Here is a 576,716-nt window from a genome sequence, read left to right as displayed (position 1 = left end):
CTAAAATGAAACCTTCTACCTACAACCAGCATTTTTCCCCCAACACTTTCTAATGAGCACCTTTAATTTCCATTTTGAAACAAAGTCTATCCTGCAGAAGATAAAAATTTTCAGTTGAAAAAAAAAAGGAAAACTTTGAAAAAACTTACTGAATGGGGGAAGGATGTAGAGGACCTGTCATATCAAAGTAATTCAGGTTGACTGTCTCCTGTTCACAGACACAAATCTTTGACCACAGCAGAAAGGAGAATCAGAAGATTTCTTCTCAGTTTGGTAATAAGACATGAAAAAAAAAAAGGAATTACAATTATTTAAAAATAAAGAATAAATGTTATTGTGGTGCTGGGAGGGATGGTGTTTCCATGGGCCAGGGTGTCAGGACAGCCAGGGCAAGGCATGGCACGGAGTGGAACAGACAACCCCAGCCCTGGATATCAGGAACCTCTGTGGGAATGGGGTAGGCTGAGGTATGAACCAGGCAGAGACAGAACCCTCCAACCTCCCTGGGACAAGAACTGAGAGTTCCTGGGCCTTGAGTGGGGTCCTGAGCCATAAGCAGGATGAGGGCAGTGCCAGGGACAGGCAGGGATAGTAGGAGCCCTAACTGCACTCAGGGTCTTGACAGACGTCGAAAGATAAAGTAAATCTTGAAAAGGCAAAGGTAAAAACTGAATGCAATTCAAATAGATTCTAGTTTAATCGTTAAAAGCAATGAAATTTTAATAAGTAATAAAATAGATGCATATATCAATTGCAAAAAGACTATTTCAGAACTTATTCTTCCTCTAGAGAGGAACATGTCCTCAAGTTCTGCCATGTGAATCCTCACTTGTCATTAACATTTGGGTTTAATCCACAAATCTTCCATGCTAATCTCAAAGCAATTGCCTTGTTTGTAGAAATGTGGAATTGAGCTCTACTAAATGACGTAAAATAACTTTTTCAACATAATTCAGTCGGCTTTATCAAACAATTCATGTGACTTAGTTATTTTTAGTAATTCAAAAATAATTTCTGAGTCTTTTTTAATCTTCGTTCATGCCTTCTGAGGATAGACTTGAGTTTAATTTATGGAAGAAAAAGTTTGGAAAGTCAAGATGTGGTGCTTTTGCACATATACAGATATATTTTATTCTCTAAAGTAATCATAAAGGGGTGTTGACCCTGCCACTTGTGAATGTTTTGGGCTTCATTCTGATCTTAGATGAAGCACATATCAGATACAGTTATCATCACATTATAAATATATCTCTATATTCAATCACATAAATGTCAGGCCTGCTATACAATCTGTCATTTGTAATTCTGAATCCTAAGAGATGTGTCTAGACAAGTAATATAGATGCTGAAGAGATACAAAATCCAAATTCAGCTCCAGAGCATGGGTTGGTTAGAGGTGCTCCCCACAGATTCTGAAGTAATTGGAGGGAATGCCATTAAAATGCAACCATATTAAAATGTTCCCTGCATTACCTTTCAGCTGCACAAAGACATGAAATAAGGCATCTAATAAGACTCTGAAGACTAAACCATGGCACCACATCTATTTTCACAGGAGTCACAAACTGTGGTTACATCAGAAGTAAATTTCAGTGTGTTCTCTCCTGTATAGTTGTTATTGTTGAGGCTTTGAATGTCATTTAAGTTTTATTTGGAAAAGAGAAGAGGAATTAAAGGGAACCATTAACATTTTTAATGCCACTTTTGGAAGCCTTTTTTAATGTTTATGATGTTCCTGTCTTAGGCACTGTATAAACAAGTCTCATCCCTAACTGGAGTCCTTACCCACGTTCAGCCAAAGTCACAATGCTTTATAAATTCACTAGATTATTTGCATCTTCAAAAGCAGGAACTTGTCAATGGATCTTAAATTTATGCTTGAAGTTAAACATATGTTGAATTATGGTCCCAAATGAGGACCTAAGTGCTTTCTTACAGCATAATCTGTTCATGTTCCCATTAGGGTGCTAACTAGTTACAGTCTACCTGTTCTCACTGATTTTCCATAGGTATATTCAGTGTCTAGGAATAATGTTTATGCAAGAGATTCTTTCCCAGCACTTTGAACATTATGACAGAATTTCAAAAGTCTACAGAACCACTGCAAAACTTGTTGATGTGATATGTGGTGGTAACATGCAGAGTCATCTCGTGCTGCAAATATGATGGTTCCTGCTGTGGATTTTTAGACTTGGGCAAAGCCTAATGTGCTATTTATCTGTTGGAACTATCTTGCACACCATAAACTGACTGATTTCCTTTATGCAACTATCCTAAAAAGGGTTATGCTAAGATTCACATCAATGATACCCTGTTAGGGTAAATATCGATGGTTAGAAAAAAATCCATCTGATTCGTGCCCTCTTCCAGCTATCAAAGCTTTACCCAACTAGCAGTCTCTAGGAAAAACATCTTAATTTTTTATTTATCTTCATGGTTTGACAGACTGCACTGCATCTGCCCAGACAGAAGAATTAATCAAATGAAATATCTGTGACAAGATTTGCCATCTGGTTTTGACTGCTACATGGCAGTGGAAAAGTTCTGTAAATACATTAATTGAAGACATTTATGGCAGCTCTGCATCATCAGAGCCATGTAACAATGGTAAAATCCACTGCAGAGCCTGACCCTGGAATATTTAATACTATTTTTATTCTTCACATCATCATGAAACTATTTTTTACAGAGATCTAACAGTAGAGATCACATTATTATCAGATTGGTGGTAGCCCCATCTTATGATACAATTGATTTATCATCCATTACAAGAAGTGCAGAGTTATTTTGAGAGAAGACTTTTAAGATTGTCAAGTCTTAAACAAGATGACAAAATCAGATCCATTATATTTCATGTTATTAATTTCAATGCAATAAAAATTAATTTTGGAGGGAAAACCAAGCCTGGTGAGTCATATTCTAAAATGACTTGTCCTCCTTTGCAGATGCAGTTTTGTACCACATGACAGGCATGAAATCTGTTTCCAAAAAAATTCACCAAAATTATGATTCTCAATAATGTGTAGTGTTGGGCAATATCCTTTAGGCTATAAGGTGAAATGTTAGGTACATAAAGATCTTTTTAGTTTCTATAATCTGTGAAATGTTTTCTTTTCCTCAGAGCTCAAATTTTATTTGTTTTGAATGTGAGACAAAACATTAGGAAAGGCCTGGAGGGAAGTCTAGCACACAAGTGACTAGTAACACTCTAATCTCCTTTTACTATTGGAGGAAAATATATTTTGGTTTCTTTCTTCTTAGTCAAGTAAACAGATAAATATATTTCCCCTGGCTTCCATTACAGCAAGTTGGCAGTTACAGAAGAATCCTTTCAGTTTTGATTTCCTGTCAGCTTTACTAACAAATGACCACAGAATACAGTATTCTCTTGGTGTGGTTTTTATAGACTCTTGCCTTAAAAGAAGCATTTTTGAATGAAATTGCTATATGTTCTCACTTGGAGGGCTTGGTTTGTTTTCTGCATGAGTACATTTCTTCTTTTAATGAATGTGTGAAATTGGGAAAATGATAGGAAGGATGTGGCCTGAAAAAGAACATTTAAAAAAATCCTTTTCTTCCCTTGATCTTCATCTTCTGAGCTGGATTCGAAAGACTGGCCAAATTCAGATACAGACATAAACTGGTTCAGGCCACTTTTTCAGTTTGCCCATGGCAAACAGAAAAACCAAACCAAACCAGCTTCATGAGCAGGGAAATCAGTGGTGTGCTGCTGAGTTTTTTCAGCAGAGCTTGTTGAAATTTTTCCCTCAAAGTTGAATTTCTTCTCTTAGATTTATCTTTCAAAGAAAGAGACCTGAAAACAATATGGCTCATGAGTTGTGGTCAGAAGCCATGTGGTTCCCAAGCTCCTCAGTGGCCACTCCTCTGGGCTGGGACTTTAAGTTATTGTGCTGCTTTCTCTCACCTACAATTCCTGGAGGGAATAGCCCCTAACCTTTGCATTTGTCTCTGCAGAATGTCTCTGTTTCACACCAGGCATCTATTCACTATTCATGTGCAGGCAGATGCGCATCTTGAAGAGCAATCAAAAGCTTTCTGTATGAGTAACGGTCTTTTCTAACAATTCTTGTCTTTTCCAGAGTGAGTTTTCTTTGTCTACTCTCACACACCACAGTTGTCTTTGGCATGGTCTCTGGAGAGAGTGAGGCAAATGCAGAAATGCCACTCTGCTCCGTGCTTTTGCTGCATTTTGTTCTCTGATACAAGTTTGCTCAAGCATCCCCTCGGTCAGGATTTTGCAGAAGGAAAATGTCCTGCAGTGAGTGCTCCGTGCTGCTGCTGACTCGGCACCGAGGGACACAGATAGCGGGCAAAGGGGGAGAGACACAAAGTGACTTCATCACTTCCACCCTTACAGAGAAGATAATGAGCAAAGCCCTTTCCAAACAGAGAAAGTGAAGTCTCTTCAGACTGCAAAGGAGGCTGAGAAAACTGCCAAGAAAGGATTGAAGAGAACTTTCCAAAAAGCTGTCCTTAGCAGACCATAAATCTCACCCAGAAGACAGTTCAAACACAACACTTCCACCAGCCCTACTCTTCCCTGTTTATTTTCTTCCTGTCAGCATTAAAATAGAATAATAAAGTACCAGACAAACAAACAAGAGAAACAAGAAAATAAGCATGAAAACCCAGTAGAGAAGAAAAAGAATTGGAGACCTTGTCTGTCAGCAGTGCTGAGAAGTGTTTTGGATCCCTCTTTGCAGCAGCCTGTGCAAACACCCCTGCCTCACCATGTCCGATCCGAGGAAGAAATTCACAAACTCTTCCTAAGCATCTGAAATAACCATTCAGAGGAATATGGGAATGCCAAGACTGTATTTAAATATTTAACAGGGAAGCATTCAGAGGTTTTGCTATATGTTCAAGTGAGGTGTTTCCCTGTAAGCTTTGGCTGTCCGAGATCACATCAGTTTCACTGATTCCTTCCTGCATTTAGTCAGAAATTGCTTTAGAGGTAAGGAGTACTTTACTCTTCTGAAGAATTTGACATAGGAATGGGAAGAAAAGTCCAGCCTCGACAGGGTAGTTTGGGAAAGACAGGGAACTCTGCTGTGAATTTTGAAAGGCAGTGTGCAGTACGTACCCAAACAGGCAGGAAAATTCCTCTTTGGAGGAAGCCACACAGAGAGTGAGCCTGGGGAGGTGAGCAGGCATGCTGGAGGGAAAACAAATGGATTCCAGTTGGAAACCAGCCTGGTCTCTGTCAAACATACCAATAAAACTGACATGTTCCTGCAGACTGAGTTGGTAAGATCTGCACGTCATGATTGGAAAAAGGACTGATAAGAAAATTTCGCAGCATTCATGCAAAGGCCAGTTGAAGAAAACTAAAATTTTTTTTTTCTCTCTCCTTTTATTTTCCAAGCATATGTATAAACCAGGCAGGAAGATAGGACTTAAAAAAACTTGCATAGAAAGCTAAAGAAATTAATGTTCAGAGATTAGTGTTAGGGAGTTATATGAAATAAAAAGTTGCTAACACTAAGTAACAGCAGAGGGGATTAAAAAACACAACTCTTGCAAATACAGCCTGGTGTCTCTGCTAAAATAAAAAATAAAATAAAGTTAGTAGTCAGCCTTAGAAAACTGGACTTTAGAAGAGAGTCCTAACCAAATTAATAACGATAAAAGCCCAGTATAAGGTCTGGTAAGGAAGTAGGTTTCTACAGGAAGAATATTTGCTTTTAAGGTAGCTTTAAAATTAAGGCTAGCATCTGGTGGTACCAAAAATTAAAGTGGGATAAAAGGAAAAAGAAACCATCTAGAAGGATCTCCAAAAGTCCATGCACTCTTTCAATTAGCTTTGTAGATAACAAGAGGTTAGCACTGATTCCCTAAAACGTCTGAGAATCTTCAGGGCCAAGGCTGAACTTTTTAACTTTTAAAGGTTGGGGTTTTCACATGCAGGTTATAGTTACACCAATGTGTAAAAACTAGAGCACAAATGGCTGAGAATTTGTCAGGTCTACTTTGCCTGCTTCCAGAACAATAAAAAGCAGTCCTAAAGCTTGCACATTGTGCCAGGAAGAATAGATACATGTCTCTCTGCATCCATGAGCATACACACACACCCACAAAGACATATGCAAACATGCAATGACTACAGAACTAAGTGGGTTGGTTTGCATCCAATTAATCCAGAGCATGGCCAAAGGATAAGAGGTACATAAGATTTTATTCCAGCTCAGGCTTACACTGCAAATGTTTGTCATCACAAATGTGCCAGATCAGGATATCAGAAAGTCATATCTCTGGCTGGCACTATTAAGTTTCCCTTTGTTATTCTTGGTTAGTCTGAAAGTGGAATAAGTTTTCCTGGTAGGATGGCCTCCCTTCTCACACTGTCTTGTTCCTGTACCAAGGCACTTGAGTTATCACAGTACTGGGACAAGGAAACCCCCAGGTTATAATCCTTCTCCTGAAGTTTGTGTATAGACTGAGAATTTGTTAATTAGTCAGTTAGATACCACTGTGAAGGTATTTATATGCATTTGGGAGGGTGTGATGTGCACTTGTTTCTGTGTCCATGTGCAATTTGTGTGCTTCTAGTGCTCAGCCACACCAGACCTCTGGCAATGTATGGTTGGTTTGGTATAGATGCCTGTGGAGCACCTCCCTAGACTGTGCTGATGTGGGATGTTTAGAAGCCATCTAGCCCACTAGAATATTCCTTTTCATGAGTTAATGTACTTGATGGAAAGCTGTGAACATCAGGGCAGATAGCTGAAAGCTTATCTGCAATGAGTTCTCACCTCATAAAGGTATTTAGTGGACTTTTTCTGAATATATACAACAGGAAAAAAATGAGGCCATGTGGGGACTCTGGCAACAGAAGCATAAGCTTCAAAGAATTGAAAGCTCAGGCAATAACTGGGACTCATCTGCCTTGTGAGGATGCACAGAAATGGAAAGCAGAGGCTTTTAAGTTAATGTTTGATGCAAATCTTCTGCAACTTACACCTCTGTGAACAGCCAATTTTCTGTGATTTCATTAAAAAAAAAATTAAAAAGTAAATTTAAAAAATGGAAAGGGAGTTCTGTGATGGCAGTTTCGTAACTGCTCTGTGAAGTGAGAGCCCTGTTAAACACAAGGCTGAACAGCAGATGGCATATTTACGCCCAAGACATGAGACTGTTGTTGACATGGTTTGTAATAGCAATGTTGATGTAAATGCATAGTTGCTCATTGTGTATAATGCTGACATTGATCCTCAAGAAAAGAAAACCATCTGGAATTTTTTTATTCAGTATAATATGAACTGAATTAAATACTATAAACTCATATATTGCTGAAGGCAAAAATCTCTCTGTGGAAAAGACGGACTATATCCTTATTAATGTTTTATACTAGCCTCATCTAAGCCAATGTATACCTCTAATGCTGTGTTTATTGCCTTATTTTTGATAAATTGTTATGAATTGCACTGTCCTCTATATAGTTTTTCTCCAAGTAAAATAATGAATAACCTAATTGAGGTCAACACTAGCTTCGACTGACAAAACTTGAGATATCTCAAGCAAAGGACATGTCTTGGACTCTGAAGTGGAACATTTTTTTACTCTGGTGTGGAGTTTTGTGTATAAAAGCTACAATAATAGCAACTGCATTTATCATGGGGTTTAAGACTGTTGTTGTTCTTCTTAATAATTTATAATAATAATAAAATTATTGTTGTTATTATTTAATGAACAATATTTTAATAGTAAGCAAATGAACCACTTATCATCTTCAGTTAGACTCTGAGCAAATTTGATAGTCTGCAGTTAAATTTTGATGCCCAGGTTTGAAAGAAAATGTATACTTTCTCCTTCTGACACTGATTAACAGCCTGGAACATGCCCTGAGCACTTCTTTCCATGTCAGGATCTGGAACAATATCATGACCAGGTCCAAGAGGTTCAGAAGAAAGCTTTGGGATGTATCCATTAGCCCTAAATGATTCTAAATAGTGTTTTTAAATAGTGTTTTGACAGTGATTTCAACGCAAGTAGGACCAGGACCTCAGACACAGAAGCACAACTTCTCCTACATCTTCTGTGACCATATGGAGAAGTTACTGCATCTTCCCAAGTTTCTCAACAAAGTGAAGTATATTTAGATATTAAGCTTTTCTATTGCAGCTTTTCACACTCTGTATCCTATGTTTTAAAAACTGAGATAACATGAAAAAAAATCTTTTAATTTTAGGACATATTTTGTTATTAATGTTTTTATGGGCTGCCTTTTCCCTCCCAGCTGTTTTCTTTCGTATTTATTGCACGTGGGTTTTATAGGAACATAGCAGTCCAGAAATCGGTGCTTTTGAAGGCAGAGTAAATACACAACTGAGCCCTACTAAATGGCCTGCTCTGTTTACACAAGGCTTGTTAAATAACACAGAGCAGAACACAAGCCGTGAGCATCAGTGTAGGTTTCCATCATTTATCATCTGCAGATTACAGTGTTCCTGCAGCTACAAAAGATAAAGCCATGACAGAATGTAATATGAAGGCAATATCCCTTTAGAGATTTTTGTGGTGCAAATTGCTGTACAAGCAGTTAATTCTCATGGCTCCCAGAAGACACACAGGTCACCTGAACATACTGGAAACTGAATGTAAAACTATAGCAAAGTATTGCTTTGACATATAGACTATTTATGGATTTTTATTACTTTGGAAGCATTGCTTTATGGTTGAAGTTATTGCAAGCTTCCCACCGATTTCAGGAGTTCCTGATAAAATTCATTGATTTTATTGATTGATTAAAAACCCCTTAAAACAAACAAACAAAAAACAAACAAACAAAAAAAAAAAGGTTTGTTTGCCAAGGAAAAGCTCAGAACCAGACTTCAAACACTCTGCATATGAGTTTATTTGAAAAATGATTCACTGTGGATATAACTGGAGAAAATATATATAAAAATCATCAAAATCACAGAACCAGAAATGCTTACAACTTTGAAATTTCAGCTGAATAATGACAAAGAAGTAATGAACTCACTGTTCCTTATTTGAACTTGCCAGAATATGATGTTATAGGAGTTTGACAATACTTGGCACTGATCTGGTGGGGTTAGTAAGGGTGTTGCTTATTTCCTTTTCTGGTAGCTGCTGGCCAGTTGTGGTATTAAGTGCAGCAGCAGCACCAAGGTTTGTTGCAAGTTACTGCTCTCCTTTGCATATTTTGTGCCATCATTAGTATTAAGTGATACTGACCAGGGAGCCCTTTCCAGAAGTGTAAAGTGCATTTATACAAGTAAGTAAAATTCCAAGCCTCTCATACTGAAATTGTAAGGAACTAAAAACTCTTGGAAAATATTTATGTTTAGCTTGAGAACATCCCTTCCACAGCAAACATACTCTCACTGTAAAATACTTAGACCAGTCTCAGTGCAGAAATCATTCAGAAAGGTCTTGGGAAGTCTCAAAAAGATCACCATGTATTTGGCTCCTTCTTTCATTTTATTTTCAATTCTGCAATTGGACACAAGAGGATCTTTAAAGCACCAGTCCTCCTTACTTTGCATATTAAAATCCCTCACTGCAATTGGAACTGGAACTTGCAGAGGGGTTCTGACTTTGTTCTTTCAATAAGAAATGTAATGCTAATTAAGTTGTTGATTTTTATAAAATACTTTATTAAGAATAATAAGAGTAAACAAGGTTACAAAAATACCAACTTTATTAACTAATGAAGATGTTAATTACAGAAGATTTGTATTACAAGTTATAACCACAGTGTTCCCTTTTCATTAGGCATTCAGCAAGTTGTACTTAATGGGAGCTTTATTTTTCCCACTTAAATAAGAAAAAATACTTTTATCATACACTTAACTCCACAGGCAGCTCCCTGAAGTTGGATTCCATGGAAGAAAACATCATACATAAATGCCCAAGTGTATGTTTAAAAAGGAACACTGGAAAATTTTAGGGTGAGAAAACCATGTCAGTTCCTGCCAGCAGCCCCAACATTCAAAAATAGTAATATACCAGTGCATATGAGGGAGGGAGAAAATATTTGATAAGGAGACAAGCTAAATTACCAATCCAATAGGCTTCATACAGTCTTCATGAGGATCAACTGGTTAACAACGAGCTTTCCAGAAGGATGATTACAAAGCCTCAACTCCTGCTGAGGTTGCCTTGGAGCTGAGAATCTGTGTATAAGGATCCACGTGGAAAAGCACTGAACAACTCTTAGGCCCTTCTCTTTTGACAATCACATTCACCAAATTCAAGGGACATTTTGCCTGAGTAGATTTTGACCCCCAGAAATATATTTGGACCCTCATCTGAAAAGCTCTAACTCAAGTGAGTAGCTCTGTCAAGTACATTGGCATTACCTGTAGGAAGGGATTGTAGAATGTCTCAGAGAATTTTAATCTTAAACTAGAGAAGAAGATTTCAGCAGTAGCAGCAAAAATCTAGACCAGTACATTCCCAATGAGAGCTACATTTTTCTCTGAGGGTCATGAGGTTTATGAGAAAAAAAAGAGATAGGGGGACAACTTTTTTAGGCAAAAAATGTTTTCTTTAATAAAAGGAAGAAGTGTTAACCAGTTCCAATGCCCAAAGAAAATAGTGATTATGTTAGACTAACTTCACAAAATCTGTTGCACAAAATCAGCTCTTAGGTTTTAGTTCCAGAGTTTTATATCCAGACATTACACCTTTCAGAGATAAAGGATTAGTTAGAGCAAGAACAATTAGAATGAAATTCAATGAAGTTTAAGAATGTCCTTAACCTAAGAATTTAGGTTCTGTACCCCTTACTCTAATCTGATTAAAAACACGTTTAGGAAGTAAATTTCAAATCCCACTGAATTTAGGAAGAGATTATTCAACAATTTAAATGGGTACTTGATCAGATTCCCTTGTTATAACAGAGAGAAAAGTATTAGAACAGTGAAAAAATATCTATAGAGTGTCCTTTCTTAAGAGAGTCCTGTAGTTATAACAGTTGCCTGGTACGGTACCATTGGTACCAACAAGAAATATTCACAGGAATAAATGAAGTAGAGATTCATTGCCACATATCATTATTCTTCTCTTCCCTTGCTCTTCAGGATCTCAGGTGCCCTCCATTCTGAGATAGGGAGAGCAAAAGTACCTGGTAAGCAAGTGCATACAAACTTGTTAAGTTCTGGAGCATCAACTCTGAACAATTTATTTTACTGAGGCACTGCCCAGAACAAACAGGTAAAAATCCTTACACATTGTCTAACAAAAAACAGTATTTTTATCATAAGAGTGTGTGTGTGTGTGTGTGTGTGTGTGTGTGTGTATGATATATATATATATATATAAATCACAATCTTCTGCACAGCAGAAGCTTATAACTAAAATATTTTAGGATTCAAATTTTTTAGATAGACATAACAAAATTCCTGCAAATATAATACAGTGAGCATGTAACAATTCTTAGCATACAAAGAGTGAACATGGAATTGTGTATTTTATCCACATTCTACTTGTGACTGAGAACAAAACTCACTTGGAGTTTTTTAAAAGTCTTTCTTAAAAATGTAATCCTTTCAATAAGATATGGTCAGTATATGCTTAGTATGAATACACTCTTCACCTACGTGACGATAATTAAGTGTAAATACAACAGGCTAAATCCTGCCCACTTTAGGCCTGGTGAGTAAGAGAGGCCAAAGGGAGCATGAAGCCTTCAGAGTTGGTCAGAACAGCTTGAGACAGACTGTCTGCATAGCATCCACAATCTTGAATCTGCTGTACAGAGAAGTCACATCTTGTCCAAAGGGACTATTTACATCAGGAGGAATTCTGGAAGCTCTGCTTGCTGAAACACTTCTTCCAACGTGCCAGTAGAGTCCGCTGGATACGTGACACAAATCTCAGTGAGCCAAGCCACTCAGGCATGGGCTGAAACTCATCCCAGCTCACCAGATGTAAGCATACTTGAGTCCCACTGAAGGCAAAGTGCACTGCTGAAGAAAATGTGGCGAGCAAAGACAAGGCCTGTCTCCTGAGACATCTCCCGTGAAGTGGTTGCGTTCTGACAGGGCAGGATTCCACCCTGCATCTTCTGCATGAAATGTCCTTTTGTATGCCTACACCACGGTGTCAGCCTCGTGGCTGTGCAGTTAGGTATGAACACAGACCAAACACTGCTGGAAACATTTACAATTTACACAGTCACAAGTGAAGTAACAGTGGTGTTACTTACGCAATTACATGTACAGTAGTAAAACAATTGGGTATATGTCATATCAGTTTTCCAGAAATTAAAGGGTAATCAGTGCCACTTATAACAACATTTTTGTACAATACTTCCAGATATAAACTAAATGCCTATAGGAGAACAAGTATGTTTCATAGATGACAATATTTTTGTTCCCTTTCAGCTTAAAAGAAAATGATTGTCCTATATACAGGCAGGAAACAAGCAACTAAACTATTGGTGATGTTATCCATATTAAATACAAGATCATATCAATCTCTGCAATCGTTTTATTATCCTGAAAGGAAATATACAAAGGATAGAATTTTATCCAAATCTAGTTAAGGTTTTATTAAAGTTCTCAAGCCTCTGAAAAACCATTAATGTATAACTTACATTTCCCAGTCTCAAGTCTCTCAAATAGGTGTTAGATTCAACTGTTCTTTTCCTTGCTATAAATGCTGAATTTCATGAGAACTAGAACCAACTAAATTTTTAATACGTGTCTTTTTAGAAAAATTTGGGCATATTTGATTAAAATTTTTTTAAAAAAGTCTTCCCGTACCTAATCAGGTTTACTTTTTCAAACCATATGAGATGCTCTCTTTAGCAGTGAAAATCCACAGTTATTTCTGGGTAAAACTTTTAAGAAGTGGTCAATAGTTTGCTAACAAAAATGGGGTTTGAGATATCTGTTAGAGGACCACATATACTGTGAAGGAACCAAGTGCAGAACTAGAGTCGGTAAGCACTGTGTAAAAGAAAGGGGTAGTGACTTCTACGAGAACTCTGCTTATGGCAGACTTGTCAAAGTCCATCAATAATGAAAAGATTACGTACTAAGGATATTATTTTTTAATAAAATACCAAAATCTTTGACCTCTTATAAGGGGGAAAGAAAAATATGATCATAAATGCTGTCCTTGACAGATGCATATATCTCTCAGTAGGGCTTTTGTTATATATGAAGAGAAATATATGGCTCATAGAAAGAATAAGATGTGTTAAGTAGAACTGTAATTTGTTTCTCCTTCTAAGATAATCTGAAGAGCAGCATTAAGGAGGTCATATGATCTATTTCTACAAAACCATTTATCATCCAGTAATGTCTTTGCAGAATTGTTTATCCATTCAAGTATCTTCAGGAGATATGTCACCATACTTGCATATACTGTAAGTCACTCCAACATTTATAAAACAACACTGATAGACAAAAAACACCAAAAACACCCATAAATATTAAAAGAAGCTCAACAAACTTGACTATCAAGTACTTAAAAAATTGTTGATCTTTACATTACACATTAATTACATGCTGTCCAAAATATTTCAGTGGGAGTTTTTGACTTTTTCAGGGTTTTCTGTAGGTCATCATAATCTTGTGTATCCACCGGGAATAATACGAGACCCGAACAAAAATCCCAGGACGATTCCGAATGGCGCATCCACGGCCAGGAACAATGACACCAATTACAATCTTCAGCCTGTTTTGCTCACAAACCAAAGGACCACCATAATCTCTCTAGGAAAAAAAATAAACAGTGTGAGTGTCACTTCTCAAAATGCTTCAACCCACCTGCCTACTACTGAATGGTTGCTTTTGGGGATGAGAAACCATGTCAGAGTTGGCCTCTGACCTTTTGCTCCTTTCTGTGCAAATTAAGCTCTGTGATCCATCTTTACATGTGATTCAGACTACCAGATTTTATTCACCTCTTTTAGCTACCTGCAAGCCTAATATTGTTTTATGTGAATATAAACCAGATGAGCAGAATGTGAGTTGACAGATAAACATCTTTACATCAAACACTACTGACAAAGTCAGATTAGCATCTTTCAGTCAATCTTGGAATGCCCTAGGACGAGAATCTCTATGTACGGATAGGCAGGGGGGATAACAAATGTAATAAAAGGTAATATTTTTTAAGCATTATTTGGAGACATAACTTGGTAAAATTATATTTTTTGTTCTTATGAATGAGTGAGACAAATATACACTGGTTTATGCATTGCATTCTATGAAAATTTGGAGTACGACCCACTGAGATCAGAGTTAGTCACAGTCACACAGATCTGGGAACTTGAATACAGATGCTGCAGTTTCTACCCAGCCTAAAGGTGGACTGGACCCAGCAAATTCACTGCAAAACTAGACTGCAAGTTGTCCTATCAGATAGTGAGTAATTGTTTAAAAAAATGAAAGCTGACAATTAGTGTTGCATTCTCTCTGGATCACCAGAGAAACAACAATGCTTGACCTTTATCTGGTTTGGGATTTTTTCTGACTGACGGCAGACTAGTTCCCACATGAACAATGAACTATGTCAGCGCCATCAGAGTGGCTCATAAAACACTTTCAGGAGTGGAGTTTCACCTGCCAATCTGATTTTGTTCCTCTGCCTGTTCTCTGCTAAGAAAAGTGGCTTCAAAGGAGAACTTAGGGAGCAGGAAACTGCTCTGTGATTAAGACTGATTGCTAATATTAATTCATTCCATTTCTTCTTCCAGGGGAAAACAAAGCGCAGGATCCCCAGCAGACTCCCATGCAGATGTTTCATTTATAAGCCTTGACAAGTCTAAGACCTCATTTACAATTAAATATTTTATTTTGAAGAAAATACTTTGCAACAAAAAATGATCCCATGGAATATTAATAACAAATGGAAGAGGCCTCAGCTTTATGAAGACGACCTCTGTTCCCCATGGTTTGGTAGCCCCTTTGGGTAGGGAAAATTTTACTACATGGTTAATGTTGGTATTAGGAAATCAACAATTCTATTCCAGATAATAAATACTTAATAATGTTCATGACTTCCCTCCTTCTAGATATCCGCAGTCAGATTTTCCATCAAAAAAAAGGATTATATCTTCCTGTAATAAATTATTTACAGCTTTTCTCCTCAGATGATTTTACTCCATCACCAAAATTAGTGGTAAGCAAAACAACTGCACCAAACTATATGATCACTGAAGTACTTCTCCTGTCCTCATCAATATGTTGCTCAGGCCCAGGAGACCAAAATGTTCCAGCCTTCTGACTCATAAAAACCTCAGGTCCTCTCCTTCCTTCATAACTGTATCACCTCTGTTGAGTACTGATTGTTAGGTATTTTGCATGCAATGCCTCACCTAAACAAGGAGGTAAATTTGCTCCAGCCTGTGATTTCTGCTCAATCAAGACACACAGCAATTGTTACCACAGAGCCCACCTTTGTTCTTAGAATACAGAACACAAGTTTGTCTCAGTACAGTGAAGTGTTTTAGTATGTGAATATGTATAAGATTCCTGTAAGTCTTTCAATGGCGTGGTGGAACAGTGAAGTTGAAGTAATTTCTGCACTCTGACATAAAATAGAAGACGTGTAGTCAAGTAATTGTAACTCAAATAATTTTCCAATGTAAAAGTTTAGTGCAATGAGAATAATTATAAAAAACCTCCAGTAATTTATTTTTTTGAGGAAAGAAATAGCCAAAAATGTATTAGGAACTGCAATATTTACCTCACAAGGCCCAGCACCTATGGTTTCAGCCACAGCACAGATTTCAGACTCATTCACAGTAATCTTCCCTTTGAGATATTGGTTGCATTTCTCATTTCCCAAAATAAACAGGTTTGCTACTTGGAGAAGGCCATCATAGTTAACTACTACAATTGAAAAGAAAAAAAATGTATTTTAGGGGGGAAAAGTGCTTCAAGATGCAGTCTAGATAAACTTATTCATGTAATTTCAGTCATTGTACTTTCTCTCCAAAACTCACATTTTTGTCTATTCCCACTGTTATCAGGCTTTTTTATTTTGGTTTTCTTATATTTTCTGCAAATGGGATTTGCCAGACATTTGTTTGGTTTTCATGTCTGTTCATGTCTGAGTTTTAGGATAAAGGACTGGGTTACTGGGCTTCCACTACAGCTCACCACCAACTTGCCCAGTCATCAAAGAAATCAGAAAAAGAGCCTGGAAATGTTATCACCCCCATCAGTGGAGGGAGGATTCTGCTCCCTGCCTTAAACATGAGTTAATGTGTAACAGTGCCTGCCATGGTCTAGGGAAGGACGTGTGACTTGAAAAATACTGCAGCAGAGTGGAGTTTTTCTCCTTCTGTGCTGGCTCAGCTACCCTGAATGACTTTGTGCCTGCAAGGGCAGAGCCACAGCCTTGTGCAATCTCCATTCATCAGCGTGAAGGTCAGGAAGCAGGAGCCCTGTGGAGCTTACTCTTGTTCTACATGTCGAAAGACAAGCCTGTACAAGCTGCAAAGATAAATAAAGGGTCTGGACCTGCCCATTCTCTGCACAGCCATCAAAAGAAAATGCCAAGCTTGCCCTCCAATGACTTTTTATACTGTTTTCTTGAAAAAAAAAAAAGGATGTAACACTTCTTCCTTCCCTGACTGGATTCTGTGAGGATTATAATAAGTAGTACAAAAAAATATAGCACAAAGTCCTTGGATGACAGATGTTATGTATTTACTGTATTACATAACTCCACAGCACTGCAAATTCCTTATCAGTTCTCTTAAGCTAAGCTTTCCTGTGATGCTGTGCTGTGCTCCAGCCTCATGTCCCTGTCCCCCAGACAGATGCCCCCAGAGGATGGCTAATATGGGCATGCTGGGAACATCAAAGGCAGTCATTTGGGAGAGGGCTGGTACAGATTAATTGCCACCCACAAAGAAATGGCAGAGTAGTGGCTACGAGGAAGACAGCCTCAGAATTCCAGCCTAGCTTCTGCTCTGCTTCCAGGACAGTGTGAGTATATTTCTGCTGCTTACTCAGGGTCTGTGGCAAAACAACATTTGAGCACAGTAAATATTGGAGTAATTATTGTCAACTGGCAGCTATTAACTTTTTATCAACACATAATTAGCCAGATATAGCATTTACTAGACTAAATAAATGTCTGTTCTCCCACATATTTGTATTTTCTTCACACAAAACTGTGTTTAGTAAACATTAGAAAGGTTGCAGTGTCAAGCACTCAAAAGTTAGGAAATGCCAGACTTGGGGTTGCCTGTGCATCCCTAGTTCACTGCTATTGTGTGTGTTAATAAAGTCTTTGATTACATGTTTCTGTACTAGTTTTACCACAGGGGTTTGCTTTGGATTACAGAAAGAGACTGCTCAAGTAGATGAACAAAGATTTGTCAAGAAACGCTGCTAACGTTCTGCAGAGTAATTTTGCTTTTTTATTTTTACATGCAGATTGGTATTGTTCTCTAATTCACTCCTTGAAATGTTTGAATCATTTTGCCTGTCCCTGAAACAACAACAACAAAAAAGGAGAGACTAGTGGAAAATATTTCATTTAAATTAACTTGGATTAAAGGCTCAGATATTTACAATTAAAAAAAAAAATCTATATTTTAACAAGAAGTGTTGGAAAACTGTGGCATCAGGCAATACCCGCAGCCTCACCTATAATGACAAGAGGAAGTAAGTTGTCAACGCATTCATTTAGTTTTTAAAAATAGTTTCTTACATCCAGTGTATCCCCATCCATAAACACTGCAGCTGGTCTTCTCTGGAATGGTACATCCAGAAATGGGCAGTCGGATTATTTCTACAAAATTTGTCAATATAGCAGGTCTGAAAAGAGGAAAAAAATGATAACTATAATGGATTTTACTTAACCTTCTAAAATATATTTTAAAAATTGCATTAAGTTTATTATAGACCACAGCAATTAAAAACTGTGACAATTTTTTTACTTTTTTTTCTTTGAAGAATATGATGGATTCTTCTACCTATTTTTTGTACTACAGCTGCCAACTGTCATAAAATTCTTGAAATGCTGTCACCACTTTTATGCTATTTAACTTGGGGTTTAATCTTAAAAGTAAGTAGTGATGGCATTTCATTTGGATATATAGGTTTGTTAATATAGAGAAATTTTAAAGCTTGTATATACACAGGATCTCAGGATCTCAGCTACAATCTGGTGCTTATTCTATAAATTAAAATTATGTACTAGTCCATGTGGGTTTTCTTTAAATCTCCCAACAAACCTAAACATGGTTATCAGGAAGAAGTATGATTTCACAGGAATAACAACTGTTTTCTGAATAACATTGATGGAGCTACATTTTTGTGTATACCAAGTAAAATTTCTTTCAATTGAAGTTTACCCTATGGAAACAGCATCTGTAGTATTGGAGATACTAGAGCAATGAACTTGCAAATCTCATCTAGGAAGAATCTCTCCCAGCAGATGAAAGTCCCAGAATTCACAATACAGCTACTAACCTGCTAAGTTTCAGTAAGACCAAATCTGACCCGGCAGGGCCATATACCAACTGGGAGATATTTCGGACTTGTCTGCGTTTCTCCTCTCCCTTTCCTTTGATATTATGGACTCCAAGCCAGGCTTTGTAGTCTTTCAGATCTTTGTACCTAAATGAGGCAAAGTTGGTTATGATTTTGCTGACTGTATAATAAAATAACCAAAAATCACTGCCTAATATGATTATGCTGGAAGATCTTAACTAATGCTCCTTAGCAGAAATGGCTTCATGCTGCCAATTGCTGTTCCAAAATCAACATGCTTGGATGTAAGGTTTTGGCCTGAAGCCATTACATAATTTTATCTTTAACTGTTACTAAAATCTTTTTTTTTTTTTCCCTCCCAAATATTTCCAAACATTTAAATCCTTGGACAGTATGAACCTTTGAACTTTTTTAGATTTACCCAAGTTTTCTATTTTATTTTGTCCAGTTAAGCAGAAGCATGACATTATTCTCATAAAGAGGCAATTGTCTAACCATGACACTTGGAAAATCTATTTATGCTTCTACGTAAAATAGCCAGAGCTATTTAGATTTACAGCAATAATAACAGAAAATACCAAGGTCCCACAGGCCTTTTATATCAGAAAAGCAGTGTTAAAGCCAAACAGGAGGAAAAACTGCTGCCTACAAGTTGAAGAAGCATTGTGCTGATAAGTTCCCGAAAATAGATGTATTTTAATATTGCAAAGTTACAGACTACTGTACCGAGAAGGGAAACACTGCCTTGCTGTAAGAACCCACTCTTCTTTTATCAAAGTACCACCACAGATATGCTTATTCCTGAGGGAAAAAAGAAAAGAAAAAAGGTTACAAACACCCAAAAAATACTAGTATCAGTTTCTACACAGTCAAAATTTTAGTGTTCTGCTCCTCACATGTTTGCTGGTGAAAAGTGGCAGACTGACAGCACATGGAAACTTTGCTCTGTCCCTTCGCTCTACAGTTTCAACACTTAACAGCAACATTACTTTGCAGAGGTTTACTCCAATGTGTAAAAACCAGAAAGAAAGACAAATTCAGTTACTCTGTTCATTTAGTGGTTTCAAAGCTGAATGTGTAATAAGACACCTAATTTAAAATTAAAAAAAAAAAAAATAAAAAAAGGGCCAATTCTTTGTAACAGGAACTGGACTGAAACTTTCAAGCAAATCCCCAAACTGCCACCAGATGTAAACAACATTTGGTCATTATTCATGTAAGTATTATTCAAAGCATTGACCTCAAGGTGGAGAGTTCCTATTTGATTACAAGCCCTAGGAGATTTGTGTCCCCACATACTTCAGTTGGAAACAATCTGCAGTGTATGACATCCTACATGTGATTATAGAAAACCTGAAGCATAATATATCAAGTAAAATTAAAGCAATTAAGCATGACAGTTCTTAAAAAAAATTACTGTGGAATGTAGATTAATTAGTTTCCTTCTTTGTGCCTCCAAAATCACATTTATTTTCTGTAGCTCTTTGGAAAGTGAATCAGAATTGTCAGCAATTTGGGAAAAGATTAAAATCTCACAATTTATAAATTCAAATCACACAAATGTTAAAGGCTTTGCAAAGAACTACTGGATGGATACCAGATTATATGTGGAGCTCACAGAGAGCAGCATTACACACAGATTTGACTTTTTTTTTTTTTTTTTTTGTTTGAGGAGCAAAATACCTGATCCAAAGGACTGGAGTCTTCTAAAATGTAGGTTCTAGCTTGTTTTATTATTAAAATAATACAGTCAGGAGTATAACTGTATTCTTTCTTCCATGTTATGTTCGCATCACTTATTATGTTATGCAGAATTCCATAATCTCCGTTAGAAGATTAATTAGTACACATAGTAAGGTTATTTCCTCATTTAAGCATGGAGCAAATTTAGAGCTGGTTCCATGGAACAGATAAAATCCATTTAAATACACTTAAATGCACTTGGTTACAGAATCTGAATTGCTTAAACAAGAAAATTTCATTGATCAATTTAAGATCTACAGGTGGGCTTTGGTTATGAAATAGGAATAGTTTCTAGGTTTCATTGGGCCTTCACCAACAACTCCAGCAACTCCAGCAACTCCATTTTGGAGTGTACAGCTAGGCTTTCTTGCAGAAAGGTCAGAAATCATTAAGATTTTGTTTCAGACAATATTCTATTTGCTTCCTTGGTAACAATACAAAATAAAACTACATTTTTATACCCATGTGTAATACTTCAAAATATATTTTGCTGCTGGAGTATTCCAGGAATCCCTTATTCATAAAAGGATCTGCAATCATTTAAACACTCATGTTTCATGGAATTTTATTGCATAGCAGAAAATCCAGGTTCAACTACCCTAAAAATAGCTATTTATATTTCAGGCACCCAGATGTAATTCACCTTAGCTGCCTAAAAGTTCATCAAATATCAAGGCTATTTTTAAAACAGTGCAAAGATTAACTTTGTCAGGGAGTGATTTAGCCCACCTATCAGGTTTCTCAGTCTAGGAATATAGTGATCTTCCTTTAGAAATACCTTCCAATGTACAGTAAATTCACAAATACAAGCCGCACTGAGTATAAGCTGCATCGCCGGGTGTTGGCAAAGATTTCGTTCTTTGTCCATAAATAAGCCGCACCTGAGTATAAGCCACTCTGTTCGTTCGCAGCGAGGACCCGCGTGCAACAAAGTTGCCCATTAGTAACAGAACCGCGGCAGGGCGGGGTTTACTGGCTCGGCTCCGGCCGTGAGGGCTCGGGGCTGCCAACAGGGCTGGGTGGCGCAGCTCGGCGCTGCCGCTCGGCAGGGCCGCTTGGGGCCGGCCGCCACCACCGCTGGGCTCGATCACCCCGGCCCAGCACTGCCTCGCGGCAGCAGCGGGGGCACAGAGCCCGCTGGCACCTGCAGCAGCGATGGGAGCCGGGGATGTAGCCTGCCTGCTCCTGCGGTGGCAGCACGCGGGGACGGGAGCCCCCCGAGCCGCGGGGCCAAGCGGAGAGAGCCCCTGCTTCCCCTGAGCTGCAGGGCTAAGCAGGAGAGAGCTGCCCGCCTTTCCCACCCCCTGTGCTGCCTGCACAGAGCAGCTCCACCCGCTGCACAACAGAGTAACCAATTTGTAACAACTGCATAAATGCAGGGTTTTACTGGCAGGAGCTCAACTTTGCAGTTTGCACTGACTTGGTTTGCACTCCCAGGGTTGAAAATGTCAGAAAATTATTCACATATTGGCCGCACCTGAGTATTAGCCGCATTTCCGGTATGGGAGCAAAATTTTGGTCAAAACGGTGCGGCTTGTATTCGTGAAATTACTGTACTCCCAAAAGGTTGAGATCTGATGGATCTCATAAGATGCAAAGGTTACCAGGGATGGGAAGAACACCTCCCCCGACCCCCAAACTTCTCTAGCAATGAAGAGATGTAGAGAATATATTTTTTATCTTTACTCCCATTTTTCATTTAATACGTCTTTTACAACACATTTAAAAGAGATGATGAATCATAAGCTAATAGAACTGAGTTTAGTTTGGCCCAGCAGACTAAAGACTTTTTTTTACCTTTTTTTTACCTTTTTTTTTTTGTTTGGTGGGGTTTTTTTTTTTTTTTTTTTCCTTTCTTTTGTGTTAGAAGATCCAGGGCTGTTACATGAGATATATCCTGTTAAAAATTAATGATTCACACTTCCAGCTGATGAGTTATGAACCAGAGTAAAGAACATAGGAAACAGCCATTCTGTGTTCTGGCTTTTACACGGCAGCAAAGATCTGCCATAATGTAATACATATGTTATACACAAGATGTACATGTCAGGGTCTTGTTTTGCAACATGAAAAGGATTTCCTTATAGCTCCTACTTTCAAAGGAGCTATTTTCACTTTCAGTGAAAATATTGATCTGAAATTCAATTTTTTTCTAACAGTCTCTAAAATGAACAGTTTAATGCTGAATGTGAGGCCAATGTTATGAAAAGGTCTGCAGTAGCTAGTTGAAAGAGCAGAACACTACGAATGCTTTGCAGGTTCATGTGTATAAGTTAGTGATAATGAACATACAAACTATTTCACTAGCAGAGTGAATACTACAACACCACCTGACAGAAAAATGGGGATTCTCTGCCTTTACAGAACTTAACTGCAATGTAGAAATAGTCTTATTGTGGTCAACATTTTCTACAATTCTAAACCGAATATCCTAGTAGTTGTATTGTCCCTCTAATCAAAGTGATAGTTACCTGTATGTCAAACTAACCACCCATCCTTCGTTAGTTTGTGTTGGGATTCCATTTACAACTCTCAAATGTTTTGTTGAGGCACAAGGAATGGCAGTATCTGAAAGCAGGTCCAGAGATCACATTTTACTAAAAACAGTGGTAGGAAACCTGCACAGTTTCATAAAAGAACCACAAGAAGGTCAATATTTACCATGTATTAACTTTTCTGTGCTAATGGAATATATTTCTAGGCCATCAAAACTATTCAGTGAAGCTGAGTAGGTCTATTTAAATATCCATGGGGAATACAAAATACATAAATTTAAATAGTTTTTTGAGATTTACATAGTTAAAAAGCAAACATTGAAACTCATTACCAAATCTCAACACTGGCATGACAGTGAGAATAGATAAAGCAGTATAATAAAGCTATTCCTCATTTTTGTCATGTAAAATTAATTTTGCTCAGTCAGTGGATTTTTATAACTTTAACTAATCTTTATTTTTTTTCCCCAAATGGAAAGAAATATCTAGATTTAGAGGATAGTCATGCATTGCACAGTTCATGCACAAATTTACTTACCATCCAAGCTCGTTGTAGTAGGAGTTGTATCACCTTCACCTAGACAGACAGAAAAATAAAATATCCATAATACAAAATAAAATACATTTAAAAATGGAATAAAATTCAACAAGAAATGACATATTTTTAACTTTAATGGTTCACATAGTTTAAACTTTAATGATTTCTTCAATATACTGCAAAAGCAGCATTCAGTAAGGCTTAACAAGATGGCAGAATTTTCTTCCAATAGAATGAAATGAGAAATAAACATTTTGTTTGGAATGTCAAGCATTTTTTTTCTTGGCTGAATCTTGAAGACATCAGGCTGCCTATCATGTTCAATATACATGTTTCATTCAACAAGCAAATGCTGAAAAATGAAGTCATCACTTTTATATAAGCTTTCAGGAACTATAGAAGTCATGTGATTAAATCCAAAGAAGACTGAAAAAAATTCTCAATTCCTTTAAAAACTTTGAGAGAAGATTTAAGTTCCAATCAGCAAAAACTTTTCAAAACATGTACCCTAAAATCTGATTCAGTTCTTCAATCTAGCCCAAATTTAAAAAAAAAAATAGTTACAAGTTTGCTTGAACTTTTTTCTAAATGTTTACCTTCAGTGACATCTACAGAGCGACTCAGCATTACGAGCTAGAGGTACAGGGGTAGCTGCTGAAAACTTGCACAAGGAAAATTTAAAGAGTCTCATTCAACTAGATTTCCATCATTAAGAAAATATATATGGATGTATATGTATATGTATATGTATATGTATATGTATATGTATATGTATATGTATATGTGTATATGTATATATGTATATACACACACACACACACACATATATAGGTATATTCATATATATATACAGATATATCCATAGTGAAATTTCTATGTGTATGTATACACATATGCATATGTGTATGTATGTATGCATAAGTGTGCATACATACATGTATACCTGTATGGATGTGCATATATATTGATGCAGTATTGTAATACAAGTGCATGTGAGTTACAATTGTAAAACTGGCATATTCCCACTCTGGTGTTTGCAGAAATGTACTACTCACCAATTCTGGATACCCTACAAATGCTTATAGAGAATACCTCCTTAGGAATTCACAGATCCAAATAATGAACTTGGAATAAGTGAATAAAAAGAATATATTTCTTCAGCTGTAATTCTTCACTTATATTGAAATAAATAACCTTTTGCACAGTTTTGTTTACTCTTCACATAGATGCCAAAATATCACCTGAGACTTCAAATACCACTGTTAGAGATGCTGGAGTTCAGACTATGAGAAAATGCAGCAGATTGCCTCTAGGAATGAGTGTAACATTATCCTTAACCTCTAGAGATCACAGACATGCCTTCAAAAGCCTGATTTACCATTTAAGTGTTCTCCCAGGACATACAGCAAAGTAACTTAGAAATAAGAATTGAAGAGAAAGATTTTGAACATAAATGTGAATTGCACATTTCTCAGCATAAAACTATCTTTTTCTACTTGTCATCAGTTTATTGCTGAATTCCCTAGGATTCTTAATTCTGTTTATTTAAGCTATTTAGATTTAAACATTCAACTTTGGAGGCATGATTTTCCTAATTCTTGCCAGGAGTTAAATCATCCCATAAACATCCGAAAGCAGAATCTAATCTTTATAGCACATATACACTTCAGCATGCATACAGTGAGTTATCCTAACTTTACAAAGACAGATCACACAAAGAGTTTCTGAAGCTTGTAGCCCAGAAGATAACTCTGCCTGGGTTTCTTGAGGCCACAGCCAGCATTCTGACCGCTAGACAATTCTTTGTCTCTGTCCAACCCTCATTCAATAGCTAGATCTGTTGGAAAATGTTTGACCATCTGTAATAGCCCCTTTGTGCTCCTGCTGCATAAATAAGTCTTGAAATCTCCAAGCTGGTCAAGGAAAAGAACCCCTTGTTCATATATTGCACAAGCAGCTTCTGTCTGCTCCTTCTCAGTCACGCATTCTTGATAGAGTCACATTTTCTGCTGCCACAAGTGACAATAGGAAGGTGTGCATGGGCATGTGACACCGTGGCTTCAGTGGCACTGCACAGCTGACAGTGCCAGCGGTGCGCCAAGTACTCACATCGAGAAATAGGGCAGTAATCCCAGGGGACAAGAGGATCATCTGTGTAACACCAGGGACCATGAAAATCATCATCTGGATTGCGGCAATAGTTTTTCTTCAGTTTACTAACATCTGGTTCTCTGAATATTTGTATATGCCTACAGGGGGAAAAAAAAATTCAAAGTGTTGAAAAGCTTTATTCTATAGCCCAAATTTCCAAAGGTTAAATGTTGCTTTGCTCCACATTGTATTATTAGTTGATTGAGAAGCCTACAGGTCAGGGTTTATGGCTGGTTAAAATCAAAGGGAAGATGAGACCTAAATATTTTCTGGATCTGGGTCCAACTTTCCTCTGGTTGGTATTTTAAGCACTGTGTCCACTGGACAGCTGGGAGGCTTCTAGACCTCTCACTCAAGCTAAAATCTCTAGATACCCTCAGGAGGGATCATTATACTGATTAGAGGAGTGTCTGTGGTGCCCTCAGCAAATCTGCAGGCCTCTCTGGGGAGCACAGGTACCTTCTCCTGCATGTTAACAGCACAAAGGAGCATTGAATCTACAAAGCTGAATCCAAGGAAAAAGAAAGGCAAACTAAGAAATTTAGCAAAGATGAGCAGCAGGCAAGGAGAAAGATGAATGGCTCAAACTGCAGAGATAGGTCACCTAAGTTGCAAGCCTATGTGACACACTTTAGAGGTGAAATTTTGAGGCCAAAATCTGAAGTGGAGGAAGATGTTTATTTTTGGCTCATCAGATACAAGGATACAGGCTTCCTTAGTCACAGCTGTACTGCTCTTTCAGTTCATCACCAACCACACATGCTGCCTCTAGATCACCCTTAACCAGAGAAACTGTTGGAGTAGGAATAAAACTCCCCAAAGAAGTTCCTTGATGGAAAATGTGTGGGAGTAAGAAAAGAAAGGCTGATCTGTGCTCTATTAGATGACTGCAGTTGCATCAATCATCCAGTAGGTCTATACTGGCTCATTCACAGCAAACTAAGACTTATCGTGCTTCTCAGAAAGCATGAACTTAAACTTCTGCTTCCCTCACACGAGCAGCACACTGGGATATGTATCCTCTCTCTCACCATCTGTGGGAAGGAACACATGTAGTCCAGGTGACGATACCAGACAGGACTACTGAAGTGTGCCTTTTGCAATACAGCTTCCCCAAAAGCTGACTTCCTGACTTACACCTTCCTTCCAAAGCACAATGGCTTATTTGTTCAGCACTGTGACTCTACAACAAGTACCAAAGCTAATATTGACACATTGGTATCAGCTTCAGAAACTAAAGGAAAATGAAGGAGAAACTTTTTTCATCACAGCCACCAGTGTGTTTGTGATATCTCAGACATAGGAAAACATTTTATGGATCCCTTCTTTTATATATAGTCTTGATAATTAATTTTACTTCAATGAATAAATTAGCTTGCCATTTCTTCTACTTGAATATGAAGCCAAAGTAATAATAAACAACAGAAATTGCAGGTCTTTTTATTGTCATTTGATGTCAGTGTCACTAGATTGTAGACTAAAGAGTCAATTTCAGGCTGCAAGGGACATTAGGTGATTTCAAGTCCAACCTCCTCCTTGAAGCAGCATGAGCTATGAGATGAGGCTGATGAGACAACCCTTTCCTCTCATTTATGATATCCTCTCATCGTACCAAACTTTCAAGGACAACGATGGGGTAAAATAGGCCAGCAAACTAAACACTAAGAAACATCCCAAAGCCTGCAGTTAGTGGTCAGCCCGAACAAAGTCATGTTGTGCAATATATTTAAACACAAAGAAAAAAAGAAAAACATAAAAATAAAGATTAGGAAAACAAAGATATTAAAACCTCCAGGGCATAAGGGGCTACTTTAAAATCAAGGCATATGAAAAAGAGTTGCCATATGGAGGCAGTATTTATTCAGGACTCACTGAACCACCTCTTTCTGTTTAATATGTACACACCTACGTAAGTCTTCAATATTTTTGTCCCATGTGGAGCAAGTTAGCCCAAATCTTGTCTTGGATAGATTCCCCATGTAACTCTTGCCATTGCCACGATAACAATCTAAAAAAAAAAAAAAAAAAAGAAAAAAAAAACACAAACAAAAAATTGGAGGGTGATTGTGCAACATAAAGAAGAAAACTCTTCCTTTCCATCAGTAATCCAAATTATTAAAGACAAATGTTCTGTTTAGCAAGTGCCATAGACTATCAATAAGACAATTGTATAAATCAGATCAGAAGAAAAATGGAAAATAGTTTTCAAATTTACATAGATAATCTCCTGTTTGAGCCCTTAATTCCCAACACAGCAGTATTTTAAATTTCGTCTTACTTACATAGACTTGGAAAATTTCTTTCATAAATAGTTGGTTTTATGATTAATTTAGAGTGTCACAAAGAATATCCTAAAAGTTGTCAGAAGCTAGTTTATGCAAAACCAAGAAAAAAATGGTCCCCATTCCTTCCTCCACAAAAATAGGCATTCAGTTTAGCTTTGTGTAGCATCCAGATATTGACAACAGTATATAATTCTAGACTTAAGTACTTCTGCAGCAAAATCAAAAAATCATCATGACTTTAATTTTAATGTAATTCAAAAACTTGCCTGTTCGTTCCAGCAGAAGTCATGTTTAATTCATAAGCTTTTATCACAAGCCATTTTGAGACTTTTCAAGAGAATTGTTTAAAATGATCAGTACTATAAAGACATTTTGCATAAAGCACTTAATTTCATATTCATCAGTATTTTTACTTTTTGATAATTGATACTTTACAAGAAACACAGACTGAATATAAAAGTTTTATTCTTTCTCTGACATAAGTCTTGCAATTGCAACTTTCAAATTTACAGAAAAATTGGCTAAAATGTAAAGAGGGAGATGTAAATGCAGCCTGATGTAGGGTTATAGGTCTGAGGTCTTAGCCCCAGTTTATGCTGTGATTGACATCCATTGAGGATGCAATATTACTCTTTACAGTAATACCAAAACCTCATGGGAAAAACATTTGCCTGAAGACTCAGAATGAACCTCACAGGCAGAGGTAGGTAAGAACTCAGAGGATCAATCCCTTCTAGACAAAGAGGTATATGCAAGAAAATAAAAGGGGAAAAAATTGCTTTTGGTAGCCTGATATGCAATTATGAAAAGACTGAACCAAGGAAATCATCTCAACTGTGGAAAAAGGCCTTTCAAACTAAGAAAGGCAAAGACAGTAGAGCAGATACATAGGTTGGACTTGTCTAAAAATCAGATCCAATCAAATCTTTGCTGCAGCTTTCCTTGCATGAATAACAAATTAAACTGAGAATCTCATTTACACCACAATGAATCCCAAGCATGCCAATAAAGCCCAAGCTACATAGGTGTAATACAGACACAACTTCTCCAGCTTTCAAGGCTGTCTACTTGATGTTTGGAACAGTATGGCATTCACTTAAAATCACGTTATCACCCTTTCCTCTGTTACCTTGTTCATTTGATACATCACACTTAGGAATCTGGGAGCAATAACCAGTACGGATGTTTGGGTCAGTGGTAAAGCACCAGGGTGATTCAGATCCATCTGGATTTCGGCAGTAGTTCTCCCTCAAATCCCTATAAAAATAAATATGTTAGCTCACAGCAGGGATAACCTAAACCCACCAACGTGGTCCATTGTGTTTTGTTATGAATTAACAAAAATACAGGCTCATTCATGTCTCTGTGTTAGTGATCAGTGTCAAGTACAAGGAGATGAGGAGCCAGTAAGAGCACAGTATCCAGAAAAAAAATACTAATGGCAATATGGAAATTAATTTTCAGCAGACATATGTTTTGATGGGATATAGGATTTCATTTGAAGATTAAGAATATTTTCATTCAGGATCCTCCATCAAAATTTGCATGCAATTGACATTGGATACACCTGCAATACATTACAAGTGCTTTTAAATAGAAACATTACCAAAGTGCTTAAAACTCCCTGTTCTTTGAATGGTTCTTCTGAGTTTAGAGAAACAGAGTGCTTTAGATTATCAGTAATTCATTTACGAAACTGAATCGGAGAAAATAAAAAAAGCGTATGTAGAAATTGTATACATCTGTTACCTTTAAAGTGAAAGTTAGTCACCAGGGAACATCTTTAAATGTCTTTTGCAGCTTGCATGAAATATTCAAACCTCTTAAATGTAAGTTTTATTTCCCTGTCTCTTGATAGTTGTTGCCATGTTCTGTGCATCTCCATATTTCACTGTATTTTTTACATCTGCAGCACTTACTGATAACAGACTATGGAAAGAATGGTCCTAATACTGTAATTCTTACTGATATTTACCCATCAATAAAGATATTTATCAGTGCAAACTGGACTGTGGCTCCAGTCTGGTGAGAAAGGTTTCTTCTATGCTCAGTTAAGAAACAACTGAATGAACCCTACTAAGGTAACTGCCTAAAATTAGTAGATTATTCACACCTTGAAAGTTTATCAACCGTAGAGAAAGGTTTGATGACCAGTGGTCACTCAAGTAAAAGCAGTCCTATTGATGCATCTATATTTAGTAATGAGACAGAAAAAGAATTTAAAATATGAAACATTAAGGAAGTGCTTTCAAACATTATAAATGTTGATTATTACAAGGACTATAATAGTCAGGTAATATTTGGGGTATATTAAATTTGTCGGCAATCAAGCTGAAAATAATTTTTTAGTACCATGAAAAAAAAGAAAAATCCAGTGGTAATATATCAGCACTGTTGGGATTCAGGTCCCAGCCTGGAACAAATCTAGACATTTCACAATCAAATTGGTGAATACAGACTTGAAGGAAAGTTCCTAAATAAAAATCCCTAGGGTTTCACACAAATTCATCTAGACCTACTGCATTGGGATCTGAAGGACTGGTTTTCCCAGGCTTAAATGGTTTTTAGCCTCAGTAGGTAGAGAGGATGCCTCAGAACCTGGGACAGGGACAAGAAGCCTATGGTCTGCTCCCATGGCACGAATTGTTAAGCATTTTAAAACTCAGGTCTTTTCCCACTGCAGTAATAACACCCACATGTCTCCACTCACTTGCATTTGAAGTTCTCAGGAGTGATGTTGTGCTGGTGAGGAAACTGAGAGTCCCACCTCTGGCACTGGATCCCACTCCAGATGGTGCTGACGGTGCCGCGGTAGCCCTCGCCCTGTCCCCGAACGCACGTGGTGGTCGCAGCCGCCGCCTCCGTGCCATTCACGACACTCTCCTCTGCAGACCCAGACAAGAAGGGCTGTTTCATTCTCTTAAGAAGGGCTCAGGATGTCAGGATTGAACTCCACATTACTGATGGAGTCAGGGATTACAGGATGTTCAAATCATGGTAATTGCTGTTCTTTGGTGAAATTGCCAATGTTATTATAAAATAATTTTCTCCTCTTCGCATTTACAACATCCACCAAAAATCCAAAATTAAAATAAGTGCCAGACTTTGTGCTAATTTATCTGCTTGCATGCAAAGAGTCTGCAATATTTTCTTGCATGAGGCACCTGGCCTATGCTGTACCATTGGAGGTTAGAAGATATTCCTGGTTACATTTTCAAGTTCAGCAAATATTGTTCCCTCAGCTTTCAAAAACTGAGTGACCACCCACAACTGCACTGTTAAACATGGTAACACATATTTGTAGGATTAAAATATAATTGGGTTTCTTTAAAGAATTCCCAGAATATCAGGTCACAGGAAAAAAAGATGCAGATAAAAAATAATAAAAAACCCATATAGATCCTATTATAAAATAATGTGCTAAACCCTCCTAGAAGGTTGTTTGTTTTTTTTATGCCTCATATGGTTAAAGGGGGGGGGGGGGGGGGGGGAAAGGCCCAGCTTTTGAAATCAAAGATCAGTATTCTCTACAGAGAGAAAAATGTTTTAAAGACTAACAAATTCATCAGACTCAAGATCTCTTACAGATGTTGATATATTCTGCACTCACCCTGGTGTGGGCTGTCTTGAACTAAATTCAGAAAAAACAGTGGTTTTTAAATGACTCATTCACATAACTTAAAAGTCTCTTTTTATTTCTTATGCAATTTTCATAATTGCAAATTAATGGCACAGATATTGCATCATATATATACAAAGTAGTACAAAACTAAATACACTGCAGTAAGAGCAATTCTTCTGTAATAGCCTCAAAAGTTCCCAATACAATATTTTAAAAGTAACTGCATATATTGTGGTAATTGATATTGTTCACAATACTAATTTTATTAATTATCTTAAAAGTATTAGTTGCCAGCAAAAGGTATGTTAATGAAGTTCTTTAATTAGTTTTCTTCAAATGGTCCAGTGAATAGAACAGTATTTGTGTGTTACTTATCATGTAGTTCACTCCTGGTAACTTGAGCCAGTTCCATGAACTTGGAGAAAATATGGATCCTAAGGAAACCAAATGTCATAACAGATGGTTTTGGCTGATTTGCTGACTGATCTTTGACGTGAAAGATCATTTCCCTGTCAGATGATAACATCAAGTTGTGCAGTTGAATTATACATTTATCCATGCATCCCTTTTGCTCTTCATCTGGTTGATGTTTTTAAATCAGTTTCATGGTCAAATTAATTTCCTGTCCCTCCTTCCCAAGGCAAATGTTGTCCTGTTTCAATGGGATTTTGAGTTCCAAGCTCATTCCAAAGTCAAAAAGATATGGCCCTGCAAGTATCACAAAGAGGTTCCTGCAGGCTGACAAATGCACTCTTTCTAGGGGACTCATCAAACAGTCTTGCAGCTAGTAACTTTATATTTCGTCCTTATACAGCACTTTTTAAATAATTAGACTACAAAAAGATGAAGTCATACAACTTATAGTAATAAATAGCTGCAATATTTCTGTTTTCCATTATAAATAATATATGAAAACAAATGGACTTATATTCTAAAATAGTTTCTGAGCTGATTAGAGTGAACATTGCTATGCACATTCAAATATATATTAGTCTCTTTAAAAAATGCATGCATTTCCTTTACTCAAATGAAAGAGATCTGGGGAAAAAACCTGGGGGGGAAGGGGAGAAGAGTTCCCTAAGATGATAAATTTCAGCATGCACCCCAGTTTCATAATATTTCCTAAGTAATTAACAAATTAAAACTACATAACCCTAACAAAAATCTTCTTAAATAATACCAATAATGTATTAAAAAATCAATCTAATACAAGCTGTTGCAAAGACCTTATCTATACATAAAAAGTTACTATTTCAACTGTAATGAAATGTATAGGGCACTTACTCTGTACTCAGTCATGCTGAAGGAAAAGTAAAAGTGTTTATACATTGGGTTTTTTTAATCACATGCCTGAAATGAAATCAGTAATGCATCAACTGATTTAAGCAAGGCCATAGTAATTTTTAAGAACATTATTCCTTGTATGTCTGCAGATACACACCGTTCATTGTTGAACCTTACATTATGTGTCTGGACAGTGACCTCTACCTGTAGATCAGTTTTTACAACTTGGCCATATCAAAATATACACTGTAAAGGCACCAGTAGAACTTAACTTTCACATTGTCATGAATACTTGCACAGCCAAGCCACTTCTGGAAAGACTTGCACTATAATGATTATGAGAGAAATTATTTAAAAGTCTGCAACATGGTTATCTGCTACTACTTTGTGGCAGCTCTCAAAAAGAATTCTAGTAATGAGAGGGATCACTAAAATATTTTTAACTAATACAGCAGTTTCATTGTTCCAAAAGGTCCACAGAACCCTCCCCAAGTTCTTCTTGCTGTGCCACCTACATATGCTACAAATGTCTCATTTTGAAACATGAAAAATGAGACTCCAAAATATTTGTGAAATTTTATTCTGACATTCTGAGGGCTTGTGCCCTGAGAACCAATTCCCATTCTGGCTATTGAGTCTCACAGAAAGCCCAGAACTTACCAATAAAGGCTTGAGAAATCCTTCATTCATCTGTCGATTCCACAAAGAGGCATGATGGGAACAGTCTCCCTATTCCTGTTAATGAAAGTTGGGCTGGATGTGCACAGGAGCAGGCAAGAGCTTGAGGAGCAGTGCTTGCCTCACCAGACACTGCAGATTTTACAGCACTTGCCAAACTAAGAAGTGCCCAGGCTGTCCAAGCCTACAACTTACACAGTCATCCGCATTCAGTACTGGCCTTGCTGTTGAGGCTAATTACTCACCACTGACATACCAAATTAACTAAATTTAATAACTCTGAGCATGAACATCAGATGTGCAGAGCATTGGTGAAAGAGCCCTAAGACCACACTCACCAGTTCCCTTACAAGGCAAAATCAAGATCAAAATCTATAAAATTGAACTCCCATCCTTATCCCAATAAATCCTCTAAAATATAAATTAAGATCTGAAAATCCATGGGATTGTTCCAATGAGAAAGACAATATTAATTTAGTTAGATTAATTTAAAATCAACAAGAAATCCTTATTTTGCACTACTTACAAATATTTCAAAATAGAATTTCCCAGGATTTTTTTTCTTCAGTTCAATATTTTTTATTTCTGAACTGAGATTAAAAGTACTCAAAGATCACACAAAATACCACCTTATAAAAGACTACTATTTATAATTTATGGAGTGAGTGTCACTTCTTACTCCTGTAGGAAAGTTAACTATGAACAGAAGAATTTGGTAATTGTTAGCAGCATTTGCTACTTTTGAACTTTGTGGGTTTTTGGTTTGGTTTTTTGGGTTTTTGGGTTTGGTTTTTTTTTTTTTCTTTTTAAAATTCTGGATGACTAAGATTGAACATGTAATTCAGACAGCCACATGAGGGGATTTCCCATTAGTAAATTCTACCTTCACATGTTCACTCTAAAATCCCCAACCAAAGGGCAATAATGCAAAGATATCTCTTTTTTCCTGTAAAACCCTCCTTTTTTGATACTTCAAAATATATAACTTTATTAATGCAGGCCAGTTCATGCATTCATAAATGCTTAAGCAAAAAGATGAAACATTATCCAGAGCCTTATTTGCAAAGCCACAGATAGTCTTCTCTAGTTCTGGTTCTCACAGCAACGCCAGCATGAGGGAATCAGCAGGGGCCTTGAGTCACTCGACAGCTGAAGTAACCAGCTAGACACTATTTCTGACTTTAATCCAAATGACCCAGAAGAAAATCCTGCACAAATTTTAGGTCAATGGTGAGAATCATACTGACTTAAAAGAAGGTAGAGATTTTGCTGTAGAATGCAATACAACCTATGGATTTGTGGAAAAAACAGCTGGAAAAGAAGCAGAGTCCTAAAATATAATGAGGAAAATACCTGTTCTTGCTTATATTCATGCAATGTCTCTTCTACAGTGTCAGTCAACAGAAGGAAAATGTGCCCTGATTTGTAACAAAACAATTTTAAAAGTTGGTTGTAAACATGATCAATGCAAATGTCAGTAAGAAAGCTGAGCAGTGTTTTGAAGCTGCTCATGCTCAGTTCCACTGAGGCATCCCTTCCTTTAGCAATAGCATTTACAATTCTGGGCACTAGTTTAGTGGCAGCTCCTTCCTTTCCCCATTTTCTTCAATGCACCATGACTCAGTACAAGAATGGAAGAAAAACCCCACTGCTTTTCAGTGCTTTGCATTTTTTTCAGTAAAAACATATGAGAAAGTGAAGAAATTAATTATAGCCAAGCTCAACAATGTCACAGTACTGAAAAACTCCTTCTCACCTAAAACCTTCACAGATACAATTCATTTGTCCATGAGCACAGAGAGATCTTTCCAGGTTGTTCCAGTGTCTACAACTAGACTTTAAATTAAAGAAATAAAATAAAATAAAATCTATTAGAAAAAAAAAATCTCCTTACATTTAGAGTTCTTATGTTTAACTTTCAAATTATCATAAAAAATGATTTGAGAAGGATCCTTTTTGAGGAAATATGGATTAAGCTGTTGTATAAACAGAGAACACTGGACCTATTCTTTGCCTCCTTGTTAACCAAGATGGACAGTAACACTTTATCTACTACTAAATATCAGTCTCTTTTCACTGCCTCCTTCCTATAAACATCTTTATCTTACACAAATATTAACCTTAAATGAGTCTAACTTTTATTTGTTTACATACAATGATTCAACAAATAACTCTTTAATTGGAACTCTGTATTCAAATGGGCAGTTGAAATCTGTTTCTAAAGAATTAGTAATTTAATATTGGGGGACTTTTGCCTTTCCAAAAGCTGTGGGCACACTGCAACAGGTTTTTTATATCTAGGTTCTCAATTTTGGTGTTTCATTACTTGTTTTTTCCCATCAATCCAAGGCCTTTATTAAGGCTGTTCAGGCTTTGGTACCCCTGACTACTGTCAGTGACTACTGGTGGCAAAGGCTAAATCTACAGTAAAGGCATCTGGGTGGGGCTGGGCATCAGTAGGCATCAATGAGACACTGTCCTTAACACAGTAATTCCAAAAACCTCTGCAGTTCTCAAATGACTGATATATGCAGCTTTCTTTATGGGCCTCAGCACCTCTCTAGAGCTCATCTATAGAGGAGCTGCTACCTGTTTGGGTTTTTTTTAAAGCAGTATTAGTTCCCCACTCCTGTCTTTCTGTAGTCAGTGTTCTCATTCATGCCAAAATAACAGTAATTTTCCTTTTTCATGTTTGTTGGCACTGCATCCATTTCTTCATTTCATCCCAGACTTCTTCATTGCTGTTAGTTGTCCTTTTATCCTCGCTTCTAACTAAAAATTGTCTCAAGCCAAAACCACAGACACATATGTGAGCAACTTCAAACCAGTCCTGGGGTCCCCAAAGTCTTAATCCAAATCCAGTTTTTGCAGCTTGAGCCATCTCTAATTCCTAATTGCTCCTGTCATCTCTTTCTCACAGCCCTGGCTGTAAGCCACAATGTTTTATTCTGCATTCTGTGCTTGGAAGTAAAACTACAATGCCCTCTCTCTCTTCAGTCTTAAAACCATATTTATTTTCTAAATGCTTCCTTCCACCAACTTTTTTTTCCGAAAATTTTGTATATGAGCTGTTGTCAGCATTTTGGCTATAGAGCAGACTAGCACTCACGGCATGTAGCAAAAGCCACAAGCAGCATGCTGCCTTGTGGTCACTCCCCAAAGAGAGGACACCTACATTTTTGTATATGGTCCAAGGACTTGGATTTGCAAAGCATTTTTCCTAATTAGTATTTCTTGTAAATTAAATAAACAGTCCTCAGCATAGGAATTAAAAACCTGTGTGAGAATCCAAACCACAAAGCTATAAAGACCTACAACTCATGATGTTCTCTTTTTAGTGTTCTGAGATTGCAAACAGCCCCAGCATCAGAAACACAGAACAGCCACCGAAACCCAGAATAGCCAAGTGTTTTGGGCTCCCTGCTAGGAGGTGGGAAAACAGTTTTTTTATGAGCCTCAAGAAAGACAGAAAACTGAAAACAGGGGTTTGATATCTTCTCTTAGTATTCTGGCCATCAAGATGGTGATTTTACAGTAGCATCAGCAATAAATTCCCTCACTGGGTTATAAAGGAAAGCATCTTGCATAGAGGGCAATGTCATATGCCTGTGAGAAAAACCCTTTGAAAATATCTGCTGGATTAAGCTTTCAAAACCCCTACTTTTGTATTTTTTCTCATATAGATTGCCTTATTAATTTCAAAAGAGATACAGTATTCTGCAGGGAAAATACAGTTTTACATGTGACATTTCCACTGATTTTAATATAGTTTCTAACTGAAGGAAAGAATTTCTAGTTCCTTCAGTGAACTTTTGCCTAGAAATGAGACAAAAGGCTTTCATCACAATATGAAAATCATTACACTGTGTTTTGGAGTTGTTTTTAACTTCATTTCGATATTTACCTTTTCTTCAGGGCTCTACTATGACTTGGTAGACAAAGGTGATAATCCAGTAGTTTTCAGGAGATCTCCCACCCAACTATTTTATAAGGCTGAGGCCAGACTGTAGATACTGGAAGTTTCATGGGGCGTAAGCTTACGTGACCAACAAGCCAGATGTGAATCCTCAGAACACTGACACATCAGCTCAGGAAATGCCAAAGGATAAAGGTTTATAAAAGTTGCATTTGTGAAACAGTCAGCTGTAACTTAGGAATACTTTTTCATAATAGTAGCATATTTACCAGGGGAAAAGATCAGTTCTAGTATGCTACACATGATTCATACGTTATCTAATAATTGGAGAAGTGTAGGAAGCACAGTTTAGTTTAAAAAAACAAACCACAAACCAAAACAAGACCCAAACCAACACAGGCCAAAAATCCAAAGCAAGAGCTCCTTACTTAATGAAGTAACTAAAAAATTGAAAGATGATTCAGTTGCACAGTTAAGCAATCTGTGTTCACAAAGGAGGAAGCCTGAACTTTTCCTTTTATCAAAGATTATCAGTAAGTCTAGATACCAAGACATGAATTAGTCCTGTAGTTCACAGGTAAGACTTTCAACATGGGTGTGAGTTAATGGGTGCCTGACCCAAAACAAGCAGCCATCCTGCCAAGTGTCTTCAGTCTCTGGAGAGCCTGATTAGACATTGCCCAGAGTAACAAAATAACTTTGCCTTTTTTACAGTGGAATAATTTTGATAATTTAACTACCATGTAATACTGGAATTACAATTAAATAAGATAAATTACTCTACATCAGGAGGTACAGAGTATTCTTGCTCAACACATGGATTTCAAAAATTGACAAATCGATTGGACCAGATTGAATCTCCAAGGTATTAGAATTGGTCTAAACTATGAATAGCCAAGAAAGAAAATTCTGAATTATTGGTGATTCAGGCAGAAAGCATGGCATAATTTGTCTGATAACAATTCTGAATGAAGGTGGAGAATACCTCTTCATACAAAAACTGCTCACAAAGTTTCTCGTCAGAGCTATTACCTCTTCCCTGTCACCCATCTCAACATTTAAAGCATGTCTCAACAAAACTGATTCTACCACCTGCCTTAGCCCCAGTATTACCATCAAAGTCTAGAAAAAACTGCTTTGTGCAAGTTTTCAAGGAATATCCAAGAGTTTTACCTTCCTCATTGTCCCTTTATTTCTAATTTAAGACATCTAATTACCAGTAAAATGGAGCTGTCACAGCTGTCACCAAAGCTATGATGATCTGAGTTTTGTAGACATAACAAGCTGCAGTAAGCTCTAAAATGCTAAACAAGAGCATGCCAAAGTCAGCAACCAATAACTGTACACCTCCCCCTTTGATTCAATTCCATGTCTCTAAAATGTGGTTAGCAAATACCACCATCTTGTAGCTGATGGATGAAAAGAAATTCATTGCCTGTGGACTGCTTTGAGTCCATTGAGCGCTGAATAACATAGCGAGACCCATGAGGAAATTAATAATTGTATCTTCAGCACAAGAGTAAAAATGTGCAGGATGCAAGGCCTAGAATTGCAAGGCAGTGAAGACTCATTAGCAGAGGAGACTGAGGGGGGATTGTGTGTGTGCACCAAATGATATTTGATACTCTCAAATGATAATGCAAATGTCCAACATGGCCAAGCTAATACTGTACACGAGATCCTCATGATTTTGTTGCCTCACCTTTTTAGTTCTTGATTTTTGTACATTTTAATGCAATTTACAGTACATAAGACATACACATATTCCAGTGGTAAGTAACACACAACTCTTCTTTCCAGTCCAGATTAAATATAAAGTGTTTATAGGAGACCCTCTTTGAAAGCTAAGCTTTAAAAGTCATTGAAGGGCAATGAATGAACTAGCGGTGGTCCTACACTGCTCGAAATATCTGTGTCCAGATTTTGGAAAGGAAAAGGAAGTAATAAATTTTGCTTGAACTCACCACACGTTTTAATTGCACAGAACTCCCAGGGGGTGTTAGGGTCAAGAGTGTAGCACCACGGTCTCGGCTTGCCATCAGGATTGCGGCAGTAATTATCATCAAAGCCCTTGTCAGGATATCTGCAAACCACAGCGAGAAACGCGTCAGGGAAGCCTTCCTGGCAACACTGCCCTGCCTTCTACAGGGTACTTAAAGGACAGACTTCAGCAGACGAAACAAGAACTGGTTTCTATTAACCTTGGGTCTGATCCTGTAAGGATGGATGCGAGTGCGCTTTTGAAGCTGTTAGAAAGTTAATAACATATAAACACTTTCCAAATCTGCAGCAGAATGAGACCTCCACTGAGGGGCCTCCCTGCTGTGCTAATGGACAGGGTACCGGATAGGCTAAGTCCACTAATTGCTAAACTCTTGCTCTTGTGTCTGTCAACCAATGACCAGACACTTAAGCCACTCATTTGTTTTGAAACAGGTCAATTAAATGTGGATTATCTAAATACTGCCTGCCATGCTGGACTCATTAAGAAAACAGGTTCTTCAGTGCAACAGCCCTGGGTTCAAACTGGAAGCTATTTTGAGTAGTGTGCTACTAATGATAGCTCCATTTTTGTAACAGAGCTCATTTTTGGTCATGCCCTCATTTCAAGCATTGACAGAAAGGAGAAAAAATAAGGAAATAACTTCTGTCTCACTTTATCTCATTAAGATTTGATAATAATATGTTATATGTATGTGTTTCCACATTCCTACAGCCATCACTGGGAATCAGACAGATATCCAAGATATGTAGGGGTTTTTTTGTATAAATACATGATACAAACATCTGTAAACTTGAAGGAGATAAATACATCAAGTTTTTTGGTTTTTTTCTTTAGTGAATAAAAATTGTCTTGGCCTTTCAATTTTATTGAAATGCATTTGCAAAAGAAACAAAAAGTAGATTTGCCTCTGAGGGAAACATGAAAAGTATGTAAGAGAGTAATGAAGTTAACTACCTGGGAACTGGGAACCTGAATCCATTTACAACTGCAAGCAGATGTGCTTCACACAAGCAGTGAAAAATATGATTTACAAGTGGATGTTTTTGCTAGGATGCTTTTTCTGTCAAATGATCATGCTAATTTTGACTCATTTGCAACTTGATCTCTCATTTCTTAGGAAAAGTCAGCTTACTTCAACTATACAAGGGAGAAGGATAAGATTTAAGTAGAATTAAAAAAAACAAAAACACAAACAAACAAAATGACAACAAAACCACCAAGGAGACACCTCACTAAACTGAGAAGTCTGAGAATTCATTGCAGTCAAGAACGTAGTAATTTCAGATCTAGCAGTTTTATGCTTGGTGTAAAACAAACTGTAAAGAGCAAGTTATGTCCAAGGATTTTCCAAAATATAGTTAATGGGCTAATAATACAGCAGAAAATGTTATGGGTTTGGCCTCCCAGTAGGTGCAGTGATGAGCCTTGATGCTGACATGTTCCATGTCAAATAGTGTGGAAAGTGCATGTTACCACCCAAGAACCAAGGTGAGTCCAGGAACGCGAAGTATCTGCAGTCACAGCTCACAAAAGACATTCAAAGTAGCTCTAATATAAAGAATTAATGTTCTAGAGTACAAAGGCCTGTCTTTGCCCTGAATGCTCCATCCTTCCTAATATTATATGGCATGTTCCCATAGTATATCAAAAATGTGTCATTTACTAATTAAAACTTAGGTAGAGATGTTCTCCAGGATCAAGCTTTGAGTGGCTTCACGGGATGGAGCAGTGCCTGTGAGCCATATCTTTTCACCTACTAGATCTACTTGTCCTTTTCTAAAGCAACACTAGACTTCCTGGTCAGTGGTTCTTCCCCGCAATATTCAGGGAGGCTTCTGCCTTCCTTCATACCCAGCAAGCAACAATTGCTATAAAAAAGACCTTTAAGAGGCCTTAAACTAATACCTTTAAGAAACAAATATTAGCAATAAGATAAATAATAGGGCTTCAAACCGTTCCACACAATTCAACAGTGAGGCTATGCAGGATTCCCTGAGAGCTGTCTTTGTTGTGCACATCCTCCTTCCCCAGAACATTTGGGCACAGGCCCCTCTCTTAGACCTAAGAAAGAGCCTGAGGTGTCAGAGATCTTCCAGAACTCTATATATTTCTGGGTTTTTTCCCCCCTGAAACAACAGTAGCTGCACTTCACTGTCAGAACTGAAATAAAGCATCAAGATATGTATCTGGTGTCAAAATCAAGACTTTATCTCAATTTCTAGAGAAAAGGGAGGAAAGTTTTAGCCAGAGAGATAAAATTTATTCTTCTTAAAGAGATATGCTGATCTCCACCTCTCCTCAAAATAAAATGAAACTTAGTATCTAAAGCTTTTCACCAATATTTCTTTTCCCCTTTGTTTTCTTTTAATGACATGCAGACCTGGAAAGTTGATTTTTAAAGTAAATTTTCATACTAGAGATATAAACCAGGATACTAATAAAAGGATATCTGCAGTTATTCACCTCCTGTGATACACTTCAACCATAATTTCTTCCTCATAATATTTTCACAGGATGTTTGAATTTGAGCAGAAAAGGCCAAAAAGCTTTTCCCCCTTATGCAGCTCTATGCCCAAGACATTATCCTCAGTGGTCTTCCTTCCATCCTGAGGCATAACTGTGCCTGTGAGGAGTACACAAGAGGAGTTTGAGAATATAATTCCGCATCCACTAATAGCTAAAAATGGGCCATGTAGGAGATGTTTGGGGGATTCCTTCTGCTCATTTCAATCACATCTAAGCAGACAGTAACTGACCTCTGAGGGGAGCAAATGTGGAAGAATTCATTGAGGCGACAGAAAAGTGAGTTGTTGTATTTACCCTGAGCCAAAAGCATTGTCCAACAGCACACAGACCAATGTATTTGGTAAGATTGCCATCTTTATTCCTTTTCTTCATCATTGCAACTGATGAAGCCATAAATGAAAATAAGTTTAAATATGTCCAGATAATCCTTGCTGGTGTCCAGATTATTTGCAACACACCTGGATGATATACTGTAAGTGTCTCTAGAGACTGCAGTATTTAAATGGGTCATTTGTTCCAGATCTTTTCTCTTATTTTCAATTTACATGACTATGAAAACAAAACCCCAGCAAATCAAAACCTTTAACATTTTAAAAATGAGGTATAATCAAAGTATAATTGTTGCTACTTCTACTGACCATTCACAGAGCTGATTAACATTAGTATATCAGAAATATACTGGACTATATTGTTCTTTTGAAAGTCCATACAGGTCAGTTCAATCTGGATGGGTTGCTTTTTGATTTAAAAAAAAAAAAAAAGCAATTTATTACTGTCTGAAAACTCTCAAAAAGATGTTCTCACAAGGAATTATTTCAAAGAGGAAGACAATTATTTGAAAGACTGTGGTTAGTCTGAAAAGTCATTTTCCAAAGAATCAGAAATTAATGGAAAGAAAGAAATTTCCTCCTGACAGTAAAATTATTATTGTTTGTACCCAGGAGTTCTATAAACGTTTCACTCCCAAGGAACAAAACTGTTTCTGTGACTTATTCTAGAATGCACAGTAAGTGCATGGCAAAACTCAGAAACAGATTATCTTCAGTCCCACTCTGCTAATACAAAATATTTATTGTGGCAGAACAATGGGATAGACTGCTATTATTCATGAAGCAGATCATCCAAGTCAAGGAAAAAAAACAGATTATACCACATATGCTCCAAAACTGCAGATCATCAATATTTTGCTGAATAATAAGGCTTTCTAAAATCTACCAGTACCCATATTTCTTAGAATAAAAATAATGTTTTATTTGGTGAAACATTTTAACATATAAAAAGGTGGTTTCAGTGGAAGATCTTAATAATTCTGGTTTTGTTGATTTTTGTAGGCTTCATCTGGCAGTCTAAATTTATTCAAAACAATATATAAATGGAGTTAATCCAAAATCCAGAATAAAACTAAAATTGCACTGTAGTCCAGTATGAGACCAACAGAGACCCCCTCCTGTGTGGCCTAACCCATGCCCGCTCCTTCCCTCCCACAACACTTTCAGAAGTGTGGATTATAGATGACCCTTTGTAGTTGGATGGATTTGTCCCTGTAGGACAAACCGTAACAGGGATGAAATTTGTCTTGCTATTTATGATTCAACTTTTGGCATTCTGAGTCAGTGTCTAAATTAAAAAAAGAAAAAAAGCCTAATAAAGAAATCCATGTTCATAAAATGCTAAACATAATGATTAAATCCTTTCCCAGAGTGAAAAAAATAGATGTAGTGGACAAACAGTTTGGTCAAATAATTGGATACTTAAATGCAAATATAATGGAAGGTCACCTCTAGCTTTAAAGTTGTCCAATACTGCAAAAAGGAAGATATTGTTATTTGACAATATTGGAAGTTTATATTCATTACTTGTGTTAATAAATATAACAAAATTTTACGACTTTAAATCATTATTTACTATGTGATTAAGGTATTTAAGCTAATTGCAGTTGCATATCAACATATACAGAAATATTCAGAGACTATTTGTTTACTGTCAATGAACTAGGGAGGCTAATTTTTGATCAATTAAAACAGCAGCAGCATTAGTACACTGGTCAGGCATGGGATGTAACCAGGACTGCACAAAACAGCCTCTACTCCCCACCCTGCATCTCCACTGTGTCAGTAGTCAGCCTACACCATGGGCCAGGAGCCCAAGCATCTAAACTGGTGAACTCCATAAATTTCAGTTGAGCTAATGCTAGTTTTGCTCAGCTGGTTCCAGAATGTGTGCAATTTTCAAATTATGACCACATGGTCTTGCCTGGGGGGGAGGAGAGGTTACCTCTCTGGACGAAATTTGTGCTTGTGTGGTCTCTGAAGATCCCAGCGCTGACACTCCTTGCCTGTCTCGGTGTGATCCATGGGTCCTCTATAACTCTCCCCATTGCAGGTCATGCATTCAACTAGGAAAAAAATAGACACTAGTCATTTATTGCACTGATGACTTATACTACAAAAAAAGAAAAAAAGAAAAAAAAAAAAAACCAAACCCAAAAACCCCCCCAAAACCATAGAAATCAACAACAACAACAACAACAACAACAAAATCCAAAGTGCCCCTTCTCTTGTATCATGATACCAACCTAAAGAGGTATTTTAAAATGGTATCTTTCTATTGGGTTGGTATGTGTAATGCCCTTTGGAATGTAATTGTATCTGTTACAATCCAGATGCTTAAATTTGATATCACTTTATAAGACACAGTTTTGAAGCAGCTGGGGGGAGCTTCTAGAGGCATTCATTTTCCTATCAGTCTTTTACTAACCTTACTTGTATTTACTGACAGAGAAGGACACATAGCTAAGGAAGAAGCAATTTTTAAATGTGATACTATCAAATTAAGCACCATTTATTTTTCTAAATTTGTCTAAGTCACAGTATAATTACAAGTACAGTATTGGAGGAATCCCAATTTCAGTGCAGTACAGTATGTCTCTTCATATACACAGTGCTCTCAGCTACGTATGATACTGTTTCTTTTTGAAGTTAATGGGTTTTGGCAGCTTAAACTAAGATACATTTTCAGTCCTGGTTTGGGAAAGTGGGTAGGGGGCATGGAGGGAGAGTGGGCAAAAGTTACCAAAGCACGGTCGAACAAAACTTAAAATGAAAGATCTGAAAATATAAAACAATTTCACCAGAATTATTTCTAGAGAAACTTCTCAAGTACTCCCTAATTAGAGTAATTGTAATGAAGGATCATTTAGAAAATACTATTTTATGGAATTACAGACATCACAAAACATTACCTACCAAAGTCTTCATCCTATAGTGAGCTCCAGGTCAAATATTTCATTAGAAGTTCACATAAGTTAATCTTTAAATATTTTAGCAAATTTTCAAGCCCTTTGTAAATTATTCTATTCCTCTTTCTCTTCTTCTCTCCCTCCCTGTCTCCTTCCCTCCCTCATTCCCTCCCTCTCTCTTTCCTAAGGCCAGCTTAGCTATTGCATGTGACATGTGAGCAGGAAAATTAAAGGAATCCTATCTTGAAGATTTTAATGGGTTGATTGACTGGAACCGAATTGGCTGATTAGCAAGATATAAGATCTTCATTTGGAGGTTAATAGAACTTAAAAGACAACAAATGCAATGGTGCATATAAGTGTCTTTCAAATTCTGTGACTTGAAAGTCAAATGGGGTTGGATTTTCAGAGTTATACTTATTTACAGTATTTATTCAAAAAGCAAAATGCATGCTTATCTTAAGCTTTCGTCTTGTAATCCAGTATCTATATTTTCATCAAAAAAGAAGACGAAAAGCTGATTTTACCATGGAATGGCACTAGATGATTTTATCACATGGTAATACTGAAATTGTTAATGGATTCACTATGGACTAGACAAGCAGAAAAAAAGGGTCATATTTCTGTGATCAGCACAACTTAATTGTTCGAGCTCCCCCATAACCTGAAAAAAGCTGCTGAGCCTGAAACCTTCCAGCACACTGGAACATCACAAGATCTCCTCTTCCTCTAACAATTCCTTTTCTTGCTATGTGAGTTACTCTCGCTGAGAAATCACCTGTTCCTTCTCTAAGGGCCGTGCGCAAGTGATTACTGGAGGCTCTGTGCAGCTGCTGTCAGCAGAGCAGGGGCAGCTTTCTGCAGAAGCTGTGCTGGGTTACCTTCTGAGCAGAGGGGGATGTCACAAACTTCGTGGCGCGTCTCTGGGCTGGTGGTGAAGCACCACGGGCCCCCCTCTTCCCCTCGGGGGTTTCGACAGTAGTTTTCCCTCAGGTCTTTTCCCCGATAGCTCGAAGGCAAAAAGCTAGTTTTAAAATGACAATCATTACAGTATAAGAGCATGCAAACGTTGGCGTTAATCATACCATTTTTACAAACAGTTAGAAACAATCACATTTCTGCTTCCTTCTCACTCCACCCTGCCTAAGCAAATGCACACACCCAAATATCTGTCCGTACACAAATACACATCTTCAGTTGGGATTGCTCAACCTAAATGGCCTAAATCTGGGACAATTTGTCTAGCCCATAGCGTGCTCTTGAGAGTTTTACTCCCATCCCTCAGTTGTCCAGAACCAGCCATCTAGGGCAGAGCCAGAGGCAGTCACGCACTCCCTGCCAGCCTGCACTGTATTCTCCTTCAGGAGCTCTGGGTGCGTAGGGGTTGATTGGGTTTGCAGCCAGGTGAGGCTTGTCTTACCTGTGCATGTTGGCACATACAGCAGGTCCAGCTGGACTCAGAGATCACCTACTTTGTGACACCCACAAGCAGAGAAACCTCTTTGCACCCCCGTTTAGGCAGCAGCAAGAGCTGATAATCAGCAGCAGGCAGGTGTCACCAGGTCTGTGCTACACCTCGGCTTTCACTGCCTGAAACCAGGGGCTGCTTTGCATTTCAGTAAAAGAGATTTCCCCAGGTGCCATTTTAGCTGGGCTCCTTCATGTATCTGCCACAAGCCCCACTGTTGTCAGCTTGGGGTCTGCTGTTTACAGACTCACTCATAATTGCATTGCATACGTTCAGACATTTAACAGCACCCCAGCTGACTTATAATGCCCAGAGTCAGGGTGTTTTCTTCTCAGATATCTGTAAAAGTATGTGCTTAAATCAAGAGAAACCATGTCATACACGGTGGCACACACACTTTATATACAGATAAATAAACATTTACACATAAAAGTAATGCTAGCTTATTTACCCCACAAAACAAGGAGCAGCTAACCCCATAGTAAGGAACCCAGCCTCAGAGCTGATCTGTTCAATGCCACTTCAACAGCTCATGACCACATTCAGGCTGCACATGGCAGACCCAGCCAGTGGCATTTCTCTACCAGTCACACTGCAACGATGCTAAACAGCAAATAAATCTCTGGAGCTAGAATATACCTTAAAATCAGAGACCTGTATCATGAAGTGTTTTTTGTTAGTTGAAATGTTGGGCTAATGACATAGGGGATCACATAAAACTTGTAACTGAGCTTAATGATTTATTTAATTTTTGACATTTATAAGATTTGTTCCCCTTTTTTATCAGTATTTAAGTTTTGGTGGGAATATCCTAAATAATGCACCTTTTATTCTGAAAATATCTAATATTTTTTGAGTGTTTTGAGAGAGAGAGAAGCAAGAAGAAAATTTTGATGTGACATTTAATTCAATTTTTATTCCTATTAATGAAATACTTGAACAAACTGAAGTGAAAAATAACTTTGCTAATCACACTGTAATTCTAGTCAATGCAATGTGGAAGCATTCCATAGAGGAGCTTTCTTATTTTTTGTGCTTGAAAAGATTAATTTTTATATCTTTCCTGCTGCCTATAAAATTGATGTTTCTATTTTTCCTCTGTAGTCTTATAATGTAAGTATCTTAAACTTTTTTTAATTAAAGATCCCCAGGCAAATATTTTTGATGGGACATTCAAGCCTGCATACGGGTTAAGTGGTGTGTCAATACATATTAGAATATTCTATTTAACTTTTCTGCTCACCAGAAAATATAGGAAAAAGGCATCTCAAATTATATCAGTTATGCTGTAAGAGCATTAAAAAAGAAAAAGTCTAAATGAGTAGCAAGATGGGTCAGATATACAAATGGCTTCAACAGGTACTGAAGCAACATTCTTGAGAGAGGAAAAGATGAGTTGCAGTAGAGATCTTACCCAGAAATGGAAGAAAGGGCCACTCCTAAAACTGATGATTTAGTTCATCTACATTAGGTAAGGAAAAAAGAAAAAAGCCAAAAACTGAAGCTAGTAAGAGTAATGATAAAAACAGATTCAACCACAAAAAAGCCATGGAAACTAGCCAAAATCTATGACACACTGGTCTTCTCTTTGATCATTTCTGTTTGAGAACTTTTTACATTGGATTTTTAAGTTTAAAACACTGTAATCTTAAATTCTATACTAGGATGGAGATGACAATAATAGAAAGTAGGGTTTTGCTAGGAAGCTCTGTGTTCTGATGGAATACAAATAAATAAATAAAAATATGACTTACTAGATTGAAGCAAAAGTTTAAATGTTCAAGATATTTCAATTCTTCCTAGAAATATAATTAAACATCATTAAAATACATTTCTCCCTTAAATATGAAAAAGGGATTTATTTTCCAATGGCACTTTGTGATAATCAGCTGTTGAGAAAAACTGATCTAAAAAGCTAAGTCTTTTGTACTAATAAGTTCCAAACACACCACTACTGTCTGCTTCTTCCCACCTCCTTCATGTCTCTGATGATGAAATAATATTTTCTGATGTTGAAAAACAAAATTAGCATGCAGCCACCTCATTTATCCGGTGACCTTTGAAAAATTAAACTTATTGCACAAGGCAGGAGAAGAGTCACTCTCATAAAATTCATCATAGGAGAGTGGCTGTCCAAATGCATTGGATAAAACTGTGTATGCTGTGTATTAAAATGCAATTTAGTGATAATGTGTGCTATCCAGGCACTTTCCTTTTTTGCAATTATATAAATTCATATGCATATTACGTAAATGCTCGTTTTTGCTTAGGTTATAATGATTCAGAATTCTTTCACTTCTGAATGATGAAGATACATACTTCAAGGTGTTGAGTCTCAAGAAGTCATTGCTTTGGGATCTGGTGGTATTTATGCTGTGCTCCCAGTTAAGAACAGGTCTGGTCCCAAACTAAAAAGCAGACACTGCTGTCCATACTTTAAGAGCCAAGTCCAGTAAGTCCAAGCCTGAGGCTCAGCTTTGTAACACATCATAAGAGGACAGAACTCAACTATCCTTTGTCTTTTAATGTTGTTCCAAGATATCCTCTTGCACACTGGATTGATTTGGTCAGGACAGGACTGAGCCCAGTTCCTCACCAGCAATCTCCAGTTTGGCTCCTCCTAAACAAATTGCTGACCCTGGAGTCCAGAGCACAAAAGGCAGCAATGCGGACAGCAAGCTTTTGGGTGGAAGGACATTTTGGTTTTGTCTCTTGAAGTTTTATTACCTACATAGCTAAAGCCAGTACAAAAATGTTTAAAGAGAAGTGGTTAAAGAGTAGACCAGTACTTTGTAATCCTTTTACTGGTTTTTGGGAACATTTGCTGGTGATTAATTTGTTTTTACCATTACTCTTACTGGCTTCAGTTTTTGGTTTTCTTTTTTTTCCTTTGCCAATAAAGTTCAACTAGATTTATTATCAAGGTCTAAATTTGGCCTCAGTTTCTCACTGTACCAGGTCCTAATCTGAAAAGATTCTTTAGTTATCGCTTCTATGATCTGAAGGGAAGGATTTCAAAAGCCTCTTCATTCCTTTCCATGGATTTGTTGGCTGGCCCAAGTGCTCAATAGATTTTAACATACTCTATAAATAACAGAGAATTGTATCTATGTAAAATATACTAACAATATTAAATACTAAGTAAATAGGTGGCCTAATATCCCCTGCTTTCTATCAATGTGGTTTTCAAAATTGCTCATTCCTTGGTAGTCAATTAGAAAACAGTGATGAAATTCCAGACCCTGGGCTGAAATAATGCAGATGTTTTGTTTCTACCAGTAGCTAAGAGATCAAAAGGACATAAACAGCTAAAAAACCCCCAACACAGGAAGAAAGAGATACAGACACACAGGCTGGCATTAGGAGAGACCTTTTGGAGAAAGCCCAAGATACGGATTTTCTGGGATCTGGAGAATGGCATCTCTTGGAGAAAGAAAAGAATATATCTAAGAGATTTAGCTGTCTAAGGTTAATTTTCCCATAAATTCCTGTGCTTTATGGAAGCTGTCTGGGCAGTATTCCCATTGTCTCTGCTCCTGAACTCTTACCTGTGCTCATGGGGGATCATTGAATTCCAGGCTTGACACTGGATACCACTTTTGGTAATAGATATTGTTCCTTTATAGTCTGCTCCTTTTCCAATGATACAATTTCTGACATAATCTATTGAAATAAAAGAGAAGAAAATTGGGGATTTGGGTAATGTATGCAAAATTAAAGCTCATAATCTGCTTTCACATAAAATTAACATATTTATTAGCCTTTACACACCTTTTTTTTTCAAAATGCTGTGTATTTGTTGACATACATGTTTGTCACTTTTTCCCCCAAATATTGATCACTATCTGACCCAAAAAAAAAAAACCAAAAACAAACTGGAAATGTTTCCAACTGTATCTGATTGAACAAAACTCCATGTCTGAGGACTTGAATATTCTACCTATTAACGAGGTAAACAAGAGCAATATTAAGTAATATATGGTAGCTCATACAACTGAGCTGCTCAGTTGTAAACTCAAGTACAAAACTGTAACTGGTATATATGATGGTAGGCAAATATGTAGATTGGAAAAGTGACCAACAGCAAGTATGTAGCAAACTCAGGATATGTGTAAATAAAACTGTAGGATGCAACTTTCAAAATGCAAAAAAAGCATCCATGCCCAGGATGTTCTTACAGCCAAAAAATCACGGACGGACCTGAGGGCTTTTTTTTTTTTTTCCCTTCTTAGCTGGAAAAACAAAATCTGTAAATAAATCAGTTACCCTTCTTTTCATACAGATCAAACGCATGGTCTTGCTTCTTTCTCACACCATTTGTCAAGCTGTTGAAGGATAACCAATGGCACCGTTTTGTAACTCTGTCATAAGCAAAGGCCCTGCAAAGAAAATCTGGATGAGAAAAAAATCTCTGTGTGGTTTATAATAATGACACATGGCCTGCCAAGGAGCATGCAATGACATCAGATTTATTTTTACTGGGAAAGTCGGAGAAACAGTCCAAATTACTATTTAAACCCACAACTGTGCTGACAAGAGCAAAGAAACAAAGAAATTAAATTGATGTGGTCATTACATTAAATACCAGTTTGGTTGTTCACACTAATCTAAAAGTTCCCTTGTCATTAAAGATCTTTATTTTAAAACTTAGATAAATGTGACTGAGACAGCATTTGTGTCCTCTGTTATGCTGCTGTCTGGGAAAAAAAAAACACAAAGACTGAAACATCATCTTTGCTGTGCTTACAATATGCCTCTGAAGTAATTAGGTGTCTTACACTGATGGACTGAGCAATATTCAAACACAAGGAATCTATTTCTTGCCTAGAACAACAAACTTGTTTAAAAACAAAACTATTTTTATTTTAATTATTAAAATAAACTGTGAAAGTGTATCTAGAGTTTGTCCTTGCTCACTTTTGTTTACTTTTGGTTTTTTTCTCTTATTTTTAACTGCTTTCTAGGAGTGACTACGATGTGTGCTGAATTGGCTATATATAGGGGAGGGAAAGAAAGACAAATCCACAGAGTAAAAACACTTAATTACAATACTTAAAATTAAAAATGCAGACCTTTAGTCTCCTATAATAGTTTTGAAAGGACAGTCTTTAACTACAGATAAAATATTTTAAAGGATTTTAAAGCCAAAATTGACCGCCTTGGAGGGGGCAACAGTTATTCCAATAAAGGAATAAAAATAAAAGAAGAAAAAAACTACACTGAACCAAACTACATTTGAACCAAAGAACAAATAACTGACATTAATTCCTCTAGCCTACCACAAAATCTACATTTTTGTCACTTATCCTGTACCTTCTGAGATATTTTATTCTGATATGAGAAGACATTTTAACACCACTTGATAATATCCAAGAGTTGCACAGATTTCTTACACTTCATCCATACTTTGGCTATGCCATGTTCTTCAGCACTGCATTCTTCAACAAAAACTTCCTTGATCTTCATTTAATTCACCACACAAGCTTTCCATGTGAGATCTTTCTGGCTTCAGTTAAAAATGCTACAAGATCCTATCCAATCTCCCCAGTCTTCTCTCTTTCAAACATCTTCTTCATTATCGTTTCCATCACCAAACAGATTTTTCATCCAACTGCTCTCTCTACTCTGTTGACTCCAAATCTTTCCAACCTGCTAACCTTCATCCCTCTGCCCTTGTGCAGCCTTCTGTTCTCTTCTGGCTGATTCTCAAATTTGAGCATATCCAAGTGCCTCTAACTCCATCACTCATAAAAATATCCTTGACCTTTCCTGCCTTTCCAATTACATTCTCGTTTCCGCTCCTCCCTGCTAAAGTGGGAATGCAGAATGCACTGTTTACAAACTATTCTTTCAGTTTTTGCCTTTTCAGTTGCCTTTTGGTTTCTTTCCAGTTTGGCTTCAACCACTTCTGCACATAAAAGTTTGTAAAAATCTTTTCTTGGACCCAAATCTGGAGGGTTTTTATACCTCCAAAGTCAACATATTTGAGCAAATTCTTGGACTTTCTTCTACTGATACTGCCGAACACAACAAATTTTTTTTTGTTTCACTTTGCACTGAGATAGTCTGTAGATTTTGATTTTCTTATCAGGTACTGAAATTCTGTTGTATTTACTGAAATCCCTTCCTGTGTAAATACAGACACTCCGAGCAGGTAACAAAGGATGAGACGGCGACAACTTTGGAGCTAAGGAAGGGACGCACCTGCAAAATTCACCTGTATAGCAAATAAAATGGTAACCATATTGAGTTTTTTCATCCATAGGAATTGTATTGGGAAAAACTGCAAGGATGACTGTAGGAAAACAGAGGGAGAAATGGGCTTCAAAAGGTGGTGAAACAAAGGAATAGAACAGTTCAGCAGCAGCAGCTTGATAAAACTGATAGGGAATGCAGAAAAAGAGGCACAGATTTATGAAGTCAAATACAAAGAGTAGGTGAAACTAAGGAGTTCTTTCATGGAGGATTTTAGGCATAATGTCATGAAAAAGAAACAAGTCTAGATAAGGATCTTGTAACTCAGTTGGAAATGAATAAGATCTGTGCAAGCATGACAGCAAGGGAATAGAGGAAATTTCTCTTCTAAAGTGTGACATATATTAGCTTTGACAAAAAAATGTTAGAGTTAAAACCAGCAAGGATAAATGACTAACCAATAAAATACTCAAAATTTACTTGCGAGTGACACATAAACTTACAATGAAGAAAGTTGTCTTAATTTCCCTCCCGCTCCAGAAAATAAAGAGTACCTGAAACTATACACATCTGCAGTGCTTGAAATCTGCTACTTTTACCATTTTCTGGCAAACAAGAAACCTAGCACTGTTCCTGCTTGTGTACCTCACAGTGCAGAGACATAGATGTTGTTGCTCTCAGTGCTATTGTCACAGTGCTGTTACAAAGTAATTCCATTTTTAATTCTTACATAAAGCTTGCATACAGAAAATAAAACATCAGTGCTGTGACCCAAGTGATGGAGAACTGCACGGTTATGGTGTATAAGAATCAAGCCATGAAAATGTCAATAAACAGAAAATTTCAAGTCTCATATTTCAAGCATTTAAAATGTCATTTTGCATTACTTCCTATTTTAGAATGCTCCCACAGCAGGCAGGAAGCTAATTGGTTTTCATTTAAGTTGGCAACAAATTTCACCTTGTAGTAACCATGTGCTGATATGAAGCTAAGGACTGGGATGCTAAGAATAAAAGGGAAACATTAGTAAACACGGGATTCTTTAAAAGGGAACACATATAAAATGCGTGTTTACAGTAGCATCAAAGAACAGTTCACACTACAACAGGACCCATATGGGGCCAAAAGGGAAACCATAAGAATGTTCTGAGATCCCAGAAAAGAAAATCCCATACACTCTGTGCACAGTGGTAGCACCGGCAAGAACTCATCACCTACACTTCTACTGCTAAAGCAGGTTTTCAGCACCTTCTGTGCTAAAAACCCACCAGGGAAAACAGGAATTCAGAGATCATCAGGATCTGTAATTCTTCTCCATATTCAGTGCAAAGTAATTGCATGACAGATTGCTGTTCTGTTATCTGTGAGCAGGGCTTTTCCAAGCTGTACTCTCAAAAGTCCCTCATGTCTCCTCTATGTTGTTGTATTGATTCATTAAAGGGGAAATTGCCCCTTAAGAAATCCATCAGACACTGCCACAAAAAAAATAAAAAATCTATAAAGCATGAAAACATTTTAAAAATTCTGAGTCTAGATTAATTTTATTATAAAATAGAATTATTAACTTGCTTTTTATTTTCAGAACACAAACGATGACATCCAGAGCAACTACAAGTGGCTTGAGAAAGTTTTCCTAAACTGATGTTAGAATACAGAATTGTTGTTTGCTTGGCATTATTCAGAATTTGTTTATACTGAGACACTTAATTTTGCAATACTCCTTGTTGCTGCTCATCAGAACTCAAGGGTGTCTTGCTGTATTGAATCCAACCTGATCCTCTTGGCAATGACATCAATGGAAGCTCTGCTGACAGGGAAAGGCATGACTTGTGTGAAAAATGTTTGTACCTGGAAAATATTTTCTATCCGAAAAAAGTTAACTCTGCTCATTATTTACACATATAAATAGTCAGAGTACAGAATGATACAAACAAGATCCTTCAACAATGGAATGAAAGATTTACAGAAGAATTTAATCACAGTTAAGAACCTTCTCTGACAAAAAAGAACTTTTGTTGGCACGTTTCATCCAGCTTCCATTTGTACCAATTGTCAAAAGTGTAATGTATTTCAAGTTCAGGTTCACATTTAGCCCAGTACTCCACTCTCCACATCATCCACTCTCTCCAAGATCCTTCTGCATTCATGGCCTTTCATTGATTGCTAATGGTTTAGACTAAGAGAGGCCAGGGGGATCATGTAAGTCTAATACATCAGAAAAATGATAGTGATTTGTTCCAAAAAGTAGTAGATAATATGTGCAAGGCAGACAAGCAATCAGCTGCATGATGTGTTTCTAAGAGACAGCAGATGCTGAAGGATAGGTTTCCACAGCCCAGGTTTGATTCCACCGTGTCAGATCCGCAGAACTTGCCAGTGAACTTCAGCAGCGCGTGTATCTGTGCTCCATGTGTGAGGTTCTCATTGATTTCAGCAGGAGTAATGTGCAAAGAATGAAGACAGAATATGGTCTGAAGTGGTGCTGAAATACTGCAGCTGTGATGTGTGACAATAACCATTTTATAAGAAACATAAAAATCTCAGAAATGCTCACCTAATGCTGCATTACAGCCCAAGTCATCCGCGCCTTAACATTAGTACATTTTTTCATGGAAAAGATTTTATGGAAAAGATTACAGATTAGACAAGCTAAGAAGACAGACAACTCAGATAAAGCCTCAGAAAAGACTGACACTCTCTGGACAGGTAGAGCAAGATCACTGATATAAAAAATCACAATCTTTAGGTTGTTCTTGGTACAAGCTACCCCTGATGACAATTACAGAGGTATCTTTGATCAAAGGCTGTTATACATGTTACCTTAGGGAAAAAAAAACAAAGTGTAGAGATATATGACTTACTTGCAAGTGAAGGAAAGGCCCTTGCTCCTGCTGCATCTCTTTGCACATTGCTCTGTGGTATTTAACAGCTTTGTTTTTACTTCCAGTGTTTTGTTTACTTTAATGAGCATCAATTCTCCTGTTTTTTTGAAGTCATGAAGAGGATTTCTCTTTTTTCCTTTACCCTCTAAAAAAACAAGCAAAGAAAAAGAAAAAAAAACATTGTTAAAAAGAATGCTGAGATTAAAGATGGCATTAGATATGGATAACATTTTCTAGGAATTATGCATCTTCAGTACCTAAAACATAAAGAATCTCATAAAAATAGGGTATAAGCATATACTGCAGAAGAATTGATTATTTTAGACTCTGATTTTTATTTTTAAAACTAAAATGATAGGAAATATAGAAAAACTAGTTTCAAATAAAGACTTGCATAATGCTGTAAAATAGTAAAAGGAAAGTTTGAAAGTTTCTCACTGTTTGTAAATTTTTTTCAGAACCTTTAAAATATGCCTGATTATCTGAGATGTTGAAAAACTCAAGTGGAAAAGACTATCACTTGCTGAATGCAAAAAACTTAATACATTTATAACAAATTGTGAAAAGAAGTGGATTCTCAAAGTGACACAAAATAATCATTTGTCCACTCGCTGCTCCAGTGATGTCTCAGTGTCAGCGTTGTGTCCAGTTTAAGTGTGACTGAACTGGAGTTGTTAGCTCAGAGAAAAGATTATAAGGTCAAACAGAGGCCATAGCATGGAAACAGTCTGCAGTGTTGCAAAGATTCCTACAAAAATGAACACAATGATCTTGTTTCCATGTCTGTATTGAAAGGCCCAGAGGAAGAGGTATAAAATGGAGGGAGGAAGATTGGCTAGAGATGTTTGGCTAAAGTGCAAGAGGAAAGGTCTTTGATATCAGCAAGAAAATTCCAGAATTTTCCCAATATATATTTATATTTTTACTTTACATTCCATTAAAACCAATCTGCCAGTGAAGGCTACTCCATTGTCTGTGAAGACAGATGAGCACATCTGGAGAGTAGCTGTCCCTATTCTGTCAGATGAGTTAACATAGGGAGAATAGATTGCCCTGTGGATCTATTTCTCCTTTTTCACTCAGTGATCCCAGATGATCTCTTTGGATTAGATGGCTTATCCACGTAAGGCTAGGTGAATAAATTCCTCCTTAGTTTACAAAGTAGATAATAGCATTTTCCATAACTTATTTCCATGTAACTGTGTTCACAGCTGTCCTTTCATTTTTCTCTACAGACTGCAACAATAATAGAACACAAATGTTCAGGTTCAATTTATTAAATTTCGCCAGAGTTTTTCCAATAGATAAAACCTCAGCCTAGTGCTCTGGATAGATTCTCATGCACGTGCAGGGTGCACTTGGGCCAGTAAAGTGTTGCTTGGTGCACTCTGCAGAAGCTCAGAATAACTGTAAATTGCAATAGCTGAGGCTCTGGAGGAGTTACTGACAGCTCCACAAACTGAAAACCCAAAGAAGGCTTAGGGTGTTCCCTTTGCAGAACTTCCATCCTGATCACTGAGTTCACATTTTCACTGGATTCAGCTAAATCACACCTCTCAGTGGTGAGTTATCCCTAAGACACCTACAAATATGACAAAGACATTTACATTAGTTCTCATCAAGCTTCAGCTTTAAAAGAAAAAGAAAAACAAAGGAGAAGAATATCTCTCCTACAACATTCCTATAAAATAGTCTTCACCTAGCCTCCTTTCTTTCTTTCTGAACATATGAAAGTCAACTATGCTAATCCCCAGCATCTAACAACTCACAATTTTAATCCCAATCACAAAAAATTAAGAAAAAATATTTACCTTTAAATGTCATTATTATTATATGAAGAAAGTTTGATTAAAAAAATCAAATGCTAATAATTTTGACGCTGTGTAAGGGACTCATATCAGTTCTCTTAAGCATTTTCAGCCCTCTATTTGTGCAGTGCACATTAACACAGAATGAATCACTGCTTAGAGAAATGTTATGATAATGTTCTCATCTTAAGGATCTGCATCCTGTTACTGGAAACAATTGTGTCAACATTGAAGTTGTTTTATATTTTGTACCTGTGATAGAGCCAAAGTACTTCAAAAAGGATTGCATTTGCCCCTTAACACAACCACAGAAAAAAAAAAAAAGTCTTCTATAAAGCTTTTGTGGTGTATTTCTCAAACTATTATCTTCCAAGACATACTTGTTAGTTTTATGTTGTCTCAGCCAAGACTTTTATGTCAAGTGGTGGTAAGAATCTATAGAGAAATATCAAAGTATTTTCTTTCAGTTCCTGATAATAACATTTCCCATCTACTGATAAGTGCTATTATCTTAATTCCCAATGATAACAGTTTCTTAAATTCACCAACCAGTATGCAAGAATATGATTTTAAAAATCAAGAAATACTGTTCTGCCTGAAAAATATGGTAGAGAGTTCTGCTTTTTCTTTTTGCCCTTCTTTTCCTAGTAGTTGTCCAAAGAGGATTATGGGTTTGATCTTGCATTTAGCAATTCATAACAGCCTGATTTAGTTGAGCTTTCAAACAACAACATTCTATGTCTTGCCTATAATCCAAGAGGCAAAGGGCCAAGTGCATCTGTGGTGTGACTGCTAGAAACATCAGAATAATGCAAAGCACTACTTTAACAATTCTCACAACAAAATATATATAAAATAATATTCTTTTTTATTCAAATTAGGTGCCTTTAAAACAAATTTTAGCTCAAATAGTGTCTTAGGATGCTCCACATTAAAACTTAGTATGCAGTATACTATAACAATGCAACTAATTTGTGATTGCCATTCATTTAAATTTTTTAAACTTTGATTAATCAGGATTTCTGCTCATTTTGTGGGCTATGTCCTTTCACGTTTCCTGTAGTTTCATATCACATTACCAAGGAAGTCTGACATTCCACTTAAATTTGAAAATATCAGCAGCTGATTCAAACACAAAGGAATCCAGTCAAATATGAACCAACATTTCTTTCTTCAACAGAAACAACCACTAACTAAAAATATTTCTTCACTCAACTTTTAAAAAATCCTCAAAAAGGTGAGGGTGGTGCCTTTTTCTGTTCCTTAACATGAATTTGAACAGGAAAGAGAAGAGCTCAGTCAGTGCTCAAGGAAATGGGAACTGAAACATCTGCTCTAGTAGGATGCAGCATTGGACAAGTGCTCCATAATCGCATTTGGGATTTCCACAGTCTCCCTGATGGTGTTCCCCAATTTCATAAAAGATTTTAAATATTTACTTAAGAAAAAAGGTACCTCACAGAGAAAGACATTTGCCTTGGAGCTACAAGAACTCACCTTTCTCTTCCCTTACTACATTTTCAAATGAGGTTTCTGTACAATCTTCTCAGACAAGAATCATTGACTGAGACTGCTCAAACTATAGAGCACCTAGAGGAAAAGATTTCTAACAATACCCTCTCTTGGAGCCGTTCCAGTCCATGTCAAATAATCTCAATAATCAGAGATAAAGAAAATTGACATTCTGCAGCATTTTTGTAAGAAAACTCACCAGCAAGTTGCAGTGCCTGTATTCTAGAACCTGCTTAACTTTAATGTTAATTACATTTATAGAAAACAGAACCAGTAAGACAGAGAACTGTGAGCAATGGAGGCCACAGTATGCAATATCACAGAAAGATGATTTCTTGATTAACAAGAGAAACAGGTTTGAATAGGCAAAGGTGTCTGTATTTTGATCTTTCTCTCCAATTATTCTGGAATCACCGGGCTGTTAGAAAACTTACAGCAAAATAGCTCCTTTTTTCCCTTCTGGCCTCTTTTCCCACACCAAAAAAGGGTTTTGGGCTCCCAAACACCACATCACTCAGTTCTGAGACCTGATTATGTTCAGTATATCAAATTAAAACTTACATCTTGCGGAATACAATTGGTCTGATACTGAGCTGTATGAGAGTACAGAAATTCAGCATAAATTTTATTTCAGGTTATTTAGAATTTAAACACCTAAGCAAGTCACATTTTACACTTTCACATCTTAGTCTCATCACAAAAAGTATTTGGTTTTGCATTATCTATTTAATAGCAAAAAACCTAATACAGCAAATACAATACCATCTCTGTCATAATCAAAATAGCATACAGGGTGTCATAGGGCCCAAAGATCACCTTTGTTCATTATAATGAGATCAAAATATTAATTGTGTTATCTACAGCAAAATTTTACAAGGAGATTAGCTGAATTCATCTGCTTCATTGGTAATCCCTTTCTCCTTCCTCTACCACTCCAATTTTTTTCTAAAAGATGTACATTTTAGGTTGCAAAGTGATGGTCTTACAGAGCTCAACTGGAACATACTGGCTGCCTTCCCTAGAAAAATCTCTACTTCTATGGACTTGTTACAGACTCTACAAATCTTTTATTAAATAGCAGTTATGATGTATTCAGCATGTCAGCTTACAGGATTTCCAAATTTCACTGTAGTCTTTGCAAAAGTGAGTACTTTCTTAAAGAAACCCATCTTGAAACCTCCTGATAATGCAAGAAGGCTTATTCCTTTTGGTTCTTTCTAATTTTGCATCCCACTTTATTATACAGAACAAAACCATCAAAACTTAACATCAGGTTTTCCAAATGGGAAGATAAATACATATAAATTAAATATTTATGTTTAAATTGAGATTCTTAATAAAAATTTGGTGCTTTGTGATTGAGTTTTTTTTCCCTTTTCTATTTGTTTAGACTTGCAGAACTTGAGAATTTTACTATTTATTTGCTTTATTGAGTTAAACAGCAGTTTAAGTTTGTTTGAGTTTCAGCTGTGTGGGGACCTTTCATAACTTCCAGTTTTGAAAAGAATAGTTAACACTCATGTAAAAGCATCACTATTCTTTGTTTCCAAGATGTCAGAGATAAGCTAAATCTATGGGAAAACAAATCAAGAAAATTAAGGTACCTGAATTTCTTAGACTAGCAGATGCTGTCAGAGAACTGCAGGAATCAACTGCAGTCTTCCAAATGGAGAATGAAATACAAAATAACATGGCATGAAGAGAAATATTTAAAAGAGGGAAATTGTCCACGTGCTGTGCATGAAGCAAGGAGAAGCTGAGGGTTCAAAAAATGTTCCAGTGAAGAAAAATGGTCATATAAAGTGACATAATTATTTCAGAAATATAAAACATTTCTTTAGTGTCAACTGGCATATCAGATCTGTTTAATATTTTGTATCATGTTTGTAATGAAATTAAGTCACTTGACCTTGAGCAAGGTCTATTAGAGATTGACTTATTTGTGTTATAATTGATAACTAAGTCAGAATGCTAAAATGAGATTAGCTATTAATTTAATTTTCCAAACAGACATCACTGCAAGATAAAGTAAACTGGATTTTCCCAATGAGCTAAAGAAAAAAATAAGAGAGGAATATCATGTGATTTAAAACTTGGGTGCAGGGGGTGGGAAATCAGAAATCTATCATCATATGAAAGACCTTTAATTTTAAAAAAAAGGGAAAAAAAGGGAAAAAAGAAAAAATCTCCAATTTTAAACACACCTGAAATGAATGTAGGAAAGCACAGTTCAGCACAATTAACATATCAAGCATTTCATCAGGGGAACCATACTTGACAAAAAATGTATGGTAACTTATATTCATAAGTTTCTGAATGAGAAAAAAATGTGTAAAGCAAAAATCTGCAAAACAATTATCACACTGTCAGATATATCAAAGCTGAATGCTTATCTCAGTATAAACACTGACAATTTAATACAAATATTAAAAACAAATTATGTTTATATGCATAAAATAGCATTTGGCAAAACTTGTGTAACCAGCAAAAATCAGTGAGCAGGGTTTGGAAAAAAGGAACAGTTCTCACCTCATATATATATATATATATATGGGTTATATATGGGTTGAGACCAGCATGTCTATTAAATATGGTAGAAGGGATATTTTTAATTATATTCTATAAAGTATTTTCAAGACAATGATGATGGCTTAAATATACTGGCTTCATCAAGAAAAAAAGAAAAAACAAACAAACCCAATCTTCACCAGATGGTGAAAGTAGATGTTACAAAATGCTTTTGGATACAACATGCTTAAGTTAAGAGTGTGGTGACAGAAATAAAAGAAAGGATGTTAAAGATGAATGTTGATACTAAGATCATTAATAGGCTCATCACAGTATTGTTATCTGTGTGAACAGTTAGAAAGTACTTTTTCAGTAAATACATTGAAGGCAATTTTGTCTCTTAAGTCATAAAAGTCACTCTGACAAAAAAAATAATACTCAACACTTTTAACTTACTTTCATCTAGTTTAACTTTTCCTTCTGCTTGTTTCAGTATCTGAAATATCCAGATTCCTGGATAGAATGCAAAAAGTGAACACCTTTTCCAAATGACTTCTCATTTGGGGAGAAAAAGAAAAAATAAAGGAAGAAAGGCATACCAACGTAATGAGAAACTGGAACAATCTAAGTTGTGCCCAAGAAAACAACTTTGTAGATTGGATAGGCTTAAAATGCCAGATTAAGTTTAATGCAGTTATTTATGTAAGACAATAATTTGGCGTAAAAGAAGTTTACCAACCATACCCATAAAATCTGCAGTCAGCTGTGTAGATGGAAAGTCACCAAAATAAAACCAGCTGTCCAAGGAGGCATCTCTAGCTTGTCAAAACTAAACAGTTTCTCAGAAGTACCTGGAGGATGATGTGAATGTTTTAACTTCTGAAATTTATATTTTTGGCACAAGAGCCTCATGGGGAAAAAACATATAATTTTTAGAAAGTAGTTTGAAATATATATAACTATCCATACAATATCTATATATATAATAGATAATGATTCCAGTATTTCTACGTTGGCTCTCAGTCTAGTTGTTGAGCAGATTCAGGAAATGCTAAAAGATATTTCTTTTTGGCTTTACATTACCACTCACACCACACACCCACACACCCTTATTAGCAACTGCAAAGACTGCCATGAAACTGGGAACCCAACTTCATGTTTATGCTAAGTCCTGCCTTTGGAACCCACTCCTATAGTCAGCATGAAAACTCAAGGAGCTAAGGACAATGCTAACAACAGATAATATATTCTAAAATTGGATGGTAGCTGCGAATGGACAGCTCTTTTCCTTCCAAGAAAAGGTTATCTGCTCAGCAGGATGCTGGGACCCACTGGCAGAAACAAATGTGCTGCAGTTTGTACTCTGACTTACTGTATCTAACCTCTGGCTAAATTGCTGAGAGGATTTCCCCTTGTAAGATCTGTCTTCTTATGCATTGTGCACAAGTATTAAATCCCCCCATTTTCCATTGCACTCAACAGTCTTTACAAGCACTCGGTGTCCCCTTCAAGGCACCAGGCATGTTGTGCCCTTCCTCTGAGCTGGTGTCCCAGCCAAGCGGAATTCCGGGCGTGCAGCAAGGGGTAAGGACAAAAGCACAAGCAGGCAGGGCAGGAATTGGGCAAAACAAAGAATGACAGATGGCTGAGGGCAGCAAAACAGCCCATGAGAGGAGTGATGAGAGCCTTGCTGCATCTTGTATACATAAAAATAGTGCCGCTGGCCAAGGCAGCGAGTCACAGGAAAATCTGGAGCTGAGGGGGGACAGAGGGAGCAGCCAGTCCCCAGCTGGGCCAGCAGCACTGAGGACTGCCAGGCACGGCTGGGCTCATCAGACAGCACATGGGTGGAGGCCCACAAGCCACTGAAAACTACAGCTAGATTTTGCCAACACGTTTGACTAATCTAGAGCGCGTTCCCAGCTCTGCTTCGCCACAGTGCTGCCTTGCATGAAAGTACTAACCACTTTCAGAACAGCTCTACAACCCTCTGAGGGCACTGCCCCAAAAACCTACAGGAAAAGATGGGGTAACAGTGAGGATGTCCTCACCCATCCCTTCCCAGTTCGTCTCAGTTCTTCCCAGTTCTTCTCAGTTCTTCCCAGCTCTTCCCAGTTCTTTTTAGCTGCCACACTTTCCCCACAGCAAGGTTCAAATTTTGTTTGTATTAGGGCAGTTGTCCTACTATCCTTGCTTCCCAAGTAAGCATGGAGATCAATCCTTTCTCACCTCCATGATCAATTCTCACCTCTGTGCTACCTTTCAGTCTCCACCATTCCACCCCACCTCTATGCCAATGGGGACAAAGTGAAATTCCAACACTCATCCATTACAAGTAATTGTAAAACAGTCAAGACAATGCTTTTTTCTCCACATCACGCTTTTATTCAAAAAGAGGCCCAGTTATCCTGATTTCAAACCTCCTTGGAAAAGTTTGAAATGCTTAAGTGGCAAACTAATGTCCAGCATAAAGATCCAAAAGGGAGATATTCTGCTCTCTGAGGGAGACTGCACATTTCCCTTCCAGCCCTGGCCTCAGCTGAAGTATTACAATAATGACAGATGAGCTCCTCCAATAAGAGGCTTTCCTTTCCTTGACTTCAGTGGTCAATTTTCCAGAGTTTTACGCAACATTTTAATCTCATGTCTTTCAACTCTATATTCTCCTGCTATGTTGCTTATGAAAATGGCATTAATAGAAACAGAAAATCTGTTAAGCAGGGTAAGAGCTGTATTACATGTGAGAGCAAAACAAGCAGCCCCTGGCACTGAGCACCAAAAGGATTCCATTAAACAGAAGGAATACACTCTTCCAACTGGCACAGTATCATTTCACTTTGTTGACAGTATATAGTATAATGATTATCTACAGCTGGGATGGGAAAGTATAAATCACATTAATTTTTTAAAATATACTTAGCTATGCAGGCCACAGGAATACACAACATTCAAAAATCGATTACGGTTATGGGAATTGATTTTATTTTTCTTTAAGTGATAATTATATATAGGAACCAAGAGCAACTCCCACATCTTCATTAGCAACTTCTTCAGATCATCCAAACTACAGAATTTGCTTTAAATAAATTTGAATAAACATACTTGGCTGACAGTCCTCTCACAGAAAAATGTATCTTTAATTTAAAGAAATCGTTAACATTCACTCTTTTGCAACATGCCAATCTACTTGTTGTTTTGATTAAACAGTAATTTTTAATTTCACTAGATGAACATTACTAAAGAGATACTTCCCAAGAATACTGAATAATATTTGAACAAGAAAGAAAACTTTGATAAAGTTATTAGCTATAGATTAATTTCTTTGTGCAAGTGACAGAGACTTACAGGATATCAATAATGACTAGGCAAGCAGTCTATAGGAACCATGCACATTTATCGTCCATCAATCACTGTCTTATCTTTTACATATTAAAAAGAAACTCAAAAAGTGATAACGTAGACAGCTTGCTGACATTTAAATTTCTTGTGTTCTCTTCACTCTCCTTTTTCTTTACCCCTTAATATAACCCAACTGTATTAGTCAGCAACTTCTCTTACACAGGACATTGTCTTTGCACTGAACTTAGGGCATGGGATTACAACCCAGAATATTCATTCACAGAAGAAAGTATATTCATCATTAAGTATATTTGAAATCAGATTTGACAGAACAGCACTAGGAGTATGGATGTGCACTAGCAAAAGACTTGTAATGTTTTAATTCTGTTTTCATCATTTAGCTTGTTTTTCATATCTGAAAATAATTATATGTAGGTAAATCCTAATCATTCTTTAAAACATCCCAGTTAAAAGAATTCATCCCAAACTAAGACAGTATATATGTTTCCAAAGCACTAATTTTCAGAAATGATCCAGAAATTCGTATTTTCAGAAAGAAGTAGCACAACTTTCCCTTGCCTGCAGTGTAAATATACAGACACTTTTGTTGAAGATCATGTATTTTTTAAAATAAGGTAAGCAAAATGGTAGCATGTGATAAGAGACATCTTTCTTGCCAATAAGGCAAACAACAGGATTAACTAATATTAAGGAGGGTGGGGGAGGAAAATTAAGAAAGGTAGCATTATCAAGAAAATGTCACCATGAGAGCTGGTCAGAAAACAAGTCCTACTCTGAAAAACTCTGAAGTTTTGGAAATCTAAGTTTTCCCCTCATCAAGGTGAACCATTCACTCCTAAACCGGAGAGTCCATTGGTGGAGGCACAACCCTATTCATCAGCCCAGTACTGATACAGGCAGTACAGAAGGTGTGTCTCAGTTTCCCTCTCAAAATACTGGATAGATCCAACATACATTGAAGTTCACAAACTGAAGACCAGCACTTAGAGCCTACAGTCAGGGACAACAAGGACTTTCTTTCACTCAAGAAAAGCACCCTGACTTACCATGACAGCAAAGCATGACCTAGCTTCTTATGAGCTTCGCTATAGACTAGTTGTGTACCTTTGGCCCATGGAATAAAGTTTGTGTGAGTGTGTCTGCAGTGTTTATTTTGCTTTTTTTTCTAACTAGCCCATCAGTTGATAAACTTCTGTCACCAGTGAGGGTTTCTCAACAGCAGGTTACCACAAGCTATTGGCAATGTCTCCTGCTGCATATTTATTTGTCATTTAATTTGAGGGAAACAAACCAAAGAAAGTTTCTCTTTAACAGGAATGATTTTTGTGAAAAGTTTCAATGCATTGGCATTTTTCAGTAAAAGAAACACAAAACATTTTCTCAGAAAATTCCTAACCAGCTCTAGTCATCACTTTTCAGAGAAGCTTCATATTCAAAAAAATGGAATTCCAATGTACATGGAAAAGGAGTTCAGAAAAGTATAGTATCATAGCGTCTGTATCTCTGTGTCACCTGCTAAAGAATGCCTGTGAAAACAATATTCTCAGTGAGCAGACTGAGCACAGAAGCTGCAATGAGATTGTTCAGCATCCTACAGAACCACACTCTTGCTTGCAGGGGGAAAACAACAGGTTTTACTACACGTGATGCTGCCAGTCTGTTTTTGACTTGCCCACTCAGATCACAAAATATTCCACTTTGAAATCCCATTTCAAAATATTTATTTTTTTAACTACAAAACACAGTTATATATTGGAAGTCATCAATGTTCCTTGCCATACTCTGCCTGATGCCCTCAGATATTGCCCCAGAACCCAGCTGCCACCATTCCCTGCCCTTGCTTTGCCCACTCCTGGCAGATTCTTTCCCTGAATTGTGCCTGTCCTTTGTTTCTGTCTGTGCAAAGGTCTGACCCTAACAATGTTGCCGGAAGGAAGGAAAGGTTTGTAGAAACCTTTATAAACTTTTTTCCTTAAACGTCTTCCCAGAGGGCCAATAGAAAGCATAGAGTTGGCTCTTCAGATAACCAGTCCAGGGGGGACACTTCAGGAAAGAAATTCAGCTAAAGAGCATCCAGCACTTGATTACTTATTGTTCGTTCCTTGCCCCCCCTCCATCTCCCGGATTTCAGCGGGAACGTCTAATGAAATTACAAGTATTTCAGTCTGGAAATAGCATGTTCACGCTGCTGAACTTCAGCAAGGACATTCCCGTTCACCAATACACCGTCCCGTGCTTTGGGGTATTCCTTGTCAACTTATTTAACATTTATTCTACCACTGGAAAATAAGGATACACGGTCGCGTCCTGATAAGGGCCGGGAGCACCTCTGGGCGATGATGAGATTTCCTTCCCCTCTCTCCCGGTCTGCAGGTCCGAGCGAGCCCGGAGCGGGCGGTGCGAGCGGCGGCGGCTCCGCGGCCAGGACGGGAGCGCGACCCGCGGGGCTGCGCGCCCGGAGCGCGGCTCGTCCTGCCCGGCTCGGGGGCACTGCTGGCCCCGGACCCGCGGGGGAGGCGCTGCCAGCCCCACCTGCGACCTGCGACCTGCGGGCTGCGGGCTCGGACCTACGGCTCGGACCTGCGGGCTCGGACCTGCGGGCTCGGACCTGCGACCCCGCGCCCTCCCTCCCTGCGCGGCGGAGCGGGGCAGCGGGGACGTGCTGCGGCTGCGGGGCGGACGGGGGTCGCTAGCGCAGGGATAGAAGGACTGACCTGCCGCGGGGATGGCGGTGGGCAGCAGCAGCAGCTGGTGGAGCAGCAGGGCTGGCAGGAGGTGAGTGGCCCGCATGGTGCTGGCGGCCCCCCCGGCGGCCGGCGGGGAGGAGAAGGGGAGATGGCTCCTCGGAGGGACCCCGTGCACCGCCGGTCACTAGAGGAGGCAGAGTGAGCCGAGCTTTTTATTGCGATGATCTAAGTTTGTTGTGTGATTAACTGGAAAGATCTGGGTCCCAACTCCCTCTTACGGTAAGAAACTGTTTAACAACATCCCCTCTCTGCCTCTTCTTCTCCTCCCCTCCTCAGGAGCTGCCTCCCTTCCCTCCCACCCCTCAACCAGCCCAGGGAGAGGTGTTCCACCGCCTCGTCCCTGCCTCCCTTCCTCCTTCCCCGCCTCTCTCTCTCCATCCCTCAGAGGCTCGGAGGAGCAGCCGGACGGGATCGGGTCTCTCAACTCTTACCCCGAGGCTGGTGGCTTGTGCTGCACGGATCTCACAGCCCCCATTGCAGTCCCACCTGCAGCCAGAACAGACCTCTCCTTCCCTGCAGACATGTCCCTTCACAATGTCCCACCTTCTGCACCTGCCCCCGGCAGCACCATCCCTAGGCACACCTCCATCCATAGCCATTTCACTGGGATTCTCCCACCCCGTGGACAATTTCACAGTAAGGAGACACCTTTCCTCTGACCTGCCCATGGCTGCCCCCAGCCACCAGCCTGGCCTTTCCATCACCCTCTTTGGCCATCTGACAGATGCCACTTCCCCAAAATTGTGGCAGCTCTGGGGAATTTAAAGGTCAAGTATCAGCTGCTGGCGTCACTCCATGGAGACAAGCTTCAGTCCAAAGCGATGCCTGACCTTCCTTCTGTTGCAGGCAAAGTCATTGCAATTCTTCTCTTGCACTTCATTTTAACCTCATGGAAGCAATGACATTGGGTTTTGTTTAAAGTCATGAGACCGGCCTTCATGACACGCAAGTGTTCAAAAATAAACACTTAAGGAAAAGTTTTTCTGTAATTTAAACTGTTCCTTTCTCCCATGCATCCACCTACCATCTACAGCAGGAATGTGTGACAACAGCGGAAACTGTTTCCCTCCATTTTCCACAAATAAACCAGAGACCTACATGTGGCCCCATGCCATGTGAGTCAGAAAAATATGTCTCCTTCTCAGCCTAGACTCCTCTGCCCATATTGATGATTAGCACCTTTGAGTGAAACACTTATTCTTAAAAACAAAAAGGCTGTTTCCCAATCCACACATAACTTTTAATCAAGTATTTCCAACATATATGAGTGGGATTTTTTACCCAGTTTGTGCCTGATGGCAAAAAAAGTTAAAATTTCCATTTGGGAATTACTGCCTTACTAAATGAAAGTAAGGTGACAAAAGCAAGTTGAGAGACAGTCTGTTAGGAAAATATTTTGAACATTTGGTATTACAGGAAAAACACATTTATGTGAAAAAAAAAATAAAACCACCTTTCTGTTGCAGAATGAGCATTATTTCTAAGGGGTTTAGTTGATTTTTTTTTTGCTGTTCTTGTTTTCTCCCAAGAGTAAAAGTTAATTTTCAGGAATTTCTTGGAGATGTACAACCTGAGAAACAGAGAACATGGATTCCACTGGCCAGCAACAACCTTTTGTGGAATCCTTGTCCACTGCAACTCATAAAACATGGATTTCTCAGGTTTTCTTTTCTGTTTTTCTCCCTGCCAAAGATAGACATAAGTATAAACAAAAAGCAACAAAAATAATCATATCACCATTCTGAGCCCAAAATAGCCACATTCTGTTAACCAGATGTATTTGACTTGCTGTCCATTCATGTGCTGAGTGACCTTTTTTGCAGAGGACAGAATCATCTGCCATTAAAGTCAAGTAGAATTTTTTATCATTGACTTCCCTGAGGGGAATACTTGGCCTGTATTCAGATTCCTCCTAAATTTTAGGTAGATTGCTGTTGTGTCTCTTGAGGACTAAGGTGCTCCTTAATGGAGGAAATATTTTGCTATATGGATTGCTATTATTAATACATAATCTTGTGGATTATTCATGATGTGTCTCAGTTCTGTAGGAGAGCTCGAGTCCTGGTCATAAGTTTCTTTAACTGCAATATATTGTGCTGGGCAGGTGTAACTCCATAGCCCTGCTTCTCCTTTTGTCCAGTTTTGGGAAGCTCCTTGAGGATGCCTCAGCCTTTTACACAGGCCGTATGTATCTCCCATCAGAGGAAATCAGGGCACATGGACTAGAGGGCCAGGGACATCAGAAAGGGAACGTTCCTGCAGATTCTATATTCAGATGTTCTATGTGTAGGCAGTCAAGACAAAGATTTTTATCTGGATCTAGGAAAGAAAAATGTTTTTTGGTGCGGCATCATATACTGTAAAATGTAGCATGATTCTTTTTCTGCGTCTTCTTGTTCCATGATTTTGCAACAGAAGCATAATGTTTTATTAATTCAATCAAATTTTACCTTGAAATGGATTTTCAGTATGAGGGAAAGCTGCAAAAATTGCATTTTCATGCTTAAATTTTCAGAAAAAATTCTGTGTTCAGTTTCAGTCTGCACATGGAGTAGCCAAAAATTAAAATTCAGTATTTAAAAGTTGTAGTTTTTATGCAAGAATATTAAGTTTTTTGACCTTTGGAGGTCATGTTTTTGGAGCTATTAATCTCTTTCTCTATTTCAGTTTCTGGTGCTTATCTAAGAGTGGGGATTTTTGGACTGTTGAGTTTCTTTATTATATTTTTTTTTCTAATTTTTTGGCAGCTCTGCAAACATGCTCTGATAACCTGGCTTTCAAATCAGCACAACTCTGTATTAGGAAAGTAGCATAACATTTCTGTAGAAGTTATCTAAAAAGAAAAGAGTTACTGCACACTTTACCAGAGAGGTATTTGCTCTGGACTGCCTACATGAGTGAAAAAATTTTGAAAAAAATTATTTTGGTTGGAAAAGTAAGCAGACATGACCAAACACATAGAAACTTCTATTTTTATATTCTCTTTTCTGACCATAACCACAGATGAATCTGTTTTTCAGATGTAACTTGCTATTCAGAAATGCTAGATATTCACAGTTTGGGCAGGAATCCTTACATGAATACAAATTTTTTCTAAATGAACGAGCATCTCTCATATAAAGCAACAGTTTTGTTCAAAATAAACTTTTTTACTTCTTTATTTATCTGATACAGGTATCACTGTGGTAAAGTTGTTGGAGAATAAGCCAAATAAAATAAGTGCTTGCAGTAATTATTGTTGGGAGTTGGTCGATGAAAAAGTCTCAGTCTGCCTGAATAGTTTAAACCAAGCAATTGTGCTTCACATTTCAAGAAGTATTAAGCTTTATTGTCTTTTTTTTTATAACCTGATCTTGAGATTGGGAACAGAAGAGTTTGTGGTATGGACCACGAGATTTGACACTGCTGGGAAAGGCAGAGTTTAAGCAGAGGAGCAGCACATGAGAGGTGTCAGTACTTGCTGCGGCACCTCAGCCAGAGCCCAGGCTCTGGGAACACATGGTACTTTCCAAGATAATACCCATCCTTCTTCGTGCAGAAAGAGAAAGGGAAACAAGGCATGAAAACCGGAAGGAGGAACAGGAAGAAGTGGATAACAAGATCCACACATGGAAATTAACGTCCAGTTGAAAGCAAAGGCTCAGAAACTTCACGGTCTACTATTCTAGATTAATTCCAAAGGACTTTGCATGTCATCATACTAAATGTTGCAGATCTGACCTGCTAGTCCCAGAGGGCAGATTCACCACACCAGTCAAGTGTGCAGAGCCCTGTGCAGTGAAGCAGGGCAGGGTGACACCTCACACAAGGCTCTGAGTTGATTCCCCATCAGGGAAACCCCAGAATGAAGATGAGCTCCCGGGTGACTTGGTTGGGCTTGGTTCTACCCTTTATAATTCACATGTGTACATAATATTCAAACATACATAATTTACAAATCTTCCTGCACCCAGAGTCCCCTTTGTTCAGGCCTGACTGCCAAACCAAGCCAGGTAATCCAGCATTCATCCCTGCAGTCAGTTAATAGCATAAACCTTTATGGTTTTCCTGCATGGGACATAGGGGGGAAAAAAAGTGTTTTTCTCATATTTCCTATATGCTAACTGAGAAGAGTTAAGATGGATAACAGAGCAATTTTTAAGTTCTAGTGTGAAAGTCATTTAAGTCATTCATGGAATGGTACCCAAGGGCAGCAGATGATAATGCAACTCATCAGAAATTACTATTATTAATATTTGGGAAGAGAAAAAAAAAAAAAAGAAAGAAAAATGCAAGAATATATACAACACATTGCTATTAGTAGGAAATATCTGTTAAAATTTTATCTGATTGAAATTTAGATATTTCCAAACCTAAATGTTTTATCTATATGTAGATGAGCTTGCAAAATTATTATTTCCATTAAAATTTCCAGTAATAATAATTTGAAGTTTTGTGGGATGTGCTGCACTATGGTTATGCGCATTTTGAAACAACAAAAATCCCTCACTCAACTCTGAAGAATTTTGTTCCTTGTGTATAATCAGAGTTTAGATATATTGATGAAGAATGCTAAACTTTTGGTTTATATTTGTTTTTTTCCTCTGCTATTAGTGCCTGCAATGCCAAAAAAGTCTGTGAAGAATAAATATCACTGGTAGTACTGGTAAATAGATTCTAATCTACTTTGTATTACTCAAGGTCCAATTTGAACTGCAAACTCTTTACAACAGTTTTTTTATTTATTTATACTATTTTTGTGCAAGAATGTAAGAAAAAATGAACCTCTCTGTGACCTCGGTCTACTAGAATTAAGTTGTGGAACTGGCTTTTGGAAAAAAAACAGAAGCTGAATATGTTTGAGATGAAGCAACAGCCCTAGAAGCCCTTAATTTACATGCCATTGTTAAAGTTATTTCTCAGAGGATGTGTTTTTTTGGTTCAGAAAGTCTTCATTGCTTTGCATAAAGTACAAGGCTTGACCATGGTCAAGGAAATCTAGATTTGTATTTGTACTTTTTTCTTTATTGTTTAAAAACTTGAAAATATCCACCTAAAATATTTAGCCACCAAGAAAATCTCCAAGTCATGTTGTCTTTAGAATAATCTGTCTTTTAAATCAATTTGATGATTTTAGTGTCTGAGGTAAGGTGTGTGTGTATATGTCATTTGGACAGTATGTTAAAGGTTTCTTTAATAAGTACAAATAATTCACCCCTTCTCCTGCATTTTTTTAACTCAGGGAAAACCAAGAGTGTGCTCAAGTAATCCCACTGAACATCCCTGGCAGAATATTTTTTTCATTTACCTGGCTAAACCATAAAACTTAGGATAGTTTTTCTAAGATTTTGTTTACGTCTGATCCCAAACTGGAGAATAATTTTTGCATTTCCTAGAGCATTTTCTTATATTTTCAGTAATTACTTTTATTTCAGAAACGTAATAAAATTTTGATGGATTTCAAATCAGGCATAGCTTTTATTTTGAAATTAAAAATATACATATATATATACACATATATATATCATATACAATAAAAAATCCAAACAAACCACAATTATTCCAGGAAAATTTTGACAAAAGCAATGCAGACATGATAATGCAGGCCCATGTACTGTTTTTTTCCACTTAAATGTGTGCTTTTAAATTGGGAAAAGTTTCCAATAGGTTCTTTACAGTGTGCATTTTATCCCTGGAGAAGGTAGGCGGTAAAAAGCAAAGGCTTTTTATTTTCCATTGGGATACTTCTGCAAAAAAAAAAGTCATTATCAGATAAACTGAGAAAACACTACCAAAACTGAGAGATCAGATACAATAAAAAAGGTATCATACAGTGGTTTAATAAAAATGAGAAGTTGCTATAAAAATACTATTAATATATCTCACACTGGTATAAATTTTAGGAAGTGTTTTCAATAAGTTTAGAGTACCAAAGAATAAAATTAAACTGGTCTTTGACTGTGGACTGTATACTATGGAATAACTTCAGCAATTCACAAATCCAGAGACAAAAGCCTTAGCTCTTTGAATTCCAGGCACTGAAGACTTCCAGAACTTGCTGTCAAGAGTAAATTCTCTAGGATTTCATATCAAAGAGGAGAATTTCTACCTAGGGTGCTGTTAAAGATTTTAGAAAGAAACCTTCATGGGGATTCATCAGTTTCCCAGCAGTCTCTCAGACATGAGGCCATATTAATAACAGCTCAGAAAAAAAATCCACAAACAAAAAAGAACTCATGGTTCATGGTCATAAAATACTGATCTTTCCTGGTTTAAGGTTTGTAAGCCCAGAGACAGAGAGCTTGCCAAGATATCAGAAAACATCTTCTCAAAGGAGAAATCTCAGCTTGACTTTTAAAGAACAAGCTTTGGATGCTTTATTTGAATCAAAGTCTCTGTGTTTGGGACACAAGCTTTGTATTGCAGCTACTGGAAAATAGTCAAGTAGGGAAAAGGGACATGTGGCTGCAGAATCAGGACAGGAACTCTCAAAGGAAGACTGGAGCAAACTGTAAAATTTCTCTGCTATGTCATTTCTTTATATCTTAAAGGAAAACCTTTCCTCAGCCCAGTTTTCTCCCCTAAGGTCTTACCAGAGGTATTGCAATTCTGGTAGTGAAATGAGGCTGTAGCAGTGTGATTGTTCCACATCTGCTATGTCAATAAGGCATATTCATTTCTCCAGGCTATTTTTAGTATTCCATACCTCAACACTAGGCACTGTGTTATTTATCAAGTACCCAATCCCCACATTTCTTAGAGATAAACTGTTGGCCAAGTTTTTTTGTAGAGGTGAAATTTGAGCATGAATGATTAGGCTTCACTGCACATTAGGCAATGAGAGAGTATATTCTTGCCTTAGCATATTCTTCTCTTGGAGGTTTTTGCTACCAATTTACGCAGCAAAAATAAGACTGAAGCAGAATTTGGATGTCTATGGGATGAAGCTACAAATCTGAAGCTGTGTGCAACATTGCTGAACTTTGCTGAAGTTTTGCTCCCATTCTTTATATGAAAACTTTAACTTACCAAATAAAAAGGTTTTGATTTTAGAACACTGCAGCTAAGCAAGGTGGCATGATGGCCTATTTCAATGGGGGTTTTTTTGCCATATTATTAGATAAGATTTTCTTCTTAATAAAATCAGATTGATGTATATAAACACAAAGGAAAAAAAAAGTTTGCAGTAGTGGCATAGAAAAGCTGTTTGGTATTCTTCTCTGTTGAATAGCAGTTGTGCTGTGCCCTATACTAAAATACATTATTTCTGACTTTGTATTATTACTGGAAGTGTTTTTGAAGTCTTTCTTACAGAAGTGATACACAGATTAATACTCGCTGTACCCCTTAACTCCCCAGATCAGTAGCACTGGGTTTTAGTTCAAGAGTCTGCAGATTAGGTTGAGGGACAAGTCCAAATATCTTGTCCAAGACAAGGAATTTTATCTGACAGTAATCAATGAAGGTTGTCTAGGGAAAAGTATAAAACCAGAACAAGTTTTCAGTGATATTTCTTTAGAATGTTTTCCATCTTGCCAACATTTGATGGTCATCCAACTTTCAGTGCTATGAAATTAATTATCTTCCCAGTGATTTATGACTTTTTTCTCTCACTGTGCAGAGATGTTTCCCATGTAAACAGCTAAACAAAAATATTAGCTAAATTAGCTGAGCAAGGGATTTGAAAATATACCATTTTGTGAGTTTCTTTTTTCTACTGGTAAAAATAGTTTTTTAATATACTATGGAAAAATGAATATTCAGAGTTGCAAAAATATCACTTTTTCTTAAGAAGAAAAGAAGCCAGACCAAACCAAACCCTAATAACCCTGCTATCCTTTACTTGCTTTTCATGTGAACCCTTGAACAAACAGTTCATGTAAACCCTTGAATAAACATTTTTTAATAAGGAAGTAAAACCATCAATACAGAAAATATGCAGATTTACATGCCACATATCTGATTAGTAATTTTTTTGCCATTCCAATGTATTTCTTCATTTATTCCCAGTAGATAAACCAATGTGGTTTCAATTCATATATTAAAGGGCAATGGCAATACTCTTTATTTTTGCTTGAGATTATTTTATACACATGTCCTTCAGTTATGGAAATACTTCAGATAAACCACTGATAATGTGCATTGAGCACCCACAGGAAATACAGGGATATGTCACTCAGCCTGAGATGAACAACGTTTAAACTATTTTTCTTATAACTGCTCCAAGGGAAAAAAAAATCTGGTATTTGTTTCCCAAGATTAAAATAGCAAACACACTATTGACATTTAATCTGTATTTTATGACAAGAATGTTTGATAAAATCCTATTGAAAGAACTGGTATAGAAACCTGTCTCTGTATCTGGAAATAATTTTCCAATTTTTAACAGGAGCCATAGTTAACCAAAATGTTGAATGCTGTAGATCACATTTTAAAATAAGTGCTTGAGTGCTAATTACTGTGGTAAACCACTTATATGCCTCATTGACAGTAGATAGTGGATACAGAATTTAATATTTTCTTTTTCTTTCTTTTTCTTTCTTTTTCTTTCTTTCTTTCTTTCTTTCTTTCTTTCTTTCTTTCTTTCTTTCTTTCTTTCTTTCTTTCTTTCTTTTTCTTTCTTTCTTTCTTTCCTTCATTCTCCTTTTCTCTTTCACTTCTTTTTCATCTCCTTCCTCAATTTCTTTCTCTCCCTTTTTCCTTTTCTCTCTTTCTTCATCACAATCTCCCTTTAGCTTTCTCCTTACCTTTCTGTTTTTCTTTCCTCCTCTTTTTCTCTCTTTTAAAAACTTTTAATAAAACCCCACAGTCTTCCTGTGTATTTTCAATTTAAAAATACAGTTATGTGGGCTAAGATTTATTAATTTAATTTTGGCCTATGAAACAAACACTAGAAGAGAAGTTTACAAGATGAGAAGTTAACAAAGAATCATGATTCTGAGGGCAAAATTTAGTGGCTAAATCCCAGAGAGTAGGCATTTTAGGTGGAATACTGAGTCATGCTGCCTGCCATCCTGTCCATGGTCATCTTTCCTGACTTGGCTGATACCAGAACAACTGCTGAAATGCACTTACAGTTGGACCAAAGATATTTCTCTGTGGTAGATTTTCAAAGAAACTTTTTAAGGAGGTAGAAGGATGCTAAGGGCTTAAAATGTTCTATCACATCAATGTATCCACCTAATACAGACAGAATATCAGCAGTGCAAACAGCAGCCTGTTCAAAGATGGAGATTAACAGCATCATCTTTTCTCCTGTTCACAAAGATCACATCTGGATAACATTAACTAGCTGTTCTGGGTGACCCTTCTTTAAAGAGATAACAAAATATGGTCACAAATTCGGTTATCCTTGGTTATCTCCCAGTCATATCTATGGGACTACTAATGTTTTTAGATACTTTTTCAGAAGAACTTTCTTGCCTCTAGGTATATGAGACTATTCTTATAAAAAATAGAGGAGTTATTTCAAAGGGTGTTGACTCCAAAATAGCTTACAAACTATTGATAAAAAACTTACAGAGTTTTATCCTGAGTCAAAACACTCACAAAAAAAAAAGCCAAAATACAAATAAATATATGTCTTGGAAAATCAAGTCTGAATGAATAGCTAGATTTTGTGATGGAATTTAAAGAGAATTTCAGGATGGAAAAATGCACGCTCAAACTGAAAATCATAGATCGTCTCTCCCAGCAAAAAATTCCAGTGAAGTAGCACTCATGGTGAAACATGTATTCAGTCAAATATGACATGGCTGCAACAGGAAGGAAAATAGTTTTTTAGCAGTGTATCACACTGTTTAAGCCAAGACTGGTCATATACTTGATGGGAATCAAGACAATGACACAACCTTCTAAGTAGGTAAAAACCTCTGCAGTCAAGCAGGATGAGCAGCTGCAGCAAAGGGATAAATCGGTTTGCTTATTCATTTTTTTAAATAGGTAATGGAGCACAAATATTCTGTTTTAAATAAGAGTCACTCCATCATATCCAAATGGATTAAGTCAGTGAGAAAAACAGTATAGTTACAATAGTTTGTAAAAAAGTGTTCCACTTAGCATGTCTAAATAATAAATGCAGATGTACCATCTGTGTTTGGAATGGAAGGTTGCCTACCCACAAATCCATTTTAAAAGACGTTTTTATGTATACACCAGGGAACCAGAAGTGAAAATAAGAAACATAAGAAAACTTTTAGATATATTCTAGAGTCCAGGAAACCTAAAAAAATACTACTAGAAGAAGGGCAAATCATTACACCTGTGATTGTCTCTTACATAGATGGGAAAATATGTATTTCTGCCTGTCACACTGTATTTATGCTGTGTTATACCCACATTTCCTACATATTTCTCCCTTGTAGTCCTCCAGCCTTACCTAAGGAAGCCCAGCTTCCTGGGTTCACATCTCCTCCTGAGAACACTCCTGTTTGTCCCTGAGATGCCTTCAGGTATCTGTCACATCCTGCAGCAACAGGTGTGCTGGTGGGAACAGAACACACACCATTTTGCCATGTACCACGGCAAAATCACATTTTCTGGTCACAAACAAACAATAAAATACATAATGACTCCCTGCTAGAGGATATCTTTCCAATGGAAATGTTTATGTGGGCCTCTCACTTGTACCTGGTTATTAATTGTGGGCTGTGTTCCTTTATGTAATGATAGATGTCCAGGGTTTGGGCATTTAAATATGAGGTAATCACTTAGGTTTCACTGTAGCATTGCTAGAAGCAAAGAAGCATTTGGTGTCACAATCAATCAGTATTCACAGAATAAATTTCAAGGCAAATTTCAGACTGACCTCAAAGTATTCTGGAAGTATTTGCTCCTTCTTAGTCAAATGCCCCCTTTCTGAGTGTCTTCACCTTAAATTTTTTCAGTTGAAATTCACTCATTGATTCTGGTTTCAAGAAGATAAATAAGTTCATAGGAAAAATTTCTAAGAATTAAGGAAATATTTCCCATAAAACAAAAAATAGGTAAAGGACAGAAATTCTATTTCTTTAATGAACCAGAAGTGAATTAGAAAACCATTCTGAGACCAGTAGAAACACATGAAAACTCTATGTCCATATGTTTGTGATGTAATACAGAATCAACAGGAATTTGTAAAAAAAAAAAATCTGGAAAAATAAAAATAATAGAAATCATTATTTTGATGATAAAAAGTCATTCCCTGTGTAGCTAAGATTCTGATAAGTCATGAGTCAAGTACTGAAGAGGTCTCAGTCTTCTGGTCATGAGGACAGCATCCCAAAGTTATAAATAAATCCACAATTACACATTACCTAATTTTTATGTATGTATTATCTCTCTGATGTTCTGTGATTTGTGGTGTTGGTGTAGGAATCCATATGGGAACATGTGACCATAATATGTAAATCTGGATATCCATTATGTCCACGAATAAATTTCTAATCTCATTCATTTTAGTTACTGGTTCCAGCAATTCTAACCCACAACAACCAGAAGGTGTTATGAGGCTCTGTTCATTCATTAAAAGCATGAAATCTGCTGTGACAGATTTGCATGAGTAGTGCTAGAAGTCTATCTAAAATTATGTGCTCACAGGATTATAACACATACAAGGGTTTTTTAAATTTCTATTTGCATAATCCTGTTGCATAGATTTAAACCATGATTTGTTAAACTTGGAAATTCCTTGTCAACATTTTAAAGTACTTAAAACTATTAATGCTTCCTGCACTAATATTATAACTGACACTCATCATCCTCACATTCTTTGATTAAATTATCATACCTGTTGATAGTAATCCAATATTTAGAAGATATAAAAAATACAGTATTTATTACTTCCTTAGAAATAGAATTTCACTCAGAGTATTTGTCTTATTTTGCTAAGATTAAAACATATTTCTCACCTGATTTTCCACTACCTTTTGTTTTCCTTATATTACTTTGTATGTTTTGTTTTTAGGACTTTTTTTTTTTGGCTGGGTTTTAAGTCTTATGTAGGAGAAGAACTTTCTGGGAAAAAGAAAAAAAAAAGAAAACTGGGATAGAAAATAAACACTTCTCAGCTGAACCACCCTCAGCAGACCAGCAAACTCCTCCCTTAAACATTCTGATATATGACTGTACATGAAAATCAGATGGGCATGAGGAAGTGATTCCATTTGCCAAATGCAGTTCTGATCCATATGGCAAACAGCTGCTGCTCAGATGAGCGAACTTCTGAGAAGCTAATTTGTTAAATCCAAGCAGAGGATCTTGCAGTCAAAGGTAAATACATCACAGCACCTTGCAGCTTTTATTTGCTGCCACCACCACTGATAATGCATGGTCTCCTGTGGCATGCTCTTCCTTTCTTTGAGAGCAACCTGCAAGGCAGGCAACACATACTCAACACACAGGATCTGAGTGCGTGCCATGGCTGGAACATGCAGTAAACAGAAACACAGCTCCTTGTAGTCAGCAAATAACCACAGACATTTTCGGGAATTGTGAGAATCCTGATCTTAGACAGAAGACCACTCAAGAAGGACATGTTTTGGGTTTGTGTTTTTACCACTGTCACTCAGAGCTACCCTGTTTCTGCCTCAGTGTATCTAGGGGAAAACCTGCCAATTGATTTTATTATGAACAGTTGCAAGGACTGTTAAAAATCCCACCTTCAGCAACTGAGAGTACCTGTGTGAGCAGGAGTCCATGCTGTTTCTCTGCATGTAGCTTTCACAGCAAGCCCTAAATTGCTTTCTGAGTCTATAGCAATGTTTGCAAACCTGCTTCCTTTCCTTGGAACAGCCATGTCATATTTCTTACCATCCACAGCACTGCCTCTTGGAGGACCTGGCTGGACATGTCCAGCACCATTAATTTGTGGGGAGTGCTGAGGCAGGCGGTTTTGAGTTCTGCACTGAGATGCCTTCCAGACATCTGAAATCATGAATCCAAGCCAATGATTGCATGTCTTGTATCAGGACTTAGGTCTTGAGTGTCCTCAACATCACAGATTTATGCTATGCCTTCCTTAAGTAACTTATATAAACACATATAGAGAGATAGCTTTTGCAGAATTTGGATTTACATAGCAACAGGTTGTCAGGAACATGATTTGAAAACAGCAGTTACTCTGATTAGTATGTATTTCTCTCACTTTGTCTTGTGACAATATTTGATGCAAAATTTTTCTCATCAATTTAAGATCACTTAGAGAGTTCACCTCTTTCATTAAAAAATTCAATAATGGCATATGCTTTTTTTCCACATATGTGATGCAGATAGCTGAATTTTAAAAAGTCATAGACTGGATAAAAAAGAAATAAGATATTTACTGCCAAATAGTCTTTGGAATAAATCCATAAAAACGAAAGGAGGGAGCAAATAGGAAGACTGAAGCCAAAAGGTTAGCTGAAACGTTTTCCACTTCTAGTTTGAGCAAGACACTATCTGAGAAAATGGCTTTGGATACTTATGTACTTAGGTCAGTAATCACTGCAGTTCATTTTCCTTTTAGTACTTTTTATAAAGAAAGATAACAGGACAAAATTAATTGTGTTTAATTTTCATTAAATATTTCTCAAGAATATTTAAAAATCAAGTTAGATGCTTATTTAGTCTTGCTTTCAATTCTACTTCACTAATTGATTGAATATATTCCTTTATCTTTCATTCTTCAACCAGATATAAATCTGAAGACTTTTAACCTCACAATGCAATAACAGTTTAAAGAGGTTTAAATTCAAGTGTTTGTAATTTTTGTCCACTGTGAGAGATTATTGCTCCTTGTCTTTTCCTATTATGACTTTTATATTTATATTTTTGTTTCTTTCAGCCTTTTGAGTTTTGCTTTGCAAATAATGAAACACTTGCTTCTTTTGTTCAATGAAGATCCTTTCCATGATAGGTACAAAAATCATATTTCCTTCTTTACTTTGCTCCTTTGCAGAAAATAACAACCAGGAAATTGGATCAGATCAGAGCATTTGTTCACCCTTGCTCCCTAATCTGAATTACCAGGAATTAAGACTTTTTTTCACATTATATTCACAGCTACAATTCAGTTTAGACACAAGCTGTAAGCCTGCTATATTTATTGCAAAGTCTTTGCGTCCTTCTAAATATTGGTGCTCCCTTAGAGTTTCTAAGTTGGGGTCAATGACTCCGGATCAGTTTTTATTTTGCCAGCTTCCTGTCCCTAATAGAGATGGGCTAAAAGAGAACAGCAATAGCTCTCTGTCCTTCACCAGAACAAAAAGATTGGGTTTATTCAAGCAGGGTTTTTAAAACTTAATTACCTGATCTTTCTCTGCTTCTGTATTTATGACAGATGAACTACATGATATTTTTCTGAGATCCACATGTATGCCTGGGCAGGTTGAACTGTTAGATTTTTTTTTTATTCCTAACACTTCAGTGCTGTAAGTCACCTTTCTTACATTGACAATATTTGTATTTAATGTACTTCATATTAAGAATTTCCTAAGACTACCTCAGGGCAAGATCCAGGACCACAGCAGCCTCACTTCTGCCAGATACTCAAATATCTGGGCTAGAAGGAGCTGTGATATGCTCCACATAGGTCATCAATGCAAACAATTAAGGAGTGGGGACTTTTTTGAGTTATGAATTATAAAGTGACTCCCAGTCTAGCCTCACACAACATATTCTAACATACCTACTTTTTATTCTCTAACCACTAATTAGAAATACTGAACAACATTAGTTCCAAAGAGTTAGTGTCTTTAGCTTGACAGTTACTTTCACAACAATCTATTGTTATCTTACTTTCACAAATTCATAATTTTATTGTAGCAAAATTAAAAGCTTCCTATCTGACATGATATCACAATGCTCTTTGGAAATGTGTACTGTCTGGAAAATCAAAAGTTTTCTGTTGGCATGGCTAGATTAACTTTGATAAACTCATTGTGTATTATGTCATTTTCTGTTTATTGTGAAATCTTCAATTACACTTTCTCCAGGTGTTCCATATTACAAAGGTTAAACAATTGTTCCTCAGCCACCCAAGATCTCATTTTTCTTATTTCAAATACAAATTCTGTGCTGTACAGCTTCTAGCTACAGAGTAAAATCTTCAACCATCTTGCTCTATTCTGAGTCCATTTTTTGAAGGTCTGAGGCAATTCTTTCCAGCTCTCCCAAATCCACCATATCACTTCACAACACAAGAACACAGAAACTGCCCAATGACCTGGCAATGGAGAGACAAGAATTTTCAGACATTAATCAAATCTTAGAGAGTTTTAGCTTTTGTTTATAGAGGATTTTATTGCCAGTGATTTTAAAGGAGCGTGGAAAACCAGGCTTCTGATTATTCTGCTTAAGTTTCAACACTTGGGAATCTGTTTGGAAACAAATGCCCCTCCCTGCCCCTGGCACTCCCCTTGCCACGGTGCAGGATGGCATTGCAGCCCCTGGAGGTGTCAGTGCCTGCCCCAGAGAAGCCAGAGGACACAACTCCAGCCCTGCTATAACCCTGTACATGGCCCCAGCTGAGCTGATGTCCCAGCCTGGCCCCTGTCCACACAGCCCAGCCCATGGTTACCCTCGCTGGCCCAGATCTAAACCCCTCCTGCTGGCCAAAGTCCCAGCCTGGCCATGGCTTCCTCTTGTCTCCAAGGCAGTGCCTGAAGCCTGAGGCTGGGAGTGCCCCAGCTGATCCCTGGCCCATCCATCTCCTTGTTCCAGCAGTTGCTCAGTTGAATATTGGGATCTGGTGCCACATTAAGTTGTCTCTTATCTTTATCCCTCTCTGAACAGGAGCCAGACTTCCACATTTTAGACATTTTTAGAAGAGCCTTCTGCTCACCTGTTTTATTTTCCTTTATAAAGGCAAACCCAACTTGGCTTTTCAAAATTTTTTCTTTGTTCTTGCACTTTTTGACCTTTAAAGTAAAACTTCTCTAAATGATTGCCCGTTTTCCCATTCCAGATAAACTCCCTGTTTACTGCTAATATCCTTTTTATGAGATGGCTGTTTATCCACTTAGGCCTTTAAAAAGCTTTCTTAGAAGTTATTTTCTCTCTGTATGAGATGTGAATCCCAGATAATTTTTGTATGTTTGACTAAGATAAATTCCAGTTGTGTTCCTTGATTAAGTTTTTGAGCTGTTTGGTCCAGCTAACTTCATTAATTAATTTTCTTAATTGTAAAAATTTGTACTTTGGAAACAAAAACCAAAACAAATCCTTAGCTCCTGACCCATCCTGCTGAAGTCATTTAGAGGGGAATGAGCCCAGGATGGCAATACTTCCCCCTGTTTGCACAATGTATTTGCAAAGTGATTTATACTAGTCCAGTCAAAATGCAAGCACTTCTGTTGATATTGAGTTTAATTAGGCACAGTAATGACTAAAGGCTTTTAAAGGTCATTGAATCCAGATGTTCAGCTATTAGTCACCATCACCCAACAAACTTTCTAAATAAAGATAAATAAAGATAAAATAAAGAAACACTGCAACCTTCAACAAAATTAGTGTCTGGGACTGGTAGGATTATATACTTCTGCTTTCTGGTCAGCTCTGTTCAGTTCCCTCAGAACACAAAACCTTACCAAAAATAATTTTTTTCCCTATAAGGAACAATCTTTGCTTTATTTAGCCAAGTAGGCATTACTTTCATGAGTAATGCAATTATAGCTTGAAACTTGCAGAGCTTACAATTCTGACAATTTACCCTTTGAAAAATCAAAATGTTCTGAACACTACAATTGTGTAACCCCTTGACTTTTAGCAGCTCCTTACTGCTTCCACAATGCAGTTTAGGCACTAATATTGAAAGTGGGGATTTTTAGGTTTCAAAAATTCATAATTCATCCTAAAGGAAAAAAGTTTCATATTCTTTACCTTTGGTTTATTAATAGCTAATGTATTAAACTCTTAAAATATTTTTTTACAGAAATTGACTAAATAATTTCTAGCAACAAGCTTTTATAAACTGACAACCTTTGATAAAATTTCATACTCTTACATCATATGTTCAGATTTTAATCTAAATCAATTTTCCCAACTTTTTTCTACTCTATCCCTAAAGATGCACATGGACCTTTTAGATTTCCATTAAACTCTCTATATTTCAACTTCTTGTATTACTCAGGTTTTGAATGAACACAAAGAAATTTTAGTCACTTAAAAACTATTGCTGGGTTTTGTCTTTGGGGAACTAAAAAAATTCCATTAAAGTTGTTTAATTTTAGGGGAGCTTAAAATTAAAGTATTGAAAATGTCCATTCTCAGCGTGCTCTTATAGACACAACTTGGTGAAAATTATTCATTTAGAGTGAATGGAAATCTTAGTATGAGCTGAAGCTGCTGCTGAATAACCATTCGTTACTGAATTCTGAACAAATGCTTTTCATATGTAATTAGAATTCACATAATCAAATGTTATGAGAAGGCTACATTTCATAGATCTTTTTTGCTTATCATCTCAGAATTTACAGAAGTTCTATGAAAAACCTATAATTTAACCAGACACATAACATGGAACATTCCTACACTGAAGCAGGAAAGCAATGCTATTGAATCTTCCTTTCAATCCATCTTTACCATGTTTCATCCAAAAGGCTGTGCTCCTTATTTATCAGCACTCTGCTTCCCCAGTGAGATAAACAGCATTCTTTAAAAGATATATTGCCAGAATTTACAGTAGAATTCATTTGCTGAAGTGATAAATTTAGAGCTAAGACAGAATACAGTCTCATTTAATCTGAGAACATTGTCACAATTTATGTAATGGGCTGCTCTAAAGGTTAACAAGAAAACATCCTATCTCTTTTTTCAAATGTCAGCCAAATATTTTATAGATTTCTCTCCATCCTCTCTTGTAGCTCCTTTAGTTAAATTAGCACAGCTGTCTGAGAGATCAGATTTAAGGCCTTTCAAAGCTCCCTTGATCTGAGAACAGATGCCTCAGGAGTATTGCCAAGCAAAAGGTAAAATGGTCTAGTGAAGCACATTATTTTCTGAGCATGTTTTCTAGGAACATTATAAACACAGAATTGATAGGTGGGTAGGTAAGGATTCACTCTCTACTAAGAGACTTTTGAAATCCTGGAAACAACTTTACAGTGCCCAAAAGGAGATCCAGATAAAATACAATGGGTGAATGCTCTTCTTTATTTATAGAAATAGACAGCAAAAAAATAGTTTAACAGGATGACTAAAATTTAGCATCTATATTGAATGGCAATGGGTATAATTTACAAAAGAAAAGTTTGTGACTTTGGGGAGCTCAGATGAAAATATGACCTCTAGGCACACAGCAAGGAAGCATTCTCTTGTTATTTTACCTTTGCTGGCTATTGAAGGAAAACTTTCTAAAATTAGAAATTTGTGCTCTAAAATGGAATCCAGTGTAGTGCTTCGGGCATGATGATCAAAGGTTGTCTGTCTTCTGGTGCCTCCACAAATGAGACCCTCCAGCCATAGACAGCTTCACCAATCCATTTGAAAACAACCAACCACTGAAATAAAGGAGCACAAGTTTTCTTTCCTTGAGCTTATTTCCCATAAAAGCTAACTGTGCTCTGAGTAGGCTGCATGGCTCAAGGAACAAATCTGAGTAGGAAATAAGGCCTCTTGACTGTCCGGCCACTAGTGCTAATCCACCAAGTGAAATTAAATAAAGGTAATATAAGCACTGCTGACACCACCTCCTGCAGGTGGAAAGGAAATCTCTCCTCAAATCTCTGACCTTTAAAGAGAAGAGGAGTAGCACAAGTTTCAAAGAAAACACTATCCTCACCCTACCTCCCAACATAGAGTATTTCTCAAAACCTTTCTCCATGCAAAGACCCTGATATGTGAAGCAGCAATGTTCTTGCTTCTGCTCTAGTCCTGAAAGGGAGTGGTCAGGGAGTCATCAGATAAAAAACTTTTTGTATCTAATCTTCCTATGGAAAACAAATCGATATAAATGGGACATGCACACATTCAAAACAAAGAGCTGTACTTTCTATGTTATTGTGGCTAATCCTTGTTTTGTGAACACGGGCAAGTAGAAGAACTGGAATAGATAAAAAAGTCATTCAGCCTTTGAACTGACAGATCATAACATTTTTTAATATGCCACTGAATAGAACAGAAGAATCTTGAAGATTTTACAAGTGGTTTTGTAGGATCTAAGGTTTACTTGTCCATTTTCACCTGATTAGAGCAATTCAAGGAACAAAAGACTGTCTATATATTAAAAAATACATACTCTTTGTGTTTCAGTTTTCATATTTTAATACTGTCTGTGTTGAATCATCATATAAGTATTTTATAAATTATTTGTATTGGCACAGAAAGGTTTTATGTTTATACAAACATAAGACCTTTATTAATATGAGATTACTATACCTAAGTAAATGGGAAGAGATCAATATCATAGAGTTGGAACAAAAACAGAGTGTATCTTAGAGGTACATACTGAAGCACCTACTACAGATAAAGCAGTTAAAAATGTAATTCTACAGTGCTGCTGATGGCATGAGTCAAAATAAATGGAACCTACTTTACTAGGAATTGTCATCAGTTTCCCATTTGTGCTGTAAAATTAGCAACTCCAGCATTGTTGGGAATAGGGAGGAGAAGACACACTACAGTTTAAAGTTTTCTGAGTTTTAAAAATGTTTTTTCAGGCACTTGGTGTTTTACTACATTAGTTTAAGCATTGTGAAACATCCCATCCACCCTTGTAATTAAGCTACTGTTTATTTGTTTTTATGGAGTTTAAATTAATACCATGATTTTTCCTACCTAAAGGGAAGCCAGGGTTGAGCAAACATCAAGAAAATCATAAAAGAGAAACTTCTGTATGATGTTGCTTGTTTTTTCCTATAAAATATAAAGGGTGAAATCCAAGCCTATTGAAGTCATTGGGAGATTTGTAATTGGCTTTGAAAGGCCAAGATTTCACCCTTAAGAAACAAGGCTAAATTTTCCAAAAGCAGTCTCTGATTTGGAGTGCTTGTATGTGCCTGCTTGATCCTTTGGCTGTGCTGAGTTTTAATGCTCTAGAACTCAGACTTGCTGATGCTCAGCACTTCTAAAATAGGCTCTCACTTGTCTTAATTTGGATGCTTAAATCATCACTACACCAGGAATTAAAAGCTGCCTTTGGAAATTTTTAGCCTACTTCTTTAAAATGAAGTTCAAAAAACCATACTGTGCATATCAGAAACTTTGTTATTGCTATTAAAATCAGCTGTGTGCAATAAATTTAGAGAAGAAGTGAAAATTGGCAAGAGATATGATCATGCAAATAGAAGTTTTTCAGTGTTGCCCTGGTTTTTGTAACCCTGCTTCATTGGACTTGTTGAAAAAGGGGGAAAGAGCTAGTGGGATATTTCCATCAAACTCTATTAAGAGATAAGAAGAGTCTGAAACTAAAGAAAACAGAAGTAACATACAGCAATTGCAAAAGAGAGGTAGAGAGGATGGATTTGTTTAAAGGGCACATTTAAATTTGGAAGTTTCATATTTTTTAAACAGTTTCCTCATCACAACATGTTCGGTTTTTTCCTTCCTGAGCTCACATGCTTACCACATTGCCATCAGTCATTATCACCTATAAGAAGAATCATATGCAATTGGAAATTAAAAATGCTTAGATTCTATGGGTTGAATTTTGGAAGATGTTCCACAAGCAGTACAAAATTATCTTTACTTTGCTGAGTCCAGCAGGTGTTATGAATTTTTTTCTCATGTTTCCTCCTTTACTATAAACACAAGGCATGGCAGATTAGAAAAAGGGAGAATTTTTAAAGAAGGAACTGAAGAGAAAGAAAGTTTGCAGTGCAGCTGACTTCTTTCTGGGATGGATTTAAATGAAGTTTGGCATATCTCCATGTCATTGGAAGCAGAAAAGTTCCAGGGTTATTCAAGTATGTTTTGCTTCTGCTGGAAGTATGGAGTGTTTGGGAAACCAAGAATTAGCCAATGTTACTCTTTGCTATTTTTCACTGTGTGAAATATCTACATAGAAATTGGAAACACACATGAGGATGAAACATTCTTGATTTAAAATCCAGGAAGAAGACACAGGCCATATACTGGGATAGGTATATAATGACCAGCATAGGGCACCAGATCCATGGGAAAACAAGGATTGGTGTAGTTAGCATCACTTTTGATTCCTTCCCTCATACAACTAAGATGTAACTGCAAATCCAGAGAAAAGCTTAAGCTCATATCATTAGCAACTTAGCAGATAGAACTACTAACTTTCCTACCCAATATTTACTGCTTTCCTATTCTACACTCCAAATGCAAAGAAAGGGTTTTTCTGGCAAATAAAATGAGATAAAATTGCTTACTTTTCAGATACAGAATACTTACAGGGAAAAAAATACACATGTTGTGGATGGCCTGACTTCATGAGTGATTCTTCTCATGCATTTTTTTAATAGACCAAAAGTATTGTTCTGGAAAAGCAAACAACAATATGCCTGGGCTGATGTCTCTCTTCTTTTCTGAAACATACTGAAGCAAGTAATTAGTTTCAAAATTATTCCAGTTATTCCAGTTTGTATACTCCTCAGTTTAATGATATCCTCTTGGATATCATTTTTCATCTCTTACAGGATAAGTGTTCTGAGTTCTGAAAGGCAAGATTTATTGACTAGAATGAAAATGCATATACATATACTTTTTATGCCATGTTTAAAAAAGTGCACATCTTTTGTATTTTTAATAAAAACATCAGACCAAGAAATAGCTGGGAGTCAAAATTTTCAGCATGACATGGAATTAGTAGACACTGTACTACAATGTACAGGCTTGGTCCAGACAAAACCAGATACATGACTCTAAAATTGCCTGATGAGCACTGTTGAGACTGATGTTTTTTTGGTTTGGTTTTTTTTTTAATTAACTTGTTTAGGGCTTTATTCTTTCTCCAGTTCATTTCACACAGTTTTAAATATATTTGCAAAGAATTAAATTAATCTGGGAGATAATGAACCCGTGTCTTTTCAGCAAACTTTTAAGCAAAGGAAGCAAATCAGTGTATTAGCTCTAAATTCATTCATCACTAAGATCTATATTCCAGGAATATAAAAACTATAAAGAGCCTGTGAAGACACTACTAAATCTTTTTATTGCACAATGCCAATTTTTACACAACATAATTAATAAAAAACAGTTTGAAAAGTCCTTATCTTAAAATCCTTTTATACCTGAAATTTCCAAAAGTAAGTTCCAACTTATATTGTCCTGAAAATGTAAACTTTTTTTTTAATATTTTTTTTTTGGAAATAATATTTCAGATGAAGGACAATTAAACAAGAACTGGCAATAATGAATATAGAAAAATGTTTTCCAGTGTTCACTACAGGAAGATGTAGACCTTGATCTGAAAACTCATAATCAGTTCAGTCAAATGCATGAAGCTACAGCATGCTCTTGTGCTTAATATAAATGCTATGTAAGATCATTAAAAATGTCTTGAAATGGAAAGTCAACAAAATTGTACCCAGCCACATTACACACTGATACACTGGTGTCAGAAATACCAAACCTTCTACAAGAAATCCCCCATATTACTGCAAACCCTAGCTAAAAATGAAATAAGAGTAAGAATAAAAAAAATACACAAATAACAAAGTACTGTGCATAAATATCAGCAACACTGAAGGCAAAAATATTTTGTTATAGAAGAAGAATTTTTAAAAACAACTAAAAACATGAACCTGCAAGGCATCTGTTCAAGAAAATATTTTATTTAATTACATACGATCTATATCCTTTTTACTCTTTGTGTATGTATGTCTGTGTGTTTTATTATGGAATTTTGAAAGGAGCTAAAGGAAAACAGGTAGCAATGTTCAAATAATGCTGACTTTTCCTTCAACTCCTTTAAAAACCCAAAGGAGTTGTGCAATCTGCTACCCTCATTACCCTCCTAATTAGTTTGTTGAAGACAGACAGGAATGCTGTACCAGTTTTCCATATAGGTATGAGAGGACGACATATTTTTGACTACATTCATTTTAAGAGAAAGGGTTTTCCAACTCAGTTATCACACTGACCAAACATAAGCTGCCAATTAAAAAGGTGTCAGCAGCTCATGTCCCAAAAGAGACATATTGTTATGGCTGAACTTTTTTAACAGCTTCATCCCAAAATTTGAACAACTGGACGGAATTCTGGCCTTCATTATATTGTAGCATATTTAATAAAGGTAAATTCCTTGTGCAATAAGGCATTATCAAACAGATCATGGGCCATTCAAACATCTCTACTTCAGATATATGTTGGATCTTAAGAACAACTATGATGATTTTGACGAATAATACCATCAGAAAGTGGATTAAAAAATAACATTAATATTTATATCAACATTGTAAAAGTGTGGAAGAAATAAAAATTAATTTTAATCCATATTTGGAGGGGGATGTAGTTGGAAAATTATTCTTATGGAGATAAGCTGTGGACAACATTTCACTGGCATCTTCTTCTCATATTTGTAAAAACATAGGCAGATATTCTCCTGAGGCTACTACAGATGTCATTAATCATATTTTTAATTAAAAAAAAATAAAATTCAAAATGTCAAAAATCACTGAGTGTGAAGATTCTTTTTTTCTTCCTTTGATTTCTGATTTCATTATTGGGGTTTTAATTCATGTTCCTACAGCATCACAAAACAACACCAACAAAATCAAATGATTAGTAAAGCAAACAACATTTGAACTAATCTTAAAATGACATTAAAAACACATATTCTTAATTTGGGCAGGCTATGCAAATTAATGTGCCTATTTCTATTAAAAATAAAGTCAATTCTAGGACTGTACTTGGAGTTATAATTATGGAGAAGTGATGGTGCCTCACACTTTTAAGAGCACAGTTTCAGTATATGTAAGGAAATTGACCTTTTTCTGTGCAGTGGGGTCAGAGAGATGTCTACAGTTGAATAATATTAATTATTACAGCTATTGGACAGATATTCTTAAGAGCATAGTAGTTTAGAATTGCTTTGCAAGTCAGATATTCTAGTTGAAAATTGTATTCTAACCTGTGTAGTAAATTTGCACTCTTAACTTTGTTTCTGAACCAAAAAATTCTTCTTAGGCAAAATACTTATTTAAAGGCATCTGTATACTCTATGGTTTGATCTGAAATCAGCCTCAGTTACAATAGATGTGAAAAAGTAGCACATCAGCTCTTTGTGTTTTGTTCATAGGCAATGTTGCTTGAATTTGGCATCAGTCTTCATTCTTCCAGGAAAGTCATGGTTGTGCTAGTTCTGAATGAAACTGTGGTGTTATTTTGCTTTCTGATTATTTTCCCCTTTTCAGTGATTGTGCCACTATTTTATTGTGAGAACATAAAGACTAGTAAAAATCAAAAAAGCACATAGAGAACCAGTAAAAGGCCACTCATTTCAAAAAAACCCAAATCAACAGAGAAATAAAAGTAATAGGATTCAGGGTGCTCTTTTACCCTTTAATTTTCCCCATGACTTGGTATCTCATGAATCATCTCTGTAAGGCACACAGCTGATGTCAGATGAGAATGTTGAGTTTTTTTGTTTTTTTTTTCAAAGGAGACAATGAAAGAAGAGGGTCAAACATTGGAAAGAACTGCAGAGCTGATCTAAACAAAGCAATAAAGTGGTACAACCAAATATCAATTAAAAATATTGTCTTCACAGGAAAAAGTACCAAAGGAAAAGAAGTATCTTTGTGTTCTAATTTCCCTTAGGGACATTTTCCTCTTCTTTTTCATGCACATTATGAGATTATTGTAATTGAATTGTGTTTAGAGAATATTACACAAAATTGGTGAATAAAAGAGAAAATAAAAGAGGCCTAACTTTGGCCTAATGTTTAAGCACATAAGCAGTTTCATAAAAATTCAGAATCATGTGAATAACTAGGATAGACAAGTCAGGCACAGTTGTCTTGGGGACAGAAGGGTTGAACTTCCTTTCCTGCAGGTCAGTATTACACAGTCCTACACAGATCTCAGATCTCACTATAGCTGTGTTTGCTCTTGTTGAGTCCTACTCTCCATATGTTGGAGATAATATGGCTGTATTTTCACATAGTAGCAACTCCATATATAAGACTCTGGATATTAACTAAAGGTGCCTACTAATACAATTTAGTCCTTCTGTCATGTCCCCTGCTTTCATATAAACTTTAGTTCTATAAAAATAACCCGAGTAGTAAGCGAAACAAGTACTCCGTGTACTCCTTCACTAATCATCTACCTCCTCAGAACAATTAGCAGTTGGTACTAATGCTTGTTGAAGATGAAAATAGAACCACTTAATTTATGTTGCTCTCTCCTGTGTTCTTTCTTTGTGCACATTTTAAAATTAAATAATTTTGTTTCTGTTCCTTGGCATGAACTACAGAGGGCATTGGTATTTTTAGACTGAGTTGCCATTACAATAAATCATTTCAAGGATGTTCAAATCCAAAAGGAAGAGATATTTGAAATCTGTTAGGCCAAGGAGACACCTTGTACATAATTCATTATTAATTGTTGATCAAGTCTAGAGATACATCAAAACTATGACAAAAACTCAAACAACAAAGATACAGTTTTGTTTGTGAAAAGAATTGTCCTCAAAGACATTCCAGTGCCTTTCCTTTCTGCCCAAAGACCTCTGAGGTCCTAGTATTATAGATGCAGATTACTTTCCTGGTAGTGAATGAATGCCAGAAACACCTAAATCTACATGTGCTAAAAATTAGCTCAGATGAAGACTTCTAAAGTTAGATGAGGCCAAGCCCACCAATGAGTCCTTGAGATGAAAGGAAGAGCAGATGAAACAACAGGGGAGAAATAAGAGGTCACTTTTCATTCTGTTCCTTTCAATCTTGCACATATGATTGGAATAAGAATTTTCTCTTTCTAGAGAAGTTAATTGCTCCTTCAGTAGAAATCTCTTTGGCCTTTCAGATATCTTTCTGGCTTTCTGTCAAAGGCAACAAGGAAAACAAGATTTCTGTACATCAAGTTCACATCTCCTTTCTTTTGCTTTCACCTTCCCAGAGTGTTCTCTTAATGTCATTGTGTTTTTAAGAAACTCCCAGAAACACCAGGGGTATGGTGCTCTGTCTTTTCCATCTGCACCAGGGGCACTATTCTTCCTTCCTCCTTATTCTGTTGTTTCTTCTTTCTCACCATCCTTGAGCGACTATTCTTCTTTGGCCTCCTTAATATATTAATTATTTTCTTTTGACTTACCTCCCAGAACAAATAAATTTAGGTGATTTTGCAGAAGCATAGAGATGATGTAGAAAAGAAAATATAGATTTCTGATTATGATCCAGCAGATCAGTTAAAGAGTTCAAGCCCTTCCTTAAAACACTGTGGTAAATTAGCCTGAGATTTCAATCATCTATTTTCAAAAAAGATCAAGAACAACTTGAAAGGACAGAGAAATACTTGTAGCTTCCAACTACTGACACGTTGTCTTGTTGGTAACATTATCTTGTAAAAAGATCCTGGTTCAAGGTCTGTTAAAAATTTGAAAATTGCTGTTTTCTAACTAATTTAGGAGTCTCAAGCTTATCATTATTTGTAAATTTACAGCTGTTCCATCCATCATCAACTTGCTAATAGGCAGTTGTGCAGCTCTCAGGAGCCTGCCATAAGAAATAGAAGCAGTAGATACAGCTGGAATCCCTTTCCACCTCAGGAGCTTCTTAACAACATTCTCAGATGTGTAAATGATCCATTAGTAACCAGAGGGAATTGCCACAAGCATAAAAAGCTACCATCACGGAATGAGATGAACCTTTCACATTGTGATGAGAAACTGCTGGAACAGAAAAACCCTGTACACTAAATCAGTACTGCACAGGTCTGCAGAAGTAAATTTGCAAACAATTATCAAAGACAATTATCAAAAGCCACTGAACTTTGATGAAGGTCTGTTCATTTGTATGAGAAGTTTCATGGGTCTGTCTTATCTCTGTTTTTTCTTCTAAATCTTAGAGCCCTTATGACATCTCAGTTGTTGCTTTCACTGCAGAATAAACATTCAATCCAGCACATGAGTTGTGGTAGCTTCTCTCTGAATTTCTTTTTCTGGCCTGGCTCAAAGCCTATTTGATCTTCCTGTTGTCCTTAATGCATTTAGTAATTTCCCTTCTTCTTGGCAGCCAGCTTCTCCCTCGTCCCCATGATTTTTCTTCACTGCTCATTTCTCTAACTGCTCTCTCAGCAGCCCCACTGGCAGCTCTATTTCCTCATTATCAACCATTACACCAGGACTCTCCCTTTCCAATGGTTACTGCTTTATTTATTTATATGGATTTTTGTCTGCCATGCCTAGACCAACAACTTAGAATTTACATGTCTATGCCCTAGACCTTTTAGAATTATGGTCTCATTCATAGCTTTCTCCTGTAGAATATCTCATCTAGAATAATTTTTCCATAAAGCCCAACATAATCAAAGCAAGTTGTCTACCCTTCTCCCTTTAATAATCACATTCCTCTAAATATTCTGACCAGGTAATGGCAATGAACATTTCCTCTAATGCATCTATATTTCCAACATTTCCTCTTGCTTTCCAGTCATACATCACACAACCATTGCCACCCTCTTTACCCTCTTTTTCAAAGTGTACATTCCTTGACAATTTCCTCTAAGTTGTTCAACTATTTTTCAGCCCTATTCACTGTCCCCTGCTTGCTTCTTGAGTTCATAGACACATTGTTGGAAAATCAGACTTACTGAAGAAAAGAAGAGGAAAAACCAGGACCATTTAACAATTTCTTCTCCTGAGTAATTGTATGACCTCATTGTCATGCTTTCCTCTCTCCTCATGACTTTCTGTGATTTATTTATTTATTTATCTATTTATTTATTTATTTATCTATCTGTTGTGAGATTCTGGTTTTAACATTAAAAGACAAAACTATTATTAGACACTCGTGAAATTTCAGAATTAATTGGCAGAATTGCTGGCTGAGGTTGCACCTGTTCTGTGGAATTGGGATTCCTTTGCAGATCCATCTTAAACAGTTGTAAATTCTGAAGGACAATCACCATAAAGAGAAAAAAAAAATACCAAAAACCCATACTTTTTTTTTTTTTTTTTTTTTTTTGAGAAGACACAGACATAGTCAGATCATATCACTTGATCTTGTCTGGTTGTTATTTTGGCTGTTTGCAATACCCAAGACTGCACTTTCACTTCCTAAACATTCTTCCAAGGGCAGAAATCTGTTGATGACTCAACATCACCTCCAGAAACTACAACCATTGTTCTCTGAGGGGTTTAGTTCCTGTTCTTTTCCTTTTGGTTAGAAAATTGCAATGTGTTTTTAATCTCTATGTCTAACTGATCCAACAACAATGTTAACAAATATTGCTTTTCAAGCATGAGTGTAAACACATCTGATAAAAGAAGAATTTTTTGGTATCTAGACTGTTTCAGTTGCCATTGTTTTACAAGTCTCCACTCTTTTGGTTGTTCTTTTATTTATGGAGTACATAAATTACAGAGGCAGCTTTAGCACCAAGTAAATATACACAAAGTTAGAAATCTAGGGGTGGCTGACTTGCCTAAATGTTAGTGACTGCTTCCAAACTAGTTAGCAAGGCCCCTGTCACAGTCAGTGCAAAAAAGCAGTCATGTCACTATTAAGTTCATCATAAGTTGGATATCTAAAACAGACCAAAGAAATGTGGCCTTTTCCCTCTATTTATAAAAGAGCCATGGAGACATTATTTTTGATGTAGATAGCTGTGACATATACACACAATATTTACTGATAAAAATCTTATCTTTGTAATTTATCCCTTTACTGGCATTGTGGGCCTAATTCCACAGATATAGATAACTGTCACTTCCTCTGAGACCTTATTTTCTGAATAAAGACCTTTCAAGGAAACCAGATGAGTGACCAAATGAAAGAAGAGCAGCCATGGTTTAACTTCACTTTGCCATATAGGAATGTCCAAAAGCCACTGTCAAGCAGCCATAGGACAACTGTTTCCTGAATCAGAAGGCAGAGGGAGAGCTGGATGTAGCTGTTTTCCTTTTCTTTAGCAAAACCCACCTTTCTGCTTCACAACCCAGCATCACTACTGATTCTGACCTCAGAAATATATGCTATCCAGGTAGGAAGACTTATTTTAATCTATCATCTGTAAATAATTCCCAAAGATTAATTCCCAATAGCCGTGTAAGCATGAATCATAAGTGAATCTGTCATTTAGTGATGAGTTACATTCTATATGTTCAACCAAAACCCAAGCAACCTCTGAAATTGAAGAAAATAATTGCTTGTAGAAGAATACAGACACATTCTTGTGGCAGGTCTTGCTGGAGTGATGTCCAGGTTGCCTAGAAAAGTAGTATTGGCTGAAGGATAAGGCAAACTTTCTTCATCAATTATCATGGAAAGTCTACCTATTGTAGACTCCAAAAGCTGGAAACTACCAAACAAAATTTCTAGAGGTGATTTGCCACTGTACATGCTTAAATCCCTTATCTTTAAATCCCTAAAATATTTATATGTTCTGTTTTTCTTTCCATCTCTACATTCACCTTGACATCACATATAGTGGTGATTTAATGTAGATGCAGTTTGAGTCGAAAATACAGTAAATCATGTTACTGTTCTGAAACTTGTTCAAAAAAGCATGTCTATTCCACAGACTTAGGGGATTTTTAAAAGAATTTGAAGGGACCTTCTTCTTTGCCATGGTTTATTTCATTCATTTTACCAGAATAGTGGGGTTAATGATGTCTCCCTGAGATGGGGAACAGATGGAGATAGGCTGTCCATGCCATACCAGGTAAAAAAAAAAAAAAAAAAAAAAAAAGAGAAACAGAAAATAAAAAAAAAATAAAAAAAGGAAACAAACTAGGTGGTTCAGTTGTAAAAGTAAACAACCTAATTTGCCTCTTCTACCTGCACAAGGAGCATCCAGCTTCACAAATTTTTCATGCACTTAATGAAGTTAAGTGTAAAAAAGCTAATCAATTCCATCAATGTAGTGGAAAAGAGGATTTTGAGTGGAAATCCATGAAAAACATCATATAACACAAAGTGGATGGAATTCTGCCTGTGATGCTAACTAGCTTGCTCTTCAGAGTTCAGACATATCTAGTTCTGAATGCTCTTGTTTTCAAAGTCCATGTATAAGCTTTTTTTAGTTTTATTGAAGTCTCCATTTTCAAATCTTTCACTTCTGAAAACTCTATGAAGTCCTAAATATGAATCTCAGAATCTAGTTCTATCCATCTCTTTTTGAAAATGTTGGTTCAAAATGTCATGTTTTTGATTGATATCTAGCTCACAGGGAGATTCATTTGACAACACAACACACATTCTCGGAAGGTCCTGTACAATTTTCAAACAGCAAAACATGTTTTCAAAATTAGCTTAGTAATTGGGCACATAATTTCCATTAAAAAGAATATGAGTGGGATGTCCAAATGATGTGGCATAGAGTTGCAGGGCAGTTCTTTTCTTGGTCTCTTTTATTACAGGCAAGAATATCATACAGTTCTATCCATCAACATAATAAAAATAGGCACATTTCATGTCACCACAATCTCATTAAAGTTATCATAAAATCTCACTGTACTAGCAGTTGAAAACTTACTTTTCATGCCTAACCTGGCCATTTTACATTCACCTATTCTATGTTCTGTTTACCTTTGTTTATAGTATATTTCTGCTCCCATGATATACTTAAATAATAACAGCTATTTGGATAAAAGTAATATAATATTGCATCAAAACCACTTATTTTACCAACCTCAGTCCTTTGTTGGAAACACAGTAACTGTGGCAGCTAAAAACTTAAGGAAAAAAAGGGGAAAAAAGAGAGTATGAGTGAAGATTTTCAAAAAACTATTTCCATTGTTTTAATCAATATCCAATTTATTCTTCCATCTAAAACACAGTATCCTCATGGAATAAAAAGCAAAGCCCTTCTTCAGGCATCACCTACATTGCTAGTAATTCTGCAGATTAAGCAAGCTCTGTGTCATTGTTTGGGGCCATTGCGACATCTAGTTTTGTATTCCTAAAGGGAACAAGCAAACTTGATTCTTGAAAACACTCATTGCACTTGAGTCATAATCACTCAAGTCACACTTACGACCCTCCACAGTGAAATACTTTATACTCTATGTGGGTATTCAAGAGGGAGAGGGAGAGCTGGAGAAATTCAGTATTATATGGCACATTTTACATTAAAGTTGGAAAATGCTTTAGTTACTTTTTACACTTAGCATTATGACTCCCCTAAGATGATTTTTTTAGTAATTCTGTTTACCTTAAGCAAGGATACTTTTGAAACCAGGTAATCTATTAAAAGGTTTGTCCAGCAAGTACTAAGACCCATCCTAATTTCAGTCTTTAAAAAGGGTAAAAAATTAAGAAATAGTTACATTTATGGAAGTTTTGTGAAAATGTGGAATGCATTTGAAAAGAGAAGGAGAGAACCCTTGTGAAAGAAAAGCTGACAGAATTTAGCTGTTCCCCAACCCTTTTGGAAGTAGCTGTAAATCTGGGTATGCAGAGTATCATCCAGTGGGGCTGGCCAGACGTGCATGTCTGTGGGTCAGAACTTTTCCTCTGCGGGTGAAAGTCTAGAACAGGCTGTGCTAGGCGTGGACTAAGCCCCTCACATGAGCCTCTTGGCTGATTTGGGCCTTCATATTCCATATAAATGGTATCATTCCTGTCCTGGGGAAGAATGCAAATCCTTCTACTGCTTATGAAGCAACAAAAGAATCCCACTATGAGGTCTGAAATATAGTGATCACTCCTACTAATGATTAAGACTGGGTCACTAGATGATCTAATGGTATTTCCCAATCTTAAATAATAGGATTAACATAAAACAGCTGTATGGGCCTAGGTTAGCCATGGTGCAATCATTAACTAGAAAAGACAAAATAAGTCTCAAGGATTCAGGAGATACCTAGCTTCTGAACTATTCAGCATTAGAGATGGACTACTTGGGTTATAAATACATTCAAGAACGCAAAACACCTCAAGAATTTGCCACATATAGGTATTTTAAAATTACTTTTGATTTTTTCCACTTTCAGTAGTTTTGGTCATTATGGTATAGTTAGGTGGAAGACTCCTTATATGCAGACATTGAACTATCATTGATAGCCTTTGTATAGGCTGACACTGTAATAACTAAGAAAAAATAACTGTATTTCTTAATGAGTCCTGTTCAAATAAAAAATCCTGGAAGGGTATCTCACAAATATAGAGTCCAGGGAAATAGTCTGCATTTTAATGATAATATCAGTAGCTGGAATGAGTTATTCTTTCAATATGTGTTTCATTCTGTGATAAAGACTGAAAACTGCACATTTAAGTCATTGCCAGAAATCTTTCCAGAAAATATTATCTTCTTAGAGAAATCCAATAGCTCCAGCAGCCAGTTTACCTTTTGAAAAATAAAGGAAAACTTGAAAGCATACCTCTACTTTTTCACTCTCCAGTTCACAAATGATCCCAGCTTTCGAGGTTTCCTCTTCTACAGAAAGAGGTAATTTCCCAGAAGTGCCTGTATCTGTCTAAAAAAAAAAAAAAAGACCCTCATTATATAAAAATAACGATGCTTGCCACGTTTGAAGTTGGTTCACATAATTAGGGCATGTTTAAAATTTTCCCTTCCACACCATTGTGTAGGATGAAAAAAAAAAGAGGAAAAAAAAAAAAAAAAAAGCAAGCAGATTTCACTGTATTGAGCTGAGTTGTCATTCAGATAAAAACACTAAGGAAATTCACCGGAAACGTTCTTCTGTGTGGTTACATCACTGACGTCAGTTCAGGAGTTCTGTGTATTTCAAGAACAAATGCCAGTTTTGAAATGTTTTGTATTATAAATAAATTGGCTTTTGACCTGAGTAATGCGATAGCTGTACTTTGTAAATATAATTGTGATAACTGTACTTTGTAAATATATTTACTTATGGCTAAACAACTGCAATTTCCAGCTTTGAGATATGTTGACTTACAGAAATGTCTGACCAAAAACAAAACAAACAAAAAAAAAAAGGCAAAGACCAAAATTATTTTTTAATACTTCTTTTAAATCAATGTGGTGAGAAGTATGACAGGAAATGCATTTGAATACATTCATACAATGAATGGAATATCTTAGGGATGTCTCATTTTACCTTACATATTTATGCTAAAAAAAAAAAAAAAAAAGACAACAAAACTCCAAAACTTTAAACCTGAAATAAAGCGATCCAGTCTAGAAAAGTCATTGTCAAATGAAGTGATCCAGTCTAGAAAAGTCATTGTCTAGCCAAAGGCTTTGTCTTGGATAGCTGAAGCAATGCTGCCTCCCTGTCACTTTCAGGTGAGTTGTCTTTTCCAAAGATTTTAACGGAGTATTTAGCTGGCATAGAAAACTGTAGTTGCCACAACAGAAGGATCTGTGATCAGTCAAAGGCTCTACATCAGATTCACGAAGAATTGCTGAAATATATCAGTCCCATCTTGTAGATTTGTAAGGCAAAATTTGGATTAAAGTGAGGGACAAAGTCCAAAACTGATGTAAAGACATTCAACACCCATCAGTGCCAAACTCTGAATGGATCAAAATTGGCCTAACTTCATGTCTGCCATGTCAAAATCAAGTGGTTCTGAAAATTTATTGCTATAATTTTATATTAAGGTCTAAGTGATGCTGACACCTCTCTACCAGCTGTGAGTCTTTCAAAATGGAGTTGCTCAGTGTTTTCTTCTGCCTTGGACCCTTAGTGGGGTAGATTATCTTTTCCTAGATTTGATGCTGCAGATGAGAAAACTGCCTCCTGAGTTCATTTGCCTTACAGTCATTATACCAGTTCTGAAGATTTGTATGGATGGAAAAAAAACAGTGAGTGAATTTGCACCCTCCTGCTGAGATATTGCTTTTCCACAGTAGACTTGGCTCTTACAAAAATTTTATCCTGGAAGATGATGAATCTGTTGGTTTTGGAAGTCCTTTGATGTCCTCCTTTTTTCTTTCTTCAGTGACTTCACAAGGGACTATCAGAGAAATGAACCAAATGTTTGTTGAGAAAAGACATTATTCTTAAAGCAATTACATATCTGGATTAAATGCTCTACATACAATTAGTAGATCTACTACAAATATTTCAGTAAAAATGTTTTTCTTTGAAAATAGCTGCTTCAAGAAGATATGTTCATGGACCTATGTTTTACAATTCTGTTTTAATTTTCTTTTCATGGTTGGGTATTTTGTTTACTATTGAAAGAAAACAAAGCAGAAAGACAGAAAAACTGCAATCAGATAAATCAATAGGAAAGGAATAGGAAAATCTTTGCACATCTGGCTAAAATGCGCTAGCACAGACTTTCAAAGATTTTCTGTCTCTTTCTTGTCCCAGAGAAAATTCTCTTTGTGTCTGTTCCAGTTTTGGAAGAAAAATGAAGGGTATTCCTAAACTCAAGTAGATATTGATAGGACTGATAGCTTGAGGATTGCAACAGGCTACAGAATATTACAATCCTCTAAGAGCATCAGCTCATTGGTACTGGATATCTCAGTTCAAACCCTAAATCCAAACCCACCATCCACTAAAGATTATTTACTCTAATTAATTCTGCAGGACCTGAAACTCTTGAGGTGGCTGAGGACCCAGCCTAATTTCAAAGTATCCTGAACACCTTCTTGCTATGTTCAATGCCTGAACCACAGTGTGAAAGACTAACACTTGATGGAGGCACAGAGACAACACCATCCCATGCACAGACAGAAGGCAGTTTAAAATATGCTGAAAATTCAGGCTTTACACATAAGAGAAGCTACTTTAGGATAAAAATGATTGTGAAAAGTACTATAGAAGTGGAATGTAGGGGTTGTTTACCTGAGTTTTGTCCTTGGAACATGATAGGATGTGATCTTCCCTTAACTGTGTATCCACAAGATCTCTCTCTCATAGAAAAGAGGGATGTATAAGTCATGGGGTATATATCAGCAACTCCATTAGTGGAACTCTCTAACTGAATTCATAGACAACAAGAAGGGGAAAGTTCAGTTTTGTTTTGTTTTGTTTTGTTTTGTTTGGAAGTCTATGGTAGCTTTTGGAAACTACAGCTGGTCTTCAATAAAGGTGCTAGGAAGTCTTAAAGATAAAAACGAATTAGAGAACTACAAGCTGGGAGTGCCATTTGGGCCTCACTTCAGTAGAAATGTTATCTTATTTATATGGAGAAAAATTAAGAATGACAATACATAATATATATTAACCCTTGGAAAATCCCTTTGCAGGGTATATGGAACTGACATTGATTAAAGGAGAAATCCCACATGTGTTTTTGTCCTGTTCTAAATTATTCAGGTCCTGGCAAGACAGCATTTCATGCACATCCAAAAATAAATAAATCTTTGAAAAACCAACCGATTTTTGAATGCAGGATTTGAAAGAGGAAAAAAGAAATTGTATGTCCATCCACAAAAATTAGGAAAATTAATTTATTGTTGGTTGGGAGGAGATTTGTTCCTTTCTGGAAAACAGAAGGATTTGCCTTGTTATCTTAATAAATTCCAAACCTTTAGAAATGTCAGAATCACAGAGGGTTGCACTCTTCTGTTTAAATCAGTTTTAGCTTTCCTTCCTGGACTACCTTTACAGAATTCAATAATTCATATTTTAAAGAATCCAGTCATTTCCACTGAGGAAGGATAAAGACTCTTAGGAGTCAGACACTAGGTAGACCTGAAGCTATTTACCATAAAGCTGGACTAAAAGTTACACTTTTTGGATTACAGAACTGCACAAACCCTGACCTACACTTCCCCAAGAGAATTCTCTCACTGTCTCCTGGTCAACTCATAGTTTTGCTTTTCTTTTTTTTTTTTTTCCATTATTTTAACTTTAAATCATTCTCAGTACTTTACCTCTTCAATACGTTTTAAAGAATAACAATGAATAAGTAGCATGGCATTTAAATTACTGCAACCAGTGGAACACTTCATAACTCCAAATATTATTGTGATTCTTCTTAACAGAAGATGATCACCTGCCTTGGTCAACCCCCATCTAACAGGGCATCAGACAGAGGGTAGCCTACTATCATGGTCAGTGAAAGTTTTATATATGGGCAATGGACATGGAATCATACCATGTGTTGCCAAAGATTCTGCAGATATCTGTGGCTGAACCAGGCATACTGCACAGGATCAGTCTGAGCACAGAGTGTAGCCTGTGCTAATCTGAAAGTGTACAGCTGTCTCTTGTGCTTAGAACACAGAAGCAAGCATTTTGGGGTGAATGTCCTCTCATCCTAAAAAGAGACATTAAAGATAAGGTAGAAAATGTCTAAACCCATCACTTTGAACCAGGCAGAAAGCCAAGTATTGAACTCAACGGCAAACATCTAGAATACAGACACAAAATTAGGGAAAATGGATCCCACCTCCTGCTTTTATATTACAAAAATGCTCAACTTTTCTTTGACTCTTCTTTAAAATCCCCATGCTACAGATGAGAAATAGGAGAGACCAAGAGAGAGAAAGAAAAGAAGAAGAAGAAGATAAGAAAATAAATAATGTGGATCCTGTTGCTACTTCTTTGTAGACAAGAAATCATTTGAATGAGATCCAGGACCCTGACAGAGCAGTGAAAAGGCACAATTAGATTTCTCAGAAATTATTTAAATCAGCTATATGGCACTGGGGCCTTTTGCATGGCATGTCTTTTCCTTTTCTGCGAAGAGACCCCTATATTCTTAGTGCCTCAGTCCTCTACAAAAGGCTTTGTCTTTCTCAGATGCGATCTCCTTGCACTTTCCTTGGATAGGAGTCTTATATTTGTAATGACATTAGTGTTCAACCATGGTCCAAATATTTTTCAGAATTTAGAGATCTCTGCAGAGGTAAAATGTGGGCCTTTAAATAACAAGTCCCTTCAAGGAAAAAAAGTACCCAGTTCCTACACAGTATCTGTCACCTCCATTGCCATTAACCCTCCTTGGCTCAATTCCCTGCTAAAACCACAATCTCATTCTGCCTCATAAAGCTGCTATTTAGCTTGCTATTTGTCATCTCTTTCCTTCTGGCTTTCCAAAGCTTAGGTAAGGTTGATGTCTTTGGACTGCAGGCTGTTGAGGACATGGCATCCAATTAAAGCATTGCATTACACAAGCTGTGACATTCCAGAATGCCCCTTTATGACTGATTTCACGAAGCAGAAGTGCTGTTACCTGGAACATCTTCATTTTCTTTATTCAAGCATGGAGGAATAGATTGTGATAGCAGCTGATAGCACAAAAAAAGGAGGTAAATTCTCAAGTGCTTCACACAAACTGTGCCTTGTGCTGTGGGGAGTTATTCTGACATAGGCGTTGTCAGGCTGCTGGCAGGAAGGCTCTGCAAAACATCTCCCAGGACTTCTCTGACAACCTGACACAGCATACAGTAATTTCACAATTATAAGCTGCACTGAGTATAAGCCGCACTTCTGGGTTTCAGGAACTTTTTGGTTTTTTGTCCATACATAAGCCGCACCTGATTATAAGCCGCATGTTACAGTACAGAGTGTGATAAAAGGTATCTATTCTATCACCATCTCTTGAGGGTGGGGACAGTTATCCTTATCTCAACGGCAGATAATCTGCTAATGGGCCATCCACTGAAACCAGGTAGGGCATTGTTCTTTATCTTTTCACAACCCATCCTTCCCCCAGTGAGTCATTTTCTGCTCATGGCCATTGAGTCCCACTGTGGGACTGATAAAATTACTGCATCCCATTTGAAGTTGCTCCAGCCAGGGGGAAGAGCCCAACATTTCTTACCAAGATAAAAACAGAGGTTTTGGGACACTAAGGGAGCCCCTTTCTCCATTGGACTCCAGTGGAAAACCGGATTTCTCCACATCACCACTGGACCTCCAGAGGGAAACTGCACCTTGTACTGAGCACTGCTCCAACTGAGCCACATCTGTCACTGCAGGAGGATGCAGCCACCATTTAATGGGACTGCTACCAACACCCTGCCTGACGGGGTGTCAGGTTGTACTCTGACTTTGTCAGGGTTTGGAGTTTGTTTCTTTGTAATACTGTATTTCTATTTTGATTTCCCTAGAAAAGAACTGTTATTCCTAATTCCCATATTTTTGCCTGAAAGTCCCTTGATTTCCAAATTATAATAATTTGGAGAGAGGGGGTTTACATTCTCCATTTCAAAGAGAAGTTCCTGCCTTTCTCAGCAGACACCTGCCCTCCAAACTAAAACAGCAACTTTTTGTTCTTTGTCCATATATAAGCCGCACCTGATTATAAGCTGCACTTTGGGTTCGGACCAAAATTTTAGTCAAAATGGTGTAGCTTATAATCGTGAAATTACTGTACTTTACTCTGCTCAGATCAGCTTTGCCTGTGTATACACCTATGGAATATGGGTCTTTGAGTGAAAAAGGAGCTGTAAGCAACTTCCAGATATGTGAGCACTGTGGGAGTCCTAATGACCAAATATTCAGGATTCTCAAAGTTTTTTTTTTACTTAGTTTTTCATTAAGTAATTAATTTGAAGAATAAACATGAAAAAAACATTTATTGCAATGGGTGTTAAATTTTGGAAGACTCTGGAAGAAATGGTTTTCTTAAAAAAACAGAAAAATCACTAAAGAGTTCAATAGAAACCTGCAGGTTCCTGGCAGAGAAATAAGCTTCAGAGCTAAGCTTTACTTACAACTCAAATCAAACCAAATGCTCAGCCTTTCTAACTCTGAGAAAACTTTGGCTAAGGTTCTATTATGTACCTCAACTTTGCCAAAGATATAGAATACCTGATCTTTTTTTAAACTAAAAATGTTTTTCCAAGACAACAGAAGTCAAAATTCTGTCCATATGTCATGGCTGAACATCACTCACAATTTTTCTTTCTCATCTTCATGCTATTTACAGCATAAATGGTTAACATTAGAAGCAGCTGCAAACTAAAGTGTGTGTATCTAAGCACTGGTTTATTGAATTTGCATTTTAAAAGCCCACAGTCAATTTGAATTCAAAATATGCAGTAAAGCAATCAAATTATCCTTTTTAGCTTTCTTCTCCTCAAAAACTGCACACATAGAAAACCAATGGCCTAGTGTTAAAAACTGATTTTTTTTTCTTTTTTTTTCCCAGAGTTTATGGGAAGTTTCAATGCCTTTGCAACCTGGTAATCTGAAATGAGAAAGCCAAAGGACTGCTGAGCTGTTATTTCAAAATCAAAATCATGAGTAAGCGTCATGAGTGCTGGTGCAGCCAAGCATAGACTTCAACAAAGTTGTAAAGATTTATACTGAGAGGGGCTGTCTTCCTGTTTAACTGGATCATTGTCAGATAAACTGTCAAGCCATTTTTTTCTTTTCCTATCCATCTTTCCTTTTATACCCTCTGGCATAAACACCGAGTTCTCAGAGTCACCAGGGCACTGTTTTGGATGAGGGATGTTTCCAGTTTTAATGACTGACTCCTCTCCTCTTGATACTGGTGCCATGCTGACATTGCTGGAGGATTAGTGTGGATTTCACTTATTGGCTTTTTGGCATTTATATCAAGGCTGAAGTACTTGGAGCAAATGAGATGCCAGTCACAATTTTGTGACTTGCATTTTCTTCCAGGAGTGCTGCCTCCAGAAGTTAAATTTTTGAGATGCTGCTTTCCAAATCCTGCCTTGTGGCAGTGATTTGCAACATGAAAAGCTTTCCTGTGAGCCTGCACTCACTCTGGGATGTGGCTGGTCTGCTCATGCAGAGCCCTAGCCTGTACCAGGCTCAGAGCAGCTCACAGCTCTCATAAACTTGCACTGCAATTTGGTTGAAGCCAGCAACTCATCAGAGTGGGTGTTACACAAGTTTTTATTCCTGCCATACACATCTGAAGTTACTTAGCTGAGCTGCCTGCTTCACCTTTACTGTTTGCAATACCTGGGGGAGGTGAAGGGACTTAGAGTCTGCCTGAAAAAAAGACAAGAAGCGCTGAGAGATGATATTGAACTGTTATGGCACAGACTAACTTCAGCCTCAGGTCCAAACAGGGCTGTTTTGGAGAGTCCTGCAAGTGTAGTTCACAACTGCTGCACTGAGTGTGAAATGGGAGAGGAACTACCCCCCTGTGCAAAATATGAGAAAATAAAAAAAAAAAACCAAAATAGTAATTAGCTGTGTAGAAATGCCAACAAATTCTCAGAGAGATACATTTTATCCCAGATGAGTTGTGAATATGAACTGAGAATGTGACTCATAAATTTTAAGGTCAGAGAGTGTATTATAAACTTTTGGGTCAGTCACCTGTATTACCTAGGTTGCACTTGTGCAACATGGTCATGCATATTCACATGGTTGGGTTTGGGTTTTGGCCCATTTTTTATAAGACTGTTCTCATTTCTTCCCTTAGGCTGATTGTAATTAGAAATAGGATCAAGGCTCTGAAGTACAGAATTGAAGTACATCCAGTGTACCCCATATCCACAGGGCTTTGCAATTAGCATTTGCAACTGGATGCATCCACCAGCGTCATTTTTAATTTCACTCTAACTTCACAAAGTAACTAGAGAATTCTCCCACATTAGGAATTTGGCTGGTGCTACATGCCTGGTGAACCAGCTTTATCCCTGCAGTCCCACTGTGGAGGTGCACTTTCAGCCAAGGCTGTAGCCTGTGGTGAATCATAGAAAATGCTTAGGGAAATTTACCTCTAATCTAAGGATTTTTAATTATTTGTTTTAGTGTGCAAGCTTTTGCATGAACTAGTCTTGCCATTGAATTCCTACTTCCCATTCACTACGATTAAAAGAACAAAATGTTTGTGGCGGTGAGGCCCAGGCCAACTTCTTCCTATGGGAACCCTGAAGTGCCTTGGGTTATATTAGGAGATGCTGACAGGACTGGGACCTCCTCTGCTGCTCTACACAGATGGTATTTGGGTTATAGGATGTGACCATGTTGGAGAATTTTCCTCCTCTCTAATCTCATGAAGTGGTTGTCTTCTAATACAAACCATAGCAACCCCTCTGGCTCAAACTGCTTTTATGAAACTGCAGAAGTTACTGACATTATGGACAAAGCAGTACCCAATAAACACTGAGTTTTTGTTGGTAATGGCTCTTGATAGCTTAGCCATTCACAAATCTCACACCTGTCATTTCTAAGTCCTACACAGGTACTTTTTCACTGCTAGGAGTAGTTGTCTGCACTGTTATAGTTGGGAAAACATAGCAGCCATGTCATAAACCTGTCAGCAGAGATGTAAACCAGAAAGGAAATAAAAGAGAAGAGAAAAATAAAATTTCAAATCTGCACAGTTTAGATTAAAAAATATTATTTTGATAAAGCATTCAAAAGAACTAAGCTAGTGCAAGGGTAATAAATATGTTTTATTACATACATACATGTGACTTTTTTTTCTTTCTGTCATCAGAAGAAATTATCAGGACAGGACTGGAACGAAGAATTAAAGTTCACTCTACACAACAGTTCCCTATATAATCTAACAGGCAGAATTTACAGCCAGGCCTGGGAAGACAACAAGGGAGGTCAAGGTATCAACACATCTCCCGAGAGGTAAGGTGCTATGATCAGGATCATCATAATAAATTAACAGCAACTGTCCTGTAGAGATGTCCAGGGATGTTGGACAACTCTTCACCATTACCACAGTCCTTTCTGGCTTTAATACAATATCATGTTGGAGTTTTGGAGTTTTTTGGGGATCTTTGAAGGTTTTTGTTTTAGTTCTTGAGAAAGAATGGTCCTTCTCTAGTGTGTGTGCTGGAAACAGCAGTGGAGTTCATCCTGGTCTTTGGTAAGACCTGTGAGAAGAGAGGAGACTCACTGAAGTTCCCATGTTGGCTGTGAACCCTTTTCTTTGTTATTTTACCATAAGCAGAATATTGGCAAACTGATGTTTTAAGCATGTCCAAACTGATGAGATACTTGATACCACGTTTGATGAAGCTCTGGCATTTTCAAGGAAATGCAAAGGAATAACTACAAAAGGAATTATAAAATTCTGAACTTAGAGCAATGATCTCAGCCTATAAAAGAAATAATAGTTTTATTTATTTGAATTTTTATTATTAGTAGTATTATTATTATATCCATGCATGAACTTTGAAGAAAGGGGAGTGCTCTAACCTCAGTGCACTTATGCAAGAGCATGCAGTCCTCAAAGAGAGAAAAGCAAATTATGTACTTTAAAGCCATTCCTGTGTCTAATGCAAGAATTTTTGTTTGGGTAATTCAATAAATCACGCGAGCTTTCCACTGAAGTCAGCAGGACAGCTCACATGAGATGCTCACGTGCCCTAAGTCTGCAAGATACTGATCTCATACATTCCTTATTTATTTATATATTGCTATGACTCTCTTGTTTCCATCTCATGTTTGTGTCTTCCTTGCACTTTAAACAAAGCCTCTTTCCATTTTACGGAATTTTGCATGGACAGCAAGATGAGTATTGGGGCACAGATAAGAGCAAGAAAAATGTAACATTAATCCATTTTCACAGGTCTTGGTAGAAAAATAAAATAAAGAAATAAAGAAGAATAGAAAAGAAAATGTCTTACATTACTCCACATTCATCTTCCTCAAACAGATTGCAAATGCTGCCGTGTGGTTATGAATTGTATTAATTTATTTGCTAAAAAAAGTGTTCTGAGAAGCTTAATGAGTCACTGAGCAGGGTACAGTTTATGATGATCACTGGGCCATTTGTTTTTGTGACAGGAAACACCTAAACTACCAAGCACAGCTGTTTAAAAAGCAGTGTGAAATGTGAAGGTGCATGAAGGGAAAAAAGGAAAAAAAAGAAAAAAGAAGCCCCCTCCCCACCCCCAAAACTTTTATTTTCATAGAAATATAAGAAGAAAATGGATTCTCAAAGCCAAGAAATTGAGTTAATGAACAATAGAGAATCTCAAATTTAGCTGATAATTTTTTAATAAATAAATCCCACTTTTTTTTTAATTGGACTAAAGTACTCAACCAGCACTCAGTGTGAGAGTTAATTTAGCCTAGATGGACCTACCAATCTGCATATACAATAGGTTCTAAATGTTCAAAAAAGATCTGTGTTTTCAAGTTTATTATATGGGGATTGTTTCCAGCTGATTAACTGTTATTGAAGAAATTGCTCCTGGTATTTTTCTGCAGTGATTCTGTTCAACAGAGGTTTAACACTGCAGATGTCTTATTTGTGAATGTGACAATTTATATTTCCAAACCAGACCTGTATTTTCTGTTAAGGTGGTGGAGGTCAGGCAGGCACTTTAGGGTATGCCATGGCATAACTCTCTGATACCAGAACCAGTTAGCAACTCCAAGAAGATCTGCTGATGCTATTGAAAAGCATCTCTGTATCCATCCTTTCACTGGACCAGGTGCTCAGAGCCCCCTCTACCTGGCTTTGAACACTTTCAGGGATGGGGCACACACAGCCTTTCTGGGAAACTTGTTCTAGTGTCTCCTCACCCTCACAGCAAGGAATTCTACTGCACAGTTTTATAAGAAAGAAAACTGAAAAAAATATTTCATAGCCTTTACCTAGTAAACCACAAACGTGACAGCAGAGTTGTTGGATAGGTCATCAGCTTTCCTTACACTGCTCTCTAATTTCATTTATTGTTTATCATCTTGCATTTGTGGATTACATCAGACCTCTGTACCTCATGCAAATGAAAATGCATTTATTTCTTCAGATGCTATAGAGAAAATACAGTTTGCTTTGGGAAGAAATAGGAAGATGACTGGAGAATTTTCTTTACAATCTTAAAAATTAGAATATGGAATTCTTACAAAGAACAAAGCTCACAGTATGTCATCACAATTTTAGCCATTATTTCATTTCCCCATGAAGATTTGATGTTTCATCAAGTGTCACCTAATTCTTGAGATGTGGTGTGATAATGACTCAAATAGGTTTTTATTGATAACATTACTATTTGTTGAAATAACTTCAAAAATTCTTGTAGAGAACCCACTTTGTCCTTTTTATTACATTTTTTTTTTTTTTTTGCATTAGGAAAACTGCAATTGAGAGCTTAAGGTACCATTCTTAAAATCAGCATTTTTAAACTTTTTTTTCCTAAGAATAAATATGTGTAACACTACAAATGTTGCAAAGACAAAATTAGCAGATATTCTCAAACATTAAATAACTTCAAAAAGGAGCATAATAGAATTCACATGGTAGGCAGTAATTTATATTTTGTTAAATAATTTTATTCAGTGAAAGTATTCAAACACATACTTGTCTTCATGCATGTGCAGTGTTGCCCCCAACAATATATTTAAACTTGTGCTAAATTTAATTCAGAAGCTTCAGTTCTTTGGTTTTCAGATAATTGCCTGCAACTTTTGTTTACTGGAGCAACCAGACAGAAAACTCAGAAAGCTTTTCCATAAATATTTTTTTTTCTTTCAGGACAAATGTTTCTTGAATTTCTGCCACCAAAAATAAGATGAGACATTTGTACTTTAATTGTTATAACATACTGTTAGAAATACAAAATGGGGAAAGAGACACCCTGTTACATATATTCTACCTCTACCAACAACAGCTGCTGGTCAAAAGTTGTTAATCTGGCATTGCTTTATCATCCACAGCAGTATATTAAAGGGACAAAAATTCCTCAGCCTTACTCTGCTTGTGAGAAAATAAATAAGAAAAAACCCACATAATTTTCTTTTAATATCTAAAATTTATAAGTCTACAGACTTTAATTCATGTTTTACTACTTGAAAAATATTTTAAAAATACATTCAGCAAGTGATCTTCCTTCTCAAGCTCTATCACGATTTTTTAAGGTTAAGTCAACAATGGTAGAACCCAAGATGAAAGATAAATCACCTTTAAAAATATTAATCATGAATTGTAAGAAAATATGAGACAAAATATCTGTGAAGTAATTTAAAAAATATTCAGATCATTTTATAGTCTGCATCTGGTTCTTTTTCATATAAATGCAAGTTGGACATCTACAACCTTGGGGTTAGTAACAGATGCTGTCATGAAGTTGATCATTTTTACATAAGCAAAAGCTAAACAGAATAATTTCAGGCCACCCAATGTTTCCAAAGGTATTTGCCTGGCACAGCCAAAAATTGCATTGATCCATGCAAAACTGAATCTAGACACTCTAGCAATACTTTCCAAACTTTTTCATCTGTGGCTTTAATTATGAATTTCATATGTTAGGTTTTCTTCTGACCAATGGTGAGAAATGCCTTCAGAGGCAGAGGCTGAGGGTAACTCTCTGTGTGCAGAAATGTTTGAAAGCTGCCTGTAAGTGCTGCAAGCAGCACTGCTGGGCACAGGGGATGAAGTCTGTGAGCAGCCTGCAGGGGCCAGGCAGGAGGAGAAACGAGTCAGGCATGCAGGTGACAGAGAACAATTGTCACTGTCCTACATGATGCAGGGAAGGATATGGGTGCCAACCTCACTGGATATCAGCTCGAACCTCAAAGCGTTGCTGCTTGTGCACTGCACACTGTGCATCACCCACACAGAGTCTGGCATCTCATGGTTGTTTATTCTGAAGGGACTCTTGCTGCCATTAGCCCAGAGAAAGAGCAGCTATCTTTTCTAATCCAGTTAAGATTCCCCCCAAAGAATGATAAATATCCTTACTTAAGTATGTCTACTTTTTAGAAGTGGTTAATCCTTCAATCTGCTCTTTCAGTTTCTTGAGAGGGAAATGCTGGGCAGTCTTGAGAATACAAATTCTTCCTTAAGTACATTATGATAAACAGCAATGTCAGGAAGAAAAAAAAAAAGACAAAAAAACCAAACCAACCAAAACCCAAACCTTAACCAAAACCATCAAACCAACAAAATAAACCCCAAAGAGACAAACAAACCAGTACAAATCAACAGGTATTTACATTTGGACAAGCAGACCTTTAAGTTTTAAATAGACAGTTTATCCATCATGAGCAATATTAGAAGAAATTGAGTCTCTACCTGCAATTTAAATAGAGCATCACTGGTACAGAATCTTAGAATTTTTCAGGTTGGGAAAGACCTCCAAGATCATCAAGGACAACTGTTAACATCTTCACCACTAAACCATGGCCCCAAGTGCCACTTCACACATCTTTCAAATACCTCCAGGGATGGTGACTCAACCACTTTTCTGGGCAGCCTATTCCAATGGGACAACCCTTTTGGTGTAGAAAATTTTCCCAATATCCATCTAAACCTCTTCTGGTGAAACTTGAGGCCGTTTACCCTCCTTTTGTCACTTGTTACTAGATAGAAACGACTGACCCCCACCTTGCTACAACCTCCTTTCAAGTAGTTGTAGAGTCTGAAATATATATAGAGAGCAATATAATACTGATTGAACCACTTTGTTTTTCTGATTCAATCAGATTTTAAAGTAGCTATTTGGTTCAGCAAATCTGACTTTAATTTTACCAAGAATTAAATTTATGTCTGATAGCCTACAAAGCTATAACTATTAAATTCCCTATAAAAGGAATTTTAATAAAAGATTCTGTAACTACTAGAAAAAGCTTATATCCTGTATAGCACTCATTTCATGTTGTTATTCAAAATGGGAGAGCTGGGCTTTGTTTTGATACATGTTCGTTAAACACACACACACCATAAACTGGGAAAAAACCACCAAAATATAGTGCAGAAAGATGTTAATATGAAACAATAAAAAATAGTGTGTTTCCTAATAGAATCAGTTCAATCATACATATCTTTTGCTACCTTTTGAAGGATTTATAATCTGGGTATTCTAGGTGGGTGGGTAGGTTTAGTGGGTAAAAAAACCCAAGCAAAAAACAAATCTATCCCCCTGTTACTGCTGTCATCCTCATCTACGTTGTTTTGGAACTTGATTTTGGGATCCGTTGGATTGTGTAAATCAACAGAATTGCAGGCAAAAGCCTCAGATATGGTGAAGGTAGTCCAGGGTTAGTTACAGCAAGGTGAATACAGCTAAGCTATAAAACAGAGCATTCCACACTATTCTGTTATTTTAAAATGGCTATTAAAGCTTTTTTTTAAAAAGAGCTCTCTAGTAACAGAATATCCATTTACATGAGACAAGTCCTTCTGGAAGCAATAAAGGTGCCTATCTGCACAGTGCCCAGGATAGGTTTTCATTCAGAACAGGTCTATTTTCTATTTGAGGCATTTCACTCAACTAGAGATTCTAAAAGATCAAATATCACGCTATAGGTTCTCCTTCATTCACGCTTTGCAAAGGAGGCCTTACATGTAAGCTGCTTTAAAGCACAGTTTTACTCATGTCGTCTGCCACAATAAAGCACAGTGGGCCCTTTGACCTTGGAAAGCAAAGCACATTGGCAGGTTGCAAGAAGCCCATGGGTAGCATCTAAAAGGCCTAAAAATATTTATCTTACCCCCAAAATCTTAATACCTCAAAATCTTAGATTAAACACTTACATTCCCCAAGAGGTGTGGAAGCATTTGAAAGCTCTCGTGTCTGACTTGCAATTTTTCTTGAAATTTTAGGCAGTTGACAACTCAAATATTATGTAGCTTGTTAAATTTCTTGCTGCTAATAAATGGAGATGGAAACAGATACACCAGTTTGCTCCACTTAGGTGCAAAGCTCTTCCTAACACCCCCATAGAACCATCAGGCAGGGCTGACATAGCTCAGCAATCACCTCAGCCTGGTGGGGAGAGCAGGAGGCACTACTGTGGTGCCAGAGCTGCCCTCTCTGCAGGATGTTCTAGTCACAGTTCACTTTCCTCTTGGCCATATTTCCCTCACAGTTCTGCTCAGTGCTGACTGCAAGTCAAGTATGGGAAAAGGAAACTCAATGAACTGTACCAGGATCCAAGAGTTAAAGCAATGTCCAACTGAAATACAAGCAATCTGTCACCACTGTTCTTCCATGCGACTGCCTCAGCTACAGGGTTATTCAAAGTTGGATACCATCACAAATGGTTAGAAAAATTTTGGATTAATAAATGAGTAACATATTTTCCAAGTCATAAAATAGTCTTCTAAAACCAAATCTGGGGTCAATAATACTTCCTATTCCTAATCCTAAGGGCTGATTCAGCGCAGCTACTTTCCTTGTGGATGGTGAGACCTTTCATTCACTGAAAATTAAGGTTTGATTTTAAAGCTTGACACTGCATGACTTGGTAGAGTAGAACTGGACATGTAAAACATCAGAAATTTCAAGTGATTAATGATATAAATACCTTTCTCAGAAATGCCCTAGAAACACTGCCTAGTTTCAGAATCCTATATCACAGCATTTATGAACCAAAATATGACTTAGTCAAGCTCTGGGGCCCCAAACACACAAAACTGTGTTATCTTGCACATAGCTACAGGTATTTAACCTTTCCAGAACTCTCTAGATCTTCAAATTCTACCTATATATTAATTTCTTCCCATTCCATAATGAAATAATAGCAATTTCTAAAACCGTAATAAAATTGCATTAAAATAATGGAAAACAAATGCTTAAAGGTGATTAACTATCTTCTTCTTGCAGACATATCTTCAACAGCCTGATGGCAAGACCAGTCAAACGAGCCATCCAACCTGTAGGCTAGATGTCATTGCTGTCTCTAAATGCTAGTGCTCAGATTCTCTCTCCTTTCTGAGAATAGACTAGAAACAAGAATAGAATAGGCTAGGAAGAAAGCCTAGAACCAGATTTTACACTTTTGGGACAAGTATTGTATGTGGAAGCACATGATGCAAAAGATGAGTAACATCCTCTTCACCACTACTACTATCTCCCCTCTTCTTTGGAAAGCATTCAGTGTTGGCTCAGACTGTGCTCCAACCACAGGCCCCAAACAAGCTCCTCTCAGAGCCTGGAGTCTGGCATCTCTTCCACAATGTCTGCACAGCAATGACCTTTAAAGCAGATCATTCCCTGTATCATTCCCTGGTAGCTATGAGCCTAGATTTCACATCTGCCTTGCCTTAGGGGGGATTTACTGAGCCCAGATGTTGATCCTAGGAGAGTCAAGTGAATGTATCTCCACTGTTTGGTTCTTCTCTGCACCTAGCACCCTCATGTCTCAATTTCAACAGAAAGGTGTGTATCTGAACTGCAGTAAAACCCCAGAGGCTGTTCACTGGGATAGTTCTCCCTACTCTACATCTATATACCAGGGGTCTCCACTGTCTCCAGGAACACAGACATCTAGTGCTCACCTTGCAAATGCCACTGCATACCACTTAGACCCAGGTTCTCAAAGTTTCCCTGCCTGTTATTTCCCAAATAGACTGGTATTCCCAAAAAATGTCAAACATACATCCTATCATTATATGGAGTCTTTTCTCTTTTGTGACAGGACAGGAGAATGCTCCTAGTTTCCAACCCACTTAAAATAGGTATTACAGTATCTTTTTTAGGCAAAGAAGACCCTCAGCATCTACAATTTTCTCCTAAAGCTAATTAATTTCTGTTGATTAATTAATTCCTGAAGATCCCACTGCTTATATGGCAAACTGACTAACCAGTACCATAATGTGCAGTACTTGCACTCTCAAAATAGCTAACAGGAATAATACATGCTAACCACACATACCAAAACACTGTGCTGTTAGTCAGTGTTCCAAGCATGTTAATTAACATTTCCATAGTGTGTGTATTACAATGCTCAAAAAATTTATTTTTTAATAATCAAGCCACAGAACGGAGGCTGAGATCACAAGAGTCTGGGTCACAAGAAGAGTCTGGGTTAATGCCACAAAAGTTAAAATGGAAATTCTGAGAGAGATTTCACTTCTAACTCCACATGTTTTATTTTGTTTATGAAATAACTAATTCAGTAGCTGAAAAAAATAATTGAAAGATACTCTTGTAAAGGAAGAATGAATTCTACTGAATTCCTATATTTCATATTTCCTTCTCAAAACAGCTGTCAGAAACTAGCAGCACCTAAGAACCCATTAAAAAAACCCAAACAGAAAAGTAATAGACAGCGTAGAAGATGAAAATTTTACTTAATATGTTAATTCCTCTCTTTGAAAAGGCATACAACTAAAATATCAGTAGAAAAGTATTTTTAAAGAATTCACTTTCCAGTCATTAAGGCAGATGTAAAGTCTGGCTAGGCTTGCAGCATGTGTAACCAGCTCCTAAACTCTGTTCACTATACAGTAATCAGGAACAATTGACTACATCTAGGTGACACAAATCACAAACATGTTTATCATTTCCCCGAAGGAAACACTTATTACCAAGTTCAAATGCCTGTTCTACACAATATGGGATGCACACTTGCAAATATAGTCAAGGAAAGATTTGCAACATCCAGAGGAAAAACAAGGTTCAAAACCTTGAAAGAAATAGTAGGGCAGAAGTTCTATTAAAAGGGAAGATTCCACTAAGAGGTGTCTGGGTTTCTGAACAAGGTTTCAAAAGGAAAGGTCAGCTCCTAAGAATATGATATTCTCAGTCTGACAAAAAGAGAAATTATTAAATATTTAAAACAATCACAAGAAATACAGTTAGAATTTAGATTAGATCATTCTCCTGAAAGTCTCATTTTTCTTTCCTCTTTCCCCATGTACATTTTGTGAACAGAAGCTCCTAAGAGATTATTGGAAAGAGAGGCATTGTTCTCAATGTCTTTTGCAACAGACAGAGAAAATGTTGTACCATTGAGGGGGGCATATTTTTCAGTCCAGCATCACAAGAAGCACTGGACTAGTAGATGTGACAATGAAGGCAGTTTGTAATATTCGTGTTATATAATGTCTTGATTTCTGTTGATGGTTAGCAGCAATAGAACTGCAATGGACAGTGTGAAGTCATCTCTCAAAATAATACGATATGACAGGCAAGTGCATTCTGGTTTGATTTTCACAAGGGATGAATATAGAAAATCTCACTGCGGTGCAGCCATTCCCATATCAAACAGATGAGGTAAAAGATGCTTATAAGTTCCAGAAGTGTGGGGGAAAAAACCTTGTCTTGTCCAAGAGTGTCTTCTCCTTTACTCAATGAGTAGTGTATTGTAATACAGTAATTAAATATGTACAAGAAATGGATTTTTGAGATTTATTTATTTCTACATCTCAATGGCAGCCTACAGAAAACATGATAGAGTGAGTTCAGCATGTGGGGATAATAATGTAGTTAGGAAGCAATGTTTAATCTAGTTGAGGCTGGTAATCGCTGGATGTTGATGCACAGTGTCATGCATTGCCTTGTAGCATTTCTACATGGGTGATCTATTATTTTGAAGCACTAGAATCTGCATTTCATTTCTTATTCTCTTATCTACTCCTCGGGGATTCAGTAAATCCATCAGAATTTTACAACTGCCATTCTCTCTGGGCTGTCACACATTCGCAGTTGAGGATTAAAATCAGGCTTCTAAAGCAGTTTCTACTTTCAGCCTTCTACCCTGCACTTCTGACAGAGATTGCCAGTGCCCCTGCAGGAAGTCTGAAACCCAGCAAAGCATCTCCTGAGCACCCCAAGCCTGCTTGTTGAGGTACATACATCCCTTTTAATTATAGAGCTCAGCTAAGAACAGCAGCAGTGCAGAAGCTGACTGAATCATGACTCAGTTTTGGTCAGAAGTGGGGACAACAACTTGGGCAGGACCCATCTGAGCCATCTGATTTTACTCTGCTTCTCCATGTGAACGAGCTCTTGGACTCATCAATGTTTACAAGTTAGCAAATGGCAACCCTTCCAAAAGCAATTGTTTCAGGACAACAGGGATACTTCACCTGTCTCAGACTTATTTTACTGACAGCTTTACAGACCCTCAGTTTTCATTGGTTATACTATTACCCACTTCTTTTTTTTTAAATTTTATCAGTCACAAATGAAACAGAAATGAAGGTTTGCTGTGCATCCTTCTCTGAACCCCATGAAGACCTGAGTTAAGTCACTGTCTCCACTCTCTTCAGACACTTAGGTATAATTATCTGAAACTCAGAAGTATTATATAGCAAATAATATAGGCTCTTATTTACATGTTTTTATTATACAGATTGAACAATAAAATAGTTGTTGATTTTAAATGATAAACTTTTATTCTGAATATACTGTTTTTGCACAATAATTAACACAACAGTTCTAGGATTATAAACTTTTTATAACATTATTGTACAAATTTTTACAAAAAAATTTTTTTTCCAGGCTCGTCAAGTTCCACAAAAGTGTCAAGAGAACACAAGAAAAGGGAGAAAGACCTGCTTGCCTCATAAGAGCAACCAAGTCTTTTTTTTGCAGAAACGCACACTGAGCATTTCAATAAAAATATCCCAGAAAGCATGATCCAGACATTCCATACAACACAAGAAGAGAAGACAGCTTTGTCAGATCACAATCGCAATTTCATGGCATCTGAACAAGACAGTATCCCTTTAGCCTCAGTGAAATATTTCTTCAAGATGATGTTTTTCTTTTAAACCATAAACAGGACAGATGCAAGTAGCTGGGAAGAGGGTGAGGCTAACTTTTCAAAAGTCTTGAATTGTTTTCAGACGCTTTGTTTTAATCTTTTTACAATAGTGTACAATGAGTATTAACAATATTAACATTGTGGTATGAACAAAATAATAATAAATCTGGCCTTTGTTAAAGGCTTGGATGTCTGATGAAGTTAGGGTAAAATTTATCCTAAGAAAGGAGTTATTAAGATTTCACCTTAGGTTGACATTCCAAAAACACTCGAGTGCATTGCAGTGCCTTGAAGGCATTAATATATTTCTTAATAACCAGTGTGCTAGCATCTGAATTTTTGGATTAGTGGTACTGAGGTTGTGTTTTGGAATTAAGTCATACAAAGCATGTTTGTTATGTGTTAATGGGAAAAAAAGGTCTTAATGTCTCTTCAGTGACAGCAAAAAGCTCTCAACCACAGCAAGTAACACTTGGGTTGCAAAGGTCACTTAAAAGGGATACTGCCTATTTGAAACCAGTAAGGCCAGGTTTTAAGTTAATAAAAGGAATATTGTAGGAAAACTTACAAATGGCAGCAACACTGTTGTTTTTGTCAAGTTAAGCAGTAAAGCCTCAAGCGTTAGAAACATGAAAAAGATCATACTAAAATCTTAAAGGTACAGGACCTAAAAATCTCGTCAATCAGACCTGCTATGTTATGTTAAAAACCTGTTAGAAATATGGACCACGGTCAGTGTTTTGGCAGTAATGCTGGTTGTTTAAAAGAAAAAAATAGAAAGAAACCTCTCATGTTAAGTCCTCAGATCATGTTTAGTACAGTACCATGCTGTAACAACTTTAATGGTGGTTACCTGTAAGATGTACAATACACTACATGATTTCTGTGTGAACTGAACAAGTACCAACAATTCCCTTTGCACTATTTAAAGGATTTGAGCAACAATCAACAGAGCCTTTTATCTGACTTTAAAAACCACAACATTTTACAGCATATCATATTTAAAAATATCTTAATTTAAATTTTAGGATCAAGCTTCTTTCAAAGACAAGAGAAGATGACTATGATTGCACTGTGAGAGTAAGGATACTCTTATGCATGACAATTTCTATTTATTCATGTAAGTTATTTCTATCAGACTGGCATTCACATTTTGAGATAGCTGAAGTTCAGATTGCATTTTTGGTCTATATTTTGCATTTTGCAGATTTTGGGGTATTTTTAAAGAGTCTTGACCATCACTTGGAGATACTCTAATATATAATTTTTAAGTATTTAAAATACTTACTACTTTCTAAAGTATAAAATGGGTATCATGTTGGCTAATTGTTTACATAGAATGTTATAATGTTAGCTGGAAGGCTCCATGTTTATATGGAAACACATTTCTTCAGGTCATATAGAGGGGTGAAGGAGAGGAACAGAGGACATTTCCCTCTTTGGATCACCCAGCAGGGCTATGTGTCTGCATGGCGTGGGCTTCACCCTCCTTTTGCATTTGAGCACTCTAAGGGAAGCAGGATGAGAGCAAAAGCCATAGATGTTTCTTGTGGTAGCATGAATTTGTGCCATATTTCTTTTCCCCTACAAACTCTAATCAGATGCTTATTAAGTAACTGTGGATATGGCCTGCTGGCATGAGCAAAGTGTTTTAAACAGTGCAACTTGTCCGTGAAGGGTTTCTTTTGGAAGCTAAGTGGAAACTACAGAGAACTTAATATACTAACATGAAATTTAAAAAGCACAATGCAAACCAATGAGTATTTAAAGTAATCTCAGAGTAAAATCAGTGAGTGCAGTAATTATTGACCTAATCCTAGAAAACTGGCTCCTTCCATAAAATGTCAATTGACCTCATTAAGGAAAAATATTGGATGCAGTCTTGCCATTGGAAACACTCAAACCAATTTTTTTGTCAGGTGGTAACCGGTGCTAGGGTGAACAGAACTGCAGCACTATGACTGGAAGAAAGAGTTCCAAGTTTATCTTCACCCTTATTATCAACATTAGCTCACCTTCCCTGAGGAGGACCTGAAGTCATCCCAAACAGTTAGTTGTACTTTTAACCCCATGACATTGTTAGGTATATATTTTTTAAAAACTAGATTTTATCACTGAATAAAAGGTCAGGATTTATTTTTTTCACTCAGTGGATTTCTAAACATGAGAAAATATACAGCTGGAGCCAAGGTACATGAAAAACAATGAACCAGCCATGAGTACAACTACAGTTGACATCTGATCGCTCAAGCCATGCCAGGCTTTGAGTAGCTTCTTCAGTTTTCATAGGATATTAATGCATGCCCAATCATTTTTTAAGCTTTTGGCATGATTAAAATTATATCAATCAATTGCCAGCATATACATACCGATGATTTGCATTTTTTTATTTTTTAAAGAGCTAGTGTATTGTGCCATATTAATATTTGCATATTGCAGTTGTTAGCAGAACTGTACAATACCAGCAGAGTTGCACATTCATTGGTTTAGCTGTCTTGCAATACTGTTTAGTTCTGAAAACTAGAAAAAAAAAGCGCAAATCATATTTTGCATCAACACTATGCTACACCGTAATATTGTAATTTACTGCACCAACCTGTATCACCAATGAGGTTGTGTAAAAACAACTTCTAGAGTTATTATTCACAATCAAGTATCAATGTGCATACATATAGATTCAAGGCTCCCCATTTGTTTATATTTTTCCTAATCACAGCAACCAGGTAATTTTGCTGTTAAATATGCTATTTTCAATAATAAATAGCAACAGTGTAAGTTTTAATATTATGGGTGGGTTTATATGAAGGAAACAAAGGGGGAACCTGATATGAACCTTAGAGAACATATACTTCCAAAAATAAATGTGTTAAATCTGATTTTTATATTCTTAAAATATCTGTACACAGATTTTCATGTGAGATCACTATTCTGTAAAAAATCCACCTCAACCCTTTTGTTACAATCTATATTTACCCTATTTTCTCAGCTTTTTCATTGCACAGTATATTCAGAGCTCTGTTTCATAATATAATTTAATATGATTTGATTGCAACACATTGCAATGTTCATTTTCTCACACAATACAAAAAATCACTCTGTTATCTTTTCAATGAACTATACTCTACCATCAAAGAAAACAAACTGAAAAACAGTAACATAGCATCATCATCATGCAAAATACCCCTGGAAACCAACGTTCAAATATCACAAAGACATTTTTTATTCACAAGCATTTTTGTATCAGCCTTTGAAGAATTTCTACTAGCTTTATATGTAATTGCATTGTGAAAAGGAAGTGACTATTACAACGAAATTAACATTTGTTTCTGACAGAAGATGACATCAAGTTTAAGATGAAAAATTTCTTTTTTGTTACACTCTCCAGTACCTTTGTATTTTGAAACACAGTAATTTTCTCCTTTCCTTCCTTTCTACATACAGTATCAACCTACCAAAGCTTAGCTGGCTGCATGATTCATTTTGGAAGAATTAACCACTCATCATAAAGCATTCCAATCATGCTGAACTTCTGGTGAAGACTGGCCAATATTTTCACTTTACTCAACTAGTTTGGACAAAACTGATGTTAAAAGCAGCCATTGTGGTGCTAGTAATGTATATTGGGGAGAACATTTTCCTTTTTCTTTTTGGTTTTTAAACAACTGTTCATGTAAAAGAATATAAATCTTCAAGATATCCAAAGCTTAAAAGAAATTAAAACCATATACATAACCTATTGTTAGGGGAGCCCTTTTACATGAAGTCATCAAGATTACAACAACAAACAAATGAATAAACAAAAGGTTTTAGATTTCCCCGAGGGGGCACGTACAGAAATCTGTTTGGGCGGCGTGGGTGATGCAGCATTCACACGGGTAAGGATCCGACACTCCGACATGCAGGCATCGTGGCGCCTTGATGAGTCTCACAACGCGTGGAAACCAGACACGAGCGCTGCTGCTCTGCTGCTCTCTCAGTAGCTGACCCTTTCCAAAATGAAACTGAGGCTATCGTTTTGGCCAGGTCTTGATTCAGTTATGCAGGTTTTGGTTTAGCAAGGTCATAACTGGCAGTGTCTGCTGCCAGATAAGAGCCAAAGCAGGACTGACTGAATTGCTACCATAGACCACAGTGATGGACTCAGACCAGAGGCCCCACCGCAGTCAGCCGAATCTTCCTGCCGACAAGAAGAGAAGAAATCATTTAATATTAATTACTGGAAGTTGCTTGAGGACCAATCTAATGCTTAGATTTCAATATTTTGAACTATCATGGAGGCATCCTTTTTGTCTTATATATGTTATTTTTTTAAAATAAGAGTAAAATAATTACTCTGATTTTTGATAAAAAGGATGATATTATTACTTTAACTGTAAACATGGGAGCATTAGATACTTTCAAGGTTTACAGCCCACACACATGAACTAGATGGGATACTTACACCATCAATCAAGAAATGCTATGGAATATACCTGGGGGCCCCATTAAATACCATCTATTTTCCTTAAAGTTACATTTATTTTAAGATTCTGAGTATGACTTTATTGTGAGAAAAGTTAGAAGAACAGATAAATTTTCAAGATTAGAAAACAAATACCAAAATACATTTATGTCCATTTCATCAAATGATAGCACAATAAAATGAATATGGTCTGCAGGTGAAGATATGATCAAAGAGAATGAAAATCTTTTCTCTGCCTTTGATGCTCTATTCAACACAAGAAGGAAATTTTTCTATTGCACTACTTGTACATGCTTGATGCAGTTTGAAGCTCCCTCTCAGCTGCACTGCTCAGTCACGCATCAGTAATTATTCTTTATGCCACACAGCACTCACACCACTTTTCCTCATTCCTCTTCACCATTAATTGCAGTTCTTTGTCACTTTCCTTATAATGCTTAATACTTTGCACATGATGGACCTATTCATTAGTCTGGCTGAAATTCATTTGATACCTGTTCTGGAGCCTGTAACACCTTAGACCTTGTTTCTCAAGACGATACAAACCCTGATTAGTACCTGAAACACCAGGAAAATTTTCCTCTCACTGCTTTGTCTGACAAGTCTGAGATTCATGGGTAGCTCTGAAGGTTGAAAATATTTAGTTGTTCTCTTGTACGTACCCATGGTATAAAAGGACACTTCCCATTTTCCAAAATATTCCAAGCCTCCAAGGGCAATTAAACAGTGTAGGTGGAATGGAATTTAGGTATATTAGCAACTGGGGAAACTTCTTGAACAGGAGCAATATGTGCAGGGAAGGATAGACAACTGAATCTGAACAGTAACAGAGACTGGTTGCTGGCACAGAAATTAAAAAAAAAAAAATAGAAAGAAGAGGAAAGACAACAGACGGGGAAAACTTCCTGGTTCAGAGTGACAAGCCACTGAAGCACATGCAGTTAATACTTAATATACCCCAGAATAGGCCGAGGGGTGTGTGTGGGTGTGTGTGTATAAAAAGGACAATCAGAATAAATAAGAAAGAGTCATTTAACATCCTTTAATTTATTAGCAGATTTCCTCAAGCAAATTTTGCTTTCCTCAATTAAAACTTCCCATCTTTGTAAGAATAGGAGTTCAGGACATCAAGTTTACTCAAATGGGCAAAAACAAGAAAGTACATTAAAATGGCAAATCAGATATAAACAGGACATAAGTGGGGAATAAAGTGGTTTTTTATGACCTCCCTGCAGAACACACTGAAATGATAATTGAAATTTTTGACCAAATCAAAAGCGCATAGTCGTATATGATGTTAGGCAACTCCTTCATAACAAAGGTGTGAAGACAGAATTTGGAAATTATAGGGAATAGCAAAGGCCTTCAATGAGTTCTTTATACCAGCTTTAATGGGTGAGAATTTTAATGTTATTTATTCTGCACACAATGCATTCTTTAGAGCTGGTAGATTTCCAAAACAGTTTGGGAAAAATACGGAAAATCAGATAAAGCAGACAAAGTAGACTCAGTACATTATCAGGAATTATAGCATAGAGTCACCAAGAGTCTCCTTTAGAAATTTGGATGTAAAAAAACCCTAACAATCCCAAGCCAAAAAACCCCCAAACATAAGCATTCAATTTCCTTAGAAAGAAACAAATAATTCATTTTGTCCTAAAGCAAATACCTCATGTTGTCTACCATTCTTTATTAACAGTAGCTTTTTCCAGACATATCACTGTCATGTGTTAGCTTTATAATTTAGTTGTATAGTTTTGGCTTAGGCTTTTTTTTTTGTTTGTTTGTTTTGGGGTTTTTTTGTTTTGATTTGGTATTTTTCTTGGGGTTTTTTGTTTGTTTTTTTTTTTTAGGGTTGTTGGTTTGTTTTGGTTTGATGGTTTTGTTTCTTTTTGGTTGATTGCACTCTACAAGTTCAAAATTCCTAAGGTTTCTGGTCAACAAGAAGTCGTAAGTGAACTCGGCTGCACCAGATTTGGACTAGAATGTTAAGATTTCAAGATGCACTGAACATTCTGGTTTATTTAGTTTGGCTCTGTCACTGTTTGCATCTGCATTGTGTCTTGTCATGCAGCTTTATTTCTGTTTAAAGCACTTAAAAATAACCCTGTTGCTTCTTCCTCGCAGTGATTACCATTAAAACAGAATTATCAGTAAAGGTTTCCTCTCATATGAATTCAGTGAACAGTACTCAGTGTTACCTCTTGGTATTTATTATTCTTATCACTGAAATTACCTAGAAGAGTCATCTTTGAAGAAAGAGTTGAAAGCAAAACAAGAGATTTAAAATTTCCAACAGATGGGAGATGTCTGGAGAGCGTAAGTAGTAAACTGAAGGTCTTAAACAAAATTGTGCATAACATGAGGGGAAAATACCTTTATAATGGAAATGGCATCCAGTTTAGATACAAAGCAAGTACACCTCCACATATAGAATTATACAGGATTCAGCTTAGGTCATCTTGCATTAGACCAAATATTGCAAATTATGTTGATAAATTAATCCCAGTGCCACATGTACTTGAAAAAACCCTCCATGCTGTTGTCCATTTCTATTTGATGTATGAGATCTTTTTTAAACTAACCACAATTTCTCAACAGGTCTTACATTCATCAGTCATATAATGTAATATTCCTATTGGGTTGAAAAGAAGTATCTTAGTATCTTTTGCCCTCTCCCTAAGACTACATAGAGAAGTTTAAAAAGGATTCACAATTCACAGCAGTAGAGTATATCTTGGAAGCCTCACGCAGAAAAGGCATCATCTTACTATGAACGAAAGCATTAAACTGCACTACACAAAAGTATACAAGGTTTATACACATATTTCAAGGTTGGTGAGATTTTAACCTCATATTGATCAAAACCACATTAAATTTCTGAGGTTTGTAGACCAATTTACAGTGGTAAACCAGCAGTTCTGCCAACAACAATTTCTAAATATTGTCTCTGGAACCAGTTAATTCTTTCGTGTCCGAAGCTAAGACAAAAAAAAGCAGTGGCAAAGAAGGTACAGTAAATCCTATCAAAATCAATTGTTTTCTCCACAGAATTTCACACTGTATTTTTTTTTTTTTTTTGTGCTGTAACTGCTTTCAAAACTACAGGAAATGTGAAAATATAAATTAAAAAAAGAAGAGAAATTCTGATTATGTGTTTATTTACATCAATCAAAAAACCAACAGTCCTCTAGAAATATGTGGGATTCTATCCCCAATTTAAAATCAAAATGATAAAAATATCAGTTTTGCATGGTCTTCAAAATGCCATTTTTGAAAACACTTTCCCTCTTCTTGAACCTTAAGAAAACTTTTCAACTGCTTCATGTTAATGTTATTTTTGAGATTTCTTCTAAAGTATCTAATAACAAAGATATACAGCAGTATTTTATCTTCTCTTTACATTATCTTATCTTTACCTCTCCTAGTGCAATTAGACACTGAACTATTTTTAAGCAGTTTCACTGAAATTTTCCAGCCCATGACATTAATCACACGAATTCTGAATAAAGATCAGCTGGGGATGTCCTCTCTTTGTTGTCTTCAAAATTATGTCTCCCTTTGAAGAGAGAGAGAGAATTGTAAAATAAATTTGAAAGAATTGTTGTAAGCCCCTCTCATTTCATCAGAAGTGTATGAGAAATTTCTTGTGCTAATCACATCAAATTTCCTCGTATGCTTGAGGTAGAGAAGTGTCAAACCCTAATGCCATCTCCTTCATGTCATGTCTTCTATGACAACTCTAGATAAGGCTGTTTTACAGCATCACATGCTATGAAAATTATTCAGCACTTTCAGAATGGAAATGAATGCTTTTATACAACCATACCTTCCTTTTTTAAGTATCAAACCCACGTATTCACTGCTATATATCAGCATTTCCTTGAAGACACTGTCCAAAATTTTAAAAATACACTTGGAGCTATAAATACATATAAACATGTATATGCTAAGGCTACAAACACACTTGTTACTCATTTAGAAGTGCACTGTAACTATTTGATGTTCTAGAATTTTGTTTTTTAAATATTAACTTATCAGAACCCATTGTGTTGCTCTGACTTGTAAAAGGGTAAAACATCTGCCCAAAGAGCTTCTGATCTGGCCTTTGATTACCTCAAAGTTATACCTGTTATAAGCATGTATTTTAAATATGACATGTCACATGGAGAACACTTTTGCTTTTACTCAGAAGTCATTTCCACTTTCAATGCATGATCATTCTTGTATGCTGGGTTACCCTCCTTTGCCTGGACTACCAGACAAAGCTGCCAAAGGTGTACAGCTACCCGTGCACAGACTGGGGACACAGCCAATTCCATCAGGATGTATCCAGCCTGGGCTGCTAATCACCCTCAAAGCTCCCACTGACACACCTGGAAGCTGATGGACCTAAGACATTGCCACTAAGGGCTAAAAACCTGTGCAGCTCTTTTCTTTATTCTCAGGCATGGCAAACAAAACCGGTGTATGTGCACAAAGTAAGGACAAGTCATTTGAGGCAGTGATAATACTATTTTGTTATCCATGATGAAAAGCAAAAAAAAAGTCAGGTTAGTGAACCTGATCAACTGGATTGTATCTGTGTTGGCTTCAGTGATTTTAATATAACTACACAATTAATGTCCAGAGAAAATCCATTTCCAAAATCACAAAGTTATTAAAAACAAGATGGATGAAAAGAAATTACCTTTATAACTTTCTGTTGCCAAAAGCTTATCAGTTAAAATTATATTCTGTGTGTTTTCCACCTTAAGTAGAAAGCACATTTTGAGCATAAAAAATTCAGTTCAAGGTGAGTTCTCTGCTGCTTTATGTACATTGGACAGTAGCTTTTTAATTAAAGAAATCTATGTGCAGAGCAAATTGCATGAGCAAGAACATGAGATGTTAATCTAGATTTTTATGTGAATTACTACTGGCTTAAAGAAAGGCCTTTCACCTTTCCTTACAACCTTCTGCCATGGCTGTGCAAGTTCTTGGGTTTGCAAGAAACTACAAACTTAAATGCAGAATAAGAAATTTCAAAGTTATTCAAATAATAAAGTGGTAAACAGGATATAAAGATTTTTTTTTCACTTATGTTCAAGAGATATTAATTGAACCTTCCCTTAAGTATAGAGAGAATATAAATTACTGTGAAAATGAATGTTTTAAATTTCCATTAATTTCAATATTTCATTAATTTTCAATATTTCATTACACTAACTCTATAAGACTAAATGCCCTGTAAGCATTCAGTTCTGCCTGTTTGCTTTACTTTGATAGACATGGGAGTATCTCCCTCTAGTGGTATTCAGAAAAATGTTGACCAGAAATCCGTTTAGTCACACATTTTTTGCTCTTAAGCTCAGAAGTTCTCTTGCAGATGTGTTATTTGCACAGGAACTCATGACAGTCCCACACCATCAAATGAAACACAGTCAAATTGCCACGGTTTTAGTTGTAAACCCCAAAGTCTGCACTTGGTCAATATACAGGAACTTACATAGTTAAAAAAAATCTCATCTTCTGCTGTAATCAGGCAATTAATATGTTTAGGTCACCAAAAATTAAAAAGTAAAAAAACATTATTCCTAGTTTATCCAAATTCATGCGCACCATTATCTTCCATCATTACCTGTCGTGTTCATTTGAATAAAGTGAAAACTCCTTACTCTTCTCAATAGCAACACTCACACATAACACTCATCCTGGTCACACCCAAGTAAACTTTTACTTTCACAGTTATGCTGTCTCTTCTATTTTCTTTGCTTCTTTATTTGTCTCTTTGAAAAAAAAAAAAAAAATTCTTCTTCTCTTCATTTTAACAAGGACAAGGGAAATATGCTTAGAAGGGAAGGATGCGGGCTCAGCTGGTACAGGTGCAATCTCAAAGGGCCAACCATATAAACCCACCAGGTTCCCTTGTCTTTGTATGTTCTATGGGAAAGGCCTTCATGTTTAGTAATTGTGATTTATAAGGCTCCAGACAGGTTTTTTTCATATTTAATTTCCCTTAATATTGCAACAGTAATTTACTCCAGATTGTTGCTTTTGGGACTCGCTTCATTCTGTTTTCTTTTGTATGCTCAGTAAGTAAAAAAGTCTGCTAATTTTTTAAGCCAAGAACAAAACAAAAAATTAGAGAAAGTAACTGACCATCCACACCACATGAAAACTTGCAGAAAAATGAAGATAGGAGCGGACGTCATGGCAGAGGCACGACTCGTTGTGCATATAGGCTGATCCTATTAATAACGGGCAAAGTAGCAAGTAGAGGAAAGGAAAGAAAACACAGAAAAAAAGACATACAAGATGAGATATCATGCAGATTGCTGGCAGTTAGCAGAGTTAATGTGAAAGCATCCACCCAAGAGCAAGAGATTCACAGCAAATTTTGCAAATAAACTTAACCAAAACAATCCACTGTTACAAAACACATGACTTACACACTGATCAGCACATCAAGCTAGTGAGCAAGAGTTGTACTTTCACACACAATCACATCAGGATGGTTTGGATTATTTACAACGGCTGGATAGCATTTGGATGGGTTTTCAACTTTATTTATTATTTGTTGGTCAGTTAGAAGATTTCCTTTTTAAAATAAAATTTGGTCACTAGAAAAATACCAATTCTCTAAACTTTTCAAATACTATGGACATCTCAGTAATCGTGCCTCATTACAAGAAAAGCAGAGAACCTACTAGAACAAATTTTGGTATACAGCAGTTATAGCTAACTAATTGCACTGGTTTGGGACAATGTTTCCACTGCAGAAATTGCATAAATCACAGGAAGCATTAAAAAATACATTTAAAAAATATTTATTCTATCTACTATCTATTGTATCTTGTTCAGCACTTTTTGTCTTGAAATTTATTCTGAACAACTTGAATTCAGCATAATCTGTTTTGTATCTTTGAAAAGTAACATAGAAAGAATATTAATTTAGATGTGTGGGAAAAAATATGATTTTAATTTTTCCCTTTTAAAACTATTGCATCCAACACAGAAGTACCAAAAAAAGTTTTGGTGATTTCAGTAAAGTAATGCACTTTGAAACCTGCTAAGAACATGATCTAAGGGCAGCACAATTTGCAGAATTGTAAACAGCATCCCAAAACACATATAACATTTTTAATAATTTGGCAATACTTTAAATAATATTTGAAAACATTATTGTTAAAATACTACTTCTAAGCCAAGATTATTGTCTACGTGGGCCAGCCATGGAAGAACTGAATTTCACAACACCATAAAGAGACCAACACTTTTGCACTCATTGATGATATTTTAGTGGGAATCATGTGTGAAAGTGCAACAATTACAGGAAAGGCAGATAAGAAAGCAGCTGTTAAGTTTATGTTAATTGAAATAAAGTGGCTATGGTCTAGAGTGAACAATATGTTTAGTGATAAAAAGGTTGTCAGGCACCAAGGTACATTTAAACACGGTTTCCCCTGATTGTCTAAAACTGCTCTACAATTGTTTTTAAAGATAAAGTCTTACAACTTCAGTTTTACCTGTTTGGCTTCATCAAAGCAGATTTCAGGACCCTTTCTGTATCTAGGTTGTTTGACCATTTCACATGGATTTGGCCCTTCATCTGTTTCTCTGGTTAAGGAGTGTCACTGTTTTTCATGCATTGCACATGAGGAGGATCAACATTTTATTTTCATTTTCATGGCAGGAGAGAAGATTTATGCTAATTCAGATAGTGCCGAAATAAATATCAATATTCACAGTTCCTTGTTTAAATTCAAGAAAACCAACCCAACCATTTAGATAAATCAAAATGAAATACCTTTTTTTCCCCCCACTGGTATAATCAAGAAAATAAACATTCTGCACAACTCTTCTGAATATTTTCTGAACCATAAACAGAAATAAAATAAAAGCTGAGGCATTTTAACATTTTCTGTATTTTCTTTTATTATTGTATAAATATTTCAGAAAATATTTCATAAAGCAGTAAACTTTCAATGGTGCTGATTAGTTGTAGTTTATGTTACCACTGAGTTACTCTGCTGTAATGAAGGTACACAGTAAAAGCAAGGAAATTTGTTTGCAAAAGTAATGTCATATACAGTTTGAACACAGCAGTGAAAGCCTATAAAAACCACTGGTTCAATTATGCCCCAAATATCATATACAATATCATACCACTGCAGGGTTTGTAGTAACTGACAGAAGAACTACTGAGATCCCAGGAGCATTTCAGTGATGAGGGCAGACAGAGAAAATGCTGTCCATACTACCATCAGAACAGCAGGAGAGAAAGGGTAGCAGTGACATGTTATTAATTACCCAACTGAATATATGTGTACTGCTTCAGCTCACATCCCTGAAATGTGTAATTGCTGGTGTTAAAGTGTACTTCACACTGTACTTCACATGTGCCACTGGCTAATGAGGAGCACACGTCACTGCGGCAGACTTGAAAGGCATGGATATGGCAAACTGCAAAACAGCCTTCTGGTGAAAACTGCTTCTATTACCATTCAGTATGTCCAGTTTTTTTTATTCCACTCCAGGTAGCACACATATTAAAGCTATTTAAAGAATTGAGTGCCAGAACTTATTTTAGTAGCTTTAATTTATACTTGAAGCAATCCTGTTCATGTACTACCATGCAGTAGTACAGCAGCTTCAGTGCAACAAGTGGAAGAGAAGGCAAGACGATGGGGAATTTATTTCTACAGATCTGCATCTGCCTTCATATCCCCTTTTCTTGGCTGTGTCTCAACTGAAAGGGAAGTAGAAACACAAAAATATTCTGAGAGACTGTGCATAAGCAAAGCTCTACCAGCCAAAAGGAAGCCAAATGTAATAATAATCATCTAAATAGCACCCAAAGGTCATTTTGTCTGCTTGGTGATGTTATGCTACATCTGCACTTCACTATGTACCTTAGTTACAGAAAAGAGGCAATAGCTCAGTACTGCATAGTTGAATAAAAATAAAATAGTTCCTTCAGTCTATATAAGGCCACCCAGCTGTTCTGATGACCATTTGAGGTCATTTACTGCTTTCTAGTAGTTTTGGGCTCCACAGGGAATGCAAGTCATCTGCCCTTTCCTATCCACCATGCTTCATTTTCTATAGTCAGCGCTGTTTATAAATTCAGACAGTGGAAACAGTTAATCAAACTGTCATGGACTGAAGCCAATTAGAATATTAGGCTGTGTTTACATATTTCTGTGATGACACCCCAATGTAACTTCCTTTTCAGCCCAAGCGTAGATGGAATTCCAGTTTTATTAATGTGGCAATGAATGCATTGCTTGTGCCAAAGAAACACAGTCATCTGTACCACCATCTGCTTTTCTTTCAGGAGTGGGAGAGGCTGTCTCAACTAACTTCCTGATGTGGACAGAGGTATTACTAATTGTTTTCCCTGTTCTGTCATAGTAATCCAAATTATGGTCTGATTTACCACTTCTGGCGTGCTGTCCTCAAGCCTACGTAGAAGAGAATGGCTGAGGTGAATTTCTTCTGACCTAGAATGTGTATGTTGGTTTTATGTATTTCCATCACCATCACCTCCAGGCATTTACTGCAGTGAACAGGTTAAAGCAGAGAGATTGGCATGAAGGTGGTTGTAAATTAAAACAGTCTTGCACATGCTTTAAACTTCAAGGTTTGTGCTGCAAGAAATCTGCTTAGCATGTAAGCCACCTATGTCTCCAGCCAGCTCTGAAGAAATTTTATGCAGCAGGATGAACTCCAGCCTTTGATGGCTAATGCAGTTACCACATGAAGTAAATTCATCTTTGAGCACACACTGAAGTGCCTTCATAACTAACCAGCAGTGTAGCATCTCAGCTTTCCATGACCAAACAGTCCTATCCTAGCCTTTTTTTGTTATTTCTCTACACAGACATACCCTGGTCTTTGGGAAAGGTAGAACAAACCCAGGACACTCAGACTTTCCTTGCTTGTGCTCTCAGATGCCGACCTCCTTGGTGGCCTTCACTAGACTTCCTGCTGTAAGCCACTCCAGATGTGGTCTCACCGGTGCTGAAGAGTTGCCATGGATCAGTTCTACCAGTCTGCTGACTACACTCTTGCTGTCACAACCTGAGATGTGACCAGCCCTCTTTTCTGCAAGGCACAGTGCCAACTCATGGTCAACTTTTGCCTACCATGAACCTCCAGCTTTTTTCTGCAAATCTTTCTGTCACTCTGTCCCTAGTCTGTCCAGTGTTGCAATCATTCTGTCCTGGACCCAAGACTTTGCCTTTGCTTGGTTGAAACTTCATTAAGTTCCTGTCAGTCCATTTCTGTCTAAATTCTCACAAATAACAGTTTTGCTCTCCACCTCAATGACTTCTGCTTCACATATCATCCACAAATACCTGATACTTAAGTATTCCAGTGGCAACCATAGTAATAATGCAGATAAGTGGGTCATTTCTCTCCAAATATATTCCAGTATCCTATAGCCAAAAATCAATCCACACTACTAAATAACAAGATTTTTAAAGGATACCCGGCTTCTCTGCTTGCATCAGTGGCTTTGGGTCACAGGAACGGCACAGCAGTTGGCTGTCACTAATAATGAACACTAGATTGGTGTTTGAAATCTTCTCTGCATGATAAAGTCTGGAAAAAAAGCCAACAAAAACCTATGTTTAAATGAAACAAGAAAAATTGTATTTGAGAAGGATGCACAGTATTGGAATAAAATAATCCAGCTTCACAGATTTAGTCTGCCTGCTACTGTTTATCTTTTTCATTAGCAAACAGTAAGAAACATTTATAATAAGTTTTGACATTTCCATAGTACCCTCTTTAAGTTGGACTTGCTAGTGGAAAAAATGGAAAAGAGCATAAAATAACTTTAATTGAGTTACTAGCTAGCTCTGTACTGCTACCACAGTAGCTGTACTGAGAAATAACATCAGTTCAGCATCAATTAACACTGAAAAAAAACCACCTCAATCACAAAAACAAACAAACAAAACCCCAAAACATAAACCTATCTGTAAGAAGGGCGAGAGAGAAACATAGGGTATGCATGTCATGTATTGAATGTGTATTTGTTGTATTTTTATGTCCATATAATTCTGCAAAAGTTCTTTAAGTTAGCAGGGTCGTTTTCAGTTTATAAACAAACCCAATGTATACTAGCAACATGGAGGAGGAAGTACAGAAGTGGAAAAAATATCTGTTTGTTTTGGCTGTCTTCACCACTCTCCAAAGCTCTCTCTTTCTTGCCTGGCTTGAAATATTGTCTTTTTTTTGTTTGAAATCTGGCTATTAATTCACATTTCTAAGATGTTTTCAGAAGCTCAAAGTCCATGCAAAACCCCAGCAGGCTCTTGTATGAAACAGAGATCTAGGTCCCAGATGCTATGTTTCTGAAGTATACAATTTTTTCACATATTATTAAATATCATCTTCAATAGGCCTCCTTATGGTGTCTGGAGAGTAATTTTATAAAAAAAAAGAATACCTTCATTTGCTTTGTAAGAGTCATGGCTCTTAAATCATGAGTACTATCAACTAGAAGATAAATTGCATCATCTTCTTGACTGTCAAAAATTCTGATACATAACCAGATTAGAGAAGATCATATCCCTTGGGATATTGCAGAATGCTTTTAAGTTGACATAATAAATTAAAAGAAAACAAATTGTGACAGAGATAAAAATACAATTTTCATGAAGCAGAGACGATAAAACAAAAGGACTGACTAAAGCATTCCTACAATATTTTAATGATTAAAATTAAAATTAATTCTAAAAAAGAAAAAAAAAACAATGCAATTTGTCTGCCTCTATTTCTCTCTATCTACTTATGCAAATTTGGTGAAATTAATCCAAAATATTTTTTTTCTTCTTATAATACTGTCCCTATCTTTTGTAAAATAAATAAAAATCCTGAAGTTACTACTTATATTGAAGAAATTTTACCTGGAGCAGTTTATACAGTCTACAATCCCACCAAAGGATTTATCATTGTTTTCAAAGAAATATTGAGTTTGCTCAGTGATACAGCTTGTTTTAGGCAGGGCAGCACCGAAATCATCATCTTCCATATCAGCTGATATAAAACAAATAAATAAATGAATAAACAACCAAACAACATTTTTAAGTCATAGACATAATGGGGAGACCCAAAAATGTCCCCTGCCTAGATTTTTACCTTCTACTTCACTCAAAATTGACTCTTTAACAATCTTTTGACTTACCTGCTTCAAGGAACCGTGGAAAAGTCAAGCTCAAAAACAGCTGCTGTAAGATAGACCTGAACACAGAAAGACAATATATTTATTTTTAAAGGCTCTTTTCTTCTTTGTATTTTAATGGATACTTAAAAACTACTCAAATATAAGTTATCAACAATATTTTTTAATGCTTTTGCCAGTTATCAAAACTCTGTTTCTTTAAACCTTCCAGTTTGACCCTGGTTTTCTTTTCCCATAATCTCACTGGTCTTTCACACTAAACTTTTATTCTACTGTTCAGATTTGCTGTAATGTGTGTCTACAACTCACAAAATGGAACTGTTATCACATCATTCATGCCCTCCCTTCATACCTCTGTGGGAGGTGGAAGAAGTACGTTGGTGTTTCTCCAAAACTTGAACCAACTGGAATTCCTTTTTAATGTGCTCAGGGAAAATTTTCCTGAATTAGATTTACACTAATTATGGTTCATTAAATTTCTGAGAAGGAGATCAACACTGGAATATTATAAAAACCACTACTGTAACACCTGAGTTTTAAAATAGTCTCAATTCTTGCTCTTGAGGTATGGACTACATTTTCTTCCAATACGTTGCCAAAATACTTAAGCTCAAAGAGCTCCATTAATGTTTTTTTCTTCACTGATGGATTTTTTTCCCAATTTTATTTACTTAAAGTAGGTACCAGCTTGCCACCCACACAGACCCTTTCTTCTCTACCAGCCTGTCAAAACAGGAACTGCAAAAGGTATATTCTCTGATATCCTGCTTCCCCTTAAGTTTCCTAAGTTGTATTGTCCAGTTATCAAGTTTCAGGCTTGCTTCTACACACAAATATGACCCAATACCTCCTCATCACATTCTGTTCTAACACTTGTTCTGCAGAGGGAAGGCACTTTATAACTTCATTTTTTTTCTAGAGTGATTCCTGTGTAAAGAAACTGAGTACACGTTCCCCATGGAGGCATTCCCTGAAGGAGTTCTGAATTCACATCCACGACTCTGCTTTCAATCATTAGAGGGACAGCACAGAGCAGTTATGGATCAGAGGAGACCTGATTCTATTCAATAGTGATGCAATTTGCTGATAGAAAACAGTAATCCTTTGTAAATGGCTTACCTCAGAATTTACAGGGAAGTGAACAAAAAAGGCAGCCTGGGAAAACTCCTAAATCTACTGACTTAAAGGAGCATGAAGGAGAAATGATACATACACTCTTAACCAAATGCTGATGTATCCCATATAAATTTTGAAAATGATCACTCACACCTTTATCCCACATTTTTTTTGCCTGAAACACTATAGCTTTCTTTAATAACCTGGTTTCTCTTATTTCCCTGTACTTGCTTTTGCCAGGTGCCTCACTGAATCCATTTTTTGGTCATCCCTTTTCACTTTGCTTGCTTAATGGCCTTCTCTGCCTGCTTCTGACCTAGATTCCATTAAAAACATGGCCATAGTAAAGTACTTTAATGTTCTGCTTTCAAGTTAAACATCGCACAAAATAAACCACAGATCTAAATTGAGACCAGACCGCTGAGTCTGATTTGAACACTGATAAACGGAAGTTTCTTTGCTAGAAAAGTACTCAAGTTTCTCTTCTGGATTATTGCCCATCTTCAATTTTTGAGGCTTGCTTTGCTGTTGTCCAAAAAAACAAAGATTATTTATCTTCCTGTTAACTAAATATAACCAACAATAAAAAACAACATACAGTCTTCATAGTGCTTCTGTGAGAAAATTACTATACAGTTTTTCAGTTGCTATGTATTTTAACTCTTAGCTTCATAAAGAAGGTAATTTATTCCAGTTTGGTAATTATTATTAGAAGAAAAATAAGCATTATGAAGCTTTAGCAAAAGGACCAGTCTCCAAGACTGCAATTCACACCACAGCAAAAGCACCACATCAATGCCAATTACTTATCCCAATGTGGTGCTGAGGGAAATAGCTGATATGAGTGTCAATCAGCATGGCTCTGAAAAAGGCAAAATACCCCACCTGAGTACTGTGTCAGCTCTGGAGTCCTCAGCACAGAAAATCATGGCCCGTTAAGTGGGTACAGATAAGGCCACAAAAATCATCAGAGGAATGGAATATATTTGCCATAAGAAAAGGCTGAGAAAGTTGGGGGTCAGTCTGAACAAAAGGAGCTCCCAGAAGAACTTACTGTGGGTTTTTAATACTTAAAAGGGGCTTTTAAGAAAGATGAGGACAGCCTTTACAGTAGGGCCTATTCCAATAGGACAAGGGGTGATAGTTTTAAACTAAAAGAGGGAAGATGCAGACTAGATATAAGGAAAGTATTTTTTACAATGAGGATGGTGAAACACTGGCACAGGTTGCCCAGAGAGGTGGAGAAGTCTCATTCCTGGGAACATTCAAGGTCAGGGGGATGGGGCTCTGAGCAACCTGATCTAGTTGAAGATGTGCCTGTTCATTGTAGGGAAAGTTGAACTGGATGACCTTTACAGATGCCTTCCAATCCAAACTGATTGGTTTGATTAATGTGTTTCGTAAAATGATTTACTGAAAAGCAAACACTGATTTTCTTAAGACTTCTTGCTAGAAAAAGGCAAAGATGATATTCTGAAATAGGGAACCAAGTGATCAATAATTCAAAATGTGATAATATAGCTTCACAACTGCCCATTATACTTAGACCATTAATCCAAACTCTGCTTCCTGAAGTTGACTTTGTAGTCAGAACACACAATGACAAAACAGGCAAGAGCAGTATTGAATTGAACTGTTGACAAAACAGTCATGTTTGGAGACACACCTATGAATTTTCATGATGAGAAACTGCAGAAACAAGCAGAGAACTTTTATGGAGGAAAAAATCCAAATCAAATCGTTTCAAACCACTGAATAATTATAGTTTGGATATAGATATTTCCTACATACTCATACTCACCAGGCTGCTGCTGAAGCCCACCATCCAAGTTGCAAAATATCTGCTATCGTAGGCTGGGGGAAAAAAACAAACAAACAAACAAACAAACAAACAAAAAAGAGGTTATTTTATTTGCATAAACACATGCAGACTTTCAATGGATTGTCAGTCACTGCACATGGGACTACTGACCACATAAGCAGAACGAAGTCCAGCTCCTTGCTTTGGCTCTTCTTCGGGATCACAGACTGACTGATAGTCATAGGACTTATTAAAGGCATACAGGGACATGTTAATCAGGTTTCGCATCAAGCCAGGATCAATTTCACCAAAGAATCTTCCAATCTGATATTAATACAGAGAGTTAAGGTAAAACATTTCCAAGTGTTTCTCTCATAACAAGGTGCACAGCTCTAAATTCCCCAGCTAGACAGTAACTGTTAAAAGCAGCATCAGTGAGACCCTGCCTGGGGAAAAGCAAGAAGAATATGAGAAAGAAAGTGTGTGGATAACATACTACATGTCCTCACCATCTAAAGTCCATTGGTATCCTACCAGCCTAATGGTAAAGCACAAAAAATGCAACTTGGTAGCAAGTTTGGCATCTTAATCTAAAAGAAAAAAAAAAAAACCCAAAAAATACTAACAAACCCCCCAGAATTTCTGATGCAGCAATATTTTTTGTGATTCAGAAATGTTATCTTTAGAATAAGTTGCAACTTGTCTTTTTTTTTCTCTTTAAACTTCTTCCTATTGGTTTTCATGTTCTGTTCTTAAAGAACATACATACCTGTTGTGTATATTCATCTCGATTGGACATCAAAAGAAATCCACCATCATCAAGGATAACACAGTCCACATGCTATTGTAAGAAAGTGAAATATGTTTTACAGGAAAGATTTGTCAATAGAACATTCTGTAAGAAACTACTCTTTTTTTCAAGACATCAGAAGTATCTTCAAATCACAAACCCATAGCTGAGGGCCAATTTTAAGTTATAACAATTAGCATTATCAGTATAATAAAAGTTTGAACAGATCAAAGGCTTATTTGTGGCTTAATTTCATAAAAGTTGTTTTGCAAATTCTTATTTGCTCAATACTTTGTTAGTTCCAAGACTGCTATATCCTTATTAAATCTGATTATAATTGGAACTCGGTTCATAATAAGGAGCTACAACTTCTCATGTGCTTCAGTCATATTTAAAAGTACTTTTCCATTTGCAGCTTGCAATGGTAAAACTCTTAAGGGCAGGCTCCCAGCTTGCTAGGCATGATTTTTTTCACTTGCCAAGGACTGTAGTGGGATTATTCCAGGTGTCAGGTGCAGGAATGGGAAACCCACTGATTCCATATGCTTTGCACTTTGTAAAAGATCCTTGCAGTGAGACTGGAGAGATAGCAGTGAGGTCAAATAGACAAGTCCCCACAGGACCCTTTCTGCTGTAATTCTTGCATTTAATGATCTTCACATTCTTCTAAAGAGCTCAGAAGACCTGAGCACAGGAAAGCTTTTAAGCACATGGCAAAACCTGATATGGTGACAGTCCCTGGATCTGTGGTCTCCTGAGTGCCTGCAGAACTATGGGGATGTGCTGGGAACCAATGACTATGGAAAAGCACATTATGGACTCTGGACCTTCAAAATTCACACTTATCCTTTTCTGAGGTACTTTATTTTTTACAATTAATTTTTTTTTTTCCCCTCAGGATTTGTCTCTTCTTTTGCAAATTGCTGTTATATTTTTAGCACATTTTTTTCACATCATCCTCTATTGTTTTTCCTGTATATTTTTCTTTACACTTGTTCTCACAACTTCATCACCATAACCACTCCTCCTGATTTTATGCCCTTCCCCCCCTTCCCTCCTAACATTAATCTTTCTCAAGACACAAACAATTAAGCCCTGTTTTCTGTAAAATTAACACTCAAATAATAGTAACAGAAACTGTCTTAGATCTAGAGAGAATGAGTGAATTTCAATATTCTGCCATATATTCATAAATTGAAAATTTTCTTACCATGCTATTTCTTTCACAGCCACAGATTTCACTGTTGCACTAAAAAACAGAAGTATGGTAATCTTCACAAAAATGTTATAGAATAAATTGTATTTTGCAGTTATATTAATCATTCAAGACAACAAAAAAAGATTCTGTTTTCAATATCTCTATATAAATTTAAATTAATTTTGAGTGTTTATCATTTATCAGAAATCTCTCTTTGAACAACCTGTATTCAGTAATAATCAATAACACAATCTTGACTGCCTTTCCCAAAGACCCTGATACAACTCCCTTTACAAGTATGCTCAATACAGATAAATAATTTGGAGGACTTGTCAGAATGTCAATGTTGTGAGCATAAAGTAAAACAGAAAGAATAGGAGCATTTCCATGTGTTTGGAGTTTGGAAGGAAAGCCTTCATAAAGTATCTTTCTTGACCATGAAAAGCTTGAAGGCATGGGAATCCTATGTGATAAAGGAAGCCCATCAGTCCAGCTGGCTTTTATGGCTTTGATTCTTAACACCTGTTTCTCATGTTCCTGCAGCAAGTGTGCACATACACACACAACCTTGCCCTTGCATTATGTCCTCAGCAAAACAACTACCAGGTGATGCTGGAGTCATTAGCATTATTTCTGAAATATTCATCTTACTTTCCATTTTTCACTCCTGCATTTTTGTCCCTAACTGTTCTGACACTTAGGCAATGCATTTGCCTCCCCACTGAACTACAGTTCCAATATCTAAACCAGTCAGACTCTCTTATTGATTCCTTAAACATAAAACTAACCAAGCAATATTGCCTCACCCAGCAAGAAGCTCATGTTCTTCATTTGGCACCTTCCCTTCCACAATTCACGATCAAGTCCATATTTTCCCTTCCATTTAACCTTTCCTCCTTGCCACTTACACCTCAGATGTATCACACATTAGATGTAAGGAATCAAATGGTTAAGCACCTATTTCATTCAGTTCTGCTAAAACACTGTGATACTGGTTGCAAGTGAACTTATTGTTCACTGTTTACTCATCCTGGATATTAAATAAAAACAGATTCACCAATTATTTTGTAGATTTTATTCACTGCTACAGCATAATCTTACTACTATCTAGAATATGTAATTTTTCTTTGTCTCTACTTATGAAAGCAAGACATGTAAAAAATACAGCCTATTTCAACATAGATTTATTTTGTGCATTTGGATGATTTAAATACCACAACTGCTTGGCAACTGTGCATCAGTGTGACTCTGGCACAAAGAGACAGTAAACCTATTTGCATCTGAAGCTTTGAGAAATGCAAATAAAGTTCAAAAAAGACTTGGTCAATTGCTTACCAGGCTCTTGATTGTGGTTCTTGTGAAATTTTCCATCCAGATGGTTGCATCAATTTTTATTCCAACAACTAAGAAGAAATACATGAAAGTCTTTCTTAGTAAAATGAAGGAAAAAAAAAAGGTAACTGTATAATCCTAAAAAAAGGGTGGGGGGGGGGAATTATAATGACATCTAAATAATTGAACTAGAGAAGGATAAAATATGTTTTTTGTTCAAGTGTCTGATCACCAACACCATTCATGAAACTAATAAAATAAACACTCTTACTCAAATGCAAACGATTTCCACTAGAAAGATTGAAACTGTCACAGACAAAATAATGTTATTATAAAGTGAAGTTCCTTTGAAATCTCAATTAAATTTCCAATTCACTGTTGAGCAACAACTAAATAACTAAAGTATTTCAAGTTTCAGTACCACTCTATCTTACCTGCTGGCTTCAGAAGCTTCCCATCAACTTCTATTTCCACAGCCTTGCTTACCATAATACCTGATTCATAGCTATTGGCACCACTTTCTGACAGTATAGAAGAGAAGAAAAAAGGGGAAAAAAAAAAGTTAGAGGGATATAAAAGCCTCTTCCTCTGAAACTGAAATCTGTTATTATTCAAATACCAAAATGATTTAAAAAAGTCTTTGTCCAAAAGCGCTGACCCAGCTGTAGTACACATTTATCACCTGTGATAGCTCAGATCACCAACACTGGCATGACTAAGAAATACTTGTATTTACTTTTCCTCTTTTTGTTCCCTGTTTGACTGCTTCAGAAAGATCCTGCAGCCTTTTCTTCTGCAAACAGAGCCATGAATACCTGTACACATGTGAGAGCTCTGCAAAAACCAGGATCACAGCCAAAGATTTTATCCTGATGCTGTCTGTGTATTTTTCAATGCAGGGTATACTGACAACACTCACTAATGCACAATTTCTGCTCTGACAGACTTCAAAAACTTTTCAACACTGCTTAGTATGAAAAGGCAAGTTAAAAGTTCCTGGAGCTGCTTGAGGAGAAACAAAGGCTTCAGGGAATTTTGCTAATTACTATCTTTATATTTTACTGAGAAAAAAATGCAATAAATAATTATGAAATAACAGCAATGAAGGATCCCATATGTTTAAGAGAGTAGTATGTCATTTATGGTAGCATCTGCTTTTTGGCAAACTTGAGAAGATTAATGTTGCTCACATCAATAACGAGCACTTGCTATTGTGCATATATAGGTTTGAAATGTCACAGTATCTCAGACCAACTGGTTTTGGTGAATAAGTGCAATTGCAAATAGAATTCAAAAGCAAAGTTTAAACTAAGTAGTGGTGCAGTGGATAAAATTATGGCCTCTGGACCCTTATGTCTGGTCCCCCAAATCAGTCCTGGGGGTGCTGAGACAGTACAGAACTGAGCTCTGTTAAGACTTTCGGTAGAATTATTGTCTATGAGTGCAGTTCTATTTCACTTTCTGTTAAAATAATTCTGCCAAAGTATCTCTGTAAAACAGTTTCAATACACTGAATGAACACCAGTACTCTATATGCTTTCACTGAGGTTTATTCTGAGCACACAGGGCCACCAGAATAGTTGACAAATTATGATGACCTCACTTAGTGCCTCCTAATTTTTCCTTAATAATGGGTATTATCTCAAGATTTGTTTCCTTATGAAGTATCATGCTTGCATCTTTTGTCAGCGACTTCATTTGCTATGAGAAGCTCCCACTTATATTGGACTAGCTAGCTCTGACATTTCTAAATTCTGGTGACTTACTGTTGTAGTATGGAGCTGTGAATATATAGTTGTCATTATCTAAACTCCTCTTATAGAAGCTGATTTCATAAGTTTCAGCATTTTCCAACCAATCTTCTCCTGCCCTAAATAAAAAGAAAAAAGAGCAAAAAAAGACAGTTTAGAGTCTCATTAAAACTGTACTGCAGGTTATTTTCTTTCAATGTTCCACATTAGGAAAAAATGTGAGATTCATTCTTATAGTCCTCAGGCTATGTCAGTTTTCAGGTTAAAAGACAGGTGTAATCACTAGAAAAACCCTAAACAAACAAACTTAGGGGAAAAAAGAATTAGTATTCTTGGAAAACCTCTAATTTAGTCTCACCACTTTTAGATTTGTTGTGACAAATACAACTGCATCACTACTTATAACAAAATCTAAATGAATCTTTACAGCAATTGTTATGCTTTTATCTTAGTCCTAAAAGATTTAATATTAATATTTCCAAAATAGGAAAGAAACTCACTTGGGGAGTAAAATTCATTGCCATTTTCACATTTTGGGGAAACACAGAATAAACCTAAGGAAATAGATAAATTTGCCATTTACCAGTAGATCTGTACTGGTGCCCTCACTATTCCCAGTCACTCATGGGGGTGTGTCTAGTTTATTGTATGTCCAATTTCACATTCCCTTTTTGTCCTCTGAGAATGATACATTTTTCTCTCTTGAAGACCCTGGACCTTTAGGTCTGATCTTAGTCTAAATAAAACAAAAAAAAATCACCCACTACTTTCCAGTATTTGCAGCCTGCCAAACAACTGTGTGCTCGGGAGTAATGAGCAATTAGCATGGTCCCACTGTTACTACAAAGGCTTTTACTTTTTTGCTTTTACTGCTACTCTACACTGATTAGAAACTTGGATTACAAGGGTCTGCCATGCAAATAGTGGGATAGATTAGTTTCAAGCAGTGGAACAGGCAAAAATGAAGAAAAACAAAACATTCCATTAATTCCACAGCTATCAGTAGAGATTAGAGCGTAGCAGACTGTAGCTTTTCATTCAATAAAGCCACTCTTTAACAGTCCATCCTTTCAGGTTTCCAAATTATCATATTATAGTATTTTGTAATAATTCTTACCTTTTGGGGAAAACTCTAGTAATTCCACCATCTGTAACAACAAATTGTGCAACAACTCCATCACTGTAAATAAAAACAAGATTTAAAATGAAAACTGAATGAAATTCTCACAAATTCCCATGTCACAAGTTTTCATTAAAGTACATAACTGTAAATAAATATATATTCTCTGTAACATTAACTGCATATGTGTATATACAAACATATGTATAAGATTTTGTTTTCAAACTCTGAAATGCATAAAAAGATAACAGTCAATAAAAAGAATACTTACAGAGAGAGTTTACTCCAATAATTTTGGGCCAGTTCATTTGTAAATCCTGCATCCAGTAAAACTCTAATGACCATATCAGTATTACCTATCAAAACAGTTAAAGTGTAAGTCATCTGAAACCATATGAGATGGAGTTTCAATAAAAGCCTAAAATGAAATTATGAGTAGTCAAGATGCTCCAGCCACAAAGATTGTAGCTGTTAATATTAGACATTCTGCCTAACTTCAAATTATTTCAGCCAATTGGAGTTAAATAGATGCTCTCACTATTGAACTGTCGAGTTCACTTAAACATTTTCTTTGTATCCTAAAACCCTACCTTTGTGTCACAGGAATAAGGAAGGTGATAAGCGTATAGGATCCAGTTTTGCAAAGCCCCAAAATCTGCATTTTAACCTATTTTTAGAGCATGTGCTCATTTTTATCTCAGTTGGTGCAAGGAAACAACAAATCCTAATGAAATTCAACTACATCATAATATATTTAGATGGATTAAGTCCCAGGCTCTAAATAAAACCCATTTTTCCTCTGAGAGTGGATACAGGGAAATAGACTAATTTTAAGCCAGTAGCTTATACTGAGATGCCATGCTTAAATTTCTTTGAAAAAATGAAGTCAGTGGTTCTCAACCATCTTTTTCAGTAACACTTTAGCAGAGTTACTGAAGATTATTTCAATGTGAGGATTTTATTTGTTATTCCTTTTGAAAAGCATTTTTAGCTGAGATAATTTCTACAGCCACTCAGTCCTTTAGTTAACACTGTTTACTCATTAAGGAGATTATTTTTAAAGTATCTTAATTATTAGGAAAAAAAAGGAAAAAAAAGTATGCTCCATATTCCAAACTGAAATAAAGCAATAAGTAGATAACATTTTGGAATAATTAGAATAATTACCTACTGAGTACTACTGTATACTACAACATCCCTAAATGTGTCCTCAATATTTGCTTATAGTGAATATTATGCAAGAATTTTCATTTTTTATTACATTTTATTAAATTATCATTAATTGCCTTAATCACTGGAGGTGAATGTTTTAATTTCCGAGACCAAGTCAAGGTATTCAAATAAAATTTCAGTCAGCCAGTAATGTGTCAATGAACAACATCACTCTATTAAAAGAACACCAAACACCTATACATGCACACAAATATATCCTTTTGTGAGAAGATATCTAAGTGGGCATTCCTTCAGTTACATGGTCTAGCAGAGAGACTCTTTCTGAATTGATAAGCTATCCCTGACAGCAACACGTCAAAAAGACTTGAGAAAAGCAAGGCCAAAAAAAGGTTATTCCAAGTATGTACAAATTATTAATAATGATAAACAGACGTGTATGTACCAAACCAAATCCAAACACTGATTTTTTTTCTTGAGAACAAGGCTTTAACACCTTACTGATGGTAATATCGCTTCCCTTATTCTAAACAGAGGTTAAGGCCCAATCTCAAAACACAAATTAAACCCTTCCCAAAGCCCAGTGCTCACCACTGCAGCAGTTACATGGATCTGTGTGGTCTTAAGCTATTCAAGACCAAGAGAGATCTCTTTAACCAAATTGTGAACAGCAAAATAACTTCCTTATCTTTTATTCTGGTTATTGGTTATTTTGGTCTTGAAGTTTTTTTTTTACAGATTTTGGAATACAATTACAAGAAAGCAGGTTGAAGATTATTTCATTACAAGATTTTGAGTCTGTTTCAGACTTACTTTGGCTGCTATGCTTAAGCTAGAAAATATAAACTCAAAAATACTTGGAGTGTATTAAAACGAACCAGTAGTTATTTGATGCTTGAGCAAAATGCTGAGAGGAATTATGGAAAACATGAGATGCATAATGCCTTAAAAAATTTCTTAAATAAAGCCAGAAACTTGTAAACTAATTTTACACTCTCTACCTTGGATAGAAAATCCCAACATAGATACATTTCTACTAAAAAAAAACCCAAACAAAACCCACTAAATTTGCACATGAACTCTTATCCATGAGAAGGTGTTTTACTAAGGAAAAAATTCAGTGAGGTTAGAAGTGTACTTACATGATGAACTGCTTGGAGTATTTCTGTCAATAAATTCATTGAAATTTAATAGAAATTCAGTGTTGTTTTCTGATTTTTTTACATCGCTACAATATTCTCTGAAAAACAACAAAACATGAGTCTTCTCATATTTCTTTTCTTTTGCTATTAAAGCAGCAAAATTTAGAATTCCAAGTAGGATTGTACAACTATGATGAAGTAGCTGGTACTACTCTGCCAATTGGCTCCCATGATCAGTATTTAATGATTACCATATCAATTATTTCTGACATCCACAGGAAATAAGGTGTTCAAATGCCTGTCTAAGCATTTGCTAAGATTTGGATTGTAAGAAAACTGCATGCATGAAATAGGGCATGGGTTTCCAGAGACAAAATGAAGAGTAGTGTAATACATATACGTACATAGATTTTAAACTAAAAATATGCCCAGTAAATTTAAATTGTTCCTGGGTTAAACTTTAAAAGTACCTGGACTGCTGGTGAAACATAGACACCACATGCTCAGCTAAGACCAGATTTAAAGGTTAAAGTCCTATCCTCTGAGAAGTTTTAAATGCAATTTTATTAGGGTACAAATGACATGGACATATAAACACTCTTTGTTTTGACATATGCAAAAGAGATAAATGGTAGACTCCTGTCCCTGGGCAATTCTGAATGCAAACAAGCAAAATAAAAGTCACTTGGCATTTTGGAGGGAAATACTATGAGTAGCATTAAACAACTTTAATTAAAATGTAAAGAGAATTTAGCAGTAAAGCAGGGGGCTCTCTTTTTAAAATGAGCTTTTATATTAATTCAGTTTCACACACAAGTCTGTTCAAATATTTTATAAGATATCTTAGTACCCTTTATTTACCTTACCATAATCCAGAAATACCACAGGCAGATTTTACCTTACTATACCAATATTCAAATTTAACCAGAGCTACATATCAAACAAACTTTGTTCATGTAGGACAGTAGGGACTTGCTGGAAGCTGCTAATTGGTACAAATAATTCTCAAAAGCTTCAGTCTTTCAGAAAAAATAAATTATTAAGCTAGCATACATTTAAAGACAGAAGACTTTACATAAATCGATCTATTAATTGAAATCGATCTATTAATTGAAATTAAAAGGTCTACAGAAATTTATCAGATAAAAAAAAGAATGCAACAATTCTCAATTGATCTTAACTGTACAGCATTTCCTTTATTTATCACAACTATCTTTTAGAGGAACTTAAATTTTAGGAAGTTTTCATCATACTAAGTTTCCCTTGCGAACATAATTTTAAAAGAGAAAGAAGAGCTGCAGAATCTTTAATAAAAAAATCTCACGGAACTAACAAAATTATAAATTTTCAATGACTTAAAAATGTTTAGGTTCAATTAATTGAAAATAAACTAATAATTAAGTAATAGAGAGCTTTGAAACCCTTTGTCTTGAAGTTGGGAAACATGTTGTGGTAAGTATTATGAAACTTTTTTAAAATAGGTTTAAAATCTCAGAAGTCAGAATCACAAGAAATACCCAGATGTGAATAAGTTTTCCAACAAAATATCAATATCAGTTTTTACAGCTCTCTGAAAAATTTGAGCAGAAATCAGAGCCTGAAGATGCTATTTACATTCCAGCACAAAAAGAGATTGATAATTTTTTACCAAATGAAGCTTTATTGGTCAAATCATATTTTCCACATGTCAATAATCAGATTAGATGCTGAAATAACACTTATTACTGGGAAATCAACCAACCTTGGTGCTAAAAACGTATAGCCAGCCTCATCAAAATGCTCAGGTTTCAGTGACTCTGAAACTAAAAAGATGGAGGGTAAACACCAAGTAAATAAATTAGAATTTTTACCATCATTCCCCTTCTCAAACTACTTGGCTAACTTTTGCATGCATCCATGAATTTACAAAGAAATGTTTGAGGCACTTTCTCCCTAAGGAATTCTATGCTTCCCAATATTTCGCAAGGCAGGAAGAAATTACTTGATTATTATATACAACATACAACTGGCAACAGTATGATATTATCTAAAAATTTATTTAAGGAAGACATTTAATTAGCATAGAAATTAATTAGCATTAAGAAAAATATTTTCTGCAATAAGGTTTAAAATACTCAATTCTGGTAGCATCATTGTAAATCCTAATTAAAAAAATGGCTTTAATAGCTGATATCACTGAACACTGATAGGACCAGACAAAGAAGGATTAGAGATTAGCAACATATTGAAATGTGTATGAAAACAGAAAAATACTTCACTTTTTTTTCCCCCTTTCTATTGCTATGGTACCCAATGATCATGAAAAAAATCCTGAGATGAGGAATACAGAGGAGAATATCCAGTAGGAATAGAAATATAAGTGAAAAATATCAACTGCAGTAAACAGAAGGAAATTGAGCAACAAGAATATACTTGCCCTTCTTGGCTGTCACAATCCATCAGAAAGAGAAAGCAGGGAAACAGAAAAAAACAGGGTAAAGCACAAGGGGTCACAAACCAATATTTTATTCAAACAGCCCCTTGAATAAAAATATTGTACATAGATTCAAAGGTTCAATTTACATACAGCTGTAGTCTGGGAAAAAAAAAAGACAAACATCTCTGAAGACTGAAGAATAGGTTCTTGTCAGTTATTTCTCAGTACCTTCTATACACTGTGGCTGTTTCAAGGGTCTGTTTTGTAGGTTTTGTTGATAAAAGTGCATATAAGAGAATCATAGTCTCAGTTTAAAAATTTAATTTTAAAGTACTCGATATTGGAAAAACTTACAAAATAAATCCCTGATTATTAAAAGTTGCTATATTCTTCTTCATAAGTGGGAGCAATTGTATAGGAGAGTGATGCAGTGCTAACCAAGTTTTCTCTAAACTTACAGTGTCTATGCCTCTGTGGTTTTTTGTGTTTTTTGAACTTTCTATTTAACTGCATATTTGTTCTAAATTTATCATAATACCTGATTAAAGTTTAAAAGTGATTGTGATTGGTTCTATTTTGTGTACTACCTAGACTACAGTTAAGTTACACCTAATAAACAAAATAAACCTTTGAATACTGACAAGTATAATTTCCAGCTATCACTTCAGAATCTATAAATGGTTTGAAATCAGTCTAATCTAAAAATACAATGCAAACATCCACTGAAACTATTTGTAAAATGCAAAATAAAAACCTAACTGCAACCCAAACCAAACAGGGCTTTCATATGGCTCTAAAATAAAGAAAGTTTTACTCTTATAGTCTGTATCCCTATATTTTGCTAATAGAATGAAAAAAAAAATAGTATCCAGACCCTTAAAATAACAGCAATAGAAGATACACAAAGCAATGATTCTATAGGCACAGAGCAAGGGGTAGGGATTGTCAGTGGAACTGACATGTTCTGCACATATTCTATTCTTATAGAATATTTCTTGCACCTCAGGGTTAGAATCATTGCTAAAGATTTTGGGTACATCATGATAACATCAGTGAATTCCACAAAATTTATGAATTTCAAACATTGCTTTTTAAGTGAATCTGAGACTTGGCAATACCAGACAAAACCAGGGAATCTTTACAGTACTTACATCTGGCTTGAGTTATTGGTTCTTCTATTTTGGCTTTAATATAATAAAAGCTGTATGATGGTAAGACCAGTGCCAAACTGCAACAGAAATGAGACAAGTAAAGCAATTATGTTATTTACAGCAGTTTTCCAGTTTCAGCTTCTCTGTGTTTTGAAAGCAATTAACAATTTTGGGATTTGGGCTGTCATGAGATGAGGAAGGCACACAGTGATATACCAGCCTCATATATAGTAATAAACACAAGTACATTTATGCCAATCTTGAGAGTTCCTGTCTTTATTTCAATTCTTATTTACACTTTTAAACACAAATGCACTTTTTTAGTAGATAAGCAAGGAATTTCCAAATAATTGCAATCCCAATATAACATGTCATGGTGATCACTGACTGCAAAAATATCACTTAGTACTGTGCTGATTTGCACACATCATGTAATGGGAGACTCACTAATAAAACAATGATCAATATTCTCCAGGAAACACATCTGGCAATACTTGCATTACCTTCAGGATCAAAAAAAAAATTTTCTTTAATCATGCAGTCACCACTAACAATATTGAATGAAATTGTGCAATAATATTTTAAGATTTGCAGAGCATTTGCAATGTTTTCTTTTACATTATATTTATTTTTGTTCAATATATGTAGGAATTGTTTTTGCAGCTAAATTCTACACATAAGTAGAAGGGTTCAGTTCTAAAAATATATGTAAAGGACAGGAGGTATGAGTAATCATTAAAGAGGTATCATCAACTCCCAAGTAGCATCCTTAATTTTTACACTTGGATTTCATCCATGCTGAACTGCAACAGTTCCTAATGAAGAGCTGCAGAAATTAACATTAAAAATTTTGTACAGTTGAGCCATAAATGAGCTGACCTTTAGCAGCACATTTGCAATTTACACAGAATATAAGTGAGATTGCTGAATATTTAGTGATAGCCTTCTACCAATTCTCCTCTAGGGAAATCAGTGGCAGTTTACCTGTCATTAACAGTTACTGCTAGCAGAAATTGCTAATTAAAATCTATAATTTTATGTTTAATAGGTTTTCTGCAAGGATACTCTGAGGATTTATTGCTGTATCTCATGCCAGGAAGCTCAGGCAGAATTAAGAAGTCATGCAAATCAGATGTATTTCTCTAGCTAATTGATAGATGGCAGTCTGATAAAAAATTCCTTTTCTTATTGAGAATAAAGATAGAGGCAGTTCAACAGAAAAATGGGATAGTGAATAGAAGATCCTGGGTTTATGTTCTGTTGTTAAAACTGATTTATTTTGTTTTACACTCAAATTAATATTTGCATTCTCAGTGACTGTACACCTGTGCAGAAGACAACAGAAATTGGGATCCAACTTGGCTGAGGACTACTGAAATTCACCATAACAGAAATAGCATTGTGGTCAAAATTTGACTCAATATTTCACCATGTAGTTTTGAACTAGAGTAGTTAAATGTTCCTGAGACTTGGAAAACCTTTACTTGTTTTGGGCAATGTTAAGGAATGTTTCAACATGCCTTCTAATGTTACAATGCTGTGTGCTTAAATGAAATTGAAATAATATATACACCAGTGTCACCTTAGCTAGTATAGAAAGCATAATGCTAAAAACATTAACCAAAGGTGACCAAAAGGACACTTAAATAAACAAAGGAAGTCAAAGAACAGAAATTAGTTACCTGTAGTCAGTGCCATTCACAGCAGTCCATGTATATGTTCTGTTTCCTTTATCAATATACCTCTACAAAGAGATATTGGTGAAAAATTAAATTATTAAGCTAAGGCGTTTCAACAATTGTGACCTTTCATGGAGAAATACTGTGTAAAATCAAGTACAAATCTGTTGGATGTGTATTTATTATTTTGCATCTCCTTTCCTTAAATATTTTACAAACTTATGTTTTGCAAAAGAATCAACTATATAATTTTTATTGAACATTAGCAAAATTTAAATAAATCAGACAAACCTGACCTATAACTCTCACATTAGCTAGATCTATGTGAACTTTTATTTAAGTGATTGAAATTTGATAAAAAACGCTTTCCCTTTATGGATCATTTTGCAGTTGAACTACAAAAACATAAAAAAAACCCCTTCAGTTACAAAAAGACTTTGTAGGTAAGTCTTTAAAAAGAAGAACACCCAGAACCTGTCCTTTCAGGTCACAGCACCACTGGCTTAATGCATTTAAATTTGAATCATAACTACAGGCAGTCTGGTAATTCTGATTGTATAGACACTTCCTGCTAAACTTGTGTTTTTAATCTCATTAAGAGGTTTTAAATTTTGGGAAAAAATTAACATTGAAATAAATGCTTCTTTTTAAAAAACTTCATACATCAGGATGATTTTTACCATTTGTTTTCTTGTGGTATGAAAAACTGTGTGATAGGCTCAGTGTCACAATTCCCCAAAGATTTAACCATGAATACACCTGGCTGACATAATTTTACTCAGTTTTCCACCTTGAAAACTATAAGATTATGCCAGCTGCAACATATTATTACTTTATAATCAAATTTTTGTAAGTATGCCAGCAATGAAGACTGTACAGCCATTGCACTGCAACATCACAAACTGGTGAAAGGTACCACAGGTACACCTCTAAAGGATAGTAGGAAAATGACCATGGCTGTGGAAAAGAGGTGACTCATATGACATTAATAAATTGAACCCTTCTTATTACCTGGTGGTTGCTTTTCAGTCCAGTATGACAGTATAAATAATTTAACAGTAATTTTTGAAAGAAAATAAAAAAAGATAAAAGAAAAACAGAAGATGCATATAACAATGTCTAGTACCCTTACAGATTTTATATTTAAGGTAGAAAGCTGGTTGAAGAAATTCCTATCAAAGCCTATTTGTACTTAATGTGTACTTCAGGCTAAAAGTAGCCACTTGAAGCTAGTGCTGGCAGTCCCTCCAAGCCAGGCACAGTGTCATGGGTCACCATGTGTACCACAACAAGAGAAAGAAGTGCCCATGGTGGGAGGGAAAGAAGAGAAGAACTGGGCTGTAATTAAATCATGTTGCCACCAGCATTGTCAGAGTGCTTGAAAGCAAACTGGCTGAAAGCTCCCGTCCAAGACAGCCCAGCAGATAACACATCCTCACACCTCAGCTCCCATGTACCTCTGCCTGCTCCTCGGAGGGAGTGTGAGAGCATCTCATCCCCAGCTATCACTGCCAAACAACTCACACATGTTATTGCAGCTTTTGTGACCCTTCAGTTTTCACTGCTGCCCACCCCGGCTGCCAAATGTGGCAATGCTTTTGTTCCTATGGCATCTTCTCTGTTACTTGGAAAGCCCCCGAGGCCTCGGCAGACTCCAGTGCACCCCACCCACATTTGCTACAAGTCCAGTCTCTATGCTGCAGTATGAAGTCATCTCCCAAGACACTGCTGGGGCCAGCTGCAACACAAAAGGAAAGCCATGCAAACTTAAACCAAAAAGCAAAACAAAAAGAACATAAATTTTAAGCCCGAAGACTGCAACTGTCAGTTCAGAGCAACCGACCACATCAGCCCTTTTTATAAGAAAATATATGAAGCTATCAAGTGCTAAGTGATGCATGGCTCATGCGTGGCCCGTGGTTTCAAGCAGCATTTTCTGGTTCTAGCAGCCTGGAGCTGGGAGGGTGCAATGGCTAGAAGCAGTCATCATAGCCAGCCAGCTCTGGCTGCTCCTTTCTCAGCGAGGTCTGGGTAGAGGAAGAAATCTTGAGCCATGGTGCAAGGGAAGGTGAGGATAATTAATTTCACTGGCATTGAAACATCTGGGATCAAAGGTTGGGGATATTTTATTCCAACACAGACTGTGGTCGGGGCCGTGTGTAACCAGCACATTCTCATGCACCCAGGGATGTTACATCCTCCCTCCTGCCCAGATACCGTAACTGACTTCAGCATTCCCAGTTCTTCCCTCCCTCTTTCTTTGGGCAAAGAATGCAGGACTAACTCTTTCAGGTCCTTTGTAGCACAGAGCCTGAGAAATGCAAAAACAGCCTGCAACTTTTTCAATGTTTGCCATAAATGCAATTTCTTGTACAACCCAAATCGTGCTATTGTATATTTGTGACCTTCTAACCTTCCCTCTTCTGACCGCATACACAGAACCTTTTTCAGCCACAGACCTGGAAAGGCTCCACTTAAACAAAACAACATAAATCTGAAAATGTCCCAGCATGGAGTCTCTTCCTTCAGAGAAGTTTATCCTCGACTCAGATGGCAGCAGGATTTTGGGCTTTCTGACAGTGGGTCAGGAATGACCCAGTTTTCTTTAGGGAACAGACTGGTGGCATCCTAAATAGCATCACCTCCTGACACAGATGAGAGGCAGAACTGGCATGCACTGGGGCTTAGCCTCTGCCCCAGAAAACACCTATTTGTGCACCATTCTCCAACAGTGGAACCATTCAGGAGAAACACTTTTTTCTTTTCCCACACCTGGATTTACCCAGAGATTGTAAAGCAATATTGTAAAGCTTGGCTTTAGCATTTTACTGTGAGAAAGCATGAAACAGTAAAGGAGGCAAGGGCACTGCTGATACAGGTCTCTAGAAGAAAAGGGGAAGAGGGGAAAGCCAGGATGAATTAACTGCAAGCAATTCTTCTATATATCACAGTTACAGTGAGCTTACATATATGGGATGTGCAGCATCTGCTAAGTCATCAAATCAGGTATCTTCAAACTGACATATGTTCAGGGCAAAAGTGTTTCAAAAAGCTGTTGTAGAACTGTAATTGTGGGGCATACTCTGGCCAGAACTGCTCTTCAGTACATCATGATTTCTTCTCACTGAGGTCCCCAAGAAGCAGAGCACCCATGTAAGGGCCCATATCAAATTTGAGTGTTTCTTATTGCTAGGAAACATGCTTGCTTATTAGATAAAACAGTAGCAATGTTTATTGGGAATAAGTATTTTGGAGAAGAAAATAAAGAACTCAACAAGCTGTTCAGAAAGTACATGTTATAACTGCAAGATGAATTTGCTTATTCCAGAGTCCTCATTTATGGCATAAAAATATTACTTTATTATTTTTTCTCACAACTTTCTTCCCATTCAACCACAATTTAAACTACCAAACCCATCCTCACACATCTCCGCAAGCAAATTAAGCACTTTGTTTTGGAATTCATGCACAGAAGTAGGCTGAGTCCATTTCCTGTTGAAGAGTGTAAGACCTCATCAACAACTGCCTGATTAATGATGCACCAAAGAAACCAAGAAACAAAACATTTTTTTTTCCTAAGTACATAATTTTTTTTTTTGTTTTACTATAAGCCAGAAAAACTAACAAATCTGGAGGGAAAAATGGTACAAATTGTCATTACAAAATGAACATACCAGCATTTCACCAATTCACATTATTTTTCTGGTTTGGTTTATTCCTGTAAATGTAATTCTTTGGGTTTCTATCTTACCTCGTCTTGGGACTTGACTAGTGTTTCAAATGTTTTTTCTCCACTTTCTCCATCTATCATTTTTTTCCGAATCTGGTGGCCAGGAAGAAAAGGAAAAAAAATTAAATAAAAAAAAGAAAAAAAAAAAAAAAGAAGAAGAAATGTAGGTGTTGCAAGTAACATGAGTAATCATTCAAGTGATCAAAATATTTCTTAAAAAGACGGAAAATGCTAATGCAAATGGAAGTCACAACTCTTAAAAAGTTTTGTTCACAGTTTTCAGACTTTTCCAATTAGAAGTTATTTTATCCAAATATATACTGAATCAGTAGAGTTATGAAGCAACAATTCTGGTATAATTTGCATTGCAGGACCATGCCATAAAACTTTGGGCACTGACAGAGAGGAGTGAATTCTGTGCCTGAAAAGGAGTTTTGTGTAGCATTCCTTGTGCCTCCCTGCACATCTGTGTGATTCAGGTAGCAGCACTGATTCACAGGAACACTTTTGTACCACTTTGAGAGTAACTCTTCTCTGAAGCAGACATTTCAAAGAAGCTTAAGGCAAAATTAAACAGATATCAAGGCAGGCTGATTATTGTCATTATAAAAGAACAATTTGAGTGAAAAAATATGCTAAAAATGTAAAATGTTTAAAAGTCTTTTGTTTGATTTCAGAAAACTAGTTATTTTAAAAACTTATCATTTCTGAATATATTACAAGATAAGTAATATACTGAAAAATATACAGAGGAATTAATTTATTGATTACACTTTGCTTCCCAGTTCACTTTCTTGCCAGAGAAACAAGCTTGCATCAATAAGATGGGGAAATACTTTTAAAATATTTCAGGTAATATTTTAATATTCTGTTTAAAAGTGTTCTGGTTTGAAAAAAAATTTCTGGCTTCCTTCCCAGGAATTGTTGCTTCATGAAGAAGAATTTAAGTAGCAATCTGGGGGTTATTCAAAATGAGAGGAATATAAAGCATTGCCCTTGCCTAAAAATAATGCTGGGATTTAATTTGTCTAAATATAACTTCATCTCTATAATGCCATCATCTTTACAAATTTAAAATTCAAATTTATATTGAAATAGATTCCCATTCAAGATCTAGAACATTTATTGCTTTACATTTACTATATGGTGAAATACTAGCAGCAACATGCACTATGAAACCAGGTAATCTCACCTCAACTTTAATATCATTTTCCAATTCAGCATCTAGAAAATCCAGCGTAACAGGTTCCTGAGATTTAGGATTCTGAAGCAGAAGATATTAAATGATCAAATAATAAAGACAGAGTACTGTAATATTACAAACCACTCTAATCCCTTCATTTCAAATTAGCCTACTTTACTGGGTTTACTTACCCATTTACTTTAATCTCGTGTAGCATTACTAATGGCCCTTTCTCATTTATTTTATTTTGTTGGATAGAGAGGTTAATTGGGTAGGTGAAAATCAAATTAATACAGTAAATTCATGAATACAAGCCGCACTGAGTATAAGCCGCATCGACGGGTGTTGGCAAATATTTTGTTTTTTGTCCATAAATAAGCCACACCCGAGTATAAGCCGCTCTGTGTTTGCAGTGAGGACCCGCATGCAACAAAGTTGCCAAATAGTAACAGAACCATGGCAGGGTGGGGTTTACTGGCTTGGCTCGGGCCATGAGGGCTCGGGGCTGCTGACAGGGTTGGGTGGCCCAGCTCAGCACTGCCACTCGGCGGGGCCGCTCGAGGCCGGCCGCCGCCACTGCTGGGCTCGGTCACCCCAGCCCGGCGCTGCCCCATGGCGGCAGGTGGGGCACAGAGCCCTCCGGCACCTGCGGCGGCGATGGGAGGCGGGGATGTAGCCTGCCTGCTCCTGCGGCAGCGGCATGCGGGGATGGGAGCCCCCCAAGCTGAGGGGCCAAGCAGGAGAGAGCTGCCCGCCTTCCCCCGAGCCACGGGGCCAGCAGGAGAGAGCTCCCCCTGCCTCCCCCGAGCCGCGGGGCCAAGCAGGAGGGAGCTGCCCCGCCTTCCCCACCCCCTGTGCTGCCTGCAGGGAGCAGCTCCACCCGCCTCACAACAGAGTATCAATTTGTAACAACCACGTAAATGCAGGGTTTTACTGGCAGGAGCTCGACTTTGCAGTTTGCACTGACTTGGTTTGCACTCCCAGGTTTGAAAATGTCAGAAAATTATTCACATATTGGCCGTACCTGAATATTAGCCGCATTCCCGGTATGGGAGCAAAATTTTGGTCAAAACAGTGCGGCTTGTATTCATGAAATTACTGTACTAATTGCCAGTGTCTGTCCACAGCCTGTCATGTATGGGGCTAATGCTGAGGTGCTGCTTCCCCTTCTCCTCCTTTGTCATAGACTGTACTGGCTTGGGAGGAATCAGAGTAAGCAGAGGAAATGAATCTCTCACTTGATGTCCTGCCTTCAAGAAGGGAGAGAGAAATTTGGGAGAGTTTTCTCCACCCAAGCAGTAAGCTGGGTAATTGAACTCTTTGCAGTTTTACCAGAGCAGACAATGCATTTGCTGATATGAGGTGGGAATAGACTACAGTTCATAATTCAAAAAGGCAGCAATTACAGCAAATTATTTGGGGTTTATAAAAAATAAACCCCACTTCTATTGTCAGCATTACAGAACTTCCCTGAACACCCTGGAGTTTCAAAGGAATTTCTCTTGACATCAGTACTGTTATCTCAGTTTGAAAGATGGAAACCTGTAGCACAGAAATACTGAAACCCAAGCTTCCTAAGGAACCTAAGGAACACTGATGATGTGAACCCTTGACTATGGAGCACAGAGAACTTTGGTGACCTACATCTGCAGTAGCCCTGGCCCCACAGGAGTGCTGAAGACCACTGCAGCTCTGCTGAACTGGATCAGACCACCCTCCAGCCTCTGCTCCTTGCTCAGCTGCAGTCTGCATTCACTTGGTCAGAGCCATCTTCCATATGAGTTGTTGGGAATCCAACTTTTTTCTGGCAATTTTGCCTAAGCTCCATTGACTTTATATTGTGTGTGGTGTAAAAATCATCCATCCTCATCACCCAGTACTTATTTAATGCACCCCCTAAAAGCAAGTGTATTTCTTTAAAAAAGGGGGTATGGGGATGTATTACTTAACCATTTAAATCTGATAGTTCAGAGTTTAAAATGGAAAAAAAAAATTAAGGGATTCAGCAATTCTCCTATACTATTGTGCACAGGGTAGACTAAAGTTCCTTCCTTCAAAATTATGGCTATATTCCTCCTATCCTAGCATCCTCAGGCAAAGTTACATGACAAATGTACATGTGACTGTTCTATCAAGGAATGCAAGCATGTTTCATCACAATTCATGTATGCACAGGAAGAAATATCCTGAAAACTGGTAAAAGATGCCTTCATATAACAGCCTGGAGTACTAAGAGCTTAACAGTAGCCCTTATTTTCAAGACTGTAATATAGAATAGTTCCAAAAGACAAAAGATTATTTCTTCCTTTTCTTGAGGAAAAAATGTACATGTCTCTGGCTATATGGATCATTCTTGCTCTTTACAAGACTTACTGTCTGCTAAGAGAAAAAACAATAAATGTATTCTCAGGAAGGGAATATGTACTGAAAAGGTTGTAGACAAAGATTCTGGGTATTTCTTTAAAATATTTACTGAAAACTTCAAGAAAATTTTTGTATTTCTATTTATATATGATAGACAAAAGTAGCAACTTTAATATAATGACATTAATGTATGCTCTCTACTAATTCAAAATTATTCAATTATTGCTATGCAGTTGCTCTTCCCTCCCAACAAATCCACACTCTCAAAATAAATAACAAAAGGCGAAAATGTAAAAATAAATAAAAATGTACATATCTTACATGCAATGGATAATGAATAGCATGGTCAAACCCAAACAGCATGCATGAAGGCATTGGCATGGCAGAGGAGGCATTTATGAAGTTCACATTCCATTCCAACACACAAAGGAACAGAAAAGAAAATAAATGGTAAAAAAAACAAACAAGCCATCACATCAAATCAAAGTCAATATTTATTTCAAATGATAACCTGGGTCAGTCATAGTAAGGAGTCCCAAAGACAAAATAGCGACTAATTCTGTAAAAATTCAAGTATGCATTAACTGTTTGTTCTTCTTCTTTTTATGACTTATATCACTTCACATTTCTTATATGATACTTTTAAATCACTTTTAATAGGCAAAAAACATAACCATCTATAAATGCATTATGAGATGCGCCTGAGGCACAAAGACAACCACTAAAAATTAGAACAAAAATCTCCTACATTGGCACTTTAAATGGAAGACTATTTTCCCCTTATGTCTCTTTCCCCCAAGAATGTTTTAACCAGTATTTGGGCTCCACAATTTTTATTTCCAAGGTTGCCATTTAGTGGGGCTTATTCCAAGCAATGAAGAAACAAACTTACAGTTCAGTTTGCTCTTCTCTTTATCCAGTCATGCGTGTAACATGACTGGAATAAGCACACCACCACCACATTCACCAGCACAACTTAACAAAACAGAAGAGAAATAAATCACTAGCAATGAAGCATGCAAACAGAAGGACTGCAATCCATTTTCAGCAGGAAAAATAAAAGCAAGGATCTATAATTTCAATGACAACTCATGAAGGAAACAAAGAAAGAAAGAACTGGTGCAGCAGTATAAAAAAAAAAAAAGTTAAATGCTTTTGTTGTGTGTTTTGGGAGGTCAGTATTCTCACAAATTGTATGGATGACCTTCTTTACTGTGTTGCAGGAACCTAGTTCCTACTCAAACCTGCAGTGGTAATAAGGACAAAGGCTTTTAAAAGAAGTGATGGTAAGAAGTCACCTGGGCCACAGAGGTAAACTCAGGAGCATCTGGAGTGGATGAGAGCCCAGATTTTGTCCAGCTCTACACCTCCCTGGGCAGCAAGCACTGCCAGGCAAACCCAGCAGCAGCCAGAGCACACCAGGGCAAGCTGGGGAGCCAGGTGTGCTAAGAAAACTGAGATTTTTTTATGATTCAGTGCTGCTTTCTGCAGTACACAAACAAAACAACCCAGTCCCGAGGTGGTCCTCTACAGGTTATAAACACAGCTACCTGACACTTGGTGAAATCACTGACTTGGATCAGGATTTTACACCATGTTTTACTGGTGTTGCTATGCAGGCCACAAGTTTTGCAAAACAGATTCCCATATGTGTAAGAAATTAAACTTGATATACTGTGCTTAAGTTTACTATTTTTGTAGTTACATAGTTAATCCATTCCTTTAATGAATTTTAGGTTTTCATTAAGTGTTTTCTGCTCAGGAATTGCATTAGATTAACATGACTATTACCCTGTTCAGGCCAGCACAAGTAGTCTCTTTTTATTTCCAGTCTTCAAATTAATTTCAACATCTGAAGAATTTTTACAGCACGACTCTAATTAGCACCTATTAGTAAAGCACCATAATTTAATGGAATGCCCTTCACTACAGCCAATAGCATGTTTTCTATTATTTAAACAGGAAAGGATGCAAGCTTCATGCTTTGGAAGCTGTTTGTCACAATAAACAGTTTTCTAGTAAGATTTTTCCTAGTAAGCAGGGCAGAAGCTGTCTAATTATATTTCCATTCTAATGCACTAATCACCTCCATCCAAAGTTACCTGTACATTGGGTCTCCTTTTTCTCAATTTAACTTTTGGTATGCCCACACCAATTTGCTGAAGTAACAAAAAAGCAGTAATTTATATATTTGCACTATTAGTAAACAGCCTACTTATAGAATGGAAGTGTTTTCTCAACATCTGTGCTGTCCACTGTGCAGTTTATTACAGCAAGCAGAGACGATCCCTCATCCTGATCATGAGTCCTGAGCTCTCTGCCAGAACTACACACAGGTTTTAGATAAGGAAACAAAAATTAGACATATGTTCATGTGGATAAAATTAACAGAGAGTTCTCCCTTCCACATACTCTGACAGAATAAAATATAGAATGAGAATAGCTGACTTTTTATTTACTTTTATATTTGATCTTAAAACCCAGCTCCTCTCAAGTTTATTGAATAGCCCTAAATAGTAAGAAAGAATATTAGACCTCACTGAAGTCATATGCAGTTTTATCATTAAATGGGTATTGATCAGAACCATAGTAAAAATGAAAAGAAGGAATCTAATCTTTAGAATAGTTTTAGAAATATAATTGTTTACTGTTTTCAAAATCTAATTAAGATTTAGCTTGCTAACACATGCTTAATGGACTCACTTCAGTAACTATGTTTATTTGGTGGTGTATCCACCTGTTCTCTCCCACGATGGTGGGAAAAATAGATCCACATATGCAGACACTCACAAAGAAAATTTGCAGTAAAACATAAAATTAAGCACTTCCAAAAAAATGTAATTAATTACACAAATATAAAAATCGTTTAAACTGTTTCAAACTATATCAAGCTGCAAATTAAAGATTTATTGCTAAGTTTTCACAAAATTTTCATATAGTTCAGCAAATAGGAACACGATGGGAAAGTTTTAAATTATTTTAATATGCTTTTGAATTTGTTGTTTGTTAACTTTTCTCAATTCTGAAAACAACTCTACTAACTTTAAGACAATTTCTCAAAATATTAATTGTGTTGAACCAGTTGTGATGTGAAGAAATAGATTTTCAGAAGGAAAGCAGAAGACATTCAAAAGAAGGAAGCATTGGAAGTCTAAGAAACCCTCACCTCTTCAAAGGTAAAGATGTAGCTATGTTTTAGTTTACATCTATTGAAAAATTTCTGGCAAAGAGGGTTAAGATGTTGTTTGTTAATAAATTAACAGCTACTGAGAGGTTCAACTAAAATTAATATGACATGTTAAAGAAAGTCAATGAATTCTAAATATATCTGTCTTTGTCATGTATCTTTGTTTTAAACTGTAGTTCTTGTACCAGTCTGAATAGCATGCACCACCCCACACAAACTGGGAGTGAAAAAGTCTAGTCTGTGTAACTGTCAATAACAATAATAACAATAACAATGCAAATGCTTAATATTACATTTAGACATTATTCTACAACATAAAAATTATTTCTTATAAAACATCCTGTTTTAAACATACTCTAAATTAAAGTTTTGAGCATTAAGGGAAAGCATCACTGGACTTCCACATCCTTTTTAGAAGAAAACAACTCAGAGAAACCATGACAATTAGTATCCTAATAATCCATCTCAGTTTGCCTAGATTTAGTTGGGATGAGCTCAGTTTTAACAAAGGTTTTTATTCTTCCATGTTGTGAGGCAACACTGCAGGGTAAGGACATCTGAGATGAACAGAGTCCATATCCACCATTTTATGTAAAGATTAGGTCTAAAATAAGATTACTGACTTGCTTGTTTTTACATTACTCTTGTGAATGAAAAGACAGTTCAACTGGCCTACAAGGGAAAGATAAATAGGCCAATCACCATCACCTAATTACTAACAACCTCTAATTAAGAAAAGATTGGGTCAGTAATGATGCAGATAATCACCTCTGAAGAATTCACCAAGAAAAATCATCAAATCAAAACTTTCATTTTTTAAGACATGAAAATCAAATGCAAATATCCAGAAACCGAAGCCCTGCTCAGTGATGAAGACTATAAAAAAACTCTTCCACAGTTTTCCTTTTTGTTTTTTAAGTGTCTTTCAAAATATATCAAATGGGATATCTCATTAATAGTTACAGTCAAGTTATTCTTTCTCTTCTTCAGAAGCACTTTTTTCCTTCTTGCGTTACATACTTGGCAAAAAATTTCAAATGTATTAATTACTACACCAGGAAATTAATTCAAATATTCACAAAGCTGACTTCTCCCAGCTTAAGAATTAAATTAATCACTAAAATATGTGGATGAATTCTTAATTTCTTTTCTGTCTTTGACAATTAGAGAAGTTATTTTAACTTTTTCTTTTATATAATATAACCTTAAGAATTCAAGAGACAAAGTTCACTGAAAATATGCAATTAAAATGTGAGAATTTTCAAGACCACTAGACTTCTTTCACAAGAAGGCTGTTTCATATAAAAAAAACTTTAATTAAAACTAAGATCAAAGTTCTGATTTCAAGAAAAAAAAATCATCTATTCATGTTGAAATTTCTCATCAAGGTCAGGGAGACAAGTTATTTAAGAAGATACAGACAAAGTAGGATTTTCCACAAGGTAAGGACTACAGTTAATGGATAAAGGGCCAAACTGAAATATTTGGCTTCTATTTTCCTAAAATTTGATGAAAGTTGTTTCCTAATCATATTTAGAAAAAAAGTTTCATGTTTAAACATGAAAAACCTCTCTCAAGTTAAACTACTAAAAATCTAGTATTCTGGGAAGGGGAGGTCAGCTAAATTCATTCCAACTGTCAGATTAGGTTTCAAGTCTGATAAACAGAAAATAAGCAAATAAATACAAGAATTCAAGTAAAATACATTGTGTTTTCCTCTGATTTCTTTGGTTTTGCAAGTATGAACATTTCAATCTCTTAAATGAGATAGCATCACAAAAAAAAGTGCACAAAAACTCCTCAGTTTGCTTCAAGATTCTTCCCAATGATTATAATGTTTTCACAATGATATTACAGCTACCACTAATTGTTTTTTATATTAACATATATATTAAAACACTTAATATATATAAATATGCATTCAAAAGATGTATATTTTAATTCTATTAATAAGCACATTCAATACAAGCCAAAGCTGGTGGATTTGGATGAAGCCATATATGCACCACAGATTTTCCTAACACCCACAAAACTGAGAATTTTCACTATTGCTGCCTCAGACCTTCAGCAATCCTAGTTTCTGATTTTTTCAGACAATATTCCCTTATTATAGAGAAACAAATTAGAAGGTGTTTCCTACCTTTGGCTGGAGATTTGGATGCAATAGCACATACCCATTAGGATCAATTGCAAAATAATACCCGTTTGGACAAAGCTGAAAGAAGAAATTAAGTTTAGCTTTATATGGTTTTGAATAATGAAGAAAGAGTATTTAATGCTTTTCAAGAAATGCTCACATTGTGGAAAACACATGCTTCAGGCATTATGAAGTATAATATTTACTCTTTTAGAATCATAAACTTAGAGAATGATTTAGGCTGATGGGCCCTCTGAAGGTCAGCTGGTGCAAACTTTCATTGAAAGCAAGGCTAACTTTACTTTTAAAGTCCAGCTTTGAAGTTGGACTAGGTTACAGCAGGTCTTTGAAAACCTCCAGTGGCAATTCCACGACCCCTCTGGGCAGCTTGCTCTCTTTCTTCCTCAATTTCAGTTGGAATTCCCATTGCCACACCTACGCTGGTAGCCTCTTTGAGGCAATGTCTAGGTCCATTTTCTCCAGAATTCCCATTAGTTAACCTCTGGGTTCCTTCTTCAGCCCAAATCCATCTCCCTCAGCTTCTTCCTGTGTGCCAGGCACTGCAGACCCTTAGCCAACTTAGTGGCTCTGCACTGAGCCTCGGAGTATTTATTAGACTGAAGAGATCAAATTTGGTCATCCTGATGCAGATGTTTTCGCCAAGCTGGTTTTTACTGCCAGGGCACACTGCTAACTCATGTTCTACGTGTCCTCCACCACAACTCCCAGGTCCTTTCCTGCCCTTTGAGGCAGCCTGCCCCAGCCTGAGCTGTGATGTGGGATTATTCCATTTCAAACGCAGGATTTTGCATCTGCCTTCAGTCACACTTGTGACATTCCTTTTCTTCCTCAGCTTTTGTTTTCCATGGCACTAGTTATTTTCATAGAAATTCCACAGCTAGGTGTCTACATAAATAAATCACTCATACAGAGTAGAGTACAGACAGACACCTACATGAAAGAAATTTTCTATAAAGAGCAGTCCTAAACAAATAGCAGATATTATCAGCTGAAATGATTGTGTACTCTACATTAACAACCAAACACTTAACTAACAGTGCCTTAAAGATACAAGAAGATAATTCCTTGTAATATATCCTCCAATGTAAAAGCTGACTTTTACACAGTGCATCCCTGATGGACAAATTGCACAGCAGCAAATATACAGCTGGAGAGAAAACCACCAGAAAATGTACAACAATATAAAAGAATATATGAAAAGAAGCCTGCTGGTATTTTGATTCAAATCCAGTCATTGCTGTATGACTTATGAAAGAGCATGCACAGAAATCACACATTAAACATGCATTATGAAAAACCACCCATGCAAGCAGCTTACTGTAAATCGGGGCGTCAGTTTTTTTATGTCCTCCAAAGAGACATCGACTCCCATTACTCCAAGAATCAGCTGATTCTGTTAAAATTCCAGAATGTTAATATGCATTTGACACATTTCCAATGCAGAATAACTTCAGCAGCCAGTAAATTTGTATTTTTGCCCTCATCTCTTGTTTGAAAGGTAGATTTGAGAAGTTGCCTATTTAGTTATGTGTCTATTCTGAATATTTTAAATAGTGTCAAAGTGACCTAAAATAAAATTTAAAAAAATTTAGAATTTAGTATAGATTATGAAAATTATTTCTGAAGATGGATACTTTACAGGATGAATAAAAAATATATGTAAGAACAAAACAAGTGAAAGGAAAAGTGATGCAATAGTATTGCCAGTTATGCAGATACTAAACTACCAAACAAAGCTACTCTGCATGCTTAGGTTGGGCAGTTGGTGAGATCTCAAAACTCTTTGGGCTATAGTATATTGAAGAATGAAGAATATTCCAACACAACAAACATAAGAATCATCAGCATTTGAAATCAGGGACTCAGGCCCTACATTTATTTAGCTTATAATTTATTTTCCTACTATAGAAAAGGAGGGCAGTCATTTACATAGTGTCACCTGAATCCCTTCTGCATATTAAATAAATTTGTAAAATTTATTGGAGGAGATATCTTGCAGCCTGTAAATAAATTCAGGTAGAGATACAAATTAAGCAGATTCCAATTCTCTTCTTGCTCCTGTGTCCTAGATCACGTCTGTTTTAATTCTCAGAAAGACATCCTTTGATAATCAGTAGTCTGTCACTTTGAACGAGACTCAGACAATTCCAGGCATTGTCTTGTAGATAAGATTATGTAATTTTTTTGTTTATTACTTTGTTTTTAAAAGGAAACTAAGAGAACTATTCTGAAAGTAAACTAAAGAACTGGCAGTGATCAAACCCTCATTGATTCATTCTGAGTTCATGTAATAGCTGAGGAACTGAATATTTTTGTCCAAATTTCTGTATATTTTGACCTGAATGGAGCACATCAAAAGTACAATATTTACCACACATTGTTCAAGCATATTCCAGGTCTGTTTCTTGTTTTGTGAAGAGGACACAGATTGTATGTCAGAGAGTAATAGGGGATAGGCAATTGTATTTATTTAACACTTAGATTTTAATCTAAGTATACATTGCTCTTTTCTATTGTTACAATCAACTAATTTATATTCTCTGCACCACTGTCTTTTTACCCTGAAATGTCATAGCCTCAGAGATTTGCTAGAAATTTATGTAGATATTACTTCTTGGAAAAGTCTAAATAATATCATCATCTACTTCCCATCTATTGAGCACTTAATGCATTCCCACTGCCACTAAGGTACAGGGATAGACAGTGGAATGTCACACCCTGGAACTCAGAATGACAAAAAGGGTAAAAGAATGCACTCAATGTTCTTGTTCCCAGGACATTATTGGGTAAGCAGATATGACCCTTTTGTTTCTGATGTACAAGACAATTACAATGTAAAATATTCTATGGAAATATGGAAATCTTTCAAGGAATTTAACATTAAATTTAATTTATATAACTGCTACTTTAAAAAAAAAAAATTATTGAAGGAACAGCTTACGATTTTCCCATTTTGTTCCCTTGTTAGATTGAAGACAGGCAGAGTTCCTGTAATCACAAGGCCCAGCTCCTAGAAAATAACCAATATAGAAGAGAGACAAGGACTTTTTAGCTAAAAAGCAAATGTTAAGCCATAATATATTAGAACTATGAGAGAATGTGTGTAGCTAAATAATTACTTTCAGTTTTTGTAAAAAAGTTATTTTCAATTTTGTAAAAAAAAAATAATAGTACTTCACTGACTTGATGAATAGAAAGTTGAAATTACGATTTTTTTTTGTGTGTGTCCACATTTTAGGGAGATTAATATATTATTTTTTAAAAATAGATGATTCTCAACAACTTAAGATATAGAAGTTTCAAAAGATCTAAATGTTATGCTAACATATTTGCAGCTACATTATCTACTTTGCATAAAACTGTAAATGATAGAGAGAAAGGGAAAGGAAAGGAAAAGAAAAAAAGGAAAGGAAAGGAAAGGAAAGGAAAGGAAAGGAAAGGAAAGGAAAGGAAAGGAAAGGAAAGGAAAGGAAAGGAAAGGAAAGGAAAGGAAAGGAAAGGAAAGGAAAGGAAAGGAAAGGAAAGGAAAGGAAAGGAAAGGAAAGGAAAGGAAAGGAAAGGAAAGGAAAGGAAAGGAAAGGAAAGGAAAGGAAAGGAAAGGAAAGGAAAGGAAAGGAAAGGGAAGGGAAGGGAAGGGAAGGGAAGGGAAGGGAAGGGAAGGGAAGGGAAGGGAAGGGAAGGGAAGGGAAGGGAAGGGAAGGGAAGGGAAGGGAAGGGAAGGGAAGGAAAGGAAAGGAAAGGAAAGGAAAGGAAAGGAAAGGAAAGGAAAGGAAAGGAAAGGAAAGGAAAGGAAAGGAAAGGAAAGGAAAGGAAAGGAAAGGAAAGAAAGGAAAGGAAAGGAAAGGAAAGGAAAGGAAAGGAAAGGAAAGGAAAGGAAAGGAAAGGAAAGGAAAGGAAAGGAAAGGAAAGGAAAGGAAAGGAAAGGAAAGGAAAGGAAAGGAAAGGAAAGGAAAGGAAAGGAAAGGAAAGGAAAGGAAAGGAAAGGAAAGGAAAGGAAAGGAAAGGAAAGGAAAGGAAAGAAGGAAAGGAAAGGAAAGGAAAGGAAAGGAAAGGAAAGGAAAGGAAAGGAAAGGAAAGGAAAGGAAAGGAAAGGAAAGGAAAGGAAAGGAAAGGAAAGGAAAGGAAAGGAAAGGAAAGGAAAGGAAAGGAAAGGAAAGGAAAGGAAAGGAAAGGAAAGGAAAGGAAAGGAAAATCAAGCTTAAAAATAGTACATTTCAGTTTGGAGTGCTGATGTTTGTGTCCCCAAGTCACCTTAGTGCAACGGGGCCCTGCTCTCCTGGAGATGGCTGAACTCCTGCCTGCCCATGGGAAGCAGTGAATTAATTCCTTGTTTTGTTTTCCTATTAAACTGTCTTTGTCTCAACCCATAAGTTTTCCAGCTTTTACCCTTTGATTGTCTCCCCAGTCCCACTAGTGAGGGAGGGGCTGCTTTGGGTTTGGTTGATGGCTGGGGTTAGACCACAACAGGCAGGTAACACAGAGAGGCAAAACAAACAGAAAAATACATCAGATAATTCCTCTACTTTTTTTATCATCAGTACTTTTGAGTGATGTGCCATCATGTCCATCGTGGGCTCGGCAAAATCACAGTCTCCTCTGGTACTGAGGCAACTGAAGCAAGGAATTTGCTTTTATTTGGGAATTTGGGAAGATATAAGAAATCTGTTTTCCCTTTAGTAACCTTCACAAATCATACTGAAAATAGGGTCCAGAACACCATCTGTTCACATAGACAGGAAAGATTTGTTTTCCATTCCAAATTGCCCATAGGAAGATTTCTACCTTTTTTTAAATATGATTGTTTGGGTTTAGTTTCAAACTTTTCCCCTTCATTTATGCTTACACTCTTTCTATCTTGTTTATTGAGAAGTCATATCCCTTTTCTCCCTTTCTTTCATTTTGAAAAAGAAAAAAAAAAAAAAAAAAGCTAGAACATTATACAAATCCACTCTGGTGTAATGTGTTCTATGTTTTCCCAGTCTAGTAGCACCTTTTTGAACTTTAAACCATCCTTCATATAGGAAGTCAGAAATAGTAAAGTTACAAGCAAAGTGTATTTTTAGGGAAATAAAAGAAATAGGGATGGATCACTAGAGAGGACATTATGTGGAAGAAACATTGAAAAGATAAATAATTAAATAGGAGGGGGATGTATGGAGAATAACACAATCTCCTTATTATAAAAAAAATAAACAAACAAAAAAACAAAAAAAATATGCCTAACTGGTAAACCTAGAAGCATCTGAAAGTTCTGGGATTATTGTGAAAATGAAGCCAGAGCAACACAGTAATAAAATCTGAAGGAACAGGGCTAGAAAAGATGTGTGAATTGCTAAAAATACAATAAATTTTTAAAAACAGTAATGAAAGCCAGACTGAACTGACAGTTCCTCTTCAGAATTTTATAACCTGAATTGATGCACTAATGTGTCCTCATGTTATACACTTTGCATTACTTTAGTCTTAGTCACAAAACAGCCACTGGACAGTAAGAGACAAATGATAGGAATGAGTCCAGTCACGTCACAAGCAGGATAACTGTAAGCCCTACATGAGGAAATTATTTTAGGGAATTTAAGATAACAAATTAATGTGACAATTTAGACACACTTCCTTATACAACCAAGAATCAGGAAAAGACTTCAGAGGGGATTAGATGCACCTATGCCTTTATAGTCTCAACTGTGATGAGAAAGTCCACAAATATGAGCCTTTACCTTGTGTTGTCCTACTTTATTTACATATAATTTTGTATATAGATATATGTGTGTGTGTGTGTGTGTGTATGTACATACACAAATATATGTATATATAATTATATACTCACGAACACACAGGAAAGACTGAATGAACCCACTGAGTATGTAAAGTAACACAAGAGATGCCTGAAGGTGTCACTTATTTTACTTGACTAAACAGATCTCTATTCCTAGCTTCAAATTTATCTTTGACTTTATGTACAAAGCATAAGAACTTTTGTCATCACATCCTTGATGTTTCCAGTAAGTGCCTCGACAATAACAAACAAAACATGGTTAACTTCTGGGCATTGAAATTTCAATGAAAACCTAGTTCCTCTGTGTCATGCTCAGTAATATCAACAGTAAAAATGCTATGTTGATAAAAAATGTACAGAAATGCTGACTGATGGAAAGATGTGCGTTTTGACGTGAGTTTAGATGGCTACGTGAGCTTGGATAAATACGTGATTCCAAATGACCATTTTGCAGTAATTTCTGCCCTGTTACTCAGAAGTAGGTTATTCAGAGCAGGAGATTAGATTTCTGCTGACAGAACTTTTCCTCCTGTAGTTTCCTGAGTGTGTTTGTTTTACAAGACCAAAGTGATAAATTCAGCAGTAAGAAAGTTTTTCATATATCTTTTTGTCTATTTCCCCATTATTTACACTATCCAACTAAAGGTTAAAGAAATCATTACCTTGAGCAAGCAAGCAATTACAACCCAGGTTCAAAACTTGGGGAAATACCTAGAAATACTGATAAATTTCATTCTGCCTGAAATGTTCCTTGGAAGGAAAAAAAGAAAAAAAAAAAAAAAAAGAGAGAGGAAACACTAATAATTCTAAGAATTCCTCGTCAGAAATGTAAAAAATGACTTTTACTGAAGTAGGTACAACACTGGAAAACTATTAGCTTCTTTTACTTTTTCCTTAAGCTGAGAACAGCAGTGGCCTCCACTTGAAAGTCTGCAGAGAATAAACTATTTTCATCTGTTAAATACCAGGACACTTAAAAGGATACTAGGTGCAAGTAAGCCCAGCACATTACAACCAGGTCTGTTCCTGGAGGTTGTTGTATTGATTTGTATAGATGTTAGAAAAGCAAAAATATCATGTTTGGAACTGTAAGAAATTGGATTTTTGGGAAAGAAGACCCATGTAGTTACTGATTTTCTAAAATTCTTACTTTAGTAGAGATAAATAGAGATCATACCAGAGCATCCAGATAGACATTTGTCCATTGGACTTGTTTGGCTTGCTCTCCAGCTAAAACCATTGGTCTTCCCAAAACATCCAAATATTCCTGCCAAAAAGTGCAATGAACTCGTTAGAAGGCAATTATTAGATCAAAGAGCACAAACAATATTAAAATAAACAATAATTAAATATTAATCATTAAAATATCAGAAAAAAAAAAAAAAGAAATCAAATGTCACCACTAATACAGGAGAAGTATTTATTTACTTCTTAAAAATTGTACTACAAAATAATTCAGTCTTCTGTTTGCAGTATTTGCAGTATTACTGAAAAGGTAATTTCTGTATTTCACTCCAAGTCACACAGACCTTAAACACTCATAGGAACCACTCTCTTTCCATTAAAACGAGAATTACAACTATTTTTAATTCCAAAATTAATTGCTAATGACATAAAGAAATTACAAGCAGATTACAGAACCATCAGAAAGAGTGGGCAGTGGAGGGTGAGTGGTGCAACGTCTGGGCATAAGTTCCTATAGCAACAATTTGTGTAACTTCTACTGAAATAACAAAAACTGGAGTTATAAAACCTCTTTTTCCTGCCTTCCATCAGTTTGTGAGTATGGCTGAAGATGGTGATCTTATGAGATGCCAGATTTCTGGGCTGATTTGGGAGTAGATGCCATCAAACTTTTTTCAGTCATCAACTTTTTCTACTTGTCTGATCTTGTTTAGGGATATGTCTTGCCAGACACTCTCTGGAAGAGTTTAACAGAATCAAAAGGGCTCTTACTCAAGCCAAAAAAGGATTCTTATTTTCTGCCAAAAAATGTCATGCCTGGCCTTGGAAGACAAAGAACTGCTATGATATTTCTCTGCTGTTCTGGACTTGTGAGTACCTGCACTTTCAGACAACTGAAAGGAGTAATTGTTCTTCTAAACTGTTTCTCATTTGGATCTCATCATCTAATCCCAGAGTCCTGCGTCTTTATGTAGCTACATGAAAGACTGCTAAAATGTTCCTGCATCCTTTTTGAAGGAAAGAAGTGAAGTCTCTTCCAAAAGGGTTGGATCCATCCAGGTACCTCTCCTATAAAGCAGGCTTGTAGTGTGGCACCCATGTGAGCTCAGATGCTCTCTAGCAGGGCTATCCCCTGAGATACACCCACAGCCTTCTCCATGTAATACAAACCCTTTGGATCATGCAGAAAGTATGGTAGAAAGTGCACTATGAATGCCTAGACACATTAAAAAATTACTTGTTTTAAAGAACTTTATAATAAAATTGCTGTCATCTCCCAGCACCAAAGTTTGAGGCACCATGTCAGGCCTGGAGGAAAGCTGAGCCAAAAGCACAGTCCTTGTGCAGAGGCCTGCAGGATACAGAGCACTTCAGACACTCCGTGGTGTGCACGTTGTCAGCCTGTTTTGGAAGATGTTAACATGGAAGAGGTAAAGAGCAAACATATCCAAGAACATATATTACTCCACTTTCTGTGTGTTAAAACTGCATCTGGGTTTGGCCAACTCACTTACCTGGGTGTTTATTCTTATGGCACCAATAGACGGGATTTCATAATAATAACCTAAAATTTGAAACAGAAAAAATGTCATTTTACCATTATAGATTGCTGGCCTCTTAAACTTGAGAAATTTCATTTAGCTTTTAACTTCTAGTCTAAATTTTATTAGAATTATTGTTTATGAATTAAATACCTTTTAGTGGATGCCACCACAACACATGGCCATACAATGGGTCACCAAGCCATTCACACCAAGGTAGCTACTCTTAAGCAATGACAGTTATAGCTTATTTCTTTTGGCTGTTTTGTTTAAGGCTGTATGATTACTGAGTTTATAGTCATGGAATCCCAGTTACTATGATGCACAAGTATATTTAATGTTTATTTTAATATGCTGTGACAGCAACATAATTATATGCTGAATACATGCAGGAATGCCACGAGTGATTTAATATATATAAAAATATAAGGTACTCTGTGGAATAGAAAAAAAGCTAAGGGGTATTTCTCCTACACAGAGAATGTATATCAGAAATGCCTTATTTCACACTGATTTTATTGCTCATTTGTTTGAATTAAAAATATTTAAAATGCCCATGTAATAAGACTGAAGCCATGCACTGAGATCCATCTTCAGTCCAAGAAAATTTCAAGTCAGATTGGAAAGAAGAGGCAGAAAATTAGAGAGGTAAAAGTATTGATATTGGTAATTTCCTTTGCTGTATGCAAAATCTTTTCATTTAGGAAAAAATAAATAAAACTGTTTCTTTGGATGTGCAAATAATCACAGGAATTTTGGACAGAAGATTGTGATCATTTTGCCTCAATAATAAGATGACATAGGTGGTTATGCTTTAAACCAGCTGGTCCTCATTTGTTTAATAACAATGGAGGTCACATGCACGCAGTATTTTGAGATACAAAGATGTTAGTAAAAAAAAATTCTGTTCAAAACACAAAGGTCAATTTTCTGTTATTATCTGACAATACAATCTGCTCTTCACAAAGTCATAGTATTTTCTGCATGACTTGTCAGCATGCTGAGGGTTTCAAGAGGTTATGATATATACATATGCTATTCACTCGGGCTACAGATTCTTCTAGTATTTTTTTTTTATCTATACCTTTCTCTTATCTTTGCTTTATGTTACTCTTCTGCCTGAGCATATCTTTATCTCCTTCTCTGTCATCCCTAATTTTTGAGACTCTTTGTAATCCAGCTCACCTCCCACCTCTTGCTTCTCACCAATTTGTAAAATAGTTTTACATTTTTGGTCAGGTCTGGAAATTGCTCTACTTAAAATATAAGCAAATGTTTGAGAATTTATGTATTTTCTACTTATATCTCTATTTCTCTATTATTCCTTTTACCTTTTCTTCTATATCTCTGTATCTTATGCCTTGTACAGTTATATTATATTTGAGACTCCTCTTTCTCCCACTGTTAAAATGTTTCTGAGTACATTTTTCATGTAAAAATTTCATGTAGAAAACATTTTACTTCCTTAATTTCACCTTTTTTTTTACTTTTTCTTTTTGTCCTACATAAAAAAAACAGGATAAAACACAAAAAATACAAGATGCTCTCAGAAACAAAGAAATCACAGAAAGAATAATTTTGATATTTTCATTTAAAAAGGGAAAAAATTGTAAGCATCTGATCCCTTCCTTGTAAGTTTTGGAGAAAAAGAGAAATAAATGTAACCAGCCAACTAACCAAACAAAAATCCCTTTGTCCAGACCGCTTAATTTAAAACAGCTTTGTCTAATTTCTTATCCGTCATCAGTTCCAACTTTACATAGATGGCTATTACAAGAAATATTCTCAAAACTGAACCATAATGGCTTATTATTATAAAAGCTACTGTGGTAGTTTTCATACAATATAAAGTTTTAAATAAAGGAATAAAGAAATAAATATACCAGTTTCTTGTTTACATGTGATTTTTAAATGTAACCTCTTAACTTTTGGAACTTCTGATAGCAAATATAATAAAGCTAAAAGTCAAGCTAAAATCTGACATTTGTAGACAACAATAAGGAGATCACCTATCCAAAGCTTCAGTGAAGACCAGTTTAAAAGAAAGACACAGTACCTTTATTTTCACAGGCCATCCACTGTATGGGTCCTTTGTCATAGTTATGTTGGCCAACAGAAAATGTGAACACACGAACCTGTGAAAGTCAAAAACCAATGCATATAACAACTATATATCATTTATTAGTTGTGACCCTCATGTCAACAATATATGGATTTTTCATAAATTTGAATAGAAAAAGAACACTATGAATTTTCCAGTTTTTGTCACCATAATAGATACGATATATATATATAGATATATACGTAATTTTATGTATTCCTATACTTTCTTCCATGAAGTAGGATCAAAAAGAATATTCTTTTACACAGCCTTCGTATTTTAAAAGTCTTACATTGGTCATTGCTCATGAAGTACTTAAATTTTTAGTTTTTTTATTCTAGGGTGGTAATTTTAACTCTTCAGTTTTTGTTAAATTAGTTGACAAAACATATCAATATTAGACGCTTACCAATGACTTAAAAAAAATACATGTGTGGCAGTAGAATTCAAAGCAATGCAAAACAGGAATTTTGAGGATATAAAATATGGAATTTTCAGATACTACAGAAAACGAATTCTCATTTTGCTCATACTCAGTCTTCTTTATGTAAAACAACTAAGTTACAGTAATTTCACGATTATAAGCCGCACTGAGTATAAGCTGCACTTCCGTGTGCCAGCAACTTTTCATTCTTTGTCCATGCATAAGCCACACCTGATTATAAGCCGCACATTACAATAGAGAGTGTGATAAAAGGTATCTGTTCTATCACCATCTGTTGAGGGTGGGGGCAGTGATCCTTATCTCAACAGCAGATATTCTGCTAATGGGCCATCCATTGAAACCAGGCAGGGCATTGTTCTTTATCTTTTCACAACCCATCCTTCCTCCAGCGAGTCATTTTCTGTTAATGGCCCATTGAGTCCCACTGTGGGACTGATAAAATTACTGCATCCCATTGGAAGTTGCTCCAGCCAGGGGGAAGAGCCAACATATCTTACCAAGATAAAAAAAGAGGTTTTGGGACACTAAGGGAGCCCCTTTCTCCACTGGACTCCAGAGGAAAAACAGATTTCTCCACATCACCACTGGACCATTAGAGGGAAACTGCACCTTGTACAGAAGCACTGCTCCAACTGAGCCACATCTGTCATTGCAGGAGGATGCAGCCACCATTTAATGGGACTGCTACCAACACCCTGCCTGACAGGGTGTCAGGTTGTACTCTGACTTTGTCAGGGTTTGGAGTTTGTTTCTTTGTAGTACTGTATTTCTATTTTAATTTCCCTAGAAAAGAACTGTTATTCCTAATTCCCATATCTTTGCCTGAGAGCCCCTTGATTTCAAAATTATAATAATTTGGAGAGAGGGGGTTTACATTCTCCATTTCAAAGAGAAGTTCCTGCCTTTCTCAGCAGACACCTGTCCTCCAAACTAAACCAGCAACTTTTTGTTCTTTGTCCGTATATAAGCCGCACCTGATTATAAGCCGCACTTTGGGTTTGGACCAAAATTTTAGTCAAAATGGTGCGGCTTCTGATCTTTCACCTTAAGCTCGTGATATTCATTTAAGTTGTGGGGATTTTTAGCATAATTCTATTCTTTTTACATAATGCTACTCTAATATATCTCAGTAACTGTAAAGAGTTATGGCTTCAGAAGAATTCACCAAAATCTCTCCAACTTTTGCACTGAAAACAGACTTTTCAGTTGAAATGATTTTCCATGCAAATTTTCTGATTTGAATGAGAAAAGTTTGAACCCAAAACTTATATTGCTTTAAAAATATTAAAAATCCTACCAGACATATAGAAAAATTACAAATACTGTATTTCAGCTTCTAGCTGAATATTTTGCTCTAAATTTGAGTGTTTCTGTTAAAAGCTGGGAAAAAAATGTTTTCCCAACAGTTTTAATGAGGTGCTCACTATATTCATGTCTCTCTGTTCAAGGGTCAGACAGTTTTTCATTTTTAGGCATCTCTATCTTTATGAGTCTTTAATTTTACTACTTCAATATAGAGATCACAGATCACAACACAAAATCAGAATGAAAATTTCTTTCTATGGATTTGATGCTTAAAATTAAAATATACTGTAATTAATTTGCATGCAGACAGTAAGTACTAAGGAAACATTTTTGTTAAATAATACACTCTAAAATTCCAGAGACTCCTTGTAAACAACTGATAATAGCTAAGTTCTTTAATGACTATTTATAAAAATTTTCACTACATTATTTAGCCTGTGCAATTAGTTCCCATATCTTTGCTTCTCAAATACGCACACATAAAAAAAAAATAAAAATTGTGTGACATAATCAGAGCTCAAGGATTAACTAAGAGTTGTACGAATGGCTTCACATCATCCATCAGCAGGTAGCAAATGGTGAAACTTTATTAGTGTTGACCCCTCTATGCCAGAAGGGCAAACAAAGCTTTGTGCTGGATGCCATTTTTAATTAACAATATGTTTTGATTTGCTTTATCCATACAACTCCTTTGTTTCTGCAGTTAAAAGGAGAATTAAAGCAACTATTCTGCTGCATTGAGCACTGATTTAAGTGCTTGTTTTGTAGTTTAAGACCACTCCATACAGGGTCATTCCCCACTAACAAGTCAGGCCAATTACATTTCTGGTTACACAGACAGGTATAGCAACGACTGTGCCTACATGATCATAGTTCATATAGATAAAGACAGATGAAAAATACCCTCTATTACCCTGAAAATATCAGTAGTGACAGTGCAAAAATGACTTCACCTGGAATGTTTACATCTCATTTATTAATACGGTACCACATTTGCCATCCCCCTTTTATTCTTGACATCTTTTAAAAATGACAGATATAATTCTTCTAATGGATCTTTCTGCTTCTACTTAATTAACATCCATCTTTTTCTTGTCTGATTATCACCATGTTATTCTATATTGGCACCTCTCAGCTGACAAGGTCCCTGCCTACTTTACTCCTGTTCTTTTTGAACTCACACTGCTTCCAATTTATTGTCCACTAAGCACTTGATTCAGAACAGATTATTCTCAAAAACGATGGAAAAACCCCACTGTTGGACACTAATTAGATACTTGAGAGACCTGATGTTTCTTTTGGATTAACAACTACCAAGTCATGTGGGTTCTCTTGTGTGTGCAGAAAACACATGAGTCAATTAGACTGGACTGTCTAGCATTTGATCTCAAATGTAAAAATGAAACACTGAATTGGATTCAAGTTGCGAAATGCTATGTAATTTAGGGAAAAGCAGCAGTGTGTTAAATCTGCAACAAATCTATAAAGAATTCAGAATTTAAATTATTGACAACAAGCAGGAGACAATATATCTGATTTACTGTTCCTTGGATAATTAACAGAGATAAAGAACTGCAATGAAAATTGGAGTTTTTAATTGTTACTTGGTTTGGCAAGAGGGTGGGATATTCAAAAGAGTATTCTTTTCCCTATTGCCTCATCTGGAATTGAGTAGAATGACAGACCAGCTGGAAAAATGAGTCAGCAAGTCAAATTAAAAAAGACAATTTTAGGAAAAAAAAAAAAAGTCTCTGTGCTAAAATTTTCTGACAGGACCCAGAGTCAGCCAAAGTACTGAGACGTGTTTGCCTATATGATTTCCTTATAGACCTCTCACCAAAGAAGACAATAAAATAAGCTATTGAGTAAAATGAAAAAAAAAAAAAAAGGCACCAAATATTTAATCATTTAATTACTTTTATTAGGGATTTTATGACTAAGAAGAATAGTTTTAGGAACTAGATCAGACACAATGAGTATGAGCACCTCTCCCTTTGCCTGTCCTTTAAGCTTGGTTTCAACCAACTAAATGGGTTTCTGAGTTGAAGCAAACTCAGCCAAGTAAAGCCAAGCAGTCTTTGATCCCCAGAAGTTGTTTTCCACCACCACTGAGACCTGGTTATTTCTTCTCTCTGCCTCTCTGCAGCCTCTTGGGTTCTGTGTAAACTGCAGTTCCTGGGTGGTTTTGCCAACAGTTCCTCTCCACCACCCTCATTAGGGGATGGACATTTTGTGTTCCCCAACCCATTTCCCAGGGAAAGGGCAACCTTGCCTCAAGGCACATCTATTTATTCTGTTCATAAAGAAACATAACTTCCAAGGCAGTAAAAACTAATAGAAAAATAAGATAAACAAACAGGAGTTGTCATGCTTTCTGATTTTCAATGGAACTTGTAAAAGCAAAGTACTCTAGAAAACTTGTACCCTTAGAATTGAGAAGAGCTAGAGATGGGCACCAGCCTGCCCTGCCAGCCCATCCAGGTACTGTCTCGAACTTGTTCTGAAATATAAAAGTATTAATTTTTAGCAAAGGAGTTTTTAAATCTATTTCTCTTCATCTTTCTTACTGAGGCCAACCTTAGGGAAAAAAAAAAAAGTTATTTGTTAAAATAATTTACAGTATATAGCAGGGGAATATACTAATTAGCAACCAAACTGAGTGGCACAGGTTGCCCAGTGAGGTTGTAAATCTGCCTCCCTGGAGGTTTTAAACCAGACTGATGTGGTCCTGAGTAACCTGGCCTGATCTTAGATCTGATATTAAACTAGAGACATCTGCAAGTCACTTGCAACCTGGCTTATCCCAAAAATATCAAAGGAATACATGCAAAAATCCAACTCCTAGTCAGACCAAGTGAGATAGACAGAATTTAGTGCTACAAAAATAGAGGAATAAGTACTTTATTGTGGAAAATATACTAGTCTAATTATAAAATTAATTTGCTATTTATGTGCATTTTTTTCTAGTGTAAGAAGATCATAAGCACCAAGGTTAGTATAAAATATTTTGACTACTACAGATTTTAAGGCCCAATGGCAAGACAACAACTCAAGAGAGCTGTGATGAAGACAAAAATGAAGAGGTACCTATGAAAAGGTTGCTTTCCCTACAGATCTCTTGTTTTTTATGCATTTTATTTCTTCATTTTGCTATTGGAATAAAATTAAGAAAGATTAAATTAGATGCTTCATTTGGGCATACTATGTTATGAGTATTGCAAAAAAATTAAGGCTTGACTGAAGTTAATTCAAAGGGGTAATTAAACACAAAGTACCTGCTATTTAGACTACTGCCTATATGTGTAGGCAATGTAGAATCACTGAATGCTTTGGCTGGAAGAGAATTAAAGATCATCTAATTTTAGCTCCCCTGTCATAGGCCTACAAGCACTGCAACCAGTCTGCATGTCCCTCAGAGTGGAAGAAATGCACATTTTTTGTGGATAAATTATTTGTCTTGAATTCTGTGCTACTGGAATGACAGAGCTTTCAATAACAATTTCTGTGCATCTCTTCATTCCTCAGTTTAGGAAAAGATTAACTGACTTTTGGAGATATATATGTCTATTTTACCAGATACCAAGAGAGCTATTCAATCAATTCTCTCAATTTGATTCAGGCAAGATGAATCCTGTCATTTTATGCCTAGGATGTAAAAAGACAAAGAGTGCATCTTGCTCTACCACTAAATAAGGAAACTGTCTATAGCCAAAAACGGAGCTCATCAACTTTGGTTTTCATGATGACAGTAAGATTTTAGAACATTTTTTTCTGCCCTTTATAGCTGCAGGTAAGGATTCACAGATAATCTTTTTACTATAAAACAAGAAAAGCTGTGATAAAGGGGAATAAATAATTCAGTAATTCCAGCATGACCCAGGAAATTATCTCTCCCAGTAATGGATTTGCAGATTATCAGATAGTTTTCGCAGTTTATATTTAATAGGTATATTTCTGAAATAATAGGACAACGTAAGAACCCTATCATTCTGAAAAGAAATCATAAAGCTACTCTTCTGTTTTCTATTATGCATTCTGTCTTCTAAATCTCTTGTAAGTATAGTTTGTAAATCACTTAATCATTTTTGTGTTTTGTGCCATAGGCCAGGGAGATGTTATGTGGTTTTCAAGCTGCCCAGTTAAACTGTGAATGCATTTTTTTCCTTACATTTTTACATCTGTGGACAGAAATTTGAAGATGATTTTGGATTCTGCTGTGAGTTAACTGAGAACAGAAGACATTTATGACCTATTTAAACTGAGAACAGGACTTCAGAGGACAATCAGAAAACACAATATACTAATTAGGAAACCACCTAGGATTAGCCAATAGGATACACCAAATACAGAGTGTCACCTAAATTCTGTCTAATAATCCATCATGTTGAACTGTTCAGTTCAGGACTTTGAGGGACACAGTCCTGACCCATTTAGGTTAGAGCTGTAAATGTAAAGCAATTTCAGTTCTGATTTTAACAGCAGGGGCAAGACTCACAACCATGTGCTAGAGGACAGTTTTAGGATTCCTTTAGGCTGTATTTTATGCACTACATAAAATGGGACATAACCCGTTTTCCTTCTCCGACTGTGAGGGTAAGTGGCCCAGTATGACTCACATTTCTATGGCTGCACCATGGTGCCATCCTCCCTCCCTCCCTCCCTGCCTCCCACCCTAGGTCATCTCACTACAGAATATTTTGGGAATAAGCCCTAGCTCATGCTATCACTGAACACTGACATTGCTAAAAGAATTGACTGCCACAGCCCAGGAGCAGACTGGTAAGGCTGTTAACAATTAGAGTTATGGGTAACTGTGGACATTTCTCCAGCCTGCACCTTGGTCCTGGATCATTTATTGGTATGGACAGAGCTGTCTGGTTCACTCCTGCAAGTGAGGCTGGTTTTCTTGTGATAGAGCCTTAGGGCTAAGCTTTTCAAAATTACTGGGACACAGGTGCCTCTAAACTTGTAAATGAGAGTTCAGTCCTTACACAAAAGAGGGATGAGTTCATGATTCTCAGTTTGAGCACATTCAGAACTCCTCCGGTATTGAATGCCAGGCTCAGGAAAGTTCAAAAGTAAGATACTTAGGGTTTTGTATGCAACTGTCAGGCTGCTGGTGCATTTTGCCCTTAATAGTAGTTGGGAAAAAGAAATAGAGATGACCTGAGCAGGGTATGACACCCAGTCTGGTGCCAAGGTTCTGAAATCTGTAAAATCTAGAACTCAGAAAGTGGAATTTACAATTTTATGTCAAATTAGGAAATAAAGAGAATGGCATCATACACCAGCAGATATGTATCAAGTTTTAATTTTGACATTTATGACTACATAAAGATCTCTCCCTTGCTGTGGGTACTCTCCAAAATATTTGCAGACTTGGGGTAATTGGAAAGAAAAATCCACATGAGAAACAGTAAGAAGACAAATTTAACTCTCAAATATTTAAATGCAAAGATAATTGCAGGTTGGATGTCTTTGAACTTATAGAGATGAAGAAAGTATCAATTCTATGATTTGAAAATCCATTTTACACTATTTATGTGTTTCCATAAGTGACCCACTATATTCTGATTCAGCAAGGCATATATTTGTGCAAGTGTCCCCTTGAAACCAAAGGAAAAGCCTTTTTATTGAGGCATGTGCTTAAAGAAAAATAGGTCCTTGGAAATACTGTTTTAGACATTTATCCACAGCAAATAACGTCTTCCAAACTTTCCATGTGTATTTGCAATCTTCCCTGTCATTAATATCTTTCATTCACTACAATTCAACCTCAAACTTTAAACTGCAATGCTAGCTTATTCAGTCTAATTATAGTCTGTATAATTATAGCCTAATAACAAAAAGAAATAATGACACTCTAAAAATCAGCTCACATTACAATCTAATGCTAATCCTCCTTCTATCTTAAAATAAAAATTACACTTACCACATATCAGATTATTGGAGAATCTCACTTTCCTTGGTTATTATTCTATACTGATAATATGGGCCCCAAACCATTTAATGGTGTTAATATATAGGGAAAATAAGATCAAGAACACTGATGCATGGTGTAGTTGTAAGCAATTGTTCTAGGAAAGAATTAAAAACTGAAAATTGTACCTAAACATGTAATACATACATGAAAGGTGCATGATCATGGAAGTTGCCATGAATCCATGAAATATGTTTTGCTAACTGCAAAATGTTTAAAAAATAACAGAAGGGTTTGGGGTTTTTTTTCTTCAGCTTGTTTCATTCCCTCACAAAGAAGACATATCTACATGAAAATGGGGATATTTTCTACTTCAGACTAATGACCAAGACACCATTGTAGTTACACTGAAAAATTTCAGAACTAACGTTCTCAGACAACTAAAAACAATACACTAATTCAATCACACTGTTCTCCAACTTCTTAGTGCCACCTTGTGGAACCACAGCACCTCACTCCTTACTCACAGTAGGGCTGTTGTGTGGTGTCCCTTCCTCTGCTGCCACACAGTTGCAAGAATGGAGGTATAAATTCTCTGCTGACACCTGCTACTCTACCCCGGCTAAACTGATCCTAATTAGATAGAATAGACCACTCATTATGTGATTCTTTCATTCTTCACCAGTTTAGACATAATTTTTGATGGGCCTCAAGTACCACAGGAGTGCAAGCACAGTTTTGTATGCTCACAGTAACTTAATGATGGACTATTACATAATGACGAGGAGACAACAATCTCTGTACTGCACAGTCTCCTCAAGTAAAGAGAAATTTTTGATCTCAAAATTTTCTAGGTATGAGTATAAATCAACTCTGTTTTATTAGTTTTCTATAATACACTGCTTAAGAACAGCAATAAGAAACAGAAAGGATGTATTTCCAAAAACACCAGCAGGACTTCACATTGATAAGCTTGAATTTTATGTTTGAGAGTCAATTTGCCTATATCAACCCTGCCAATAAATGGGCTTTGGTCCAGCCTTTAGAGCAACTCTGTCAGCAGAGCCCACATACATGCACAGAAGTCAAACCATTGCTCCTTCCCTCTTCCTCTTTCTTTGCTGCCACATGAGCAGTCCCAGTACTTTGTCTGGGAGTGTGCCAGCTGGAAGAGGTCAAAAACATCTCCGATTTAACTCAGTTAAACCTATAAATTATTGAATAAATGTGGCTGTAGATCTAGCTCAAAGGCTCTGGACACTTTGGTTGCTTTTCCACCAGAAGAGCTGTCTCCATCACACTACCCTACCTCAGAAATCCCTGTACAGCACTCATTTGCATCAGGTGATTTTCTAGCTCCTCATTCTGCCTCCCAGACTTCAGATAAAGAACATACTGGCATCTTTTTAACAATTCATCTGTTGAATGTTTTACTTTGATTACTCATGTGCTATTTACTCAGTTGATCTATTTGCTTCTTTGGGGAAATTTTCCCTGTTGAAATGAAAAACAATTAAATTCCTCCTTTCCCTAAGCTGCTTCTCCCTGACACTCATCATTTAGCATTCTCTGAAGAAAACAGAGGTTTTTTTTTCTGAGAATTCCTTGTAAATTTGGTGGCCCATATCAGGAAGCAGACAAGGGAGTTGACAAAGTAATTCCCACTGTACTCTGGATTAAAAGCATTTTAGGCATTTCTTTGATAGTCAAAACAACATTTGGAGGCAGCTGAGCATCTGGAAAGGACTGGATTAATTAGAGAGATATTTACGGTTCATATTGTGACACTAAGCCCTCTTTTCTTTTTTTTTTTTTTTTAATTGTCCTTGTAAATCCCAGGGAAGAAGTATTACAAATATCATCCAAGTATTTAAAGGAATATTTCAATATGTCATTTCGAATACTAATTTTAATCACGTACTTTGCCTTCTTGTTTCCCACGCAAAGAGTCTTGTATATCGCTCCCTCAATTTTTCTCTCCCATCTACTCCAGCTCCTGTTTAGCATGGAAAAGTGACTGAATCTCAACAATTGCAAATGCTAAATCTTGAAAATGCCAAACAGTTGAGTACTAGAAGAGGGAAAAGCGTAGGTTGGAAAAGGAAGGACCCTCAGAACCTCAATTCTAGCAGAATCAATTTACAAGAAGTCTCCATGTCTGGAATTATAAATTACATAAATTTCATGTCTGATTTTATAATTGCCTGATGCTCACAGGAACATGAAAATTCTAAACAAAAATGATTCAGTGAGCTTTAGAAAGGGTATGCCACCCAAACAGGTGGGGGGACTTTGTCTATGCTCACGTACTGTTTCTTGGAGATTGACCTGGGAACAGAATGGTATCTTAGAAGAGGAAGATTAAGAGATGAAAATGCTGTAAGTTTTCCTTTTGCTTCAATGCTTTCCTTTTCTAGGTGGACAAAACCTAGCAGCTCTGTGCTGATGGGAGCTGAGCAGTGGCAGGCAGGGCTGTGCTGAGGGCAGCCTGACCTTGCCTGTGCTCGCAGTGCCACTCCTGACACGGGGAGGCACCGCTGCCAACAGCTGGCAAGGGCTGAGCAGGGCTGGGAGAGCAGGGCTGGGAGAGCAGGGCTGGGAGAGCAGGGCTCCTGTGCAGCCATGGAACAGACAATGTCCTTCACAGCTCATGATTCATTCAAGCAGTTCATGCCCACTCCTTGTACTTCTTGCCAAACTGCACCTGAAATCTCAGGACTGTCTGTGAGAAGCATTGAATGTGTACTGAGAGCCACCTATAATGTGTGCTGTAAATGGTAAACATAAATTTAATCATTACACAGACCACTCATACGCTGAATGATACGCATTTTCATTTCTAATCAGTTAAATAAATTACTTTTTCAGAAAGAAAATGCAAGTGATTTTATCCTGCAATCCACAGGTGAAATAACCTTGAGCATTGGGGTGTCTATAGCCTGGCTGTATGGAGCAGTTTGTACCAGAATATTAGTAAATTCATATCTAAATTTTGCACTCCTTATGACTGAAAGAGAAGAGCAGAGAAAATTTACTTTACTAACCCATACTTTATGTGACAACGTACAAGACATTTCTCAGTTTATAATGTGATAAAAACTAATTTTGATAATTTCTGACAGTCTTTTTATTAAAAAAAGAAATAAAGAAAAAAGAGGTCTTCAGCCCTAATTATAAATATGCTTCTTCCAGAGAAATTTATTATAGACTAAACATTGCCTTAGAGGGTTTCTCTTTCTTTTTTGTTTTCAAATGAAATAGAATCTACAGACTAAGTTTTCAACTAAAAGTACTGAGGTTATTTTTTTTCCTGTCCACACGTAGGATTGAGACTATAGTATTGTCAGAATGCAGTATAAAATTCAAAGTGATGGCTTCAAACAATGATTTGCAAATAAACCAAATTCTTCCCTGTAAAAAAAAAAAAAGAAAAAAAAAAAATTCCATACCAATAAATTCAGAATTATTGAAAAATATACATTTGCAGCTGGCACTCCTGGTTCTGTGGTCATTGTGGATTAGATGTTTTCGTTTGCACATGATTTGTGACGAGATTGTGAAGGACAGAATTCCCATCTAAGCCTCAGTAAACACTGAATACATTACTTTGATACAAGGCTAACATGGATTTCAGTTCAACTGAAATTACTGACTTCAAATTCAAGTTGAATATAAAAATAGAGGAATGGAGATACATAATGGGCATAATCGTGTCATAATGGGTAATTTTACAAAAAAGCATCTCTTAATCTTCATAATCATATTAATATTTTTTCTTGCATCCTTTTGTCGTTATTTGCAGAAAACAATACTTAACTTTAAATTTTCTTCACTCTTTGTAATTTTAAAGGAGGGGGAAATGTGAGCCTCTCTTATATGACCCTCACAGTAAAGCAACTTAAATATTCTCTGTCTCTGTTCTCTGTAACTGGCTCAGCACAGTAATTTTTTACTTATTGTACTTCCCCTAATAAATGCCAGAAACATAGAAAAATTCTTTATAACTGTAAATATATAATTTCATGCAGATAAAACTTATAATGTGAGACATAATTGCTGAATTTCTTGCAGCAGGTTAGGAAAATTTCTTAGTCTAGAAGATGCCAAGAACAGTTAATTTATTTTTGAATTTTAAGGCAGAATTGTCTGTAAATCTAGGAGAAAGAAAATACTTTGAGTGAAAGATCAAGAAGTGAAAGGAAAGGAAGATTTCATACAGTAAAATAAGGGAAAAATACTCCAACAAACACAGAGAATTAGCTAGCTGAGTGAGTAATGTAGGAAGATAGTTTAAAGAATGAAGGATTAAAAGAAAAATGGTAATTCAGGAAGAATACATTAGGTATAGAAGAAGAAATAATATAATATAGGATTGAAATGACATGGAAAATCAAGCACAGATACTGAGACTGAAAATGAACTCTTAAAAAAAACTCCAACAAAACATACAACAAAAAATCCCAAACATCTAGGGAAAAATATTCAGAATAAAGCAAAACTCACTTATGGTTCAATAATATAATAGAAAAAAAAAGAAAATCTCTGTTATCTTGATACCACTTAAGTTTCTCTTACTGTTCAAGAGTGACAACATGCCTTTATACACAAAAGGTGTGTCAAGAATAAAGAAAGAATATTGAATGATGAATCTAAGATATACATTTGATGAGTCTTAAAGAAATTAGCTTGTTTAATTGAAAAGACAAAAGCTGGATAGCAAACTTCAATGAAAGTTTCAACATAGAAATTCTTTCCTAAAATGGAAGGGATATTACTATGATAAGAATTACTTGTTATTATTAAAGAATGTAAAATAAAAGAAAAAAGAAACCCTAAACCCTCTAAGCTCACTTTGTCTTAAGGAAGTCTAGGAAGGGTTTCTATACAAGTAGCTGTTGAAAGGGAAGAATGTAAATACCTAAGGAAGCTGTGGAAGTGGATACTGTAAAGAAGAGGTTACATAAACATCATTAGGCATGGCCTAGGTAATAGAAGGCTCATTGCAGAAATTCCCAGCCCTCTAAATCCTGAATTAGAGAAGATGATCATAAAACCACAAGTCATTTCACAGCAATTGTAAATTCACAGGAATGAATGCACAGTTAATACATGGAGAGGCTGAGACAGGATGGACCCTCTGATGTCTAGCCTTAATCAGCTATGCCATATGTAGCTTTTTGTTTGTACAAATAAGCAAAATGCAGTCTGACTCCCTTGCATTTGTCCCAAAACAAACATAATGTGCTTTCTATATTAACTGATATTCTATCCTTGTTGCCTTGATTAATCATTTTATGCCATCTGTAGCATCAACCTCAATGTGATGCACTGAATCAATTGCTATTACTAGTGTTTGCAATTGTAGATCAACAAAAATAGAAGTATCAAATAGCCTCCTCCATGCCAAATTTGAAGGAAACAAGCTGCCAGTTGGGTTTTATGTAACAGATACACATGACTTTAATAAAACCGATAAGGTTGCTTTTCAACAAAGCTATATTAAAATTTTCATTAGTCTTCTACAGTTCTCAACACCTGCACGTGGATTCTTATCTTGGATGGGAGATAAAAATGCCACGTGGCAACCCAGAATCATGCTCATAATGAAACAGCAGCATAAAGAGAAACTCACATCAACAAAGAGATGTGTGTGCTGACACATGCAGGAAAAATTTCTGCAAACAGACCTTCCTAAAAGAACCCCCCTCAGCCCTGCTGCACTTTCTGCTGCACCTCTTTAAGTCTGCAGTGACCTCACCCAGGTGTCCACACACAGAACAGCACAGGGGATGCAAGGGCTGAATGGAAAGTGAAAAAAAAGTGGAAAAAATATAGTGGATATTGCTTCCTTATTGAAGTCTCCAAGAAAGGTTTGGTGATGTTGGGTGCTGTCTAAAGATAAAGGGGTCAGTGAAAGACAGTGTAGGAAGGATGGGCAGACTGGTAATCACAGACCATTGCCAGGGCTGCCCCATGACAGCCTAGAAGTTAGCTGAGAAGATGACTGTTGAAAAACAGTGCATAGATATTTTTGAAAGAGTATCACTGAACTCAGATTCCTAGTAGGGAAACAGAGCTTCACAACCATCAGGTAATTGTGGTTCAAAATCTAAGTTTATGGGGAAAAAATGTGTGCTTAATACTGTAGTGGAAAAGAAAAAAAAAAAAAAAACAAACAAAAAACTTCCCCCCAAAACTGTTATTGCATGGATTTATAGACTCAAGGCTTACATAGCTTAGTAATGTGCAGTTTGACTATTACTGAAGCATATTTGGGTAATGAGTGTCAAATGAGGGAGACTGCTGATATGGTATATTTAAATTCATTATTGTAGTGGAATTAATTTATATTAGGAATTCAGAAACTGGGACAGTAGGTATATTGCAAACCCTTAATTAATAAGTGAAGCTAAAAGGTAAAAAAAAAAAAAAAAAGATAATTTGCCTTTAGAATAAGATGCTTCTTCTTGAATACTCTAATAACAGTTTCCTCTTTTTACTTTGACAGTAAAAGTAATGGATTATGGAATTTTTAAGTACTGACCCAAGTTTCACCCAGAATATTTTAGGTTTACCATTTGTGCCTATCATGGAACATACAATAAACTAAAATTAACAGCTGGAAGGTGACACATTCTTAAGGCAGAAGTGATTATGGAAAGGGCCAGGGAGCCAGTTTAACCAGCTAGCTGAAGCTTTGTTCAACTGTTAATTTAATTACTTTGTGTTATAGCCTGTGTCACAAGTCTACCACACACTCAGAAATGCAAAACCTGTTGGGATGCACTCTGACAGCTGTTCAGCTCTTTTCAAAGCTGACACCAGTGTTGTGAAAGATGCTGTTTCAATTTTAAGCTCTGTAAGTGACCATATAAAGTTACATTTGGTCAGTCTGATCCCTGATGAGAATTCCATGTGGAATACCCAAAGTGGAAACATCATGGGCTTTTTTGATGGTCCTTTGTAGTCAGGACCAACACTCATCTAGAACAAAACATACACCACTGCCTAAATTAACATAGTTTTAATTTTGGTTTTATTGACTTGCAGTTTTGCACTAACGGATTGAAACCAAAAAAGAAAATGGTTCCCTCCTCCGGTAATGACAGTAGGAGGCTTGATTTTTTAAATGAAAGTTTTACAAGTTCTTTTTCATAAATATTTCATTTTATCACTCTATTGACATGCTGAATATGTCCCATTTAGAAGTCAGTGGCAGCTGTAAGCTTCCCAGTGGAGTTCCAGTAAGCTGGAGCCTTCTCCCATAGGATCTGTACCACTGTAGCAATTCTGTGCCCATCACATACATATTCTAAATGGAACCGAGCTGTTGGAAAACTTCTCTTCACATCATTTCCACTCAAATTATACTGTCAGAAAAGTCTAAAAAAAATGAGGTTGTATTAATTATGGCAGACAATTCTGTGAGAATGAAACATAAACCCCAATTTATAGTTCTGCTCCTGCCTGAGGGGTCAGACTAATCCTGCCTCTGTGTCAGGTCAGTTCATCCAACCCACACAAACCTCTGCCATTCTATGAAACTTCAAACAACTAAAAGTGCATGAGGTATATTTAAGTTCTTTTCCTACTCACATAAGTTGAGCAATCTTTCCAACTACAGATTCCAAGGGGAAAATTCGCCCCAAAGACCTGTGGTTTTCTATTTTCAACCTGAATTCAAAATTTGCACGATAAACGCCTACAGGGCATACATTTCAAATAAATTTATATTGCTATCTTCAGTGAAGCCATCTGTAGGAGGAGTGCAAATAAAATGAAATTTAGCACCCTCATTCCTGAAGTTTAGAGCATGTGTGGTATTTTACACATTTAATGTGAGTGCCCCAAATGTCACCATAAAGGTAAACAAGCCAGTTTTTAAATATCAGGCTCAGCATGTAGTTGCAATATGTGACAATAAAATCAGGCTTTATAAAGGGAAAATGGCATGCAAAGGTGAAACAACTGTGATTTTCCTCTTCAAACGGTTAAAATGTTCCTCCCCAAATCTGTGTTACGTAAGTTTTATATTAATCCTCCTATTCACACTGTAAATTATTTATACAGACAGAGAACTATTTTAAATATATCTGTATGCTATTTAAAACAGATTAAAACTTTGAAATTACAAGGCCTACGTTTCAGCCTCTAGATTCTAGGTTGCTCTTTTAGTAGTTTTCAAGTGTTTATTGCATTATTTCACTTAACTTGAAGATTACACCAAGGACACTGCAAACACTTGTACCAAATCATGTTATTTGATTGGCTGAAACTGAAGCTTCTTCCATTTACAAATTAACTGACTTAAAAATGAAAATACTTATAGAGCAATTTATAATACTTATAAAGCAATTTTACATTAGGAAGATGGAAACAAGGATAAATAGATTTGAATAAGCGGTCTTTTGTTAGTACAAGAAAAATAAAGTTTACAACTCAGTGATGCCTAGGTGACTGACTGTGGTACATGGCAATAAAGATTCATCTTTTATATGCTTCATGCAAAACACAAAGTGGTCAAATAAATGCAGAACAGGCAAGAAGATACATATGCTGATTTATATTTATACCATGAACTGCTTCTACTGTAAAACACAGAAAACTTTTTAACACCTTATATTGAATAGTCCCTCTAAAAATGATAAATACCAACATAGTCCAAAATTCACGGGATATTTATAAACTCAATTTTAAATTAACTGCAATAAAGACAACAGAAACTACACCCACATCTCTAAAATCTCATTTAATATAAGAAAGCAGCCTACTCTGCAATCTGAGAAGGTAATACAGTATTTGTGACAATGACTTAGAAAGATTAAAAGTGTGTTTGTATTTTTCATGTTCAAATGTGTCTCCCAATGATGCTATTCTCTACTGATAATGAACTAACATTAAGTTACATACAGAGGCAACAACAAAAGAAGTCACATGTCATCATTCTGGAATCAAGTGTAGCCTTACTAAAGAGAGTATTATCACAAGCATACTTTCTGTAAGTCCTATTTTAAAAAATATTAGAATGTTATGAAAGATGTTGGCAGATTTAACTGTGACTTCTCAAAAAGAATTTACAGTCTCATTAGATGTTCTCCAACCATAAATTTCCCTTCAGCACTACAAGGATTGTTACTGATTGGAAGTGATAAGGGGAAAGCAAATGGTTCTTCAAATTACACCTGCATAAACTTGGTACTGCAATTCCAATGTCACCTTGGAGAAAACCAGAAAGGACTGATATGTAGCAGCCCACTGCTTCATTAGACAAGGGAGAAAATGTGTTTACTAAGATTTTACCTTGTAGATGCATAGACCATAAACAAGTGTAGAAGATGTGCCCTGCACTGCATCAGCAATGCATTAAATTATATATTATAATATACTGTCACACAGTGACCAACCATTATTACCACTATACACTTGCTGTACACAATAAAACCTTCAAACCCTTCTTCACAGGAGGTAACAAGAAAGTGACTGTGTATAGTATTTCATATATAACAGTATACATAAAAGCACCCAACCCTTGACAGTGAAATTTACGGCATTAAATGATGCAGTAAAACAACTATTTAAAATTAGTAAATCCTACATTTAATTTATTATATTTCACAGAATAATCAACAATCATGACGTGATTAAGATCTCAAATCTCCAAATCTGTTTTGTTGTTTAGACTGAATATTTTATTACACTTTCCTTCTAACACAGCAAATTAAATGAAAAAGAAAAAAATAAGAAATTGATCATACATCTTCCCCCTTATGGATGTATTTCCTATAACTGATGGCTGTTGTAATGTGATTAAAGCTACTACATCCAAATTTGAAGAGGAATCTCTCTATATATTTTCAGAGTACAGTCATGTGTGTCACACAGGGCTAGGACTTCCATTCTCTCTCCTAATTGCCAGTTTAAAAAGTACTTTCAACTTGGACACAAAGATTAACTAAACCCTACCATATCATTCTAAGTGAAGCACTACTGTAAAGCAGACACAAAATGATTATTCAAGGTCAGTGACTGAATCCTGGTCAAGATACAAACTGAGCTCTGCATCTCCAGCTCTACTTTTGAAAGGATTAATTCAAACCTATGAGAATTTCCAACAAAATAATTCCACTACTGCATGCATATATGTCCATGGTAACTTTTGAAGTGCTTTCATGAGTCATATTCTAACTTTTAGCTGCTTTTTTGAAAACAAAACAAAAAATAACTCATAAAGCCCCAGAGATGTAGGCACATCCCCAGGCACTAGAAAAGGTAAATGCTTAGTTGTAGTGTGAATTCAGCTCATATTCCATTTCTATTTAGAATGTGATTAATCTTCTAATAATAAATAATAGTTTGCACTGAAATTTAGTAGGAATAAACTTAAAAGCTGCTATATTTCATGCACACACTCCTGCTTTTTTAAATCTTTAAGTATGCAAAAGCCAGATCAGAAATTTTATTAGATTCAAAAATTAAACCCAAAACCAGCACAGCTAATAATCCAATTTAATCCAAACAACAGAACTCATCCAGGGATTCTCATGTCAAACCCACAATTCTGCTTGAACCACAGATCAAATTTCATCAGCAGAAAGCCATCCCACTTCTTGTTAAGACATTCAAAGGTATAATTAGCCTCACTGGGAAAAATGTGGGTTTGTTCCAGCCCAAATCTATTCAAATTCAGATTCTAACCTTGAGTTCTAATTTTGCCTTTGCCTGACAAACAATAAAAGCACATAGAAGATATTTGCAGTGAGGAGACAGAGATATACACATATATACTATCATTTAAATACTTTTGTTTCTGCTGGATAATTCAGGGATTACACTAATGCAAGTAAAGGGTCAATAGAAAGTTGAGTTCTTTGTGGCTTACAGTATATTTCTGCATCACTTGAGACCAACGAGTCACAAAGTGTAAGACAATAAATAGATGTTATGATTATTCAAATAAATATTGTAGATTGAAAAAGCTCTAAGTGTCCTAAGGATCAATACTAACAAGGTTTTATAAAAATACTTTATACTTTCATCAAAATATCTTTTACCTCCATATTTAAATGTTTCTCTTTATGCTGTTTTATTTCAAATAGCAAATTTTTTCATATATCACTTACTTTTTTGTCTTCATTATATTTGTGGAAAATTTCTTGCGCTCTTTCTTCCCCACCATCTGTAAACAGCATAATAATCTTATTGCAGTTAGCTCTGGAGACACTGTGCTGTAGGAGATACAAACAGAAGAGTTTTTACATTTCAGGCTATAAGAAATAACAACTGTTGTATCTGATGGCTTTTATAGCTACACACTTACTATTCTAACATGGTAATATCAAACATTAAAAATGTTTCAGAATTTCATTCAATACTCCCTTCTGAAAGAAAAATATAAAAAAATAAACCAATCCCACTTTTCTGCTCCATCTTACTTAAATATGAGTCACTTCAGATCTGGCCCAAAAGAGTGGAATAGGGACTTGGTAGTTCCTTTCATCTCCACAAACACGAGGAGAGCTCTTTAGCTCTTATTCATCACATCAACCCCACAGAGTTCCTCGACAGATGTTCTGCATGAGACTTGCACAGTGAAGATCTCTAAATATTTTTACTCTTCTCTTTTCTCAGCCTTACTTTTTTTTCCCCCTTATCATTGCTTTCCTTGTGGAAACTGAGGAACAATGGACTTGTAACGAATTACTGAATATGTTTTTTTTTTTTCTGTTGGACTCCTACTGACCGCTTGAATAAAAACTATGTTAATTTAAGCCTCCTGTAGGATAGCCACCTTAGAAGGTTTGAAAAATATTTTTGTCATTTTTCCTTAAAATGAGCTTCATCTTCCAAATCTGCAATTCTTTCATGTTGCTTTTTAAATTATTAATACTCTCAAGTGAACAGCTAATCTTTAGAAAAGCATTTTAGAATAAGGTTTACATAATATATTGCAGCCAAGATACGACCACCTATTTTATTAAAATCTCTCCATCACCTACTTTTCCAATTATGTTGCATCTCAGAGCTGAAAAATGGAGCATGCTCCATTATCTTTGGAGACCAAGCCTGAAATAGAATTAAGAAGCCTTTCTTACTCCTAATTCATCAAAGTAACTTGTAAAGCCTCCGAGAAAAATGCAGTGTGTTTTGCAAAGAAATAAAAACATTGTTCCACAGCCAGATCAATAGAGGTGAGCATGAATTGTGGCTCCTCTTTCTGTATTTTCTAAAAGTTAAGAATCAAGTCTAAGCAAACTGCTTATTACAGTAATTTCACGACTATAAGGCGCACCCTTTTGACTAAAATTTTCCCTGGAACCCAGAAGTGCGCCTTATAGTCCGGTGCGCCTTATCTGATGGACAAAGTTCAAAAAAATTGCCTACCCGGAAGTGCGAGCTGCGAGCCACGGGGGGAGCCGGCAGGGCCATGGATGCCAGGTGGAGGTGGGGCGGAGCAGGGGCGGGCACGCCCCGGCCCTATGCAGGCGTAGCCGCCCCTCCAGAGGCACACCCCGGCCCCGTGGAGGCGAAGCTGCCCCTACACAGGCACGCCCCAGCCCCGTGCAGGCGGAGCCGTCCCTCCAGAGGCACACCCGGCCCCGTGCAGGCAGGACGGCCCCTCTAGAAGCACCCCTCCGGCCCCGTGGAGGCGGAGCCGTCCCTCCAGAGGCACGCCCGGGCCCCGTGCAGGCGGGACGGCCCCTACACAGGCACGCCCCGGCCCCGTGCAGGCGGAGCCATCCCTCCAGAGGCACGCCTGGGCCCCGTGCAGGCGGAGCCGCCCCTCCACAGGCACCCATCGGCCCCGTGGAGGCGGAGCCGCCCCTCCACAGGCACCCCCTGGCCCCATGGAGGCGGCACGGCCCCTACAGAGGCACGCCCGGGCCTCGTGGAGGCAGAGCCGCCCCTCCACAGGCACCCACCGGCCCCGTGGAGGCAGAGCCGCCCCTCCACAGGCACCCACGGCCCCGTGCAGGCAGCACGGAGGGGCGGCGGCCATAGCCCGGCCCCGGAGAGGCAGCACGGAGGGGCGGCGGCCATAGCCTGGCCCCGGAGAGGCAGCACGGAGGGGTGGCTGCCATGCCCCGGCCCCGCCGGATGCAGGCGGGCCTGGGGCCCCGCGGCACCGCCCCTGCCGGGTACAGGCAGGCCCGGGGGCCAATGACTGCCGGGTTGAGGCGGGGCCTCGGCCAGCAACCGCGCGGAGGGAGCTGGGGGCGGAGCCTCGCTGCAAAAAAAAAGTGCGCCCTATAGTCCGGTGCGCCTTATCTGATCTACAAAGTTGCGAATTTTGCCAACTCCCGGCGGGTGCGCCTTATAGTCCGGTGCGCCTTATGGTCGTGAAATTACTGCACTTTTGCAGTCATTCCTTGCCCTTTGTGCAGCATACAAATGGTCCCAGTCAGACACACCTTGGTACTTCTGAGTAGTTGGATGTGACAGAGCAAAACCCTTAGAGATCCAGTGAAAAAAAATCAACTTCTACTTCCACAAGTTTGAATTTTGCTATATGAATTTACTCCAGACTCAGGAAGATAAATAGGACAGGTGTCCTTACAAAGTCCCCAGTTCCCTCCTCTTTACTCAGAGTCATTGTCCCCCGGCTGGTCAGGTGTGATGAGCCCACTCCCCTCTGCCACTTTTCATTCTACTCACTAGTCTAATTCTTGTTCAATATTCAGTGAAAAAATAATTATTTTCTTACAATTACTACTTTAAAATGTAATAATTTGGAAAAAAAAAAAAAAAAAGGAAGAAAAGAAAAAGAAAAAAAAAGAAAAAAAGAGAAAAAAAGAAAAAAAAAGAAGAAAATAAGAAAAAAAAAATCAAAGAAAACAAGACCAAAGATTCCCTTACATGTAACAACATATAAAACCTGCCTGAAATCAATACCTTCACTCCAACCTCATCAGCACACTGTGTTTCAGTTGGAATTAAATTATTTATGACCATTTCTCACTTGAGAAATATAACTTGCAAGATACTGCTTTGGGCTGCAATTCTCTTGATATTAAAAAAGTAATAAAGTAAGGTTGAATGCCTCATAAATAAAGAAATTCACCTATATTTACAGTGATTTAATATATAGACCAAAATAAGATTGGAAGGACAAGGAAGGGGACCAAAATTTGCTCATATTGTGGAATTTTTCTGAGGATTTTGAAAGAAGTACTATTATGGGCATGGGAACTTGAGCTAGGCTTTACTTTCCCTGACTAAAGCAGGACTTTTCAGTGGCTTACTTAGCATATGCTTACACAGTATCAGAAAAAAGCAGTTTTATCTCCACTGTTTAGACACCAAAGTCATGTGACCAAAAAAAGCAAACATTATTGGAAACCTGAGCATTAATTAACTAAAATCATATGATATTACCCCATCCCTGGAACTGTTTAAGGCCAGACTGGATGGAGTTCTGAGCACCCTGCTCTAGTGAAAGGTGACCCTGCCCATGGCAGAGGTGCTGGCACCAGATGATCTTTAAGGCATTTAAAACACATCTTCATCTCCCTGCACTCCTTTGGTCTAAAATGGAGAGATACTGGCTCAGGGAGAGAATCCATAACAGATTGTGAAAAGCTCTAATTTCATCATTTTTCTGCTAAGTTTGCCTTAGCAGTCCAATGGGCCAATGATCAATGGGAAGGTTTTGTCTAAACAGGAGCTTCCCCAGGACAAGAAACAACCTAAACCACAAAAGAATAAAAGCAGAATTTGGCTATATATCCCTTTTTAGCTCTGTCTTCTATTGTATACATGCCTTATCTTTTTCTTTCAAACAGGCAAGAAAAAAATGATCCATTTTATACTGTTGAGCTTTTATAAAATTGCTTTTGTTTTATAAAAGTTTCACATCTTTAAAAATTAACTCTTTAAGTGGCTGGTTACAATTTCATCTTGTGACATGACACTTTAGGAATGCATTTTTCACAGTTTTTTCTTTAAGAAACTATAGATATTACAGTATGAGGGGAAAAAACCCTCCTGAACTGCTAAAGCTGAAGCAATATGATTTTCAAAGAAATAGCAAGTTAATGTAACAATAAATAATGGGAAAATGCTGAATTAAAAATACAGAATCCAGATTATTGCTAATCACATGAATTATTATGTTGGAAAACTTACAGTATCTATTTCCATTCAGGAACACATCAGACAACAACATTTTCATGGTACTAAACACTACTTTGGTATATGGGCAAATTGTTTGAAATAATTGTCATCCATAAACAGTACACATAAAATTAATTTGAAAATTTGAGCAATATTGCATTTATATGGACCTTAAAGCAATTGGACTATTTGAATTCATAAATATACAACTGGAAATCATTCTAAAGCATATTTTTTATTATTTATTTAAGACTGTATTATACTAACATATTATATTGTCTTTTCACCAGAATCTTGGGCTAAACCCAAGCTCTTTACTCTTCCTGCTAAACGGATTTGCCAATATTTGGAGAGGATGAGCATATATCCAGAACATTGTGCAGTCCATAATGTCCAGCCATAACTTCCAGTCTTGCAGAGACCATGTGAGGTTAATCACTCTTCTGCCTCCAGCTAAAAAAGAGACAGTCCCACTCTAACATTGATCTGCATTTTGTTTTTAAGTAATACCTTAGTCCTACAAAAAGAAGTTCAATTTGAGGCTTCCACTGTATTCAGTTTTCTTAATGTTGCCTGTACACAAAGTTTGTACCTGGTGCTGCACCAAATGTAACTCATAGCTGCAAGGAAATATCAATGTTATGAGGAACATATCTGGCAAAATTTCTTGTCTTCCTGGTTCCCTCAGCATAAGATGTCAACAGGTACAGAAAAGGGGAAAATACCATCCAGCCTGGTCCAAAATGTCCAACAGACTTCAAAATACTGTTTGTGGTTGTATGTAAGCAGAGGTTATAAAAACCTCTGGGTGTCAGCAGAGGACACCCACTCATTTCCCCACCACATTCCTCTGCTAATCTGAATAGTGGTATACTGACAAAATTCCCATGAAAACATTGCAATTTCCTTTCCTCCATCAAAACTTAACAAGGTTATGATTTTGTACATCAGATCTAGCCTTAATCTGCATATACAATTTCAGGGAAGTGTCCTGAATTTCAGAAAAAAAACAAACAAACAAAAAAAACCTAACAACAAAAAACAAAAACACCCCCCACCCCCCTAAAAAACCCCCCCAAAACAATAAAAAAACCAACCAAACTTAAACAAACAAAACCCAATCAAAACCAGTAAGGATAAGAATAAATTTCTTACTTACTAAGCTATACCTTACCTGCTGTAAATTGATAGAGCTTTATTTACCCTAAGGTGAGAACCACTTTTTTAAACAATTGCATGAGCCATTTAAAATTTACTAATAAACCCCAACATTTGCTATAAGTGGGAAACATTGCTATTCAAAAAAGCTAGTGCCTGGGTGAAAATTAGAAAGTGCAATGTATTTAAAACATGGAAATAATGCATTTAATTATTGAGGAAATTATTTTTTGTACATGAGAAAGAAAGGAATTAGAATAGTGTCAGTCACTGAATACTATTCTTTAGGCATCATCAGGTGCTTAGTATTCCTCTATTACCTAATACATTTTCCTCCCCTCTGTCTTGCTCAAACTATGGTAAAGTATTTATGACTTCTAATAAGTGTGAAATTGTAGGTTAACTAAGCATTGCTAGGAGATGATGTGGTAACAGCTTAAATAATAGCACAGTAACACTGATCTTTATTTTAAAATTAACTGCAAGTCAACCACTACCACAAGTATGTGTCAACTGTGAATCACACGTTAAATGAAAAACCAACTGAATGAATGAAGTAAAGCGGCACAACAGGTTGAAAACCAAATTAATTCCAAAGTCTTAGCAACCTGCTGGGGAACCTGCAATGAAAAAAACATTGCTGGGATAAATTCACTTGCTAAATATAGATTTGCACTTCTATCACTTAGTTACACAATGAAGGATCATGCAGTTGCCTGCTGAACATTCCAGTTCTCCTTCTCTTGACACCAGAGAGATTTTACTTAAATACTTACATTTAGTAGCTGTTCAAAAGCATAGCTAAAGCCTTTTTTGTAATCTGTAATTCCTTTAGCAGAGATTTTATACACAGCTTCTTTCAGTTTCTTCTTGTTCCTCACATTAGCTTGGACAAGATGATTGAAGCAACTGACATTCTGAGCATTATTATTAAACTGCAAAATAAATAGAAATAGTATTAAAGACAGTTAATTTTCTGTGTACTGTAGCATTAAAGCTTTAAGTTTTCTGGATCTTCATGAGATAATGTCAAACCTAGATTTTAATTTCCACCATGCTGAGAACAACTGGTAGTGACTAGAGATTCCAAAATGAGACTACGTATATATTTTAAAAAACAAGTATTTGAAAACAGAAGTTTGAAATTTCACTCTGTGGCAATCCCCAAAAAGTCTACTATAGTGGAAAAATTCCCACAAGTTTTGTTTCAAGTTTACATAAAAAAATAAAGAAATAAATCTCAAAAATGCGGAGTTTTAGCTTGGTGGTTTACAATGTAAATTGCAGATCAGATCCAAATAGAATATAAATAATGGAAAACAAAATACAAACAAAAAATTGGAAGCACAGGAGAGTATATCTGCAAACAGGAGAATACTGATGATAGCAATGGAAATTTGTGTCTTGAGAACAAACATACTTCCGCTGTCTTACGCACATATCCATAAAAACTACTCCCTGAAAAGTAATCTATATGATATTCTGACATTATGCAAAAACATTAACAGAATTTTTCTAAAATGCAAAATGTTGTCTGCACAAGTGGAAACCAGTTTAAGATTGTATTTAACTTTGTCTCTGTATAAACATACCTATATACTAAAACACAGACCTCACTATTTACATTTCAACTGAAAGCAGATTATTGTCTCTTCCTGATTACAGATGTTCAGTGAAAGTAAACATAAATGTAATTTTATGCTATCAACATGGTGCAAAGCCTTAAAACAACAATCAAGTCCTATTGTCTTAAGTCTCACTACTGCTTATAGGTTCAAGAGTGCTCTGTAGATTAAAAGGTAAATAAGATCACAGGTTTCAACAAATGCTCAACTACTTACATGCCTAAAATAAATCATTGAGTACCAGGCACAAAGTACAGGGAGAGAATTCCTTTCAGCAGCAAATACCAACTGTAACTGTAGGACACTTATAACAAACAAAACTCAAAAGGATGAAGGGATTAATAATATTAAACCATTTTAAATAATGCCTAGTATTTTAATTCATGCTATTAGGGGGGGTTCTTAATGTATTTATTCCACGTTGCCCAAAAAAGAATATTTTTAGGACCAAGCAAACCCAGAATGTTTTGCTGCTTAAGCAAAACCATGAGATGATCACACAACTGTAACCAGTTCACTTTGAGGCAAAACACTGACACACTCAATTATGCTTCCAATAAAAGTTTCTTACAGAAGTAACCAGTAAATCAACTAATGATTATTGGATACATAAACCATGTGGGACTGAAAACAGTTATTGTGCTGTGAAATTATTTCAGTTTGTCTCTACCTAAATTTATAGTCATGATAGGAAAATTACAGACATAAAGTAATTTTATAAAGACACCGTCTGAAAAACAATTCAAATTGTGAGTTGGGGTAAAAGTACAGAAATTGTACTTGGAAGGTAGAAAAAAAATATTAGCTAATAGGCAGCTCTGCCCTACAAAAGCCAATTTCATTTGAAAAAATAAATGGAAAACACTCCTCTGCTTCACCAGTGATATTATATATGAATAATTTAATGACCTACTATAAAAGAAATCCTGAGTTCAGACCTATGGCATGCCTGTGCATGCCTTGTCTTGTCTATAGCAAACAGCAGTTTATACATTCAAGTGAAAATGTAGTGAAAAGAGAAAATTTCTCTCTGGAATGTCACTAACATTAAACTGCCAATCTGGGCTGCTTGCTAGCAGTCTTGCAAATATATCAGAATAATTATTTCTAAGAAGGTCAGGTGTCCAGCACATGGATTGGTAATTATGACTATAGAAATAATTTTTAAAATATTTTCAGGAATACTGGTTCAAACTGTGCAGGCAGCTGACAAGGAAACTGTGCCATACTACACTTATACATTAAATTGTGTTGCTCTGCACTCACATATGCTGCAAAGTGAACAAAGGGTCAGGCCAAAGCATCTGCATCTGTAGATGCACAAATGCTGATGTAAAATGAAGGAGAGAAATGACACATTTGTAGCATGGAGAGTTACATCAACCAAAGTCTGCAAATGCTGTAATTTAATTAAGCAAATATATGAGCCAGCTGTTTGCAGAGACATCAGTCAACATTAATGTTAATGCCAGTCAGAAAAGCAGATGAGCAGAGTTTCTGATTAGATGAAGGAATCAGTAGATGGAACAGCAATCCTCCAGAATGAACAATTCCTTGTTTGCTAGGAGATGAGGGCAAGGCTCAAATCTGACTGATGAAAATGCTCAAAGGGGGAAAGAAAATTCAGAGGTGAATTTAATTAATGTGAACTATAGTAAAATACTGAAGTAATGGAAGCATTTCAATTGTGAAAGCCACCAGCTCATCCTTAAAACTGACTTTCCATATGTGGCAAACAGCACGACCATTCAAAACTTAAGAGCTAGCCAAACTGAGGCAGCTTTAAGTTATGCTCATCTGAAACATAATAGCAACAGTGGCACTATAATTTTTTACACATTAAGATATATAAAAATTTGCACATCTTAATTTACAAGCCAAAATAGTCACTGTAAACCTTCACTGGTCATATTGTCTGATCCCTAAGTAACATAATAATGCTTATTTAAGTTCACAAGATTTCTTGAAAACACAATCACTTAGTATTTAACTGAAGAAAGAAAATGTAAGCTTTCAAAAACCAGTTGCCATTTCAGAAAGTCCATGTTCTTACAAAATGAAATCCTATCGAAGGTGTAAAATTAAGGTAATTATAACCCATACTTTATTGAACAAAGTGCTCTCAGTGTATCTATGTGAAACATGTCAGTTGGGTATTTATCAGCCTGGCATTCCCCCTAATTATTGCAGTAAATATAAACATGTGCAACAAAAGTGCTATTGGTAAAAAGGAAATAAATGGAATTTTTCATGATGCCGTGGGCTCAGTAATTAACTTACAAACAATGTATGACATTTAGAGTCAAACCATTCAATTGTTAAAATGTAAAGACACCCTATAAAGTCTGTCACCACCAATGACAGCTTCTATTTTTTCAAGTACATGAAAAGCTTATTCCTTATCTAACCTAAAATAAGAGAGGCTTGCAGCAAAACAGTTGTAAATCTTGGAAAACAGGATAACCTTGAGCTTTTTATTTTAAAGCATCATGGAGTATTAATATAATTAATTCTGTCTTGTAATTATCCCTGCAAGGTTTAGGATCTAGATTCGGTTTCCACTGGATTATTTCTCACTACCCCATTTATTTATATCCTTTTGCAGCCTGCACCTTTGGGATGTCCCAGAACAATCCTCTGTTCTGAGGAAATTTAGACCTTCTCCTCAAAGCTTTGGGTAGGAATGACTTAGCCATCTACTGGGACACAAAAAGTCTCAAGAGAACTTGGCCTCATTGAGCCCAGACCACCAGAAAAATCTTTGGCCATATATGGGGCAACTCAATAAGCTGAAAGGTAAGGAAACCAATTCAATATAACATGCAAGTCCAAATGAAGGGCTTCGAGCCTAATGCTGCACGACCCTTGTCATTCTGGAGAAGGGCTGAAACAAAAATACTACTCTGACAGTCTTACAAGGACTTTATCTTCTCCTTCAGAAAAGGATCAACTTGTGAAAACCAAGTGAAAAAAACAGTGAAGAATTATGCAGAACTGCAGCAAAATATTTAAATACTTGAGACCTTTCCCCTCTCTTGGGTAGTTCCCTGAGTTGTGGGCTCCTCCAGGGACATGAAGCTCTGCAATCCACAGTGCCCCAAGAGTTGAATTTATGGAAAATAAGAGGCTGTAATTCTTAAAACCTCTCGTAATTCCAGAATAGTTATCTATGCATTGCTAAAAATCTCCTCTTTTCCACAATATCAATGTGGAAATCATTGTAATAAAATTACTAAAACTGCTACCACAACATGAGGTTATTAGGGAATTCAGGTGAAGTGAAACACAAATAGTGATTTATTTCCTATATCTGCTCCCACACTAAGCACTTTGTGGATATGCAGACCAAAAAATTAATAACAAGACCCTAGAGACAGGTGTTTTCATTAAGAGGGCAGTATAAGGCAGAAGAAGGAGGGCGAACACCCCTTCCCCATGAGAAAACATCTGAAATAAATAAAGAAAGAAACAGAACTCAGCATTGGAATATACAGGGACTGAAAAAAACATTTGAAATGCTTAAGTAGAAAGATCAAAACTATCAAGCAGCTTGGGGGGAAAAAAACCAAACAAACCAGGAAACAAAACAGATCAGGAGAAAACCAAACACCAAACAAAACCATTTATAATATATTGAGGGGTTCTCTTCCAAAACTGAATCCCTTTTAGTACATTACCTGCTTAGCAGATACAAACTGCCCTGCCTATTGGGAACTTCTTTAATACATCTGCCTCTGGCACATACCAGCCAACCTCTCCCCAGCTGACAAACTTCAGGAAGTTACACAGAGCATTTGACTCCCAGGGCCATCCACACTTTAACATCACAGTCATTTTCAAATATTACTCAGTATCTTGGACTCCTTCTGAAATAACTCAGAACTTTTCTCATTTCAGTGGTGAGAAAAGTGAAGTAAGAAAGGAAATAAAAAAACAAATCCAAGGCAAAGGCATGGCTTTAATCTTAATTCCCCTCTACAATAATATGTTTTTTCCCTTTGGTTTGTGCAAATAATTCCAAGTCCTTAAATTTGCCTTTTAACTTGATATTAGTTATTTTGCTATAAGCCATTTAAACCACACAGTAAAACAGGGCACAAAGCATGGATTCTCATAAACATTTTATCCCTTAAACTTCTTCAAAATGCACATACAGATAATTCCATTTATTCTGTAGACTAAAGCAGTGTGAGAGAAAAATCCTTGATTTCACAGGCAATGTATGAATAGATGAATGTTTCAAATTCTCTTCTGTATACCCATCCATCCCTCTCTATAATTCTAAATAGATCTCCATCTCCCAAGGAGATATAGAAGTGATATAAATTTAAGGTATATCAATCCAAAATCCAATGTCAATCATTCTGTTGGCAAGTGAGGTGGTTATTCAAATAAAAATAAAACATTTAAATTGATTCTGCTTCTCTCACGAAAGAAAACACAGAACATTCCCTTCATTATACTGTCTTAGAATTCATATTTATGTAATTCCAGTAAAAAAATAAGCTTTGAGAAGAGCACCAAAAAAGATTTTTTTTTTTTTTAATAATTAAAGAATAATGTCTTGGGGCATTATTTTATTTTTACCAGAAAGTGCTTATTACTGTTTCTGACACAACATTTTTTTTTCTGCTGTATCTGACAAATCTGCTGTCTCTGACACAAATTGACCTATACATACATATAAATATTTACAGTTATTTGCTTAATTTTTTTTACATAATCAAGAAAGCAAGCTTCAGTCAACATGTACTGATGCTTTCTGGACAAAACATTAATCCACTAAAGAAAGCCACACTTCTCAAAAAGCACAGCAATAACTTAACATAAATCCTTGAAAAAAGAAATAGAGGAAATCAGCATGAACTCTGCGATTCAGTTTGAAAAGGACAAAATCTTCTGTAAAGTGTCTCATTACTGCAAAATAAAAACCAAACAAACAAACAAAACCAAAACAAACAAATGCTAACAAATTGAAAACGTAAAAAAAAAAAAAAAAAAAAAAAAAAAGAAAAAAAATCTTTCAAGTTTTAGTCACTAGGTGGCACTAAAACAAAAAAGTTGAACTGGTGTTAAAAGTACCGTGAAATGTGGAATTTTATATTTCTGTTGGAGGACATTGGTGCTATCTGTGACTAGAATAAAATTCTCATTTCAACTAAACCAATAAAATATATTCGTGTTCTAAATTGTTGAAAAAACAAAAATATTAAAATCTAAACTTCCTCCTCAAAGCAAAATTTCCACATCTTGAGCACAAGAAATCCTGACTCTAGGAGGATAAAACTATGGAAAAGCTGTACACCAGCCTATTTCTAAATGTCCTTCTGTGGCCCCAAAATCTGCAGAAGTGATAACTTAAAGTATGTAGCACCAGGTCTTTGTAAAATTTCAGATTTTCCCAATCATTGTTACCTACTGCCTCCCTCTTCTGTCAGTTTGTTGACTGACATCTATTGATTCAGCATATCATGTTTAATCAGAATCTTCTGGAACTGCATTTCTAGGTTAATAATAAAAAAAACACCAAACCAAACCAAACCAATCAACCAACATACCAACCACAAAAAAAAAAAAAACCAAAAAATCCACAAAACAAAACCAAAAAATACCCTATAAAACCAAAATAAAAACAAAATAAAACAAAATAACAAAACAAGAAACAACAAGACCCTAGGAAAAACTCCCTTTTCAAAATTTTGGACATGAAATGGGAACCTTACTTAAATTGCATGAAAGTTGTGCGTTCTTAAACATTCATAGATGTTTATCTTTTATAGAAAATCATATAAACTTGGCATAATTTCCACTCTCAAACTTGCTATAGAGATAAAGCCTACACATTTAAAATACCAAAATCCCAATAGCTTAATAAATCAATAACTTCATTCCAGGAAAATCAAAAGTTGAGGAAAATACAGTGAGTTTGCTTAAGACTTACTCAGATACTACTTCTGCTGACTTTCAATCTGCTGAGGCTTGTTGCTATGCTACTTCTACCTCGTGGCTAAATCAGCTTGGTGACCCAGTTGTATCTATATGTATTAAATGAGCAATAGTGAAATAGATCTGATTTCACCAAGCTTTCATTTTGTAGCTAAATCCGGCTTTGTAATTTTCTTTTTTTTCTTTTTTTTTTTTTCCCCACTGCTGCTTTAGGCTTGGTAATAGGATTTCAGGGTTAATCCCAAGAATAACTGAATGCTGAATAAGGCCAGTTAGAATCTGTATTTGAGTAGGGAGAAGATATTATAAATATTTATCAGAACCCATTTAGAGAATAGTGTGAAGGCAATTTGCAAAGTTTTATTCCCATGTAATTTCTCAGTACACAGAAAATCTGAGGCAGTTCAAGCAATAAAGGTCTGTAATTTGACATGAGAGAAAGCAATATGTGATATCAAAGTTCATCATTCATATTTTGCTCTAGAATAACTTCTTCCTCTTATTCTATGATTTATGTACAGATAGTCTTCAGTTGAATCCTACAGATACATGGTAGAGAAAATATAAGAAACTTATTCAACTACTGAGATGGAGAAAACCTGCATTTCTTAAATTGTACTTCAAGCATCAATGAAACCAAATTAGGATTATATGCCAATTTTCACTATTGGCATTTCCTGAGATTTAAAATGTATCACTTTTCTTTTCACTGTTAAATGCACATATATGTCCATCATACACCAGAATTAGCAGAATTCAACAACAATATAACTGTTAAATCAATAAATAGCTGTTAAAAAATATTGTACAATAATAAAAGATAAATATGAGGGGAAAGACCAAATATAAGGCCAAAGGCTGCTCTCAGTTAGCTTTGTTAACCTTTATAACCAATATTACTATCTGCACATAAATCAATGCAAAGTTCCCACTAAGTACCCTAGGATTGATGTTCAGACCACACAGTATGATGCTACACTGCCAATCTCAGAATTACAACACACAACATCAATGTAGACTGAAAGATGAATTTGCTTAGCAAGATTACCAAAATTTATGGGGTATTTTTATGCTGCTACAGGTCTTAGTATGTATTATTTACTTAAAATCATGTGTTTCTGACTTATACTGAAAAATTCAGTATTGTAAACTTCATCATCTCGCAGGGAAAGCTGGCTGACATGAACTACAGCACTGCCCTCCATGGCACTGCTCCCCACATGTACTGGGGGAGGGAGCTATTAAAGGGAGAAACTTCCTAGAAAATTATTTTGTAGACATTTTCTTGTTATCACTTGACAGGGAGAATCTTCATTCAGTCAAATTCCAGTTGTTTAAAACATGAAGCACCCTTGCCAAAAAGATGAATCATGAGAATATATCAAGTTGGAAGGGATCCATAAGGACAATCAAGTCTAACTCCCTGCTCCATGCAGGACTACCAAAAACTAAACCACAGGACTAAGAGCATTGTCTAGACACTCCTTGAACTCTGACAGGCTTGGAGTAATGACCAATTCCCAGGGGAGCCTGTTCCAGGGCCAGACCACCCTCTCAGTGAAGAACCTTTTCCTAATGTCCACACTGAAATTCCCTGACATTCCTCATGTCCCCTCACTAGACATCAGAGATAAAGTTTTAAGTATTAAACTGTTCCCTCTAGATTATCTTGATATGTGAGGTTGCTACACAGGGTGTGAAGATGAAAGTTTAATTGGTGCAAGAAGTTACAAGACAGACACACATTTTAGCATCAGTTCACATGGCAGAGGGACAGCAGGGGGCTGCAGTATCATCTCTGCATTCTCACACCTCGACTCCAATGCTTCTGCCCCCTTTTAGGACAGAGCAGTGTGCCTGGCTGGGCAGGAGCTTGGAGTTTGAGAGCAGTGAGGAGGCTGCAGCAGCACAGTGCTGACACGGGAGATGCTGCTGCTAAGGCAGGACGTGAGACAGGAGGGGAAAGCATGAGTCTTGGAAGTGTGAGACTTGAGAACTTGATGAGTATTTCATTCTTGCTTTACCCAAGTCAAGGAGATCCTTTAGATTCACTCCAAACTAAGACGCTGCCACACATAATCAATTACCTAACAAATAGATGGTTGTTATAGAAAGCATATTTTTAAAAGGGGCATCACACAACAAATATCCCCCATCTCATCTCAAAACTTCAGGATAACCTGCATTTTCTTATTTTTTCACTAACATAGTAAGTCATCTTTCTCCAGAAGTATCATTAAAGCCAGCCCAGTCCAACCTCTTTGAACTGGTAAGGAATGAGTTTATTGTTCAAGGAACCATTCTCCCACACAAATTTTTAATGATACTGTCACAAGGCTTCCTGATTATAGTCTCCTAGTTGGGAAGCTGACTCAGCAATGCATTTTTGGTCCTGCATCTGACATGCCATAAAACATCCCAAGATCAATGATATTTCTGACAAAGCAGGGGCCTCTTTAGTAAGATTTGTGGTTTGCTGAAAATTAAGAAACTGGAAAGAGCCAACAGATTTATTAGCCAGTGGAACCATGAGGTAGAGCTATCAAATAATTTTATGTACCACCAAACTATGCATTTTAAATAAAACTTTTTATATACTATTTTTTAAAACTACTCTTTTTTGCATACTACTAATATACTAGAGAGTTCAGATTTATTCTGGAAATCACAGACCTCCATGCCACGTGTTGTTAGAAGTCTGACTCCCTGACATTTGACAGCTAAAAGAGGAGACAATAAAAATGTGTATTGATGCCCAAAGCAATCCCTCAAAGTAGGAAGGGAGGTGACTTTTCTTGTTATCTGGAGCTGTCAGCTATATTGTACAGTAATAACTGTACAGTTTCCAGCATCATTCCTGCTCCTGACATCCTAATGTAGAATTTGAGCTTCTAATTTCCATTCCCTTTGGCTCTTCATGCAAACAAGTACTCTCTTCCCTAGAATTAACACTTTGTGACAGACACAAAATGAAACTGATCTTGTTTTTAAATTTGTACTATTCCTTTTCCAAATCCTCTCATGTCTTTTTTTCTCTCTAACACACATTTTTAACATTTTTCTTCCATAGCAAGCTAAAGTTACAGTTAATAACTGTAAAGTGCATTTCAGATTTGCACAGGACTTAGTATGGAACATTTAAGAGAGGAATCCTTAAATAAGAGTAAGGAGATGGATTTAATTGGTTTGGAGATGAAAAAGTTGTATGAAACACAGGTGCTGGTCCTAAAGGTCTCTAAGAAATAAACTTGTATGTGTGTTTACATGAATGCTCTGCATTTGTTAGTATTATCTGTGTGGATGTCCTGATACAGTAATTTCACGATTATAAGCCGCATCTGATTATAAGCCCCACATTACAATACAGAGTGTGATAAAAGGTATCTATTCTATCACCATCTCTTGAGGGTGGGGGCAGTGATCCTTATCTCAACGGCAGATATTCTGCTAATGGGCCATCCATTGAAACCAGGCAGGGCATTGTTCTTTATCTTTTCACAACCCATCCTTCCTCCAGCCAGTCATTGTCTGCTAGTGGCCCATTGAGTCCCACTGTGGGACTGATAAAATTACTGCATCCCATTGGGAGTTGCTCCAGCCAGGGGGAAGAGCCAACATTTCTTACCAAGGTAAAAACAGAGGCTTTGGGACACTAAGGTAGCCCCTTTCTCCACTGGACTCCAAAGGAAAACTGGATTTCTCCACATCCTCACTGGACCTCCAGAGGGAAACTGCACCTTGTACAGGAGCACTGCTCCAACTGAACCACATCTGTCACTGCAGGAGAATGCAGCCACCATGGAATGGGACTGCTGCCAACACCCTGCCTGACAGGGTGTCAGGTTGTACTCTTTGTCAGGGTTTGGAGTTTGTTTCTTTGTAGTACTGTATTTCTATTTTAATTTCCCTAGAAAAGAACTGTTATTCCTAATTCCCATATTTTTGTCTGAAAGCCTCTTGGTTTCAAAATTATAATAATTTGGAGGGAGGGGGTTTCCATTCTCCATTTCAAAGAGAAGCTCCTGCCCTTCTCAGCAGACACCTGTCCTCCAAACTAAAACAGCAACTTTTTGTTCTTTGTCTGTATATAAGCCTTATCTGATTATAAGCCACACTTTGCGTTCAGACCAAAATTTTAGTCAAAATGGTGCGGTTTAAAATCGTGAAATTACTCTGTGTGTGTGAATATATATATATATGTGTGTGTGTGTGTATGTGTGTGTGTGTAGATATATATATAATGTATGTATGTGTATATACATGTGCTCCATGTGTATTGTGCCAGTTGGGAAGACATTTGGTAGGATATGTGGCACAGAGCTGCAGCAGTCTGAGCTCTCTTGGGGTGTAGAATCTGGCATGATATGCTTTCCCCTAGCAGGCAAAATAATAGATGTATAAACAGAATAAATTCCAGTGTTCAGATGGCTTGTTTATTAATTTGTAAATCTGAAAGAAAAATAAAGTTTGTCAAGTTTATTTGTAGCTATGTAAGGCTCAGTTTAAATGAGAAATTAAGAAAAAACAGTTGAAATACATTCTTTATTTCTAAATCCTGTAGCAACATATCAGGTGTGTCCAGATGGTCTTTGAATAAAAACATGAGTAGCTTCTGTGTGGGATCTGCCTGGTTGTAGTGCTACAAAGGCTTAGTGGCTTGTGCACAGTTCTGAGGTGAATGTGGCAACTTGGCTTCTGGAGATGGTCCTGGTCTGAGCTGTAATCCCAGAGAGAAGAATTTACATTATTTTTATCTTATTGGTTTTTACACACTGACATTATTATTTTAAGCCAGATATTCCAGAAGAAACATAAGCAAGAACCATAAGGAATATTATCACTGGGATGGAAAAGTAACACTTCATTTTCACCTCTCTGTGACAGACTATTCTGTATATGTCTGCTATATGTAAGTATTTGCCATTTGGTCTTATTGCACAGACAATATTGTAGGGATTGTTAACATGAAGTTTAAGGTTTACTTACACTAAGGATAAGAGAAAGTTTAACTACTGAACATGTCTTTTGCTAGAAAGACATGGAAAAACTGTTAAAAATACTGAAAAAAACCTACTGGTATGTATTCCATGTTTGCAAAGATTAAAGTTTTGCAATATTTACTATTTCAAATTTTTGTATCACACAAGGGTTATGAAGTATTTTCCAGTCCATTAATAACTGAGTTTGGTGATGAACAACTATGTGGGACAAACGTTTAAGTTGCAAGACAAAACAAACAAAAAAAAAATCAACCAACCAACCAACCAACCAACCAACCAACCAACCAACCAACCAACCAACCAACCATCCAATCAATCAAAATCTTTACATATTCTTGATTTAACGCTAAAAGGGGCAATGAGACATCAATCTGACCTCTTGCATACTGCCTCACCACCCACCTATCACTGTCCATTAAAATTCCCTTTGCTACTTCTGCAATAAACCATAACAAATACATTTAGTGATAGATGTTTGCTTAAAGTGCATCTTCCAGAAAGGCATTAAATATTGATATAAAGTCAATAAGAATCTTTCTTTGGAATTTTTAAAGGAATTTTAACTAGTTATATGCCATTCAAATATATTTGGCTTCAGCTAGTGCTTCTTGCAATGTTTTTACCTGACAGGTTTGAGAACCTATGGAACAAGATTTTCCCCAGCAACAGCACATATCATCTGTGATGACATCAGTCACTAGACTTTATTTCTGCACCCCAGAGCAACCAAAAAAAAAGCTCAAATTCTGTGAATTTGAGAGCATGTCAAACCCAGCTTCTCTGATGATGTACTCAGGTGTGTGAGAAGATGCTTTCTAGACTCAAGCAATCACCTGCAAAAAAATTTTCAGTCCTCAGAGAAGACACCTACAATATTTTTTATAATATCTGAGCCAATCTTTTTTGTGTTAAATTGCTGATATGTTCCACAAATATGTAACAGTATTCAGCCACAACAAAGGAGTCATACAGTCAATATCTGAGTTCAAACACTTATAATTTGCCTTCCAGGAGAGAAAGTGAATCATCAATCCATACATTATTTAGATGAAAAGTTGTCTCTAGCCATGTCACTGAAGCTGTACAAGCATTTCTAGTTCATCATGTTGGATGAAGGTTGCAAGAAGCTCAACTCCTAGTGGTCCCTCACTTTTTCTTTATTTTGACAACAAACTTGGTAATTTTGCTTTCCTGAGGATCTGAAGTCACTGAAGTCAATCTCATTTCAAAAAAGTCAGCTAATATAATATCCTCCCTACCCTAATCTTGTTTCAACTCCCGCCCCACCTGAGAGACTTTTAACAGATCTTCACTGACTCCTTTCTTGACTTTCCTTTTAGAGAGAAGGTAAAAAGAAACATAATTCTACAAGTAGATAAATATTCCATTATGTTGTTTATACTACTGTGACTCCTGCTGCTAAAGTGAAATTTCTTTCCAACTTCGTAATAATTCCTGGGTTTCCATAATTTCCAGATTTGTTCCATTGTTATTTGCAGAATATTCATCTTCATTATATTTGCTAACCTGTCCTCCAGATATACTTCCCCTACATCTATGTCCATAGATACATAGCCTTGCTCTACCTGTAATTATTAGGAATGCTGAAATTGAATACTAGATTTTGATCATTATTTCTCAGCCGGTTTTTTAACCCTGCATCTACAGTGCTTATTAAATATACCTGCATGAAAAAAACCACATTTAATTCACTTGCTCCTTGAATATGGAAGATGAAAGATAATGACCTACCATTAAGGACTGATAATGATTTTCCATTAAGGAACATTGTTAGCAAGATGTGTTTATCTGCAGCTATCATTGTTCTCCTTTTCTTGAAAATGAACCATTCAATTTAAGAGAAACTGCAAAGTCAGATAGATGGATTGCTCTTAAGAGAAGCAGGAAGCTCAACACTCAGACCTAAACTTGCTCTTCTATCACTTTTCAGTGACTAGGGAAAAATCCAAACCACATCCCCTGCCAAAAAAACGAATTACACGAATGTGTTTGTTTGCTGCCTCACACAGCTAGGATGCTGAGGAGCCTGTACACTTAATTGCAGTTATTGTGATTCATTACCTAAAATGCTTCAGGATTCAGTCACTAAGAGAAGTTTTTATGCAGACATACTTATTGTAGAGGGAACCTGATTCTCTAACTTTTTTATTTTTCAAATAATGAAAAAGATAGCAGGCACCTTCATGTTTTCTCCTTAGTATTGTCCTTAATATAAGGAAAAGGAGAAAGTATATAGAAACCCCTTCAAACCCCTTCATACAGGAGCCCTTCCCATTTCCTCTAGATCCACCAACAGAAACACTTCAGTGCCACTGATACCATGATCAGGTTTAATTCCTCCCTTCAAGTAGTGATGTTCAGAAAAACTAAGCACCACTGAACTTTTCTGGACCAAAATTCAAATACACAGTAAAAAAACTGTCATAACATTTGACTATGCAGTTTAATTTCAGGTCCACTAAAAACATTACATTGAAATAATAAAGGAAACAAAGTTAAAATTATTTTAAAAAAAAAATTCTTCAAGTTTTTGCCAACTGAACAGAAGTACACTCACACAAAGCTAATGTTTCTAGCAAAGATAGTATAAGCATGACACACTACCTGGCTGTAGAATTTAGCCTCCTCCTCCCTCCACTAGAACTACAGGGTAAGATTTCCACCCATGGCATGTTAGTTAATTTTTAAAATAAACTTAAGAAAGTAGATCCCAGAAGGAAGGAACATCTCTCTGTATTTAAGACAATATAGGTGCAGTATGAAGTGCAGAATACAGGGTGTAGCAGAAAAGGAAAGGAAGCCTTTGATATATTGAAGAGACTTAAAAAAAAATTCTTTTCCCTCTGTTAGCCTATTTAAATATTTTAATTAGAAAGGTGTGAAAAACTTAGGAGTATGAGAGATGAAGTAAACAGGTTTGCAACCACTGCGCTATAGAATCACATTAAAAACTGCTTTTAAAAATCAGTAGGAACAGAGAATTTTTTTTTATCCCCAACAATAATTTAATAGGGTGGGGGAACAGTTTTTTCTTTGAAATCAATTCATGTAGAATTCACCTTCCCTCTCAGTTTGCTCAATGTGCAGAATTGCACAAGAGCAGATGAGTTTTCAATTTTCCCAGAATATGATTCTGTTCTATCTTGTATGCTTATGACATTTAATTTCCAATTCCTAAGCAGTAAATACTAGTTTGGATTTTTACAAAGGCTAAGTGAATGTAAAAAGTACAACAGCTCCTGACCTTTAACCCATCTGATGATGCAAGGGAGGTTTCTCCTTTGTGTGGCTTTTCCGCACCTCTGCAGATTTGAAATACATTTCTCCTGCGCACTACCCACAATCACAAACAAATTACACTCTCTGTGTCAACATCTGAAACCAAGCCACTAAATCACAACGTGCTGGGATGGAATTGCTGCCCCTATCATCTACCGCTCGCTGCTATCAAAGCCTATAACCGGATTAGTGGGAAAACAGCTGTATTACTCATACATTTAAGCCCTTTCAAACAGCAGGTTTTCTCCTTGCAACAAAGCACAGCACTTCAGATAAGGGACATGCAAATCCCAAAGGAAACCATGATATATTAACCCCTGGCTGTCTTTTTAAAACTTAATTGCTCATTCAACCTTTCTTTTCCTGGAAATAAAGGCAGGAACTATGTTTATTCAGTAGAACTAATGTTTTCAGCACATCTATTTTTACGCTTTTTTTCTCTAGGATTTCCTCATATAAAAGGCACAGTTCGTTAAATCCTCCTGTCATTTTTAAGAAGTGATTGACATGAACCTAAATCCATGTCTTTCAGTTGTGGGCATGAATCATCGTGCACATGGCCTTTGTGACTAACATCTTGGCAGAGGTTAGCAGTGAAACAGCTCTCTAGTTAACTCAAAACCAGACCAAAGACTCCATGGTTATCAAAGCTAACAAGCCATAAAACAACTGTCACGTTTTAATCCAAAAGATCCATGAAGGAAAGAAAAAACATAGATAACGTGTAGTTAGTGTTAATGTTCATATATCCATATATGCTAATGCTGTATTAGCTGAACATTTTCACATAGCTTTTCAGGCTTTTTGATTAGCCTATCATGTCTAATACTGGGATGCTTAAGAAGAAAATGTTTTTAAGCAGACATGTTATGCAATATATTGAATAAATTTTAAAAAAATATGTAATAAATCTGCATTTATTTCACCTAAAACAAAAGGTTTAACTTGATATTTTTTGTGTTGATTTCACTAAGAAAGCACTGGAGTTGAACTTTAGATATACTTATTGCATTATGGAATATTTTGAGATGATAGAATAATAGAATTCTTTATGTTGGAAAAGACTTGAAAGATTCTAGTCCAACTGTTAGATTGACTCTGCCAAATCTCTAAAACCCAAAAGAAATCTTTAAAAATCTTCAAATAAAGATCAAACTTCTGTGTTCATTCCTCTCATTTACAGAATGCCTTATGGTACTACAACCATTTGTTTCCTATCTATAGCATATGATTTCTTGTCTATTAGAGAAATAATCTATACACACACACACACACATATATATATATGTATATATATATATATATGTGTGTGTGTTGTAATGACTCCGTTCATAAATCATCTGATTACATGAAAACATAGGTTATACAAAAGTAAATATAATACTGAAAAGTTTTTAAAATACTTAAATTATAAGGGAACACCACCAAGCAGCTCTTTATGAAAGATTTAGAGATGCCATGTTCTATTATGCACATTTCTGTGATTGTTGCCCTCCACTGATGATGAAAACAACATAACCTAAACATCCTCTTCGGTTCGTTAATCGAACTTCTGATGTGAGCCTAAAGTTCATTCAGAGGGGAAAAACGGCCCTTATATATTATAAGTAACAAATCCTCGGGGAAATAATCTATACAAAATATTTGAGGATTTCTGGTCCTTTTCTGACACAAATCCCAACTTTGAGGCCTCATTAGAATAACAGTGAACCTTAGATAATAAAACACAGCCCAAGGAAGGCTTAGAACTAAGAGACACTATTTCTGGTCATCTTGGAGCAAATGTAACAAAAGAGTTTGGAAATCTGTGTAAATCAAGAAGTAGCAGGAGTCTAGGTTTTCCAGCAGTGAAAGCTGGCACAGCTTCCCTGAACATAGTAATCAATTTCCATCAGTTTAGGATTACAAGCTTTTTTTTTTTTTTTTTTTAATTGGTGAAACTAAGAAGATTTCAACTTCCCAATACCATTACAGAGAAGCTTATTTCCTTTAATAACAATAATAAAAAAACTCAGTTCTTTTGCTTTTTTTTTTCACTACAATTTAATCCAAGGAAAATGGTCTTATCCACTAATAAAAGTTTTAAAAAAGGAAACACCATTGAGAGTAAGCGCTTCTCTAATCCTTGCAGAAAGTTTTAGCTGTCAGCAAATCAAGAAGCAATAAGTGGTTTTAAAAAAGATTTCTTTTAGTTATATTTCAGGTCTTTCTCCCTCAGGTTGGCTACAACATTACTCTACAAGTTGAAAATGATCTCCAAAATCACTCCAGTTACTTCTCATTGAGGTTGTCTCTTGTTATTAAGAATAGGTCAGTGTTCTCATCCTAAATCCGTAGAATCAAAATTCTACAGTTGAACAACTTAAGGGAAAAAAAAAGAAAAAAAAGCTTTTCCCAAGGCTATAACATGACATCTAAGGTATTCACCGGGAAATGAAAAGTTTCCCATACCTTCTTCAGAGATTCTTCATTCTATTTTATTATTTATTACGAGGAAAAGATGTTTTGCCACCCATAAAGTGGCGAAGAACTTGTAGAACTTCTCAGAAACATTTATTGGTCAGATCAGATATATGGTTCCATATCTACAGTCATTATGCATCAAACAACATGAGTAATCCAAATTATCTTCTGTGTAGAAAATCTGGGAACCAGCAATTTTTTCAAGAGAATTTGCATATGCCAATCTAATGGAGAGGTTTCATATGAACCATAGAATTATATTGGAAAGGAGAATTTGGTTCTGCAGGAATTTATTTAAATTACTTTTGCCCTTCACTCAAATGTATATGTAATATTAAACCTAGGACGTCCCTTTTATTTTATAAGAAAACAAATACAATATATTTTAAGTCTCTTTGCAGCTTAACATTCAAATATCTTACATCTGGTATTAAAAATAGTTTGCTTTTGGCTTTGTTGACAATGTAAATTTTGTGGAAAGAACAGATACTCACTGAAACTACATTCACAAAGTCATCATCAGACAATGTCTCCAACATCTCAATGACCGATGTGCGGATCAACTTCAATGTCAATCCACTGACACTCCCGCTCCTAAATAAAATCCGCAACAGAAAAGTTGAATTCAGTAAATATTATGTAAAACATAAAAAGAAAACAGAGAGCACCCACCAGAACTCTCAGCAACTTACACACTAAAATTTTCAATTTAATTTCTGAATTCGCCAACTCATCATTAATATTATTAAACTATTTATAATTATTAAAGTAAGACCAAAACTGGCACACAGAGTCTCAGTCCTGTGCCTTAGATGAGGTCATAATGTTACATCATTTACTTGTATCCTTTTCAAGAAATCTGAGTTTACCACCTTCAACCAATGCATTATCTAAACATTTTATACTCCTACACACAGATTTACAGCTCTGGATTTCCAGAGACACAAATGACAGTTTCTTTGATTCAAGGCAAACCTAAGCTGAAGTGAAGAAATAACAAATGTTGATAAAACTCACTGCTGATATGAAAGCACTTCACCAAGTGTAAAAGCATTAAATGCAAATTCTATGGCTGAGAAGTTTTTCAGCATAAAGCAATCTGACACATCAAGTTCAATGCTCCCTTCAGTCCCTCAACATTGCCCTACACCATGGAAACTTTGCTGAGGCAGAGAGCAAGCTTTTATTAATTTCCTTGCTTGTTTTCTAGCAACATTTTATAGTAACCAAACTTCAAATTTTAAATCTGTATTAGAAAACACACAAAGTCCACATACATTCTTATCTTTCAGGTTCATTAAATCATTATCACAGCTATTGTAATGCTTCTAGTAATTTGTTTTTAGGTTTGTGCTTCACAACAAATCCTGGCATGCACATGAGAAATATTCACTTGATTGCTGCAGTAATTAATAAGTTGAAAACAGAAAAATATTGAAGTGATTTTAAAAACCATTTCCTTGCCTCCAGTTTAAATAACTTTCATGTTTGGTTTGTGGTTTTTGGATCTATTTTCTATTATGTATTTATTTTGCTCATACCAAGATTTTTGAACCTTGCATACAAGGGCCTCTTAATTCCCTCTCTATTTTTCAGCATACAGAGCTTTGTTCAATGTGTAAAGTACTTTTAACCCACTAATGTCAATATTCAGACAATAAACACTTACGCATCCACTAAAATGAGCATGTCTTTGGGAGATGCAGCTCCTTGGATATACCTGAAATAAGTAAATGGTATGAATTACACATATTTGCATAAACAGTTTTTGTGTGTGATGGAAGACACTCTATGATCTCTAAACTCAAACTAGCTGAACCATTAAAATCCCCCTATCTAGCTAGTACAAAACCCATGTGTTGTTATTTCCTCTCTTGCTGTGTCTCCTAAGTAAATCTAAGTATAAACCACATTAGGGTGGTCTGGACATAGGATATAATAATCAAAATTCACTGTTTTCACATAACTGAAGAACAAGAATACCATTTCAGAGCTAAAGATCTTGATGACAGATGAAATATTACTCAGCCCAGCTTAGGCAGAAACACTTAGTCCTTTGAAATAATATATCCAACTACATCCAAGTATCAATATACTTTATGTCTTGAGAGGTTTACATTAAAAAATCATGAGACGTAATCCCACCACTCTCTCCTCTTTTACAATCTAGTGATTTTATTGCTAGTCTAAACCACTGAGACATATTTTTAAATATTTGCAAAAGTCTGAAAGAATGTTTCAGTCTAACACTCAAGATAATAATTGATTTTGGCACAAAATCAGAGTTTTTAACTGGCTTACACCTATTTGATAGTTACCCTCCTATGAAAAGTCCATATAATCCAATAGTACAACAACTGCAGTGGATATTGCATGACAAGGAGTATAATTTAAAAATTGTTTATTTAGAAAAAACTAGTTAGTTTAAAAAAAACCAACTAAAAGTAAGTACCATTAAAAACAAATAGAAAAAAAAATTTACAGTAATATCTAGAAAGTATGTGATGTATATAAATACACAAAATGTTTAAAAAGAAAGCTTACCATGGTCTTCTGCGTACATCATACAGATCTATTTTGTTAGGAGTTCGACTTTTATCTACCCAAGGGGAAGCTAAAAAGAAAAAAAAAGTATGGGATAATATAAAGCTTTATTGCAAGTATTTTAATTACAACAATGTAATGAATCTGTATCACAGACTTTGCACTGTATAAATATCAACATTTCATATGGATAAAAAAGAGTCTATATTTGTGTAATATGTTGTTGAAATACCTAGACACTCTTATACATATTACCATATAATACAATGCAATAAAATGACATATATGTATGGATGTGTATGTGTACATGTACATGTATATGTATATGCATATGCATATGCATGTGTATATGTATATGTATATGTATATGTATATGTGTATGTGTATGTGTATGTGTATGTGTATGTGTATGTATATGTATATGTATACGTATATGTATATGTATATGTATATGTATATGTATATTCTCTGAAGAAAAATAGATGCAAATATTTATGTCTCTGTAAAGAAAATGCTAAGAATGATGACTTTTTCTAGGTGTTTAATCTATTAGGTTTTACTGTAATTTTCAGCAAGGGCAGGAATTATTTCCTTACTGGAAAACAAAATGAGCCTTTCAAAACCATGTGACAGCTTAACGAACACAAAAATGTGAAAAGTTACAGGGAATGAGATAATGTTCAGCAATTTGTTCTCTCACTGTATGCCAAAAGCCTTGGGGGAGCTATTTTCTGACATCAATCGTTTTTCTGTCTAGGAAATAAAGAAAGATATAGGCAGCTTCAGGATTCTTCCTGAAAAATCATATATCTAAGACAAAATTGAAGAATTACATCTCCACCCATGAATATAAAAGAAGCCATCAGCTTTGAGTAGGTGCCTATTTTTGATTATACAAAATGAACCCCTTCCTAAGAGACCAAACCATGAGCTGGCCAATCACTTACTAGAACCTTTAAGCTGAGTGTAACCCACATTCAGCAGTACACATTCTACAGAGAACACTGAGTATTGCTGAACACCTGGAGAACCTTAAAATCTATACCAGTATTGTCTGTAATTTCAGACTAGACCACCTGACAGGTTCTTTGGGACCTGACAGGATAAGAGCATTTGAAATTTTCAGAAAGGAGAGAATCTAATTTTTGAGACAGATACATGTCAAAATTATAATTAGTTAGATATGCACAGGTTAAATTCACCAGTAATTTATGAGCCTACGAGGATAACACATGTTCAATGATGGATTTTTTTTGTCTCTATAATAACAGTCCAATTACAAAATAAACTGAGCAGAAGCCACTCAGCACACTACTTACATCCTATCTGGCCATTCTGGAGACTACTGTGAATGGCAACACAGTTTTTGTTTTGGGTAGACAGACAGTGGTGTACACAACAACTAAATTCTACTTTTTCTTTATTAGCATGGCTCTTTCAGTACACACAGTTCTGACTGGAATGACTGTCAGCAGCTTCAGGGAGATCTGGGGAAGGTCTTTAAAAACAATTATTTATTACCCTACTGTTAAACCACTATTTCCTATGCCACATGTTAATAAGTTTTGTTTACCTAATAAATATATTTTTTTGTTTCCAGAAAAATATATAAAGCTTCTGCATGTTTAAGTTTCCATGACTGCATGATTTATCATAGGATATTAATGGCTGCTGGATCATATATTAATTGAGATATATAAAGTATAATGAGAAAACTTGTTCTATTGATTTTTCTGATGGTTTCTACAACAATTTACATAATCTAGTAGAAAGCCTCTGCAAGGTTCTGAATAACAAAAATAAGGACTCAGCAACCCTTAGTATCCAAAATTTCATTCACACCAAAGAAGTGCTGAATTCCCTCTTCAGCCTCAAGAATTAACATAACTAAATTACTAATTCATGCTACTCTCTATCTGGAATAACACTTTTCAGGTTAGATGGCTTTGAACAGCTTGAAATACATTCACTGGTTTTAGTAACATTCGGAGTATTTATGGATATTATTGAAATTGTTTTTAATAGGAAACTGAAATTCTATCATGATACTTGATCTCTACTGATCCATTTTAATTTATCCTGATTTAATATTTTCAAAACAACCTTTTAAAAACGTGATAAATCTTTTATATGCAAAAGTAAGTAAGTCGGTATTTATAATTATACGGGAAATAATTAGAAGGGGTGGAGACCAATGAAAGAGATGTGTTGCTTTTTTGGTCCATATACAGAACACACTATAAAGCCATTTGGGGAAACTGGCTTATATCTTACTGACAAAAGCTATTATGTAATCTAAAATAAAAGCAAAATGAAAACCACAAAAATGTGATTACACTTGTCCCTCAAAAACTTAAATTGATCAAGGATTTTGAGATTTACAATTTTTTAAAATATAAGCTATTGTTTGATACACTTCTACAAGGTATTTTGGAACCTGGTTCACCAATATCTTCAAGAAATCAGCCTCACCATAGCTCATTGGTGAGGAACAACCTCACATATTGCATACAAGTATTTTTGAACTATATCAACACTGCACAGTTCTCTGGTGCATACTCATGTTCCTTTTTGATGATTTTCTTGTTTGCCATGTGGATAGATTTGATACTATGAATTATAAACTATTCATTGTGTTTGATAACCCTCCCAATTCTATTTGCATTATTGAGATACAGGACTGGATAAAAATCAAGCAAGAGTAAACTATGCTTTTCTGTTATTTCTGCACATTAGAGTAGAAATACTCAGGTTTGTTGATTACAAGCAGAATCAATTAATGCACTATAGAAACTGTCACAAAGTAGACCCTAAATGAAAATATGTTTTAGGAAAGGGAGACCTTGGCTACAACCTCCCATTCTGGGGTCATGAGGGAAAGTCTCCTGAAAGTTCTACCCTGTTCTACTGGTTAGGTATGTATGTGCAAAGAACAGGAAGGCAGAGATTAATAATTAACAGCTTTACATCCCTTTACATTATTAACACATTTGAGAAATTATGCTAAAAGCTGATAATAGATAGGTAACAAATGCCAATTAACAAATCCCAGACTACATAATTTCATTTTGACTCAAACTCAAATTTTAGCTTTCTGTCTCTCAAATTAACATTCATGGGGATAGTCAAAACAATCAAAACCACAGACTATTCAATTCTCTGGGCCAGATTCAGCAGTCTTCCTCAGATGGAGCAAAGGTACAAGTTACAGCACATACTTTGCTGATATTTCATTACCCTTTTAGTGAAGTTGTGAAAAAAACGTGAATTCAGGTATGCCATCGCCCAGACTATTTAAGAAATGTGATGCTCCTTTAATTTTGCACTCAGAAAGAAGTCAGGTGAATTTCAGTGTAGCAGCAGAATTTTTGCAGAATTCCTTAGCTGGGTAACTACAAAAAGGAAACAGCTACAACTTTAAAAGCCCCTAATATTAATCATCATAAAAGGTTTTTATCTGCTGTAATTTTTATTCAGGATATCTGTATCTTAATGATGCCTTGGATTAATAACTCATTAGTACCATCCTCCCAAGACAGAGATGGTTGCTGACCAGCTCTGTGCTACCACACCAGATGTTCAGTCAGGACTGAATGCAGCCATTCCCTTGTGAGTTTCTTCTTCTAGTGACAGAAAATTACCAAGACCTTAAAATGTATTCAGGTACAATCTATCTAACATAGACAGGTCTGTGCAATGCCTTCTGTAACTTTCATAGCCTCATCATGATACAGAAAAGATAGGATAATAATATTGAGGTGTTTTAGAATGTGTTACCCATGTGGTAATGGGTAATTATGTTACGGGCAATACTACACTCAGTTTTATCACAAATCAGTTAAGCAAAGATTTGATATGGGAATAGTCCATACACAAACAAATCTATTGATTTTTTGGTCCCAGTGTAGCAAAAAAACCCCAAAGTGATTAGAATGTGCAATACATACTGCAGTCTGCCACTTAAAATAAATCTGTTTCTGTTATCTTATTTCAGAGGCAGACATTTCTCTTTCTGCATGTATAAACTGAATTTCATCCTAAATGTATTGCTTGCACCAGTTTCACCTTGACTAGCAACCATGTTCCCAAAGAGGGCTGGAGTATCAGAGTTTGAGAAGAAGAACAAGATGTTTTATTGTTGGGTCTGTTTCTCCTATAAAAGCAAATTCTGGAGATTTAAATCTGTATCATAAAGACATGGACATGGCATAAATTTCAGCATGAAGCCATGGTGAGCCATAGTATGTAATTTCATTAACTCACTAGAAATAGCAGGTTATCCTGTAACTCGGTGGATCTGCTCATGTAAATGCAAAATTCAGCACACCAGTTTGAACAATAAGCTATAACTGAACTTACTGTAAGATTTTTCATATTGTGAAACAAGGTTGTAGGGAGGTAGGTGTCAATCTCTTCTCTCAAGTAACAAAGGACCAGGATAACAGGAAACAGCATCAAGTTGTTCCAGGGGAGATTTAGATGGGATATTAGTTAAAATTTCTTGCCAGAAGGGGTTGTGAAGCATTGATACAGGCAGTGCAGGGAAGTGACATCACTCTCCCTGGAAGTTAAAAAAATGTGTGGATGTGGCGTTTGAGGACATGGCTTAGTGGTGAAGGTGGTGCTGAGTTGATGGCTGATCACTTGATGATCTTAAAGATCATCAACAATTCTATGATAAGTATGGTTATAGCCAAGTCGTGTCAGCTCCTGTTCCTCCCTCCCAGATTTCAAATGGAAAAAAAAAAAAAAAAAAAAAAAAGCAAACAACACTCAAAGAGACTTATTTCTATGAAAAAGTAGAAGTATCCAACTCACACACATTAATTGCACTAACTGATAATTTACAAGCTGCATTACTAGGAAAGTGTTTGGGCTTTTACTTTGTTGTCTACTTTAAAGGCTCCTTTAAATGTTGAGCTGTTAACAGGAACTAACAGCTATAAAATATAAAACCTTTTTGAAAAAAAAAAAAAAGAAAAAAAAGACGTTCTCAGTTTTTCAAGGCTTTTGATTCATTTTGTATGGATTTTTTTAGGCTTTCCAGTCTCTTAGTACCTGCTTCAATAATTACTTTCTCTGGAGAATTCAATATCATGGCCACAACACTATTGCTTGCCATTAATTGTTAACACAAGAGCAGCTGTGCACAGCAAGTTCTTCATTTGGAGAGATAGTATTTTATTTTATTAGAAATTGATTTTTAAAGCTCTTCTATTATTAATTTGTCTAAGAAGGGAATGGTCTAGCAGCTAAGTGAAACTTATTTCACTAACATCTTAACAGGTTAAGAGGGTGGAGTGTTTTTTTGGTTTTGGTTTTGGTTCTTTTAAGGAAGGATAAGAGATAATCCTTATTCAGATAGCTCTGTTCTATCCATATTTTTAATCAAAAAAGTTTGACAACTTTAGGAACAAAATTATTTTTCTGGAAAATCATCACTGAAGTGCTGCTTTGTTTATCTGTGAATTTTTCTATTTAATACCTCATAAGCTCAAATTCCATAGAAATATCCTAGTAAAGTACTGGTATGAGCAATGCAAAGAGATTTTTCTCTAATTAATTAAAATTTTCATCATATTATACCTACTTACATAGATAAACAAAGGAAGACTAAGTAGAAGGCAAGTCTACAATATAAAAAGGGAAGGAGATAACAGTTCTTTTCACTGTACTTTTCAGTACCGATATTACAAACATCCAGAGGAGATTACCAGATCTGCTAATATTTAAACTGAATTTAAGTATGAGGTAATGAACATGAATGCACATTCAATACTAAAAAGATTGTTGTATGCATATCCTAGCTTGAATACCTAACCTTCAGAGGATCACTAAAGAAGCCATTTTACCTCTCTATACCTGTTTCATCTGCAAAATGAGGACAGTGATATTTTTATTATTTTTTTAACCAGACATGTTTTGCAGATGAAAACTTGTGTTTTATATGCCACGCAGCATATATATGACATGCACAATCCAGGTGTCTCTGAGAATATAAAGTCTCCTGGAACAAAACTGGATAATTTTGTATGATTTAAGAAAAAACAGCATTCAGTGCTGTCCATTGGGAAAAGCTGCCAGCACGTGTTGTCCCTTCAGTTACACTGTGGGGCTGTCTAAAGGATTCCAAGAAAACTCTGACTCATCCTGTTTAATAGCACAGATACATTTTTAAGCTGAGTGAACAGATAAACTTAACACCTGGATACCTGATTAAGACATGATCAGATACACTTAAAGTAAGAATTCTCTAATACAGGTAAGGTCAAATGAAGAGGACAAGTGTGTGTGTCTAGGTTATGTGATAAGAGAAGGGTGAGGAGCTACAGGTTGGACTCTTTTCTCTTCTATGAAAGATTCCCCAACAACAAGACTCCACAAAGACCACTGAGACAAGTCACAGATCTGCGCAGAAGCTTGGGAGAGTGGAAGACATTTCTTTTGCCATACTGGTATCACAAGTTTTCAGCTGAACTTCCCATAGGGCCTTGTTAAATTTCCAGGTAGAAATGGGAAGATTTGGAACAGCTGGGGACAGGATAGTATTTCGTTCTGAGTTTTATTTTTGTTATGAATTGACTCAATTTTTTGGATCTATACGAAGTGTGGCACATTGACACCTTTGGTCACTGCAGACTCATACTGTCCCACTGAGCCTAGGTTCAGCATTTCCTCATAAAAGATGCTGAACCTACTCATGCACCATCAGGCCACTGGTATGGATATTTGTAGTTCACTAGCTGAAATCTGAACTATCAGTACTACAGACTCCTATCAGTACTACCTTTTCTAGTATAACCCTTGGGAAAATTATTATTTTGTGTACTTCCCTGAGAGAGCTGAGTCAGTGTTGCTGACCAAACAATTTTCTGCTAAACATTAATCTAAATCAGGACTGTGTTTTCGTTTGAGTAATCCTATGCAACCAATTTTTCTTAGGTAGATTTATTCCTGTAACTAGAAAGCCTCCTGTATCACATTTAACTGCAAATAAATGTCTGCTGTCTGCCGTCAAAAAAAACCAAACAACCAAACAAACAAATAAAACCCCCAAAACAAACAAAACCCCCCAAATCCACAGCAAAATGAACAAAGAGCTGGTATCTGGTAAAAAGCACATAAATACAGAGTTGTTTTTAAAGTTTGTTTAATTAGTAATTACTACAGTAAAAATAATATGGCTCCTATTGCAGTATTTAATGAAACATTGATTAACAATTATAATCCTAATTATGTCTATAATTAAAAAGAATTTGATGATTAAAAGAGGAACTGGTTACTTTAGATCTACACTTCCAAGTAGCCCACCAAAAAATCACATTAAATTGTTCTTTTAGATAGCTGCTTTCCAAAACTTGGCATTCAAATTACCTGGATAGATGCCTCACAAGATGTAAGTAACTTAATATCTGTCAAATCATATTAAACTACTTTAATTAAATTAATTTATTTTTGAGCAACAGATTTGCCCAGTGCTCTGTGGTTAATTATAAATTAAATCTGAAACCTGATCTATATTAAAATACTTTTCTGTCTACATAATGGCACCAGCAAAATCCTACATGTGCAACACAAGCAATGGATTCAAGATTTATAAAAAAAAAGAAAAAAAGTTTCAATTGGATTGTAATGAATTGCTAATTTCAATGACCTTGATAATACACTGACAGATTACTGTTTTTATTTTGAATCAAAAACTGCTGAAACCCTTAGTCTGAACTGTAATTAGTCAAGTGTCATCATGAAATGACATCTTAAAAGCCAATACAGGGTTCTGGAATGAATCTTATAAAGTCAAATAATTAGGCAGGTAGATACACATCCACTAGAACTAAGGAGAAAGCAACTGAAAATTTATAATAATTTCTGCTCTTTTGCCCTATCACAGAGAATCCAAATTTTGAACTTAGTGACTCATAGTTTTACCTAAGAAACTCCTCTGATTTTGTTTGCTGTTTCCATAATACCAAATTTTAGTAGTTTGCATAAAAAAGGCCCACAGAATATATTTCAGCTTCCTTTCACAGTACTTTCGAAAACTGGCTCTTACTCTTGAGTTCTACATCAATGATGAAAAAACTGTTTTCTTGCAGGAAAAAGGCTGGAAAATTCTAATATTTTAAAATAATAATTAATCGATTTAAGTATTAAGTTATCTAAAACTATTAAATTTATCATTTTTTTTAATGGCTTTACAATTTTATGAGTCAGTATGTTCACTTGTTATAACAATTTGATATATTTGAACTACAGTTAAGAATCATTAAATGTAAACAACGACAACAACAAAAACATCATAAAATATCCAAATTTTGTGCAACTGTTTATTCTATATTAAACTAGCCTCTGCCCTTGAGGAAGTCAACAGTTCCTCCCAGTTTAGTGTCTCTGATAAACTTACTTGGCATTCCTTTGACTCCAGCTGTTTAAATATTCCCTAACTTGCCCCTCCTCCACTGGGATCAAGGTATCCTTATTCCAGCATTTCCTTTTGATTGTAGAGGCCTGTGATTACTGAGGGCTGGTCTTGCAAAGGATGAAAGACTGCTTTGTGATTTGTGCCTTTAAACACATGAATGAGCATATATTGCATCCTTCTTAAAAGTTTCATGCACTTTATATACTTGTTCTCTTTTGTTGAGCTTCTATTAAATTACAGTTTACTTACTCTTGAATTGTTCAGAGCTCATAGAGTAACTTATAGAAATCTCAATATTGCTCTTGGCATCTTCATATCAAAATGGATGATTGCCAGTAGAGTTACAGAGCTTAGCATTTCTCTTCAAAAATATGTTGCCATTGAAACTAATGAGAATAATACTGATAGTAATCAAATTAATTATTAATTAATTAAGTAATCAGTGAGAGACTGAAATGATTAATGGCTTAAATATTGCTAAAATCGTCTAAGAACCTTTGCACAGCTGTCGATCTGTGCCCAACACCACTGAAGCCCATCCCTCCCCAAACATGGCACTGGAATTTGGACTGCAGGGGGAACTTGGGATAAGATAGAGGTGGTACTGTGGTCTTGTCACCACAAGTCTAGGGAGAAGAATGTCTCCACAAGGAATAGGGAAAGACTGGGATGCTGGTGGCTCAAACATTCATATTTTATACATACTTTCTTCTCTCTGGGCTGCTCACAGAAAGATCCCTTTGTGCTGTTGGTCACTATGGTGAAAAGGACAGCCCAAGAGCCTCCTCAGAACAGAAATGATGTACCCTTTGCCCATGACTAAAAACAGTGGGACAATATAAGATAAAAAAAAAAAAAACATTAATATGCAAAAACTTGTTTTGAAAACACCCTTTGTAGCTTAGAGGTACTGAATATTTTTTGTTTTTTGGTTTTTTTTTAACATAAGAATGACTGGGTGAATATGTTTCAGATAATAATGAGCAGACTTCTCTGTGCATTTTAATTTTGGGTTTTGATATTTCCAATATTTTCACAAATATCATCAGTATGGAAAAATTAATCTCTTTGAAATAGGCTTACCAAAGACCAATATAATGAAGCAATGTTTTACAATTTACAATATAATTTTCAAAATGCAAATGTGAAAAGCATCCACTTCAGCGTATGAGAACTGGATTAATTTTCAGAACATCTGCTGTGTCAGCAAACTGAGAAAAAGTTTACAAGAAGATAGAGATGGAGAACCTTGCACAAAGACCTATTCTACATATCTAAAATGCAAAAAAGATTTTTCAGTTTGAGCTACAACAGGAAGCAGATGCATAAAGCAGCACATGTAACACAGAGTATCAGACTGCTCCACACGGGTGTGTGTATGTCCAGCATTTAAGAATTAGGGAATTACTCAGGGATTTATGAAGTTATGTTCTGACAGGTTTGGATAGCTGTTAAATACTTAGCTATGGAATAAATGGGAATTTAAATTAAATTTAAAATTGTGTTTAGATTAAGTATTTACAAGTAACCTTTTTCCCCTGCAAAAGAGCATTTTAAAGTTAAAATAAAATTCTCCCATTTTATACAGGTGTTTTAAGGAAGAATACATAGAGATTTTGAGGGTCCTATGTTGTGTTGGTGAACAACAGGAGTAGACAGGCTAGCTAGATGTAAGAATCTATTTTTCAATATATGGTATTAATTTTCAAGTGAAATATTATATTTAGAGATTGGCAGAAAGATATATTTAAGAAAACTTTTTCAGTACTGGAAAAAATCACAGAGTAAGCCATGACAAATGCTAACCCCACACATGATGATAGATCCCAAAAGCATTGGAAAAGTTGGAAACAAAATAAATATTAAATTAGCATTTTCAATATTATTTTTTTTCTGCAACATCTCCCTGTGTTTATTTCATGATCATCCAGCATGACAAAACAAACAGGATTCAAGTGCTATGAAATATTCTTCCTGTAAACTAGCCTGAGGCAGTTTCTCTGCCTCTGCTAGCACTCATGCTAATGATACAATAATAGCTTTAGAGTAATCCCCTTCGTCCCCAGAAACACAAACAACCTTGTATAAACAGAAGAGAAAGGTTCTCAAGATTTTTCCTAAGGCAGTTGTAGGCATGAGTCAACATGCTTCACACAATTGTCTTGTGTGTAGTGGACACATTATTCAGGCATTGACAAGAGCATCTTTTAACAGCAGCAGCAGCAGCAGCAGCACAGGCGTTGCAGAAAAACACGGCTTTCCATTAAATAGCAAACAACAAAAATCAAATTCAGACAACTCATTACTAAATTCAGCAAAATATGCATCTATTTAAATTAGTTTGTGTGATCAGGTAATGGATTCTTTGGTGAAACAGATGCTGGTTAAAGTAATCAAGTTGAATTGACCTTAGCTCTAATAGCAAAGAGGTTCCTGTCAGAGGTTGTAGATTCTGAGAGACACTCACATTTTCACTGACATTAAACATTATTATATGTCTATTTTACAGGTCACTATCTTTAAAACTAGACAAGTACAAAAATCTCACTTGCAGATATTCAAGATTATTTACACGGGATATTGAAGATAATAGAAAAAATAAAATTTTACTCTTCAGCTTTTCAAATGACATAATCTTCTATTCTTCTTACTGAAAAAAAAAACCCAAAACTAACTACGTTTCACTCCCAGTTCCTTCCTCCTCATACTAGTGTTAAGCCAGAACAATTTCGCAGTTCTTGAGTGTGTAATTCAGATAAAAAGAAACTGCCTATGTAAAAAAAGCAATTTTTAGTTATATTTCATTTCTCATCGATAATTCAGAATATTTTAATGCAATATATGGCATAGGACAGTTGTGTGGGACAGTTCAGTTACCTGGGTAATACCTTGCGAGGCCAGTGGCACTTCCAAAAACCTGCCATAACAAAGTGGGGTCCTCTTCCCTGTTCCGCTTGAACACATCGTCCAGCGCTGCAGTCCAGTTGAGTTCATTTAACACTATGGTTGCTGTCAAAGGCAAAACAAATTTTTATTAGAAAGTCATAACCTAACATGGGAAGCAATGGCAATAAAAAGCAAGTTGGAATACTGAGAAAGTGATAAGATTTACAGTAATTTCATGACGATAACGCACACCGATAATAAGGCGCACTCCCAGATGTCGGCAAATTTCTGAACTTTGTCCATACATAAGGCGCACCAGACAATAAGGCGCACTTTTTCTTTGCAGGGAGGACCTGCAAGCAACAAAGTAACGAATTAGTAACGGCTCAGCGGGCGGCTCAGCGCACAGCTCAGTGTGCGGCTCTCGTGGTGCGCGGCTTGTCGTACGGCTCGCTCTTCTGGGTTGGCAAATTTCTGAACTTTGTCCATATATAAGGTGCACTGGATTATAAGGTGCACTTCTGGGTTTCGATCAAAATTTTAGTCAAAAGGGTGCGCCTTATAGTTCATGAAATTATTGTAATTTAACTAATCCAGAAATAAAATTTTAAGAAGAAACCACTTCTTTTCCTTGACCATTTTCTTTATATTCCTCACACTCTCTTTTTCTGGTTGCATTATTTGCATGCCATGACTCTTGGTTTCTTTGTATATCTTCTACAAATACTTTCTTTCTGAGATATTACTCTAATTGCACTTCCCAATCATAGAGAAGACTGTTTATAGAAGAATAAATGCAAGCATATAAAGTTCATATAAAGCTTGTTAATTATAGTGCACTGCAATAACGGCATGTAGAATAACAACAAAATTAGGTATAATTCAAATGTAACAAAGATGTCCCTTTCAAAATGGATTATCTGGGAAAAAGACATTGACGAGTTATTGCTAGTATTAAGGTGGGGTTGCACGAACAACAGTGCTCGTTAGCACACACTAAAAAATTCTCCACGTTCATAGACCCGGGCTCAGACAGTAAAGGACAGCAAAGTGAATGCTGACATTTATGAGTTGGCTCAACTCCACAATTAACTTAATATACAAGAAAATTCACATTTCAGTTAAACACTATGTTGCCAGTTACACAGAAACTTACATTCATAAAGTTGTCCTGTACCAATACTTGTTTTAATCGAACAGTTTATATAATGAAACCAATATAGAATATTTTAACATGTTCTCCACCTTCTTGAGAAAGACATATATTAGGAAACACCCTCTGATATAGCTTATGATAGATCATAATTTTCACCTCAATGAGTTGTAAATATTTCCTCAATTCTCCCTGCTCCCGAGTTTTAGGCAATTTCAAATGCATAGCTATTTTTGAAAACCAAGGGCTTTTTGATGATTTAGTCACTAATTCTTTCTTTTGTGTTGCATACTGTTATTGTAAGCAATTGTAAGCAATGTTTCTTAAAATGAAGCACCTAGATCAGCAAGCCAAGAATGCAAAGGAACCTAGAAGAAAAAACCTTTTGAAAAGAGCTAAAGTAGTAGATATAAATCCAATAAAAAGTGTGAGTTGTGACAGAGATCCTGCTTACATTATGGCATTGCACACAGGAAAGAAAATTCATCTTCTCTTGCAATGGGCAAGTCAAGCTGAAATAAAACCAGTTCACATTTAAGGGACCTGAGTGGCATTACAGTGCAAACTTTGGTATGCAGGTCCACATTCTAGTCTGCTACAATGAAAAAAAAACAAAGCAAAAAAAAGGATGGATTGAAAGCTGGCAGTTTACAGCCCATTTCCAAAGTAAGGCTCCTAAAAGGTACTAGAGAAATGAGATCACAACATTAACTTTTATAGGCTTGTTTTTAAAGGTTAAGGAGAAAATTGCTACACCATGTATTTTGCAGAAAGGTTTATCTGTTTTTTTGGGTTTTTTTCAGAGTAGTTTTAAGATATTAATGTCTCAAGAGATAGCTTTTAGACGAAATATCAAATTAAATTTCCAACTCTTGAGATTTTCTGTAAGCAATAAGCTTGTATAATACACCTCTCTTTTTGTCAAGTAGATAATTAGAAATAAATATATGTTTACTTAAAGAAGAAACATTCCCTGAGGCACCATGAAATGTTAATTACAATTTTTAAATGGTTACTGTTCAATTATGTCTTAGATCCCATTTGACCCACTGTGCAATTAAAGATTATGTACAGACTTTCTAAACTTGACTTTGTGTCAGATCTTGCTTCCAGAAGTGGCTCCATAAAGTCATTAGAAGCTCTGTCACTTAGGTAGACAAGATAATTTCAGCTTGATTTGGTTTCTTTTCATGCTACTGTTTGCTATTTGGAGGGACAGGTATGAATCTCTTCACTCTAGCGACCAGTGACAGGACTGGAAAACAAAGCAGGGAGCTGTGTCAGGTAAGGTTTAGGTTGGGTATCAGGGAAAGGTTCGCCAGCCAGAGGGTGGCTGAGCACTGGAACAGGCTCCCCAGGGATGTGATTACAGCACCAAGCCTGACAGAGCTCAAGAAACATCTGGGCACTGCTCTAAAGGCACACAGGAGCTGGACTTAATGATCCTGATGGGTGTCTTCCCACTTAGCATATTTTATGATTCTATGATTGTAGTATCACGCAAAAATGTATTGAAAAGAGTTACATATGTATGCACACATCTCTGCACATACACACTCATATATATGCAAATATATATCCCAAATAAGCACATACCATAAAAAAGAGACGGTCTACAGATAGTAAAATAACTAAATACTGAAGTGCCAAAGCCTTGTACTAGAACTGATAATTTTAGAACTTTATTAGACTTGTTGAGATTAGGCTATAAAGTAAGAGATAAGAATTACTAAATCTTGTTTGCTATATTTGTGGGGAAGTGAAGTTTTACAGTGAGATTTAAGAGTTTTATGATATTATTTATGCCCCACTTTCCCCTTCCTCCTCCTTCTCTATAACTTGCTCCTAGAGACAAATACAACGGCCTAAGAAATCCAAGAATTTGTAGCAAGGAGAAAATATCAAAAGCCTCAAATGGCCCAAGACATGAAGCTGAAATTAAAAAAAAAAAAAAAAAATTATGTAGAATTCAAGAAAGGCAACAAGAACAGAGCATCTTAACAGAAAGAAACTGCAATAAATTTGGGAAAAGGCTACTAACAGCTTTGATATATCTGTTCTCAGGCACTGAAAAACAGATATTCCTGCATCCCAGAAATTCAGTTAAGTGCCCAAGTCTCATTTCTGTAATAAATCGTAGCACATGGCAGGTTCAGCATGTATCACCTTCTTTTTAATTAATTTTCTCATTATGACAAAAAATTGTGTTTGGAACAGAAACACAGTTTATTTGGTGGGACAGATACACAAAGAAATGATTGTATGATCCTTAAAACAATCATTCCTGGAGCAGTTTGTATTTGTAATTCAAACTAACCCTGGTTCATTCTGGGTTTTGTGGTTTTTGTTTGTTTGTTTGTTTGTTTTTATTTTTGTTTTGTTGTTTTGTTTGTTTTTTGTTTTGTTTTTGGTTGGTTTGTTGGTTGGCATTTTTCATTCTATCTAAAAGAATACTTGATGTAGAATGCACCACATCTGTGTTAACTAATCCAGTAATTAGTAAATGAGGTAAAGGGAATTTTAATTTGAATACTTTATTTTTCTAAGTGTTTTTCCAGAGCTTCTACTAACGCTTTCCTTCTGCTAAAGCATACACACTGCACTTAAAAACAAACAAACAAAAAAAAAAAACAAACCAAAACAAAAAACAACCAACCAAATTGTAAATCTTTGTTTTTGGAATACAATATCTCTGGTAATAGACAACTTCAAACCAATACCTCTGAGTTCTGGTTTAGAGCCTACAGCAATGGATTTGAAACTTTCCAAAGAAAAGCAAGCAAACCCAGTCCTAACCTCCAAAAAAATGGTTCCTTTTAAAATATCCTGATTCCCAATTGGCACATAAAAATCAAAGCTGTGGTACTTTCATTAGTTTCTAATAGAGAACATAGCACCTGTCAGAATACCCTAACTGGAGAGATAGCTTACATTAACCTCATTTATGTAGTGAAAATTATTTTCTGTTTGGGGGAAAAAAAAAAGGCATTTACTAAAATAAAATGTTTAGAGGTGTTACAGTCACACTTCTGCATAGCTACTTGTCTTTCTTTGAGTTAACTTACATACAGGAAAGAGCTTTTGACTGATAATTGGCAGAAAATCTAGTTGAAGAAAACTCTCCAATAAGCTTTTTTTCAATTCTGCTAAAAGAAGTCTTTGAAGATTACTACTTCAGAGTATATCAGCTGCTGCCTTTCACATGATAAAAGCAAGATGAAAAAATAAAATTCATCATCACACAATATGAAAGATCATTCTTTGTGGTTAATTCCACTGAACTCCATCCATCTTTTCATTTTTTCCTTCTTCTTTGTGATATGAGGTTTAGAGGCCTTGACAAGGAATGGATTCAATTTTCCCGTGCAAATGCAATCAATAAAAAATAGGGAGCACTGCTGTGTCTTCTTTAAAAGTATTGGAATACACTTCTGATGATTTATTCAATGTAGAGGTTCTGGCCTGCATGCAAGGCAGAGAACAACTTTATTTGAAAACCCTGAGAAGTATTTCCTATACCTGAAAATATGTGAGCTGCCACTCCCTGATGTGGCAGCTACACAGACACTGGGGAGAAGAGAAAGGAGCTCCTTAGCAATTCATTAATCTTCTTTTAATGTCTGGAACGTATTACCCTTCCTTATCAGGCTTAATAAGGTTGATCCATTGATTTCTTTAAAGATAACACTGCGTAGTAATTGTCATTACTTAAATATATATTTTCAATCAAATATCATAAATTTTAAACCGGGCAAAGACAAGCAACACTTTTGCAAGTGTAAATTGCATAATGTGTGCAGACACAGAGGCTTCCAAATGTAACCATGCTCATCAGATAATAGATAATCTCTACTGAAGATATAAACTAGTTTTCTTTATAACCTGTGTGTTTCAGTAATTTTTTTTAAGATTACATTCCTTCTTGTTTATATTAAATTATACAAAATTTTATTCACTCTCCACTGTGACTGGAAAGTTGCACTTCTGTCTTCTCTCACATGGGACTAGGAAGGAATGGACATTTTGTTTCAAGGTACTTTTTAATTAGACTTTGCACTGGCTTAACTGTCTTTATTAGTATATGCATATACATATACATGTGGTTACACACAAACACCTGCATTTTCTACATAACTCCCAAATATAATTTGAAGAACTGTTCCAGTAGCAACTTGAACTTCAACCCTTTGAATTTAGATGTGTGTCATAAGCCAGCTTCTTTTCTCTCCCAATAGCAAAAAGGCCAAACCAAAGCAAATATTTATAGTGGCTCTAAAATGAACATTTTCTCCAAGGTAACTGGTCCTTCGAGTGGCACTGGAAACATGAATTAAGATATTTATGCTTTTTATACAAAACCATAGGAAAGTGTCCAACTCAAAACAGTCATCCAAATAAACTTTACAGTTGATTAGAAAGCACTTAAAGGAGAGTAATAGACAAATTTTTAGAGATGAGGGAACTGGGTAGCATTTTATCCACCCTCTTAGACTTTCAACTTCCATCAGAGCAAGTATATACAAATGCCAAAGTGATGTATCATTTTCACTCAAAGGAAGGGAGGAAAAGCAAAAATAGGTATTGGAATTTAACAAATGGCAGTTGTTATATAGTGGCATTTCCAATTGGATAGGTCATTACTTTATGTGATGCTCTCCTGGATCTTGTACATATTACATATCTTCATATTAGTTACAAAATCTTGTTGTGAAAGAAGCATTGCCATATCCCAACATATCATTTAAAATTAATGGATAATCAGAACTATTTGGGTAATATGCATTTAATGGTGAATAAAACCAAAGTATTAAAATACAATTTTAATATATGGAGCAATTATTGAATCAAATTATTTCAAGTTCCATACAGTAGATATTTTACACTTGCAATTAAAAGCATAAGTGGTAAAATGTCATGTACTTTTTCTTTTAAATTAACAACTTCTCCACTCCTCATTAGATATTTGACATCATGTCCCAGACACTTCTATAAATAATTCCATGAAGAAGTCACTGAAGTCTAGAATACTGTTGTGTCTGTGTCAAATCAAGAAAATTAGTTGGCAATGCTATATGTTGTCTGCTGCCATATACTGATAGGCAGAGAAGCACAGTAAAATCCTATTAAAATAAGTAACACCCAGAGGAAGGAAATGAGAATAAAAATGTCAAGGGCAAAAGATGGAACTAAACTTCTATCATAATTAAAAAAAAGAGAGTTAATACAATGCAGAGACACCGACTCTTTAGTACACCCTCATAATTTTTCAACAAGTTGTTTATCTATACAAAAAACAAAGGACACACATATTCTAAACTTCAACTCACTGCTGACACCAGCATCTGTTCATCTTACATGCTGCTGCTTTGCTTCCTTTTATCTCAAAATATGCCAGGATGTATTTCAGAATGGAATAATACCTGATCTCAACCATATAGTGCTGTAAGATTTTTTTTTTTTTCTGGGAAGATGGCAAGAAGAAAAAATGTGTGAAAAATACTGTTCCTTAGAGTGGTTCTAGAGGACTTTTGAAATTTTGTAGAGATATACACAGTCCAAGAATCGACTTAATAATTTTTATTATTTTAGTGTTATAAAAATAATAATTATACTATTCACTATTTGTTTTACAGATTACTTCAAAGTAGGCTCTCTATTTGTAAACAATTCCTTCTTTAAAAAAAAACAAAAAACAAAATCAAAAAACAGTAAAAATACAAAGAGAGGAGTATGTTGTATTTTTATGGAAATATAAGGGATTAAATATCAAAAAACACCCACATATTTAATATATTAACTCTGCTCTTCTTTCACTTTGCTCTAATTTTTTGTTAGCATTTCAAAGGATATCCTAGTGACATTGAAATTAAAGTAACTACAGAGATATGCTTGATCTTTAATGAAGACTTCTCTCTTAAAAAAAAATTAATTAGGTGTTAACAAAACCAAATGAAACCAATCAAAAGACTGTCTGCAAATGCTGTTCTGGAATAATTTATTAAACTCTGTCATCATTCTGCCATGGTACCACCACTTCAATAACTTTCTAATCACTAGAGCATCTTAAAAGCTCAGCAAATCCCAAGCAACAGCTGGGTTAAGTGAGAAGGGAAAGGACTAGATAAAAACTCATGCAAAAATGCTCCCTTACTTCATGCTTTCTGGTTTTGTTTTTTTTTTTTTTTAAACTATTTTGCTGGTTTCCATCACATTCTGTTTTGATTGTAGTCTGAAAACAGTTAATTCAGAACTGGATGCTATCCTGTTTGGTTTTATGTAGAACACCTCTTAAAAAGTTCTTAGTTTTTCTTACCCCGTGCATAACATCCATCAAAATTTCCTTTTATCCTCTCCCCAGCCATGGCAAACTGGAAAGCACATGTACCTCCAGCAGAAATAGAGATGTGTTAGAACAATTAAATAAAGACCACTCATCATATTGCTTGGGCTTCTGTAAGCTTCTTTTTCCATCATGACAAGGGCATGAACTGCAAGGGAACAAAAAAAATCTGTCCTCTGAAAGTAGACAGAGGTTCAGTGACGCCACCTAAAAAACGAGTAAGAAAGCAAACCCACCCTCAAAAACAATATATAAGAACAAGGATGGCACTGGCACAAGAAAAAAGAGAAAGTACTTGAGAATAAATTAGAAAAGGCGATTAGAAGGTCTCTTTTAGAGAAGAATGTCATAAATGGTCTTTTGCTATGAGACACCAGCAAGCAGCCTGGGTCTTTACAGATTGTGCTTGATCAGTTTAATAAAGGAATGACATGGGCTAGCTAGATTAAGAAATGGATTTTTCAAGTGAAAAGTTACCCTACATTGATATATCCCCTTTTGTTACAAACAAAGAAAATGTCTTTTAAAAACTTAAATTTAGTAACCAAATAAGTGCACTTTTATACAGAGCAATGGCAGATAAGAATTGGAAGTAAAACTACTTATTCATCTATAATTAATGAATATTAAATGCTTGCAAATAAACTGTGGATATTTATATTGAATTCATATATATTTCTAAATAGAGTGCGTACATATGTATGTTGTCTATATTATAAAATATATTAAAATTGTTCAGTATTTTTGTATTGCAAAAATAGTTTTCTTATATAGGTAATATATGGAGAACACATATTTTAAGAAACATTAAAGTAATACAAAGGATTTTGTTAATGGATTCTAATATAATCCCCATATATATGAAATATTAAGGAATAGCAGGCTGGTTGATTTTATTTAAATATATCTCTGGCAACAGAAATCTAAGACATACCAAGTGTGAGGGGAATACAGTGCACAGGCAGCAAACATGAGAACAATGATGAAGAGACAAGGTCTGTTTCATCACCTGAGCTAGTAAAGATGTGACAGTTCCTGTGTCTCATCAATATTCCAATCAGTTCATGGATGAGTCTTGCAAATTAAAAATAATGAAATTTTCACAAACATTCTTTTTTTGCTGCTTTTCTTCTTGTTATTGGTCAAAGTCTGGTCCAAAGAGAAAGTGGACTGATATTTTCTGAAATTAAACTACCCAGGGGAAAAAATCCCCCTCTCTCCAACAGAAGAAAGTCTTTGCCATATGCAATTGCATTATGCATTCTCAGAACACAAAAACAGAACAGAAATTGTTATTCTTGGCTCTATAGTCATCATATATATTGCACCTTGACTGTTAAGTAAGTGTGGTTTGGTGTTACTCTCCAAATTATATAGAGGGAATATGAATAAAACTCCTTTTTCCTAAAGATCACAGGGCTATAGAGCACCAGAAAGTTGAAATCTTGCTGCCTGTATAAACAGAGGTGCCTCTCACTCTGAAAACATTTTTATTTCTTATAAAGACTTTCCCTGTCCTTTAACAAAAGGAAAAACATTTTTTTTCTTCTATAGAGTCCACACTATGTGGAAGGATACACAGACTTCTAGTCCTGTTCTTCTAGGATGCCAAACTGTGTTCCATTCTTGGAGTGAATTCTGGTCTCCCTGAAGTTAATGACAAAAAATTTACTGCCCAGGGAACTGATTTCATCCTTCATCTTCAGAATGCTGTAACCCTGCAGCGTTCAGCCACTCTCTCTGTACATACATAGTATTTGTCAGTCTCATCCAATAAGCAGATGAGAAAACATTAGGAGTTGGGGCTTACTGCATTGGATGTTTTAAGAAAATGAAAAAAAAAAATCCTTATAAATCACTTCATAAGAATTTGAATGCCTTTGAAATAATAAAAAAACTCAAAAGGATCTTTGAGAACACAGTAGAATTAAGCTTCTTTGTAGTTGTTTTTGTCTGCTTCTATGTCATGGGTACCCTCATGAGTATATATTCATCTGAATTTTCTCTATTCCCTGCTTTAATCACTCAGTATAGAAGTTCTTTGTTCTGCAGTGTCCAGACAAAAAATAAATTTTAAAAACATGTGCTTGCTGAAGGTCTCCTTGTTTTTAACTTTTTAAATACAAAACCAGAGGACAAGGCTATAAAATTGCAGAAAACTGGAATGGGATTAAGAAATACATTTTATATCTACTTTACTCTTTGAGGAGAAATTTTATCTTGTTATAAATACCTACCCTAATGCCCTAAAGTGTATAACATTTTAGTTACCTTAAACTCCCATATTTAACTAATCCTTCCTGAATGAGTAAATACTGCAGAAATAGAGCTTTTGAAATGAGAGAAGCTGCTGAGTTTGAGGTTTCTAGAGGCGTGTATGGATTGTTTCCAATACTAGGGAGAAAAACAACGTGCTAAGGAAATACAAGCACAGCTGGAGCAATTGCTATAAAGTGAAAAAAAATGTATATGGAAACAAATTAGTTAGGAATATATTATACAAAAATCTGAATTAATAAAGTATTTTAAGCAGCTATTTTCAACTAAAGTCATAGAGTAAGGATGCAGAGTGTCATAGTTCCCAGGACAAAGGGGAAAAATATAAAAGTATGAATTTGGATATAAAATAAAGTGTACGAGGCATAGGACATAGTGAAATAAACCAAACTTCAGACTTATTTTTACAGGCATTTCTACGCATGTTTAACTTTCATATTTGATAAATGAAAGAAGCAAAACTGAAGGCCAGCAGCTCATCACCTGCTAAATCCCACTTTGCTCTGACATTCTGCATCAATTCAGGATGTACTCCAAGGAAATAATGGACCAGTCTGCCAACAACCCATTGCACAATTGCTTCAAAAAATGGAAATGAAAGATCCAATTGGTTTTTTTTCTTTTTCTTATAACTTTCAGGAAAACAAAAAAAAACAAAACAAATATAAAAAACCTAAAATAAAAACTAATGAAGCAGCAGAATGCTTCTTGTAAGAAACTCATTACTTTGTTTTTCCAACATCACCCTGGTTTCAGAGGCTTCACCTGTATCAGCCTGAAATGCAAAGCAATGGAATCACCTATGCATATTGACAAAGTTGCTGCTGGGATTGCAATATTCATACACAGGATTTGGAGATATTTTGTGCTGCATCTGCCCTGTGCTGTAGGCTGAATGCCCACTAAGAGCAGATGTGGCCAGGGGCAGTGTGAGAGTGCACCTTGAGGTGGCTCAGCAGTGTCAGCTGCAGTAACTTGGGCCAAACTGCTTTCTTACAAAGGGCATTTCTGATCTGAACTACAATCCCAACATGGACAGATCCAGCTCTCATGAAGCAATAACAGTCAAATAAATTAGGTAGCTGAGAGTGAGAACAACTTGCTTTCCAATGGCAAAGAAGTTCACAGTCAGCCAGCAACACTTCATACTCAGGAGTGTCATTCTGTCTCATGCACACTGTCACCTCACAATTTTAATTTGTCTGTAGCAGCAGATGTATTTGGAACACAGCAATATCTTCATTATAGGTGCAAGGACAGGACATTCAATTTATTTAACAAGATGGGCCTAAACATGATAAGAAACAAACAAAACACGTATTTTTATAGATGCACAAGCAAACTGTAACATGTTTACCAATTAACTTCTTATCAGAAAGCAAACTTTTTCCTTGATGCAAATATTCTGTCAGACAAATGGCCAGCTTCCCACCTGTTGCAAGTGGACATATTTTCACTAAAGCCACTGCTATGTTTTCCACTGTATAACATGAAAATGAGATGTAGTTTTTTTATTTCTGATCTTCAGGCTTCCTATCATTGGCAGAATGTAAAAAAAACCAAACAAACTCAAACCCAAAAACCTCAAAACGACCCCCAAACGATTTCTTTTGAAGTCATGAAATAAAAAATACTAAATGTCAAAAATACTTCTTTTTACTAAAATAAGACATGCTTATTTTTTTCAGAAACAAACAAAAAATATTTTATTCCTTCAGTTACCTACAAGAGAGAGACAAAAAACTGGCAAGATACAAATGTTCTGGATAATAAGCTCTTACAAGTTTGCTTCAGGGACAACATTTAAAGAAACATTGTAGGACTAACCAAAGACAATCTTTCTTGCAAAATCAGATTTCAGGTGCATGACCTAGTGAGTAATCATTGGATATCTATCCCTTGTCTCCCTTCGTGACAGCTTATGCCACAGCAAAGCATAAAATACTGTCAAAGGCATTGAGTTCACACTTTGTGACCACATCCAACAAACTGAAAAAACAGACAAGTTATCCATCATCTGCTGAGAAGAGTATAACCCCTAAGGGAAGGCAATGGAAGAGGCAAATGCTGCAGCTATGCAATTTGTCACAATTAATTAGTTCATTGTTAATGTATAACGATTCCGTTTGGTTAAGTATGATCTAATCAAATAAGTAGAAATCTTTCATGTCTTGAAAATTTTAAAATGAGAATTAAGACCCGATGTGTTGAGACAAACTCGAGCAGGGGATTGAGGGAAGAACTCTGTCAGCAGCAAAACAGAAATTACTGCAGACTTCTGCCATACCCTTCAATTCCCTACTGTCCTCCTGGTTTTGGAAAAGTAAAATCAACCACTCAACATCCCTCTGCCTCTAACCTCTCTTTCCCTGTTATCTGTGACAGTCAGATCAAATTAAGGAGTAGTTTTCAAAACTGAAGGAAACTTTACCGACTGCAAATGGAAGAGTTCAAGGGAAAGTGATGCAAGAATGATCCTGGTACAGAAATGAAGAGACATTCATGAAAAATTAGCTGAATAGGTGTCTTCTGTGCAGATAAATACTGAGATGCCAAAAAATGAAAAGATTTTTTTTTTGAGAGATCTGTAGTTGTAAGGAAAAAATGCAATGTTTCAAGAAAGTCAAGAATAATTTGTGAGACAGTCAGAAAGTGTTTAACAAAATTATCTAGAACATTAGCTCTGATTATTCTGAACAGAAACAGGAAATAAAACAGTACCTCCATACAATCAACTAAAACTGAGCTACTTGCAGAGGTGCACAAAAAACCCCTTCAATTATGTATTTTGTACTATTTTACATTATCAAGCTAAGACATACACAAATTTATTTTAAAACCATATATACATAATTTGCATCTAAGTAAATTTCAAATACTCAATGCCATCTGTATTATGTATTACATAATTTTGTAAATACATCGTAAAGGTATGTATATGTATACATATAGCATATGCTTCCAAAAGCAGTGAGTAAGCAGTTCAGTCTATGGTGAGACAAAAAATACAGTTCTGACACTGGAGTGGGAAGAAGTTGAGATAATCAACTACTTAATTTTGCCTCAGGTTGCATTCAGCCCTACTCTAGGCTTTCATTAGCCATTCCAGCAATTTATATTTTGCTTATGATCTTGCTTCATCTGCTTAGAGCTTTCAGTGCTTGTATATAGCAAGAGTGTACGAAGGATAAAATAAAATAAAAAATGAAAATAATAATTTTTAAAAACCGTGAAAAACTAAAACATAAAGCTATGTTTGTTACCATTTTATTTTTTTAGAATGTTTTGGGTTTGAAATCAAGACATAATTCACTGTTCCAGTGGCTATATTTGCTGATTTAATTAGCATTGTATTACCCCAAATACTGCAAACTATGCATTCTTCAGTAGAATCCCCTAGTAAAAACTGAATCAGCAGATACATCAACAACATAAAAATACAGATTTAGTGATGTGAGTAGTCTCCCTGATATTAATGCATACTAGAATGCTGGGTGGGAGAGTTTTCCCTCCAATGTGAGTAGCAAAACTGAATACTAACACTATCAGCCACTATGCCAACATTGCTGGCCTTTAATTATTTGTTAGGTCTTCAGTGTTGTCTAGGTTTGAAAAGATAAGTGTCTGTCAAGGAAGGCAGGAGCCTCTCTTGAAATGGAAATGTAAACCCTCTACCTCCAAATTATTGCAATTTTGAAATTAAGGAGCTCTCAGGCAAAGGTATGGGAATAGGAATAACAATTCTTCTCTAGGAAAATTAAAATAATAATTCAGTAATAAAATAATTAAAAAAAACAAAAAAAAAACCAAAACAAACAAAACAAAAACACCAAAAAGAAGCCCCACACCAAAAAACACTGACAGAGTCAGAATACAACCTGACACCCCATCAGTCAGGATGTTGGCAGCAGTCCCATTAAATGGTGGCTGCAGTCCTGCTGGAGTGACAGATGTGGTTCAGTTGAACTTGTAGAAGGGTGCAGTTTTTTCTCTGAAATTCCAGTGGTGGTGTAGATGGGCCTCTTCTTCCTCTGGGAATTTAGTGGAAAAAGGTTGCTCTGATGTCCCAAATATCAGTTTTTATCTCGGTAGGAAATGTTGGGCTCTTCCCCCCGGCTGAAGCAACTTCCAATGGGATGAAGTAATTTTATCAGTCATGCAGTGGCACTCAATGGACCATTAATAGACAATATCTTCCTGGAGGAAGGATGGGTTGTGGAAAAGATAAAGTGCGCTGCCCCACCACCTGGCCCACTAACAGAGGATATCCCCCCTGGAGTTAGAAGGGATGGGTCAAGGAAGAGAACAAGAACCCTGCTCCACCTGTTTTCAACATATGGCAAAACATCTGTTTCACCATTTAGGCTGCTAAATAGTCATGGAATCATAGAATGGTTTGGGTTGGATGGGGACTTTGAAGATCCTCTAGTTTCAACCCCCTGCCACGGGCAGGGAGACCTTCCCCAAGACCAGGTTGCTCAAAGCCCCATCCAACCTGGCCTTGGACACTTCCAGGTATGGGACATGACAATGCTCATCTACCCCACTGTTCAGTTTAGTGACTTCATCATGACTCTGAAACACTCAAGCAATATTTCTGTCTTTTGAAAGTTTAACTACCACAATGCATGAAAAATGCTAATAGATCATTCGTGGGAGACCATAAATCAAATAATTTATCTGAGCGAGTAGCAAAGAAATCTCAGCACTATTACAATTCCGATCTTCGGAGATAAAGGATCAATTTAGCTCAGTGACAATCAGTCTCTTATTCAGAGTTATACAGAGTTTACTGTATTATCTTTTTTTTTTCCTTCTCTGTATCTCTATCTGCACATATTGGCAATATTTGAATTATTTTTCAGTAGTCAATACTAGTATAAAGGAGTCAAATCAACTTTCAGAGAAGTGAGCTTGAAATATGAAAAACAATTGAATTACTTATCAGTGCCATAAAGAGCTGACATACATCTCCTGATATGAACTGTGTCATTACATTTATTGCTCCAAAACCCCAGATAACAATCCCACTCCAAACACAGAGAATGATGTTATATTTTCTAACAGGAAATTTCTAGAGTATCCTTACAAAAGCCTCTGGAGAAGCAGATAGGGTGGTGGAAGAAAGATAGGCATTCATTTTAGTCAATATTGTCTTGTGATGTTAATGACATGAAACATCTTCATTTTCTTCAACTCTGCTGAAACAAAAGGTCCATAAAGCTTTCTTCTGTGCTTCCCACTCTCTAGTCAGTACTATCAAACAGTGTATTCTTCCAAGACAAAGATTCAATTTATTATAAACAACACAACTGAAAGAACTAAGATTTTTAACCCTCAAATCTTTGGAGACACTAAAAACCCATCTTGGTTTGAAGTTGAGTCCAGAATTTCTTGAAAACAGCAGATGTGACTTTCTGCAATAATCTGATAAAAAAAAAAGTATAAGCCACTGAAAAGAGATGATGTGGAGAATAAGAATGGGGATCTTCCCTTTCCAAGGATGCACACAATATTCTTTAAAACTCTATACCAAGATACTTCCTCCACTTCCCTAGCACCCTCCTGTGACTTGCAATAATTTATAAAAGCTATTCAAGAAAGAAAGAACTAAAAATTTGCCACAAGGTGACCAAATAACAGCATATTTCAATGAGTAACTTAAACAAATTAAAATTATAATAATAAAAAAACAAGTACACTAACACAGCATTATTCTTATTTACATTATCACTTCCTAATCTTTCCAATACAATGATCTCTGTTTTACTTATTTTGTATATTCCCATATTAATCTTATTTTTGCAAGAACCTTTTTTTTTTATTTCTTTAAATTATATTTTTGTGTCATTGCATTGCTTTTGTTTATGTACCAATATTTGCTTACATACTGATAGTATGCATTCAGCAATCTTTCATTTATGTTTGGATTTTATTTGTCTCTGATTTCTATTCATCTTATTCTAGCAAAAAGCTTTCACTTCTCTTGTCAGCTTCTATTGAATGTTTCTGTATTAATCTTCTCAAAGTAGCAGCATTCCACTTCCATACCATTTTCACAGGTATCACATTCATTTTTATATTGAAGTCATCATTTTGATTTTCTACTGCTTTTTTCCATCTCATAGCCTTTCTGCTGCTAAAAGCATTTTAAACACTTGATTTTGACATTACTGTTATAGCTGCTCAGGAGGACAATCCAAAAACCTGATGATGACTTTGTTCAGTGTCTCTTACAGTGCTCTTGGATGACACCTTTCTACCTTCACACCAAAAACTCTCCCCTCTTTGAGTTATCTCACTGATTTTGATGGGAGGAAAAATAAACTAAAATTTCATAGTAGTGTAACCTTGTCAGATACACAGACAGACACACAGAGCTGCACACCTGTTTTATGGTACAAGTAGGCTTACTAGCTTTTTTATTCATTTATGAAACCTTTATGCAAGCAAAATTTTCCAAAGTGGTCATGAAATAAGTCTTCAAAAATAATTGATGCTTCTTCCCTAGGACTTCATCTCCACACCACTTCTCTTCCATTCTTCTTGTGGCCAGAAATGCTGATTCCTACTGGTCTTCAGATCTGAGCCTTAAAATATTGTATCTACCCCCAGAAATCTTCTCAATTCCACTTCAGACTAAAACAATTAAAAATCTATAGCAGTGCACAGCACATCTGCAAGCAGCACTGCAGGTGTAAGAAGGATGGAGCTGGTGCCACCCTCTCTGGGTTATGACCACTGTGGTGACACCGAGGGACAGTATAAAATCTCAGCCTAGCTAGATATTATTATTGTGAAACTCAGTTTTTAGCCATATAATATTGGTAAACAACAAAAAATAACATCTGGAAGTTCGAGGTTGCTGCAGTGGAGAAACTCTAGCCTAAGACTTGACTCCTTGTTTCACCACTGTTTTCTCAATAAAGTAAATACATCACCAAACTTTCTACAAGTGAATATTGAAAGACAGCATCAGCTTTTCATAATAACTGTATCACATAGTCCAACATTTTAGAACAAGTTAAATTCAAAACTCTAGCTATGTATTTACTGAAAGACAAATACTAAATTGATTTTAATTAAAAAAAAAAAAAAAACCACAACAGAACACACATTTTATAACACCAATAAATTTGATCACAAATCATTTAACTCTCTCAGTTTGACTCTAAGTAGCACACATCCATCTTGAGATCAGCCCACTGAATTATTGTGTAACAATCAGAATAACAGATCAGAAACAGAAAATGAGCAGAAGTGAACTAAAAGAAAGAAAGAATTTGATAGTAGTGGAATACTAAAGAAATAAGCAGGCAACTTTTCCAGGTCATGTGAAATCTCAGAACAGCAGAGCATTAGGGAAGATTAATTTTCTAGAACAACACATTTCAGTCTTGCTGGTAGTCAAAAATGGCTTCCTTCAGCCAGAAGTTACCTATACAAATAGAGTCAATCCCACAATTAATCTTATCAATTAATGTAATCAATATTTCCCCTAGCAAATGTATTACAAAAACTGTAGGAAGCAATTATTCACAATGAAAACAATTCAATAATGACTTACTGAGTCACATTTAAACATATTTAAAAGGGGGAATAAAATAAGGCACAGAGAGTGCTACCTTGATTTAAGAGTTAAATCGTTCCATTCATCATGATTGGTGACATATATGCCAAATTTCCAAATAATTGTATTTCATATACTATGAAATTACACACTAAAGCAAATTTTCATTTTTTCTCATCAGAGTTAACCTCACTGTAAAGTTACTGGGCCAATTGTTCACAATCCTACAAAGCACCCATCCATTTGTACTGTTCCAGCTACATGCTGCACCTTAAATTGATATTACATATAATGTAAGACTTAGGTGCAGGAATGTAGGTTCTGAATGCTGTACCTGCACAGGCACATCAAGAGCAGAACTTTTCACAGGAAACATAATAATGCAGCTATTTCAATCACCATTCTTTCAGAATATAATCAGAAATTTATCAAAATGAGAAAAACAAATCAAAGACCAACAAAAAAACAAAAGAAAAAAAAAGAGCTTGGCCTAGTGGATGATGGCCTGCAGAAGATGCTTTTCTATTTTATTTCTTCTTCTAAAAAAAGGTGATAAATAGACCAGTGTACAAATCTTAAGCTGCTTTTCTTCCTAATGGATCTCTGTTATCATGTTTGAAGATACATTTCACTGATGTATTAGTAAGCACTCTGTTTGGTTCAAATGATCCATTTATAGTGGAACCTGAAAATATTCAGTTCCATGCTGAAGCTAGCACCAAAAGACTATTTGACCCAATTTTTCTGCTTACTCTCAGTGAACAAAGTATGCTATTTATTACAATGTGGCTGTCATTACTGATCCATACACATTAAAGCACAATAGGTAGCTTCTGGTCTTGCATAAATTTCAATTGCTGGGGCTTCTAAACCACTGCATTTTCAGTAACTGTAAGTGGAGTTTTCTTCCTAAACAATCTGTGCACATCTCTGCTCAGAAAATAAAACAAGGAATCACCTCTTGTAACAACTGTCTACATTAGCAGAATTTCAATTAGTGTAAACCCAAATGGTTTTCTTCTGAATTTGTTTCTGATTGAAGATACCCACATATGTGCAACCTATATTAGGTGTGTACATATATATATAAAAGTGTGTGTGTGTATATATAGATAAAATGTGTGCAGAAGGAATAACTCCTGGCTGAGAAAACCAATCTTTAGATTGGAAATGTCAGCGAGAGCAGCAATTAAAACCAGGATGGAATCAAAGGTGTGATGGAAAGAAGGAAGAACAAGACTGGACATGAAGCTGCTTGTACTGGAGCAGCTAAATCAAAGAACCGTGGGATGCATTGGCAATCAGCAGAAGAAATGAATTACAAAAACAAGCAGAGGAAGACCAGCAAGTGAAAAAGCAACAGTATAAATCTGATGTCTTCGAAGACATCAGTGGCAAATGAAGGCAACTGGAGAGAAATGGGCAGCTAATTCAAAATGGATGGATGGCACTGTAATTCCTCTGAGACTGCCTAAGACAGTACTTCTTTCAATGTTTGAGAGAGATGTCAGGAGATATATGTACATATTTAGTTGAAAGAATGGGAGAGAGTATTCTGAAAAATCACACTAACATCACTAAAAGTATTTGGAAAACATAAGAAGCCTATTTTCCTTAGTATTAACTTCCACAAGTCAGACAGGCATCCTGTCTCCTGGGAACTAAAATATATAAAACTGGAGAAGACCCCAACAACAGCAAAACAGAGATTACTGACAGCTTCTCACGCTGGAATAAATAATTAAGCTTTAACCTCCTTCACACTGATCTGAAGTGTCACAGGGGACAAAAGATGTTCAGAGAAGTGTAGGCTCAGGTAATCCACAGAAAGGAACCTTGCCTACATAGGAAAAAAAATGTCCAGAAATCACAGTCATCAAAGTTTGGTGATGTCTCACCACAATAAGCATAAAAAACATGTGGGTGAGTAAAGCTCTCAAGAATTTCCAAAAAAATCAGTGAGAAAATTAGGGTCAAAATTTATACAAATTTTCAGGCAAAAGGGAAGAGATGGGAGGCACTTGTGCACCACACTTTATGCCAAAACACAGAGAAGAATTTATATAAATAAAACAATTTTAAAAAGAAACATCTCAGAGTATCAAACAGAACAGTATTATAGTCAACACATCTGCTGTGCCATATCCACAAGAATTTTGCTTTGGCTACAGGGAAGAAAATGTAAAACTGTGTGTCATATGTGCAGTATTTTGAACAAATTCTGGGAGAAGTAGAGCTCTCAGTAGAGAAAAAGTAGTTGAATATGGAGAAAATGGAACACAACTAAAATTATGACTAGTGCAAAAGAATATAGTTATAAAACAGAAGCATTTTATCTTAAGTGACAAAACATTAAAATCCTTATTGATTTTTGCAATACTAATCCTATTCTGAAGAGACAGAGATAATGTAGCTTCAGAAACCTATTGACACAGGAAAAAAAAAAAAAAAGAAAAAAGAAAGGACTATGAAATACAAAGACATTAACTCTCATTAGGAAGCACCTGAAATTTCAGTGAACTTGAAATATATTAAACTTTGCTTTAAATTCTTTCCTGGTAGTCTTCTGGTATCTACTGTTATTAAATGTTTTTGGTTTTGTTTTAAATAAATGGGTGATATTTTCCATTTCACATTTCGACTTTGCAAACGTACTGCTAGTATGGGAATAAAATGCCCTTAATCTCTTCTGCATTTTTTTCCTGCAACAAACTTTAATGGTGGCATTAATTTTCTGCTTAGTTCTTAAGTTTACTACAAGTGGAAGGCACCTAGTTTGTGACCTATATCTCATGGTGTCAGAAGTGTAGATGATTTTTTTTGACAAGTGAACTGGGCAACTGTTCCCCTTGGTTACATCAGTATGGGTGACAGAGAGTTAAGGCTGCAGGAAATTTGCCTTGATTGTGCATTTTGTCCTTTCCAGTAAAGCACATGTATTATTTGTACACATCTCCATCATTTTTTAATAGAAGTTTGAAGTATTTGGTTTCTGAAACAAGAAATCTAAGTTGCCTTTGCACAACTATATAAACTATCACATTTTAAGCAGCAAAATCCCTTAACCATGAGAAATCATTGTGTGCTTGTTTCTACCTTCCTAGAAAAAAATTATTAAAATAAAATGGAATTATTACCTATTATTAATCTGTACCTTCATTCGTAGTAGCAATAATGGATTAATCTGAACGACCAAGTGGTCAATAATTATTGATCTAGTAGTAATGAAAATAGCAGATTGGCTGTGATGTAGAAAATAGTAGGAAAAAAAAATACCAGCATAAAGTGTTTGACATGCAAAGTTGTTTAAACAGTGCCTTCAGATGAGGACATTCCACAGTGGAGTTAAGTGTTTTATCAATCATCCCAGTAACAAATATTTTTAGTAGGCAGGGAAATATATTGCCTTCAGAAAAATTCAAGCAGTTTTTCTTATTTTTGATTTGTAGGAAAATGCACCTTCTCCAAGTAGAATACACGAAATAGTATATATGCTTTTGTTAAAGAAAATTTGTAATACTAAACACTGCTGTTTATGCAGTGTAGTGTTTGGTACAGCAATACTGTGCCTGGTCAATATAGTATCCCAGAGCAAGAACTAGGTGTTTTCCAGCTAATGAAACATGACTCATTTCTGCTTATTGAGAAAGAGAATATATTCCACCTCCTAAAGAGAACTACAGTAATTTCATGATTATAAGCTGCATCATTTTGACTAAAATTTTGGTCCGAACCTGAACTGCGGCTTATAATCAGGTGCGGCTTATAATTGTGAAATTACTGTACATTTTCATTTAGTGGCAGTCAGTCTTTTCGTTAATATCTTCTGGAAAGACATTCAAAGCTTAGGATGATGTATTACTTCATTCTGTGAAACCTACTATCATAGATGCTCTCTTGTCAGTGCCATCTGAAATATGCTGGTTTTCTGGTAGTATTTAAACAAAAACCAACACCAACCAACCAATGAAACAAAAATCCAAACCAAAAATAAACAAAAAAATCAGGTGAGATAATTAAAAGAAAAAACAAAAAAAACCAAAAAAACCCAAAAAACCAAACAACAACAAAAAACCCTAAAAACAACAACACAACACAACACAACACAAAACAAAACAAAACAAAACAAAACAAAACAAAAAAAAACAAAAACCAAGCCAAAACAAAACAAAAAAGCCCCAGAGTTCAAAATTATGAAGTGCCCTACTGGGTACTAAAGCATAGAAAGGAGAAAGAACAAAGCCACTGATAGGTTAAGTATGCATGCAACTTTATATGCTATTTAATACTACACTGCCTGAGAAATGCGTGCTGCTAAATTGCCTCTCTGTGTATAATTGATGCTTTAACACCATGCTTAGTTAGCACTCTGGCAGAGCCAAGCTATAGAAAATAACTCTCAATATACACCTAACTAAATATCCTACATATATTTTTCCCTACGGTGAATGCAGAGGTGCTTAGTGTTCTCTGCAAAAGGTAGATTACCTTATTTTTAGACTGGAGAGCATATGTTCAGACAGCTCCATTCAGTAGATGGATTACTTTATTTTTATAGTGCAGAGTATGCATTCAGACAACTCCATTCAATAGATGGATTTGATATTCTGACCAAAGCTTGCCTTCTTTCAGATGTGTTTCAAAGGTGTTATCCTGATTTGCAAGCCCTCTCAAGACTCCCTAAAGGGAGATCAAACAATGCAGTTGCTTGGCATAAGGAAGAAAATATTTGGGTGTGATCATTGTGCCAAAGGCTATTAAGATAAAAATAAAAGCTGGCAAATGCATTACAACTGAAGATTTCCTTTCTACTAGTAGCTTTATTTCATACAGGAACTCTTTTTTTTGTTTTTCCTTTTCAGAAATACATGGATACAGATTCTCTACTATTGTAAATGAGGATGCAGAAACAGAAAACACAACACTGAGTAGAAGCAAAAGGTACTGCATAACAACCAAGGGAATGGCTAATGTTTATCATTAAATTCTGAAAGAATTGTGAATTTATGGGAGGGATTTCTAACAAAAGTACCATAGTGGTACACTCTGTAATACAGGTTTTACACTTAGGAAGAAACAGGAGGAAGTAGTGACATATATCAAGAGATCTATAATGATTGCTGTTGGAATGAAAAGTGAAAGGAAAAACAGAAAGATGAAGGGAAAATCTATTAATTCAAAATAAGTATTTATTTGATGTTTGGGGGATAGGGAGAAAGGATGTAATTCAAATAATTTATCGGGTTTACAGCAAAACATTCAAAGTTATGTACATAGAACAACCATCAGTTAAAGTGAATTGTGAAGATGGATTCAATAACTGCAGAGTGGATAATGACTAACCAGGAAACTACTCTGGTAAAGGTGAATATGGGGTTAAGAAGACATTACAACTGAAGCTTGTAAATCATTAGTTTCAAGCACCATTTCAGTATTTTTAGTAGTTTATACTAAGGACATGGAATCTGAAAAGCCTTATCAATGGAGAGTCATGATCTGAAAGACCTGCGGAGAGAATAATGTCAAAGACATGAGTAGTAGAAATAGGATTATATTTAACTGAATATTCTCTCAGAAGGTTCTGACAGTTTAAAAAATCAGAAGCAGAAAGGGCCAGATGTACTTCAGTATTAGTGTCATTGTACAACTACTGATGTTGAAAGACGATCCTACCACGAGTAGAGCTGGTGAGTACATCTACAGGGTTTACAAAAAACCCCAAACAAGCAAGTAAACAGAGAGAAAAAAGGAGTTCAACATACATCTCATCAGCAGTAGGCAGTCATACAGTCAGGAATACAAGAGGTATGGAAGCAGGCAGAGCCTGACCCCCTCAGCTGAGACACAGCACTGGGTAACTGCAGCTCACTGCAGCTCACCTTGCACAGGATCATTTCACTGCCCCAGCCTGATGAACTGGAAATGCAGCCATCAAACAGCTCATCTTAACCAAAGCACCTGCAATTACCAAACAGTTAAATACCCCAAATATCCTGGAACCCATTCCAATACCCTAAACTTCAGAAGATATAAAAATAATGTTTCTACAACTAAATCCACCCACATTAAGGGGTTTAGGGCAGGAAAAACGAATCTGTTAAGAGCTGCTGGTTTTTTGGTGTTGTTTTTTTTTTTTCCCCCAGGATTAACAAAATTGTATTGTAATTTAATTTTAATTTTTCATTTGTTTTTGGAAAGGTTTGTTGCAACCATATGTAAGACAGTATAATTCACAAGATTTTTTAAATTTTCAGAATTTTAGAATTTAGAATTTTTCTTCCCCATTGTGGCAGAGAATTATCCTTACATTTATCCCTATTTTATTATGAACAGGTTTTGTATTTTGTCTGTTGTAAGACTCGTGGTATAGTCACATCAAGCATCATCTCCAGAGGTCTGAATATGAAATCATTGAGACCAATCATCCTCTCAATGATACCTATATTCACATTCAGTCACTGAAAATGTGAAACAATCTGCGATACAACTTCTTTTTATTAAAAAAAAAAAAAAGTGGTTCCTTTTTTAATATGCTGAAATAGTATAATTTAAAAGCAACCTCTTTCTTCCCTTTGAGAAACTAAAGATCCCTATTCCTAAGGAGCACTGATTATAAATTGGTTTTTCTAAAACATGATGCTAATGTCCAGTAATCAATAATAGACTGCAAGTGAATTAATGGGCACTGTGTAATCTTCAGGGATGAAACAGCCTCTGGAACTGGAAAACTGAATTTTCTCTCAAATACATAGAGATTCTTTAGATGTGGTGTTCCTGTCTACCCCAAATATCCAGGAAGTTTTCCTTTGAGGGATTTAGAGACATAAATATCAGGAGAAACCTGAATCTTCTCTTTGTGACCTACAATATTCCTTAATTTATATATAAAAGCATGCATAGAGTATTACCATATGAGGGTAATGTACAGGGAAACTTATAAATCTTCTAAAAACACTGCTGCATCATATCAGATGTAAAGCTGTTCTGGACCAGGGTGTAACTTTTTCTAAAGTATGAATATTGCTAGAGGGAACTTCTATCTCTATGTTGCCTTAGAAAGATTGCTCAAGTTTTGTTTCAATATTTAATGAGTTCTTTATGATATTTCAAAAGAATTACTAGAAAGAGACCATTACAGAAGTATTCTTTCATGGGTAACATGAAAGGGATATGGATAGTTAAATTAACAGCTAATCAGGGCTTCTGAGACAACTCAACTAATGCATTTATCATTAACTTTACAAACATGTTCTTGCAAATCAAGGAGGCTTCTTTTCCCTTTTATAATAGGATTTCAGTACATTTTTTCATTCATCAAAGTAAAAGGTTCTTGATACTTTTCAAGAACCCTTATACTGTAAAAAAAGAAACTAGTACTTGATTTTTTTTTCCCTGAGAGAAATCTTTCTATTATTCTATTTATTATTATGTAATTTAAAAAATATTTTCTGGTAGCTAAATTAAAAAAAAAAAAAAAAAATCTTCCTCTATGTTATCCAGGACTCCATTTGGAGGTACTGAGAACTGACAGCATTGAAGTCACTAACATAGGAATGAATCATCTTTTCATGGATTTTATGTATTACCTAAAACAACATTCTGGCTCTTCTCATGTCCTTCTTGGGGAAATCTATCTGAGATCAAAAGAGGTTTTATCAGACCAAGTCTCAAAAAAAGCAAAAGAAAAGAAAAAAAAAAATTTTAAAAATCCCACACTGGGAGAAAAGTCCTTCAAAACCTGCCACATGATAAAAACAGACTTCTGATACTTCAAATCCCATTACTAATTTACAAAGAGGAGACAAATCCATACTCTTGAAGTGCACTTGAAGAATGCTTTCTGATGCATTGCTAAGGGTCTGGGAGATTAACTGCATGTTTTTTATTTTGTAGGATGCAATTTCTCCACCCATTTTTGTGAGTGCAACAAATTTCTAATACTGTTATCCACAAACACTCCTTTAAAAACAGAACAGGCATGCTTTGTTTCCAAATAAAGAACTTAGTCATATAAAAAACCAAACAAGGTCTTATTTTTGTCTTTATATGCTACACAAAAATATAAAATAACTAACATATAAAAATGCACACAACTGCACTTTCTGTAAACCTGAATAAATTTATGTAAAGTAGCTATTTTAAAAGAGCACTAAGAAGTTTGACTTGTGTACTGTATGGAATTTTAATTCTCTGATTATCATTAATTTATGTAGTTCTACAGAAGTTCATAGTGTTTCAGCAAAATGCATTATGAAAATGTATTCAAGGAGTGGTATCAGGAAATGATTAGAATAGAAAATTCTAAAAGTTAAATATTTCTAAACTGGCTAGCAAAAACAAAAAAATTCAAAACCCAACATAGAAGGTAAATGCTCCCAAAGGTTTTTTTTTTCAATAGGAGACATATAAATATTTATTTCGAGAATCTCTCATACAACATTTTGAACCACAGAAAGTCTCTCTATCATTTCTATAAGGAGTAGGTGAATCTTTAGCCCTTCAGAGCTTTGTGCTAAGTTACCCTAAAGGGATCTACATGGACAACTCCATGTGCCACTTGAAGTAGATAAAAAAAAAAAAAAGGTGTTTCCTAGTTTCCAAAATTAGAGAAATCAGAAAGCTAATGAAAACATGTTATCTTCTACACCAAGAATCTACATTTGTTTAGGAATTAGGCAAACAAACAAACGAATCAACCACCCACAACTCATCTGCTCAATTCTTACTCCCCATTTCATTTTCTTATTTTCTGTAACAATTCTGCTCTAAATTCGAGCTGGATATGACAAAGGCTGATAACCAGTACAAAGAGGTTAAGGTTTATATGATATAGAACATGCATTTATCGTCTCTGATTTATTTTGTCTCTGCTTCCAAAATATACAAAGACATTGTCAGCCATTGAACTAAAGAAGTTACTTGTTGGATTGTATGCAATCAATATGCATTGTATTATATTATATTATATTATATTATATTATATTATATTATATTATATTATATTATATTATATTTTTATTATTTTATTCTATTATTAAATGCAGTCAGTATATGCTGGGTTATTTTTCATGTATTCCTTAGAATTTCAGATCCATTTATTATAGATTTATGTATATTTATGCACTATGCATTTTTCCACATTTCAATACTGCTGTTTCAAACAATCCAAGAAACTCCAGGAAGTTGCCAGAGAAATAGTCCCATTTTGACATTGCTTTCCCCCTTTCTCAGTTTCAACATAATAAGCTCACTCCACAGGGAAAGAATCGCTGAAAACACCTTAAAATAAAGATTGAAAAAAAACATTAAAAAAAAAAATTATCATATCTAAAATAAAGGAACAAAATTTGGATAATGTGGAACAAAACTCTTGATAAAGCAAGCAATAAGAGATGAGATACTGGAAAATCATAAGGAAACATCTGTTTTCTTACCATTTCCAGAGTGTGCATGTTCCCTGCACATGAAAGAAAAGAAAAAGGGGTGGATAGGGGAATGGGAAAGAAAGAAGCACACTCTTCTACAATAATAACTATGATTTTATATTCCCTGTAAGTGTGGTCCATATTTTGGATAAAAAGCCTGTTATTGGAGTCAAACAGCTTTTAGCTGCTGGAGCATGTAACTCGTTCTGAACACACCAGGTTGCTTCAAACAGGGGGAAATGCTAACTTCTATATCAGTAATTTGCAGTAATAGAAAGCTGTTACTAAATCAATGTCTCATCTGGAAAATAAACGTTTCCATTTCACCTTTCACTTAAGCTAGTGGCAAGAGGCTATTATCCTGTGACTTTCTATTAGACCATCACAAGCTCAGACATCCATGTACAGCAAACACTCTCTAAAAGACTGGACACTATTTGCTAAGCCCATCCTAAAAAAACCCAAGCAATAAAATAAAACCAAAAAGAAAAAAAGAAACAAAACCCCAAACAAGCAACCAAAAAAGTGCGCACAGAGGTTATTTTGCTGGTGACCAAGATTTTTGCTTGCAACCTGTCAGGCTGGTAATCCCCAGGTAACTCCATATCCAATTTGTTGGAGACAATCTGGATACCCTCTGCATTACCAAAGTTCTTAACCAAGTAATTAATTCCTGTATTGCAAATATTTAATCTTAGAAAGGATGCTACTTAGTGTCAGATAACTGGCAGGCTTTCACAAGATAAGGGACAATCACTATTACTTTAAAGACAAAACAAAGATGGGCAACTCCTCAGCATCATGGAGCTTGTTGAGGGTAGCCAAAATTGAGACTCACATTTCTCAAGGACTAATAGAAAGAGTTAAGCTTATAAAAAAAAATCAGATGAACTCAATAAACTGTGAAAAACTTTCCCACTTCTGTAATTAACCATTCATTTGTCCATTTTTTCCTTTTTTCAAAACCATTTTTCAGAACACAGAGAATGAGCTAAAATCAGCAAAAGCACATACAAGAGAATGGATAAGAGGAAAAAAAATCCTTATGGAAGATGAAATTATAAATAAGCCACAAATAGGCACTTTTACATGCAACTTAATCAAATGCCTTGTGTTTGGTTAAGAATTGCAGTATTTTTTTGGAAGTTATTATCTAAAGAACAAAAGCAAGACAGATCCCAGTAAGAGTTTAAAGTCTTTGCACTTGACAACATTGTAAAAACAAAGTGATATATACCACATCTTTGCTCACTGGCAAACACATTTCGTTCTCAGACATCCTAAAATTTTCCCTGCATGTGAACAAAAATTATTTTATCATTTCAGATAAAAACCCTATGATTAGAATCAAGTCAAAAACCATCTACATTTGTTGACTTAATGATAAATGTTGCAACTATCCTGACTATGTATCAAAACATGGATTTCACATTGCAGTAAGATTTACAAAGCAGAAATATTTTCCTGCTCAAGTAATACACATTTCTCATGCTGGTGAGAATTGCAGGAAATAAAATTTAAGGTCAATAAAGAATTAATTAAGCCGAGACACTATTTCTGGGCTGATTTTTTCTAGACCTAGAGCAGGTATGAAATCTCATTTATTCACTGTTCATGCTATTACATTCGAGCTAGAACCAATGAAATCTCCAGGACATAATTCTGTCTCACATACAAGTTGAGAACAGGAAATCACTTGATTTTCCTATTATTTTACTATCACAAGGCATCCAGAACTTAACACAATGTGTACTTTTAACACTCATTTAGGATGTTTAATTTTATTTTTCCTATAATTTTACCTAATACTGTGACTATCTTTAAGTTCTCATAATATTCCTATTTCTGTATATTCATAGGAAGATCAGCAAATATATATAAATAGTTAAAAATATTATCATCCTTTATTTTTATTATTTAAATGCTACAGATGAAATACTAGTCAAAATAAAGTCACTCAACTGATTCTAAAAAGCTAAAGGGAATTTGATGTAATTAGTAATCTCATCGTATCTACATTTTTAGATTTCCTTAAAAAATCAGTTTTAGTGTTAAATCGAGGTTAAAACTATGTTAAGAACAAAAATTACAGTAATTTCACGAATACAAGCCGCACCAATTTGACCAAAATTTTGGTGGAAACCCGGAAGTGCGGCCAATATTCCGGGGCGGCTAATACATTAACAAAATTCTAAAAGCTGCCAACACGGAAGTGAGAGTCCGCGGCAGCCCCAAGCCAAGCTGGAGCCCGGCCGGCCCCGGCAGAGGTGGGAAAGCCTGGCAGAGGCGGGGCCAGCAGTGCGGGGGGCGGGCGGCAGAGCCTGAGCCAGCAGGGCGGGGCAGGGGGGCGGCAGAGCCGGGTCAGTAGGGCGGGGGAGCCTGGGAGAACTGGGGCTAGCAGTGCAGGGGAGCATGGCAGAAGCAGGAAGGCTGGCGGGTGGGGCTGCTTGGCAGCGGGGGAAGCCCAGCAGAATCGGGGCCAGCAGCATGGGGGAGCCCGGCGGTGCGGGGGCCTGCAGTGCCGGCCAGGGCGAGGAAACGCGGCGGCGGTGCAGACGGGAGGGGGCGGCCGGCGAGCCCGGCGGCGGCGGCGGCAGCCCGCCGGCAGGGCTAGGGAACGCGGCGCGGCCGGCGAGCCGGGCGGCGGCGGCGGCAGCCCGCCGGCAGGGCTAGGGAACGCGGCAGCGGGGCGGTGCTGACGGGAGAGGGGGGCCAGTGAGCCCGGCGGCGGCGGCAGCACCACCCGGCCAGCCCCGCCGAGCCGTGGCGCTGAGCTGGGCTACCCGGCCCCGTCGGCAACCATGAGCGGGCCGAGCCTTCCTGGCCCCGCCCCGAGCCAGTGGCGGCCGGCGAGCCTGGCAGCGGCGGCAGCGGCTGGCCCGCCGGCAGGGCGAGTACGTGAACGCAGCGGCGACGCGGCCGGCATGCCTTCCAGTGGCGGCAGCGGCTGGCCCGCCGGCAGGGCGAGTACGTGAACGCAGCGGCGACGCGGCCGGCATGCCTGCCAGCGGCGGCAGCGGCTGGCCCGCCGGCAGGGCGAGTACGTGAACGCAGCGGCGACACGGCCGGCATGCCTGCCAGTGGCGGCAGCGGCTGGCCCGCCGGCAGGGCGAGTACGTGAACGCAGCGGCGACGTGGCCGGCATGCCTGCCAGCGGCGGCAGTGGCTGGCCCGCCGGCAGGGCGAGTACGTAAACGCAGCGGCGGGGCGGTGCTGACAGGAGAGGGGGGCCAGTGAGCCCGGCGGCGGCTGCAGCACCACCCGGCCGGCCCCGTCAGCAACCACGAGCGGGCCGAGCCTGCCTGGCCCCGCCCCGAGCCAGTAAAGCCCGCTATGCCGCGATCCTGTTACTAATTGGCCAATTTGTGAAAGCTGCGCACGGATTCTCGCGACGAACGAAAGTGCGGCTAATATTCGGGGTGCGGCTTATCTATTGACAAAGACAGCAACATTGTCGAGGCACCGGGGGTGCGGCTTATAATCCGTGCGGCTTGTATTCGTGAAACTACTGTACTTTGACCTGCAATTACTGCTGAACAAAATCTTGCCAAAATGCAAACTTGGATCAAGCCAGATACTATGCAAGAAGGCAAAGTAACATGTCACTTGACTAGAAAGCTGAAAAAACAGAAAAGATATGCTAGATATCTTGCAAGACGTGCAACTATCTGAGAAATTTAGTGAGCCTTTGCAAATTAGGAACAAAATCAATGGTATTTGATATTTATTACATTTATGATGCTTTCCAAGGAGTTGAGAATTCTATTTGGACCCAACTAAATGACACTGATGCAATGTACAAAGTATGTATCTGGCATGTCCAGGCTGACTGTGCTGAAACTTCAGTCAGATTCATAGTCAAATGCCAATTCCAGAGATTTTAATTTCAAAAAAAGGAAAATAACAGCCCAAACAACAAAGCCTCCTCTCATCCTCAGAGGAAAAATTATTAGGAAATACTAAATAAAACATCTTCTGGAACCACCCTCCCAGATCACTAGCCCCTGTGTGTGGAGAGTTTGGCTGAGAGGATGGTGCAGGAGGGAATCTTCCCCAATGACTTGCAGCTGTACTGACTACCAAGGAGTGGAAACATCTGTGTCTGCCCAGTCAGTCTGAGGAATGAAAAGGAGTGGGTTAGCTGGCCACAGTTACAGGTACTTATATTCGGAATTTAGGAGTGAGAGTCTGCTGGAGTAAGAGGCTGCTGGCTGTGCTGTGAGGGGGGAAGGGATATGTGGTAGTGTAAAGGGACAGATAAGGTAAGAAGATGTCTGAAGGACAGACAGGGCCAGGGAGCTGGGCAAGGGATAGCTTGGGATCAGCCAGAATGAAAGAAGGAGTCAGAGCTACGTGGATCTGCCCATAAGAAAAGGAAATCAGTACAGTGTGAAGCTGCCAAAAAGAGGAGAAGTCAGAGTTATCAGAGAGAGGTCTACAAGTGAAGAAGTCAGAGTTGTGTGATAAAAGGATCTGTAAAAGGAATGTAGAGTTTGTGAATAAAGGACAGTGGGAATGCTAGTGAAAAGGCTGGTGGTGATACCAGCCCTGTCTGTCTTGACTGAACTGTGACACCTATGTTATACTCTTCTTACATAATTTAGTTTCTACTGGTTCATGAAGGCTTTTTTAACTGTGGACAAAGTTCATACAGTACCATTCGGTCATTTCTAACAAGGAATGTAAGTACTGTTCTTCCATAAAGAACCATGGGAATATAGCAGTATCATAGAATCATACAACCATAGAACAGTTTGGGTTGGAAGGGACATTGCAGACTGTTTGGTTCTAACCCCCATTCCATGGGCAGGGACACCTGAGTTGCAAACATCTGTAACAGGCAGTGTTGCTACCAAAGCCTCCTTCTATCCTGCTGCATGCATGCAAAAGAGAACATAGCAATTGCAATTACCACCTCTTTGGACCTCCAAAGCTAACCAGCAAAACCTCAGGCTACTCTGAAAACAAGCTCACATGGTGGACTATGATTACTTGAATTGAAAGTCACTAAAGATGGCATGACTATTTCTTCTTAATCTTTGCCAAAGCCTTTGTGCCTTTTTTTGTGTGTTTGTTTGCTTGTTGGGTGTTTTGGTTTTTTGGGGTTTTTTTGTGTTTTTGAGCAGTGTTGTCAGCCTGTTGCAAATTTTTTTTCTAATTTAAGATTTTGTTATTGCTTTTCCTTCAGCTCTGAAGAGTCTGTCCCTCACCATACCCATCATGCTGAGGCTACCACAATGTGCTTTTGATTTTCAGCTGCCAACTGAGAAGGCCAAGGTCTAGATTTGTTTTTTCCTCTCTTTCGTCCTATCTTCCTAGTCAGCAACTATTTATTGGATTTCACCAACATAAAATAAGGTGCTGACCTAAATGGGCCTGAATGACTTCAAATGGTACTGAAAATAATTGGATGCTAAGGACAGAAAGCCTTTCACAGGAACAGATCAAAAGGTTAAAAATGTAAATAACTTACCATGAAATACTTCTACAGACTGAACAGTTTTATAGATAACTGTTTGGAAGAGGGGCGTGTCTAACTGCAAAACCCAAAATAATTTAAATAAACAACTTGTAAGCTGAAAGCTGACTTGCAATGAGATGTGTGACCTTGATAGAAGTAACCAATCTTATCATGTCGAATAATGGAAAAGTCCTGATCTAATTTTATAACTGACACTTAAGCTAAATGTTCTTGTTGAAAAATTGAACATTTATTTGAAGGAGGTCTGGCAGGCTCCAATGGCAAAGGCATATAATGGTGTCAATGAAATCTGCTGTGTGAACTTGGAAGTCCTGCTAAGAAATAGGTCCTTCAAGCATAAATGTACTTAAACATATAGATGGATTATTCAATTTCGTTCAACTAACCCAGAATTCAGTGTAAATTCATGTCAGCATATCCACTGCATAATATTCAGGTTTTTGTCCCAGTAAGTTTTTTTCCACTGAAAATTATCCTTATAAGACACAAATAACCAAAATTTTAACAGAAAAAGGTGGAAAATAAATTGTTGATACTTATTTTCAAATTTCTATGTTATGTAAAATAATCAATGTCTAAACACCATTGAAAAGACAACATGAGGCAAGAGGGCACTCCAGGGGGAAAGGACACATTGGAGATCACAGGATGCCAAGGCTACAAGATGCAGATTATCTTAAGGAGAAGTGTGGCAAAAGTTCTTTATTATCCAACAGGGATATGAAAAATTGCTAGAGATGCAATTTGAGAAAATAGAAAAACCCAATATGTGACAAAGTGAGTCCACAGTAACAAATAAACAGTAGTCATATATTATATTATGTATGTTGTTACAATCTTTCAAGACTGCAAACTTTTGACAAATCCACAAAAAGCCACTAAGTGTATTCAAATCCACATATGACTACGGCATTTTCTCTTGTCTTTCCTTTTCATTATCTGTCTTCCTCACTTCAAAACTAAAACTGAACATACTGTTTGTGAAGGTGATACTACTTTAAAAGTGGTAATAACTACAATGATGGATTATATGATAATGCGCATGCTAAAATTATAGTATAGAAGATATATTTCAAGCCATTAATCTACTCATGATTTTACATGCTGTTTCTTGGTAATCAACCATGATAAATTTATTAATATGGATATCTCAATAGTATCCAGATTTACTACCCTTCTTTTTAATATATCATCTATCATTGTCAGTATTTTCAGAATAAAATACTTTGAATCTTATGTCCTGTCCACTTGAAACTTATCAACTTTATTTCACTTTCTTCTGAAAAAATCAGATCAATGAAGTATTTTTTAGAGTATAGATTTATAAGGATTCATCATGTAAGTCTTGTAAAGTGCAATAACACAGAGATATAATTTTTAACCAGTAGAGGTTTAAAAAATCAAAAGTTAGAGCTAGGCAGACATAAACTCAGCAAAATTCACAGCTGTGGTATTACAGCCTGAAAATACAAGACATTCTGAAATATGAGGAGCAATTATTTTAAAAAATGGTTTTACAAAAAAGAAATTTCTTTTGCAGCATTGTGAAGCTGAAAATTAGATTTCTTTCCAGGGGGAAATCTTTCATAACTCTGTTGATAATAAGCATATTAAACCTCTTAGATATTAAAATCAAGACAAAACAACAAGACAGCTTTAAAAATTTAATGAGTAGAGGGATTGTTCCATACAAAATATTTCATGCTGCCCAAGTGAAAAAATTGACAGTCAACAGATATTTTATTTCAATTCCTCATAATTTGTGTGGGTCGAGTAAAGAATAAACAAGCTCTTGTTATTTCAATACATTATTTTTGTGTCATAGAGGATATCTCTAAGCATCAGGCACTTGTTCTTGGCAATATATGTTAGCTATTTTCTGCACTTTGTATTTTAGTACTGGCTTTAAATCACCTTGTCCTCATCTTTAAAGACTTGCTCAAGTCTGTGCTTGGCTCATCCACATTCTCAGATGTCACAGGGGCACAGAGGTGGAGGTAGAAGTTGTCTGCACAGTGATTTGCTCTTCTGCAGCTTTGCAGAGGGTCACAGAGGGTGTCACCCTCACAGCTCAGAGCAGAGCTGCCAGCTTGTGTCACACCAGAGAAAGAAGGAAAAGGGGATAGACCACAGTTTCCCTTCTCTTCTCTCCTTCCTTTTTCCTCATTTAGATCTCAACACACAGAACTGAAAAGAATAACTGAGAACAAAATAAGGCAAACTTGTCTGAGGAGAGGAGAAAAAATAATTGACAGGCTCTCAGAACAACCAAGGAATATTCCAAAGCCCTTGAACTTCCATTCAAAGTATGTTTTAAGGTTCTTAAGACAGAATATCTTTAATTGTTTTCACACAAATTGGTATTTTGTTGTTAGATATAAATTAATTCAAGTCATTTAGCACTTTTTCTTTTTTCTAGTGGTGAACTTCAATCATCATATGGACTTGTTTAACAAACTGAAACACACCAAAACATTTATTGTTGGATGTTAAAATTCTCTTATATTTTTGATATGTTGAATAATGAAGACCTACTGATATTTCGTGTTCTGCTTAGCAGTCTGTATTGAAAAAAACACAAAGGCCACCAATAGCTATTTTTACCGTAAGAACATTGCCAATTTTACTGCAGAGCCAACTTTTCCCTCTTGGTATAAGAAGGTTCAATAGTAATTGCTATTCCAAGCTGTGCATAAGACAGAAAACACAGCAAAATATATGGAAAGCGATCTGAGGACCAGCAGCAATCATCTGTTCTCCAAAATAGATTTTGGCAGTATGTACAGCTTCAACATTTTTTTTACTTAGTCAAGCAGCCTAAAAGACACTGGAATCTCAGGACCTGCTGTAAAGCCCAAGATAATTCTGGATGCACACCACATCACTGGTCAAGAAATCTGCAGAGAGAGGCAGCCATGCTGAATGCTAATGATAATCACCATTCCATTATTAGAAAAGGATTTCTCACACTTCTGCTCCTTTACAAACTATACAAATTAATGTTACACAGTTTGGAAAAGAAAGTAAATAGGAACAAAAAGGTGTTTTGGCATCTTTCTGTTCAAACTCCAGAGTGTACAAATCAATGAGAAGGAAAATCTCTTCGTTGTACAGTATTCTAATTTGTTGAAGCCACACTACAAAGACCAGCTTAACAAGGTAAAACAACTTTGGTGTCTGATATGGCTTTTCACACCTCACAGTGATATTAAAAATTCTAAACACTTAGGAGGATCATATCCTTTGAGTTTTTAAGAAGACTGTTATGTCAACAGTCCATGCAGATGAATTTCTGGATATAAGAACAGGAAAGACCTGATATAGAAAGAGAGGCAGGTGATAGTGCCCAGAGGAGTCACTGTGAAAAAAAAAAAACCACACAGCCTTGGTTTAGGGCCATGCCTAAGGCCTATATTGTTCTATTGAAAATCCAAACTCAATATTTTTTAGGCTTGCCTCTTTTTTAAAAAAAAAGACATGAACAACCACAACAGCAAAAAGGAAATAAATTACCATTTCCTTGACTTAAACAGAGAAAAAAAAAAATTCTTGATATAATTTATTGCATTTATAAAGAAATAAAGTTTAACATACTTAAATATAATTTTTTTCCTGTGGAATATGGTTTTCATGGGAAATTGTGTGTCAGTAAAAAACCCTGATGTTGCAATGTAGGGGTTATTTTGTAATTAAATATACAGTAATTTCATGAATACAAGCTGCAGCAATTTGACAAAAATTTTGGTGGAAACCCGGAAGTGCGGCTAAAAGTCGGGGGCAGCTAATATGTTAATAATTTTCTGACATTTACAACCCCAGACATGCCAGCCAGAGTGCCGAGCCAAGCACCTGCCAGTAAAAGCCGGCATTCCGCGATTGTTACAGTGTTACTGTGTTACCCTGGCTCCCTGCAGGCAGCACGGGGGGTGGGGAGAGAGGCGGGAGAGCTCTCTTCTTTCCTCCTCTGCCACAGCTCAGGGGAGAGACGGGGGGGCCCTGCGCTGTCACTGCCACGGTTCGGGGAGGACGGGTGGGGGGGGCGCGCCGTCATTGCCGCGGCTCGGGGAGGAGGCGGGGTGCTTTGTCCGCGCCCGCCGCCGGCGCCACGGGCGCGGGAAAGCTCCGTCCTCGCCCGCCGCCGCTACCATAGGAGCGGGGGAAGCTCCGTCCCTGCCTGCCACTGCGGGGTAGCGCTGACCCGGGGTGACCGAGCCCAGTGGCAGCGGCGGCCAGACCCGAGCGGCAGCACCGGGCTGGGCCACCTGGCCCTGTCAGCAGCCCCTAGCAGGCCGAGCCTGCACAGCCTTAGCTCAGCCAGTAAACCCCACCCTCCCGCGGTTCTGTTACTAATTGCACGCGGGTCCTCGCTGCGAACAACAGAGCGGCTTATATTCGGGTGCGGCTTATTTATGGACAAAAACCGAAATATTTGCCAGCACCCAGAGATGTGGCTTATACTCAGTGTGGCTTGTATTCGTGAATTTACTGTAATTTTAAATATTTATTCAATAAAGGTGACATAAACTGGAAAAGAGATTTTTAAAAATATATCAATTAGAAGGTAAATTTCTGTATCTGATAAATAGGGACCTAGAAGATCAGGAGACAACTATTCAGTGCATTGCTGTAATGAAGTACAGATGATAACCATGAAGTATGGGATTCTCTGGAAGCATGATTAAAACTGAAACAGAGAAAACTAGGATGTCTGCATGGGTGCAGATATGCTGTGTTAATATGCTTACTCCCAAAAGAAAGTTGGCAGTGGAAACTGAAATATTATTTCTGCCAAAAATAGACGTATAGAAAAAAAAAATAAAAATTTGTAGGTAAAAAATAGCACTTGGTAAGAGAAGAACACCACAACAATATGAAGAAAATTTCTTCCCAAGAGGTCATGAAGTAATCGCTACAACTTCTTTTCATCCTGTAACAAATTACTGTAAAGGATAAAAGGCTTCACCAAGATAAAGAGCAAATTCCCATCATGAATTGCTAGTGAGCGGAGACTGTTTGCTTGAAGATAGTATTTAATTTCCCCAGGTTAAATTATTAGATTTAAAATATTCAGAATATAGGCCTAGGCTGTAAAAGACTTAAACTGATAGCTGGGAAAGCTCTTTTTGTGTTCTTCTTTCGAACAGAAAATAACAGATGGAAATGCAAAAATTAGTATCTATTGTTTCCAACTCAAATAATAAAGCTTAGTACAGTTCAAACACTAGCCCAATTATTTTGGGCATAATCTATTGTGGTATATAGCTTCCTTCAAATGTTTATAAATAAAACACTTATTTTTCAAAAAGATTAAAAAAAAAAAAAAATCCAGGAAAGGTTCTGAGTATTAAGGTACCAGAATCTCATTATGCTCTCTTTCAGTCGGTTCTCACACTAATGTATGCAAATAAATGAAATCAATCATATTGATTGGAAATAGCTAACCCTTGATTCATTTCAAATAAAGAATTTTCAGTTCAGAGGTAGCATATTTCAGAATAACCACTTTCAGTAGAAATTTGTGTTTAGACAACCACATCTCTATCAAAGCCTAAGGTATTTAGCTTCTAAATTTACTACTGAAAGTAAAATTCTGTTTTTATTTTGCAGAAACATCTGAAAATTCTATTCAAACATCTTAAGACAATGCAAGTCTAGAAGAGTACCTGGAATTATAACAGAAGTGTGTTTTATTTCAGATTTGCCTCTATTTCTTTTCCCATTATGAACTTTATACCACATTTAACAATTACTTAGTCTTGGACAAACTTTCCACCTTGAGAGTATCATTGTATCATTTTTGTGATGCATCTACATTGAGAATTCTTTTACCACATCTGTGTTTTCAAAATAAGATGTACCTAATAAATTTAGTCTTTCAAAGAGGAAAATATTACCCTTGGCTACAAAAAAGTCTTTCCTAATTCTACCTATTAGCTTAAATTTTGGTAACTTTAGACAGAAGTCACGGTCAGCTTGATGTCAAGTGATTATGCTAGACCATCCATCCAATTAAACTTATGGTACTAATCCCAGTACCAAAATATGAATACCTCCTTGCAATGGAAGATATTGTTCAAGTTGTTTGGCCTTCTGGATTGTGACAGAAACAAGTTTTTTCATCAAGCTAGAAAAGCTATTTCTTTTTGCTGATTATTCAAACAAGAATTTAATTCAAGGAGCATTAGCAATCTACTTGGGGGAAAGAAACCCAATTGTAATTGTCAGAGCATAAAAAGAAATACTGACCCTAGAGTTCTTTACTGAAGTTTCTGCATTTGGTATTTTCCTTCCAGGTTCAATATTGAAACAACCATGCAGTACTTAGGGACTTAACTGCAACTAACATTTGCTTTATAGTTACCCCAAGCCATACTCTTTGGTATTTAAAACAGGCTGACACTGAAATTAATTTAAAGGTCTATTTCACTCATTACATGTTTTCACAAATAAACTGATGATTAAAATAATGGAGAATACAACAAAAACAACTAAAAAGTCAGAAGTTACAGTAGTCTCACATGCCATCTGCACAAGACATACATAATATCTATTTTCAAATTCAAAGGTCTGAACGTACACAAAATCAGAGACTTGAAACAATTGTTTGTCAATGTCTGACATAGTAAGCCCGCACTATTCATTTATCCCTTACAATAAACCAGGAGAAAAATAGTTCTGAATAGCTTCAGTTTGTCAGCTATCACAAAAATGTATTGAGAGCACTAACCTTAAAATCTGCTGAACTAATTAAATTAAGTAATAAAAGTGTCTTACCTATCTGTAAATGCTATATAAACTAAACAGAAAAAAACCCAAGCAAACACACGAACTTTGTTTTGAGATATGTAAGGAATGTGGATGCAGCATGCCAAAATATTTACACAATACTTTATCAGTATCTGGATTCCTTTATAAATCTTATTTATTATCCTCACATAAGACCTTCAATGACTAAATGATAACATACTTTTTCCTAGTTTATTTGAATTGTTTTGTTTTGGGTTTTTTTGGAAGGGGAATATTGTCACCCTCATGGTTTCATTTCTCAGTATTTCTAAGGTTTTTATTCACAGAATCGTAGAATGAACTGAGTTGGAAATTACCTTAAAGATCATCTAGTTCCAACATCCCTGCCATGTGCTGGAATAATTTCCACTAGACTGCTGTTCCCAAAGGGTTATTTTTTTCTTTTCATGCTCTTACACTGAGATGCACAAGATAAGCAGAAACCATAGAACACTTTAAAAATTCGTCAAGGAAATAGTATTTTGATCAAGATAAAATCACTGTCACATCTAACTCAAATTTTTAAAATTATTTCTGAGAGATTTTATTGCCCTTAAGTGATATATTAGAGTACTAATATTTCAAAATATTTTATCAATAGATGACTATTTACATATATGATGCACCATCAGAAAGACAAAATTTATGTCCACTGCTAAACTTGATAACAAATAATATATAATAAAAGCAAGACTTTAGACAGCAGAAAAAAATCATGGACTGCCATGAAAGGAGAGTAGGATGCAACAATATATATATTTTATTATTTTATTTTATTATTACTAAGGTATATGAACCATCAATTACTTGCAACTCAATATTCATGCCTGGTTTGATGGCTTCAGAGCAGGGAAGCCCTTTTTTTTCTTGCTGGTTGCTTTCTAAATATATTCAAAGTTATGTTGTCATACTCATGACACATTACTTTCAACCTGACACTTCAATCAGCTCTTCCATGCTAATCAAGTAGTGACATGTGGATGCAGTATTTCTAGTTTAAAGGGAGTAAAGTAGGAATAACCACACAGAAAAAAACAACCCTGGTTTGTGTGCTCTGCCTAACACCTCACCTCAAACCACAGCACAGCACCAACACACTCAGAGGAGTCCCTGCAGCGGATGGGGAGAGTGGGTCTCAGACAGCAAGGACATGGGTGGTATCACTGGGAAGATTAACCTTGGTTTCCTTATGCCAGGGATTTCCTCTTACTTCTGGCCTGCAGTTCCTACATTCTGCTTAGGGATAAGCAAGGTACAGTTTTAATGAGGATTTAGAAACAATACTTCAGCTATTACTAATAGCAGATGCCTGACTAATTCCCAGTGCATGTGGTAGAAAGAGGACCTGAGGATCTTTTCTGTTTTCAGTTGTAGATTGATTTTATTTCAAAATCTAAAAAGGTCACTTGAAAAATAGTAATTTAAAAGTCTGATTTGGTTCTATTTTATTGGGATTCCCCCTTCTTTTCAATTGTCAAGAACAGACAAGTAAATTAACTCCTTAGACTTTCTTATCACCGCACAAGTTTTGGCACAAGATCCAGGGAAAGAAAAAAAAAAATAAAAAACCTGAACAACTTTAATAATATTTCTTTCGAAAATCAAGTAACTCACAAAGTAATAGCCTGGATGTAGTAAATGGATATTTGTAATGACGTATCATATATTTTTATGGTGAAATACAAGGAACTACTTCACACGAAGCTCATCACTGTATTTCAAACAAAGCAAATCACTATATATGTATGAAGACAAAGGATATTATTTTATAGACCACACTAGATTTTAAGTAGGTTGTGCACCATTACAGAATTACTAGTCAAAACAGTTCCCCACTTTTAAAAATTGAAGTGGACAGAAATTCACTATTTGATTCCATTTAAAAAGTCATAAATAATCATAAGTAAAAACTCTGATAGAGATGAAACATAAATAGAAAACATTTTAATGGGTAGTATATTGATTATCTTAAAGGTCTTTTCCAACCCTAACAATTATATGATTCCATAGTTGAGTCAAATTCCCAGTTTCATACAAAAAATAATTAATTGACATGAAAAAGCGTGATTGACATGCCCATGTGAAAATCTAGATTACATGTGGCTCTAAATGTAATTGTCCCTCTCCCCTAGAGACAGCAATCTGCTGCTGTAAGAGGCAAGTGAAAACCAATCTCAAGAAGGAATAGGCAAGTCAAATATCTAGCCATTGAAAACTGTTCTGTGTGATACAAAGATCAATTCTTTGTTTCTCTTGGCATCCTGCAAAGCACATACAATAACGGAGAAAAAAATGAAATCTGTTTGCCAAGGCATTATTCAATCAAAAAAAATTGGCTTCCAAGCTGTAAAACTTGTGAACTGTGTCTCATCCACTGTTTCTCAGAAGGATTCATTCCAAGCACATTGGGATTTAAACAAGGAATTGCAGATAATACTTTCAAATGTACAGCTGCTTCCTGTTCTAGTGGATGCTGAAACCTCTACCAAGAAATGACAGGTTAGCCCCTGTGAACAGGCAGAAAAATGACAACAGAGTTCAAAATACATTATCAGTCTTTCTAGAGTTATAAAAATTGCTTGTAGATCATAAGGTGAAAAGAACAGCACTAAATTCTATTTTTGGAAATCTGTTGGTGAATGACTACCTCGCAATTGCTCACTTGTGTTTCAGATGACACATGAACTTAGCAACTATAAAATAGAACCTGGTGAACATTTTGTGTTTATTGCTATGAAATCTGTCACTTTCAGGTATTCTCAAGCTGTTATCTCTAAAAATTCCATCTGTAACAAAAAGTTACCCAGACACACAACAACATGATTTTTCTGACACAGAATTACAGACTTCCAGGCAATTTTCTAGGCTTCCACTTCTCTGATAATTATTATAAAAGCCAGACCCAAAGAATCATGACACATATATGTTGCACAGGCAATTACCTCTGTCCAGAAATGTACATTTCTCTGTGTTATTATAATTTTATTATATACTAAAGTTGTACCTTTCCTTGGAAATCATAATCTATCTTACTTTTCAGGTTTATGGGCTGTACAGTAGCATTACATAGTATATATTTTTTAAGGGATACATGACCTCAGGAACTCAATTTATAATGTTAAATTGAACACAACAAAAAAACATTTTATGTACTGTTATGATGACTTATACCAAAGTTCACACAGCATTTACAAATATCCTAGTAATTGGTGATGAGTTTTTTCATCATTTAACTATGAAGTATCAATTCTCTTCAAAGAAAAAAAAAAAAGGAAATGGCCTTTCACTTCTCTGTAATCCTGCAATTAAGGTGCACTTTAGCATTTATTAAAGCCAGAATCTCAGAATAATCCTTTAGGTCTGTCAGTCAAGCTCACCATACAAGAATACGAGCTACTATGATTCTTTCCCCCATCATACTGACATTTCCATTTTCATCCCTGTGCCATTTATGGAAGCTGCACACAACTGTGGCCATGAATTTAAAAAAGCTCAGGTCACACTAGGGTCTCTTTCCTCTTAAGGAGACTTTAAAAGAGGAAAAAGACTGCATACTTGAAATTAGGACCTTGAAAAAATCAAAACTTAAAAATAAAAATTTTATTCAATTTTTCTTCCCGCCTTTTAAAAAATATGCAACCCCTTTGAATGCTGAAATGTCTTTTTATTGTATAAAGATTTTTGCTTGATTATGAGCACAGGGACTTATTTCCATCTTGAAAGATAAATACTTAATTTTGAAATACAATTGAAGAATCCTCATCAGTATATGCATATGTGTATTATTTTTTGCATAGTTTAGTAAGATTTTATGTAAATTCTCTGTCAGGTTGTTACTGCAATTCTAGAAATGCACTGGATGCAATATTGGTACTAGCAGCTCACACAGCATGTTATCTCCCTAAGCTGCACCAGCTTATGATACTTAAGAATGTTTTCAGAACTCATCTCTGCCTGAGGCCAAAGAGCATGCAAAGAAGAACTGTCAAGAATTGTTTGTATTAAATATGAACAGAACGGAGAAAGAATGGATCAGAAAATCAGAATATGCAAGAGTTTTATTTCATCTCCAGATACATTTGTGAAACTCAAATCTAATCCTAATGGATCTCTTTAACTGCAGCACCTATCACTTCATAAAATGAATTATTATCCCTATTATGATACATCTCTGAAGTAGCACTGAAAGAACTAAAAGTGACAACAGCAAACCTGTACTTAAAGTGGAGACAAACATTGTTTTAAGAATAGGACACAAATAATTAGCTTAGTGTTAAAATACAAAATCACTTTGTTCACATGCTACTTACAGCCTTCATAAATATCTGTTGGTATGTGGACTGCTGCATGTTGGTAAGATGTTTGCCGTCGGAAAACAGGATCGTCTTCAAATACTGGTCTGATTCTCTGGCTGCCAGATTCAGTTTCATTCTTTTCAGGCTTTTTAAAGAAAAACATGTAAAGGGCAAAATATTAAAAAGTGTGCTAAAAAACAATGCCACTCCCTTTTTCTCTTTATACATAAAAAAATCACAGCTTTTCTTTCAAGGTCAAGGAATATTTATGTATAGTTTGTTTTCAGTTTTGACTTACCCAATGTAATTCAGTGAAATGAAGACCAGCAAAAGAAAAGCAAGAGCCTAACACCTTACACACCTTAAACACCTTAAATTTCATAGCTGCATGGGATTTTTGCACTCATAACACAAGGCAAGTTAATTACCTTTTATTATGTGCAATAATTTGCACCAAATCTTAAATATTATTTTTTTCCTTCTGCACATTATATCACAAATCGCAAATCTAAAAATTATACCACCCATATACATTGCATAAACAGATTTTTTAAGAAACCGTTGTGTACATCCAGCCAAAGCAAGGAAATTAAGCCTTCTTAGAATTTTTGATTGAATCAGGTTTTGTTCACTGATTTATTTTAAGCATGTCTCAGTGCAATCCCATGTACTGGCTACATCTTTCCAAGGGGAAAGGTCTCCTAACACTCAGGTGCTCACCACCACCTGTCTGCTTTGGGTTTCCATCCTCTCCCACCTGTCTGCACCCTCCTACACATTTCTTGATTCCTTCCAATTCACTCAGTCAATTTGTACTAGTTCTTAAGTATTTTGAAAAGCAGATAATTTTTCTCACTCAGCTACCAAAACTGCATGAACCAAGGAGGCAGTGAATGCCAAAGAGGAGGTGGGAGTATCCACCCGTCTCAGCTGCAGCTGAACAGGAGGCTCCAAATATTCCATGGGTCAACTGCCACTTAAAGCAATAATATAGCAACTATGATGCTGAATGATTACTCAGGCCAGCTATTGGAGGCAATTATAAGGATATTTTTAATACTATAGAGTCGTCAGTTTTTGAAAATGTACTATGCTAGATAAATAGTGCTGACAGTGAAGCACCTGATGGTCAGTCAGGGCATGTGTGTGCTGAGGCCATTCTGTTTATTATCTTCTATCAAAATATGGATAGATAAATTTTAGCTTATACACAATGTAATGATGAAACTGCCTCTGTTTTGTCATCTGCTTCATCTCAAGGTTATACAACAATGCCATTCTAAGTATAGGTTCAAATGCTGCCTGAAGTAAGCAGCAGTCTTGGGTGGGTACTAAAGAACAGATTTCCTTTGGAAATACAAAGGGCAGAACTCATCTAGCCAGTGACAGCCACCAATTTCGACAAGCCAGCAGAGTTGTGCTCATCACTGCAGGCTGCCTTCACAGCGAATGAAGAGAAATGGGAATGTTTAGAGTGCAATTCATCTTATCTTAATTAGACACCTATTTTCCCATGACATGAATCATGCTTTAGAAGTGCCTCCTACTTTTGATTGATTGTGGAAGTAGCTCTAGTGCAAATCACCTAGATGTGTAGAAGTCAGCAATACAGCTGTCTAGGATTAGGTGAGATGAATCTCACAAGTCTACTAAACTTCTGGAAGAAAAGAAGGTGGGTACTCATTTTTACTATTTTTATGCAGCATAGCTACTAGATCTTATGCTGAATTCGATTTGTTGCTTAGTATTTGACCCCATTCTGGGAATGAGCAAGAGTTTGGGAGGAGATATAGCCAGCACAGATGATCCAAGAAATATTCCTTTCTAATGATGTTCTGCTCAGTATTATAAGGTCAGAGAAATGAGGACATTCACCATTTGTGGAACAACTGCTGCATGTCCTAAGATCCTACTTCCCAGAAAGTGTTTGGACATTGCCTGCTGGTGGGAAGTAAAGAAGAAATCTTTTTGATTTCCATTACTTCAATGTTTGGAATTTGCTTTTCTTTATTAAACTGTCTTTATCTCAATTTATGAGTCTTTTATGGTCTTATTTTCTCATCCCTCCACTGCTGGAGGGGAGTGGTGATACAGGAGAATGTGATGGACAACTTTGTGGGCAACCAGCAGCCAGACAAGGCTCACAACCATTACAACTTACTTTGGAGGGTGCAGACTAAAGCCAGGATCAGTAACAGTTTATGTGTTGTATGATTTGAACTGACACAGCATTATGACAGCTTCAGATAATGTAATTTGGTTCAATTTTTCATAGGTTTTTGTTGTGTTGTTTGTTTGATTTTTTTTTTTCTTCTATATTATCCCACATGTTTCTTTTCATGTCTTGAATGTGGAACATTACACAGATTCTGGAGTTCTTTTCACAAGTTATCTTTTAGCTTCACATTGCTCAAAGTAATGACTTTGTCTAATTATGCAAATGCAATCCTAACAATCAATCATTCATGTGAAAAAAAATCTCTCTTTTGTTGGAAAGTAATTTGATTAAAAAAAAAAACAAAAACAAGAAAAGCTTTCTAACTCTATTTTTTCTAAAACTTAGTAGCAATGACTACAAACCCTCAAGGTTTTCACAGTATACTTCAGAAAATGATCGGGGATCATCAGGCCATATAACCACACTAAAATACCAGAATGAGTGAATGTCAAAATGTTTCTTTCAACTAAATTTCCACAAGAAATATTTGGGAGGGAATGGGTATGGTAAAAGAGAAAGGGTGTGAACATAGAATCAAAGAATATTCTGAGCTGGAAGGGACTGACTAATCAAAGTTCATTAAAGTTAAACTTCTGGCCCTACAAAAACAATCCCAAGAATCACACAATGTTCCATGCAGTCCATCCTAGTAGGTCTTGCACAGAAATTTTTGTATTACAATACATTTCGATTTTTACTTGAAATTCCTGAAGCATTGCAACAATAATTGATCATGTTTCTTCTACTTGATATTTCAATTTCATTCCAATTAATAAATACAACTTTTCAGTTTTTCCATTCACTCATATGTTATAAAAGAAGCTTCATGTCAACTGCCAAAATCTGATTAAACTTTGTTGAAATTGGAAACATTACATTAATTAAGACCTGAATGCCTTAAAATGTGAAAAAAAAAAAATCTACTTTTCACATTTCTAATAGTGCAAACACACACAGGCTCCCTGAAAAAGACTGACTGAATCTGTTATTCCTACTGATATTTCATGATACCCAACCAAAAACATTAATCTAAAAAATCTTCTCAACTTCATTAATGCAAGGCAGTGGAGTGAAAACTACATCAAGTAATGTAGATGCTTTCACACTGCTCTTGTTGATCTTCAGGGGAGTATTTTGTGATGTACAGCTCTGATTCTGAAACCACACATCAGTGTGCCCAAAAACAAAGACAACAATGACAAAATCCTTTAAAAATTTCAGAGTTACCTTCACACAAGAACAATTTGTTCTATAAATCTAAAGGTATCTGAATTGGTTCTGTACACAACAGGTAAGTATCTGAACCATTTTTGGCAAATTACTGCTGAACTCACTTCAGCTACTACCTCCCACCAGCAAGACCAATGAATGCCCTACTTTACCATACTTTACACATCCAAATTATGTTATTAATTACTTTAATCTGGAATTTCTATGAAAAGCCTGACAGATTGTGGTGTCAGCTGGTACAGTTTTATAACCAGTTAAACTTTGTTTTCAGAAAAGTAACAACACACATATTTTGACAGAAAGTAATCCAGCGTGTGAATATAATTAAAATCCAACTCCAACCAATTTCTCTCTCAAGTCAGGAGCTGAAATGCAATCAATACTGGCACAGAAAAATCCCAGAGGAGACAGTGGCTGAAGATTAATTTTCTATCTATTCAAACCTGGCCTTCACTTATTGCATTACATTGTTACCGACCACTGACAGTCAGCAAAATAACTCACTCATTTCACTGCAATGAATTTCAAGACCAATTTCTTCTTCCCTTGAGAGGTAAATAAAATTAATTTCTCTTTTCAGTTCACATTTCCACCATTTTAGGCTTGCTTCTTTTGTTTTAGTGTGTGTGGGTTTTTTGTTTTGTTTGGGTTTTTTTGTTTTTGTTTTTTGTTTGCTTGTTTTGTTTAGTTGGGTTTTTTTTGGTTTTGGCTAGTTGGGTTTTTTTTTTAATAAATCAAGTAGGGTTTTTTTCACATGTCTACCATTCACCATCAGGATAAAAGGAAATTGATATAGCAGCTAAGACTTAAGAAAATAGTTTTTTTGCAGTTATTCTTTATGATTATTTCTAAATTACTTTTGGCATGATCTCCAATAAACTAGAGGGTACCTTCTGAATCTTTTTTATAAGCTAAGTACACAGAAATAATGCAAATTCTCCCTAGAGGGCTTTCTGAATATAAATTAGTATATTTTAAAGAGTTAACGAGAAGATTTATGCCAAGAAGTATTATTGAAAGATGTGTCTAGAAAAGAAAACATCCATTAAAACAAAATTGATAAAGATAATTTCAAGAAATTGTGACATAGTCTAGCTTCCCATTTCACTGCAGCCAAATTTATCCTGATTCCATCATCAAAGCTATAAGAAGAGTGAACTTTCTATATTTAGTAATAAATTTTCATTTATTTGAAAAATACTGGTTATTGTGGGTTTGAGAAGGTTTTTTCATTAGAATAAAAATCACTTTTGCTTTTTCAGATGTTGAAAACTCACAACCAGAAAGCTGATTCTATTTAAAAAAAAATAATAAAAAATCAGTGAAACACAAAAAACCCATCACCAAAGTGAAGCAATCTTCAGCTGTATTCTGAAAGCAGATTCTTTTCAGGAACAATGTAGAAGTTGCTCAAAGCATCATGATGAAAGATTAAAATTAGATTTCTTTCAGTTCCAGAACTGATATCCAGCCAGAAACAGTGACACCTGCCTGCTTCCGTATTATGTAAAACAGACAGTTTGGTTTCTGGTATTTTCCATTGCCTTCATATCCAGGGACTGTGCTCTGCACAAAACCTCACTGTCCCTACCAACCATTTTAGAGAATGAACGTAGAGATAGAATGATAATCACTGTGGTTTTAGGAACATCAAATTTTCGTCTCTGATTCCTTCCTGTCTTACCTTGCAGAATTCCCAAAGTTTTATATTTCCATGTCTAGGTATCGGCCAGATTTTTATTTCTGAATATCTACTGAAATTTCTAAATGTAGATTTTTAAACAATTGAGGCTCGCTTCTTTTACTTCCCTCCCGGATCTACTCTGTACAAATGAAACTGTCACATACAAACTAAGCACATAATTTCTTCTATGTTCAGTTCTGTATTCTTTTTTCCTTTTTCTGTTTTACTTAGTGTTGCTGTTTCCCTGGGTTTTTTACTCCCTGGGGAGAATAATCTAGTAGAACTACATACACAGCCCCTCTGAGAATGCTTGTGGCCACATTAAAAAGTTAGAGCTGGACCTAACAGAGAGAGTAAAATGGGATGTTGCTTGAAGCACACAGCTCAGCAAATGCCTGCATCGAGCAAGGGCTGGGACCAGCTCTTCTAAGGATTAGGAGCTAGTTTTGATGAGCTAGAATGCATTTCTAATAACCACAGCACTTTTACTGAATTTTAGACACCATAATGAGTGCATTGCCTTCTGACAACATTTTTTATTTCCTCCTCACTGGCTGTGGTTTTCCAGCTGTGGGAAGACTGCCGAGTGCATTCAGGTGGTTGTGACAGAACTGTGAAGAGTTTATTTTGTTTTCACTCTGTGTCAATGGGGGACTGTGGTCTTCACTTTGCACGTGATGATTTTAAGTGAAATCCTTCTGTCTACTCTTAGGCACAAAACAATTAAAAGATTTACAAATAAAACAAGAAAAGTGTTGGCTCAGAAACAAAATATTTTTCTGTTATGCAACAGGGAGGTGTTAATGTAAGAATATACACATATAAAAATATAGACATATATATAAACATAAGAAAATAATATATATTTTTCCAAAAATAAGTAGGGTCTGGGTAGTTTCAGAAAGGGAACTAAAAGGCAATTTAGTAAGGACATAGTTTATATTTGCATCTGTCAGTATATAATTCTCAAGGGCCATTATATATAAAATAGATAAGAGTTGCTTTCAGTGCTTTTAATATTTCCATATGTTTCTAATGCATCAATTGGTCACTGTAAGTCAATGATAAAATAAATGGAACTCTGATTGACTTTTGATATTTAAAAAAAGATAAATTCTCCTAAAGACATAATTTTATTTCCAGTCTTCTGCCACGTGAGTAATGCTAGTATGTACCAAATACAGTAAAAATAATTTAAAAGTATTTGTTTGCCTCTTGGGCTGTTTTTATAATGCAGCTATCTTTTGTCTATGGAAATTTCTATACAGCTACTTACAGGCTTGTCTCTGTCTACTGTATACAAGATTATATGATATTTTATGCATGGTGCAAAACCACGTGGGGAGGTTATTCGTTCATTTACCTGACCTTTATGATTCACATCTTCTGAAGAGAACTTTTAGGTATGCACAAAATTATTATGTATCTTAAACATAATAGTTCAAGATATATATAAATAGAAATAAATAAATATTATATATATGTTTGTATATATATATATATATATACACACACACATATATATATATATAAAGGATACATTACTTTTTATTTGTATTTTGACCTATTCACACAATTCAGTGATTTTGGTTTCATGAATAAATGAATCCTTGATGCAATTCCTTGATCAAATGTGAAGACCTGGAAATCTGGGGACAGATTTTTTAGCAGAGTCTCTTGAGTAAAGACAAAAGGTAATGGATTCAGACAAAGTATAAGGAAGAAGCATTGAGAGATGAGGGTGGTAAAACGCTGGGACAGGTTGCCCAGAGACGTGGGAAATGCCTCCATCTCTGGAAACATTCAAGGTCAGGTTGGTTTGGGCTCTCAGCATCTGATCTAGTTGAAGATGTCCCTGCTTATTGCATGGGCCTGAAGTAGATGAAGTTTAAAGTTCCTTCCAGTCAAAACTATTCTATGATCATGTCAAAATATTGCAGCACTTCAATGAATTGTACTCTGGAGAAACAGGCAACATCATCATATCCTTCCTGGGTTACATATCCTGGTGGTGAGATTGGGAATCATGTTGTATAATCCCATCTGAAAATCCCACTGTGGATCCCTTCTGTTGGGCTTTTCTGGGATATTTTTTCTCTTATCTTACTTTTACTGTGCACCCAAACAACAGGACAGGAATGCTGGAGCAGCTGTCTTGGATCTTTATTTCATCACAATCATCAGTCTCATTTTAGAGAACTAAGCAAGGAAGATGGAACAGCTTCAGCTGTTTGCAACAGCAGATGAAGTTGTCTTTGTTACAAAGTCTTTTAACAACTTTTTAGCCAATAGAATAATATTAAAAGCTGACAAGTGTTTGCTCTGGCCAATTAATAAAGCCACACATACATCTTGTTTTGAACAGTGCTTGTTTGTAATAGCTTAAAACAATGGATAAAGCTTCATTATCAAACTTACATATTCCTACTATCTTGTTTAGCATATTTTCCTGAGGCCTGTCTCTACACAGCTCACAGCCCTATTTGTTGTCCTTGCATCTTCAGCATTCTTGCATTTCTCCATCCTGAGATTTATTTTCACACAACTTTCTGAGAATTCTATATCTTTTCTATTTCCCACACTTTTCTACGGGCGGTGATGGTGAGGGAAAACTCAGGGGTTTATGACCAAAATGTTCGCTAAGAGTGATATTCCTGCCAGCCCTTAAATTATCAGGTGTTGCACAGAACCACCTACTTCAGCACTGACTGTGACAGTGGCTTGACAATATCATTAGACAACAGGGGGAATACATATTAGAAGAAAAGCAAATCCCCCTTTAACTGATTGAAATGCTACTAGGAGTTCAGAAAAACCCAGTTAATTATTAAAAAAACAAACAAACAAACAATCCTTTAAAATTCATAGTCTCCTTCACTGGTCTTTCACATCCCATTAGAGTACTAAAACATATGTAATAAAATAAAATAAAATAAAAATATCCATTGTTGACAAAAGTTCAGTAAAATACTTTCAAGACAAAATGCACTCTAGAGAATGTAGATTTTTCATACATCACCCAATTAAATTTCAAACTAGGAACTGTTCTTCTCTTATTGGAATAAATTACCCTGTCTACCTTTTACTACCCCACATCTGATTAAAGATCATATCCCTGGAGAACAAGAACTGTTAAATCATCTTAATGCTTCATTGGGAATTAGTTATAATACCAACTGAATGTGAACATTTAATTAATTTGATTTTTTCATCTGATGCCGTTGTCTTTGCCATGCTTTGCTAAGCCATCAACGGATCCTGTTTCACAGTTCATTCTTTCCTACAGTCATACTGGCTAGGTTTAGATTTTGAACATCCTGCAGCACACTAATTTGTTATTGCTGCTTCTTAATTTGTACCAACTTCTGTGTCAATAGCAATATGAATAATAGCACAAACCTGCTTTGAGGGGAAGGTTGGACTACATGACCTCCAGAAGACCTCCTAATTTTTTTTCTCCCCACTAATGGGGCTTAAAACACTATAGAAATATCACATGCTAATTCATGGTCACATACATTTAACGCAGCTTTTCATTATTAAATGACAGCTGTACCTAGGTAGACAAAGGCTGTAGGTAACACTAAACCATGCCCTGACCTACAGATCACAGACTTTCCCTACAGACTGAATACCATAGCATAAAGATGCATGTTGAAAGAAAACACACACACACACACAAATAAGAAAAACCCCCAAAACACCAAACCAAACCAAACCAAAAAACAAACAAAAAAAAACAAACAAAAAAATGTACAACCAAAAGGAAGAAGACATATAGATTTTGAAAGAATTTTTAAATAGTCAGCAAATTCAAATACTTATAAAATACTTATATATAAGTTTTTAGATCTGGACAATGCGATTTCCCACTGGCTTAAAATTTATTTTCAATACACACCATAAAGAGAGCTGCAAGAATGCTTTTAACACACTGTTTTACACACCAGCACTAAAAACTCAGGAAGATTTCTACCCTTTTGATGAGAATAGATAAGGAACAGAACATGTTGAGAATGGCTATGTGGAAAGGCCAGGGAATGTGATCTGGCCCTTTGCAGGTTGCATCAGCTGGTTCAGAAATGCTCCTATTTGCAGTCAGGGGCAGGGCAGGAGCAGGACCTGCATTTCCTCACTCACACTGCACTACACACCACATTACTACAGAGAGCTCCCTCAGAATATTAAAATATTGTAAATGGTGGTCCTTTCCAAGATTCTTGATCTGACTTGGAATTTTCAAAGCCTACCTCCACCTTCTATCAGTCATATGAAAACATCAGATTGAGTCTTTTGTTTTGTTTTGTGCAACTTAAAAGTCTCAATGTGACCCACGCATTCCAAAGCAACACATCAGAACACTCATACAGCATTGGGATCTGCAATCAGGCAACAAAGTGCTTGCTAGACATCACTGCCTCAATGCTATAAACATCCTATGACAAGTTCAGCTTTTGGTGCTGCTTTTATTTACCAATCAACAACGACACTGCATTCACTGCAATTATTATCACTCATGCATTTGATATTAGTAGGAAATATCCTGAAGCAAGAAATCTTCCATTAAACTGATGAATCACCAGCTTTAGGGCTGAATTCTGATCTTTGATGTGGCATAAACTCAGCCTCCATGGGGAGACTTCAAGCACTGCTCTTTTGGGCACATTTGCCTTCAAGGTAAGATTTTCTGCATTAAGAACAGTCTCATCTTTTTTAGGACACTGACAACTACAGTTATCACTCTTGCCATTATTATTTCATAACTTTGTTTCACAGGTAGAAGATAGCTTTGGGGCAGTCATTTATTTCGTTATCATGTATTTTTCATTTCAAACTTGAACATATATTCATTTGGGAGAAGGGAAGACTTGCACAAGTTTGAATAAAGGAATATAAACCTGACACCTACTTTTTAAACATAATACTAGGGGAAAAAAAAAAAGGAAAAAAAAAGTAAGAACCCCTTCTTCCTTTGCCAATAGATCACTATAATTACAATAGGAAGCTCAAAAGAGTGCCTTTTTTTCCCTGTGGGTTATACTCGAGCTGGAAGACACTGAAATGAAAAGACCTGAATGCTTCCCAGTGATTCTTGGTAAAAGGAACACATTCCCTTTTAAGCAATGCAAAAAAGCCTTAATACTAGAGCAGCAACATCAGTCATGCCCTCACTATCAGTTCCAATGATTTCCAGAGTATAGCATCCAAATCACTCTGTCAGATAATACAGGATTCCTGATGTGAGAGAGAAATGAGTTCAGCAAGAACTCTCAAATTTTCCCAAAAAGTCTCGAAGCTAAAATACCATGAAATTACTAAAATTAGTAAGTTGTCTTGTATATAAAGAATTATGAACAACAGATAAAAGATAAAAACATAAAAATATGGTTTTCCTGCTTACTCACTCCTTCCCATACACAAAAGGTAAAATGTTGTGTGTTGCCTTGCAACAGAATTAACTGCTATAACACAACCTTCACTACAGAAAGAAGTGTGTATTTTGGCCATAAATACTATTCTTATTACACACCACAATGCACAAGAAACAACATTCTGCAGTACAAGTAAATTGATACATTAAAAAAGAAAAGACAAAATAGGGATCTACTTTTTCATGGCAGTTCATTTTAAAACATGTTCATTAAATTCAACATAGGTACCAAAGTATGCTCTATGCTATCTAGAATACAGTAAGTTACAAGAGGAACAGCTATGAATAAGTTGCATATTTGAGAACCACAGGAAAGAGGCTTGGAATACTCTCAGGAACCAAAAAGTACAACAAGAAAGTTCTTTAGGAAAATGAAATTAGTAAGGGAGTCTATGTGAATATATCAAATTTTCTGTCCTCATATCATAAAATGTTAGGTTTATTATAGACTTTAAGTATTAATTCCAAGGAATGCATTCCAGCACTAAAATATATAGGTTCATTTTCAAATTATATATTTAATAAAAATGAAAACATAGTTTAAAAAATATGACATTTACTATAGATTAGAAATTTGTGTTCTGATGAAACTTCTCTAAGGTTAACATAATGTTCCTTACACAGGTCCATCAACAGTCCTACTCTGACAGTCTTTCATCATGAAAGATGTAATTTATACTAGCACAAATTTCTTTCCCTCTCATGGTCTATGTTAGTCTAAGAACTACCCTGTCAAAATGTGTCCTCTGTCTATATTAAAAACAAAAACAAAAAACCAAAAACAAATAAAAAAAAAAAAAAACAAAAACAAAAAAACGGGCTAGAATAAGGCATTTGTCTGTGCAGCTAATACCCATTATGACGAGGAATGAAAACAAACAAAACCTCAATAGAATCCATGCTTTATTGCTAAGAATCAGAGTACCTGGCACAGATGCAGTCCAAGTTCTCAAAAAAATTCAAATTCAAAATATCTCCATCAAGCACCATTCAATTAATTTTCCATTTATTTACAGATTTAGTCACTAGTCCATTTCAGCAACATCATTCTCCAAGAATGTTCAAACTTTTTTAGAACAAGTGGTAAATTATGTTTTCCAGTGAAATTTTCGCATGCCTCATTCTACCCCATACCTTCAAGAGATATTATAAGCAGAAAACAGGAGAACTAGGTATGTAAATATGTATAAACATTACTTAATCTGACATATGCAATATCTTGGCCTGGTTAAGAACCTTGGTATGTTCAGACAGAGAAGAAATTAAATCTAAAAATAGCTGCAACATGCACACATGAAGAATAGCAATCATAAAAATAAGCTCTAAATAGATATGCTGTATGTACAACATCTGTTTGCTGGAACCGTCTTGCAGGGGTGTGCAAATCACAGCTATTGTGGAGTTATCTAAGTTGATTTTCCAATCTCTATGACATTGACTTTGCCCATTCACTCATCATAAATGAGAATAGCAGAAAATCTTTATGACTCATTTTAAAAAATTTCTTCAGTATCGAGGCAGTAAAGGACAAAGAGAAGATGAAAAGAAATATAACACATCACAGCTGTGACTGTAATGTCAAATCATATTGGCTGTCCTACAATGAAAGCAGAAGGAATAAGAGACCTAAGGGAGCTAAGAAAGTTAGCTGGTTTCTCTTGGTATGCTGCTTTATTGCCAAAAGACACTAGATCTTCTACAGCTTAGCACTTAAACTCATCCTAAATGACTTGAGACAAATTTCTTATTGGAAACACCTATCCTTCACTGTCTATGAAATATTGAAAACTTAGCAGCTCTAGCTCAGAAAAAACCTGATGCTTTGAAGTCCTCCATTACCTAAACCTGGGTGGTAAGACACTGATTTGGTTATTTGCATGCTGGCATCCAGACACAGTGAAAGCATAGAGACAGAACTGCTCTTACCTATATGGATAAAAGGGAGCTTTCTAAAGGTTTTGTCTTATCAGAATCAGGTTTAAAAACCTTGAAAAGCCAGAGGAAATCTCTATCTGTTGGATGACTTGCAAAAGCACTCCCTGTCCCAGCTTTCTGTGTAGTGTCAGGGTCAGTCATTACAGTTCTCACTTTTCAATCCAGCAACTGGCAGGTGCTGAAATGTGGCATCACCCTTTCAGTCTCTAGAAGTCTTTTCATACCTGTTGCCATTGAGACTGGATCACTGGAGTGCCCCATCTGCCCACCTCAGCTCCTCTTCCAAACTGACCACATTCAGGAGCCACCTGCCCCTCAAGGGCTCTACCTGACCCAGCACAAAGCTCCTGTAACACTGGCCTATAGAGCACACTTATTGTCTGATGTCCAGTTATGAAATACATAGAATATCATACTTGCATAAATTAAATTATTATGCCATTTTCAATGTATGTTATAATGGAAAAAGCCAGGAAACACCTGAATTTTTGTGGCTGGAGGGAAACAAAAACAATCCAGCATTTCTCTGATCAAATCTACAGTAGGTTCAGATTTGTTTACAGGTAAACCTGGGATACTTCATTAACAGACTTCTTTTAACTAAATTAATCAAAGGTGCACATATAAACAGATTTTGCAAGTTTGATACCATAAAGCAGTAGAAAAGGCAAGACTTGTGTAAGGCTATAAGCAGAGACTCAAGCAGAGACTCAATAAACTTCCAAAGCCACTTTTAATGCCTTTAAATCCCCAAGTCTCTTCTTGGGAGCATGCCTCTTAGATAACCATTCTGGTCTCTGCTTACTTCTGCCCAATATTTATTCTTCACTTCATATTTAAAAAAAAAAAAAAAAAAAAAAATTGAGAGGTGGAAATTATTTTGTTTTCTAAAATGTTTGTTAAAACACACCATGATTTTTCTGAAGAATTCATATTCAAAATTAATTATAAATTTATGCTACTGTTTAAACTCAAAGAAAGCTAATATTGCAAAAATTATTCCAAAATAACAAGGCATCACTGAATTAGGATAAAAATTCCTAAACCATACGGCACAGACTTTTTATCAGTTTAAAATATTTATTCCTTCTTTATTATAAAGTAATAAAAAATGTATTTGTTTTAAAATCAATCATAGGCATATTCCAGATTTTTGCTTTTAGTGGAACCCACACATTGACTCCTAGTCACATTCTGAATTCACACTTTGTGCAGATAGCTACTGCCCAAAGGGACCCATAATTTTCAGTAAAAGAAAATAAAAAGTGCTACTATCACTTAGTGTGTGATCAATAATTGCACAAGGAGCACAGTTCTGTTAGTCATGACTGCAAGCCAGTATGAGACTGCATGAAGGCAATGTCTAATAAATCACTTGTGCTAACTAGGGATCCAACTGGCTGCACCCAATTAATGTCTAGGGATTACGGGGAAACTGGAGACTTCCAATGATGTCTGTCTGGTTTCATGTTAGAGACATTTCTTTATCTGTATTACTTAGTTCTTTCCATCAAATCATTGAAAAATCATTTCCTTAGGCTGTCGTAGCTTGTGCAGGAAAAGTTTCATAAAGCTATGGCAATAATTATACTAAAAGATTGGAAAAGGAGCAAGATGCAAAGAGGAGATGAAAGAATTATTAGGAAAGGAATTCAGGATAAATGAAAATTAAGCAATTGAGCAATTCAGTGGATAGTCAAGTTGTGGATCACTGGAATATAAGGAAACAGAAAAAAAATATAGATTTAGGAAGAATCTATAAACTAGATGTGGAATCACTGGAAATAAAATGGAGACCATAACAAAGAAGAGGAAAGAATCGAGCAGTGAAGCAAAATTACTATAAGTAAGGTGGTGGTACAGAGGACAAGATGAGAAAACAGGAAAAGCAATATGAAAACTAATGGGAAAGAGCAGCTTAATGTGGGACTACTCAGTTGTCCAATAAAAGCGCTGCAGCATTTGTCCAAATACAACAAGCTGTTGACAGCTGCAAATTAAAGTGCACAAACAGGCAGCAATATATCAAACTGAAAGGGTTCTTGGGAAAAGGACAGTGAATGAAAACCTGAGAGACCTATACTAAATTACAACTTTGGCCATTATCTTCCTAAGAGATATAAAAAATTGAAATATAATACCTCCTACCTTGTTGTGAGGATAACACTCATTAATTATCATCAAGTGCTCACACATTACATGGAGCTCTGGGGGGAGGGGGAAATAAGCAAGCAGAATATAATTGCTGTTGTAAGATAAAGAGTACAAAAGGTCCATTACTGATTGATGGAGTAAGGGTTTACACATTGATCATTTTATCTGAGAGACTGAGAAATCCAAAGGCCAGAGAATGATTGGCCTTCATGTTCTTCTTCTTTTTTTTTTTTTTTAAGTACAAGCAAGCCCAGTCATTAGATTTGAAAAGGCCCATCAAGACAGCAGATGAAAAATGAGAGAAGGATCTCCTGAATGTGGTATGGAAACAGGAAGAAGGAAAGAAAACTGTACTGCAGCAGAACATACACCAGAAACACAGAATTTAAGAGGATTGCTTTTCTGAAAGGGCTGCAATATTCAAAGGATGAATGGAAACAAATAAATTCTGGCAGGCAAGACCTGTGAGATGAACTTACTCTAATTCTTCAGCATCCAAAAGTTAAGATCTAAAAGGATCTGTTACAGGGACCTGGTCAACGCAGAGGAACACACTTCCAGAACTGATTCAGTTCAGATAACCTTAGACATCTGTCTCAAAACAAACTGAACAGCTCTCTAGAGATACACATAGTGATTAGTTTAGATGTCTAATTTTAATAAATTAATTTCTGCTACTAATTACTCTTGATTGGACTCAAAGATAAATATAAAATCATTTCCTGTGAATAAATGAAGGCTCACAGCATGGAAGAGGAAATAAAAGTGTGAAACATGTTAGAGACAGAAAGGAATGGATTGCAAACACAGTTTTACTAACCAGTGCTCCAGAGATGATTCTATTAAAATTTCTCAATATTAAAAGAAAAAAAAAAAAAAAAGAGCTCAAGCATTTTTTTTTGCCAGGCAGGAAGAGGGAAGAATGTGGTGTTTATATTTATATACAGAGCTGAGATCCAGATGAAGATCTTCTCAAAAAAAAATCACTATCAGATCACTGATTGTTGGATCCTTATCACTTCTTGACAATAAACATTACTATAAACTTCATTCTAATGAATGTTCAAAAAGATATAAAAAAGAAATGAAACTAAAACAGAAATAAAACAGGATATCTAGTCTAACAATCTTTGTTTTATTGTGTGTGTATGTGTACTTTTATCTTGAAGGGAAAAGAATGCCCTAAAGAAAGAAAATTAAAAAAAAAAACAAAGAGTAAACTCTGAAACAGTATTTCCTTTCCTGCCTTGCCTAACAGATTGGGATTTTGGTTGTAGAAGTAGTAATCTCAAGACCTTTCCCAATGCTACTTAATCATAACAGATACATCACACCTTTTTACTTCACACCACAGTCTATTATTACTATCTGGTATATTTACATTAAAAATCCTTTATTTAAGCCTTGTAATTCTGTTTCCAGAGAAGATTATCTCCTGCCATCCAGTGACTTTAGTGAGAATAGAATAACATATTTCAAATTTAGTTTACATTAAATGAATTTTACTTAAATCATGCAGACTTGAAAACTAAGAACAGTAGTTTGTGGTATCTGAAACGAAGTACTCATAACTCCATACAACCATATAAAATAGTTCTGCTTGACATGATCTATGTACCTTCTTTAATTGCCTTACAGCAGAAGCATCAATTACAATAGTGATGCCATCAATCTCTAAAGTCTACTTGATTAAAAAGTGCAAATGAAGCATGCTGGCAATTCTGATTAATACATTTACAACATTTTTCTATGGCCTTATAAATTAAGTCTATAATGAAGACAAGCAGTTGTATTATCTCCAGTGAAGGTGAGGATAACTTGTACTGTCTCCAGAACACATTAAGATTTTTAACAGTTAATAGCAGATAGGAGAATGCAAACCTTTTAAAGTAAGAGCTTTAGTAAAATAGAAATTGAAGTTTCATAAATTCAGTCTAAAACATTTGATTGGATTTTCAATTTTCCCAAATCTTATTATAGTCACATAAATGATCACAAAGTGAATGAATTCAGTAACATTTCACATCTTCTTTCTCCTCACGTAAAAAAATTATTACAAAGAATACAGAACAACATCATCTGATCTTGGAAAATAAGGCCAGAAAATGGTACTTTCAGAGAGAACTGAATTATTTACATTTATCATTTTGATTCTCCAATGCTATAATTATGATTTTATTACATTTCAAAAAGTGAATGATACTGCTGTCAGGATCTTCATTCTCCCAGCACATTTTCTGCCTGACCAGTAATTCAAACTGGATGAAAGGAGACAGACTTTGAGAATTAAAACATAAAATACTGTCTGGCTCTTGAGGAAACTTTTGAAGGCATTTTTAAGTTCCATGCTTTTCTGCTTCTGCCAAATGTTTAAATGATAGTCTTAGAGTTCCATTAATATTTTCATCCCCCTAATTTTCTGAGATTACAGGCAATGTAATTAAATGAAACGTACTACTTACATCATTCTGATCGTCTTTTGCATTGTAATAGATTATATCATTATTCTGTAAGAGAAAGAAAAGTAATTCTGTTAGTTTGAAAGTAGAGAATAATTCTATGTAGCAATAATCTCTATTATTGCAAGATACATTTTGAAATAAACCACCAGTTCTCTATGTATTCTCTTTGAAACATGACAGACGCTGATCTTTGCCTGCTCTCTGTTGCATGCACAATTTCCCATGCTCGTACTTAACTTCATTCATTTAAAGCTTCTCCCGTGGGAGGCTGCATAAGTCACTCAAAACACAGCCAGAAAAGTACAGATAACATTGGACAAACTCCAGAGCTCATAAAAGGCTTCCATAAGCTGTTTCTGTCACAGACATGTGACTTTCACTGTACAATTAGGGGATTTATGCAGCGTGACATCCAGCAGGCAGTAGATACAGCGAGGCATGGGCTTTGCTAAGTGGGGTAAGAATTTGCTGTACACATGTTTATTGTTTTATTCACCTCCCACTGCGAAAATAAAATCTGTGAAAATGCATCACAGGAGAGTCTGGCTGTTGGAGTGTACAGCAGATCCTGGCAGCTCTGTGGAAACACTGTACCATGTAACTCAAGCAAAGAATAGGAGAAGATTGCTTGTTGCCATTCCAAAATCAGTCAGAAATTCCATTCAGTTTTAACTTTTATAGCTTTTTGAAAACTGGGCTATGTCCTATGGAATACAGGGGTGATTTTTTTTTTTTTTTCCCCTGTTTAAATATTACTGAACCATTTAAAAGCCTGCAAGATTCAGGTTCACTGGAGTAGCTTTCCACCAAATAAATATACTCGCAATGTGCCTGAAGGTTTTTGAATAAAGTCAATTTTATGTGCATTACTGAATCAAATAGAGACATGTATGAACATAGTCTTTTAATCATATTTACTGATATTTAATAAATGAAGAAATGGAGATGTTACATTTCTTCATATCCATATGCTTAAAATAGGTGATTGCTGTTGACCTCCAATAATGGTTTAAATTTATTTTTTCAGTTCTGCTTATGGTAATACCCTAAAAATACCTGATTAAACATTGAACAAAATGAAGATTTTTTCTTTTATAAAAACCAACAGGAAAGAATGCTTTCAGTAATAATTTTTCAAAAGGATAAGTCAACGACAATTTTTATTCACACTAGAGAAGTATGATGTGTATTCCATTCATCTTTACAAATGATCATTTTACTCACTCCATAATAATGACATCATTTATTCTCCTTTGTGACCTTTTAGAGAGTCAAACATCAAATATATTACAGATAACCTAAATGCCATTTTGAGGTAAATGCTATTGACATAAATTCATTCTTCCTCCTCAAAATTAACTTTTCCACTTTTCCATCAAGACACTTTTCCATCAAGACACTTTTCCATCAAGACATTTTCCATCAAGACACTCTTCTATCCATAGGTCAGTTGGTTGTGTATCTATATCTGGATAACAAAGCCAGACCTCAAGGCATTACAGACACAGAAGGAAATTATTTTCATCATTACAGACTAAAGCTAATTGCATATTCACTTGATTGTTGTAATGAAAAGACCATATAGTTCTTGTGGAAGCCTTTGAAGTCAGAAGAGGCAAAAGTTCTATTTTCTTTGGTTCCTCTTCACTTTGTAAATAGCTATTTATGAAATAACTGTTCTGTAAGTAATGTGATCAGTTCTAAAGCCCCTCTGATTCTTTAGCAGGCAACATTTGAAACTTCAAAGCATGCAGCTCTGAGTGGTACTAGCCAGATATGTTAACACAAGTGTTTTCATCACAAGGTGATTTGTTCAGCTAAATTAAAATAAAATAAAATAAAATAAAATAAAATAAAATAAAATAAAATAAAATAAAATTGCACATTTTGTTTACCACAACTCTTTATGTCAGGTGGCATTAGATCAGTTCCCTTGCAATTTCATCCCTAGAAGGTTTTGTTCAGGAAAAATGAGAGCAGGAAAAGCAATACAGACATAATTAACTGGCTATATTGTTTTTGTTTAGTGCTTTTGTTTTAAAAAGGAACATTTTCATAAAATACAATTTCTATTAGGCCCTCTCTTGTACTGACTCTCATCTAGATATGAGTTTATTTCCTGAGCCCCTCTCCATTACTCTTGTTTATGCTGCTACCAAATCATTGTTGTACAGGATTTTTAACACTGTCATCAACAGACACAACTTATTTGTCTACTTAAAAAAAAAAAAAAAAAAAGACTCTTTATTTTCTATTTTCCCAATTATATTTTTCTTGTCTTTCATATTTTTATTTGCTTTTTTTTTTTTTTTCAAAGCTGGCATAGCTTTACTATGTATCTCTACTGGACTGAACAGTATTTTTTAAATCACCTTTTAGAATATCATTTCAGGAACATGATATATTTACAAGTTAATGAAAACAAATACTCCCTGCCTAAAAGACTTAGATATTTTTGTTATGTTATTTATATCTTGTAGTCCATTACCCTGCCTGGAGATATTACCTATATAATGCATAAACTGACATTGACATTGAACATATCTCACCACTCTTAATACAGAAAATATGAGATACCCAGTGCTACAACAGAGTGAATGCTGTATGGTTCACAAATTAGATTCATGGATCACTCAGATCTTTAGAGGACAATTTTTCATAATTTAACCACTTCTAGTTGGCAAGAACAAATTGCTTTGTTGCTGGCTCTCAAGTGAGTAGTTTAGTTATTTATTAACTTCTTGACACAAAGAATTTGAATCTTCCCACTGCTGTGCGGTTTTGCCATCAAGTAATACTGCAAACTTGGTCAGCAAACCAAGGGTACTTTGTAAATATCCTGTTTATTTATTTTTGTTCTTTATCCAGTAATGCTGTGTGAGAGAGGGGATAAAGACTCACTTCTGTTAACCAAGGAAGGGATTTGGTAAGGCAGTTCTGAAGCTGAACTTGTAAAAGAATGACTTTGGGAGAACATATGCATAAAACAAAAACTGTAGTGTACTATATGATTTTATGGTTTTCACCATCTTTAAGTCCCCTTTCAAAGCAAAAACTTTTAGTACCAGAGAAAGACATCAGGCAAGTCATATAAAAATTACATTAAGGATTAGGTCATAAATGTCTTATTTTTGACTCTTACTATTTTCTTTTCTTTCCTAATCTTATTTTTCTTCCATGTTTTCATTGATAATATTATCTGCTGAAGTAAGATTATTCCACTGTCTTTACATTGCTTTTAATTTCAATAGCTCTCTGTTTTCCAGCTCAGGGTATAAAGCAATTCCAATGGGAAATATTAATGTTGGTTACTACTAATAAATTCTAGAATTTCATTACACAAAATATGAAGTTTATGGTCTCTATAATTAATCTCTGTGTCTAGAGAAGAAAAGCATGGGAAAAAATCAGCTTTCAGAATATCTGCAGATGAAATTTGTTTCTCTACAAAACATGTTCACAGACACAGTCTATTATTCAAGATATAAATGCCTAAACTCAACTCAGCATTACATGAATGAAGCTGCTCTTGGCTTTTCATCTCAGGAAACAACTTTTTTTCAATCAAGTTCTTTCAAGAACAAGAAGAAGGGATTACATTGCTACAAGACATATGGACTATAGAGATAATTATGTATAGAAAAAATTGTAATAGTATATCTATGTTATTTTGCTGGTAAGAGAATGACATCCTTCTTTACAAAGTGCCACAATGAAAGCTCCTGGTCATTGCTGCCATGTAGTGGTGTCTGCAGGAACATCCCCTCTCGAATCTTATGCTAGAATTCCAAGAACTTTTCATGCAGTATGTGCTCTACCAAATAGTCTAAAGATTCTTTTTTGAAGTCTTTTTCAACAGACATCCAATGCAGTCTATTCAGAAATGCTGCTTTTTCTGAAGCTGTGGTTGAAGTTACATAAAACCTCAGATCTATCTGTGGGCTTCCTAGAGACCCTACAGGATGGAAGATGAAGCCTAAAACGGTGTTAGGCCTACAGGGAAGATTGGCCTGAAATGAATTCTAAAACTTTATGAGACTCTATAATGAACTACAGAAAATATATAGGTTATCAATAATAAAATAAAATAAAGACAGGGGAAGGAGAAGAAAAAGGTTTTCTACAGCTTTTCATATTCTAAGAAATTAATATACTGTATTAGTTCTGACAGAGATCACAATCACAATTATCCTTTTTTCCTAAAAGCTGCATTTCCACAACAACTGTAGGTAAATTTTTAAAGTAAAAAAAATTACAATTTTAGCCATTTCACTAGAAAATAATTAACTCCCTCAGAAAAGAAAACAGAGGGATGTTAGTTAAAGGTCTCCACAACTCAAAGATTTTTTTCAATAAACCCTGGGAAGCTAATTTAAAATTAATACAGTAGATTATATTGCAAATATATATTACTGCATAATTATAAGTGCATGTTTTAAAATCTGAAGTTACAGCCAAATATGTTTATTTGGATTTTGTTTTAAAGCAGGACACTTCCCATGACTTCTAAGTGTTTTACCTAAGAAGTGCTAAAGCACCCAAAGTGAGTCAATGTAAAAAGCTGCTGTATATTGCAGATAATCTGCAAGTAGTGAGGATTCTTTTAGTTTGCAGGCAAGAGGTAGAGAAAGAAATCAAAATCAGGGAGAAACCAAACTGTACAGTGAATACAAATCTGATCTTGACTCTTCAGTTTACAAATAAGGTCTGAGAATTAAGACAGAAATTTGGAGAACATTTGAAAATCATGTTAGTCCCACACACTTGGAAAAGACATTCACATTAATGAAAAAAGTGGGAGTCCTTTTGCTTAGCATGAAGCAATAAAAATATTAATAATACTGGTCCGTTTCACTCTTTAGGCAGACCATAGAAAATTAGTATAAATGCCTAAAAATACTAAAAAACCATTTCATTAATTGTTGGTAAAACATCAATTTTAATTAAAAAAAAAAAAAAAAGTTCCTTGTATTCCCTTGAATAAAGTGTATTACAAAAAAAAAAATCACTCTAATACCTTTGGGGTAATTAAGGTTTTAACCCATCCTAACAAATTCTATGACAAATAATCAACACAGTTTTAATTTAATCCTTTATACAGTCAGCCATGCGGTTTAAAGCACAATTAGACTCCTCAGAAAAGAAAGCTAAGTGTGGCCTACCACATATAAAAATTACATCTATTTTTAAAGAGGATAATGTTAGGGAATAAAAACCTGCAAATGGCGGGGGGGGGGTGAAGAAAATGTGTCAATTATTACTATCTCTTTTGTTACAGCTTTGTCATTTTACACAAGTGAAACGACACACATTAAAAATAAGGGGCTTAGCAGCTAATAACTTCTTTTTTGCCTTCAGTAGCCATGTCTAAAAGTACTGAATTTTCACTTGCCTTAAAGTGAACAAATTTCAGGCAATATAATAAACCAGTTGCAATTATAATTACAGTGTATGCATGCAATGCAGCGCCTAAACATGGGCTGTAAGAAATTGGTTAGAACAGGCATTTTAAACATGAAAACTGGACATAAAACCAAGATATTTTAAAAATCAAACTATTAAAAAAAAAATTAAAAAACCCAAAAAACAGTGGAATAATATTCAATCAAGAAATACATCACTATATTACCCAAAATATGGAATACTGAGTCTCTTGAGTTAGAGATTTTGCCCCCGAATATAATTCGATTAAATAACTGCTTTGTCAGAATATTAAATTTCATACACTAATTAAAGCCTTCCAGGTCTGCACTATAATTTATGATAAGCCTTTTTCATCAGATTTGTGTAAAGGGCTTTTCTTAAGATTCCACTGAGACTAATAATTGAAATGAAAAGATGAAGGTGAAGATTACAGGAAATAACATAAAGGAGAGTTAAAGGTGCTGCACATTCTTTGTCATGAATATTCTTTCTTTTAAATGGCGAGAAAGATCAACTTTTTCACCATCCGTTTACAGGTAATTCCTTCACTGAAATTCTTAATCTAGAAACCAAAATTTACTGACAGTTTTCATGTGGGGGTCACTTGACCATTCACAGATGCATCAGAGTGATAAATAAAATGAGTAATTCATCAATAATCTGCATGCTCAACAGCAGACTAAAATGCACAAGCCTCATTTAAAAAGATGTTAGGTAAGTGCAATGCACACGTACAGAATCCAGATAAAAATACACTGCAGGAAAGAAAAGGTTTTGAGCTCTTGGCATTGATTCTGAGGACATTTGATCTGAGATTGGATCCACAGATTGCAGTGCTGATGGCGGTCATATTTTACCATCTGAGTTAAAAACTGAGATCTTGAAAGTGCTCAGTGAAGTCTAAACTTGGAAGAAGCAAAAGCTTTGGAGACACCATGAATATTCTGTAGGCATCTCGCATCCCCCGTGCTCCAGGCTGGGCTCTGCTACCCACAGAGCTGTGGCAGGGCAGGGACACACAGGGACCCTGTGAGCAAAGTTGGTGCTGCCACCCACCCAGCCCTTGGTCCTGACCCATCCACTCCATGGCCTGACCTTCACAGTGACACATTTCCTTCTGTCCTTCTGCTCACCGCGACAATATCTGATTATGTGCTGAATTTAACCGCGCTTGATTTAATTTGTCTTGTGCAAATTATAATTAGCAAAGCTGAGTAAGAAGGTTTTTTTATATCACATTCAAATCTCAGGAGGAAACCCTGCTATATTTCACAGTAAGTAGTCGTTTTTGTTTTATTTATTTATTTTTCTTTTGCCTCTTTGCCCATATTGTGCTACCTTATATATTTACTTAGGAAAAAACAAAGTAGTGAAGAGTATTAAGGTTACCTGAATTACCTCAAAAAGGAGGATCAAAAATATTAGAAAGTGTACTTATGTCTTCAGATCTCTAGAATTCATTACAGAAAGTATAGGCAAAACTTCTCCATGTGAATGATGAGAAATACAAGTCAGACAAACACACACCCAAATCAAAATCTACAGAGCTTCCTGTTCTGAAAGAATACAACATACTCACTCCACGAATAACTTCTGCATAAAGACATCTTCTGGCTCAATGGCCCGAAGTCAAATACCAATATCTGTTGGATGTGCAGATAATTGTTGATTTAACAACAACAAATTTTGGCAATTTGCATACTAGTAAGGATGGTCTATCTTTTTCTTCTTTTTTTTTAATTTTTTTTTTTTTTTTTTTTTTAATTTGGGGGACTTTAAAAAATTTACTTGATTCTTTTCAGTGCAAATGGTAAACTAAGCAAATTAAATGTGGCAAACAACTAAGCATTTTTTTTTGGTTGCAAAGCATCAAAGGCCAAATATTTAATCCAGGAACGAAAAATTAGTGACTGAAAATTTAGTTACAAAAGCACATGGATATTATTTTCTGGTGTAATTGCCTATATCACAGACTGACTGTCGTTTTAGTTAGTCAAGCTGAAAAATTATCCTCAAGAATGGTATTTTGATCCACAGTAAAACCTAGGATTTTATGTACTTGCATGTTTGACAAAAGACAAGGAAAGAAAATCATAAGGGGACTCTTCTGGAGTTACCAAATTTAAAATAACCAGATACATATGGAAAGGGAAAGGAATAACCATCCTCCCTATTCTTCCTCAAGTCCTATAATCCAAAAGCAAGAAAGACAGCGTTAACCCTGAGAAACAAACAAAAAAAATTACACCCTTTTTAATTTTGGTAAATAAATTCTTCCAAAAGGTCCAGGAAACTGCTAATTTTCTCATCATAATAATTTCCTCAAAGTATAAACAGCATCTTTTCATAAGGTAAAATGCAAGTGATTACAAAGAAGATTTCCAGGTGGGAAAATGAAATTAATTTGTTAGCAGCTAATTAACCTCTATGTCACACTATCTGATCAGTTTAATTAAAGCAGCAAAGTGTGTTTATTATAATTTATTCAGCATTGCTGTCTTTAGTTGATGAAAGAATATAAAAATAAAATAAAATAAATAAAATTTTAAAAAACTAGTCTAAACTGATTGCATATTATCTAGATTGTGAATTGTGCAACCAGAGTACAGGAGCCTAGTTAAACAGTTTGGACATAAATTTCCTTTGGATTCATAGGAAATTGGCATTCTGAATTCATACTTATGTAGGTGCTGAGATGTAATGGATCTTTTGGACAAGCATAACCGAATATAGAAAATATGCCAGTCCTCCAAATCTAACAAATCTTCAACAGCCTTTGAGAAAATTATTTTCTACAAAGCAAGTAGCAAACATTTAGTAGAATTTGTCTGCCAAAAAATGTATGTGCATTTGTTACATTTCTTCTGTGTTCTATCCTTTACAACCAATCAATAAGACCATGCCTAGCAATGCTGCAATCAGTTGTCACCAAAAGGAATAAAATTTTAGGGATACGACACTACAATGGAATAAAACCTCAAGAGAGTATCTTCTGGGTGGTCCATAAAAGTGGCTGAAGTATGTATACTTCAAGGCTTATCTTCATGAAAAAAAAAAAAAGTGTATCACAAGAATTATATCCATCACTGTAACTAACTTTTAAGAAACATCCCCCAAATAACATTAATATCTTTTAAGAATCTCACTGGAATAGAAAAATGTCAAAATTTTGAATAACTTTCCTTACACTACAACAGCAGAGAATCTTATACTCTTTTATTTACATGTAAAAACTAAAATATAAGAAGATTTTAAGATATTTCCATGGGGTATTACAATACTATGTAATACGGGAAAAATGAATTTTCATATATAAATTATTAAAGTATGATCCTAAATTTGGATCACATTTTACAATGCTGACAATAACCTGTAACTTTAGTGATATCTAATATTTTAAAAACACTGATTTCTCTCCTTGCCTGGATCAATTTTTCACTGAGTTTATTCAACCACTTAAAATGTGTCTTTAAAGCCCAGAGAGTTATTAAAAAAAAAAAAAATCCCCGAAATAATTGCTATAACTCATCTTACACAATTGGCAGGAAAGTTAGGGAAAAAAAAAACAATCAAATCCCTCAATTTCCTCCTAAATGTACAAAGTACCTTTATAGAAGGTAATAAAGTTCAAAACATGTCAGGCCATGTTTTCTTTCCAGATTTCTTTGGCTTACCCATGTAACAAATGTCTGGTATATTGACTGTTAATAGTTTTAATGGGTCTCTTATAAAGACAAATCTTTCTTAAGACTTTAATCTAAATTATTTTTACTCTATCTCTGATGTTTTAGGAGAAAAACAGCTCTGGACAGCAGTTACCAGACTCTCAGAATTATCCCAAGCTCACCTAATTCATAAAGAACAGAAGGAATCATAATTTAATTATTCAGCTTTGGCAGCTGTTTTGTGCTTGTCTTGCACTCAATCACTGTAATAAAGCAAGGAGCACACCTTATTTCAGAAGTAGCTCAGTAGCATGAGACAAGCCAGCAGCAGGAAAATATTCTTTTTACTATTTAATATGAAATGATGAAGACTTTTCCAGTTAATCACAACAAGCAAAAAGTTCACATGAAAAATAATTAGAGCAAAATTACTTCTTAGTTTTTGATGTTACACTGGTAGGCTGGAAGTTATGCAGAAGAGAAATAGGATTTAAGAGTTCTATAAACATCTTGCTATTGTTTCTTCTTCCCCACCTTAACAACTGCAATAAACAAAAAGGGGTTTGTGTTCCCTTACATGGATCACAACAGGTTTGTCACACATCAGGTATTTGATGCTTATGCCACAAACTTCAAAGAAATACAGAGAAACCTCTGAGAGCCAGACTGATGGCTGCTGGCTGTCAGTGGGATGGAGAAACTGCACACAATTCCAAAAATATTTTAAGTTTTAGATAGACTAATCTTATTCTAGGCAGAGACTTATTGAAGTTTGCAGCATTTTAGCACTCCCAATCTATGGTAACACATGTAAGTTTGAGCCCTTACACTGTATTATTCACTTTCAATTCTCGTAAAAAATCAGCACTTTGAAATTCATCTCTTTTTTAAAATTCAGGGTGGACAGACAGATATATCACAGAAGCGTGAAGATGTTAAAAAGGAGACAATGTGAGAAATTTTGAGCAAGCCAAATGGCTCTCTCTTGTAAAAAAAAAATGAAATTAAGGCAGATATTTGTTTAAAAAAAGTCAGAAAGGCTTCTGCAAACCTAACCAAGGCTACTGAAAAAAGAGCTTAGCACTGGAAGATCATTGTGAAGAAGAGAGTATGAAGTAAATTGCAAAGTGTGTATTGAACTGGTTTTAGTTTGAAGAAATGCATAATTTTGTTCCCTGAAATTTATGCTGTGTTGCTTGAGGCTATCTCAGCTCAGCTCTCCACAGCACCACTACACAGTACTGCAGAAGCATGAACTGGGATGGCAGAAAGCACAAGAGGGAGAAACTACAAGTGCTTAAAAAGGGATAATGGAAGATGGGAAACTTAGGCTAAAGAAGGAAAAAAGAAGGAATGCTGCAAAAAAGGGTGAAGTGTCTTGTCCAGGATGATGCCATGTTCACACCCACAGAAAACACAGGAATGAAAATTGGGGAGAAATACAGGAGACTATTGCAGCAAAGCAGTGATACCAAACTGTTCCCTTCAATGACCTCTTTGGCAACACCAAAACTTCCTGGGTCTCTTTCCTCTCCCTTCCCTCCCATTCCCCCTTCTCATTTTACATAATTCATGTTACAGACTTTGCAATCCACCTTGCGAGAGATAGTTTTCTTTTGGTTTCACTTCAGAAAGTTCACTGAACATGATGGGCTGACAAGCCTTACAGTTCCAGAAAACTATATGAGCAGAAAGCATCCTAAATTAGCCACTCTTTGCTTAGAAAAGTCCTCCAAAAGGATTTCAGCAGGTGATGTACTATAAATACCTCTAAACAGTTGTCCAGTTATCCAACACTTTTATCATCATTGTGCTAAACCCCACTATCCTGTTGAGATCAGCACAATCTGTGTGTTATTTGGACACAGTGCACTGAAAACCACAGGCTTAAGTAAACCATAGGTTTCTGCACAGAGTGAGCATTAGCCAACTGTACAAACTGACCCCAAGGGCCAGGACTTCCTTTCTGCAGTAAGCCACAAAGACACTTTTCACTCTGAATATGAAATATTCCTGGGGTTTAAAACATGAAAGAGGTAAAATTTCCAAAGTATGGGCACATATCAGTTTAACCACTTGAGAACTGTGTTCTCAAAGTACCTGAGCCCACCAGAGTTAGTCCTTTGTAGACCTCCAAAACAAGAGACTTAGCTAAAAGCATGTTCCTGTTCATAGACATAAATATACAAACATTATTAGATGTTGTCTTTGAGCATATAAGCATTTAGATACATATATAAATACATGTGAAAGCATAAATACAGAGGAAAATTTATACAATTGATACTTGCATATAGCTAATTCCCACCCAATTAAGTAGGACCAGCAAAATCTTAAAATTTGTCTGATTCTCAAAATATCACCTAAAAGTTGTTTATGAACACTGAGCAATAGGCAAAAACATATCTAATATCTCAGAAATCTGTAAGCTTTCATTCATTATCTTCAAGCAATAAAGAAGATTATTTTCTGTTTCATATTAAAACATTTAAAGCTCTTGAAAATAATAGTATTGTAGAACTCATGCACAGATTAATGGATTTGATTTATTCAGTTGTATTTATCTTAATATTTTCTTATCAGTATAGAGATGACATGAGGAGGTGAATTAATTAAGTGCATCCTGTTCTTGACAAACATACACAAATTCAATTGAATATATGGATTTGCACTGCTCTACTCTTACTAGTACATGTAACTACTTCAGTGAATTATTATTGTGTCAGTAAAACCTACTGATGTCAATCTATAAAGGAAGTTCAGTCCTGTCCATGTCATAGCTATTTTTTATAAAAGCAGCATTCATAGTTCCCAATCATAGCATAGTTCACAATACTGTAAATATTTTCACAGAAATAGTGGAATATTTTCCCTACTGCTGTTGGTTGAATATCTGAGCACCTTACTAAACTGATGGATTTTTTCTTCCAATTTTTCAAGGTTAATTAATTTGTAACTGGTATGTATCTACTGCTATAAATGAAACTTATTTTCTCCTGAACAATATTTCTTCTTGGTGCTTATTCTTGACACAGTGTGCTTACCAATGTGTAACCACAGGACTTTTTAGGATAGAGCATGCTTTATTCTTCACAAAGAGTACAGTGTCTGTGTTTCAAAATAAAACACAGATCAGTCCTGAACACACTCTGCTTTCATCCATGTTGTGCTTGTTACAGCTGCCCCCAAGACACCTAAGCCATGTCCAGACACATTCTGTGGCACAGCATGCATCAGGAGCCATTCTCAACTCAGCTGGCAGGTCTCAAGGAGGCAATACTCTGTCTGGCTTTCTGCATGCCTCCAGCATCATCTCAGCAGGTTTTATACACTCACATACTCTTACATGCCCTGATGTAATTAATGCAGACTCAAAACATTAGAGACTGAGAGAGACTGGAAGTATTTGAAGGTAAATCACCCATTTGGTGTGATCCCTATAATGAGGAAAATAAGTCAGTAGAAGAAATGGCAGCCATCACTTGGGATTAATAAATATATTGATGATGTGGTTTTGAAAAAACTTCAGTCTTAATCTAGCTTTTGGGTTTTTTTTGCTGGTATCTCTCACCAGTGAAAAGAAACCAAACCAACCTTTTTCACAGCCACGCAGCTTTAGCAGAAAATATCTGCAAATACTGGTAAAATAAAACTGAAATGTTCTACCTGAAAGGTGGGAAAATGCTATGGTAAGGCTTCCTCTATGAGCATTTTAGAATAAGTCTAAAGGTAATCTAAACTGTGATGCCCATAGCCAATTAGATGAAATTCAACTTGCTTATATGGAGAATATTCAGTGTGGCAGAAAATCTTTGTTGGAAGTTTTCTTTAAACTTTTACATAGGAAAAAAACCTCACAGACAAAGCACAAAAAGTTTCACAAGGTGAAAATGCCAGAATTTTTTGCAAGCACAGAAAAATATCAACTGAGTCAACCTTCTTAGTTTTCTGTACTCCTGTGTAACTCTTAAGAAATGCAGAACTGAAGTTACCCTCCTGAGAAGTGGTAATGCCCAAAGGAATAAAACAATCCTACTTGAATTAATAATTCATCAGGGATTATTCACCCATTTTTAAAAGCAAGGATCTGGTATTGTCATTTTTATATTTATCCTCACATTTTCAAGAAAGTTGCAATTCACACTATTTTAGTGCAATATAATTTGTGACAAACAAATGAGAAAATGAAAACAGAATGATAGTGTGTTCTATGAACTCATGAATCACAGTCATAGAACTGGCCCAGGCTTCTCAAGACTTGCTAAATCCTAATATCCCTTCAATGAGACCTAGAGTTGTTTGTGTATTTACTTAGAGTTTTTATGTGCTCACAACAAGAATTACCTGGGGAAAAAAAGAAAGCAAATGCTTAACAGCTACATTTCTGGTCAAATTAGTTAAAATTTTTAAGCATTTCTTTGCATGAGGTTAGCACATGTTAGGATATTTCTAATTTTGAACAATTTCTCTGCTCTGTGTTATGTAAATCTCTTGCTTTGCGGCCAAGTCTACTGAAATACCTGACACTACTTCAATCACACATCATCATTTTCAGGACATAAAAAGACATACATTCACCTTTAGTTTAAATTCTAATGAGACTTACAATATGCTCAGGAGATGGAAAGGTAAGAATTCCCAAATCCCTTGAGCAAAATGCAGCTCTTAATAAGGTTGTCTGGCACTCCCAGAGCACTTGAAAGTCGATGTAAAATGAAACACCTATTAAAATTTCTACAGTATTGCAACTGCAGAAGAGTGCAGACATTCAACATTTTCTGTTCACATCTACTGCACAAACCTCTTTCCTAGGAACAGGGCTTCCTGGAAGTGTAGAGGTCTACAAACTTTTAAATGTGGAAACTTTCCAACTTTCCTGTTAGGTCCTTTTCTAAATGCAATGAACTTTGACAAACATAAGCTGAAGTTTCCTCTAGTATCTTAGAGGAATCCTGGGAGAAAAGAAGATGGCAAAATATCAGGCTTGACACCTGTGGTTTTGTCATTTGAAAAAAAGTAGAAGTACATGGAGTTAAGAAACCCACAAATATATCCACCTCTGAAAATCCAACTCATTCAGCTCAGACTTTCAGAAAAGTTCTAATTTTAATATCAAATAACACATGTAGCATTCCATATATTCACAGTATTTGCTCTTTCTGGCAGGAAATATTTAAAAAAATATTAGGGTCCAATTTCTTTTAAAAACACCCTCTAAGGTGTGCTCTTATGAATGGTATTCCTTCTCTGAAGTAAGAACCAAACCTTTGTAATATTTTCTTAATTTCTCAAACTTTGAAGTCTCCATTATGAAAAGCCATATTTGAGTCTTATACCACTGATTAATTTCCTGTGCATATTCAATCAGGTATTTTTAGTTTTAATTTAAAAAAAAATAATCAAACAAACAAAAAACCACAACACCAACAAAACACCTCTCTCTTCCAATTCATAAATATTGACAGTGAAGTTAAGTTGGTTAATACTCCTTTTTCCAAATCATGGGCACATTTTCTAAATTCAGTGTAAAAACTGTCAGAATAATATGTGATAACCAACAGGAAAATGAGTTTTGCTAGGAAAGTGAGGAAAATAGTCAGATCCTAGTTATACTGGCATGGATAAACAACAGAAAAAAATGTAATTTTAGTTTTGAAATGAAAATATTTGACAAAAAAGCTTGCAGACAAAATAAACAGCACTCTTGAAGTCCATTTCTAATTGATTTTACTGATTCACCAAAGGTAGTAAAGCAGTGCTATGAATTACTTATCCAAGACTGACATGAGGAATTGAATTTGAGGGTGAAATGTAACATCAAAAAACCAGGTCATCGGTGCCACAAATTCAATGAACTCCTAGAAAATGTGCACAATAGCAGCCTGCAAAAGCTTTTCTTAGCATATTGTACTTCTCAGTTTTAAACTGAAGAACCCACAGGGTGTTAATATATTGAGTACAATAGTATATCTTGCTTTTAATAAGGTGTTTGTTCTGAAAGCACATTAAAGCCTCATTCAAAATGAAGGTGATAATGCATACGTATGGTAGCTTAATAATAGGAATCACACCTTTCTTTCTTTCTTTCTTTCTTTCTTTTCTTCTTACCCAGAGCCTTCCCTCCACCTCTTTCAGAAGCTGTATGTTTTTTAAATGAGTTGCCTGGTCAATAAGTAAAAAGTGTATTAGATGTCTTTAACATATTTGATTTTTCAGATAAAATGGAATGCTTGAAAGCCCTCAACAATGATTGAAGGTGTTTCTTTGCTTTACTCTAAAAGCTTTTTTGGCAAGTTTCCAACCAGTGAAGCACTTCACTGTACAGATGAGATCCTTGCAATGATTTATATTAGAAAGTTACGCTCCTTTACTGCAGGTAAACTAAGAGATGGTAAATATCCAGTACCTAAAGACCAAAAGCTAGCTCTTCCATAGCTACACATTTAAAATCCCTGTGTATATATATAATTTTAATTCTGATTGTACTGCTACCACTGTCTTCCTCATCAACTTTCTAATTGGTTTAAAAGTAAACCTAAAGTGTGAAGAACTAAAAAAATCAAATCAAGGATTACCAGTAAGATTAATCACACTAACATTCATTGGAATAATTCTCCTACAAGATCATATCAGTTATATAATGGAACAGAAGCAATGGAAAGAAACACGTCCTATGGCAGCCTGTACTTTAGAGGAAAATCAATGATTTCTAGACTGAAAAACTCACCTGAGAGGCTCTAGGAAGTTACAAAACTCCAGGCAAGATAGCAAGCAACAGTACTCTTAAAAAGATTTCTAATGGCTTGGATGATTTTTTTTTTTTTAATTGTCATTAAGATGTTTTTTCTTTTATCAAACTAGTGCCTGCTAGATATTTGTAGACCAGAGGGCACACTGAGACTTTCTGAAGTAAGAATCCAAGAATTAGGGGGCAGGATGTTGGGAACAGAAGGTAAAACAGAGGAATCTTGTTCCCAGGAGGGAATGCCAGATAAATTCTGCACTAATCTGGTGAGGCTTATGCCATGTCTCCAAAGAGGCTCCAGCATGGACATGGTCACAGTGGATTTCTACACTTAGATGAAACTCTCCTTACTAATGAGGGAGATCCTGGGAAGCTGAAGTCAGTGTGTTCCAAAGGCTGCAACTATTGTGTCACCTGTCTCACTTTGAAAAACACTATAGAAAACTGCAAAATGCTTGTTCCTGCAATGTTCACAGTAAACTTGCATGACTCAAAATGTATAAGTGATTTGATAAACATGAAATGAACATCAGTACAACCCTTTAACCAACCCACCCATTCATTTCAGTAAATATGATTTATCCTTATTTCGTCTTTACCTCACCTTCTTACTAGTCACAGTGCACACACACAGAACTTCATTCCCTGGGTAGAAAGATGTCCAAGTGCAATCACTGGCAGAAAAGTGGTAGTTCATTCCTTTCAGTGAGATAGGGAACATTTAATTTAAATTATTCACAAATGAAGGCTATATGTCACAGAAGAGGTGGCACACAGCCCTTTAGAGAATAAAATGTTATCCTCCCTAGAACCTTGACCATCTGTCAATTTAAATCTGTCAATTTAAATTGATCATTTGGATGTGTTTTTTTTTCAAGCCACAGAGGCTTTAGAAATATGAGGCATTATCCAAAATGAATCAAAATTGATGGAAGATTTATTTCACTGAGCTTTGAATCAAAGCACTGTGAGAAGATACAGACAGCTTTGACATTTTGCTTGTGTTTAGTGTTACTATAACTTTCACAAAATTATAAAGTCTATATGACTTACCAGGAAAGGATCTCACACCTACTTTGCACCTATGAGGACCAGTTCCCTGTACTTGGTCTGGTGCCAAATCTCAACTGTATCATTTCTCACAGATGCTCTTTGCACAAAAGAGAATTATCAGAGGTACAAACCATGAGAGAACTGTATCATATCTCTCTGAAAAGAGGACAGAAAAAGGATTCTAGTTTGTTTTCTTCATAGAGTTTTCCATCTTTCAAGAGACAAAATATGTTTAGTAAACTGCTTCTTTATAATGAAACTGTGCTAAAGCTGAAAGTTTCATGGTCGGTTTGTTTTCCAGCTGAGGCTTTTAAGATACAGTGTTTTAGCATTGTTGTAACATCCACGATAAATTACAGACAGTCCTGGAAATCTTCAAATGCAAGATACAACAGATACACCTGCTACTGCTCTGCTCTTGCAGGTCACCACTTGGATCAACTCTGGTGATAGGAAACTTGTTTTATCTTAGTTATCCTTTTCATCTTCTGTTCCTTTGCTGAGCAACTTTTCACTACAGTTTTATGCAGCCAAAATTTCTACTAGAAAAAGATAAACAAACCAACCATAATTCCAAAGTAATATTCCCATGACCTTTTGTCATTATTTTTAAGTGCAGTTGGTACATGAACACAGCCTACATATTATCATCGGATAAAACGCTGTCTCAAAATCACCAAGACGTAGAAAAACATCATTTATAAAGAAGAATATAAAATGACACTAGTAGTTAAAAGATAAATCATATTAAAAGAATATTTCATGTGACATTTTTATATGATAATAATTCTAAAAAGTCTGAGTTTCAGTCTCTGTATAAATAAGTGAATGTTAATAGGCCATCCATACAGTCTCCTTTTAAAATACCAATGAGATATCCCTTATGTTTATACATGTGTAAGTACAATTAATGCAGCAACCCAACTGGAAACAAAATTGCTTTAGTTAACCAACCATTGCAAGGCAATCAAGTGTGGTATCAAATGTAATTGTAGAAGATTCATTTGGGGAATAACAGCAATTACTTCATACAGAATTCTCCCTTCCTTCTTTCAGTATGCATGCGTTTTTTTCATGAGTCTCTACGCCAGAAAAATAATTGGATGATCACAAGTGTCAAAACCATCCCCCTTTCAATCTGTACTGTACAAAAAATTTCAAACTGACAAGGCTGTTTCATTTAGATATATTGGTTTGTACCTCTGAGCTGTAACTGCTTTAATCTAAAATATTCAAGCAGGCTTAATTCCTTCATCTGTACAGGCAGCTGGGGAATTGGGCAGTAACAATGGAGAAGGAAACAGAGAATGATATTTCTTTATTTGCCTGAATCTAAGCACTTTTGATTTGCCTTCATAAACTTCACAAATATTATCTTAAGACCTAATAGTTTTCTAACAGGTAAGTATTATTTCTGGGCCTACAAGTAAACTGTAGTTCAACTATTTTAACCAACTTTGTGCTTCATCGGGAAATAACACATCACAATAAAATATTTCTTTTTTTGCCTTTTTTTACTTAGAAGATATTTGGTATTCTTAATTAATATTGTTTTGAATAACTTCATACCTTTAGTAAATTAATTAGTAATTTCCAAAATTATTTTTATATTTAATTATCAGTGAAAAATACCCATACTCATCATGATATTTATTCTACCACTTAGCTAAAAATAATGGTCAATATGTGAGACATATGCTCTTAAGTCATTTTAGATTTTCAAAATATCCAGCTCACAGCTGGATAACTGAGTTACACAGTGGATGAGCTCACAGGTCAGGCACAAAGGCTACAGTGAATGGGGGGACTTCAGGCTGGGGACCTCCACTGGTGGGGTTCCACTGGGCTCTATCCTCAGCCTGGTTCTCTTCAACCTTCACTAATGGTTTGGATGCAGGGCTCAAAGGGACTCTGAGTTAGTTTGCTGATGACACTAAACTGGGAAGGAACTGTCTAGTTCCTCAAAGCAGAGAGGTCCTGCAGAGACACTTTGACACACTGGAGGGATGGGAAATCATCAACCTGATCAAGTTTAACAAGGACAGGTGCTGGATTCTGCAACTGGGATGGGGCAGAGTGTATAGGCTATTGAGTGTATAGGCTGAGGAGTGAGAGGCTGCAGAGCAGTGCTGGGGAAAGGGACCTGGGGGTCCTGGTCAGTGGAAAGCTGAACATGAACCAGCAGTGCCCTGGCAGCTGGGAGGGCCAGCCCTGTCCTGGGGGATTCAGGCACAGCATCACAGCCGGGCACTGGACCAGCCTCAAGTGCTCGGGGCATTTTGGGCACCACAATATAAAAAAGACATTGAGATATTAGAGATTCCTCAGCGTCTTCTTCAACAACTTCATGAGGGGCAGCAGAGGCACAGGCACTGATCTCTTCACTCTCATGACCAGTGACAGGACCCAAGGAAACAGCCTGAAGCTGAGCTAGGGGAGGTTTAGGTTGGATAGTATGAACAGGTTTTTCCCTCAGAGAGTGGTAGGGCATTGGAACAGGCTCCAAGCCTGAAAGAGCTCAAGAAGAGTTTGGACAACACTCTCAGGCAGAGGGTGTGGTTCTTGGGGTGTCCTGTGCAGGTCCAGGAGATGGATTTGATGATCCTAATGCATCCCGTCAAACTCAGCACAGTCTGTGATTCTATGAAGCTGAAAGAAGGTGAGTTTAGATTAAGCTTTAGGAAGAAATTCTTTCCTGTAAAGGTGTGAGGGACTGCCACAGGTTTCCCAGAGAAGTTCCCTGGAAGTGTTCAAGGCCAGATCGGATGAGGCTCTGAGCAATCTGGTCTTGTGCAAGGTGTCCCTGCCCATGGCAGGGGGGTCAGAACAAAATGAGCTTTAAGGTCCTTTCCAATCCAAACTATTCTGTAATTCTGTGATTTATAAAATCACTAAAAATTATGGGTTTTGTTTTTCTTTTCATTGTTTGATCTGTTTGAAGTTATTGGAATTTAATATACTATAGTACCTAAAATATTGGAAGAAATTATAAGCTCATTCAATTAGAAATAGTACAGAAAAGGGATTTCAGTAGGATCTGTATATCTGTAAATAGTTTAGTATCCTAACAATTAGTATCCTAACAATTTTTCTAAAAGACAAGCAAATTTTGTTCTTTAGACAATTTGGACAATCTTTACACTAGATTATTAGGTGAAAAAAAAAAAAAAAAAAGAAGTTTGTGGGAGTAAATCTAAGTTTTTTTCCTGCTAGTAGCTTATTTCAAAGGACCATATCTAAGATGCTGAACTTTCATTATACTGTGAGATTAACCTGAAAATAAAATCTTTCATGCTTGCACGTTTCTTTTGCTGTGAACTGTGCAAAACCCACTCAGAATAAGGTGTTAGAGCAGGCACCCTGGTGGTCTTTTGACTGACACATCCCTTGTAGCTCTGTATAGACCTTGGTCTGACGGTCAGCTTTCTTTGCCCTTTCTTTTCTGCCTGTGTTCCACTCAAGTCAGCCCATATACACTTCCCCAGAAGGAATGTTTGTGATATTTTCTCCTTAAAACTCCACAGGCTATTATTTGCAATCTAACTGTCAAGGACATTGCTGATCACAAGCTCATTAGAAGCAGAAATAGCTTGTCCCATGAGTTCCATTCTACAGTGACTCATGTGCAATGCTGCTGGAAGGGCTTTCATCAACCAAAACCAAATCCTGGAAGAGAAATGAACCTCATGCAGCATGATATAGACCATTTATAATGCTATCAGAAGTACTTTAAGAACCCTTAACTGCAGAAAGTTTTACGGTCTATCTTCTATTTTCCATCACAGACATTAGGAGAATGAGTCTTCCAGTGAAAATTAAGTTTATCAGAAAGATCTGTGTGCAAACTAATTTGAAAAGGCATTTTCTAAAAGTAGGCCAGAAGAGAAGAAAGATTACTTCTGGCAAAAATGGAACAAATTAAATTATAAGAGGCTTAATACATTTATTTGAAATTTAATTGCATAACTGAATGTCAAGGTTATTATATGGTGCACACTGTTCTGATCCAATTTCAAAACAGTGAAGTACAATCTCAGTTTGCAGTTACTTTATTATAAATCCAACTGCATTTTTTTTCAATACTGACCATAGTCTTTGCCTGAAGCACAACATTAATATAAAATCACGCTTTCAAATCATTTTGAGATGTCTCCTTGGCAATGAACTCAGATAAAACCTGAAGCCTCTTCGGTATGACTGAATTCTACTGTGAAAAATAAAGGGTAAAAAGAAAAACAAAAGCTGAGGCGGTGTTGACATGATGCCAGAATATAGTGCAGAAGTGAAATTATTAGGATGAGATTCTGACAGTATTCACACAGCTCTGCACTGAGTCCATCAAGCCTGCAGGTTTTGTTTTCTAGTCACAAGAGAGACAGATTAGCAGGAAAGGTCGCTGCAGCATTCTTGTTATAGCATCTCCATGGAATATGCATTCTGTGTTTTATCATGTACTGGAAGCTGTGCCTGGGCAGAGAGCACACTTGAAAGCATTCAGGCTGTGTCCAGACTCTCTGTACTCCTGAAGTCAGTCACTCCTGTCTGAATTACACGACCTGACCTTAGGTGCTTTTTTGTCTGTTTTCACATCTCCAAGTGCCTGAATAAAACTGGATCAGAATGAACATTTCTGCTGGTTTTGACTGGGTTAGAACTAATTTTCTTAATTGTAGCTATCATCAGATATATTTTGGATTTGTTTTGGGAACAGTGTTGATAATTCTGCTGTTGTTTTCTTATTGCTGAGCAGCTTTTTGCACAGCTGAGGCCTTTCCTGCTTTTCACACTCCCCCACCAGTGAGGAGGCTGGGGGTACACAGCTGACCCCAACTTACCTAAGGGATATTCCATTCCAGACAGCACCGTGCTCAGGGTATAACACTGGAGGAAGAGGAAGGAAAGGGGTGGACCTTTGGAGTGATGGTGTTTGTCCTCACAAGTCATCATGAAAGGCAAAGGAGCTCCATTTTCCTGGTCATGGATGAACACCTGCCCAGCCATGGGAAGTGGTGAAGGAATTCCTTGTTTTGCTTTGCTTCTGCATACAACTTCATCTTTACTTATAAAACTGTCTTTATATCAACCCATGAGTTTTCTCATTTTTATTCCTTCAATTGTCTCCCCCATCCCGATTTAGTGGGATTGAGCAAGTGCCTGTGCTGTGCTTACTTGTCAGCTGGGGTTAAACCACATCATCCTTAGAAATTCACTGTGCATTTAACTGTGTCCATCTCGAGGATGTGCAAAGAGTCTAGGTTTTTAGTAGCACCATGTAAAAAGTACCATCTGTTTTTATTTCTGAAGGAACATGGAATAAAGGCATAATAAATAACTTCGACACTCAGCCTGGAACTATAACCTAAAATTAAGAGGCTTATAATCATGTAGCACAGTATTAATTTGGCCAGATTGGTAATAAAAAAATCAATATTGTATATTTTAAAATCATGTCACTTATTTTTCAGTAAAGCCTCAAATGACTAAAGAAGATAATTTAATGTTTGACCAGGGTGGGGCATCTTTCAGCAGTGCTAGAATACTGAATAAAGAGATGCAGTTATTAAAATATGGAAAGGTATTCTAAAAATAGTCTATGACTCCCAAGTCATGCATACAACCAAATCCTTGTGTATTTTTTTCTTGTTTGTTTGTTTTCTTTGTTTGTGGGTTTGGGTTTTTTTCCCTTTACAGAAGAAAAAGACAACTTGTAAAAATCTTTTCTATGATTCTGTTTCAGTGTTTGGAATAAGCACACTTTTAACTGGTAGCAACCATCACTCAAATGTCTTCCCTGTAATCATTCCTTGTCTGTCAAAACAAACAGATGTCTTGTGTACAGCTCAGAGCTACATTCCCGAGTCTGTGAAGCTCCCTATGAGCTTCTGAAGGGAAAAGTTCACTTTATTCTCCAGACACCCTGAGACACTGTTTACTGAATTAAATAAACGGTCTATTCATAGTCAGTAACCCCTTCTGTAGTAGATACATAAAAGCATCTTTTTTAAGACTACAGTTAACATTTCAAAGTGGAAAAAGCCAAGATGGTTAAAAGGAGAAAAACTGAAGCTTACCCCAAACTCATCCCTCCACTGATGCGATGCTTGGTACTTCTCTGCTTCTTTAGCAAGGCGCTGAAGAACAAAGAGAGAGAGGATGTAAATTTTAGTCCTTACTGATTCTACACATAGAAAGGTCTTTCTCTTTTACTTTTTCATATAAATGTTTTCCCTTTATAAATATTAGATAGCTATGATTTTTTGCATTTACTTGAAAATTATATATATTTGAGTAAAGGCAAACAATCTCATCTAAAAAATTCTATTTTCTATGTTTTTTGATATTTAAGTACTGTAGTGCATTAGGAAACTTAACCCTCACTACAATACAATTTAAGTAGTTCTAGTTAAATTCAAAACCCATCAACATCCTACTGAAACACTTCCTCTTACACACACTACCTTGTCTCATGTGCATTAATTTGATCTACCATCTCATGACAAGTACATTTTAAAATATTAAAACACGATGTTATGGTCATTTATTTCTCTATTATATAATTTAGCTTCAATTATAGCAACTACTGACAGCCCTGTGATTATTAGGGACACATAAAAAGTCAGTAATTTGGGACTAGCTGGAGTCTGATCTCATGGATTGAATTAGCAGCTGGAAAGTAACAGGCATGTTCTTAGAGGGCATTTTCCTCATATTTAATACTTTGAATAAAATCCAGTCTTTTTACTTGGCCCCACAGAAAGCAAAGCACAGTGTACGGGAATTTGCTCTTTCAACTCCATCTCTTGTACAGATACATCCATTAGATTGGATGAGGTGTTCCTCCTCAGACAAAATTTGAAGTCTTTGAAAAAAGCCTGTTTGGACACAATTTTAGAAGTTTACTAAAATTTTTCATAAGAAGTTGCCAAGGTAATGTATGTTCTCCAGCTAAACTGCACACGGATCCCCCATCCCCCAGATCCCCCCATCCCTACAGCAAGCCAGCTCACTCTGAAGAAGCACCTACTTGATGTGAATGTAGTTCATGTGGACTCAGCCATGTCCCAATTGTTGAGTGACTTTTAGAACTCAATTATTTTACAGTCCAATAAAAAAATTAGCAACTGTTTTCAGGGAGTCATGGTCCCTTTCTCGCAGACACAGCCTGTCCACCAGATAAAAAGGGATGAAAATGCATACTGTGTAACAATAAGTGTGATGACCCTTTTTAATATTCAGACCAATCCCTACACAAAATGAACTGGTGTCCAAGCTGCAATTTCAACTGAGTCACCTTGTCAGTTATTGTTAACAGCAAAAGGAATATGGTGAGAAAGTCCATGAAAGCTGGAGTTCCAGACATGGTTCTGACCTCAGACCTGTTCCAGATTGCAAATGCCTGTGCTACCTCATCCCCTGAGGGCAACCCCTCTCCTGCTCTAACAGTAACCAGGATGACTGATACATTTCAAAAATCAGAATTTAGGATCTCTTCCTTATTTTCGGGTTTGAAATAATTCTTTAAAACCAGAATAAAACAAACCCGTGTCCTGTACTGCCACAAAATGTGTCCCCATCAAATGTTTAATTGTGAATTCAGATGTTTCTTAGCTAACTGAAAGCTACCAGTACCTCACAGGCACTGCCCACTGGAGGTACATCCACAGTAACCAACACCACATTAACCACGGAAAAATTATGATATAATTTCATAGATTATATTGGAAAAAATCACAGTCCAACTCTCTTGACTGCACTGAACAAACATCCTCAACATTTTCATTTTTTTTGGTAATACACTAGAACTTTGTCCATCTAATTTATTCAATTAATCTAGTCTGTTCTGCACCTAAATTTGTATATCCTCTGATAAAGTCAAGATTATTGTCCTATTTCACCAGATTGTAGCAAAACAAGATGTAGCACTTAATACATGTGTTAATAGCTGCAGTTAACACTGCCCCCAGATTTCCTTCACACTCTACTCCATTGCCTTAAGGTAGTATGAGAACCACAAAAGACAGCAGAACTCAAATGCATAAAATGATAGATGGATTATGGAGAGAAATATATACTCATTATTAACAATACTAAGAATTTTCCATGGAAAGAACTGAAGCCATGTTTGAAGTTCCTCAGTTCAAATCATAGATGTTTTAGCTAATCTGCACTAGAAAGTGAAAAGGCTTAAAACAAATTAAAAAAAAAAAAATACAAAATTGTAATAATTTTTCAGTCAGGTTTAAGTTAGAGCCCATCCTAACTGCCCAAGCAACCTTTTAAAATAACCATACACACAATAACTACAATGCTTTAAACCTTATTTAAACTTAAAATAGCCTTTGAAATGAGAGACTGGCATTCGGGCCATGTGTACAGAACTCTGTTAAAGGTAACCAAGCTCATACAAAAGTCCAAGAAAACTGTTTAAGAGTAATAACCAATGAGAAAACAGTTGTTCCTTGGCTTCTAGAACCCCAAACCTGACACCATAGTGGAAGTGCACATGGCAAGAAGACAGGACCACACACACAGGCTTGAGCAACTGGCAGAGACACCTTTTTCATGTCTTCATCACTGCTTATCTGAAGAATCTCTGTGTTTCGTTCTACTGTCCAAAATTCAGTATTTTTTTGTTGTCCCAGTTATTAGATCCATTTTTTAAAAAATTGATCTGCAATGTATCCAATACTTTAGCTGGAATTGATATTTAGAACGTACTTCATATTACCCTGTGTCAACACTCCTTGGTCAAAAATAGCTGGGCAGTTAAGCACACTCAAGTTACCTGTGCCTTTTATTGTGACACAAGGAGAGACTAATTTTTCATCTCTCAAAGAAATCATGCCTGCTTCTTCTTGAGGTATGCAAATATCAGGTCTCCTCTTTTGATGGAAGAATCTCTAGGGAATGCTGACAGAGAAGCTGCCCAAGAATCAGCTCACACCTGGTGCTTCCCATTTTCCCTCTCATTACAATGAGGGTTTAATAAGGCTACAGCTTCTTTAACATCATGACCCACTGCAGGTCCCTAGAGGTTTCTCCAGCAAATACTAAAATCCTGACATATAATTTTTTGTATGTAATAAAATAAGAAGAAATGGTTTAAATCAACATTTTGTTTATTAGCTTTTAATAACTTCTTCCTCCTAGCCCTCTGTATTGTTTGCTGTGTAGATGAAAGCTGTGGGATGTTTTCATGCCTTGAACAAAGGCTCTATTTAACAGCATCTTTTTGGATACAGAGTAGGAAAAGCAGAACAACACTAAAATGGAAAAAGAAACAAAACTAAGATGCAACAGAAGTATTCTAGTTTACTTCAGTATATTTAAAGAACTACACTTCGTGCAGTCTGCTGGGGAGCACAGATTTACTCTGAAATAGTAAATAAATTGAGAAACCACGACCAGGGAAAGAGAGCTGCAAAGGCTAACAGAACGCTGTAGCATCTATTCATGTGCCTTTGGAGATGCATGACAGCTGTGTGATGGTGCTTTTTAAGTAAGGGATCAGAGGAGCTGATGCCAAATTTAGCCAGTGTGATTGACACAGTAGCTGATGTCAAATTTAAGGTGCTTGGACACACTTTGATTAAACATACAATTTGTTTAATAAATTTTCCTAGATTAAAAATCTACTTATATCTCAGCTTTTTTTTAAAGCTTTTTTTCTTTTTTTAAATTATTAATGAGAAATGCTTCCTCTTTTTTTTTTTTTAAGTAATTTCCAGAATACTTAGCTCATCAATAAAAAAAATAATTATCCCTTGAAAATCAGTCACTGCTCACAATAAGTATTTTTAATCAAACTTTGAAAGGAGTCAAGAGGTGCCTTCCACTAGATTTCCCTATATCTTTCAAAGAGAAAGGTTACCTTTAAAGGAAAAGAGCTGTTGAAAAGCTAGATAAAGTGCAAGTGTTAATTCACTCCACCAGCCTAGGAATCCTTCATTAACTTTTAAAGGGATTATAAAAGATTATACACACAAACACACAGACAATAGAAAAGCAAAACAACAACTAAAAAAGATCCAAAGCTCAGCTGCTTGTCAATCTCAAAACCCTCTATTTTCAAAGGTCTTGTCCCCAGTTTCCAAGTTCATGTTACTATCTCTGAAAGGCAGCCTTTGATGCAGCACAGACTGCAAGAATCTTTATCTGATCTATAAAGATCAACTCCCTAGAAAGCCTATTCATCTTCCAGCCTTGTTTTTTTTACGTATATGTCATATTTTTATCTCCTTCTTTGCAGCACAGGATTCTGTCAGCAAATGGCCCAATTACAATTATACTAAATACAATGGAATATTATTTTTCTGCTTCCCACTCTCCTTCAAGTGTTTTATTTGAGAATAATATTCGACTACTTTTTTATATATTAATCTATTATAAAATGTGTAATCTTAAGAGTTAATAGTTATCAGTACAATCACACTTTCTAAAATGCAAAATGCAAGGATTTTTTAGGTTATTTTAAAAAAAAAAGTAGCATGGGAAAAAATTTCAATATCAAGCTTATAAAGAACAACATAGAATACTCAATGACATTCAAGTCCTGATAGTAAAATATTATCCAAATATTCAAACCTGTTCTTGCATGAACAGCATAAAAGCCACGAGTATGTGTAAAAGTGGTTTAATATATAGTTTTCATATATGTGTCTGAAATAAAAGTCGTTTTCTTCACCCATAGTTGATTATGAATTGGATATGAATTACAAGATGAGGAAAAGTTTTTTTTTAAGACTCATATATTGGTGTCTAAAGTGTCAATACAAGGCTGATACTGTCACTTCACTACAGGTTTAATGCAGACAGACAAAGTATAAAGGATTACATTGTCATCTCAGTAAGCTCTTACTTCTGTATTAAACCAAATTAGAGCTATTCTATTCTGCCTTGATACTAGTGTCTTCACATGCATAGCATATGTTATATTTTCACAGGAATTCTTGGTAATGAATTATCCAAATACCCATGAATTACCCTATTTAGTATTTGTACCCAATTTTAAAAAGACCACCCAGTGTGTCAAAGAGAGAGTGTGAGTTCACCAAACAACTGTAAACTGGAAGGGCAGTAACCCAAAAGTGACCATAGAGAGTAAGACTATAACTCTCATATAAACACATCTGGATTTATTTCCTTTATCTTATTTTCATAATTCCGGTGAGGCACAAGAGGAGTTAATGGGGGCTGACTACCCTTTTACATGTTATTTATGAAGATATTTCCCATATGATTTTTCTAACAAGGTGGCACTGATAATAATTATCACCACAAAAGCTGATCTAGATTTGATGAAGGTGAGGTATGTCAGTTTGGACAAGACAGTCCCAAGAATAAAATAATATCTTATACTGAACCAAAGACATGTCTAATTTTTCTGATTTAAACGTAACCACAAGTTTTAATGTTTCGTTTTTCAAGTAAATTTGTTTGCTGTTAAACATATTGTGATCACTAATATTAAAGCACAAAAGGTTCGATGATAATTCATATTTCCCTATGTCAAATAAGGACTTCTTTTCTTGAGCTTTGCTGTATTCCGTTGTATAAAGGCCACAATCTTCAGCATAAGAAGTGTAACCAGAATTTAAAACATATTTTTCCTTTTTTTTTTTTTTAATATAGTAACCAAATACAGGCTTTTTTTTTTTTTTTTTTTTTTTTTTTTCCTTCTGAGCTACAGCATGGTTATATTTTAGGTATTTACACTGCAAAGTCACAGCTTCTCTTTACTCTGACATCTGCTGAGCCACATGATGGTAATGTGATCTGTGCTCTGTTAATGAGGATATCTGAAGCATATAAGGTCACAGAAAGACTGTTTATAATTGGTATCCTGTATTCTATATAGAATTTGTGTGTTGTACTCCCCAGCTACTCTCTGGGGACAGTTTCACTTTTGTCGTCTATGACAGTAGTTGAGTCATATTCATATGGAAAAAGGGTATACCAGATGTCTGCTGATATTTTAACACTTGCAAAAAGTACTCTTCATATAAAATTACTTCCCTATAATTTAAGACAATTGGGAATTAGCACAATTTTTCAAAAAGCTACTTTATTGCTCTCTGGACAACAGTTCAAAGTAATACCTCAATCCTTGTCTTCCACTTTATAAACAATTAACAGCAACCTAAAATGCTACACTTATTTTTTTCTAATTCAGCTGTAGGTTACAAAACTAAACTTTAATTAAACAGTAAGCAAAAAAATTACTTTCCACAATTTGTCTGCTTTTCTAATATATTTCAAGACATTTTCTGCTCTTATGAAAAATAATTCTATTTCAGACCTTCTTAATCAGTTTTTCTAACAGGATAACTTCATATCCAAAGGCTGTCATGTTGGCTACAAAGTAACCCAATGGAAAAAAAAAAAATATTATCACCGTAATTTCACGATTATAAGCCGCACCATTTTGACTAAAATTTTGGTCCGAACCCAAAGTGCGGCTTATAATCAGGTGCGGCTTATATATGGACAAAGAACAAAAAGTTGCTGTTTTAGTTTGGAGGACAGGTGTCTGCTGAGAAAGGCAGGAACTTCTCTTTGAAATGGAGAATGTAAACCCCCTCCCTCCAAATTATTATAATTTGGAAATCAAGGGGCTTTCAGGCAAAAATATGGAAATTAGGAATAACAGTTCTTTTCTAGGGAAATCAAAATAGAAATACAGTACTATAAAGAAACAAACTCCAAACCCTGACAAAATCAGAGTACAACCTGACACCCTGTCAGGCAGGGTGTTGGTAGCAGTCTCATTAAATGGTGGCTGCATCCTCTTGCAGTGACAGATGTGATTCAGTTGGAGCAGTGCTCCTGTACAAGGTGCAGTTTCCCTCTAAAGCTCCAGTGGGGATGTGGAGAAATCCGGTTTTCCACTGGAGTCCAGTGGAGAAAGGGGCTCCCTTAGTGTCCCAAAACCTCTGTTTTTATCTTGGTAAGAAATGTTGGGCTTTTCCCCCTGGCTGGAGCAACTCCCAATGGGATGCAGTAATTTTATCAGTCACACAGTGGGACTCAATGGCCATTAACAGACAATGACTCCCTGGAGGAAGGATGGGTTGTGAAAAGATAAAGAACAATGCCCTGCCTGGTTTCAATGGATGGCCCATTAGCAGATTATCTGCCATTGAGATAAGGATCACTGCCCCCACCCTAAACAGATGGTGATAGAACAGATACCTTTTATCACAGTCTGTATTGTAACTTGCGGCTTATAATCAGGTGCGGCTTAAATATGGACAAAAAAACAAAAAGTTGCTGAAACCCAGAAGTGCGGCTTATACTCAGTGCGGCTTATAATCGTGAAATTACTGTATTTACAAGACAAAGCTTTAAAGGTTTTCAGTATCTGTTAATAGCTATAATAAAAATCATTCTTTGTCATTCAAGACAACCTTTATTCCTGCTGTTTACTTCAATGAAAGAAGGAAAAAATAAGGCTAATTCTCTACAGAGAACTTTTCTCATGGTCTTCTTGTTTCAAAGCCAATCAAGCCATGGTCTAAATAGGATGAGAAATCAATGGTAAATAAAATGTAAACTAGAGTACTTGAGATTACAATATTATAGGTAAAATTAATGCTTTCTGACATTACTAATCACATCCATTTTAACAGGAAAAACTGAAATTGGGATGCCCTAAATAAATGCATCCCACATGTGTTTTGATGTCTAAAGCGTCACGTGCAATCACCTGTCACTGACAAAAGTGTCATATAGAAAAGTAAGAAAGGACAAAACCCAAAGAACATTTGTCACAGTAACACTTCTCCATTACATAAAAGCAGCCCTTCCCTAAAACATGAGATAGAAATAGTTCTTCTTTTCTATTTGTTCCCAGCAAATTAACAAAAAGAGAAGAAAAAGTGGCATAGTGGCAGTACTTCAAGACCTAAAAGACAGCTGAGAGAATCTTTCAAATATACCATATTAGAATCCTCAGTTAAATTTTAGAAAGAATCTAAAATCCTTCAGTAGTCAGAAGTACAGATATTGCCACTTTCTGCTTCCAATCTGAAACAATCACAGAAGAGCTGAAGCTATATACACTACTGAAAGTCATCGCTGAAGAATAAGTAGCTAAATAAGAAAATAAATAAATAAGTTAACCCCCATACATTTAAACTTCTGGAAAAGTGTAATAGTTTGATATGTACTTATGGAGTGCACAGCCTGCAGAAGTTGCAGGGGGATGATGCCAAGTACCAGTTTGTAGCTGTCTGAAAATTTACTGGTGTCACCTCAGCTTTGAATCTAATGTCCATAATCCTAGCTAGAACTAGCCAGACCATTGGTACCTGATGAAAAGAAACCTTACAGGTGCAGTCAAAGGGAAAAATGAACCACAGGTCCAAAGGCATTGCTGGAGGAGCACCCGAGTACCAGAGAACACATCAAATATAGCCACAATGAAGAATGCAGGGAGCATAAAATTCTCTTCTCTGACTGGAGCACTGAGTCCCATCCATAAGGCATGAAATATTATTTGTGTGAAATACCTTACACACTTCACATGGTGCAGTAGGGTTGTACAAATGAATTGACAGCAAGTTGTCAGCTCCCATACACTGCAAAATGAGTGTAGCAGATTCACATCAGAAGCTAGAGAAGCAGAATTTCCACAATTATGGGGAGGGGGAAGGAGGAAGGAAGTTCAGTTGCCAGAGCATATTTCTAGGATGTGTGCCATCAGGAGATTTGAGAAGCTGGGCAATATTATGACAGCTTGATACTGCCAAAAATGTTTCAGTAGACAAGGGAGTATGATAGAGACAACTGTAGATAAAGGCATGAAGAAAAACCATTAAAAGAGTATGATAGTCTGTCAAATGCATCTTGACATCTAGCAGTGAAATTTCACAAGAGTGGTGTATAAAAATAGCAGAAGACCACTTCTTTAAGACATCATTCATCCTTCTCATTTGCAGAGGTTTAAACTCCTTAGAGCTTATTACATTTTCACTCTAATAATTCATATGCCTTAAATGTAAGTCACATTAGTGTTATATTTTTAAACAGGCTCAAAGTGAAGGACACATGCTGAAACCATTAGGCTGAAATTGCCAACTGCTCCAACAAATCTCAAATTGCATAACACCACCAGCTCCAACTCACTGCCTGCCTTAGGAAACTCTTTTAACCTTCACAGCTGAGCGAGTAACTTCACAGGCATGATTAGAAAATGACATGCATATTGAGTAGGCGTGCCTTGTTACCCTGGTTTTTTCACATACTTTCTACCAACTCAAGGAGAAATCAGAACTACATAAATTGTTTTAGAAATATCAAAATTAACTCCCTTCAAAAAAAGTGTTCTAAAATGTCAAAAAGGTAATTTTCCTCTGACTTAAAAAAAAAATTCCTTGACACAGTTCAAATTGCTTTACAACTCCTTTAATACCTCCTCAGTAAGCACCCACTTAAAACAAGCAATCAAAAAGAAAAGAAATAATAAAAATAAAAAGCAAAACCACAAAATAACCTACCATACATGTTAGCAGATTCACTGAAATGTGACTAATACCTGAGTAGGAACAGACATAACTGAAATACGTAGATTCAACTGCATTATTTAAAAGGGAAAAGTAGGAAAAAAGAACAAATCAAGTAAATACTGCCTTGCAAAGTACAAGGAGAAGAAAACATTGATACAGACTGGCATCACTTGTGCAAGAAAAACACTAAAGAAGTCAGCGACCTTTAATCAAAAAGGGATGAAAGAGCTGTTTCATCTTGTCTCATCATATAATCTAACAGAACAAATTTCACAGAATACTAATGTTTTGTATGAGTTTAAGATCAATATATAAAATAATATGATTTTACTGTCAATACAACTCAATAACTCAATATTAAATACTGAATATTCAAAACACTGCTGTATTTTGGTTTTAAATTATAGCTTCTGTTAAAATCACAAAAGTGGGTTCAGCTAGGTAGGACACACTAAATACAGAGAAGTAAAATGAATTCTAGATTTACTCACACGTTGTGTGCTACAAAAGACATTTAGATGTAATGCTGTTGTAATCCCAAAAGAAGATCATAAAGCTGGAGATTTAAAATCTCTGCTGAATTGATAAGCAAATACCTCTTTTGGCCATGTCGCCAGAAACAGCATTAAGTTCTCTCAGAGCTGGATGAGTATTTATAGAAATAAGAGCAAAATCCACAATTTCCAAAAATAACAGTAGTGAACAGAGCTCATTTATCATCTCTGCCTCTGCACAATAGGATAGAAATGTTTTATTTCATTGAGATACATCCATAACCTAAACTATAATGATAAATTCCCAAGCTAATGATTCATAATAAAATCAGGACAGCACTGAAGTCTGCAGCAGCATTTCCAGAAATGGGCCTATAAACAATGCAACTGTATTAATAATAAAATGTAGAGCTTAAATAGTGGAACCAAACTGTGAATTTAGAAAAAAAAATCATGTTCACCTCAGCTCTCCAATGTATAAAACAGAATCATGAATTTGACTTATTACAAGTTTGCTCAAAAATGAATCCACTTCTTAAATATATACAGATATTTGCTTACAACTACAGCTGAATACCAAATGTAGCTTTAACAAGGCAAGACAGTGTCTCAACAGCTTTGCATGTCAGGGGAAAAAAAAATAGAGCAGGTGGTGGGCTATAGCTGCTGAATAATCAACTTGATCTCATCAGCAGTCAGGGGTGAGAGCCAAGGAAACACGTTACTGTTGGCAACAGCAGAAACAAATGACACATTAATATTGCATGCTATTTTCAGGCAACATTTCCCTATTGGAAGTAATTCTAGTCAAAAGAAATACGAAGTGTTTAACTGTGAGTCCTGGAGAAAACTGAGTACAAAGGAAAATGGCCTTCCCCCAGTGAAGTGTAAAGTGATTTTTATTTTCCCAGAGGCCCTGTGGCAGCCAGGACAGCAATGCTGGGAACAAACCCTGCTCCACACCTGGCTTTGACCTGGGATAACAGGACACCCAGAGCCCCTGCATTTCCTTTTTACCACATGGAGTGCTTCTAAACTTTCCCAAACATATTTTAAAAGAACTGTTGCACTCCCAAAATTCTCTCTCTACTGGACAGGCTCAAGTTTTAATGTTCAGGTGTGGACATGTCAAGTTTATAAAAGCAATTCAGGTCCTCTGTTAGACACACCTTTTCTATAAAGGACTAAATGGGATTTGCTAGTTGTTACCCTCCAACAGAACATTCTTCCAGACAGAAATGTAAAAACACCTTAAAATTAGAAGTAGACAAAAATGTCAGGTGAGAATACTGAAAATTGTATATTCTACATTTCCATGCATTGTGTTGGTTGTGATTTCTCTTCAGCATCTTTTGTCATGTGCATGTCATATAGTGGACAATTCATGATCTCTTTGTTCCAGGTAGAACAGTCTCTTTCACAGCATTCTTGTGATTTTACAGAAAATACAACCTGTTTAAGGTATACCATTAACCATTAATCATATTTCTGCACTGTAAGACCTTTAAAATGGAATTATGTGAAAAAATACCATTTTCCATTGCAAAACCGCCAGCTGTAAAACTAATGCATATTGTCTGGCTACAGAAGTATTTAATAACTTTTCCCCTCCATTGTGAAGTAAATAATGATAATTGCATTTATCTCATAAAGGAAAGTAAAGCAGGAGGGTGACATAATGTGACCAATGGTGCTAGTTACACCAAAGTCCATGAGATTTATCTTCTGGGTGAATCCACTGCATTTTTCTTTGTGTTATTTTCCTCCTTTTTCTACGATTATGTACATGACCTATAGCTACGCTTAAGAAATGTATTTCATTGGCTGTCTTAATGACTAATGTACAGATCTCAATCAACATTCAAACAATAATTTCCTTCTAATTTTTACAAAAAAGAAAAACAAAACAAAACAAAACAAATAATTAAGATTGTTTTTAGTGTTACCCTCACAGGTGACACATTTGAGAGCTACTACAAGAGGTTTGGGTTTATGTATGATGATTTCCACCAAAAGGTGTTTAATTAGGATGTCTCACACTTTTCTGTGTATGAAAATCTAATTGCCACTTTCTAGTTCAAAGAACATAATCAAGAAGAATTATCCCATCTCTGTCTAAGCATCTTCCTCACGTCACTTTCACATCTGGTGTTATTTTATTTTTCAGTCTTGGTTCTTTTCTGTATAGGTAATATACTGAACCATGGCAACAAATTTAGGACCCTCCAAAAGTGTATTTTCTTTTATTCCAATTACAGTCACTTACTGAAAATCATCATCAAATCAAACTGTGAATAGCAGAAAGAAATAAGAAGCAGCTAACTCTTATTTTTAAAAAAAAAAAAAAAAGAAAAAAAAAAGAAAAAAAGAAAGAAAACTAAACACAGGTCAGGAATGTCAAAGTACAAGTAAAGCAAAATCTGGCAGTACTTTGCCAGACTGGATGTTTGATGCACCCAACTCAGTGTGATGCAGTAGACTTGCAGACTTCAGTTTATGAGTTACGCTTAAAAACTTTGCCCAAGAAGAATTTCTTCCACATTCCAGTTAAACTGGCACATTAGATAACAGAAATGATTTTCAGAAATCAGTCTGAATAATAAAGACACCTGAATTCATACTTAAGGGACTGGTAGACTGCTAAAGGTTTAGAGTTTTTTTAAACACTGCAGGATATTCTTATGGGATTCCATTGAATTGCTTTTGGGCTATATTCTCAAGGAATACTGGAAAACAGGTAAGTTTTATAAGTGGAAAGGTTGATTCTTCTGGGCACTTCCCTGTCACATGAAACATTATGATTTGACAAGTCAGACACTTTGTACCCTCAGTCAGGTCACTGACAGATGCTGAATCTCTACTATCTGACTGAAAAGTGACTCAATACCAAGGAAAAGAAAAGCATCTTGCATTTCTATATGAAACCTAATAAAGATTTCAATATATCTTTCAAACCTATAGATTTTGATAGGTACACTGCATTAGTAAAGACTAAAAATGCACCTCCATGTTGCATCAGACAATGACTCTTGGCTCACCATCGATCAGTATGGTAAATGACATAAAAGAACAGTAAAATACATTCACTTGCTTATGCAACAGAAGTTTCATACAAACCCTGAACTTAAACCCTTATTAAATAAAATTACACCTAAATTCAACTCTTCACCTGTATCCTGTGGTCAGGATAGCAAAGTTGAATGAAGGGTGTAAGGAAGTGTTACAGTGCAGAAACTTGGAGATCCAGGTGAGAAGTGACAACAGGAATTCCTTCCACCATGCTGCCCCATGATAATATCACTACTTAGAGTTCTGGTTTATAAAGCCAGACAGCTGGATGCTACTTGTCACCTGAACAGTTACATGGCTCAGTTGTGGTTAAAGAGAAGATGAAAAATAAGAAAAATTATCTTTATTTAGTAAATTAAAACTGTGCAAATGGCATTTTCAAGATTTTTGTGTTTCTATAATTAGTCACTTGGCAAGTAATACCTTTAGCAATACTTTTCTCCAAACATTAGATCTTGGACTTATTTTTATCTGTGTTGCCCATCTTCTTACTCTACAGGAAAAAAACAAAACAAAACAAATAACAACAACAAAACCCCACAATAACACAAACTGAAAAAAAAAACCTCCTCAGATATATATCCCAGTGAATTCTGGGTATATATAATAAACAAACCCAGAACCAAAACCAAGGCTTCCAAAAAACTCCAAAAGCCCAAAACAACATCACAGAGAAAAAAATTTCCAACAAAATAGATTCTTTAAAATCACAAGGTTACCATGATCATAAGTTTGACAGCATATGGCTTTTTACACCAAAAAAAAAAAAAAAAAAAAACCACAAAAAAAAACCAGAAAAAAAAAAAAAAACCCGAGGAATCCCTTTGGAACTGGAAATATTAGCAGAATTAGCAGACACAGGCAGATGTGTGATGATGGCATGAAAGAAGCCATGAGGTAATACAGCAAACACTGCCTGGCCTCTGGATTCCCACCCATCCCATCATGGTTAATTCAGATGGGCATGGCAGCAGCAAAGCCACCACTGCTCTGACACAAACTCTCCATGGGAAAGCTGGCAGCCAACCTCAGGAGTGCCCAGAAAGGTAAAGAAGGAGAAAGTGGCAACTTCTACAGCTCATGAGGGTTTTTTGGGTTTTTTATAACAATTCAAAGAGAAGATACTTAAATGCAAAACTGCTGTAGATCTCAATCCATCGAGTATGCTGTTATTCAAGAACATCTGAAGAGGTTGCTCACACAAGTACTCAGCATCTAGGGAGATCACAGCTTTGATTATTTAATTCAATAATCAAACAAACAAAAGTCACTGATGTTCTGTGCAGTGTAAAAGTGTGGAAGAAAGATTTACTTGCACACTCTCTGCTGGAGTTTTACAGGTACTGTATGCTCAATAAACTGCAGAATGTGACACTGAATTATACCACATATGGTCTGCTGAGTTTGTAGAAAACATTCTTACATTGTATTTACATAATAAAATAAGAAATGCATCATAAAACATATGTTCGTTTTCTGAAATGTATATGTAAAGTACAAATATCTTGCTCCAAGTGATTCTTCACATAAAATTATAAATACTAAGTAATGAAAAAAAAAAAAAGAAAAAAAAAGAAAAATATTTATAATAGAAATAGTTTGATGTATCATTTTGAGAGAGAGTGTATAATCCAGACAGATTATGCTTTTTTTACAGTAGCTTAATGGGGTTTGGTGTTTAGAGGTTTTTTAGCTGTTGAACTGTTCAACTGATTAAATGGTTTATTTGCAAGCACCATTTTTAATTCTTGTGCTTTTAGCCTCAGCAAAACATTAAGGAAAGAGAGAAAAAAAAGGATAATACAAACATCAAAAGTAAAACTAACAAATTAAAAAACAAACAAACAAACAAAAAACCTCAACAATAACAAAAAAATAAAACTGCACCTTTTCTAAAGTAAAGAAATTTGAAGACTGCTTAAATTGATCCTAGTGAATCCCTACTTTCAAAAGATCATGATATTCTAAGAGTAATATCTGTTTACACCCTGATTCTTTGGTCATTGTCTTTTGTTATGTTCTTGGATAGGTAAATTTGTGTATAGTTTTCAGCCTACTATTACCAGATAGGTTTATATATATTTGTGCATAGGGTGATGGAAGATTCCAAGGTGAGCTAACTGCAGACATTATAGTTATTGTTGTTAAAATGGTAAAACTGCTCTTTCTACTTAGAGCAAACTTTTTAATCCTTTACTTACAGAGGAAAAAAACACCAAAAAACATAAAACAAGAAAAAAACAAAACCAACAACCTTCACCTGGATTTAAAATTCCTTTACACTTGGAAAAATACAAAGGATGAGACATTTTATGAGAAAGCTGAGAAAATGGGGTTTGAGTTTTGAATAAAAATCTCTTTTTAAGGCCTTCCTTGCTTCTTCTATGATTTGCACCAATGTCTCCCAGACACAGTTGTGCCTATTTTTTTTTCAAGTATAAGGAAAGCCAGTTCAGTAGGGTTTTTAAAAGCAGAAATTAAAGAAAGACTTTCCTCCCACTTTGGTCAATACCTTGCACTGATTGCAGAAGGCTTCCTAACAGTTCCAGTAAATCCAGAATAGTGAATATACCAAAAAAGGATTACAGTAAATTCACTAATACAAGCCGCACTGAGTATAAGCCGCATCTCTGGTTGTTGGCAAATATTTCGGTTTTTGTCCATAAATAAGCCGCACCCGAATATAAGCCGCTCTGTCATTTGCAGCGAGGACCCGCGTGCAACAAAGTTGCCAAATAGTAACAGAACCGCGGGAGGGCGGGGTTTACTGGCTGAGCTAAGGCTGTGCAGGCTTGGCCCGCTCGGGGCTGTCGATGGGGCCAGGTAGCCCAGCCCGTCGCTGCCACTCGGGGTCGGCCGCCGCTGCCACTGGGCTCGGGGCTGGCCACCACCGCTGCCACTGGGCTCGGTCACCCTGGATCGGCGCTGCCCCGCAGTGGCTGGCAGGGACGGAGCTTCCCCTGCTCCTACGGCAGCGGTGGCGGGCGGGGACGGAACTTTCCCACGCCCGTGGCGCCGGCGGCGGGCGGGGACAGAGCACCCCGCCTCCTCCCCGAGCCGCGGCAATGGCTGCGCGGGGCTCCCGTCGGCTCCCCGAGCCACGGCAATGGCGGCGCCCCCCCCCCCCATCTCTCCCCTGGGCTGAGGCAGAGGAGGGAAGAAGAGAGCTCTCCCGCCTCTCTCCCCACCCCCCGTGCTGCCTGCAGGGAGCCAGGGCAACAGAGTAACACTGTAACAATCTCCGAATGCCGGCTTTTACTGGCAGGTGCTTGGCTCGGCGCCCTGGTTGGCACGTCTGGGTTGTAAATGTCAGAAAATTATTCACATATTAGCCGCCCCCGAGTATTAGCTGCACTTCCGGGTTTCCACCAAAATTTTTGTCAAATTGCTGCGGCTTGTATTCGTGAAATTACTGTACTTCACAGCATGTAAATCAAGGAAAAGCCTTGTTAAACCAAATGTTTTCCAAGGTTGATGTAAAGTTTCACAATAATCAAGCTTATTTCAGTGGAAAGACTATTTATGCTTTCCTTGAGCAGTAACATTTGCAGTGGGCTAAGAGCTGCATCTTCAATATACACTTGAATTGTCAATACATGTTTTAGCATCACCCTCCCTCTCTTACTATAAACCTAGTCAAAAGTCTCAAAAAGAAAACATGTTTGTGTTTGGAAAAGGAGGTTACATTTCCTAAAAATATTTGAAATGTTTGTTTTTCAAAAATGCAGTTTCTTGGTATAGCACACTTGACAGTGTCATAAAAATACTGTTCTTCCTTATTTTTCAACAATCAAGTTGTCAGATTTGTTTTAAGTGGAATCCACAGCATTGTACCAAAACCTTCTCAGTCAGCAGCAGCTCATTAAACAGAGCTAGGTTTGTTTGGGTTTTGCTGTTGTCAGTTGTTGTCTTTGTTTGGGTGTTTAAGTTATGGAAATAGCACTGCTCAGATGATACTGTGAATCCTAAGCAAAGTGTGTTACTGATGCAAATCCTGGGTTATCTGTGAGGGGGGTGAAAGGCAAATCTGAGAAGCTGCAGCACAAGACAGTCATGACCTTCTCGCCCTAGAGATCTAGGCAGCTTTCAAAAATCAGTGGGATTTATTAGAATTATGTGGCGTCTACAGACAGTTTAAATCTGGTCCAAACATACTCCTTTGCAAAAGTCTGGCCTAAGTAGAATCTCCATGGTTTTAATTAGGGATGTAAAGATTTCTTACCACCTTAAAATAGATTAGGTGAACCCAGATCCAACATTCACTGAAACAACATTTAGGAGCCTGACCTAAGGAGGTCTGTGGAAGAAGAGACCCCAGAAATTTATCCCCTACAGAACTATTCCTCTATATAATTATGATCAAAATTAATTGCTCTGCATCATCCCCTTGCAAAACTGTCTTCTCTCTTGCCTGAGACAAAGCAGCCCAATTTACATCCAGGAAAAAAGTATCAGATTTTTAAATGGAGTAATTCTACTGATATTCTATGCAAAATACCAAATTAGTCTTTTAGGGGTAAATCCACAGCATCTAGCAAGTGAAAGACAAGGTACACGGAGGTCTCAGTGCCATCTCATCTACACCGGTATTATTCAGTTTTACTCCCTTGTCAACTATAATTTCATATTCTGCATTTAGAACTCTATCATCCCTCAACCTGCAAGGATTTATGTCTGTCACAAAGACTCAATAAACCATATGTGTTCATGTGTATACAATGCCATTTCTATCTCAGACAATATATGTATGCTAATATATCTGGTTTGAGAGCTCAACAGCTCTCCAAAGTACCCAGATCTGGTACTTAAAGAGCTTTATGAAATCCAGTATTGCCTTGCAAACAAGAAAGTACTTTATGCATATTAGAAATATTCCTTATTAGTGTATGTTAAAAAAAAATTTTGTGCTATAAAGAAACCTATCATTTGTTCCTACAGCACATGTGCTCAGCCTCATTTTTAGTCAGGGGACCTATTTCTGTGCAGGCACCACAGCAATCACTGCAGAATTGGCATGTAACAACACAAAGCAAACTTTTTATGCAGCCAAAGCCTTCAGATACCAGAAAAGAATAGAAATCCCTACAGAACAAGTGTTCAAACACAATATTAGAGCCCATCTTGAAGTGTAGCTTAGCTAATAGCACCAACTGAGCTGAATTGATTTTCTTCAGTTATTTAAATCTCATTATATATGCTCTATTTCATTCCTTCTCCACCTAAATTGATATGAAATATAAAACAACTTCTAAATAAATTAGTGTGAAAAAACATACAAGCTAATTAAAAGATAAAACTTGAAACCCAAATACATTCTAAACTTTTGTTTTTTTAAGACAGCTTCTTTTTTTGTCTTGGAGTTACCCTTTGTTTGTTTTGGAGAGACAATGAGTAAAAATTTTTTTTACTATTTTTTTTTCCTACAGTGAAAAGTGCTTACAAAGAGGCCCCTAGGCTTCTGTTCTGTTGATTTTATGTCACCAATAAAGGTTTGTAATTTTTTGCATTTCTGCTGAAATTGCAATTAAATTAATAAAATCTAAATGATGTACTCTTTAACCGTTTCATGTGACTTTCAAGAACTGCAAATTATTATAAATCTCATTATGCTTATTAATCACTCTCTTTTAATTATAAAATGAAGACTTAAATGCCACCTTACAATACAACAGTAAGGTCAGACTTTACTCAGATGTCACAGGGAAGGTTGGAGGGGGCAGCAGAAAAGGGTGCACTAATGCAGCACTGAGATGATGTCAGATGTGTGCCTCAGACATGTAAAAGCCAATACTTAAAAAAACACTTTAATTCATGAATTGTGCTAATGTATACTCCCCTCTTGTGCCCAATAGGTCATACAGTGAATATTCACACATTCAGAGCTCAAGCTCTTTTTGGTCTTAATAATTTTCAGGTAAAGTTCTTCCTGAGAACATAATAAATGTAAGTAATACCTAACTAGTATTTTCAATTAATTTCTATTATCTAGTTCCAAATTTAAAATAGTTACCACATAAAGATTTCTGATCTTGTATCAGAATCATATAATCATATCATATAATCCTCATTTATAATATCGTATAGTCCTCAATTTGTTTTCTTCTTACTTTTGCCTGTAATTTTTAAAGCAGTGTTTGATCCTTCAAAAGAGCAGTTTACAAATGCACATTAAGATACATATTTTCACATTCCCGCACAGTGCCATGCATAGGGTTCTGCAAATAGTACACACTTCCGAAACTTATCAGTTCTATTTCTACTCTCCGATTTTTCAAATCTATTAATGAAAAGTACATGTAATCTATTAATCTATTATTTACTTAATCTGGTAATGAAAATCTCTTTCTGAAGTATGAGCCACATTTTAAAATTAGTCATAGTTTCTGATAAATCTGATTATTATTTCAAGGAAATAAAGGAATGCTTTAGTTACATTAATTCTTGCTTGGCTTCCTAATTAAGAGCATCCTGAAAACAAAGCTCTTCTTGAGCCCATTCTCATTTATTACTCAAACTATTCTCTGACTCCTTCTCTCACACATACACAAAGAAATTGTCACTTGCAATTGTCTAACCTACAAAGCCAAATCATGCAGAACCTGGCATCATCCCTGCTTTACACTGTCAATTGGAGCCTTAGCTCTCAAATGGGAGAAGAGGCACCTAGCATGTTTTTATTGGGAGAAGAGTTGCTTTGTAGCTTAATTACAGCAGTGTCTGACAGTTCAGAAGATGGGAATTTGCTGCTTCTGCAAGGTTTGACAACATCCTCAGCTAAAATGTTATAATGCATCTTATGCAAGATATAGTAAAATATGACATTAAATCCTAGCCTTCAGCTTTTAAAAAAAGTCAGTTTTAATAATTTTATCTTTCATTTATTTCCACTAATTTACTTAACAGAAATACAACTACCTGTTTAGCAAGTATATGTATCTAGAATCTTTTAACTTAAATTTTCATATACTTCAAAAGTATGCCTACAGTGAATTTTATAACTACTGGCAAACAACAAAATAATTATTTTCATATACTATATATGCTATATATATATGCTTTGGATGTATTTTGAACATTCACAATTAAATATCAACTATAATCCAAGGGGCTTAGAAGCTTTCTCAACAATTCTTTGTTGGAGTGTTTGTGGTTTTGGTTTTTGGTTGGTGTTTATTGTTTGTTGAATTTGCTGTTGTCATTTTAATTTACAAAAAGCCACTTTGCTGAATGAGAAACTTTTCTTGAAAATGGCAACAAGTGTCGTTAAAAATACTTCCTTACATCCATAGTAAAATTATTGGCCCAAATAGGCATTGTAGCAAGGAAAAGGAAAAAGTGGCAGGTATGGATCTGACAGCAAGGCTCACCTACCTCTGCAAGTTGTTTTATGTGTTGGCTAGATTAAGCAATAGAATGCATTTCACATGGATGCTTCCACACCCTTCAGTGTAATACAGCTAAATCAGAGCTTTCTTCCCTCTGGCATGTGTCACAGAAATAAATATGAACTTCCATTCACCCCAGTTTATATGAAATGAGAAGAGACATTCTTCACCAGTTTCCACAGGAAGAACATGGTGTGTCTAAACTTTTAGTCCTTTCAGGTGTGGCTAAGAATAGCTTAAGGATATACTCTGGCAGCAATAACGGCATTTGCTTCCAATTGACTTCAAAGGATGATCTGAAGTAATTTTCCCACAGAACATACAATTAATTACTTCCCTTTTGTTTTCTCCTCCAGCTACCTGCCACACTGGAACACTGGGGGGAATAAAGAAATTTAAAAAAAACAAAACAAAACAAAACAAAACATAAAACAAAAACAAACAAAAAATTTCTCCTGTTGTATCTGCTCTCAAAACAGTTTTGGTATTTTACTTATTTAAATTTTTCAAATCCTGTATTTTTCTAGACTAAGCATGTGCTCACTTTCAGGTTGCCAGCTGTTGGGGGATGACTCCTGGATCTCCAGCAACACAAGGCAGACAGCTCTCTTTTCCAGAAACAACGAAATGAAAAAATGCTGCAGCCAAATCCCCTGAGGTACCCGCCAGCCCTATAACTCAGAGACCCACAGGGACAAACCTGTGGTTCTTGTCAAGTCTCAGTATTCATCTCAGGGCTATAACAAGTAAAAAAAAAAAACACCTGACAAACTCCAGTGATGTGTAAAAGGTGGAAATATCACCAAGACTGCATTTTATCACCCCTCTAATGTTGCCTGGCAGAGGACAGACATGGTGAATAAGACTTTGACTCTGCTCATTCCAGTCCTTTCCACAAGAAAATAATTGGCAGCAAGTTGTCTGCTCCCTATACACTGCAATTCCAGCCAGGCCAAGGCTGTCAGCACAAGAAGGCAAAGAGTCCATCACCTGCTTTATGCTCCACCCCTGCACAGCTTGATGAGCAGCAGGAATTTGCCTTGCTTTAAATTCCAGGTAGCACACAGGCACATGTGGCTGTCACTGCAAATGCACATTTAAATGCTACTGGGTTTTTGAAACAAAGTTCTCCTTTCTTAACATGCATGGATGGAGAAAGAGGCCAGATTTAATGTGAGATTAAATTATAATAAATTCCCCATTATTGTTTTTTTTTTTAAATGAAATATTTTGTTTATCAGTAAAACAACTAAAGATAAGAATCATAATGAATCTCCCTCCCCTGCTGCATGCTATCTCTTGGTAGAAAAGCATCCAGTGAAAATTAAAATGAGAGATGGAAGCTGCTCAACACTGCTGAAGGCATGCTCTCTTGTTTCTTTTTATTCAGCAAAAGCTGTCAAAAATCCACATCCTCTGATATACTTGCATTTAGCATAGTGACTTGTCAATTATTTATTGTAGAGCTCTGTCAGACTGGGATTAAGATGTCCTAAAACTCCCAAGAGTGTAATTCATCATAGCACAATATAGTATGTGTATAATGGACATCCACCAAAGGCTCAGCTGACATGATGGAAGTGAATGGCAGGTGAATTGAGGTCACAGGCTTGACGTGAACACATCGGACAATGCACACCCAAGGCTGTCAGTCAGAGCATTAAAAAGGAGAAAGGACATAAATATGAAATAGCAAACAAACAGATTGCCTTTGGTTTACTTGATCCTAACAGCTCAAAGAAATGATGCTGGACCTAATGAACACATCCATGCTGTGAGCCAGTACACTCTAGATCAGCTGCTACAGCTCCAACTCAAAGAGAAATGTCCTGCAAAAGTTCCAGGTATGGATTATAGGACTATGTGCCAGGTTTTCTTCTGCTTGTTAAAAAATGGTTTATTTCTGTGTTCTTCACCTGCCAACACACTTTTGAGAACTATGTTTCAGTAAAGAAGAGCACCTTAAATCAAAGCAATTTATATTACTACTTGTTTTACTACCACAAACCTATAAATTTAGAAATCCAATTGACACTGAACTAGTTATCAAAAAAAGAAGTAGCAAAGAGCTATAAGCAAATAGCACCTGTCAGGGAAACAGAAGTGAGGTGAAAATTTTGTCTCATTTCAACCAAGGTGATGAAATCCCTGGTGTTCCAGTCAGAAATGGTCACTTCACATAGGAAGACAATTAATGTTATTTCACTCATAACTGCACTATTACTACTACTACTACTACTACTACTACTACTACTACTACTACTACTACTACTACTACTACTACTATTGTTTTGCACTACATTCTGTGCACTCCTCCCCTTCAGTGCTTTTGTCCAATAACAGAGATCTAGCTTGCTCTTTCCAAAAAACACAGGAATAAAGAAACCATTGCAAACACTAAGTGCATTCACAGGATCCACCTGTTGTTCAGTCCCTGTCATCTCACTTCATCCACTTATGCATTTCAGTGATTTAATCTTTGGAATTAATAGCATATTTCATAGAGTAATGAAATAGTCTGGATTGGAAGGGAACTTAAAGATCATCCAGTCCCAACCCAGTTGCCAAGGGTCAGGACACCTTCCATTAGCCCAACTTGCTCAGGACCACATCCCACCTGGCCCTGAACACTTCCAGAGACTGGGCATCCACAGCTTCTCTGGGCCAGTTCCATGGCTTCATCACCCTCACAGCAAAGAATTATTTTCTGTCTCAGTTTTTCCTCATGGGAGAGATGGCCAGCCCTCTGACAATGTTTATGGCCTCCTCTGGTCTGTGTCCTTTTGTTGGGGGCCCCAGAGCTGGATGCAGTACTGCAGGTGGGGTCTTTTACGATAGAGAAATTCCACATAAAAAATAACCTTGTGTTATTACAGTAAGTATAGTATAGTAATAGTATAGCATAGTCTAGTCTAGTCTGTTCTAGTTTAGTCTTGAATTGTATTCTTAAAATGTCGTTTTCTTCCTGCTCTTGTGTAAGTTAGTGGATCAACCAGCCAGGTAGTTGTGACAGTGTGTTATTCCTGACTTCAAAGTTACTGCAAACTAAAAATAATTCAGTATCAAAGCTGGTGAAACAGCTTCCAGCAGTAGCATCTGCAGATAACTTGCCTTCAAATTTTCCTATGTATCAGTCTCACACCAGAGCCCACCTCCTCAATCTGCTTTGTGTCTGAAGATCCCTTCTAGCAGTCTGCACAGTCCTTCCTACTTCAGCCTGTAGCAGAGCCAACCTTCTCCTTTCGCAAACACATTGTTTTCAACTTTCCAATCAATCACAATTCTCAATTTCAGACATAAAAACTCTAACTTATCCCCAGTAATCAGCAGCCATTATGTAGTATGCCCAGTGTTCAGAAAATCAGTTACATAAATTATACCTTGATATCTTTTTCTCAATGGGCTTAATTTAGTATCCAAGTTTCCCTCTTTGACTGCACACTTGAAAAATCCTAGTTCTCAGAGATCATGAAAAATTCAATAAAGCTTTGCCTTCTGAGAAAAATAAATTGTTATTGGTCTTTTCACTTTTCTTATTGAATTCTTATAGTTTATAAGTGTAACATTTACCTTTCTAGGACTCTCTTTTTCATGTGCATTGATGCTAAGAAAGGGGGGCAAGAGAATTAATAAGAAACCTGGATTAGAGTAGTGGAAGTTGGTTTGAACTTCACCACAACCTAGGGGAATGGTAATGCAGGACTGTAGATATTTCTGATTTATGGCAGCCTGATGTAGTGACTTGATCACATGTAATGGTTATGAATTACTCCAGCAGGGACTCTGACAAAATGAACATGGATAACTTAAATCACACTTATATTCTATGTGTAGATCCCTAGTTTTGTTCTGGAAAGGTATGAATGTCAGATGACAAAGATGCCTGCTATGAAGTTAGAATGAATATGAACATGAACTCTAGTGGGGAAGTTTCAGTTTGGTTTGGTTTGGATTTTTATAGATTGTAGTTCTAGGGGAAAATTAAAATATTTTTGTCTTCTTTTGTCAATTGTCTGTATTTTGAGGGATTTGGATTCTTCTGACAGTTTAACTTTGATTCTGTATTTTCTGCTTTGTGGGTCTAAGAGGCAATATTGATCTGAGCCTTCAGAATTTACTTTCCTTAACAATGTTTGATATTAGCCATTAAGCTGAGACCATTTGTCACTTTCTTTCACTAAAGTGAGTCATCCTCTGAACATATCCTTTGTTGTTCTTAAGGTCTAATATAACTATTGATTTATTGTCAACGCATCGTATCTTCTCTGTTAATGGAATCTATAGACTTTATCCTTCCTCACTCTTGTCTTCAGCTGCCATCTAAGAAAGCTGCCTATTGTGATAACCATTACATTTATTTACTTTCTTGCTCCTGTCTGTGTGTTTTGACATCTTTTCCCACATACTAGATAATGGTTCCTTTTCAGGAGTTAGAAGAATTTCTTCTGAAAGTGCTGTTTTGTTTTAATATAACAATCTTTTTGGTAGGCAGAGAAGCACATTACATTCAGCCAATTTTAGACTGGTTTTAGGAATCAAAAAATAAGAGTGCTCACTCAAAGCAGGGTCACTTAAGAGTTAGATATGGGGTTCTGGGCTTATATCCAGTTGTTTTATGTTTTATCTCCAGAAAGCTGGTGCAAAAATATGTCTGGGCAACCTCTTCCTGTTGACCATCCTTCATCTTAAAATTATTTTTCCCAATTTGTAGGCACAGTTTTTCCCACTGGAAATTTTATTCATTGCTCCTTTTCCTTTTTCTGTGAAATTTTTTGAACAGCAAAAATGAAAGAATTTGCATTTCAATAAACACCATGAATGTGTTTAAAATTAAAATTAAGCAAGAAGCCTCAAGAAAAGCAAGCTTGCCACTTTGTGTGTATGTACATTCTATAACAGCATTTTAGTAGATCACTTCTTACCCTCATTCTCAAAATATCCTGATTTATTGAACTAAGATTATTTGATTCTAGACCTTTTAAGGAGACAGTTTAATTACATATACTATCAAAAAACTAATGTTGTAGTAGAAACAAATGCAGATTTACTAGTAAGTTTCAATAATTAAAATATCTTCCTCTAAAAAACCGCAACAAAATTAAGATAATTTGATATATGAAAATTCGAATAATCAAAAGAAAAATCAGAAGTGTTCAGATAGAGGTTTCCAGAGGATGTCTGTGACCACCTTTCCATTGTGGGAAGACATGACAGCTGTTTATGCCAATAGAAATTTTATGGACAAATTCCTTGGATTTTCTGTAGAATTTGCATTTGTAATTTATTTGAGGTTATTTCATTAATTAATCTCAAAGTCACGATAAATAGATACACGTAGATTGTATACCTGAGTATGGCTCCAACTACACACCAAAGGGAAACAGCCACTGTAGCATTTTAAAAGATACACAGCTTTTAACAATCTTACTTCTTTTGAGGCAAGGATTTTTAAACGGGAATGAAGAAATCTTCCTGGCAAATGATTCTGAGTACATTCCTCTTCTGATTTAATAGAACTGTTCCTTTATGCAATACAGATGGGTGATATATCAGTATGTATCAATATATTAGTAAAATACAAAGCAATAAACAAATATTTCTATTATCTTTCAGGTACACAACTGGGTTTTTTGTGTGAGCTTAGACAAATCTTACTGGCAACAATAGCTAACACCAATCATTTTACCTGTTCCTTTTTTTTTTTCCATGTAAGAAAATGAATGTAATTGTTACTATTGTCTTACGGATTTCTTATAAAGCCCTAACAAAAGCAGGTCAGGAGCAGAGCTGGGGGAAAACTGCTCTCTTGATGCATCCAAACTTCATGGCATTTCAAAAGACAACCACTTTCCCTTATTGTTTCATCAAAGCATCCTCTTTTCTATGTCCCAAGGCTTACATTTACCTAGGATTTTGAAAATTTAGTAGTCTGCAAAATGTATTCTGGATGATATCATGCTATGAGGAGAGAGAGATTCAATAGCTCAAGTCCCCAATCTGCATGAGAGTTCAAGCATTTTACTCCCAATTCATAAGAGAACTGGCAGTGAGACAGTAAAAGAAGTCAATGCTTCTTCCAAAGGCAACTTCTTACATAAGTACCCATGACAGGATTCACATTCTAAATCACTACATTAAAACACCTTATTAAAAGAAAAGAACCTCTAGAAAATAAATGAAGAAATTAAAAATTCCAATCCATATTTCGTACTATGAAAACAGGAACTCACCAGATGCATATTTTATGAATACAGAAATAAAAGTACAGCCAGTTTTCCATATTCATGAAAAGCATTGCTGAAAATATTCATCGTATTCATCTCCAGGAAAATGTAAATTATCTGTATCACATTGTGCAACTCCTATAAAGGGAGAAAAGTAAAGGCTTTTCTTTACATGACAGTTTTCTCATCTAGTTTGTCTTATCTGGGCAATCCAGCTTCTTCCTCTTCATCTGACTGTATTAGAATATTTCACACTTCCAGTCTGTTTTCAGCTTTGTACATGCAACTACTGACTGGCAGCAGTGGCCTTTCAAACAGACTCTGTGGACTTATTTGAAATATTTAATGGCAGTAAACTGTGCAGAAACTTTACCTAATAATTTACCTTAAGTATAGTTAATTTTTTTTTTTTTTTTTTTTTTTGCTTCGCCTTGAGACTTCTAGCTGTCCAGGATATTCAATCATTGCCTCTAATCAGTGCTTAACTATTAATATGGTAATGCATTTGACACTTTAACAGGAAAGTGACTGAAGAAATTGATGCTTTTAATGTGGCATGTCTCACAGCCACTCAGAGCACCTCCACTGTGTGGTTGTTCACCTAGTGAGCATCCCCACATGTGGAGAGCCAAAGGCTTCACTCTGGAGGCAAATCCTCATTTCTGGATGCTGCTTACAGGCACAGGAACTGACACAGTGGCGTCTTCATGCCAGGCCATGGCATTCAAATGTATGAAGGGACATTCCTGTGAATCTTCTCCCTCTGTGGGTTTCAAGTACTTCTTTACCAGATGATCCCTGAGATCTCTTTCCAGCCTGGTTATACTATGATTCTTTTGCACCACCAACCATGATAAAAAACAAATCCCAAAGAAAGGCATTACTTCAGAAAAAACTGCTTTTAGGGAGACCAGTCCATTTCACAATGGATTTGATAGATATGTTCAAGTCTTCTGAGAATTTAGCTTTTAAAACATTCTACCACTCATGGTACAAGTCAGCAACAAAAATTACCTTATCATCTGAATATCCCATAACTGCCTATGAGTTTTCCTCTGAAAAAAATTGGTATCCATCACGGTCAGAGGCAGGACTCTGCAAAAGACAACCACTGACCATCCAAGATTGGCCACTGCTGCATATTATGGTTCTGACATGTCTTATTCTCAGAGATCTCCACTACAGCTCCCATATTAGCACAAATGTCCCAGTTCATCATAGCCAAGGAATATTCTTTTCCTTGATGAAAAACTAAATGTTGACTTTCCCTGAAGATTTGCACACACTGTCAGTGGAATCTTGTTTCTATCATCTTTTGTTGCTTTGTTTTATTTTGATGTAGCCCTAACAGGCAGCACTGCTGCTGAAGCTGCTAGTCAGAGACCTAATTAATTGTGTGTCTCTGTCCCTCACTTGATTCGCTGTAATACCATCAAAATGGAAATACCAAAGCATTGGTCAGAACTCTTGTAACCCAATCACCAGCCTGTCTGATTTAGATGTGTGAGGCTCCTGTTCAATTTTTCCATTTCTAATTCATCTAAAAGAGCCTCAGTGGCACCATCAGTTGCCATCCACCCAAATTCAACCTTTAAAGACAGAAAGGTCTCAAGTCAAAGCAAACCAGGAGAAGATTCTTGGCACCTGTAAAAACTGTTGTATTCACAATCCTCTTCATTCATGACATTGTCAAATTATGCAAATCAGCTGACACTGAAACGCATCTAGAAAATAACTTTCCCCTTTCTAAATCTTTACAAACATTCTAGAGGAGAAATATCCCAGTCTTGCACTAAGATTACTATTTGCATTAGTAATTCTGCTGATTAATTGCACTACTAATTCTTCAGGTAAAGGAAGCTGCTCCTCTTTTTAACCTCAGAAAAGGTTCCAAGTCGATCTGACTCCTGCCAAAACCTCATTGTGTTAAAAATCTTCCTAGTAGGAACCAAAGCAGAAGAGATTTTAAAAAACTAGATTTGGTCACCAAAAAAAAAAAAAAAAACAAACCAACATTCTAAATGGTAATGCAGTCAAAAATACTCAATTGCATGAGTTTGCTGTAATTCTTTGTGAGGGAAAAAAAAAAATCACTACAGAATAATCTCCCTTAGAAATAGCAGAAAAAAAAGAGAATGGAGTTACCTGCCATTTGAGAGTGCCTGCAACAAATTTCAGCTGAGGGAAGCTGAGTTCATCTTTGTTTGGAAGCAAAGAATATCTATAATAACTCTACATGCTGTTATTTATCAATATTATAATTATGATATTTCAAACAGCTTTTTTTTACTGTTTTCTTTCCTCAAGTTTTTTTCACTGAAAAATTTAATTTTCAAGTCCATCTGGTACAGCAGGGTGCTGTGCACATAAAATAAGCCTCAGATGTAACAACAACACTGCCTTTATGTGTCTTCTGTGTACTAATCTTTGCTTTAACATATTCGGGCTCTCTAACACAGTTTATTCTTATCCTGTCATTGTTTATTCCTCTAACAATTCCACTCTAGAAGTACCTGATTTTGAATTCAGAAAAAAAAAAAGGTCAATTTCACAAGTAAAGCACAAGTTGAAGGCTGATTGTTTAGAAACAGCAAATAAAACATGATATGACTACAGCTGACTGAATTGGCAAGTACTATCTGGACCCTGCATTTAACCTATTCTAAATCTTCTTTACAATGTCTCTACATAGAACAAATATTTCAATTAATTAACCATTATTGCAGTGCCTCAAACAGAGTAGTTTCTTCATACCCCTGCATATAAACCAGCATCAATCAACATTACAGAAATGGATCCAGTTCTGTTTACTGTATATTTCACAGGGTTCAAAAGAATCATGCTCAATTTTAAACTAAATTTATACCTGAGTCTAATTCTAACCTTTTATTCTATTGGAACATATTGATTCCATAATTTCTGGCAGCAAACTGCGAGTCCCACTAGAAGCAGCCATTAGGCTGGATAATAAATCAGTGTCTTGACAATGGCATTGTATACTCATCACAGTAAAAAGCAGCCGAAAATGACTTTCAGAGTCTGCCAACGTGGCCACAAGTTATTTAGAATGTGCAGTAATACCAACTCATAAAACCTCTGCCAGACCAGCCCAAGTCCCTCAACTTTGACAGGAAGGATGTTTTATTCAATAATAGGGAAACTCACGGAACTAAGTATCTTTCTAACTCAGACAATAAATAAAAAGAGATGGCAAAATATACTGGAAGAGAAAGGTGGAGAGGACACATCCCCATACCCATGCAAGTTTTTAATGGCTGAAGTGTTTTGGTTTTTTTTTTTTCTTTCCTTTCAAACATGCCACTATTTAGCAAATTATATGTTTCTAACTTTCCAGAGGTGGCCCAGGCACACACTTAAGCACAATCTCATTGCTTCCTAGAAACAGATCTTGAAATCAGGATCAGGTACAGCATTTCCTACTACAATGTCAGTTCTTTTGAGATAGAAAGGTGTCTTTGTTCTGCATTTATTTCACATACTGAACCTCCAGTCCCATGGATATTCAACAGTGGAGCTTTATAATAATAAAGAAAAATTTCACGTATCCATTGGCTGCATGATAGTCTAGTGTCCTACTACTGCACACAGTATTTACTATAAACATGACCAGTTCAAAACACTCTATTGTGCTGCTCACACCTTGTTTGGCCCTGCCACATTTCTACTGGCACTACTGACACCTCTTATTTCTTTGGATTAAAGACATGATTTAGCTGGGAATTTCTATCAGTGTAATGAATTAATTGCACTGAACGTGCTAAGTACTGCAATCCTGGTAAGCCATTGCTGTACGTTGCACATCTCAAGAAAAATAAGTTTAAAAACCACCACTGAAGTAGATAGCGGGAAATCACATGAAAGATCTCCCATTACAAGATGTGAAGGAAATCAGCAGAGCTTATTTGTGCCTGAAGAATGTCCCACCAGTGCTCAGTCATTTTCTATGCACAGCAGGTACCACGTCCTGTGCATCCAGCTGGAAGCATCTGTCGATACCTCGGGCTGCAGCGCGGCGGCTGCGCTTTATTGGCGAACCCTGGCTGGAAGGGCTCTCCAGGGAGGCTCGGATATTACAGGCTCCTGTTAAAAATGCTACTGGAACTAATACATTTCTGCTTGGCTGCAATATTAAAAAGCGACGCCTGACCAGTAATTAAAGAAGCTGCCAGATAACAAAAAATGTGTTGGGCTAGTTAATGTATGCAGATGTCACTACAGAGAGTGATCTCATAAACAAAATGGGAAACAAAGCACTAGCGCAACAAATTAACCTTTATGGGTCAAGCAGACTGTGAGCAATGAGCAGGGATAGGATGTGCATGTGTTGTTTGGGTTTTTTAATTAAGCCATAAAAAGATCTTAATACTTTTGACAAACAGGATGAACATGAGCCTGTCATTAGAGCTTGGGACCCTCAATTGCTCCACACTGTACAACAGCTATTATTCTAATTTCTGTAGATTAGGACTGGACATTTTTACTGAGAAACTGTTTCTTATGCTTAGTGCTGTACAATGCAGTGTTATTGTTTTTTGGTCAGCATTTTAATCAGATGCCAGATAATGCAAAAAATGCTGGTAATACAGACTACCAATTCAGCTTTTGCATAACACACATCAGGATGTTCCCTGCTTAGATAGGTACTGCTTAACTGATATGAAGAAAATTTTGTTATCCTAGAGATAAAACCCCAGAGGGTGCAGACTAACACTTACCACATTTTTAAGCTGGAAATTTTACAAGTGTTGCTGCATATCCACTAACATAAGGGTTCTTTTGGAACTTTGCTAGGATTGCCTTCCATATCTTCCAGATGTTAATTCTTCAGGTTAATTACAGACTGTATCTATGAATATTCTGCTAATAGTCATATGAAATAAATAGTAAGTCTGATGTGAATCACTTCTAGGTTCTTTCTGAGGTGACAGACTCTTGAACCAATATATCATTACCGTCTGCCTTGTCAACTCTTCTTAGCTCATGCATTATTTACCTGCTAAACCATGGTGACAGTGGTGAAGCAATAATGCTCTGTTTTGAACCTCCAGCTGCCATCTATGCAAAACAGGTTGAATGCCAAAGAGATATGAAATATTCATGCTTTCACTTATTTTTGTAACTGACAACATCCTAATACATAGGTGACTTTAAAGGCTCAGAATTTTGGTCTTCATTTACTGCTTCCACTCAAATATCAAAAAGGAGTGTGAAGGGCAAGATAGGTACATTATCTTTCCGATAAAACCCTTTATATAGAGGTTATTCTTTATTGATTAGTTTATTCTTATTACTTTTGTTATTAATTTAATAAATCTTTAATTCACTGATTTCTCTGAACAAGTCATGCTTTGGTTTTTCAACAAAACCTGTAACCTTTGCTTGTAACCTATGTACTAAATTCAAAAAATTCTGAGATCTACAGATTCCATCTGGACAAACAGGAGTTTCTTCTTGTTTAGTATTTACCAGTCACATCTTATGGCATACTGAGAAATCAAAGGCTGACTTCCCTCAGACATTGTTAGCATCATTCCCATTTGCTCCTCCAATGTGTTCAGTCTTTCTGCCTGGTAAGATGTTTTGTTGTGGAATTCATTGTGCCACAGAGAGCTTCAGCAAAACAGCAGAGGATGACAGATGTCAATGAATTTGCACATAGCTGTATGTTTGTACCATGAAGGCACCTTTCTTTTTGAGCATATCCCCCTTCTCTTGAAATAAATATTTAAAATATTTCAAATAACAGCCTACAACTTTTTTCTCCATATGAAAAAATTAAATGTAACTTTTAGTTGCAATTCAAACATGCTTTATCTTACTTCATTGCCAGTAAAAGTACTCTAGTGGATTCAAACAAAAGACTTCTTTGTAACAGAGTAATCCACACTTTACAGTTAATCTTCATTGTTTCCTAGGTTTTAGAATTAATGACATTATGGACTTGTAATGGTCTCATGTTTGTTTCTTGTATTGAATTGTAAAAACTTTGAACAGGTACCATACTCTACTCTGAATTTACTAAAATATTTTGGGTTCATTGCTATAGTGTTTGTAAAAAGGGTTTAATCTTCTAGGGAAGTAACAACCCCTATCTGAACACAGATATAATAAAGTGAAATGCAAAACAAAAATATATCTTGTGTGAGTTTGAATTTATAAGTGCATTAACTGTTATTTTTATAGAAACACTTAAAGAATTATTTCACTATTTCACAAGCAGAAAAGGATCCCATAATTACCACTTACTACCAACCTCAAGGTCAGAAGTATCAGACAGATTTACTGAAACATTTGGACTGCATTTAGCCCCAAATGTCCCATTTCAAACTGTCATAAAAATTTCCCCAAATTGCTCTCACAGTTTTATGTAGACAACATACTCTTAAAGGTGCTTTCAAAGTTTAAGAATGTCAAAGAGGACTATAAAGAAATATTCTGATAGGAGATACTTTGTAAATCATACCTTCTTTTTTCTCCTCTAAGTTAGTGACATTTTTGAAGGACATGTAAATGTCAATGATGTGATAAGAACATACTCTACTATATTTACTTTAATTACTAAAGTTCAGTATTCTGTGAGTAGTCTCCCTCTTAGATTCCTGTCCTATTTTTTTGCTCCATAAAGAAAATAATTTACTGAAATTCTTTTTCAGCACGGTATTCCTTTGCTGTTGTTCTAGCTAAGCTCTGCAGATGATCACATTTGAAAGGGACTATGGAGTCATGGCAAGCCTTCCTTCCCTGTTTCTGTTCTAGTAATAAAATATCACCAGAACTATGAGCAACCAAGAATTTTATACTTTCTTCCCAAACAGACAAAAGCACTTCTGTTAGAGAGAAGAAAAGCAAAGTGAATGATGGAGGAAGTTTTAAAAGTGAGCAAGGCCAAACAAAAGCAAGGACAACATTTCAGCAATAAACAATTGAAGTATTGAGGTAACAAGAAAAAGTTCAGGAAGGTTGGATGGATAAATAGATATAATTTAACACTACAGACTAAAAAGCAGAAAAATTCAAAAAGCTGGGTGACCAAACTGAAGGAGGAGGAAGATTTTCAAATAACATACTGGCAATTTTCAGTATTCACTAATTTTGTATGTGAGGCAAAATCAGTAGTACAGGAAATAAGGAAAGGAAATAAATAGAATTTAATTACTCTAGAGCTGATTTCAGTCAATAAAATGACTGCATTTTCTACAGAAATATAATACTGCATATCTGATAAACACATAGCAGTTAGTTTGCACCAGAAAATAAAATTCATTTCTGCAATAACCTCACCGCATCCTCATTTGTATCAGTAAGCGTTTTAGAAAAATGCATGAGGCAATAGTCTGGTAACAAATTCACACAGGAGGTTTAAACATTCAGCAGTAAAAGGGCACTGAGTACATTTAAACTTGCTGAGTGAATTCTCCTGTGTATAACCTACTATGGCTGCATTGATTTCACTTAGGAGTTTATGGACTCTGGCATTCACTGAAGTCAACAAAGCAAAATCATTTGGTATCATCTACAGGTCTTGGCCTAAAAATAAGAGTTAGGCTTTGCCTGCTTGGGTTCTGCACTGCTGAGAATATTAACTTTCTTTGGACACCTTTGATGTAGACTGGTGGACCTAAAATCCCTATCAGATCTGCATTGCTTTGAAAATAACATGGTTGCTAGAGGGAAGATAGTTTGTAAGGATAGTGCAGAAGGCAATTTTCCCCAATGAATTACAGCTGTACTGATTGCCAGAAGTGGAGACAGCCTTGCCTGCCCAATGAGGATGGAGGTTACAAAAGAGTGGCCTAGCTAGTTAAGACTAGGTTGTAGCTGAAGCCTCAGAGTCTGCTTTAGTTTGGGATGGAGTCTGCTGGTTGTGTTGTGAGGAGGAAGGGATGTGGTCATGCAAGGGACAGACAGGGTAAGAAGATGCTCTGTGAAGGACAGACAGGGTTGGGTGGTCAGGTAAGGGACAGGTTTGGTTTAGCCTGTCATGCAGAAGGAAACTTGCAGAGAGAAGGAGCTGGTGCTGTGAAGCAGCTAATGAGGAAAGGAGTCAGTACTGTGTGGAGTTACCCGAGAGAAATTCATTGAGAGAAAGCATGAGAAGTTTTTAATGAGTGACTGGTGATGATGCCAGTTGTGTCTGTCTTGACATAATTACTACAGGTGCTCAAATAGCAAGTATCTTCAAGAAGGCATGGGAGAGAAAAAGGGAAAGAAAATTAATAGTTGCTGTATCTCTGAGCCTTCTGCAGTCCCCAAAGCAAGCCTTGCCATCCCCAAATCCAAAATCTCATTTCCACCTGCCTCAATGTAACCAACTCCAGAAGCACTTCAGTGTAGACCTTCAACTGGTAGGAAATTCCTGGGTTTGTGCCCTGACCTCCTCTGACAAGATGTGGTGGGATGCCACCTCCAAAGAGGAAGGAAGGTGACCACTCCATCCCTTCTGGATCAGCTGAGCAGGCTCAGGGGGAAAGATGCTCAAAGTGAGCAGTCTTCAGTGGTAAACCACCAAGTAAAGCAGGCAAGAGAGAAACAGCATTAAGCAGTGGTTATGGATCCTCCAGAAAAGACTGAGAAAGTTCACTGAGGAGTATGAGCAGCCTGCCAGGCCTCTGAGACAATATTTTCCCTCTTTACACATAAGACGTTCAACTTTTTCAAATGTAGAAGCTTTTTGGATTTCCTTGGAGAGAGTATATAGAAGGAATTAAAGATTAGCATTGTAGGTAATGAGAGATTCTTCCATTAGGCAATTGCAAACAATTTTAACTATAAATGGTGTTGTAGAAAAGCCCTCAAACTGATACTGCTCCTATCCTTTCACACCTTTTTCCTTTAGAAAAACAGTAGGCAAGGAAAGCTGCATAAGCGGACTCCTTGACAGGACATCACAGTTTAGATCTGAAAATTCCCACCTATGATCCAAATTCTGAAAAGATTATGGTACTAAGGAAATGTTTGGAGCCACTAACTGGTTTTAAATACTTTAGTACATGGAGGAATTTATAATCCAATTTGGGAGGAACAGAATAATAGAACTGGACCTATCTGGCCACAGGTCCGCAGACAATATTTTATGTAGATCTGAAACTGTCTCCACCTTACAGCAACTTGTTATCCATCATGTTGTTAGTATTTATTTATCATAAGGCCATCTGCTCTACTCACTGCTCTGCATCCTGAATATGACAAATTTTTCAAAGATTTACAAAGACAAACAAGATCCACTTCTGCTCCAGAAAAATTCAGAATTCCTAAGGTACATAGCAGAAATTAAAAGCTTTATGATTGCACTGGAGTTGCATTGAATGGAAGGTTTTTACAAATGTAGGTGCAATGTGAGGGTAAACTGAGAGATGGGCAGATGGACGCTGTTGCCATATTGGCCACAACAAGCATCAAACACAAAAATTTAATTGTCTAATATGAGTTGTTCTGTTGATAGGAGTAGCATTTGTCATATGCTTAAACAACCTCATTTTTTCTGGACTACCACTAAACATTCAAAAACTGTCTTGATCACAAAAGAAATAGCTAACACAAGACACTAACCAATTGCATCTTCACATACAAATTTCTGTGTCTTACGCTTATATTTTTCTTATATTCATTTATTTTCTGCTGTATTAGGTTTGTGTGTCAAGGGTTTTTTTGGGGGGAAGAGGGGAGCACACTTCTACTGTACAATATTATAGATGAACTCATAAGAGGAAAGCAAGCAATAGATATAATCTGATTATTCCCTTCTGGAAGCTTCTTTCTGTCTCCCTAAAGCAGTGCCAGGTGTAAAGTGATTTCAATCTGAAACTGAAATTGTTTCTATCACAACCTTGGTTTCCTTCACACTGTTTTTTACTTGTTCCTATAGATGGAGATACTGATACTAAAAAAAAAAAAAAAACCAAAACAAACTGGTTGTTAGTGAAGTAAACATAGTACAAGTACACTAATATATCAAAATGTTAGGGATAGAAGTTATTTTTAAATATGTATGTCCACATTTATTTTGAAATGGAATAACAAATGTCTTATGAAATATAATCAAATAAAGTCTTATATACCTTAACTTCAAAACATGTCACTTGACATTGCCTTGGACTTGATATTCTGATGCATTACTTAGGCAATTAGATTTTCCCAGTCACTCTAAAAGTTATTAATACATGTCTTCATTATTTAATAATTTCCTATTTCAAAATACAATCATCCATAATGTCTCATTATATAACGATCAGAAGAACAACTGATTTTAAAAAAGGAAAACCTAATTTAAAATCCTTTTTTTTTAAATTTTCTTAATAGCTAGTAATGTAGATTTTGTGCAGCAATTATTAAAACAAACTATTCAAATATTATAATAATTATCAATATAATAATTAATATGATATTTTAAACTAAGAAGTCTGCACAAAATTGAAAGAAATCTTAAAATACTTGTAGGTGTGGTAATTATACTGAGATTGGAGTATTCCATGCCAAATTTTCTAATTTGATACAATAACAACAAGGGACACAGGGTAAAAATAAACAGAGAGTAACACACAGGAAGATAAAAACTCATAATTCCTTCCATTTCAACAAGCCACTGCTAGCTGTTGCATCTCCTTTCAATCTGTCGATCTTAACAAAGGCATGGGGCTCAATGGGAATGAAATAAATTAATCTATTTAAGGTATTAACCCTTCATTCTTCATCCATTATCACCTGATGATGGACTAGGAATCTGACTGACAGGGGAAAACAAAAGTTAAATTATTTATTTAGCCATATCTCTACTTTATATTCATAATCCCTGGGTTAGGCAAGACTGGATCACATATCTTAAGGAATTCCATGCATCCTAAGTGTTTCCACATTTCTTAGAAATGACTAAAATAACTTTAAATGTGTAAAGTTTTTGAGTACAATCAAAGCTGAAAATTGTTCAAATTGCAAATATATTGCCTATTAAATATATATAGAAGAAGATCTCCCTACACCATTCACTGAATTTCTGTCTTAACTATGTGTCATAAGAAATCAATGAAGTATTCTCTGTGGGATATATAACATATTAATATTTATCAAATTTACATGAACACTGACACCTGTGTAACATTAGAGCCAATAAATCCTTCCTCAGTTTGACTTCCAGGTAGATCACCAGTCCTAATAAATATTGGTGCTTCACATTAAAAACAAACAAACAAACAAACAAAAACAACAATAAAAAACAAATAAAAAACACAGTTCAAACCATTTTTAAGTTTTCATATTTTTTGTATTGAGCATTCCTTTTTTTCTGCTAAGTGATGTTAAGGAAAGCAGTTTTAAAAACAGAGGAAAAATACATGAGTAAAGAAAGCCAGAATAAATTGTACAAACCATCTGCAAATCCATATCTCATTTATATAAAATCAATAAGAGTTTTTAAGCATACACTTACTAGAGCCAAAATCATTTGGATTTTTTCAAGAGATTTTCATCTGATGGGTAAATGAAAGTGATGCAGCTTTGGGGAAAATGTTACTTTCAATTTTATCACAATTGCTACTTTATTCAATATCATTTATTCCAGACAAAGGTAATAACCTTATTCTCTGTTAGTCCAGGTTAAACTCATGTAAGACTGTGTCTTCTTTTCCAGCAGTTCACAGTGTAGTGTATCAAGCATGACAGATATATCTTCTGACTTGGCTATGAGCATCTATTCTCCCATTTTCAAGTGTCACAACTGACACCAAAATATTGTGTTAAGTATTCCACTGAATTCTGCATTTCCTTATTTTTCATGCAAGTTAGACCAGGAAAGGGTCAAGATCAAAAAATACATGTTATGCATGCAGCTGGTTTGACACACAAATATTTTAATTAGACAGCTACTCAGAGCCAGACCTTGGCAATGCATAGGAGAATAACTCTGAATGTGTAATTAAGTTGGATGGTGTGTAAGTACTACAGGAACACTCAACCTGGTTTATGATGCACAAAATACCAAACTGAAATACTAGGGGAGGAAATCACCCAAGATAATTAACAACAGAACTCATGAAGCATAGGGAGGAAGTGGCTACCAGCAAAACCTGTTTTATCCACCATGCAGCTTCCCTGTGCATGGTTTCCTTTTTCATATATACCTAGCTCCATTGGCAGCATGCCAGCTTTGGGAAAAGTAAATAAAATTGTTGCTTTAAGAGCAAGTTTTACGATATATTATTATTCTTTTGAATAATTGTTTCCCAGCAGCATTGAATAGCAGAGGAATTGGCAATACTGTGTGAGTATGGAAGATGCTTTATTCTACAAGTGAGCCCCATGTATTCTGTTGATTTTCTAAGTATCTAGGTAGCAAACTTTATGGTTGAAGAATTTGTTAAGAGGCAAGCCAACAAGGTTTTTCTTCCTGTATTTTATTTTTATGTATTGAAACAAATCACCATGAATAATCCATCTCTGAGCCCAGTTGACAGTGAAGAACAGGTACTTTTTTTCAAACCATGCACTTTAGAGTAGGATACTGCTAAAGATTATATTGTTCAGCCTTTAGGCTAAATCATCAAATAAAGAGGACCAGGATGAGCACCTGTACCTGTGAAGTCACTATAACATACTACTTCCATAATTTTATTGTCTAGTTTATATTTTTTTTTTCCATCAATACAAGACAAAGTGAATGAAAAGCTTCTCTCTGAACAACCAATTTTCCTAAAGGTGTAAACTGGTGATGTTAGTTTGTGTTAGCTGTGGAGCAGCTGCTGTGAAGCAAATCTGGTGAAGAATCACGTTTGGAATTTTCTGTGTATTTTTTATTAAACTTCTATGGACTTTGAGGAGAAAGGGAGACTTTAATACTGACTTCTTCCCATCCAAATAACTGGAGTAAGATTAAAAGCACCTTATAAAAGCACCTTTTTTTTTTTTGAGTTTTTAGAGCCATTTATTTATGCAGTTTAAATATACATGTATTTGTCTGCCAACATTACTTATCAAATAAAATTAATCACATGAAAATGAGGATAGCTGCTCTGGCAACAGCCTCAATTCAGAGGTAGAACCTACTGCAGATGTATTAAACCTCATGAAATAGGCTTAATAAAGGCTTAATCAGACACTCACAAAATATTATGCAAACAGAACCAAGCACAAATTGATATTGCGGCTTAGGAATTTAAGCACTCATTATAAATAAAATTTCCCCTTCACCACAGGATTTTTATTCAGATATGCTAAAACCAGACACACTGCTTATCTGGTATAATTAAAAACTAAAAGGAAGATCCTTATTTTCTGAAAAATCAAATTTATTTTCCAGACTTTGTCTCCAAGCTATTCCTTTCTATTCCTTTACTATCCTATTAAAACATTCCAGTTTCCCTTTAATTTGTTGCTAAACTCCCTCTGGCTTTTGACTCTTCACAGCTTGTTGTAATGGGATACATTGCTCAATCACTTTCTTTATAGAAGACAAGATTTTCCATGTTGTTACCTTTATGATCCAGGCATATTAATATAACAAATTTACCTAGCATTAATTATATTTCTTGCTGATTAAAAAGAAACAAACAATCAAACAAGTACTGACTTTAGCCTTTTCATTCCTCATTATTATTTCCATTATTATTTCTTAATAAATTTGGTAGAGAAACCTAAGCTAAACAGGTAGAACTTAAATTTAGTTTCTTTTTAGTCAAGTCAGGTGATGTAAGGCTGATAACACACTGAAAACACAAGCCCAGCAAATAACATACACTCACAGTGACAAGAAAATGCCTATTAAGCTTAACTCTAAATGAAATATTGTCCCAATTAAATTAATTTTCCGACTCTCCTTGACAATGACAAAAAGCTTGGAATTGCCAAATCATTAAACGTTCCTTAGGTGCTCTGTAATACTCACACAGTGATTTTTTGCTAACAGTAACAGCTTATTTTCACTGCAAACTTCTTTCTTCTTCCAAGGGGCAGACAAGGATACTGCAAGGATACTGCAAATCCAACTCCATGAGAGCAGCAGGGGCAACATCACAGACAGCACCATCATGCTAGAACTGTTTTTCTACCTTTGGGCTATCATATAATAGAATGGAAAATAACCCCAAAACTTAGAAAATTTGGCTTGTGGTATGTATTGTGGTGATCAGCATGAGTATTTGACCATAATCAGGGACATGGGTAGCACAAATATTCAGTGTGTTTTCAGAATTGTTCAGGTTCAGGGCATCCTTTGGAAAGGCTGTGGTACAAGGTTTTAAATAAGGAAAAGACCATTGATAAAAGTGGTAATAAACTGCAGAGAAATCAACAGCATTGATAAGCTTTGTGTCTTTACATCAGGCTGTGTCCTAGAGCATAATACAGAACCCTGGAGAAGCTTCATTCTTCACATGGCTGTGATGACATCTCAGTACATGCTTTAACTGTAACCTTCACCCTCACTAAACCAAATTCTGTAGGTAGTCCAGAGATTAGATTTCAAAATCCTGCACCATGGCTTTTAGTTTCAGCTGCCTTCAATCCAAATCTTATACCATTATTTTTCCCTCACCCATGCATTTTTAGAGTTAATAATTACTAGTACAGCTCTCCAAAGATATATTCAAACAGCCAAGCATCACTTTTCAGCAGATGAAGACTCCTCCACTGTTAATTACAACTCAGCCCATGAATTAGTGGCCATGTTGAATGAGAAACTGTTTAGGGACTTGGTTGTTTAACAACTTTCATTTTCATATCTCCCCATTTCCCCTGAAATCGACTCTATCATTAAGCATCTCCCAAATAATCTCCCAGATCTAATTCTAAATAGATATTTATTATTGAGGCATCTTGTTTATTTTAATATGGATTGCACAGCTCATGCTATATTTAAAGTGATTTGCAATATTGCTTACAGACAAAATGTACCATTTCATAAAGACACACACACAAGCCAGGTTTCAAACTGAAACTGGACATCACATGACACTTCAGTGAGCTTTTCTGTTCATGTGCTTACGAACCAAAACCAAGGAAAGTCCAGTCAACAACTGTAAGCTATCACATTGCAGAAGGTAACTTCAAGGATGCTGTTATAAGATTAATTTTGTATGTTGTTACAAACCTGTAAAAGGCAACTAATTAAACATATTATAGAAGCCTATATGGCTGGGACAGAGAGGATGGCCAGTGACTGTTTGGCCTCTGATTTTTCCACTACAAGCTTAAATGGGGATGATTTAAAACACAGATGAGGAAGGAACCTTTCTTCACACACCAGACTGGCTGCAGAACTTGCACAGATTATGGAGAGAATGAAAAGTTTACATCTGTTTAGAACAGACCAAACATGGGAGGAAAATCTACTGAGGGTTACTAATACAATTAAAACCATCTGTGATCAGAGAAATTCCTGGACTGGAGGTGAGGAGAGCATTTTGAAGAAGTACCACTGCATCTCCTGGTTTCATTTCCTTTTTGGTGTATCTGCTTTTGACCCTTGGAGAGAAGATATTGAGAGATGGGCTGTGGGACTGCTCCAGGATACTATCTTGGACTGAGAGAATCCAACAGGCATATCCTGTACACCCATCCTTCAGTGGGGTAAAATGTAGTAAAAAAATACTGATAAAAATTATGTGTGCCAAAAAGTATCTGTCTTCATGCCCTCAAAATCTTTTCCATGCACAAAATTCCACAACCACAAAAATAAACCAAAAAAACCCTCCAAAACAAAGCAAAAATACCCAACAAAACCCCAAAAATTCCAAACAAGTAACAAACAATAAAAAAAACCCCAAAAAAAACCCACCAAAACCAACAACAACAAAAAGCAAAACAACCACAAAAAACAACCCAGATGAAACAAATCTCTTTTCTGAACACCTTAGCTAGGAAGACATGGGGCAATTCTGTCTTACAATGAAGAATTTAAGCTTTGGTCACCTGTAGGAACAGGTAAAATAAATACAGTGACAAAAAAACAAGACCCAAATGATGTTTCTTTGCCTCATTCCTAGGGGCAAACTAGAACAACTAGTAATCGTTGTTAACTACCAATATATAAGTATGATGTCACATAAAATTAATTGAGACCTCAGCATTCCTAAATCATTGCCACAAGCCTGAAGACTTGCAAATTTGAGAAAAATATAAGTAACAGCAAAACAATAAATGCTCCTGCTTTATTGAGTGAAGATTTTTGACACAGAGCAAAAAAAGATGAATTCAAAGTTAAGACCAATTGGGTAAGTTCAGGACAACACAAAGCTGTCAGACCCATAAAGCACTGCTAAGTCCACGTTTCAAATGTCACTCTTTGGTCTTTGTTTTGGCTTCCCCTTGCTTTTATCAGCATTTTATCAGAGATTCTGATCAATCAGAAGGATTGATTAGTAAAGCTGTAGTGGGAACATGATGCTAAGCCACACAGTGCTGTTTAGTTTGTAACCAATGAAACAATGTAATTAGCACATCACTAATTTTCTTAAACATGAATCCCTTAGTTTTTTACACAGTGAGTTGATTATTCTCACCTCCAACCCTTTATCCTATTCTGCACCTTTGAAATAAAATATACCTATTGCTTTGGTTATCAGAAACCTGTAAGACATGGAGCAGCCAGTGTGCAAGGAAGTGCTTCTCCAGCAAGTATAGACTCATGAAGCTCTAAAAAGGTGCAGTAAGGAAGAGAGAAGAGTCAATGACCTGAGTCTGCACTGTGGCAGTGGAGCTCCGCTTGTGCAGGAGAATCCATTGGCCTTTTCAATGCCCATGGTTTAAATTATATTTATTAGTCAGATCTCTGTGGTGAAGCAAGAAAATGGTTATTTCAGAACTTCACTGATGTTCTCAGTCACCTTAGAGTCACAGCACTGCAGAGTGGGAAGGAAATGTAAATATGCATGCAAGATAATAATTAGTATTTCAGCCAGCCTATATGCAATTTCCATTAATTCTCAGCATGCTCAATATTGTGTGTAATGCCCCTGGTAGCCTCTGGATAACATTCTGTCTATTAGCTCTTATTTTAGGACTCGTATTTTCTTGTGGTTTAAGGCTCTCTGCTAAGGCTGATTTTGATTACATTATTTCCCACCAACAGAGGGGCTGCTCTGCTCTGTCAGGTTCTCACACAGTATGCTAACCATGATAGAAATTTGCCTCAAACCACAATGTGTCTCTGTTAATTAATAGGGGGTTTATATATTTTATTGAAGACTTAACTAGCTGTTTGTTTTTACAAATCATGAAATTAGCTAACAGATAACAGATGCTGATTTTGCCAACTTTATCCTTCCTGCCATTTGTTACATTGCATCTTTTAAGACCAGTCATGGATTTAGCAGCAGAATACTGAGTCCAGTTTTTAACATTACATTTGCATGATATGAAACCTAGAAATATCTCAAATGCAAAGTAAAATCTGTTTATATTATTTGAACAATTTCCTATCCAAAACATGCTTTACAAGAGATTCTAAATGAAATGCTTCTAACTCATCTCATTAAAATAGAAAACCATCCACTCCCAAGCTCTCCACAAATTTCCCAGGGAAAGGCTTATTTTTGAGACACACTGAGTAATTTCTTTTCAATTTATGTGACAATTCAGACTGGGAGTTGAAAGAGAACTCAGAGTGAAGGCCAAACACCTCTTATTACATGAACCAGAAAACAAATTAATTCAAGAGCTGAACAACCACTCCACAGCTGTAGCACAGTCAGTGAAATGCATGTGCATCATAAATATGTAGATGAAACACAAAATTTAGAATATCATGGTAATTTATGAAATTCTAATAGTGTTTTGGAACACATGCCCAGCGCATGTTTAATTCCTCAGACAGAAGGACATAATATGTTTAGAACTACTCTGTCTTTATTTTCAAACTGCATGTAAATAAAAAAAAATGAAATTATATTTTCTGAAGCATTTCTTCATTGTGTCTTTTTCTCCAAGTTTTACTTTTGGATCAAAATACTACTTTCAGAATTGTCTTTGCTAGATAGGCTCACACCTTGAAATACATATTTGTACCTAAAGAATGAAAACAAAGCCCAGAGGAAGAAATTATTCTCATTCTAGAGGACAACCTCCAGGAAGAGTCATCTCTCACCAGCAGAGGCCTGACCCCAAACCAGTGAAACTCCCAACCTGGCTGTCTCACGACATTATCATATGCCAATCTTTTCAGGGTCTGTGACTGCCAATAACAACCTAAGAATTGTCTAGTTTCCTAACTGTCTCTGACACTTATGAATAAATATTTTCTTGTCTAACCTTGCCACATTTATCAAGGTTGTAGACTGCAGGAGGCTGCTTTAAAGTTCTGGATACTCAGTTTTGACCATTAACAAAAAAGAAACACATCATGTGAACTAAGTGGAGTTCATTAATGAGGTGACCAGACAGATGCAATCAGATTTGGTCCTTGCAATATGCTCACCATAACATCTTTAATTCTTCTAATAATTTCTTATTAGACAGTCTTAAGAATCCCTCTTCAGACTCCATCTTTCAAATGCACCACTTGCAGCACTCTAAGGCTCTAAGACTCCTTAGAGTATTTTTTACCAGTTTCTCTGATATCATCCTTTCCTACTTCTCCCCCCACTACACTCATCTTTGGTACATCAAGATGTTATTTCTTCTGCAGGACTTTTGCAGGAGTTTTGTAGAGCTTTGACTGCCGTATTTTTATTATTCCCCTTTAAATTATACCTCTTGGTTAACTTACTCATCACATTCCACTGTGATTCACCAACTACCATTGATTATCACAATCTTATGTGTTAGTCACAACCCTGTAACTTGTCCAAACTTTCTGTGGGTGACTGACAACTGGCTCAATTTCAGTGACTAAAATCAAATTCAAACTTCCTACTTCCAAGTAAAACAAAGAAAAAAGCCCAAACCCTGACAAAAGCCAGACTCGGGCAGTATCCTGAGGCAACTTCCCACTGGCCCGGTGACACTGGTTTATCCACCTTTTGTACATCTGCTCTCTTTAGTTTATGCAGCTGGGCAAACACCTTCATTTGAGCTGTGTGCGCAGCTCCTGCCCCAACACGAGTGTGTGATGCATCGGCAGCCCGGGATCATTCGGCCTCCAGCGCTCGTGACAGGGACCGGCACGGCTGGAAAACACATCCCATTCCAGAGCTGACAGCGAGCGGTGTGCGGAGCTCGCCCGTGCCGCGATTGCCGCTCCGGGAAACCGCTCCAGGCCAGGAGGGGATGCGGGGCCGGGGCGGGGGGATGCGGGGATTCAGGGATGCGGGGATGCGGGGATGCAGGGATGCAGGGATGCGGGGATGCAGGGATGCAGGGATGCGGGGATGCGGGGATGCGGGGATGCAGGGATGCGGGGATGCGGGGATGCGGGGATGCAGGGATGCAGGGATGCGGGAATTCAGGGATGCGGGGATGCGGGAATGCGGGGATATGGGGATGGGGGGATTCAGGGATGCGGGGATGCGGGGATGTGGGGATGCGGGGATTCAGGGATGCGGGGATGCGGGGCCGCGCTCCGCCAGCACCACCTGCTGGCAGCGCCCATGGGACGCGCCCCACGGAGCCCCCGACACCACCAGAATTGCCAGAGACATTGAAAAATAAAAGTAAAAATAAAAATAATAAAAATAAAAATAAAAATAAAAATAAAAATAAAAATAAAAATATAAAATAAATAAAAATAAAAATAAATTAAAATTGGAAAGGAATAGTAATAATTATAATTGTAATACAATAATGTTGATATTACTAGAAATACCACGAACCAGACCACAGAAAGAACTGAAAATGCCCAAATCCATGCCGTGCCCTGGCCCCTGAGTGCCCCTATTCCCAGAAATGCCAGGCCAATCAGCTATCCCTACTTTTTCTCTCACTATTACTATATACTCAGAATAAATCACAAAGTGTCTTACTGTCCCCACAAACCAGAATTTCTGCATTAAGCAGTTTTTAAAGGTAAAATAACACCTCTGGTCCTGGGTGTTTCAGCAAAACCTCAGACTGATGAATCACTGCAACAGGTTGCTCAGAGGTGTGGGTTCTCCATCCCTGGAAGTGTTCAAGGCCAGGCTGGATAAGACTCTGAGCAATCTGGTCTAGTGGAAGTTGTCAGATCTTTCAAGTCCCTCCCAACCAATCCATTCTAAGTTTGTATGAAAATCTGTTGCAATTTAAAATAATACAATTTATTATGTGAATTATGCCAAAAATGAAAAGATAATCTAGAATTATTTCCTTTTTTAATACAAATAAATCAAAATACTTAAGTTTCCATTCCATTAAGAAACATGAGGAGTAACTTAAAAATCTTATTTTATAATTATATTTTCAATTTTATTATTCTTCTCTTTTATGAATTTTTCTTTTCTCTAGGAGGTTTTATTACCACCAGAATCTCAGTGAAGATTTTATTTGACAACAATTTTTAGGTAAACACTACAACATTTATGCCTGACTTCTCTGCATCTGGTAGGAAAATAAGCTTCTGATTTCTGCATCATGAATAAGCAGCAGTAGCACTTCTCTGAGTTTGTCACTCATACGACAAGAATATACCAGTGAAAGTGCAAAACGTGTCCAGCTATCCTTTCATTACCCAGCATTAATTTCAGCATTTATTTTAGCACTTCAAACTCAACACCCACTACATCACCCAGATAAACTATTCCCATTGGGCTTTAGGACCATAGTAAGAATTCCGAACATCATTAATGTATTATAATTTGAATTATACTTTCACTGCTATTAAGTATACAGTATTTGTAATAATCACTAGAAGCAATAAAGAATATGTGCATTTTAAGCAGCAGAACTGAGAGCACTGAGTTTAATGTTGCACATGGGGATGATTTTTTTGCATACGCCACCAACAGGACAGCACCTGGGCAGCACAGTCTGCATACAAAACTTCATTTCTTTTTCAAGCTGGACATTTTGACTTGACTGTCCACCAGTGTAGCCTGGCAGAGCTCTTTGCACTGTCACCCAGCCCTCAAGACACAGAGCCACCAGCTGAGGACAGACCCTTCTGCTTGCTTCTGCTACGAAAACAGTTGGAAAAACATGATTTTTTTAAACTTTTTTTTTTCTTTAAACACGCTTTACCAAACCTATAAATAAGCCAATATAAATTGGATAATCACCTGCAATGATGTCAGTACTGTTATCTCAATTAACTCTAACTGAAAGTTTGGTCCTGGATGTGTTCCTGGGGATGGGGTGGGGTTGATGCTTTTATAATTCTATTTTTAAATCAAAGTTCCTTTGCAGCACTACTTCAATGAGAACAGTACTGCAGCACAATACAAGCCTGCAACATCAGGATAAATTTCAGACACATATCTATATAATCTCTTTTACTAAATGGGTTGTGCACTTAAAAACAAAAATAACAAAATTAAAATAAAAAAAAACCAAAAAAAAAACCAGAACAAAATAAAACAGTTGTAAAAGCTACTGGACCTTTTAAGCTTGTGGTATCACAAAAAAACTCCAAACCACCTCTATCAGCTAACACAGTTCATTGCAAATGCATGAGTGTGAACTATAAAATCTTAATTTGTGCAAGCACAACTCTCAGAGTTTGGGGAGTAGCACATAAGCCATTTTACAAAGCAGATTACACTACTGGCAGACTATACTGCCATTTGTTTTGTAACTTGGTGATGAAAAATACTGTTCCTGTAGCCCAGTGAGACACTTTGAAAATCATCACAAGATTTTATTTTTCCTCAGTTTTCATTACAGTGTGAAAAATGTGTGCAAAATTATTAATTTAAATATCCTAAAAATACTTTATCAATACTATGATCTAGGTAAGGGTTATAAAACATAAAAGTACAGTAAATTTGATGGAAAGAAAGTGTTCAAGAATTAAAATCAACCAATTAATGTTTTATCCAGAGAATATTTTAAAAACAAAAGTATAGGTTAATTGTATGATAAAAATCCTCTTAATTAATAGCTAAATCAACACATATTAGAAAGCTCTTCACAACAACTGATCCTACATCAGCCAAAATTAGCTGATTGTATGGCTTTAAACAGCAGTGATGCTGCTCTACTGATCTAAATCTGAATGCTGAACTGCTGAACCCATTTTCTAGGATAAATTTAGCTCTTCTTTCGTGTTCCACTTTTCTTTGGTACTTGGATCAGTTATGCAGTGTATAATTATGCCAGTGCAGTTAGACAGTGCTTTCCATCTGAATGTCTCAACACGCTTTTCAGACTTAATTACTTTGGGCTTGGAAATCCTTCATGACGTAGATACTAATAATGAAATTCAATAGAAACGACACAGAGTCTGGAAAAGGACTCAAATGAAGCCTCAAATGATGCCTGGAATTTGTTGCCACCTTGCTTTTATGGACATATGAAATCAAGATGCTCTTCCAGTTCAGCTTCTGAACACACCAGGAAATACCTTGCCTTTGGCAATGGTAAGTAGCTTGGCACTGACCTGACATGCAAGCCTTAGTAAAATCCAGACACTAAATACTGCTTCAGCATCCTCACAAGTACTTTCACCTATTTGCATTCCCAAAGGGAGCCTAACAACCACATAGAAGTCCCTGGCAAGGCACAGGGATATCCTCCCCACTCCTCCTAAAAACAGCTTAAACTCACACTTTACCTTGCACCTCTGTGGAAAGTGTCCTATGATTTTATTTTAGATGAAAGACACCTTTCTCTTTCAAGCTATTTTTCTTAGCAGAAAATAGACAAAAATGTTTTCTTTTATTCTGAAAACTTCCTCCAGCAGAAATTATTGGCTGTAGATGGCTTTACTTGAATAGTAAAGAGAAAAAGTTTTCAGACATACCTATGTTGTCAAAATATTTTACCAAGTAAATAAACAACACACTTGAGATTGTGAATATACTTGAAGACTGAATTTTCTTATCAGCTGACTACCTTTAAGGCATGGACATAAGAGAAAATAAACTCCACATGCCCATTTTTGCACATTTTATCACTTTCTGCATGATGAAGAATTCCTAAAGTGCAACATAAACTTAAAAACTGAGGAACCCTTCTATGCTCAGCCCTAACCTCTCTCTGTTTTAGCACATTGGTTTATTAGGGGGCCTGAAAATTACATCTCTGGCACCTAGAACCCTGACACTGGTTTGTCAAGATTAGAGATCTTGTTTTATTTCCAAATCTATTTTTGTGAGCTGTAGGACTTGCATTCAGAGGACACAGCTCAGACTCAGAGTAGATGCTGCCCATAACAACCATGCCCAAGCTAGGGGATGAACTGAGCACAGGAACAGCTACTAATGCTGCACACTGCTTGTGCTAACAAGCCCGGCTGAAAGGGAGGGCTTATTAGGTGGAATCCAGGATCATAAAAAGAAAGGATATCTGCATAGCAATGTGCTATATTAAATGATGAATCAGCCATGCAGAAAGAGAGCAGAGAGGTAAAATGCTTATTAGCACTTCCCAGACATATCTTGCTTATCTAGGTCACTATAAAGTAAATACTCACTATTTTGTCTGCCAAAGCTTTAATTATTTTCTAATGTCTAGAAACACATAATGAAGTAAAATAATTAACTGATTGTTAACATATGAGTGGTATTATGTGTCATTCATGTGTACCTATGTAATTCTGTGGTACTATTTACAAAGAAGTATGTGATGCAATGCAAGAAAAATGAGTTCAGAATGCAGCCTCCTTTCCACCCAACTGTACTTGCCTATTTAAACCATCTTGTATTTTGTATGCCTAAAGTATGGGCTGTCACCAATACAGAACTCCTAGAGGTCATAATACTGGCAGGATTCAGCAAGACAGAAGAGCAGAGTTACAAAGAGAAGGTTTCCATAGGAGCTGCAGGATTCTCCTTCAGCACTTCCACAACACAGGACCACTAGCCCCTCCTCCTTGAGTACAGCCATACAAGTGTGTGATATTCTGCAGGATCAGTCACATCCTGATAGTCTCAGGCAAGCCCAGACAGCTGTTTCCTCTAACTCACAGTTCTAGTTAAGACCTGGGGCTACCTCAGAAGAGAAAGCATTGACCCTCAAGAATGTGTGAAGAAAGTCCTCTAAGTGCCAATTATACAGACATCATTCTCATTGCTATTATTATTCATTTTAGGTGCTGATTGCTAACTACAATTATTTTGATCCCTGCATTAACATTTAAATTTTTTAATATAGCAGCATTTCAGGAATACATGAAGGGGTATGAGAAAGCTGAGTGTAGTGATAGATGCCCTCAATTCAGTAATGCTCAGCTTATCCTTTGACTCCTGTGGTGCATGTGCACATATAATGTTCCTCCCTTATAGCTATGCAAGCAATTCTTAGTGACAAAGGGTAATCTTATTACTGGCTTCTTCCATGTTAGGATGGAGAAGATTGGGAGATACACAGAATGTTTAATGATGCATGTGGCATGCAAGAAAAACTATGTAATTTACTGGGAAAGACACTGGAGGAAAGAGTGCTCAAGTGACACATCACTGCTCCTCTTTCAAGAATAAAAAAAAGAATAAATTGGGGTTTGTTAATTTCCTTGGCCACATTTCTTCCGCTGACTAAGAGTTCTACAGCAGAAAATTTTGCATTGCTGTAATATATCTGCTTGAATAGTGAGGGTCATATAAACCAACATAAACTTGCATTCTTTGGCACTGCAATATCCCATATTTGAGACTTAGGTATAGCTTGCTACAAGCTTAGCTCGTGGATCAAACATTGTTAGCTGTTGTTTATGCCAATTTTGCTTGTCTCAGGATCACTGGACATTATCTATAAAAAGGATTTAAGGTAGATACTTCTGTGTGTTGAATCATTCACACACTTCTGAGCACTAAAGATAACTTGTGAGTGCAAAGAGCACATTCAATATTTAATAATACATTGGTAGAAACAAAACCAGTCTGAACCATTTGTGAAGTCTGGAATGGAATTCAGTACAGAGACCATGGTGAAAGGCAAATGATATCCCAGCTGTACTGCAGAACTCTGCCCACAGACTCTGAAAAATGAGCTGCAGGACTCATGGAAACTTCCCTGAACATCCCTCCAGCCTGATCAATTAGAGCAGTCTGCATAGGCTTTAACACAGTGTTTCATCGTTTAAAGGAGGGAACAGAACCTCAGGTAGTATAAATTACTCTTGTCACTTCAACTCCAGCACCTATTTAAATCAATTTACACCATTTACCTTAGTGAGCAAAGCAGAAATCGACCTGGGAATTGGTATTATGCTGTATTTGCAGATTAAAACCTCTCCTTTCCATGAAAGAATTGTGCCTCTAACACGTAACCCATTTTGTCTCTGATCTAGCTCAGACAACCCATGACAGATGTGTTTTTTAAACATGTAATAGCACTACTCACTGTAAAAACCATATCTGCATAAGCAACAATAACAGAGCTAGGAGACATGAGATACTTCACATACTTCCCATGCTAAATAACAGTTTAATAGTGTAAACACACTATTTCTTTAGCAAAATGAGAATCTTCTGGTTTAATCTTCAATTAAAAGTAATAATACCAGATAAAACTATTTAGAAATTAAGTAAGTGGAAATTTCCATTGCAGAGAAGTCATGTCTTCCAATGCCACTCGATATTATTTCTGAAAATACCCATTACAGATCTATGGAAACTGACTTACTCAAGCATTGAGTCTTGCTTGTCAGGATAGGTGCAATGAAGTGTTATTACAAGTATGTAATCTGCTTTGGATTATTAACTTCCCAGAGCTCAATTTACTTGTTTTAAAAGAAAAAACAGCACATGAACACAAATCAAAAAGGCAAAGAAGATATTTACAAATGCTTTGAATTTAGAAAGAAAACTCTGACTGTTATTTCATCATAAAATTAAAGCATCAATCCTGAAGCACAGGCTAATTACATTATGGACATATCATAATGTGATTTATTTGGAATGCTTCTTTGCTGCCTAATTTTTTATTGACATACAAGTTCCTTTCCTGACAGACTCAATCAACTTTTTGTAGACACATTTTTCTGCCTGTGCCTGCACTCAACATTGCTATCACTTCACAGCAGGCATATGAAGTAACTGATAAAGTGACTATTTTAAAGGGTTCACTGTCATCTTAGATTTCATTTCAGAGTTGACCTAAAGCAGTTTCTGTGCTGAGATGCTTTGTGCTTCCACAGTTACAGCTAGGTACAACCATTTAGAAATGCTGATAAAGAGGCACCTTGTAATAAACAAAAGACAAAGCTCTTTGTACACACCAGTAGATTGATAATAATCCTTTCCACTACTCTTAATACAGAGTTTGAAGCCAGAAGAGGCCACCTGAAGTGGAGTAAAGGGCTGAAAAGAGGTACAGGGGTGTCAAGAGGATGGGTCCAGATACTTCAGATTCCCAGTACAGGACAAGGGGCAACAGGCACAAACTGAAACACAGAAATTTCACCTAAGCATAGAGAAAACCTTTGCTTCAAGGGTGGCAGACCACTGGAATAGGTTGCCCAGAGAAGCTGTGGAGTCTCTTCCTCCAGAGATACTAAAACCCACCTGGCACAACTCTGTGGAACCTGTTCTAGGTGAACCTGCTTCAGCAGGGGTCGGTTGGACTGGATGCCCCTTTTAGCCCCAAACATTCTGTGACTCTGTGGCTAAGTGGAAGTGATTATTTAAATTACAGTGTTGAATAAATTACAGTATCTCAGAAATTATCCTTTTACTGGTACCACACATTGCTGACACTCAGTTGTTAAGTGCCTATACAAATTAAGGTCTCCAAAGTTCTCATTCCTGATACAGTAATTACAGCTTAAAGAGGTTAGAAAACAATTTATAGGCTTTAAGGAGCATGTGATACCAAAAAAAAAATTATTTAAAAAACCTTAAAGACAGTGAGTAATAGCTGCTGTTTTGATTTGCTAATGTATCCAAGCTGGGTATCTAAAGCAGGAATTTTATCTTTAACTTCCATCAAACCTTCCTAGACACATTCATCACTGAAAATTTAACAAGAAAATTAATTGAACTGAAACACACAGACAAATTAAAAGACTCACTAAATTCACTACAGCAGCTGATGAAGCCATCACCAAAACAAAAGATACTAATGGAGAAATATTTCTTGCAGTAATATCCATCATCCTGAAATTGTTCTGAAACACTGGTAGTTTTCTTCTGAAGCATTCATTCCTAATTTCAACTAGATTAAAGAAAAAAAATATATCTTTTCCTGCTTTCTTCCAATAAAAGTGATTATTCAAAAGAGAAATCAAAATTGGACACTACAAGGGCATACTTGAGACAATGTAGTCTTTTGAAACATTTAGTACTTTGAGATACCTGCCTCATTCAGGGTAAAATGTAGTAATGTCACCAGATCCTTGACACTAGAAAAGAAGATTAAAAAAAGAAAAATTACAGCATTTTCAACTTGAGGCTGATGCAATAAATACAAATTAATTTGAGGCTTCATATTGGAAAAAGATAAAAAGAACAACGGAGCTGAAGGCACATTTGCCTTTCTATCTTGCAGGGAAATGTTCCCAGAGCCATCCCTTGCCAGTTGCAACATCCCATGACATCTTGGTGGCAGCATCTAGAAGCATCCTTACTATCCCATCAGGAAAATGGTGATAATAAACAGCCTTTGCCTATCTCACAGCAGTTTGGGAAGTAAGATATAATAGAGAGGCTAAAATGCACAGAAATTTTAAATCCCAACCATCCTTGAGGAAACTGTTTTCCAGGTGAACTGATTTTTCTTCCAAGAGATTTTCCTGACCCTCGATTTGAATCTTTGGTGCTGTGATTCCATTCCCTTTGCTCCAGTGGTGTCACCCTGAACACACATCAGCCATTTTCTCATGTGCACCACAATATTTTCAACACCTTAACTCCCCACTGAAAATATATCTTACCTCTGCTACTTTGCATACATTTTTCAAACCTCTGCTCTGCAATCAACTCCCTTTCATTTAATGTTATTGATGTATTTGTAAGCGTTCTTTCGATTTCCGTACAATCACTCAGTATTTTAACATTTCCAGAAGCCTAAAAAATATGTCTCTCTGTTTGAAAAAAATCAGAGGCGTGATACCACTGATCAGAGTGTAAACATGATTTTTAATCTGTTTATTATTTTTGGTAGGCAAGAAATCTTTGTCTCCTTCTGCATTACCTGAACTTCTCCTTCCTACATTTTAATCTGAGTATTAATCATTACATTTATCAACCTGTATTTTGTTGAGCTGAATCTCTTCTTCCTAGTTTTTTTGGGGGGAGTGTTGAGGAGTTTTTGGTTGGTTGGCTGGTTTCTTTTTTACTTGGTTGGTTGCTTTTATTTTTTATTGGGTTTGTTCAGTGAAGTCTCTTTCAGTCCAACAGTGGTTTTACACCTTCAATAGTATTTGAAACCAACCTTTATATCACATGACTATTTAATGAACATGCTGCCTGTCTCCTTCTGCCAAATCATTTAAAGATGATGTTAATCCAGGCCAAAATGAAAATCTGTCCTGTGGTATTTCATTAGACGCTTATTCACAGTTTAACAAACCTCAAAATTTACTCTTGTTATAAACAAAGACCAATTTCAATGAATAAGAAAACTTGCACCAACGTATGCAAGCAATGACTCATGCCCATTTCCTTTTGTCATTAGCCTTTATTTGTAGGGAAGTGGTCAATTTATGGCATATATTGAAACTGTCAATAATTTGCCATTCAGCCATAGCCTGAGCCCCATGTGGTGCTCTCCTGTTCAAGAGCTTTGATGAGTTTTGCTTTATGAACTGGCTGAGCACCTTTAGCTGTCACCCAAAGGTCCTTCTGAGACCTGCAGCCCTGAGAGCCAGCACAGCTGTATGATGGGTCCTGTCTCCTTCCTCCAGCTCAGCCTGTCTGGTGGTTTCAGATGATGTCCCCTGCTTCTCCCAGGAGAACAAACAGGCTGCTCTTACCACATCTGCACAGCTTGCACAGATGCTGGATGGATGTGACCCCTCAAGTAAGCAATTGGAAGAGATCTGCTTCCTTGGAATCAACATGTACTGCAAAGATCAAGAGCAGTGCAAAATGTAGGGGAGGAAGATGCCAACATATTTTAAGTACAGAAAAAGAATCCAAACTAAACCAAAACAATACACAAAATAACCATAAGCCAACAAAACCCAAGTCATTTTATCCAATTATCAGTATAATTATTATGAAAACAATTTGCACACCAAATATCTTGCAGGTTTGGAAATCCCTTTAAAGTACAGGATGGGACTTTGAACAATGTGGTCTAGTGAAAGATGTCCTTGCCCATGGCAGAGGGGTTGGAATTAGGTGAACTTTGAGGTCACTTCAAGCCCAAACCATTCTCTGATTCACAATCCTTCTCCTCACTTCTGCCCATGTACTGCTTTTTACTTTACTTCTCCAAAGACTATAAAAAATGTACTCTAGGCCAAATTCTAAAGATCAGCAGTGTCCAGAGAATAAAAGACAATGAAGTAGTTCTCCTTTTCATTTAGAAGCATTTTTCCATTGTCAACATGGTAATGCACAAAGCATGCCAGAGTCAGTAAATGGAGCTTTCACAGAAACAACGAATATTTTTTTTTTCATGTTGATGATAAGAAGGGAAAACAGTTACTCAATACAAAGTGGAACACAATAGATTTGCAGATAGAAGAACCAGCTTCAGTAGTTCTAATCAGTCATAGTATCTGTTTCAATTAAAAGAGGTGAAGCTCTAAAGCACAGAGGGTTTCACTAACCACCAATTAAATATTTCTGCCACAGGAAAAAGGAAAATGAGGAATGAAATAAAAACATCACCCATGCCCTCTGTTACACAGAGACATCCATTTCTTATACAATGAAAGGAGATCTACCTCCATGCAAAGCCAGTGTCCAGCACATTTACAATTATTTTGTGGCTTCTTTTGCTAAATACAAAAAGGAATAGATTTTTTGCAGGAGGGGTAAAAAAAAAAAAGGTATTTCTTATCCCCTTTCACAAAGTCCGTAATTTTCCTGTACACACAATGGGAACTGCAACACATTTTTAACAGTTTACAAACTGTATCAGTAAAGGAAGTTTTAAGTGCCAAATAAAGTAAATTCCTTTTGTTAACCCATTTCCCAAGGAATTTCACACATAGCTTCAGTGCTCAAGGTCTTCAATTTCCTGCACATCAATTTTTGGCCATTTTTGCTAGTAGCACAATAACCTTTATTTCACCCCATCAGATCCACAACCAATTGCTTGAAGCCAACATAGAGATACATTTATATTACTCTCCTGGCTCATTTCTAGTATTTTTAGTATTTCTGTCCTCTGTCAACAAGTGCAAGGTTGGCCCCTAAATACTTAGTCTTGTATTTCCTTGTCAGATTAACTGCCAATTAGTGATAATTGGACCTGGCAAAATTTTGGTTGATGGGGACATATCTACTGTGAGACAGAAAGAGAGTACTAAGTAATTTCAGATAGGTCACTTCTGGCTGTCAGTTTTTCTCTGAACTCTGGATGTGTCCACATAATGTTTCCCTCAAATTAAATTGGTTGGAAGCTATTTACTGGCAAATGTAAAACTGGAAAGTATAGTTAAAATTACTGTAGTTAAATCTGAAAAACACTGACTTTATGTGTGGATGGGTCCAGTTTCCAGGTGAAATCTTTTTTATTTTCTGTTCATTGACTCTGGAAGTCAGTGCTCAGGGATGAAACCACCTGAGTCTGTTTGCAGGTCCTTTCATTTCTCAGCTCCTCTGCAGGCTGCTGCAGCATTTGAACTGCAAAGACTTCAAGGCTTAAATCAAATGATGGAGTGAGAAGAAAAAGGCTTTAATTGCCAGTTTCATAGATTCTATACAAATATGTCTACTAGTACTGGACTTTCAAAGGCTAAACAAAACTATAAAATTTAAACACTTTTAACAGTTACTGCACTTAGGCTTCACACAAGTGAAAGAATGAATATGCCAGACCTTGGAGACCCCATAATACTTTTAAATAAGTCTAAAATGTAGCCAGCCATCTTTCACTGGGAAATTTTAAAAGCTGTTTCAAGAGGAGACACTTCTAGTTCTGTGAAGCTCTTGCTGTTAGTACATTTTAGATGTAATTCTCCAATGCAAAATTGTTCCTCTCTAGTGAAATTCTGGATCAGAAGCCTTTTAGCTCTTGCTGTAGTTCTTTCCTTCAGTAAAATATTAGTATTTTCTAGGACAGAAGAGTATTTCAAACCTTCTCAGTAAAAAAATTTAAGATTATTTCACTTTTTGATCAGAATTTCAATAAAAGTAACAAAACAATCATAGTAAATTTAAAAACATAAGGATCCCATAAAATTGCTTTAGCTGATTACTGGGTTTTTCCCTAATATTCTGAAATCTGAAAAATGTGCTGCATGCCCAAAAAGGCTTTTAAGGCTCAAATTATTAATTTACATTCAAAAACTAGAAGTGACACTGTTAGCTGCAACAGAAGTTAACACCATAAACACAATAAAATCCAATACAAATGTTATTACTATTTGATAATTTATTGGCTGTCATACCTTTTTCCCTGCAGCCACTTCAGTAAGTAATTTGACTTCTTTTTAGAAGTAAATATGCTTAATATTGGAAGGCTGGCAACCAACATCATACTTAAATACTAGAATGAAAGAATAAAATCTCAAACTTCTAAGTCAAATAACAGATATGTGAAATCACAATTCAGTATAAAACTTGAGATTTTTTTTAAATTATTTTGAACTTTGAGGATATGTTTCAATTCTATTTTTATATCTGGTAGAAGAAAAGGGCAAGTCCTTGATTTCCTCTGCAGAGAATTCCACTTTGCCACTTCAGCTGTCCTGAATGAGCCCATCAGGGTGGAGATGCTGAGAACTTTGACCAAGATACTTGCCAGTGGAAATAAACTATATAGTTTATAAAAAATTATTGGGTTTTATGTTTTTTGTTTGTTGGTTGTTTTTTTTGTTTCAAGGTTTTTTTTGGGAGTCAGGTTTTTTTGTAAGTGATGATTTTGTTCTAGTGAAAATAGGGAAATATGAAAGTGATTCACTTCACTTGTCCTTCCTTCCTTTACTGCTTTATAAAAGTTTCATTTAATTTTATCTTTACTTTCAACTTCAAATATATAAAATACATTTGAGGTTCTGAAACTTTCTTCAATTTTCATTCACAAAAAATTAAATGTTTGGAAAATTTGTGACTTAAATTTACAAATAAAAATCTTGATTTCTCAACTTCAACAAGGCTTTAGACATAGAGTTAGGTGACAGTGCCTTTACAGTTTCCTCTCTCTCCTCTGGGAAAAATGGATCTGTATTTTGCTGCTCCTTCAGTGACTATACCAAGCTGAAAATGTAATTTGATTTGTTTAAGAACATGCATCAACAGAGATGATGGAGTCACACACCCTACAGAATTTACAATGTAAACCGATGTGCATGCATCACAGAAGATAAAGAAGTGCAGCAAAACAATTGTTGAGTGATGAAAATGTAATCTATGTTTCACTTTGATCCATTTAAAGCTGTTTATGTCACGTCATTCATCCTTTCCCTGACAAATTAAAATAAAAATCAAGGAGCACAAATCTTCCCTCTCTGTTTTCTTTTTTGCTTAGAAAAAAAGCTTTTTCTGAGATATGGTTTACTATTTATGTGTTATAGCTAAATCAGCCTGCACTCAGCAAAAAGCAGCATAAGAAAGAAGAAAGTGGGGATTTTTTTTAGTTTATTTGTTTGTTTTAAGCTTGGAAGATTTCAGTACCATAAATATATCAATAAATTTGTATAAAACTCCTGGATGAAACTCAATCCACCCACAATTCAGGTTCTGCTTCATTGTAATTTTATAAATCTGAACTATGAGGATGAGATGTGAGATCTGCCTTACCTAACATTTCTGCCAGAAATCATTTCACACACAGACAAAAAGAGAAAGGCAACCAAAGAGCTCTTGAAGGAAATCCACCTTATGAAATAAAATTTCCTTGTTACATTGGCTGCATGGTCATCTCTAGAGAGCTGAACACTTAACCTGTATGAACCGTGTTTGCCTGCACTGAGACTTTGCCTCCCTGCTCATGTGGGACCCAGCTTGCTCAGCAATCCTTAGAAGGACAAACCCACACATCCCATGACTGCTCCATCCTGCTCTCCAAGGTCTACCTCAAATAAAGGCACTTTCTAGTCCTCCTCTTGTGCATGGGAACAGTCACAGGCACACATCCAGGAGACATGGGGCCCAAGCAGCAAAACTAGAATCCATCTTTAACCTAAGAACTACATTAAACATGCAGATGAAAAGACAAAGCTTTGGACCAGAAAACATCCCAAACTTTTTTGGTTTATTATCCAACCTAACAAGAGACAGGGAACCTCCCCAAAAGCCTTTCATAACTTGCTTTTGTTTGGTTGTTAAAAATAACCATTCATGCCAGGAAAGGTTGTGGAGTCTCCATTGATGGAAATTTGGAGAAAACACCTGGCCATGGTTTCAGTCAACTGAGTCTGGTGGGGCAGACAATCTCCAGAGGTCATTTCCAGTCTCAACCATTCTGTGCTTCTGTGATACCCCTCTGGATGCCCATGTTCATGGTACTAATGGATGCTGATTGCACTGAGGAGACAAAACTTAGTTCATTAATGTCAAACTCCTTCGCAAAGTCTTGGTGAATTCCCTATATACAAGGTGCAGATGCCTTCAGGTAGTCTGGAAAAACCTTGGGAAACGAAAAATTTATTTCCCGGAAAAAAAAAAAAAAATCTCAGTAAAAAATGAAATTCTTAGTGAGAGGCAATAGCAAGTCACCTTACTCTTTTCACAGTGAAAAATCACAATGGCTTCAAAAAATATTAAAGACGAAAATCTGAAAACAAAACGTAGCAAAACAGATGTCACTGTAAAATTAAGGCTCCACAGGCAAATACACAAAAGCCCTAAAATGAAAACCTAAGTCTAAGTGTGTTACTTTGCAACTTCTCCCAGTGAATATCTCTGATGCATAATATACTTTCACTCGACGTGTAATTAGCTGCTGGAACTCATTGCGCCAAATTAACATGGAATTAAGACCTTGGCCTAATTCCAAAAGATATTGGGCATTCCTGTGTAAGTACTGACATGGACTATGCAGCAGTAATTCCCCACTAACCTGTCCCAGGAGGCAGGAAAATAATGATCTTCTGAAAGCTTGTGAATGTCCAGACACAGAGGAAACTAAAAGATCTTGCCCAATCTCAAAAAAAAAACCTCTGGAAGAGTGAGGATTTCTCAAGTCTTGTGAGGGGCAACAAACACCAAGTTTTCTGTCACTGTGCATGAGCAACCTTTGACAGCATTGCCACTGAGGGTGCAGGGACACTGATTACTTGAATCTTCTGAGCACAGATTGCCATGTGGGAAGTGCTGAGCACCCAGCCAGGCAAAAGCAGGGAGAGATGTTTGCAGCTGGGCTTCATAACCTCATGGCCACACCCTCTCCTCCTACAGAACCACCCTGCCACGTCCATCATCCTGAAGTAGCCCACTTCCATGAAACCCTTCCCTGGCAGCCCAGTTAGATGTGCCACCTCTGACTCCAGCCTTGCTTTCAGCTCTGCACTGCACCCACAGGTCAGGGACCACATGGAAAGGGTGTCCTGAAGGACATCATCACACCAGCACTAGGCACAAGTGCTGCAATGGCACAGTGCAATAGCTTGTGATGAGCTCAACTTTTACTCTTAATAAAAAAATGCTTTTTTTGAGCAATATAAATTAAATTAAGGATGAACCAAAGCAGCAAATCTGCTGAGTCTGGAGTAGAGAGCTGTTGTGGGGCAGCCCAATAAAGTCTGCATCAACAAAAAAAAAGGCATGTCCCCAAAGAGACACCTGTGCTATCTTCTTGGAGTTGTTTGAAGCTTCAGTCTGGAACAAAACTGAACTTACTGAGTTATATGCTATATTGTACTAAATTTTTTTTTTCTGTTCATAACATCACAAAACTTTTATTTCAATTTCAATTTCTAAATCAAAACTAACGTACGAAATATGTTAAGATTTATTTGTAGCTGTTTCAGAGATTATTTTTATGTCAAGTTCTCCCTGGTCACCAGACAATCTATGGCCATTTTGCAGTGATTACTAATTAAAGTTCTAATGCCATCAGATAGTAGCTGATACTCAGCCTTGCACACTTCAATTGTGAGAGCTACAGAATTTATAGCATCTACATCTCTTTTCAGTTTTCCAGAATAAATGTCCAACATACCCTCAGAAAAAAAAATATATCACTCTTTTTATAAAGACATGGGAAAGAAAACAAACAAACAAAACAAAAAAAAAACAAAACAAAACAAAACAAAGCAAAAAAAACCACCCCTAACCAAAACCACAATAAAACTAACAAAATAAGCTATACAGTCTAATTTACAATTGAAAATCAATCATTGTTTAAACTGGTAACAGCATGAAAATACAGGATGATTTTCAGGTTCTCTAAGCAAACCATATGATAAAGGTAACCTATAATTAAAAAGTGTTATGAAGAAATAACCAATAAAACAAGTCAATTTTACTTATGCAAACTAGCAATTATTATTTTGATTTTCTGTCTGCTCTCATCTCAGGGTCTGACAAAAATAATTCTACAGAAACAGAAGGAGATAGGGATGATAATTTGTCTGTAGAGTGAACTTAATCTAAGTACTCCTATCTGACAAACAAAATTGGATTTTTATTCCTGTATTATTAGGTATTATTCCAACAAGGTCACCCCTTCCTGCAGGCCTATTTCCCATCTGCACTCACCTACCACACCACTCAGACTGTAACTTGCTACCAAATTGCTTTTTCCCTTTCTATGGTTTATACCACATTCCTTACATTTTCTTGATTTCTCTAATATTTGCATTCAGATTCAAAATTACTAAACTAAATCATCCTACAAAAATATTTTGCTCTTTAACTCATTTTTTTCTTGTTAATTCCTTGCCTTTATGAACAAAAATATCATTCCTTCTTGTTGCATACCAGTCTTTTATCTTACATCATGATTGCACTGACAACACAACAAACTCATAAAATGCATTTAAATAAAAAGGTTAGCTTGCTTTTATAGTTTGTTTTGGTTTTTTTTTTAAATTTAAATCGAATTGCATAGCACCAAAAAAAAAAAAGAGAGTTTATATGAAAAAATTTCATGAAACAGAGTAAGGAAAGTCAGACAAAATGTATATAGTATATATAACATCCCATCTTAGTTTCTTTTACTGAAGCTAAGCAGACCAAATGACCAAACTGTCTCATCTCTGCCTGCATGTAATGTGCTTCTGGTTAATTTTAGATTACAGTAGTTTCACGAATACAAGCCGCACGGATTATAAGCCGCACCCCCGGTGCCTCGACAATGTTGCTGTCTTTGTCAATAGATAAGCCGCACCCCGAATATTAGCCGCACTTTCGTTCGTCGCGAGAATCCGTGCGCAGCTTTCACAAATTGGCCAATTAGTAACAGGATCGCGGCATAGCGGGCTTTACTGGCTCGGGGCGGGGCCAGGAAGGCTCGGCCCGCTCATGGTTGCCGACGGGGCCGGGTGGCCCAGCTCAGCGCCACGGCTCGGCGGGGCTGGCCGGGTGGTGCTGCCGCCGCCGCCGCCGGGCTCGCTGGCCCCCCTCTCCCGTCAGCATCGCCCCGCTGCCGCGTTCGCTCGCCTGGCTGGCAGGGCTGCCGCCGCCGGGCTCGCCGCCCGCCCCGCTGCCGCTTTCGCTCGCCCCGCTGCCGCTTTCGCTCGCCCTGCTGCCGCTTTCGCTCGCCCTGCGCCGCGCCTCGCGAGCGGCGGCGCTTTCGCGAGCGGCGGCGGCGAGCGGCGGCGCTTTCGCGAGCCGCGAGCGGCGGCGCTTTCCCGAGCGGCGCTTTCGCGAGCGGCGCTTTCGCGAGCGGCGCTTTCGCTCGCCCCGCCGGCAGGGCTGCCGCCGCCGCCACCAGGCTCGCCGGCCGACCCCTCCCGTCTGCACCGCCGCCGCGTTTCCTCGCCCTGGCCGGCACTGCAGGCCCCCGCACCGCTGGGCTCCCCCACGCTGCTGGCCCCGATTCTGCTGGGCTTCCCCCGCTGCCAGGCAGCCCCACCCGCCGGCCTTCCTGCTTCTGCCATGCTCCCCTGCACTGCTAGCCCCAGTTCTCCCGGGCTCCCCCGCCCTGCTGGCTCAGGCTCTGCCGCCCTCCCTGCCCCGCCCTGCTGGCTCAGGCTCTGCCGCCCGCCCCCCACACTGCTGGCCCCGCCTCTGCCAGGCTTTCCCACCTCTGCCGGGGCCGGCCGGGCTCCAGCTTGGCTTGGGGCTGCCGCGGGCTCTCACTTCCGTGTTGGCAGCTTTTAGAATTTTGTTAATAGATTAGCCGCCCCGGAATATTAGCCGCACTTCCGGGTTTCCACCAAAATTTTGGTCAAATTGGTGCGGCTTGTATTCGTGAAATTACTGTACTTTCTTGTTTATTTTGTGTAATTTAGTTCCGTAGCAGCCATAAACAAATGTGTGCGCATGTGTGAATACATACATACATACATATATATGTATATACATATGTTTATATATGGATGTACATGGATGTGTATTGTAAATGTATATGTATACATACACACACACACACACATACAGATACATATATACAAGTTTTTAGTTCCAGGAATGACAGAATACCCCAACATCAAAAACCAAAGAGCGTTGTGGAACTGCAGGCTGTCACTGCATGCATCACTGTAAGCTCACATGTGGAAACAATATTCAAGTTTTGAAGGGCAGGCAACACTGGTAGTGTAGAAAGGGCCAGGTTTTAAGCTCACCCATAGTATGAGATGTTCCACAAAATGGGAAGAGAACTACCACTATTTAATCCTATTTCTTAAGTCCTATTATTAAGGGGAAAAAAATTATGCCAGCACTTTTCATGAAGTGGCTTTCTTTGCATCTGGTTACTCATCCTCTGCAGCAAAGGTGGGGAAAACACTCAGAGATCTCCCTTATCCTGTCATTTGTCAGAGCTGGGTGGAGGAGCAAGGTGGACAAGCAATACAGAGCAAGGTGACAGAGACTTTGCTATCCCCTCTTCTCAAAGGAAATGTCCCACATAAAGAGACGCTTACCTGTGGCATAACTTCCCTCCTGCCCTGTATTCCCACAGCATAATCCTGCTGTGATTGTGGGAAGTGACTGCCAAGAAGTCATCACAGACATTCACAACCAGCAACAACCCGAGAAAAACACTCAGGGATGCTTTCACTCCCATTTATTCACTGAGGATGTGTGAGTAAGGACAAATGAAGACAAAAGGAAGACAAAAACAAAGCAGCCCAAATGCGACTGGCTTCCATGTCACAATGGAACACAGCATTTCCGTGGTTCAGAAGTTATTTTGTGTCACTACATTTGGTGTCTCTTTTCTGCAGCTACAACTGAGAAAATATGCAACTGAGCTAGAGAACATGGTAGGTTCCCAGCAAGGCTTGGCATTGCTGAGAGAGCGCTCTGGCACCGAGCCGACAGCAGACTATGTTTAACAACTAATGATATACATTACCAGAGCCTTGACACTAAAAACACGTATCTGGTGACAGTCATTCTGGTGCCATTTAAATTCATATACGTCTTGGGATGGTTTCCATCCATGCTGGCAGACAAACTGTAGTGAATAAGGAAGCTGCACTTTGCAGATAAATAAAAGCAAAATGTGGGATGTACCTAAATGGATTTGACAGATTGTAGGAATAATTTAAAAATATGAGTGTAACACAGAAATGTTGGCATTATCTGTAATGAGGACAAGAATTCATGAATTATATACTATTGCTAGACCAGAAAAACAAGAATAAGTACCAGGGATGTTCAAGTCCTTCAGTTTACACAGCAGTGTAACAAAGTCCTCTTGCTTCATATTCAGTAAATTAATTTCATTTTTAAACCCCTAAACTTCCTATTAAAAAAAAAAAAAAATCTGAGCGCAAAACATAGGGTAGAGAAGCAGCTGCTTTTGTCTCACATGGAAAACCAGCACATAACTAGAAGAGATATGGCAAAAGACATTGTAGGCTATATCCCAGTCTCTGAAAGAGCAATGTAATTCATGCTGGGGCTGTCCCTGAGGACTCCAGGGACTGCATCCCATTAAGCAACACTATGCAAGCTTCCTAATATCCACTACTTGTCATCCACTTGTTAAAGGCACAGTTCTGGCACAAAGCCTGGAAAGGATGAACTAGCTCATAAACAAAAGCTAGAAAGACTTTTCTAACATGTATAAATTTATTAATTTGCTTACAAGCAGGAGTGGCATATTTAAAGGCTTGCTAGGTCAGACAAGATACTTTACACAGCTCAGTACAAAAACCAGAAGGGTACTAGAATGAAGACACCACAAATATTCTAAACAGATATGAATTTCTGTTCAAAATAAAACACCAAATTACCTTTAATGGCCATTCCCAAATTACCAACCAATTATTGGAATATGCATCTGGTTTCCCTTGTACTTTTTTTCCCTTTATCTTTTTCTTTGTATCTTTTCCTTCCATAGCAACTTCTTTTTATCTTTTATCACTATTAAACTAGAAAAAGAGACTACAATTTTTGTTTAGTAGCTTTTTCTAGAAAAAAAGTACCATACAATATGCCATAAATGTAAAATCCTGGAAAAAAATCTCTCAAGAAAGCTGCAAAAAAAAAGACCCTGCCTGCTTGTAACATGGCCCAGTATCTTTACAGAGAGAAAAACTATTATATTTACACAACATTAATACATGAAATGGATATTAGTGACCCCAGAAGGTGACTGTGGTCTGAGCTGTGCTGATCAAATAAAATGTAAATAGAACAGGCTCTAGTTAGTTTATTTAGTTTTGCATTTTGAAGTGGTTATTCACAGAACCCTGGTTTAGGGATAAGCAAAGTGGTACACCTCGTGCAGGTATGTGGCTGTCAATAGAGTTCTTCATCTCTTTTTGAAAATCAAGTTTCTTGAATGCTGTTGCATGTGAGATGCCCAAAGATCATAAAGACCTCAAACCATAAGCCTTTCTTGAAAATGTTGATTAGCTGCAAATAGTAACAAGTTTGTGAATACTATGGGAACATCTCACTGATGAGAATGAGTACTACACCACCTGAGCAGGAAGGGATCTTTTAGTTCACTGTGGCAATTATTCATTAAGTCAGGCTAAAACATTAATTAACATGGGAGAATTCACTGTAAATCATTGCAAACCATGTGCATGCAAGAAAAGATCATCAGAAATTATTTCACTTGTACATCATAATCTTGAATTTAAACAATTCATATTCATTTGATGTTGTTTCTCTATTCTTATTGCACAAAACAATGCTACCTCTCAGCTAGCCTAAAGCCCCACCCTGAAATTTCTTCATGTACATTCATAAACTTCTGTCAGTACAGTGACAGAAGTACATTTAAAAAGGCTGTTAGAGGTTTACAACTTGTATCAATCATGGTTCAAGGAGGAATTTAAAAACTGATTAAAGAAATAGGGGTGTTTCTGTACCTTCTGGCCAGCCTACACATGCATATGGATCCATGTACATTCAAAGAGAAATTAAGGAAGCCTGAACTACAAGCATTGAAGCAAGTTACTCATGGAATTACGTCCCTTCTAGATGAAATTACGTATGGTCCATTTTCATGCTGACTCCAAACACCAACACAGCAGGTGTATTTGTTTCCATAGAGAATGGACTATAATTATTTGCCAGAATGACCAAACTTACTATGTACAATCTGAGCAAGAGGGAGAACCTCATGGAAAGGACCTCAGCTCCTCCCTCAGAGTATGAAAATTCACAAAAACTTAAAAAAAAAAAAAAAAGGAAAGCTATTTATTCCAGAAATTAGGAGAGAAAGTTTATTCTTGTTCCCTTCTCATCCTTTCACCATATACCCAAATCCAGTAAAGCTCCAACTAAGGCCTCAAGCACCCCCAATATAAGGTGGGGACCATTTAGCTTCATTAATTTAAATGACCTGAATTCACCAGCAATTGTGGCAACCCCCCATGATTTCTTACACTTTAAAGAACAACCTTTGGAAGGTCTAACAGCACAGCCAAATTGCACCCAGAAACAAGTAAGAATCCAGCATTAAACAGACCATTTCAATGGCATCAATGTGTATTTCTCAGAACACCTTCGGATAAGTAACTTTTATAAAGATAAACATAGTTGGGCAGTTAGAAGACTCAACTTGGTTTGCCTTGAATCACATTTATTAGAAGGATAGATCTTATCTAGTCAGAGATATGCCCTTAGTATTACAGCAAGAAATAAAGAAAGGCCTTCTATGTTATTTTTAGACATACTCCTCATAACATTAGTAGAATGCTATATGTCTTACTGCTATTCAATGAGCTCCCACTGATTTTAAATTTCATTAAGCTCATAAACTCCTCTGGTTGGCAAAGAAATTACATTTTCTGGTTTCCAAAGCTGCATAATGAGTCATGACCTATCCCTTCCCTTTGTTGCCACAGAATACCCTTTTCTTGGCTAATCTCCCCATATTTTCCATTTCCCCCCAACACTCAGATGGATATTTACAGACACACAAGGTAATATTGCAGAGCATTCAGTTTTTTGTCACAGAACTAGGGATGCTTCATATAAGCTTCCCTGCAGCCACTATGAGTGAAAGCAGCAGAGAAAAAGGCAGTTTCATATCATATGTCGCCTGTCTCTGATTAATCTGCAAGCCACCCATTTTAATGGTTCCTCATAAATAATTCAATTTCTAATTATGCTGTAAGCCCCCTAACCCAGAGAAGAAAAAAGAAAGGTAGGGAAAAGGGAAGGGAAAAGTGTGCATGTTGGATCAAACAATGCCTGCAGCAACTGAGCTACTTTTACTTATTCTGGTCCTACAAAATGCACCTCCTGACTAAAACTTGAAGTGATTCTCTAATAAAAATGGCAGGATTAGATAAAAAGTTGGGAGTTTGAGACATTAATTCTGGAATCTGCTTCTTTTCCCCTTACTTTCCCTGCTTCACAAGGTACACACATGCTTGAGACATGCTCGTAGCCTGGGTGAATTGAGCATGCTGACCCCTCCTATGCTGGTGGGACCAGCCCCTATCCTTGCACATATCCCTGACCACACTGGAAGGGAGTAAACCAGCTACAGAAGAACCTCTACTCTTGATTCTTGCTCCTTATTTCTCCTCTTTGAACTCTTCGATAGGGATTAGGAATATTGCCTACTCTGTTTTCCCCTACAACTCACTGTTGCAGCTGCCCCTGTGCCCTCCTCCAGGAAATATTCATCTTCCCCTAGGCACAGACAGGCCAGGACTTTGGGAGGAAACCATTAGCAGCACATGAATGACACCTGCCTTCTCACAGAGAAGTTCTGAAGTTCCCTTTGCACCCCAGTCTCACTTTTTCACTGCAGAAAACATTGCTGCTAAAATTCTTTTCTTGCTTCAATCAAAATGCATTTGACATACAAAAAGCTGGTCAAGGTACAACTGACAGCACACAGACAGCTGAATGATCTCCTCCTACCTATAACTATTTTTTAATTGCAAGGAGGTCTCTCAATACACAGCAGAGCATCTGCTCATTAGCACTGTAGCACTATTTCTCCTACTGACACTTCCTACCCCTCCTCCTCTCCCATCTTTAACAAGAATTCCTAAAACACATGCAAATTGCAAACTTTCTGTGACCTGTGGGGTTGGATTTATATTGTGCATATTAATGTATTTTTCTAAAACTTCCTTAAAAAAATAACGAGTAATCCAAACTCACTGTGGTTTTTTGTCCAAAATCAACAAGATTTACTTTGAATGGCAGCTATTTGGTTTGCCTTTGTTCCTTCCTGAAGCAGTACTGTACATTGCTACCACATACAGAGCTTGTGGACTCCCATAATTCTAATTTTAGAATTCAGGTTAGAGAATTCAGCCAACACTGTAAAACAGGCAAAAGCTCAAAGTTGCTGCAACGTTATTTTATAGAAGATGATGATAGGTTAGTCCAATTTTATTAATCATTTAGCAATTAGAAGGTCATGGGAATGCCCTGTGTCACAGAGGGCAGTGTATTTTATTTAGGAAACACAGTTCATCTGAGAGCACTTATTTTGACTTCTCCAGTTTGTTTTACAGCCAAATACTGTAGTAAAAAATAAAAGCCACAAAAATACACAGGTTGGTCATCTTTATTTTTGCTGAATCTTGGCACATGGCCAATCACCATGGTAATTAAAGCTGCAGCTAAGCTGCTGACAAGGAACACTTACAAATGCTTTGGTCCATGTCCCAACCTGTCCTGGAGCCAGATCTACGCCTATGTTGCCATTTCATCGCCTGCAGACTCCTAGGAAAGGAACAGCAGGTAGGGAGTGTCACATCCTGCACCTATGCCCAGGCAAGGTGTGTGCCTTGGGACAATGCTGAATGCACCAATCCTCACCAAATCTTTGCAAAGTAACAGAGAAGAGTATTTACTCTTCAGAGAACAATTAATGCAGAATTAAAATCTCTGGACACACTTGACCTGGCTTGTCCCAGAAACATCTTTAAGACTGGAAAGTCAGCCTGAGACAACCTTTAAATCACATCTCCCTGGAGCACCTGATACTGCAACATGATACTGCAGCACCCCATGGCATTAGTGAGAAGGTGAGGAGAAGCCAGACAAGGCCAGTGGAGTTACATGTGCACCACACAAATTGTTCCAGCATCTCACCTGTGAACACTTCTCAAAACAAAGAACATGAAAGGGAGGATGTGTTCTAAGGCTGCATTTGTCTACACATCCTGCATAGCTATAATGAATCAGGAAGAAGATACCATGATTAAATATCTAACTCCAACTACTAATATATTAGATATCTTGCCTGACTTGGTAATCTATGATTCCCTTATAAAAACACCTGGGAATACCTACCTCTCTTCCAAGAGGGAAGTACATGTGACTAATTTAGAGAAACAGCTGCTTAGACAATTCTGAAAATAGCTGGATTGAAACCACACAAGAAATCTGCAGCAAAACAAAATCTTCAACCAGCATTTTCTATGTCAGACTAAAGCTCTAAATATGAGGCTGTTGCTCCATTTTCTCACACAGGTCCCCATCCAATATAAGTTCATGTATAAACATGTGCTTCCATTTTTTTATGTTATTGCAGTTTCACATATAATTTGTTAGGACTGTTCATAAGCATAAAATTAGCATAAAGCATGCTTGGTTCTTTTCAAGTCTGGGACCCAAGTGAAAACCAACAGAAAGAAAACAGCTGTAAAATTTAAAAATAAATATTTATTTTAAAAATTCCATACATTATGTTAAAGCCATGGCTATAAATACCATGTGTGTCAGATGGTTTCTCCTGGGCTAGATTTATCACAGAGGCACATACTAAATACTCCTAACCACTCGGTGCTGTATTCTTGATGAATTAACTAAAAACAAGAGCATTCCCACAAGCTCAATTAGTGTTTTGCATGTTTTGTGCACTGGTAATGCCCCAAACCAATGAATATATGTAATTCTAAGTTTGCACATATCTCGTGTCATTTTAAGACTTGACAAAGCCCTCCCCTTACAAAAAAACACATTTTCTTAATTCTAAATTTCAAATGGACCTGTTTGTCACAGGGGGCAGCTCATTTTTCTAATATTGTTCTTCCAATGCATGGTAGTTTCTACACAAGATTGATCTTATTGCTAACAGAAGGATCTGTTCTGAACAGCAAAGGAGCTTATATGTTCTGCATAAACTTTAAATCTTCCATCCCTCCATTTCATTTGATTTAAAAAAAAAAAAAAAAAAAAAGTAAAAAAAGAAACAGAGGAAAAAAAAGAAACAAAATTAAAAAAAAAAACCCAGAAACAAAAGAAACAAAGCCAAAACCAAAACAAAAACCAATCAACTAAAAAGACCCCACCAAAAAAAAAAAAAAATTCTGAAACCAAACTAAAATAAACCCACACAAAACAACAAAAATTCCAACAGCAGAGAATAGATGCCTTTTAATCTGCATTTGTACATTTGACTCAACACAATTTTTATCATTTTTTTTTCCAATAAAGGCCATCAAAAAAACACTCAGTGGGTTTGGGAACTGTCTTAGTGAGTCAGTCCTGAAAGTTCATTACAAACATTAAACCTTTATTGCTGTAAAGGTAAATAGAAACTTTGCACTCTGGAAGAGCTTGCTACAAAGCTCAGTGGTTATTTCAGATTATAAATACCAGGTGGCTGGAAGATTATGTTCCTGAAAAAGTTCCCCTCATCTCATTATTAAAATACAAGAACACCCAAGACTGTCGTATAAGTCATTTAAGGTGAATACGGTGAACTCCATGTATGTCCTCCTTTGTGTATGTGAACTTTCTCAGCAAGCTTCGGATCCAGAATTTGAATTTTTGATTTTCCACATGGGTCAGGTTTACCCAAGGCTGAAGTCTCACCATCTGTTCAGAAATTATCAGCTTTAAACGGCAAAAACTTTAAGTTTTTAACTTTTCAGATGGTGAGGGAGGGTGCAGCACCCTGGAGGCATGTGTCTAAATCAAGTCCTCTCTCTCCCCAGAAAAATCTCGTTCACTTCACGTGAAACCAAAATCTGTAAGGACAGATCTAGAGCTTGTTTACACAGACACAGAAAGGAAACTTGACTCCAGGGTACTTTTAAAGTGGGTAAGTTACATTACGCTTAACATCCGTCTAGAGAGAATTAAAATAGACATAGTTAACATGTTTATTTTATTTTTTTATTATTATTTGATTTATTTATTACTTTGTAAGTCTTTTAAGGCAATTACCCTTATACAACATAAACCTGGGAAACAGTATATTCCTCCCACTCGTGAGAACACACTGATTCCTGGTGATAACCTCCTCAGTCTCCCTGGGTTTACCCACCACAGAATGACACTGAAAACCACAGCAAAAACAACTGAAAACCAAGAAATCACCTGCCACAAACCCCCTTGGCCACTGCTACCCAAGGCTTCCTGGCTTCAAAAAAGCTAAAAGAAAAAAATTTAACTCAGGCCATATCTCACTCTAATGCAAACATTTCAAATTATATTCAGTGTTTACCTAGAATGTTTCCCTTAAAAGGTAATTGAGGATTTTTCTAATAAACATATTGAAAAAATGAAAGTAAGACAAAATACATCAAAAACAGACAGAAAAGGCAGAATTAAAATTTAAATTTTTTCTAATGAATTTTTAATGTAAAGTATGTAAAATGTAAAATAAATGCATTTAAACAAGAACCCTCTTTAAATGGTTATTTGAATTTCTTGGCCCTCCTGAAATGACAACAGCCCCAGAAGCAGGGAAAACATAGCCACAACACAAAGATCAGACATTTCAGTCCCCATTCAATATTGAATATTACGTGTAGAGTGGCAGGATGATTACGAGGGCAAAACAACTAAAATGTGTAGAAATTAATATAAAAGGGAAATTTATGGCAATAGCAGAGCTATTCTTGAGCTATGAGCCTCAGAGGTGGGGCTTGTACCAGAGCTGGTGTTCTTGCAGGACTCACACTTCAGAGGGATTTTACCTCTGCAAACTGTTCACAGGTTACTGACTGTGAATTCTGGAAAGTTCCAGCACAGGTTGTCAGAGTAGTTGACACAGGGAAACTATTCTAATTTAGTGGAAAGAAAATAATTCTTTACAATTTTTTCATGTGCCTAAGCCAATAAAATATATTTGGAATTGGAAAAACATCTTCTAAAACACGCAAATAAATGAAAGACTTTATCTGAAATCCACAACCACATTCCCCATCTGGGTGAATCCTGTGCCATCAGTCAGCCCCATCTGACAAGCTCACCAGGCATTAGCACTTAGAAGAAAAACAAGTCTCCTTTTCTCCCATTATCTAATTGGTGTCTAAACAGCTCAGACACAAGAAGAAGAACTGAGTAAAACAAGTATACGCCTGCCTTCGCCTGCCACGACGGCCTTCACATTTTCTGATATTTTAGGTCTCACACAGTGACCAGAGCCTCATAAAACTGCCTCCTGCTTTCTGCTCTCACCCATCCTCCCAGGGCAGAACAGCCACTTGCCTCACAGCAGCAATCTGGGGGCATTAATCCCCCAGCAAAGGAATGCTTGTGCTGCTGTCTGTGGCACAGGAGTGGCTGGAGCACCGGCTGCAGCGCTGCAAAGAGAAGTCTTGACAGTGCATTTTCTGTGCTGTGTGCTTCACTGGAAGAGGACGGACTTGAAAGATCTGCATGAACAGATCTGAGTTCACCTACAAGGTCAAGGGTCTCAGTGTGTTTTAGAAAAATAACATACAGTAATTTCACGACTATAAGGTGCACCGGACTATAAGGCGCACTTTTGTTTTTTTGCAGCGAGGATCCGCCCCCAGCTCCCCCTACGCTGTTGCTGGCCGAGGTCCCGCCTCCACCTGGCAGCCGCGGCCCTGCCGGCTCCCCCTGCGGCTCAGAGTTCACACTTCTGGGTTGGCAAATTTCTGAACTTTGTCCGTATATAAGGCGCATCGGACTATAAGGTGCACTTCCGGGTTTGGGCCAAAATTTTAGTCAAAAGGGTGCGCCTTATAGTCATGAAATTACTGTAATTTTTACACATTTATATCATCCTCTTTTCCTCAATCTATTGCTTCAGGAAACAAACACCTTGCAAGACCTCATTCTCATGAACTCACATAATCCTGATTGTGACTGGGAATGACAAAAAAGGCATATTCTGAAGAAAATCCAGACCACACAAAAAAAGTGACAAATTTGAAAATTATTTCACTAGAACTACTTACTGTAAAATAGCTGTAGTAATTACACTTGAATTATATGTAAAAGCAAATTCAGTTTCTTTATTTCTCATTCACTTTAATTCAGTTCCAGAAGCTCTAGCTTGAGACTCATGTTTATTCTTTCTGCATAATTCTGCAGCATAGCCTGCAGCTGGGACAAACTCCACACAATACTCTCGGCCTCTGGCTGTGAACTTCATTTGAAAAATGTTAAGGGAGACCCTAAGGCTTCTGCTATGAGCTGAGCTGGGACCATGCCATCATAAAGGACTGATTTAGACTCAAAACCACTGAGTTTTGCCCTTTCAGGGTGAAATCAAATGTGTTGTTTTTTTTTGTTTGTTTGTGGTTTTTTTTTTTTTTTTTTTTTTTTTTTTTTTTTTTTTTTTTCTTATTCACTGTTTGGCAGCCATGATAAATTCAATGCTGTACTGAAACAAAAAAAAAGGACTACTTAGGCTGAATTTAAAAAGCATACTTTGTAAGATGCTATACTTTTCATCTTGAAAACTGTAATTGCTGCTTCTGCAGCATGGCTAGCTGTCATAACCCATTGACAGAAAGGCTTTGGTGTAAGGTGCAAAATAAAAGCTTCCGTTAACTTAATATTTAACGAGCTCATTCATTAATAATTTTTTGCAAAGCTGAAGTAAAAGCAATTGTATTTTGTGATTAAGTTCCAAGCTACACAGTCACAGCAACACCTTGGGAATGAGCACCAGGTATTATTTTACCTTTGCAACTCAAAACTGGGTTTGCATTCCTACATGGAACAAAATGCTTTATCAATAATTCAGGTAACAAAGTCTGCTGGGTATTAGCTTACAACTGGAAGAGTAAACAAGCACTGAAGCTTAGCAAAATTGATTGACACTACATTAGTAAGAGGATCCCATCCTACTGTATTACTGTGGCTTTATTTTAAATGTGAGATAATATCTCACACTTAAATGTGCAATGAGATCCTAGAAATATAGTGGTTACAAAGAATACAGCTCACCTTCTCTGTGGAAGGTTGTCAGACCACAATCCTGTGAGATCATAGAGCACTAGGAAACAAGAATAATTTTCTTCACATCAAACCGTTCATGGGAGAAACATCAAAAATCATGGAATTTGACCAAATGTGCTCTCCAAAATGAGCAGCCTGACACAGTAGCACAATCTCATTACACCTGAGGAGTGTGGCATAATGAACAACTCAACTTTGTGAAAAGACTTAAAAGGCATTAAGCAATTCACAGCACATGTATCCCAGAAAAAATGTAAAGGGATGAAAGTTTCATTAAAGAAAAAAAAGATGGACTGTGAACAAGAAAAGTACATTCTTGATGAATACACAAGAGAAAGGTATTGGACCCTACAGCTTAAGAACTAAAACCAAAAGTGGAGAACCATTTGGACGCACGCATATAAAAAATAATACTCGTCTACTCTGCTTTTCCAAGTACAGGGAAAGAAGACAGAGTCCTTTTCTTACAAAGGTTGAATCAGTGATATAAACAAAACCTATAAATTAGTGATCATGAATGAAGAAGACCACATAATTCATATTGAATTCTCGTGAATTCCAACATATCTATTGAAACCTAAGGCATGCCTCTTTGAGGGTTTTATTTACTTTATTATTCTGTCAAAAGAACAATTGATACTGAGCAAGATTTTTTACAGTGCTTTGGGCTAATAACAGCTTGATCTGCTGTGAAAATGAAGCCAATGCTACCTTGAAAAATGTCTCTAGAACAATGAAAAAAAACAATAAAACAACAAAACCTTGTAGTTACAAGCTCCTTGGGGAAAAAAAGAATTGTCCACACTTTGCTCTTCTTATTATAGGTTGAAAGACAAGATTTCAGACTCTGTTTTCAGTTTCTCACAGCTTCTCTTCAAAACCTCTTTGCATTTCCCTTCTCCATGGGGATTTTGAACTTTTTCCTTCCTAAAAACAAAAAATGAACGTGAAGAAGAGAAGAACAGTTGTATTGTATTGTTGGACAGCAAAGAGAGGGGCTGCCATGCTAAAAGGCAAGAATTAATGCCATGTAACTGATGGCTGGTAGCAAGCACAGCACATAGGTGGTTCATAGTGAGTCCAATGCTGTTCAAAATCTTCTCTGACAGACTGGATGATGAGACAAGACTGCATCCTCAGCAAATCCAAAGGTGATACTAAATTTGGCAGAATGGCTAACATGCTGAATGTCAGACAGAGCTTCAAACCAAAGAAACTTGAGAACTGAATCAAAAGAAATTTCCTATGGATCAGCAAGGAGAATGTCAAAGGTCTGTACCTAAAATGGAATGACACCATGCAGCAGCACCAGGTGGGAAGCTACTGGCTATGAGCACCCAGCAGGAAAAGACTTGGGGCAGAGGACACACCAAAAAATGCACCAACACTTGTCTCTCATTGCATGGAAAGCAGCCTGGCTGCCAGGTGCACCAGGAACAATGTGCATAGTAGATGTAAGGAGGCTTTCATTCTCCTCTGCTCAGCAAAGATGAGGCAGTATCTGAAAGACTGTGCCCACCAGCACACTTCCCAGTCCAACAGGGATGTCGTTTCTAATTAGAAAATGTTCAAAAGAGGCTACCAGGATGGTCACAGGCCCAGAGCATACGACCTAGAAGGAGAGAGTGAGGTTTTTCAGTCCAGCAAAGGAGAGGCTGAGTGGTCTAGCAAAATCCAACCATCTGCCATATTGGCAGACAATACAACAGGGGCCAGTGAACACAAACTCCAGCTTGGTAAATTCAAGATAAACATTAGGGGGAGGCAGGCCATTAAGAGAGTAGTGCAGCTCTGAATCTAGCCACTCAAAGAAGCTACTGGATCTCCATCCTTGAAGGTTTTGAGACATGGCTGATCTGTCTGTAATACTAGCAAAAGTCCTTCTTTGAGCAGGAGCCTGGATTAGATGGCTTCCAGAGCTCCCTTCCTACTAACATTTCTGTGATTTGATAGTCACTGCAACACAGATATGCTGGCATATGGCAGAAATATTTAATCTATGAATTAATCACCCCCAGGGAAAGGAGCCAATGAGGTCTATGTTTCAAAGCAGCATTTAGGGAAACGTGTAACATTCTCACTCTTGAGCTGCCACCCGGGAGGGGCACAGAGAAAAAAGTAGGACTGAAGGGGCAACAGTGCCATGGGAGTACTGATCCAGACTGTGTGAGTACAAAGGATGGAAATCTCTTGGAGAAGAAATAGGGGAGCAGAAGTCTAGGAAAAAAGGGGAAAAGATAAGAAGATAAGCCAGACGGAAGATTTGGAACTGCTGATGGAGGCAGATGGAGGGAAACCTCTGGAGATTCCTTCTGATCAGGAGGACTCAGGCTAGGATAAGCAGCATAAAAGGGAAAGGCAGGATTTTCTGTGCTGGGAAACAGAAATATAATGAGGAAGCAGGTTAAGGGGGAGAGAGAAAAAATAAATAAGGACAAGCTGAGCAAGGTAAATGCCAATTATATCTGGCAGTAATTAAGCAAAAGACATTCTACCTAAAGTAACACATTTCCCTACAGAGCCCTAAGGAGAGTTCAAGATTCACAAGTTTCATAATCTGCTGTGAGCAAGGATTTGTGTGAAGTAAAGTAGATAACGTGGGGAGTGAAATCTGTGAGTGATTTCCAGAGAACCAAGAGAACTGGTTTAAGAGAGTGACTGGGATAAAGTAAAAAATTTATATGGCAAGACACAGATGGAAGCTGATGATTAAAGACAGGATTTGTTTGCTCACCTTAAATGCTACTGTGGTCATGATCAATGAATCAATAGCTTTCAAAAAAGCTCAAAATAAACAAACAAAAAACCCAGAAGAAGCCAACATGTAATTAATGTGTCAAAGCAGATATTGAGAAACAATTTTTACATTTTGTTAGTAATATAAATCGACAGACACTGACGCAGAATTAATTAAGAGCTACTGCTGACTGCTAAATTACTTCTTCCTAAACTCCTAAATGATCAGTCAGAATTTCTAAGTAAGTATATCAAAGAGAAAGAATTTATTTTGACTATTAAAATCATGCCTGTAGGAAAGGCCACAGGATCTAATCTTTCCCACTGAATGCTTTGCATATGAGACAGCCCAATTTAACTCAGCAACAGAGATTTTAGGGTGCATATTTGATCTAAATCTATGTCTGGAATGGAATTTTTTTTTTTTTTTAAATTCTAAAAGAAGATTGGCTTCATCAATATAGCAGAATACTGGCTTTTTAGAATGATTTTACTAAATACAAATCTTTTTCAAGACAGAATAAGATATGCAAAACTCTGCATTACTTTTTTCACTATAGTCTGAAGTGACATAGGCAGTTGACCAACTTAAGCTTCTCAAACTGCTTTTGACAGACAAGATTAAAGTACTGTTGAGAAATTTACTAAAATATGTCCCCAAAAGTGCCTTTGCCATCTTTAGGTCACAGTGCCATGTGCTAATGTATTGTGAAGGTTTTTGAAAATATGGTGTTGGACCTTTTTCTCCTTTCCTTTTATTTCATTCTTCTGCTATGATGAAATAAACCCTCCAGATTTGGCTTCTCTTTTTCCTTTTGTTGTATTCCTTCAGCCTCATAGGAATTACAGTAGCAGAGCATTGTGTCTGCAACTTTTCAATCATCTTTTCTATCTACCTCCTGCGTCCTTGAGCTGATGTGATGGTCTGAAGTCTAGAGAAGCTGTACAAGAGGCAAAAGATGCTAAGGTCCGAATTAAAATCAGATGACCTGTCATATATCCAGAGATTTCCAATTAATTTTACTTTTCAATTCTGAAAGGTTTTTTCCACATTGCTTGGAGCAGAGCTTTGGTGTCTATTCATCTTTTTTTGACAAGAAGCTTAAGTTAGTACCAAATTAAGGAATATTCAACTTTTTGCTAATTTAAGAACTCATTTAATATTAACATTTCAGCCCCAAAAAACAATTACTGCATACAGCCACATCTTTACACCAAAGTTCTGAAAACCTGAGATGTGCATCTTGCAAAACAGCTGATGATAGCTAGGACCATTTATTCCTTTTTGTTTTGACTCCAACCAAAACATGAATCTACAGTAATAAATCCTAATGCTTGACGATCACGTATTAATTCAACCAAAAAAAATTCTAATGTCATTAGATTCGAGGGTCAAGTTGAAGTAGCATTAGGTATGGATCTGCAATGGCATTGATTCTTTACTGAATACAAATATTCCATTGCCATTTCAAACCAATTAGCCCTGTCTGTCTCTAAATGCTGCCTGCTCTCTCCCTGTCTCTTGTCATATGCACTTTTGTTATTTCGGTTGACCTGACATCTTGTCAGTTGAAAAACCTTGCTAAATAATGCATGAGAAGATTAGGGCAGAGATTGTTCTTACTGCCCCGTCTTCTTCTCCTGACACATACTCCCATATAGCTGTCCATAATGAATATTTTTTATCACACTTCCTTCAAAACAAGCATTAGTGGATAGGTAACATCACAAAATAAACAAGAGAAGCCAAGGTTTCTGTAGCACAAACACAAATACTTAGCACAAAGGCCTTTGCAACAGTTATTAGATTCCCCTTTCTTGTGCCTTCCCACTTCTGGTACAAAAGAATCAGCAGGAACACATTATTATCTCTCTGGGTTTGCTCAAACGCAGGATGCCAAGACAGGGAACTTTTATTATCTTGTGTACAGACTGTAAATAGAGCATCTGTCTGCCACACACAAAACCCATCAGTGATCTCTGCCTGAAAAGTCTGTGAAAATTGACAACTTGTCGAACTAATAAGATTGCTTCTGATTTTGCTGCCATTTCATATACTTTCTCGTCCATCTCTCCAGAACTGAGAAGTCCTTTGCCAGCATTCATACCAAAAATGTGCAACCAGCTCATCCTGGCAGTGAATCTTTTTATTTCATTTATTGGTTTGTTTGTTGTTTCTTTTTTCTTGTCCTTCCTGCATTGTAACAGATTCTTTGGGGGAAAAAAAAATAATTAAAAAAAAAAAAACAGTAATCATTGGTTGTCAAATTCTCTATTTGTGTACTCATAGTTTCTGTACTGATTCATTCCTTTTCCATATTAAATTCATATATGCTTTCTGAAAGTAAACAGAGCTGGTAAATTATTGATATATAATAATCTGTAGAAAAATGCTCAATCCTAAAGAGAATTTCCCAGAATGAAAGCTGCACACTTGCAGACTGACAATATTTCTACTTCTCTGAATTTGTGGTAACAACAGATTTTCAACACTATTCTATGTTGAACAAAAACTCGTTTACTCAGAAAGTTGTAAGAAATACTGAAAACATAAAATAAATTTTAAATTAAAAACTACAGAATTTGCAGCTTTTTTGATTTGAGGATCCAATTCCTAATGCAATAATAATACATACAGAAAAGTTGCATGTAATTTTGGAAGGAATAAGTCCTCTGCACATGGATTTAAATATCCCCTGCAATTTATGAGTCAAGTCCAGAAAGTTCCATTAATTTCATTTGAACTTGTCCTGATATTCCTCAGCTGAAGATTTGGCTCAGTAACCACATCCCTGCAGTGTGATCACGCTAACAATAACAAATCAGGCTTTAACAAAGTCATGTACTCAGACACAAGCACTACACTCTGTTCTAGCCACCAAGCAGACAGCTCTCAATGGCAAGACCAATTAAGAGGCAATGTAAACCTCACCACGTTAATTAAACATGAGAATTTACAAAGGACCTCCAGCAAGAGACTTGTATCTCTCAGAGCAGCTTTCTGAAAGAGTAGTGGAGAATGTAACACTATTGGATACTTCCCAGAATATCTCCACGCCAACAAATCCCTTTTAATCAGAGTTTTTAGGAATGCAAAGATCCCCCCCAAAAAGAGGAGCTGGTACAAGCTGCCTGTTGTTCAGCATTTCCTTCTCAAGCCTGCAGTTCCCTGGAAAGGCTCACACAGCCAGTCACATAAGGCAAAACCGCAGATCCCACACCAGGTTCTTAACCAGATCCATCATTCCTACACAGAGCTGTATCATTATCCCAGGAAGGGGCCCTTGTGCAGAGAATACCATGGCATCTCTGTGATTTTTGTGCTCTCTCCAGAAAGACAAGTACCATCCAGCAGGGTTTAACTCTGCCATTTTTGTTGAGAACCTGTAATTATCTTCCAAAGGCAACACTTCAGCCTGTTTAACAGATGAAAGGACAAAGACTCTCAATGGCACAAAATGACAAGTCACAGACAGCAAGGGGAATATCTCATCAGGGCTGACTCCCATAAAGACACACCATTTAATGACGTTTGCTCAGGAATGAAGTTTAATGCTCTTCTCTGACTCCAGCTCTGTACACGTATTTCACTTATTTAATCAGTTCTTCTCTACTCACTGTTTTAATAGACAGATAAATGTCCAAGACTATTTTCTCATAATGCTGTAGGAACCTTTATTGCTCCAGACCCACTGGACTGTTCTTACCATCAGCAGTGGGAACTGTAGATGAAGGGTAAAGTCTGTAGGATATTAATATTTATCAAGATTATCCTTATTAATAGAAAATTGCAATACAAATTCCAGGAAGACACAACAGTACATTCTCTGTCTTATGATGGAAAATAAATTGCATCAGGGTTATAGGTCTTTGAGAACAAAAACACTGGTTTAGAGACTGCTGAAAAAGAGCTACTTTCTGCAACAGAAAATGTTTTGAACCCTACTGCCATACTATGGTACACTATGACGGCATATTTTGGGGGTAGAATAAGAAAGGTAAAATCAGTGTGGTCAGCATTCAAGGAAGGTGATTCTTCCCCTCTGGAGAGACTCCCCCAGAGTGCTGTGTCCAGATGTGCAGCCCACAACATAAGAATTATGTAGACCAGTTAGAGTGGGTCGAGAGGAGGACCACAAAAATAATCAGAGGGCTGAAGCACCTCTCCTATGATGAAAGGCTGAGAGCATTATGGTTGCCTGAAGAAGACTCTGGGGACATCCTAATGTGATCTTTCAGGCACTTAAATGTAGAAAAACAGTAATTAAAGATGGAGGGAATGTTGATAGCAGGACATGTTGCAATAAAACAAAAAGGTAATGGTCTAAAACTAAAAGAGAGATTTAGACTAGATATAAGACAGAAAACTTTTACAATTATGGCAGTTAAACACTAGCACATGTTGCCCAGGTATGTGGTGGATGGCCTAACCCGAGGACCTTTAAGATCAGTTTGGACAGGGCTCTAAACAACCTGATCTATTTGAAGATGTCTCTGCCCATTGCAGAGGACTTGGACTGGTTGACATTTAAAAGTCCCTTCCAACCCAAATTATTCTATGGTTCTATGCTCCTATGATAAAATAGGGTTTGCCCTAAAAAAAAAAAAAAAAAAAAAGAGAAAAAAACAACAACATGTAATTTCTTCAGAATAGCATGTAATCAGACTGCACACGAGGACCAAACCAATACATTGGGTTTAAAACTTAAGCACTTGCCCAACACAGCACAGTCTAAACAAATCATTCCCGTTTTTGTTAGGGTTCCTTTGCCAAGACCACAACTCCGACACCTCATATTTCGCTCTTGATAAAGCAGTATCCATAGCATTAAAAAGGAGCACCAAACAGATAAGGCAAGTCCCCATAGTCCTAAAATAATAAAATATGACTTTCAGTGCCTGATAATCATCTCTTTTCGTATAAACTCTCATGAGGAGTTTTAGCATGGGATGACACTTAGGCTTACCTGCTGTTCCTATAGCCTCTCCTCTATATAGACAAAGAAAAAAAGAAATTAGAGTCAGTTCCTAAACTTTTGGGCTGTAGTAGTGCCCCATCAGTACCTTCCCATCTTTGTGATTTACAGTGCTTAGTAGAGGAAAGAATGGATAAAGGGAGGAGACAAAAAGGGAAGGTGATACTCATGTCACCATCGATCTACACTCGTGGCAGTCCTGACTTTCTCTATCTCCTCTCTAAGGAAGTATTTTAACTGGACTGAAGGTACCATGTTCTAGAAAAGGCTGTCTCTCTCTACTGCTTGCAAATTTTGTGTATACAACTAGCTCACAAGTAGACAACTACATAACAGAAACCAGAATTTCTTCACAAGAAAGTATAAGCAAAGAGTCCTAATCTCCCTAAGAAATGAGGCTCTGCATTGGCATATGCACTTTAAATATGGGACCATCAAGAAGGGTCATTCAGTTGATCATAAGGAAAACACTGAAGCAAAAATCCCACTAAGTGGGCATTAAACGGACATCAAAACAGGATATATAAACTCCTTTCTGGAACTTCCACTAACAAACTTTGACTATTTTTGTCTCCATAATACTGCTAATATATTTCTGTGTTTCTTTTTTTACAATTTTCTGACAGATTTTTAACTTCAGCTCTGAACGGAGTAGTACTTTTTGTTTCCCTGAATTCAGAAACAAAACAACAACAAAAAAGAATGCAAGAAATGAGCTGGAGTAATTATGTTTCCCTACAATTCTCCCTTGAGGGACCAATATGCCCACTCTTATGAAATGTAAAATCACAGTAACATTTATCTGTAGGAACTGAAGCCTTACAGCATCACTGTTCACTTCAGAAATCAATAAGAAACTATGATGTTTAATATTTTATTGCTTTTTCTAGCAGTGACTTTCTCAGGTTTGAATGAGTTACTACCTTTTAGTAAATCACAAAATCCAGATAGGCCAAGAAAGGATTTAAAGCACTATTTTGGTCTCTGGTACCACAGCCTTCATCTAAGCTGTAGTAGAGAAGACTTTATCAAAGTCCAGCCTAATAGATGAAAAACAAGACTTCCAGTTCATACCAGTTCTTACCTCTTCAAAATATCCTTCCTCTTCAAAATACATTTACTGAAAGAAAGAGCTTGCTGCATGTTTGATGTCTGTTGTTAAAGGGATCAAAAACTAATTAACATGCTGAAGGCTCACTGACTGTTAAAGTTGATGAGATTTACGGTTCCATCAAGTAAGTACTGCCATGCCACTTATTCTGCATGACAGGGTAAGGTTTTGGTCTGTATTACAAACATACTCAGATTTAGTGTTTAGTTTTATCAAATTATGGTGAACTAAATAAAAAATCCTTAACATAGAGGGTATAAAACTGAGTTTATTCCTCAGTTTCTAACTGAGAAACACCGGTATTGAGAGTATCTACTTGATGTCGACAGAAACCATGTAATTCCCTGATCCATCACCCATTTTCCTCCATGAAGATGACATCAGCCAAGTCAGCCAGCATGTCATGGGCCCCCCAGTCCTTCTGGTGTGCAAAGCATAGTTTATTAGGCACCAGATTTTCAACTGTGTACTGATCTGCATTCTCTCTGATCTGCAGTCTTCAGAAACCCCCTGGGTGCTAATCCGCAGGTAAGCCACCACCAACCCTCCCCTGTGCCACACAGAAATTACTTTATAGTCTTTCCTCACCCATGTCAAGCCCATCTCACTAAGGTTTATGTACACAGTCCCAAGTCTTATTTCTTTCCAAGTTCAGATCTCAAACCTAATCATAAAACCTTTAAGCCTGCAATCAAAAGTTAATACAGAATTATTTACTGATCAGTTATAAAAGACAGAACAAGAGGATCAGAACTATGAACGTGGACAAAATAATCAATTTCTATGTGTTTTCTTCTTTTTCTTTCATCTTTTTGGATTGATCTTTCCTGTTTCAAGTCTCATCTTGCTCTCCTTGCACACCAATTAACTGTTGTTTCTACCCAAATCCACCACTACTTCTTTTGTAGTTTCCTCTTTGTTTTCAGTCCATGTTTCTGGCTTCTCTTCTGCTCATTTTCTCTACTTTTCTGGCAGTTTGCAGACCCTTGTGACAAATTTTGTTTATATTTAATTTGAGATTGATATATAAAACTACTGTGTGTAAGACTCAGATGTACTGCCATTCTGCCACAGGATTCTCTATTTACTTAACTCCTATGTTAATAAAATTAATTTCTTCTGTGACTTTAAAAAAAAAAAAAAAGACTACAGGTTGAATTCCTCTATAGAACAAAAGACAGCATGATACCTTCCTGTAATTTCTTTAATTAGCATCTCATTGTTCTTTCAGTTGTCTGAATGCACTTCATCCTTTTAATGATAATGCTGCCCCTTGACTTCCAAGAACAGAAGGGAAACAATTACCTGAAGGTCTCTGGTGCTGTTGTAAAGGTCTGTTTTATTCCCAGAACCCAGATCTTTGTTTCAATTAAACAATATTCAGGGTTTTTTCTTTTATATAATATTGCCAAAAGTGAACATGAATATATAAATATATTTCATGTGTGCATGTAGGGGAGCATGCCATTTCTCCTTTCTATTCCCTAAAATAAAGAGAAACATCCAAATGACAATATTAGCTCATTTTCCCCATGTCCACTCTGTAAAATTATTTTGAGCAATCTGAAAAATACAAATGGTGTAGAACAGAAATATAGTCCTCAGGCTGGATAATATTCATTTGAGTGTTCTCAGAGCCACCAGAGTAGAAAAAAAACCAAATCCCCTAAAACAGAAGAGAAAGAAATATGTAGAGAAAAACAATGAGGGGAAATAATGGCTAGAAATGCTTGCTGTGCTCTGGTTTTGAACGTGGAGATCAATCCTACCTCTACTCCCTCCAAACAAGGATGGCATGATGTCCCTTAGGCTAATCTGGGGGAATCTGAGCAGCCACAGGTGCCACAGTGCATCCGGCTCGCAGGGCAGCACAGGGAGAGAGCAGTGACAGCCTGGCTGGCTGGGAGGGAGAAGGGCAAAAACATCAAAATGTCAACTAATTTACAACTCATTTGCTACTTACTAAGCCTCTTCTTTGCACGCTGTTTTTTTGTCTTTTTCACTAAAACGCCACCTTCATCTAAGGACACCAACAATAAGTATGGATACATGCTTCAGCTTCCAGAACATGGCCTCAAGAGCAATTCCCCAGGGCCTGAGGTGCACATCAATTAGTGTATGGCTGTGCAGCCTTCTCTGATTTCCTGCATCCCTGCCATAGCTAGATTGCTCATGTAAAGAGACTAATTTGCTATTAGCTAAGTTCCTATAAAGCAGATAGATCCAGACAAAATTTTTTTTCCTTTCCTTTCCTTTCCTTTCCTTTCCTTTCCTTTCCTTTCCTTTCCTTTCCTTTCCTTTCCTTTCCTTTCCTTTCCTTTCCTTTCCTTTCCTTTCCTTTCCTTTCCTTTCCTTTCCTTTCCTTTCCTTTCCTTTCCTTTCCTTTCCTTTCCTTTCCTTTCCTTTCCTTTCCTTTCCTTTCCTTTCCTTTCCTTTCCTTTCCTTTCCTTTCCTTTCCTTTCCTTTCCTTTCCTTTCCCTTTTTTTTTCTGTTCAACACGAAGCAGTTGTTATTGTGTTTGCCCCATGGATGTTTTCATCCATTCCAGTTCAACCAGCTGAATCCCTGCTGAACACTCCTTTGTTTGTGTTTCTGTGTGCATTTGCTGCCTTTTAAGACCAGAACATCTGTGCAAGATGCTTCCCTGCACCAACCACATTGTGGATTGCATGCTTCAGAAGGGACTGAAAACCAAAATCCTCATCAGGAGGTAACCCTGCCTCTCAAATAGTAGCACATGTTACCAGCAGTACCAGTGAATTACAATACATCCAATGGATCCATGCACTTAATTAACATGCAATTGCAAAGTGCAGCCAAGCATTATAATTTTTGAAATAGGGATAAGCTCTCCTTCTTTTGTGACAACTTCTTCCTGAAAAGTAGCTTGGGTCACATTTCCAAGATTTTTGATTCTGAAGATTAACATCTGATGATATACACAAGTGTAAGAAGAGTTTGGATTCCATCCTCCAACTGAAAAGAACACTTGGGGCCAAATTGTCTTCTGTGCTTTAAAAATCCCATTCTGTAACTTCTTGCATATGTGAGTGTTTCATCTTGGTAAAAGGCTTTTGGCCCTTCTTTTTAGCCTCTGCAGGTGAACTCTCTTCCATGAAAATCTCTTGAAAATAATGTGTAGGGAATTGCCAATAAGATTACTTGATCTAATGGAATGTGTCCCTGCCCATGGTAGGAGTTTTGGAACTAGATGATCTTTAAGGTCCCTTCCAACCCAAACCATTCCATGACATATTGTATGATTTTGGCAGCTTACAAAGAAGATATCTGAACTACCTTTTGCAGTCTTCTAAATTCACTTCAAATAGTAAATGTCACATAAATACATCTCAAAAAACCTCCCAAGAAATCCAAAGATGTTGTCATAAAAGTGCCTTGACACAGACCTACACATAAGAAGCACATTCAAGTTTAGCCAATAGTAGATGAAAAATCTGTTGTAATTGGCACCATTTTTATTAGTCAGTACAGGAGGGCAAAAGAGAATGCTTCCATTGGTTTTACCAGTGAGAGAATTTCAAAACTTTTCAGCTTTCTCAATTAATAGGAGAAAATATAATTGTGGAAAACTTACTGAGGATAGGGAGGTTATACAGATATAAATGATGCCCACTACCTATCAAGATGCAAATGAAAACTAATGCTGGACTATAGATGTTTGGCAATTTGAGTAAACCATCAAATAAACGAAAGATTTTGTATTTATACTTGGACATATGAGCTTGTACTTTTCAAAGGGAGTAAGGGTTTGCAAGGGGTACAAAAGGGTTGTACATCACAGCTGGCATTAAAAAAATAATTCACAAGGTAGATGAGCAAGAAGGAGCCAAGCTGTGAAGAAATTTAAAAGGATCATACATTTTCCTTTGCTGCAAAAGAAGAAATAGCACCAAAGGGACTGAAAGAAAGTGAAATGAATCCTCCACTCCATTGTGGCAGAGCCTGCTTTCCAACAGGCACAGAGGAAGCCTAGCTTAGAATCCTAGCTTAAATGATACAGCTTTCTCCTTTGAAACTTAATGGAAACAAAATGAATCATGCAACATGCTTTTTAATCATTTTGTATCTAGCAGTTAAGAGATAGCAAAAACAGTGAGTTCAAGGATAGCTTATGGGCAGTGCTGTAAAAATGAACCAGTTACTGACATTTCCTGTGTCAGGGATTTATACTCCCTTGCATGCTGCTCTAAAATGCATTGCAGATGCAACAGATACATCACACTGGGACTCCACAACATAGCAATGGTTCAGCAGGAGCACAAGTACTGACACAAGTGGCATATCAGGATTCATTCTGAAAAATGTGAGAAATTGAAAAGTATCTGTAATCTTCCTCTCTGTCAGGTTATCTGTGTCCCCTACCTTCAGTATGCTGTGGGCTGCTGTGAAATGCTTCCAGGCAAAACTGCACATGGGGCTGATAAGGCAGCTACAGACAGTTTCTAGGCAGTTGCCAGGCCCTTGCCAATAGAATTTATTTCCTGATCACAAAAGTTTTCCAATGTCTTTTACTGTAGTGCTCCATTTTTATTGTGGCCATTACAACTGCAGATAAAAAAATACCTTGGGAAAATATCAGAGACAGACTTTTATGTAGATATAATGATTTTCAATGCAGATCAAAAAGTTTAATTTCAATACTACTTAATCTTTGCATTTCTCTGTATATTGATTTACTAGCATTTTCCCTTGCATTAAGTGCTTTACAAAGCTAGCAAGATTACTATCAATTTTTTTAATTCATAACGTAGGAGACTTGCACAGATCCAGAAATCCCTCTAGTACAGGGTGATATATATCATTGCTTCATGCAAACACTCTGCTTATAGGAAATAAATTAAAACTTTCTTCCATCAACATGTATTACCTTCTCCACTCACCTACCTGAACCTTACCTGAAATACATCAAAAATGTACCAGAAAAAATTAGATGCAATTTGAAAGGTCAGGAGTTTGCCCTGGCATGGTGAAAGAGCTTCTGATTATAGTTATTTACTGTCACTAATCTAATTCTATACAGTAGAGTGGAATTCTGTAGCTTTCAAGCTAACCAATACTTGTCAGTAAAAAAATATCAGCATTTAATGTTTGTGTGAACACACATTAGGTATCAGAGAGCATAGAAACAAATTTAGAACAGTCTTTTCTAGGCATTGAGGCCACTGCAAATACATTGTTGAAGCAGTAGCAGCATGTAAGTGGGAACAATGTCCAAGTCACTGCAGAAGAGTAACTTGACACACAGAGATCTCAATGGAGCTGCAGGAAGAAAAGCTCCCCTGCTGAACTGAACATAGCTCACAGCTAAATAATAAATCAGAGCATGTAGCCAAGCATTCTGCAAAAGCACATCTTGTTCCCATATCTCTGCCCCCTTTGTGTCCTTCCTGGAAATTCTAATCCATGGTCAATAGTTGATGCAGATGCAGTTACAGTGAGACCACAATGAGGATGCCTTAACAGAAGTATTTGAATTAAACAGTATAACCAAGAATTTTACTAGTAATTCATTAAACTGTGCACAGTGTTGCTAAACACCAGGACCAAAAAAAAGCCCTCACCAATGAGGGAAAAACAAGCCCAGTATTTTATTTTGATGAAGCTAAGAGAAGGACAAAGTTGATGAGCTGTTTTACAGACACTTGCAAGCCTCCAAAGCTCAAACCTGCTCTACAGAATCTGAGAAATTTTATACTAGTAGGGAAGGCAATTCTGAATAGGACCAATATTTAGACACAAAACATGCTCACCTGCTTTCAAGATCACCAAGCTGAAAAATACTAAACCCTAAACACTGAGACCAAAGGGGTCTCCTACATGAAGTGATTTCACAGAAGCTAAAGTAAATTTCTTAACAGTGCATTAAAAAAGGTGAATAAGCTCAAAGTAATCCCAAGCAGGAAATACTCAAACTATTTGCAGACATACATCTTTAGAAATATTGGGCACTTTTATTGTGCACAGAGGATTTCAGTGACAAACCAATAGAAGCTGTAAGTCTAGAATAAACCACATGATGGACTGTTTCCTTGCACCACATGAACATAATTGTATTTTGTGCTTCCATTACGCTTATTATTGCATTCACTATTACAATTTTTTTTTCAATTCCAAGTCATACTGTAAACTTTGATTCAAGGAATAAAATTTCATTAATACTATTGCATGCTTAACACTAAGTCCATACTTTATTCATAACAAAATCAGGAACATAGCCTGCAGCCACAAACTTTGCCTACAACACAGCAATAATTACCTATGCATATAAGTCTTATGTTAATCTATTGCAAATACAGAAAGCTCTTTTATGAAATATTAGAAGAATAAAACAACAGTTAAAAAAAAATGTGCTTCATTGTAAAGTTAAATCCACAAAATCAAAAAGCTAAAGTACTTGTAGTAGTGCCTGTGTTCCATTCTCCCAGCTACATGGTTATAGTTATGTTACACCACAGTTTGTACTTCCTGATGTTATTTTTTCCTCATTTTCATCCTTTGTAGTCATCTCCTCACTATATTCCTACAGATGAAAAGGCTGGCTGCAGCAAGTGCTGGCTTTAGAAAGTGAAAGCCTAAGAATAATGCATATTGAAAATGAACAGTTGAGGTTGTAATATACAGAGTACAGGAAAAATATACAGAAAAACTAGAAGATACAATAACTGAGGGTAAAATTATGCCATCTGGATTTCTACTTTGGGAGAAAAAATAACAATAAATTCTTAATGAAAATTCTTTCAGATTATAACTTTAAAATTGAATTAATTTTGATTTCATTATACACACATATTTGTACCCAATATTACTTTACATTTGGATATGATATCTTTTTATATGGAACTGAAGCCCATGAAATGTGTTATGAGATGAAATATTGTCCCTAGAATTACAAAATGCCATGCATTAGTCCTTTGTCTTCCATTCCCCTCCTCTGGTTATGAAAGGAATACCCTTAAGATGCATGCAGGCTTTGGGGAGGGGAGCAGGGTAGGAAGGATAGTTGAGGGCCCAGAAGGGAAGGACAGCTCTGCTGACCCTGTGGGAAGTCTGGCATGTCATCAATGCTGTGGAAGAGAAGAGGGATTCGAAATGCTGAGGAAATGCCTGGTGGGACCACATAGTTTACACACATCAGTATATTCTGTGTTGCTAAAGGCTGATTCTACTTGAAATCGACCTGAAAATACTGACCCCTGGGATTTCAACTCAATCTGTTTTTATCACCTTGGGAACAGGTAACATGCTCCTCTAGCATTTTCTGTTCATTCACATTAATCTTTTTAAAGACATGGCAAAACATAAATACATCCTGACAACTCCAGAATACATGTAAACCTTTGGAATAAAAAAAAATTTAAAAAGGGTGGTGGGGGAGGAAAGTGGCACAACAAACGTCAAGGGGGATTGCTCACTGCCTGCTCAGCAATGAGAGCGTTACCGCCGCCCACTCCCGCACCGGCCGCCCAAACACATCCAGCAAAAACAAAATCACGGTTCCACGGTCTCTGACTCAGACAAGGCACTCGGGGAATAGCCACTGAATTTAGCATCACAGCCTGTCTGTTTAGTATTTCCAGTGGACTGAGCATTAGTGAGTCACTGCTGCTGTAACACAAACCAACTTGGAGATGCACAATGAGCAAAGGAGCAGGAACACGGCCACTGCCAGTGTGCAAGCAGCAGCTGAAGCTGAAGGATTATGCAAGGGGTTTCTGTACAAGAAGGCAAGACCTAAAGGATCTCCAGTTTTTTCTCTCTTTCAGTTTTGCCAAGCATTCCTTGCTTCTTGGTGGGCAAAAATCCCCTTCACAAAGAAGTGCAACCTGCAGACATCTGCAACAGATTGTGCCATAAAAATAAAGAAATACCCTTGAAACATAACCACTGAACCATTTCAGATTTGCAAACTAAATGCTAAAAAAGATATATATTTTTTGTTTAGAAAAGTCAGAGTTGGATGCAATTTAGATGTCAGTGGAAGAATCTGGACAGGAGCACCACTGTCCCATTCATTGGACATGTAGAACTCCAGGACCAAACCCAGATGTCCTCATTCTTCTTCACACTGCTCTTGTAAGCCCACTGCTGCACAGAAATATTTTCCCTGAACTATTTCAAGAGGACAAACCAAGAACTTTCTATCTTTGGTCTGAACATAATTTTCAGAATTCACTGAATCAGGAGCATGCATTCTGAACCCAGGCTCAAGGAAAAGTACAAATTCTGTTGTTCTTTTTTGTTCTGATACTTGAAGGGAAAAAAATCTAATTATTTCATCACTTATTTTAACACCACATGAAAAGGAGCAATAGTCGAACAATTAGATTTTTTCATAATTTTATCTGTCATATTTGCATAGAACAAAATTTATTGCCTAGGGGCAGTTTTAATTACAATCAAGTGGAGGGTGATTGAAGTTTTAATAAGAAATAGTGAATTGAAAATAAATTAAATCCCCAAACAATTCTATAAAAAAGCAGCATTTGTCTCAGGGTATACTGAACCTAAAGATCAGCAGAACTTCTCTTGTTATTAAGAAAGGCAGGCTTGAAATAGGTTAATGATGTCACTGTTAACTAAACATGGGCAAGGTGATAAAACCTCAGACAATGCATTTCTTTCAGTTTGTAAGGAATGAAATGGACTCCAGCAAGGAAAGAAAAAGAATAAATATTTTAAAATTAAAAGAAAGAAAAAAGAAGCAAAACAAGCCAACTAAAACACCCCAAACCCCACAAGAAATTCAAAATGCTTTTTTTATGCAAGACACAGACTATAAAAAAAGTATTAAACAAAATTACAAAATTTTTATTTTCTCATAGTTAAACTGCGTATCACCAGACTTTTTTTTTTTTTTTTACATTCTATAATCACCTAACAGCAGTGGCTTCTAAATGATTTCTGTTTGTGAGACTAGTTCCAAATCAATATTGATTTTTAAACAATTAAAATTTAAAATTAAATAAAAGTGAATTTCTTTGACAGTCACAATCTAATGCAAACCTTTGAAGCATACTTGGGGATTCACTCCCCCCCTTGAGAGCTAGTGCTCTACAGTTTCTACTGATGGTGGTTTTGTTTGGCAAAGATCACATTCATCAACTTCAAACAAGAAACTGACTGTTTTTGTGTTTGCAAAATATTAGCAGAATTTTGTAAATATAGTGTGAAAGGCATAAAAGACATATTTTATAAAGGAAAAGAAAAAAATAGAAATTAAGAGACCAGAACAAGACTAAGGAGAAGGTAGCCTGAAACAAAAAAAAAAACCAAAAAAACCAAAATACATTACTTGGGAAAACCTAACATAACATCAAAGGTTCAAAGAAGCTGAGCAGAGGCTTCCCTAGGTTAATTGTATGCCTGACTTTGGGGCATTAGCAGAAGTGCAAGAGCAGTTCCTTACGCTCCAAATACCCACCTGCAGTGCCTAACACTGAGGTGCTCTGCCTCTCGTGCCTCCTGACCCACTGCCACACTTCTCTGAAGTGCCTTGTAATATAAAGATGGTGATGATGTTTGAAACAATAAAAGATCAATGGGAAAATATTTTACTCTCATAAATGAGAGCAATAAAAACTAAGATCCAAGCCCTCCTGTGCTACCCTGTGAATCCTCCATTCCTCACACTCGCTCAGCACTGGTAAGACAAAGGAATAAACCAGAACAAGCAGGGCATTTTCATTCTATCTAGCTTGAAATTAAGCCATCAGAGAAGTCTTTTAGGAGCTAGGAGACAACATAAACTTTCTTAGACTGGAGATAAATTTCTTAGACTGCCATTCTGAGTTATGGAATCCTCTTTCAAACATATATAAAAGAAAAACTACCAAAAAAACCTCTGACCAAAACAACAACACAAAACAAAACACACACAATATCTCTGTAGCTACCAATCCTAAACAGAATATTTTAGTCTCTGATCCTAAAGAAATTAAAGTGTCATCTTGCAACACTGACCCAAATGCAATGCTCCAGACAGGATTTCAGTTTCATCTATGCAAGACATCTTGTGCTTAGCACATACATATCTGTCCTTCAGCTGTGCTCCTCATATGTCCAAATGCCAAAGGTGGAATATGGACCTAGGTGACTCCACAAGGACAGTCAGCTGTGTTAAAATCAGGCATACATGGGAGACTTTCCAGTCTGGAGCTCCTGCAAAAAGTCTCCTCTCCTGCTGTGCTGTAGAAAGAAACAAGTTGTAGAGAGTACACTGAGGATCCCTTCCACCTCCATGTGAATTAATAAATCAAATCCCACTATACAATAAATCTGATCACTTTAGAAACCTAGCTGAAGAGCATCAATTGGTATCTGTTAAGCAGCTTCACAAATGGGGGTGAAAAATATTCCTGGATAGTCCTTGGGCTTTGAAGAAACCATATCTTCATATGTGTGTCATCACATTGACACATCATAAAAAGTGTCATCACCTTGTTTCTTGAAGCTTCCCCATCAAAGGGAATATTTTAATCCAACAAAAGGATTGACATAAAACACATATGGAGTACCTCAGCCTTACTGATTAATAAAGCTTTTTGAAGGTGAACATTTGTTTATCACCAAATTCACAGTTGGATCACAGAAAGTTAGACTTTGAGAAAATAGCAAGAAAAACAGTTTATGCTTTCCCTCAGCATATTCTGCTTTCTAAGTTTTGCCACTGAGACTTCTGGTACAACGAACTTGCTGGGCTTCTGTGGAATTTTGCCTTTTGTACTAACAAGTACATCAAAAGTCAGTGTTGCAAAGAAAGCTGACAGGAGCTCTCTTAAGGAAAATTTTAACATGGAAATTTTACTACAAAGCCCAAAAGGTGCGACAAAGGTGACAGGTGGACACCTTAAAGCAATAAGGAAGAAAAACATGAAAGAAAGATGCCAGGTGAACACACTCCTTGAAACTGCTTCATACTTTCATGAAGTTCAGTATTTCTTCTTAACTAACTCTGCAGCAAGCTGTGCCCAAGGATTGGAACCAGCTGATGTGATCCCTTTAAAGCCTACTTGGAAGAGCCCCAGATTTACCTGAGTTCTTTCCTGAGGGGTCCAATTAACTGTGCTCCCGAAATACTGGCACAAAAGTGTGCTACCAAAATGCTTGAAGAAAAACTCAAATATTCCAGGAAATGTGTTACTGAACACACCTAACCTAGACCTAACAGTGCATTTAAGGATACTGCAGATATAGAATAAGCATTATGCCCGTGCTGTAGATAGGCACCATAACAGACCCTTTACAGAAAGGAGAAAAAAAAATTAGGAAACCTGTTTGAAAGAACATACTTTTCCCAGTCTTGAGGGGAAAAAAGCCTCACAAAGGCAGAATGCAGGCCTGGGGTTGTGTACAAAACAACTGTTGTACCACAGTTTATGTATAGTGTGTGTGTCTGCATCTCTGAAAACAACACACTTTTTTCTTCTCTAGAATATTTAATAGAGCTCTCAGCAAGTAAGTAGAATTTTCATTTCACGGGGGATTTAAAAATTTTTAGATTTGATTTTATTGTGGTTGAAAATTTAAATGTAGTGACTGAAGAAAAAATAAAGGGTCTTGAGAGGCTTGACTAGACAGCACAAGAGTATGGAAGTCAACACTTCCAAATTAAACCACTTCTATGTAATACTATTATTTGAAAATGTGGTTTATCATGGAAAATAGTTCTGTAAAATTTTCAACTAGAAAATCAGTCTTACACAAAAAAAAGTGGTTTTTTGGGTATGATCTAAATGGAAGTCATCAGACCAAGAAATAAGGAAGAAAACAGTTCTCTTTGCCTATCAGGCAGAAGCTCATACAAGGAAAACAAAAATAACTTCAGGAGAAGAAGCTGCCTGAGGGTAAGAAGACTAGCAAAGCCCTTGAGACAAAAACTGGAACTAATCCAAGAAAAAGAACTACAGAGTTTTGGGTTGCATGGTTTTATTTTCAATATTGAGCTTCCAAAGCTGAAAAAGAAACTTTAAAACCAAAAGAAACCAAGACTTATTTAAGCAATATTTCACCTTTCACAGCCAAACCCCCAGCTGGCATTAATGCTGGCATTAATGAGGCCATGCCCCTGCAGAACATCTTTCACAAACAAAATTTCAGTATCCATAAACCTAGACAAAGAAGCCTGCTTGTAAGAAACCTATGAAGAATCTCTCACTGGGAGTAAAAAAAAAAAGCCTGCATCAAAACTTCTGCAAAATTAACCATGGTAGATTACTTTGTAAGTGAATTTGCACAACTAAATATATAAAGGGATCTAAATGGGAAAGAATTGCTACAGCTATCAGTGCTCCTTATTTTTCTCTATATGAAATGTGAATGCAACAAAACTATGCTAACAGTGGCACTTAACTGTGTAAGGAGAAAGAAATGTCACATTGTGAGGCTGGTTATCAAATAACATTATTTGCCACGAGCACTTTTTAGCTTTCTTTGTCTCAGGCACAGTTAAAGCTCCACGTGCATTGCACTGTGCTGGTAGGATGGAGATTCAGCAGGTGTCTCTCTAAGCTTGCAGACTTGATGCCATTGCAGCACTTGTAGAGTTCAGGGCCACAGAAATCAAAATGATGCCTGTGGCTATCTATGAGGACATGGGAAGTTGGAGGGACGACCCCCTCTTTATCTGTCAACAAGAATAGAAGATCTGCAGAAGGCAAATCAAGTCAACTGTGAAAAGAAAAGCATGGAAACAGGCAATATTTATAAGAACTTTCACTGCAAACCCTCTGATTTATTTTTCCAGAATTTTATGGTGCCTTGCAAGGTATGTGAGTTATGTGAATCTACCCTCTGAGGCATAATGTTGCATCCACACAACCTGGATTTTGGTCAATAAAATAAGACTCTAGGCAAGACAAGTGAAAACAAAATCAAACATCTGACATGTGGACAAGTTGACAAATGTTTGACTTCATGAGTGTTGCATCTCACTGGCTGTCATTCCAAAACACATTTGCTTCAGCAACTACAGCTGACTTCCAAAATACACTACATTTACAACTGGAGATTTAAACAATGTTCATACAGGCTAATAGATTCAGTACCACAGTCTAAAATAGCATATGTAAAATTTTTTCTGCCAGTGTGCAAATTTCCAGTGAGGGTAGTTTCAAAAATAGCAAAGCATTAGTCTTAAACTCACCTGCAAAGTTCCTGCCATACCTGAAGAAGCTATTTAGACCAACTCTGGCCACAGACCAAAATCTAAATCTAATGCTGCTACAAGGAGATGGCAATGTCTATTTTAAATATTCACAGGATGCATCCAGAAATAAAATTTTAAATTTTTCCCCCTCAGTGAGCTACTTAGTATGTAGGGAATTTACAGAGATACAAAATGTAAATATGTGAATAAATCTGGAGTCCTAACACTGCAAAATTCTACCAAGTATGTAACAGAAAAGAGTTAAAGAACCAAGACATATTGTCAGGTAAATGCATGCATGTCTTACAGTCCTTAGACAGAGGAAAATGTATTTTAGTTGTATTTTTTCAGAGTGTAAGAATTTTTCTGGGAGGATCACTGCAATTAAAGCAATTTGCTTTATGGTGTTGGTACACCTGTTGTGTAATCTTTTCCTATAGCTAAAGACTGACACCCAGCTTGACATTAAAAGTTAATAAAATGAAATATTTTGAAATATTAAAGAGAAACAACAGACACAGCCAAAAAATTTCAAGGGGAAAATTAAAACAATAGAGTGAAAAATAAAACCTGTGTGCATGACACAAAAACATGCATAGACAAAACTTTTTTTTCCCTCTTTTTGACTGGTAATTTATTCCAGTTAATTTGTTCCTTTTCATCTTTGCAGACTTCCTCTTCTCAAAAGTCATACCTGAAATTATTTTGGCAAACAACCCAGCCCATACAGTTCACTGCCAGTTTCCTTATGATGTTCATCTTTTCACACAGCTAACAAAAATATTAACAAAATATGGAAAATGGTTGTTTGCTGGGAGACTAAGCATAGTTCAAGCTATTTTTCTTTCCTGAATTTCTCCAACTTGAGCCCTTTGCAATAAAATTGTCTAACATTGACTGTAACTGGCAGCTGGAGGAACAGAAACACCTGAAAATTAAAAATTGAATAGTAGCATATCTGCCAAGACACAGGCAATGCTTCTTTTTGTACTAAGACCAGTCTTCAAAACAATTCTCAACAAGGCTCATATTCTTAAAATCTTCTAGGAAAGAGAGGAAGGCAAAGATATTTTCTCTTGATTAACCTCTGATATGACCACAACTCAAAGGTAAAACTCTCTCTGTGGATTCTATCACACATATGCGTAATAACCAACAGGAAACACCAGATTCCTCCATCAACTCAAGACCTAGCTCATCAGTGTCTCCTAATGACAAAATCACAGTGTTTACTGTGTCACTGTTTGCAAAGTAATGAGGGAAGTCAGAAGCACAGACTGCCCTCCTTAGGAGAATCCAAACTACACCACTGGCAATGACTTTATCTTCAAGCAGGGACTTCAGCCCTCACAGGCTGAGAGTAAAAGTAAATGGATTTGCCACTTGGAATTGAAGGGATATTGGAATTTAGTATTGGAATTTCAACACATTTGTTCAAGAATGTCCTTATCCAGACATGTATCCCCATGTACTCACAGATATTTTCAGTTTAGAGTCCTGGTCCAAGGCATCACAGAGTGATCAGCTCTAAACTTTAGATTAGCATGTGGGAATGGTGGACTTGGCTATGAGATGTGACTATTGAGGCCTCTTGGAACTCTCAGTGGAGCTCAAAGACTGGTGACTGAGTTGTAACAGAGCCCAAAAGCAGGAGATAAGGTCCAGTTCAAGTTCTGCTAAATGAGTGGACAGCTCAACTTTATCTATAGAGTATTTTTGAAGAATGGAAAGCTACAGTTATTACAGTTACTACTCTACTACTATGTGAAGTTACTACAGGCAATTTAAGATTAGCAGACCAGAAGGTAGGTGTCCCAGAGTGGTTTTGAGAATGTTAGGTTGATTTTAGATATCAAAACAAAACTCAAGCTAGAGTGAGGATACTTTTCAAAAAAACAGCAGTATCAAGCACATCTACAAAATTTATTTTACTTTTATAGGTCTTTCAGGCTACACAAAAATTCCCAACCCTATTTAAAGTGCACAGGATCTCTGCCTGGGAACCTCAAAATATGTTATAACACATTTAAGCTTCCCAGTTTTATTGTGAGACACTGAAGCCTTATTTCAGGCAGACAGGGAAATACTGAAAGATCTGGACACACTTGCACAGCTGTGTTGAAATTGCATCTAAACCAGCAGATAAACATTCTGAGCTCCTCATTCAGAGACACAGTTGTGCACCTTGGACATTTCCCAACAGCACGCAGAGGGAACCTGTCTCCTAGCACACAATCTGTGCCTCAGTTTCCATGGAAACAGCTTCTCAGTTTTCTTAAGAAATCAAGGCAAGGAGGCTAGAATGAAGATATTGTGCCTCTGGTTGGGATGTCTGAAGAAATCTAGACAATACAGCGCAAATGTGCATGTAATTCATCTTTATCTACGCACAGCTGAAGAAGCCAAGGGTGCTGACTGCAGCCTTCCCTTGAGCAACCTTGACGTGAGTTAGTTAAAAGCAGACACAAATGACCCCAAAGCAAAAGAAACACATCATGGGCAGGAATTCAGCAGTGAAAATGTGACTGTCTCATTCTGCAGTGAAATGTCTTTTAATGGAGTTTGAGTGTTTGCTTTACACTAATGGTTATTATGCTGTTGCCTTCCAGTGTGGGCAGTAATGGAAGAAAAGTGTATTAATAAATTCACTGTGAGTGTACAACAAAGTGTTGACAACAATACCCAGACACCGAAGCTGTCCAGAAAGAGGTATTTTATTGTGGAAAATATGCACAAATTCTAATTTTGGATAGGAGAATAATTAGTATTAATCTCAAACTATTACACTAACAGTCAAACATTAAATGATTTCCAAATGCAGAAAGAGATCTTAGCTAAGCAAGAAATATGATGTTTTGACCATTTTCCTTAAAACTTCTGCAGTCTGGGCTTGAAAAGACTGCTAGTAGGTATCTGTTATTCTTAACTTTATTTCTTTAATTTTCTTCTACATAAAAGGTATAAATTGCTTACTATCTTCAAATATCTGAGCAAAAAAGAGAAGTGGGTAAACTGCAGATTTGCCTGCTGTATAAGATTCAGGACGGTCCCTGACATGTACTGAGTAATGGGGAAAGGAAGGCCAAGGGCTGCACAGCTTCCAGCTTCATACTCCACAGGAGTGAAGTTGCTGTTTAAGTTTAAATCATGATACAATGCATAAACACAAAACATAACCCCAGAAGTCTTTAAAATATACCTACCTAATTTTATAGTACGACAAAAAAAGAATCAGGATCGTTGCAAATCTTAAGATTACTACAGTATTTTACATGAGCAATAAACAAAAAAAGAAGTTTTATTAATCCATCTGGTAAATTAATAACTTTAAAAAGGTTTAAGTGTATATAGTCAATGTAACTATTCAAACCATATTTTATAAATATAGTATAATGTCAGGTACTCTGGTATTTCCAATGATACTCATCAAATAAGTATTAATATCTTCTACATTTTCCATTTGAATGAAAAGATTCAGATCTATTAGCAGGATCTACATAACTCCAGAAATCTATTACGCTCATGAATGGGGTAGGAATGCTAAAACTGAAGCTAAGCCCAGCAAAAATGAACAATTTGGGTGCCAGACAGCCCAATGGACTAGGCATACTATTTGTTGGTATCCTTGGAAAGACTTTGTGAGTTTTCCAACAGCTATTGCAGGATACATTTGCAGTGAAACCTCCTCCCATGGAGGCTGCAGTGCAGCACAGCTCAATCTGTACCCACCATTTAGTGAGGTACACTGAGACAGCGTATCAACTTCTCCATGGCATCATGGAATTTCAGAATTATAGAATATCTTGAGTTTGAAGGGACCCATAGGAATCATCGAGTCCACCTCTTTGCAGGACCATTTGCATTTGGGAATCCATTATACTGAAAAGGGGGATATTCAGTAGGGTTAGGCCAGAGAAATGCACAATAGTGCACAGAAGGAAGCTGTAAAAGAAATATTCACTATTTCAACAATAGGTTCCATTGCAAGACAGTCTGACATCCTTCACTAGAAGGCTGTTGCCTGTCTCCCTCCTTATTACTCATACTACTCTCTTTCTCCACTGCACTTTGCTAGAAAATTTTCCATTTTCCTTTCATCCTAACTTTTTCTTCTATGCAATACATTTCCTAGTAAGAGTAACCTAGGAAAGCCCTGTGAGTTCAGATCAGGGTTTTCTCCTTTCTCCTTCCTCAGCTAGGTACCTATTACAACCACCAGTTTTAAGCTTCTGTCAAACACAAACTTAAACTCATTTACCTGGTAATTTTACTCTCATTGCTACAGATTTTTCTAGCCCACAGTTAAATGAAAACACAAATAATTCAGAGTGCAAGAGATATTTCTCATTTAAAGGTGCTCTTACAGCCCAAGGGAAGGCAAACTATTATTAGAAAAGTCATCACTAATATTTGTTTATTACAACCTTGTCCAAAGGTTGGTTGTGTCCCATGCCTAGAGGAAACCATGGCATCCCTGAGGTATGGTAGTCTCTGAACAATAACATTGTTGATGTAATTCACTGGCACCTTCCTCATGGCATCACTGGAGGATGTCTGATGCCCTTGCATCATACTCTTTTCAGGATTCAGGTCTTAATTAACACTTTGAGTCATAATAGCCCCAATGGTAAAAACCTCTATGCTGTCATTAGTAGCAGTTCCATTCAAATTCACTCCTGATTTCAGAGAAAATGTGACCCATCAAACTTAAGAAGACTGAAACTTCAGGTAAATAATTCAGCCTCATTACATAAAGTTTATAAACTGACAGCATAAAGATAGTCCTTGAAAAAAAACCAGAAAGAGAAATATATATGGAAGGTGAAGAAATCTGTTTAGTAGAAATCAATAGATCAGGTGCAGGAGATAATGAGTGTCTCCTGTATATAAAAAAATGTACAGGAAGGTTTAAAATCAGTAGGGATTGAAAGTTCTGGTATACAGCTGTGACAATTACAAATAGAAAAGTCAGTTTAAGTATTTCAGCTGTTAGGAGCTACTGGACAAAAGGACCATGCTTCTCCTAATTTAGTCTTTTACCTCAAGAAACTGAGTCATACTGCCCTTTTCAAAATGTGACCATGTGCTTGCCTGAAGTGAGGTAGCACTTTTCTTCCACATTCACAGAAAAACTGTTCTGGAATATTTATTAAAGTAAGCATGATCCTTAAGTAATTTCCTAAATTTTTAAGATCAAACTAACATAGACACATATAAAACCCCCTACAATAATCCTGAGGCTTGAGAAAATAAAAGCTTTTGCTGTGATAACTTAAAACCATCAAATTTATATGGGTTGAAGGGAAAACAGTGGGGAAAACTCTCTATTCACAAAGGTCTGCAAATGACTTACAGTATTTTGCAATGGTAATACAAAGCCCACAGAATGCTACATAAGCACATGCCAACTGAGGTAAAACAGAAAAACAAGAAAAATATCAGACCTATTTTCCAGTAATTTAAATGAATTAGAGAAGCTTTGGCCCAGACAACACTGATGCACATTGTGCATTAGGTAAGCAATGGCAACAGGAAGAATGAACTGCTGAGAACCAAAGGCAGGAACATGGGTACCTCTTGTGGTACTTATGCACAGGCAACAGACTGTGCAAAATTTCATGGCCTACAAGAAGGTGAGTCCAGGGCAGCAGCAGCAGTTTCACTCACACTGATTCTTCAGCTGCATGAAACTGCACTGATAAAAGGACTGGGTGGGTGGGACTCATCTCCCCCCACTTTACACACAATATAGACATTTAGATTTGAGGCTTCTCCAGCTGAGAAAGAGAGAAGTAAGTTCTTCTCAGCTATAGTTCATCCTATTTTAAAGTCTTACTCATAAAATGTCAGGTCAGTCCTGACTGAGACCTGTTTTATTCCACTGAACAAAAAATGGAGCTTAGGATAACCGAGTAGATGTCTACAGTTAGGTGAATTAATCTCTCTTTCTCCTCTATTTCAGTTTAAATGACACATCCAAACTAATCTGAAACCCTGTATGGATATGTAATTGCCCAAGGAATGTTTGGGCTTTTCCAAAATCTGCTTTTCCATCCTTTAAACCTATTTTTAATAGCTCTATTTTGAATGAAGTATGTTTACTAATTCATCCAAATCCTTCCATGTGGTCAGTACCTTCTGAAAAACATTTTAAATTCTTATACTGATGAGAGTGATGTGAGTTGGAGCCATACAAAGCAATTACCCAGGTCTGATGTCTCACAGGATAGAAGAGAAAGGGACTGCTTAAAGGAATAGATATTTTTATTTAAAGCATAAAAAATTGTGAGACCACAATAAAGCATGGACTTCACGCAAAATACAATTGAAATATAGGTTAAATCAGCAAATCAGGAAAAAAAAAGAGCCCTGTTTCTTGATTCCCCAAGCTCATTACTGACTACAGAGTACAGTGATCTTCAAGCCATAAACATTAATGTGCGTCACCTAGAGGAATATTTTCCAATCTATTTATAACTTGATTTCTTACTTGGCCATGGCTCCTCTCTGTCGGTCAATATTATAAACATCTGCCCTATGCCAAGAAAGGAGTTCATTTTTACCATGAAGTCAGGAGCCATCTTTCTACATGTCATGTCTTATACACATCACACTGACACTGCCTCTAAGTGTATAGGCAGTAGAAATAACAATGAAAGCATGTTTCAATAGTAAATAAAGATCTCTTAAAATACTAAATAGAAAACTTAACCCCTTAGTACTCACCACCAAGGCTTTAGACCTGTTACTTAGAAGTTTTTCAATGTCTCTGGCTGCAATTTCCACTAGCTGACGAGGGTTGTTTGCTTCTACAGTATACAATGCTGTGTTTTTCAAATAAATCTGCAAAAGAAAGAAATGGAAATAAACCAAGCTGACAGTACACATTCAAAATAAGCCAAGTGACTTGAGAGAAGAGGCATTTGTTCTTTTTGGACCTTTATAAAGACTACTGCTGGGAAAATCCAAATGGGCCTTGTGAAAGAAGTACTTCACCTTTTTTTTCTGAGAGGTAGAAGCTGACACTAAAGATCATTTAATAAATCTTTAAAATTGACCAATTTTAGTGATAAACTAACAAATTGCAAAATGCTTAAGGAATCTGATTCCCACAGAGTGCTAAGAAAGCAGCAAAATGGAGATCCTTTAAAATGACTGAATTTCAAATACAATAGTTGTTGCTGAATTGAATTCTTCCTTGAAAGCTGAAATACAAACATACCAATTGAATTAATTCATTTAAGTTATGCTAATTTAATGTTTATTTCCTTATTTATTCATATTATAGTGCTAGTATTCACAAGGAAAGAAAAGGAGGAACAAGTACGAGGAAAAAAGGGAAAAGCAGAAATACAAAAGGGGAAACGGGGAAAAAAGATGAAGGGGAAAAGGGAAAATACAAATGTGTTTCTTCTCTATGAGAGCCATTAACTGTTTCCAAAGCAGATGTATATGAAGGAGATAATTTTATTTGTTAATCAAAGACACAACAGTGAAAAGCATGTAACCATGAGAAGGAAGGAAGGAAAGAGATGTAAAAAATTGCATTTGCCTATCTCTGTCTTACTAGAACTGGATAAAGAAAAAACACATTATTTGGAGGGGAAATATGGAGGGGGGAAAAAAAAAAAAGAAAAAGAAAAAGAAAGGAAAAAAAAGGCGGATCCTTATAGCTAGATGGGCAAATGGAGAAAACTAATTTATGCAGCCAACAGATGGCCTGAGTTTACTCAAGTGCTTTGCCTCTGTAGCACTGCCTGGAGGGGGCTGTGCTGTCTCCTGGGGAGTCATTCCAGGCACAGGCAGGACTGAGTCCAGCACTAATGCACTGGCTGCCATCCAGCACGAGAGCCAAATCCTGAGCCAACCAGCCCTGCCAGCCTCCCCAGGTTAAGGCCATGGAGACCTTAAAGAAACTCACCACAATATCCCTGGTGCTTGGAGCTCACAAGCACCACAAAAACTTTTCTGACAACTACAGTTATCCATGCAAAATTTTATCAGGTATGACGCATAGGCTGCCACAGATTTTATCACTTACGAATTTTACAATACTTATATTAGGTCTTGGTTTGTTGTTTATTTTCCTCCTGAAGTACAGTCATTCCTTTCCACCAGTACCTGAGCAATTGGACTAAGCTTTATTCCTAATACAGTAATGATTATTTTAAAAAATCAGTGCCCCATGAGCATAAAACTACTACAACAGATGACAGATCCTAATCCACTCAGATTGTAGTCTGGACACTTTTCAGGTCCTTGATTTTCAAAACAGTTACACAAAAAGTTTCTCTCTGGTCAAATCCAAAAAACCTCATTTTGAGGGTTTGTGGGTGTTTTGGGGTTTTTTTGGGTTTTTTTTGTGTTGGAGGTTTAGGACATATCTTAATAGTAGAACTGGCCTATAAGCCAACTATTAATCAAATAAATTTGGAAATAAAGGCATTTTATTGTAAAGTAGATCACTTTAGAACTTCATTTATTATTCTCTGAAACACATTAAATTTGCAGTCAGCAAACTATTTTGGAGTTAAATTGACTGTCATGACCAGTCCTACAGACAAGCCAAGAGTAAAAATCAGTTTTGTACATCCAGATGATTTGAATCTAGACTGGAAATTTCAGAGGAACATCTAAATTGGAATGACCACCAAATCTTGTAAAACTTTCAGGTTTTCACATTGTCAGCAAACATTCATCTTGGTCACAAAAAGAACAGACACTGCAATATACCAGGTGTTGATGTCTTGGTTCTTTGAGGAGAAACATAATGGCAAATTCTTTACACTTCATTTGTGACTGCATGAAGTATACCTTAATCGAAATTACTAAATTTACAAAAGAATGGAAATAAGAATTTGCAAATGGGCTAAAAAATGTAAAATAACTTTCACATAGGTTTTAAAATAATAATTTAAAAAATCATTTTAAAGCATTCATATATTTCACTTATGAAAATGTTTGAATGTTTGGTTTCCTTTGTTCAATTAATTCTGGTATCTCTTTTTCCCCGATTTTTTTGCACAACTGTTCTTCATTTCCTACTCAGTGGTGCAAGCAATAAGAAAAATTTCCTATATACCCTTTTCATTTGGAGTTTCAATTCAGTAATAAAGATCTAAAATTTGAGGAAAGAAGTAGTTTATTGCAAAAATGCCATTTCATGCCAGTTCATGCCAAAAATGTCAATTAGTCTTTTCACTCAACATGATAAACAAAAACTAAGAGAGCCGCAAGAAAATAAAATTCACATAGAAGTAGAGTGAAAGATGTGCTCAATTAAAGCAGGTTTGAAGCAGATAGATGGCAGGGATAACTTGGAGATTGCACTGATCAGATCTATAAGGGTAAGTGCTGTAGTGCTGATTCTCTGATATTTTTAAGCCCTTTGTGAAATTTGGTTTGTAACAGGCTGTGATCAAACAGCCTCAGTAGAAGTTAAGAGGATGTCATACTGCACTCACACAATCACCAACCAGAAAGACAATATCTTATTTGACTTAATCACACAATCACAGAATGACCTGAGCTGGACTGGACCTTAATGATCATCTGGTACCAACCTCACAGCCACAGGCAGGGACACTTTTCACTAGACCTGATTGCTCAGAGCTCCACCCAAGCTTTCCTTGAACACTTTCAGGAATGAAGCATCCACAATTTCCCTGAGTACCATACGCCACATTGACAGTAAAATATTTCTTCTTATCACCCAATCTGAACCTACTGATTTTCAGTTTTAAAACCCATCCCAATCATCCTGTCACTATGTGCCCTTGTAAAAAGTCTATTTCCAACTCTCTTGCAGACATTTTTTGGTACTGGAAGGCTGCCATAAGGTCTCCCCAAAGTCTCCAGGACAAACAACCTTAACTGTCTCAGTCTTTCCTCATAGGAGAGATGTTCCATCTCCCTAATCATCTTTGTGTCCTTCTGGACTCACTCCAGCAGGTCTGTGTCCTTCTTGTGCTGTACTCAAAATTACAGTAAGCCATAATGGTAATGCATTGAGAATCTGGATGGAAAATTTGCACTTTTATCCCTGCATCTAATTTGTTCTTCCAGTAAATGTTTGATCTGATAAATCCCAAACTGAAAACACTCACATTTTTCACATACCCAATTCCTATAGCGAAATTATTCCCATATCCCCAAGCTTGAATGGTTTGAAAGCTGCAGATTATCAAAGTGTTGGACAGTGGGGAAAAAAAAAATATTTTCATCTTTCTTCTCCAGCACCAGCTATCAGGAAAATTCAGAACCCTGAATCATATAACCAGGAGATCATAATCACCACAAGAGATAGGAGCATCATTAAACCTTTATAACAGGCATTGTGGGTCCTACCAGCAAGAAAGCCTGACTTTGAGGCTGGTTTCTCAACTTGTATTTGTCAGTGATTTAAAAAAAAAAAAAACAAACTCAGAACAACTGCCACCCAAAATAAAACCCGTTGAGATTTGCACAAGACTCCACACAGATCTGAGTCAGTGACTTTCCTTCTCCCCTTCTTTTTTTTACCCCATAGCAGGGCTCAGAACACTGATCTACCCTGCTTCTACTGCCAGTGAAAGATTTATCCTACAAGCTCCTAAACAAACAGCATCAGAAATTACTTGGAACTTCACACACTTCTTTTTTTTCCTGAAGTGTGAGACCTGTCTCAACTACCAAGGAACAGTCTAATATTCATTAATTATTTAGGAGGTGTGTACATAATTTATTTGTTGCCTACTACCCTTTTCTTTAATCCATCATAGCACTGCAGCAGTTCAGCACAACACTACACAGGGAGATGATGCACACTTCAGGATTTGGCACCCTGGGACAAACTTTTCCTTCTCCAAGCCTCCCACATAGAAGTCTAACAAAATTAGTGAATGCTCATCTCAAATAGCCATAAAGGGTGTTATTGGCAAAGGTGTGCTCATTTGTCTTACAAAATACAATTTGGCAGGCTCCATAACTTGTTAAAAGGAGCTAATTTGAACAGAATTTGTTAAATTGCTTTAACTAAATGAATGTAAGTTTCGATAGGTTGTTACATCTAAAATACTTTTTAGTACTTTAATCACCAATATTCTGGTAAAAGATCTCCAAATGTCACTTCACACAGAATAAAGCCTCACTGCATGACTAAGCAAAACCTGTAAGGCCATAGCACAAAAATACTTTAATTCTTTCTGAAGTCAATACTCCTGCACTTATTTATTCAGGAAAGACTGTATTAAAATTGCACATAATGAACTGCAAGGTTTTAGGGGAGAGAACATGATGGAGACAGTCATATTAAGGTGAAACAACACAACAATAGTTGAATGTGACAAAGATTAGAAAAATTGCCAGCTCCTCAGCAGAATGTGCCTCTCTTTGTTCAGTCTTCAAGGACATGTTTATAAATCTCTCACAAAGAGACCTTCTCCTTGCTTCCTATAAAGTTCGCCAGGGTAAGTCAAACACTTCTGCACAAATTGAGAGAGATGAAAGATGTTATTACATGGCTCTTGCTATATTGTGGCAGGCATTTGGGCTGGCCCTAGCATTGAAAATTTATTTAAATAGCCCTCATGCTGTATCACACTCAGAAAAAGAATTATTTTCAACTGCAGTAGAACTCCTTTGTCTCTTTGTTTGTTTGCTCTGAACACATCAGTCTCCCAGTTTAAAAAAAAAAAAAAATAGAACCTTTCCTTCAGGCAGTGGTGACTTGGCTGAGGGCCCAAACATAGGACATGAACATGCCAATCTCATTTCCATCACTGAATGCTTCCACAGACATAGAAATCGTACCAGCCAATGTCTTCAGAAGTTCAAACCAAGAATTTCAAAATTAACCAAAATCCCTGTAATTTGTCCAGTTTTGGAAATGAGAAATAAAATAGCTCAACAACTCCAGTAACACTTATCTGTACAAGGTAAATCTATGGACATTTTTAATATTTCAAACCCGCCTTTCATGACTCCTTAGCTCAGATAGGCTGAGACATCTCTGTCAACAGTCAATGACTTATAACCAAATGCTTTATTGCCAGGCTAGACCATCTGGAGACTACTATGAAGGCAAAAGCTACTGCTCAAAGGCAGTGCTAAGCTTGCAGTAACATCAACCAAAACTTTGTGGTGGGTTCCCCTCCATCTTTTCTCAAAGCAATCACACCAAACTACTAAGACTACTTGTGAAATCTTGACCTAGGTTTCATAAGCTTGTGTACTAATTAAACTATTTAATAAATTTTTAAAATCCTTCTGAACATAGTGAAATTTAAATAAAGGTTGACTAAAGTATTCTCTTTCTGCCCACTCCTCACACTTCGGAAGGGTCTCCCATTGCCATTTTCCCCTGGTCCTTCCAATCTCTTGCTTTCTATCACTTTGTGGCACTACCATGCCTCAGTGACCAAGATCTGCCTCACCAGGAAACTCTGTGTGTATCCTGGGCAATCAGCTCCATTTCAGCCCTGTCCTCAGCTGAACAAAAAGTTCATTTCTTACTGAAATTTTGGGTAATGTTAAAATAAATAAATAAATAATAGTTTTATTGATGATATCCAATGCTTTAAAGAACCAAAGTTTGTGTTTTAATAACTTTGCTTAGCTAACAAAGTATCAACTAATAAGACACATATATTTAATAATTTTAATTTTTGTTTTTACCAATGCCATGAAGTTGCATCATGATCTCATTTCTGAGAGCAAACCAGAGGGGTCATATGACAGACATCCAAACATATGATGAGATCGTAAGAGTAGAAAAAGTCAGAAAAAAGAAATATCCACTTTCTAATTTTACATCACATTCTATTCTGTTCTATTCTATTCTATTCTATTCTATTCTATTCTATTCTATTCTATTCTATTCTAGTATTATTGCTAACTTGTTATTGCTGCAGATATTCTCCTTTAACTGAAATCATAGTAGCCAAAACAATATGATCTGCCCAACATAAGAAAACTCTATCTTCTTACTAGTGTATCCTACTGCCAAAGTTATATTAATACTTTCTATTTCTAATACATGCCAGACAATTTTCCTTTCTCACAAGACACTTCTTTTCTTTGAATCAGAAGCAATTCATTGTGAAACACATTGAAAAATGCTCGTTTCTAAGAAGCATTCTGTGTGTTCAAAGAAATCAGTCTGAGTATTTTATATGTCATACTCTCTGCTCCACACAGTGTATAAATAAGATTACAGCTGCTCCCTAGCAACTCACAGATGCCTTCATTCCTGAAATTCATGGCAACAACACAAAGGAGGAAACCACCCCAATAGTTTGCTGTAGCTGTTGCTGTTCAGAATCACTTGCCTGATCACTGACTGCTCTAAAGGTCTGGGATGACAAGAGACAGGGCAGCTGATGTGCTGAAAACTGTAACCTATCATAGCAGTGACGTGCATGTTGGGGAAAAAATTATCAGAGCAAGTTCATTCTTAAGTAAAACACTCAGACAATTCTGCAGGATGCTGGGAACACTTATGCCTCAGTTAACATCAGAGAGAGGATAAGCAGTGCAGAGTCAATGGGCTCACTCAGGTGCCTACTCAAAGGGAAGCATATAATCAGGCACACTTTGTAGAAATCATCAGCTCCTTTTGACTGTTGATAATTAATAGAGTAGTCCAAAGGACTTTCAAATTAAGAAGCAATTTTTGTAATTGCCACTTTGTATTTAAACCTTGATAAAACACAAGTTCAGCGTTGTATGTCTGCTACTTTACAAACCTGAAAAGCAGATTTTACATCCCTCTTTGTTAATAAAAATGTGTAGTAAGGTATTCAATTTTGCTTCCTAGTGATAAAAATACATTACAAAATTGCATCCTTTATTAGTTTCATAGCAGTTTTAACTCAGGTTTTTAGCTGAGACTGAGTAAGAACTCAAAAATCCCAGTTCATGAGTACAAGTGGATCTTTCTTGCAACAGAACAATAGGAAGAAAATGCTTCACATTTATTCTGCACTTCTAGTATATTTGGAGATGGGCACTTATGTAATTTCTCAAACTCACTTATTCACAGGAAATTTTGGCCTGCCTTAGCTGTTCTTAATGCAATTTATCATCTACTGACTGTCTCCAAAAGTAATTTTAAATCTAAGGGAACTTGAATGGGTTTTTTTTTTAGCATTTCAGTAACCACAGGACTTGGAAAATGATTAGCTCTAATGTTTGGGGTTTTGTTGGGTTTAGTGTGTGAATTAAAAAAAAAAAAAGTTTAATTTTATTCTCCACTTCTACAAAAACCATCAGAATATAAGTACCAATAGGACAGAATTTATTATTGTTAAAGCCAACAGAACATTATAAATTAATCAAGAACAGTGCTTTGATCAAAGATTATCCAGATCATCAAACAGTAATTAAAGCTATGGTAATATTAGACCATCTCTTCCCTTGAGCTTGAGCAAGCTTTGTTAATGCAGCCACCTATTCTTAGTGACTTACAGCTGCTTTTGTTTGCTGGAAGAAGGAACACTTCAAAATGCCAGTTTATTGCTAAGGGAGTAGAGAGAGAGTGGCATCTGCAAACAGTAAATGAGGCTCCCTGTGTTTTGACAATCCCTTAATTTCCATTTGGATTACAAAGAAAACTTGCAGATATGTAGTCATATTTCTCACCTTGCATTTCAAAGTGAGTTCATTTTCCTGACATCAATGTGGAAACTCAATAGAATTTAGTTTGGAGAATTCTACTTTTAATGCCTGCAGCTTTGGTATTTGGCTGCACACAGAACATAGCAGTGGCAGTGCTACACCTCAAATGGGACACACACTGTTAAAAAACACTGTTAATAACTTTGGGAGTCCCCAGCCAGGCTAACCCATCTCATACATTATTATAATTCTGGTAAATGGGCTCTGACTCCTCAATAAGTATCTGAAATGATCATGTTTCACTGTACCAACCCCTTCATAATTCCATTCTAAAAGTAATCCTGACCTCCCTTCCTTTCACCACACCCCTCTCAGAGACAGCAGACTGGTGTCCTCGCCTTAGGAATGAGGGAAAGGCAAGTGTGCAAGAATAGTGTGCAATAGCCTAATTATGCTTCAAAAGAATTCGAGTGTTTCAGAGGCTGGTTTCATACACTCTCACTCAGCCAAACTTACTGGTATCTATTTTGCTACACATTACTAAGGTAATTTAAAAAAAAATAAATATAGTTTCTCCCTTTTTTTCTTTTTATTTCCTTCTTCTCCTTAGAAAAAACAGCACAACCAAACTGCTCTTTAGTGAAAAAACTTCAGTTGTAGATGACCAGAACCACCCATAAATATGGCCTGAACTCAAGGAAATTTCAGCAGATATAAAACTGGTGACCCAATGAAGATAAAAGTGCTTTAATAACTTCAAAACAGTTGACTTGTTTAAATTTTCATTTCAAGATTAGATAAAAATGTAGGGTTTTTTATAGGGGTAAAAATTCTTCTCTAGTTTATGTTTTTTAAAAAGTTATTTAGTATTTTGTTTCAATGACAACAACAAAAAGAGACAAAATGAGAAAATAAAGAATATAACACATTTCTGATTTTTGAGATCAATCACAGTGAACATCACTGAGTGGTACAATTTGAATGAATAGAAAATTTTCTTTCTTTCTCAAATTTAACTCATTTAAACACTTGCCCTCCTTTCTTAGAGCACTGGAGAGTACCCAGGACATACAAGAAACAGCTTCATAGTTACATCAGTTGTGTCTACAGTGTTGTGGTATCAGTTGTATTTTCCATTTTCAGGGTTGAAGAAGGATGGACTGTACATTATTATTTTATGTATCTTGAAATCCAGGGTCAAAATACTGACAAACTCCTCAGAACCTGAGGCAATCACAACATTTCAATGAAAAATTTAATTTCCAAATGAAATTCAAATTTACAAAGTCCACAGCCAGGAGCTCCAGAGAAACGTCCACTAATATAAATGGTTTGTTATTCTTAAAATCAACTACCTTTAAAAAAAAAAAAAACTTCTTGCATTTCTTCCTTATATTTTTTCTTAATCATAAAACTCTCCATTACTTCAACCTTAACAAGGGTGAATGTAGCATATTTTGGAATGTGTCCATAAATCGCCTAGGTCCATCTGCTAGCTCTTCAGAGAATAGCATGAGATACAAAATTCTTTGCCTTTGGCTAAAGCATATACAAATCAAATCCAACTTGATACATGCAGTAGTTAAAAATAAATAAATAAATAAGTGCTGGTAAAAATAAATAGAAATTTCGACTCCATGTATCTGTTTAATGTTTTCAAAAAATACTCTTAAATTTCCATAAAGCCTTTGCTAATTAATTCAATTTTCTTTATGACTGTAAAGGCAGAACCACATAAATATCATAGTAGGTAAAATAGTAGGAATGAAATTGTTTACTGCTAAGTTACCTGCCAAACCACCTTCTTAAGCAGGAATTGCAGGCTCCTAGGGCAATAGAGAAGATCATCCAAATACAAGTCTAACATGAATTTTAAGTAAGCTGCTAAAGTCCCCCTTGCACAGACCTCTACGCAGATAATGAATGAACAAGGCAAGCACTATATGACAGCCTCCAAGTCAGTGCTGTGTCTGTAGGGCTTCTAGAACAGAGCTTCCAAGACTAATTTAGCTAAAATCTGTAGACTCCAACAGAAAGTTACTCTGGGTTATAATTCCTTCTGGCAGCAGGAAGCTTTCCTGAACATCCCTGCTCCAGGGCAGATCAAACCAGAGACCAGTCTCTCTTACAAGTCACTCATCTCAGTTAAACTCTAGAGACTGATCCAAGACCTGGAAAGCTGAAAGTGTGGCCTGTGAAGCTGCTGCCAACGTGAGTGCTTGAGCAGACTGGCACCATCTGTGCATTAGGCACACAGACCTCACACTGAGCAAGGGATGAAATGTGCTCCTGCACGATCTCGGCTGGGCTCGTCACTAAGGAAGAGCTAATTATTATAAAACAGCATTCAAAAGACAAAATAAATAAAAATCTTCTAACAATTGCTGGTGGACCCATTTTGTGAATGAAACTCATCACATACTCATACTTAGCTGGCTCTCTTTTTATTTTGTAGGAAGAAACAGTATTTTTATCTCAGTAGGAATATCACTTAAAGGCCAAGTCAGCCTATATGGATTCACTCCACAGCTCCTGGAACTGTAATAACTGCATGCCTTATGAACATCATGCATGGATTGTTTTTGCAGAGATGTATCAAAAAGGAAACAGATTCAGAGAGTAGAGCTCCTTGGAACTGCCTCTCTATCTGCTGCTTCATTCAATTATGCTGCTGCCTGAAAAGGTTACACTGCACAAGATGGCATTTTTTTGCTGTAACAGCCATAGTGAAGCTCCAGTGTGTTTGTCACATCAAAGCTCTTTACACAGACCCACATTTTTTAATTCAGTGTTTCTGTAAAAGAGGATTCTCTTCAATCAGTTTGGAACAGACAAGCCTGTGCAGTGCTATAAGGCATATTCTGTAATCCCAGGCCTTCCTTTCTGGGGACTGCAGGGTTCCCCTCCTTCTCTCTCTCCTATCCCTAGAGGTCTTTTAGGAGCTGGAGTCCAGAAGCATACTTGCAGTAGTTTATTAGATTAAATGAGCTGTCAATTAGCTTAGTCATGAGTCTTTGCTGTGAATAGTCTATGTAAAAATGGAAGTAGTGCATAATTCCATGAAAATGGAACTACATACTTACTAAATTCTGTAGCTCAGTAGGCTCTTCACCTTTTTTTTTTTTGCTGTATGCTGAGGTATCCAGCTTTAGATCAGAATCTGACTTTGAAAAACTTTGCACATATTTTTGTCTTTTCAAAGACAAAATGCATACTAAGAAATGCAGCTAGTGAGAGCAGCCTCAATATCTACTTTGCTACATGGATTTTAAATTTCTATTAAGCAGCTGTATATTCCTTCTATTTTTTTTTCCTGCTTTGTAGAAACCACGTATCATTCACATCAGAGCAGCTTCATAATGCCTGAATGCACAGAGAGACAAAGTTACATGAACCTTCTTAAATTGAAATGACAATTACATTATTGTTTTGTTGCTATTGTTTTGGTTTTTTAGTTTAGTTTAGTTTTGTTTTGATTTTTTTGTTTTAAAACATAATACTTAGAAAACTAAAAATAATATACTAAGTTGTGCTTTGCTGAGAGACAGTTAAAGAAGCACACTGGACAAGATTTTCCTGTGTATCTAATATTCCTGCTTTCAAGTCTCAAGTTGTGCATACAATACCTCCTAAAAAAATCCCTTTGCTCTTCTAGGGGCAAAAACTCCTTAGGAAGGACTAAACAGTACCTTCTTCAGCTGAGCAACTACAGTAGCAAGTAAGGTTAAGATGAAGCCTCTGCTTTCTTTTGTAATTTTTTTTTAATACTTTTTACCTGTTGGCATGTAAATTAAATGTTGTTAGTCATGATTCTTAGCAAATGTAAATTAGTGTAATCCACTGCAGTCAGTGGAACTCTGCCAGTTTTCAACCAGCTGAGTATTTTGGCATCTTGAATACCAACTTCCTGCCTTGTTGAAGCAATCATTGCATTACTGTAATGGGGATATTACACTGGTATTACATCCAAGTTGGAGTTCTCCCAGATCTCACCTTAACTGATAGTAATGTCAAAAAATGCAGGATTTAAATATGTGCTTTAAATCTATTTTTGGAAGACTATTTTGAGACCATTCCCAGAGAGTATCACAGAACCAGAGAATGTGCTGACCTGGAAGGGACCCACAGGGAACATCGACTCCAGCTCCTGGACCTGTGCAGGACATCCCAATCCCACCCTGCTTCCTTTGGGCATCCCAATAAACAGCTCCTACCTGCCTCTCCAGCTCCTTTGCTCTTCTACTCCAGTTATATTGCTTTTCCTGCTTAAGGCTATGGATGAAAGTCACCTCAAAGTAAAATTCCTAATTTTAATGGCATCCAAGTTTTCTTTTGGAATTTTTTCTTATTATAGGCATTATATTGCTGTCATCATTGCTAAGAGAAAAAGTGTATGAAATGTACATCAGCACAAACATATTCATATTTTCAGAGGCAGAATCACTAATGAACTAAATAACTCCCAATATTTTGTCTTTTTAAACACTATGTGGAATAATAATTAATATATTATTGTGTATCCTCTCTGTACAGATATTTTCAGAAGTTGTGATGACTGAGCACTACAATGGTTTACACTGGCTATATTATATACGGAAAAGCAAAAGAGTGGTTAGTCACTAGGACAAGACTGATGTTCTAAGTGACTGTAAAAAATTTGTGAATGAACAAAGAAAAGGGAATCCTCTTCTGAGGAGATTCTTCTCCTTAAATATGATTCCATGAAATTTAGTACATGTTGAATGTGAACACCTCAAATACAGAAAATACTTTCCCTGGTTATCTATGTCCACACTGCAGAATAAATTAGCCTTCTACCAAGGTACTGATCTCAACAGGATAGCTGTCCATTTACCACATACCTCACCTGACTTTAATGGTCATCAATATTTTCAATTTTTTATTCCTTTGTAAGTACATATTAAACTCTGACTTTTACATTCCTTCTGGTCAAAATTTCTCCCAGTCTATAATCAAAATAATTGAGAATTAAAGCAGTACTCCTATCCCTCTGCCTCATGGTCACAAAAAGATGTTTTACAGTTTTCCAGAAGGGGCCATAGCATAATTCCGTGCAGCACAAAGACGCCCAGACACCCAAGGCACACCCAAGCACAAACAGCACTGATGAACTCTGAAATACCTTCAGCAAGTCCTGGGAGCACCATTAGCACAGCAGCTAATTGAAAAAAACCCTGCCTTACAGAGAATTAGTTCACTCTAGGTGAAAGCATATTAATTGTGCTACTTTGAGACCCATCTTGGTCACTTTAGAGATCTTCATAGAAGACTTAATTGCACAAAGCAGACACAGATTGTAACTTCAGCTGATTCAGTGGGAATTCTTCCCCTGGGTCCAGGGAGAGGGTGACCAGGCTGTGAAATGGTTATAATCTGTTACATGTTATTGCTAAGAGCCTTAACATCACATTTGGCCAAATTAATATTAATTTTCCCTAGAACAAGGGAAGAAATTTCTCCTACCAATCTGATTATCACAGCTTTTGACAGAAAGTCATGTTTACTATTTTATATTAGGAGCAATCTGCTCCTTCTTTTTATATTATTAATTCTGCTTTTAGAGAGAGAAGGGGCAGAAAACCCAAACAATTTTTTTTTTTTTCAAGTTTACATGAAGATTACATGTTTGGTCCAAACAATTCTGGAGTTGGAAGAAGAAATAAATCAGAAAAAAAGCTGAAAATTCAATCTGATTGTAAGCATTTTTAAAGCCTGAGCAACTGAAAACAAGTTCTGTGAATAAAAGGGACAAGCATACAGGCTTGCTGTTTTTCATGTCTTGCAGTGTTTATTTCTCCAAGACTGTGGTTCATTCCAGAAGAGATCTAACTAAATGTTAATAGGCAAGGAGTAGGGGGAAAAAAAAAGTAATTCAGAAATGGGGAAGTGACAATAGCCTGTAAACAAGAAGAGAGTGGGAGACTGCATGGCTTACACCTTGCAGGGCTTCGAGTTTTCCGTTGCAGCCAAGAGAGCTAATTAAAATCTCATGTCTAGAGAAAGACATCATGCCACTTAGGTCAAACCATGGCTTTGATATATTTTACATGGAAACATCCCCCTTTCATGCTTTTAATCCCAGGATTACATCCACATATCGACCATCTCCTGCATACCCTCTGAGATAAGATCATTTGCTTGAAGTCTATTATAAAATCTGACTATTAAAAAGAAACCTACCTGTAATATTCAACACTCACATTTTTGTTTTTATTCACATAAATGTTGCTGTGGCAAAGCTGGTAGCACTAGAGATTATTAGGCTTGCCCAGCAGTTTTCATTATAAAACTGTTTAGCAGCTTGTAAATTTTCCAAATATTAAGTGCATAGACTAACATTTTCCTCAGGAAAAAAAAGAATGACAACATCAATCTCTTGGTTTTTCATTATCTATTTTACTGTGTGGTCCTTGCATAGGACGGCACAGCAAAATGGTTGAGACATTAACTCATTTTTTGCTCCAGTTAGAAATCCTGTGTAACTTATTCTCGTATTGCCTATTCATTGCAGATTAAAATCTCAATGCTGTGTATTTAAAGATATATTTTAGTCTTTAGTGTTTAAAAAAATTCAGTTTGAAAAGGACCTGCAGATCACTGCAGAGATTTCATCAGCTAAATTGCAGAGAACACAGGTGTATTCCAGCTCAGAGAACATCACTCCTAGAGAATGTCCCACCTTCTCTGCAGTTACAGGTCAGACTTGCTGTGGTCTCTCAGGTCTACACAGTGGGACAAGGAGGGGAGAAAAACTGAATGAAGGACAAAGGGCAAGAGACTGAGATATGGAAACAGGAGACAACAGGCTGGAAAATGGCAAGCAAACAGTAAGGAGAAAATGAGACTGGAAGGAAAGGTGAAATAGAAAAACCATACAGGAGAAAATTTCAGGTCTGGGACTGAGAATTAGTGATGGAGGGAGATGTGAGAAAGGGGAAGAGAAATTCCTGTGGAAGGGAAGAGATGAAAGTATTGTGACAGGCACTATGGACATCTGGACAGAACGTTTCAGAAATGCTAAGAAAAATGAAGGAGTTAAGAGAGAGGTGCTGATCTGGAAAAAGCTGAGGAGAGAAATCCTAAAATAGAGACAAGAAACTAGTGTAAAACAGAAAGGCAGACTGGCCAAGCAGCAAAGGCGGGAACTGAGACAGAAACATAGCATAGGTTGAGGAGAAGTGAAAGACAGCCAAGCAACACAGCAGGAAAAGAACAGAAAGTTGAATTGTGAATCAGCAAAAAGAGGCTGCATGGTAGGGAAAAAAGAGACACAGCAAGTGCAGATCACACCTGAATTAGATAAGCAAAAAAGGTGTCATAGAAGAAACTCCCCAGCAGAACCTGGAGACTGATGATTTGGAAGCCTTTTTGTTTCCTGTCAGCAGATGCATGTGAAATTCACCTGCAAAAGCCCCAATGAGAGGCCCCTGCTTCCAAACCTTACATTTCCTCAGCAAGCTCAAGTGCTAGACATTTCTGCATTGGAAATCCATGCTTGTATGAACCTCATGATTTGTGTTAGGATTTCAAGGTTTTGTTTTCAGCTTGTTTAGTGTTTTTAAAGCTTGAAAGCTTTGTCTAAAGCATCTGCCTTAAATTGTGTTGCTATATGATGCGGTCAAATATTAGGAAAGGCCAGAACTAAAATAAACTCTGCAATCTTCACTGATGTTCATCATGCATGCAGTGACACAGCCCTTCCTTTTATAAGACAGTGGTGATCTCATCTGAGCTAATGGGCATCTGAGCTAATCATCTAACATCCTCTAATAGTCAGTAAAGACAAAATGTCCTTCAGGGACAGGATACACACAAGACATGGATGCCTGGGATAAAGGCCGTTAAGGTCAAAGGAATACATTAATACACAATGTTAAATCTGACAACTTCACACATCATTTTTTCCTGTGTATTTCTTAACAGCTTTGAAACCTCTGCTATCCATTTTGTGGATCATTTGGGGTGTTTTTCTGAAAACCATATCTCCAGGTTTCACATTCAGTTCTCCAGCACCAGGGGCTTTTGCTGGTAAAAATAACTTAGTTTCCTGATGCAGCAGCAAAATTGCCCTTAACTTAAATCAGATATCCATCAGTTCAAAGAAAGACCATAGCACTTATGCAGGGATAAAGAGAGGGAAATGTATGATCATATGGTTGCTCTCTGGATTGTGATGGATACACATAAAATTGTATAGGCAGTGTAATTCTGACATGTTAATTTTGCCTTCATTTTTCTGCAATGGCACATGTGTTGTCACCATCTATGAACAGAATAATAAGACAAAAAAAATCTCAATGAGAAATTTGTGAATTCTTCTTTAAAACAAACTTGGTGTTAAATTTTGAACAGTTGAATAAAGGTACGTTGCTTGCATTTTAATCTATGTTTCTGCTAACCAAAAGCTTCCTTATTTCATGAAACATGTGTCAGAAAGATAGATTCTCTCATTAATAGACAGCAGAATTCTCCACCACTGTGAATGGTTGCTTCCTGGATACTGTATTTGACAAACACAGAACATAAAAGTGTTTGCTTCAGGTGGAAGTGTCGCAACAATGGCAAGCCTTGTGTCAGACACTGCAAAGCTGATTAAATATTGTCAATGAGGAGTGCTGCAACACTGAGAGTGAATTGATGGAGGTCTGTTCTTCATTTCTCTCTCAGTAAGCACTGCAGAGTTTAATCCCCCAAAATAATTTTTCTATGTTGGGAGGAAATGATTGTAAACCCTAGAAGATGCAAGCCTTTCACTTTCTAGTTACAGCAGTCTAGGACACCTCTTCTTACTTCAGCAAGCCGGTCCACTCCGCTTGCAGTTCGTGCGAGCGTCACGAGATCTTCTTGCATCTTATCCACCCATGCTTTTATCCTGCAGAAAACAACAAAGAAAACAGAGGCATCCTATCAGATCACTGGCAGTGGACAGGCATACAAGCATATATCACAGAAAAGGGAAAAAATAAAAGGGATTAAATTTAATACAAAACCTAGAAGACTTGTATTTGATGTTTTTCTTCGACCCAGCCTTGTTGACCAGAATCTGTTCATACACCTGTCTGCAGCAGCCACCATGCTATGCCATGAAAACCCAAGAGTGCCATCATATCTCTGTAACAAGCTGCAGCAAAGATCTTCACAACAGAGCTGGCACACTACCTGCCAGGACAACCTGCCTGCTCTGCAGCTCACCACCAGAAACGCCTCTCCTGAGTGCCCCAAGGTCCTTCTCCCAACAGACAGTGCAGGCAGAGAAAAACAGCAGCTGGAAGCTGGCTTACAAACCACACTAGATTTTCTGGCCTGTAACCTCTCTCAAGGAAGCAACAACAGGACAGGTAGCAGTGGCCACGAGCTCTTTTGGACAGGCACATTTGCTCCTGGCTGTTGTCACCAGGTTTGCTGCTGTGCCTGCTCTGCTCCCTGTGCCCAGTAAACCTGACTCTACAGAAAAGCATTGGATCCAACATAGTTTCTGTGCCATGTCACATTCTGTAGCAGGAAAGGAGCCATGGTAAAAGTTTATTCCAGTTAAGATCCATGTTCAGAAGAAGGCTGTCTTGCTTGCCTAGCCAGAAAGTTTCATGTCCAACTGATCTCTCCCATTATCCCTGCCATTATGCCAGCTTTCTGCTCTGAAACCTAGAACACATAAACATATTTATCTTAGCCATATCCCAGCCTTAATCTCATACCCCAGGGATAACAACTTACATTAATTCATTAATAAAGACTGGAAAAAGGAAAATTCCATTTTTGCTTCAAAATGGAAAATTTGGAAGAGTATGAAAGAAGATTTCCATCTAATTTTATGGAAAATGTATTCATTAAAGACATGGAAAGAAAGAGTAAAATCAGTCGCTATTTACTCTGTCTTTACATAGCTTTAATGAATCCAAAACCAATATCTTCAAAGAATGTCATGTCTATTATGGTTGCAAGTTGACTATTTTTATTAAAGGACCCTTCCTCATGCTTCCTTCACACATGGTAATCACATTAGCATTGACTACAGCAACTGATTCCACTGCTGGTGTAGTGCTCCCAAACCTTCCCTTCTATACTTTGCTTTCCAAAAACTGAATTAAAATATATTAATTTCCTGGTTCAAGTCTCCACAAAGCCCAATATTATACAAACACTTAGTTTTGTATGGAAATCAGTTTGTTTGAAATCATGATGCATTATGTTTACCATGGCTTTAAGACCACCATTTGTATCTGTGTGAAGTGTATCGACCAAAAGCACAAGCACAAACAAGAAAATGCTATCATTTTCCATTTTTGAATGGTTTCCGGTTTTCTGTGAGAAAGAATGAGGTATATGAAAGGTGAAAAAGTGAAACCCATTACCCAAAAGTGTTTTCAAAAGCATAAAATAAATAATTGAACATCCTGAGATTTTTTTATGATCCATTTCGGTTATAAAAATTGTGGGTGTTATTTCTAACAGGAGTCGATAGAAAAAATCAGGGAGGATTGATTTTTAAATTGACTTTTTCCATTTCCTACTGCTTTATATTTTTACTGGATATATTCCTCTCTGCCTTTCAACAAAACTGGAGTGGTGAAAGCATAGATTAGTTAATTAGTTAGTCAGTTAGTTAGCTCATTAGTTACAGTAAATTCACGAATACAAGCCGCAGTGAGAATAAGCCACATCTCTGGGTGTTGGCAAACATTTCGGTTTTTGTCCATAAATAAGCCGCACCCGAGTATAAGCCGCTCTGTCGTTCGCAGCGAGGACTCGCGTGCAACAAAATTGCCAATTAGTAACAGAACCGCGGCATAGCAGGGTTTACTGGCTCGGCTCGGGCTGTGCAGGCTCGGCCCGCTCGGGGCTGCCGGCGGGGCCAGGTGGCCAAGCCCCGCGCCGCCGCTCGGCGGGATCGCTCAGCACCGCCGCTTGGGGCCGGCTGCCGCTGCCACTGGGCTCGGTCACCCCGGCCCGGAGCTGCCCCACAGTGGCAGGTAGGGATGGAGCTTCCCCCGCTCCTACGGCAGTGGCGGCGGGCGGGGACGGAGTTTCCCTGCTCCTGCCATGGTGGGCGGGGACGGAGCACCCCGCCTCCTCCCCGAGCTGCAGCAATGGCAGCGCAGGGCCCCCCCCGTCTCTCCCCCGGGCTGCGGCAGAGGAGGGAAGGAGGGAGCTCTCCCGCCTCTCTCCCCGCCCCCCGTGCTGCCTGCAGGCAGCCAGGCTCCACCCGCGGCGTAACAGAGTAGCAATTTGTAACAATCACGAAATGCCAGCTTTGCAGCTGCTCGGCTCGGCACTCTGCCTGGCACTTCTGAGGTTGTAAATGTCAGAAAATTATTCACATATTAGCCGCTCCTGAGTATACGCCGCATTTCCGGTGTGGGAGCCAAATCTTAGTCAAAATGGTGCGGCTTGTATTCGTGAAATTACTGTACTTAAATTTGAAATTTTAGAAGAAGCTACACTTAAAACCAGTAATTACTTACTAATACTTGTAAATTAAATATTAAACATGTTTTATCTTTAGCATGAAAAAATATTGATTTTTCAATAAATACGTCTTCTATATTGTCTAGAACCCCTGCCTCCACACAATTTGCCCACACTTTGCCCTTTGAAATTAGCTGTCATGACTAGTTTTTGTTTTATTTTGGGTTTGGTTTGGTTTGGTTTGGTTTGGTTTGGTTTGGTTTGGTTTGGTTTGGTTTGAATTCGTGTTTGAGCTAGGCTTCTGCTTCACTGTCAGTGGGAAAAGGCATGCCCAGAGCCGACTGACTGTCTCCTCAGCCAGGTGATCCTATCTTCTGCACTTCTTCTAGTGGAGCTCTGGACAGTTCTCCGGCTTGACTTTTAGTGAGATAAGGGTACACAGTATCAGTCTGTAAATTGGAATAGGAGGAAATTCTTCCCTAATTTAATGCAATCTCCCTCCCCAACTGTAACTATAATGTAAATAATAAGGTTTCTTCCAATATACTCACCTTTAGATGACTTTCTTGCATATTGGAATTAGCCTATTACACCTTCTGTAGTGAGAACTGTCTTTTTTTATTTGTTTGTTTTCTTTCCTGTACATCAGGATGTAACATCATCACAGAATGATGGAGTCATAGAATAATTTGGGTTGGAAGGGACCTTTAAAGGTCATCCAGTCCAATCCCCCCTGCAATGAGCAAGGACATCTTCAACCAGCTCAAGTTCTTCAGACAGAAAAAAGCAATAACATCAGAAGTGTTGAGCTAGATTACTGTCACAAGTACAAATGACAAAATAACATTCTATGGCTTTGAGGAAGCTCAGTATAATTTCTCTTGCTTTCCCATAAGAATTTGAACATGATTAGTAGCATTTATAAAGTCTAATGTCAGGATTTCTCAATGCATCTCAATTTCCTACCTTGTTACCTGACAAAAGTGTACGTTTCAGATATTTCATGCTCCACATAGGTCTTTTCTCAGAAATGGACACACTCACATTCTATAACTTTCACGAAAATTGCATAGAGTATATAAAATAAAGCTTTTATTTTTATTTCCAGTAAATGGCTCACATTACCACATTGTGGTTTTGGGGTTTTTTTAAGTATGTCTTTAAAAAAAAAAAAATAAGAAGGGCCTTTAGGCACTGAAATGCTTGTCTGGTGCTCCTTTTAACTGAAGCCTGCAGTGCAATATTTGTCTGACAGCTGCTCATGGTCTGAGTTTATTTAACAATTGGAAAGCTGTCACAGCAAATGGGAGTCCCCATGACTTAAAGAAGTAGCAGTCATTTTTTTTATTTTTTTTCTGCAAAGGGCACCAAGATAAAGCCTGTACAAATCTGGTTTGTTCCTCTCATCATTAGCTTGGCACAAACATTGCAATGGATGTCGTATTGAAAGTTGACTATGTTCTGCAGGACAATTGACTGTAACCCCCTCCTCCCACACACAGGTTGTCCCTGCATGAGGCAGTGACAAGACAAAGGAGTGTGCACATGCCTTCCACAGCAACTTCCAAGTGATCTGAATGATGGAGGGAGCTGTCTGATTAAAGATAGACAGACACGGGTCATTTACTGGGGGATTAGAAGGCACAACCCTGCTCCTGTCAGCTGGGCTGGGATCAGATTGATGATAAAATAGCCAAAACACTAAAGTGCCATCCATCCACATTACATGATTAGCCAACCTAGTGAAACAGCTATTTTGACAGCACAGGAAGATTTTGTTTTCTTCCTTTTCTTATTGTATTTTTTTCTCATTTTTTTAAAGCAGGACAGTTACATTTGCTAAAGTCAAAGGATTTTCACAGGTACACCCCTAGTCACACTGGAGGCAGAACTAAATATAGCAGGTGCTAGACTAAGAAATCTTTCATTTAATTTCATTGAAACCTATTTTTATATTAAACCTGTACTTGCAGAACAGAGCACTGCTTAATTACAGGGGTAAAAGAACCAAGACATCTTGATGCAGAGAGTAACCTGGCTATAACCTTTTTTTTTTCCTTGCTGAAACTGATGCATTATTTTTCTGCTGACTTCAAGGAAAGTAGATTCATGTAATGATATGCCCTATCTTTGTAGACCACTCACACTAATTTAAGGTCCATTAGCTGACTTCTGCTTGGATAATGTATTATAATCTAAAGAGGCAAGGATAAACCTTAACTCTGACAATCGAAGTCACTTGCTACGTTGGCAATCCACATCCAGTTCTCTACAGTTAAGATTACATTCAGCTCAAGTTTCTTTATAGTTCTTGTATATAAAAATAGCAAAAATTGAAGTAATGAAAGCTGTCAGTAGTGAGGGGAAGAAGTGTTTTCAAAATAGGTCAATACTTCTCTGATTATCAGAAAGAAAAAAAAATACATAACACACTGCTCCTGATTCAATTGAAAAGTGGTGTTCGGAAAATGAAGATAAATTAGATTAGTTTCGGAAACTGAGAGACAAAGCCTTGCTATATTTTTTCAGGCTAACCCCACTTTATTTTCTTGCTCAGTAAAAGCCTTCACTTTCAGGTTTAGATATTTTTTAGAAGATTTGCTGTTAGTGAAGGAGGGGCAAAAGGGTACCAAATTATCATAGCATCAGGCTACACAACCATTCTTCATCACTCTTAGGCAACACCAAAGGGCAAATAGAAATTGTTATAGTAATTTAAAGAAGGTATATGAATGGAAGCTACAATAGAATTACTAACCTTCTACCCAGAAATTACCCATGTTGCTGCATTTACACCTCTCATTCACAACTAGGGATTTTAAATACCAATATATGTGGGGTTTTTTTCCCATGACCTAAGCTGACAGCACTCATCTTTCACAGGGACAAACGGGTAGGTTTATAGACAATCAGGCTTTTGAAGGAGAAATAAAGGCAAGTTTTGTGAAATACTGAAGAAATTTTCACAATGTACCAAAATTCTACCAATTCTAAAAGAGAATGAAAGGAGCTGGATATGAAGAAATTGATGCAAAGACCACTAAAATCCCACTGTTACCAGACTTCTCAAATGTCCACTCCATAACCAAAAAATGAATAAAAGAAGGTTATATAATTCAGATGTGACATAAAAACACACAAAGCCAAAATTCCATCTAAATTTTGTGAGTTTCCCAGATCTTACAACAGTGTTTGCAATAGCCCAGTTAGATTCCACAGAGGAGATTCAATTTCATCACCCTAAGACAGGCTCATCTCATTCTATGGCTTCTATGGTCATGAATACCTAAGGATGACACACAGTTCTCCAAGACTCCTTTTTCTGATGTTTGAAAATTTGCTAATGTGCTTTTTGAAGGTACTTATAAAATGTAAGTACTATACATAGCAAGTAACAGTTTGAAACTAAGGCAAGGATGCAGAAATTTAAGTGAAAAGAGGTGTGTTTTGCAAGTGTTGAAGACACCCCTTTTATTCCAGTGCAATAATGATACAGGAATACATATCAAGTGCTAACTATCTCTTTAAAATATATCACACAATTTTGTATAAATGTTTGGAAGAATGTTTGTGAAATAAAAGCAAAGCAAAGATTAATTCATGGCATTTGGCTGTACTGAGTGAAGAAAATATAGAAATTATGTGATCTCTGTACATAAAAATGGATGCACAAAATCTTCTGCATCTTCTGCCCCACAGGCTAAGATATTTCCTTTGTTGGCAAGAAGAAAAATTAGTAGTTTGTTTCTTTGCCCTCTTTGACTGTCTTATCTTCCCAAATGTGACAAGCTGCTGGTCATGTAGTCTGCAAGGACCTTCCAGAGATAAGATAGCCCCAATGGTCAAGGCCAGATGGCCCTTTTTGTTATTTCCTGTTTCCAAAGTGTAAAACCCTTGCTTGGAATAGTTATTTTACATTTCTCAAATGGAAACATTTGGGAAGCAAGACATAATTTCTCTGTCATATCTGACACTCTGTAGACAGAAAATGTCAATGTAGACGGAAACCTCTGCAGGATACATTTGATTCTTAGTAGCAGACATCCTAATGTTGAGACTTGGGGATTTTAAGCCTTTAACTTACTTGGCCATCCAGTCACAGAAGATACAACATTTTTCCATTTTTTCCCCCAAACACTCCTTTTCCATATGAACACAATTCATCTCCACCATAGTCTTCACAGAAAAAGTTTTCAGGAGTATTCACAAATGACTGCTTTAGCAACTCTTCTTTCAAGGATTCCCCCTGTACCACAGATAAATTGGGAACAAGGAATCCAGAGATGCAGCATTGGTACAGACAGAAGGAGAAGGAATTGCCCATTGGGCCAGCAGCTCAGGATATTTAAGTTCCACCACTGACTTCCATGAGGTCAGTGACAAGTCATTTGCTCATAGCACATGGAGGGCAGGTCCATCGCGTAACGTTTTCTGTGTACTTTTCTTTGGGAAAACATTGCTTTGAGAAGAATACCCAGTCCCAGTGGCAGGTTCCAAGACGAAAATGGTCAACTGTGAATGGCCCCATGAGCTACTTAGCCTTTGCCCTATTGCCCATAGAAGCAGAAATCTTTCTCCATTCTCACCCAGGACTTCCAGGCCAAACTAACTCCTTCACCCCAACATCTCTTCTGGAGCACAGCCTGAATGGCTATTTTGCTCTCACCTTCCAACAAAATCTTGCCTAAATACCTCCATCAGAAGGCTTCACAGATCTGGAAAGAGTCCCATCTTACCCAGAGACTGGACTCACTGACTGCTGCTCATTCTCACTGAAATAACCTCTCCTCATATTTCAACTCTTCATTTGTAACCTTACTTTACATTTTAACAAGTGTGTAGCAGATTCTTTAAAGCATCCAGATGTGAAGTTGTGATCAAGTAATTCCTTCAATATGGCATCCACTTTCAAGAGCATGGTTCTATTATTTTATAACCTTGTTCAGTATGAGCCAAGTGCCTAAGAGGTGTTTAACTACACATGTTCATAATTATAGTTTCCGCTTCACAAATATTTCCCTTTACTTTGCCAAAAGTGCTCTTTTTCAGTCTAAAGCTTCCTAGCAAATAACATGAAAAATATCCTCTTATGGAAATTACAGTTGCACAAAATATCCTTTAATAATTTAAACTCAATCTTTAATGCAAGCCTGACACAGTCAGCTGCAAAATTGCTATAAACTGTAAAAAGGACTCCTTAAAAATTATTATGTTTTAATTATTGAGGATTATACTGCTAAAACAGTTCAACAGAGAAGACAAAACAAATTTTCAGCTCAAATGATAGCCAGTAGAGTTCAGATATGTTTCATGAAATGCTTTTTACAATAAGATATACATGTAGTACCATTTATTTCTTACCACTGAGAAAGCAATCAAACTTTCCAAATCTAGTCACTGTTTTTGTGACTGAGCAATATAAATTCAGATTGAAGGCTTCCTAATTTGTTTCTAATCTGCATCAGATTAAAGGCAATCATTTAGTTTTAAATTGCAATGGTCTAGCATATGGCCAAGGATATAGATTTCACAGAGGAGCAGGCTTTGCTGGAGAGACCTGGATGTATTTGTGATCCCTCAAAAGAGCAGGTAATATGCCTCTCATAATCTCTGATAACTAGTATTTAAAGACTGTCCAATGCAACTGGGTACTCTTTAATGCAATCTGGGCTCAGTTTAATTTCTCCAGTAAAAGCACAGATATTCCACGATAATGATACATGTAATGTGGTAAGAAGGAGAATGAAATTGAATCTCACATACGTCACTGCAGTTATTCCAGTACCTCAACAATGGAACCTGGATTAGAAACTGGTCCTTATGCAAATTAAGATGTAAACGCTGCTATTTTTGATGGTTCTGTATTATGTGGCAAATCCATTAATAGCATAATGCCTTTGGAGAATAGAAAAGCATGTCTTAAAAATGATTGAAAAATAAATCTCAGTTGTAATGGAATTTTACAAAGTGCGTAACAGCACAATTTTGCTAAAATATTTCATACAAACAATTATCAGTTGTGTTTAACATATCACACTTGTACTTTAACCATAATTTATATTGAAATTACTTCTTCCCCACACTAATAAGCATTGCATTTTAACACCAGAAAAAAAATAAGGATATTAAAATATGATACATTGGATATCAGTAAAGAGGAGATTAAAGGAAAAAACTGAGATTCACACAAACCAGGAGCATATTCATAATCATCTACGAGCACTGATTCAATTGAGTGAGTATTTCATCTAAGTCACTGAATGTATGCCCTAAACACTTCAGCATCTTGTTTTCATTACATATATAATGCAGAAGCTGCACATATGGACTGGACTTGTCTGTTCTTCATACTGAATAAATTATACAGGCCACCACCATAAGACACATACATTTATCTCTTAAAGCATGCTGATGTTTTGGTTTAAGTTATACTTGCAGGAATGCCAAGATAAGCTTTGAGAGAAATGACCCCATGTTCATCTCATTATGTCATCACCTACACTTCTGAGGAACTGAACAGCAAAGCCTCCCTTGATGAAAAACATGGATACAGTCTTCAATCAGTGTTTCTCACTGACTTTCAGGGAATTGAGGTATAAATCAGCACCCTTATTAAAAACCAAGTTTTTGTTTTTCTGTTTTGTTTTATTTTCTTTAATTTTGGGGGGATTTTAGTGGGAAAAATAGTATTAAAGTACTTTGCATCTCATAGAATATATTAGGCAAGTGCAACTAAGGTGATGACAGCATCATCAGGCAGCCAAGTTACTCATTCCTCTATTTTTATCTGATTGTCTGATGTAGGTTTTGGCTGTAGAAGCAGAAGTCCAGCACACAGGACTGACATTGGCACCAGCAAAACCCTGGAGTACCCAGCCTGTGCTTTGGTACAGAGAGGTACCCCAGCAGGCGAGTAATTCCCCCTGTGCAAATCACACTAATCACAGAATTGAAGCACACAGCAGAACTGGGAGGCTGCACTCAGATTCTGCACAGCAAGTCTATCTTTTCTGACTTTGCCACTTACCTAAGTGTAAAAGATAAAAGTAAAAATTGAGAAATGCTTAAAGACAAGCACATGTTTATGTGCTCTGAAAGATGGGCCCTGATTGTATATGGAGAATCTTCCTTATAAATTTGTATGAAATTTTTAAAATTGCTAAAAAGATACACTCTTCATAACAGTTATTTAATATGAAATTCATACTGAGAATATTCTATGATCATTTAAGCACTAAAAAGGAATAAAGGTTGATAAAAAAAAGTGCAGGGGTTTTTTACACAACTATGAGATGTTTGCTACCAAGCTTCAAATTTTATAACCTCCTTTCAAATGCATTTTTCTGTGGTGTTGATCCCTCTTGTTTAATAATGCCAAGGCTTCATAAATAAAACATCTATTACATCAGATATCAGAATGTCACCTTCTGATAAACCTATGTAGTCTAAGAAAAAAACTCACCTGACTCCAAATATACACCATCAATGTTAAGCTACTCTTCTTCTAATTTGTTATATTCTTTTAAATTACTAAATACTTCTAAAAACAATTTTTGTTGTACAGTGTACTCCAAAGCATATTACTTGAAAGCTGCACATCCAAATTAATCATCTGTTTCCTTTGTAAATATATTCTTTCTTTCAAAGCCTGACTTCCAATATGCAAGGCTGTCACCACCCTAATGGGCCACTGCTGTGGCACATGTAGTAGTAACATTTAGAGTAATGAAGAGACTTTTTTTTTTAAAAGACCTGAACTGACTCCATATTCTGAAAGTTATGCACAATCTGCATTCAGTGCTGCCATTTAAAAGAAAAAGTAAAATATCATGACAGAAGATGCAAAGCAGAGATTATTGCACAGGCAAAAGAATAGCACAGAATATTAAGTTCCTACAGAAATTAACATCAAAATTAGCATAGCCACGCTGTCTTTAAATTCTTTCCATTTCACAAAGTCACGCTGAATTACACAGAATTTTTGCTAAAGGCACAGCTGGTGCGTCGTTGTTCCTGGGATGCAGATGCATATTAATGGCAGTGCGAAAAGGATAATAGTACATGAGAAATAAGCAATGTATTTTTTTCTTCCTGTTCAAGAGGTTGTGAGTATGTTCCCCCCACACACACTGCATTTTGCTGTCTTGAAAACAGAAGGTCAGGACTCCTGATCACAGGACCTGCACAATGCCTGCACAGGCTGGTAAAGGAGAGCCTTAGCTGAATTAAACCCATGGCTGTTTCTCCAGGATGTTAGAGAGAGCAGTTGTTTATCAGAAGTGCTAGCATACTGTAAACCACCAGAAAATTTCAATGCAATAACCTTGTAAAGAACCAGCAGACACCAAAACCATATTGCAATCTTCTGCTTTAGAAAATTAACCTTTATAAACGGCTGGTGTCAGGTGTTGCAGGCCAGTTCAGTCATAAACAACTGTGCAGATCTTATATTTGTGTCATAATCCTCCATTAGTGATTTACAGTACTTTTCTTAAATCTGAAGAAACTGGAGATTGAAGGATAGCATTTAATGTCATTATTTGAGCAATATGAAAGCCTTGGCTCATTCTTTTTCTTTTAAAGAGCTCCTTTAGATAGCTCACAGATTGCTTACATAAACCTTGGAAAAATAAGAGTTCACGTTCATGATGTTTGGGTTTCGCTTTTGAAAGGCTGTTTGAAGAGACTGCAAGTGTTTGATTCAGAAAGCTCAGACACTGAAATGGTTTCCAACTGTGCACACAGGGCTAAAGGGCTGTAAGGGTCACTTCACAGCAAAGCTGAACAAGAATGACACTAAATGTAATTCAGCTCTAAAACAATTCCTTCTCAAAGCGGCTTCGCTCCTCTTTCTCAGGCTGGGGTAAATGCTTGAAGGTCAGGAGGCCACAGTGCTTGTCAGTGCATTCAATGCACATTAAAAAGACAGGCTATTAAGGAAAGGTCTCTGACATTTACTTGGGAGCCAACCCTCCCCTCTTCCAGTTGTCCCCTTCCCCAGTTTCAACACATTCTCTAATTAAGCATCAATACAATGCAATATAATTGATGTAGTAGTCATTACTGGGAATTGCCCATTCTCCTATCAGATCACAGTGTACAGGAAAGGCCATGTTTGAAATGGGTGAACTTAATTGCCCGATGGTCCCCAAGAGGGTTGTACAAACAGATCAAGACATCACACACACACAACTGATCTCAGCTGTGACACAAGCTTTTTGTCACTCCCTCATCCATCTTTGCTTACTAGGGATAATGGTGGCTGGATTTGACACAGGACAATCTAATAAATAAGAGCATTGAATGTGTTTCAAATGAAGCATCCCAAAATGCAGGATTTAGTGACATTTTGATTAAAGGTCCATACATAACAAAGGCTTTTCATGAGGCAGCTGCTTAAAAGACAATCTATTTGAGCAAAACCAGAGCAAGTAGCTGGTATCCCTTGGCAATTTACTGTGAAACATTTGTTTGCTTCACAACGATCTGGTTCACAATCATTGCACTTGCATGGTTGGTTGATTAAATCAGAATCTCTAGCAGTTATTACACAGAACAAAGAAAAAAAGTCAACTGCTAAAGTAATGCCCTTTTGTGTCACACAAAACAGACATGTCAGGAGGGTGCTTTCATTTTTCTTTTCCAGTACCTTGTTCTCTGTTTCCAATTCCCAGTAAAAAGCACTGGGTGTTTAAGTTTCAGAGAAATAAACAGTATTTGATTAAGAATAGTGTTAATCCAGAACAGTGGTGTTAACTGTTCTGAAGTAAGTGCACTACCAACAATTTAGTGATTACAGATTCACTGATACTGATCCAGGAAAGTACTGAATTCATTTTAAAAAAGGGAGGGAGGGAGGGAGGGAGGGAAGGAAGGAAGGAAGGAAGGAAGGAAGGAAGGAAGGAAGGAAGGAAGGAAGGAAGGAAGGAAGGAAGGAAGGAGGGAAGGAGGGAAGGAGGGAAGGAGGGAAGGAAGGAAGGAAGGAAGGAAGGAAGGAAGGAAGGAAGGAAGGAAGGAAGGAAGGAAGGAAGGAAGGAAGGAAGGAAGGAAGGAAGGAAGGAAGGAAGGAAGGAAGGAAGGAAGGAAGGAAGGAAGGAAGGAAGGAAGGATAATATAAAGGCTTACAAATAGAAACAACAATAGTAATTTGAATGTGATCATGCAAAGAAAACAAGCCTCCACCACAGGCTGCCTCTCCCATGCTGCAATTTGCACTGTGACAAGTAAAAAGATGCCTTGGCTCCAGCCTGGGTTATCAGAAGTAGCTACTGAATATTTAAAAGACACAGATAGGAAGTACTCAGGCAACAAAAAAATAATAAAAAAAAAAGAAATAGCTTGACAAGAAGGGAAAATGTCAACTCTGGGGGGTCATGCTGCATTTATTCAGGCCTGGCTGGCTGTCAGTAAGTAGAAGAGAATAATAGATGTCAAGGACAGAAAGTGGGAATGAAGGGACAGCTCTTATAGCAAAAACAAAAAGATTGAATTGCTTAATTTAGATAGACCTCTGTGAATAAATGCATTTCAACTTTTTTTTTTTTATTTTATTTTTGAAATGCTATGCTAGGCAGTTTCCAAATTGCTTAGTGCCAAAGATATAATTAGAGGAAGATAAAGGAATCTTTTAAGCTAGGTGCAGATTCTGTATTTGTCTTCGTTGTCAGGACTGTAATACAGTTTTGCTGTGACAACATGCAAGATTCCAAGGATACACTGAATGCCTCAAGAGCTCTGAATATGCAACATTCTCCAGATGGGAGGGAAGGCAAAAACTTTTGTACGACTATTTTCACCATGGCCATAGCTCTGAAACAGCAGAGACATCTATATCTTTGCCAGATACTCATTCACAGTGTCACAAATTACCTTCTCCATAAGCATATTTCTCATGATTTACTTTTTACTTTTCATCTGACATGTTAAGCTAGCATTTTCTGTATCAAAATTCTTTCTTACCTCTTCCATTACATGCATGTTAAAATAAAATTCACAGCATGGTAAGGTGTGTGTCATTTGCTTATTTCAAAATACTCTCTCACACAGGTATTTTTCATTAATTCATAGTACCTGAACACCTGACACAACACGTGTAACTCAAATAAAACTGCCTGCAACCAAGCACTAACCCATTAGCTGATTTTGTCAAAGATTCTAGTTAGATTGCACAAAAATCATCAATCAGGCCTAAGACTCAAGGGGTTTGAAATGTACTTATGCTTACATGTAATATTCAGAATATTTTTATTTTACCATGACTTTGACTGGGTTATTTGAGAGAGTTGACAATGGCCCTTTAAGTATTAGCCCAGCTTCAGGAGGTACTAAAGGCAACCAATCCTCTCAATGATTTTACTGTCTGAAAGTTAAGCAGCAGTAACAGACAGGTGCTTTGTGTGCAGACAAGGTATGTTAATGTGGCAAGAACTAAGAGTGGTTTGTTAGACTGATACACCTTTAGTTCTCTGTTACATGATTATAGATAGAGGCTGTATCTGTACTGTAACTTTACACAGTGCTTAGTGCTACAGAGCACAGATGACATCTCTGAGTGTTTTCCTACTACAAGGTTGAGCTATTATTCAGTGTCTAAGGAATCTGTGTACCCAACTTCCATTACATTAACAACCATTGAAGGGACCTTTGTGTGATCTATTTTAGATTCTTGCTGGAGGTTTTCTAAATTTCCTATTCAGAAGCTTCTTCCCCTTGTCATCGTATGGGTGAGTCGAGTGTCTGAACTGAGCTTTCTGAGCTTTGCCTCAGGATTATATCATGGGGTACATAGTACAGGAGCTTTCAAAAGAGTCTACATCCTCATAGTTGTTTTGCACAAAATCCCATTCCTACACTAAATTGTCAATCTGCCTCTCTCAACAAAATCCCCCTCTCAAATTCAAGTGAGAGTTTGAGAACGGGCCAGTGTGACACATCCACAACCACCTGATCTGTGTGGCTATAGAAGAGGTTAAACAGAGACATCTGATCAGCTTCCATTTGCAGAATTAGCACGTCCTCTCTGTGTACTAGCAATCATCATTGCAGAAGGCTATCCTGAAAGCATTCTGAGATCAGCTGGTGTTTAAAAGGTCCTTAGAACAAAACAAAGTAGCACAATCCAAATTTTATCAATTTATTCCCCTTTCTAAGCATGTTGCTGAAACATAACCTCTCTTCATTTAGAATAGAGTGCAGTGCTATGTGAGATCTGTTGCCTGCAGTACAACTGATGATACTTTAGATAAGAAGGACGAGATAGTTTTCAGTCTTACAAAGGTAACACACCACTTTAATGAAAGTTTAGAATTTGTGTTTAATATTTCATCAACTTAATACTTTGATTTATGTAGGCTACTCTATGTCCTCAAAGAGAAAGAGGAGAGTACTTTCACAAAAGAGCATTTGGGGAGAAAAATGTTGACGTTTCTAGTCAAGTTAAATTCCTAATTGTGTATAAATCTTTCATAGTTCTCCTGTTTCTCTGAATAAATTACTTTCACATTGCAACAACAAAATCAGACATTTATAAACCTTGGTTTATGATAAAAACTCATCATAAAACACTAGTTTCTCATCATTTCCAGTACAGAAACAGCACCAGTGTCAGACATCGAGAGAAGCATTACTGCACACACAATACTAGTCTATTGTCATGTTCTTTAACACTGTAGAAACCCTTTACTGAGACAGTTAATAGCAGTTCTTGATAAAATAAATGGAGGCAAAACATGAAAAGGCCAAAGAACAGAGTTAATAGATTTCAGCACAAAAGTAATAAAAGTCTGAGAGATAGTGTCATATTTGTGTATCTGCACCCTAAGTAGTGTTAGCTGAGAAAAAAGGTCCATGTATACAAACTTTAATATCACAATATCAGGGGTTTCTCCATACACACTCCCTTCTTATAGTATACAACGAGATATTGAAAATGTGCTGTAGAAGCATCTGATGGCTATCAGCTTTCCTATGCAAGCAAGATATTGGCAGCTCTGTTACCATACTATTGACAATGCTAGATACAAAATAATCAAGTAGCATGTTCTGGACTAGTAAACCATGAAACCTGTCACTATTCACTGTTATAATGAGATTGCAGTATTCTGTCTCCTCCACTTCTGATGGGATACCCTGAAGTTGTCTCTTGCTCCACCCAAAATTATTTAACATTTAGCAAATGCAAATTTACGCCTTTGTTGACTTTTGCCACGTCCTTTCAAATGCGAATCCAAAAAGCATGTCAGCACAAGGAGTCACACCATCATTCACATAGTCCATTGGCAGTGATCTGAGGAGGGAGAGTGGGCAGATTGACTTTGTTCCCACATGAAAAAGTAAGTGACCTATGAAATGTGAAGTTGACCTTTTATTTGTTATCAGTCATCGAGACAAGTGAAAGGCACCACCCCCTTTGTTATGTTTATTGGCCTTTTGTCAACACTACAAGCTCCAAATAGGTATTTCCTGAAAGGCTAAACAAATTACAACTGACCTAACTAATAATAAAGGAAATCATGGCAGAACCATGAAAAGAATCACCATCCTGGTCATGGATTCACTAGACTGTTGGGCAAATAAGTGGGAGCAGAAATAGCTCTGCAAACCTCTAACCTCTCCCTTCCCGATATTCAGAGCAAATCAGCAAGCAAAGCCATTCAGAGCAGTTGTATCTCTCCACATCCACTCAAATCAGCACTCAGTTGATGCAGCTAAAGAGTTATCTTATGATACATTATTTTGCAGTACATTTACTCTGGTATAAGTTGACTGAGTTTAAAAATTTCCACAGCAATCATGACATGGCAATACCAAAAGCCAAGTTTTACAATTCCACTGTGAAAAACTGACATTTAACCAACAAGCCATTTAAAATTTCAGAAGAAAAGCCAAGAAATAGCTTTGTATGGGGATATATTTAAATAAGCCATTATTTCTTTCTAAAACTATCTGATTATGAACAAAATTAGATGTTCCCTGCTCCTGTCAAAGCATGCCTCTCCCACAAGCATAGGACAACCCAGAGACAAACAGTTCTCTGATTTCCTCATGCCACCTTCAGGCACCCCAGGCCAGAGGATCTCATGGAGTGGTCCCAACTAATTCTTCCAGAGCTGTCTACTCTCACTTCCTCTAGGGAAAATACCACTCTTTTCACAGTCAGAAAATGTAGCACTTGATTTCTCATGTAGGGCTTTTCCTAATTCATGGCACCATGCCAGAAAGCCTAAAAATTGGAGAAGTGCTGAGATAACCAGTCTTGTATAAGCTGATCTGAATAATCCAAACTATGGCTCTCTTTTACACAAAATTATGAAGTTCCTCATGCATTGGCTCATGCCCTCTTCCAATAGTTCTCAGCTTCTATCATATAGATACCACTTATTTCATTGCTTTAGCCAAATGCTGAACCCCACTCCCAAAACTCCCAAGCTCCAATTACTAGCAAACAGCATGAGTTTCATTTGTGCTATGTGTATGTATTTTATATCCTATTGAGATATCTCTTCTGCTGAAGGTGGTTTATGTTACAGGTGGTTTCTGTGGACTTCTGTTAATCTTTGACAGTAATTTCTGTGTCTATGCACAGTCTACTCAATAGTTTAACTGCTTAATCAGCCTCATACTCAAGTTCCCATTGCTTAGGAGACACACATATGGTAGACTTCGTATTTTAAAGACTCATGTAACACTGTCTTAGCCTTAAACAAAGAAAAAATGGATGATATGACAGGTTCCTTTCAGCCAAATTCTACTGATCCAGTAAAAATCTTAGTGCAAATAATTCCACGGTTTAAGGGCTTAAATTATAGGATTCCTTCACTGCACTCACTGAAGCCTTTCTAAAGAGAAAAAAAAAAAAAAGAACTACCAGTAGGTATTTCAGTAAGTTATTTTTATTTTTTAAAAAATAATTTTGAAATGTTAAAGCGAATTTACACGTGTGCTCCAGGCAAAACCTAACCATTTTCATTCTCCCTATAAATTATTTAAATAAAGTGAAAGAAGGAAGATTAACAAAAAAACCTCAAACCTGGTAGTAGAGAAACACAAAAATGTTGTTGAAAACAAACATATAATTTCTCTGTTTTCTGTACTTTTTTCACATAGCTCTGTTTCCAAAAGATAGAAAGCTATAAAATAACTTCACTGAATGGTCACTTTTTTGGTTATCTACTGCCTTCATACTCATGATTACTTCCATGAGTCTATATAAAAAATTACTTTAACTAAAAAGGCACTCTAGATAATGATACACATTAAAATTGCATCATTACATAAGGAAGCACCTCAAGGAAAATCACAGCACATGCCAAAATTGTTCAACATAGTCTTTGGGTGTTAGCAGTAAACAACCAGAATTCCTTGCAACAGAATGAACACTTTACTGCCTGAAGTAAAGGTGTTCATAATACGGAGCTTGACATGATGGAAACAACCAAACAACAGTAATTGCAGCTTCTGTTTGAAATTCTTTTGGGGAATTTGATGAGCTCCTGTTTCAATACTGTGTGCTTTAGGATAAATTATAGATATGGATATTTGCTCTCAAGTGTTTATGTAGGACAGTGGCCACTGGATGGATATAAGGATTCAGTAGACAGTGCTCTTTACAAAACCATAAAATAGTTATTACAGCTGTTTTTCAAAGTTTTTCTAAATGCAATGCAATTACGTGCTGAAAAGTAATAAAACATTTCTAACTTTCAGTATTAAAAAAAAACTACATAAGAAATGTTAGTATTTTCACAGTAATTTTAAACAAATCTCTTAGTTTTTCAAATAGCTGCATATGTCTGTGTATGTATCTGCAAACACACACACAACTTTAAATATAAACACAACTTTACAGAGAAGCCTTTTGCAATGATTCATGGATATATCAAAGGATTAATTCTCCAAACATTTTAGCAGTAACAGAACAACGTAATATTTACACCTCTCCAAATCATAGTTATTCTGGAAATTATTTAGAAATAAAGATGAGAAGCTAATGAATATGCTTCTACTATTTCTCAGTTTTTGTTTTTAATAAAAGAGTTTTTTCTGTACTCTCACAGAATGTACTTAGCAAACCCATGTCTTTGTTACTTTTTAATGTCAAACCACTGCTGTAAATAAACCCATGTGAATTTCTATGGGAGGAGGGAGGGTAATTTAGAAAGTCATATCTTTCAATGCGTCACTCCATCAAGAGAATAACTATCTAATATTTTTCTATTTGGTTATTAAAAATCCATTTTAATATTTCCCTGTCCTTAATTTAGTTCTTAATCCTTTGAACTGTTCTGTAAAAAAAAAGCCTCACGTATCTGCATGGAAAACTCAAAAGGTAATGAGAAAAACTTGCACCTTCCCACATGGAACTCAACACAGAACTACAGACCACATCTACAATTAAAGGAGCAAAGAAGAGACAGTGGCAGCATCAGTTTCCCTGCACTATAAAAATGGGCAAATTTCTACACTGCAGTGCATGTATCTATTTATCATCCCAGTGTGTGTTTCCTATTCATCCCATACACAAGTTCCACTCAAGGCATTAGAAATCCAGTGCAAAGAAGAGCTCCATGACAAGAGCTCCAAGGCATGGCCTTCAATGCAGACTGGTGAATAGATTTTTGCTGCTGTTTAAGCCGGCATTTTCTCATGCAGATACAGATTATTCTGATAAGCAAAACAGTCATCTAGGGGCAATTTGAGCTGTGATATACCAGCTTATTGATGAAAAGGGAAGAGCTCTTACAGGCCTCAAAAGAACTAGCTTTACAAAGGTGTTGAAGTATGCATAAAATTATCCACGAAAATATTGTTAAGGTAATCTCTAACACACTATTATAAAATTTGTATCTATGTAAGAAATCAGAACAGTGCTCCAAAAAGTCAGAAAGTGTTGCATGTGTATTACTGCTGATTAAGCTTTGCCAGATAGGGAAGAATCTAAAAACTTAATTTATTATTATTCTTTTAATTTGCCACCTGAAAAGAACAAGGATATTCCATGGCCAGGAGGGTCCTTTAAGTCAATGTAAGTATTTTAAGCATTATCATTATCTTCCACATCTAGTTCTAAGGAGAATCCATAGCTGATTTTCATGTGGAGAACTTAAAAGGATGAGGAACTTAATCTCCACGTCAGCAAAGTACTGATAAAAAGACTGACATCTTACGAGATTATCAAATTAAGATAACAAAGCAGATAAGGTGTGCTACAGGAAGGTTGACTACTTATATGGATGAGGACCCAAGTATTACACAGGGTTTGAAGATAAGACACAGAAATAAATGAGACAAGCTGGGAGAAGGAGGCTTGGAGGAACCTGACACACAGGGATAGTAAAAAGCAGCTTGTTGACTTGGACAGATATTGTTCTGGGGTTCTACAACATGCTATTGCAGCAAATACTGAATTTTATTGGAAATAATTATTTCTTCTGCAATAGCACATGGGAAGACATAAACCATGCTATCTGAAAAAAAAACAAGGAGTACAAAGATCATCTCTGTAGCAACAAGTCACCAGTAGAAGTGTGAATCTTCTTGGGAAATTCTGCTTCCAGCTGGCTGGAGAAAGCCATTCCCACCCTAGAACCTGTGTCAGCCCTGCCTCCCCTCTGAGCCAGCCCAGCTCTGCACACTCTGGCTGTTCCAGCAAAGCGAGCTTGTGTTTGCCCACACACAGCCACAGCCTAAGGAACACCTCGGTCACATGCAAAGCTCTCATGTTCCTGTCAGCTTTTCTCAGCTCAGGTGCAAAGCAGAGCTGCCATGTGTGCAGCACATGACACACAATCCCTGCTGACAGACCGTGTCCTCACAGGGGAACACCTGAACAGCTCTGCCAGTACTACTGTCTCACATCCTCCCATCCTCTCAGCAGAGGATGACATCTATCACAACAAAAAGAATCAGTAACAATGCAGATGTTAAGCAGTTAGGAAAAAAACTTTAAGCCACAAAAAATTTAATGCTTGCAAAGGGTTAGCTCAAATCAGAACTTGGCCTGCAGGCTCACAACTTTGTTAATTATTACAAACTTTACCAACCTTGATGTCTGGGCTTACTGAAGATATATTATCCATTCCTTATGTCAAATAGAAACCCAGTAAGTTTTTTTTTGTTGGGCTTGTTTTGTTTGTTTGGTTTTTGGTTGTTTTTTTTTCTTTTTTGTGAGTATAATAGCAGTCGAAGTCAAAAAAGAAAAAAAAGAAACTATTCTGCCAGAAATCTGCACCTCAAGCAAGATAAGTACTCTGCTAACAAATTACTCCACTGGAACCTCACCATATGTTGCTTGCACAGTACTTGTTGATATTTAGGCTTTGGACAGCCACAGAGGGATTTAGAGATTCCTAATGCTCCAGCAGAGGAGTAAAACTTTTATTAAATACCATATTTAGGAAGATGACCTTCAAGCAAATTGCCTGGCACATACACTCACCCTCATGCAGTGCAGTAAAGTGTCTTGGCAACCCAGAGCCCCTAGACTGAAATACTACTGAGTGCAGAATAAAACTTCCACAGCAATATTATTTTTTTTTCTCTCTTTCTAGAACCTATGCCAATGTTTTACCTGTCACAGGAGACTAAGTGTGAACATCACCTCTAGCCATTTAATTTCGTCCTTCTGGCAACAATTCCAAAGGGCCTGTAGTTCAACTAGTTCGGAAACCAGCAGCTTCTTTATCACTGAAGACATGACACTGAGACCCTCTAATATCGGCCCTGTCAATATCCCCTAACCTGTGGCATTAGAAACCATTTCTAGAGGCAAAGGGACATTCAGACCACAGTGCTGTTCACTCCTTAGTCTATTCACTGAGAGAATCATGCTATGTCCTCCAGCTCTAGTGCCATCCACAGCAGTATGGGACTGATGGGGTTAATGCAGAGCCCCCAGGTACCTCTGCTGCTGGGTGGAACCAGCAGGGATTTAGCACAAGGACAAAGAGGGTTGTGACTCCCAGGGAGAATATACCTCCATGTCATATGACATAGCCAAATCTTCCATCTTCATCACATTCAGAAGAGCAATGTGCTCTCTACTGCATATAGGCAATCGCTCTTTACGTTTCTGCCTTCAAACAGGAATTTTTCTAGAAGTGATAAATAAGGTTTGCTTGGAAATATGACACAAAAATTCACTAACAATAAAAAACATGCAATATGTGGACACTAATTTCATGAAAGCCTTTGCACAAAGACATTTCTGACAGTTATTTAGGTTTAAAAATTTATTCTAAGTCCTTCATTTACAAATAATATTTATTCATTAAAGAAAATGAACAATTAGAAAAATAGAATGTCTTATGTCTTAGCTATAAACAGGATTTAAAAAAAAAAAAAAAAAGAAATTTTTAAATCTTAAAATTTCTTGTCAAAGTTTGTGTTTATTCCTTTCTAGCCTCTTTGGTTTTCTGTCAGTCCCAGTCATGGCTGACTATTTGTAAAGCAAAACATGTCAATCTAAAGAGCAGTTTAATATTTTTGAGAAGTTTGATTAAAAATTATCTTACACTATTTACTATTTTCAAACAAGTTATCTATTCACCTTAAAGTGTCAGCTTGGACTGACAATTTTCATTTAGTTGAGGGTTTTTTCACTAAGGAAAGAAACCTGAAAATTGAATTGGGAGATATAGCAAAATAATTCTTTTCAAGTTACTATTACACAGCAGTTTAACTCCTGCGCCAGTTGAGACAAAAGATACAATTTCATAATTTGTCAGCAAATAAAATACAAATTGCTTCTGCTTATTTCTGTCTATGATTGCACAACATGATGTAGAACTTACTCGGTTTTCTGTGGAGAAAAGTTTTGGTCTTTACTGTGAAGACCCAGTAATTTCTAATTCCCAGAATTAACTTTTGTTTCTTAGAGAGTCCAACACATACAGCTTTGTGTCTTACACAGTGAATGCTTGTCTTGTATAAAGCCCTGTGATCAAAGTTAAAACACATTTACAAGTGAGATCTTTCTGATTCTGAGGACACTACAAACTTGTATCATCATTCTCAAAAGGACATATATAAGCAGCTTCTGTAAGGCTCAGTGATAGATAAAAGAAAACATGCTAATGAAATAGATGCAGAAACAAAAAAAAAAAGGGGGATAAGTAAGGGTATTGTGGTGGTCAAACTCCAACAGCCAGAAGAACAATCAGGACAGATTATTGGCCTCTTCTCTTTCAGCCTCTTCACCACAAGACTGGCTTGAAAAACTGATCTTATTTAAAGAGGCTGAATGGAAATAAAATGCCTACTCCATGTGGATAATCACTGCTTCTTCATCCTTTGAGGCTGAGTCCTTATTGAATTATGTCCTTCAGCTGGTCAGGAAATTCTCTAATGAAAAGTAGCCCCAGAGCTGGAGGAGGGGTCATCTGCTGACTATAGAAATTCCTGTGCAGGATGTCACATGAACCAGAAAGTGAAACCAGGCAGCGGCACTAATCTGTGCTCTAGGTCACCATATTACCTGCTGCAAGTCTTGAAAGCCTGCTGGTACAAGTATTTTAAGCTCTTTATAATTTTTCCAGGAAAGGAGAAAATTCAGGTCATATGATTATGAACTTCACCATGACACCATAAATACATCTGAGTGGATTTCATCCCATCCTCCAAGAAAATTATTATAGAGTCATTGTGACGGTAGTACAGACTCTGTTATGAAATACCTGCAACCCAAATCTCCACCTGCAATTGGCTCTTACCCTGATGAACTCACACGGAAGACATGGCCCAAGGAGGAAACAATCATCTGGTGCTAATTATGTTACTTTTTTTACCATTCCTGCTGTTTTGTGACACAGTCACACTCACAGGCCATGAGCCATATTGCTGTTCCTGGACTGCAGTTGTGTCATCTTTGTGGTACCAGAGTGCCCGTTTCACAGCACCCAGAGATGGCAAGGAACTATTTTGATCTTGCAGATGGGGAATAATTAACATAAAATATTGCAATAATAATGATGATGATGGTTGCTAGAATTTATTTTGCATAAAATTAGATCTTTACAAATTCCTCTTGCCAGTGGTTGCCTATTCCACTCTCTATTCTCACTTATGATCTAAAACCTTTCTGTAAATATATTTCTCCTCCCTCCCTGCTTAGTTAAGGACATATTTTTACTACTTTCTTCTGGGAAGCCATAACCCCCTTTCCCTGTTTATATCATAATCTTGAAGGTGTTCATATACAGACTACAGTCTCCCCTCTTCTGAACTACATACACTTAGCTTTTTAAACCTTTTCCAAAGACTTGCACCCCAATTTTTAAATCTCTAAAGAGATCCTTGTCTTTTCTCCAGTTCCTTCATACTCACATCCTTCCTAACAAGCTGCAGAGAGAAATCAAATGCACTATAAAATATGGCTACAAGTCTACATTTAATGTCCTGTATTTGCATGTTTTATGATCAAGACTTTTCTAAGAGTGTAATTATTCTGCACATGTATGCAAAACATGGTGAAATGCACTGATTTCCAAACTGGCTGAATGGTGACTTTTACAAAGTCTGACCTCAAACACAGAAGCCCAGAGGCACTTTGGGAAATGCACACGTGTTTACCTGAATGCTTTGTTTCATTTCTGAGACTTTTTCTTTCTTTCTGAGACAATGTTTTTTTCCTGTAATGTGACTTCTTATCCTCCTCTCAGTGGCCTCCTTTTTTGCCTGTCAGTAGTTTCCAAACAGCTCTTCTCCTGAACAATTTTATACATTCTTCCATCTTCTTCTCTCAAAATGATTCTTTTTAATTAATCAACAATGAGAACACTGCACAGATATTTTTAGACTTTCCAAGACACTGTGCAGCAAGGTCAGCTTTGTTCTTTTGGTACAGTCTGAATGTTCACAGTACCTAAATGCTGTTTAAATGGATGATTTTAGACTTTTATTATGCATCTTCATATCAATTCATTCTTCCATTTTCTTTTGCTAAAAATTACTAAATTCAATTCAAAATATTTGTCTTAACAGGATTTCTTGTTACTTCCACAATGCCAATTGAAATATTCTGCAATAACTTCTGACACTCTTTATATATTTCTCCCAGAACAGAGCAATGATTTGGTATCTTCCTAGGTCAGCCTCTGTTCTAATATTTTTGTTTGGGTTTTTTTTTTTAAATGTTTTTCCCCTTCCCTTAAAATATCAAGTATTTCTTCTGACTTAAATTGTGCTGGGTTTGGGTGGTTTCATAGTAGTTGGTAGGGGGCTGTGGTTTGGGTTCAAGCTGGAAACAGTGTTGATAACACAGGGATATTTTATTTCTTACTGAGTAGTTCTTGCACAGCATTTAACATTTGTTTTGCCAAGTGACCGCTGAACATGATGGAGCCCTGCTTTCCTGGGGATGGCTGAACACCTGCTTGCCCATGGAAAGTGGAGAATTAATTCCTTGTTTTGCTTTGCTCGTGTGCTCAGCTTTTGCTTTCCCCAATAAATTATCTCAACCCATGGGTTTCCTTACTTTTACTCCTCAGATTCTCTTCCCCACCCCAGCAAGGGGCAGTGTGAAACTCAGCTGCTGGCTGGGGTTAAACCCTAAAAATCACTTCCACAGGTTCAGAGGCTGTCCCTTCAGAACTCTGAAATATCCACTGTCTGGACCTGCACACTTAGTCTTACTAACACTCTGCTTATGCTTCCTCGGGGTATGCAAAGGTGACAGCTTGACAACTGCTCGGGGATAATGAAGTTCAAATGTTCTGAGGCTGGGGACACGGCTGCTGATGAAAACTGAGTAATCATCTTTCCTATTAACCCACAGTCTTAAAGATATACATTAAAATCAAAAGAGTTCAAATCTGTGTTTAGTTTCTCAGGATTCTGTTTGACCAAGAGTTTTGAAGTTTTGCTGCTGTAGCCCCTTTTTGAGGGTGTTTGTTAATACTATTTTACCATTATCTGGCATTTTCCAAGTATGGAATCTGAATCCTTTTGAATTCCTTGACTGCTGCGATAACATGCCATCTCCTGCCTTTACTTTCCCTCTTTTCTCCACTTGTTGAAAATTCTTCTGTACAGTCTTTTCAGACACAACTGTCAGACACGTGCAGCTATAATCTACACTGTTTAAACTCTTACTGATTAGTAAAATCTGTGTGATAAATGTGCCCCTTCGGATAAGTTTATAAATTCAGAAAAAGAAGACGTATCTTAAACAAACAAAAAAGCTGAGTTCCATTTATGGATCACTCATTCAAGAAATATTATTTTTTATAGTCTTTACTATGGCAGCACATTCATATAAAAAACCTGCTTGAATTCTGTACTACAAAAAATCTGAAGGCTTCTGTGTAATGGTTAAGTCTTCATTGAGTCTATTGATCTGTTCAGACTGAGGTGAGATTTTAGTTTGACAAAGCTCCTGGCAAGTTTTTTGTATTGGATTTTATTTCCAAAAGAAATTTTTTTATATGTAAATTAATTACTAGATCCAGGCTCAAACTGCAAGCAGATCAGATGAGTTGCTTCCTTAACAGTTTAACACTGATCTCATTATATTTACAGTATTTTGTTTAAAAAAGGTCTCATTCTCTTGGCTGGACTCCACAGTCACCTATCAGTCTTGATCCACGAGGAGCTGTCATGAATTTAGCAGCAACAGCATAGTCCAAGAAGAATTACCAGGACCACTGCATGCCTGAGCAAGATGACAAGCTGAGAGTGAATAAATCCAGAACTAGGTAGCAGAACACTAGCTTTATGATCAACTGCCTTCCAGTGTAAATGGAACAGAGTACTTCTTCTCACTTTTATTTATCTGTGGAGAAAAGGTGCTCAATCTTTCCAGCTGCTGAAAGACAAGGAGAGATTTCAGAGAAAAAGTGGCAGTTTGTACGGGAATCTATGTTTAGTAACACCCGAATCACATTGAGACTAATTCTCCCCAATACTAAGGAAAGTTTGTGTCATATAAATATATTTTATTTTGAGTTCTTTAATATTGATTATAATGGAAACGAAGAAGACAAATTTTATATATATACAGGCAGTAGTCCATGAAACATTTCATTAGTGCCCACTACTTTAAAATCTTTGTGAAATCTTGGTGAAAATCTTAATCTGAAATTAATTTAGCATCCCTATACTTTTAGTCTTTGTAGTTCAGAAGAGAGACTCAAGGAAACCAAGTTCCAGTCTAAGACTACAGAGGAAGCACTTGGATCTCTGTAGATTCAGGCAGTTGTCATTACTCCTTTCTTGCAGAGTTAGAACAAATATGTCCTTACAGCACAAAAGAAGTGCATGACTTTTTTGTCACGATGCTCAATGTCAGAACTGGGCGAGAGCAGTTGCTGTGAAATTCAACTTTGTACGTCACATGCTGGTTCAGGGATGAATCTCATCTTCCCGCTCCCTTCACTGGCTAAGTTGCATAACAAATGCACTGAGGATGCAGCCAAGGTTCATCCCCTCTCACCCCTGCACTGTTTTATGTTCCTTGTGCAGAGAAGGGAGCAGCAGCGAGAGGAACAGCAAAAGAACTGCAGAAGTAGTCATGGTCTGGCTGGCTGTAGTTAGCTCACATCTACAAGAGCTGACAAAGCACATTACAAAGGACAGAAAAGATCAAGGGAGACAGCTGGTGACACCTCCAGCAAGTATTTAGGAATGCCTGCAGCCATCCTTCAGAGGTGGCCACGTGCACATCACACACTGCAGTTGACTCTCAGCTGCCCTGAGATTGCTCTCCAGCAACATCAACACCACTTGCACCATGTCCAGAACTGACACTTCACTCTTGAAAGACTTAAGAATTATAGTGAGACTGGGGGCCACTAAAATTAATACTTTTGTCAATGCTAGAAAGCATGGATGGAAACAGCTGACGAAGCCCTGCCCGTGCTGCTGTTCTCAGTGTGCATTTCAGTCCTTCCAGATGTCAGACTGACACTTTGACAAGCAGCAAATATCTCCTGATGAAAACCATTAAAAACGTGGTGACTGTTTATGAAGTGCTACGTTTTGGCATGTCACCCTAAGCCACACACTGTATCAGCAGCTCCAGAAGAGATCCTCTTTGGGGCTCTTGCTGCAACTAGGAATAGAAAAATCTTTGACACCTCTTTCAGAAGTTGAATGCGCAACACCAAAAGCTAACACATAAAGTGCAGTGAACACAAAGCTGTGCTGTCTTGCCACCCTTTTTCAGCTGTCCTTTGAGAGCTACACAGCTCTGGAGTGCCAGGGCTGCACTTCCAGGCAGTCCTCACATGGCCTGTAAGCCTGGAAGAAATACATTTACTGTCTGTTGCCTGCTGCAACATCATGACTTATGGACAAACAAATCTTCCACCAAGGACATATATATGAAGCATTTGTGCTACTGTGTGATTAGCTTTAAGAATCTGACTTCTTAATCTGAAAAAAAGCATCTAAATGGTTCAATTACAGAACTTATGTACTTATATTTTTATCATTAAGTTCTTAGCAATTTCAGAAATCTAGATTAAATTCCTTAATCAAACAACCCAAGATTAGTTTAAACACAATTTATTTATAAGATCTTACAAACCCCTCCTTAGAAAGACTAATTGCAAACCTGGGATACTCAAGCTGTTGCACTGCCAGGTGGTAGCTCTCCCAGCAAATGTCCCTTCAATCCTCTTCATCCTATCCCTAGAGTTACAAGGTATGTAATAAAACCAGATGTGTTTAGACCAGCCACAGGTGGAAGTCTCTGTAAGTGCCCCACTAAGCACTGCAGAGACACAACTCTGCCATATGCACGCTTCTCTTAAGAAGATCATGCTACTTGAGGATTTGTCACTCCTGTGCTTCAGCCACCAAGGGATTAATTCTTGAACTGGAAATGGGATGCTGTGGTCAGAGAAGTTTGCAAACAAGGCAATAAGTATAAAGGCCATCAATGGTTTAAGGTGAGTGGTTGTTCAGGACTAAGAGTACTTCCCTGTGTGGCTCTCAATTTCCTTTCCCTGATGGAACCAGGCTCCAAAAGGTTTATACACATGTATTTATTTCAGTTGTTCTGCATTTCTGTCTGTAGCTGATGGGTTTACAGCTGTGCTGATATTGAAACTTCAGTTTAGCACCACACACTGCACTGAGTAGTTTCCCCAGGACAGAGGCACACAGGTGCCAATTACAACTGGTGCCTGCATTTCTGGTTCAGTCTTCTCTGAAAAACAGTCAGGGTAGTTCTTCCTGTAAAGTTTTGCTGGGGAGAACATAGCTTACACTGCATTTGAGATGGCCTATATGAATGAGTACTCACAGGAGAAAGCTGTGAACCTATAGCAGACTTGCTCTGCCTTTTGCAGCCTAACCCACTGACACAGTGGTGCAGCTGTTGGATCAGCAGTGGATGTCCAGCACCTGAGAGCAGCATGGCAGAGCTGTAGCCAGCCACTCTTTGCCACTCTCAGGGACACTTGGGTAGGTCCTGTCCTCTGACCATCCTCCAGTGAAAAATGCTGTGCATGTGTACATCATTGTCATAGGATTGAGATAAACGTTCTAAATAAATTTGCAGTTAAATACTGAAGACTCTGGATTTATATTATTTTTTTTAAAAGCACACATAATTATATTACATGCATACACTTATTTGCTGCTTTCTCTTAATAGAGATTGCAATTTCAATTTGTAAGACCTGTTTTCTTGAAGTAACAACTCTTTAATTTTCTTAGAAGAGATGTCTGAGTTTTAGCCTGGAATGGAAAAAAAAATTATGTATTAATGGTAGCTTTACAAAAAAGAATAAAGGGAGGTCTCAGAGAGATCTAGGGTAGGGTTTTTTCACCAAAGAGCAATGTTCCTAACAGCTAAACTAGTCTCAATCTTCAATGCAAAGAAAAACATTTAGATGAGTTTTAAAAAATCTTTTTTTTTCCTGAAGGAAAGGAAAATGGGAGGCATATGTCTGACCTACAGGTTCTGAGAGCCTGTACATCCTAAACCAGGAATTACAGAAAAAATGATACTATGTAATTGCCACAGCGTAGGTTTGCACTCAGACATGAGGATCACAGTTCTCCCTTGCTTCTTAAAACTGCCATCCAGCCCATCTGTTTTCTGAACCTTTTACTTTGGCAGCACTGAATTTGGCCTCTTCCATGGAACTCTTGCCATGAAGTTTTATGGGATACAAGCCCAAAATACTGCTGTGCTAAAAGTATGGGAACACCACCTCTCAAGAGGATGATTTTGTTCACCATTACCTTTAAAAGGAGTGACTAAAATTCAGCAATGAGCACATATATTACTTTCATGCTAACAAATGAAATACGTGATTTTCCCCCAGTTTGAAGGTGTGAAATTGCTTAAATGTAAATTCTAGTAATACAAGTACTATTAAATGAGAGTAGAGAAAACCTTTTTAAAGCTACCCAGCCCTTTGAAAAGCAAACACTTTGTTTGCTTAAGGAACTGCCATGTAGCTTGGGAGGATAATTCTCATGTATCACATAAGATACAAGATCTCCATTGTTTATACAGTTAGCTGTTAGTCACAGTTCTGTTTTGAAAACAGTGAAGGGCTCCTTCATAACTGACTGTGCTTTTGTCAAGATTTACACTTCCAGTCTTTAACTCTGCTCTCTGAAAAAGCCTGAGGCTTCTGCATAATCCCCCTGACTGCTCTGGCCAGGTTCTAATCACCAGCACAGAGGAGGGAAAGGGAGGGAAAACATTCCTTGTACCCAAAATGTCTATACAAAAATGAATTCACTTCAGAAACTAGCTCAGCATAATAGATTATCCACTCTGCTTCTAGAGTTCCTCCTCTCTTCATTTTGACAAACATATTCGTGTCACTATCAGCACAGCAAACCGTCCCTACCTAATGCTACGAATGCCAGTGATTTTTTTTCTTCCATATATTTGCACTTCAAGCAGCATATTACCAGGCATGTAACACGACCAGTTGGTCTATTTTTATCAACAATCTTAGTCATTCTGCTCACAAAGTACCCTTACATCCTCTTTGTAACCCTCTTAGATCCTTAATCCAGTTATAGGCATTGTTTCTTATCCCCAACTTCATCCCAGTAAATAGACATATGGATACAAATATCAAAAGATAGATAGATAGATAGATAGATAGATAGATAGATAGATAGATAGATAGATAGGCAGACAGACAGATAGATAAAAAGGGGTTTTTATTAGAAAGACAATTTCCTAACTCATACAAAATAAATGGTTTGTTGTTTGATTTGGTTTTTTTCCCCCCTTATTTTTTGCTAGAAGCTGTTTTAGTTTGAGTTTTCCTGAACAAGCATTTTTTTTGTTTGCTTTTTGTGATATACAGTACAAAATGGAATTTTCTTTCACATAATTCTGATATGGTCCTGATTTAATGTTCTGGGGGTTAACGGTAAAATCATTCAGCTCAATCTTTTATTCTATTTATAAAATGTATCTAGAGTATAACAATACAAAGGTGAAAGTAGTGTATGTGGATTCTGCCCTGGATAAAGGGCAAAGAAGAATCATGTAGACATACAGCCACAACACAATCCTGCATGTTGTGACAATGCTCATGAGAGGAGACTACCACCTTTTCTGTCTAGTAAACACCAGGCTGGAAAGATAAAATTCAGCAGAAAAGTTCTTCTCACTGTATTCATTAAATGATGTGCCAAAGGCAGAAAGAATCTAGCCAGGTCTCTAGCAAGCTAAAAAAAACCATCATCCTACAGTGAAAATAAATTTGGAGGACTGAGGAGAGAATAAACTTCTAGCTAAAAAAAACCATAGTGCTACAGTGAAAAATAAATTTGGAAATCTGAGGAGAGATTAACTTCTACGTATCAGATGTACAAAGATTTTTAAAGAAGCAGTTCTGCCTTCCAACCTGGTGGCTCACACCAGAGCAAAGACATGTTTGACTACATGTGTAACTGCTGGTTACAGCTAGAACTCTAACAGCTCTGGTAGCTGAGGAGCAGCTTATGGCAACTCTGGTTTGCTCCTTTGAGAAGTCACAGTCAGATTACATGAGTTCAGACTGAAGAATAATCAGTTTTTCTTAAATGCAAAAACTAAAGCTCATAAGCAAAACTACTAGGCTTCAGTGGGTTCAAATTCTGATGTGTGAAATGTAAAAGATCTTCCACCCAGAAGGGGCTTTAGATGCAGTTTGGATTTTCAGGTATAAAGCTTGAGACTACCTCTACTAGGAGAGTTAGACTTATCCCAGAATCCCTTGTGCCAAATCTGAAAAAGAATCTTTTTATTGGAAACATGTTCTATCTTAAACCATTTTTCTTTTTCTCAGGGCCAGTCCTGCTATTTCACCTAGCAGCCCTCTCAGTTCTTTCTGGGGTTTGAATCATGCCCCACCAACCACCAAAGCAGATGTCCCAGACATGGCAGAAGCTTCCAATAAACTATACCAATTTATAGAACAGTAAAAAAAGAATTAGAGAAGCAGGTTGTTTCTCATGGCTGGGTACAGGGAGCACTGGTTGCCAAAAATAAAAACTTACATAAGCATAACAAACACATGCTATATTTTGCTACAGAATTTTCACAACCAGACAGACCACATGTAACCACTACAACTACCACAAAAAAGTACTACTGCCTTTCTGAGCTACATAAAGGCACTGACTTCTCTTGTGCCCATGTTTAACACAATGCTTAATACACTAGAAAATTAGAATTGTATTAAATAATAGAAGTGTACCACAATCATTAAACATAAAAAATCAAAGCACATCAGTATCAAAAAGGGTCTTCATCACATGCTATTCACTTGTCACAATTAGATACTGAATTAGTATCTCCTGTAGGCTTGTGAACAATTTCTATGAATATTAATGACAACTGGTCACAAGGAAGAGAAAGAATTTAAGACGCCTGCCTACAAACTAACAGAAAATGTTTAAGTTGTCTTTAATGCAGTGTTGCAGCTCTTTTTTTTCCCAAAATATTTTACTTAGAACTTTTTGCAGGGGTAATACATTAAATTTGGCCAGTTAATTTTTGAGAATCAGTATTTCTGTGCTGAACTCAACCACAGGATAAAGAAATTAACATAAAGAAAAAAATCTCTTTGTGTTAAAAATACTTTTTAACTCTGTGTTAAAAATACTTTTAGTGAGCACTATAAATATTCAGTACTAGGACACCTCCATTTCTCACCACATGCTTTATTTCTTGGTATAGCAAAGTAAATCTAATCAGTACATTCGCATTAAAGTTCCTTCTCATAAGGAAAAAATCACAGGAAGGTGTGCAGCTGCTTATGTCTGAAAGTGTGCTCATCTAAAAACTGGAGACTGTACTTATACCTAATCTCAGTATTTTCCCCAATGAGATACTGAACCATTAACTAAACTGCTAAAACAAGGGAATTCTTCAAAAAGCATTCTTTTCTCCTTTCCATTGCAAGAGCCTTTCTTGACAATTACCATTTCTGAAACATGATGGCTAATACAATTCTTAGCGCTGTAGGATAATCAGGTTTTTTCATAATTTTAAAGAAAGCTTGCAGTGGAATAAATTGATAACTGTTTAAAAGAACCACCCTTCTGGAGCTTAGCTGGTTAAGAGAAATACTAAAGCAGTGCTTGCTGATTGCTGAAGCCAACTGACGGGTGGCTTCTATATTTAGGATCCTCCTTACACCTGTCAAGAGACAGAGAGAGACAGCCAGCAAAAAAGAAAGTGTGTGCACCAGAGCAAGCAATCCAGAGACCCATCTCTTACAGCATGCAGCTAAAAATATAAGAAACAAAGAGCAATAAAGAAAACAGAGCAAGATCTTATTATTTATATTACACTGCTGCTCTGTGACATGCTGTCAGCAAGCACTCTGAACAGGGAACAGACCTCATTAGTTATCAGCAACTCCCAGCTTCTGCAGGAAGGCACAGTGATACTCCAGGCTGGATGCAGTCCAACTGTGTCAAACCTGGGCTCCTCAGGTGGATCCCTTTCCCTGCTGCTCCTTAGCCAAAAGCCTGAGGCCTTTGCAGCAGCATTTGCATTCCAGAGTGAACTCCAGCAAGTATCCACCCCTGTGCTTAGCAATGGCACTGGCAATGGGCTTTCCAGTTTTGATTGGCATCTGCCTGAATCCAGGATGCTCTTCCTCAGCTAATCTGACTGCACTTCTTTCTAAATTGATGAATCATAGGTGAATATATGTGAATATAACAGAAGAAAAATCAGGTTTCTTTAAATAACACTATGCAACCAATTAATAAAACAATTCTATTGTAAAGGCTTCAGATCCCTTTCTTTGTTTTAGCAGAGTAACAGTACTGCATTATAAATGGAAAAGCATCCTTCCAGCTGTAGCAGGAACTTGCTTTCAACACATGGATGTTACCTTCCTCCATCTGAGATGCACCACTCCTTTCAAATTTTTGATCTCCCAGAAATATTTGGGTTTATATAGATTAGGGATAAAGAAATAGCATTGCTGGGAAGTAGAGAAAGTTATGCTATTTTAACACATATATGTCTTTCAAAATGCTACATGGCAATTCCTAAACAAAGAAATTAAACATCACCTTCCCTGACTCATAACAATACAGGCAACCTTTTAAAAAATATCTGATTCAGCCTGCATTATTTTTCAGAAAAAAGAAGCCAAATGGCCTTTAAGTATTCCCCAGTGTTCAATAAACTATATCTATTGCTGGCCAAGCTTAATTTATGCTTCAGTACCTACTATTTTTCCAGAAAATAAATGGAAAAGCTTTTTTTTTCCCATCAATAGCAGATGAAATCTATACTTATTTGTTAAAAATTAATGATGTGGGTGTATGTATGAGTGTGAGAATATGCTCAATCCTCATGAAAAATGTTAAATACTTCTAAATATGGATGTTTCAGTTTGGACACACAGCATGGGAAGCAATTGCAGAAATACCTATCACTAGTAGTAGTTTAAACCACTTGTCAGTAGTAACACTTATCTGCTAAGTGCATATAACTAATTTTTATGTAGGTATTAACTTTATTTACACAGAGGCGAGAAGCAAATGAATATAAATAAAAACACATGGAAGACAATGAACTTGCATTCAGCTCAATAAAGAGCTAAAGACTCACAAAGGAAATCTGTGTACAACCACACACGTACAGTAGTTCTGTGTACCTTAATGTCACAGGAACATTTTCAAACTCTATAGAGTAAAAATTATGGTTTTGCTGGTATCAACATGCATTTTGTGCCATCTACATCCATGCATTTCCTCAGTAATTTAAAAGACAGAAGATTAAATGATTCAGTACTTGGGGAAAAACAGAATTCAGAGCAAGGGCACGTCAGGGTGCCTGGCTTGGTGCAGAGTGGCAATGACATAGATGGTGGTGTGGTGCAGGCAATTAGCAGAGGCAGAGATAACCATGCCATATATCTAAGGTCACACAGTCATTAACTGCTTATAAAAGGACTTCATAAATTTAGGTTTGAAGTGCAGTTTATATTTTTGAGAAACTTTTCTTTGTGCTTTTTTGCTTTTTTCCTTGGAGGTCACGCAGATTAATATTTAATCTTTTGTAATTCCACAGTTAAGAATATTCTACTAGTTATCTCATACTTCATAATGGAGAAGTATGATACTGCTGTATACTCTCAATAACATTGCCAGCAGAGAGAAATACAGCAAAAAATGTTACAACATATCACATGCTGTTCCCACCCAAACCCAGGGATCTCACTGTAGTCATACATAGGATGTGAGGCTGAACAGCTATCAACATTTCATTGAAAGTGAGGTACAAAAATTTAAGTCTCTTCCACTGATCACAGTCTGAAGACAAAATGGGTTCATACAAGATGCACTTTAGAAAATAATGTAGCTCCTTTAAAAAATTAGCTGTGCCCAGTCCTACAAGTATTTTCCTCCTGTATGTTGCATGGCCTGACTGTTCAGAAATATTCACATGCAAAAACAACTCCAGCATAACAATGGTAAGAGAGAGATGTAGGAAGTTTTATGAAGTCCTTAAGGGTGACAACGTACATTTACAAAGCAGTAAGAACATTGGAGCAAATACTGGGTAAATATTTATTGCTCTTTCCTCCCTGTCACTAATGGGGTCATCTATGAGATTATGCCATTCTCCTGGGTACTAAGCCATGTCTCTCCTATATTGATAATTGCAGTGAATACAGAGGAGGGAAAAAAAAATAAAATAGAACGATTTGGCTGTCTTGCATAATGGTAGAGATGCATACACATTAGTACACATAATATTGTCCCTGCCATTACCTATTCCCCTACAGGTATTATTAGAGAAAACCCTGTTTCCCTGAAAAAACCTTCTGTCTAAGGATCTCTGCCTCATTCTCATAAGTTTCTCTCACAGAATCCGTAGTGATACAGGGACTGTTCCTTTTGTTTGGAGGTTTCAAGCATTGGGTTAGTAAGAACAGAGACACACATACATGATGTGTACAGTGCTGCTGTTTGAGAGGTGTACTCAGGAAAACTCAGTACCTAGCCTGACACATTCCATTCAGATGTGTCAAACTGAATTGTACACAACAGATTCAGCCATAGATCCATAAATGCACCAGAGATAGTTAAAAAAATTATGCAACAGATTATATTCTGTACGTAATTTCCATGAATTTTTGAAATATTTTTACCACCACTCAGAAAACAAGGGTTCCATACCATTTCCATGGAGCTTTAGTATTATTTTGTTCCATGGCATGAGAATGGAAAAGGTCAAGTTTAATATGATTAAAAAGTGTTACCTAAGACAAAAGTGAAAGCCAGTCAACATCACTGTGCTTGTCTGGAGTAGATCAGCAACAAAGATAACATCTATAGAAGCCTTTAAAATAATCCACAACTCCTCTACTATAAGAAGAATTCAGAAATAATGTAAAAACAGATAGAGTTCTAGAAGAGTCTGGGTCACAGGGAACTTTCAAAGGTCATCTAATCCAACTCCCTGGAATGGGCAGGGACATTTTTAAGTAGATCAGGTTGCACAGAGCCCTGTCCAAACTGACCTGACATGTTTCCAGGGAATATGTTTATCAGTGTTATTTTATAATACTTTCTTCAGAGCAAGTAGCTAATTCAATACTTGATAAAAAAATCTGAAAGACTAGAGTAGAAATTTTATTTCATCTCATATTATGACACCATTCCATTTTACCTTTTTAAGTGAACTTATACCTTTTAAGTGAATTTAAAAATGAAAAGGTTTTTAGGTTTTTTTTCCATTTTAAAAATACACCAGTTGAAAATAAAAAAGTTGGGAAAAGGAGAAAGTACTGTCCAGCCCTCAATTAATACAGAAGACAGAGCTTCTGCTCTTTCATATTTCTCTTCAGTACAAATTTAGAAGCTTAACATTTCAGAAGTACCAGGACAACTTCTACAGAATGGACCCACAAGATACTTAGTTATAATGTAAAAGCATTTTTTATATTTAATCTGAATTTTCCTTACCTTAACTTGCAAGCTAAAGCCTGTGAAGCAGCTGATAGCCTGAATATGCCTTCATAATTTTAACAGAAATAAGGATTCAGGCCTTTATTCTGCTTTGATATGTAACAGCAAAAATCAGCACTTACACAGCATATTACAAACAATTGTACAAGCAATTCTCTATATCCCTTTGAAGAATTCACTGATGAAGGAGAAAACTGGGTAAGAAAAAATCTGACCACAAAACTCTTGTATTATTGTAAATAAACAGTCTGGAAGCTTCAATCCAGTCCAATTTACAACTTTGAAACCATGTAAATTCAAATCAAGTCTGGATTTGAGATGCATAGAATTGAGCTTTTCTTCTAGAAAGAAAAGGTAAGCAGCAATGATAAGTATTGCATTTGCACAGAGGCAGACAAGTACTAGTGAATTACTTGAGCTGAGAGGAAAATCAGGTGGCCTTTAGATTGCTGGCTTTAAAGCTCCTGAGAATTTTTTTTTTTTTTTTTACTGTATCATTTCAATATCATTTCAGACTCTCAGAGAACTACCCAAACAATATAAAATAATGATACTTCACTGTAAATAGCCCTTATTTTTGCATTGATTTTGTTTAGATAGACATTGAGTGCTAAAAAGATTGTGTAATTGCTACGCTCTGAAAACAGACAGCATTATCAGCCAAGAAAGCCTTCATTAGTTCATTATCCAATTTTCCCAGGTGAAAGAAATGCTGCATGGAGAGTGTGTGCCTGTGTCAAATCACATAGTAACAAACCACAAACTGAATCTATCTAAATTACTGTTGAATTAGAAACACTATTTCACAGCAACAGACAAAACTGTGTACTTCATGCAGCCTAGATTTGCCTAACAAATATTTGTTTAAGAACTTTGGAGTAAAACACATTTAAAATACTGCAATTTTTGAGGGGTTTTTTGTAGGGTTTTACTCTTTGGTTTTTGTTTGGTTTTTTGGAGGTTTTTTTTAAGGGAAAAATATTGTTTAATTTATTACTTTGCAGACATTGTAGAAAAGTTTCATTATAAGTAATGAAGAACTGCTTTATTTTAAGCAGTCTTTGAGTGATATTGCAGACAACCCTGGTTTGCAGGTTAACTTTTTTGGCCATTAAGAAAGTCTTGAGTAAGTTCTATCCAAACACACATCCCTTAGTATCATTGTAGGAAAACTGGACCTGGTACACAAGAAATCTTACATGTGAAGTACTGAAATTTGCTAAATTTGGATATGGTTGCTCAAAAAAGCATCGCATAGTTTAAATACAGAGCTAAACACAGAAGAAATTTTATTATTTTTCAACCATGTAGGTAACTAGAACAGCAAGTATGTCTCTGGTGTATTGCTGATATTTACTGTTTGTTAATTTTCAGGGGAAATTCCAGCTAGAAAACAATTCCTGACCGGTGAGAGGTTTCAGCAATTACTGAAGCACAAAAATCATGGCAGCAACCAGCAGTGAGACAAGGTCCTAGCGATACAAGAAAATCCAAGCATCTCAAGATATCTCTCTGAACAGGATATCTTTATCATAGCTTCAGGGTTCAGAGAATAGCTTTGGCTAATAGTTTAGTTCCAGTTCCCAAAAATGGATGTTTCTACACTCTCTCCATGTAGTGGCAACTACTACTAGTTTTACATTATGAAAGACAAGGTATGTCCTTTGCAGCTTTACCAAAGTTATCTACAAAATCCATCAGTCTTATAGTGGGACTGCATTTTGAGTGATATTCTCAATGAAATGTGTTTCCAGAAGAAAAAAAAATACAGTAGGTTTTATAACTGAAGACATTGTGAAGGATCACAATGAAGATATTTTAAGGGAAAAAAACAGGCTTACAGCAGTTTCTTATCTTGCTATTCCTAGTTTTCAAGTGTTTAAGCTTTATAACTAGAAAACTTTTAAGTTTTTAAAAATGTTTTTCTAAAGGATTTTTTAAATATTAGTCATCATTTATTCTATAAACACATTATTCCCACAGAGACTAATGGGACAATTGTTGAGTAACTAATTCACTAAAACAATATAGAGCCCCAGTTAACGAGATGTGTGGAACAAAATATTCAATCATCAATGTTTAACCTGTATTTGCAACACTGAAAGCATCATTAATGAATACATAAAATGTTTGTAGAAGCATAGATACCTACAACAATAACTGAGCGTGTTTGTCCAAGACTACCTTGCAGGCCATAAAAGTACTTTATTCTATCAATATATAGACTTGTGAAAGGGAAAAAATGCTATCAGCAAAGTACCTGCAAGCAAATTATTGCTCCATACATCCACTTCAATACTCTTTATGGTCATTTGTTAACCAAAACTCTCATCATCCATGCAATGAAGTGATGGGTGCTTTTAATCCTAATTTTTTAGACTGGGAGAGTGTATCTATACAAGAATGTATATAGAAGTTAAGACACTGGCCAAGTGCTTCTACTGTCATACCAGAATTTCACCTTGTATCCCCATAAAACATCATCTTTCAGACCAAATCCAGCTTCACAAGTTTGCAAATTTCTTGCTGATTTTAATTCTAATTACTCAAAAAATCAAGACTTTATCCACAAAGATTAATTATTACTCAGTTTTGCGTAATGAGGGGTTAAGTTGAATTACTTCTATCAGTCCTATCATTCCCAAATAAGTTTTAGAACTAATTGCTTAAGAAGAAAAAAACAAAACCAAAAACAGAACTATAAAAAAGCCACTTAGAGTAAACCTGCATATTACTAGATGTTGCAGTACTTTGAAAAGCAAAGTATTTCTTCCTTACAATTCCACATTTCTATTTAATAAAATCATGTTTCTTCCTAATCTGGGGTAACATTTTTCAGTGCCTTCCAGCACTTTAAGAATTTCTTTTTTACATGGACACTTGCTCAGTGGGGCACAGACAATGAAGTGGTGTCAGAGCTTATCACTTAAAAGGAAGACAAATTACCACATCTGATATCACACATGGTTTCCTTGGGATATCTTATTATTCCCCCTCTGCAAAGCCTAATACAATCATGTATTACATTTTATTTTATGTAATTTTCACAATCAGGCCTTGACAGTGATGACTCATTCTGTTGCAATGAAACCTGTATGTGTTTAATCAGAAATTATTTTATGTGGATTCATCCTTGCACTCAGGATTTTAATGATACAGGACTGATATCCATTATGCTGAAATTACACTGGTGGAAAGAAGGATGAAATTGGGTGCCCAACCATTTCCAAAGACATTTTTAGAGTATATCCTAGACATATTCTTAGTCACGCACAGATCCCTCATGTATTTCTAATCAGTCAAAAGAGACCAGATTCTGTCTTCAATTACCACAAACCTTCTCCCCATGTGTATATTACAGTGAAATCTCCTTAAGATATGTTTCTGCACATATCAGTGATTCTCTCCCAGCGTATACACCTACCACATAATATAAAATATGTTCACAACAGATTAAAAAAACTCTAATCAAGATGATAAGGCAAAAAAACTTAGCAAATAACAAAATAACAAAAAAAATTGTAAGAACTACACTATTGTCTGTAGCAAACAAAAATAATTGCATTGAAAACTATGTTACTCCTGAGTAACAGTAATCTTAAGAGTCTTGGTGATTGTCAGGTAATTAGTGATTGCTGATGATCATCTTACTGCTACTAGTCTGTAAACAGAAAAAAATATGTACTTTTCTTACCATCTTTCTTAGGGGAAAAAGGACACCTTTGCTTTATTAAACACATTGATTCAAGCAGGATGACAATTTGGGTGTCATTCCCACTTTAGAAATGGAATAAAACCAGCAGTAGCCCGTGCTGTGAAAGAAGCAACAGATCACTTTAATGAGCTCATGTCACAAGCCTTGCCTAGTATTGTATCTAATATTGTCTCTTTTTCAAGTAGGAAATAGTCACAGCACAAATTTCATAAAATCCCGGGATCCACAGCTCCCAGTGCTTTCCACAGTGGAAAAGGAATTGGCATGACTGGCAAAGGAGTGCAGTGAGCGCGCTGTAGGCATGAGTCACACACTGGCTTCTCTTCACCATACTGTCTGCAGATTTTTGCTGACTCCTGTTAGTTTCTAAAAATGCTGTTAAGCTTATGTTTGGCAATCTGTGTACATCCAAGAAGTACAGATCGTGGGGATTGACTTCTTCCAGTCTCCAGATCACAAGTTACCAAAAGAAGCAGATATGATGGTAACTTTTCTACAAAGATTCTATTAAAAACTACTTTGAGAACTAGGCAAACCAGAAGTATCATCCAGCCAGGAAAGGATTGGTCATGCAAGTTTCTGAGGTAAAGTGGGAATATCGCAAACACACATCTTAATAAATTAGGTTTAACAGCCTAACAACACTTTTCAGCTACAGAAGGCTTTAGAGGCATTAACTAACAAATTAATCTTGACAATAAACCCTTGCCTGACTAAATGGTAAGATACTGAAGTTTCCTACTTTACTGAGAGAAATTAATATTGAAATCTAAGGTACAAAATTTGAGAAATAAGGTGAGGTATTTAATGATAAAAAGATCAGCCATGATACACACAATTCAGGATGTACATCATAGGAAAAAAATAAGAATATTTGTGATTAAATAAATTACAGAGCCTGCTGCCTCTCTTTTTCCCTTTTTTTTCCAAAATTGGTGCCACTGAATTAATTTCTAAGAAAAGTCTCAGATCAATAAATACTTCCTATATTAAGAAACACACACGCAGATAACCAATCTAACACAGGATTCCTTCAACAGAAGATGAGGGTGAAAGATGAGGGTGAAAGAAGATTCATTGCTCAATACACTTAGTTTCTATCCCTACACAGATTATTCTTCACTTTGACCATTCACTTTGAAAACAATCTAAAGAATTCGTTACACCCATATATAAAAATAATAAAATTATAAGTGAGGCTAACAGAAAAATAGATGTTCAATAAGCTCTGCAGAAAATACCTCCTTACCAATGAATAATATATTATGTATTATATTTTATTCTACTTAAACCAACTGCAAGAAAACTGCCATATACTGAAAAAAAAAAAAAAAACAAAAAAAAACACCCACAAATGGAACTTCTGCATTAACACCCACATGAGAAACCACCACATTTCTGGATTCAACTCACAAAACTGAGTTTTAAGGGCAGAGAATTCCCCAAGTAACAAGCATTGCCTCCCAGTATAGAGCTGTATTTAGGATTCACAAGACTTCTACCAAATATACTACAGGGGAAAATTATTACTGTGAGGCTTCATTTAGCCATTTGCAAAATAAATCATTTTTCACAACACTAGTCTACATCAGAATATCATTAATTAAAAGTTGACTTTTAGTGGACTGTGGTACTTATCCCTCAACATTTTTACTGGTCTTATGGGACATTAGATCTACATGTGTGACCTGTAAGACTCAAGGAAAGAAAAATAAGAACCCTAATTTTGTAATTCATACTTCCTGTCATCTCTTTTTCATTACTCTTCTCCTTCCTGCAGTGTTGATAACACAATTCATCCATTTCAGACTGCAAAATGTTTCAATTCAGCAATCTTCGACAGAACAGCTCCCGTGACTCAGTTCCCTCCTATGGAAAAGGTTGGAATTTCTAATCAAGAGTCAAGATATAGATAGTGTGGCAAATTTCTGCTCATTTCAAGAATGAAGAAAACTTCCTTTTTACCAGTTTGCTTAAGAGTACCTTAGTGTATAAAGAAAAATGCAGCACGGTATTAATAGTGACAATTTGGAACAGTGGCATGACTTCATTTAGGTTCTAGTATTGCCACCACCCTTAGCCATAGATCTTTTGTAACTTTATTTTTATTTACTACCTTATTTAGTCCATGCTATCAAAATACAATAAAAATCTGAGTAAAAATAAGGGAAATAAGGGTGGGAGAGATATCACTGGGGAACATTTGAAGCTTCTAGACCAGTCTAGTGGGAACCTGCCCAAGGAAAATTGAAGCATTTCAGTTCAAATATTGTTTGGATTAATCAAGTCTAGCTTTTCTCTTTTTAAAAAAACTCCACATAATTTATCATCTGGTTGCCACAAAAACTAGACTGTGGACTCAGTAAGTCATTTATGTTCTTACTTATTTCTCAAATTGGGTCAAAAGTGAATCAGATTTTATTGTAATGAATAAATTTGAGAGACTTTGCTCACAGATTTCAACTGAAGCATTTAATGCTGAAAAAGGGACCACTGATCTGATATAAAGTTCCATGTTGCATCTAATAAAGGCTGTGCAAAAATTAATCTTATTTCATATGATCAATAGGACACATTTTAAAAACACCTCATTTTCGTTCTGTATTTCTGGATGAACATTCACGGCCCTAGAGAAACAAAGGAAAATTCACAAAAAGGAAAATTCTTAGACCACTATGTATAATATCTGTTACAAAATCAGACTTCAGTTCTTATCCTACCCAACTCTCAAATGAGAGGGAGTAAGAATGCAATTTAAAGAGGGTGAAAATCCAATAGATCACTTTTTATAGTAGTCAGCAATATTACAACTTCACATTCACATTCTATGGTTATTTCAGGCCTGCCTCAGATTAAAAAAAAAAAAAGTCTGATTTTGAATTACTGTAATTAACTGCAAAAGCTTGCTGATTTGTTGATGCAAAATAATGTCAATCATTTTCATAAACTTGTTAGAAACTTTGTAAATAAATAGGACAAAAATTATACAAGGAACAGAAATTCACTCTTTGCCATCAGTTTGCTGTTGGTATGCAGAGAAAGGTGTTGTAAGGACAGACATAAGTAAAAACCATGGTCCTCTCCTTGCTATCATTTGTGTAACATTCTGAAACAGTGAGCCATATCTTGCCACCGAGTGGCTGTGAAAGAGAGTCTATTTTGCATTTCACCCCAAAAATGTACTGAGTCTGGAAGGAAGGAGGAAAGGAAGGAAGGTGTGAAACAGAGTTTGCTTAGAAGCAGAAGAGGTCAAAAATATTTTGGAAAGCAGTGGAGAAGGAAAAGAAAAATCCCTCTTGAGCTGAAGAGATGTAGGCACACGCCATTAATTTTAGCTATTAAAAAGTGCTGAAGTGTATTTTGAAAATCTTCCCTCTTGCACAGATTTTTCTGAGAGTGTCCATTGGACTTTTTCATTCCAGGGTACAAGCAGCACAGTCTGGCCCTAAATTGAGAATATACAATCCATGAACATTACTGAAGTAGAAGTGCAGTTGACAGTAATTTCACTATCAGTGTTATGTATTTTCACCTTAAATGTCAGCCGCCCCTGCAGCACTACTGTGTGCGTTACACGGTACTGCCTAACAGAAAAATCATTCCGCAAACAATATTCCAACCAGTTCTCCTTACTATGGGAAATCAGGAGGGAAAGAAGACTAGTAAGTCCCCCTAAAAGCAATGACCAATTTGCTACAGTAGGCAATGGCACAACTGATGCAAAACTCGGCTCTTGGTCTGATCCTACAGAACAGAGGATTGCCCTATGCATGTTTGAGGAAAGTTGAGTGGGATCAGGCTCTTTAATAGATTCTGCAAGAGAGAGAAATCAGAGCTGTAATCTAAAATGCAAATCATTTCAGTATTCATTGATACCTGTCTTGCAGCAGTTGTAGAGGGAATGAAAAAGCTGATGTAGGAATGGGCTAAGAGCGATCTAAGAACACGCAGGCGCTGCCCAGGGCTGGGGCACAAATGCAGTTCTTGTTTTGTACTTCTTATTTTCTGTACATATTAGGGGTCCTAGCCGTGTTGTTTTTTTTTACCAGAACACTAAGGACACTGAGTTGTCATTCTCGCTATCAAGAAATTTGATGCATTTGTAAAAGACATAAATTAATTATGGCGCCTGGCTTTACCAAATTGTAGCTATGTTCCAGTAATTTTATTTTCTGGTATTTTTTTTTCTTCTATTTACGAAAATTTGTTAACCAGGCACTAGAAAACAACATTTTCTGCCATTGAAAAGATCAGCTTTTGCCACAAAGGTCTTTATGAACACTCTAAACACAACATGCAGCTCGAGCATAGGGAATCAAAAACCCAGGAACTGCTGCAAAGAAGCACAAAACACTCTGGGGCTCAATTCTACTTCTACTATGGTCAGCAACAGAGAGAATGAGTCATTTTTCTCTACTAAAATGCTTCTAAACTGCAATCCCTATCTCACAGAGGTTTAAGTTAGATATAGGTCTAGAAGATAACACTACCTTGCATATGGATTCTCGCAGAAGGCAGGAGAGGATCAAGGCACAACCGTGTCCGCTGCCAGTGGGGTAACCTGAGTCTGGGCTCTTTCTTTGTTACAGAACATTAAAGCAGTAAAAATTTGACCATGCTTCCATCAATTTAAAATGTTCTGCTAGATAAATATTTTTAAGTTCTGTACAACAGGCCTTCTATTTAACAATGAATACATTTCAGGCTAATGTGCTGCCAAGCCCCAGCTCTCTTTCTAGCAGCTGAATTCTTGGATAAAATCATTTTGCAGGGTATGAGCAATGCAGTTCTGAAAATAGCATCACTGCAAAATGAAAGATGGCAAGAACCTCTACAATGCTGATTTATTTCAATGAAATTTCATCTTTTATGATTAGCATCTATTTTGATGTTTTCAGCTGAATTTTCATACTTAATAAAATGTAAATCTATAGAATGTGTTATTTCTGAGGCTCCAGCATAAATACCTGGGAGGGAAACAAACAAAGAAATTGCCCATTCACAATTTACATCATAAAATATGTAAAACAGAAAAATGCTTTTTGGATCCAAATAATTTGCATTTATTATCACCACACTTACAGGGAAATTAAAAAAAAATGAAAAACAAAACAAAAATAAAACCCACCACACAATCAAAAAAACACCACCAATAAACACCAGCAATCAACAAGCTGTTTCACACTTATTCTAAGTATGTTTCCACTAGAAGAATGGATTGGAACAAGACTCTTTAAAGTATCAGTGGGTTTAAGCATCTTGCATAATGTTCAGCATTTAGATGTGTGCTGCTGAGAAAACACTAAGAGGTGATATTGCACTTCCCGGATTCTAAGTAGATTTCATCTTTTGGCTCTCTCTCCAATTCACTGATATGAAGGCACACTTGAGTACTTTATTTTTTTTCTAATTGTGAATATTTTTAAATAGGTTGAGAAAAAAACCAATTTTCCAGTGAGAAAGAGCCTGATATTTTATTATCCATTAATACAGCAGTCTTTTCTAATTAACATCAGCAGCTAAACTGGCATTCTTCTGTCACAGACTTTAAGCTATAAATGGGATTTTATGCATATGAGAGGTATCAAAATCCCTAAGTCTGACTGTAGAAACAGATGAAAACAAAACATCATAAATGTCATCTATCTACCTTTGGTCACTGGTGCCATACAGAAGGTGATGCTGAGACCAAGCCCAGCCACACTCTCAGCAGGATGTACACTTGTTAAGTCCATGTGCAGAAGCCAAAAATATGAATGTCCCAGTTGTGCAAGCCCTAATTCATATGACTCATATAGACTTCCCTGAGTTGTCCTAATGACACCAAAACAGTAAAGATGATTCATGCAAGTAAAAAGTGGGAATACACAATTTCTTTTCTAAAAATGTCCTGTCTACATACATATAGATATATGCTCACATACATACTATTTTTATCTTTATATTATTTTTATCCACCAATGTTTTACACAATTTATGCAAGTGGCAGATCTGTCTTGAATATAATATTTAATGCAATACATACATACAGAACAAGTGACTGAGGAGGAAAAATGTTAAAAGATAACGGAAAGAGAGAAAAGGAGTGGCAGAGGAAAATTAGAGAAGGGATAAAAAGAAAAGCCACAATGATATAATAACTACAGAAACAGTCCCATTGATTTTGAAGGGCTTCATCTGTAGGTTTATAAAAATTAAAATATGCTTAGTTTGGGTTTTTTTAAATCGGTACAAACAGGTTTATTATCATAAAAGAGAATGTGTATCTTTATGTAGTACATTACTCACTATCAGTAACAATATCAACACATGCTGTGCCAAAAGGATATTTAGGAATTACAAGACATACTTAAACTCAAGACTATCTGTCTTGATGCAGTACAAAGAAAAGAACAGAAACAAACTGAGTCCTCTGCTACCATTACCAGGCAACATACAAGTATTGTATATTTTTTAGTATGTCTTTGTGAAGCATGTGCAGATGTGAATGATAAATAAATATATATGGCTACAAAAAGGAAGTGCTTTGCATACTGTGATAGCAGTAGTGTGGTTGTAGTGCTAGGAATATATACTGTATACAATATTCTCATCTGAGTGCAACATATTTGCTGTGTTGCAAGTGAAATTGAAGGACTTGGAGTTGCTGTGTTAAAAGTAAGAACATGGTATCTTTTACCAGCAAACAGATCCCTAACATGACACAATTAAAATGATACATTTAAATGGAATGCAATATGCATCAATCAGCAAAGCCTTATAGCTCAGATCAAGACACAATTACTACTATACTTAAATAGTTTATTAAAGGACAGTCTTCAATATTTGCAGTGAAGTATTTCAACACTGGAAGCAAGGAATGCAATACCACCTGCTCAGATTTGCAATGAAAAATTTAAGCTACCATTTCATACAACACAAACCTGCACCTGAAATTCTCTATATTTTGCTGTGTAAACATATCAGGGCCTTTTTGCCATATCAGAAAATTAAAATTAATCAAATTACTGAGATTCTATCAAACATAAACCTTCAGCATTTTATGCTAAGAATACAACATGCTTCTATATTACTATACTGGTGATAGGGACTTCTGAATGTTTTAGCAAAAGCACATGTTAAAATATTTATTAATGCAGAAGAAACTGATGACTGAAGGAGAAGTGATTGTACAATAATGAGTTGTTGAAGAAATCATACACTCTATAGCCCAGAATATGAACATTTTTCACACAACAGCTGGGAAATCCTGCTTCCTCAGACCAACTTTTTCACTAAGAGAAAAAAGAGACTGAAAATGATGGGGGAAAAGTAGATAGCTAAGCACATAATATCAGCAAAGCTCCAGTTCTTCAATTATTCATATCCTTTCTTTCCTTTATTCTCCTCTCACATATTTTTAATTCCTATTTTTAATATTCTTTATATATAATATCTTTTACATTAAAAGAGCATTTGCGTCACTTCTCTTTGTTCTTCCCCACTTGTAATTTTTAGTAAGAAATGAAACACTGCTGTCAAGTCTTAAAAAAGAATAGAAAAATTGTGTTCTCCTTCACCTGTTACATCATTACTTTTTGCTAAGCAGCTCTCCCTGCATCAACCTGTTGTGTACTGCCTTCTAAACAAACTAAGCCTTGCTTGCACTTTGATTCCATTTCAAAGGGGAAACACTACTATGAAGGATACACAGTCGCCATAGATTGTTTCTGCAATCTTTCAGTGGAATAACAATGGGAAAACAGAGAGACAACAGCAAGTAGATTGTGCAGAATGTGGAAATGTTGATGACAAACATCATATTCTGAATTATTTTATCATAGGTATAGTTATAATTAAAGTTATATGTTTCACTGTTGTCAATTTCTTTTAATCATGATTGTCAATAAAGGCAAATTCAGAAGGAAATTAGCAAAAATAGATGGGAGACAAAACCAGTTTTAAAAGAATATAATATATTCTTATGTTAAAAAGTGATCTGGACTTGTATTTGAAATTATATATATTCCTGTTTTATTATTTTAATTTCACTGGGTACCATTTTTCTTCATCTTTTAAATCGAGAAAAATCCACATAGAAGATAAATTGTAATTAGTTGTGTATGATAACCTTATCAGTTCAGTGAGAAACTGTAAATATCAGAGCTCATTAAACTGTAAATACAAGAGCTCAAACAGAAGAAAACAATGAGTTAAAAAGCCCTGGGTTTGTATTTTGCTACACTTGCTTCTACATGGCACATCTTTATAACCTGCAACACGAGCATGTTTTAAAAGGTAATTTTTCCTACAATGAAATACTTTATTTACTCAACTTAGAAGATGCTAAGTGGTTATTCTACACTTATCTTTGTATTCCTTTCATTCAACAGTGCGAGCATCCTTTTGAGTCTTTCATAATGAAACCGATACTCAGAACTGAATCCAATTATAACAACCTACCAGCAGTATTAATTGGTGAAAATGCATTGCTGGTAATTACTGCAACGCATCCTTCTGCCCAGGATGAACGACATCAATAAATTCTACCCAGTGCTAAACAGTAAGGAAAGACTACCATTAGCACTGTTTTTCTTATGTAAAATGCATTAAAGTGAGTCATCCACTTAAAAGTTACCTACTGGTAGCTTTAACCCAGATTCGGGGACTAAGGTAAGTGCTTCAAAAAAAACCAACCAAACAAAAACAATACAAAAATAATGAGGTGAGAGAGAAGAAAAAGGAAGAAAACACGATCACACAGTGCTTTGCCGTGGATTTTTTTTTTCCTATCTCTAGGCGAATCTTCAATATGATGTATTGGCTTCCTTTTGCCTTTCTTTTATTGTATCATTATTATTTGATCTTTGCACTGCTCTGGGCAACACTTTCATGCTAATAATTCTGCAGTGCTTCAAAGATTTCTATCTCAGGGCCAGGCAAGGCGGCGAGCTGCGCGCACCGCGAGCATCCTTCAGCTCTCGCGAAGGTATTTCTGAGAAGTACCGATCCGCAAGGCCAAGGCTGAAGGAAAGAGCCCTTCAGCTGTGTGGCTTTAGGTGACAGAAAGCCCCGTCCGGCGGGACCCAGGGAGCGCACCCAGCGCAGCCCCGAGCCCGCGGAGCCCGAGCCCGGCCGGGCTGGAGGAGCCGGGGCTCGGGCTCGGAGCTCCCGGCCAAGCCCGCCTGCCCCGCTCCCCGTGCCGGCCGCCAAAGGCAACGAAACCCGCCTTCCGCGTGCCTTTCAACACAATTGCGAAAGTTTTCAGGTTTTTTTAATAAACAGGGTCGGAGCTCCATCCAGGCTGGAATAACCTCTGTGGGAGGAAGGGGAGGACTCTGTGTAACTCGAAACTTTCTTCTCCACAAGGATGACCTGCCAGGGTGTATTTGGGAGCGGGATTCCCAGGCGAAGCCTTTACCTCAAAAGTCCCGCCGCCGGCCGTCACCGGAGCTTCCCCCTCCCGGCGACCGCCCCGGCGGGACCTTCAGCTGCCCTGACTCTTGTCTAAGCAAAAGCTGCCGAAAACCTACAATTTTCCCCGATCGTCACTTTCCGCCCGGTCTAACTTGATTTCCCTTTGTATTGTCGCTGTCCCTGGGAAGCGCCCCCGCCCTGGCCGTGCCCCCGCCCGGAGCCCCGGACCCCGCTGGGACTTACGTGGTGGCCGAGGGGAAGGGTCCTTCCGAGGAGTGGTTCATCACCAGGGACTGGAAAAGTGTCAGGCTAAAGACCAGCAGCCATCCAGCAGCCATCTTCCTGATCGAAGATCGATCCCCCTTCCCCAAGTCGGCGAGACGGCAATAATAATAAATTCAATTATCGTGTGTGGCGGTGCGGGGGGGGCCGTGGTTCTTTAAAGCCTCCTCCGCTCCCCCCACCCGCCCCCTCGCAGGAGGCGCAGCCCAGAGATGCGCGGAAAAGCGGGAGCGCGGCCGAGGGTGGGGAGGAGGAGGAACGATGGAGATCTGTGGGTGGAGTGGGGGAAGAGGCGAAACAGAGAGAGAGCGAGAGATACTCCACTCTCTGCTACTCCAGCAGCAGCTCCAGCTTCATCTGATCCGCCGCCATCAGCGCTACTTTTGTAACAGATCCCACTCTGCGCGCGTGTGCGCGCGTCCTTCCCTGATTTATTCCGCTGATTGCAGAGCAGAAAGAGGAGGAGAGAGGCGGGCGGGGTGGCGGCTCCTGAAGAAGAGGAGGGAGGCAGGGGACAGAGTTGGATGGCTGCGGGCTCCTGCCCTCCCTGCCGGCAGCGGGGCCAGCCCGGGGAGCGGCGGGGGCGGCTCCATACACGGAGCGGGCCTGCGGCGGCCGCGCTCCATACAAGGAACTCGCGGCCGGGCCGCCCCGGGGCCGCGCCGCGCCCCGCCCCGCCCCGCGCACCCCCAACGCTATTTTTAAAACCGCTTCGTGCCTTATTTTAATTCCAGCCCCCTCCTCCCTTCTCGGCGGCGGCAGCAGCAGCCGCGCACGGCCCGTGTGCCACCAGTCTGGGCTGCGATTTAAATAGGTTTTCCATGGATGTGTCTATAAATGCCGGCTGGAGCAGCGCTGCTCAGCCCCGCGGAGCCGCCCCCGCTCTGCGCAGCGTCCCGGGCCCGCCGCGTCCCGGAGCGCTCCGGGAGCCCTCGGGCTGCACCCCCGCTAACCCAGATACTCATTTCACATCCCTCTGCTGATTCAGAGGGCGCATTCCCTCTCCCTTCCTTTCGTTTGCTCATGTTCACGCACACCAGTCTCTGTGGCAACTATACGCTCTCGGTAAAAATGTAGAATGTAATCAAGGGAAATATTTCTTAGCTTATTTGTTAAAGCAGTTAAAAGTTCAGTGATACATTTTATTTTCTTTTCGATCTTTGGGTTGGTTTTGTTTGGTTTTTCTTTGTATGTGCTTACATATTTATATTTTAATATATTTACTAAGTTCAACAGGTGGAAATGAAAGAGCAGACCCAGTATTCATTTTGTTTTCACGTCCTTTGTATTTAAGGATCACATTTAGAATGTATTAACTTGCAACAATTTCTATAAAACAGGAAAGTGCTCATCTCTATTTTAAAGGTGGCAAAGGGATCAAAAACTGAGATGCACAAATGAAGAATTGAGTGCTCACATTGCCTGGGCTCAAAGCCAGCACGATATTTCAGTTGCAATCTGTAAAGCATGCAGTCACTCATCGACATTGTTTCTGGATTGGAGCTGGCGCTTGGGAGCTGGTGGGAAGAACTCCCAGTTGTCTTCACCTATCCACCTACCTATAGATACGTAGGATTCAGGGTTTGGATGCAAGTCTGAAATAGCATTTTCTAAAATGATCTGCAGCCTTTAGACTCAAACAGTCTGAAGAGTATCTACAGCTTTTATAGATCTCCATAGCCTTGACAGTTTTGCCATGTGAAGTATACTTTGATATCTACCTGAGTACCTCTGCTTCCCCAGAGGGATGGCGAGGGTACCAGCACAGTCATGGCCCTGTGGCACCAAAGTCCTGCTTCACATGAGACTTATTGTGAGGAGATCTGGGCTAGAAAGATGGTGGGGAGTGGATTCAAGTCTTGGAGAAATGCACAGCAGAAAGGGGCTGGAGATGTGAACAAGACCATGACAAATTTACTTAGATCAAGTAATTTACTTATATAAAGCTCCTCATTCTTGGGCTCTTGCACTAAGAGTAGCATTATCAGTATCAAGTTAATGTTAATTCAGTTATGAACATGAATATTGAACAAAAATGCTGATTCTGCTCCTGAAGTTTGGCTCAAGTTCATGACTAACCTCTGCTGAGTTACCAGGAATTGTTCCTCAGTTAGTTGTGCCCCCAAACCCTACAGTTTTGCAGTGGGCAACACAATAATGGATTGATACTGGCAACACCCCTCCAGAATAAATGGGGATGCCCCACCTGGCTCCTTCCCTACCTGAAGGATCAAGCATATGCCCATTTCTTCTCTTCTGAGTAGGAAAGTGTTCCTGTTAAATTCCCAGTGGTGCTGGCCCCAAGAGCCACAGAGTAAGCTGTGGGCACTGAGCTGGGAAAGAGGTGCTGTCCCAGGGGAGAACCCCCTGGAGTGGGCAAACAGAAAAGTACTGACATGCTGGTGTGGGAAAGAGAGGGTGCAAGGAACTATGCAAACACACATAGGAAATGGTTTCAGTAGATGAGAATAACCAAGACCACTGTGACTCACAAGTACCATTTCAATATAGTATGGAGGGCACCAGAAGATCCGGGAGTGATAATGCAAAATAATAAATAGATAAGTAAAAAGTTACACAGGAATATTTCTTTCATCATTGGTATAATTTTCTGTAAGTCTACACTTCTGATGCCTATAGAGCTTCTTAGGGCAATAATTATAGCTGCAAATAGTTCCAACAACAGTAACACATGGCTAGCAATGGAACTGTGCAGTGCATGGGTTGGTTGGCACCCCACCTAGTACTGTAAAGTCTGGATTAATCAGTACTAATACACTGAACAACAGCTGAAAAGTGAAAAAGATTCTAGAGAAAATACTGCTATGATTTAGTAAAGAAGTATTCAAAGGTTCCAATCTACTGTGCTATTTACAACTATATAATTTTAACCCTCTGCAAGTTAATCCTACTGTGAAGAGTGGAAGTGAATGCCCGTGGAGCTCACTGAAACTCAGGGATGAAAGAGAGAAGTTGTCTGTGTCTCCAGCATGAAGCAGAAATACACAGGTGAGCTCCAAACAAGCTGGTTGAGGTGTGGAGGAGCAGCCAGGGCTGGAAAATGGAGCTTGACAAGGGATGTGGCATCCTGGGAAGGTCTGTGATAGACAACTGAAGATCAACCTGCAAGGTTTTCAGGATTTACAAATAAACTTGAGCTGAAGATGTGTTTTTGAGAAAAGGTGGATCAAATAACAGTTTTCCTGTAAAATTAAGTAGGGCTGGAAGTCAGCTTTTGAAGTTTTGCCTTTTTTGATCTGAAACTCAGGAATCCAATGCCAGCCTGAAGAATGGGGAAGGAAAGAAATCAGGACTACTTCCATGAGGAATTTGTTAGTTACTAATCACTCAGTCTTTGGTTAACCTAATTATTTGTGGCCTTAAAATTCTTTAATTTTCCAGGTATTTAATAAAGATGCAGATTGTTTAGAAATGATGGCCTCATCTAACAACCATGTATAGACATGAGTAATAGGCCTCAAATGAGTTCCCACTACCCTCAATGAGAAAGGTGGATTGACTTAAAACATAAAATCAGCAGAGTTAAATTCCTTGGTATGTCTTCACCCTCCCATGATGTAGAAAAAAGAAGCACAAATGTAGTTCCATCATGAAGTTTTTAAAAGCCATTAAAGTCTCCTTAACAATCAATTTCTTTAAGTTTGCTGATTAAACTATTTTTATATAAAGTTACTGTTTTAAATACATGGTACTTCACAGTAGCATTGCACTGCAGAAATTCTTATAATTTATGTGCGTTGAGATTCCTAAAGATCTATTACAGCTGACAAGTCTTTTTCTTTAAGCACTTGAATGACAAACAACAAAAGTAAATCTTTCTTCATTCTTACTTTACTTCATTCTAAATTGATTGCCTGTCATATCTGACCGAGACCTTTCTGTGAAGGAGCACAGGAGCGACAGGTACTGATATAATGAGGCATCTTACAGAAAGTTTGCTGTGTAGCTGTTTGGTGGGCTTGGCAGGGTTAGGCTTATGGTTGAACTCTTACCTTAAAGATCCTTTCCAACCTAAAAGATTCTGTGATTCTATTCTATGATTCTACTGAAAGTGCTTGAAATCTTTCAACTGACCATGGTAGTCCATTTGTCAGAAAAAAATTCCTGACTACAAAATTTAATTTGCATCAAAGGCTTCTTCTCAGTTTATTTAATCCATAGCAAGTATTAATTAATGATCAAGCTTTCTAATTTCAATTTCTAGATATATTATTTATGTTTTCATGTATTATTTACACCATAGCAAATCTAGCATAAAAGACAAAAGAGCAGGACCCTCTGTCTCTTAACCACTTTTAAAAAATCCAAGTTTATTATGCTAGCACCAGAATCAAAGTTTTATTAATCTGTTGTATATAAACCCATTCTTCAATAATCAGCTTTTTCAGAAAAAAATCTTGGAAGCCAGTGACAGGTTAAGACCTCATGGGCAGTGATTTCAGCACTTTGTGAATAAATCGGACACAGTTTACAAGTGCTTTAAGTGTCTTTTGTGGGAGCATTATAGGCAATAAATCGGTATTGGCTTTATTCTTGCCAACCCTGATTAGCATTTTGCTGAGCACGTTCCACCTTTGTGCTAGGTGTAATACAGACTTTGCTAGATTGAACCCCAGATGTTACTGGGCTCAGCCAAAATGTGCTTGCTGAAATACAGCAAAAAGCGTGTGTGTGACCCTGGAGAAAGGTGTAAAGCACAAGTCTGATGAGGAGTGGTGGAGGGAGCTGGGGATGTTTAGCCTGGAGAAAAGGAGGCTCAGGGGAGACCTTATCACTCTCTACAATTGCCGGAAAGGGAGCAGTAGAAAGGTGGGGGTCCATCTCTTTGCAGAAGAAACAATAGGACAAGTGGAAATGGCCTCAAGTTGCACCAGGGAATGTTAAGATGGGATATTAGAAAAAAAAATCCTCATGGAAAGGGTTGTCAGGCACTGGAACAGGCTGCCCAGTGAAGTGGGTGAGTCACCATACCTGGGGGTATTTAAAAGATGTGTAGATGTGGCACTTGGGGACATGGTTTAGTGGTGGACTTGGCAGTGCTGGGTTAGCAGTTGAACAATATTATCTTAAAAGTCTTTTCCAGTTTAAATGATTCTGTCATTCTGTAGTTCTATGATAATCAATGCCAGATACTATTTTCCTCCTGGCATAAAATATCTTGTTTATATTTGTGTTTTACATAGGGAAGGAGGGAGTAATCTTGCTGCACAGCTCTTATTCCGTTTGCTCGTGCAAACTAGAGAGTGCAGACAGCCTGATCTCAATTTCTAATTTCAGGGGTGAAAATGCAGTTATTGAAGTCTGCACCAGATGGAAAGTCAGGATCCAGCCTATTGCAACTGAGATGAATTGTTTTACATATTTTAGTTTGATAAAATTTATATTGCACAAACTTTGTGACCTACATCCAGCAGCAAGGTAATCCACACTGTTTTGTTCTCACTCTTGCTTTTGTTCATATTTGAGTAAGCATGATGGATCTGGTAGCAAAACTTGAACTATCTGATATGTCTGTTTATGCTTTTCTTGTTATTGCCAGATTGGAGGAAAACATTCATTCTAATTCTAGTCATTAGAGCAGGGCTGTATGCATTTTTACACTAGAAAGTTTTTTTATTTGCTTGGGTTTTTTTGATACTGCAGTTAAACCAATAATTATTTTAGGATATTTTAATATTGAAACTTGGAGTCTGGAACAATCAACATTCTCCCAGAGAATACCAAGAAAAATATTTTATAACAAAATGCCAGTCTGAAACTTCTGGTACTGATTTTGCTTGGTGTAGGGTTGATTTTCTCCCAAGTAGCTAGTATGGGGCGTCGCTTTGGGGCTATGTTGAAAACAGTGTTGATTACCCAGGGATGTTTTAGTTGTTGGTGAGCAAAGCTTACACTGTAACACTATATGGAGATAGTAGATTGGCTCTCAAACACTCTGTGTTCATTCTATTATCATTAATATATTTCTGAGTTTCAAAGAATTTTTTTTTGTTCATTAATCACTGTGTAATATTTTACAGTATAATGTAAAAGTGCTCATTATAAATCTCATATTGTTGTTGTGACTCTAGTCTCAGAAAACCATAAATGTCAGTCATCTTCCTAGAGAAAACCCTCAATTACAAATGTTAAACTGTGGTATGTTCTGAACTTGTGAAGAAATATAGCTTCTAAGAGAAATCTACACAAATAACATGTGTTTTATAAGGTTGAAATTGACACAATATTTCTGTACAGCCTTGTGTATTTTCTCCCAAGTCCCTAACCTATTTTAACTGAGTTTATTCCATCCCTTCCACTCACTTGAAGCATATACAACTTGAAACCAAATATATATATATATATATATTCCTTTAAGCTCATAAATCAAACAATTTTCCCCATTTTTTCACCCAGTGAGATACATTCTTATGCCAGTAAATGCTTTCTAAATGTAAGGATGGGCCTCTCCTGAAATCCGGTCTCTTGTGACTTTGTAGGATTAAAAAAGAGGTACCCACGGAGAGTCACTCTGTGATGGCAACAGAATAATGATAGCAAACCACTATCTGCCAAATGGAATTAAGCCATCTCAGCATCTCATACTTTCTTAATCCATCTAACCTAATTAACCAGGTGGTTACGAAAGATGCATTCCAAAGTTATTGCTGAGATTTTACTGCAACATTCCTGCAAAAGAATGGGTGCTGTCATGCCATCCAGCCACACATGCTACTTTTGGAAGTTAAACAGGGTAAGCTGAACTTTAGTGGGAAGGTTGTATATGCCTCCCTTTTTTGGAACACAGTTGTTGCTGTTCTCGTTCTGCATTTGGTGAGACACTCGTGGACTGCCTATGACAAAAGGGTTTCTTTTTTCTTACCCAGTCATAGTCAATGGGCATAGACCAGCTCCTCCACAGATGGTTCATCCTATCCTAAAATATGGGTTGTTGAAATGGCATGGGTATCCTGTTTGATTTGGTTTGTAAACTAGTAGTAAATACAAAAGTAACTTAGAAGGGATACTGGGCAGGGGAATGGAGAAAAAGTAAGAATGAAAGATTACAGAGCAAAAATAAGAAAAGAAAGGAAAATCAATGTCAAGTAGGAAGGTTATGCATGTGGAAATAAAGATATGCCTATTGTCTTCGTTACATATAATACAAGGAAAATAATTTTTAAAAGAAAATAGGTGAGGAAAAGTAAAGTGAATTGGGAAAACAGGAATATGAGGAGGAAAAAAAATCATTAGGAAGATGAGACAGTAAAGGGAAGAAAAACTGTGTGCTGATAAGGAAGAGATGCCAGTAAGTAGGAGAGGTAACAAAGAGGAGAAAGAGGAATGAGCTCACAAAAAGAATGGCAAAAAGAAGTCAAGTCTTCATTGTGCCGTGGGAGCACAGCACAGGCTGGCAGGGCTTTGCCATGTGCTGATCAGAGCCAGGTGGCCCTGGTAGCTGGGGTCAGGCCCCATCTGATGTGCTTTGCCCATAAGCAGAATGATTAGCTCAGGTGACAAAGGCCAGGTAGCTCCTGGCTCTGGAGCACAAGACCCAGCCCTTGCCTTCAGGGAGAAGGCAGAGCTCCCTCCTGTAGCAGTTAAGACAGCTTCTGCTACACATTTTACACCAGCTGCAAAAATGATTTAACGACTATGATTTGTATACTCATAGTTTCTAATGAGAGAAACTAGTGGGATTGATGGTAGACTTTATGCCAAGTAGCCTTAAGAAATGACTAAAATAAACAAATAAATATTTATAATATTTCTTCTTCAATAAAGCCTGAAGACAGATAAGTTCTCTCATCTCTTTCAAGATTTATTAAAAATCTTTAATTGGCTGTTCTTAAAAAAATCCAATTTGACTTTTAAAGTGAAAAGTCAAAAGATAAAGCATCTCTAGGTAAACTTCCACATCTGATCTGCCCATGTCTCTATAATTCAAATGAAGGAATGGATATAAAAAGTTACTTTTCAAGCTTCTGTTCTCGTTTCAGCAGCAAGTGAGATTTTTATGTTGTTTTGTTTGAAAGGATAAAGTAAATTTTTTGCATTTGCCCATAGTATCTATATAGGTCTAATTCTTTCCAGAACCATGTGCCATTAAGCTATATAATAATGTTGTAATTTATTTATATGGGTTAATGCCTCAACAGTCCAAACTCTTTCATGAGCTATAATATATCACTATGGTAATGTTAAGCCTGCTTGTTATAATTGGGTCTGTAGAGTCTACCATTCCATGCAAAGCAACAAAGGGCAGCTCTGCACAAATCACTCCAAATGCTGGAATTAATTGTGTTGTAGACTTCATATTGCACTTGCAGATGTTTTTAATTACTGCTACTGTGTTTAATAGCTGTTTCCATAGTAACTATGATTTTTTTTTTAAGAGGGTGTGAAGGAAGTAAGTTGAGTAGTTGTTTTATGTTTGTTGTTTTGGTTTTGTTTTTTTCCCTTAAAAGGAGGACAATGGCAATCTGACTATATATACACCTGCAAATAAATATATATATCTGTATATGAATAAATACCCAACCTCTATGCAGTGCAAATGTGCAAGATAAACGAAAAGTAATGACACAGAGGAACATCATTATTTTCAGAAGATATCAAGATACTTAAATGATCAATTACTTAACAATCTGCTCTCACTTGATCCTTTAAAGTTAGTCATTTTTGGCACAATCTGGAAAGTCCAGTGAAGTCAGAGTGCATGCAGTGCAAGCAAACACAGATCTGTGTATGTGTCCAGCATCTCAGATTACTACACACTTCCAGCAATGCTGGCTTAGGACTAAAAGGCTTAAAACATACATGTCTATGAAGACTTACTAATAAATTTAATATCTTATGTGAATTATAAATTAAACCACGAGTTTGTATCCTGCATTTGAAACACAGTTTTTTACATCCACTGCCCAGCATATTTACAAGAAACAGAGTGAAGTATGTAGTATATCAGCGAACGCACCAAGTATCTCTTATCTTTGAGTCATCTCTCAGTTCTGTCTTCATTCAACGTGTGCTGTTGGTTAAGAAGTATTCTGAAAACAGGTAGAATGTCCTGGTAACTGGAAATGTATAGTTTAATATTTATTCCCCTACACACAGTCAGAAAATAAAGTGAAAATAAAGATTCATAAATAAATTTACTGATAAATTAAAAATTATTTTGTCTTGAGACTACCAGGGGTAAAAAAACCCTAAAGATTTATTTTGATATTTCAAGATGATACACTGAAATAACAAAATCTTGACCTTTTCAAGTGTAACATTTATCATATTCTAACTCTTAGTATATCGTATGAAAACTATAGCAATCTAAGTTTATTTCCATCAATAGCTATGATAGAAAACATGACTTTAAATGTCCAGTTCTCCCTCCCTTGAGTCCAGAAAACCTTTCATCCACTTTGAAATGCAAATGAATGACTCCAGGAGTACCACAAGATTTTTTCTTTTCTATGGAAGCTCATTGCCAAGTCCCATGTGCACCTGTCTGTCCTGTGGGAGTGAAATATAACCTTTTGAAGCAGATAAGCATTTGTCCTATGGACTGAGGAAATCCTGGGTTTGCAGTTTAAGTGGGTCTGAGTGATGCCCATTTTGTGACTCATCTTCAGAAGGGTACACAGCACCTCAGTTGGTGTATGCATTAGTAGCCTAGTGTTTGAAATGTTCATCAAAACATCTACATAAAGCACACAGTAAATAAAAATAACTCAGGGTATAATAAATTAATTAAACACTAAAATAGAGTAATAAGGAAGAGAAGGATCTCAATGTCTGAGAGAATAAATCTGGACTGAGAGTTTTCCTTTTATAACACGAATCAATGTTTTCCCTGTGAGCTGGGAAATTCTCGTAGGACCTAAGCGTGTTCTGCCTCCCACACAACACTTTGCAGCAGAAATCCTCTTTGAGGAGAGGTTGCTGCTCTGTTTCCTCATCTGCTGCCTGGGGCTGGCTGCCCAGGCACAGTGTCCTTGAGGCCAGCTGAGCCACAGCCTGCAGAGGAGTCACTGCTGCACCTCCGGACACTGGCTGATGCCAGGCTCAGGTGCCTGCTAAGAAAAAGCAGCAGCTGTGCTAGATTCAATCAGTAGTCCCTGGAAATAGAGTTCCTTGTTTCTTTTTCACTTTGGAAACTTCCTTTGCCCTTGACTAGGCCTTTCTTCTGGCCAGTCTCCTGAGGTCTGTTTTCTAAGCATAAAAAAAAAAAAGAGAGGAAAATTATTTTTTGAAAAAATGAGAAGTCTATTGGAGACATCAAGTGGACGATATAACCTTGAGAGTACAGGGGTAAAGGAGGAAGAAAACCTAATGCAGGGTCAAAAATTGAAAGAAAAGGATTAATTAAATATACTAAAGGAGTTTTGAAGATGAAAAAGGAGTATAAGTGCTAAGTATTTTCCTTTGTAACAGAAGCTGTGCTGAAAATCAACAGGGAAAGCATGGCTTTCATTTGAGAGGCAATTTGCATATTAATATTGTGATAGCATTAGCAATAGTATATAAGACAGATTGGGTAAATAGAGGCTGTGACCAAACATTTCAGCTTCTTCCCCATGTCTGTTGAAAATAAAAACTGGCAGAATGTCACACTGTAGGATTGTCCTTGATTTGTTTCCAGTAGAACATTAATTGATGTGTTCCCATGTTTGATATGTGATTTACAGGCTCAATAACTCCAAGGGTGATTACAGCCAGGCAGGGAGTCTGGATGCCAAGCCTCATTTCAGTGAACTGTCCTGGATATTTCACTCTGAAAATCATGGCTTTCTAAATGTGTGGGAAACAATATTAAGCAGTGGCAATCAACAGTGCAGTTTTCTGTTGGTGTAGCAGGAGGGATTATTTTGAAATAGCTAGTGCATCTGTTTGGTAGTTATTTTCTCTTGAACTGGAAAAATCTGCAGTTGTTTCAATCAAAATGCTTACAAAATACCCAGAAATGCAGAATTTTTTGCAAAGAACATTTTGTATTAAAAAAAATTGAGGTTTTGGTTTTTTTTGTTTTTTTTTTTAAAAGCAACCGAAAGGAATGAAGAATAATATGTACAACCAGTAAAAATAAATAAAAAAAAAATTCTTCCCATAACTTGATTTGCAAAACTCTTGACAACCCAGAAATTCTAAGTTATAGTTTCATTCCAGTACAATCTACAGTTAGTCAACTGTGACCCCTAAATACCAAGGCTGTAATGGTAACAGTGAAAAATGAAAGCTCATTATTGTAATACTCCATGTTGCTAAAATATCATCAATCCATTTCATGTTTTCATGTCATTTTCTAATATGGTTTCATTTGGTGAAATCTGCTTAACAGGGAAAAAATTGATTTTTAAAAAATAACTCTATTTTTAAATGAGTAACAGAGAATTTGTGTTTCAAAGAGAAAGTAAAGTGATTGTATGATGTATGTTTATTTGATTGAATGCTACTTCCAGAACAGCAGCTGTAAAGGTTAATATTTCAGCCCACACATCCAACCAGCTAGGAGATGGCATAAGTATTGAGGAGCAGAGTACTAGAGCATGGACACTGCACAGTATATCTTTCCAGAGTGAAGACTGGCACATGTTGCCTCAAAATCTGTGGAAGCAACCATCAGTAGTAAATTTGTGATATCAAAATGTTTACTATATTAAAACAACAAATAACAGTTTATTATGACTTACATTGAACCTTCTGTCTGAAATCTGCGGCTCTGAAGATTGTGCTTTATCCAGTGTTTGGGAGAGCATCATTGCCCTCTTTGCACCTGTGAGATAAGTTGGCATTTCACTGGATCCTGTGCCATGCCACAGCCTTTCAGCATCCTCCTCGGATTTGTTGCACAGTTGTTGTTTTAGGAGACAGTGATTTACTGACACCTTTTGCAGCAAGTGAAACTGCCTCCATGCAGAAGGGAGATCAAGTCTATTACTTGTTTTACAAAATCATTTAATTAATTCCTCGTCATAGTTCCTCATGACTGATTTTTCTAAATTTTAATGATATGAATAATGCTTATTCTTATTATATATACTTTCTTCTTTCTCATCTGCTGCACTTAGAAAGTGAAGCACACCTTACTCTGTGGTCAGGGTAGAAGAGTGGCCCTGCCTCAGGCTTTTCAGTCCAACAGGAAACATGTTTAGCTGTAGAAGCAATGTGGCTTCTTAGCAACTGAAAACTCATGAGAGTATAAATAAGGAAAAGTAAACAGAAAGTAGGAATGAATGTTTGCTGTGCCAAGAAGAATGGGAAAATTCAAAAGAGGTCAAGTTTTGCAGATGGGGTTTGTAGGAAGAAGGTGAACCTCTGCAGATGTTTGGGGAGGAGAAATGAGACCAAAGAGTTTGTAAGAGGAAACAGGAGATTGTATTTTTCTCTGATAATTCTAGTAAGCATATTGCTGTGTCTAAAAAATTAAGTGGCCATAATTCCAGGTATTTAACTGCTCACCAGATACCTTTGAACCTCTTTATCCAGAGATGACAACAGGTCTAGAAATATAGCTTCAGCCTAAGGGTCCAGCTTCCCAAAAGCAAAGTTTACTTGTTTCTATCTAGCTCAGCAGGTGAAGATGCAAATAATCCAAAAAGTTATCCTGTGGCTTGGAGCTTCCTGCCAACTAGAGATGATTAATTAATTTCTTCTCCATTCTGCTGTACAAAATGAAGTTAGCAAAACATGCTCAGAAAAAGCAGTGTTGCTGAGGTCAAAAAGTTTAAGAATAAAGTAACAATTGCCAAAAGAAATCACTGATTTTAAACAAGCACCAGAAGTTTCACTGCTTTCATAAAGGGGAAAAGCAGAGTTGTTATGCCATAAGGCTAAAGAAAAAGATGATGGAGCTGTGATTATGTCACAGTTATGACATGACCCTTAAAAAATTATTTTCTTTTGTTTTTCTGGCCTCATTTCTACAGATTCTAGATTTTGATGGTAATTTAAGAAAGGAAAAAAAAAAAGTGATAAAATACGACATGGATTTACAAAGGCTTACTTGATCGTGGATTAAGATTCTATTTTTCTTTGATTTTCTGGAAAAAGGAAATACATCTAATCTACTTAGACTTTTACAAAGCATCTGATACAATTCCACAAGGAAAATTATTAGCTGAATAGAGAAGTCAGAGATTAGCTCAAGAATTTTACAATGAGTTAGGAATAGACTTAAAAAGTGAAATGTTGAAATAAACTGTTGATTAGATAATTGTCTTGAAAACTAGATTAGAGACTTATTTCATCTAAAATTTTCATTAGTAATCTTGGCTCATGGTATGTGGTTGATCTGTTAAAATTTAATGATGACACAAAGGAATTGCCAATATAGGGGAGGGTTAAACATCATACGGGATGAAAAGGATGAGTGATGATGGCAATAACAGAGTAAGAAGAAAATTATGACTTTAGGGACTAATAGGAAGAAATTACTTGCTGTTCATGTTGGTTGTTTACACAATGACTATGATTCAGTAATATTATTTATGATACAAGATAACCAAATGTGATCCTGTAATCTGGTTGTGTTCCCCTGTATTGCTTTTATATTTTTATTGCTTTGTGTTCCTCTGTATTGTTTCCTTTGGGGGAGGTTTAGATTAAATATTAGGAAAAAATTCTTCACTGAAAGGATGGTCAGAGAGGGAATGAAATGCCATTCTTGGAAGTGTTCAAAAATTTGTGGATGTGGCACTCAGGGGACGTGGTTTAGTGGTGAATATGGTGAATTGATAGTTGGACTCAATGATCTTAGAAGTCTTTTCCAACTTAAATGATTCTGTGATCCTGTAAAGCACTTGACTTTGGGGCTGAGTGTGAAAAACTGTGATTTTGAACCCTGTTTCTTATATTTCCATGCATATATAGCCTGTGAGAGCTCATCCTGATTGTGGAATACCCTTCTGGCCAACCATGTGAAACAAATAAATTTAGTCTGGAAAAAAGGGCTAAGCAGGGTTCCTGGGACTAAATGTACCTTGGTTTTACAAGCTGGGGGCAGATAAGGTGTATGCTAATCCTCTGGAATTGTAAGAGCAGCCAGAAGAGAGAGAAGGCACATTTTAGCAAATGAATAATGCTGGTACAAGGATAAACAGGCACAAATTAGCCATGGTTATGTGTGAAGAGGAAAATCAAAACCATCAGAGAGGTGGGAGTCTATAAGGGCAAAAATAGAACATTTGTTTCTAGCTCATGAGACAGAAATAGCAGTGCCCCTTTGCCCAGATTAAAATTAATTAAATAAGTTTCTCGCTTAATTTTTATTTCTGTGTTTCCCTTAACATCAGTAACACCATTCTTCACTAACAGATTATTTTGCTAAGCCTGTCCAGGCTGTAGAAATTAAGCATCATTTCTCTTTCAGCATTGGCTGTTCCCTGACCACCCTCCAGTTTCTGTGTTTATGCCTTTTCACTGTGCTAGTTCACCCTTTTAGAGTTACTCTGCTTGCTCACATGCCTTTCTCCTTTTGCCACATGATATTTTTAGGTATCTTGATGTAATTAATTTTATTATTATTTTCTTTTTTTCTTCTTTTCTTCTTTTTTCAGCCAAATTTTGTACCAAAGCAGTTGAAACACTATTTATTGCTCAAAAAAAAGGGGACTCTGTTACAAGATTCTCTGTCATCATCATGTATAGCAGCCTTAAAATTTACAAACATAAGACTGGAACAGGCAGGCAGAATGCATATAACTTCCAGGACTGATACAAGGGTAAATATTTTAGAATTCTTTTTTCTCTATTATCCTAATTATCTAATTAAAGCAGTGACTCAACATTCAGTTTATTTGACTATAAAAAATGTTCTGAAACTTTCTTCTTCAAGTATGCCTGCCCATATTGAGTCTACAAAACCCAAAAAAACCCATTTCCCTTAGATCCAATCCTTGTTCACTCTTTATAACTTCTAATACTTGCTTAAAAAAGAGAGATATTGTAAACCAGCTCTTCAAACTGGCTCTTGTCAGGACAAAATGTCTCCAAGATTAGTTGTTTAGCCCCTTTATCCTGAATTCTTTTAGAAAAACTTTTAAAAAATTTGACTTTTCAAATAGTTAAATTACCTTGCTGCTGTTTTGGGGCAAGACAATTGTTGGGTGCGCTCGAAGGCTGAGTCTGCTCCTGGGATGTGTAAGCAAAAGTTGCTTTTAAAATCAGTCATAAACGGTTCAGTTTTCCGACTGAAGTCAGAATATTAAACTCACTGATATCAGATACAATCTCTATATTTATTTAAAGCTAATATATGATTTTTTTTTTTTGCCTTGCAAGGATAAGATGGCCAGAGAGGAACTGCATGCTTACTGTTAACACTGTCAGAGCAAGGTCTCCACCCAGAAAAACAATGAGGACATAGATATTTCCCTTCAGAAAGGGTTTTCATATCTGGTTTTGTTCCAGGTAGGCATGAAATCCTAATCCTTCTCAATGTTCCACATAAATAAAGCAGTAAGTTTAAGCCAGCTAATCAGTATTTTGATTCTACATCTAAAATTTTAACACTGGTAATAAATGCAAATGCAGTACGGTAGCAGTTATCACAATTGGATTAAATTTTCTAAGTGCTTTGAACACTTTGCTGAAATAAAAAATAAAGAAAAAAAAAGAGGAGTATCTTTTGGAATATGTGTAGCATTTAATTTCACTACTCCACTCCATGTTCTAATTTTGCAAGAGGTGAAATAAAATCTGAATGATTTTGTACAAAAGACTTACATAACTACAAAATTAACTAAATATCTTTATTTAAATGAAACAAGTAAAAAAGTCTTAATTTGATTACATAGCTTGGGCATTTTTCAGTTTTACCTCATCTAATTAGTTCTCTGTCAGTGACCCTCCCAACTCCAATATTCCCTCAGCTCTTTCCCTGAAATGACCTTTCATGGCAATTTATGGAAGAAATGAAGCTACCTCTAATCCTGTGCAGGTAGAACACACCCAATAAACTCAAGATCCTGAAATCAAAGGCAGAAAAGTGAGCAGAGAAAGAAGAAAACTAACCACTGCCATCAACAACAAAAAATGGACATCAGTTAACCATCAGGCTAAAAAGCCTGTTACTACAGGTTTTCACCCAAATGTGCTAATGTCCAGGCTGGAACTTCTTTGTGGTATTAAGTCTTCAGGGCAGGATACCAATGAAAAGAATTGAGGGACATCTGTGCATTGTCCTCCTGCTGCTGCTGCTGGGGTTGGAGGTGGTGGTGGAGAATCCCATCACAGCATGGATGGAAGAGAACTTAGGAAATTTGTCTTTTTTGCCAAAGTCAAGTCCAAAGGAGAAAAGTAAACCAATAAAGACTGAAATATAACCTGTAATTTGCATATGTTCAGTCCATGAAAGCAAGTGAGTGTCTAAAGTTTTGTTTTTCCTGGTTTCTTCCTCTTTTTTTCTATTTAATGTCTCTTATTTGCATCTACACTGGATTTTTTTTTTGAAAGCTTGAGCCAATTTCCCAAAGGAAAATTAAAGAATAATATAGGATAAAATTTGTAAAGACATAATCAAATAATCATGAAAATGTTTTGTCTCACAAGCAAAAGAAATTTTATTTCGTGGAAATCCCATTAAAAATTCATCAGTTTTGGAGTTTACTGTATTTGACTTTTTTTTCCTTAAGTTTTGAGGCAGTAGGCCTTGTGAATCTCTGAACCCTAAACTTAATGTCAGCTGGGGGCCAAGACTGAGGTCATAAAGACCATGGCTGGCCCAGATAAAAAGGTGTGGAGGGAGCAGTGTTAGTGCAATATCCCCCTTAGTGGTCACCACATAAATCTGAGAGGTACTAACCCATGAAAAATATATCCTAATAAAACTGAAATAAATAGTAGATGTTTCTAAATATGATAGAATAGACAAAGATTTTTATCGTAAGAAAAAAGCTCATTAAGAAGGTCACAGAGTGCTGTATTTACAGGGATAAAGTTGATATGCTGAACAATGTAGCTATTATTTATAATCATAAAGTAATTTGTGTTGGAAGGGGCGTTTTAAAGTCCATCTAGTCCAGCATCCCTGCCATGTGCAAGGACACCTCCTACTTGATCAGGTTTCTCAAAGGTCCATTCAACCTGGCCTTAATAATTCCAGAGTTGTGGCATCCACCACCACTCTGGGAACCTGTGGCAGTGTGTTACTGCCCTCATAGTAGATAATTCTTTCCTTATGTTCAATGTAAATATAAATATAAATCTACCCTCTTTCACCTTAAAACTGTCACTACATACCCTGCTAAAAATCTGTCTTAATTTTTTCTTATAAACCCCCCTCAGGTACTGAAAGGCCATGGCAAGGTGTGTCCAGACCCTTCTCCTCTCCAGGCTGAGCAGTCCCAACTCTCTCAGCCTGTTTTCACAGGAGGAGTTCCAGCCCTGTGATCACCTCCATGATGCCCTGTGGACATACTCTAACCTGTCCCTGCCTTTCTTGTACTGGTGGCCCAGAGCTGGATGCAGCACTCCAGCTGGGGTCTCAGCAGAGCAGAGGGGCAGAATCCCCTCCACACTTCTTGCCATGCAGCCCTGGACATGTTTGGCTTTCTGTGAGTGCACGTGGCTGGCTCATGTCCAGCTCTTCATCCCCTGGTGCCCAAGCCCTTCTCCCTAGGACTGCTCTCAATCCCTTCATCCCCCAGTGTGTATTGCTATTGGGAATTGCCCTGATCCATGTGCAGCACCTTGCATTTGGCCTTGTTGAACTTCTTGAGGTCAATTATCTGCTTGCATAATGCTAAAAATAGGTGCCTAATTCCTGGAGCCTTTAGTTACACTGGAAGGAGGCAAAAGCTCCTTTAAATAAAGGTTCTAAGGCTTAAGTTTCCAAGTTCTGGTCTTCCAGGGGGATGATATCACAATATTACAAATCAGAAGAAACAAATGGTTTAAGTAGATAATCAGTTAGTAAAATCTTTTAACAAAGATGCTTTGACTTGTAACCATTAATATGTCCTCTCTTTTGGCTTTTAGTTTTCCTGTGGTTTTGTTTTTATTGTGTTACAAAATTATTGTGACCAAATATTTCTACCTTTAAGTTATTCTCAGCTAATGTTTATTTGTATTCATGGACTAAACAAAATTCAAGGCCATTTTGGTTACCAGAGCTACCAGACTTGTTCCCAAACATACCATGAGGCCTGAGGTAAGAATTCAGCAGTGTCCAGCTGGTCAAAGTTCAATCTTGGAAATTTTTTTTTTTGTAGGTAAGAGAGAGATTTGACCCAACAATGTCAGAGAAAGTGGTATAAAATCTCTGACAAAAAGCCCAGTCAGCAACTCAACCACATGTTGGAAAAATGCTGATTTAGTGAATGTTCATGGCTACTTTCACCAGTACCTATAGCTTTTGCCAATAGATTTTCTGTTCACTGGTTGTGTTAAGAAAGGCTTAATGATAGAAAATGTTTAATTCTGTGACTTCAGAAAACCTGACCTGATGACAGTTCCCTTCCCACAGGTTGTAACTAGGTTATAACTGTGGTGATGTTTAGCTTGTTTACTGGCTTATAATGGAGTTTCCTGATATCTATATACATATGGCAACATTTATATTGGTGCTAGTTGTGGTAAAAATAAAGCTTAATGTGGAAGGAAATATACCACTGCTCATTTAAGTGGAAGTAAACTTATTTTCCCAGTGATTTCAGATTTTTTAAATTGAAGTTAAGGCAATTTTCCTCCTGTTTATTATCTCTTTACAGAGGAGGCTTTCTGGGTTCAGAACTAAATGGCAAGTCACTGCTTCTATCTCCCTGTAGCTGGAGTTAGTCCTTCTATTGCCATGGAGAGCAAACCTCTGAATTTGGGTGCCTCACTGGGACACTTACGATAGCCTTACACTAGTCTAAGTCAAAAAGACAGGGATTACGTCTGAGGAGTTTGTACATTGTTCAGCAAATATATCCTGGGACCACATACTGAACCATGAAAATCAAACAAATGGAGACCAGATCCTGTATAAGCTCTTCCATTCTATGCATGTAATATCTCCTACAAGCTCTTACTTACTATCAAGTGAACAAAATTTGCTATTGGCAAATTTATGGTGTGGAAGTATTAGGGAGAGTCATGGGAAGATGGAGAAAACACACAATGGGGACTGAATTAAGGCTGCAGAAATAGCTTTTGAATGCTTGACTCTGTAACCTTTGTAACCTTAATAATGTTAGTTTAATGCATACTATGTTTTATTTGTATAATGCCTCAGAGTAGCTACATTTGGAATGAACTCCATCACCTCCACTGAAGGAAGCAACTCAATAGGTCCTGACCCAGCATGGCCTGTTGTGATCAGCCTCTGTAAGGTCATAAGCATCAGACTTAGCCCTGAGAGCTGATGACAGAGTGCAGAAAAATTCTGTCCTCGGTTCCATGGAAGCCTAATTGCTCACTTTGTCATGTTGATCTTGTAACATGTCTCCTGCTCCTACTGCTTCTCAGTAATTTTCTGCATAGAAATACCCTCTGTGTACTGTCACCATTCACTCTCTGACATGGTGAAACTACTGTGCAGGCTATTTCTGTTAGATTTCACTAGGGAATATTATTTCTCCCTGGAGCTGTTCCCATCAGCTTCATGCTATTTCTATCTCTCAAGAAACAATTCTAAGCAGCACCCTTTCTACTGTTATCAGTCTTTCCCCTCCTCCTTCTCAGAGCTGGCGGTCATGGTTGACCCTGTGCTAGATTAAAATTTGAGAGGGTTACTCTCCAAAGTGTTTGATATACTCTAATTCTTCAGGATCCTTTCACTGTAATGTCATCCTATGCTTCAGCAGTACAATGCCCAGCTCCTGATTCCCCCAAATCCAATGTGTCCAGAATCCTGGAGCAATGCACTTGTGTTAGGGCAGCTCTGTCAATTATAATATCAGTCTGCAGCACACTGCTATGACTCTGTGATCTTGGGTGTCTACAGCAATGGTTTAATGAGCTGCCTCTTTGTAGTCCTGTGGGCCATTTGCTTGGATAAAGCAAGCATGCAAGGGTGGGGTGATGGGGAGGACAACACATTAACCTTCTCTGTGCCTTGGACTGTCCTAAGCTCTAAGTCTGAATCTAAAGAGCAGCATTTGACTTTTGTGATCTTCTCAGCTTGCTTTGAAGGGCATTTTACTTAATTAGAAAAGTGCACCCAAATTATGTCCACATCACCGACATCATATGTTACCCTTGGTTGCCCCATAGAAAAGAAACATCATTAAACATAAACTCAGCTCACAAATGCTATCCTGTCACCAGTTATTTCATGCAATGTTACCTTCCTTTCCTCCCTGCTTTCCTAATGACTTGGTGTTGTTATTCATACTATTCTGTGCTATTTGACTTACCACCATATGTTCACTCACTTTAGATGTTGTGATAATGGTCTTTTGTGTTATATACCCTTCCATGTATTAATTATTGCCTAGATTCAGATGTTTGGGCTTCAGAAACAAAACATTGTCTTCTTTGTGTTTTTTAACATTCAGAAATACAGGCTTTTCTTTTTTTCAAAAAGATATAAAATAAAGGTTGAGTTTTAAAGAGTCATCTTTAAATTAGCATAGAACAACAGCAGAAATAAGGATGTTGAAAAAAAATTGACAACCAGTTTCCATCTTTCCATCTCTAAAAGTTTGTTGTTTTTTTTTTTTTTTTAATAGTTCTGACTGTTAAATGCAACTTGTATAACATTGAGGATATTCAAGTAGATGGAGTGCAGAGCCTGTAACAGGAGACAGACATCTAGGCAGATGGAGGAGGATGTCCAGACAGACCTGTATGTACTCAATGCTGAAAACTAGCTTCACTCCTCACTGATACCTGCTGCCATAATTCCTATGTATCCATAGTATGACATCCATAGTATGTATCCATCCATAGTATGATGTACCATGTTATGCTGGTATGTTAGGAATTGCAAGCCAGCTGTCTGATACAATAGTCACAGTGGGTTTTGTTGGCTGGAAATTCATAACTGATGATCCTTGTGGGGTTTTGTGTTCTGCATTTGGTCTATTTTGCACGATGGAGTGGCTAAAATGAAGATTTTGGCTGTACAGAAAATGAAATAATTAATTCATTTGTGGGCAACACAGGAAGGCTTTGTTTTATCACAATTCCATAAATCCTGGATTTTACTGGAACGAGATATCAGAAATGAAACCCATAGAAAGCCACCCCCTTCCAAACTTTCTTGTGGAGCAGGGATGTTGTTTTGGCTGATCAAACCTATCTGAAGAATTTGATTTGTATTGATAAATTTGGCTCTTTCTGATATTACCTGGGAGGTTTGAATTGCTCTGCAGTAGTTATCACAACTGCATAATCCCTGATGAGCCACTTTCTTTCACTGACCCAGCATTAAACAAGATGCTTTTTGTATACAAAACTACACTAGAATATACACATTATTATCTTTATGTTGAAAACAGTACCCTCAAAACATAAAAGAATCAAAATAAGGACTACAGGAATGGCCAGAAGTTTAGGCTTGATATCAGGAAAAGGTTGATTTTTTTTTTTTTGGCACTAGAACAGGCTCCCTGGGAATGTGCTCCGAGCACCAGCCTGACAGAGTTCAAGAAGCGTTTGGACATTGCTCTCAGGCACAGGATGGGATTCTTGGGGATGGAGCTGTGCAGGAGTAGGAGCTGGACAAGATGATCCTTGTAGGTCCCTTTCCAAGTCAGCAGATTCTGTGATTCTGTGGTTAATTGTGCAACCAAAACACCTGGCTCTGTTTTGTCCACAGAAAAGTTTAGAGAAGGAAGAATCTACTAGTCAAAAATACATTTAATCACAAAATGGCTTCGATAATTTAGCTCTGATCTACCAGCTGTGCTGACAAACATTGGGAAATATTTTTATTTCACCCAAGTGAAATATTTTCTTTACATAAAAAATCCTATAAATAGCAATTCAACTTTTTTTTTTTTTTTTTTTTCAAAGAATAAAATTAAGGTTGGGAGAGAAACCCTATTAATTTTGTGCATATTGAATAGAAATATTTTAAAAATTAGAAGTATGAATTTGTATATCAAGGCTGAAGAAATAAGTTCTGTGCAGATACCTATCAATATTTGGCCTATCTGAAGCTGTAGTTTTTGAGAATTAGATATTTATTGATTTTTTTTTTTTTTTTTAAATTCAGGTCTCCTATAGCATAAATTTTACATGGGATAGACGTTTTAGTACCTTTGAAAATGTGAAAGTAAGCAGAAGGAATTTTCTTTTTAGAGGAGTAAAAGATTGAATTTCTTTTTAATCTTCAAATGAGAAAAAAATATCAACTTTATTGTTTCTACTTGAAAGGATTCCATGGGCATCCCATTTTTCAGTTATGGCCTTTGATTTGTGCATTTACATTATTGTTACAGCTGAATCAATACATTTCTTGGTATAATAAGACTACACTTAAGTGGTAATCCAAATGTTTAAATGCTTAGAACTCATGTGTTTCACCTTTCTGATTTTATAATTTCCATTTTGTCTCCTTGCAAGAGAGGGAAGCACTGGCTTTTCCAAGAGATGAGAGAATGGAACTTCAGAGCCCAGACACCATGACTCTGAAAGAGAAGGGGAGAACAGTCGATATTATTGAGGTGTCTGCCAGCAATCCCCATCCAGCTCTTTGCAGAGGAGCATTTTTCAGCAGTATCTGAGAAAATGCTCCATGCTGCATGTTTTACCACACAGAAGCACAAGTGTGAGTGTCTACAGGAGAGTAATGCTTCAGTGTTGAACTGGACCCTGGGTTTTCCATTTGTATCAATAAAAGCAATCTGTTGGAGTGATGGAGAGCTCTGTAGAGCTGTGTTTTGTCCCTCCAAACTAGCTCACATGTGATGTAGCCTGAGTGCCAGCAAAGCTTGGACTGGAGAGACATGTACACACTAAACTGGCCTTGAGAAAATGGCTTTATCATTGAAATATATGCATATCCAAGCATAGTCATTTTCAGAAAAACCTGGTGTTTTGGAGACTGGAAATTCTAGTATTTGTAGAGTTCTTTTCAATAGTGGTTTTGGAAGTGACTTCTGGTTGAATCCTTTCTTCCACAAAACCTCAGGAGAATTTTCTTTCATAAAACCTACAGGAGAGTTTCCCAGTCTCCCAGTTTTCCTAGACAGGGAATTGGAAGGAACTTGTATCAGGTACAAGAACCAGGATACCTTTAAACATGAAAGTTCCCAAAATTAATGTGAATTAAATGTGTGAATAAAATTTTACAGATATTCAAATCAAGGATGACATATTTTTGCTTTTGTGCTATTGCTATAATTTGTCAGGTTTTTTCAATTCTTTATTAACTAATTTAGAGAGGTGTTGAAAGCTTTTCATAAAATAAAGGTACGTCATATCACTTGGGTGACAATGCTGAATTTCTTCCAGGATTTAATATAATGGCTGTATTTAGCACTCTCTTCATTATCTGAATAGATAACAAGCTTGCCCTTCAGCCATCACAGCTCTTGCATATTTGAAACACACATGTTGATGCTTGAAAGATATCTCAGAATACCTATAATGAGTAAAAAGCCTGATCGAAGAAGTGGGTGGTATCCTATTCACTGAGGTGTTACAGGCACATAATCAATAGGGCATGGAGGAAGGAGATCATTTTTATTTCCTAAATTGCCTTGTTCATTTATATGTGAAACAGACACTCGTTAGCATTTAAATACTTTTTGACATTTAAGACACTCCCCTATTTTTATGACATTTTGACACAGTTTCATTGAATATATTTTTATAATTTGGTTTAGAAAATTATTTTAACAATTTCTACATATTCTGTCAGCCGTGGGTGAACTGTCAAGAGGCTTGCTTTTATTTAAATTCTCAAATATATACATTTGCAAGGAGCTTAAGCCATGATTTGGGCCTGAACAAGCCATTTGCTGCCACATTTTTTGAGGCAGTTAAAGAATCCTCTGGAGAAGGTGATCTAAAACTTTCCTTAATAGTGGCTGCTGCAAATAGCATCCAATACCAAATAGGGAAGCAGGAAAGCAGAGAAAAAAAATAAAAATATAATACTGAGTCTGCCTTATAGGCTGGAAGCTGAAGGGAGGGTTTCAGCTCCCCAGAGGTCAGGAGGAAGAGCCTGCAGTAGACTATTTGAATGTTAAAACTTTTATTTCTAGATATTCCACTCTTTATGCAGATTTAAATTTTACTGAGCACCCTGTCACCAGTAAGAGAAAGTAAGTAAAATCATGGAAAGATACATGACAAGTTGAATTTTTAATGTAGATTGAATTTTATATTTCAGACCTGACCTCAATTTGAAAATAATGTTCTTCAAAGAAAGAGCTTCTCTGGGTGTCACACAAGTACCTGAGCAGAAATATTGTTGTGCCAGGTACACTTTACATCTGGATTTCTGAAGAAGTGAGAAATGTCCAACCATTTTAATGATGATCTGGTCCTCCTTCATTTCAAACTTCCTACAGGCAGGACTATCTACTTGAATCTCTATTTGCACACACCTGAAGTCTTCTCTCAGGGCTGGCCCAAGACACCCAGGGCTTGGTTTACAAGGGTCTGTTATTGCTTCTCCATGTTTAGGATCAGCAGTCTGACATGCAGGGGGAGCAAAAATAACTAAAAGGAGCACTTTCTTTTGTTTTATAAGGAAGGACAAAAGAAACAGCTGTGGCATAATAGACCTTGAAATGTATTGGCTGCAGCATCTCTTGAGAGAGACTTCAGCACGTTTCCTCTAATCAGCAACCCTCTTCTCCCCCTCTGCCTCACTACAGCTGTATGAATAAAGGATTCTTTTTTTCCTAGAAGTTCTGAAAATGACAAAAACAAAGCACCTTTTGGGGCAAGCCAAGATTTATTTTAGCTTCTCAGTGAATCAAGAGGGTTTTTTAAAAAAACACTCTAGCTTAAACAAAACATTGCTTTTGACAGGGAATAAAGCTTTTTTTTTTTTTTTTTTTTTTTTTTTTAAGAGGAGAAGGCTTGAAAAACAAAATTATAATAATGGAAAGCATTTTGAATATTAGAAAAAAATGAAAAAATCAAGTATTGCTTTTATTTCTAATCTCAGACTTGTACAACTTTTTTCAGTTCTTAATGAAGTTAATTTGTGAAATCGGGTCACCTTTCAGAAGTATTTTGTATGCTCCCACAACTGTAGCTTTCTTTAAAAGTAACCCATTTATCAGCCTAAGGTTACTTTTGCTCTTCCTGCACTCACTTGTACTTCTATAGACATTGTTTCTGACTGATCCAGTAACTGAAACTATGTGCTCAAGAAGGCCCCCTCTTCCCTCCCTTTTTTGTTTTTCTTTAAAAGAGAAAAACACCCCAAACCCTTTTGTTTTCAGCAGTTCAAAGAAAGCCATGAAGTCTCTGTTCCAGAATAAGAGGGAACTTTTGGCCCATCTTCCAACCTTTTGCCTCCAGTAACTGACAGTTTTTGATAGTGAAGTTCCTGCAGTATCTTGGTGGATTTCTGCATACGACCCTCCCTTCTTCACAGCATTCCAGCACCAACTGAGTGGGATTATCAAAGTGGGCAGCTGCATTCTCTTAATTCATTTTAAATTCCCAGTATAAGAACTCAAATATTATGTGGGAAAGTGTAAAACAGCATTAAATATTTTTATTCTTTATAGGCTTTAAAGCTCCATTTTTTTAAAAAATGAAAATTAATCGTGGGACTGAATCATTTTTGATTCTTCATAAATGAAGGCTGCCCACCCATAATTGTTTCCAAGTCCAATTACTAGGATTTGCTTCTTTCCTGAGGTTCAAAGGCAGCCTGCCTTGCCTATTTTCTTCAGGTGTGGATCTGTGAAAGCCAGCATAGGCTTTTCTATCACCCTTATTAGTCTTATATGAAGCAGCTGCTACCTCTTTCTGAGCAGCAAGCAGGTTGCCAGACAGCCTGAGGGGCTGCCATCTGACATCCATATTTTGTTCTCAATAGGTCTGTGACTCATGCTTTCAGGGGAATACAGTGGTAGGTAGGGTTTGTCTCCTTTTGTGCTGATGATAGATGTAGTTTCATTTCCTACTGCAACTGGACAACCAGCATAGTTGTATTTCTTTTTTTAAAAAGACTTTTTAAAAAAACTCACTCCCCCCAAAAAGCATTTAGTGGATCTGTTTCATTTACTGGTATTACATACTTGTGAAACACTACAGAAATAACACTTCTCTTTAGTACCTAAAAATGAAAACAATTACAGCTAGTTTGATTTGGGAATAAGAAAAAAACTAATATGAGTGGTTTTCCTGGTGAAGACCCTCAGTAGTATTTAACATGATGAGACCCTTCTGGCTGGGGAGACAGGGACATTATTATTTGTTGTTCCCAGGTGCCCCAATGTGAATGTGCTAAACCTGGGCTGCATGCTGGGAGTTTGTTGGTCTCCCAGACAGCTTGGAGCAGGAGGAGGAAAAGCATGGTGGGAAGCAGGTGAGAAGGGTGAAAGGATGTGCTAAGGGGCAGTCAGCAAAACCAAGGATAAGCACCCAGCTTTTGATTCCTCTGCCTCATGTTCACTACTTGGAAAATTTTTTCAGCCAAAAGGATGGAAATTTAAAATGCTGACAATCCTAAGGAAAATATAATTGAATTCTGTAGAGAAATCACCAAAATCAAAGCTCTCAGAATGGTAAAGGATTTTTTTAATAAGTTCCTAGCTTTACACAAGCTCCTAAATTCTTGTCATTACTTCAGATTCATCTAATTTATTCTTCTAAGAAATAATCTTTCTCTACTGAATTTTTCACCTCTGACTAAATTATTTTGTTTGTTTTCACTTGCTCTCCTGTGTACTTGATATGTTTTTTGGCCTGGAACCTTTGTTGTCTGGATTATAGCATCTATGTATTGTTGTAAATTAGCATAAGCAGTGTATATAATGTAAATTCCACTGATTAATTGCTTCTAAACAGTCCTATTTGGCTAATGAGATATGCACATTGAAAAAGAAACCAAGAATTGGTTTTGACTTTCAATATATTCAACTCTGTTCATGTGACTGAACTGCTGAGAATTGTACCCAGCTGTGGGATTGCACGTTCAACACTGATACACTGAAAATGAAGCAATAAAGCAGCCTCATCACTGCATCCCGACTCTAAATTAGTTCAAGAGAAAAAAAGCATCATAAACAAATCACTGTGAATAATAAGCTACTTCAAAGCATTGACAGGTTCATTTGATTATTTTTGTTTAATTATGTTAATTAGAAAACATGAGGAAAACTTAATGATGGCTGCTATTTTAATACAAGTTCACAGTCCCACATCCACCTTGCTTCTGAATGTCTCCCACTCTCCCACTGCGTCAGAAAAATGAGTGGGTTTATTCAGTGTGTAAGGGTAGAAAAACACCCATTTTCTTTTCTCCACATGCCAGCTGTACATTTACACGAGCAAATGTTCTGAGCTTTGGTGAAGCAGACATTTAGAATACAGACACTTCACTCCCCATCTCATCATATTCCTTGAGCAGGCAACAATTCTCAGTTTTTTCCTTATGATTAATAAATATGATTAAAAATACTCAGTGCCTTTGTCTTCACCCTCTCAGCTGTAGTTTCCAACATTCTACTTCACTTCAGACAGTGATTTTTAAGATAAAGTGGGTATAGCATTGTGTAAAGCATCAGAATTTTAAAAGGTGAATGCATAGCTTTCTGCAACAAAGAATTAAATTCTTAGTATGTTCTGATTGAAGCTTTCACTTCTTTTTCAGTCCAGCCAAACATAACCTAAACATCAATACTGGATAACTCTCTTTTGAATTCCCTAGAGAATATTTTTATGGTCAGAGTTTAATTAATTCTGTCCAGTAGCTGCATAAATATTTAAATTATTAGAATCCTAGGTATGCACATAGGATAGGAGGTGCAGTGAGATTTCTGACAGTCTCTGCTTAGAGAAGTAGGATTAAAGGTCCTCTACTGGGACTATTTCCCAAGAGAATCAAGCTTTCTTAATGACAAGTGCAAAGAGCTGGTAAACCAAAAAATAGCTATGGGCTATTAGCTAATAATTATATTTCTCTGTCCACAGGTGAAGAATAAAATATTCCAATTCAATGATAAAGGAGAGGTCCACAGATGTTAGTAAAATTTACATGCATCTCAGGATAGCTGGATCTCCAGAACATCACTGAAAAGCAGCACTGAAAGAAACTCTAAAACTGGGAGAAGGAAGGATCAAAGTTTTATAAAAGCAAGTATAAGCAGAAGTGCAAGTGGTGCAGGAATTAAAGATTTGACCCCAAATTCATCAATACATAAATGCTGTTTATGATAACCTATTGATATACCCTCAGCACAAGTTTGCTTACAGTACTGCATCTAGAAAGGGAAAAATAGCTACGTTATCATTTAGATCTCTGCCTCGGGTTCACTCTTGAGGTTTTCTTTCCCAATTTTTATTTCCCCTCCATCTTTTGAATTATAGCTGATGTGAATTTGCTGCAGCAAAAAACTCAGAATATGACCTCAAGTGAGTTTTTTTTTATTTCATTCTTGCTATTTAATGTCTGAAATCCATCTGTCATAACACAGCACATACAGGAAGGTCCAATGAGTCCAGCTTTCATCATCCTGTGCATTTGCTCTGTGCTATAGATGAAAACACTGGGAGTCTGTAATAGACAGTGCTTGGCTGGTGGTTTCTGAGAGAATACTTCATATGTTATTAAACTCTTCATAACATTTACAGCAGTTCAGCTGCTGAAAGAAAATGAGTAAATCTTGCAATGCCCTGAAAATGAGTTAAAATGAAAACTGAAAAGAAAAAACCAGCAGCTGTGAGCTGTGGTCACTGGGTTGCTGGGAACTCCCTGAAGACCTGCCAGAAATGGTTCTTTTTCTTCTGGAGAGTTGATCTGTAGTCCACATTGGAAAAGAATGAGGGAGGGATCTGAGCTGAGATTTATCCTGTTGTGTCAAACTAACACAGTGTTGTTTACAACTTCTGACTGACCAGCAAGATTTTTCTGGGACCATTCTGTAGTTGTGAAGAAGAATTTGATGCATGTCCTAAGACCCACTTAATTGTACTTATGTATAATTTGCATAAAATGCCTTCCTCAATGCCCCCTGGTAATCAGAATGAAATTATGGGATCCCAAGACTTCTAATATTTATACATAAAGTGGGGCTTTGTTAAGCTAAAACCATGCCACCTGGTAGGACTCTATGACTGTCCCTCGGCACAATGCCTGGTGCTGCTAACGGAGAGATTAACATATCAGTGAGAAAAAGAGAATGGTTGATGCAAATGTCCTTACAGCTCAAGTGGCAGCAACTGCAGATTAGTGCCTTTTTCTTCAGCAGGAGAAGTAGCTTCTGAATATATACATTGGCATATAAATACATTCATTACATTGTTATAATGACATTCTGTGACAGTTTGTTTGTCTGGAAGTACAGAACAGAGTATTTTAAATGCTCATTAAAGAGGAGATGTGACAGCTCTACCTCTTGCCTGGTAGTTAGAGCACTGTTCCTGCACTGGGAAGCCTTGATTGGAGCAAAGCAGATAGACAATCATTATGAAATTCTGAGACAGGTTCCCTAACCACCCTTGATCAGCCTGTGCAGCAGAGCAAAATAGGTCTCTTTGAAATACTCCTAGGTATAAATTACAAAAATATTCACTGACAAAAGGCAAAAGAGAATGACCCCATGACTTTTTATTTAAATACAAACATAAGAAAATATTTTTTTCTGGAGTTCCATCCCCATCACTAACTGATAGAGATAGAGCTGAAACTGCCCACCCTGATCCCCCACCCAGTTACACAGAGACTGGGAATTTCCTCTACAAACAAAGGAAATGAACCTTTCATTTATGCCGTTAATACCTTAACTACAGTCTTTTCCAATAAAATAGAATGCTTCCTCACCATCACTCTTATTTCTTTTCAAAATGCTTAACCCAAAACCTTTAAAATTCAATTAAAGGAAATATGTAACTTGTCAAAAATCTGGGTTTGTTTGTTTGTTTTATTGTTTTATTTGTTTGTTTGAGTGTTTTGTTTTGTTTTTTCCAGTTCAGAAGATTGGTCTCTATTTCTCTGTCCCTGCCAAATCTCAGGTCAGACTGAACTTCAGTTCGTCTGATTTCTCTTTGTCAAATGGGATTTGGAGTATCTGTTTCACGAGACCAATCTCGGCTCCTGTAATTTGGGAGAATGTGGTGGAGACTATTGTAAATTTCCCATGACAATTACAATCAATAAAATCAACAAAATGACTGCAGCAATCCACAGTAGTGGGAGCAACTTCAGCTGGACAGGAGCAGATCTGGAGGGATTATTTTGACTCAGAAATGAGAGTGCTGTGAAGGCTCTGGCTAATGCATGCAGAAATCACAAGTTCCTGTTCATGAGACTTGACTGTCTGGGCAGAGCCACTCTTTACTCTATTTTAATCTGTCAATATTTGAAATTACTGTTTATCTCTTCAGTGTGTAACGGTGCTTTGTGTGTCCTGTGTTTGGCTCTTTGGTTTTCTTGATTGTGGGCAGGAGGAGTGCATGGACACATGCAAATTGTGGAACAAGTGCACTCAGTAAGATCTCTGCTTGATGAATGGGCTTCGTGATTGCTGGATTTATTGTTGCATGGCTGGACACAATATTTTGTTTTGGGGGACTACCAATCCTAACTTCCCTTTGAAGGAAAGTAAAGCAGCAGCACTTGTAGCTACTCTGATTCTCCAGGGAGTCCATGCTATCAGATTTGATTTAAGGAAGTTCTTTATGTTCTCTTAATTTGTTCCCAGATATATAAAAAAGATTAAGGAGTTCTAAATTTGTCGTAGGGTTAGGGCCAAAGGAGAACTGTTCAACATAAGCACCATTATCAACCAGCATAACTCTTCCTCTGAAGAGATCGATGTCTATAAAGGCACTTCAGAAACTTAAGTTTCCTCAGTTTTGAGGGATTGCAGGGAGAAATTGAGTTGATCTAATGTTAACCTGTGTCTAAATCTTTCTCCAGTGGCTGCAGAAGAAGTTTTTGCAGCCAGAATTTTTGAAAAAATATTTATTTTTTATCAAAACTTAACAATTAAAATTTTGGTCAAGGCTTTAACCAAAAGCTCTTTTTGTTTAGCTTTCATTAAAGGGGTTTGGGAGGTTTTTTTTATTTCATTGTTGGTTGGTTTGGAGTCTTTTGGGTGTGTTTTTTTGTTGCCTCTGTTAGAATTATATTCACCATATGAATACATACCTCTTTTTACCCATTTTTAAAGAAGACAAAACATTCCAAGCCATGCCAGTTGAACCGTGAGGCCATTCTCACCAGAACACAGTAAGTAAGCATGCAAAACAGAACTCTAAAGTCTTTAAAGTTGCAACTGGACACAGAGTCTTTTTAGTGAAGATGTTTCACCCTCTCTGGACCTTACAATTATTTTCTGCTTCTCTCTGCCTTATATTCTGCAGGCAATTAATCTACAACCATAGAATTAAAAGGTGAACAAAAGCAGATGATTCCCTTCCTTACCACCCAGCTTGGCCAAGTCACAGAGATGTCCTTGTGCATGCAGAAAGGTCCACTTTTATACATACACGGCTCTTATGGTAGTCCTATTTCCATGGTAATACTATTTCTATGCTGAAGTGTAGGCTTCTTTAGGTATTATCATACTGAGAAAAATAAATTAATTAAATGCAGAGAAATTGGTTGTCATTCTGAACCAGCATCCATTTGGACAATGTGTTTTGAAATATGTGCTTGTAGGTAGTCCCCTATCACTGTCATCTGTGTAAACCTTGCAAGCACTAATGAACACTGAAATTAGACTGTCCCTAAGATATAGGATCTCTGAGCTGTCTGCAACATTTTTGACACCTTCACCCTAATTTCATTTGCTAGTTATAGGTTTTTGAACCAATATTTTCTTTTCTTTCTAACCCAATAAGTGACCTTGAGTCTTCATTCAAGATTTCTTTAATTAATCCGGGATTCAAAATACAATGTCTGCTCTAGTCTCCTCACAAACTGACCTCACAAAATGCTAAATCAAAAGTGGACTCATTAGCATTCAGAACAACCACAGATGAACAAAGGAGGAACATTACAGAAAATAAAAGGAAAGGTATTAAAAGAAGGGCATTGCAGGGAGAAGAACATAATTTCTTAAGTGGACTGGATAGAAGGGGTAGGTGAAAGAGGCCACTGTGTATAAGAATATCTTTTCAGTGATCTGTCATTTGGCAGGTAGAATGAGATTGCTTGTAAAAATTTTTCATTTTAGCTTGAATGCAAGGACATATTGATAAGAATATTTGAACAGAATGAAAAGCATACAGAAAAGTGCACATAGCCGATGCCATCATCTTAATGGACACACAGTGGACTGGTGAATTTTTCTTCATAACCTTGACGATGTTTTGAATACCTTTTCCCTAATGGTCTATGTATCCTTCTCCCTTAACATTTAGCAACCTTTCTCTTCAGTAACTTGTTGTAACAGTCTTATCATTAAAACAGTTAGGTAGCTCTACTTATTAGAATACATGTGGTATTGCAAGAAATGCCTGGGACCACAAAAGGAGCCTTGATTTTGGTTACTTGCCTGGTAGAGAAAGAAGTGTGAAAAGTGAATTGCCAAAGTTAATGCTTCATGATATAAAATGAGTGATTTGATTAATGACTAAAGACTCATTTGTGTTGTTTGAACAGAAGAACTTTGCAGGACTACATTGTACACATAGTATTCTGCTCCAGCTAAGTCAGGGATTGGAATAATTTTAAAAATAAACCAGCCTAGTTGCTAAGATATTCATCAAGGAGGTGACAGGAAGCCTGAATTCCAGATTCCTATTCTCAGAATTATTTTTACTTTTACCAGTGACTGCCTAATATAAAATGTCTAAACAGTGATGGGAACATTTACCAGAGTTCAGGACTCTCCTGCTGACCTAAAGGCTGCATTAGGCCATCTGGACAAGGTGGGGATTTTCTTTCCCTTTTTTTTTTTTTTTTTAATTCTGTTTTCATGAATCCTTTGTTAGTCAGTAGGTCAAATTTCAGCAGGAGGGGTGGAAGGGGAGGCCCTGAAGCCATATGGTACCTAAGGCATCTTAAGGGATGCAAATTACATAAATTTGAATCTGTTAAGCTGAAGATGGATAGGCATGTAAGGCAATAACAAATAATATTTAATAGACATTGTTGGCACCACTGGTTCATATTCCTCCAATGGGAATGAAGGTGTCTCTGTCTGCTACAATTTTTACTTCCCTTAACATTTTAGTTAAAACAATTGTAATAAAGCAAACAGGCCAGATCCTATCCTGTCAGTAACAACATGATGTGTCAACATGGCAGAATTTTCTTCCCCTCCTTGATCATGGCAATTTCTTCCATACTACATTTTAGGAACAATGTAAGCTTATGCCAGTGATTGCACCACTCCTCAAGAGTGAGGAGTTTTAGCAATCAAGTGGCTCATTGCACACTCATAACCTCTTACAATTGCTTTACTAGTCCCATCAAGGTGGGTTTCAATGGCATCTCCTTCACTTGCTGTTCATAATACAGCCCTGGTTATTGCTGGTGAAGATGGAGGGATGAATGAAACCATTGAGGCAAATGCAAGCTGTCAGATTAGTCTGTTTGTGTATCAGATTGTTCAAAGCTCTACCTAAAATAAGTGGAGATATTCCTGGAATTCATCAGTGTGGCTATTTTTTCCTTTATTTTATTTATTTCCAATTTTTTCTAATTTTTCCAAAAAATAAATTAGGAAAGATTTCATCTGAGCTTGGATATACATATATATTTAATTTTAATGGTTTTTAACTATGGATAAATCTCTCAGGGTGGATGTTTTCTTTAATCCCAGAGGAAAAGCCTCAAGATACATTTTGCAGTTCGTCTCATGGGGCCAATTATGTAAAGTCCATCAACCCTATGTTTCAGAGGCTAAAATTACCAGTTGCCAAGCTTGCTCACATGTTCAAAGGAGGCTCTGCACGTGTTTTTGTATTAATTCTCAGCTCTCATGAGCACACTAATTCAAAGAAGTGCTAACTGAGTCATGGTTAAAGTTATATTCCGTCACCCTTCATATACAGCATATTGGCTTTACAAATCTGTAGCAGGCATTTTAAGACTCCTTAGTGAGCAAAGCATATGATATTCATTAATAATTGTCTGTGGTGGTCTGATGGACTCCAAAAGGGTGTAGGAAAAATGCAAGCATGAAAAGGGAGTTTGAGAGACAACATCCCAGCAGAGTTCTGTACTTATTCAGTCTCCTTGGAGTGAATGTAGCTGTCATCGTCTCTCCTGTAGAAAATAAGCAATAAAAAAGCCAGCTGGCAATTATTTCCCAGGACCATATTTATGGCACAAAGGGATTCTTTTAAAAGCAGTCTTATCCTTTACTAAAAACACTTTGTATTATTTGTGTATTAACTTTTGAAAAATCATAGGAAAGTCCCATAATTGCTAATTAAAAAGCAGTTAAAGACACATTAATGAAACTCCTACACTGGTCTTTTATGCAAAGAATTGATGAGATCCTGAGCAGACACAGTCCTCAGACAGATTCATTAGCTGGTCTCTAACATGCACAATTCAGCTAATGAGTAGAACATACCTGCCATTTATTCAGATATATCAAGAGATATTTACTCATTTGGGAAAAAGACTGAATGTTAAATATAGTTACATGAATGAAAAAAGTTATAAATTTTCAATAGAAATTAAAGTTATACATTCTATTCATCCCACACTTAGTTGGGCACTTGAAAGACAGTATGCATGTGCTAGAGAAATTAAACTGTAGTAATGAAGATTTCATATCTAGAGGAGTTTTTTTTATCTTTTACCCTTTTTATCTTTTGTACTTTGGACCAAATTGAGATATAACACTTCAGAAAAAAAATCTTCCACTTTCAATAATATAATTATTACTAGGGAAATAATTATTTGCTGGAGCAAAGACTGAGACTGCTTGGGCCATTACCTTGGAGGCCTAGATCCAGTGGGTAGATAATTATGCATATAAAACCAGATTCAAAGTAGCACACCTCCAGACCAATACTCTTGGGACTCTTCAAGCAGATACAAATCAAATAAATCAAGAATTTGTTCCTGATCTTCCTGGTATTACTCATTTGCTAAACTGCTCAGAACAAATCTCATGTTGCTATCATTTTGTTATCTGTTGTACAAGATGAGATATGGATCACTTGCAGTGTTTTTCTCATTGTGTGCTGACTGGGAGAGATCTAATTTATGAATTCTACTATATTTTCAATACAACTCTTAGGATTTTCAGTAGTTAATGGATCAGTCCATGGCCAAAGGCAGAAATATAGTTTCCCAAAAGGATTTTTAATTTTCTTCAATGTACTGCTGACTGTTTGGGAGTACACCATGGGTAGGTCTTACAGCTCTCCCACCTCGTATCAGTGATTATCACATCAGCTGGTTCCATTGAGCTAGGATTAAAATTTTTAAATTCTAGTAGGGCTAGGGGTACCCAAAGATTTTGGCACTGCAGTAAAATAGCATTCATGAATAAAAAAACCTGAAGGCATTAAGTAAAAATCTGTCCAAAAGAGCAGCTATACCGACATGGAGACTGGTACCAGTTTCATAGTGACACCCAGCCATATCCATGCAGAAATTAATAGAATACAAAATAAAGTCAGATGAGCTTTAAGCATGTTGCTTCAGTTTCAGCCGGTATCTGACTGATTTAGACAATGCCTTATATTCTCTTGTCCTACTGATCATTAAATCTGAGATGTCGTGCAGGAAATCTCTATCATTGAGGCAAATGGAATTATCCGTGTTTCTATTTGAAGTCACTGTAGCACACATATGCACTCTTTTTTCTTCTTTTTTTTTTCTTAGTTTGATCAAATATTGTCTGAACAATTCAAAACTCAGCACAGATCAAAGGAAGCAGCATGGTTAAAAATATCACAAGTCCTGAAAACACATACATTTGACAATGTAAGGTGTGACTTCAAAGTCCATCTGGTGAATTGGCTCTGGTTTAAGGGTTTTGAACCCTGTAAGCTCTTTTCTTTAGTACTAACTGGAAGTAAAAAATGCACAAAAATAATTGTCAAGATGTGGGGCTTAATGGATGGATTCAAGGTTTTGCCCAGAGACTCCTGTTGCTGTCAGAAATAGGTAAGGTTTTCAACAGCAGCTACTAATATGAAGTGCTGCAGATTTTGGTGTGACTGCTTAATGTCGTAGAATTATAGAGTGGTTTGGATTGAAGGAGACCTTAAAGATCACCCAGTTCTAACCCCTCTGTCATGGGCAGGGACACCTTCTGCTAGACCAGATTGCTCAAAGCCCCATCTAACCTGGCCTTGAACACTTCCAAGGATGGGGCATCCATGACTCTGGGCAATCTATTTAGTTGTCTCACCACTCTCACTGTGAAGAATTTCTTCCTAATATCTAATCTAAACCTGTTCTCTTTCCATTTAAAGCCATTATCCCTTGTCCTATCACTCCATGACTTTGTAAAAGTCCCTATCCATCTCTCTTGTAGCAACTTTAGGTGCCAGAAGTTGCTATGAGTTCTCCCTGGAGCCTTTTCCAGGCTGAACAGCCCCAAGTCTCTCAGCCTGTCCTCATAGAAAAGGTACTCCAGCTCTCTGATCATCTCCACAACTTTTCTCTGAAGTAATTTCAACAGATCCACGTCCCTCTTACATTGGGGAATGAGCACTCTTCATCAGAAGCCCTGACAGTTTGCTTTCTTGTGATTTGCCTTCCTTAAGAAATTACGATAGAAACATTTTTCCATTTTTCCTTTTTTTGTTGTTTTCTCTTAGCAGCTTTTCCATATGTGATAAAGTTGCCATCACTTTTTTTGTTTTATCTGCACAGCTCCAAAGAGGCATGTGTGCTATTAGCTATGTCTATCAGATGTTTGGATCTCTCTTCTAATACCAACTAATGGTCAGATAATACCATTGATTGCTAAGCAGAGTTGTCCATTGATTTTGCTAGACTGCTGGAAAATCAATAAAATGATGTGGCCCAAATTCCACTGACAATGTCTACACACCATTTTTGCAATATAACTGACTGTGTAGGGCAGACAGGGTATTTTATGTGTCTGCTTATTGTGAACTGAATAAATGTGAAAGCCATTAGCATTCAAATATGGAAAACAATTTAATGCACACAGGGGGTCTAATTTGCTTTCTCCTTCTGTCTCATTTTGTCAGTCACACTGTTTTAAAGTGGGTACAAAATGTTATTACCCTGGCCCATTTTTTTTTTTCATTCTCATTAGTACAAATGACTTAGGGATTACATAGAACAAGGGTTAACTGAGAAATTCTATTTCCATTTTATGCTATTTCTATGTTAGTTTATAAAGGAGGTAGCATTTCTGTAAAGTACACCTGCTGTGCCATTTCTATTCCTCTTAAGCAGTGATGAGCCCAAAGATCAGCTCCAAAGCATCTGCCTTTTGTTATATGTCCTTGGCATAACTCAACACCTAAAAAGGAAGGATGGCCTGACACTGAGGTTATTGACTCTCATTTTCATTGCCCCGGTTCAGTTCCCAATTTTTGTGTAAATTTTGCAGTGCCTCTAAACCTGTGCAGAGAGAGACCCCACAGAAGTGCTAGACTGACTCTGTCTGAGCTGGTGTTTGGGGGCTGGCAGAGATGTGGATTTGAACCCGGGAAGTTTCATGACACCTTTACAGACCATGTGTCCTAATTACCTGTGGATCTTGCCATGCTTGAATGTCAATGCAGAGACAAACACCATCTCAGGACTCTGAGCTTCAGTTTCCATGTGTGGAATTAACAATACCTTGCTATTTGACAGTGCTACTGAAGAAAATACATTTAAGACTGAGAGATACTCATATAGCAAGTTAATAGGGGTTTTGGAAATCCCTGGAATATTTAGTTATGTTAATTGGTTATTTTAATTATATACATCACTTGCATTCAGCATGATATAGTCTTAAACCCTATTTTAGTAGTGATGTTTTCAGGACCTGAACTTCAAGCATCTACCTTGTCTTTTTGTCTATTTTTTTTTTGTGGCATTTTTTGTTTTAGTAACTTAACTAAAATAATGCTGTTTTCATGCAACTAGAAGATGCTGTGCCACTGGGGGGTTGGGGTCATTTGAGTGACAGTCTTTTCTTTGCCTCCCAGTGATGCAAGGCGAAACTTAGGGGATTGAAGGCCTTTAGATAAAGTCTGGCAGACAGACTTTTGAATTGCCAAAGAAATCCCAGAAAAAGACAGTGCTGTCTGCCTCCTCTAGGCTTCTTCTGTCCCCTGTAGAAAGAGAGACCCAGAGCAGGAAGGGAGATTCCCTTTTATGCTGTCTCTGTAGCACAGGAAGACTGCAGATCAATCAGCCTACTAGGAATTTAAAAATGTGGAGTCATTCCTGTTTTTCAGACATGCTGAAACACTGACTATGGATTATTTGGTTTTGCTTTGTTTGACCCTGACTTCTTAATGATTTATCTTTTCTTTAGCAGAAAGAGTTGGCAGAGCACAGAAGTCAAACACAATCTTCCAAGAGAAAATCACTTATGACAAAAGTAAAGATAAATGGAGGCAGGGAGAATAAAACAAATCCTAGAAAGGAGGTGAAATGAGGTGATGACAGAAGGTGTTTGGAGTAGAGAAGATGGTGACAGAAATTGTATATTCACCTCCTTTTCCTTAAGATAATTTCCATATGTTGCCAAAGACTCAGGTTGGAGCAGAATAACATTTTGTCATGCTAGCCTAGTGAAAGAAGACAATAATTTAATGACAGGGACTTGGGCAACCTAAAAACTACATCTGCTGCATCCTTTACTGAGAATTTCAGATTTGAAAAGCGTCCTTTGCCTTTGCTCCAAAAGTGATCAGAGCGACTCAGCACTGAAGACACTGCCACAGCATATGAGAAGTTTTATTTATGGCAGTAGATGGATACCAAAGGTGATGCAGAGTTCCACACTTTGATGTTGCTAATTACTCAGTTAGTTATTTAAAAATTAGCCTCTAGCAAAATATTTTAAATGTCTGTATCAATGTTGGAGACTTCTTCAGATTCAGTCTCAGACAATGAATAAGTAAACTTAGCCTGAGGCTCGAAAATGCAACATATTTTCTTTATTTAAAAGCCATTACTGGTTGATAATTACTTTGTATACTTCCTTCTGAGCAGGCATATTTTAATCATATTTACAGAATCACAGAATCATCAAGTTGGAAGACACCTTCAAAATCATCTAATCAATGAAAAATCGATGAAAAAACAATTGTGAGCCAGGTTGATGATGTGAAAATAGGCATGGAAGGACTGCTGCACTCCAGTAAGATGCTGGGTGAGAGAGATTTTGAACACAAAAAATGTTACATTCAAGACTACAGCAGTCATCAAAAAATAAAACACAGAATCACATAATCAGAGAATCATCAAGTTTGTTTGAGGCCTTCAAGACCATCTAGTCCAACCATAAACGCAGCTCTACCATAATGACCCCTAAAAGATATTCCCAAGTGCCACTTTCAGACACCTCTTGAACACTTCCAGAGATTGTGACTTCATCAACTCTCTGGGCAACTGACTCCAGTTCCTAACTACTCTTTCAGTGAGCTTTTTTTTTTTTTTTTTTCCTCTGAACCTCTGCTAGTGTATTTTAAGGCCATTTCCACCATTTCCACTTGACTTTTCACTTCAGATGTGGCAGAAGAGTTTGACCCCACCTCACTTCAGCCTCCTTTGGGGTAGCTGTAGAGAGTAATGCTGTCCCCCTGAGTCTTCTACAGACTAAACCCCAGATCCCCCATCTGTTCTTCATGGGACATGTTTTCCAGACCGTTTCTCAGCTTTTCTGCCCTTCTCTAGACACACTCCAGCTTTTCAATGTAGTTCTTGAAGTGAGGTACCCAAAACTGAACATAGTACTTGAGGTTCAAATCTTGCACATTTTCATGTAAGGTGTTCCTAACAACAGGCTAATGTCATATGTGACCATAGGTAAAATGTTTCTATTAATATGGGAAAGGATTCTCCATTTAATTAGGATGAAGGAGGTGAGCTCAGGGAGGCGTGGTACTTTTCTAAGCTGGAAACCCTGGCTAAAGAACTTTCCCATCTACAGATAGTGCCTGCATAATGCCTTTCAAACTTAAAACTGGAATTTTTTTTAATCATTAACTATTATAAGATTTTTATGTGAGATTGTGCCATTTTTTTCCAATGGGAAAGCCAACATCAGACATCATTGAATTGCCTTCAGAAATGTCAATGCATTTAGTATAACCTGGAGGAAAAAAAAATCGAAGTGAAACCAAGAAAATTCCCATTCAAAAGCATTTCTTTCAGGGAGAGGTCGATATGAATGAAATAATGATTTTTCTGTCAATAAAAAGTGATATTTCTTCAGCATAGGGACCACTGACAATCACGAATACTTGGTTTTATTTGTCTGGTACTGTTCAGAAAGTGTATGATAGCACAGCTTTCCAGATAAATATGTGTGATATTTACAGTGGCTGGCTCACTTTATATTTCCTTTTATTAGTTTTAAGCTCATATTGTTGGTTTTTAAGACTTTTATATCCCTCTATCCTTCCTAACATTAAGACATACTAGGCATAAACCAAAAATCTATTGCTTGCTTTATTAGGGGTCAGTCTTAGAAAGGCAGATTCATTTTTTTTTCTAAATAATGAAAAAATCAAACTTCTGCTCTAAGAAATTTGTTTTAAAATAGTGACTCAGTTAAATGAAATCATGAGTGAGGACACTTCCTGAAGTACAAAAGTCAATAGTCATTATGAATGACGTCTTCTTTTTTTTCTCCTTATGGAAGGGCAGCAAACTCACAGCATTAGATTCAATACCAAAGATGACATCAACCTGCCAAATATGTGGAAAACTTGTTGGAAATGTTCTGTGTGCCTCCTTTTCACCTTTCACCAAGTACAGGAGGAAGCTTCAAGCTCACACGTGTGTTTTTTTCTGCTGCTCTCATGGTTATTTTCAGATGCATCCTTAGATCATCCATTCCACAGGGAAGGTCCTTTCCTCATCTAGCACAAAGCTGATCACTTTGCTGCTGTCCTTTTGATTTAGAGAGAAAAATCCTATGTCTGATGTGCAACTTTGATTTCCTACTAATTAAAATTGCAGTGTAGCAACTCATCTCCCCACCTCCAATCCACCCTGCAGAAGTTCAAGGCTACCTTTGGAACACGTCCATCCCATGATTTGTTAATATTGAAGAGCTGTCCACATTGTTGTTTTCATTGTTCCCCCAAATTTGCTAATGCTTTCTGCAAGCAGGTAATACTTAAAAGCAGGAACCATGGCTAAATTGAACACGTAGATATATTGTCTGGGTTACTCTGTTCACCTTTATATGGAAACTGAGTGGTTTGACTTTTCTGTCTTTCAAGTACATTTTGTTCTGTCTCTCAAAAGGGTAGTGTCATGGGAACTTCTAGTGCGATGAAGATCAATAGCAAATTTCCACCTATGTGTTAGTTTTGGGGAGGTGAACCATAACAGTTAGTTTTTCTACAGTGTTATTGTCACTGAACTGGAATCAGTCCCCATCCAAGTGACAGAAAATTTTCCTCTGGCAAAGACAGCTATCTGTGCTGAACAGATATAAGAACAGAGATCAATAAAGTGCCTCTACAAAATTATTTATGGGGATTCAAACAATATTTTATTTTTAATTTTTCCAAAGACAGCGATAGAAGTCTACCATTTCAAAAAATCTGAAAAAAATATTTCCTCCTGTGTCTTCACCCAAAATCTCTTGGCAGTTTCACATTTGCACTTCAGGCCAAAACTAAAATTGACATTAGCTTAGAAATGGGCTGCCAAATAGTATTTGTCTCCACATCTTTCCTTTTCTATCTCTGCAGGGTTACTGTCAGTGAGTCAGGGAAGGCTGTAGGTCAAACATAAAGAAAAAACATTTGATTCACAAAATTTCTTTCCAGGGATGAGTACTAGAGAAGCAGGGACTTGTGATGATGCTTAGCTAGAAGTGTCTTCTTTAGACGGATACTTGTTCTCAGTTATCTACAATTTCCTACATGCATATAACTGTTAAAAAGACCCATCCATGAAGGTTCCATCCATATCTTCAAAACATTACTGTAACAAAAAATAATGAGAAAAACCCTCTGACACTCATATAAGTATGACATATGAATCAAAATTCTTTCTTAAGCAGATGACTAGAAGTTTAACTTTAAATGGAATACTGATTTTGAAGCGAACTCTTGTCTGTGTTGAATGTGTATCTCTGTGCTTCTCAGTGTGAGCAGCTACATCACCATGCCTCAAGGAAGCAAATAAAAGCAGTGAATTTTATTAAGCACTCATTTTCTCCAGTGTACCAGCACTGAGTTATTTAGCACAGTCACTTTTCTTATTTTTGACATGTTTGGGAAAATTCACAGCATCTAACTGGCTTTCAAACTCCCACTTTTACCTTTGTGGCTCATTAATCTGTCATTAGTACACATGGGATGCAAAAGAAAACGTGTAGCATAGGAATATTGACTGGCTCAAGAGCCACTAAAAGGTTTCCTGTTGAATTCTGAGTGTCTTTTTTTATCTTGGCTTTGTCTTGTTTTTTGGTGTATTTTTTTTGTGTATTTTCAAAATAAGAAATAGGTCTGAGAGTCTTTGCCTTGTCTCCCATAGACATCATTCTACTGAAGTACCACGGTTTGACAACCCCTGTCCCTTATTACTGAGGGGGAAAACATTCTTTTTTCTGCCTGCAACAACCATATCCCTGTCTTTGATGTTGTTGGGTGATGTATTAAGGATGAGTTCGGATATGAATCAGACTGCAGATCCTGAACCTGTCTATCATGCAACCAGGTTTCTGGTCCAGAGAGGCACAAAATGTTGTATATTCTGATTGAAATGCAGAATCAAAACAGAGACCCCAGAAATTTGGAGTTGATTTTAAATGCTCCTATTTTGTTTAAAGAATGTATTTAAGTTATTAGTTTTCTTTAGCAATTCTGTTTCCCAGTGCTGTTATGAACAAGAGGAGTTTCTGTGAAAGGCCAATGCTTTAGTTGTGTGAGTGCTGACACTATCAAACCTAGCACAAAACACAAAAGCAACAGTTGTAGCATTTTCATGAGGTCTGAATATGATGCTCCTTTTGTCAATTGATTTGTCTCCCCACAGAGCTGGAGCCTCACTTTTAATTTTCCTTACAGGCATTTCAGCTTCAACTTCCCATTGACAAGAACTAGTGCTTGACAAGAGAGGCAGCTGAAGGAATACCTGTCCTGCTACCCAGCACCTTGTTTCAGGCCTTCTATATATTTCACATTCGTCAGTTATTGAATAAAAAACATGAGGATGGCTCATATTTCCTTTTCAAGACAGTGATTTCAATAATCTATAGTATCAGATGCACCCTTTTTGTATGACTCTTGGGGTGAAATATGTTTCACAAGCTATCTTTCATGACTCTAAGGTGAAATTCCAGTTTGTTGTTAACAAAAGAGAAGTTATCACAAGGGTCTTTAGCATGTTAACTGGTGCATTTCCTGAATTGAGTGATAAGAATTTGATCATGATAAAATTATGGAGATTATTAAATTAGCTGTCCTTCTCTTGGGTTTTCCATTCTTATGATACTGTTTTTAGTATTTCACTGTGGCTGAAATAACCAGAGATCTCAAAAGCATGATACTGCATCAGTCCTTCTGTAAAGACTCCTGTCTGGAATGTCTGATGGGCAGAAGTGATTAATCTGCAGCCACAAGTGCCCCATGTATGTCGAAGTTCTACTGAAATTGCCAGGACAGTGCATTAGTCTGTTTGGACATTGCTGTTCCTAAACTGCCAGAGCAGAATTAGCAGAGAGCACAGAATGTTCTATTCATTCACAGAGATCTTCTGCACTGTTTTGCACACTTTGAACCTCTTCATACCATGTTAAGTTCTTAGGGAGAAAAAAAACTAAGGATCAGACACTTTACTGAGTCTAGGATGGAGGAATTTTTTTTTTAATGCCCAATGGTGGATCCTCTTACAAGCTGAACTGTCAAAATTCAGTAATCAAGAGCTTTAAAAGCAGGAAGTGCAACATTCTTTTTAATTTGGACATGATTAATTTCTACGAAAACATCACACAATTCTTTGTTCTGTAACTAATATCTAGAGACTGTGTCTAGATCTTACTGCTTCAGTCAAAAAATACATAAAATATCTTCTTGAGACATTATAACAAAACCAAGAAAATTATTGCCTAAAACTGAACTTCAAAATTTTGTGTTTGATATAGGAGACACAAAGATCAATCAACATCTGCCAGTCAATAAAGCTTCTTAGTCCACTAGCTTACAGGAAGGCTACTGATATATATAAAATCATTTCAATATTTTATATTTGTATGAAAACATTAGAACAAGAGTAATAGCACATCAATTGCCACTATCAGCAATAACAAGACATTGCTTATATTTAAGTAAACATAAACAATACAACAATGTAATCAATATCAAACTAGATAATTAGCAATTCCACTATCAACAATTCAAATGATGCTTAAGCAAAAATAATTATACCAAAAACAATCTTTGAGTGCTGAAAAGTGATCTTCGTTTTATTATAAACCAAACTAAATTGCTTTTCTCAAGGTAATTAGGCATTTAATATAAATTTTTAAAATTCTATTTATGCAGATGTGTTGTTACTTAATGACTAAATTGCAGCTTAGAAACAATTATGATCCTTCTTTCTTAAATTTTTGATGTTACCTAGAAGCTATTCCCCTAATTCTTTCTTAAATTTTTGGTTTATCTAGCAGTTATTCCCCTACTTCCATGACCCAAAATAGATGGAATAGAGGAAAAAAGTTCAGTTGTTTTCCATCAAAATTTGAAAATGATAATTTCAAATATCTTCTGTAGAATGTATTTTGGTTTCTACTTTCACAAAACTTTTGGAATTAGGAAACATTTTTTTCATAACCCTTCCCAACAGTGGATCCTAACAAGGTACCAAGGTACACAGCTGTTAACAAGAAAAAAAGAGGAAAACCCAGAAGATAAAACACTTGGTATTTATTGTGTTTTCAAAATATTTTCAGCTTTTGCAATTTCATTGAATCATAGAGCAGTTTGGATCAGAATGGACCTTAAAAATCATCTAGTTCCAAATCCCCTGCCATGGGCAGGCACACCTTCCACTAGACCAGGTTTCTAGAACAGTATCCCTGGATCTAGAAATCTCAGTGAAAACAGAAAACAGTGTTTTTTCTCTAAAGGTCCATTTCAGGGATTGAAAAAACCAGGTAAATTTGCAGAATGTTCATAAAAACATAGAAATATAGAGGTAAAACCATCATAATTTGTGCAAATAAATAATATGCTATTTTCAATTCAGCTTTATGAAGTTCATTAAACAAAAAAGAGCAAGACATTAGAATTGTTTTGTTCAAAATAACATATATGTTTAGATACATGTGGTTTAACTGAAAGTGTAGATTTGCAAGATTTAGAAAAATATGTTTTAAAAGGTGTGTTGTTTCAGCCAAATGATCAAAATTCAGATTGTCACGCATTGCCAATGGCCAAATTACTGTGGCATACAACATGGCTGAAGTCATGCATTACTTATGCTGACTTATGGATATGAAATAAAGAAAAATGTGATTATTAGCAAGTATCAAAATAGCTGAGAGATGCAAAGTGGACAGCTTGTCATATTGACGGACCCTAATGAGTTTATAGTTGAGTAGGATAAAGATTATAATGAGAAGAGAATGCAGAGTGCATAAAGTTCTGCAGTAACAAGAGCAGTGCTGTAAGAACTCATGGCCTTACACCCAATGTTGTTCATCTTCCACTTTGTAGAACATCTGCTGACCAAGCAGTCTCCCCTGAAGAGAATAAGCTTTTGCTCATTTTCTGATGTGTAAGAGCTTGGAGTAGAAACAGTTGCAAACAATATTCTTTTCATCAGAGACACAACTTTCCTGTTTCAAATAATTGAAATGTAAATAAGTGGTAACTGCAATTGAATAAATCCAGGTATCTCAGTTGAGCTGCAATACCTGACTGGCTGAGCACTTACCCCACTACAAATGCAAAGTCAGCACTACCTTAAACCAGGAGACTGTGCAAGCAGTTGCTGCAGGAAGGTTAAGAGGTATCTGTGTAGGCTGCATGTGCATGCAATTATTTTTTCATATTGTCAGTGCTGCCATATATCATAAATTATCAAGTCTTTATTATTTTCCCAGTAATTTTTCGTTTTCTAGAGTTACTTGTTGCTTGCATAAGGCTGTGCTGTGTTCTGCTGCATAAGGGTACAAGCAGAAATTAGCAGCAGTATTTCAAGGTAACCTATTTTAAAGAATGAGGAGATGATAAAAGCAAGCTCTAGGTATGAGAATGTTTTTCATCTAGTTAAAACTACTTATAAATCTGGTAACTACAGAAGGAAAAGACAAACAAATAGATCATCTCTTAGACTTGAAATGCCCAAAAGTCATTATGGAATGAAAACCTTAGCCATATCATATATAGACATTGTAATTGCTTAGAAAAACTGTGGTTACCTCCTTGCAGCCCTAATAAGTATCTAAACTGAAAAGAAAAGCTAAATGTCTTGGCTAAGAAGGGAAATTAACTTTGAGCTTTCTGCTTTTTAGAGACTTTACAGAATTGAAAAGCTTCCTTCTTGGATGGAATCAACTTTCCTGACTGTTTTATCTGCATGCAAAATTCTTCATTCTCTCTCCTCTTTGAGGGGAATTTCAGAAGGCTTACTTAAGACACAAGCAGAGATTACAGAATTAATTGTCAAAGTGAAGAGAACAAACCTGAGAGGGGCATAGAATGTTTAAAATTTCTGAAGAAAATCTGAGGCGAAGTAGCTGAATTAATAACACTGATGTCTAATCTTTAAAATTCCTTTGCTAAAGACTTGAGGGATGGCAAATAAAACAACAAATTAAAAAAAAAAAAATTGCACAATGTTCTGGCTTGTAAACCAGGTGTCTACAGCAGGAAAATTAGGATAAACTGTAATTAAGAATGGAATTGATGTAGATATGAATAGATGTACTTTACCTTGGAAAAGTCAGCATGGCTTTTGCAAAAGGAGCTACTATCTTGGAAATTTATTGGAGGTCTTTGAAAGGGTCAGCAGACATATGGATAAAGGGGATGTGATTGATATAATCTATTTTATTATATCAAATAGAAAATATTATTTAGGTTTAGATATTAAGCAGCCACACATAAGAGGTAAGAAGGTCATAACTTAGATAAAGAATTGGTTATAAAACAAAGAGTAGAAGTAAATAGTCAATTCTCCCAGTGAAGGAAGATGAGCAGTAGGATTCCACAGAAATATGTGCAGGGAATTGTTCTGCTTAATATGGTTATCAGTGACCTGCATAACAGGGTGAGCAGTGATGTAAGAAAGCTGGATGATGATACTAAATTATTCAAGGTAGGATGAGGTCTAACTAGAAAAAATTGCAGAAGGTTTTTATGAGGTAAGTGAAAGAGAAAAAAAAAAGCAGATTAAAGTCAGCATAGTTAAATGTAAAAGGATAGAAGAAGGAAAGAATTCAACTTTCATATACAAAGTGCACTGCGATAACTGTTGTCAGTCAGAGGCAATTTTTGTTACCCAGAAAGAGATTTGCACTGAAATGTCAGCTGGTGCTCAGTAGCCATCATAAAGCAAATGTTAGAAATTATAAAGAAAGTAAGAGCAAAACAGAGGTCACTTACACCATATAAAGTCATGGATTCAGACATATCCTGGAAACTTCTATGCAGTCCTGATCTTCTCATCTCAAATTCATGAAGGAGAATTTAAAAATTGCAAAGAAAGGTGACAAGATGATCAACTGTCTGTAACAGCTTTCATGCAAGGAACCCTTGTGTGAGCTACAAGTCTTCTGTCTAGAAAAGAGGGGGAAGGATGTGACAGAAATTAAATAACCTCTTGAGTGATAAGAAGACAGTGGGCAGAGATGAAACTCTTCACAGTCTCTTCTAGTTGAAGAACAAGAGACAGTCAAACGAAACTCACAGAACCCACCTTCTTTTTTTTTTTTTTTTAAGAGGGGAGGTGATAGTTGAAATTGATTATACAAGACACTAGACAGAAACAAGTTCTTGCTGAAGAATAATTTGCATGTGAAACCTCCCTGTAGACTTAAGAGAAGATTGGACATGTTTACGCAGAAGAAACCTATCAATGTTTACCAAACACAAGAGCCCTTCATCGGGCTCAGCAGATCTCTGAAATGGAAGCAACTCGAGGACAGGAGAATGATAAGGAGAGATACAGATGATTGTTGTTCATTGGTATCATGTCCTCCAGATTTTGGTCCATTGTTAGATTCAGTTTACTGGAATAGACCCCAGCTGGTTTGACCTAATGCGGATTTTTTACATTCATATATTCCAACCAAGTCTCCTAATCAGCATGCCAGTTGTCACGTCCCAAAGCTGAATTTCAAGGCATACCAAAATGCAGGCAGTGTGGTGGATGTATAAGGTGACATTTACAATGAACTAAAGAATAAATTTATTGGTAGCATGTACATATATCCAGTGTCCTGCCCATTGGAGCTGGGTCAAGTGCATTTAGAATACATGTACACCACATCATCCCACACTTCTGTTCTACTGTTCATAAAAGTTTGCTCTGGGGTTCAAAAGGGACAAACATGAGTTGAAGAGAGCCTGCAGATGGAGGGAGGATAATCAGAGGTATCCAGAGAGGGTAAAACTATGTAGACACATATGCAGAGAATGATCCATCCATCTGCCCGTTTGGCTCCTGGTAAACCCTGAGCACTTGTGACTGTACGTAGGCAGGTTTTATGAGCTGTGATGATGACAGCTACATACGTGCTTCGGAGACCATGAGTGTGAAACTTCATTGCAACTATGTTTTTTTCAGGTTTTGCATATTTGGACTCCTTTTCTCATCTTTCCCACCAAATAAAAACAAAAGCTTCTGGATATAATGGCTTATAACTTCTTTATCAATGTGTAAATAAACTAAGCATGAAAAAAAAAAATTTGTTGTTGTTTTTCTTTTATTTTTTTTGTTTCATGTTTTCCCTTTGTCTGATTTATGATAATTGGTTTGTACTTTTGACAGAGTGACATATGTGGGACATTCTATCCATGACACACTAAAATTAAATTACATTATCTAAGCTAAATATTTTTCTGGAAAATATGCCTTATTGACACTATTGTTATTTATTGACACTATTTTATTTATTTATCATATATTTTTTATGAATCTTTGATATTATTCTACAGTCCTTCCTAGAAAGTACTCATGTATCTATGTACCTTATACATATAAGGTAACTTATGGTAACAGCTTCATTGTGCCCTTAAACAAGAAAATTTTTTGCAAAATTAATTATTAAAGACTCCTGCAGTAATCTTGAAGTTAAAGAATAGGGCTTAAGACATAGGTAATAAGGGGTCTGTTGCTAGCCATATTCCTGACATAATAGTTATGAAATTTATTCTAGTTTCTAAGCAGAAAGAACATAAGAAATTGTAGCTAACCATTTTTCTCCTAAGATAAATGGAAAATCTTAATTGAAAGGATATACTTTCAGCAAATTTATTCATGTTTTTCCATCAGAATTTAACCATTATTTTTCATCTGAAAGACTGAAAATATGAAGGGCAGTAGAAATGGAAATTTGCAGCTGAAGTTTTGGAATGTCATCACTGTAATATTTTTGCTTATACAGTTAGTTCCTACCATAATACTGGCTGGGAACAAAGATAAAATCTTAGAATGAGAAAATATTTCCATTCTATCCAGTGATGCGAGAGACCATTTAGAAGCAACCAGGAGACCATATTCTGTAAAAAAGAAAGCACCACTTTGATTATAGTGATATATAAGAGCTGTGCCTGAAAACCTACCTAAGACTATGCCTGAAGAGGGCTCAGAGATTGTCTGTGCCTGAGCAGAGTTATGCACCTGCTGCTTACAATAGCTAGAGTACACCAGGATGATTGAAATGTGTTCAATTCTAATTTATCTTGAAAAATAGCCAGTGGATCAAACACTAGCATAAAGAAAGAAGATTCACTTCGTTTACAGCAAGAAATGAGATAGTCTTATATATTAGTATCTGCGATATTTTAAGACTTTCAAATGATAAAGCAGGGCTCCTGTGGTTCAGTTCATGTTTTGTTTTGTTTTGTTTCATTTTCCTATCAATAGAAAAATATTTCTCAGGGAAGGATTAATTAGAACACAGAGAGAAAAAGAACAAAAAAGAAGCAGCCTCATTTTCTGTAATATCTATAGTATTCTCTGTTTGCTGGTCAAACAGATTATTTGTAATGTCCATACTGTTACAACTCTTTCAAATGTAGAATAGAAAATGTAGAGATCACTACACAAACAGACACACACACATATTACAATTATTTATTTAGATCATCATCCCGGTGTCACTGGAAAAAATACAAAAAAACATATATTTCTATGCTTGCATGCACATGTGGACATGTTAGCTAATGAAAGAAATTGGTGAAGAAAGAAAACTAAGAAAGCATGACAAAGTGAGAAGGAAAAGGATAAAATCTATTCAACAATAACAAATAGAAATGTGATGGTTCAGTGGCTCTTGATTTAGTACTTCTGGACAACTCCCTACTGGAAATCAAGAATTACAAATCAGTGATATGTGTTTTGTTTATTTCCTCATCAATGTGCTGAGCATGAAAATATAATCTAATTTAATGCTTACCCTATGAGCTGATTACATGATGTGCACACAGAGTGCATGTTCGTATATTAACATCAAGAACTGAATATGAAAACAATAAAAACACATATTTTACCAAGCTACCTTTTTTTGGAATGAATTATTTTTTTCTCCTTATGTATCTCTGTCTTATATTTGAAACTTTGTAGTTGCAGCACATATTTCTACTCAGTCCACAGCAGTAGGTAAGTTTGCTTCAATTTTCTCTTGTCCTATTACCTCAGTCCCAGACAGAAAGACAAGAAAAGATAAAATTTTTGTGTTTCAGTTTTTAAAAGAAGCTGAAAAAAATGATTCTATTTTTTTTTGTTTGTTTTCTTTTTCCCTTCTGATATGACAGAAGTAATATATGTATGCATCCTGATTCCAGCCATGACAGGGTTAATTTTCGCAGTAGCCAGGAGGGGTCATGGATAGGACTTGGAGGTTGTTCTGTACTGCCTTGTCATTGCTGGAGCTGGGGAATAGGGGAAAGGGAATTTCTTCCAGGGAGAAGAGGTCCTTTCCAATTGAGACTCAGTGGGAACGCTGAGTTGGGGAGTAGCATTGCTAAACCATGACAACATGGCAGAATTTATTCTGGGACCATGTCCTATAGAAAATAAAATCTTCTGATAAAAGAATAAAGACTAAGTCTGATAGATTGCTAAGTGTTCCAGAAAAAAGGAATCAAGTGGCCTTATGAATTAAAAGGCCTTAAATCTTGTTAAATAGTTGATAATTTTTGATTTGCAAAATGGAATGTTAGCTGCATTGCAATAAATCAATAAATGCTTCGTGTACCTGCCCAGTGCTGAGGTCAGGACTCCCTGAGGTCTGTTCCTCAGTGATTCTCTTACATACTTTGCCTTCACAAGAAAACAGTGCATAAGTTAAAAATCTGAATAGATTTTTACATAATTCTGTTACATTTTTAGTGTCAGGGCCTAAGCTATTATTTAAACTTCCAAAGGCAACCTCTGAAAAGCAATGACAAAGGAAAACAAGCAATGAGATATCCACAATCAGCCTTCTAACATGTTCTGATTGGTTCTACTTACATTTTTTTTTCCAGATTAGTGTATTATAGATTAAATTCAGTATATTAATCTAGTGAGCAATACATTTTGCCCATACTAACTGCAGCATATTTTAGACATCTTCATAGGTTCATCAGTGTAAATTAAAAAAATACAAATTCATTTTGAGACTTTCTGTGACTGGATATTGAGCATGTCTGTGTGTCTGCACTTAAGTCCTGACTTTTTATATTTTGAGAAAATCTGTGTTTTATAAATGTAATAACTATTTAAATGATATAAAAAAGCAAAATGAGGAGATAACATACTCACAGGTCTTCACTGTGAAGCAAAGATAGTTCAGCTGGTTTAAAAATAGGCAGGAAAAAAATCAGAAAAAGGGGAAAACTATTATAGCACGTGTGGGTTGACTGCTAACATTGTAGAAAAAGCACTCCTCAATTTGATATGTTTATTGTCATGCCCTTTAGATAACAAGTTCTCACTTGGCCTTGATGCTGTTCTGGAAAGCACAACCCTAATTAACAGGAAAACAAAATCCAAAACCCAAAGCCATAATGATGCATGCTCCCCAGAACTCCTACAAGAAAAAACACCCAAAAACTAAACCCTAACAAAAAAAAAAAAAAAACAACAACCAAACAAAAAGCCCAGGAGGGAGGGAGAAGAAGTGAAATATTTTTTCTCAGAATAAACCTCATCTTCATTAGCAAACCAAAGAATGCATGTACACTTTCCTCTGTTTTCTGTTGCTTAGAAATAAAGAGCAGTGGTATAAAGCCCTAGCGCCATTACAGTCAATTTACAACACAACACCCTATTTACACCAGCTGAGAAACTGGCTCATAATGTTGTTTAAATAGAATGACAGTCCAGAAAATTTTCTGATGAATGAGTCACTCAGTTGTGGAACCAAAATTCATTCCTGACCCACTATGGCTACTACATTTATATTATAAAGGGGGTCATGGTTGTTTTACATTAAATATAGTACCCTGAGGATTTAATTAAAAGGGTTTTAAAATTATGAATACCAAAGCCAGACAGGTCATATTGGATAATCCAGTTTTATTTTACAGTAATTGGTTACACAAGTTATTATTACATTATTTAGAACATCCTGATTCTCAGTGGAAGTCCTTGTGCATTTAATTAAACATGAGTACAAAATGACTTTAAAAAGTGAAGTCATTAAGTCCTCTTTAAATAATCTTTTCAAATTAAAATTGACAACAATATTTTAATTTAAATTCTTATAATTCTGTAATTTTTAAATGAAGAAACAAGGGCAGTAAATAATGGTGGCTTAATTGCTGTTTTATTTATTAGTTTTAATTATTACTTTTAAGTGGATGTTTAATATTTGGATTTTGATCTAAGGTTGTCATACCTTGATTTTCACATATTATGACCTTACAGTCAGCTTGACCTCCACTTTGGTAAAATTTTCAGGACTCTGAGATACTGAGCATGAGAAATGCTGGCTACTGATCATGTGTCTTTGCTGAGATCTACAGATTTTGATGTATTTATAAAAGAAGGTAAAGACTTTTAGTATAAGAATGGTAAATTTTACAAGACAAGAGGGAATTTAACCTTTACTTAACTGAAAGACCAAACGACCATTATGTACCTCAGTGTGATTGTCAAGAACAATGGAGCACTCAGTTACTTATTCTGAACTAGATCAATTTTATTTGTTGCTTCTGTTAAGGTTTTTGAGATTGTTGTGAAGTTCCCCTCACTGGAGATATTCAAGAACTGTCTGGATGCAATCCTGTGCCATGTGCTCTGCAACGACCCTGCTAGAGCAAGGACTTGGATTAGATGACCGACTGTGTTCCCTTCCAACCTTGCCCATTCTGTGATTCTGTGAGATGCTGGTGACTGCAGTTTTCAGTTCCACTCTGGGAGAAAAAGGATACCCAAACCGTGACATCAAGGCAGCCCCACCTCCACAGACTTGACTGAGAGTACAGACTGGGTCAGAGGCAAACCCTTGGCAAGAGTTCATTTCACTGCCAGTGCAGGAGCCTTAGGGATGCAGACAGCTGATCACAGTATTAGTACAGAGTTTCTTTGCAGCAATTTTTTCACTAATTGCATCCTGCTTCAACCTGTTTGGGTATGAAAAGTGATTTATCTGGGTTACCATCAAGAGTGTGGTACAATAGAAGTGCTCTCTGGCACATCATAATATGCAATATTGAACAGTATTTATCCACACATTCATTTGCATTGAATCTGGGCAATTGTTAAAAGTAGCACAGTCAAATCTAAATTCAGTAGGAACGCTAAAAGGCAGGTTGCTATTTGTGCTGTTTGCTTAATTGTTCTATATGACTGAGAAATAGATGAGAATTTACTGCAGGCTTTTGATATTCAGTGTTGCTGTGTCACAGTACATTGAGAATAATGAATAGGACATTCACTCTGGAGCAAAGAACATTAGTTTTCTTACCTAGGAAACACGAAAGCCAGCTGGAGAGGAGAAAATTGCCAGGTAGATTGTCGACATAAAGGCAAAGGTAACATGCTGATAATAACCAGGGGAAATATGAAGATAATAACAGAGGATGATAACAACCCAGCTGAGGAAGAGAGGGGGGTCTGGAAGATCAAGTGATCCCAAGCTGTGCACAGCTATTATGCAGATGGAGGGACACCTCTGCTCCTGAAGAAAGGAGATGGTTTATTTCCCATGTAGCAGAACGTGTTAACTTCAGTCTTGTATTAAAGAAGATTAGGCCTTGCTTTCTCCCTATGATAAGAAATGTGTATTTCTTGACAGATTTCCACGCCACTGCCTTGTTATTGTGGATGTATCATTATTTATCCCACTTGCCCTCCCTCCCCCTCCCCCTTGGCTGTGGGGCTCTGCAAATCGTAGGCAACTGTCACGTCAGGTCTACATGGATCTGTCAGACACTAGATGAGCAGGGATGGAGTGATCCCTTCTTGCTGCTGTGTTTGCTCTGTTTGCTGTCTGCAGCAGGCCTGTTTTCAGAGCACTTCCCCTCAAGGACAGCAGGAATGAGGGGAGCCACGGCCACTGTGCTGCTGCCCAGCAGGGACAGAACCCGTGGACAATCTCCCTGCCTCCAGCAGCTTGCTCTGGAGTACCTTTCCCCTGTAGCACACCTATTCCTTGCAGCCTGCTCAGCTCTCATGGCCATCTGCCATCACTGGTGGGTGAGGAGTGAGGAAGAGGAGGGTTGGGTGGGGGAGCAGCAGCAATGATAATCAGGGGGAAGCACTTTTCCCTGCCCTGGAAATCAGCTTACTTTTAGCAAGTGTGGTTTTCTGTTTTTCAGATTCTCCAGCAGTGGTGGCTATGCAAATATTTTTTGTACCTTTCTTTTCCAAGTCATAATAATTTGCTTAATATCAGTTTTGAAATTGCAAATTCCCTTCTGCTTCATCTTCTCTCTTTTTTCCTGCTTCTAATTATTTTCTTCTTCACCTCTTTTTTGTTTTTGTTTTTGTTGGTTTTTTAATTACTTGACTGAGATTTACAATCCAGATATTTTTCTGGGCTATGATTAGACCATTGTCCTAACCAGAACCAGAAGACAAAGGAAAAAAATTTTGAAATGTGATAAAAGTCATTAGGCATTATACTGTATATTTGTGAATGTGACTCACACAATGTTTTGAGTCTCAGTAACAGCAAATGTATCATAGGAGGCAGCAGCTGAAATAATATAGCAAGTGACTTTATTGATTACTGTCCTAAAATCCCGGTATCTTGCTTACACATCCTCTAAAGTTCCATTTTAACAGCAACTATGTGGGGGTTTTATTGTTGTTGTTTTTTGTTTTAAGTTTGTTTAGATGGTTGGGGGTTTTTTTGGTCAAACTGTAACAGTCTCCTTCTCCCAGATAAAATTTCCATTGGAGAAAGGATGAAAGTGTTCTCCCTGAACTATTTTCCATCTTTGGTTACTCACTGTTGGTATTTTAGGAAAGATAGTGAACTGTAACTGGCTAGGCAAAGACATTCATTATCATGTTCTGTTTTTACTAGAAATCTTGGAAAAATTCAGGTCATTGACTTTGTAATGATAAGTCTATCTCCTCTCACACAATTCCTGGCTGTCAGAAAGGATGATTCAGGAGTGGTAGGCTCTGCTCAGAACCCCTGATGTACTGGGAAAGATAACCAGAGCAGCAGCAGCACAGGAATGGCCCAGAGCTCAGATGCTATAAATATTTTTAAACTGAACTCTTTATTTATTGGTTTTTCTTTCCCCTTCTAATAGCTTAAACAATGAAATTAAGGGTATGCAACAATTTTGTGATTGCTGCAATGGATTCTCTAGCTCAGGTAATGCAAGTGCTTAAAATTTAATGTAGAGTTCTGTCCACGGCTCTCACTACCAACCCAGATTATTTATATAATCTGGTTATAGAAATTCTGTCATTACCACGGCTTTCTGTCACGTCTCTCATAGTGAGAGCTTATTAACTTGTGCTTTATTAGATCCTGTGCCTTTACAACCAAGTCATTAGACACAACCATTACCCTGGTCTCCTTTAGTTTCTGTCTTAAGATCCATCTTCACCGTGATACCGTGGTTAATGAGAGTCCTTAAGTAGACAGGCTGCAAGTGATTCATTTCTAGTTCTTGTCGACTTGTTTCATGGAATAAAAAAAAAAAAAAAGTCTCAAGCTTGCGGCTGAATGTTCAGCCAAAAGATTTCACAGTCTTGTGTTCCAATTAGTTGCCCTGAGGTTCAGCATCCTTCTTCCACACTGCTTCCTGCAAGCCCGATGTGTATTGCTGATGTCTTGATTGTAGTGATTTTGAGGGAAGGAATATTTCCTGTTTATGCTCATACAATGATCAGCACAGTGAGGGCTCCAAACTCACTGGGGCCTCTGGCTGCCACTTGCTTACTGCTAATATACATTATATATACATCCAAACAGTTTGAAGAGGTTAGTGAGGGAGATTCTGGTTTTTGCATTCTTGTCCAAGTTTTCCACTACTGCATTGTTTTTTATATTACCTTCATTAACAGGCAACTCCAATGCTGTATTCAGTCTTCAGATGTGACAAATACTTTCAAGAAGAACTTAATCTACAGACACAGCTAGTTCAGATTTTACTTTGAAAAAAAGACAGTGGAACACTGTATATACACTGAAATTTATTTAGCAAAAATCAAAGTATCTTCTGCAAAATGGATTTTGGGGGGGTTGTGTCATTTACATATTGTGCCTTCATTTTTACCTTTATATGTGAAAATTAATACAGATTTTTTGCTAATACACTGAGCTTGCTCTGGCATCACACTGAAACATTCATTGAGTTGAATTGCTTAACAGGGTCTGGATTCTGATACAATTTTAAAAAAGCAGCCTCTGACTTAAAAGCAGTCCTTGAATTGTTTGCAATTGTTTCTATTTCATCTGACCATCTTCATTAGTTTGGCAGGTAAGACCATGCCAATAAAATCCTCTCAGACAAAAAGGGGAAAAGGATGTTATTTATGTGCAACTGCAGCTTTTCTGCTGGTGACTTTTGCATGGACTTTTACTTAAAAATGTTCATGAGCATAGCAATGATTCTGGAAATAAGTAAAATCTATTTGTACATGAAATTCTGCCTTAGAAATTGTGTCTTACAGATATTAAAAATGAATCTGTCATAGAGCCATGAATAGAGCTTTTTACAAAGCATTTGTTTGATGTATAGTTGCTCCCCAGAGAGAATAGTATCCAAGAATGAGCTCTGAGTAAATGAGTGCATTTGGCACATCCTAGAGTGATGTCAAAGCTCCACTGGCTCCAAGGGGTAGTTTTGTTTTGACAAACCTAGTTCTAGTGCCTTTTGCTTAGAATTGATTCGAGGAATTTGGAAATATATGAAAAGAATATATCAGCACAATGACACCTACAATGAGCAGAAGGCATCCATTAGCAGGGGATGGAAAAAAAAAATAAGACAAAACAAAACAGCTTTTGTTGCTGTTTTTTAGAAATTTCTCTTGTTCCTTCACCTGAATGTATTTATACAACTATGTCCCCAGCAAACAAAGAAAAATACTCCAGTTGAACTCTGTCAATACAGAATGATCCTGAAGTGCATAGTGCATTTTCAGAGGAAACTCTTGTTATTTTTTATATCAGTTGTGTGGATACAGGATGCTCTGTGTAGGCATATTCCTGCATGGGAAAAGTCTGAAAGCTTGTTTTCAAATCCTACAGCCTTCAAGAGGAGACAATGCCCACTTTGCTCTAAGACAACCTTCATTAATATCAGCAAAGAGCTGACATTGTGGAGCTGTGTGTTCCCAGCTCTCTGCAATACTAAATGGAAGCAGCTGGTGCATGAAGTGTTTATGTAGACATATTTGATGGGTAGTAGGGACCCATGGCCAAGCCTCCATTTGCCAGATCTGGGTGTTAATTGTGCAGCCAGGTGGGGGCTGTGGGCAGGTGTGCCTGCCTGTGTAACCAGCCTGGGTGGGATTTACTCCTCTGGGGATGCCTAGGGACAGGACACAGATACTCGTATTCCCATGACACTCCTGGCCTCTCAACTCCTCACAAGAGAGAGTGTGAGGTAAAGGGAAGACTTTATGATCCAACACAGACACAGGGAGAGAGGAAACAACAAATAGAAAAATTGTGTCTCACTGCTTTTGGATATTGGGAGGTTTAGCTTATGTGGACATGATGTGTCAATCCCGGTTGGTTGTCCTGCATCAAACTGTGCAGATTATAAAGCCTGACCCGGAGCTCTGATGGCCTTCAGCCTCTATTGAGTTTCCTTCCTTGGCAAATAGCACACTGGCAGGGTGACCCATGGTGGCTTGCAGGATGGGACCACCAGTGATGATCCAACTGGGACCCATTACCAGAACTACTCCAGTCTAGGCAGATTACATCCAGAACCAGGATGCAAACACTGGGAAAAGGTATTAATGTCCCATCAGACAGGGATTTTATTTTTTAGCAACTGTCTCATCATATAAACATGTACAGGTTATCCTAGAAGAAAAGAGATCAGTTTTCATCACTTGAACATGTTTGAACTTTCCTACTGTTTTATGGGATATGGGAGCCACTTGTGGCTCTAAATTAGAAGAGTAACTCTTTCAGAGGTGCCTGCTCAGCTCTGGAGAGAGCTCTGAAGTCTGAGTGACAAAAAACCTGTCACTGCAGCCTTGGTTCCACCTCTGAAGCCCAGAAAGCTGCAGAAGTAAACAGGCACACTTCTGCAGATGGCTGTCTACCTTCAGCTAGATTTCTTTGTGATCAGAACTTCTGAAATACCTTTCTCAGATGCTTGGATTGATTTAAGTTACATGTTGAGATGAGCAGACTAGTTTAAATGGCAGTTTCACTTGACTCTGGGGGAACTGCTGGGCAATTTCAGGTCCTATGGAGCAGCTGGGTATTGCAGTGTCTCTTGGATTGAACAGAATCAGAATAACTACATGGGATTTGCTAATACTGCATCCAAGACAAGGAGAGATCCCAAACCCAGCTGTGGCTGAGGCAGTCATAAAATATTCTTCCATACTTCGATCATTACAAATATAACTCTGACGTTTTCAGAGCTATAAATTACATCTGCAATTATTTTTACAGCCTTGGTGCTTGGAGAGAATATAACACATGTATTTTTATACTGTCTTGCACTTAAATGGTCTCAAAAAAGTTAAAAACATTGGAGGGAGTAGTTGATTTCTGTCACACAAAAATGAATTTCAGGCTAGCTATCCAGAAGCACAAAGCATACCAACATCTATCATACATTACCTTACTTCCTGCAGTACTTTCTTTTGCAAAAATATTTTATCATATATATATAATATATATTATATATATATTATATATATATACACACAAAAATATATATATACACACAAAATATATATATATGTGTTTTTATATATATATATATACTATTAGTACTTTGGAAAAAATTAACTTAGACTTTATTTTCTAATTAAACACTTATTATCACTATTAGAATGTACAATACTTGGCTAGTATTCTTGAGTAATTAAAGAAAGAGAACTTATGAAGGTAGAGTCTGTGTAGTTTCTGGGAAGAAGAAAGAAGATATAAGTTGTCCATTAAGAGAAAGTTGCAAAAATTAACATAGGAATTTTCTATCATTGTCCTGAGAGTTCTGCTTAGTCACTGCTTCCTATCAGATTCTGTGGACCTCTTATTTTTTCTCATTATAAAATTTTTCATAGGATCAGAATTAGACTTTCGTATGAAAATAAGAGTTGAACATCAACTTCTGCTAGACAAGAAATCAGAAAAATTAGATTTACTACAGATTTCTGAGTAGTAATAGGCAATTTATTTTCTGCATTTTTTTATCTGCTCTGAAAATAAGTTTTCAAAAGTATTTGACTGTCTCAATGTCTGTTTTTGCATAAGTGTTTCCCCTTTCTAAATGATATGCAAACATCAGCTTGAAAATGCAATTTAAAAAAGGTGTTTTTAATGCTCTGCACTGATAATGTCAGGTGACATTCATTCATTGATTCATTCCATAAATCTTTCCAGTCAAAAAGAATATGCAGATATCCTCATGCTAACTCATCCTTATTAAGCTGAATAACTTGTTGATTACACATGTGAGAAGATAAATAGATTGCAACATGATACCAACATAAGTTTTTCTGTTTCAAAAAAGTGTTCATTTCTGCGTGTAGTATCTGTGCACCTTTGAATGTTGCTGAAGAATTGCGTGCATTTTCACTTCATTCATTCTTCTTGTGTTGATCTAAAGCCTGATGAATTCATTGTTCATTCTGATTTTTGAATCAGGTTCTTTCTCTTTCTGCTGTCTTTAAATGCAATCTACCCTTTCTCACCAGTTTCTGCGAGCTGAGCAAGTCCAGAAATGTTGGACTTTTGCAACACTGCTACTGTCTTTTCTGTTAATTAGGCCATACCAAATGCCTTTCTTTTTCTTTTTATTCTTCCTTTTTTTTTTTCCTTTTTTTTTTCTTTTTTTTTCTTTCTTTTTTTTTTTTTAAACTAGGAATGGCACAGAATGATGCATCTCTTCTCAAGGGATGTGTCCACTTTCTGTGCATGAATGGACTATTGAAAGCTTTGCCTAACACATATATCAAACACATTTGTCTCATCTAATAGAATAAATCGCAGCAATTTGTATTCTAGAAACAATGATTGCTTTTATTCAAGATTGACTAACTTTTCTATAAGAAAAAGATTACAAATTTTTTATATAACACATTGAAGAAAGCAAGAATATATAATGATTAAGAAAATTTAATGAAAATTTTATTTAGAGGATAAATTTTGTTGGCATCAAAGCCTCTAGACAATGAACTTGAGATTTCCTTAAAGATGTTTCCTACATGTGTAAGTTCCAAGAATATTCATATTCCTTTTTCATTCTGTTTTTAACTGCAGCACCTAAAGCTGCATAAGTGTATTCAGGAAGTGCTATAAAGAACCATATTTATGGAAGCATTTGCAGGATTAAGTCATTAGGTTATACTGTAGTTTGACTTATGAAAATTTGAAAATATAGTAGTTAATGTCTGAAAACATTTCTGAAAGCATCACTAATCATCATTAATCAAGTTTTTTTCCCCATGTTCTTCATTAGTAAGTTTCATTATTGTCTTGTTGTCTGTGGCATTTCCACTGAGAAATTGTCTCTGCTGAGAGGCAACTCTTATTTTTAAACATTTTAGTGTCAGTGGAGAAGCCTAAGAGCAGAGTCCTCTAATATTTGAACTGCTTGATGTTAGTAATCATTCATTATTCTTCTGGGTCGATTTGTATTAGTGTCTGACATTTGAAAAAAATATAGATAAGAGAGTCCCCAGAAAAGTCAGGTGCAAATAATAATGCCATCAAATCAAATTCATATTCTTTAAAAGTCTGAGATGCTAAAAATAAGGAAGGTTCTCCACTAACTTAATTCTGCTAGTGCTAGAAAAATTGGTATACATGTAAGTTTCCAAATGTGCAGGTATCAGGGAATTTTATATTTTAATGTAGTTCAGGGAATAGTTATATATAACAGTGCATGATGTGTTCATATTTCTTGCTGAAACTCAGATTGCTGACATCAGTAGTTGTTGGAATTGTAAGTTAAACAGTAAAAGCTGCACTGCAATGGTATGAAAGCACTGCAGCAGTGAGAAGAAGGGATACAGTCAGGAAAATAAGAAGCCCTCAGACTAATGCCCCTAAAAGTGATGAAAAGACTTCCACTGCTCACAAGAGAGTTCTAGATCAGGGCCTGAGAAACAGATTTTGGGGTAAGGAGAAGAGGGCAAGAAGAGAGATAGCAAATACTAAACCACTGGGGTAGGGTTGAGAGCTCAAAACCCTCCCTGTCTCCAGTAACGCCCTGTAGGTGTGTTGGTATCTGCTTGTGATTAAAAGAATATATTTTCTAAATTCAGATTTATTAATATTGGTTGCTTTTTTTACAGGTTTTTCAATACAGACATGTTTGGGGCTATTTTTGCATTTTGGATAAAATTTTCAGTATATTCACTGCAAATGCAGACTCCTATATTTTGACTTTGAATAATATTAGCAAGTCTATTTTTTTCTGGTTAGATAAGTGACAGGTAGCTCCTTGTCTATCAGTGCATGTACAGAAAAATAAAACCTGGTTCTAAGCCCAGGTTGGAGGTAGCTGCTGATCAGGATGGGTTCGTGTTTCTGTAGGGAAGTGAAGCCAGAAAGGAATCTAATTTTTGAGCTCTGCGAATTATTTATGTCCTCCAGCATATTTTATGCAGCTTCTGAAGTAGATGACTCAGTTTAAGTCTGCTTGGAGACAGGGGCTTAATGTAGATGGCTCTTTGCCTCGTTAGGCAGCCTGTGATCCCAGCTCCTCTTGCACAGGGGACAGTGGGAAGGGTCTTTGGTGTGTCCCCCTCTGGAAGGCTGTGGGAGATGGAATAATGTGCACGCAGCTGGAGCTCCTCCCATGTCTTCATGCTGCCATGTGAATCGAGCCCAAGAAAGCTCTGATGTTTTAAAAGGAGGGGGAAAAGATTATTTCCTGAGATTTAGGAACACCTAAACTCCTTAGCTTAAGCACTGGGGAGTTATTAACTAATCTGGACATTGGTGGCATAGACTTAATTTTTTGCTGGACATGATGCAGCATGTTCTGTATTCTAGGAGAAGTTGAAGGGACAGCTGCCACAGAGCATCCTGGAACCCATAAGCAAAAATCTGAGAAGTGTAGCTGTAGTTGTCCCATGGTAATTTGAAAACAAACTATGAAGAGAAGTGTCTGGAAAAGATTAATTTTCTAAAAAGAAAGAAAAGTATTAAAAAATGCTTTCTTGAAATGGCAATGTTTTGATGCAATGTGCTAGCTATTTATTTTTGTGATGAAAACTCACAATCATTTGTGGAAGGTATTTTTCACAGCTGTGGCAATAAAAAAGAAATCTATCAGATCTTCTTTAAAATGTGGGCTGATCAAAATGCTTAATGTATTCTATCTCCCTGTTTAAGGAAAAACTGATTGTATTTCTGTTTGTAATGGATTTGTATCTTTCTCTGCAACCACCTGGCATTCTGATTTCAATTAGACTCTGGCTTTCTAAAATATACAGCTGATAAAACATGTAAAAATGTGAATTAGACTTGAAAATTATATTGAATTCAGTGTTCACTGGAAAATGTATGCCCAGAAGACATTTGAGAAAATATTTTTTTTTTTCTAGATTTACTGGTTTTATCACATATTTCAAGGCTGGTTGCCCTGTCAGACCATAACCTCTGTTTTGAGATCAGAGAGACCTCCACGATACTTTGAAGACCTCATGACTAGCTGGGAGACAGGAAAGAGCCTTGTTGCCAATGCTTGGGAAATGTAACCTGAGTTTGCATTTTTTCTAAATGTAAGAAGATTTTTATAGGCACTGTAGCAATGGTACCTTCTGGGGATGATTATCTGAGAATAAGTTGAGCCTTCGTCTTTATTAATAGAGAATTATTGAAATTAATCTTTCTGGAAAGGTTTCATTTGGTTAGTGAAATCCAGGAACAGGGTTCCCTAATAATGCCCTAGAGCTACTTTGAAGTTATAGTTGTGCCTCAAATGCACTATTCTTAAACAAAAATTATTTTCATTTATTTGTTTTATATTTGATGTCAGTGAAGCACCTTTTGAATAAAGAGAAGCTGTTTATTTAATAATATGATTAGGATTCCAGTCATTAAAATGCTGATTCCAAATAAATGAAGCCTCTGGAATAAACTATTCAGCCACATTTTAAAAAAGTGATGTTCTAGTTTTTTAATAATTCAGTGCAAACCATCAATTAAGTAACAAATCTTAAAAGTTTGTTTTTTCAAAGGAGAGACAGAAGGGGTCATAGAAGTTTCAGTGTGGTGTGATGTTTCTCAAAACTGATATTCTAGCCACTGAACTATTAGACAAGGGATGCCATGGAAGGCCATGCCACTGTCATCTTGCAGCAGACTAAAGTCACCTAGGACCACCAGCCATGAGGAACGAAGAATGTTTATTCTGTGTACTAGATCTAGGAATAAATTTAGCAATTACCTATCCAGCACAGACAGCACAGACACTGCTAAAGTGAGGCATCTTGACTGAAACAAATCTGTGCAGCTAGAGCATTCAGGTACCTCTTGCATTAGGGATCCCTACATAGGAGTTTCATATAGGCTATCTTTATTTGCACTCAGGCAATGCTTGGATGTTCAAGTGTGACAGGAGCAAACCAGAAGAGAATATTTGATTAATAATTGGCTTATAGAAAGATGAAATCTTACAATCTGAGTCTTACAGTCTGAGTTCCTCTTTTGGTATCATCCCTTGTGAAAGGTGAGAGAAAGAGGGCTGAAAAGAAACAAAACAAGGAGCATCTCTTCCAAGGCAGGAGTTAAACAGAGCGCACCATGTAATTTCTGCTCAAATTGTCATGCCATAAACTAGCACAATAATAGAGCATTTTAACTCTCCACAGACAATGTGAGAATTTAGTGTATACTAAAGACTAAAAAGAGATCAGACACTACGTTAATAACAAGAATTTAATACTGCCCCCAAATTACTATCACATCACTTTACAAATACAAAGTGGGAGGTAACAGAGAGTGGCAGCACCACAGCATGCTCCCAGTGATTAGTTCATACAGATAAAAATAGATCTAAGGCTAGAATTAGGCATTTGACTTAATAAAATGTAAAAAAAACCAAACATGGTTAGCCTAAAATAATCTGTCTGACTCTTTTCAAACTTCTTTAACTTAAACTATATGGTCTTGACCATCCTGTATGGCTTTATTCCTTTCATTACTGAATTTATCTTCTGTTCAGAGAACCTATGGTACTTAATGGAAAATGAAGAATGGGTCCAGAAGAAAGAACTGAAATTCGAAGACAAAGAGTTGTCTTTGCTGTCTGCTGTGAAATGATGGATATTACTGGATTGTATATCAGTGGTGCTAATGAGCTCCATATAAAGTCCCAGTGTACTTACACCCACATGTTCACTTGACAACATAAATATGAGCCATTGAACATCCACCTAATTAGTGGCATGACAAGGACAAGGAAAATACAATTTTATTTTTTTAGAGCTTTTAGAGAGGGATGCCCAGAGAAGTTTGTTCCTGCCTGACTTAGCACTACTGTCACCCACCTTCACAGTGTCTGTGTCTGTCTGGTCACCTGAGGCTATTTTGTAATTAAGAGGGAAACCCAAAAACTTTGAGGGTGGGATATAATCTTTTGCTTATGACTAGAGGCATTGCATTTTAGAGTGCCAGTGTTTTGTAAACTGAGTGCAGGGTACACTAAATCCTTTTGGTCAGATGCAACCCATCACCCAGGAGTCTCTAGTAGTCTGCTTTGGTTTTTACAGGTAGCAAAAAGTTGATCTCTCTCTGAGAAAAGTGTATCTAGTTAGATAAAGAAGGAAAATACTAGTTTGGTTTCTTTAAACATGTTAAAAATTCTGCTAAATAAAAAAGGCTCAGAAGTATTGTGATATTTATTTAAATCATATTCTTCATAGCCATTTTTTCATCCAGCATCTTCTGGTATTGTCATGGAGACCAAGGCTGTTAATGTCATGCAATCCTGTAATATATACATGATGAATACTGCATTTCATAATTCATAAACCCCAGTTTATACAGTGTCACAATCCTCACCTCACAAAGCATAATTGTATCTGTACCTTTGTTGTCAGCTTTGAACTTCAGACATTTACTGGGTATGTCACTGGCAAATATGAGCTAAAAAATTCAGTGCTTAAGCTTACTTATGCATGTTCAATATGCATTTGTTTAGTAGGGAAAAAACAATCCACTGCAGTAGGTTTATTTTGGTTGTGATAAAGAATACAGTCTGAGTAATCTCAGTGCACAGAACAGCAGTTTAATTGACAGCTACATAATCAGTCTAAAGTGTGCTTGCCAGGATGGGTCAAATTCCTTTGGGAATCCAAATGAGGTTTGGATGGCTTCTGCACTCGGTGTTTTGCTACTTTGCATCACAGAGCCTGACATCAATATTTTACATGAGGAGGAATATGACAGAAGCTCATGTTGCCAGTGTCCATCTGTGGAATGTAACAGATTTATATTTTTAATTAAAGCCAAAAGACAGTTTTGAAAGTTCAGCAGTCACAAACACATGTATAGAAGAGGTTGCTTTTGTCAGTAGCCCCTGAAATTTCAATCAGAATGAACACAGTCCAATTCTAATAGGGGTGGGAAATGGATGGATGAATAATGGGAACTTGAGCTCTAGGCATGAATAGTGTGGCCTTGCATGTCTAGTTATTGTGATTTAAGACTGCACTGCCCAGCTGTTCACTTGTATTTGCAAAGCAAACCACATTTACTCTTTACTGTGAATGTTGCTTATCCTTAATGAAAAGTTCACTCAAATATTTTAAAAAATCCTTTAGGGTTGACTGAGACTAAGCCATATTATTTTGTTTAGTGTTAGGAATGCACTAACTCATGCAATTGACTTGACTCAGGTACAAAACTGGTATTCTCAGGAAAGAATCAGTAATGAACCTTGGATGAAAACTTAAAGCACTATAATTGCAAAAGTAAGACCTTATTCAGTTGTAAGACACCACATAAATGTCGGAGACTTCTTCCTCTTCAGTGATGCAGTTATAAGAGTAATAAACTGCTTCATTTCCTCTTTTACCTGAGACATGGATAGCAGAGATGAAATCCAGCAACTCCTTGGCTACTCTACCATAAAATGAGAAGTTTCAAATTTCCTAGGATAGGACTTAAGGCAGAGTACCCTATAGAGCTTGAAATGCAGTCTAGTCATTGTACTGGTTTTCTGTCTATATACCTGATCTAGTTGAAGATGTCTCTGCTTGTTGCAGGGAAGATTGGACCAGATGACCTTTAAAGGTCCCTTAAAATCCAAACCATTCTATGATTTTATGATTTTATGGCTACTGCCTGTATGAATTTGTGCTTCAGAAAGGTTAGGAAACAAACTCCTCTCTCCATGGAGAAACCAGGTATATTACTTAGAATGCATTGGATAAACCCAGATGAGCCAGGAACAACCATTCACTATGTTTAATACTGCTTTTAATTCACTCGGCTGAAATATATTAAATGAGTAAAAGGGCACGAGGTGTAAAGAGAATAACAATGAGCATTCACATTTGCAGACATGTATATCATTTAAAAAGCACAGGTAGTTTTTCCTTATATTCAAACAATTCAAATCAGCATTGTAAAAGGCTCTATGCCAAACTGTGTAGCTTCTGTGGGCAGAATGAACTGAAAATTTGAGGAGATAATTAATAAGAGTATAAACATGAAAAAAAAAATACTGCTAATTCATTTCTGGAAAAAGAGGTGCATAGTCTAGGGATGAATAGATACAGTTCCCAGGTTCTTTTAAAGCATTACTAATGTTCATAGTATCTGAATGCCATTGTTAAATTTCTGCCTTGAGAGTCTTGCAAATCTTGTGCAATAGTCTCACCCGGTATTTATCTTTCTGTAGTGACTTAGCTCAATTCAACCTCGGCCAAATATTGTTTTTACCATTCTTTTAGTTTCACACCAGAACATGTGTTTTCATTCTGCAAATAAATTAGGAATACTCATTCTCACTTCATAGTTAAATTGCATAGGACTCTCAAATTGTCAATGAGTAAAGAGCCCCATTTGGGTTTATTTTGTGGAAACCATTACAAACCAGTACATCAGTGCTGCCAGGTCATTGGCTGGTACTAACAGGTGAGTTGGGATGGTTTTAACAATTGTCTTTTCCCTAAAGCCAACTGAGGTTTTGTTGCACACTTTTGCAAGTGATTACTATTGAGAGTTTTGAGTGCTTAGACCATTTAAAGCTTAAAAAAGTTAGGCTTTAAAACCTAATTATTTAATATAGTCACCTAAAGGTAGAGGTATTTATTTTGGCGGAGTGATCTAGGATTAAAAAAAGGAGATTAAGTAAGATCATATTGCCCATACTGTGTTGTGACCAGACTGAGAAAAATATACTCCACTCAGCAACATCAGAGAGAATGTAAATTTGTATGTGAATTGCTCTGGTTTATGGTGCACAATCCAAGTAACTTACTGCAGTGTCAGAAAGATGGCTTTGGTGATAAGCTGGTCCAATAAAGTTAGTTCAGTAAACAAATTTTAAGTAAAACCACTGTCAGAAATGCATACAGTGCTTTTTCCCTCTCCTTCTCCTGGAAAGTCTGTCCTTTGGCAGGCAGCTATGTGCACTGTGCAATTCATCTGTCTGGAAGGACAGCTGAGAGGACAGCCTCCTGGCCAGCTGGCAAGGTGTCACTATGCACACAGATGCCAGTACGTTCCTCTGAGAGGGAATAAATCAGACAACTGGCACCTGTGACACGGATGTCTGCTCAAACATCTCTCCCTTCATGTAACTTAAACTGTAGTGGAAGGGCATAGTTAGGATCTCTCTCCTTTGTTGCAACCTTTTCCCTGCGAAACTTTCTCTTGAAGGCTGTGAAAATAGCACACTGAGGCAGCATGGTGTGGAAAGTAGGGTCTTCCCATACATAATTAACCAGGACCAGGAACTCCTTGGAAAATTGAGATAAATGATGAATTCCTAGGGACTTACCTGGTTGCTCATGGCAGCAATATTAAGCAATAAGATTCATTTATATCATGTGGGCTGTGATCTGTTTTCTTCTATTAAAGTATACTTGCAGCAGTGTATGTGGGGGGAGTGCCCTTCCTGCCTTGATACGTAATTAACAGCACAATGGGAAATAGGGCTGTTAGTATCCATGGGCTGTACAAAATGCATTATAACTCTGTATTTTTTGCCTTCTAACTTCAGTGACCTCTGTAAAGATGCATTATACTTGAGTGAAGCAAATCCAACCACACCTGTCTCCCAGAGCCCTTCATATATTTCTAATACATAATAGCTAGAAACTGGCAAATGAAAGACAGTGCCTGAGGGTTCTGCAGCTCAAGCTAAGCCCAGTCTCTTTTATATCACTTATGTGAGAAATCCTGATAATTATCACGTACTGGCTGAAAAGATTTGTGCAGGGCAAAAAACCCCATGAGAGTGCCTGACAACTTTAACCAGAGACCATGGCTTGAAATGAGAACTACCTACCACCTTTTATACCAATGATTAAGTATTTTGGATTAAATAAATTCTAATACAGACAAAATATATCAATAGCTACTGTAGGATTTTAAGGGATCATTTCATTTCTGCAGAGAAATAAACGATTCATAACATCAGAAATCTAAAGCAGTTATATGTGTTTGCCAAAAGTTCTAGCAGCTCCAGGGAACTTTCTCTGCACTTTCCAGTTAACCAGGGTAAGTTACTCTTGTAACACAAATGCTGTGCTTCTCTTCCACCTGTGTTTCTACTCTGCTGTAGACATAAGGCATTTGCAATTATGAGGTAAGGGAAAATGTAAACCCTCTTGAATTACAATCCAGTCACATTTTCCTTAGGCTGAGTACATGTGCGGGGTGGGTTACAAAAGATTTATTGATGTCTGTGAGCTACAGCACTTTCTTATAAGGGTGTAAGAAAGAAAATGATTGTGAAAATTTCTCCTTACTGTAGACAGTCATGGTCACAGGCTACAGCACTAGTTCAAACACAGGCTCAGCTCATCCCTTGACTCAGTGGTGTTTTAATCATTACATTATCGTTATACACACTCTTCCTGGCTTAAAGAATATTCAGTCATTCATTTCAAAGACCCCCTGCTTGAAGCACAGGAAATTAAAATGTAAGATTTTTGAACAACAGGGAAATTGAAGTGAAGCTCAGTGGGCTACTCATTGCTAGTCCTGTCAAAAGAGGGGGTGCACTGTACACTGACTCCTGGTCTGCCCGATGCATGGGACATTGTCAATGCATGGTCCAATTCAACAAAAATGCAGATAGCAGATATCAATGAAAAACACTGATTATCTGCAGGAGATCTATTGTGATTTTTATTTGTGACTCATCAAAGGCATAGCATTGGTGTGCTATCAACATCAATCTAGCTACAAATACAGAGCACAGCTTTGAGAGGAGCACTGTGGGGAAAGATAACTCCATCCCAGCCAGACCAAACACATTCATAAAAATATCTGATATTTCTGGGGCACTCAGAGTGGCCAGGTGACTCACAACAGATATTTCAACATGCTTTGACCTTCTGGATTCCTTAGGCAGGCTGCACTTTTGGCTTTTGTTTAAAAATACCTTCATACTCCAAATGGCTTCCTAGCAACTCTATGGCTCCTGCTTCATTAACTATGACCCAACTGCAGTATACTAATGTTAGAAACATACAATACCTAAACGGACTTTTCAGTCTTATTCCTTTGTTTCTTTGCCAATTTAGTGTGTTCCAGGTGTGCCCCAAACCAGATCTTTTGTTTGTCTAACTTTGCCCCCCCACCCCCACTCTATGGGTCATACTTAGAGGAGCTAAAGGAAGATTTTGAGCTACATATTCCCTTGTCTCTGTCAATCAGACCATCCACAAGTTCTATCTTATTAACACTGAATAATTTTTTCATCCATTCTTTGATTTCAGGACTTTGCCATTATAATTAAAAAAAATGTTACCCTGAATTTATTCTTGGACATTGTATATGTTTATCCCTGTCTTGGTATTGGTTAGAAAGCAAAGCTCTTCTCCCTTGGTGATATTTATTCTCCTTTTCTCACTTCTCTCACTGTGCTTGTGTATTTTTAGGAAACAATCACAACTGCCTTCAGCTTTTTCTTTACTATGCTAAATAATGTTCATACTGTGCTCTCATACTGTCCTCCCTCATGGCAGTGCTTTCACCATACTGCTACTACTTGCAGTTCTTTTTGACTCTCATTTGATGAGGCTTTCTCTATCCTTACCTTGTTTTTATTCACCACTTACCTGTATCCTTAAGGTTCAAGTGATGAGCCACACATCCTGCACCAGAGCTGCTCCCGCCAGATGAACCTGCACAGAAAGTCCAACATTAGTAGTAATTAACAATAATTCTCTCTATTTCGGTAACATTTGCATTTGCCTTCAATATCTATATTAAACAGAAGGTAGCAGGGTATAGAAGGACCAGAGAAAGAAAAGGAAGTTCTCAGTTCAATAACATGCACAAGAAGATCAGTCAGCAGGATTAGATTTACTAAGCACAGATAAAAGGCAGGAATAGAGAAGACATTGATAATGTTTTGTTCTCCTTCCCCCTGCACCCAAGTTCACCCCCTTCATCTAAACAATAATCTAAATTCCTGGTTTCTGGGATGTAAGCCCTCAACATATTTGTTTTTTTTAAATATCTTATATTTTCACATATATATATGTATGTATGTATAAACCGTTGGGTGCCTTTTTTAGGTGCTGCATGAAAGAAAGATTTCTGCCTCTTTCCTGTTCTTAAGGCCCTTGAGTAAAATAAGAAGTGATCTCCAGCAGTCTATTTTCCCTTCAGCCTCCAGGCTGCAGAGTACACCATGTTCTTCTGCACTGTCCTAAAGAAAGCCCCTAGGCTGATTTCAAAACTAAACCCACTTATTGTGCTCTCAATGATCCTGCAAACTGGGCCTTCTGAAAAAACAGGACACATCCTGTGGAGTGTATAAAACACACGGTTCACATCATGCTGATGTGTTCCCCTATGTGGAGCAAGCATTCTATAGGCATGCAGCTGTCTGGATGGGCAAGGAGCTAAGAGAGTACAGAAAATTCTTTTTGGAGAGTGTCTAGGTGGAGCAACTAAGCTTTGACAGTTTTTATCTTGAGAATTTCTTCTTTGTCTGCCTCTGTTGCTGCTCAGAATTTCCTGAAAAGTTGCAGCAGTAATTCTTGACTGTTTGCCTTCTGCCCACATGATTTGACAGTGTAGCTGTGAAGTTGAACACACTTGCTAAATTCCTTTCTGAGGATTCTCAGCAAAGCTGTGAGTAGGACCAGAATCTCTGGGATTTCTCTGTACTACCTTAAAACTACCCTGTATTTGGTTTATACTTGTTTAATATTTAGAATAATATGAGTTAAAAATTAGATTTCAACAAATAAATACTGGAATTTTAATATCTGAAAAGAGACGGATGCTCTCAGTCCCGTTGCTTGCCAAGGCAAATTTCTGAATTACCAATAGAAGAGAATGTCAGGGATTTTTAAGCTCTGCAGTTGCTATATGAATACAGATTAATTGGTGCCTACAGGGCCTTCATGCAAACACACACTAATCTGTTAAAAAGAGAAATAGGAATGATCCTGCTCACTAATAGGAATTTCCTCAGGGACTTCAATAAGATCTGGATTAGACAATGAATGCTTAGAGGTGCTCTTCTGTTAAATATCAACACAGGCTCCTTACTGGGGGGATGATGTTTTTCTAGCAGTAATATAGAGCCAGTGCTTTAGGTTTGATAAAGCTTTTCTTTTCCCAGTAAATATCATAGGATAATGAGATTGTGGGATGGATTTGATTTCTTTACCATATTTTTAATCTATTATTTCTAGCCTACTACTATGTACCAGAGGTGCTGCCATCAGTGAGTGACTCTGCCCAGGCCTGACATCCTCCAAGGCTCAGGGTGTGCGCAGAACTCTTGTACAGGGGCAGGACCAGGGGACCTCCAGTGGTCCCTTCCAAGATGAGTTATCCTGTGATCCCACCATGCACACATTGTTAAATTTTTACTCTCAAAAACGATAGAGTTGCTCTTGTCTACCCATGAACTCTACAATACCTGTGCATGATGTACAGTAGTTTCACGAATACAAGCCGCACGGATTATAAGCCGCACCCCCGGTGCCTCGACAATGTTGCTGTCTTTGTCAATAGATAAGCCGCACCCCGAATATTAGCCGCACTTTCGTTCGTAGCGAGAATCCGTGCGCAGCCTTCACAAATTGGCCAATTAGCAACAGGATCGCGGCATAGCGGGGTTTACTGGCTCGGGGCGGGGCCAGGCAGGCTCGGCCCGCTCATGGTTGCCGATAGGGGTGGATGGCCCGGCTCGGCGCTACGGCTTGGCTGGGCCGGCCGGGCGGTGTTGCTGCCGCCGCCGCCGCCAGGCTCCCTGCTCCCGTCTGCACTGCCACTGCTGCGTTTGCTTGCCCTGTGGGCGGTGCTGCTGCCACCGCCGCTGCCAGACTCCCTGGCTCCCCGCTCCCGTCTGCACCGCCGCTGCCATGTTGGCTCGCCCTGGCCGGCACTGCTGGCCGCCGCACCGCCAGGCTCCCCCACGCTGCTAGCCCCGGTTCCCCTGGGCTCCCGTGCACTGCCAGCCCTGCTTCTAGGGGGCTTTTCCCTGCCGCCGGGCAGCCCCGCGCCGCCGGGCTTCCTGCTTCTACTATCCTATCCTATGCAATGTGGCTCCCGTGCACTGCCAGCCCTGCTTCTAGGGGGCTTTTCCCCGCCGCCGGGCAGCCCCGCGCCGCTGGGCTTCCTGCTTCTGCTATCTTCCCCTATGCAGTCGGGCTCCCGTGCACTGCCAGCCCCGCTTCTGCCGACTCCCCCGCCATGCTGGCCCAGGCTCTGCCGCCCTCCCTGCCCCGCCCTGCTGGCTCAGGCTCAGCCGCCCGCCCCCCGCACTGCTGGCCCCGCCTCTGCCAGGCTTTCCTACCTCTGCCGGGGCCGGCCGGGCTCCAGCTTGGCTTGGGGCTGCCGCGGGCTCTCACTTCCGTGTTGGCAGCTTTTAGAATTTTTTTAATGTATTAGCCGCCCCGGAATATTGGCCGCACGTCCGGGTTTCCACCAAAATTTTGGTCAAATTGGTGCGGCTTGTATTCGTGAAATTACTGTATATCCAAAATGGGAATGATAAACAAGGAGGAGAGGAGACTGAGGAAATTAATAAGACACCGTCCTTGCTTACAAATCAAAGGATTTTTGGAAGGAATAATGGTTTGAAGTAGAATATTTTTTTGTGACTTTTAAATTCTGTCCTGATTTTGGCTGTGATAGAGTTAATTTTCTTTCTATTAGCTAATACAGTGCTGTGTTTTGGATGCACTATGAAGAATAATGTTGGTAACACAGAGATGCTTTTAGTTGTTGCTAAGTAGTGTTTATACTAAGTCAGGAACATTTCAGCTTTGCATGTCCTGCCAGGAAGAAGGCTGGACAGGCACAAGTAGTTTTGGGAGAGCAACAGCTTGGATAGCTGACCCCAGCTAGCCAAAGGGATATTCCGTGCCATATGGAGACAGGCTCAGTAAAACATCTGGGGAGAAAGATGGGCAGAGATCCCTGCCCAGGGACTGGCTGGTCATCAGTTGGTGAGTGGTGAGCAATTGCATTGTGCATTCCTTACTTTGTGTCGTATTGTTATTATTATTACTATTAATATTATTATTTTTTCCCCTTCTTTTTCTATACCATTAACCTGTCTTTATCTCAACCCAAGAGTTTTCTTATTTTTGCTCTTCTGATTCTCTCCTCCATCCTGCTGGAGGTGGGGCAAGTGGCTGTGTGGGGCTGAGTTGCCATGTGGGATTAAACCATGAAAGGTACTTTTACAATATTAGTTGTTTATACCTCAAAATATTACTGCAAAGATAAGCATTGACTGCCTGTTATGGAGGTAGAAGAACACTGATGCAGCAGGTGTCTGTGACACAGCTGTGTGAGGATGATGCAACCAGGTGGGGCCAGATCTTGCAGCCTCAGACCTGCTCTTTAGATAGCAAATGGTTCCTCAGTGTCCTAACCCAGTCCAAAAGTCCAGCAAAATATTAGCTGCCTATTCTTTCTCTAGTGTCACCTTCCTCTGTTTACAGATTAAGTTTACAGATTATTTACAGGGTTTAACACATGTGCAGAACATCTTTGCACCATGAAAATAAATGGCCACGTGCTTAGTGACAGTTTTACTGCTAATACAATGTTACACACATTCAAATGCCATTATGTACAATTTGAAGCAATGGATATTTCAAATAAATTAATCCTGCCAACTATACTTTGTCAAAACAGGTCTAAGTGACTCGTAAAATCATTGCATTGGCCACAAATGAAATAAGGAAACCTCTCCACTGTATGGACAAAGAGAACAGTGGGTACTTGCCCTGTTCTGTTACATTTTCCTGTTTACTGTGAGATCAAGTTCAGGAAAAAACTGCCTTTCATTTAATCCATTTACTGAAGCATATTGCACAAAGCTTTTTGCTACCTGAACAGCTTTAACATCATTTTCCAGTCACAGTTTTTATGGTGGCCTGGCTGGTTGGATATATTTAGCCCTGAACAGAAACTCTACAAAGTAAATAATGATCCTATCTGACTTTGAAAGAACAGATTGTTTAAGCTCAGTGATGAGCAGAGCACCTGAAGCTCTTCTGTCAGTTCAGACAGTAGTCAGAAAAGTCCACAGGCAGACATCATTCAAATAAAAATATTTAGTGTTGAAAAGAGCAGCTTTGGTTCTCTACTGTAAATAAGGAAAGTACAGAATAAAAAGAAGGGCTCTTCTTTGTCCAGTGTTAGTATCTATAGAAATAGGACTGCTCCCTACCACAATGTAGGGTAAGTACCTCTACTTTAAACACACATAAACTCACCTCCCTTAAAGGAACCCTGCCATAATAGATATTTAAAGCTCTTAACACATGAAGTTATTCTTTTTATGTATTTTTTTTTGATGCATTAGATTCAAAAAGGTAACATCTATTTGGTGATATTGCAGTGTTGAGAAACTCCTCTGTAGGTCAGCTTTGTTACGGCTAAATTTCCTTAATATCAGTTTTCAGGCAAGGCAGTTTCCAGGATATTTTACTCTCAAAGAAAAAGTAAACCCTTGCTTCCAGAATTTTGAGGACACAAGTCTGCATTCTCATCTAGAGGATAAAATTTAAATTTAGCAAGTCTTTCCATTTTAGGTATAAAACATTAGAAGATGAACTGGGCCTTTTTGATGTGCAGATTCCAGGTCTAAAGTTCATTTTACTCCTTAGCTTCTCCTGCTCATGTGACAGAGAACAGATGACTGAACAGGAGGTCTATTTATAAGAATATGGTGTTGTTTTGAGTTTCTCTCAAGGAATGGAGTTTTTGGATAAGAGGTCCTGTGGAGGTCCTGTGCTGAGAGTGGAAAAGCAAATTAGCAGATGTTGGAGGTACTTGGGAAGAAATTTGTAGTGGGGAAAAAAAAAAAAAAGAATACCAACAACAAAAAACCCACAGTAAAGTTTCTACAGTTAGACTAAAGAAAAAACTTTTGAAATAGAGTGGATAAGGCCAGCCTGTCAGCTGATGTTGTGGCACGTGCATAGGGCAGTCTTGGAGTTAAGCCAGAGTAATGTCAGCAGTTATGATAAGAAGACTGAAATATAGCATGGGAAGGACTTGACTTCCTCAACTTAGTGATGAGAATAATTTCACCAGAAGGGAAAAGATTAATACACATACACAGACACACACATGCGCGTGTGCGCACACACACACAGAGCTCTGAAGCTGTTTTTATGTTTTATTCATGCTTCTTTTATTTTAGGAAATGTAACTATGTGTGCTCTGAGGGTGACCTGGAAAAAAGTGCTCATTCTGCAAGTACCATGGTACTGTGGAAAAGTTCATATCTTTTTCCAGGTCCTTTTCCAGCTTTCTGTGGCCTTTCACTTTCGCATTCTCCTAGCATCCCCAAAAAATAATATTTTGAGGTTTTCATTCCTCCAGAGTTTGTTTACCCCATAATCAGGGTTTTTTGAAATATTTCAGTTCTTGGATAATTCACTTATATTCTGTATTCATTAATTGCAATAACAAATGGCAGGAAGCAAAATGAGAGTGACAAAACAATACACAGTGAGTTTGAATGTTATAGCAGCAGCTCAACATCAAAGTTGTTGAGTCATGTTCCCTGTCCCACATACCTTTAATGAGATACCTACTGACTGACTTCCTTCCACCACTGTCAGACTACACAAAAACAATATTAGATGGTTTGGAATTGGTCAGTGTGTTTATTAATATATCTAGCACACACCAATGGTTCAGTTTTATCAGTGCTGTAATTTCAATTCCTGTATTCAGGCAAATAGCTCACTGTGCCAGACTTGGATGTGTCCCATTGGCATGTGCTGTTATGCTGTGCCCTTTCCATGACTGCTGCAAGTCCAACCACTGATTATGAGAATAGCTGCTCATTAGTGTTTGTTGGCACACAGTCATCCTGTTCTGATTAGCCTGTGATCCCCTGACCACTGCAGTCACCCACTGAAATAATCCATTACCCACTTACAAGCAGCCACTGAAATACATCATGGTTCTTTTTTTGATAGTGACAGTGCCCTGTATTTAACTATTAGCTCAACCTTAATGAGATCATGGACTGATTTAGATAAGCTTCCTTTTTATTTTCTTTTTTTTTTTTTTTTTTGTATTTTATACCTGCAGGTTGTGTAAGACTACACATCAGCTGCTTGCCTTTGGCCTCAAATCACAATTTTTGTTTTCAGCCAATTGCTGAGTTGTGAGGTACTAACATATGTCATTGTCTATGTCCTTCATAACTGCTCTAGCAATTCCCTTCAAGATGAAGAGCTGTGCCTTAGTGGGAACTTTTCTTAAGATTTCTCATTGTTTTTTGCCAAATAAGCAAAGTATGATTTTCCTGGTTTTAACAATTATTTAGCATGCAAGCTGATATTTCTCATTGAAATTAGAAGTATTAACAGAAATGAAGACATAAAAATTACAGAAACAGATTTGTGCAGAAGTTTTCGAAAGGAGGGCTGAATTTTTCACGGGAGCTATTAGCTATTGTTCAGCTTCCAGGTCCACCTAAGAGACATGTTTTTTTTATTAAAGACCATTGGAAACTTTGTATTGCTGAACAAACTTGCAGTTCTTTCAGATTCTAAATTTTCTTTGTATCAACATCCTTGATTTTTTCCATCCCTGCTAAATTACTATGTGAAGAAAAATCCTGTGCGTAATCTCAATGCTTTCATTATCTGGCTCTCCTCCTACAGACATCGGATATTAAATCTCTTTCTTAGCATTGCCCCAATATTTGACATTTACCATTGCAGAATTTATCTTTCAGAAGCTACATCTTTGTTGACTTTTCTTCTAGAACAAATATTTATTGTACAGCCCTTACTGTACTTATGTTTAATCCTACCAATCCTTCCAACTACAGCATCCAGATATTATTTTTCAAAAACCTTTTAACTTTACACTAAGAAATAAGGACCTAGTGAGTTCAGTCGAACCCTGCCATCGGTGCAAGCCCTGAGAGTCCACATAGGTTTGATTAAAGTCTCTTTATAAACCATAAATGAGTAGCAGCTGTGCCTGACATCTCTTAGAAACTTGGCAAATTAGACCACCTCACATTTGACAAAGCTGCAGGTGGGAGATGACAGGTTTCGTTTGTGGTCTTCACATCAGTTCCCTCAAATTAATGTTCTGCATCAAAACCAATCCTATTTTTAACTTTTGATGAAGACATAAAAGGAAAGGAAAAAGATGAATGCCTCTTAGAGTTACCTGGATAACCAATACACCCACAACATTAAATATGATGCAGAACCACTATAAACAATGCTTGTGTGTATACTGGAGCTTCTGCTTCCTGAAACATGTTGAAAGATGGGCTGCATCAAAAGCTTTATGAAATAGCAATATATCACACACACAGTAAGAGACAATAAATCATGTTTTGGGGTGTGATGAATGAATCAAAATAAGACAACATTAAGTTATGGGAGAGAGGACACATACTTACATTCTGCCCCACCCCTGGGCCAGACAGGTGCAGTAACTACTGGACTTGATTTGAAATTTTGAACTTAAATTTCAAATTTTGAATTTAAAAAAAGGACTTTTTTTCCAGACCTAGACCTTCTTTATTTTCTAAAATAATTCATACAAACTCTGGATATTTGGAAATCTGCTTTGTTCTGTTTTAAATTCTACCTGAAGTGCTATAATTGAAATAACTTCATGTCATCCACTTGTATGCATTGTTTATATTTGCTCAGGATCTATCCTTCCAAATTTTGCCTGCAAAAATATTCTTCACTTAGATTCCTTGCTGCTTAGAAACTGAAATTCAGAATATAGTAGGTTAATTATAAAGTTGATTAAGTAGAAAAACTATTGATTCCAATCTTACTTATTAACTGACAGGATGCTTAATAATTTAGAGAATATTGTCTTATATCAATGTTAGTGGGCATTTCTAACCCTGCAAATTAAGGGAGGCAATAAAAAATAGTCAAACATTCAGTGCTTGTTCAAATGTCAGCTCAGCCACTTGAGTCCTTTGACTGAGTGGTTTGGTGCATCATGTAACAAAGGAAACCAGCACTGGCTCACAAGCATAATCTTTCAATTAAAATCATATGGTTATCCTCACCCTTATCGGATGCTCTGAGCAGGCCAGAGTTGCATACCCTGAATTGCATAAGCCATTTGTCCCCTTGGAACAATCCCCAGAGTATCATATTGTGGTTCTTTAACATTTGTGATTAATTTCTTTTTAAACAATCTGCCTTAACATTGCATTTGTCTGTTTTGTTGTGTACACTCCAGCAGTCCCTTGTGAAGCATATTTCATGGAAAAGAATTGAAAAAAATGGTAGAACAATGATCCTTGGTAAACACATTAAAAGAAATGTATTGTTTTGCATTGACTTGGCCTGGTATGATTTTTTTCTCCAGCTCTCCCTCTGGAACCTCCAACACACAGTAGCCTAGCTCCTTTTCCCTGACAACAAAACAACTTTGAAAATTTACTTTCTATGAGATTAATTAAAGCAGGAGTTGCAAGAAGCGCATCAGTGTCTGAAAATAAGTAGCTTTAAATGCAACCTTTTTTAGTGTTACACAGGGCTCAGTAGTTAATTAAATCAGGACTATTTGGACCTTTTTTGTATTTTGAATTTTCCTGAAACCGGAAAAAAAAAAAAGAAGAAGAAGAAGAAATGAACTCTTCTCCCTTGGAACAGCAAAAGGAGCAAATATCTCTTCCTTTACTAACATGTTTTATGTGCTGCTTCAGGGTGTTGCATCAACTCTTTCCTGTTAAAACGTTGCTGTGCAGAAAGGACGAGGGAAAGAGACAGGCAACTTGTCTAGATCGTGTTTCTGCTGAAATGTAAATTCTTGATTCTCCAAGAGAATCCTGGAAGTCAGTGTGTCCAAAAACATGTTGTCATTGACTTTGAAAATGGGATAAAAAGTTGTGATAACAAGTGCAGCACAACCTATGTTGCAAAAAAACCCAGACTCCCACCTGTACTGTTTTTGAATTTGGCATTGGTAGCAGCACCTGCTATTAACTCTAAATTAATTTTTAATGTCGCAAATAGAGACCACTTCCAAAGTATCCATGTCCCACAAAATTTACAACAGGGTAGGAGGAAAGTGCTCTTTCTTTCTCTTTTTTTACCACGTCTAAGTTTAAACTGGGGTACCACGAAGCACTTATGTGCTGTCCTCAATTCTCAATGATATGTTCTTCTCCCTGTGTCAAGGAAATCTGGATATTTGAAACAATAGGTACTGCAGAAGCCAAAGCTCATCACAGTGCATTATTTCCATGCACAATGAGAGACTTGTTGGCTTGTCACAAATCAAATGAGAAACTGCCATCAAATAAAAGAACTTTTAAACCTTTAAACTTAAGTTTCTGATAATTTCACAACTAGTGACGATTAACTGGAGGACAAGATAAAGAAGGAAGTGGATATAATTACAACCTGTGAGATCCTTTGACCCAAGGAAGTAGGAAGAGACTGCAAATCCCAGTCTACAACATGTCTGATTTGATTGTTTTGTTTCCTCATGTTTGAAAAACACAACAGTAGGTTAGAACTGTGGCATCCTACTTCTCTCCATAGCAGAGAATTAGGAAGCTGTTACCAGCTGCTGCAGTTTTCAAATTTAATTCAATCAGGCCGCACCAGCATGCCTTATCCATCAGCTTCCAGTATTTTCCAGTGCCTCCAGTGAAGAAGAAAATCCTGTTGTTAGCTCTGTCCTACAAGCTACAGTCCATGAGAAAATTAACTGAGAAATCTATTGAAAAAGTCATTCCATAATGTTACTAATACATGACTGCTATCACCCTGGAGATAATCCAAATCACTGCCATAAGAGAAAAAAAACAAAAAAAAAAAACCCAAAAAAGCATTTAAAAAACCCAAAAAACCAAACCCACCAAAAAAAAAAACAAAACAAAAAACAAAAAACAAAAAACACAACCTCCCCAAGAGCAATTAAGAATGTAGAATAAAACAGTTTAAAGTTCTGACTTCAGAAAAGCAAACAAGGCAAAATCCTCATGCACAATTATGTCATTAGGATTCTGTCTGAAACTGGCATTGTGCATTTCCATAAGAGAATTAGGCATTCATTACCTCCATTACACTCCATTCTGCTAATGTGATTCATCATATATATTTAAAAATGAAGTCATTTAACTACTATTGGCCATAAACCATACTTCTAATAAAAATGAAGCCATTTAACTACTGTTGGTCATAAACCATACTTCTAATTACCCACTTCACTAATGTTCATTTGTCATCTAATTTTTTGATTTTTCTGTATTGGATTACAACAAGCATAAAAAAAGATACCTTTGTCTGATGCCAAAGGATATTTAGCTATGATCATTATAATCCATCAAATGTCCTAGTGAGTCAAAAAGGAGTCTGCAAGCCTCTTGACAATGATTACTGATTTGAAAATGGTGACATTTTGGGTAAACTGCTGAGAAATATCATTCTCCTCATGTGTAAATATGGGCCGTGATCAAATACATATCTCTGTATTCTCTCATAACAAATGATGTAAAACAGGAAAAGTTGTGACTTCAGCACACAGTCAACCCAGGGCAGGTTGTAACATAGGAAGATATAATTCTGTATGGAACACTTATGCCTATTAGCAAAAATCGAGCTGATAGAAGCATTATCTGAAATCAAATCTTAACCATCCTGGCCAATTACAACTCTGCCTGCAATGTGCAGTAAATGGGTAGGACATAATAAATCTTTCAATTGTACCAGACATATCAAGATACAAATTTGCTTGGCTGAGTACTATTATCTTACAACTGAGTTCATGGCATGTCATTTCTCATTCTGCAGCAAGATTTTGAGCAAGCATATGCTAAATGGCTTAATACAAGTTTAGGTGGTGACAAATAGCCCTTTGCTACCAAAGACATTTCCTGCAAGCTGCTGGTCACATACAATATTGCCATCTTTCTTATTTTAGTCTGCAAAAGAGCAGGACAATGAGTAAGGAAAAACATCATCTATAGCTGGAATCTGTATTGTGAATTGCTCACTTTACTGTCCAATTTTGATTTTTGAAAAAAAAGAGGTAAAATTTAGAGGATTCTCAGATAATAACTTGTTTGTTTGTGACATTGTATTCCAAATAAAATCTCTCAAATCTCACTACTTCCACGTGGCTACCCTTTTCCAGCCACTATTCTCGAGACAAAGGCATTGCCATTTGATGTAATGTGTGATTTTTATTGGAAATGTGACATGTTTTCTAGTTTTGTAAATGGATGTAAACCTGTGCAATTGCATAGTATAAGATGCTGTAGTTGCAGATACACTATTAGGCATTGTTCTGAAGACAATGGCAGAGTTAAAACTGATAGGCAGAATTTTTAGTCATAGAAATTGATGCCTTGCCATTGCCCTAAGGGCCTCTTTTCAATCATTGCATACTTTTTAATTAGCAAGACTAAATAGTGAAAAGTTTTGGGTTTTTTTTTTTTTTTTTTTTTTTGTATACAAGAAGATGTTTTTAATGTTGCTTAGGATTGTACAACGTCCTCACTTAGAACACAAGATGCTCACCAGGATACTCATGCAGACATGCCAGTCAGATGTTTCTCAGTAAAACTATTACCCTCCTTGGCTGAGTTAGTCTGATTTTTCCTGGTTGGGCCTCTCAGCTGTACAACAAACAGAGCTCAGTTTCTCAGACACTGTTAGTATTTAAAGCAGTGGTCTGGCAAATATACTGGGCAGAAATCACAGCCATATATTCATTATGCAAATCTTTTGAGTGGAATACAGTTGCCTTTCATTTCAGGTTTCTTAACAGTTGAGAATAACATTGACACCACAACTGCCTCAAAACTGGCCCCATCACTTCTTTGTTTCTGCAGTGGGTCAGAGACTTTACAGACTCACATGAAAAAAGGACTGGCATACATATGTTCAGTGCAATACACCAGGCAGATTGGGAATGCAGGGGGGTTTGTTGGAAAAGCTGAGTCATATCTGAGCTTCCAGCAATGGAAAGGGGCAAAATTTCAACGTCTGTGTGGATAGACTTTAACAGAAAAGGGAAGGGTATAGCCAAATGCATATAGAGCAAATTCAAGAAGCATTTGACTGATAAGAACTGAGCATGTGTAATGTTATTTTTATGATAAACATTCTGGCCAAACAAGCATTTGGCAGTTTTCCTCTGAGGCTGTTTTTTAATGTTGTTGTTGGCCTCGATTTCATTAGTCTAAAACATGTCGGTAGTTTTGTAAAAAAAAGCAATATCTGTAAATTACTCTTGTATCATAGTTGTCAGGGTGATAAATGAAGAGATTAATTAAGTGTATATTCAAATGAATCCTACTGACTGTAGAGGTTTTTATAAGCTGGGATTTCACCGAGACTTGGGAGCAGTGTCATGGTGAGAGGAAACTTTTATCTGGAAACTTCTAAAGTGTCTGGAAATACACATGGGAAGGCACTAGAGGGTTGTGGATTTAAATGCTGCATCTGGGTGCCCCTTTGTGGGCTGTGGTGTTATTGCACTGGTGAGGGCTCCTACAAGGTACCTGCAGGATTTCATTACCTTTGATTATTGCTATATGTCTGATGTTTATGCACTTTGCAAACACGTGTCATTTTGAAATTGAAATTTTACTGCTCCAGTACCTTTCCTGTTTCATTATGTGGTCTAAATTACACACCTGATATTCCAGTGCAACACAGTATCATACTAAATTATAAAACATATTAAGTTATGAGTCATTTATTAACCACATTTGTGGCAAAGCACAGCCATAAAAGCAGAGATATTACCAGGAGTATGAGGAAACACAAGTAGAGACTAGAGTAGCAGGAACGGTTAACAACAGACATAAGAAAAGTAATCTTCTGTGTAGAAAACCACCTTGAAAGTTAAAAAAAAAAAAAAATCTCTTTTATCTCAAATATGTGCTTTAGGAGGTGAAGAAGGGGGCAATGGTTTGCAGAGGGAGAATCACAAGTTTCATCTCTGCAATTAGAAAGTATTCCATGTCTCAGTGGTGAAGACTAGGGTTTTTGCAGATAATATATTCCTTTCTGGATGAAATGTTCTGATAATATGGAGAATCTGTACCACTATTATTATTTAAGAAAATATCTCCAATTATTAAATGAAAACCAACAACAGTGGCTCTTAGCTTCTCCTTTTGTCCAGTGTCTGTCATGGGCTGGAATGTCATGGATTCCTGAGGCCCACGGCTCTGACTGTGCCAACATTGTGCACCAAGGCTGTTCCCACAGGACCTTTCAGTATATTTCAGTATTGTCTCAGACAAGACAGACATCAAAATGTTTGAATCTCCAGAGAGACAGATCATCTAAATTTTTCCCAGGGTTTGTCCTTTTCTCTATCCTATATGCCAACCAACTTTGCAGCTATGATTTGTCATTTCCTACCAACTAGGTTTTCATCTTTATGTTTGCTTTTTAAAAAAATAAAAAATCATACTATGGAGATCAGTTGGAAATTATATAAGAAACCAATAAAAAGCTGAATATCAAGTCAATAAAAACCAGTTAAATATCTCAGTAACAACTCCAGCAAATTTCTTTACTTCCTGAGAAAACTCTAGTGTTAGACAGATGTTGCATAGTGGGGTATCCTTAAAACTCCCCTTACCTTCATAGTTTGATCAGTGTTCACAGGAGGCAATCTCCTTCCTTATTTAAATAAATGATTGGTCAATAAGTGATACATGGAAACAGTTGCAGAAATGGACACCAGAATCTGACTGTCCTAGCTGAGTGCTGATAGACTGCACACAATCACAGAACCACAGAAATGCTTAGGTTGGAAAAGTCCTTAAAAATCATTGAGTGCAAGCATTGGCCTTTCTTCGCCAGGTCCACCACCAAACCATGTTCCTAAGTGCCACATCTAAGTGTCTTTCAAATGCCTCCAGGTATGGTGACTCCTCCACTTCCCTGGGCAGCCTATTCTAGTGTTTGACAACTTTTTTGCTCCATCTTTCTTTTTCTCCTGTTTGGTGTTTATTAAACCCCTTTTTCTAAGTTAGTACGGTTCAGCTGCAGAATCACATTTTCCCTTTCTGCCTTTTTATTTTTCACTACAGTCCTATTATTTTTTTTCCTACCAAGTGAGACTCCTTTAACTGGAGAAGTGCAGATAATCACAATACAAATTCCATATTTAAAAATCTAAAGAAAAATAACCAACACTGTCTGTTCCACCAGATAGCAAGATACCTGGCACACAGGGCTCCTAAAACTATTTTCTGGAGCCTACTGGCAATAAACAAGGATGACTACAAAAGAAGTCGGGAGATTTGAGCCATTGAGACTGTACCACAACTTTATCACGTTGTTCTCTGGTTTTTGAAAGAAAGTATATGTAACAAACACCTGTTTTCTCATGCCCAGTTTGAGTCCTGCATGTGAAATGCCTTTACTGCAGCTCCTGGCTCCCTGGCAAAGTCTTTGGCCTTGCTCTGAGCATCCCTCTGTTAGAATAACTCCACTGCCTCATTTGTTTCTTCCACTTAACTTTCTCTAGCAACAACAGAAAGGTCCCCACAGGTCTTTAACAGCTGTGTTAACTTTTGACTTCGTTCCCATTTTAAATGTTGCTGCAACAACAGTAGTGAGAATAGCTTATTTTTAATGGAAACAGTATTTCTGTGGACAATGTTGTTTTTCCTATAGTTCATGGCTAAGACTTAAATGAAATTTTGACGTTTCCTATGTATTGTGTAAAGCAATTCAGAGCCTTGTTTATCCTTTTTTTTTCCACTGAAACAAATATAACCAAAAGAACAAAGGTTCAAAGTCAACGAGTTCCTCTTGCAGAAAACTCCAGCAGCACAGCTGTATACTTATCTTTAGAGAGAGCACTGTCAATGGAAGCAGATAAAGTGGTCTACCATAAAACAGATTCTCAAAATCACTGTGTCCTGGACACAGTGTCCGCTAGACATAACATCTTGAGACCAGAGTGTTTGCCTTCAGAACAGAATAAAGTGTACTTCACAATAGTTTCTGTAATACATCTGAAACTTTTTATAAAAATAAAGAGAATGTGGAAGTAAATTCACCTTAGACTTGAAGGAGTTAGAACTCATATAAAGGAATTAATTTTTGGACAGGTTACTGAGTCTATGCTCATTTTTAGTTCTCCATTTACAAAATGGAGATTATCCTTTATAAAATGGGAATTACATTTTCTAACGTAGTAACAGTGCTGGTATTGATAAGGTGATGAAAAATAAAAATTCAAAGTAAAATTTAGTTGTGTAACCTTAATTCCGCATTTATACATAGTATTTTGAGCTTGAGAAGTGGGGCAATGATGTTTAACACCTGAGTCAGGACAACCCCTGGTATCAATACAGGCTGGGAGATAAAGTGTATTGAGAGTGACCCTGATGAGAAGGACTTGGGGTTTGGTGGATGAAATACTGGACATGACCCAGCAATGTGCACTTACACCCCAGAAAACAAATTGTATCCTGAGCCCCATCACCAGCAGTGTGGGCAGGAAGTCGAGGGAGGGGATTCTTCCCTTCTGCTCTGGTGAGACCCCACCTGGAGTTCTCACCAGCCCCTCTCATCCAGCTCTGGGATCCTCAGAACAAGCAAGACACAGACCTGCTGCAGCAGGTTCAGAGGAAGGCCACAAAAATGAGCAGAGGGATGGAACACCTCCCCAAAGAGGAAAGGCTGAGAGAGCTGGAATTGCTCAGCCTGGATATAAGGATTTCGGGAGACCCTATTGAGTTTCAGTATTTAAAGGGGGCTTAAAAGACAGATGAGGACAGACTTTTTAGCAGGGTCTGTTGTTTTAGGACAAGGGATATCGGTTCTAAATGAAGGGAGGGTAGATTCAGACTAGATATAAGGAAGAAATTTTTACAATGCAGGTGGTGAGACACTGGAACAGGCTGCCCAGAGAAGTGGTAGATGCCCAGTCCCTGGAAACATTCAAGATCAGGTTGGATGGAGCTCTAAACAGCCTGACCTGTCCTTAAACATTGTAGTGAGGTTGGATTGGATGGTCTTTAAAAGTCCTTTTCAACCCAAATCATTCTGCAGTTTTATGACTGTAGCAGTTGTCCATAGCTTTTATTTAAAGCATTATTTTAAGACATATATTGCATCTAGATTCTTGGGTAGGACTTAAAACTCCTGAGACCACGCCTGTGTTTTATGTCTAACACAGGCATTGCCTCTCAGATAGATTGCATACAGACTCTCAGTCAGGAAACCATGCTCAGTTTAATGGAATGCAAACATTTGAACGCCTTACACAGCTGCCTCTGCAGGAGATCTAGATCTTTTAATTTACTATCTCTCTCCCTCTTTGCAAGAAGATCCAGTTTAATTGGCTTCTGGCAGTCCAGGAAACTGTGCAGAAATGTCTGGCTTCTCCACTCTTGGGAGAAAATACAACTAACATTTACTGAGAGCACATTAGCACATTAATGTGCTAATGTCATGTTGTTTTTACACAACTGTCCAGAAGCCAAATCAGCCACCCCAGGAACTGAGCTCAGATTGTGAAAGGAGGATCTAGTCATGGATTATCCCGGTCAGAGTGACCTAAACCCACACACATGTTGAGGGAGATGCCAGGTTTCAAACAAAGTGTACTTTTTATTACACTTTTTCTGGGACCAGAAGCCTTTCCTTCCCAGTTGTTGTCAGGCCTTTTGTCTTGCCCTGTTGCACACCTGACTGCACAGGGTGAGATCTTCAGCAGCAGAGAAGCGTTTTGTGCTCAGGGCACTCCATGGTGCTTGGGGCTCTCCTCTGGGATGGAAGAGAATGAGTCACTTCCTCAGGTTAGCAAAATAATCGAAGAACACCTGGATGACCTGGTGTGTATGTGAGAGCTGAGCAAAGCTGTCATTTCATCAGATAAAGGAAATTGTAGCCTTGACTCTTTCTGTGCCTTTGGACATTTCTAAGCAACTTTAACAGAATGGAAGCAGCCGTCTGTCTAACCAGAACTGTGTTAGAGCTCCCATCTTCACAGAGTAGACAATTCAGAGCAGTCATGGGTGACTGAGGTGGCACAAACTGAGGTTGATGAGATTGCAGAGCTTTAAGCAAAGTGGGGAAGCAGCTAAAGAATAGAGACCTGGTTATTACACCTTGCTATGGTTGTTCATAGCAAGATTGTTGTTCTATTGCTCTTGGTCAAGTCCTAATTTGAGAATATGCAATGTTTTGTGAAGTCATTATGCCTTTAAAATTTATTCAGTTTTTTATGCCTTAAACATTTCTTATGGGGTTTTTTTCTTTGTTTTTTGGTTTTTTTGGGTTTTTGTTTGTTTGTTTGTTTGTTTGTTTGTTTTTTCCCAAAGACAGCGCTTTCTGGTCACTAAAATGACTATTAATTCAAAAGTTGATTTTCTTTCTTTATGCAACAGAATGAAATGATAATAGTAACAATAATAATAAAAAACTAGAGTTTTAGCAAGTTTATTTCCAGCCAAAATCTGCTTTTACACAGGCATGATTGAATTTGCTGAAGGTGTGATGGGGAATGGAGCCCAGTTCATAGGAAAATTGAACATGAATTCTAGTTTGAAAATATGCAAAAGGATTGCTTTTGTGGTTTGATCTCGGGGTTTGGCTTTGATTTTGAGGAGTTTTTTTGCTAGCATATTCCCGAAATGATTAAAACTTAATCATGAGCAGCTGAGCAAAAGACTGAAGGACAAGTGCAGCTGAGCTGTTTATCTGCTTTGATGGGACTCATTTCACCAGCCCTTATTTGACACAAAACCAGATGTACCTCTGTCATTCCTCTGACCTCTGTGGCAAGATGAACAGCAAGGCTGATGCATTTATTGATCAGAGAAAGAAGCAGTCCAAGGGAAATAAGCTATAGATGCCTTGCTGTGAAATTGAAGATTTAACATCTGTCCCATGCAGATGGTAATTAATCTTGAATATGTAATGCCCACAATTGGTTGGTTGACAACATTACTTTCTTAATCTAGGAGCATGGGTAAACAAATGTATTGGATTGCTCAGTGGGTAACATTTTATTAATGTGTTATAATTGCATATGCAGCCTATAAATCAGATAGATTTCTCATCTACATTGCTAATTGTGTTTATTATTGGAAATGCTTCTCATATTGCTTGGTATTCACTAACTGGTTGATTTCTCACTGTTGCAAACCCACACCCTTATAG

The 576,716-nt window shown here is 36.8% G+C and overlaps 2 protein-coding genes across 6 annotated transcripts; both read right to left on the bottom strand.

The window, feature by feature from the left end:
• Nucleotides 1–12,462: 12,462 nt before the first annotated feature.
• On the bottom strand, nucleotides 12,463–67,615 carry HGF (hepatocyte growth factor). Its single transcript, XM_033059285.1, has 18 exons — nucleotides 67,384–67,615; nucleotides 55,461–55,626; nucleotides 50,671–50,783; nucleotides 49,953–50,067; nucleotides 45,818–45,960; nucleotides 43,973–44,093; nucleotides 39,132–39,250; nucleotides 30,378–30,552; nucleotides 28,797–28,924; nucleotides 27,288–27,390; nucleotides 25,341–25,480; nucleotides 23,232–23,270; nucleotides 22,670–22,766; nucleotides 19,182–19,256; nucleotides 18,435–18,581; nucleotides 17,671–17,777; nucleotides 15,691–15,836; nucleotides 12,463–13,712 (listed from the first exon to the last, which is right to left on the bottom strand). Exons 1-18 carry the CDS (start codon nucleotides 67,457–67,459, stop codon nucleotides 13,542–13,544), a joined length of 2,181 nt encoding a protein of 726 aa, XP_032915176.1. The 5' UTR covers nucleotides 67,460–67,615; the 3' UTR covers nucleotides 12,463–13,541.
• Nucleotides 67,616–119,316: 51,701 nt separating this feature from the next.
• On the bottom strand, nucleotides 119,317–487,536 carry CACNA2D1 (calcium voltage-gated channel auxiliary subunit alpha2delta 1). 5 transcript variants are annotated; one of them, XM_033056983.2, is made up of 39 exons: nucleotides 486,929–487,533; nucleotides 436,556–436,637; nucleotides 419,876–419,992; nucleotides 315,767–315,826; nucleotides 292,809–292,853; nucleotides 275,710–275,839; nucleotides 232,358–232,489; nucleotides 221,059–221,128; nucleotides 220,184–220,234; nucleotides 219,009–219,108; nucleotides 200,957–201,115; nucleotides 195,032–195,136; nucleotides 176,197–176,275; nucleotides 174,114–174,163; nucleotides 172,592–172,681; nucleotides 168,580–168,648; nucleotides 166,957–167,031; nucleotides 165,621–165,695; nucleotides 157,939–158,010; nucleotides 156,768–156,839; nucleotides 153,020–153,081; nucleotides 151,338–151,414; nucleotides 150,187–150,201; nucleotides 149,512–149,572; nucleotides 147,771–147,868; nucleotides 145,730–145,814; nucleotides 145,456–145,518; nucleotides 144,354–144,457; nucleotides 143,022–143,108; nucleotides 142,591–142,658; nucleotides 141,268–141,306; nucleotides 140,037–140,108; nucleotides 139,439–139,591; nucleotides 139,268–139,320; nucleotides 136,354–136,409; nucleotides 136,076–136,205; nucleotides 134,650–134,762; nucleotides 131,681–131,763; nucleotides 119,317–123,887 (listed from the first exon to the last, which is right to left on the bottom strand). In XM_033056983.2, the coding sequence occupies exons 1-39, from the start codon at nucleotides 487,021–487,023 to the stop codon at nucleotides 123,771–123,773; spliced, it is 3,264 nt and encodes a 1,087-aa protein (XP_032912874.1). In that variant the 5' UTR covers nucleotides 487,024–487,533; the 3' UTR covers nucleotides 119,317–123,770. The 5 variants fall into 5 exon arrangements, with proteins under 5 accessions (XP_032912874.1, XP_032912875.1, XP_032912873.1 ...); XM_033056980.2 differs by lacking the exon at nucleotides 119,317–123,887 and adding an exon at nucleotides 130,210–130,402 and having other exon boundaries at nucleotides 486,929–487,536; XM_033056981.2 differs by lacking the exon at nucleotides 119,317–123,887 and adding an exon at nucleotides 130,210–130,402 and having other exon boundaries at nucleotides 150,187–150,195; nucleotides 486,929–487,536.
• Nucleotides 487,537–576,716: the final 89,180 nt, after the last annotated feature.

Source organism: Catharus ustulatus, chromosome 4 (genome assembly GCF_009819885.2).
Source record: "Catharus ustulatus isolate bCatUst1 chromosome 4, bCatUst1.pri.v2, whole genome shotgun sequence".
Lineage (NCBI taxonomy): Eukaryota > Metazoa > Chordata > Aves > Passeriformes > Turdidae > Catharus > Catharus ustulatus.
Note: the sequence above shows the minus strand (reverse complement) of the source record. Positions and strands in the feature narration are given on the sequence as shown.

Excerpts from the sequence above, each read along its gene's own strand:
- HGF (XM_033059285.1), bottom strand. The coding sequence starts at position 67,459 with ATGCGGGCCACTCACCTCCTGCCAGCCCTGCTGCTCCACCAGCTGCTG. Across the intron at positions 27,391-28,796 it reads TGATGTATCAAATGAACAAG|ATTGTTATCGTGGCAATGGC; the intron begins GTAACAGAGGAA and ends TTTTTTTTTTAG. Across the intron at positions 17,778-18,434 it reads GTCTTACTGAAACTTAGCAG|ACCTGCTATATTGACAAATT; the intron begins GTTAGTAGCTGT and ends TCCTCTTTTCAG.
- CACNA2D1 (XM_033056980.2), bottom strand. The coding sequence starts at position 487,023 with ATGGCTGCTGGATGGCTGCTGGTCTTTAGCCTGACACTTTTCCAGTCC. Across the intron at positions 165,696-166,956 it reads AACTGACGCCCCGATTTACA|CTTTGTCCAAACGGGTATTA; the intron begins GTAAGCTGCTTG and ends TTCTTCTTTCAG. Across the intron at positions 144,458-145,455 it reads ACTAGAGTTTTCCCCAAAAG|GGCAGGAGAAGATTGGTTGG; the intron begins GTAAGAATTATT and ends CTTTTTATTTAG.